Source organism: Lithobates pipiens, unplaced genomic scaffold, assembly GCF_037356315.1.
Source record: "Lithobates pipiens isolate NorthernLeopardFrog02 unplaced genomic scaffold, aLitPip1_a1.2 Scaffold_18, whole genome shotgun sequence".
NCBI lineage: Eukaryota > Metazoa > Chordata > Amphibia > Anura > Ranidae > Lithobates > Lithobates pipiens.
Window position 1 is genome coordinate 626,007,212 of NW_027507758.1, and position 503,778 is coordinate 626,510,989.

The window sequence follows — 503,778 nt, forward strand, 5'->3', positions numbered from 1 at the left end:
CACACCTTATTTGAAACCATTTTACTGTATCGTTTTGGAGATATGTCACTTTATTTGACATTGGAGGCCTAAAACGATCTCAATTCTAATAAGTAGAAAAAAAGAATGGTCAGTTCTAATACAGGACATCCCATACACTATGCACAACTTATTTGAAATTTTTTTACTGTAGCGTTTTGGAGATAAGTCACCTTATTCGACTTTGGAGGCCTAAAACAACCAAATTTCTAATAAGTAGAAAAAAAGAATGGTCAGTTCTAATACAGGACATCCCATACACTATGCACAACTTATTTGAAACCATTTTACTGTAGCGTTTTGGAGATATGTCACTTTATTCTACTTTGGAGGCCTAAATCGACCTCAATTCTAATAAGTAGAAAAAAGGAATGGTCAGTTCTGATACAGGACGTCCCATACACTAAGCACAGCTCATTTGAAACCATTTTACTGTAGCGTTTTGGAGATATGTCACTTTATTCGACTTTGGAGGCCTAAAACGACCTCAATTCTAATAAGTAGAAAAAAAGAATGGTCAGTTCTAGTACAGAATGTCCCATACACTAAGCACACCTTATTTGAGACCATTTTACTGTAGCGTTTTGGAGATATATCACGTTATTTGACTTTGGAGGCCTAAAACGACCTCAATTCCAATAAGTAGAAAAAAAAAGAATGGTCAGATCTAGTACAGGACGTCCCATACACTAAGCACACCTCATTTGAAACCATTTTACTGTAGCGTTTTGGATATATGTCACATTATTCGACTTTGGAGGCCTAAAAAAACCTAATTTCTAATAAGTAGAAAAAAAGAATGGTCAGTTCTAGTACAGGACGTCCCATACACTAAGCACACCTTATTTTAAACCATTTTACTGTATCGTTTTGGAGATATGTCACTTTATTCGACTTTGGAGGCCTAAAACGACCTCAATTCTAATAAGTAGAAAAAAAGAATGGTCAGATCTAGTACAGGATGTCCCATAGACTAAGCACACCTCATTTGAAACCATTTTACTGTAGCGTTTTGGAGATATGTCACATTATTTGACTTTGAAGTCCTATAACAACCTCAATTCTAATAAGTAGAAAAAAAGAATGGTCAGTTCTGATACAGGACATCCCATACACTAAGCACACCTTATTTGAAACCATTTTACTGTATCGTTTTGGAGATATGTCACTTTATTCGACTTTGGAGGCCTAAAACGACCTAAATTCTAATAAGTAGAAAAAAAGAATGGTCAGTTCTAGTACAGGACGTCCCATACACTAAGCACACCTTATTTGAAACCATTTTACTGTAGCGTTTTGGAGATATGCCACGTTAGTCGAGTTTGGAGGTGTATAAATAACTCATTTCCAATAAGTAGAAAAAGAGAATGGTCAGTTCTAGTACAGGAAGTCCCATACATTAAGCACACCTTATTTGCAACCATTTTACTGTAGCGTTTTGGAGATATGTCACGTTATTTGACTTTGGAGGCCTAAAACGACCTCAATTCTAATAAGTAGAAAAAGAGAATGGTCAGTTCTGATACAGGACATCCCATACACTAAGCACACCTCATTTGAAAACTTTTTACTGTAGCGTTTTTAAGATATTACAGGTTATTAGACTTTGGAGGGCTAAAACAACCAAATTTCTAATAAGTAGAAAAAAAGAGTGGTCAGTTCTGATACAGAACATCCCATACACTATGCATAACTTATTTGAAACCATTTTACTGTAGTGTTTTGGACTTATGTCACATTATTGGACTTTGGAGGCCAATAACGACCTAATTTCTAATAAGTAGAAAAAAAGAACGGTCAGTTGTGATACAGGATGTCCCATACACTAAGAAGAACTCATTTGAAACCATTTTACTGTAGCATTTTGGAGATATGTCACATTATTCAACTTTGGAGGCGTATAAAGACCTAATTTGGAAGAAAAGAATGGTCATGTTCTATTCAAGATGGCACCATACATTATACACACCTCATATGACTCTATTTTACACCAGCATTTTTGAAGATATGTTGCATTAATTGACTTCAGAGGTGTATAAAGACCTATGTGTGTGTGTGTCTTTCATTACATCTCGATACAAAGTTTGGTCAAAAATCATGAAACCTAAAAATTGTATGGTGAATGAATTTTTATTTATTTCTTTGATTTTGATTCAATTTTACTGAGTCCTGGTGCCTATACAGAGGAGATTCGCTAGACAATGTGATGACATTTAATACATTAAAAAATATATGTTTCTGGTTATAAGCAGGATACTTTTTAATAATTACATGTTTTAGTTTACATGCTAACACTCTAGCATTTTTACTTAGTTTTCGTTTACATATTTTTTTCTGAGGGTATTTGTTCTAATTTTTTTTTTTTTATATAGTTTAAAACACAAATCAAGAAAGTATTGTACAGTAATAGGGAAAAACACTTATACAGTTATTTTGTGTTGCACAAATTGAAAAACAAGTTTTGAAAATTTTATGACATGGAGCATCATCTGACGTTGCATTCTCTTTGGCTCTTCTGATGCACGATCAACTCATCATCGCACCTGCAAGGTGGGGCCTTTCAGTCTATCCTCTAAATGCGCACTGTGTCCTGATTGGCCAAACCAATGCATGATCACCGCATGAAAATGAAACAGATGGATCACAGCATAAAAACGAAAATGGGTGCTTTTACAAAATTTTCATTCGAATAATAGTAACGATAACATTTATTAGTATAGTATTACTTACTTTAAAGTTACACATTTAAAATGTTTAATAGCTTGAAAATATATTTTTGGAAAGACGTAAAGGTGAATTTAGGTGAGGGTGGGTGTGCCGCCACAAAGGGGCATAGAATTTATATATATATATATATATATATATATATATATATATATATATAGTTTCCCTGACCATTTTCTATGAACTTTTATGTTTAGTTCACATGCTGCCATCTACTGACCTTTCGTGTTTTGCATTTTTATTTTCTATGTTGCTTTCTCTGATTTATGACATGCTTCCTGTGTTCTGTCCAGCAGACTTCTATAATGATTACCTGTATCTGTGTTGTTAAAATAACATGTGAACTTTACATAAGACAATCATATGCGGAGTGCAGGAGCAATCTAGCGTCCTTTTTTGGTATTACTTCAGTTCTGTTTATTTTATTCACTGTGTATGTACTTAAGGAATTTGTTAGTAAGCAGGGAATTCTGGGTAGAATCTTCACAGGAAGTAAAGCAGCCACCATTCTTTGAGAAGACACTGCAGGAAGCAAGGCCTGTCTTGCTCAATCTATCGCCATCACCCCTTAGAGAACTTAAAAAGTAAGTTTTTATTATCTCATCCTGTATTGTGGATCATTGTTTCTGTAATGTATGCTGTATGTATGCAATATTGTACTGATTGAGGTCTATTTCTGTTAATTTTGTAGTTTCACCTGGCTTGTTCTAATAAAACTGAGATCAAAAAAATATTGTTTCTGAAGTTTATGGGACAAGAAGGTTTAGCTATATGTCCTTGAGACAGAACAGTATGTAATGCTACACCCATTTTCCTGTGATTGTACAACCTGAGTAATGGATGCAGCTACAGGCCACATGTAGCAGGGCACATGTATTCTGCATATTAAGCTACAGACAATATCATCTTTTTACTGCATAAATACCACAACCTATTCATCGGTTGTATCCTGTCATCTGCTGTAACCTGTTGTTCAGAATTAAAGTACTTCTGTGGATGGAATCAGTATTTGGTGAGTTAAAGCTATCTGATGTCGATTGTCCTCTTCTCAGTGATTATATCTGCTTTTACAGGCCAGGCATAAAAGTTTCCCAAGGGATAAATCGCTGCATAAGTCAGAATAGTGGGTGTGTTGTATTAGATTCCCATCTTTTAATCTTTAAAAGAGCATCATGAGGCGACAGAAAGAGCGGTAAGTTGGTAACCTTTTTATATAATTAATTCATTCTTTAGCTGTAGCTATTCTTCATTAACTATAGTTTTAATATTGCCACGTTGTTTCTCATTATTTTACATTTCAGAAGATACTGTTTTAAACACTTTGGGAAGGTACGTACGTAACATTTTTATCATAGGCTATTCAGTTCTTATATTACCATGTCACATTTGAATTGGTAATAAATATTTCTTTATTTATAAAAATAAAGGAATTAAAAAAAAATTATTTACTTTTCTCTACACAGAGTCGCAAAATTACGCTCACTTTGCAAGACATACAGAGTGTTATACATGGCTGTGCTACGGAAGAAAGTGCGTATCATTCTGATGGCACCTGGGCAACAATTTGCACGTCTTTACAGGTTCCAAATTCATTATCAAACAGAATACGACTAAGGAACATTTTTTTTGCACACTTGAAGGTAATATTGTGACCAAAATATTTATGATAAAGTAAATTATTAACAATAAAATATTATTGTAAATAAAAATTGTTACCAAAAAAATGTAAATCATTGGTTGTCTTTGGTTGAACTTGTCATGATTGTTCATTATATGAGGGGCTGAGGAAAAAGATGTGTTGGAGGCAGAATCTCCAAGCCCCGAGGTTGTTGTAATGCAGTGTTATCAGGGCTGGTGCAAGGATTTTTGACACCCTAGGCAAAACCGAATTTTGCCGCCCCACCTTGGCTCTGCCCCTGACTCCACTCTTTTGCCCTGCCCTTGTAACACATGTGACCTACCTGACCAGTACACTGATCTACCTGAAACATACACTGACCCACCTTCCTGACACATACACTGACCCACCTTCCTGACACATACACTGACCCACCTAGCTTAAACACTGACCTACCTACCTGACACACTTACTGAACTACCTTCCTGAAACATACGCTAACCTACCTACCTGACACATACACTGACCCACCTCCCTGACACATACACTGACTCACCTACCTGACACATACACTGACCCACCTAGCTTAAATACTGACCTACCTACCAGACACACTTACTGAACTACCTTCCTGACACATACGCTAACCTACCTACCTGACCATTAGACTGACCCACCTGCATGACACATACACTGGCCCACCTTCCTGACACATACACTTGTCCACCTACCTGACACATATACAGGCCCACCTACCTGACACATACGACTGACCTACCTACCTGACAGATATACTGACCTTCCTGACATACACTGACACTGATTGACCTACCTTCCTGACACATACACTGACCCAACTACCTGCCACATACACTGACATGCCTACCTGACACATACATTGACCCACCTACCTGACACATACACTGGCCCACCTACCTGACATATACACTGACCCACTTACCCGACACATACACTGACCTACCTACCTGACACATACACTAATCTACCTACCTGACACATACACTGACCCACCTACCTGAAACATACCCTGACCCATTTACCTGACACATACACTAACTTTCCTACCTGACATACACTGACCTACCTACCTGACGCATACACTGGCCCAACTACCTGACATATACACTGACCCACTTACCCGACACATACACTGACCTACCTACCTGACACATACACTAACCTACCTACCTGACACATACACTGACCCACCTACCTGAAACATACCCTGACCCATTTACCTGACACATACACTAACTTTCCTACCTGACATACACTGACCTACCTACCTGACACATACACTGACCTACCTACCTGACACATACACTGATTGACCTACCTGACACATTCACTTACTACTATTTCCTGCACTACACCCCCCCCCCCCAGTCCCCCACACACAGCTTGATAAAAATCGGGGTGGATCCATCCTCCTCCTTACCTCTGTTCTTCATGGATTGAAAACATCTTGGCTCTCCTCAGCAGTGGACAGGCAGTATAGCATAGGAGTACAATATATGTTGAAAAAATTAGGCTACTAGTGAAAAAACAATTATACTATACATAGCTGCCAGCATCAACAATAAGACATATTGTCTAAATGAAAATAAAAAGTAAAAAATGCATTTTCTACTTTTTATTAGTATAGCATAGGAGTCCTGTTACTGCCAGCGCCGCCATCCAGCGGCTCCATGGTGTCCACGCTGGTCAGGAGGTCAGCTAACAGATGCTGCACCTCTCAATGCTCCCATCTCCACCACCCCTTCGCTGCACTTGCAAAGACACACCAGAAGCACAGGCTGGAGTCCTGGAGCAGCGCTGTGTGAGATGTGACAGTGGGGGTGACAGCTGACACCAAGCTCACACACGCCCGGAGCTTAACAGGGACAGAGGCTGTGGTGGCACCCTAGGTGGTAGTACCTACTCCGCCTAGTGGTAGCACCGACCCTGAGTGTAATATTATATTATACTATATAAATTCTACTTAAAAGATTTCTGTGCATGTTGGGTGTTGTGCCCTAATAATTTTAGTTTTTATTTGTGTTTCCGCTGTATATCTAAGCCTTCTACATTGCAATTCCTTTAACATTGTTTGATCGCACAGTGTTGTGTTCCAGCCACAATGTTTACTCATTTTGTTTTTACTGTGCTTCTAAGAGTTCTCCTCTGGGAAGTCCTGATGCTGCACTTGACACCAACATCAAGTATGAGGCCAAGGATCTGGTGGAGGTTGAGTCTTCTTCATCCAAGGTAAAGCCTTCGTTCAACGTAGCATTTTGATATCTTAGACTGAAGAACAAAATATGACATTGCAATTCCTTTAACATTGTTCGATTGCACAGTGTTGTGGTCCAAAAATAATGTTTACTCATTTTGTTTTTACTGTGCATCTAAGTGTTCTCCTCTGGGAAGTCCTGATGCTGCACTTGACACCAACATCGAGTATGAGGACAAGGATCTGGCGGAGGTTGAATCTTCTTCATTCAAGGTAAAGCCTTTGTTCAATTTTGATGTCTGAGATGGAAGAAAACAATATGACATTGCAATTCCTTTAAAGAATTAGTTCACCACAAAATGAAAATTTCATGATAATTTACTCACCCCAATGCCATCCAGGATATCCATGTCTTTCTTTCCTCCGTGGAAGAGAAATTACGTTTTTTTTGTTTAATATTTTTATTGAGTTCACCAATAAAGACAAAATAAGTTCAAATTGAAATTACGTTTTTGTAGGAAAACATTTATGGATGTTTCAACACAGAATGGACTTCAATGGTTACCATCATTTTTCAGGCAGAATTGATGCAGTTTCAAATGTCTTTGAAGAGCTTCAACCATCCCAGTTGAGGATTACAGGCTCATCTAGCTAAACGATCAGTCATTTTCTAAAAAGAAAAAATTATTATATACTTTATGAGCGCAAATATTCATCTTGAGCCAGTATAGAAAGCACAGGGAGCTACGTCATCACTGAAAGGTCACTCTCGATGGCGCCTGAGCTTGCGGAAGTACCGCCCCACTGTTTACAAAGGTACTTCCACATATGGGCACTTTCGCCAGGAATTCGAGCGTGACCTTTCAGCGATGACGTATTTCCTTGGTGCTTGGTATACAGGCTCACAAATAATTGCGCTTATAAAGTATATAAATTATTATTATTTTTTTTAAATGAGGGATCGTTTGGCTATATAAAACCCTAAACCTCAGCTGGGATCATTAAAGCTCTTCAGAGACATGCACCTGAAACTGAATCAATCCTGCAAGTAAAATTATGGTAGCCATTGAAGTTGATTCTGTGGAGAAACATCCAGAAATGTTTTCCAACAAAAACCTAATTTCTCTTCCACTGACAAAAGAAAACATGGATATCTTGGATGGCATTGGGGTGAGTAAATTATATGGAAATATTAATTTTGAGGTGAACTAATCCTTTAACATTGTTCAATTGCACACTGTGTGGTCTAACAACAATGTTTACTCATTTTCCTTCCACTCTGCAACTAAGTGTTCTCCTCTGCGAAGTCCTGATGCTGCACTTGACACCGGTATCGAGTATGAGGCCAAGGATCTGGTGGAGGTTGAGTCTTCTTCATCCAAGGTAAAGCCTTCGTTCAACGTAGCATTTTGATATCTTAGACTGTAGAACAAAATATGACATTACAATTCCTTTAACAATGTTCAATCGCACAGTGTTGTGGTCCAACAATAATGTTTACTCATTTTGTTTTTACTGTACATCTAATTGTTCTCCTCTGGGAAGTCCTGATGCTGCACTTGACACCAACATCAAGTATGAGGCCAATTTAAAGTTTAATCTTTTAACTACACAGAGATATACTCTGGCCAGCCAAGTACTATCTATAATCAACACATTACAAAATACGATTTGTAAGAATGGATCATTTAATTAACTGTTATGATGCTTTTCCACAGTTATGAACATAAGAAATCTTATAAAAGGTAATTTCATTGATGTTGAGGGGATTGGGAAGCCTGGGTGTGTGTCGATACCACCAATTGATGATACATTCGCTAACTACCTGTTGTCTAGGTGGGTATCGGCACTGAGGGCTCTAACCCTGCCATCCCGAGTGCTAAAGACAACAGCCTTTCTGAATGGCAGAGCATACACGGCATAGGGTCAGTCTGGAGTTGCTCTCCACATGATGGCGGTGCTGCCTGCTTACTAGGGTGACCCGATGGGGGATCTCAAACAGGGCGGAGCTGTCCCCTGAAGTGGTCACTGAGCTGCACCTGCCTCTCTGGGCCACAAAACAGACTGTTGCCACGATCGGTTGGTTCGATGGCGGTGATGTTGGCCACTGAGAGGCATCTGTGGCTTAACATGGCTGATATCGGGGAGAAAGAATAGTCTTTTCTCCTTGATTCACCAGTTTTGCCGTCTAGAATTTTCGCACCTCCATGGAGGCGGTGGTTGGTAAGTTTAAGGAGGCGAAGGCGCGCTCAACTGCATTCAAAACATGCATAACGCTGGGATCCGAGTCCAAGCCCAGGCAGGCGGGAGGACCTGGTCACTCTCGGTCCGAGGACCGTAGACAGGACCAGAGGTCCACTATCGCCTCTTCTGTGCCCCCTCCATGGAGGAGTAAGACACAGCGAAGGCAAGCATCCAACGAGAAGAAGGATCGGAGGTAGGTAATCCAGCACAAAACGCACATTGCATTGGTCTTGGATCACCTCCCCTGAGGGCGTCATTATATATTAGTCTTATGCCTAAAGAAGAACAATGTCCGATGGCCCGCCTCGGCTTGGCTAGTGAGAGAGCCTCTTTCGGCATGTAAGGTGGACCCCACGATCACAAGACCTGTCTAGTGAGTCTTCACTCTGCATGCCGCAGGTGAGCTGATTGGTCTTTTAAGAATATCTGTGTGTCCAACTACCACTGACATGTATTTCTCTATAGATTTAATTACCTGTGTAGACCTAGGGGGTCATCTATAACAAGGAGGAATAAGGTAAAGTACGTTTTCAGACTTCAGGGCCCTGAAGCCCCCCCTGTTAAGTGTCTAGAACGTCAAAACAAAATTGGGCTTCCTTTATGAGTATGTGATGGCCTTCTTGTCATAACATATTCTGAGAAGTATGCGAGGTGTGCCACTACTCATTACTGTGTTAGCTTCTCGGGCTATTAGCCACCCTGGGGTAGAGTAGTTGTTCTTTCTCCAAAAAAAAAAAGTTTTTTTTGCTGTGAGGTTTAGACTGACACTGGTGTTTCACATAGATCTTATGTCCGACCTATCGGTTTGTTGACATTGGTATCCTGAGTACTTGGCTCCCATGAGCTCAGTAGGGAGCTCAGTAGGTTGAGTGGTTTTACAAATACAGCCCCCCAATAAAGTCGGCTGTGGCTCCTCCGAGCCCTCAGGTAGATCTATGCTTGTAGGCTGGCCCTCACCCGGGCTGCCTCTGTAGCTGGCCTAGGCTATGCTAGAGTTAGTGCTAAGCATAGCTGCCACATTCTTATGTGTGTTAGGCTTCCTCCCCTAGATTACAGCCTCCTCCCATAAATGGGAGTTGTTGGCCAAGGCCTGCCCCTTTCACTGCATTCAGGGGTGATAGCGTAATGCAGAGTGGTAGTTGAGGTATGATCCTTCAGGCAGGGTTAGGCCATCTTTCACTCTGTGAGGTGATAGTTTGCCAGACCCTGCCGAACAGAGTTAGCATATGATTGGGCCTCTAGAGCTTGCTCCACTCAGCCCGTTGAGCTAAACCGCTTGAACTTTGGGTTGCAGTCAGTTGGCTTGCAATTTCAAACCCCCCCCCCCCCTCTCCCCTAGGCTGGGAGCAGGACAAATCCCTGTCACCCTTTGGAGCCACTTGCAGGCCCGCTCCCTGTCTAACTTTTAAGGGGCATATGGTTGTAACTCCCCTGTTAACTATTTTTTAGTACTCCATTTTCAGCTCTGTATTTATCTACCTCACACCACAATGGCTCCAGTCGAGCAGGGAGTTCTAAACTACATTTCATTATGGTTTTTGAACTCCGCTCCATTGAAGCCAGAGCATTGCCATGAGCTGACGCCCATGCATGTAGTAGGTAGGCCCTTAAAATGGGGCCTCCACTAGGCAGATTGGCGTATGTTGTACTCCCCTGCTATAAGGGTATTGCTTTCTTGCCGAGTACACTGCCTTTGGCAATGTGATTAGGTACCAGGATGCTGTAAGCACTGTAGTAACAGTTTTCTGCCACAAAGGCTGCATGGTTAGGTAGCAGGCCCCAGCTGGTCTCCTTGAGTGGGTAGCCCCCAATAGGGATCCTAGGTCAGCTCACCTTCGGTGGTTGGCCCTGGTAGTTCAGGCAGTATGCTCACTGATGGGCAGTAGGCCTCCTCGAAGGTGGGTCCCAACATTGTGGAACATACACTAGGATAAAAGTATAGAACAATTTTTTAATTAGTATGCTTACAGCAGTGTTTGTTAAAGTAGCAGAATCAACTAATTATCAGTTAGTAGGCCCTACCAGGCCTCCCTGTTAGCCGTGTCCCCAGAAGGAGTCACCATATAGCCCAGTCTGGCGGGCCTTAGCAGGCCACCTTTGGACTGTAAGTAGTCCAGATCTAGGGCTCGCAGCATCCAGCTGTTAGACTGTTTTCAGGTAGTAGGCCTCTTCAGCCCTCCCTGAAGGTGGGCTCCCACATTTTGTGGTGGTCAGGTAGTAGGCCTCACTAGGCCTCCTTGAGAGTGAATTCCCACATACTGTGGATACTAGGTGGCAGCCTCATAGGCCTCCCTGAAGTTGAATTCCCGCTTTTTAAAAGCAAAGCCTCAAACACAGTCAACTGGACTGCCAGTCTGACTCGCTATTAGCTAGTAGGCCTATAGAGGCCTCCCTGAAAGGTGAGCTCCCAAACATTGTGGATGTCAGGTGGAGGACCATTCCAGGCCTCACTGAAGTTGAGCTCCCACATCATGTGGTCATCAGGTAATGGGCCTCACTAGGCTTCCCTGAATTTGAGCTCCCACGTGTCTAGGATGTCAGATAGTAGGTCTCATGAGGCCTCTCTGAAGGAGAGCTCCCATAAAATGTGGTTGAAAGTTATCAGGCTTCACCAGGCCTCCCTGAAAAATAAGTTGTTTATTGTCAGGTAGTAGGCCTCTCTAAGGGTGAGCTCCCACATATTTTGTTTGTCATGTAGTAGGCCTCACCAGGCCTCCCTTGAAGCAATCCCACATACATTGAATTTCCAAGTATGGTGGTTATCCGGTTGTAGGCCTATCTAGGCCTCCCTGAACGTGTCGTGGTTGTCAGGTAGTAGGCCTCACTGGAAGTGAGCCCCCACATACTATGAACTTAGGATGGATATCAGGTAGTAGGCCTCTCCAGGTCTCCCTGTAGGTGTGCTCCCATTTACTTTTGTTGTCAGTTAGTAGGCCTCATCAGGCCTCCCTGCAAGTGAGCCTATACATACTGTGAACTTAGGATGGCTATTAGGTAGTAGGACTCTCCAAGCCTCCCTGGAGGTGTGCTACCACATATGGTGGTTGTCAGGTAGTTGTCCTTTCTCAGCCTCCCTGTAGATGAGCTCCCACAAACTGTGTGTTTCCACTTGCTTTTCAGGTAGTAGGCCACTTCACGCCTCCCTGAAAGTAAGCCCCCTTATGTCATGGTTGTCAGGTAGTAGGCTTCACCGGGCCTCCTTGGAGTTGAGTTCCAACATACTTTGATTCCACTTAAGGTGGTTATCTGGTGACAGGTTATAGGTCTCTCTGTAGGTTAACTCACACTTATCGTGGTTATCAGGTAGTAGGCTTCACCAGGCCTCCTTGAAGGTGAGCTCCCACATACTCCCACATACTGTGGTTGTCAGGTACTAGGCCTCACCAGGCCTCCCTAAAGGTTAGCTCCCACATACTGTCATCGTCAGTTAGTGGGCCTCTCCAGGCTAGGGTTGCCACATCATCCCTTCAATCAAGGACACACATTAATTACACAGTTTCTGTGGTTGATTAAGGTGATAATTAAACTCACTTGGTGCCTTAACTGCATCACATCAGCCTCAGAACCTGTGTAAGTCATATGTGTCCTGAATTAAAGGGATGATGTGTCAACCCTACTCCAGGCCTCCCTGAGAGTGGTTTCACATTGGTGCTGGGTTTTGAAAGCTAATGGCCGCTACTATCAGTTTAGCAGTCCTTATCAGGCAGCTTCCTAAGGTGAGCTTGTGCCCTGTCTCTGCTCAAGTTTTATTCTCTTGCTACGGGTTCCCTCCTGGAAACTTTTTATCCTGCTACAGCCTGGTTGTCTACCAGGTAGATCTTATGCTCCCTTCACTGAGGGTCACTATGAGTATTTGGTCTCCTGAGCCTGGTCAGTCTGTCAAATGCCTCCCAGTTAGATCAGTCCTTAGGCCCTCACAGGCCTCCTTAGTGTTTTGAAACACAAACACTGGGTAGATCCATGGATCGGGTAGAGAAACTCCCCTCACTGGCAAGGGTTGTAAAGCACTGTGCTGAGTCATACTCTCCAGGTTATCCTGTCTCTGAGCTCCAGGCCAAGTGGTTCACTGCCAGCTTAGCAGTCCCTCAGGTTGGATGCCTTACCTAAAGGCAAGTGTCCAGAGGCTCTGTTTCTGGGTAGAAAGGAAGTGGCCATACTGTCTTGTGTAGTGACACCAGGTCAGTCCTGCCTAGTGGCATTTCAGGTGGCATGTTCCCCTGAATAGTCAGGTAGTGGTCCTATAGTCAAAAGTCCCCTAGCCACATTCCCTAGAAGGAACCACTTCTAAGATTGAAGTTGTGGTCCTAGGCCCTTGAACAGGTCCAGGTACACCTTCAATTTAACCATGTTTGTGGATGTTTTCTGTGGTATCATATAACTTGGGCTATGACCATAGGGAGTACTGTCACTGACAGCCAAGTTTGACCTGAGGGTGAGTGGTTCTAGCGTTCATTTGAATTGCTGGTTCTGACAGTTGTCACTGCCATTGGGCAATGCACCCCCTTAGCATGGCGGTGTGGGTATATCATACCAAACAGTCCTTTCAGACGAAAGGATATTGTCATGTTTGGAAGGCACCCTTATATACATCCAGGTTGTGCGTTAATCATTCACAATGATGATTCACGGGCTGTTGCCAGTCAAAATGATTGCCGTGAGTTGATATTTGATTTCAGACACCTGAGGCATTCCCCAAAGCGTCATATGATGTAGTGTCTCATTCCCTGCTCTCAGAGAACATAGGTTAGAGTCGTAACCTGAGATGTTCTTTAAACAACATAAAACACTATAAAAAATGTTTTATCTCTCATAATGCCACAATTCCATGTAATAACAGTAAAACCACATAACAGAAATCATTACTAAATATATTTATTGAAAGTATGAAGTGTTTTTTTTGTAATTGTAAGCAAACAAAAATGTGATTTAATGATGTTTATTTACCAACAAAAGTTACAACTTTAACCATGTTCTACATCAATATGAAGTTCCTTCATTTGTAGGAATTGTAGGAAAACAGTATTTACACTGAACTAAATTTAATATATTTTAAAACTTTTTTCTTTCATTTAGCTAATTGAAAGGCAGGATTCTACCCAAGCATCAGAAACATCTTCTGAAAACAGTGGTCCAGTTAGCCTCTTTTTTAGGCATAAGCTGCCAACAGGCCCATGTTTTTTTTTAATGGACACTAAGGAGTGGAGCGAGCTGAGAAAACGACAGGTTGGACACCAGTTTAAAGATCTGCATTGGACAAATATAATCGCAAAAGGAATACAATCTGTACATCCATACTGCAGCATTGCTTTTAAAAGGCACACCGTGAAAAGTAAAATGTACAAAAGACAAGGACCTTTATTTAAATGCCTGGGATACTGCACATTTTCAGATTGCCCAGTTTGTGTAGAGGTCACTGTGAGGGATGAGAGTACCCTGAAGGCCTGGTTGACCTTCCAAGGAGAGGAGGTCTGTCACAGTATGGAAGAACTAAAAAGAAGATATGTACGGGCTGATAACAAAGACATTTTTGCAAAACAACTTGAAACGGTGCTTCCAAGGGCCTTACATTTGCAGTGTATGGACAAAATCCAACCCAAAGTTTTTGAATCAGGATGCAGAGACCAGGCACCTACAGCTGCAGTTCTCAAAAACATAGCCTACATGACACGAAAGAAATGCAGAAGGCATGACAATGAAATACTAAGTCTTCTCAAAATGGTGGAGGAAAAAACAGATGAAGACAATGAAGTTCTCCAAAAGGTGCTCTTGCACCCCAAAGGAGTTATGTTGTGGTCCAAAAACACAATCAGGCTGTTCCATCAACGATGCAGGGATGATATTGTGTATATTGATGCCACAGGTAGCATTGTGCAAAAAGCGCAAGGCAAATCAGCACCTTTTTATGTGTATGAGTTGATGGTGAGGCATCCGATTAAAGGATCCTCCCCTATCCCTGTTGCAACATATGTCACCTGCCAAGACACCACTGCATCAGTGTTATTTTTTATGGAGTCTTTTCAAACAGATTACTACAAGTTGTTTGGAAGGAAATCTGTGAGGAGACCTGTGATGATTATGTGTGATGGGTCCCTTGTTCTGATGCAAGCTGTTGCCTACGCTTTTTGTAAACATTCTTTGGAGAGCTTGCTCAGTGTGTACTATGACATTGTCACTGGACAGTTGAAAGAGGTCATGAATATGCCAATTCTTCATCGGTGCCTAAGCCACATCATGAAGAATGCCAAAGTATTCTGCAGGAAACAGTAAGTTGATTATATATTGTGTTGTTATACATGGTTAGTCACATACAATAATTAATTAACTGTGGAATAAACAATGGAATGGACATGGTCATGGTTTACAGTGGAACGTCTCCTTAAAAGGTGAACCATAGAACCACAAACTCACAGAAGTAGTTACTATCAAAATAGTTTAAAATTAGTGAATAGAATTTTATAATTCTTTTTAGCTACAAATTTGGTTACACTTTATTTGAAGGTGTCTTTTTTACACTAATTAATTCTGCTTGTGTATTGAAAGTCTGTAATGTTACTTTAGGTTACAAAGAGAACCAAAAACTGTAAGACAATTTTGACATGTTAAATGAACACATAACAATGATCAACTTTTGTTTTCTTCTGAGAGGTATTCATGGTTTTTGCCTGTAATACATGTTAAATTTACATTTATCGTGTTTTTTTTCAGTTCCCCCAAACACTACAGACTGTCCATGCATCTTTTTGGCCTACTGACAAGTGCTGCCACACTGATAGAAATGGATGACATTATCACAAGCATGGCAGTCCTGTTCTCAAGTCCTCAGAGTGGTGACAACGTGGAAAAACACTTCCAAAACCTTCAGAAAAGGTTGCGAACAGTTGGCTTTTATGAAAGCAGAGACCATGCAGAAAATGCAGAAAATGACTTTGAGGTTTGTCTGATTTCTGCAGTGTACAGCTGTATGTTTTTGGTTCACTTCAATGTAGTTATAACATACTTATATCATGGTGTATGATGTTAGCTTGACTATGCAATTATGTTAGGGCACTGTTGCTAATTTGAGACACAGCATGAAGTGTCATGTAGCATTGGCTTTATGTGTGATGACATATGGGCCACAAAATCACACATGATTTCATATAGCATCAGGTACTGATACAGTATATTTTTTCCTCCTTTTAATGGAACCACACTTAATAATCCACTTGTTTGTTTGCTTCAATACAGACTGAAAGTATCTGTTCATTTTCAGATTACCATGGGACCCACTACATTTCAAACTCATTTTGCGGAAATAGTGGCAAACGCACCGGTAGATGAAAAGGGTGAGACAAATGAGTATCATTCACCTACATTCATGCCTAACCTGGTGAAATATTTCCTACCTCAGGCAGTTTTGTGGTCTGGCCTCATGCTGGGTAAGTGACAACTTATTTTTGAGGATTACTTGGGGTGAAGTTGTGGGATTTGAACAAAGGCAAATATTTGACATTGTTACAGTCATAACCTTAAACTAAAAAAAATCATCTTAAATCGACATATAATTACCTCATTGTAGTGAAATAAAATATGATATGGCATATTTGATCCATTAATTTGTGTTCACTGCGGTAATTAATATGTTGTGGGTGTGACTTGGGGTGAGATTTCAGTACCAAAAGCGGTATCCCCGGGATCGCATCACAGGATCCAGGGAAAGTTACTTAGCTTGTCCCCTGGATCCTGCGATTTCTCCCCACTGTGTGTGCAAGCATCTCCGCTCGATTCATAGTACCGAGCTACGTTCCCTTCGAGCGTTGCGAAGCAAGGGGACGAAGATCGGCGCCAAATTCAAACAATGTGAAACACACAATACATACAATCTTACAGATTACAGTACTGTATAAAATTATTACACATCCCTTTTGTCCCTAGTGGTTTTTCCAGTGTCCTGCATGCAGTTTCATATTATAAATACTTTTTTTTCTGCCTGGAAACTGTAGATTGTCCATAGCAACCAAAAAGTCTCCCTCTTTACGTCAAAAGTGGTTTTAGACCAGCTAGAAAACAGAGATAATAAATTAGAATCACTTGCATAATTGAGCACTAGTGATTTGTTGGGAAATTCGTCATCAAACACTGAAAGTGACGACAGCGACAATTCTGCAGCTGAGCAAATTTCAGTGTTTTTGATTTGATTACATAATGGAATAATTTATTTTATTATTGTTATTATTATATTATTATTATTTATTTTTAACAAGAAAAATTATATTATTATTTGTTATAATTATTTAAATTTATTTATAATATTAGAATTTATGATTTTGTGTTTAAAACTTTATCATACCTGGGATGTCTACTAGACTCTTGTTTGGGCAGATTTACATGTGTTATTCCTAAGAATTCCAGGCCTACAATATAAAAGGCCAAATTTTCAAGCAAAATAATTGTAACGCCTTTAGCATCCAAAATCTGACATAATCATAAAACCAGGGAGTTTAAGGTCTAAATAAGTAACTTTTATATAGGTGATCTTGGACGTCATGGAAAAGGACCAGCCTACAATCATTTGTCCAAGAATTTTATGCGTTCCAGTCAGTCAGGCACACAGGTACATGTTTGATAATATCTTACACAGTGAATACATAACTTGTCCAAAATAACATGCATAATACGTGTACTCTATAACTCTCAGTAATTATTTTATCCAATAATGTAGAACTACACTGAGGACAACAAGACTCAGGGTACAATGGAGAAAAGCCAATGGGATCTGAAAAAAATTAGATTCCAAAGACGTCGTCTCACAAGGCTTGACGACTTTGTTCAAATTTACCAACAGACTCATAATGCTCTCTTAATGGAGTTTTCAGACTCTACCCGCAAGAGAAAAGTAAGTTTATCGAAATTTGTACCTTCAGTATAAGTACTTACCTGCACCTATTTCTTAAATAATCCTTCCAATGAATCTGCTTTATTTAAGACATACAGGGTAAATGTTGAATGCTGGAGAGAAAGGAAGACTTCCAAGAAAGGCATCTATGTGTCGCCAATTAAGAAAGGTTTCCCATTCAGGACAACTAAAGTGGTAATTGCAGTATCATATAAAATATTATCACACTTCATTGATCCTTACAATTTTAACTACTTCAATACACGGCCATAGTAAAATGACGTCCTCTAGTTTGTGGGGGGATATCTGAATGATGCCTATAGCTACAGGCATCATTCAGATATCAATCTTTCCAGCCGGCGATTCTGTGCACGATAAGAACAATCATAGCGGTAGTTCTGCTGTTTGATCATTCTTATAGGCAACGGGAGGGGACATCACCCCCTCCCGCCGCCATCCAGTGCTTCTCCAGGCTCTCCCGTGCCATCGGGGGCCTGGAAAAAGAATCGTCCGCCGCCAGATGATGAGCATAGAGATTTCCAGTGACCAGATGGCCACCAGTCATCTCTATGACCATCGGAGGCCCGGGGCGCGACATTATGAGGTCACGCCCGGGTACCCGGAAATAAACAAAGCCACGATCGTGGCTGTCCGCATGAGATCGGTGAATTTTTTCCCCCCGATCCGATCTCATGCTTTTCAGCCTGGAGGAGAGATGTGGGGTCTTATTGACCCCACATTTCTCCATAAAGAGGACCTGTCACATATATTTCTATTACAAGGGATGTTTAGATTCCTTGTAATAGGAATAAAAGTGATCAAAAAAAAAAAAAGTAAATGAAAAAAAAAGAAGTAAACCGGCCCTGTCCCCGGTAGCTCACGCTCAGAAGCAAACGCCCATGTAAGTCCCGCCCACATATGTAAACGCCGCTAAAACCACACATGTGAGGTATCGCGACGTGCGTTAGAGCGCGTGCAACAATTCTAGCGCTAGACCTCCTCAAACTCTAAACTGGTAACCAGGAAAAAAAATTAAAGTGTCGCCTATGGAGATTGTTAAGTACCAAAGCTTGGTGCAATTTTAAAGCGTGACATGTTAGGTATCTATTTACTCGGTGAAACATCATCTTTAACATTATATAAAATAAATTGGGCTAACTTCACTGTTTTGTAATTTTTTTAATTTGTTAAACCGTTTTTTTTCCCCCCAAAGGCGTTTGAAAAATTATTGTGCAAATACCGTGTGAGATAAAAAGTTGCAATGACCGCCATTTTATTCCCTAGGGTGTCTGCTAAAAATATATATATATATATATATATATATATATATATATATATATATATATATATATATATATATATAATGTTTGGGGGCTCTGAGTAATTTTCTAGCAAAAAATTATGATTTTTACAGGAAGGAGAGAAGTGCCAGAATAGGCCCTGTATTGAAGTGGTTAAGTAACAATATGGCTACTGTTTATATTATACTTTATAACATTTAAAATCTATTCCGTTCTATTTAATAATATTCCGAATCCAAATTTGAAATATAAATGCACTAATAAATTAATGATTTTTGAAGCCACAAATCAAATTTTTGTTTGTGTGATCTGAGAAATATATCTTCCTGTATGTGATGTGAATCATTTAGGCTCCAGTCAAAGGACGCAAAACAGTTCTGGAGGGACTGAAGGTAGTGACTGACACCAGCTCGGCTGGACCCAAGTCGGATAAGGTTTGACTTCAATATCATAGTGAAAGTCATGTTGTAAAGTGTTTTTCCAGTGTATCCAGTAAGCTATATCTTCCTGTATGTGATGTGAATGGTTTAGGCTCCAGTCAAAGGACGCAAAACGGGTTTGGAGGTACCGAAGACAGTACAAGACACCGGCTCGACTGGACCCAAGTCGGATAAGGTATGACGTCAATGTCATACTTAAAGTCATGGTGTAAAGAGTTTTTCCAGTGTATCCAGTGAGCTATATTTTCATGTTTGTGATGTGAATGATTTAGGCTCCAGGCAAAGGACGCAAACCATGTTTGGAGGAACCGCAAACAATAATAGACACCAGCTCGACTGGACCCAAATCAGATAAGGTATGACGTCAATAAGAATTAACACTTTTTAAGGTGAATAATTGATGAGTTAATTTCTATCTATCACACTTTGAAAAAACACATATCTGTTCCACAGGAACCTTTAAGGAGCACTGACATCCGTAAAAAATCTGCGAGTACAACATGTACAAATAAAAACTTTGGACCATGTTGGCAAGGAGCAGATCCCTCAGAAAATAAATCTGCAGCAAGACTGCAAAGGCCTCCACAGCTCCCAAAGCATAGCAAAATGACTGTTCTTCATCCACACCACTGGCTCAGCTGTGATGAGATCGATTTTGCATCATACTTGCTTGCAAGCGAGTACCCTCAAATTCATGGCTTTCAGTCAAGTGTTATATTTAGCGTTTTAAATACTGGAGGGATCGTGGGTACTCCAAGCAGCCCATTTGTCCAAATTCTACACACTGGGGACAACCACTGGGTAACTGCTAGCAACCTGTTTTGTCAGAACAATCAGGTTTGCATATATGACAGTCTGTCGAGAGTGCTGAACCAGAAAGACCAACAAGTTTTGTCATGGCTAATTAGGCCAAAAGAAGACCAATTTACCATTTTTTTTCCTGCTGTCCAACATCAGTCAAATTCTAGTAACTGTGGTTTGTTTGCAATTGCTTTTGCATTTGCATTGTGCTGTAACCTGAGGCCAGAAAACGTCAAGTTCCGTGAGGGCCGGTTAAGGACTGAACTTCTGACTTCCTTCATGAAAGGGAAAATCCATTTCAAAACAGAGCCAAGAGTTTGTGCTATAAAGTCAAGTCAAACACATGTGAATCTGTACTGCATATGCAGGACTGCACACTGCAGTGAAGTAATGGTAGAATGTTGTTTGTGCAAGGGGTGGTATCATCCTAAGGGCCGGTTCACACAGCGATGCGCGGCGAGGCGTCTCCCACTTGCCTCGCCGCGACCTGCACGGACCTCAGCGGCGACTTGCAGAGGACTTCTGCATAGAAGTCAATGCAAGTCACCCCCGGAGTCGCCCCGAAGTAGTACAGGAACCTTTTTTCTGAGTCGGAGCGACTCGAGTCGCTCCTCTCAGAACGGTTCCATAGCACTGAATGGGGGCGACTTGCGGGAGCGAGGCGAGGCGAGCCGTGTCGCCTCGCCTCGCGTCGCAGTGTGAACTGGCCCTAACTGTTTGAAGATACCACAAAATGCCATTACTGGGGATGATGACTGGAAATGCCACAAATGTACTGGCTAAATCTAAAAACTGATTTACATTTTATTGAATTAAATTTAGGAAGTCCAATTTAGGAATTTGTTGAATTGTTTAATTTTTCATTGCTTTCATTATTAAAGTTTTTATTGTTTCTCTACCGTTTAAAATTGTCTATTTAAAGTAGTAAAGTGAACATTTCATTGTATATATATATATTTTTATTAGCAGGGTCTAAGGAATACATAGCTTATTTATTTATGTTTCTGCATGTGTGTGGTCTATTTTGACAAGTTTCTAAAAGTTTATGTTGTCCATAAAACAAATGGCTCGAATAAGCAAATTATATGTTTTCTTTAAAAATACTATAGTATTTCAGTTAACAAATGGAAAATATAAAGAAAGTATAAGTGCTGGTTAAAACTAGTGCGAAGCCAGACATCGCATGTAATTCGCAGCGCACTGCTGTTCACATTACATGCGATGTCTGTGCGGTGCGATGTCAGACATACAGATAGTATGGCTGATATCGCACCGCATTCGGTCCAAACACGCACAGGACCCTTTTTTCTATTCGGACCAGAATCGGATCACATGTGTGTTCACACATATGCAATCCGATTCATGTCCGAACTGTCAGTTCGCAGTGCTATATGCGAGCTGTAATGGGGGTGTGAACTGCATATGGCAGTGTGAACTGCCGTGCGTGTCGGGAGCGATGCGGGAACCCGCACATGATTCGCAGGGTTCTCGCATCGCGCTAGTGTGAACCGGCACTAAATCTTTCAAGCATCAATGTGAGAGTAATCGCATAGTCTTAATAATTTCTTGTTCGTACTTAAAGCGGAGGTCCACCCTAAAGTGGACCTTCCGCTCATCGGAACCCCCCCCCCCTCCGGCACCACAATTGGCACCTTTCAGGGGGGAGGGGGTGCAGATACCTGTACAGTACAGGTATCTACACCCACTTCTGGGATAGCTCTGCGGAAAGGGGGCGTAGATTACTCCCGTTTAATGTGACATATCTCCAAAACGCTACAGTGCAATGTTTTCAAATGAGTCGTGCATAGTGTATGGGACTTCCTGTACTAAAACTGACCATTTTTTTTTACTTATAAGAAATGAGCTTGTTATAGCCCTTCAAAGTTGAATAATGTGACATATCTCCAAAATGCTACACTAAAAAAGTTTAAAATTAGATGTGCATAGTGTATGGGACGTCCCCTGTTGAAACTGACCATTACTTTTTTATACTAATTAGAAATGAGTTATTTATACACCTCCAAAGTTGAATAACGTGACATATCTCCAAAATGCTACAGTAAAATGGTTTCAAATGAGCTGTGCTTAGTGTATGGGACGTCCTGTATCAGAACTGACCATTCTTTTTTTCTACTTATTAGACATGAGGTCGTTATAGGCCTCCAAAGTCAAATAACGTGACATATGTGCAAAACGCTAAAGTAAAATGGGTTCAAATGAGGTGTGCTTAGTGTATGGGACGTCCTGTACTAGAACTGACCATTCTTTTTTCCTACTTATTAGAAATTTAGTTGTTATAGGCCTCCAAAGTCGAATAAAGTGACATATCTCCAAAACTCTACAGTAAAATGGTTTCAAACAAGTTGTGCTTAGTGTATGGGACGTCCTGTATCAGAACTGACCATTCTTTTTTTCTACTTATTAGAAATTTGGTTGTTTTAGACCTCCAAAGTCGAATAAGGTGACTTATCTCCAAAACGCTACAGTAAAATGCTTTCAAATGAGGTGTGCTTAGTGTATGGGACGTCCGGTACTAGAACTGACCATTCCTTTTTTCTACTTATTAGAATTGAGGTTGTTATAGGCCTACAAAGTCGAATAACATGACATATGTGCAAAACGCTAAAGTAAAATGGGTTCAAATGAGCTGTGCTTAGTGTATGGGACGTCCTGTACTAGAACTGACCATTCTTTTTTTCTACTTATTAGAATTGAGGTCGTTTTAGGCCTCCAAAGTCGAATAAAGTGACATATCTCCAAAACGATACAGTAAAATGGTTTCAAATAAGGTGTGCATAGTGTATGGGATGTCCTGTACTAGAACTGACCATTCTTTTTTTCTAGTTATTAGAATTGAGGTCGTTTTAGGCCTCCAAAGTAGAATAAAGTGACTTATCTCCAAAACGCTACAGTAAAATGGTTTCAAATGAGGTTTGTTTAGTGTATGGGACGTCCTGTACTAGAACTGACCATTCTTTTTTTCTACTTATTGGAAATGAGTTATTTATACACCTCCAAACTCGACTAACGTGGCATATCTCCAAAACGCTACAGTAAAATGGTTTCAAATTAGGTGTGCTTAGTGTATGGGATGTCCTGTATCAGAACTGACCATTCTTTTTTTCTACTTATTAGAATTGAGGTTGTTATAGGCCTCCAAAGTGAAATAACGTAACATATCTCCAAAACGCTACAGTAAAATGGTTTCAAATAAGGTGTGCTTAGTGTATTGGATGTCCTGTATCAGAACTGACCATTCTTTTTTTCTACTTATTAGAATTGAGGTCGTTATAGGCCTCCAAAGTCAAATAACATGACATATCGTCAAAACGCTAAAGTAAAATGGGTTCAAATAAGGTGTGCTTAGTGTATGGGACGTCCTGTACTAGAACTGACCATTCTTTTTTTTCTACTTATTAGAAATTTGGTTGTTATAGGCCTACAAAGTCGAATAATGTGACATATCTCCAAAATGCTACAGTAAAATGTTTTAGAATGAGTTGTGCTTAGTGTATGGGACGTCCTGTATCAGAACTGACCATTCTTTTTTTCTACTTATTAGAATTGAGGTCGTTTTAGGCCTCCAAAGTAGAATAAAGTGACATATCTCCAAAACACTACAATAAAATGGTTTCAAACAAGTTGCGCATAGTCTATGGGATGTCCTGTATTAGAACTGACCATTCTTTTTTTCTACTTATTAGAAATTTGGTTGTTTTAGGCCTCCAAAGTCGAATAAGATGACTTACCTCCAAAATTCTACAGTAAAATGGTTTCAAATTACGTGTGCTTAGTGTATGGGACGTTCTGTATCAGAACTGACCATTTTTTTTTCTACTTATTAGAATTGAGGTCGTTATAGGCCTCCAAAGTGAAATAACGTAACATATCTCCAAAACGCTACAGTAAAATGGTTTCAAATAAGGTGTGCTTAGTGTATGGGACGTCCTGTACTAGAACTGACCATTCTTTTTTTTCTACTTATTAGAAATTTGGTTGTTATAGGCCTACAAAGTCGAATAAAGTGACATATCTCCAAAATGCTACAGTAAAATGTTTTAGAATGAGTTGTGCTTAGTGTATGGGACGTCCTGTATCAGAACTGACCATTCTTTTTTTCTACTTATTGGAATTGAGGTCATTTTAGGCCTCCAAAGTCAAATAACGTGACATATCTCCAAAACGCTTGCAAATAAGGTGTGCTTAGTTTATGGGACGTCCTGTACTAGAACTGACCATTCCTTTTTTCTACTTATTAGAATTGAGGTCGTTTTAGGCCTCCAAAGTAGAATAAAGTGACATATCTCCAAAACACTACAGTAAAATGGTTTCAAACAAGTTGTGCATAGTGTATGGGATGTCCTGTATTAGAACTGACCATTCTTTTTTTCTACTTATTAGAAATTTGGTTGTTTTAGGCCTACAAAGTCGAATAAGGTGACTTATCTCCTAAACGCTACAGTAAAATGGTTTCAAATAAGGTGTTCTTAGTGTATGGGACATCCTGTACTAGAACTGACCACTCTTTTTTTCTACTTATTAGAAATTAGAACTTTATAGGCCTCCATAATGGAATATTGTCATTTATCTCCAAAACCCCACAGTGAAATGGTTTCAAATGAGGTGTCTATAGGGTATGGGACGTCCTGTAGTAGAATTGACCTTTATTTATTTATACTTATTGGAATTGAGGTCGTTATAGACCTTCAAAAAGTCGAATAACGTGACATATCTCCAAAACGCTACAGTAAAATGGTCTCAAATAAGTTGTGCATAGTGTATGGGATGTCCTGTAACCAGGGGCGGATCCAGAGTCTAGTCTCGGGAGGGGCACTGCTATAAAATATGTTTTTTTGGGGGCAATTTATATGGGAAATGGCTGGTATTGGCACTTCAATCATTACGGCACCATGGTTGTTATGGTGTCAGGATGATTGAAGCGCATTATTTCTATTAATACATTGTAATATAAAATTAAATGGTTCATCTCACCATAATGCAGAATCAGTGGGAGCCCTGAGGATGTCACTTGCCATGTCGCCTGCCACCAAATGTGGATTGTCACTTGCCACGTCACCTGCCACACATTGCGGATTGTCACTTGCCACGTAGCCTGCCACACATTGCGGATTGTCACTTGCCACGTCACCTGCCACACATTGCGGATTGTCACTTGCCACGTCGCCTGCCACCAGATGCGGATTGCCACGTAGCCTGCCACACATTGCGGATTGCCACGTCACCTGCCACACATTGCGGATTGTCACTTGCCACGTTGCCTGCCACACATTGTGGATTGCCACTTGCCACGTCACCTGCCACACATTGGGGATTGTCACTTGCCACGTCACCTGCCACACATTGCGGATTGTCACTTGCCACGTTGCCTGCCACACATTGCGGATTGCCACGTCACCTGCCACACATTGCGGATTGTCACTTGCCACGTTGCCTGCCACACATTGCGGATTGCCACTTGCCACGTCACCTGCCACACATTGTGGATTGCCACTTGCCACGTAGTCTGCCACACATTGTGGATTGCCACTTGCCACGTAGTCTGCCACACATTGTGGATTGCCACTTGCCACGTAGTCTGCCACACATTGTGGATTGCCACTTGCCACGTAGCCTGCCACACATTGCGGATTGCCACTTGCAACGTAGCCTGCCACACATTGCGGATTGTCACTTGCCACGTCGCCTGCCACCAGATGCGGATTGCCACGTAGCCTGCCACACATTGCGGATTGCCACGTCACCTGCCACACATTGCGGATTGTCACTTGCCACGTTGCCTGACACACATTGTGGATTGCCACTTGCCACGTCACCTGCCACACATTGGGGATTGTCACTTGCCACGTCACCTGCCACACATTGCGGATTGTCACTTGCCACGTTGCCTGCCACACATTGCGGATTGCCACTTGCCACGTCACCTGCCACACATTGCGGATTGTCACTTGCCACGTTGCCTGCCACACATTGCGGATTGCCACTTGCCACGTCACCTGTCACACATTGTGGATTGCCACTTGCCACGTAGTCTGCCACACATTGTGGATTGCCACTTGCCACGTAGTCTGCCACACATTGCGGATTGCCACTTGCCACGAAGCCTGCCACACATTGCGGATTGTCACCTACTGTGTCACTTTTCTGCTAAGGTGGTCTTTTGTTGGGTCCCAGAGTGAAGATAGGCAGCAGAGAGATGATGCAATCTCTCTGCTGCACACAGCTTCCTACACAGTGAGGGCAGGACTGGAGGGATGCAGGGCAGTGAGAGATGATGTCATCTCCCTGCTCCCCTGCCTGCTGGCTGCCTGATTGGCCAGCAGCCCTCCTAAGCTGCCCAGCTGCCCCCCCCCCCTCACCCATCCACTCAGCGCTGGTACCCGCGGAACCGGCCGCGCGGGTACCCGCGGAACCGGCCGCGATTGGACCCGCGGAACCGGCCCGCTGGTACCCGCGGAACCGGCCGCGATTGGACCCGCGGAACCGGCCGCGATTGGACCCGCGGAACCGGCCCGCGGGTACCCGCGGAACCGGCCCGCGGGTACCCGCGGAACCGGCCGCGATTGGACCCGCGGAACCGGCTTTGCCGGTATTCTCGGAGGGGGCAATTGACCCGTTGCCCCCCCCCTGGATCCGCCCCTGCCTGTAACTGACCATTCTTTTTCTAAATAATTTAAATGAGGTCTTTAAGGGCGGTGTGTATAATGTATGGGACACTGAATACAAGATAACCAAAAACATATGCAGTAAATGTATTTAGAAAGAGACACTTTATTTTGTCTGCTTTTGCTGTAAACATTTACATAAAACAATGTATTGAGATGTGACCTATAAAGAAAAAACATTAGTCAAAAACAATGTGGGTTTTAACCTCTACAGACCCATGCTATAGCTGAAAGACGGCTACAGTGCGGACCTGAACTGCCGGGAGAGCATCCCAGGACGTCCTCACGTGCTCGAGCGGCCTGCGCGCCCCCTGCAGGGCGCACTTTGTGATCAGCGAGTCAATGCTCTTCTGTGCCACCTGTTATTGCACAACAGTGCTGCCTACCAGTGACCACAAGCACCATCCATCAGTGCCACCCATCAAAGCCCACAGTGCCACCTATCGGTGTCCACTACCAGTGCTCATAAGTATCACCTGCCAGTGCCCAGTGTGACCTATCAGTTCCCATCAGTGCCTATCAGTGCCATCTCATAAGCGCATATCAATGAAGGAGAAAAACTACCCGTTTGCAAAATTTTATAACTATGAAACATTATTTCTTTTCTTTTTTTCAAAATTTTCCATTTTTTTTGTTTGTTGTTTTAGCAAAAAAATAAAAAATAAAAACCCCAGATGTAATTAAATACCACAAAAAGAAAGCACTATTTGTGTGAAAAAAATGCTAAAATTTCATTTGAGTACAGTGTTGTATGACCGCGCAATTGTCATTCAAAGTGTGACACCACTGAAAGCTGAAAATTGGTCTGGGCAGGTGGGAAGTTTAACCCTTTCATGACTAAGCCTATTTTTGGCATTTGGTGTTTACAAGTTAAAATCCATATTTTATGCTAGAAAATTACTAAGAACCCCCCCAAACATTATATATATATTTTAGCAGAGACTCTAGAGCAGAGGTCTCAAACTGGCGGCCCTCCAGCTGTTGCAAAACTACAAGTCCCATGAGGCATTGCAAGCCTGGCAGTTACAAGCATGACTCCCACAGGCAGAGGCATGATGGGACTTGTAGTTTTGCAGCAGCTGGAGGGCCACCAGTTTGAGACTCCTGCTCTAGAGAATAAAACGGCGATTGTTGCAATATTTTATGTCACGCGGTATTTTGCACAGCAGTGTTTCAAACGCAACTTTTTGGGAAAAGTGACAGTGTTTACAATTAGGAGACTGGAATGACGCCGCTTACGCCCTCCCTAGCCGCTGGAAGCGGCAGATGTGAGATCGGTGCTCCCGATTGAACGGGAGCACCGGTAAGAGCGGTGGGAGGCGGCGGGAGGTCCCCTCCCGCATAACAGCCGAATGGCTTTTAGCCGCATCGGTTGTTATGGCTGGAAAGCCAATCGCCCGCTCAGAAAAACGGTACCGGGATGATGCCTGCAGGTGCGGGCATCATCCCGGTATAACCCCCGGAAGCCGAGTACGCACATCTGCATACGCTCGGCGGGAAGGGGTTAAGTGCCCAGTAAGGAAGTGGTTAAAAAGAATAAAGATAGAAAAGAGAAAGATAATAAAAAAATAAACGCTTGTGCTGTAAACGTTTTCATAAAACAATGAAAGAGAGATAAATAAAGATTGAAAGAGAGAGAGTGAGAGAGAGAGAAAAAAGAAACAGAGAAGAAAAAAATAAAGAATGAAAGCAAGAGAGCAGGAGAGAAATAATAAGAATAATTAAGAATTCAAGAGAAAGAGAGAGAGAAAAAAAGACAGACAGACAGACAGGGGCAACTCAAGCGCTCTAAAAGCGAGTTCTCTCTCTGCTGTTACTGAAATTACCGCAGGGGGGTACCTAGAGCATTTGGCACCCGGGGCGGATCCTATATCTGACACCTCCACCTTGAAATGTAAAAACATCACATTGTGCCCCCATGCATCCTTCAATATATTTTTGTCACTACTGTGTACGCCCTCTCCACAACTGCACCTCTGGACCCCTTTACATTACACAGCACCCTGCACCTCTGGACCCCTTTGCATTATACAGCCCTTGTACCTCTGGACCCCTTTACATTACACAGCACCCTGCACCTCTGGACCCCTTTTCATTATATGGCACCCTGCACCTCTGGACCCCTTTACATTACACAGCCCTTGTACCTCTGGACCCCTTTGCATTACACAGCACCCTGCACCCCTTTACATTATACGGCACCCTGCACCTCTGGACCCCTTTACATTACACAGCCCTTGTACCTCTGGATCCCTTTACATTATACGGCACCCTGCACCTCTTGACCCCTTTACATTACACATCCCTTGTACCTCTGGACCCCTTTGCATTACACTCCACCCTTTACATTATACGGCACCCTGCACCTCTGGATCCCTTTACATTATATGGCACCCTGCACCTCTGGACCCCTTTACATTATACGGCACCCTGCACCTCTGGACCCCTTTACATTATATGGCACCCTGCACCTCTGGACCCCTTTACATTACACATCCCTTGTACCTCTGAACCCCTTTGCATTACACTCCACCCCTTTACATTATACGGCACCCTGCACCTCTGGACCCCTTTACATTATACAGCACCCTGCACCTCTGGACACCTTTACATTATACGGCATCCTGCACCTCTGGACCCCTTTACATTACACATCCCTTGTACCTCTGAACCCCTTTACGTTACACAGCTCCCTGCTGCACCTCTGGACCCCCCTTACAGACACCCCCCTAACAGTTCTGGACTCCCTGCATTTTACACAGACCCCCTACAGGGCAGACCCTCTCCCTACAGTACAGACCTTCCCACAGTGCAGACCCCCCACTACAGTGTAGACCCCCCACTACAGTGCAGACCCCTACAGTGTAGACCCCACTACAGTGCAGACCCCTACAGTGTAGACCCCACTTCAGTGCAGACCCCCCATAGTGCAGACCCCTACAGTGTAGACCCCCTCCCTGCATTTTACACAGACCCCCTACAGGCCAGACCCTCTCCCTACAGTACAGACCTTCCCACAGTGCAGACCCCCCCACTACAGTGTAGACCCCCCACTACAGTGCAGACCCCTACAGTGTAGACCCCACTACAGTGCAGACCCCTACAGTGTAGACCCCACTTCAGTGCAGACCCCCCATAGTGCAGACCCCTACAGTGTAGACCCCCCATAGTGCAGACCCCTACAGTGTAGACCCCACTACAGTGCAGACCCCTACAGTGTAGACCCCTACAGTGTAGACCCCTACAGTGTAGACCCCCCATAGTGCAGACCCCTACAGTGTAGACCCCACTACAGTGCAGACCCCTACAGTGTAGACCCCCCACTACTGTGTACGCCCTCTCCACAACTGCACCCCTGGACCCCTTTACATTATATGGCACCCTGCACCTCTGGACCCCTTCACATTACACAGCACCCAGCACTTCTGGACCCCTTCACATTACACAGCACCCTGCACCTCTGGACCCCTTCACATTACACAGCACCCTGCACCTCTGGACCCCTTCACATTACACAGCACCCTGCACCTCTGGACCCCTTCACATTACACAGCACCCTGCATTTCTGGACCCCTTCACATTACACAGCACCCTGCACCTCTGGACCCCTTCACATTACACAGCCCCCTTACACCTCTGGACCCCTTCACATTACACAGCCCCCTCACACCTCTGGACCCCTTCACATTACACAGCACCCTGCACCTCTGGACCCCTTCCCTGCACCTCTGGACCCCTTCACATTACACAGCACCCTGCACCTCTGGACCCCTTCCCTGCACCTCTGGACCCCTTCACATTACACAGCACCCTGCACCTCTGGACCCCTTCACATTACACAGCACCCTGCACCTCTGGACCCCTTTACATTATACAGCTCTTGTACCTCTGGACCCCTTTGCATTACTCTGCACCCTGCACCTCTTGACCCCTTTACATTACACTGCCCTTGTACCTCTGGACCCCTTTACATTATATGGCACTCTGGACCCCTTCACATTACACAGCAGCCTACACCTCTGGACCCCTTTACATTACACAGCCCTTGTACCTCTGGATCCCTTTACATTACACAGCCCTTGTACCTCTGAACCCCTTTGCATTACACTCCACCGCTGGACCCCTTTACGTTACACGGCTCCCTGCTGCACCTCTGGACCCCCCTTACAGACATCCCCCCTAACAGTTCTGGACTCCCTGCATTTTACACAGACCCCCTACAGGGCAGACCCTCTCCCTACAGTACCGACCCTCTCCCTAAAGGGCAGACCCCCCACTACAGTGCAGACCCCTACAGTGTAGACCCCACTACAGTGCAGACCCCCCCATAGTGCAGACCCCTACAGTGTAGACCCCCCCATAGTGCAGACCCCTACAGTGTAGACCACCCATAGTGCAGACCCCTACAGTGTAGACCCCCCATAGTGCAGACCCCTACAGTGTAGACCCCCCCATAGTGCAGACCCCTACAGTGCAGACCCCTACAGTGCAGACCCCCCCCATAGTGCAGATCCCTACAGTGTAGACCCCCCACTACAGTTCAGACCCCCCCCATAGTGCAGACCCCTACAGTGTAGACCCCCACTACAGTTCAGACCCCGCCATAGTGTAGACCCCTACAGTGTAGACCCCTACAGTGTAGACCACCCATAGTGCAGACCCCTACAGTGTAGACCACCCATAGTGCAGACCCCCCACTACTGTGCAGACCCCTACAGTGTAGACCCCCCACTACAGTTCAGACCCCCCCCCCATAGTGCAGACCCCTACAGTGTAGACCCCCACTACAGTTCAGACCCCGCCATAGTGTAGACCCCTACAGTGCAGACCCCTACAGTGTAGACCCCCCCATAGTGCAGACCCCTACAGTGTAGACCCCTACAGTGCAGACCCCCCCCATAGTGCACTGCAGACCCCTACAGTGTTGACCCCCCACTACAGTTCAGACCCGCCCCCCCTCCAGTACACAACCTCCCTACAGTGCACAGACCCCCCTAACAAAATGCAGCCCCGTTCAGAACACACATGGAGAGCCCACGGTAATGGCTTCGCATCCGAGCCAGTCTGCACACCCGGGACCCGGCACAAGGATCCTGCATGCAGGGGGGGGGGGAGGCGGCTTCACTGTGCTTGGCTGTGACAGCCGCTGTAGAGAGTGACTGATCTGAGCAAAGAAAGGGTTGTGCCGACTGGCCTCGCAGCCCCACCCCCCCTAAACGCGGGGCGGGCTGTGTGTTTTGTCACTACCGTATTCCTCGTAATATGCGCACACACCTTTTGTTTTTGACGGCTGGCTAGACCGTGCATTTGCAAACCACGGCTGGCTTGACCGCAGTACCGTCGTGTGACTCCTCCAACCACCCCGTAACTCCTCCCACCATTGCGAGACTCCTCCCACCACCAGCCCGTGACTCCTCCCACCATCCCGTGACTCCTCCCACCACCCTGTGACTCCTCCCACCATCATTTGACTCCTCCCACCATCATTTGACTCCTCCCACCATCGTGTGTCTTCTCCCATCATTGTGTGACCCCTCCCACCATCCCGTGACTCCTCCCACCACCCGTGACTCCTCCCACTATCACATAACTCCTCCCGCCGTTGTGTGACTCCTCCCACCATCAATGGTATTGCATGGCTCCTCCCACTTCATTATGGTTTGCCTTTTCTCCTGTCACATGACTGCACCCACTGGTCTGACTCCTCCCACCACCCCTGCCTCCTCCCACCATCATGTGACTCCTCTCACCTCCCGTGACTCCGCCCACCATCCCGTGACTCCTCCCACCACCCCGTAACTCCTCCCACCATTGCAAAACTCCTCCCACCACCATTGCATGACTCCTCCCACCACCCTGTGACTCCTCCCACCATCATTTGACTCCTCCCCCCCATTGTGTGACTCCTCCCATCGCCATTGCGTGACCCCTCCCACCATCCCGTGACTCCGCCCACCACCCCGTGACTCCTCCCACTATCACATAACTCCTCCCACTGTTGTGTGACTCCTCCCACCATCAATGATATTGCATGGCTCCTCCCACTTCATTATGGTTTGCCTTTTCTCCTGTCACATGACTGCACCCACTGGTCTGCCTCCTCCCACCATCATGTGACTCCTCTCACCACCCCGTGACTCCGCCCACCATCCCGTGACTCCTCACACCCCCACATGACTCCACCCACCATTCCATAACTCCTCCCACCGTCGTGTGACTCCTCCAACCACCCCGTAACTCCTCCCACCACCATTGCATGACTCCTCCCACCATCTCGTGACTCCTCCCACCACCATGTGACTTCTCCCACCATCATTTGACTCCTCCCACCATCGTGTGACTCCTCCCACCACCCTGTGACTCCTCCAACCACCCCGTAACTCCTCCCACCATTGCGTGACTTCTCCCACCACCATTGCACGACTCCTCCCACCATCCTGTGACTCCTCCCACTATCACATAACTCCTCCCACTGTTGTGTGACTCCTCCCACCATCAATGGTATTGCATGGCTCCTCCCACTTCATTATGGTTTGCCTTTTCTCCTGTCACATGACTGCACCCACTGGTCTGACTCCTCCCACCGTTGTGTGACTCCTCCAACCACCCCGTAACTCCTCCCACTATTGCGAGACTCCTCCCACCATCTCGTGACTCCTCCCACCACCGTGTGACTCCTCCCACCATTGCGTGACTCCTCCCACCACCATTGCGTGACTCCTCCCACCACCCCGTGACTCCTCCCACCAACATTTGACTCCTCCCACCATCGTGTGACTCCTCCCACCATTGCGTGACTTCTCCCACCACCATTGCACGACTCCTCCCACCATCCTGTGACTCCTCCCACCATCCCGTGACTCCTCCCACCACCCAGTGGGAGTGTCTGGGGTCTATTATAGAATTGATCGCTGTAGGTGGTGAATGATTCTAACCAACCAATGTCTTCTGCCGCACCACAGGCCCCACCCCTCTTCTCTCTCCTCCAATAGACATCTCACACCCCAGTGACATCAAATGGAAGGGCACAGCCTTCAATGGTATTGCATGGCTCCTCCCACTTCATTATGGTTTGCCTTTTCTCCTGTCACATGACTGCACCCACTGAGCTGACTCCTCCCGCTATCGCGTGACTCCTCTCACCACCTCGTGACTCCGCCCACCACCCCTTGACTCCTCCCACCCCCGCGTGACTCCTCCCACCATCCCATAACTCCTCCCATCGTTGTGTGACTCCTCCCACCGCCATTGCGTGACCCCTCCCACCATCCAGTGACTCCTCCCACCACCCCGTGACTCCTCCCACTATCACATAACTCCTCCCACTGTTGTGTGACTCCTCCCACCATCAATGGTATTGCATGGCTCCTCCCACTTCATTATGGTTTGCCTTTTCTCCTGTCACATGACTGCACCCACTGGTCTGACTCCTCCCACCACCCCTGCCTCCTCCCACCATCATGTGACTCCTCTCACCACCCCGTGACTCCGCCCACCATCCCGTGACTCCTCCCACCCCCGCATCACTCCACCCACCATCCCATAACTCCTCCCACCGTCGTGTGACCCCTCCAACCACCCCGTAACTCCTCCCACCATTGCGAGACTCCTCCCACCACCATTGCATGACTCCTCCCACCATCTCGTGACTCCGCCCACCACCCTGTGACTCCTCCCACCATCATTTGACTCCTCCCACCATCGTGTGACTCCTCCCACCATTGCGTGACTCCTCCCACCACCATTGCGTGACCCCTCCCACCACCCTGTGACTCCTCCCACCATTGCGAGACTCCTCCCACTACCACTGCGTGACTCCTCCCACCACCCCTGACTCCTCCCACCATCATTTGACTCCTCCCACCATTGCGTGACTCCTCCCACCACCATTGCGTGACCCCTCCCACCACCCTGTGACTCCTCCCACCATTGCGAGACTCCTCCCACCATTGCGAGACTCCTCCCACTACCACTGCGTGACTCCTCCCATCACCCTTGACTCCTCCCACCATCCTTTGACTCCTCCCACCATCGTGTGACTCCTCCCACCATTGCGTGACTTCTCCCACCACCATTGCGTGACTCCTCCCACCATCCCGTGACTCCTCCCACCACCCAGTGGGAGTGTCTGGGGTCTATTGTAGAATTGATCGCTGTAGGTGGTGAATGATTCTAACCAACCAATGTCTTCTGCCGCACCACAGGCCCCACCCCTCTTTTCTCTCCTCCAATAGACATCTCACACCCCATTGACATCAAATGGAAGGGCACAGCCTTCAATGGAATTGCATGGCTCCTCCCACTTCATTATGGTTTGCCTTTTCTCCTGTCACATGACTGCACCCACTGGTCTAACTCCTCCCACAACCCCTGCCTCCTCCCACCATCATGTGACTCCTCTCACCACCCCGTGACTCCGCCCACCATCCCGTGACTCCTCCCACCCCCGTATGACTCCACCCACCATCTCATAACTCCTCCCACCGTCGTGTGACTCCTCCCACCATTGCGAGACTCCTCCCACCACCATTGCATGACTCCTCCCACCATCCCGTGACTCCTCCCACCACCCTGTGACTCCTCCCACCATCATTTGACTCCTCCCACCATCGTGTGACTCCTCCCCCCATTGTGTGACTCCTCCCACCACCATTGCGTGACCCCTCCCACCATCCCGTGACTCCTCCCACCACCCCGTGACTCCTCCCACTATCACATAACTCCTCCCACTGTTGTGTGACTCCTCCCACCATCAATGGTATTGCATGGCTCCTCCCACTTCATTATGGTTTGCCTTTTCTCCTGTCACATGACTGCACCCACTGGTCTGTCTCCTCCCACCACCCCTGCCTCCTCCCACCATCATGTGACTCCGCCCACCATCCCATGACTCCTCCCACCGTCGTGTGACTCCTCCAACCACCCTGTAACTCCTCCCACCATTGCGAGACTCCTCCCACCACCAGCCCGTGACTCCTCCCACCATCCCGTGACTCCTCCCACCACCCAGTGACTCCTCCCACCATCATTTGACTACTCCCACGATCGCGTGACTCCCACCGCCATTGCGTGACCCCTCCCACCATCCCGTGACTCCTCCCACCACCCCGTGACTCCTCCCACTATCACATAACTCCTCCCACTGTTGTGTGACTCCTCCCACCATCAATGGTATTGCATGGCTCCTCCCACTTCATTATGGTTTGCCTTTTCTCCTGTCACATGACTGCACCCACTGGTCTGACTCCTCCCACCACCCCTGCCTCCTCCCACCATCATGTGACTCCTCTCACCACCCCGTGACTCCGCCCACCATCCCGTGACTCCTGCCACCCCCGCATGACTCCACCCACCATCCCATAACTCCTCCCACCGTCCTGTGACTCCTCCAACCATTACGAGACTCCTCCCACCACCATTGCATGACTCCTCCCACCACCCTGTGACTCCTCCCACCATCATATGACTCCTCCCACCATCATGTGACTCCTCCCACCATCATATGACTCCTCCCACCGCCATTGCGTGACCCCTCCCACCACCCCATAACTCCTCCCACCGTCGTGTGACTCCTCCAACCACCCGTAACTCCTCCCACCATTGCGAGACTCCTCCCACCACAATTGCATGACTCCTCCCACCATCCCGTGACTCCTCCCACCACCCTGTGACTCCTCCCACCATTGCGTGGCTCCTCCCACCATTGCTTGACTCCTCCCACCGCCATTGCGTGACCCCTCCCACCATCCCGTGACTCCTCCCACTATCACATAACTCCTCCCACTGTTGTGTGACTCCTCCCACCATCAATGGTATTGCATGGCTCCTCCCACTTCATTATGGTTTGCCTTTTCTCCTGTCACATGACTGCACCCACTGGTCTGACTCCTCCCACCATCCCGTGACTCCTCCCACCGTTGTGTGACTCCTCCAACCACCCCGTAACTCCTCCCACCATTGCGAGACTCCTCCCACCATCTCGTGACTCCTCCCACCACCGTGTGACTCCTCCCACCATTGCGTGACCTCTCCCACCATCACGTGACTCCTCCCACCACCCCGTGACGACTCCTCCCACCATCCCGTGACTCCTCCCACCACCACTGCGTGACTCCTCCCACCACCCCTGACTCCTCCCACCATCCTTTGACTCCTCCCACCATCGTGTGACTTCTCCCACCACCCAGTGGGAGTGTCTGGGGTCTATTATAGAATTGATCGCTGTAGGTGGTGAATGATTCTAACCAACCAATGTCTTCTGCCGCACCACAGGCCCCACCCCTCTTCTCTCTCCTCCAATAGACATCTCACACCCCAGTGACATCAAATGGAAGGGCACAGCCTTCAATGGTATTGCATGGCTCCTCCCACTTCATTATGGTTTGCCTTTTCTCCTGTCACATGACTGCACCCGCTGGTCTGACTCCTCCCACCATCTCGTGACTCCTCCCACCATCTCATGACTCCTCCCGCCATCTCGTGCCTCTTCCCACCACCCCGAGACTCCTCCCACTATCATATGACTCCTCTCACCATCCCGTGAATCCTCCCACCCCGTGTGACTCCTGCCACCATCCCATAACTCCTCCCACTGTTGTGTGACTCCTCCCACCATCGTGTGACTCCTCCAACCACCATTGCGTGACTCCTCCCACCACCATTGCGTGACTCCTCCCACCACCCTGTGACTCCTCCCACCACCGTGTGCCTCCTCCCACCATCCCGTCACTCCTCCCACCACCCCGTGACTCCTCCCACCATCGCGTGACTCCTCCAACCATCATTGCGTGACTCCTCCAACCACCATTGCGTGACTCCTCCCACCACCATTGCGTGACTCCTCCCACCACCCCCTGACTCCTCCCACCACCACGTGACTCCTCCCACCACCCCGTGACTCCTCCCACCACCGTGTGCCTCCTCCCACCATCCCGTCACTCCTCCCACCACCCCGTGACTCCTCCCACCATCATGTGACTCCTCCCACCCCCGCGTGACTCCTCCCATAATCCCATAACTCCTCCCACTGTTGTGTGACTCCTCCCACCGTCGTGTGACTCTTCCAACCACCCTGTGACTCCTCCCACCATTGCGAGACTCCTCCCACCACCATTGCGTGACTCCTCCCACCACCCCGTGACTCCTCCCACCACCCAGTGACTCCTCCCACCACCATTGCGTGACTCCTCCCACCACCCCGTGACTCCTCCCACCATCGTGTGACTTCTCCCACCACCATTGTGCGACTCCTCCCACCATCCTGTGACTCCTCCCACCATCCCGTGACTCCTCCCACAACCCAGTGGGAGTGTCTGGGGTCTATTATAGAATTGATCGCTGTAGGTGGTGAATGATTCTAACCAACCAATGTCTTCTGCTGCACCACAGGCCCCACCCCTCTTCTCTCTCCTCCAATAGACATCTCACACCCCAGTGACATCAAATGGAAGGGCACAGCCTTCAATGGTATTGCATGGCTCCTCCCACTTCATTATGGTTTGCATTTTCTCCTGTCACATGACTGCACCCACTGGTCTGACTCCTCCCACCACCCCTGCCTCCTCCCACCATCATGTGACTCCTCTCACCACCCTGTGACTCCGCCCACCATCCTGTGGCTCCTCCCACCCCCGCATGACTCCACCCACTATCCCATAACTCCTCCCACCGTTGTGTGACTCCTCCAACCACCCCGTAACTCCTACCACCATTGCGAGACTCCTCCCACCACCATGGCATGACTCCTCCCACCATCTCGTGACTCCTCCCACCACCCTGTGACTCCTCCCACCATCATTTGACTGCTCTCCCACCATCGTGTGACTCCTCCCACCACCATTGCGTGACCCCTCCCACCACCCTGTGACTCCTCCCACCATTGCGAGACTCCTCCCACTACCACTGCGTGACTCCTCCCACCACCCCCTGACTCCTCCCACCATCCTTTGACTCCTCCCACCATCATGTGACTCCTCCCACCATTGCGTGACTCCTCTCACCACCATTGCGTGACCCATCCCACCACCCTGTGACTCCTCCCACCATTGTGAGACTCCTCCCACCACCCCCTGACTCCTCCCACCATCCTTTGACTCCTCACACCCCCGCGTGACTCCTCCCACCATCCCATAACTCCTCCCACCACATGTGACTCCTCCCACCGTTGTGTGACTCCTCCAACCACCCTGTGACTCCTCCCACCATTGCGAGACTCCTCCCACCACCATTGCGTGACTCCTCCCACCATCGTGTGACTCCTCCCACCATTGCGTGACTTCTCCCACCACCACTGCGTGACTCCTCCTGCCATCCTGTGACTCCTCCCACCATCCCGTGACTCCTCCCACCACCCAGTGGGAGTGTCTGGGGTCTATTATAGAATTGATCGCTGTAGGTGGTGAATGATTCTAACCAACCAATGTCTTCTGCCGCACCACAGGCCTCACCCCTCTTCTCTCTCCTCCAATAGACATCTCACACCCCAGTGACATCAAATGGAAGGGCACAGCCTTCAATGGTATTGCATGGCTCCTCCCACTTCATTATGGTTTGCCTTTTCTCCTGCCACATGACTGCACCCGCTGGTCTGACTCCTCCCACCATCTCGTGACTCCTCCCACCATCTCGTGACTCCTCCCGCCATCTCGTGCCTCCTCCCACCACCCCGTGACTCCTCCCACTATCATATGACTCCTCTCACCATCCCATGAATCCTCCCACCCCTGCGTGACTCCTGCCACCATCCCATAACTCCTCCCACTGTTGTGTGACTCCTCCCACCATCGTGTGACTCCTCCAACCACCCCGTGACTCCTTCCACCACCATTGCGTGACTCCTCCCACCACCATTGCGTGACTCCTTCCACCACCCTGTGACTCCTCCCACCACCGTGTGCCTCCTCCCACCCTCCCGTCACTCCTCCCACCACCCCGTGACTCCTCCCACCATCGCGTGACTCCTCCAACCACCATTGCGTGACTCCTCCAACCACCATTGCGTGACTCCTCCCACCACCATTGCGTGACTCCTCCCACCACCATTGCGTGACTCCTCCCACCACCCCCTGACTCCTCCCACCACCCCGTGACTCCTCCCACCATCATGTGACTCCTCTCACCACCTCGTGACTCCGCCCACCATCCCTTGACTCCTCTCACCCCCGCGTGACTCCTCCCACCATCCCATAACTCCTCCCACCGTCGTGTGACTCCTCCAACCACCCTGTGACTCCTCCCACCATTGCGAGACTCCTCCTACCACCATTGCGTGACTCCTCCCACCACCCCGTGACTCCTCCCACCATCATTTGACTCCTCCCACCATTGCGTGACTCCTCCCACCACCATTGCGTGACCCCTCCCACCACCCTGCGACTCCTCCCACCATTGCGAGACTCCTCCCACTACCACTGCGTGACTCCTCCCATCACCCCCTGACTCCTCCCACCATCCTTTGACTCCTCCCACCATCGTGTGACTCCTCCCACCATTGCGTGACTTCTCCCACCACCATTGCGTGACTCCTCCCACGATCCCGTGACTCCTCCCACCACCCAGTGGGAGTGTCTGGGGTCTATTATAGAATTGATCGCTGTAGGTGGTGAATGATTCTAACCAACCAATGTCTTCTGCCGCACCACAGGCCCCACCCCTCTTCTCTCTCCTCCAATAGACATCTCACACCCCATTGACATCAAATGGAAGGGCAAAGCCTTCAATGGTATTGCATGGCTCCTCCCACTTCATTATGGTTTGCCTTTTCTCCTGTCACATGACTGCACCCACTGGTCTGACTCCTCCCACCGTTGTGTGACTCCTCCAACCACCCCGTAACTCCTCCCACTATTGCGAGACTCCTCCCACCATCTCGTGACTCCTCCCACCACCGTGTGACTCCTCCCACCATTGCGTGACTCCTCCCACCACCATTGCGTGACTCCTCCCACAACCCCTGCCTCCTCCCACCATCATGTGACTCCTCTCACCACCCCGTGACTCCGCCCACCATCCCGTGACTCCTCCCACCCCCGCATGACTCCACCCACCATCTCATAACTCCTCCCACTGTCGTGTGACTCCTCCCACCATTGCGAGACTCCTCCCACCACCATTGCATGACTCCTCCCACCATCCCGTGACTCCTCCCACCACCCTGTGACTCCTCCCACCATCATTTGACTCCTCCCACCATCGTGTGATTCCTCCCACCGCCATTGCGTGACCCCTCCCACCATCCCGTGACTCCTCCCACTATCACATAACTCTTCCCACTGTTGTGTGACTCCTCCCACCATCAATGGTATTGCATGGCTCCTCCCACTTCATTATGGTTTGCCTTTTCTCCTGTCACATGACTGCACCCACTGGTCTGACTCCTCCCACCACCCCTGCCTCCTCTCACCACCCAGTGACTCCGGCCACCATCCCGTGACTCCTCCCACCCCCGCATGACTCCACCCACCATCCCATAACTCCTCCCACCGTCGTGTGACTCCTCCAACCACCCCGTAACTCCTACCACCATTGCGAGACTCCTCCCACCACCATTGCATGACTCCTCCCACCATCCCGTGACTCCTCCCACCACCCTGTGACTCATCCCACCATCATTTGACTCCTCCCACCATTGCGTGACTCCTCCCACCACCATTGCGTGACCCCACCCACCATCCCGTGACTCCTCCCACCACCCCGTGACTCCTCCCACTATCGCATAACTCCTCCCACTGTTGTGTGACTCCTCCCACCATCAATGGTATTGCATGGCTCCTCCCACTTCATTATGGTTTGCCTTTTCTCCTGTCACATGACTGCACCCACTGGTCTGACTCCTCCCACCACCCCTGCCTCGTCCCACCATCATGTGACTCCGCCCACCATCCCGTGACTCCTCCCACCGTCGTGTGACTCCTCCAACCACCCCGTAACTCCTCCCACCATTGCGAGACTCCTCCCACCACCATTGCATGACTCCTCCCACCATCCCGTGACTCCTCCCACCACCCTGTGACTCCTCCCACCATCATTTGACTCCTCCCACCATCGTTTGACTCCTCCCCCCATTGTGTGACTCCTCCCACCGCCATTGCGTGACCCCTCCCACCATCCCGTGACTCCTCCCACCACCCCGTGACTCCTCCCACTATCACATAACTCCTCCCGCTGTTGTGTGACTCCTCCCACCATCAATGGTATTGCATGGCTCCTCCCACTTCATTATGGTTTGCCTTTTCTCCTGTCACATGACTGCACCCACTGGTCTGACTCCTCCCACCACCCCTGCCTCCTCCCACCATCATGTGACTCCGCCCACCATCCCATGACTCCTCCCACCGTCGTGTGACTCCTCCAACCACCCCGTAACTCCTCCCACCATTGCGAGACTCCTCCCACCACCAGCCCGTGACTCCTCCCACCACCCTGTGACTCCTCCCACCATCATTTGACTCCTCCCACCATCGTGTGATTCCTCCCACCATCCCGTGACTCCTCCCACCACCCCGTGACTCCTCCCACTATCACATAACTCCTCCCACTGTTGTGTGACTCCTCCCACCATCAATGGTATTGCATGGCTCCTCCCACTTCATTATGGTTTGCCTTTTCTCCTGTCACATGACTGCACCCACTGGTCTGACTCCTCCCAACACCCCTGCCTCCTCCCACCATCATGTGACTCCGCCCACCATCCCATGACTCCTCCCACCGTCGTGTGACTCCTCCAACCACCCCGTAACTCCTCCCACCATTGCGAGACTCCTCCCACCACCAGCCCGTGACTCCTCCCACCACCCCGTGACTCCTCCCACCATCATTTGACTCCTCCCACCATCGCGTGACTCCGCCCACCATCCCGTGACTCTTCCCACCCCCGCATGACTCCACCCACCATCCCATAACTCCTCCCACCGTCGTGTGACTCCTCCAACCACCCGTAACTCCTCCCACCATTGCGAGACTCCTCCCACCACCATTGCATGACTCCTCCCACCATCTCGTGACTCCGCCCACCACCCTGTGACTCCTCCCACCATCGTGTGACTCCTCCCACCATTATTGCGTGACTCCTCCCACCACCCCCTGACTCCTCCCACCACCCAGTGACTCCTCCCACCACCGTGTGCCTCCTCCCACCATCCCGTCACTCCTCCCACCACCCCGTGACTCCTCCCACCATCATGTGACTCCTCCCACCCCCGCGTGACTCCTCCCATAATCCCATAACTCCTCCCACTGTTGTGTGACTCCTCCCACCGTCGTGTGACTCTTCCAACCACCCTGTGACTCCTCCCACCATTGCGAAACTCCTCCCACCACCATTGCGTGACTCCTCCCACCACCCCGTGACTCCTCCCACCACCCAGTGACTCCTCCCACCACCATTGCGTGACTCCTCCCACCACCCCGTGACTCCTCCCACCACCCAGTGACTCCTCCCACCACCATTGCGTGACTCCTCCCACCACCCCGTGACTCCTCCCACCACCATCCCGTGACTCCTCCCACAACCCAGTGGGAGTGTCTGGGGTCTATTATAGAATTGATCGCTGTAGGTGGTGAATGATTCTAACCAACCAATGTCTTCTGCCGCACCACAGGCCCCACCCCTCTTCTCTCTCCTCCAATAGACATCTCACACCCCAGTGACATCAAATGGAAGGGCACAGCCTTCAATGGTATTGCATGGCTCCTCCCACTTCATTATGGTTTGCATTTTCTCCTGTCACATGACTGCACCCACTGGTCTGACTCCTCCCACCACCCCTGCCTCCTCCCACCATCATGTGACTCCTCTCACCACCCTGTGACTCCGCCCACCATCCTGTGACTCCTCCCACCCCCGCATGACTCCACCCACCATCCCATAACTCCTCCCACCGTTGTGTGACTCCTCCAACCACCCCGTAACTCCTACCACCATTGCGAGACTCCTCCCACCACCATGGCATGACTCCTCCCACCATCTCGTGACTCCTCCCACCACCCTGTGACTCCTCCCACCATCATTTGACTCCTCCCACCATCGTGTGACTCCTCCCACCACCATTGCGTGACCCCTCCCACCACCCTGTGACTCCTCCCACCATTGCGAGACTCCTCCCACTACCACTGCGTGACTCCTCCCACCACCCCCTGACTCCTCCCACCATCCTTTGACTCCTCCCACCATCGTGTGACTCCTCCCACCATTGCGTGACTCCTCCCACCACCATTGCGTGACCCATCCCACCACCCTGTGACTCCTCCCACCACCCCCTGACTCCTCCCACCATCCTTTGACTCCTCACACCGCCGCGTGACTCCTCCCACCATCCCATAACTCCTCCCACCACATGTGACTCCTCCCACCGTTGTGTGACTCCTCCAACCACCCTGTGACTCCTCCCACCATTGCGAGACTCCTCCCACCACCATTGCGTGACTCCTCCCACCATCGTGTGACTCCTCCCACCATTGCGTGACTTCTCCCACCACCACTGCGTGACTCCTCCTGCCATCCTGTGACTCCTCCCACCATCCCGTGACTCCTCCCACCACCCAGTGGGAGTGTCTGGGGTCTATTATAGAATTGATCGCTGTAGGTGGTGAATGATTCTAACCAACCAATGTCTTCTGCCGCACCACAGGCCCCACCCCTCTTCTCTCTCCTCCAATAGACATCTCACACCCCAGTGACATCAAATGGAAGGGCACAGCCTTCAATGGTATTGCATGGCTCCTCCCACTTCATTATGGTTTGCCTTTTCTCCTGCCACATGACTGCACCCGCTGGTCTGACTCCTCCCACCATCTCGTGCCTCCTCCCACCATCTCGTGACTCCTCCCGCCATCTCGTGCCTCCTCCCACCACCCCGTGACTCCTCCCACTATCATATGACTCCTCTCACCATCCCATGAATCCTCCCACCCCTGCGTGACTCCTGCCACCATCCCATAACTCCTCCCACTGTTGTGTGACTCCTCCCACCATCGTGTGACTCCTCCAACCACCCCGTGACTCCTTCCACCACCATTGCGTGACTCCTCCCACCACCATTGCGTGACTCCTCCCACCACCCTGTGACTCCTCCCACCACCGTGTGCCTCCTCCCACCCTCCCGTCACTCCTCCCACCACCCCGTGACTCCTCCCACCATCGCGTGACTCCTCCAACCACCATTGCGTGACTCCTCCAACCACCATTGCGTGACTCCTCCCACCACCATTGCGTGACTCCTCCCACCACCATTGCGTGACTCCTCCCACCACCCCCTGACTCCTCCCACCACCCCGTGACTCCTCCCACCATCATGTGACTCCTCTCACCACCTCGTGACTCCGCCCACCATCCCTTGACTCCTCTCACCCCGCGTGACTCCTCCCACCATCCCATAACTCCTCCCACCGTCGTGTGACTCCTCCAACCACCCTGTGACTCCTCCCACCATTGCGAGACTCCTCCCACCACCATTGCGTGACTCCTCCCACCACCCCGTGACTCCTCCCACCATCATTTGACTCCTCCCACCACCATTGCGTGACCCCTCCCACCACCCTGTGACTCCTCCCACCATTGCGAGACTCCTCCCACTACCACTGCGTGACTCCTCCCATCGCCCCCTGACTCCTCCCACCATCCTTTGACTCCTCCCACCATCGTGTGACTCCTCCCACCATTGCGTGACTTCTCCCACCACCATTGCGTGACTCCTCCCACGATCCCGTGACTCCTCCCACCACCCAGTGGGAGTGTCTGGGGTCTATTATAGAATTGATCGCTGTAGGTGGTGAATGATTCTAACCAACCAATGTCTTCTGCCGCACCACAGGCCCCACCCCTCTTCTCTCTCCTCCAATAGACATCTCACACCCCAGTGACATCAAATGGAAGGGCAAAGCCTTCAATGGTATTGCATGGCTCCTCCCACTTCATTATGGTTTGCCTTTTCTCCTGTCACATGACTGCACCCACTGGTCTGACTCCTCCCACCGTTGTGTGACTCCTCCAACCACCCCGTAACTCCTCCCACTATTGCGAGACTCCTCCCACCATCTCGTGACTCCTCCCACCACCGTGTGACTCCTCCCACCATTGCGTGACTCCTCCCACCACCATTGCGTGACTCCTCCCACAACCCCTGCCTCCTCCCACCATCATGTGACTCCTCTCACCACCCCGTGACTCCGCCCACCATCCCGTGACTCCTCCCACCCCCGCATGACTCCACCCACCATCTCATAACTCCTCCCACTGTCGTGTGACTCCTCCCACCATTGCGAGACTCCTCCCACCACCATTGCATGACTCCTCCCACCATCCCGTGACTCCTCCCACCACCCTGTGACTCCTCCCACCATCATTTGACTCCTCCCACCATCGTGTGATTCCTCCCACCGCCATTGCGTGACCCCTCCCACCATCCCGTGACTCCTCCCACTATCACATAACTCTTCCCACTGTTGTGTGACTCCTCCCACCATCAATGGTATTGCATGGCTCCTCCCACTTCATTATGGTTTGCCTTTTCTCCTGTCACATGACTGCACCCACTGGTCTGACTCCTCCCACCACCCCTGCCTCCTCTCACCACCCAGTGACTCCGGCCACCATCCCGTGACTCCTCCCACCCCCGCATGACTCCACCCACCATCCCATAACTCCTCCCACCGTCGTGTGACTCCTCCAACCACCCCGTAACTCCTACCACCATTGCGAGACTCCTCCCACCACCATTGCATGACTCCTCCCACCATCCCGTGACTCCTCCCACCACCCTGTGACTCATCCCACCATCATTTGACTCCTCCCACCATTGCGTGACTCCTCCCACCACCATTGCGTGACCCCACCCACCATCCCGTGACTCCTCCCACCACCCCGTGACTCCTCCCACCATCGCATAACTCCTCCCACTGTTGTGTGACTCCTCCCACCATCAATGGTATTGCATGGCTCCTCCCACTTCATTATGGTTTGCCTTTTCTCCTGTCACATGACTGCACCCACTGGTCTGACTCCTCCCACCACCCCTGCCTCGTCCCACCATCATGTGACTCCGCCCACCATCCCGTGACTCCTCCCACCGTCGTGTGACTCCTCCAACCACCCCGTAACTCCTCCCACCATTGCGAGACTCCTCCCACCACCATTGCATGACTCCTCCCACCATCCCGTGACTCCTCCCACCACCCTGTGACTCCTCCCACCATCATTTGACTCCTCCCACCATCGTTTGACTCCTCCCCCCATTGTGTGACTCCTCCCACCGCCATTGCGTGACCCCTCCCACCATCCCGTGACTCCTCCCACCACCCCGTGACTCCTCCCACTATCACATAACTCCTCCCGCTGTTGTGTGACTCCTCCCACCATCAATGGTATTGCATGGCTCCTCCCACTTCATTATGGTTTGCCTTTTCTCCTGTCACATGACTGCACCCACTGGTCTGACTCCTCCCACCACCCCTGCCTCCTCCCACCATCATGTAACTCCGCCCACCATCCCATGACTCCTCCCACCGTCGTGTGACTCCTCCAACCACCCCGTAACTCCTCCCACCATTGCGAGACTCCTCCCACCACCAGCCCGTGACTCCTCCCACCACCCTGTGACTCCTCCCACCATCATTTGACTCCTCCCACCATCGTGTGATTCCTCCCACCATCCCGTGACTCCTCCCACCACCCCGTGACTCCTCCCACTATCACATAACTCCTCCCACTGTTGTGTGACTCCTCCCACCATCAATGGTATTGCATGGCTCCTCCCACTTCATTATGGTTTGCCTTTTCTCCTGTCACATGACTGCACCCACTGGTCTGACTCCTCCCAACACCCCTGCCTCCTCCCACCATCATGTGACTCCGCCCACCATCCCATGACTCCTCCCACCGCCGTGTGACTCCTCCAACCACCCCGTAACTCCTCCCACCATTGCGAGACTCCTCCCACCACCAGCCCGTGACTCCTCCCACCACCCCGTGACTCCTCCCACCATCATTTGACTCCTCCCACCATCGCGTGACTCCGCCCACCATCGCGTGACTCTTCCCACCCCCGCATGACTCCACCCACCATCCCATAACTCCTCCCACCGTCGTGTGACTCCTCCAACCACCCGTAACTCCTCCCACCATTGCGAGACTCCTCCCACCACCATTGCATGACTCCTCCCACCATCTCGTGACTCCGCCCACCACCCTGTGACTCCTCCCACCATCGTGTGACTCCTCCCACCATTGCGTGACTCCTCCCACCACCATTGCGTGACTCCTCCCACCACCCCCTGACTCCTCCCACCACCCAGTGACTCCTCCCACCACCGTGTGCCTCCTCCCACCATCCCGTCACTCCTCCCACCACCCCGTGACTCCTCCCACCATCATGTGACTCCTCCCACCCCCGCGTGACTCCTCCCATAATCCCATAACTCCTCCCACTGTTGTGTGACTCCTCCCACCGTCGTGTGACTCTTCCAACCACCCTGTGACTCCTCCCACCATTGCGAGACTCCTCCCACCACCATTGCGTGACTCCTCCCACCACCCCGTGACTCCTCCCACCACCCAGTGACTCCTCCCACCACCATTGCGTGACTCCTCCCACCACCCCGTGACTCCTCCCACCACCCAGTGACTCCTCCCACCACCATTGCGTGACTCCTCCCACAACCCAGTGGGAGTGTCTGGGGTCTATTATAGAATTGATCGCTGTAGGTGGTGAATGATTCTAACCAACCAATGTCTTCTGCCGCACCACAGTGTGACTCCTCCCACCATCACATGACTCCCACATCGCGTGACTCCTCCCACCATTGCGTGACTCCGCCCACCATCGTGTGACTCCTCCCACCATTCCTTGACTCCTCCCACCATTGCGTGACTCCTCCAACATCCCGTGACTCCTCCCACCATTGTGTGACTCCTCCCACCATCCAGTGACTCCTCCCACCACCCCATGACCCCCCGCCATCCCGTGACTCCTCCCACCACGGTGTGACTCCTCCTGCCATCACGTGACTCCCACATCCCCTGACTCCTCCCACCACCCCGTGACTCCTCCCACCACCCCATGACCCCCCAGCCATCCCGTGACTCCTCCCACCACTGTGTGACTCCTCCCCCATCCCCTGACTCCTCCCACCATCCCGTGACTCCTCCCACCACCGCATGACCCCCCGCCATCCCGTGACTCCTCCCATCACTGTGTGACTCCTCCCACCATCACGTGACTCCCACATCCCCTGACTCCCCTGGATGCGTCACTGGATGCTGGGGATACGCGGACCTTCCGAGTCTTCTGCAGTGCACCAGATCCGCCCGGTGATTTCCGCGACGACTTGCTGGGACCGATTGCCCCCACTCACAGTGCCGTCCAAGACCACTGCGCGATGCTGTCATCTCTCCTCCGTCTACCGCAGCCTGGCGACCCCCCGCAGGGAGCCTCTGCAGTCCTTCCATCCCAGAGGGGCCACCTGCCGCATGTCCCTGGAGCCCAGCAGCCATCTTCCTGGGTGTTCCCCTTGAAAGCCCCGCCCCCGCCGCCTCCATGCCTTGAGCTGGGGCCTCCCGGCTAGCTTAGCTCCTGATCTGGCCTTCCTAGTGCCTCCCCCCACATGGCTAGAGCCAGAAGGGCGCTTACTGGAGCCCCCCCTGCCGAAGGCCCTGCCGCTCGCTTCACGGGCGGGCCTGATGGGGCCCTGCTATCCCTGCCACGCGCTCCACTATTCCCAGGGAGGGGGGAGAGAGGGGGATCCGGCGAGAACTGAGCCGGCGGCCGCTCGTGCCGTCTCCCGGCCAGTCCGCACAGCTGCTGGGGTAGTCTCACCTAGCGCCGCCACCAGCCGTGTCTCGAGCCATCCAGGGCCCCTGGACGCCGATTCGGCCTTCAGCCTGGCGAAGAGCTCCTCCACTGCAGCTCGTTCTTTCCAGCCCCCATCCCCCTTTACAGTGTGCTCTGACGTCCTGTTAACACTTTTATGCCTGCCCTGCGCCTATTTTTCTTCTTTATTTTTGCTCCGGGCTTTCTTTCTCGGCACAAAACCGGTGTTGTGTCGAGAATGGTTTTCCAATGAAATCTGTTCCCCCTGGCTCTCGGCTGAGATCGGAACTCCGCCTCTCCAGCCCTCTGTATTGCTGCTCCTCCTACTCTACTCTGAATGCTAATCACCCTCCTACCGCCCCTGCCCCATGCGTGTTCCCAGTTTTCTGTGTAAACCAATTTCGGTATAGACACTTGAAGTTCTCCCCGCGATCTCTATTATTATGTTATCATTATCAGTCCAACAATATCACCTGGAAAAATGAAGACTCTCCTATTATTATTATTACTTCACCCACATATTATATTATCTTACCCCCGTCAATTATTTTATATTAATTATTGTTAAACCTCCTATTATTTTACATTATATATTATTACCTCTCCTATTATTTTATTTTATATATTGTTAACCTTCTTATTATTTTATATTTTTTCTTGTTAACCTTGCAATTATCTTATATTATGTATACTCACCCCTCTTATTATTTTATAATATTTATTGTTAACCACACTATTATTTTACATTATTAATTATTACCCCTCCAGTTTTCTACATTACATGATTGTAGCCAGCGCAGTGCTTCCTTACATCAGTGTTCCCTGCGGAGTCCTCCCTTACATCATTGTTCCCAGCGGAGTTCTCCCTTACATCAGTGTTCCTAGTGGAGTTCTCCCTTACATCAGTGTTCCTAGCGGAGTTCTCCCTTACATCATTGTTCCTAGCGGAGTTCTCCCTTACATCAGTGTTCCCTGCGGAGTTCTCCCTTACATCAGTGTTCCCTGCGGAGTTCTCCCTTACATCAGTGTTCCCTGCGGAGTTCTCGCTTACATCAGTGTTCTCAGCTGAGTTCTCCCTTACATCTGTGTTCCCTGCGGAGTTCTCCCTTACAGCAGTGTTCCCTGCGGATTTCTCTCTTACCTCAGTCTTCCCAGTGCAGTTCTCCCTTACATGAATATTCATAAGAAAACCAGCCTAGGCTTGTGTGCTTGGCCTGGGCAGGGCAAATGGGTCAGCTGCCCAGTGTCCTTTCACTGCTTGGGGCCCAAAGCAGAGCTTCCCTTTAAGCCCATGCGCTGTCCGCAAATGTGCACAAAAAATCACACACTCTGTCTGGCACAGAGAGACATCAGTCGGTATCAGCTTAGCAGCACGCTCACACAGTGCAGCAACCAGTTCCAGTGTCAAGGTGCGGGCCGCGGGTGGCCGGGTCCTTGCGCTCCACTGACGCTCTGGCCCCGCTCCTTGCTATGCTGCCTCTAAACATGTGTACGTGATTGGACTTGGAGGAGCACGGAGGCCTTGGAAAAAGGAGTCAGACCTCGGCACAGATTCAGAGCTATGCTGGCCAGGAGGACTAGGTAGGTATTTTTCCTCCTCCCCTGGCTCCCACGCCGCACTCCATGTGTAGAACTGCAACAAACCATACATTTTTAAAATTTAATGGGCACACTGGCAGCATTTGATGTGCACACTGGCAGCATATGATGGGAACACTGGCAGCTTTGGTCGGCACAATTGATGGTACAGTGGCAGGGTTTAATGTGCACAGTGGCAGCAATTGATTTTTTTCAACACATTTTTGTGCTGCGGCCCCCCCCCCCCAAACGTTTAGAGCACCAGCCGCCGAGTGATGTTGTGGCTGTATATTTTTTTTATAGAGCATACAGCATTACAACAAATAGATAGCATTAGTGTATTTAACTGATTGATGGGCTTATTTTGGGCCCTATTGATTCACATGTATGTGTTTTGGCGGCCAAACATTTGCACAGGCACAGCAGCCTATTCATTTGAATGGGCTGCCATGCCTGTGTTTCCTGCAACAAAAAATGTGCATGCATCATGTAATAGGCTGCGCACACCTATGCCCATCAAGCAGTGAAATACATGACCTGTGTAGCCCAATTGTCCCTTTTTCCTGACCCAATACCACTTACCAGCCCTCTTATAATCTTATAATAATGAGACCACACCTTCTCTTTGGAGTAAACTGGCCACAATAGCATTTATTAACACAACCAAATTTTTACTCACTCCAAAGATATGTATATAAATATATATATATACAACCATAACCAAAACATTTTAAACAACTTTACAAAATCCAGTCTGGTGATCTCTGACGATGACCCACTTTAACCCAAACACCAACCTCACTGCGGCACCTTTAACCTACCAGGCGTCCAGCTGTGACCGCTCAGAGACCACCAATTCCTGCAGTGAAAACATCCCAGTATTCCGTCCACCGTTCAGGAATACACCGGAGGGGCCCATATTACCGATGAGCCTCCCACCCCTTTTAGATCACCTCTGTTTACCGCCACCATCAAAGACCACCAGAAAGATAACGCCACAGCCTGAAAGGGTGACTACCTTACCCTTGAGGGCAACCCCACACCCGCAATGCTTTTTGAATGCTTTCCTGTAAACCCAGGGACCATAAGTCAATACCGACATCCGTGAGATGCACCCAGTCCCTCCTCAGGTACAAACCCACATTAGACTCCAGCTCCCTGTGTCTAATCACCAACCCCCATTCTTGACCACGAACCTCCCCACCGCCTTATTCACCCGGATCCTCGTCTTCTGAATACTCGCCACCGATCTCGCCCACCTCCACTGCGTCCGGGCAACAATGTCCGACCACAACAGAATCGTATTCGGAAACCTTGCTCGGAGTTTTAGAAAATCGGCCTTTATGTCTCCAAGCAGGTCCCTAACCTTCCGGACCCCCAGGTCATTCCCACCAGCATGTATAACTAACACGTCCGGGGGCCTGTCCAGACACACATACCTTTCCACCACACTCATAACCCTGTCCCACTGCATGCCTGGGATGCCCAACCAATGTAACTCTGCTTCTCTCCTGGAAATCCCCAGCTGCCTCCCCTCTGGCCTCATGTCTCCTCTCCTGGCCCCCCAACAAACATACGAGTGGCCCACGATCCAAACGAGGGAAACTGAACCTCCATCTGAAATGAGAAACCAGAACTTACTGACAGAGGAACCCCACAGCTAGCCCACAACAACATTGTAACCATACTCAACCCATGTTTTCACCCTACATCATTGTTTGTTTTTTGTTTTACAAGAAAAACAACTACGGACACCCCCACTACCGAGACTGCCCACAACCGCCAGCTGTGGTCTAATGTAGGACCGAAACCTATGCGACTCCCAGCGACCAATCCTGCGCACCGATGCCTCATCCAACCCACACCGGGCCGCTTCCATGGCCGCTCCGATGCGGAAGGAGTGTGAAGCATATTCCGACCCCACCAAACCGCTATGCACCAAACATCGCCGAAACACTGACACAAACTGGAATCTCGACAGGAAGGACCCATCCTCGTGGATAAGGAACGGACCCTCCCTTCCCGGCCTCACCCCACGATACCCCTGAACCGCGGCCACCGGGCAAACCTGGGACCCCGTTAACTGAAACACGCAGACTTCCACGCCCCTACCCTGCTGGTCAGTTTTTGATCGCCTGATAAGTAGACGAACCCTAGTATCCTTCGCCCTTACATCCCGGTCCAACAGCCCCCCTTCCTGGATAGGCTGACCAACTCCCCCCGAAAAGCCCTATAAAACGCTAATAAAAAGGCCGCTGTAAATAACAGCACCTCGAACTTTGACGTGCAAATTGAGCCCTATTGAGCACATATGGCCATCAAAATCTCAAACGTCACCAGACGTCTCGTGTCCCCTTGTTTCGTCTGCTTCCGAAAACCCCGCAGCATCTGACGTACCCAAAAATCTTTTGTCCAATCCTCTGACCCCAGTAATTTAAAAAGGAATGACAAGCCTGCCATTTTCTTATCAATCGCGGCCGCTGAGCGCCCGCCCTCCATATTCCGGACCACAAAATAAAGTACCAGCAGACGCCAGTCGCTGGCATCCCCATCCATGGACACCTCCTGTACCAACCTCTGCCATTCCCTCCATACCTTTTCGTATGCTGTCCAGGTAGACCCACTTACGGACCTGCGTATCCATCCCGCGGCGACTCCAAGGGCAGCGCCTACATCCACCCCGGGCAAGGAATTCCATCCGCAGCCGCGCCAGGCGCAAGATCCCTGAACTTGTCCCATTGAAAACGAGACAGTGAGTCAGCTAAGGAATTATCCACCCCTGGGATGTGAACGGCATACAGGAATATGTTTAAACGCAGGCACCGAAGGACTAACTGGCGTAAAACTCCCCCATGTTATCACAATTAATTCGCAATTTCAAGTTCCTGCAACTCTCCCCCACAGCTCCAATGCCAGCATGATCGGAAAGAGTTCCAGCAATACCAAGTTGCCCAGGAAACCCGCATCCTTCCATGACTGCGGCCACGGTTCCGCACTCCACTTGCCTTGAAAGAACGCACCATGGGCTCCCAACGGGCCTTCAAAGCAGATGTAGACCTCGCTTTTTGCCGCATCCGCCAGCCGCACCGCATCCCTTCTCTTCTCCGGCGCCTTAGCCGCCTCCCCGACCGCACTCGAGCTGGCCGGCAGCTCGGCAGGTGCCCCTGAAGCGCCCGCACCCCGGTCACAACCGCGCCAGCGGCCAAGTCAGTTGCCGGGCACCACGCCTGCGCTGGACCACTCGCCCCTTGTTCGATCTTCCTAACCAGCTCCTTGAGCCCCAAGAGCAGACCCCCCAGGCTGCCCTGCGCCACATGCGTATCCTCCACCCCTGACGCCGGCAGGACTACCTCCGCCCCCCCGGCCCTGTCTTCTCCTCGCGAACTACCCCGTGCAAGCAAGTCATGTAACAAGGATGTAATGGAAACAGAAGATTCGCACTCACCAGGCTGCCCAGGACCGGGCCTCACAGCCGCCGACACCGGACCCAACGGAGACGACCGACCACGATCTCCCTCTCCATCTGACTCCGACAGTTTGCCTTCGGACCTCCCGTCTGCGACCACGTGTTGCTGGCGTGGGGTGCGAATCCCGGAAGAGCCTGCTCCTTCATCCTGGGGTCTGGTGCGCTGTGGAAGAGAGTCCCTGCTCCTCCGCCCGCCAGCCCCGCCCTCCCGCCTAGGCGACATGCTCCGTCGCCGGTCCATCCGACTCCCACTGTCCTGCGACTCCGCGACCACCCCGCCGGCCCTCTGGCCGCTCCTCCGCCCAGGTTCGTTCTGCCGAGGACTGGGGGCCGTTCCTGATGCCTGGTCCCCCACCTGCTGACCCGCCTGATCATGCCGTCCAGGCCGACAGCCTTCTGCACCTCCTCTTGCACTGGATGGCCGCCCAATACCCTGGCCACCCCTCCGTTGTCCGCTGCCCGGGCTGGGACTGGGGGGCGCGCCTGTTGCCCGGCCCCCCACCCGCTGAGCCTCCTGCCCCTGCTGTCTGGATGGACCTGCAGCCCCCGACCCTCTGGCGTCTGTGCTGCGCCCCAAACATCTGCGCCGGGCTGGTGGAGGGGGGGGAAACCTGGGAAAAGCTGGCCTCCTCCACTGCAGTGTCTGGGCCCCTCCTTCTCGCCCCCCTCGTGGCATACCTGCCGCTCCTGACCCCCGATGGGGTGGAGGCTGGGGTGTCCTGCAGCTGGGGGTGAGCCACCGCTCCGATCCCCCTCCGATCCCCCCCTGCAGCAGCTCCCAGGGGGCCCCTCGGACCGACATCGGTGCCACTCAGGCGGCCGAGAACGCCGTGCCTGAGGTGTCATCACCGCTCCCCCGCCGCACCTCTGTCCGCCGCCATGGCCGCTATCTGTTGTTGGAGCCATGCGGCGCCCTGTGTGTCCAATGCTGTGCGCAACTGCGCCAGAAAATCCACCACCGCCGCCGCCATCTTGGATACTGAATGCACAGAGCGGGAGGGTGCGTCTGATTGCTTCCTCCTCTGCTCTCCAACTGCTAGCATTGTCCCTGCTAGCACGTAATGGACGCCGTGGCTCCGCCCACCCCTAATCCTTAAAGCGGCCATACACTCCCCTTAAAACGGCGACTGTGCAGTCCAGCACATGTCATGCCGTCCCTGCGCCTAGCTCCCCCTTGTGGATGCTAGCTGCAGGACTCACTTTTTTTTTGGAAGGAAATCGTGGCACTGTTGTGAAGGGGGTCTACAAATTATTATTTTTTTGTATAGTTTTTTTTTGCATAGATTTTGCAGATGTTGTGTTGAAGAGCATAATTACATTGTGAGGCCTGAAAAAAAGGTTTGTCCAGGGCCCAAACCATATTAAAGACGGGCCTGGGCTGATGGAGGCTGTGATTGAGAGCCGGTTCACACAGGGGCGACTCAGATCCCACTTCAGGTCGCCCCTAATCGCCTTAAGTCGCGCTACATGTAAAAATCAATGTAAGTGAATGAGAGCCGTCTTAATGCACGCTACTGAAGTCGCTCCGACTTCAGAAAAGGTTCCTGTACTACTTCAATCCGACTTGTAGGCGACTGGTACCCATTGATTTCAATGGAGGTCACCTCCAAGTCGGATCTCCGTCTATATGGAGGCGACTCTCACAGAATTATCAGCTCTCAGGAGGGAACTCCACGCCAAATTTATTTAAAAAAATTGGCGTGGGTTCCCCCTCCGAGAGCATACCAGGCCCTTAGGTCTGACTCCTTTTTCCAAGGCCTCCGTTCTCCTCCAAGTCCAATCGCGTACACACGTTTAGAGGCAGCATAGCAAGGGGCGGGGCCAGAGCGTCAGTGGAGCTCAAGGACCCGGCCACCCGCGACCCACACCTTGACACTGGAACTGGTTGCTGCACTGTGTGTGCGTGCTGCTAAGCTGATACCGACTGATGTCTCTTTGTGCCAGACAGAGTGTGTGATTTTTTGTGCAGATTTGCGGACAGCGCATGGGCTTAATGGGAAGCTCTGCTTTGGGCCCCAAGCAGTGAAAGGACACTGGGCAGCTGACCCATTTGCCTTGCCCAGGTCAAGCACACAAGCCTAGGCTGGTTTTCTTTTGAATATTCATGTAAGGGAGAACTGCACTGGGAAGACTGAGGTAAGAGAGAAATCCGCAGGGAACACTGATGTAAGCGAGAACTCCACAGGGAACACTGATGTAAGCGAGAACTCCACAGGGAACACTGATGTAAGGTAGAACTCCACTGGGAACACTGATGTAAGGGAGAACTCCGCTAGGAACACTGATGTAAGGGAGAACTCCGCTAGGAACACTGATATAAGGGAGAACTCCACAGGGAACACTGATGTAAGGAAGCACTGCGCTGGCTACAATCATGTAATGTAGAAAACAGGAGGGGTAATCATTAATAATGTAAAATAATAGTGGGGTTAACAATAAATATTATAAAATAATAGGAGGGGTGAGTATACATAATATAAGATAATTGCAAGGTTAACAAGAAAAAATATAAAATAATAAGAAGGTTAACAATATATAAAATAAAAGGAGAGGTAATAATATATAATGTAAAATAATAGGAGATTTAACAATAATTAATATAAAATAATTGACGGGGTAAGATAATATAATATGTGGGTGGAGTAATAATAATAATAGGAGAGTCTTCATTCTTCCAGGTGATATTGTTGGACTGATAATGATAACATAATAATAGAGATCGCGGGGAGAACTTCAAGTGTCTATACCGAAATTGGTTTACACAGAAAACTGGGAACACGCATGGGGGCGGGGCGGTAGGAGGATGATTAGCATTCGGGGGGTAGAGTAGGAGGAGCAGCAAAGGGCCCGGGGTAAGAAAGAAGAGTGAGGATGCTTTATACAAAGAGTAGAGCAGTCAGAGAGGCCATATACAAGTGTTTTTAACCCTAGAAATGCAGTGGAAGCTTTATTGGGAGGGGGAGCCAAATCCGACAGCAATAGTCCCATTACTGGATCCATCTGTAGGAAACACACACACTGACTGAATACATTGTTTCTATGTGTTTATCAGATGATGGGGGATCTAGGTGGAGCCTCCGTACTGCTCTCTCCTTTACAATAAAGTCTCCTCTTACCCGGTGATGTGAGGGGCGGCTGATTGTCCATCATGGCGTCCTTGTAGAGATCCTTGTGTCCTTCTAAATACTCCCACTCCTCCATGGAGAAATAGACAGTGACATCCTGACACCTTATAGGAACCTGACACACACAATGATACAGTCACCATCCAGACACACCCCTTGTCTGTTACTGGATAATGTCCCAGATTTCCCAGAATCCTCCTCACCTCTCCTCCATCATCTCTCTGGTGACTTCTAGAATCGTCTTTGTATTTCTCTATGCTATCAGGGAGGGAGGTGGAGGCGATGTGATGGTCATATGATCTCCAGTAAATCTGTATATATAGAGAGCGCTGCCAAAAAATCAAGATTATTAAACAGTTTGCCACTTGTAAAAAAATAAACGAATGAACAACACCAGAAAATACAACCAATGTTAAATTTATCAAAAAGTCCCATTCAAATATTAATTACATGAAAAATAAGAGTTAGGTGAACAGGTGCTGGTGCCATTATTAACACATAGCCACTTCCAGGAGACCCCACATGGATGTGCACTCACCACAATGGATGGATCTTCTATTACTAGATAGGTCTCACTGCGCTTTTTTGGTTGGATACACTGTGTATCTTGTCACCAGCTTGACCATTCACATGTACCTGGATGTGATTTCTTTCAATGATATACACTGCCATTCCTCCACTAATAAAAGTGGTATAATCTGTTAATATAGACCAGCGGTCTCCAAACTGTGGCCCAGGGGCCGATACGGCCCTTTGCTTGCCTTTACCTGGCTCTTAGGGCACTATTCCATCCACTGACACTAACACTGGGGCATTATTCATCCCACTGACACCAACAATAGGGCACAATTCCTTCTATTGATATAAAAAAATGGGGCACTATTCATTTAATTGGTACAAATGATGGGGCACAGTTCCTCCTACTAACACCAATGATGGAGCATTGTTTACTTCTACTGGGCATTATCAACTCCTACTGGCCCCCCTAAAGTCTAAACTGGCCCTTTGTTTATAAAGTTTGAAGACCCCTGATATAGACTTATGAGGTGAGAAGGTGATTGGTGGGACTCCAAAATAAAGTGTTCCAGCCACGTAGGTGGGGAAATGTTGTGCCCCTGAAGGGGTTAATCTAGGTTTCCACACTATATATGTGTGTATCATCATCTGCTGGAGATAAAAGACATCACAGTGACTATGGAGGAAGAGGACGGACATGACGGGGGGGGGGGTTACTGGGTGTAAATAGAAAATAAGATCTTATTACCTCCTCTGCTGCCACTTCCAACAATGTCTTCTCTCTACTTCCTCTCGACTCACCTCTCACCCAGAATTTCCTGTCTGTAGCTGACATAACTTCCGGTCAGCAGTTGACATCACTTCCGATCTGTAGCTGACATCACTTCCTGTCTGTCTTCCATAGAGACTGCCTGTCTGGGTAGAAGTGAGATCTCCATCTTGTGGAGATCAGAGGAACTGCAGCCCTGAGAAACATCTCGTAGTGTGAACACGGCCTTGTGCTATGTGTGTATGTACTGTATATCCTTATAGATGGGTCATCTCCACTCCCACCAAGGGGGATAGTAGAAATATATTACTGCCTACTCCGGCCTTTATCAGCCAGGGTTCCTCCAAAGGAATTTATGGATTCCCTCAGAATTTATCAATTTCTGTCTTTCAGTAACAACAATTTCATGATAATGTAAAAATGTCCTTTCACTGAAATGAGGGGATCCTTCTCCCATCGGTCACCAATAAGGGAACAATAAACAGATCACTTGTTTGGGTTTAGACTAAATTTGCCTTGTTTGAGGGGGAGAGAATGGCTGCACTGAATGGGTATTCAGCCATGTTGAACCTTCAGTTGCAGTATATGACTACCAATGCTAAATGTGAGCTTCCCTCTTCAGTGAGTGCAGTTTTTAGTATGAGTGTGTATGAAGAGGCGGAGCTCTGAGTGTGTATGAAGAGGCGGAGCTCTGAGTGTGTATGAAGAGGCGGAGCCCTGAGTGTGTATGAAGAGGCGGAGCTCTGAGTGTGTACGAAGAGGCGGAGCCCTGAGTGTGTACGAAGAGGCGGAGCTCTCAGTGTGTATGAAGAGGCGGAGCTCTGAGTGTGTATGAAGAGGCGGAGCCCTGAGTGCGTATGAAGAGGCGGAGCCCTGAGTGCGTATGAAGAGGCGGAGCTCTGAGTGTGTATGAAGAGGCGGAGCCCTGAGTGTGTATGAAGATGCGGAGCCCTGAGTGTGTATGAAGAGGTGGAGCTCTGAGAGTGTATGAAGAGGCAAAGCTCTGAGTGTGTATGAAGGAGTGGAGCTCCTGCGGGAACAGCGGTCGGAGGAGGAGTCTAGGAGGGAGATGACAGAAAGAGCAGCAGACTTGCAGTAGTGAGCGAGGAGGATCCGGTTCCTTCGCCATCGGAGGTGAGGAGAGTGTGAAGGATGTTGGTGACTCTGGTAGATGAAAAGCTGGGAGTCTTTTTCAACTTTTCTTAGAAAAAAAGAAAAAGGGAGAAGTAAAAATTGGATGAAGGGAAGGAAGGTAGGAGAAGAAAGGGGTGAGACAGAGAGGAAAGAGAAGGGAGCGAAAAAGGAAAAGAAGAAGACATGGCGGTAGCTGAGCTTGCGAGTTATCAAAAGGGATAGGTTTGGCTATGACCCTATCAGGAGCTGTCCCTCATCTGAGTAGATGAAGGCATTCCATATATCCCAGGTCTTCTTATGAGCTTCTTGCTTATTTTGGGCAGTGAGGATCAAATCCTCCATTTTCTTCACATCCTCCACCTTCCTCAGCCACTGTACGATGGTTGGGGGGAGTGTTGTTTCCAGTGGAGGGGGATACACGCCTTTGCTGCATTGAGTAAGTGAGGTATAAGTGATTTCTTATATGTTTTAATAGGGATCTTTGAGTGATGTAGGAGAAAGAATGCGGCATCATCTGGAATGGTGTATTCTGTGAACTTCTGTGTGATTCTGCGGACCTCTCCACAGAAATCCTTTAGCTTAGGGCAGGACCAGAAAATATGGATCAGAGTTCACTCCTCTCCAGCACAGCGCCAACACCAGCTCGAGGAAGAGAGAAAACATTTCTGTAGTCTGGAGGGTGTCAAATACCAGCGGGAGAACAACTTGAAGTGTGTCTCTTGTATTTTAGTACAGAGGGAAGATTTGAGGGCCAGAGAGATGATGCGTTGCTTTTGTGTTGATGGGAATGTGCAATTAAAGTCCCTTTCCAATCTGGTTAGACAGGATAATTGTGGTTATTCTTTAGGAGTGTTTAACAAATTGTATGTTTGGGATAGTATGTGGGCCAACGGGTCAGTCCTCGAACGGCGTTTGCTGGCGAGCAAATTCTTGGGGTCTAGGGAGGGAGTGGAGGAAGTGGGGAAGTTGCACTTTAGTCATAAGTGCATGAATATAACCTCAGGTATTAGTATGAAGCCATGCCTGACAAAGGAAACTAAGGGGCCTACTTAGAGAAAATTCATTGGACAATCGTGACAAGCATTTATTCAGCCATGAAAAATTTGAGCTGTATTTTAATTAACACAGTGATTTCCTATGACTGTCAGCTCCATCTAGTGGCCACAATGTGGTATTTTTTCTGAAATAAAAATTCATCAGTAGACACAGCACGATACAATATTATGGCCACTAATTGGAGACAATGATTACATGAAATTAAATATGGCCAAAAGTTGTCACAGTTGGGTGAATGCTGGTCACATTCATTCAACAATTTATAGACCTCTAAGTGTTTGTGAAATCTTACACCACAAAATGTATTCAGCCAATGAAAGGTAATGACTCAATTTTTATTTTTGTACTGCTATCAATGGCCAACACGGTACAACACTTCATCCATGTCTTTGGTGATCTCTGATCTCCTTATCAACTGTTTCTTACATGATGAAGATCAGCCATGGAGTATATCTGAGGTGTATATCAGGGTGTGCTTCTTCCCCACATGAGAGCTGTGATGTCCAGCAACATTCATATAGAAGACATTTCCCGCACTCAAGGCACTAATACACCTCGAGGGTTGTGTGGGATCCCTGATGTACAGGAAGACAGGACTTCAGTGAGGAACAATTCCCTCACTCAGGACAGGAATACGGCTTCTCACCCATGTGAGATCTCTGATGTTTGTTAAGATTGGATTTAGCTAAAAAACATTTCCCTCACTCAGAACAAGAAAATGGCTTCTCTCTTGTGTGAGATCTCTTATGTATAGAAAGACTGAAATTACGTGAAAAACATTTCCCACATTCAGCACAGGAATATGGCTTCTCCCCCGTGTGAGATCTCTTATGTGCCTTAAGATTGGATTTATCTAAAAAACATCTCCCACAGTCAGAACAAGGAAATGGTTTCTCCCTTGTGTGAGATCTCTGATGTATAGAAAGACTGGACTTCTGTGAAAAACTTTTCCCACACTCAGGACAGGAATACGGCTTGTCTCCTGTGTGAGATCTCTGATGTCTGTAAAGACTGGAATTACGTGAAAAACATTTCCCACATTCAGGACAGGAATACGGCTTCTTCCCTGCGTGAGATCTCTTATGTGTCTTTAGATTGGATTGATCTAAAAAACATCTTCCGCACTCAGAACAAGAAAATGGTTTCTCCCTTGTGTGAGATCTCTGGTGTATAGAAAGACTGGACTTCTGTGAAAAACGTTTCCCACACTCAGGACAGGCATATGGCTTCTCCCCTGTGTGAGATCTCTGATGTATGTAAAGACTGTAATTTCTTGAAAAACATTTCCCGCACTCGGGACAGGAATACGGCTTCTCTCCTGTGTGAGATTTCTGATGTGCGTTAAGATTGGATTCATCTAAAAAGCATTTCCCGCAATGAGAACAGGAAAGGGACTTCTCCTCTGTTTGCAATTTCTGATGTGTGTAAAGACTGGAATTATGTGAAAAACATTTTCCACACTCAGGACAGGAATATGTCTTCTCTCCTGTGTGAGATATTTTATGTTCATTAAGATAGCATTTAAAACTAAAACACTTCCCGCACTCAGTACAGGAAAACCTCTTCTCTGTTGGAAGGACGGCACCGTCCCTCACAGTCTGAGGTTCCTCAGGATAAGAGGAATACGATGGTCCATCTACACTGTGTGGTGCCGGATGGACATTTGAGGTAGTCGGGTTTTCTCCTGGACTATACTGTGTGATGTCCTCATCTTCTACTTTACAGTCTGGAGACAAAGTGAGACAATCCTCTGAGGTTTTCCTCATCTCCCGTCCATCTACTAAAATAGAAATACAAAGATTATTACTAGACATGAGCTGATTGGTTACCCTAAACCAGGACTCCGCCCACATCAGGCAGCTTTGTCTCTGAGGATCTTACAATTCCCCCCTCAAGGTAACTAGTAAATGGGTCCTCTGATCTCCTACCAGATCATTTCTTTATTCATGGACCTTAGTCAGAGAGTGAGGAAACAACGAGAACTGTCTTTTATAGGAGTGACAGTGATGAGGGGATTATAGGACGAGTGTCCCCTCCCCCTCTATCACTCATTGCCATCTTCCCAACACAAGAAGTCCTGCACTTCCTTATTTAGTCCATGATTTAGTCATGAATAACAGCGGGGCTGAGCCCCACCAGAGGTCAGAGAGTGAGGATGGGGGAGAACAACCAAGATGAAGACTGGACTGATCTTGAAGACCACCATCATTGAGTTATTCACTTCTCCCTCATTTTCTGTTTAACTGCTTCAGCCCCGGAAGGATATGCCCCCTTAATGACCAGGCCATTTTACTGCGATATGGCACTGTGTCGCTTTGACAATTGCGTGGTCATGCGATGTTGTACCCAAACAAAATGGACGTCCTTTTTTCCCCCCACAAATAGAGATTTCTTTTGGCATTTGATCACCTCTGCGGTTTTTATTTTTTGCACTATAAACAAAAAAAGAGCGTCCATTAAAAAAAATAATAATAATAATAATTATTTATATTATATATATATATATATATATATATATATATATTTTTTTTTTTTTTTTTTTTTTTTACTTTTTGCTAAAATAAATGGAATGGTTTAGATCAAAGCATATTCATGTGCTGAAAATACAGACCTAAATCCTATTGAGAATCTGTGGCAAGACTTGAAAATTTATGCTCTCCATCCAAGCTGACAGAGCTTGAGCTATTTTGCAAAGAAGAATGGGCAAAAATGTAACCCTCTAGATGAAAGCAAAGCAAAGCTGGTAGAGACATCCCCAAAAAGACTTGCAGCTGTAATTGCAGTAAAAGTGGTTCTGCAAAGTATTGACTCCGGGGGTCTGAATACAAATGTACCCCCACACTTTTCACATATTTATTTGTACAATTTATCATTATCCTTCCACTTCACAATTATGTGCCACTTTGTGTTGGTCTATCACATAAAAGCCCAATAAAACACATTTATGTTTTTGGTTGTAACATGAAAAAAATGTGTAAAATTTCAAGGGGTATGAATACTTTTTCAAGGCACTGTAAATCGTATGAGTGCTCAATATAACATTTGCAATCCTGGATGGCTAATATAAAAGTTCCATAAACCCAAAAATACACATATATCATACTAACTTTTAATAAAGTGCTCAGTGTGCTTAATTGTGCAAAAAGTGTCCATAAAAACTAGATTATGCTCCATATAAAAATGTATATATAAGGATCCACTGGTGTAAACCAAAAAAGTCACAGTTCAAATAGTATAACTTCCAAAGTGACTTATGCCTGCAAAAACAATATCTCTTGGTGAAAAATTAGGTACATTCCACACGTGCTCCCTTCTCGGTTCCACACTCACCAGAAAGATGTACCCCTGCCAGGACCGTTTTTAAGGCAGGGCAAAAGGGGCAGCTGCCCTGGGCCCCATCATTGTTGTGGGGCCCAAAGCAGCTGCCTCATACTTGCCAACTATCCCAGTTTAAATTCCCTTATCACTTGAAGTTTTAGTCCCGTGCTGTGTCCCAATATCTCAGTGTAAAGTTCTATTGCTACTGCCCAGCTCTGCCCTTTCACCATGTACAAATGACTCACCTGCAGACCCTGTGCTTACATGTAAATAACCTGCATTAATATCTAAATAGTTGTGGACCAAGACATTGATATGTAAATAGAGGCAACATTCATATGTATATAATGTCCCCCTGAGGTCATATCTACCATCACTTCTGCTGAATGCTGCCCACTGGGGAGCTAAAGGAGCATGCTTAAAAGTCCTGCCTACAACTATAGTCATTAAGCTGAACATCAGCCTGTTCTGCAAAGGTAAGCAAATTGGAGGTGGAACTCTTCTTCAAAATAACATGGTGCTACAGCACCCTGAATTGTGGTGCATGTGCCAACAGTCATTGCGTGGTAAGGATATGCAGTAACCTCTAGGAACCAATCAGTGAGCAATAATAATGTGCAGTAACCTCTAGCAAGCAATTAGTGAGTGGTATAGATGTCCAGTAACCTCTAGCATTCAATCAACAAGCAGAAGTCATGTGCTGTAAACCTCTAGAAAATAGACAGTGATCCATAATGTGTGCTGTAACCTCTAGCAGCCAGTCAGTGAGCGGTAATGATACACTGTAACCTCTGGCAACCAATCGCAATTGCTGCCTGATCTGATTCAATAAACTGAACATGTGGAGAGCAAAATTGCATGGAAGAGGGGGGCCCAAAAAATTGTTTGCCCAGGGTCCAGTCAATAATAAAGACAGCCCTGACCCCTGCAGGGGTAAAGCGCATTCAAAGAGAAGAGGGTCGTCTCTGGTCTCTTGTCTGGTGGTACCTCCTCCTCCATGGTGGGTCTGGTCATTAGGTACATTCACATATGGGTGGATCGAAAGAAATCCTTCTCATAGCGCGAATCCATAAAAATGTATTTTATTCAGATCAAAGTTTTAAAATCGCACTTTCAGTAGTGCTGCGGGTCAGTACAAATACCACAGCAATAGATCTGGGATGCCCTGCATTCCACAGACTGGAATTTCTGAAACCTGAAGTGACGCGATGGTGCTCCGAGCGCCATACTTTCTGGTGAGTGTGGAACCGAGAGGGGAGCGCGTGTGGAATTCACCTAATTTTTCACCAAGATATATTGTTTATCCAGCACCCGAGAGATCATGGCTCCTCCCACAACAGGAAACTCTTCATCATCCAAAGCTTTAATAGGAGGCCTCCAGCCAGGTTGCCTTAATTTTTTTTTGCGTTTGCTCCAGCCAGTAGGAACACCTCTGGTGGGAGCCATGATCTCTCAGGTCTGTCCTGGGAGACAAGGAGGTTCTCACCTGAAAATAGGATTTTTAAAAACGGATTATCTGTAAAGTCTTTTTCTTTTTCAGTACATCACGGGACACAGAGCCATAGTAGTTACTATGTGGGTTATAGGCCACCTTCAGGTGATGGACACTGGCACACCCTAAGACAAGAAGTCCACTTCCTATATAACCCCTCCCACTACTGGGAGTAGCTCAGTTTTGTAGCAAAGCAATACACATGTATACCAAAAAAGAAGGGAGGGACTTCTGTGTCCCGTGATGTACTTCAAAGAAAAGGATTTGACAGGTAAGCTGTTTTAAACATACTATTTTCTTCTTGTACATCAGGGGACACAGAGCCATAGTAGTTACTCTGTGGGATGTCCCATAGAAATGCCAACTGAAGGCAGGGAGACACAACAAAAGTAGGGCACTAAGATACTAGAGGACTTATACTGCAGCCTGCAGTACGCTGCGCCCAAAGGCGATATCCTCATGACCTTTTACATCTATTTGATAGAACCTGGTAAATGTATGGACTGAAGACCAAGTTGTGGCCTTGCAGATTTGAGCCATGGAGGCCTGGTGATGCACTACCCAGGAAGCATTAACAGCCCTGGTGGAGTGCACTTTACATAGTTAGTCAGGTTGAAAAAAGACATAAGTCCACCCAGTTGCACTTTAATATGAAAAGGTGGAACTTTCCTCTTTAAACCATAAGCTTGAACAATCACTTGACAAATCCATTTAGAAATAGTAGATTTCGATGCTGCCTGTCCTCTCTTAGGACCTTCTGGCAACACAAACAAAACATCTGTTTTACGAATCTGAGCGGTCACCTTCAAATAGACCTTGACTGCTCTCACCACATCAAGAGAATGTAGTGACCTTTCTTCTGCAGAACAAGGTTCTGGAAAAAGTGAAGGCAGAACAATATCCTGGTTTAAATGAAAACCTGACACTACCTTCAGCACAAAATTACGACGAGGACGCAATACAACCTTATCCATATGAATAATCAAAAATGGCTCTTTACAAGGAAGAGCAGCCAACTCTGATACTCTTCTAGCAGAAGATATGTTAACCAAAAAAAACAAATTTCCTTGTCAAAAGGACCAAGGGAATATCTCGTATCTGCTCAAAAGGCTGTTTCTGTAATGCTGACAGGACTAAATTCAAGTCCCAAGGGTTATGGGGTGACCTAACCGGAGGATTAATCCGAGTTACCCTCTGAATAAAACTACGAACCAGAGAGTGTGAAGCAAGTGGTTGTTGAAAAAACACAGATAAGGCCGACACCTGGCCTTTGATAGTACTTAAGGCCAGCTTAATTTCTAATCCCATCTGTAGAAATTCAAGGATCCTACCTATGACATATTTCCTGGGGTGCAAACCCCTGGATTCACACCAGGAGACATATGCCTTCCAGACTCTATAATATATGACTCTGGAGGCCAGTTTCCTAGCATTAACCAAAGTAGAAACTACTGAACCTGACAGCCCACTGTCTTTCAGAATGTGGGTCTCAATAACCAAACCATTCAATTTAGCGTTTGTAAGTAGGATGGAATACCAGATCTTGCAAGAGAAGATCTGGCCGGGGTGGTAGGATCCATGGGTCCCCTACCGCCATCTTTACGATCTTTGCATACCAAGATCTCCTGGGCCACAAGAATCAGCCTCCTTCCTTTCCTGTTTATACCTGCGAAGGAGCGGAAGTAGCAGAACAGGAGGGAACGCATAGATCAGTGAAAACTGATCCCACAGAAAAATAAAAGGCATCTGTTCCACATGCCAGCAGATCCTTTGTCCTAGACTCAAAGTTGTCAATCTTTTTGTTGAACCTGGACACAAACAGATCCACATCCGGAATTCCCCATCTTTGACATATTGACAGAAAGATGTCAGGGTGAAGAGACCACTCTCCCGGGAACAAGTAGTTCCCCTGCCAATTCTCTATTCCCAGAATGAAGACTGCCGATAGGCAAGGAATGTTGTCTTTTGCCCAGGATAGGATATGATTTACCTCTCTCTGAGCCGCACAACTTCTCATGCCCCCTTTGTGATTGATATAGTCCACTGTTGTGGCATTGTTGGATTGGATTCTGACAGGACGATTGCATAATCTGAGCGTCCAGGCCATCAGGGCCAGGCGTGCTGCCCGAATCTCTAGAATATTGATGGGCAAGGTCATCTCTATTTTGGACCATTTTCCTTGGACAGATGCTTCTTCCAGGACTGCTCCCCAGCCCAGAAGGCTGGCATCTGTTGTCACCACCTTCCAGGTAACTGGTAGGAAGGACTTTCCTTTCTGAAGATTCTTGGATATCAACCACCAACTGAGGCTTTGACGCACTTTGGGGGATAAACGCATTGGGAAGTCTAGAGCTTGGACCTTCTTGTTCCAAGTTGACAGGATACAGTTTTTCAGCAGTCTCGAATGAAACTGTGCATAAGGAACGGCCTTGAATGAAGCCACCATCTTTCCCAACAATCTCATGCAAAGTCGAATAGAAGGATTCTTCTTTGCTTTGACCACCTGAATCAGTTCCCTTATGGAATTAATCTTTTCCTGGGGCAAAAACACCCTCTTCTGAGTTGTATCTATGATCAGGTCCAAGTACTGCAATCTCCTTGATGTTTTTATTTTTAACGTTGAACAAAGGTTTTTTATTAAACATACAGTGCATAAATGTTATATTGGCTTCATGCAGAAACTTAAAAAAAAATGTTACATTGCATATCACAAATAATGTATATAAGAAAGCAGGTACATTTTGCCATGAGTATGAATTCTATGAGTGTGCGTATTACAAATAAAATAAAATTATATTCAGAGGTACGTGCCTTAGTTGTCATTTCAAGCTGTTATGGTTTTACTACACTACACGCAGGTTTCAGATTCTTGTAACCAACGGTCTCATATCTTATTATACTTGTCAGGACAACCTCTGTTAATATATATATATTTCTTGTATGGTAAAGTATTGTTCACTTCAAGTTTCCATTCTACCATCTTGGGAGGCGATTGTCTCATCCATTTTTTAGCTATAATTTTCCTAGCTGAGAATAGTGTCTCGTGCAGAAATATTTTGGTATATTTGTCAATGGTATCAGGTAGGATTCCGAGAAGGCACTGTTTTGGGTCAAGTGCTAGGGGTGAGCCCATGGTATCATGTAAAAATGCCACAATTTGCTTCCACAAACCCTGTATCCTGGGGCAGGCCCAGATCAGATGAAAAAAAGTGCCCGTTTCTAATCCACACAGTAGACATGTTGTGGATGGAGTGCGTTTATATATTTCACCACTCTAAGCCCTTGTACACACGGTCGGAGATTCCGACAACCAAATCCGTCGGATTTTGTCCGTTGGATTTTGTCCGAAACTGTTGCATACACACGGTCGGACAAAGTTGTCGAAAAATCCGATCTTTCAGAACGTGATGACGTAATTTCGTTACGATGGGACTACGTTCAGGCTAGTAGCCAATAGCTTTTATGTAGGAATTTGATCTGAGCATGCGTGGCACTTTGTCTGATCGAAATTCTCTACACATGATCGGAGTATGTCCTATCGGACCAGTTTGTCGGAAAATATTTCCAGCAAGTTGGAAAATTTGGTCCGACGGATATTCCGACGGAAACAGTCCGATGCATACCACACACAGTCGGATTATCCGACAACACGGTCCGATAGGACATATTCCGATGGATTCTCCGACCGTGTACAAGGGCTAAGGGGTGTAAGATATGCCCTATGCAGAATATAGAGCTGTGATAGATGGTCCGATAGCTTGGGGGACACTGCCTTGCAGGTCTCCAATGCCTCCCCCCACTCCTCATCCTCCATTGGACCCACTTCTCTCTGGGTTTCAAATCATATGCTATTTTGGTATAAATGGGGGTGGAGAGCATATTATAAAATGCCGAAATTAACTTGTGGGGGTCTGTGCCCTTAATCACTGCCATGATGGCATTAGGGGTTGAGTCTGGGATTGATTCAGGAAACTGAGACTGTGTCGCATGGCAGGTTTATAAGAAGCTAAAGAACATTCGGTTTTAGATTAGGAATTAGTCTCCGAGTGAGTCAAAAGTTTTAAAGGTGTCCATCTTTTAGTATGTGGTGTAAATAGAACACTCCCTGTCTGCCCATACACTTACATCCTGTATTGTGTTGAACTCAGGTAGGTTTCTGTTATGCCATAGCGGCGTGTAATCATTGTATCGTGGAATGTTACGTTTAGAAGAGGCTAAGTTCCATATTTTCCTATATTGGTATAGTGTGGTGTGTCTATGACCCCCTTGTTCCAGCCCTTGTGAGCCCACTGCTATCGCACATAATGGGTCTTTGGTGTGTTGTGCCCATTTTGGACATAGGAGAGCTAGGAATGTCTCGCTATCCGTCTTGTCTATGTGGAATAGCTGTGATAACTTAGTTGCAACATAGTATAAATTGAAGTCGGGGAGAACCTCCCAGGTCAGTTGAATTCTTAAGAGTTTGCCACGCTAGTTTGTGTCTGTTGGCCCCCAAACAAAGGGCTTTAAAAGGGCCTCCAGAAATTTTAAATATTTCAGGGGGAGGTATACTAGGGTATGCCATAGTACATAGAGTATCTTGGGAAGCAGGACCATTTTAATTAAATTTATGCGACCCCAAATCCCAAGTGGGAGTTGAGACCAAATCCTTACTTTAGTTTTAATCAAGGAGATAAGAGGTTCTATGTTTAGGGAAATGTAGTCTGTAGGGAATCTAGATATATGGATCCCTAAGTATTTGATGACATTAACTCTTTGTAATGGTAGACTGGCCTGGGATTCCGGGGGCGGGAAACTGTCGTGTGGCAGGATTTGAGATTTGACCCATTTAATTTTTAGCCCCGAGAAGATTCCAAATTGTTTGATCGTGCAGAGTGCAGTCTGCAGAGACGGACCTGAATCAGCCAAGTATACAGTGCCTTGCGAAAGTATTCGGCCCCCTTGAACTTTTCAACCTTTTGCCACATTTCAGGCTTCAAACAAAGATATAAAATTTTAATTTTTTGTGAAGAATCACCAACAAGTGGGACACAATTGTGAAGTGGAACGAAATCTATTGGATATTTTAAACTTTTTTAGCAAATAAAAAACTGAAAAGTAGTGCGTGCAAAATTATTCGGCCCCTTTACTTTCAGTGCAGCAAACTCACTCCAGAAGTTCAGCGAGGATCTCTGAATGATCCAATGTTGTCCTAAATGACTGATGGTGATAAATAGAATCCACCTGTGTGTAATCAAGTCTCTGTATAAATGCACCTGCTCTGTGATAGTCTCACGCATGCGCACGGGAGCCGCCACTAACGGCATATCGCCGTTAGCAGCAGCATGCTCAGTGCGCCGCTGTCTACGATGCATGCACCGTAGACAGCGGTGCCTGTCTTTTTGTAAATATCTCCTAAACCGTGTAGGTTTAGGAGATATTTCTTGGACCTACAGGTAAGCCTTAATCTAGGCTTACCTGTAGGTCAAAGTGGTTTGTAAAGGTTTACAACCACTTTAAAAAGGCAAATTTTTTTCAATGTCAGTTTTTCAAATGACAATTTTTTTTCTATTGCATTTAAGTCCAAATATGAGATCTGAGGACTTTTTGACCCCCAGATCTCACATTTAAGAGGACCTGTCATGTTTTTTTCTATTACACGGGATGTTTACATTCCTTGTAATAGTAATAAAAGTGATTACATTTTTTTTTTAAAAAACAGTGTAAAAATAGATAAAATCAAGTAAAATAAATAAGAAAATAAATAAATTTTAAAACACCCCGTCCCGAACGCATATGTGAGTAGCGCCTGCATATGAAAATGGTAGTCAAACCGCACATGTGAGGTATCGGCGCGATCGGCAGAGCGAGAGCAATAATTCTAGCCCTAGACCTCCTCTGTAACGCAAAATATGCAACCTGTAGAATTTTTTAAATGTTGCTTATGGAGATTTCTGAGGGTAAACGTTTGACGTCAAATTGGGCTAATTTTACTGCCGTCTTATTTTTTTATTAAAAAAAAAAAGTGAAAAAAAAGTATTGCAATGACCGCCATTTTATTCTCTAGGGTGTTAGAAAAAAAAAAAACAATATATAATGTTTGGGGTTTCTAAGTAATTTTCTAGCAAAAAAATATGTCTGAAAAAGAGGCCTGGTCCTTAACCACTTGACAACTGGGCACTTAAACACTCCTCCTGCCCAGACCAATTTTCAGCTTTTCGGTGCTCTCACACTTTGAATGACAATTACTCAGTCATGTCATACTGTACCCAAATTAATTTTTTGTCCTTTTTTTCCCACAAATAGAGCTTTCTTTTGGTGGTATTTGATCACCTCTGGGTTTTTTCTTTTTTGCGCTATAAATGAAAAAAAGACTGAAAATTTTGAAAAAAAAAATCGTTTTCTTTGTTTCTGTGATAAAATTATGCAAATTATTAATTTTTCTTCATAAATTTTGGCCACAATTTATACTGCTACATATCTTTGGTAAAAATAACCCAAATTAGTGGACATTATTTGGTCTTTGTGAAAGTTAGAGAGTCTACAAGCTGTGGTGCAAATCACACAAAATTGATCACACCTGATGTACTGGTGACCTATCTCATTTCTTGCGAACCCGAACAAGTCAGGAAAGTACAAATACCCCCCAAATGACCCCTTTTTGGAAAGTAGACATTCCAAGGTATTTAGTAAGAGGCATGGTGAGGTTTTTGATGTTGACATTTTTTCCCACAATTCTTTGAAGATTTTTTTCCCACAAAATTGTCATTGTAATAGTTTATTTCTCTCACATGGCATGTGTATACCACAAATGTCACCCCCAAAATAAATTCTGCTACTCCTCCTGAGTATTACAATACCACATGTGTGGGACTTTTTCACAGCCTGGCCACATAGAGAGGCTCAACATGCAGGGAGCGCCATCAGGTGTTCTAGGAGCATAAAATTACACATCTAACTTGTTGACTACCTATTACACTTTTGAAGGCCCTGGAGCACCAGGACAATGACACTGAGGTGGCACTAATATGTGGCACTGATGACACGTGACACTGATGTGGCACTGATGACAGATGCCACTAATACGTGGCACTGATGACACAAATATGTGGCACTGATGACAGATGGCCCTTATATGTGGCACTGATGACATGTGGCACTAATACGTGGCACTGATGACACGTGACACTGATGACAGATGGCACTGATACCTGGCATTGATGACACGTGACACTGATAACAGATGGCACGTGACACTGACAGGTGGCACTGATATGTCACTGATGACAGATGGCACTTATACGTGGCACTGGGGACAGATGGCACTGACAGGTGGCACTGGGGACAGATGGCACTGACAGGTGGCACTGGGGACAGATGGCACTGACGACAGGTGGCACTGATGACAGGTGGTACTGGGGACAGATGTCACTGACAGGGGGCACTGGGGATAGGTGGCAGTGGAGACAGATGGCAGTGGAGACAGATGGGCACTTGATTTTCTTTTTTTTTCCACTAACTGCTGCATCTCTGACTAAGCCGTTCATCTCTCCCTCCTCACATGCTGTCTCTATATGAGGAGGGAGAGCCGGCGATGAGAGATGATCTCATATGTTTACATATGAGATCATCTCTCATTGGACACGGCAATCGCGCTGTAAATGGGCGCTGTGATTGGCCATTTACAGCGATCTGTGACCAGCACAGAACTTCCCCGATGCGCGATCGCAGGAGCGCGCATTGCAGAAAGTAAACAGGAGGACGTCCAGGGATGCCCTCCAGGCAATTGGCATCCTCACTGTAGCCATCTTTCGGCTATAGGCGCGAAGTGGTTAAGTGGTTAAACTGGTCTTTTAAGGATTGACATATCCGATCGCTGCCAGCGCAGGCTGAACCACTGAACCTGCCAGAGAAATGTTGTTTTTAAATAGGAATTCCAACTTCAAATCTGTTGGATCCTTCAGCATTTGAGCATTGTCTACAGGACAAGTCAAGTTTTTGTTTACAGAGGATATAGCAGCGTCAATTGCTGGAATCCCCCATTGCTTATTACATTTTTCCTCCATAGGATAAAGTGTTGAAAACTTTTTTGGAGGAAAAAACTGTTTATCTGGGTGCTCCCACTCAGAATACATAAGCTATTTCAGTAATGAATGGCTAGGAGAAGCATGAATAGGTTGGGGAGGCTTTAGTGAACCCAAACAAGTGGGCTCATCGACTGACTCCGGTACTGGCAGCAAAAATGTGGAGTGGACCAATTCAGTGAGAGATTGTACCAACAACCTTTCCTGTGAACCCGATCCATCTGTATTAGACGCTTCAGAAGAGGGGTCATCAGCCTCTTCCTGGTCCCCTGAGAGAAAAGCGTCATCTCTCGCACCCTGTTCCTCAGTTTGAGGATCCTGGGTAATGGACGGGGACCTAGTACGCTTAGCCACACTCTGGGGTGAGATCAGGGCATCAATTATTTGTTCCAAGCCTAAAATGGTTGAGGAAAAAAACCTCTTCAGTAATATATACAGGGGCTGCAGTGCTAAAAGCAGCTGCAACACCCGACGTCCCTGATGGCTCACTCTGACCAGTCACATCCCTCTCAGGGGAGGATGCCATCTTTTTCTAGATGGTTCTAGGCTTCCTAGTGGCTGTAGAAGTCTTTCTAGAGCTCTTTTTTGAGGTGTTTCCACCCCCCCTTCCAACCATAGCCCGATGCACAATGCAGAGGTACTACCAGAAGGAACGCATCCACTGCTTGAGAAATAGTCCAGCCCTGCTATTAATGCTCAGCCTGATGCAATAGTAAATGTGTCAAGGAATGCCTGTGTCACCAAACCTCTTTCATGCCCCTCTTGCTCTTGTGTACCTCCGTCAGTTTGCAGCAGTAAAAATGGTGTTTTAAAAACACACATTTCTGCGCTGGACGGGCGAGGATGACAATGCCGCGCTAAGCCCCACCCTCTCTTTTAAAAAAAAGGGGGGGGGGGAGAGAGCCTGGAAGCCGCCGATCGTTTTTTTTTTCAGTTTTTCTCCCAATGCTCTTCCTCGTGAAGAGGGGGAGAATACAGCACAGGTGGGGGGTGTCTGGTGAGAAAGAACACCCCCCCCAGACTTACCGGAGGTCTGCTGCTAGCTGGAGGAAAAAAAGAAGCCTGCTGCTCCGGACACATTGTGATCTTTGGAGCAAAGCATGAGAAGGTATGTGCTCCATACAGCCCCCAGTGGTGACACATAGGCATGACAACGTTTACCAATGTAAAGGAGACATTCATAAGAAAATTCTAACATTTCTTAGAAAACTCCACTTACCTTTCCTGCCACAGGTTTTTCTGTGGTAAAACCAACAGACCCAATCTTCACCCTTCATGGTGGGTTCCGTTAATAAAACTTCAGGAGCTGAGGGACCCTCGGGGGAACCCACAATCCTGGGCCTGTAATAGCACCTCCGCCAGTAAAACGTTATGGCCTAAATGTCAAAAGTACTGGATCCCGGGTAGTGATGGACGAACGTTTCGCCCGGCGGTCGTTTCGCGGCGAATTTCCGACATTCGCGGTCCGCACGTTCGAACGCCTTTTTCCGTCGTTCGCCGCGGCGGACTTACGTGTTTAATGTATACAAGAACTTTAACCTTTGGTGACACGTTTATCATGTGATACAGGACAGCCAATTGAGACATGACAGCACATGGACACTTGGACATTCCCCCTAACCTATAAATACACCCGATCCGGTGGCCATTTTACATTCTTTCTTCTGTTACGATAGGGACAGGTTCCTGTGTGGAGTAGGGAGAGATAAACCACTAGCTATTTGGTACACAAAAGTTCTTTTCAGGACTGGTATAGGTGTTAGGTGTTGATAGGTTTGCTGTGCTGCTGATTCTTGCAGCAGCCTGAGTGTCTTTTGTTAGTTTAGAGAAAGGGAAAGGACGGTGTATGCTACAGGGACAGCCAGATTAGTCTTTCATCATCATCATCATCATCATCATTAGCTGTTACTATCAAGGTCCACAAAAGAGCTGTTCCAGTAACCACTAATCGTTCCAGCCTACTCTTTTTTGCCAATTTGTATAGGGACAGGAAGGAAGCAGTGTTGTCAGGCAGTGAGGGTAATTTTAAAGACTTGCTGTTACTATTAGTTCCACAAAGGTTCTTTTCAGGACTGGTATCAGTGGTACAGTAATAGGCTTGTACATGTATAATATTCTTTCTTCCAAATATAGAAAGGATATTATACTTGACTGCTGCCCTTCTGCTGCAGTGTGCTAAACATTCACAACTCACTTGTTCCACAAAAGTTCTTATAAGGACTGGTAACTTGGTATAGGGTGCTACGGTACATAGGCTTGAGTGCGGTACAGTCTGCTGTTCTGTAAGGACCGCTATCGGTCCACAATAGATAGGGTTGACGTGCACCACTGCTGACCGCTGCCCTATACTGCAGCAGTCCTTCAGCGGTATAGGGACTGACGTACAGTCTGCTAATCACTAACACACAACCTGCTTGTTCCACAAAAGTTCTTATAAGGACTGGTAACTTGGTATAGGGTGCTACGGTACATAGGCTTGAGTGCGGTACAGTCTGCTGTTCTGTAAGGACCGCTATCGGTCCACAATAGATAGGGTTGACGTGCACCACTGCTGACCGCTGCCCTATACTGCAGCAGTCCTTCAGCGGTATAGGGACTGACGTACAGTCTGCTAAACACTAATACACAACCTGCTTGGTCCACAAAAGTTCTTATAAGGACTGGTAACTTGGTATAGGGTGCTACGGTACATAGGCTTGAGTGCGGTACAGTCTGCTGTTCTGTAAGGACCGCTATAGGTCCACAATAGATAGGGTTGACGTGCACCACTGCTGACCGCTCACCTATACTGCAGCAGTCCTTCAGCGGTATAGGGACTGACGTACAGTCTGCTAATCACTAACACACAACCTGCTTGTTCCACAAAAGTTCTTATAAGGACTGGTAACTTGGTATAGGGTGCTACGGTACATAGGCTTGAGTGCGGTACAGTCTGCTGTTCTGTAAGGACCGCTATCGGTCCACAATAGATAGGGTTGACGTGCACCACTGCTGACCGCTGCCCTATACTGCAGCAGTCCTTCAGCGGTATAGGGACTGACGTACAGTCTGCTAAACACTAATACACAACCTGCTTGTTCCACAAAAGTTCTTATAAGGACTGGTAACTTGGTATAGGGTGCTACGGTACATAGGCTTGAGTGCGGTACAGTCTGCTGTTCTGTAAGGACCGCTATCGGTCCACAATAGATAGGGTTGACGTGCACCACTGCTGACCGCTGCCCTATACTGCAGCAGTCCTTCAGCGGTATAGGGACTGACGTACAGTCTGCTAAACACTAATACACAACCTGCTTGGTCCACAAAAGTTCTTATAAGGACTGGTAACTTGGTATAGGGTGCTACGGTACATAGGCTTGAGTGCGGTACAGTCTGCTGTTCTGTAAGGACCGCTATCGGTCCACAATAGATAGGGTTGACGTGCACCACTGCTGACCGCTGCCCTATACTGCAGCAGTCCTTCAGCGGTATAGGGACTGACGTACAGTCTGCTAAACACTAATACACAACCTGCTTGTTCCACAAAAGTTCTTATAAGGACTGGTAACTTGGTATAGGGTGCTACGGTACATAGGCTTGAGTGCGGTACAGTCTGCTGTTCTGTAAGGACCGCTATCGGTCCACAATAGATAGGGTTGACGTGCACCACTGCTGACCGCTGCCCTATACTGCAGCAGTCCTTCAGCGGTATAGGGACTGACGTACAGTCTGCTAAACACTAATACACAACCTGCTTGGTCCACAAAAGTTCTTATAAGGACTGGTAACTTGGTATAGGGTGCTACGGTACATAGGCTTGAGTGCGGTACAGTCTGCTGTTCTGTAAGGACCGCTATCGGTCCACAATAGATAGGGTTGACGTGCACCACTGCTGACTGCTGCCCTATACTGCAGCAGTCCTTCATCGGTATAGGGACTAAGAGTTTTGTCACAGGGTCATTTAAAAAATGACAGGCAGAGGAAGAGGCAGGCCCTTCCGCAGGGGTGGTAGGGGTAGGGCAGGAGCAACAGGCTTGAGCCAAAGTGGGAAGTTGCAGAAGGTGCGTTCAATTACTTTAAAGGATGCACCAGACTTGGTTGAGTGGCTCGCTCAGCCTTACTCTTCTGCACCCTCCTCATCCTCTCGATCTGCACCCTCTTCTTCACTCTCTGCTATGTGCACCCCCAAAGACACTACCACCAACAACACGACCACCACCACCACCACCACATACCTTCCGCTTGAGTCACTGGAATTATTTTCCGATCCATATCAAGAGGACATTTCTGATGCGCAGCCACTCTTGGTATTGGATCAGGAAGAGGAGGTAGCAACAAGCGCTACTCAGCAGTCTGACGACAGTACCCAGATCAGCCCAAGGAGGAGGTTGGTCCCCGGTGTTGCTGCCTACTCCGAGATCTCTACTTATAGCGGTGGGGAAGGTGACGTTGATGATGACGTGTCTAGTGATGTCACGTGGGTGCCCACAAGAGAGGAAGAGGAGGGGAGTTCAGAGGGAGATATGGACCAGCAGATAGGGAGGAGAAGCAGCAATGACTTACATTGCACAGCAGGGACAAAGCAGACTGCAAATGTATCAGGAGCGAGTCATCGACCATGTACGGTCACATCTGGCGCTCCCAGGACACCGGCACATGGCTCCGCAGTGTGGGCTTTTTTTAACGTGTCCGCTGCTGACAATAGCGTTGCCATCTGCAATCTTTGCAGTCAACGCGTTAGTCGCGGTAAGCCCAATACTCACCTAGGGACGACCGCCTTAAGAAGGCACATGAGCAGCCATCACCGAGCCCAGTGGGAGCAACGGAACACACAAAGCCACACTGCAGGCTCTCACCGTCCAGCCTCGTCTTCTACTTCTCCTTCTCCTCTCTCCTCACAATTGTCCTCCACTCCACCTTCCATCACGCCAAGCTCACGTTTTTCTGCAAAAAGGCAGGCTTCCGTGGGCCTAATGTTTGAGCGTAAAAAAATGATGACGCCGGATAACCCTCTTGCCCAACGGTTGGCGGCTGGCTTGTCAGAACTCATAGCCCGCCAACTACTGCCATATAAACTGGTGGACTCGGAGGCCTTTCGCAAATTTGTGGCCATTGGAACACCACAATGGAAGGTCCCAGGAAGGAAGTATTTCTCAGAGAAGGGCATCCCAGAGCTATATGGCCATGTTCAGCGGCAAGTGAATGTATCTCTGGCACACAGTGTCGGTGCCAAGATACATCTGACCACAGACACGTGGTCTAGCAAACACGGGCAGGGAAGGTATATCAGTTTTACTGCCCACTGGGTGAACCTTCTGACGGCCGTCAAGCATGTAACCCGTGGCACCCGTGTAGATTTGGTTTTACCGCCACGGATTGCATGCAGGCCTGACTCTTCTTCTCCTCCTCCTCCTACTCCATCCTCCTCCCTCTCCTCCTCAGCTGCCTCCTCCTTTTCCGCTGCTAGCGTCTCTTCCGCTGCACCGCCCAAGCTCCCCAGAACCTATTCCACATGCCAGGTGAGACGTTGCCATGCCGTGCTGCGTCTGTTGTGCCTGGAAGCAAAGAGCCACACTGGCCCGGCACTCCTTTCAGCTTTGCGTTCACAGGCAGATGAGTGGCTAACACCGCTCAATTTGACAGTTGGTAAAGTGGTGTGTGACAACGGTGCCAATCTGCTTAGCGCATTGAAACAGGGCAAAATCACGCACGTGCCGTGCATGGCACACGTCTTAAACTTGGTCGTGCAGCGATTCCTTGTCAAATACCCTGGGGTCCAGGACATCTTGCGGCAGGCAAGGAAAATCTCGGCCCATTTCAGAAGATCTTACACGGCCATGGCTCGCCTTGCTGACATTCAGCGGCGACACCATCTGCCGGTCAGACGTCTTATTTGCGATTGCCCGACGCGATGGAACTCAACCTTCTATATGCTTGATAGGCTGCTCCAGCAGAAACGTGCAGTTAACGTCTACCTGTATGAACTCTGCGAAAGAAACGGTTCTGGGGAGCTGGGTTTTTTTTCACCGCGCCAGTGGCTGCTCATGCGCGACACATGCAGACTTCTGCGGCCATTTGAGGAGATCACCAAACTGGTCAGTCGCAGCCATGGCGCCATCAGTGACATGGTACCTTATGCCTTCTTTCTGGAGCGTGCATTGCGTCGTGTCATTGATCAGGCTGTGGAGGAGCAGGAGCGGGAAGATGAGGGAGTCGCAACGCTGGATGAATTCCCAGGGGGGGCTACTCTATCTGAGACAAGTCAACAACAGGAGTCTGATGAGGAGTCAGAGGAGGATGGTGCCGGGGCGGATGAGCAGGAGCAAGAAGAGCATGCTTTAAACCTTTCTGGGATCCCTGTTGTGCGAGGATGGGGAGAGGAGAATGAAGAGGACGACATTATCCTGGATGATGAGCAGGAGCCAGGCCACCACACCGCTTCCACTTTAGTGCAAATGGGGGCCTTCATGCTCCAGTGTTTTAATAGGGACCCCCGTATAAAAAGCATGAGGGTCAAGGACCAGTACTGGGTGGCAACGTACTTAGACCCCCGGTACAAACACAAAATGGCGGAAATGTTACCGCCGTCGCAGAGGGCTGTCAGAATGCAGCACTTCCAGGCCTTGCTTCGAGAAATGCTGCATTCTGCTTTTGCGTGCGCTGGCAGAGGAGCAATTCCCACTCCCAGAGAAGGATTTGCGGGTACCAATCCAACAGCGCCTGCAAGAAGAGGCCGGTTTGAAGATGTGTTGGTGACTTCGGATATGAGGTCATTCTTTCAGCCGACCCATCGACAGGTGTCATCCGGATCCAGCATCAGGGAACGCCTAGACCGTCAGGTGTCCGACTACATTGGGTTAACGGCCGATGTGGACGCTCTGAGGAGTGATGAACCCCTAGACTACTGGGTGGGCAGGCTTGACCTCTGGCCAGAGCTTGCCCAATTTGCAATCGAACTGTTGGCTTGCCCCTCATCCAGTGTCCTGTCCGAAAGGACGTTCAGCGCAGCAGGGGGGATTGTGACCGATAAGCGTACTCGCCTAGCTCACGACAGTGTTAACTACCTCACATTTCTAAAAATGAATGAGGCATGGATCTCGGAGGAATTCAACACATGTGACCAGTAGACCATGTATATGTCTATAAACTATTTTTTTAATCAAGCACACAGACCTTCTTAATTCATTTGGCTCACTTCCTTGACCCAAAAAAGCACACCGTACTATATGCCCCTACCCTCCTCTTTGAAGAGGTTGAGCGGTGTCATATTTCTACTGGGGCTGCTTATGATATCCCTGTGCTGTGCTGACTTCCTCCTGGGGGTTCTTATTATGAAGGGATCACACTATCCCTGTGCTGTGCTGACTTCCTCCTGGGGGTTCTTATTATGAGGGGATCACACCATCCCTGTGCTGTGCTGACTTCCTCCTGGGGCTGCTTACGGTGCTGCTGTCAGTGCTGTATGTCACGGTGCTGCTGTCAGCGCTGTATGTCACGGTGCTGCTGTCAGCGCTGTATGTCACGGTGCTGCTGTCAGCGCTGTATGTCACGGTGCTGCTGTCAGCGCTGTATGTCACGGTGCTGCTGTCAGCGCTGTATGTCACGGTGCTGCTGTCAGCGCTGTATGTCACGGTGCTGCTGTCAGCGCTGTATGTCACGGTGCTGCTGTCAGCGCTGTATGTCACGGTGCTGCTGTCAGTGCTCTGTATTACGGTGCTGCTGTCAGATGCCTCTATCACGGTGCATGTGTCATTCCGGTATGTCACGCTGCTGGTGATCATCTCCTGCACCCTCTTCTTTGCCTACCCTGGTCCCTGACCTTCCCTCTCCTCCATTGCCTTCATTAGCTCCATAGTCCTGAATTGTTAGAACAATTTCCCAAATAAAATAAAAATGCTTGTAGTTATCGATCCCAAATTCACCTCATACATGTATTATGTCATTGTCCAGATGGTGGGACTACGTTTTACCCCCTAATAATTACCACGTGGCCGCAAATTCGACATGAAGGTTTGCAAAGTTCGCCTCCCATTGAAGTCAATGGGGCCCGCGGCGAACGTTCGGTTTCGCGAACGTTTGGGTCCGTTCGCATTTCGCTTTCGCGAAACGTCCCGTCGGAAGTTCGTCCATCACTAATCCCGGGGTCCAGCTCTCTAAAAAAAGAGAAGCGTTTACAGGCAAAACCTCATTTCTTTGGACACGAGGCCTGGGTACCATTCAATTCAGCCTAAAAGACACTTTGAATGGATCTGGCTGCATAGCTAGCCCCAGCAAGGATTGCTCCAGTGGAGCTCAGCACAGCACCATCTTTACTCGTGACCAACACCTTAGACACTGGCGAAAAAACTGAGGTACTCCCAGTAGTGGGAGGGGTTATATAGGGAGTGGACTTCTTGTCTTAGGGTGTCCCAGTGTTCATCACCTGAAGGTGGCCTATAACCCACATAGTAACTACTATGGCTCTGTGTCCCGTGATGTACGATAAGAAAATCCTTTTCTTTTTTTCTGCCAGGAGTCTGTGATCTTCCCACTAGCTGGATGGTTCCCGTGGGCTCTCTCTTGCCCTTCCATGCTCAGGGAGAGCCTGTACTGCCTGGGAGTACTGCCCTGTGTTTTTGGCAGATGGGCGGTGTGCAGAGGCTCCCGCAGTGAGGGGCAGCGGCAGTCGAGGCTGAAGTGGCCCCCATTATTCTGGTGGCAGAATTGAGCTCTCAGTCACATCCTGTGCAGTGCACAGGAAGGGACGGCACTTCCGAGTCAGGTGTGCGGCGTCAATCCTCTGCAATGGAGGATGCAGCGGATAAGAGGGAAAGCCAAGGCACCAGCAAGGCCTCCCCCTACCCTTAGAAAGAGCTCTCCCTGTTGGTAGCACAGTCACTAGATGGTTAGCACTTGGATAGGTTGCGGTGGTGGGGCTTGCTTGAGCACAAGGAAATAAGATGTCCTTTCCTAGTGAACCTGGGTGTTTTTTAGGATGTGTGCTTGCTGTGCAGCAGTACTTCAGCATGGTTCTATTTTCTTCTGGGTTTTTTTCAGGCTAAAAGCGCTGTTCAACCAGTAAAGAGAAGGTGTCCTGTTTGCAAAGAAAAGTTAAGTGACTCCTGGACCAAGATCCTTTGTGCAGATTGTATCACGGATATAGTCAAGGAGGAGTCTCCATTCATTTGTGACGATCTTGTTACAACCATTAAGAATGAGCTCTGCGCCACTTTTCAAGCTTTCAGGTCAAACCTGAGAGAAGAGCCTGGGCCCTCAGGGGTAGCTAGGGCCTCGCAGCGGACCCCAGGATCTCAGGGGGATTCTCTGATTCAGGGGGTTACAATTACAGTACAATACAAAAGGTACAGGGGGGCCCTGCTCGTAGAGCTTACATTCTAAAGGGAGGGGGTGGTGGTACAAAAGGTAATAGCTGCAGAGAATTATTTGATGGGGGTGGCTCGGGGACAGTTAGGTGGGTGTGGGATAGGCTTCCCTGAATAAATTAGTTTTCAGGGAACTCCTAAAGGTGGACAGGTTAGGGGCTGATCGGACAGACTGGGGCAGGGAGTTCCAGAGGATGGGAGAGGCTCTGAAGAAGTCTTGAAGGCGAGCATGGGAGGAGGTAACAAGGGAGCTAGAAAGCAGGAGGTCCTGGGAGGGGCGGAGAGGACGATTTGGACGATATCTGCAGATGAGGTTGGTGATGTAGATGGGGGCGATGTTGTGGATGGCTTTGTATGTTATGGTTAGCATTTTGAATTTTACACGGTGGTGTAGGGGAAGCCAGTGAAGGGATTGGCAGAGAGGGGCAGCAGTCACGGAACGATTAGTGAGGTGTATTAGTCTAGCAGCAGCATTCATAATAGACTGAAGGGGGAGGAGCCTGCATAAGGGTAGGCCATTAAGGAGAGAGTTGCAGTAGTCAAGGCGGGAAATAATCAAGGAGTGAACAAGTTGCTTTGTGGTGTCATTAGTCAGGAAGGGTTGAATTCTGGAGATGTTGCAGAGGTGAAGGCGGCAGGATTTAGCCAGTGATTGGATATGTGGGCTGAAGGAGACGTCAGAGTCAAGGATTACACCCAGGACCCTGGCATGTGTGGAGGGACCAATGGTTGTGCTGTTATTAATGGTGAAGTCATGGGGGGGGGGGGGAATCGTGAAGGAGGAAATATAACAAGCTCAGTTTTAGCCTTATAACTATAAACTTGGCCCGGCGACGCAGCAAGAGGTTGCGTGGCATTCCCTTTGCAGGAGATTTGCCATTTGGAGCGGAACTAGAATCCATTCTTGACTGCACAGCCGATAAAAATAAATAGTTTCCGGTCAAGAAAATGAAGGCGCAGGCAAGCAGGCATTTTTTTCGCCCCCCGGAAAAGTCCAGTTAGTATTCAAGCTCATTCTACAAGAGCTTCGGCAGCAAGTTGGGCAGAGAAAGCCGGTGCCACTCCCGAACAGATCTGAAAAGCAGCTACGTGGACGAGTCTGATGACCTTTGCCTGTCATTATAGGTTAGACCTGGCGGCTGGGGATCAGCCTTTCAGAAGGAAAGTCTTACAGGCTGTTGTCCCACCAAAATGGGGTAAGTCTCGATTATCTTCTCGGCTGCTGTCCTGAAAGACGTTTTGGGAAAATTCAAGTTAGACTTACCGGAAACTTGTTTTCCAATAGTCTTTCAGGACAGCAATATCCTGCCCTTTGTTTTTGCTGTATACTATGACATAACTGTTGCTTATATGTTTCAGCCGGGGCTGGAGGCCTCTTCAAACAACTGAAGGCAAGCTGGGTGGAGTCCTCCCATTAAAGCTTTGGAATATGAGGCGTTTCCTGTTGTAGGAGGAGCCATGATCTCTCGGGCGCTGTCCTGAAAGACTATTGGAAAACAAGTTACCGGTAAGTCTAACTTACAAATACAAATATTTTGAATGGGCACTTTTTGCATAATAAAACACACTGAGCACTTTATTACAAGTTTGTATGATATATGTGTATTTTTTGGTGTATGGAACCTTTTATTAGCCATCCAAGATTGCAAATGGTGCCTAGGTCTAGTACCGCTTATGGTGAAAAATCAACATTTTGCTGCCAGCTGAACCCCATAAATCTCCATAAATTTAGTCCAGATACATAAATTGTGTCTGCAACACAGAGAAGGAAGATTATCAAAGAGAAATACAGGAATACAGGACGGGGAACACAGCTCAGGAAAGTGACCAGGGGATTACAGGCTGATGTCACCCAGTCCCCGCCCTACTCTGGACCAATCAGTGAGCAGTATGGGTGGAGGAATGTATTTAGTGTTAATGACCCACCTGTGCTGATCTCTGTAGGAGTGTCCTCCTCTATAAATGTCCTCGTTATTCCATCCTCCTCCATAGACTGCTGATCATCCCTCATATAGATCTCTTCTTCTTCTGATTTCACCTCAAATTCTATATCGATTGGATCTCCACTCTAAATCAAGAAAATACCATCTGTAAACTATAAGCATACATAAAAAAAATCCACACATCATCATTATAAGTCCATGTTCTAGATGCTCCATCCCACCAACCTTATAACAGTGAGGGATGGTGTGATCTTCCTGTGTGAAATCCCGGGAATACAGAGGACGGGGACATCTCTCTGGTGGGTTTCTGTAGTTGGATGATTCCACCATGGTGTCCTGGTACAGATCTTTGTGTTCTTTTAGATATTTTGACTCCTCAGTCACCCCATCCTCATCATCCTCCTCTTTTATCTCTTCTTTAACTTCAATTTTAGAATCTCTCAGGTTTCCACTCTGAATTTATAATAAAAATGTAATCATTTGTAACAATGCAGATAATGTACAGATCCTAATGATACTATCAATGATTGTTCCTCATCTACCTGATGATGGTGAGGGATGGTGTGACCTTCCTGTGTGGAATCCCGGGAATACAGAGGACGGGGACATCTCTCTGGTGGGTTCCCATTACTGGATCCATCTGTAGGAAACACACACACTGACTGAATACATTGTTTCTATGTGTTTATCAGATGATGGGGGATCTAGGTGGAGCCTCCGTACTGCTCTCTCCTTTACAATAAAGTCTTCTCTTACCCGGTGATGTGAGGGGCGGCTGATTGTCCATCATGACGTCCTTGTAGAGATCCTTGTGTCCTTCTAAATACTCCCACTCCTCCATGGAGAAATAGACAGTGACATCCTGACACCTTATAGGAACCTGACACACACAATGATACAGTCACCATCCAGACACATCCCTTGTCTGTTACTGGATAATGTCCCAGAATTCCCGGCACAGCTCACCTCTCCTGTCAGCAGCTCCATCATCTTCTTGGTGACTTCTAGAATCTTCTCCATGTTGTGTCTCTCGGGTTTTAGGGAGTCACATGGAGGCACTGTGATGGTCATATGATCACCTGACTTCAGAAGAAGAAATCTCTGTAATGAGGAACCAAAAGGAATATCATATTAGAATCCCAGAATCCTCCTCACCTCTCCGGTCAGGTCTGTGTTTTATTAATAGAATAAGAGTGATGTCATGTGACCTCCCAGAATCCTCCTCACCTCTCCAGTCAGGTCTGTGTTTTATTAATAGAGATAAGAGTGATGTCATGTGACCTCCCAGAATCCTCCTCACCTCTCCGGTCAGGTCTGTGTTTTATTAATAGAGATAAGAGTGATGTCATGTGACCTCCCAGAATCCTCCTCACCTCTCCAGTCAGCAAGTAGATGATCTCCAGGGTGAGGTTTAGTATCTTCTCAGTCATGTGACTCCGGTCCTCCTCCATTCTCATTGGTGCCGTCATCTATGAAGGTTTCCCTGTAGACAAATTACATTGAAGAATTATCTGGATTGGTATTGATTGTTCAATGTCTACGTTATCTCTATGGCCTCTATGTTGGCTGTGCTTTGTTTATGGTCATCGTTTTATTTAGTTTTGGAACTTTATAGACAATAATAAACAGGAACTTCTGATTTCTTGAATAGTTTTGCTCTGAGGCACTGTTGGGGGTCATTGTAAAATCAGTGTGATGTCATAGAATGTGCTGACTCTGGATGGAGGGACATTGGGGGAGGAGCTGTGAGGTCAGTGTGATGTCATGGGACATATTGACTCTCGATGGAGGGACATTTGGATGGGGAGATAAACAAGGCTCCTGTGCAAACCAAATAATTGTTACTGGGTACAACCTACCTCTCCTAAACTTTGAACTTTACCATACAGAAATCTGTGAAAGTAACCTCTCATGTGAGCAGGTGGCATGCGGAGGAACGGAGTGTAAATACCACACAATTTTCTCCAGACCTCCTAATTATTATTATTATACAGGATTTATATACATCTGACAGTTTACACAGCACTTTACAATATATGGGCAGACAATACAATTACAATACAGCTTAATACAGTAGGAATCAGAGAGCCCTGTTCATTCAAGCTTACAATCTAAGAGGGAGGGTTAAGAAATACAAAAGGTAATAACTGTGGGGATGGGCTGATGGAGAAAATGTAGCGTTTGCTAGATGGGGGCTGGATAGGCCTCTCTGAAGAAATTCATTTTCAGAGATCGTCTGAAAGTGGATAGAGTAGGAGATAGACAGATTGGAGTAGGGAATTCCAGAGGATGGGAGAGGCTCAGGATAAGTCCTGGGGTGAGTAAAGCCCCATACACACTATCAGTTTTTCTGCTGAGTTTTTCCTTCAGATTTACCAAAACCATATAATATGAGGTCAAACCTTAGGAGTTTCAATGTGTATGCAATCAGGCAGGCCCTTCTACTACATGGTTTTGGTAAACCTGATGGAAAAACTCAGCAGAAAAACTGATAGTGTGTATGGGGCTTGTGGGATGAGGTGACAAGGGAGCTGGAGGGCAGGAAGTCTTGGGAGGAACAAAGAGAATGATTAGGTTGGTATTTTGAGACTAGGTTAGTGATGTAGCTGGGGGCAGAGTTGTGGATGGCTTTGTAAGTTATTGTTAGTATTTTCAATTTAATTGGTTGGGTGAGTGGCAGCCAATGGATAGATTGGAAGAGAGAGGAGTAGCAGATGATGAGCGGTAAGCCAACGAGGAGGGAGTAGTAGTCAAGGCGAGAGATGACCAGGGAGTGGATTAGAAGCTTTGTGAGGTCATTGATTAGGAAGGGACGTATCTTGGAAATGTTGCGGAGGTTGAGGCATCAAGCTTTGGCCAGTGATTGAATGTGGGCCGAAAAAGATAGTTCAGAGTCCAGGATTACACCTATTACCTAGGCATGCAAAGAGAGGGGGAATTTTGGGACTTTAAATGAAGCAAAACATAATGCTTCCATCCCGATAATCGATAAAAAATTGAAGGGGGGTTGGGACTTTAAATGAAGCAATTGTATAGGAGAAATGAACAATAAATGAATAATATTTAGATATTTAATTGATGACATTCATCTACAATCATAGAGAGTATAAATTTATTTCATATATATATATATACATAATGCATAAAAAGCATAAACATAAGTAGAATAATACAGTCAAAATGGCGCATGATCAATGTCAAATAAATAAATATATAAAAAAAAAGGGAGAGACCGATTTAATAAGAAAAAATGAAATGAATGAAAATAATAATGATGAGAATGAAAAATAAAAAAATAAGAAAAAGAATATAAATGCTATGGCACTGAATTGCCACAGCCACAGACCCAAGACTGGCACGTGTACCCACAAGGCATATATACGTCTATTGGCTGATATAAAAACAATATCACTGAATATTGATAATAATTAGGTAGGGATCAATCCATATGGAATACTACTGGGTCATTTAGTATAGCTCGACGCGTTTCGTGGATTGTTCCACTCATCAGGAGCAGATGTACCAGAGATTCCTGTAAAAGTATATAAAATATATCACTATTTAAAATAAAATTATACTGTAATGTTATATGCCAATAGAGGGCTCTCTGAGCAAACTCACCAACCCAGATAGCGCGTGCGGCGCATGGTGACCGGAGCAGGATGAGCCACGGAAATAGACCCCACCACGGGAGCTGGGGCGGCATAATATGTAGGTGCAGCATCTGACAAAAAAAAAAAAAAAATTTTTTTTTTTTTTTTTTTCCTTAGACATACCTCTTTCACTGATCACACCATTATCACGTCTGGTCACATTGAAATTGGCTGTTCACTTTGTACACATCCCCTGCTTGTCAGATGCTGCACCTACATATTATGCCGCCCCAGCTCCCGTGGTGGGGTCTATTTCCGTGGCTCATCCTGCTCCGGTCACCATGCGCCGCACGCGCTATCTGGGTTGGTGAGTTTGCTCAGAGAGCCCTCTATTGGCATATAACATTACAGTATAATTTTATTTTAAATAGTGATATATTTTATATACTTTTACAGGAATCTCTGGTACATCTGCTCCTGATGAGTGGAACAATCCACGAAACGCGTCGAGCTATACTAAATGACCCAGTAGTATTCCATATGGATTGATCCCTACCTAATTATTATCAATATTCAGTGATATTGTTTTTATATCAGCCAATAGACGTATATATGCCTTGTGGGTACACGTGCCAGTCTTGGGTCTGTGGCTGTGGCAATTCAGTGCCATAGCATTTATATTCTTTTTCTTATTTTTTTATTTTTCATTCTCATCATTATTATTTTCATTCATTTCATTTTTTCTTATTAAATCGGTCTCTCCCTTTTTTTTTATATATTTATTTATTTGACATTGATCATGCGCCATTTTGACTGTATTATTCTACTTATGTTTATGCTTTTTATGCATTATGTATATATATATATGAAATAAATTTATACTCTCTATGATTGTAGATGAATGTCATCAATTAAATATCTAAATATTATTCATTTATTGTTCATTTCTCCTATACAATTGCTTCATTTAAAGTCCCAACCCCCCTTCAATTTTTTATCGATTATCGGGATGGAAGCATTATGTTTTGCTTCATTTAAAGTCCCAAAATTCCCCCTCTCTTTGCCTACCTAATTTAGGGATGGAAGCAATTGTATAAATAGGGATTGGCAGTGTTCCCCTGCCGTCCCCGGGTCTAGTTTTTTTTGTTCTTATTCTTTAGATATTCTTTGTTAAGCCGCCTATTTTCTATTTTAAATTTTTTTATTTTTCTATACATCTGTATTAACATAAACTGGCCGTGTATATGGCATACATAATCTTGACAGACAGTATTCCTGATGCTGGCCCATTGTCCCCACAGGTTAGGCTCCCTTTTAGATATCTTATGCAGGCTCTCCGCCTGACTGGTGACGTGCTTCGTGTGGTTACTTTGGCGCAGGGATTTGGCCTTGGTTCTGTTCCCCGTCGCGGGAGCTGCGATGCGATCAGTGGGTCCTCCCTCTTCTCCTATGCTTGGGAGATCTGGGCGGACACCCCTCCTCGCATCGGCGCCACGCCCGTCAAGCTATTCAGCTGTGGCGGTGGGTACGCCGCGTGTGCGATGCCTGGGATGACGTCACACGCCGGCGCCCAGTTGCAATATCCGGTTGTCTCCATGGGGGAGTTTCAGTGCCGGCTACGGACTGATTACTCAGTCCTGGTGAGGCCTCGCCCCCCCATTGGTTCACTGCGTGGCGCGGGCGGCATATATAGTCAATCCCCACCCAGAGCTGGCCGTCCATCGGACCGGTCCCTGTCTGGGGGTACTGCACACCTGGTATTTTTTTGCCGGTGGTGCTTTGGTGCAGCATCATGGTATGTTTTTCTCTTTTTCTTCTGATTGGAGACTTGTCTTTTTCTTCTATGGTTCACTTTATGATTTAGTTTGCTTGCTTCTTTTTCACTTGTGGGTTTTTTTCATTCTGTCTTAATCAAACACTTCCACTACCTATTTGTCCCATTCTATAATCCCTCACTTATTATTTATTAACTTAATCACACACATCATTAATATTTTTTCTTTTCCTTTTCCTACATTATGATTATCACCCTTTTATAATTATACATTGCTCACAACACAATATAATTTAATTATCACACACTTCTTTTTGCTAACACACATACTCTACACAAATATATTTTTAAAAAAAAAAAAAAAAAAAAAAAAAAAATTTTTTTTTTTTTTTTTTCCTTAGACATACCTCTTTCACTGATCACACCATTATCACGTCTGGTCACATTGAAATTGGCTGTTCACTTTGTACACATCCCCTGCTTGTCAGATGCTGCACCTACATATTATGCCGCCCCAGCTCCCGTGGTGGGGTCTATTTCCGTGGCTCATCCTGCTCCGGTCACCATGCGCCGCACGCGCTATCTGGGTTGGTGAGTTTGCTCAGAGAGCCCTCTATTGGCATATAACATTACAGTATAATTTTATTTTAAATAGTGATATATTTTATATACTTTTACAGGAATCTCTGGTACATCTGCTCCTGATGAGTGGAACAATCCACGAAACGCGTCGAGCTATACTAAATGACCCAGTAGTATTCCATATGGATTGATCCCTACCTAATTATTATCAATATTCAGTGATATTGTTTTTATATCAGCCAATAGACGTATATATGCCTTGTGGGTACACGTGCCAGTCTTGGGTCTGTGGCTGTGGCAATTCAGTGCCATAGCATTTATATTCTTTTTCTTATTTTTTTATTTTTCATTCTCATCATTATTATTTTCATTCATTTCATTTTTTCTTATTAAATCGGTCTCTCCCTTTTTTTTTATATATTTATTTATTTGACATTGATCATGCGCCATTTTGACTGTATTATTCTACTTATGTTTATGCTTTTTATGCATTATGTATATATATATATGAAATAAATTTATACTCTCTATGATTGTAGATGAATGTCATCAATTAAATATCTAAATATTATTCATTTATTGTTCATTTCTCCTATACAATTGCTTCATTTAAAGTCCCAACCCCCCTTCAATTTTTTATTACCTAGGCATGCGGGGATGGGTAGATGGTTGAGCTGTTGATTATGACACAGAAATCAGGGGAAGAGGCACGTGAGGGAGGAAATATTATGAGCTCAGCTTTGGATAGATTGAGTTTGAGGATTTGTGTGACATCCAGGCTGATATGTCTGTTAGTAAATTAGTGATGCGTGAGGAGACTGATGTTGTGAGGTGAGGGGGAGGGAGATAGATTTGGGTGTCATTGGCATAGAAATGGTATTGAAAGCCACGACCCAGGGAAGAGGTGTAGATTAAGAAAAGAAGAGGTCCAAGAACAGAACCTTGGGCGACCCCGTTGGAGAAAAGAAGAGGAGAAGAGGGAGTAGAATTGTAAGTGACACTGAAGATGCGGTGGGATAGTTAGGATGAGAACCATTGATGAGCACAGTCATGGAGACCAAAGGTGTGGAGGTTTTGTGAGGAGGAGGGGGTGGTCAACCATATCAAAGGCACCAGATAGGTCCAGGAGGGGTAGTGTAGAATAGTGTCTGTTGGTTTTAGCCATTAGTAGGTTTCTTGTGAATTTTGGGAGAGGTCAAGGTCAAGGGTGTTGCCAATGGAGTGAGTAGGAGTCTATATCTATTGCTTCAGGTCAAGATATGAGCTTAGACTAAGAAGTTTAAATGTAGTAGTAGTAGTAGTAGTAGTAGCATTAACAGGGATATTGAAGTCACCGAGAATGATTGTGGGGATTTCAGAAGTGAGAAAGTAGGGTAGCCAGGCAGAGAAGTCATCAAGAAAGGTTGATGCTGGTCCAGGTCACCAGTAGATGGCAGCAATTCTTAGAGAATTTGGGAGAAAACAGATTAAACAGTGTGTCTCAAAAGAAGAGCGTGTCAAAGAGGGAGATGGGTGAAGAATTTGATAGGTGCTGTGTGGGGCTAGGATTCCCACTCCACCTCCCTTCCATCCAATGTGTCTGTGGAAGGGAGTCCAGAAAAGGCCACCATGGGAGAGGGAAGTGGGAGAAGCAGTGTTGGATTCATGAAGCCAGGTTTCAGTAATGGCAAGTAGGTTAAAGGGATTTGTGATAGAGGTCGTGTTGGGGGATGAGTTTGTTGCAGAATTCCAGAGAGTGCATGAGAAGGGGAGGCTGGCTTTGGGAAGAAGAAGAATGGAAACCAAGTTCTGTGGATTGCGGCTGTCAGAGGGTATAGGGTGATGGGAGCATTGGGCACAGTTAAATAATGGAGGCCCAGAGTTTGGGGATATGTCGCCAGAGGTTAGTTGAAGCAGAAGTGTGAGAGAGGTAATGTGGCAGTGTGATTTATATGAAGGGACATGCCCCAGCATCCTGGAGGTTTTATCAGCATGTGGGTGTAGCATATTAAATAAGGGCATTAGCCAATGCTACCATTGGGTAATAAATTTAAAAGAGCGAACAAAGGTCCTGGATGGCTTAACTTCAATGTAAAAATGCATATAAAAGCAAAGGAGAAGGCCTTCAAGAAATACAAGGTTGAGGGATCATCATCAGCATTCAGACTTATAATAAATAATGCAACAAAAAATGTAAGGGTGCAATAAGGACAGCTAGGATAGAACATGAAAGACACATAGCGGAGGAGAGAAAAAAAAAAAAAACAAGAAATTCTTTAAGTGTGTAAACAGTAAAAAAGGGAGGACAGACCATATTGGCCCCATAAAGAATGAGGAAGGACATCTGGTTACAAAGGATGGGGAGATGGCGAAGGTATTGAATTTATTCTTCTCCTCGGTCTTCATGAGGGAATCAGGGGGGCTTCAGTAACCAAAACTGCAGTGTTTATCCTCATGACACATCACAGGAAGCACCTCCATGGTTAACAAAGGACAGAATTAAAATTAGACTTGGGAAACTTAACATTAATAAATCACTGAGACCAGATGGTTTGCACCAGAGGGTACTTAGGGAACTCAGTCAGGCAATTGTCAGACCATTGTTCCTAATTTTTACTGACAGTCTACTGACTGGAATGGTACCAGATGATTGGAGAAAAGCCAATGTAGCACCAATATTTAAAAAGGGCCCAAAATACATCCCTGGGAATTACAGACCAGTTAGCCTAACATCAATAGTATGCAAGCTCTTGGAGGGGATGATAAGGGACTATATACAAGATTATAGTAATGAGAATGGTATCATTAGCAGTAATCAGCATGGATTCATGGAGAATCGTTCTTGTCAAACCAATCTATTAACCTTCTATGAGGAGGTGAGCTGCCATATAGATAATGGAAAGCCCGTAGACGTGGTGTATCTGGATTTTGCAAAAGCCTTTGACACAGTTCCCCATAAATGTTTACTGTACAAAATAAGGTCTCTTGGCATGGACCATAGGGTGAGTACATGGATTAAAACCTGGCTACAAGGGTGAGTTCAGAGGGTGGTGATAAATGGGGAGTACTCGGAAGGGTCAGGGGTGGGTAGTGGGGTCCCCCAGGGTTCTGTGCTGGGACCAATCCTGTTTAATTTGTTCATAAATGACCTGGAGGATGGGGTAAACAGTTCAATCTCTGTATTTGCGGATGATACTAAGCTAAGCAGGGCAATAACTTCTCCGCAGGATGTGGAAACCTTGTAAAAAGAGCTGAACAAATTAATGGGATGGGTAACTACATGGCAAATGAGGTTCAATGTAGAAAAATGTAAAATAATGCATTTGGGTGGCAAAAATATGAATGCAATCTATAGACTGGGGGGAGAACCTCTGGGGGAATCTAGGATGGAAAAGGACTTGGGGGGTCCTAGTAGATGATAGACTCAGTAATGGAATGCAATGCCAAGCTGTTGCTAACAAAGCAAACAGAATATTGGCATTAAAAAGGGGATCAACTCCAGAGATAAAATGATAATTCTCCCACTCTACAAGACTCTGGTCCGGCCGCACCTGGAGTATGCTGTCCAGTTCTGGGCACCAGTCCTCAGGAAGGATGTACTGGAAATGGAGCGAGTACAAAGAAGGGCAAAAAAACTAATAAAGGCTCTGGAGGATATTAGTTATGAGGAAAGGTTGCGAGTACTGAACTTATTCTCTCTGGAGAAGAGACGCTTGAGAGGGGATATGATTTCAATAAACAAATACCGTACTGGTGACCCCACAATAGGGATAAAACTTTTTTGCGGAAGGGAGTTTAATAAGACTCGTGAACACTCATTAAAATTAAAAGAAAAGAGGTTTAACCTTAAACTACATCGAGGGTTCTTTACTGTAAGAGCGGCAAGGATGTGGAATTCCCTTCCACAGGGGGTGGTCTCAGTTCGGGGGCATGGATAGTTTCAAGAAACTATTAGATAAGCACCTGAACGACCGAAACATACAGGGATATGCAATGTAATACTGACATATAATCACACACATAGGTTGGACTTGATGGACTTGTGTCTTTTTTTTCGACCTCACCTACTATGTAACTATGTGAAGGGACAAAGAAGAAATCTTCAGATTAGGCATTCAGACAAGGCAGAGCTTGAAGTGCATATCACTTGTATAAAGAATCACCTAAGAAAATAACCCCATTAAAATGCCCCCACAATAATAGCACTAGGGGAGATCTAAAAAGAGCAAAACAATAGCTATCTCTAGTCAGACTGTCCTAATGGTGGGGATGGATTTTGCTGAGTGCTGGTGCCAAGTTTCCACCCCCCAGGATCACTGCAGGTGTGGAGAAAAGCTGTGTAAGAGGATATGGAGGAGAGATGAGGAGGAGATCCAGGAATCAGGATAAAGGTCAGGACAAGCAACAGACGAGCGCATCCAAGAGATGAAGCCGGGGTCACTACACAGAAAATCAATCCAAGGAAACAACAGGCAGGACGAGGAATAGCAATTGTACAGTGTAGGATTTCATGTCATCTGTGCCCAGTCTCACCACGAAGATTTAATCCAGCTCTGAGCAGTCCCCTTATCTTTTTTCAGTGAGATAAAAACTGACACACAGAGAACTAGGCGTCCATTTCTCCCCCTTACTATGAGTGACGGGTGATTTACGTATCTCATGCACTAGCCTGAGAGAGACATTCTGTGTACTTCAGCTCCCCTCCTCCTTTCTTCTCCAGCTCTCCCAGGATTGGCTGCTCCACACCTCAGCATGATTGGGCATGCTGAAGTCATGTGGTGACTTTTCTGGGTTTTGACTGGATGTTAGTGATCACAGCAGAAGTTCAGTGTAAGAAATACAAGGGGAGTGTAGAGGTGGGCGGGGAATCTACTGACATCACAACTCCACCCACCGAGCTCCGGACAACAGACCCAACCACAGAACCTGCAGTTTTTCGGGTCTCATAACAGACAGAGGGGAGACATTTGACAGGTAAGGATACATGCAGGAGGCATCTATATCCTGATAGATAACCACTATGGCAGTAGTTTAGAAAGGTTGAGAGTGGGTTTTCATCCACTTTATGGTGACCATAGAGACATGGAAATTCAGCTAGTTCAGCAGGGATCGGTCACATTTCCATCCATGTGTGGTCACTGCCGGATAAAAGTCACTCCATCAGCGGCTGCAGCCAATAGCTTCATCACTGATCTGTGTATTCTGAGAGTGGAGGAGCGCCCCCCATTGTCAGAATACAATAGTGCAGTGGGGAGGATTCCCCCATCCCCTTCCAATGTGTGGATGGGGGAATCGGTTCTGTTTTTTCTTCTCATCCCGCTGGATGAATGATAAAACTGAACCATGTATGGCCAGATTTGGAAGCAAGATATATTCATCATCAACTGATCCCCCTGAAGAGGTTAATCTAGGTCTCCACACTATATATGTGTGTATCATCATCTTCTGGAGATAAAAGACATCACAGTGACTATGGAGGAAGAGGACGGACATGACGGGGTGGTTACTGGGTGTAAATAGAAAATAAGATCTTATTACCTCCTCTGCTGCCACTGCCAGCAACGTCTTCTCTCTACTTCCTCCCGACTCACCTCTCACCCAGAACTTCCTGTCTGTACCTGACATCACTTCCTGTCTGTATTCCATAGAGACTTCCTACCTGGGTAGACGTGAGATCTCCACCTTGTGGAGCTCAGGTGAACTGCAGCACTGAGAAACCTCTCGTAGTGTAAACACGGCCTTGTGCTGTGTGTATGTACTGTATATCCTTATAGATGGGTCATCTCCACTCCCACCAAGGGGGATAGAAATATATTACTGCTCGGGGGGGGGGAGACATTTTGGCCCCTTTGATTTTGCAGTAAAAGTGATGTCAGATTTAGTCATGTAGAACAAATTTGGATACAAAGAGCCCCAGCCGAGAGTAAAGGATGGAAATGGCTCCCGATCCCCAGATTTGGCCAATTACGTCACCAATATAAATAGAATAAAACCCGCGCTATGTGTAACAACTCAAATACCTACAGAATTAACGTATACCGGACTGCTGCTGTAACAAAGGTAAGTATTCCCTCCGCCTGTTCATACACACTCAGAGCTCCGCCTCTTCATACACACTCAGAGCTCCGCCCCTTCATACACACTCACAGCTCCAATGTCTTCAAAAGGGGTCCAGGCCTCACTGTCTGGCACCTGCAATGGCTTGGGGACATGTAGGTAATCCCAGACTAGGTTGTCCTTCCGCTCTCTCCGGGAGTTCTCCACAACATCCATAACCTGGGATGGGAAGCCCAGGCCCCACTCGATAGCTACCTTCCTTTACACTTTTAGTTGGAAATGAGAGAATCTTGGCAACTCTCTGGGATTCCCTCTCCCCTGAAGAACGCAGGCATCTGGGGCTCTCACGGCCCACTGACGGTAAGTGGGCACTTTGGTCTGGGTGGTGGAAGACCTGTTCAAGAATAGTTGTCTGCTACTGGTCAGAGTTCCTGCGACTCCTTCAGATCCCAAAACTGGCTCTAGCCCATTTCCACCTCCAAGGACTTTGGATTCCCCAGTTTCCCATTCCTCCTCAGAACTCTGACTAGGGGATGACCACTCCACCAATCGCTTCCAAGATCTGAACTCGGCCTGCACTCTGAAGGGACCCCAATCAATGACGCGGCCCTCACTTTGCCTGGCCAGTTCACCTGAAAGCGCACCTTCCTCTGCCATTGGCTCCCTCGGGACTGGGATGGCAAGGGGCTTAGAGTTGGCCGCCTCTTCAGGGACTGATCTGGCTCCTGCATGGCAGTACTTATAGTCGCCAGGTCCCAGGTCAAGGCAGTCTCCCCTCCTCTGATGTTCTTTTACTTCATGGGAGAGTTGCTCAGCCGCCCGGTACTTTCACGGATACAGACTACAAAGTACTGATAGCAGGTCCATGGTATAATATTCTGGCTCCTGCTGGATGGGCCCCAGTCGGGTAAGTGGTTCCCCACAATGGCCACACCGGGCCCAGACAGTGACCACCGCAGTTAGAATCCAGCACTATTGACAGAGCAGGCACAGTCGCTCCGCTCCATCGATCCACCCACTGCGAGGCTCCAGTAGGACATCGGTGTCCACCAGTGTCCTTTCCTGCTTGTCAGGCAACCACGTTAAGGTGGGTAGCAGCTGGCTACCTTCCATCATCTTCCTCCGCCTCGTGGTGTATAGCAGGAAACTTTTAGTCTCCTTCAGGGCGTGGCACTGCCCCCTTGCTGCCAGGTGGGCTGGCACCTTTGAAACTGATGGACTTGCTCCTTCTTGGGCATGCTGCTGTAACACCTTGTTAGACACACTGAAGTTTGGAGGCTTGTCCAGGCATGTCCCTCGGCACTGACGGTGTCCAAGCAACTGAGAGTGATGACCGCTGACTTGTCCATTGATTGCCGACAGAAACAATAAAGTTTGAAGCCAGTGTCCTACTGAAAGGAGCAATTTTAGCACAGTCCCGCCCGCAGGCACCTTCAGGTTCACCCCGATCACCTCGGGCAACAGTAAACACTCTCAGGCATACTTTATTATCTATAGCAGTAGGTTAGAGCAACAGCTCAAGATGCCCAGCATTTGCAGAACACTGGGCATATTTGTAATCCATTGAAGAATGTCCAGTATTAGCAATGCACTAGACATATTTGTAATCCATGGCTGCACATGGTGAAAAGCCACTGAATTGCAGGATAGATATGTGTCCACCCCAGAACTGGTTGGGGCAGCTGGGTGAGCAGGTAGCAATATGTGTCACATCTCCCGCTGGATGCTATGTCCAACGGCACTTACTATTATGGTACTGTATAGCAGGCAGAGAACACAAGTCCTTCCCATGGTTCAATTTCCTCAATACCGATGAAACAAAGCAATTCCCCAGCTCACTTCTATGGTTGCTAGGGGCAATGGCTGGCAAGTCACGTGAACATATGGTCCCGGAACAAGCTCCCAAATGTATAGGGCTGCTGAAAGATGTGATACACCTGTCACCTCTGTCCAGCCCGGCATTCACTCCTAAATCACTCCAGAGACAGTGAACAGTCATGTGTGTTGTTTTTGCCCTCTTGGCTGCAGCTGCCCAAACTCCACTGCTATTACCCCACAGTCCTTCCAGCTGACTCTGCACCCATCCCAGACTGCACACTCCCAGTCCTCTCAGGCATGCCTCCCCAAACCTTCCGACTGTGCCTGTCACTCACCAGCCCTCCTGGCTGTGACTGGTGGTTCCCTTCAGGAGACTTGCCCGGGAACACTAGCTCCTGTTGCCCTCTTTAGTTCCTCTGCTGGTGCCTCCTGCCCATATCCTTGTCAAAAGGGGAGTACTAATGTACTAACAAAACAATCTGTGTTGGCTAAGAGTAGCTATATGTGGAAATAAATATAAAGTTCTTAATGGAAATAATCAGCGGCTAAACTTCTAAAGTGTTGCCAACTCCCTTAATTACGTGTATATAAAGTGAAATAGTGCTAATTAAAAATCAACAAAGCTAAACAGTGAATAAATTAAGGTATGTCTAAACCAAATCTCAACAGGGAATAAGCATATTCATAAATGGTGATACATGGTCTTCAAAAAAGTTCTGATAACTTCACACATTAAGTGATTCAAATAGACATAAATTATAGTGCAATAATCAAAACAGTCCAAAAACGTAATAATAAAAGTCTTGATAATAATGCCAAAAATGCAAATAGAGTGCAGTCCAAAGATTAGTGTGAATAGTCCAATATATCAATACTAGAATGGTAAATGAATACTCTAATGTTAAGTTGCACCATTCATAAAGTGCAATGCCTTGTGCAAATAATAAAGTGCAGTCCAAAAGATCATCTACTTTTGGCTTATTCTCTGATTCTGGTCACACTAGCATGGTGCCCTGGGAAGAAGTCCTCTATGCCGCATCTTGGATTGGCTGAGCTACATATTTCTGTGGGACCAGCGTCGGGATTACTCTTTCTTTGTGAAAGAAAATTCACTTTATATGTCCATATCGTTGTTGCTTATTGGAAAGGCCTCTGTCCTGCACCCAAACTCCCAGGCCCAAGGTCACCCCCCAGACTGGGGAGCACCTTTAAAGGCCCTCACAACCAAGTGCTCCATCTCCAATTCTTCCATCTGAACAATTCCTCCCCAGCTGGGCCAAACCTGGGGATTTCAATGAGACCCGTCCCCTGCCAATCCTATTTAGGGATTGGTCAGGTCTCCCTGAGGCACCCCAGACAGCTCCTCCTCCCTTCTAGAATCCTCCAGAAAAAAGAGGGAGGTGACAGTGAGGTGATGTTGCCTGTGAGTCACCAGCTCTGCTCTAGGCCACTCTCAGCCCACACAGATCAAAACAAACAAGCCTAGCCTCCAGCTAGGCCTGCCTAAATTTACCTGCTGTTTCCAAATACATACTTCTAGAACCTACCTAAAGTAGAGGGTGCTACATATACCTATGTTAATGTGTATTCTACCTTCTGAGCTTGCAGCCAGCAATTCTGACCTGCAATAAGACATCTGAGTTATCCAGGTGGAGAATTAAGGATCCTCTGTGATGGGATTAGCCATGAGTCAGCAGTACCTTGTTAGCTAAACCATTGTTTAATGTTTTGGGTAAATATTTGGGTCGTTGTTAATGTGGTGAGTGACCTCCTTCTCAAGTGTATAAAAGCCTGTAATCTTGTTCGAATAAACAGTTCTTATTCTGGTTTACTCCTAAATAGGTGCTGTCTAGTTCTTGGAGTAACTATAGCCAGATCCACTGGACTCGTGTTCCAGAGCTTGGGAAATAGCTTATTGGTGGAAATACCCAGTCAGTGTGCCCAGAGTTCAGCACAGGTTCTATCCCACCTCTAAGTTTAGACTTGTTTTTTTGAAGGTCTCTTACCCTTCATTCCCTTACTTAATTGAATGGCCATAATAACTGGCCAGTCTTCTCTCTTCTCTACTTGTGCCTATACCCTCTTGCTCTTAAACTACTTTATCTTGCAGATGTTTACTACATATTCCTGTGAACACTCCGATGGACAGTAGACTGTGACAACATAACGTATAACCACCAATCAATACAATTAAGATTAAGGGGAGTAAAACAGGTACCCTTTGTCCCGAAAATATTTTAGCAATCAAGGAAGTATGATAACTCAAATGTAAACAAAATGATTATCAGAAATTCCCAGATCATCTCAAGCTCCTCGTTTTGGATTCTCAGGGTCACCTGTAAATCACCTCCTGGGCAAAGCTCGCCATCTGATTTTAATTATTAATTGATAGGCAACTCCTATCCTCATATTGATTAGTGGTTCCGAATTAATAACAACTACTGCAGTAGGGAACAGACACAAAAGACACGCTCTGCACCTTTCCAAATAACTGTTCTACTTTATTATGATGCAATTGAAGGTTTTTATACACAGGATTACGTAGGTATAACATTAATATTATAATTGTACTTGTATGGTAACATAGGTAGGCTAATTCTAATCAGGACACGAGAGAATGCAAATGTGTAATGAAAACATTATTAGTGCTGTGTGCAATACATACAAAATAGAATACAATTATATACAGAACTTACACATTTCCTTTACAGTAACAACATGCCCCAAAATGACCTCTTTTTGGAAAGTAGACACCCCAAGGAATTTCATAAAAAGGCACGGTCAGTATTTTGCAGATGGCATTTTTGTCACAAGGTTTTGAATTTTCTAAAAACTTGTGACAAGAAATAAGATCTGCAAAAAACTCACCATGGCTCTTAGTAAATACCTTTGAGTGTCTTCTTTCCAAAAAGGGGTAATTTGGGGGTGTTTGTCCTGGCATTTCAGGGCCTCTGAAACTGTGATAGGTAGTCAAGAAGTGAAATAAGGAAATTACTCCCTAAAGGTGGTTATTGAATTTTGGGTTGCTGTTAGTGGATAGACTGCCAAAAAAGTCTCTCACATGTTGTATCTCCCTACTTTGTCATTTTCTAAAAATTTGTGGCAAAAAAATAAAATCTTCCATGCACTCAACATGCTTCTCAGCATGAATGAACAAAGTATATGCTGTAGCAAAGAAGCTACTGCCACCTGACCACCCCAGGCTTGTAATGCTTGAGCAGAAAAAAAGTGAAAAAAATTATATGCTTAAGCATAGGAGCGATCAGCCCACTAACCACCCTAGGCTCCTCGTGCTTGAGCGTACACATTTTTTTTTAACTGTAAATGAGAAATCTCCTCCTGCAGTGCTGCAGGCATGGATTCCGAGAGCAGCACCCTGCTGCTGTCAGAATAAACAGATCAATGCTGCAGTGGATTGGCGTTCCTGCAAAGCAAACAATGGTTAACAATAAAACACAATAACGATATGAGATTAACTCAGTAAAACAACAACTTTGTTTTAACTGAAATCTATGCCAAAAAAGTGAACAAATATATATATGCTGAAGAAATCCACTCACTGAAGTACACAGGCCCCTCATGCTTGTGGTCATTCAGGTGCTTATCTAATAGTTTATTGAAACGGTCAATGCCCCTCGCTGAGACCACCGCCTGTGGAAGGGAATTGCACATCCTTGCCGCTCTTACAGTAAAGAACCCTCTATGTAGTTTAAGGTTCGACTTCTTTTCTTCTAATTTTAATGAGTGGCCACGAGTCTTGTTAAACTCACTTTTCCAAAAAAGTTTTATCCCTATTGTTGGACACAAAGCCCAACCTAAAAAAGACAAGCAGAGGTTCTAACGCTCGCTTGGTTTCCCTCAAATGCCCACAATTAGAATAGGATTGTCTTGAGATACCCTGTTTCCCCAAAAATACCAGACCCTTATCCGAGCATGCAGCCCGGCTGTCTTCTCCCTCTGTTCTTGGCCCGGGTGGTGACATCACTAGGGGACGGGGCCTCCGGGTGACATCACCATGTGGCCACGCTGCATGACTATATAAGTAATGGTACACGGTGGACCTAGCATTACAGCGGGAGCAGATCGGAGGAGGAACAGAGGGAGAAGACAGTGAAGAGAGGAGAAGCAGCAGAGGGAGAAGACAGCAGAGAGAGGAGAAGCGGCAGAGGGAGAAGACAGCGGATACAGGAGAAGCAGTAGAGGGAGAGGACAGCGGAGACAGAAGTGGCAGAGGAAGAAGACAGCAAAGAAAGGAGAAGCGGCAGAGGGAAAAGATGGAAGAGAGAGGAGAAGTGGCAGAGGAAGAAGATGGCAGAGAGAGGAGAAGCGGCAGAGGGAGATGACAGCGGAGAGAGGAGAAGCAGCAGAGGGAGAGGACAGCGGAGATTTTTTAGATTTTTTTTTTACATATTTAACAGCACTAATGTTGGGCTTTATTGAAATATCAGGGGTCTAAACAGTCTCATTTTTGAGAAGGAGAAAGGGACTGAGGACAGAGATTCCTTGGTCCCTTTCTCTGCAGCCTCAGCTGCACTGGAGAGTTAATGAAGAGAGAGCTCTGTACAGAGGCTGTTGTTCATTCACAAACGGAAGCATAGTGAACACAGTTTACTATGCTTCAGAACACGAGTGATTGGTACCAGTTGCTCAATGTATTCACTTAGGAAAGGAAGGGGCTGGCAAATATGACATATTTACCAGCCCCTCTGCTCTTCACCCTGAACCCAATCCTCCTGTGCCCCGCAGAAGCTGGCAGAAGAAGGAGCCAGCAATGCTGCATTAGGAGGCAGACAGGGGGATTGGAGTGGTGGGGACAGAAATTAGAGCAGTGTGGGGGAAGCGTTGGGGATATTCCTATGCCAAGCAGTCGGTGGAAGAGAGAAGGGTACAGCCGGCTGCACTGCAGAGGGATCAGATCCAGATCGGAGCAGGGGGATTAGGGGAGCCCAGTGCCAAAACTCCTTCTCCTCTGGGCTCCTGGATTTAACCTGGATATGGGGGATGCTGGGATTTCAATGACTGTTCTTCAAGCTGATCACAGATCAGGGTAAAGGGCCGGTTATCAAATTTTGTTTCCTCATACTGGCAGTGTGAGGAGAGGAGAAGAGAGCCGATAACAGGCTTATCTTAACCACTTCAGCCTCAGAAGATTTTACCCCCTTCCTGAGCAGAGCACTTTTTCGATTTGGCACTGCGTTGCTTTAACTGACAGTTGCGCGGTTGTGTGATTTGGCTCCCAAACAAAATTGACGTCCCTTTTCCCCCACAAATAGAGCTTTCTTTTGGTGGTATTTGATCACTTCTGCGGTTTTTATTTTTTGCGCTATAAACAAAACAATTTTTTCCCTTAGTTTAGGCCAAAATGTATTCTTCTACATATTTTTGGTTAAAAAAAAAAATCGCAATAAGTGTATATTGATTGGTTTGCGCAAAAGTTATAGCGTCTACAAAATAGGGGATAGATTTATTTTTATTATTTTTGTATTATTAATAACTGGCAGCGAAGGGGTTAAACGCTAGGGTGTGATCAAGGGGTTAAGTGTGTCCTAGGGAGTGATTCTAACTGTGGGGGGGATGGGCTTCCACTCACAGGACAGCGATCACTGCTTCCGATCACAGGGAGTACCGTTCTTATTTTTGTAGTAGACACTATATATAAAATTTTACATTACCCTCATAAGATATATTTTAGTTCATTATTCATGATTGTGGTTTTCAGGTGCTGTGGCCTCTGGGCCGTCCCTTTGCGGTGGTGGCCCACAGAGACAGTCACCCCTTGTAAGCCTGTGAATCCCCTCTTTCTGGGGGGGGGGGGTTATGGAATGTATAACCTGCATATTCTCGATATTTTTGCAGCGATATCTGAAACCCCCTGAGGAAGACTAGTAAATACCATAATTGAAATGCATAGGGGTATAATGTCTCAGGCTATGTAATTTATACTGTAGGGATCTTAATTCAAACTACCATTTCAATGGATTGAAAGTATTATGTATATGTATTTATTTTCCTGCACTTAATTTTTTCCGCACTATTGTACACCAGAGCTCATATTTTGATAAATTTTTTGTACTCTAATGTCATTTGACAAACGATTTTGATAATAAAAATAGTTATTTGACTTTTACAAAGTGATTGTCCTTTCTTGCTGTGAAAAAACCCCACAGGGAATTCTTTCTTTTCTTTTTTGAATACAGTTACGGGGTGCGCAGCTAGCTCAAATTTATGTTTATGTGCCTTCTCTTGCTAGTTTGGACACTTATATATAAGGGGAGATTCTACAGATGAAATCTGATGCTCACAATAGTATCTCAGATTTAAGCAACAGAAACCAGAGGGCTTATTCAAAATTCCTATCGTATTGTATTTTAAACAGTGGAGGGCCGTCCATCCTCCCCCCCTCATGTAGTCAAAAAAAAATAAAAAAGTAAAAAAAAATATATATATATTTATTTTAAACATGTCCCTTTAAAAAAAACTTTTTTTAAAAAAATTTCCCTCCCTATGTGCACTGTATCCTGGCGGCGGGTGCAGTGCAATATAGGAAGCGCCACGTCTATGCAATCACAAGATTGCAGATGAGGCGCTTCATTTGCCCCAAAAAAAGCGATCTGTGGCGCAGCCGATCGCGCCACAGCTTCCGGCGCGATCGACTGGCCGAGTGAGTGCATAGACTTGCACTTTGAGTGAGCGGTGGGCGGTGCTTCCGACGTCACTCAAGGAAGTAACGTTGGCACAGCACTGTTCTGTTCTGTCCCGCCTGAGAGGACAAGGTAAGGCTGCCACATGGCTGCTTACCACTTCTTCTTTATTTCCGCCGCCGCCGGTACCCCCTCCGCCGGTACCCCCTCCACATCCACAGGGTTACTATGGTGGTCGGCACTCGGCAGCATACCCCAACCCCCCCACCCCCTGCTAAACAAGATTTAAAGAAAAAGTGTTATTATCTGTGGTCGGCAGCATACACCCCCCCCCCCCTCCCAAAGAAGCTTTAAAAAAAAAAAAGGGTTATTAATAATAACCCTTTTTTTTTTAAATCTTGTCTAAGGGGGGTATGCTGCCTACCACCGATAATAACCCTTTTTTTTAAATCTTGTTTGGGGGGTATTTGCAGGTTGTAGATATGTGCAATTTACAGGTTGTAGATATGTGCGATTTGCAGGTTGTAGATATGTGCAATTTACAGGTTGTAGATATGTGAGATTTACAGGTTGTAGATATGTGCGATTTGCAGAATGCAGATATGTGCAATTTACAGGTTGTAGATATGTGAAATTTACAGGTTGTAGATATGTGAGATTTACAGGTTGTAGATATGTGCAATTTACAGTTTGTAGATATGTGCGATTTGCATGTTGTAGATATGTGCAATTTACAGGTTGTAGATATGTGCGATTTACAGATTGCGATGTACAGAATGCAGATATGTGTGATGTTCAGGTTGTAGATATGTGCAATTTACAGGTTGTAGATATGTGCGATTTGCAGAATGCAGATGTGTGCGATTTACATGTTGCAGAATGCAGATATGTGCAATTTACAGGTTGCAGATATGTGCGATTTGCAGAATGCAGATATGTGCGATATGCAGAATGCAAATATTTGCAATTTACAGGTTGCAGAATGCAGATATGTGCGATTTACAGAATGCAGATATGTGCAATTTACAGGCTGCTGTATGCAGTTATGTGCAATTTACAGTTTGCAGAATGCAGATATGTGCGATTTACAGGTTGTAGATATGTGCGATTTACAGAATGCAGAAAAGGTGCCTGATGTGGTTATACATAAGATAGGCATGATTCATCTGCTTTAGTAGAGCCCTGTGTATAATGTGCAGCCTGGTATATGATGTGCAGAGCCCTGTGTATAATGTGCAGCCTGGTATATGATGTGCAGAGCCCAGTGTATAATGTGCAGCCTGGTATATGATGTGCAGAGCCCAGTGTATAATGTGCAGCCTGGTATATGATGTGCAGAGCCCTGTGTATAATGTGCAGCCTGGTATATGATGTGCAGAGCCCTGTATATAATGTGCAGCCTGGTATATGATGTGCAGAGCCCAGTGTATAATGTGCAGCCTGGTATATGATGTTGATTCAATAAGGGGTGTGGCTTGTGAGAAGTGGGAGGGACCAAATCTGAAGGGGCGGGGTCTTGCACCCCCCATCCTAAAACTTCACCAGCCGCCGCTAATTTTAAACAATGTTTTTTTTAATAATATGGTTATAATATATCTGTATTCAGGGCTCAAGTCCTGCGGGAACGCATGGGAACGGAGTTCCTGTACTTTTTCCTCAGTTCCCGTTATCAGCCGCGTCCTGCAAGACTTTGAAGTATGTGAGCTGTGTGGCAGGTGCTACACCAGAAGCCGCCGACACAGCTCGCAATAGTAAGTGCCGCACACCAGGGGTGGACTGACCATTCAGGCATTGCCAGTAGGGGGACCCATGACAGCTTCCGCTTCGATCTACCTGTCAATCACAGCTAGCTGATGGGTAGATCAGGTCCCTGCTGCTAAGAGATCGTATTTAGTCAGACCTTTCGTGATGCGCTCCTCCCTGCCGGCCCCTCCTGATTTTCTGTCTCCTCATCTTCCCCCTCCAGTCTCCTGCATACTTGCTCTGTGTGTCCCGCTGAATCTCCCCCTCCTCTATCTTCAGTGCCATATGATGAGAGAACCCAGAGGAGGAGCACAGCTATTCTGCTCACAGGACATGCAGGGAGAGAGGTGAGCTGAGGGAGGAACATCAGTTTGGGGTGGTAAGCTGAGCACAACACCTGGCAATGTTTAATGCCAGGAGGGACGTTTATGTGGAAATATGTGAAGGGTTGGAATAGCAGCGAGTGTGTGTTGGAGCCCCTGCAGAGTTTGCAGCCCCGCAAGCTAACATACATCTCCTAAGCAGGAACACATCACTATCTCCCCAAGCATTCTGTCCAGATAATGTGCAGTTCATTTATGACCTTTTCGTTTAACCCTGTGTTATCCAAACTCTGTTCAATAAAAAGTGTAAACTCACCACATAAACACTCTATATACAAAATAACATTCCCCAATAAAGATCAGAACACAATGTTCACATTTGTATGGAAGCACAATTGAATGAATGCTGATTATTCAGAGAATTACCGTATTTATGTTTATTGAGGATTTTTTTTTTATATGTACTAACAGTTAAGCTTCATACACACAATACGAAAATTGGATGAAAAATACCACTTTTGAAGTGTTCGTGCATATGAGCGTATAATTTTTTTTTTTTTTGGTGGGGGAGTGGATCTTGGGTGTGAGTTCCCACACTTTTTTCCCCAGGACGTGACACCTGTCTGTATTAGTTATTCATATATAAACCCATTAAATACATATATATCTATTATGGTATAAGGTTGCAAACATGGTATCCTATTTAATGGGAATGTTCATGAATAAACTATTACGCTTATCGTTAGAATAATGACTTCACTTTCATGGCATTTACAGGTCTCAGTTAATGATGTGGGGTAACTTTCTCATACCCATATATTTAAAAGAAGAGACGAGATGGCTAGAGGAAATTGACACATGTTGGACAGTTTTAGACAATTAATGGTGTTTTGCTAAGCCAAGCTCAGAAGGTCATGTCAATCACATTTAAAACAATTTCTGATCCAACACTGCCCCCAAGAGGCTGAAATTGGTAATTATTCAAAATGGAGTTTATTATGATTGTCATGGAAACGTATAAACACCATTGTCATATGACATTATCAGCTGCATGGTAATTAGATACACACCCACTTTTAGGGTGAGATAAAAAGGTAGCTACAGAGAGAGTTGAGGGATCGGAGGTCTGATGGGAGAGAGATCGGAAGATGGCTGAATGATATCATCTCTATAGAGGCTGAAGGGAAGATTCCCAGGGAGCTAGCTATATAGCTCACTAACAGACGGAGAAATGTAGATGTTGGAAGGAGTCTCCTTGGGACTCACTTATCTGAAGCTTCTCTAGATGACAGACTTCTTAAAGAGGAAGTAAGCTTTCCCACTCTGATGCTTCTTTTCATTTAGTCCATTATAATAAGCCATTATCAGACTATAGCCACTGTAATCCAGCCCAAATCGCATATTACTTACTGTTTAAATAAACTTTAAAAAAACTTGTTTCCAGGGGTTAGGCAGCACCATCTTAAGTATTGTTTTCTGAGTCCACAGTGGAGTGTATTTCCGCCCTTACATTGAGCACTTCCTGTACTGTTAACCAAGCCTCCTTCTCAATCCAACGTTTCTATGGCAACCCTGCTTCCCTGTTCATAGCTTACTTGTTTATTTCATAGTATTTACTTGTGCCGATGTCTAATGTTTGCCTTTATCAGACTTATCAGCTACAGCTGATAAAACTGCAGTAATGGCCAAGTTTAGACTGTATGTGAGGTCATACAGGAGGAAGCTCTGAGTGATTAGCAGAGTTCAGTGTTGTGCCTTAGGAAGTCCTGATAACAGATAGATAAGACATAGAGAGTGTGCCTTAAATCAGGGGAGATCTGAGCATGCTCAGTGACTTCATTCTACAGAACAACAAGGATTACAACAATACTAAGCAAATAAGGAGATATCTAAAAGCAGTGTTTATTAGGGTTTTTTTATACTGATTTACATGGGACAAAGTTGTGGGGGAGGGTTTACAACCACTTTAACCACTTGCCGCCCGCCCTATTACAAATTGACGGCGGCAAAGTGGTTTCATTATCCTAACCGGACGTCATATGACGTGATTAGGATTATGAGCCGCTGCGCGCCCCCGGGGGCGCGCATCGCGGCGATCGTTGTTGCGGGGTGTCAGTCTGACACCCGGCAACTACGATCTCGGTAAAGAGTCTCCGACGGAGACTCTTTACCATGTGATCAGCCGTGTCCAATCACAGTGTAAATGGGAAGAGCCGGTGATCGGCTTTCCCTCACTCGCGTCTGTCAGACGCGAGTAGAGGAGAGCCGATCGGCTGCTCCTCTGACAGGGGGGGTCTGTGCTGATCGATTATCAGCACAGCCCCCCCGAGGATGCCCACACTGGACCACCAGGGACACCACTAGACCACCAGGGAAAAGGTAATAAAAATCCATAATCCTCCCTAGACCACCAGGGTGCCAGTCAGCACAATAGGTGCCAATCAGTGCCCATAATGGATGCCAATCAGTGGCCACAATGGGCATCACTGATTGGCATGCATTATTGTTTGGCACTGATTGGCATCCATTACTATAACACCGATGCCGCCTATGAGTGCCCACCTGTGCCGCCTATGAGTGCCCACCTGTGCCGCCTGAGTGCCCACCTGTGCCGCCTGAGTGCCCACCTGTGCCGCCTATGAGTGCCCACCTGTGCCGCCTATCCATGCCCACCTGTGCCGCCTATCTATGCCCACCTGTGCCGCCTATCTATGCCCACCTGTGCCGCCTATCCATGCCCACCTGTGCCGCCTATCCATGCCCATCCGTGCCGCCCATCCGTGCCAGCTATCAGTGCCAATTTGTGCCACCTATCAGTGTCCGTCCGTGTCGCCCATCCGTGTCGCCCATCCGTGTCGCCCATCCGTGTCGCCCATCAGTGCCGCCTATCAGTGCCACTTCATTGGTGCCACATTGGTGCCCATCAGTGCCACCTTATCAGTGCCCATCAGTGTAGCCCCATCAGTGCCCATCAGTGAAGGAGAAAACTTACTTATTTACAAAGTTTTGAAACTGAAACAAAAAAAAACATTTTTTTTTTCAACATTTTCGGTATTTTTTTATTTGTAGCGCAAAAAATAAAAACCGTAGAGGTGATCAAATACCACCAAAAGAAAGCTCTATTTGTGGGAAAAAAATGATAAAAATTTCATTTGGGTACAGTGTAGCATGACCGCGCAATTGTCATTCAAAGTGCGACAGCGCTGAAAGCTCAAAATTGGTCTGGGCAGGAAGGTGTTTAAGTGCCCTGTATTGAAGTGGTTAAGAGTGTAAGAGAAGGTTTGTTTGATTTGAAAAGAGATAAGACCGTGTTAAGGTAATCATAGATTGTTTATATAAGTCTGTGAAGTCACGGAAGCGATTCAAAAGTTACCAAATCTAAAATGTACAAGTATCATTCTAGTATTGAAATGTGATATTTTGTAATAAGAGCTTAACTGTGAATATTATCTGAATGTAGAAGAAGTATATCCATTTATTTGTTCAATCACGAAATATACCTGATATTATTTTACACTGTATTTTTAGTTAATAAATATATATTTTTAAGCAATATCATTTGTGTCACTTGTCTTCAAAATAGCACGGATAAACAAACTTGAATTTCTTGCTGGTATTGGTAGAGAATTGTAAATCTCCCAAATCAATGATTTGCATATTTTCATAATTACAATACATTTTTATTATTTCAGTATAAACATTCTGACAACACTTTACCTTATATCCTTCAGTGTGTACTGTACTCATAAGTGTACGAGTATGATCTCAGGTATTAGTATGAAACCATGTCTGACAGAGAAAACTAAAGGGGTGTAATTTAACAGTGATTTCCTATGATTGTCAGCTCCATCTAGTGGCCATAAAATTGTATTTTTCATGAAATTCCTCAATCAGTAAAAATAGCACAATACTGCATTATGGCCACTAGATGGAGCCAAGGAAATCAGTGTATGAAATAAAATACAACTAATATTCATCATAGCTGGGTAAATGTTGGTCAAATTCATTCAACAATTTTTTTTTAAAACAAACCTTGTAGCCCTTGTACACACGGTCGGAGAATCCGTTGGAATGTGTCCTATCGGACCGTGTTGTCGGATAATCTGACTGTGTGTGGTATGCATCAGACTGATTCCGTCTGAATATCCGTCGGACCAAATTTTCAAACATGTTGGAAATTTTTTCCGACTAACTGGTCCGATAGGACATACTCCGATCATGTGTACAGAATTTCGATCGGACAAAGTGCCACACATGCTCAGATCAAATTCCTACATCAAAGCTATTGGCTACTAGCCTGAAAGTAGTCCCATCGTAATGAAATTACGTCATCACGTTCTGAAAGATCGGATTTTTCGACAACCTTGTCCGACCGTGTGTATGCAACAGTTTCGGACAAAATCCGACGGATTTGGTTGTCGAAATGTCCGACCGTGTGTACAGGGGCTAAGCGTTTGTGAAAACTTACACTGCAAAATGACTCCATTTTTATTTTTGTACTGCTATGAATGGCCAACACGGTACAACACTTCATCCATGTCTTTGGTGATCTCTGATCTCCTTATCAACTGTTTCTTACATGATGAAGATCAGCCATGGAGTATATCTGAGGTGTATATCAGGGTGTGCTTCTTCCCCACATGAGAGCTGTGATGTCCAGCAACATTCACATAGAAGACATTTCCCACACTCAAGGCACTAATACACCTCGAGGGTTGTGTGGGACCCCTGATGTAAAGGAAGACAGGACTTCAGTGAGGAGCAATTCCCTCACTCAGGACAGGAAAGTGGCTTCTCCCCCGTGTGAGATCTCTGATGTCTGGTAAGATCGGACTTCTGTGAAAAACATTTCCCACACTCAGGACAGCAATAGGGCTTCTCCCCCGTGTGAGATCTCTGATGTGTGTTAAGATCGGACTTATGTGAAAAACATTTCCCACACTCAGAACAGGAATACGGCTTCTCCCCCGTGTGAGTTCTCTGATGAGAGTTAAGAAGGGACTTACGTGAAAAACTTTTCCCACACTCAGAACAGGAATATGGCTTCTCTCCCGTGTGACATGTCTGATGTGTGTTAAGATTGGACTTCTGTGAAAAACATTTTCCACACTCAGAACAAGAATATGGCTTCGTCCCTGTGTGAGATCTCTGATGTGTGTAAAGATGATGCTTTTGTGAAAAACATTTCCCGCACTCAGGACAGGAATATGGCTTTTTTCCAGTGTGCAATTTCCGATGTCTGCAAAGATTGGACCTATATGAAAAACATTTCCCACACTCAGTACAGGAAAACCTCTGATCACCGTCCCTCACAGTCTGAGGTTCCTCAGGATAAGAGGAATACGATGGTCCATCTACACTGTGTGGTGCCGGATGGACATTTGAGGTAGTCGGGTTTTCTCCTGGACTATACTGTGTGATGTCCTCATCTTCTACTTTACGGCCTGCAGACAAAGTGAGACAATCCTCTGAGGTTTTCCTCATCTCCCGTCCATCTACTAAAATAGAAATACAAAGATTACTACTAGAAATAGTAAATGGGTCCTCTGATCTCCTACCAGATCATTTCTTTATTCATGGACCTTAGTCAGAGAGTGAGGAAACAACGAGAACTGTCTTTTATAGGAGTGACAGTGATGAGGGGATTATAGGACGAGTGTCCCCTCCCCCTCTATCACTCATTGCCATCTTCCCAACACAAGAAGTCCTGCACTTCCTTATTTAGTCCATGATTTAGTCATGAATAACAGCGGGGCTGAGCCCCACCAGAGGTCAGAGAGTGAGGATGGGGGGAGAACACCCAAGATGAAGACTGGACTGATCCTGAAGACCCTCATCATTGGGTAATTTCCTTAGCTCATTATCACTTTCTTTTTAAGGTTCCAAAGTATAACCACTTCAATACTGGACACTTTCACCCCCTTCCTGCCCAGGCCAATTTTCAGCTTTCAGCGCTGTCACACTTTGAAATTAATTATAATTTTTTTCACACAAATAAAGTTTTCTTTTGGTGGTATAATTTCACCACTGGGGTTTTTTGTTTTTGCTAAGCAAATAAATTACATTTTGAAAAACAAAAAGGTTTTGGTTATACAATTTTGCAAATAGTCATTTTTTCTTCTTCACTGATGGGCACTGGTGAGGCTGCACTGATGAGGCAGCACTAATGGAGACTCTTAGAAAGCACCGATGGGGCTGCACTGATGATTAGTACCCTGAATATCAGTGTAAATTTGTCAGGATTTCCAATTATCGGCTCTTCTTTCCTCACACAGTGACAGGGCACCAGGAAAGGAAATGCAGATAACCGGCAAGTTTGTTGTTTACATGGGATCAGCTCTGATTGGACATGGTTGATTATAAGGTAAAGGACCGCTGTGATTGGCGCTTTACCTCGATCTTTGATCAGCTGTGTACAAAGGACACAGCAGTCACATAGAGAGTGACCGATGCATTCCACAAGGGGTGTGTGGACGCTCTTCCAGAACAAGAGAGCCACGCTGTAGCTGTCTTTCAGCTATGGTGCGGTACTGAGGTGGATAACCAGTTGCCAACCGCGCTATAACCGAATGAAGGTTACAGCATGGCCAGCTAGTTCTGGCATGTAGTCATATGACGTCCTCCCATGTTGGCACTTCCTAAAGTGTCTGTGATCACTGGGTCCAATCACAGCAGCTCTTTACCATGTAATCACTCTGTCCAATGACAGAGCAATCGCTTTGTAAACAAACCAGGGTAATGGGCAGTCCAGCACTCTCCTCTCCTCACACCGATATCGAGAGTGAGGAAAGGAGAGAGATCAGTTGCTGGATCATGAGTTTTTCCAAATTCTGTGTGCCCTTTGGTGTCCTACAGTGCCCTATAGTGCCCATAAGTGAGTGCACATCAGTGCTCATTAGTTCCCTACAGTGCTAATCAGTGCACATCAGTGGCCTACAGTGCTCATCAGTGCCGTAGAGTGTTCACCATTTCAAATCAGTGCCATACAGTGCTCATCAGTGCCATACGGTGCTCATCAGTAGCCTACAGTGCTCATCAATGCCATAGAGTGTTCACCATTTTACATCACTGCCCTACAGTGCCCATAAGTGGCAGTACAGTACTGATCAGTGCCAGTACAGTGCCCTATTAGTGCTCATCAGTGGCAATACAGTGCCCTATTAGTGCTTATCTGTGCCATCCTATCAGGGGATCCTCATCAGCGCCCGTCAGAGCCGCTGCATCAATGCATATCAGTGCCAACTTGTCAGTGCAGCCTCAGTGCATTAGTGTAACCTCATCAGTGCAGAAAAGTGCACCCTCATCAGCACCCATCAGTTGACCCTCATCAGAACACAACTTCCATCTCTCTAGGAAGTAAACTATCTGCAGCCTACCCCTCCACTGGAGCCTTTGCACACAGAGTGCAGGACACACTCCATACAAAACACAGGAACTGCAGCTCTTTCCAGCAAAAGCCAGGAGCAGCCTCTGCAAATGACATGTTCAAAAGACTCATTATGCCTCATAGAATATACATTAGGGTGTTTATTTTCCACAATGGGGCCATTTTGTGGGTGTTTCCACTGTCCTGGTGCTTCAGGGCCTTCAAAAATGTGATAGGTAGACAGGAAATGAGGTGTATAATTTATGCTCCTAGAAGGTGCTGCTTGGATGTTGGGCCTCTGTATGTGGCCAGGCTGTGAAAAAGTCTCACACATGTTGTATTGCCATACTCAGGAGGAGTAGCAGAATGTGTTTTGGGGTATAATTGCAAGTATGCCTATGCCACGTGAGAGAAATATGACAATTTTATAATAATATAATAATATATAATAATAATAATAAATAATAATTTTGCAAAGAATTGTGGGAAAAAATGACAACATCAAAAAACTCACCATGCCTCTTACTAAATATATATTTGTGTGGGGAAAAAAATACAAAAATGTCATTGGTACAGTGTGGCAGGACTTATTGTCATTCAAAGTGTGAGAGCGATGAAAGCTGCAAATTGGTCTGGGCAGGAAGGGAGTACAAGTGCCCAGTAGGCAAGTAGTTAAGGATGTTATCCCATTATTATGAACATGTAAAAGTCTGTGCTCCAATCAAATCATCAGATATAAAATGTCCAGCTGGTAGAAAATGGGTGTAACAAAAGAGACTATATATTATGTGTATATATAGCAGTGGGTAGAGGGGGAGAGCAGACATCGGGACTATGTAATGTACAACATATCGTATAAGATACAACAGGACTCTATAGTATCAAAATTCTGTAATGTACAACAGAGTATATAGTGCAGGGGTCAGGAATATGTAATGTACAATATAAATTATACAGTGTAAGGGTCAGGACACAGAATATGGGTATTCAGCAATCAGTGGAAGCTTAAATGTGTACATGAGACAAGTTGCAGAGGTCCCACACCGCTGCCTCCCATCTCCTGAGACGGCACTCAGTGACTTGGGTCTGAGACTATACAGACATATCCCTCCATCCAACACAGCCAGCAGACAACAGAGCAAGTAACCCCGGGAGAATTGTTCTGTCAGAGATCTTGGCAGAAGACCCAAAGCACATTCCCCAGGTGCCTAGGTCTAATAATGCCTATGGTGAGAATCCGCATTTTGCTGCCAGCTGAACCCCAGAATGTCTATAAATCCAGTCTAGATACATAAATTGTGTCTGCAGCACAGAGAAGGAAGTTTATCGGAGAGAAATCCAGGAATGCAGGACGGGGAACACAGCTCAGGAAAGTGACCAGGGGATTACAGGCTGATATCACCCAGTCCTTGCCCTACTCTGGACCAATCAGTGAGCAGTATGGGTGGAGGAATGTATTTAGTGTTAATGACCCACCTGTGCTGATCTCTGTAGGAGTGTCCTCCTCTATAAATGTCCCCGTTATTCCATCCTCCTCCATAGACTGCTGATCATCCCTCACATACCTCTCTTCTTCTTCTGCTTTAACCTCAAATTCTATATCGATTGGATCTCCACTCTAAACCAAGAAAATGAGAGAGAATATCATCTGTAAGATTTATTATTGTGACATCACATACAAAATCCACACATTGTTTCCATAAGTCTGTGTTTTATAACCTCCATCCCACCAACCTTGTAATGATGAGGGATGGTGTGACCTTCCTGTGTGGAATCCCGGGAATACAGAGGACGGGGACATCTCTCTGGTGGGTTCCTGGTATTAGGTGGCTCCATCATATCCTTGCGTCCTTCTGAAAACTCCTCCATCACTCCATACTCCTCATCCTCCTCTTTATATTCTTCTTTAACAACAATATTATAATCCCCGAGGTCTCCACTCTAAATATATAATAAAACATTCATTGTAACAATCATGCAGTGTATAAATCAGAACTACCAATAATTGTCAATCACCTACCTGATGATGGTGGGGGATGGTGTGACCTTCCTGTGTGGAATCCCGGGAATACAGAGGACGGGGACATCTCTCTGGTGGGTTTCTGTAGTTGGATGACTCCACCATGGTGTCCTGGTACAGATCTTTGTGTTCTTTTAGAGACTCTGATTCCTCCATCACTCCATCCTCATCATCCTCCTCTTTTATTTCTTCTTTAATGTCAACTTTAGAATCTCTCAGGTTTCCACTCTAAATATATAATAAAAATGATATCAAAGGTAACAATGCAGATAATGTACAGATCCTAATGATACTATCAGTGATTGTTCCTCATCTACCTGATGATGGTGGGGGATGGTGTGACCTTCCTGTGTGGAATCCCGGGAATACAGAGGACGGGGACATCTCTCTGGTGGGTTCCCATTACTGGATCCATCTGTAGGAAACACACACACTGACTGAATACATTGTTTCTATGTGTTTATCAGATGATGGGGGATCTAGGTGGAGCCTCCGTACTGCTCTCTCCTTTACAATAAAGTCTCCTCTTACCCGGGGATGTGAGGGGCGGCTGATTGTCCATCATGACGTCCTTGTAGAGATCCTTGTGTCCTTCTAAATACTCCCACTCCTCCATGGAGAAATAGACAGTGACATCCTGACACCTTATAGGAACCTGACACACACAATGATACAGTCACCATCCAGACACATCCCTTGTCTGTTACTGGATAATGTCCCAGAATTCCCAGCACCACTCACCTCTCCTCCATCATCTCTCTGGTGACTTCTAGAATCTTCTTTGTATTTCTCTATTCTATCAGGGAGGGAGGTGGAGGCGATGTGATGGTCATATGATCTCCAGACTTCACACGAGGAAAACTCTAGATCTGAACACAAATAAAAAAATGAAATGATATTCCCAAATCCTCCTCAACTTTTCCATTCAGGTTTACATTTTATTAAAGCCCCTGTTCAGGCCCCGTATAATTTACCCACAAAGAACCCCCACACTACAAAGGTTAAAAGCTTGTTGCAGACATTATGGGATCATTACATACAATGCAGGACCAACAGTCCCACTTTGCTAGTGAGGATGCCAAGGGTCCGCCCACATCCTAAGAGCATCAGAGAAAAAGCCAGATGGAGGGACATTGGGAGGAGGAGCTGTGAGGTCAGTGTGATGTCATAAGACATATAGACTCTGGATGGAGGGACATTTGGATGAGGAGATTTGAGGAGTCCTCCATATGAAGCTCCCACGTAAACCAAATCATTGTTCCTAGATGTGTCCTTCCTCTCCTAAACTGAAGGGTGAACTTTGACCTTCACCATACAGAAATCTGTCAGGAATGTGTGAAAGTAAGCAACAAACGAGCGCATCCAAGAGATGAAGCCGGGGTCACTACACAGAAAATCAATCCAAGGAAACAACAGGCAGGACGAGGAATAGCAAGAAGGAGCTCAGAGACCAATGACAATATTGCTCAGCCAATGGGAGATGATCTCAGCATGACTTACATAATGAAGGAGATGAGGGGGAGGGGAGGAAGTCATTTAAGGCACGGCTTGACAAATTTGCATGAATCTAGGAGCCAGCTAAAGAAAGTTAGGACAGTTTTTGTTTTTTTGAAGAAACTTTATTGTTTTTTCTTATGAACATACAATACCAAAGCAATGCAACAAATAAACATATGCATAGCACTATCCTGGAGCAGATTATATGTCAAATGTGGTTGTATCTGAGGGAGGAGGGAAAGGAAAGGAAGGGGGAAGGAAAGGGAAGGGGGTAGGAAAGGGAAGGGGGTAGGAAAGGGAAGGGGTAGGAAAGGGAGGGGGGGTAGGAAAGGGGGGGTAAACCTGAGCTTGACTTTACATGAACTGAACTATCATGCTATCAAGCAAACATACAATGGTAAATCATATTTTAGGCAGATGCCAACCAGCAAGTACAGGTGGGAAGAATAAAACACCTATGACCATTAAACCCAATAGCCAGTAACATGGTAGTTAAAACAATACGAGAGTAAAATAGCAGGTGGGTCGTGAGTTAGCGAGATGGTGGTGTCAAACCAGAGGGGATAGGATGCATGACTTGAGCTGGGGCCAAGCTCATGTTAAGCTGATTCCCAAGAAGGGAAAGGATCCCTCTGAACCGGGATATATTCTTTTGAAGATCTTGGTTGTGCACCACATAGGATGGGAAGCGCCAAGTTTTGGCTTGGTTCAGGGTGTTATAACCAATTAGGTCCACCGAGATTGGGGCATGTCAGAAATCGGAATGTCATGGATGTGGGGGTCGGTGATTTCTTCAAGTAGAGTGAAGCTAGAGAAAGTGTAGTCTATCCTGGATAGTCCATGGGTTACAACTTCATGTTAGTTATAGAATTGGGTTGTCTCACTGTATTTTACATTTTTCTACCCATAGTGCAAAGTGTGCCCTCTTACGTATCCCCCCCCCCCCCGTGCCCGCTCCCAGGGGGGGCACCCTATTTTAGGGTGTCTCACAATTTGTCGTCTCTGTGCTGAGGGGTAAAAAAAAGTCCTTGGGTGAGTCATGACTTTCTTAAAATCTTCCGCTGACAAGCGTGTTTTCTTGAGTATCACTATGTCTGCCTTAAGGCGTTTGAGGTGAAGAATCGACATACGCTTATGAGGCGAACGAAGCCCTTTGACATTCCAAGAAATCCCTTTTATGTTGGGGCGGTCAGATCAGGGGGTTTGTTACATTGATTTAGAGCCACTGTAGGAGAAATGAGGAGCTGTCCTTGTGACACCACTAATGTACTGCATAAATGTTTAGGACACGTTAGAGGGGGCTTGAAATTTTGGGAGTGGGGTTTAGAAAGGAGGTCGACCCAACAGGGGTCAAAAAATACAAACCAGAGACTCCATACTGTGAGAAGCCTGAACTTCACTTTTTTTCAACATATTAACCTTCTACCAACAAACAGCGCTACCGGGGGGGAACTAAGGCACTCGCCCGCAGACTGTGATGCGATCCATAGCTTAAGGGGGAACCCCATGAGAGTAATGCAATGGTGATAGCATGAGGCCTCTAGCCAGGTCCCGGAAGAGCTGAGCATCTGTCCCCTAGTAAGGTTGTGCAGACATGGGCAAATAGAACCTGTAGACAGGAAGAAAAGCAATAAAACAAATAAAGTATTAGCAACAAGTTGAACAAACAAGTAGCTGGCTTAGTAAATAAACCTGAACGAATGGTCTACTCAGGAGTGGGTGGGGACCCAAGATGGGTGTGTCAGAGTCCATGATCAGTGTGAGTTGTTGCGTCCAGAGGAGTTGGAGAGTCTGAGGTTTTTTTGCAGGGTCCTTCCTTGGGATTCGTTGATCCCTAGGTTCTGCAAATCATGGTAGGGCCAACGATGAGGAAGAGTCCATGGGTATATGTAGATATGCCTGAAGGTACTGTATCGCTTCCTCTAATGTAAATTTGACCTCTTTCTGGTAAATTGCAGTGCAGATCGGTTGGAAAGCTTTGCGGCTATGGGAAACCTCTTGGGAATAATCCACAAACACGAGTAGCTTGTGGCCATCCAGCTGAAGGGATTTTGAGTTCAGGAAGGATCTCATGATATTGACTCCGTCAGAGTAGTTAAGGTAGCGATCTATAATGGGACGTGGAGTGCGTCTCTCATTTGATGGGCCTCGACGGTGAGCCCTTTCCATTATGCATGGAGTTTATATCCCCAGGACTCCCGGGATGCAAGCCACACAGGTTTCCTGGAGGGAGTCCGAGTTGAAGGACTCGGGTAGACCTATAATTTGCATGTTATTGCGGCGCAAACAATTTTCGAGATCATCCAGTTTATCCGGTGTGAATTGCTGTGTGTGTTTTTACTGTTGCTCTGACATGCGGTTTTTCAGATCAGACAGGCGTTTGGCATGATCTCCCAGCTCTTTCCTGAGCTGTGTGATGCCTGCAGCTATAGCCCTGTCTACTGCTGCAGTGATGGTGGGAGAGAGGAGGGCTGCTACTGTCCGAGCCAAAGCGCTGCACTGGTCTTCAGGGAGGACCGGAGCTGTGGCCGTAGGCTTTGCTGGATCTGCTGTCTCGGCCATCTCCACAGCGTCGGCCATGTTGGCTGCATGTGAGACAGACTGAGGGGGCTCCAAGCGTGTGGCTGCAACCACGACGGAGGTGCCATGCACCACGTACCGATCCATCTCCACTGAGTCCCGAGATGTCACAGAGGAAGCGGGGGGCTGATTGCCATCCATGGGCTATGCAGGGCCGTTTCTTTAAGCTGAATTCTTCCGGAGCCTCCAAGTTCCACATTCTTACTGCCCTGACAGTGAAAAACCCCATACATAGCTTAACTGCATGCCAACCAGCCGCCGCAGTTTTACTGCCGCAGAATGGCACAGCTGGCCGAAATGACGTTACCGTACGTCGCATTGCCTTTCGGCCACTAGGGGCCACTGTGCCCGCAGCCCGTGCGAGTGCCCGGCGGGCAAGATGACCACCGGGCACCTGCAATCGCTCATGACAGGGCGAAAACCGGGATCTGTGTTTGTAAACCCTTGATCACCCTTGATGTGTAGCCCCTTGATCACCCCCTAGTGTTAACCCCTTCCTTGCCAGTGACATTTATACAGTAAACAGTGCATTTTTATAGCACTGATCGCTGTACAATTGTCAATGATCCCAAAAATGTGTCAAAAGTGTTCAATTTGTCCACCGCAATATCGCAGTCCAGACAAAAATCTCAGATCGCCGCCATTACCAATAAAAAAAGTTTATAAAAATGCCATAAATCTAGTCCCTATTTTGTAGACACTATAGGTTTTGCACAAACAAATCAACATATGCTTATTGCGATTTTCTTTAGCAAAAATATGTAGAAGAATAAATATCGGCCTAAACTGAGGAAATTTTTATTTATTTTTTAAATATGTGGGATATTTATTATAGGAAAAAGTAAAAGATATTGTGTTTTTTTTTTTCAAAATTGACGCTTTTCTTTTGTTGATAGCGCAAAAAATAAAAACCGCAGAGGTGATCAAATACCACCAAAAGAAAGCTCTATTTGTGGGAAAAAAGGACGTCAATTTTGTTTGGGTACAGCATCGCATGACCGTGCAATTGTCAGTTAAAGCGGCACGGTGCTGTATCGCAAAAAAATGGCCTGGTCATTTAGCAGCCAAATCTTCCGGGGCTGAAGTGGTTAAGGTTAAAGCGCTTCTCCTCCAATCTCATTGTGTGGCCCCGTGTCCTCTCACACCCCCTGAGATTGAATAGCTGTTTTCCTATACAGGGATCACCACTGAGATATTTGTAAATCACTATCATCTCCTCTCAAGCGTCTTTTCTCCAGCGAGAATAAATTCAGTGCTTGTAGTTGCTCCTCGTATTTGAGGTCCTCCAGCCCCCTAATTAATTTAGGTTGCCATTCTTTGAACTCTCTCCAGCACATCCCTTCTGAGGACTGGTGACAAAAACTGGACGGAAAACTCCAGATGTGGCTGAACCAGAGTTTTATAAAGTGGTAGAATTATAGTTTTATCTCTGGAGAAAATTCCCTTTTTTATGCATGCCAATATTCTGCCGGCTTTGGTAGATGCAGCTTGACATTGCATGCTATTCCTCAGTCTGTCTTCTACTAAGACCCCCCAGATCTTTCTCCATTATTGTCTCCCCCACCATTGGGTACAGGGTATCAGAGAAGGGTGTAGGTCACCACAGCACATGGGATGCAGGAAAAGGGCGCAGAATGCAGGACATGGGGTGCAGGGGAAGGGTAAATGTGCAGAATGCAGGACATGGGGTGCAGGGTACCAGAGAAGGATGTACTGTAGGTCACCACAGCACATGGGATGCAGGAGAAGGGTGCAGACTGCAGGACATGGGGAGCAGGGTGGAGAATGTAGAACATTGGGGTGCAAGACATGTGGCGCAGGGTGCATAATGCAGGACATGGGGTGCAGGGGAAAGGTACAGTGTGCAGAATGCAGGACAATGGGGTGCAGGGTACCAGAGAAGGGTGTAGATCACCGCAGGACATGGGATGCAGGAGAAGGTTGCAGAGCACAGGACATGGGGTGCAGGGGAAGGATATAGTGTGCAGAATGCAGGACATGGGGGGCAAAGTGCAGAAGAAGGGTGAAGGATATGTGGTGCAGAACGCAGGACATGGGGTACAGGGTACCAGAAATAGGTGCAGGTCACCGCAAAACACAGGACATGGGGTGCAGGGTACTGGAGAAGGGTGCAGGTCACTGCAGGACATGGGATGCAGTAGAAGGATGCATAATGCAGGATATAGGGTGCAGAATGTAGAACGCGGAGTGCTAAGTGCTGGAGAAGCGTGCAGGTCACCACAGGATATGGGATACAGGAGAAGGGTGTAGAATGGAGCACATGGGGTATAGGGTACCAGAAAATGGTGTAGGTCACCTCAGGACCTTCAGGATGCAGGACAGTAATGCAATCCCCCACTCCCCTGTGTCCTTCTGCATGTCCTGTACATCTCCCCCAGCAGTGCGTGAGAGCAGAGTGGATGGAGAGGACATCTTGTGTACATAAAGCAGCATGTCCCTCCCTGGCTGATCTCTTAGCTGGCTGCTTTGCAGGCTTGTCCTGGTTACTCCTGTAAGGACTCTGTAGTCCTGTTTCTCAGCACCTTGTGGGGATCTTTGTGGCAGTGCCGAGGTGGCACCATGTTGGAGATTCGGTCCCGCTCCTTCCTCTCTGTTCTGCTGGAGGGCTCTGCAGGGACACAGACAGCTGTGGGTGGAAGCAGGAGCCAATGGTGATAGTAATGCGGCCGCGGAAAGGAGAAAGATCGTCAGTTAGATGAGTCCTCTCATGCCGCTGTCCTGCCCAGTCCACCCCTCACTTCACAGGTCGGGTGCCATCATCTCCTCCTCCTCCTCCTGCCTGGCCCCGCTCCGAGACACATTCCTGTCTGAATAATGTGTCTGGGTTTCAGGCAGAAACATTATTCAGACCAACAGTGAGAATGGGCTGACGAGAGCCCAGGGGCCAGGATGCCATTTATAGTCTTCATGGTGGCCTGAGATATGTCGAGCCCTGACTTAAGGTGACCATAGAGACATGGAAATTCAGCTGGTTCAGCAGGGATCGGTCACATTTCCATCCATGTGTGGTCACTGCCGGATAAAAGTCACTCCATCAGCGGCTGCAGCCAATAGCTTCATCACTGATCTGTGTATTCTGAGAGTGGAGGAGCGCCCCCCATTGTCAGAATACAATAGTGCAGCGGGGAGGATTCCCCCATCCCCCTCCAATGTGTGGATGGGGGAATCACTTCCGTTTTTTCCTCTCATCCCGCTGGATGAACGATAAAACTGACCCATGTATGGCCAGATTTGGAAGCAAAATATGTTCATCATCAGCTGATCCCCCTGAAGGGGTTAATCTACATATTACCTCCTCTGCCGCCAGATCCAGCAACGTCTCCTCTACCAAATGGAACTTCCTGCCTGTATCTGGCATCACTTCCTGTCTTCCATAGAGACTTCCTGTCTGGGTAGAAGTGAGATCACCACCTTGTGGAGCTCAGAGGAACTGCAGCCCAGAGAATCATCTCGTAGTGTGAACACGGCCTTGTGCTGTGTGTGTATGTACTGTATATCCTTATAGATGAGGTCATCTCCACTCCCACCAAGGGGGATAGAAATATATTACTGCTCGGGGGGGGGGGGACATTTTGTCCCCTTTGATTTTGCAGTAAAATTGATTGCAGATTTAGTCATGTAGAACATCTGTTATATGGAAACAAAGAGCCCCAGCCAAGAGTAAGGCCTCATACACACGGACATTTTTACAGCAGCGCAGCTTTGATGCAAACCTTGACCCAAGCAACAAGCGTGCCTGCTTCTGTCGGCACATGTACAACTTAATGGAGGACATGGGTAGAAACCTTGAGATACAGTGCATGGATCGATTGAACACCATCTGTGTTCAATACAGACAGTTAAAATACAGTGGTGTGCCACCTCCACCTGATCCATACACTGTATCTCAGGATCCCCCAATGGCCCCCGGGACCTCAGCAGACCTCTCCGCCAGCCACCACCCACCATGCCCAAGACCCCATTGCACCTCCTACGAAGAATACACCGCCATCTTATATGCATAGGCGCCATCCCCATGCCTTCCCCCGTCCCCAATCCCCACATGCCCAAGGTGATCAGGCATCCCAGCTAACCTATCACCAGTTGTAAATAATTTCATGTTTAATAATTTCATATTTTCATGTTCAATAAACATTTTTTGCTTGACAAATGCTGTCTCTTTTAAAAGGATCCACAACAGCAGTAATTTGCACTCTGCTTGAGGCAAACGCATGCTGAGCCCTAATAGGCCTAGCAGGCGTTTACCTCACGTAGAATGTAATGGGCTCGAGGAACAAAAGAAGAAACATGGACACAAAGAGCATTAACATAAATATGACGTGTTTTAAAAAGACCAAAATCCAAGCTGATTTTTTCAATGTCAACATTGTTTTTTAAATATGATCATCTTGCCATGCCACCTCTCCATCAAGAGATACAAAATATTGGGCAAATTGGTTGCGGATTGTCATGATCCGTGCCGTTGATGTGTTGGGTTGCTGGGCTCTGGTTCCACATTGCTTCTATCATTCTTCCTCAGAAGATTATGAAGCACGCAGCATGCCAGGGCCACCTTGATGGCATTCTCCACATCCAGTTGCATGGAGGACAGCAAAACCTTCCATTTGGCAGTCAAGACACCAAACGAGCACTCAACCACACGGCGTGCATGGCTGAGCCTATAATTGAAAATTCTTTGTTAATGGCTGAGTCCATATCCACTATATGGCCTCATAAGGTTTTTGGGCCAATCTGAAAGCCTCATCTACAACCATCACCAACGGCAAACTTGGTTCATCAGTGGAAGGTAGAGGCCTACTGGCTGGTATGTCCAAAAGACGACTCTGAATATGCGGGAGTCACCTTGGCTGCCGTAAGCTCTCACATCCATGGCAAGGAATTTTAGATGGGCATCAGTCAATGCCAGGAGTACCATGGAAGAATATTTCTTATAATTAAAATAAGATGATCCGGAGTGGGGAAGCTTCTTCACCCGAATGTGATTCCCATCCAGGGCACCGATGCAATTAGGAAATTGTGTTTTTTTCCAAAATCCATCCACAACAGACTCCCTCTCTCTTCAGTCGGCTCCGGCATGAATGAGTCGTGTAGCTCCTTTAAAATTGTAACACATGTTGACCTTGTTACTACAGAGACAGTTGCAACTCCAAGGAGGAAATAATGGTGAAGGGACATAAAACTTTGTCCAGTGGCAAGGAACCTAACATAAAAAATTTGAAATATTTAATTAAAACAGCATACACATAAAATGTTCAACCCCTAACCTCAACCCACTATTCCCTAAAACCTACTTAATCCCTTACCCCGTAACCCCAAACTTCTATTGCCTAAACCCTACCCCTAAACCCAACCCACTATTCCCTAAACCCTACCCCCCCAACCCTACCTCATAACCCATAAACCCTACCAATATTCCTATTCTCTAAAAACCTAACCCTTACCCCCTAACCCTATCCCATATGAGTACTTATTTCACTTACCTCAGTGTCACTAACAGCCGTTCCTCCGGTGACACAGAGCGACGCGTGACATTGTCCATCCTGGTCAATGGTGGCCAGAGTCTCTCCAAGAGCTCATCAAACAGCGTCACAGACAGCCTAGTAAAGTTGTAAAACTTTTCCGGGTGTATGCGCAGTTCTGCATACATCTGGGTGAAGTACCCCACTGACAGCCGCTGGGATATCAGTGGATGGGTCCAGAAGCGACGTTGTCTTCTATCCTCCTCCAATTGTCTTCTTCTATGAATCCTCAGCAAGATAATAAGCAGGATTGCTTCATCAATCTTTTGCACAACAGGATCCATAATGTAAAAATCAGAGGAAAACGCACGCAAAATAGCAAAAACTCCACAAATATAAAAAATACAAACTCACACAGACTATCTCTCTCCTCTCTCTCCAACCAAAATGGCCCCATGAAATGATATTGCGTGTTTTTTTTACTCATTTTCCTTGGCATTGTGGGAAATTTGGGAGTGAAAAATAGCAGAGGGATTTTTTTTTAAACGCGCCTTAGCATTAACGCTTACAAACGGCGTTAAATGCGCATTGACGCCAAATCAGAACACTAATAAAATCTCGTTTTTAACGCTGCTTTTTTCCAGTCGTTGTTACTAGCCCAGAACTGGACAGCATACTCCAGGTGCGGCCGGACCAGAGTCTTGTAGAAAGGGAGAATTATGGTTTTATCTCTGGAGATCCCCTTTTTAATGGCAATATTCTGTTTGCTTTATTAGCAGCAGCTTGACATTGCATGCCATTGCTGAGACTATCATCTACTAGGACCCCCAGGTCCTTTTCCATCCTAGATTCCCCCAGAGGTTCTCTCCCCAGTGTATAGATTGCATTCATATTTTTGCCACCCAAATGCATTATTTTACATTTTTCTACATTGAACCTCATTTGCCATATAGTTGCTCACCCCATTAATTTGTTCTTTTTGCAAGGTTTCCACATCCTATGGAGAAGTTATTGCCCTGCTTAGCTTAGTATTGTCCGCAAATACAGAGATTGAACTGTTTACCCCATCTTCCAGGTCATTTATGAACAAATTAATTAGGATTGGTCCCAGGACAGAACCCTGGGGGACCCCACTACCCCCCCTGACCATTCCGAGTGCTCCCCATTTATCACCACCCTCTGAACTCACCCTTGTAGCCAGTTTTCAATCCATGTACCCACCCTATGGTCCATGCCAACGGACCTTATTTTGTACAGTGAACGTTTATGGGGAACTGTGTCAAATGCTTTTGCAAAATCCAGATACACCACGTCTACGGGCCTTCCTCTATCCAGATACACCACGTCTACGTGTTCTCTGCAAGTCCGCTGCTTCCACTTTGCATCTACTTCAATTAACGTATTTTGCTTACAAAAATTCACAATGAAAAGTTAATTGCAGGAGTGAGCGAGGAGGATCCGGTTCCTTTGCCATCGGAGGTGAGGAGAGTGTGAAAGATGTTGGTGACTCTGGTAGATGAAAAGCTGGGAGTCATATTGCTCTGGTGAGTGGGGAAGCACCACTAAGGGGGCGCCCTCACCATCACGTGTGTAAGAGGAGGAAGAAGGCGTGGCTACACTACAGCTGGCAGTTTGGAGCACCGAGAACTTTACACCTTATCAACTTTTCATTGATTGGTGGATTTTTTGAACAAAGTTTGTTGAAGTAGATGTAAAGTGGAAGCAGTGGACTTGCAGAGAAAACTATATTGAGCACAAAATATTGTACGATTACATGAATTTGCACATGTTTTTACTTTATTTAATATAGCAGCAAATATTATGAGATCAATGAAGTAGGTGCAAAGTGGAAGCAGTGGATCTGCAGGGAACAGCATCTTGAGCACAGAGCACTTTATGCTGTATATGAATTTGACTTAACTTATTGAGAAACACCATGAGATCAATGAAGTAGGTGTAACCCATAGACCTAGTGGACACAAGGGAGGTGGGGTGGGGTTGGATTCCTCCCATACTCACAGAGCACCTTCCAGGTTCTTCACTCTCTATCCCTCTCATCATTTGAAGCTCACTGTATACATTTATTTTCTCAATTCTCCTTAAGAATTTCTGTGATCTATCGGCCTCCTGGATCGGTATCAACTTTCCTTGATGACTTCTCTGCCTGGTTACCCTACTTTCTCTCTTCTGAAATCCCCACATCCTTATCCCCTTATCCTTCTTATCCAAACTACTTGAATGTCTGGTCTACAACCTACCGAACGTCTGTTAGCCCTTGTACACACGATCGGAGATTCCGACAACCAAATCCGTCGGATTTTGTCCGAAACTGTTCGAAGTTGTCAGAAAATCCGATCGTTCAGAACGTGATGACGTTATTTCGTTACGACTGGACTATGTTCAGGCTAGTAACCAATAGCTTTGATGTAGGAATTTGATCTGAGCACGCGTGGCACTTTGTCCGATTGGAATTCTCTACACATGATCGGAGTATGTCCGATCGGACCAGTTTGTCGGAAAATATTTCCAACAAGTTGGAAAATTGGGTCCGATGGATATTTTCCGACGGAAACAGTCCGATGCATACCACACGCAGTCGGATTATCCGACAGAACGGTCCGATAGGACACATTCCGTCGGAATCTCCGACCGTGTGTACAAGGGCTTAGAGATTTTGAGTTTATTTTAAGTGATAAAAGTTTCTGAAAAATATATAAAACAGGAATGTTACAGTATAATGTAATTGTAATGTTCATTTCTGAAGGTTACAATACTGACAGAGTAGAGAGAAAAGTAATTTTGCTGTGTAGGTACTTCTATTCTGAGTTGCTATGTCAGGACAATGAGTGGAGTTATGCAACTTAACTATAGACTTGAAGCCGTAGAAGCATATATGCAAGAATGGTAGTTACTCTAGTGAAATGCTGACAAGACATTATGAAACAGTATAAGAATCCAAGAGGGTTGAATGTCTAGTTAGGAAGAGAGGGAAGGAACCCTACACTATGGAGGAGAATGTAACATCTGATACCTCTTCCTCCGTTTGAAGCCTTCACCTTACCATATGTTACCAGCTGTCATTATGTAAGTCTTGTCTTTGCTTATCTTTCTTTAGAATAAACAACTTCTTTTGAAGTATTGTACGAACTAAGGATTCTTCAATTTCTACTATGAAACTAATTATTAACATTTTGGTGGAGATGCAGCCCTGGATAAAGACAAACAAGATATTTGGGGGGCACACCCTAAAAAATGCATAAAGATGGCGCTGCCAGAAGACCATACAACAGAACAAACCTATTACAGCGCACACATGCAAAACTAACATTTACCTCCAGCAAGGCTTTTTAAAAAACACCTAGACATTTAAAAAAAAACATTAGCAAAAAATATGGGGATTTGGTCACACCATATTGCTATATGGTTCTTAAGCCCACTTACTGCGACAAAGTACTCAATGATTAGTGGGTCTTACTCTATCCATAGACTAGGAGATCCTGCTTCGCTGAACCATGGGAGCTATACTCCTCTATATGGGAGAACATGAGGTCTCCACCATGACACAGGTGGTCACTACTGAGAGGTACTTGCTGAGGGAGTGGGGTGCTCCACCCAACAGGATTTGGTCAGAATCCATACAATAGACAAACAAGATATTTGGGGGGCACACCCAAAAACTAGCTTGTAAACTAGCACTCGTAATGGAGAATTAACATTTGTGACGTGGCAAATTATGAAATCTCGAAATGCAGCGCACATTCTCTTCTTCTTTGGGATTATAATGAAGCTGCTTTGCTGGTGATACTGATGGAGTTCTGCCAAACGCATTTTAAAAGGCTTTTATTTTTTAGTGATTTCAAGAATAATATTATTCTACTTATTTTTTTGTTTGGGCAAGTTACCACAACACCATTATCCCGTAGTTTTTAAGATCAAAGATACAACTATGTTGATGTTCCTTGTCAATTTTACATTGTATTTTTTTAAATGTAACTGCCTACTCCAAAACTGTCATTTGGTGTAAAACACATAGCCAAGTATTATTCTACACAATTTTTTTTATTGTGCATTAAAAAAAATAAAAAAAATAAAATTAGACATGTTATCTGCCAACAGAATTTAACCAAAAAGTGCATTCTATGCATCCAAAAATATAGAAAATATACCAAATCAAATCATTATTCAACCAAAAAAATAAAATAAAAGCCTCATGCATGTGTCCTGCTTCTCAATATAGGGGGTCAGCAATGCCAAGAGGTGGTGAAAGCAGGGGTCCATCATCCGGAGATAATTCCGAAAATCATCCAGATTATTCTCCTGGAGCTGCCGCAGCAAAGGCATATGACCTAATTGGTCACGATTAATAAAGCAACCAATTTTTGGTCCAAGAAATCCTCCTCCTGTTCCTGGACTGAACTTGGGTCAAAGCAAAAACTCCAAGGCCAATTATAAATAACATGTTATCTCCTCTGATTCCGCAACATGGCTGGTTGATGAACGGCTGTTCAGAAACTAACTGAAAAGCGCAAAATGAAAAGCGTGAACTGAAAAGAGCAAATTGACACTCACCAAACTTCTGCTAACACAAAACTAGCAGAAGGAGCCCAAAGGGTGGTGCATGACAATTTAACCTTTTTATCAGCTTGTAGTACGTCTATTACGCCACTATGTTTGGGTTTGTTGGCTGACAATTGTGTGCCATTTCTATGCAAGACAAGTTTGGGGCCAACGCCCTTTGAAGAAAAGTCAAAGGCTTTGGAGGGGGGTGGAGGAGTGGGAAGAGAAGAAGAGGGGGGAAGAGGAGGAAAGGGAGAGGATGAGGAGAGGAGGAGGAGGAGGAGAGAGGGGGAAGGAGGAGAGAGGGTATAAGGGGATGAAGGAGTGGGGAGAGAAGAAGAGGGGGGAGAGGAGGATGAGGGGGAGTAGTAGGAGAGTGGGGGAGAAGAGGGGGGAGGAGGAGAGAGGGGTAGGTGAAGGAGAGAGGGGATCTTTAAGTGGTTAAACTGTCCTCATTTACAGACCGAAGTTCATTTCTTTGATCTAAGAATTAAATGTTACTTTGTTTAAAGTTATCTCATGTTGAGATAAACTTGGCAGGCTGCCTGCATTTTTTTTTATCAGCTGTCAGAGGTGAGCAGAGAACTCTGCACTTGTTACATAGAATCAGGAAATGCTGTTTTAAGATTGAGAGGGGGTAGAATCATGATTTTTATTCTTTAAAGATTAATCATGCAGCTCTATCAAAAGCTGATAAAAACCATGTTATAAAGGTAATCAACAAAACCAATAAAGAAAAGCTCTGTGTATTTAGCTATTCTGATGTTGCCTTGGTTCAGTTTGGCTTGTGTGTGCATGGCACAGCTGACAAAGGCTGTGTAATGCCCATCGAGGGATGACATTTCTTGGATTACTACAGTGCCTTGCAAAAGTATTCACCCCCTTGGCATTTTTCGTGTTTTGTTGCCTCACAACCTGGAATTAACATGGATTGTTTGAGGATTTGCATCATTTCATTTACAGAACATGCCCACAACTGTGAAGATGTTTTTGTATTGTGAAGCAAACAACAAATAGGACAAAATAACAGAAAAAGTCAATGTGCATAACTATTCGCCCCCCTAAAAGTCAATACTTTGTAGAGCCCCCTTTTGCGGCTATCACGGCTCAAAGTCGCTTTGGATAAGTCTCTATGAGTCTTGCCACATCTTACCACTGGAATTTTTGCCCATTCCTCCTTGAAAAACTGTTCCAGCTCCTTCAAGTTGGATGGTTTGCGCTTGTGAACAGCAATCTTTAAGTCAGACCACAGATTTTCTATTGGATTGAGGTCTGGGCTTTGACTAGGCCATTCCAACACATTTACACGTTTCCCCTTAAACCACTCAAGTGTTGCTTAGCAGTGTGTTTGGGGTCATTGTCCTGCTGGAAGGTGAACCTCCGTCCTAGCCTCAAATCACAGACACCGTGGCACAGGTTTTGCTAAAGAATATCCCTGTATTTAGCACCATCCATCTTTCCCTCAACCCTGACCAGTTTCCCAGTTCTGACTGCTGAAAAACATCCCCACAGCATAATGCTGCCACCACCACGTTTCACTGTGGGGATGGTGTTCTTTGGGTGATGTGATATGTTGAGTTTGCGCCAGAAATTGCATTTTCTTTGATGGACAAAAAGTAAAATTTTAGTCTCATCAGACCAGAGCACCTTCCTCCATACATTTTGGGAGCCTTCCACATGCCTTTTTTTCGCAAACTCAAAATGTGCCACTTAGTTTTTTTGCTGAAAGTAATGGCTTTCTTCTGCCCACTCTGCCATAAAGCCCAACTCTATGGAGCGTACGGCTTATTGTGGTCCTATGTACAGATACTCCAGTCTCTGCTGTGGAACTCTGCAGCTCCTCCAGGGTTACCTTAACCCTCTCTGTACTGCCTCTCTGATTAATGCCGTCTGGTCCGTCAGTTTTGGTGTGCGGCTGTCTCTTGGCAGGTTTGCTGTTGTGCCATGTTCTTTCCATTTGGTTATGATAGATTTGATGGTGCTCCTAGGGATCAAAGATTTGGATATTTTTTTATAACCTAACCCTGACTTTTACTTCTCAACAACATTGTCCCTTACTTGTTTGGAGAGTTCCTTGGTCTTCATGGCAGTGTTTGGTTAGTGGTGCCTCTTGCTTAGGTGTTGCAGCCTCTGGGGCCTTTCAAAAAGGTGTGTACATGTAATGACAGATCACGTGACACTTAGATTGCACACAGGCGGACATCATTTCACCAATTATGTGACTTCTGAAGGTAACTGGTTGCACAGAGCTTTTTATGGGCTTCATAACAAAGGGGCGAATACATACGCACATGCCAATTATCAGTTTTGTATTTCTGAAGATTAGTTTTATTTATATGTTTTTCTAATTTAACTTCACCAACTTAGCCTATTGTGTTCTGATCCATCACATATAATTCAGGATTTAAAAAAAAAACATTTAACTAAAGGCTGTAATGTAACAAAATAGGTAAAAAGCCAACGTGGGTGAATACTTTTGCAAGGCCCTGTATGTGGTTTCTGTTGTTGTCTTCCTCAACTTGTCATACCTAAGCCGCAGCAGGTGACAGGCAAATCTGGCCTCTAAACTTTTGAAGTTAGCTATACAGGGACATTTTATTGGAAGAAGAATATCAAATATTTTTATAATTTCAGCGGTAATCGATGTACATTACATTACGGATGGAGAGCACATCCGCTCTATAACAAGCAGCTTGACAGACATTAGAATTATACTATTGATAGGAAATAAAAATTTCCTTATTTAAAGTTATAATTTATCATGATAATGGGGCCTTTTATGTATTTCCTAGAAAGTATCAATACTATAAAAGTAATACAATTTGAATGGAGCCCAAAGACCAAAAGATGCAAACTAAACAAACAGGAAACTAAAGGAAAGTAAAAACTATAAAAAATAAATAAAAAAAAAGTGGCCAGTTAATTCACATGTCACCAAAAAATAGATCTTCAATACAATTTCCGCTTTACAGCCATAAGCTGCATATATCAGATATAAATTTGTTAGATGAAGAAATGATTGAAGGATGGATGCCAACAAAAATTTTCTCAAGTGTTGAGCTGTTCTGGTCCTGAAATAACACAAATGCTTGTTTCCAGTCCTTCCACATCAAATAATTTTTGAAGACTTATCACCACCAGGTTTTGATTAACTTACTAATTCAAGCACTAGGAAAGCTAAACGATATAGTAAACGGAAGACTTTTTTTTTTTTTTTACATTATCCAATCAGTACATCGACTATTGTATAAGAAATGAGGATTGATTGTCAGTAGTATTTTATACTTCAACATGAGAACACTTACATCCTAGTATAAATGACAAATTATATACTTATGCGAGTACAAAATAAAAAATAATAAAAAAAGTTTGCACCTCTCATCCCAACTCTTGGACGCACACATCCCCTTTTTCAATTTCCTCCAGATACGACACTTTCTACTCAGCTTCACTCCACACTCTCAGTGGTGCAGGGACCAAACACCTTTTGAAGCCATATGCAATGGATCTGAACCCTGAAGACATGTAATTTCAGCTATGTAACGCCTTATGCCACGTACACACGATCGGACTATCCGGTGGACCAGAGTCTGCCGGACAATTCGCCCGTGTGTGGGCTCAGGCGGACTTTTTCTTCCCAAAAGTCCAGTGTACTTAGAAAGAAGTCTTGACTCAAAATTGTCTGCTGGACTCGGCAGTCCCGGGGGATGCAGGGACTGTGACATCATAAGGGGTGGGGTCACCATGTGACATCAACCAGTGACCCCGCCCCTTATGCCTATTTAAGTCGCCGCACAACGCGTCCTGGCATTGCAGCTGGAGAGAGCGTCGGGTCAACATCGGAAGAAGGAAGAAGAAAGAAGAAGAAGAAGAAGGGGGCGACAGTGACAAGATCGGGCCAACGCTAGTTAAAGAGCTGGAAGAAGATAGCGGAGGCCCAGCAAAGAAGAACCGAAGAGCGGTACAAGACCCCCGAAGTCGGAAGAAGACCCCCGGAAGGCGGTGGCGACGAAGGAGAAAGCTGGGCTCCTCTGCTAGTAAAAGAGCGGTAAAAGACCAGAAGATAGCGGAGGAGCCCGACGAGAAGACCCCCGAAGACGGAAGAACACCCCCAGAGCTGTCTAATAAAAGTATTTTAAAATCCTGTGTTGTGTTTTTTTTATTAACACTTTTTCTCCTCAGGTGAATGGGTAGGGGTACCATGTACCCCATACTCATTTACATAGGATGGGGGGCTGGGATCTGGGAGCCCCCTTATTAAAGGAGGCTCCTGGATTCTGATAAGCGCCCCGCCCACAGAGCCTGACAACCAAGGCCCAGGGTTGTCGGGAAGAGGCCTTTGTCCTCATCAACATGGGGACAAGGTGCTTTGGGGTGGGGAGACCGCAGGGCCCCCCCTTGCCCAAAGCACCCCCCATGTTGAGGGCACGTGGCCTGGTATGGCTCAGGAGGGGGGCGCTCGCTCTTCCCCACCCCCTTTACTGACCGGCCAGGCTGCGTGCTCGGATAAGTGTCTGGTATGGACTTTGGGGGGACCCCCATGCCGTTTTTTCAGCGTAGGGGTTACCCTTTAAATCCATACCAGGTGACAGGGCTCGCGAGGTGTCAATCTCGCCAATGGAGGCGGCGACATTGACTTCCTTTGCTAGTCCCGTCTACCTGGAGTCACGTTTAAAATGAACGGACTTTATTCTGCGTGTGGGCAAGCCCGTTCATTTCAAAAGTCCGGCGGACCTCCGCCAAAAGTCAGGTGGATTGTCTGCCGGACCTAGTCTGCTGGAAAAGTCCGGTCGTGTGTGGACAAGTCTGCTCATTCGGAAAGTCCGGCGGACCTCCACTGCAAAGTCCAGCGGACTGTCCGGCGGATAGTCAGATCATGTGTACGCAACATTGCTGTTTGCCAAGATCTCCACCAAAGACGATGTGTCCTGCCAAAAATGGAATAGAGAACTGACCACAGGCCTCACACAAGAGGTTTGGGATAAAATCTTTACCCATATACATAATAGACATGTGCGATTGGTCTCGCACGAAACGAAAATTACATTTATACGAATCCGAAAAAATTTTATGCATGCAAATTCCGTACGAAATTTCTTTTACGAATTTTGGAACGAAAATTTGTAATTTTTACGAAAAGTTAACGAACCTAAAAGTTAAAAATCCAGGAAGTCAGCACAGGGATGGTGAGAACCCTATGGGAATTTCTATGCTTACAAATTTCATACGAAATACAAATTTCTTTAAATTTCGGATCCAAATTAACAGAATTGTGACTGGCGTTTCGTTCACCAATCAGAGGAAGTCAGCACAGCACAGGGATGGTGGGAACCTCTCATAAAGGGCACAGCGTGTGTACACTCAGACCCGGGAACTCAACACAGGGATGGTGGGAACCATATGGGAATTTCTACGCTTACGAATTTTAAAAATGAATTTCGGATCCAAATTAACAGAATTGTGACTGGTGTTTTGTTCACCAATCAGGGGAAGTCAGCACACCACAGGAATGGTGGGAACCCCTCATAATGGGCACAGCGGGTGTATACTCAGACCCGGGAACTCAGTACAGGGATGGTGGGAACCCCTCATAATGATAAATTCATCATAACGAACTTTCGTTATTTTAACGACAAGTTTACGAATCTAACGAAAAATCTTTTTTTTTGTACGGAGCGAAACGGAACAAAACAAAACTAGTTTTTTGATGGCGCCCATGTCTACATAAAGGGTCTTTGATTGTCTCCGCACAATAAAATGGATACAAAATATTCTCCAGGTGGTACAGGACTCCCGACAGAATACACAACTTTCACCCTAGTATCCCCCTTTGTGCTAGAGATGCAACACCGATCACGGTTCTCTATTACATATTTGGTGGGAATGCCCCCTAATCCAACCCTATTGGAAATTGGTACATCGTCTTATCTCACAAATCACAACATACACTCCGCATTTCACTCCAGCCCAATATCTACTCCACCAGACTTCCATTCCCCAATAGGCCTACACAAAATCGCTCACTCTACACCTCATAAACGCAGCAAAATTATGTGTACCCAGTGACTGGAGTACTACTCCCCCCCCCCCCCCAGTATATCCGAATGGCTCCGTAGAGTTGGGAAAATAGCTGAGATGGATAATCTAGTCCAGAGATACTCCAGAAAAATTTCATAAAACATGGGCACGTTGGCTTCATTTCAAAGAATCAACATCAATGTATGTCAATGTTCGCAACTTAATTCAAGACTGTAATGATGCTTGGTTCCATATCTCATTATCTGTAACATGCAATTTCTTTAATAAAAATACTGAAACAAAAAAAAGTTGGCAAGTATGTTTTCTGATTAAGATCTTTAAACATAATCAGTGAAGCGTGATAGATATTTTTGAATGATGCTGTTTTTTTTAGGTCCTGGTACTGTAGCTATATTTTGAGGAACTGTGGAACTTCTCGGTGCCCAAGTAAATGTGATTTCACCTGCTCTAAATTTAAGGATGGAACGCATTATGTCCAATAAAAACGATTGATCTGTTGGTTCATAAATTTTGGAAACTGTCCAATCCTTTTTAGCCTTGCTGGTAGTCATTCTGAAATGTAATGTGCCTTCAGGATCACTGACAGCTATAGGATTGTTGATAATGGCTTGAACCCTTTGTGCATTGCGGTTGTGGTCCATTGCAGCAAGTTGAGTTCTGGCTACCATACTATCAATTTGAAAATGGTGTTGTTTGGAGCGGTATTTTAGTGCCATACTGTGGAAAACTTCGAAATTTCCAGTATGGCAAAAATTTGATAGATGCTCTATGGCTTTCAAAATACGTTTATCATTCACTACAGCTTTGAGATGGTGATGTGCGGCAGAACCAGCTTCAAGCCACAAATAGTGCTTACCTTCGGAATCATTCAACGGTCTGTGACTGCAGGATTGATAAATATTGGCATTGCTCCATTCGTGAACGTTAGCAGCATGGTAGGCAAGGGACACCCATTTTTCCTTTAACAATTTTGCATCTCGCTGGCAAGTGCTAGCTGACCACCAAAGGTGGTTTATAGCTGGAGAAACCCATGCAGCCAGTTTTTCACAATTTTTTCTTCGACTAGCCTGATGCAACTTGTTTCCAATTGACTTTGCAAAATGCCACATGTCGAATTGATGTTTAATTCCAACATAATTTTCCTTAATCGACTTGCGTATGCCTACGTGCCCGTCAGTGGCAACGACCTTAACATTCAAATGGTCAGCAAGAATGCGATCTAGAACAGTATTGAAAGCTTTTTTTTCCGAAGCTACTGACGAAATTCCAGCTTCCAACTGCTCTACTTGAAAATCAACAATTTTGTTGGTTTTCAACTCGAGGAAAGTATACGTGCAATATTTAGCACTGAATCCAGGGGAGTCGCATCGACAATCTCCAGCTAGAGTTATGACATTGCGGTCAAGATGTTGGACAACGGATTCTCTTTCTTTTTGCCAATGATAATCGATTGCTGGGAAAATAAATTTCGATTGATTTTTATAGTGTGTTGATTTTGAAATGGATGGCACTCCAAAAAATTTGAAAAATTGTTTTATTTTTCTTAAATTTGAACCGGAACATAGTATGGATGCCGACAGAAGTATATTACCAGCTGGCATGCCCCCTATGAATGGCTGACTTGACCATAAGTGAAATTTGTGTTGGTTTGAGCAAAATCCAGTTACCACTATGGCAGACCCAACCAGGTACTTCTTAATCTTTTTAATTAGGCCATTGCAGGTAGGAAAGGCTTTGCAACGGGAGCTCATGAGAAGCTGTGTTAGGCAGCTATCAAATACTATAAATTTTTTCTCACTGGCATATTCATCGGGGTCGTTATTTTCCGTTAAAGGCATGAAAGAGTTGTCTGGGTCATCTTCATCGATTAAGAAATGATCACACTCTTTTTCAAAATCTGCTTCCTCCTCTTTTATTGGATGGTAGCTGGGATCGTGGTGGTGCATAGAGGAGGTCGATGTTTGTAAACTGTTTTCCACATCACTATATGTTTTTAGTGGAGATATGGTTGGTGAGATTGCGGGGCAACCCTTAATTTGGGATACAGTTGGCGATTTCCTCAGAGCAGGTCGTGCGGTTAGATTTGGGCATGTTGAATTATCCACCACAACTAATGGATTCCATATTTGTTTTGGAGTCTCGCACATGGAGGGATTGAGAAATAGATCCTTTTTTCTCATGTTATTTTCATCTTGTGAGATTGTGCCATCTGTTGGCCTATCTTTCAAAGTCGTTAAATTGAAAAGATCACACTGTATCCCAATGCTTTTTGTTTTTGGTTTAATATTGACATGCACCGACTTATGACTCAAACCAAAAGATTTATCGAATTGAGTATGCTTATGCTTTTGAGATGGATAGTATTCGGTATTTATTCCAATCGTTTTTCGGCTCCTTGCCTTGTATTTCCTTTTTTGGCGAACTGTATTGGCCATATAATTCTGCATCTCTACATTAAATACTTGTGTTCCTACTGTTTGCTCTACAACATCTGTATCATCCTTTGCCATATGCATGGCAACGCACTCAAAATGTTTTTCATTAAAATATTCTTCTGTTGATGTATGAGAAGCCAATGGCACATCAGTAGAGTTCAAAACAAAATTGGAACATTCTAATTCTTTTTGGTTATCCAAGCGAAGTTTTTTAAAGTTGTTGCGGTCTCCAAATTCAAATGATTCAAAGGTAGTTGTTGACAAACTTTGTGGGTTCTCTGATGTTTGGCGCCTGCACTGTGTAGCACATTTAGAACTAACCTTGCTACGGCTCATCGATTCACATATAGGAAAATAATCTGATTCGGTGTTCGAAAAATTTGTTCTATTTTGAATGCATTGGTTTTCAAAATTGTTGGATGCAGACTGGGAGGTTTCCGATTCAGGAATTGGATTTACACGTGTGTTTCGAAAATAACTGTGTTCTTCGAGTTCTTTGGAAACATGTAAATCTGGTGGAGGCAAATTCTGACTTGGGACTGCATTTTTTTTTAAATACATTTTTTTACCACGTTGCTCATAGTCCACTTTTGAAAAATGCAACGAGCATATTCTATATTCGTTATTGCGAGAATTATACATTTTTTCAACCAGGGATGAGATATGACCATCATCCATCCTGATCATCTGTAGCCAGTTCAGGATTCTCTCTCGTTGTCTTGGGAAAACATGTAGCACAGTTTGAGGTTCTCGGGTTCTCCATGAAAAGGTGCAGCCTTTTACCATGCAACTAGGCATCCTAAAGTAACATAAAAATAGCAGTAAGAAACTGTTATTTATGAAAGTGATGTCAATGCACTCAATAGCAAATTCAATTCTTAATTATATACACTAAATACTGTGGATAGCATGAATTAATATATACTAGAGCTGCACAATTCTGGCTAAAATGAGAATCATAATTTTTTTGCTTCTCACGGCGTAACATCATCTTTCACATTAAATCAAAAAAATTTGGCTAACTTTACTTTACTATTTTTTTTTTTTTTTAATTAATTGAAGTGTATTTTTTTCAAAAAAAATTGTGTTTGAAAGACCGCTGGCCAAATGCACTGTGACATAAAATATTGCAGCAATTGACATTTTATTCCCTAGGGTCTCTGCTAAAATATATATAATGTTTGGGGGTTCCAAGTAATTTTCTAGCAAAAGTAAACTCTCCCACTCTGATGCTTCTTTTCATTTAGTCCATTATAATAATTAATTATCAAACTGTAATCCAGCCCAAATCGCATATTACTTACTGTTTAAAGAAACTTTAAAAAGCTTGTTTCCAGGGGTAAGGCAGCACCATCTTAAGTATTGTTTTCTGAGTCCACAGTGAAGTGTATTTCCGCCCTTACATTGAGCACGTCCTGTACTGTTAACCAAGCCTCCTTCTCAATCCAACGTTTCTATGGCAACCCTGCTTCCCTGTTCATAGCTGACTTGTTTTATTTCATAGTATTTACTTGTGCCGATTATCTAGTGTTTGCCTGTGTCAATCTTATCAGCTTCAGCTGATAAGACTGCAGTAATGGCCAGGTTTACACTGCATGTCATGTCACATGGTGTGTAGGAGGAAGCTCTGAATGATTATGAAGTCTCCTGGGAGTTCAGTGCTGTGCCATAGGAAGTCCTGATAACAGATAGACACGCACATAGAGAGTGTGCCGTAAATCAGGTGGAGATCTGAGAATGCTCAGTGACTTCATTCTAAAGAACAAAAAGGATTACAACAATACTAAGCAAGTAAGGAGATATCTACAAGCAGTGTTCATTAGGGTTTTTTATGCTGATTTACATGGGACAAAGTTGTGGGGGAAGGTTTACAACCACTTTAAGAAACAAGTGTCAGAAAAAGATTTAGACTTTAAGTGGTTAAACTTCCTGCATGTACACGTTGCTTAAAAACTTGGCAGACTGCCCGGATTTTTTTTTTCATACAAGTTTATCTTATTGTTCTAAGAAGGAAGAGTTAGTTACAATGTTTCATGTTAAAAACTTGTCAGGTTGCTGGGATGTTTTCTTTTGACAGCTGAGTGAGCAGATAAGTCTCTACACTTGTTATATGAAAGAATTGGCAAACTCTGCAATAGAGGGGGGGTTGAATCGAGATCATGATTTTTTTAACGATTAATTGTGCAGCTCTAGTATATATACGCTAAAAGTCTATCATTGCATCTCATCAATTTTATAATGTGAAAATCCAGACTTGTAATAAGGAAAAGTCCACCAAAGTAAACTAAAATTGCTACATTCACAGACATCCACAATCTAACACTCTCCAATTTAGCCCTGTAAAGAAGAAATGTCTATACATACCTTTTTATGAAGGTATGGGCCTGCGCTGAGCCGTCAGCGGCATCCAACAACGGAAGCCCCATAGTACCTCTATGGGTGACCTCACTTCACAATCATTTCACTGCCGTCGTCGGCCGTGTCCTCTGCAGAGCTTCCTGCTCTTGGAGACCAGACCGGCTTAAAAAAAAAAAAAAAAGGTACTGTATGTATACTGAATTATTATTTACAGCAGGGCTCAACAAAATCCGGGCGCCAGGTCGCATTTGCGACTAGAATTAGCGACCTGGCGCAGCACAGCTGGGGGTATCCTGTCTCCGTGGACCCCCCCGGCGTGATCGCGTCGGGCCATTCCGCCGGCGGCCGGTAATTGAGGCCGCGGCTTTGAGGCCTTCTGCGGTCCTATGATTCCTTCTGGAATCTGGCACCCTTTTGTGGTGGCCGTTGGTATGACAACCAGGAATGCTAATGGAGCTTCCTCTGCCTGTTTTTTTATTGCCTGCTTATCTCCTTCCCTTTATTTAGAACCCCCTAAACATTATATATATATTTTTTATTCTAACACCCTAGAGAATAAAATGGTGGTTGTTGCAATACTGTCTGTCACACCGTATTTGCGCAGCGGACTTACAAGTGCACTTTTTTTGGGAAAAATAATTTATTTAATAAAAAAATAAGACAACAGTAAAGTTAGCCCAATTTCTTTTTATATTGTGAAAGATAATGTTACGCCGAATAAATTGATACCCAACATGTCACGCTTCAAAATTGCACCCGCTCATGGAATGGCGACAAACTTTTACCCTTTAAAATCTCCATAGGCGACGTTTAGAAAAATTCTTTTTTGAGTTACAGAGGAGGTCTAGGGCTAGAATTATTGCTCTCGCTCTACCAATCACGGCGATACCTCCTATGTGTGGTTTGAACACCGCTTTCATATGCGGGCGGGACATGGCACGTTTAAAAAAAATTTTTTTTTTCTTATTTTAACTTTTTTTTTTTTTTTTCACTGTTCTTTTAAAAAGAAATTGTGTCACTTTTATTCTTATTATGCCCCGTACACACGAGAGGAATTAAGTCTGACAGACCTCCAAAGGAGTTCCGCCGGAGTTCCGCTGGAGTTCCGACGGAGTTCTGGCGGACTTTTCGACCGAACGGACTTGACCACACACCATCACACCAAACTCCGACGGAGTCGAACGTGATGACGTACGACTGGATTCGACGTAGGAAGTTCATAGACAGTAGCCAATAGCTGCCCTAGCGTCGGTTTTAGTCCGTCGGAGTAGCACACACACGAGCGGATTTTTCAAAGGGGACCGGGTCCGGCGGAGTTCCGTCGGGAAAATTTAAAGCATGCTTCATTTCTAAAGTCCGTCAGACTTTAGCTTCGCTAAAGTCCGTTGCAGCCCACACACGATCGGATAGTCCGCCGGACTCAGTCCGTCGGAGTTTGGATGTCGAAAAGTCCGCTCGTGTGTACGGGGCATTACAAGGAATGTAAAAATCCCTTGTAATATAAAAAGCATGACAGGTCCTCTTAAATATGAGATCTGGGGTCAGAGAGACCTCACATCTCATATTTACACTAAAATGCAATAAAAAAAAAAATTGTCATTTGAAAAAAATAAATAAATAAAATGTCCCTCTAAGAGCTATGGGCAATGACTTGGAGACAGGTGGGGGCGGCGGCGCCATCTTCCCCTCACTCGTCTCCATGTCAGGCCAGGGACAGGTCCGGATCGCCATTACCGACCTGGCTCCTAACTTTTTAAGCTGGCTCCTAGATTCCAAGCAAATTTGTCAAGCCCTGATTTACAGGGCTAGAAAGGTTAGTGTTAAGGCCCATACACACGCTCAGACTTTTTGACAACAAACATGCAAATTAGCTGTTTTGGAGCAACATCCGACCGTGTGTACGCTCCATCGGACAAACTTTTTTGGTTTTCATCTGACTTTTGTTGGCTGTGAGAACAGACAAACTTTCTGGCAACAAAAGTCCAATGGAGCAAAGTCTGATCGTGTGTACAGAAAACCATAGGACTTTTGTACAAAGTACAAACAGGCATGCTCAGAACCAATGCAAAAGATCAGACAACAATACAGAAGTTGACCAAAGGTGGCGGTAAAGAGCAGAAAAACCACATGATTTGGTGAAAGTTGGCTGAAAAAGTCCTGCTGTGTGTATGCAATACAAGTTCAGGGCCGACGCCCTTTGTACAAAAATCCAAGGGAAAGTTTGTACAAAGTCCTATCGTGTGTATGAAGCTTTACATTGCGGCTGTCTGTAGATGTAGTGATTTTGTTTCCGAGTCTGAGATGTAACAGTAAGAAATTGCCATAACAAAACATGGATCCATCATGCTTTGTATCAAAGATACAGGCTGGTGGTGGTGTAATTGTGTGGTGGATATTTTCTTGGCACACCTTGTGCCCCTTATTACCATTACAGAATTGTTATAAAGTCACTGCTTACTGGAGTATTGCTGCTCACCACGTCCATCCTTTTTATGACTACAATGTACCCATCTTCTCCTTTCGGGCCAGATAATGCACCATGTCACTAAGCTCAAATCATCTCACCACTGGCTTCTTGAACATGACAATGAGGTCACTGTACACCAATGGCCTCCACACTCACCAGATCTCAATCCAATAGAGCACCTATGGGATTTTTGTGGAATGGGAGATTGGCATAATTTGCCTGCAAATAATAAATCTGAAACAACTGCGTGATGCTATCATATTACTATGGACCAAAATCTCTGAGGAATGTTTCCAACAGGTTTCTGAATCTATGCCACGAAGAATGAAGGCAGTTCTGAAAGCAATAAGGGGATCGAATGCAGTACTACTAAAGTTTACCTAAAGTTTACCTAATAAAGTGTGGAAAAGGGATTGAGAGAGTAACTAAGACTCTCTCAAAAAAGGCGGACTTTGTGGGCACAACACGAAGCACTAATTATATAAAAATTGTATCTTTATTACAAATTTTTTTTAAAACGCATATAGATATAATAAAAAACAACACCCTCTACTACACAAAAGGTCAACAGATACCCAAATACAGACATGGAATCTTTCATTGAGTAGGTGAGAGGTCCATAAATATACAACCAAAAAAGGGGGTACATGTAATAGTTAAAAGGCCAGGTCCAAGAAATACTCCATGCTTTCTTGTCAACGTGTTTCACATCTAATTGCTTCCTCAGGACATGCTGTGTAGGTGCTGATATAAAATTAAAAAATATAAATGTGCTTGATTTAAAGCGGTTTTCACACACACATTATTTTTTTTTATTTTTTTTATTCTGTTTAAAAGTAAATTCATGCTAAAGTCAGACATACTTGTACTGATGCTTCCCGGTATCCTGGTCCGTTTTCCTGTCTAATCGATAGTTTTATCATGTCATGTCCAGCAGATGTCATCTTGCTTGTGGGCATTTGAAGCCCACAAGCAATCACTTCCTTGTTCCATTGCATTAGAAGTACCAGCATTCCTTGCTGGATCCCGCGCATGCTCAGTGGCAACTGCGCCGCGCAATCATCAATGTTGCCCTACCTAACAATGGCTAATTTCAAAACGCCCTCCAAACGTGGCCGGCGTAATGACGTCATGCGTTGAAATCACGCGAGATTTCGCATCGGACCTCCGCACTGACTCCTGGGATGAATTACACGAGATCCCAGGAGACAATGCGGCGATCACCGGACATGATGCGGATCCCAGCACAAACACCGCCCACAGCCGCAGGGAATGAAAACTAAGATTACAAACATGAACAGGTACGATTTAAAAAAAAAAAGGCCATTGTGCACTCTTTGCTGCATTTACAAACGAATGACCCTAACTTTTGAAAGTGTGTGCAGAACCGCTTTAATTTAAATACGTTTTTATTGGTTTTAAACATAACATATCATATTGCTGATACAATAGCTGTGGGTATGAGGAGTCAAGGTTTAGCAGTAGAATTAAACATTGTACATATTGTTATAGCGTCTTTACATACCAGTTTCTAATCTCATACACTGTAATATAATTATGTTAGCTAATAGTGATGGACGAACTTCCGACGGGACGTTTCGCGAACGCGGCCGATAGTTCGCGAACCGTAACGTTCGCGGCGGGCCCCATTGACTTCAATGGGAGGCGAACTTCGCAAACCTATAGGTCAAATTTGCAGCCACAAAATAATTATTAGCTGTGCAAACATAGTCCCACCACATGGCCAATGACATAACACATGTATGAGGTGAATCTGGGATCGACAACGACAAGCATTCTTTTTTTATATGGGAAATTGTTGTGACAATTCAGCACTGTGGAGCGCATGAAGGCAATGGAGGAGAGGGAAGGTCAGGGTAGGCAAAGAAGAGGGTGCAGGAGATGATCACCAGCAGCGTGACATACAGCAATGACACCTGCACCGTGATAGAGTCATCTGACAACAGCACCGTGATAGAGAGCACTGACATCAGCAGCGTGACATGAAGCAATGACACCAGCACCGTGATAGAGAGCACTGACATCAGCAGCGTGACATGAAGCAATGACACCAGCACCGTGATAGAGTCATCTGACAACAGCACCGTGATAGAGTCATCTGACAGCAGCACCGTGATAGAGTTATCTGACAGCAGCACCGTGATACAGAGCACTGACATCAGCAGCATGACATAAAGCACTCACACCAGCACCGTGATATACAGCACTGACAGCAGCACCGTGATAGAGAGCACTGACATCAGCACTGTGATATACATCACTGACACCTGCACTGTAAGCAGCCCCAGGAGGAAGTCAGCATAGCACAGGGATGGTGGGAGCCCCTCATAAGGAGCATAGCACAAGGATGGTTGGAGCCCCTCATAATGAGCATAGCACAGGGATGGTGGGAGCCCCTCATAATGAGCATAGTACAGGGATGGTGGGAGCCCCTCATAATGAGCATAGCACAGGGATGGTGTGAGCCCCTCATAATAAGCAGCCCCAGGAGGATGTCAGCATAGCACAGGGATGGTATGAGCCCCTCATAATAAGCAGCCCCAGGAGGATGTCAGCATAGCACAGGGATGGTGTGAGCCCCTCATAATAAGCAGCCCCAGGAGGATGTCAGCATAGCACAGGGATGGTGTGAGCCCCTCATAATAAGCAGCCCCAGGAGGATGTCAGCACAGCACAGGGATGGTGTGAGCCCCTCATAATAAGCAGCCCCAGGAGGAAGTCAGCACAGCACAGGGATGGTGTGAGCCCCTCATAATAAGTAGCCCCAGTAGAAATATGACCCACCCCTGTATACCACCCCTGCGGAAGGGCCTGCCTCTTCCTCTGCCTGTCATTTTTTAAATGACCCTGTGACAAAACTCCTTTTGTGGACTTTTGTGGACCAAGTAGGTTGTGTGTGAGTGATTAGCAGACTGTACGTCAGTCCCTATACCGATGAAGGACTGCTACAGTATAGGGCAGCGGTCAGCAGTAGTGCACCTCAACCCTATGTATTGTGGACCGATACCAGTCCTTATAGAATAGCAGACTGTACCTCACTCAACCCTATGTACTGTACCACCCTAGACAGATCAAGTTACCAGTCCTGATAAAGAGCTTTGTGGAACAAGTGAGTTGTGAATGATTAGCAGACTGCAGCAGAAGGGCAGCAGTCAAGTATAATATTCTTTCTATATTTGGAAGAAAGAATATTATACGTGTACAAGCCTATTACCATACCACTGATACCAGTCCTGAAAAGAACCTTTGTGGACCTAATATAGTAACAGCTACTGATTAAACTGACCCTCACTGCCTCACACACTGCTTCCTGCCTGTCCCTATATAAACTGACAAAACAGAGGCTGCTGGAACAATAACTGGTTACTGGAATAGCACTTTTGTGGACCTGATAGTAACAGCTAATGATTACACTCTCCCTGCAGCACACAGCGTCCTGTCCCTTTCTCTAAACTGACAAAAGCACAGCACTGCCTATCCTGAACTACACCTAACACCTATACCAGTACTGGAAAGAACTTTTGTGTACCAAATAGCTAGCGATTTGTGTCACTGTAATCTCTCCCTGCTCCACACAGCAACCTCTCCCTATAGTGACAGAAGAAAGAATGTAAAATGGCCGCCGGATCGGGTGTATTTATAAGTTAGGGGGAATGTCCAAGTGTCCATGTGCTGTAATGTCTCAATTGGCTGTCCTGTACCCCATGATGGATGTGTCATCATAGGTCATAGTTCTTTTACACAGAAAAAACACGGAAGTCCGCCGGGCGAACGGCGCCAATAGTTCGCCGAACGGGCGGACCGCGAACAGCCGAAATTCGCCGCGAAACGACCGCCGGGCGAACCGTTCGGCCATCACTATTAGCTAATCATAGTATCAGAATATTACTCCAATCTCTCAATATCTCAAAAAGTATAGGCGTCTAAACTTGAATTGCTAATGAATTGAGAGTGCATTTAAAGCATGTATTACTTGGAGCTCTGTAGGAGTAGATGTAGGAGTAGATATATATATTGCATAAAAATGAACTAAACAAATTAAAAGAAAGAAACAAGCTATTCATCACATTCAGGTTAGGAACAGAAGGTTGTGTTTTCATTAGGTTTTGATTAATCTCATTGGTCTTTGTATCTCTTGTACCAATCTAACCAATGTGCTTGATTTAACCATCCCCCGCACTGAGTTCCAACTGACTTATACTATTTTGCCTCTGAGAGGTAAGATACTATATATAGGAATAGTTTAACTAGAGCTTACATACTGAGAAATTCTCTATAGAACAATGCCTATTTTATCTACAGGGCTGCCAGTTCCTTTTGGTCACCCTGGAGGGTGGACTTTGGGTGGTCCAGGGGTTCTATGTGGAAGATGAACTCAATATTTGAATTCCTGATTCTTGGAAGGATGGATTGGGTTCTCCTTTGTTTTGTGTGGTTTCACCCATTACTTGACCTTCATTGTCAATCGGGCAAACATATTTAATTTTATAGATTTTATTTTTTCCAAGATGCATACATGTGTGTGTGTTCTATATATATATATATATATATATATATATATATATATATATATATATATATATATATATATATATATATACACACACACACACACACACACCTGTTCAATATCAGTATGTATAACTGCAATACCTATAAAATTAAAAAATATATAGAAAATCAATATCAGCACCTACCCAGTATGTCCTGAGGAAGCAATTAGATGCAAAACGCGTTGACAAGCAAGCATGGAGGAATTCATAGATCTGACCTTTTGACTATTACATGTACTCCCTTTTTTTGTTGTACGTTGATGGACCTCTCACCTACTCAATAAAAAGGTTCCATGCCTCCATGTCCGTAATTGGCTATCTGTTGACCTTTGTCTAGTAGAGGGTGTTGTGTTTGTTATATCTATATGTGTTTTTAAAAAATTTTGTAATAAAGATACAATTTTTATATAATTACCGCCTCGTGTTTTGCCCATAAAGTCCGCTTTTTTTTTTCTTTTTTCGAGAGAGTCTTAGTTACATAGTTAGTAAGGTTGAATAAAGACACCAGTCCATCCAGTTCAACCTGAGTAAGTGTGGGTGCGTGTCTACAATTATCCCTATTTAAGGTACCCATATAGCACTGTCAATTTACGCAGCACTCCACACATTCATCGCACACTCACATCGGTCCCTACCCTCAAGGAGCCCACAATCTAAGGTCCCCAACTCACATTCATATACTAGGGCCAATTTTGGACAGATGCTAATTAACCTACCAGCATGTCTTTGGACCCTTTCAATTATTTTTCTCTTATTTTTATTGGATGTTGGCATGGTGGGGGTCCTCCCTTCTTACCTAATAAAGTGTATTTTAAATATATTATACATCTGTGTTCTATAGAGCTATATACATTCTTTAGTCAGCCAATGTCATAGATATAACATGCCAATTACTTTAGTTTTTAGTATTGTTACTTGGCAGTTCTTGAGGATAACTGAATATTGATGGACTGTCAGATATTGCACTGTTCTAAAGGAGAACAAAAAAAAATAAATCTCTATGAAACATAGTGATGAGTTTATATCATAACAGCAATTTGAAAACAAAATATGACCATTAACTTGTACTGTGTAGGTTATGAGCACACAGTCTTTAAAAATGGATTACTCCTTTAATGGATTTTTAGAAGCAAAGTAAGCAACATAAATCACATAAAAAAAAAAAAAAAAAAGAATAAGGCGAATAGCTTTGAAAACATAAGGCAATGATGATTTATAAAAAAATAAAAAAATAAATAAAAACGTAAATCATGTCTCTATTCCCTAGAACAAATGAACCCACTGCTCTACAGCGTAAAAGATGTAGCACGCTTATTTCGGGAGGGACAAAGACTCTCATAGTGTACTACTCCGCATGCTTTAACCGCTTGCCGAGCGCCGCATCTACATATACGTCGGCAGAATGGCACCGACAGGCAAATGGGCGTGCAGGTACATCCCTTTAAATTTGCCACCCTGTGGTCCTGTGCGCGCGGCCCTGCCGCGAGATCCATGAGTGCGAATCGATACCCGCAATCGATACGAGTCGAATCGATACCCGCAATCGCCTCACAAAGAGGAAGAACTGGGAAATACTGATGTAAACAAGCATTTCCCCATTCTTCCTAGTGACAGTACACTGATCCCAGCTCCCTGTGATCAGGAGCGGCGATCAGTGTCATGTCGCACGTAGCCCCTCCCCCCACAGTTAGAATCACTCTCTAGGACACACTTAACCATGGCAGCACCCCTTCCTGGTTAACCCCCTTCACTGCCAGCCACATTTACACAGGAATCAATGCATTTTTAATTGCACTGATCGCTGTATAAATGTGAATGGTTTCAAAATAGCACCAACGTCTGACGTGTCCCCCATAATGTCGCAGATATAAGTCGCAGATCGCCGCCATTACTAATTTAAAAAAATATTAATAAAAATGCCATAAAACAATCCCCTATATTGTAGACGCTATAACTTTTGCACAATCCAATCAATAAAATCTTATTGCAATTTTTTTTTTTGCAAAAAATATGTAGAAGAATACGTATCGGCCTAAACTGATGAAAAAAATGTTTTTTTTTATGTATTTTTTGGGGATATTTATTATAGCAAAAAGTAAAAAATAATGTGTTTTTTTCAAAATTGGCGCTACTTTTTTTTGTTTATAACGCAAAAAATAAAAACCGCAGAGGTGATCAAATACCACCAAAAGAAAGCTCTATTTGTGGGGCAAAAAGGATGTCTATTTTGTTTGGGAGCCACGTCGCACGACCGCGCAATTGTCAGTTAAAGCGACGCAGTGCCGAATCGCAAAACGCGCTCTGGTCTTTGGCCAGCCAAATGGTCTGGGGCTTAAGTGGTTAAAGGAATTGACTAGTTTTAATGTTTCACTTATTTAAAAAAAATCACTGCTCCTAGCCAAACAGATTTTTTTTTTATTTACTTTTTTTGCATTGGTACATGTTCCCCCAGGACAGTGGCCCCCACCATGTTATTGTTTGACGCCCCCTTGCCTATTAGCCCAGAAAATGAGCATTTTTTAATTTGACAGATTTGGCTCCCATTTTCAATAGGATTTGGATTCAGACTAAGAATTTCTTATGCCGCGTACACGCGACCGGTCTTTTTGACAGAAAAGGTCAGACGGAACAAATCCGTTGGACAATTCGATCCTGTGTGGGCTCCATCGGACCTTTGCTGCCCAAAAATCTGCCTTTAGAAACAGAACATGTTTCAAATTTTTCAGCCGGAACTCCGCCGGACCCAGTTCCTATTGAAGAATCCGTTCGTGTGTATGCTAGTCTGACGGACAAAAACCAAAGCTAGGGCAGCTATTGGCTACTTGCTATGAACTTCCTTATTCTAGTCCGGTCGTACGTCATCACGTTCGAATCCGTCTGACTTTGGTGTGATTGTGTGTAGACAAGTCCGTTCATTCGGAAAGTCCGTCAGAACTCCGTCGGGAATACCTAGTCCGTCGAAAAGTCCGCTCGTGTGTACGCGACATTAGACACATCTCCACAATGAAAAATGTTCTGGTCTCGGAAGTGGGGGAATGTTCTGCCTCTGAAGGGGTTAATCTAGGTTTCCACACTATATATGTGTGTATCATCATCTGCTGGAGATAAAAGACATCACAGTGACTATGGAGGAGGAGGACGGACATGACGGGGGTTACTGGGTGTAAATAGAAAATAAGATCTTATTACCTCCTCTGCTGCCACTTCCAGTAACGTCTTCCCTCCACTTCCTCTCGATTCACCTCTCACCCAGAACTTCCTGTCTATACCTGACATCACTTCCTGTCTGTATTCCATAGAGATGTCCTGTTTGGGTGGAAGCAAGATCACCACCTTGTGGAGCTGAGAGGAACTGCAACCCTGGGAAATGTTTCGTAGTATGAACACGGCCTTGTGCTGTGTGTGTATGTACTGTATATCCTTATAGATGGGGTCATCTCCACTCCCACCAAGGGGGATAGAAATATATGAGAATAGAACAAGAACAGCCCCCTTTTTAGTGACAGACAAGACAGGGAGACCATGGATGGGACACTGTTATTTGATAATTGTTGCTGAGGGAACATTCATGTCTATATATGATGTTCTGAGGAATAAGATCTACAATTGGTGCGACATTTTTTGGTGGGACATGTGAGATTTATGAGAGGGTGTTGCTGTAGATTGCTTTTTCTTTGTCTTTTTTTGTTGTTGTTGTTTTTGTTCTTTTTTAGGGAAGTTTGCTTATGTATTGTTTTATATATACACACACACTCACTGTCCACTTGATTAGGTACACCTGTTCAATTGTATGGTAACACAAATTTCTAATCAGCCAATCTCATGGCAGCAACTCAATGCATTTAGGCCTCTAGACGTGGTGAAGATGAGCTGCTGAAGTTCAAACCAAGCATCAGAATGGGGAAGAAAGGAGATTTCAGTGACTTTGAACGTGGCATGGTTGTTGGTGCCAGATGGGCTGGTCTGAGTATTTCTGGCATTTTCACACACAACTATGTCTCTGGTTTACTGAGAATGGTGGGAAAAAGAGAAAATATCCAGTGAGCTGCAGTTGTGTGGAGGAAAATGCCTTGTTGAGGTCAGAGGAGAATGGGCAGACTGGTTCCAGATGATAGAAAGACAACAGTAACACACTCATTACACCCAAGGTATGCAGAATACCATCTCTAAATGCACAACACATTGATGGGCTACAGCAGCAGAAGACCACACCAGATGCCACTCCTGTCAGCTAAGAACAAGCAACTGAGGCTACAATTCGCACAGCCTCACCAAAATTGGACAATAAAAGATTGGAAAAACATTGGCTGGTCTGATGAGTCTCAATTACAGCTGCGACATTCAGATGGTAGGGTCAGAATTTGGCGCATGGATCCATCCTGCCTTGTATAACCAGCTCAGGCTGGTGGTGGTGGTTGTGTAATGGTGTAGGGGATAATTTCTTGGCACACTATGGGCCCCTTAGTACCAATTGAGCACGGTTTAAACACCACGGCCTACTGAGTATTGTTGCTGACCATGTCCATCCCTTCATGACTTCAATGTCCCCATCTTCTGATGGCTCCTTCCAGCAGGATAATGCACCATGTCACAAAGCTCCAATCATCTCACCACTGGACAATGAGGTCACTGTACTCCAATGGCCTCCACAGTCACTACATCTCATCTAATAGAGCACCTTTGTGATGTGGTGAAATGGGAGATTAGTATCATGGATGTGCAGCTGACAAATCTGCAGCAACTGCGTGATGCTATCATGTCACTATGGAGCAAAATCTCAGAGGAATGTTTCCAACACCTTGTTGTATCTATACCACGAAGAATGAAGGCAAAAGGGGGTCCAACCCGCTACTAGCAAGGGTTCATAACCCTGGACATAAAGGGTGTACCTTGGTCCGTAAGCAGTTCCTTACAAATACCCACGCGGCTAAAAACAAGAGATAGCTCTTTGGCTATGGTTTTGGCCGAGGTATTTCGAAGAGGAATTGCTTCTGGATAACGGGTGACATAGTCCAATATAACCAAAATGTACTGATGCCCCTGGCGGACTTCATTATCGGACCTACCAAATCCATTGCGATCCTTTCAAAGGGGACCTCAATGATAGGAAGAGGTACCAGCGGGTTACGGAAATGTGGTATAGGTGCCGACTTCTGACACACCGGGCAGGAGGAACAATAATTTTCTATTTCCTTCATGACCCCAGGCCAATAGAATCTCTGCAATATCCTCTCTCTGGTTTTCTCTGTCCCCAGATGACCTCCCAGAATGTGCCCATGGGCCAATTCTAACACCAACTTCCTGTAAGGTTTGGGCACCACAAGTTGCTCAATGGTTTCTTCTGCCCTTTGAGCCACTCGATACAGCAGGTCCCTTTCCATAGTGAAGTACGGATAAGTGCAGGTCTTATCTGGGTTCACTAACTCACCATCTATTTTCACCACATTTTCCCGTGCCTTTATTAGGGTGGGATCTTTTAACTGTTCTGTGGCAAAATTTTCCCTGTGAACCTCAAGATCTGAAAACTCCACAGACGGCATGTTTTCATCTGACGATGTTGGCTCCTCCCCAGTTTCTCGAGTTTCCCCCGCCAATACCGACAAGGGAAATTCAGGAGAGTCCTCACCACTCCCAGAGGAATTCTGGTCATCTTCCTGGTCTATAGGGGCACCAGTGGGGGGCTCTGGACAATCCCAGAGTTCCCAGAACTTTGGAAAATCCCTTCCCACAATAGCATCATGTGGTAAGTGAGACACTAACCCCACCTGATGAGAGAGGTTACCTTTGGGGGTCTCAAAAAACACTGAAGTTACAGGATACTCTCGGGTGTCCCCATGCACACAAATAACAGCCACCTTGTTTTTCCCAGAGACCTCTGTAGTAACTAATTCAGCTTTTATCAATGTTACCAGGCTACCTGAATCCAGCAACACATCAACATTTCTACCATTAATACACATTTTACATAAATGTTTCTCAGGTCCCCGAATGGCAGTGCATGCAACTGTCGCAAACAGCGACTGACGTCTCTCCCTTATAAAGTCACATTGCATAGGCTCATCCACAACTGGGCAATTGGCTGCAATATGTCCCTCTTGCCGGCAGCGGTAGCAAATAATCTTTTTCGCTGCCTCTTGCAGCATGGGCTTCCTGAGTTGCTCCCACCAGACCTTAGGTAGAACTCCCACCCTCTCACTCTCTCCACCCTCACCTCTTGGAGTCATCTTACCCGCCACTGGGGATGATCTGGTCTTAGGGTAGAAAGTCCGTGAGTCCCTGGAAGAGGTGGTCAGGTTCTCTGTAGCCAAGTACCTCTCAACCAGATCCACAAGTTTATCTGCATTTTCTGGGTCTCCATGGCTTACCCATTTTTGGATGGCAGTAGGAAGAGCTCTCAGGAAACGATCCATGACAACACGTTCCACAATGTTTGGTGCGGTCAAAGTCTCTGGCTGCAACCACTTCCTGCTCAGGTGAATGAGATCATACATTTGAGACCTGGGAGGTTTTCCAACCTGAAAAGTCCAATTATGCACACGCTGAGCCTGGACGGCCAGGGTGACACCCAGCCGTGCCAATATTTCTGTTTTTAGTACCACATAGTCTTTTGCTTGGTCAGGCTCTAGGTCATAATAAGCTTTCTGCGATTCCCCAGTTAACAGAGGGGCCACCAGTCCAGCCCATTGCTCCTTAGGCCACTTTTCCCTTTCAGCAGTCCTTTCAAATGTGGTCAAAAACACCTCCGGATCATCCTCTCCAGTCATTTTTGTCAGTAAACGGCTCACACCAACGGATGCGGTATTATTGTAACCACTTGCTTCATTGGTCTGCGGACGTTGCTGTATCAATGTCTCTATTTTCTGTTGAAAACTCTGCTCTTGCTTCTACAACAGGTCTATGAAGCGGGCTTCAGATTGCTGCTGGGCTTGTTGCTGAGCTTCCAAACTCTGCTGGTGAGCCTTCTGCTGAGCTTCCAGACTCTGCTGCAAAGTCGCATTTGTCTGCTGCTGGGCTGCAAGGCTCTGTTGTTGAGCTGCAAGGCTCCTTTGTAAACTCGCATTTGTCTGCTGCTGATTGGCATTTGCTAGAGCCAGCTGTCTCAGTATCTCCTCCATGCTGGCCTTAAAAAAAAAAAAACTGCCAAAATTCTCCACCAACTGTGAGGGGTTAGCTCGGCAGCGGGTGTGTGTGACCCCCTGGATGGGTTCACAACACAAAATCAGGCACAGCAGACAGCGTTGTAGGTGCAAAAAACAAAAGATGCGGTTTATTTATGCTACATGCAGTGATACATATAACAGCCAAACAAAAATAAAACATGAAAATAAATCCTGGTCAGCTTGACCTCTAACTACACACTTAGATTTCCTGTCTAACAACTGAATGCGGCCTTGTGCTGCACCAGTCCCTGTTGTAGAGGTTTGCCACACAGGCATTAACTCACCGCACAGAACAGATTTCACACTCCCCAGTCTATACAACACAAAACTGGTTCCAGGATGGAGCATCTCCCTAAGCATGCTGGGGTTTTTTGTAGAGGTCTTAATGAGCCCACTTACTTCAGCTGGGCTCATTAACTCTTCCCTTCTAGTTGTACAAGTCTGCATAAAGCCTGAATCTAGGGCACACATATTTCCCATCCTGGATACAACCAGGTGATTTTACCTGCGTGCTGCCACAATATACCGTATTTTCCGGACTATAAGGCGCACCGGATTATAAGGCGCACTAGCAAATGGCTGCCTGCTAATGGGATATTTCCATATATAAGGCGCACCGGACTATAAGGCGCACTGGATTATAAGGCGCATTTAATGAAACAAAACTCTGAACTCAAAACTTTGGTAATCCCACGAAGCTGCACTGCTTGGATTGGGCATTACGGCCATCTTAGTCAGGAGGTGTGCGCATTCATTCGTTCATTTTCTACGGTCTACCCGCTGCCCCAAAAATGGCTCCTGTTAAGAGACATGCTTACGAAGCGGATTTCAAACTCATCGCTATCAGTCACGCAGTAGAACAACCTGAGAGAGGTTTACGGTACGTCGGTTTACGGTAAGAGACCGGGTGGCTTTTTCCACAAATCTCCATCCCTATTGATCTGTGACTCCATGCGCGCCCATCTGACAGATACTGTCAAAGCCCAAGTGAAGAAAACTTATTCGGTGCTTGCCATCATTCCGGGTGCATTAACCAAAGAACTCCAGCGATGTCAACAGGTCATATATAAGGCGCACTGCATTATAAGGCGCACGGTCGATTTTGTGAGAAAATTTAGGGCTTTTAAGTGCGCCTTATAGTCCGAAAAATACGGTATAGAAATATATTACTGCTGAGTCCAACCTTTCTCAGCCGGGATTCCTCCAAAAGGTTTCTAGGAGTTCCTAAGAAAATAAGATTTTTTGTTTACCTGTAAAACCCATTTCTTGGAGGAGTGCACCAGGGGACACAGAACATCTTTTTAAATCCTTGTTAACACCATTATGTACCATCCACAGGTGACACTGGAAAAAAGGGCAGAAGTCCCCTCCTAGTGCACAACCCCGCCTCAGTATGCAGGGCTCCAGTTTTGCAACAAGCCATAGACCATAACACAGAGCGGAGGGACCTCTGTGTCTCCTGATGTACTCCAAGAAACGGATTCTACAGGGAAACCAAAACATCTTATTTTCTTTATCGTACATCACAGGACACAGAGCATCTTCTTAAATCCTTACTAACAGGGATGTTCCACTAGAACACGAAGGGAGGGCAACAAGTCAACAGGTTCCAAAAACAACCAGAAATAGGAAAGAACCTCACGCAGACACCTACAAAATGCAGTTTCTCAGCGTTTCACATCCACCTAGTAAACATCGAAAAGAGTGTGCCAAAGACCAGGTAGAAGCTTCACAAACCTGATACACTTAAAAGGGTAGATAGTGTCATCCTCAATAAAAGGTGGAACCTGTCCTTTGAAACCATGATCTTGGGCAATAAGCTGACAAATTCAACAGAAAAAATTTGACATGGAAACTGTGTGATCCTTCTTTTTGGACTTCAGGTGCCACAAAGAGAAATCTGATTGCAGAATTTCAGCAGTCAACCTGATAGCACAATGAAATATCCAACATGAGAAAAACCTATTCCCCCGATGACTGAACCTGAGGACAAAGAAAGCTAATACTCTGTTCTGGTAGAGATGAAAAGATAGAAACCGCTTTAGATAAAAAAAGAGGTCAAAAAGCTATATTAGCATGAAGGCAAAGACCAAGAAAGACTCCTTACAGAAAAGGACAGCAAGTTCCAAAGTCCTATGAGCTGAGGTAATGGCAACTAGAAGACACAACCTTCCATGTCAAACAACAAAGGGAACAAAGGGAAGGTCCTGAACAGGCTCAAATGGAGAATTCTGTAAAAACAGAAAGAACCAAATTAAGATCTCATGAAGCCAATGACGGGCTGACTGGAGAAACAACAAGTGTGACATCTAGTACAAAAGCATGCACCAAGAACAGGAACAGCAATCAGCGTCCAAAAGACAGGCAAAGCCACAATATGACTCTTGATCATATACAAGGCTAGAAACAAATCAACCCCCATTTGGAGGAATCCAAGATACAACAAGGAGGAAACCTCTAGGCCAACACCAAGCAACATACTGCCAAGACTTTTGAAAAGTCTTCATTGACATCGTCATACTAGCCTTCAAAAAAAGCAGGAAAAACAAAAGGCCTAGACACCTCTATCTCTTAAAACCTTTTTGACTGCAATAGCCAATCTGGTATGCCCACTGACAACATAAGGCTGGAATAATCTGGCCTTGCAACTGCAGAACTTGACTATCCAGAGATCCAAGGATTGCCCTCTGACAGGTCACAACATCGGAACACCGTGTTCTCCTGGTCCCAGTCACAACATACAAAAGCACAGGAATTCCTTCCACCTGAATCCAGTGAAGCAAATGAGGGAAACATGCAGCAGAGGGAAGACAGAAGCAGGGATAACCGATCCCACAATGTAACCAGAGCAACTAACACAGATGCATGAAGGACGCTGGTCTTAAAGTGGTTGTAAACCTTTACAAACCACTTTGACCTACAGGTAAGCCTAGATTAAGGCTTACCTGTAGGTCCAAGAAATATCTCCTAAACCTATACGGTTTAGGAGATATTTACAAAAAGACAGCCACCACTGTCTATGGCGCATGCACCATAGACAACGGCGCGCAGGCGCACTGGCTAGGGCCGCAGATCACAGCGAGATGCTGCTCGTGTCGGCTCCCGTGCGCATGCGCAGGAGTGACGTCATCGCGGAGCAGCAAGACCCGGAAGTCACTCCGGGATACATGGCAGCGGCGAACATGAAGATGCAGGACCGCTTCGGGGGCTTCGTTCTCAGGCAAGTTATTCATAATGAGCTAGTATTCTATGCATACTAGCTCATTATGCCTTTGCCTTGCAGGTTGCATTTTGAAAAAAAATTTTTAAATAGCCTTTACTTCCTCTTTAAGACACACTTGCTTTGTTCCCCATTGAACCTGGACTCCAGAAGTCCACATCGGGAGAGCCTCACCATTGACTGTGCTCCAGAACCCCTCCAGATGAAGAGCTCACTCCTACAGAGACAACTGCTGGAAAAATCCACCTGGCAAACATCCATTCCTGGAGGGTGAGCAACTACTAGAGCTTTAACCCCTTTTGCCCTGCAATCCACTTTTAAGTTCAGGTGACCAGTTTGCAGTTTTTCCATTGCTTTTTTTTTTTTCCATTACAGTTTATAGAGTTTGTTAAAAACCCTCAAACCATACATTTTCTAAAAGCACATGACTTATAGAATTTAAAAAAATGTGATACTGGTTTCTTTAGGGCACACAATAGTTGCTCAAATGTTTATCAATTTGCTGTTTTTATTAAATATACACTAAAATCATTATTCGTGGATACATACATGGCAAAAGTTAAAAAAATCCCTGCTAAATATAAAAGCTAAGACTGTATTGAATTATTGAATTAATAAATATTTGTTAATTTAGAATTTTATGAACTGGTGAAACTGAAGGTGTGCAAAACGGTAAATAAAAACAATTTACTCTAAAAATATGATATTATCTTTTTTCCATTACAGATTTCAGAGTTTGTAAAAGACCATATATATATATATATATATATATATATATATATTATTTTTATTTTTTTCTGAAAGCACTTGACCAGTAGAATAAATAAAACGTGCTACAGATTTTTTAGGCTCCATAATAGTTGTGCAAATGTTTAGCAAAATGCTATTTCCACTAAAAATTATTATTAGTGGACACGTTTAGCCACATGGGGATGCACAGTTGTTTTGTGCATCCCCATGCAGGCAGTAGTCCCATTCATGTCAATTAGGATGCAGTGGCTGCACGGGCACAGCCACTGCTCCTAATCTGACACTGATGTGGGCGTATGGCCCCCAACATAGACAGTGTGAGCTCAGGGACATGGACCCGGACCCACACAGATGTCAAATGAGGAGCAGCTGCTGTGTTTATGCAGTTGCTACAAATGCACAGAACACCTGTGCATTCCTGTGCGGTTAAAAAGGGCCTCGCAGGGGCATAAACTGCAGCATGCCCTGTGTGAACGAGGCCTTACTTTTTTTTTATTGTAATATTTATTTTTATTTTTTACAAGTTTATTTTTAATATTTTGTACTTTTTTTGTGAGGGGGGCTTTGGTGAGATATCAGAGGTCTAAACGGACCCCTGATATCTCTTATTTCAGACAGATAAATGGACTGAAGACCCCCTAAAGGGGTTCTGAGGGTTATTTATATAGGTTAACTTTGACATCAGTTTGGCTGGGCTGTGTTAGAGTTCTGCTTGGTCAGGTGTACAGTGGGGTGCACATGACAGGCCAGAACTAGGCCTGGTTGGAAGTTTTAGGTATCAGAGCCAAGAAGTGTGTGTGCTGGGCCCCGCTGAGGAGTCTGGGAAGGGGTACTTAAGATGTTGAAGTCACGTGTTCAGGAGGAGTTTGTGAGGCCCGAGCGGCCTGTTCTTGTTTCCTGGACTGGGGTAGCCCCGCGAGGGGTCCCGTTCACGGGGTGTTCGACAACCCGCAACATGCTTCTGTTGGTTACCCCCAATACACCCGTCTGGTCTGGGGTGGGGTCCGTCTGTTCCCGGGTCTTGGAAACGGCTGATCCGAGGCGCAGTAACTAAGGGAGGATTCAAGGTGTCCGGGTGTGCTCTCGGCTTGGAGGGGCACCACAACTCGTGGAAGTGACCGGGGGAGGACTCTTCAGAGGAGCTGGTATCCTGAGAAGTGGCTGGTTACTGAGTTGGGAAGTACATTGACGAATCCACGCTTTTTCCAGTACTATTAAGGAGACAGAGAACGTTCCAGGTACTGAGAAAAAAGGTTCCTGTTCACTTTCAGTTACAACTTGTTCAAGGTCAGAGATTTTACAAGTTCTGAATCAAAGTCATGACTGCCATAATCATTGGCTAGAGATTTGTTCAGTCTTGAAGCGCCCAGCTGCGAGTGGCTACTCACTGGGTGGTATTAGAGACTTTTTTATGTCTGCAGTTCAAGGTGCCTGAGTTCTTCACCCTTGCCCTCTGTTCCTATACGAGACTGTGTTGTTGGATGTTACCCCTGCAAAATAAAACCCTTCAAAAGGACTTTATTGGTGTCAGCGTCCAAGTTGTTGGGCATCAACCCTGGGAACCCCTAGACGTGGAAGAACAAGCCAAGCGGAGGTAACTGGTAAGCCCATAAAGTTAAGGCCGCCCTTATGACCGCTACACATGCACATTACATGAATGAATAGGAGTCTGTATAGAGACCCCTATTCATTCATATACTGACACATAGTAAACACGGTTTACTATGCTCAGTTATCATTAGACACAGGAGAATAGCTGCAGCCAGCAGGAGGAGGAGGGAAAGATGGCCAACAGCAGGGGGCATCTGGGATCAGTTGAGGGGGTCCACTGCAGGGGGGGGGTCAGAATGGCCCCTGGGACATAGTATTAGTCCATATAATTTTTACACCATACAGACCTGGCAGCCAAAAGGGTTCATCTCAAAGTTCCGCCCAAGGTAGAGTAAAGATCCCTTTCTCCTGGGCCACCTGATTTCTAGGGATTAGTTGAGTTACAGAAACACAGCCATGGTGTTATCTAAGTAGACCCTCACAAGGATCTAAAGCCATGTCAACCAATGCAGGAAAACAAGACTAAGCACCCCCAGTATTAGAGAGTTGATATGCAACAACCCCACCAGCCATATCACAAAATGGAGAAAGCAGTTGCAAAGATGACAAACATTCCAGACCAAGGTTTTCTGGGGTGAAGAAACAATTGAATATCTAATGACTGTGACCTTCTGCCCCATGACTTGAGGACATTCCACAGTAAAGGACTGGAATGGGACTGGGAATAGACTATGAGTGAACCAGCGTCCTCTAGTGGCTGAAGGAGACACTGCAACCAAATACCCCTGAGATGTGGCGGGGTTTGTCATAAAAGACCTTCAGGTACTGGATCCCCCTTAGAGGCTCATTTACACTTGCTGCGGCTTCAACACACATGAACGGCTGGTTTATACTTGCTTAAAAACAGGGCTTCAGAGAGTCTTGTTTAAAGCTCTATGAAATCTGTCACTAAATAAAATGGTTAGCTTACAGTCCTGTTTACACCTGCTTTTAATTAGCTTCAAAAATTATACCTCATGTAGCTTCAGTGGTGTTTAAAAGCATCTTCAAAGCCTCCATAGAAGTCTATGGCAAACCTCGCTTGAAGCCCCATTGAAGCCCCACCAAAGATTCATCAAAGCTCCACGAAGCCTCAAGCAATAGCAGGTGTATACAGGACTGTAAGCTAAACATTTGACTGGGGCTTTGACTGGCGTTCAGTGAGCTTTAAAAAAGCGTGTCTGAAGCCATGTTTTGAAGCAAGTGTAAATTAGCCATTAATCTGGAGTCCACTCCCCTTGACCTGTATAACACCCTGCAGGAAAGCATCTTGGTCAGAACAACACTGCACAGGGTCCCATTACGCAGGGTCCAGCGCCATAAGGCTGCATTACAGGTAAACCTTGAGGAATCTTCTCTCCTATCCAATGAGGCTTGGGTACCATCCATTTTGGCTGGCAGCTTTATCAAATGTATCCGATTCCTCTCTCTAAGGTAGGAGGGGTCTATGGGGGGACTAAAATTGTAAAATAGTGCTGCACACATATGTAATGTGTTGCTTAATCTTTTTTAGGAGCAGAAGCCCTAAAAAAAGACATTCCCGGAATGAAAAGTCCCGCTACTGCTCTAAGTCCATGCAACCAGGGACCCATTTCAAACGTAGGGATCAATCTGCCAGTGGTCCAAGCTGCAGTAAATCTTCAACAGTAGGACCAAGGCAGTCTGGGAGACTGGCAGGTGGCCTTACCTATACTGGGCTTGCATGGCACTAGCTTCTATGTGCCGAATGTATGAAAGATGTGGCCACAGATAAGGAAGCAGAAGCTTGGAAGGTTAAGGACTATATCCATGAGGCAGTGGCCGAAAGCATACAGCTAGCCTCTAGCACAACCTGTTCTAGAGAAGAACCTAAACCAGGATCCTCCACAGATCAAGGCCGAAAATCGCCAAGAATCTGTGAGATCTTATCAGGCTCCTCGTCAGAGGCAGAAGACATGCCGGAGCATTTGTTCGATTTACATCTGATTGAGCCATATGTTATGACCCTAAAGGAGACCATAGAATGGGATCAGGACTCTAAAACTCCAGAGAAGGTTAAGAGATTTTTTTCCAAATTTAAGCTTTATGGAATGGATCCGATGGAAGCCCTTGATTCTCAGTAGAACCATTCCAGACCTCCAAGTATGCTCCAAGAGCACATCAGTGAGCACCACCTTACAGACATTGGTGAAAAAACAGAGGTACTTCCTGTGTAAGAGGGGTTATATAGGGGGAACTTCCTGTCTATTGCTTGCCAGTATCCATTTACTTAGAGGTGGTGTATAACCCAAATAGTATTTACTATGGCTGCTCTGTGTCCCGTTATGTACGATAAAGAAAGAAGACATTGACCTTAACTCTCTGCCGTCTAGTAGACATAAGGCCTGCTGACCCATATAGTGGGACTGATGCTGATACAGCGACCCTGGTCAGCTGAGAGAGCACTGTACACTGGTTACCCCAGGTGATCACCCACCTAGCCTGTCAGTGCCCACCACTGCTTCCATCAGGAAGAAGTATGTACGTGTTGGCACAGGTACCTCTTGTGACCAGTCATTGTGTCTACCAGTAGGTGGAAAGATTGGACTTCTGTGAAAAACATTTCCCACACTCAGGACAGGAATACGGCTTCTCCCCTGTGTGAGATCTTTGACGTCTGTTAAAACTGGTATTGCCTGAAAAACATTTCCTGCACTCAGGACAGAAATATGGCTTCTCTCCTGTGTGAGATCTCTGATGTGTGTGAAGATGGCACTTCTTTGAAAAAAAATTTCAGCACTCAGGACAGGAATACGGCTTCTTTCCTGTGTGAGATCTTTTATGCACATCAAGATTGGATTTAAAAGGGAAACATTTCCCGCACTCAGCACAGGAGTATGGCTTCTCCCCTGTGTGAGATCTCTGATGTGTGTGAAGATAGGCCTTCATTGAAAAACATTTCCCACACTCAGGACAGCAATATGGCTTCTCTCCTGTGTGAAATCTTTTATGAACATTAAGATTGAATTTAGAACTAAAACACTTCCCACACTCAGGACAGGAATACGGCTTTTCCCCTGTGTGAGTTCTCTGATGTACCTTAAGATGGGATTTAAAATGGAAACACTTCCCGCACTCATTACAGGAAAAGCTCTTCTCTGTTGGAAGGACGGCCCCGTCCCTCACAGTCTGAGGTTCCTCAGGATAAGAGGAATACGATGGTCCATCTACACTGTGTGGTGCCGGATGGACATTTGAGGTAGTCGGGTTTTCTCCTGGACTATACTGTGTGATGTCCTCATCTTCTACTTTACAGTCTGGAGACAAAGTGAGACAATCCTCTGAGGTTTTCCTCATCTCCCGTCCATCTACTAAAATAGAAATACAAAGATTATTACTAGACATGAGCTGATTGGTTCCCCTAAACCAGGACTCCGCCCACATTAGACAGCTTTGTCTCTGAGGATCTTACAATTCCCCCCTCAAGGTAACTAGTAAATGGGTCCTCTGATCTCCTACCAGATCATTTCTTTATTCATGGACCTTAGTCAGAGAGTGAGGAAACAACGAGAACTGTCTTTTATAGGAGTGACAGTGATGAGGGGATTATAGGAAGAGTGTCCCCTCCCCCTCTATCACTCATTGCCATCTTCCCAACACAAGAAGTCCTGCACTTCCTTATTTAGTCCATGATTTAGTCATGAATAACAGCGGGGCTGAGCCCCACCAGAGGTCAGAGAGTGAGGATGGGGGGAGAACAACCAAGATGAAGACTGGACTGATCCTGAAGACCCCCCATCATTGGGTTATTGACTCCTCCCTCATTATCACTTTCTGTTTAAGGTTCCAAAGTGTGAGGATGTTATCACATTATTATCAACATGTAAAAGTCTGTGCTCCAATCAGATCATCAGATATAAAATGTCTAGCTGGTAGGAAAAAATGGGTGCAAAAGAAGTGAGGACTATGTAATGTACTATGTATTATATGGGATCCAAAAATTAGGACTATACAGAATAATGTAATGTACAACATAGAGTATATAGTGCAGGGGTCAGGAGTATGTAATGTACAACAGAGTATTTTTTTGTCGTCCTCCCGTCAGCACACTATGGGTTAACTGTTCCTCATTAACCCTCAGGTCCACTTTCTTCCAGCATTATAAATCCCTGTCCTCCCCCCCCCCTCGTGTTCTTTTTTCATTGGTCGCCAGGCCACCCAACTGAATTCCAGCAGCTGATTCTCATTGCAGATTGACACAGAACAGGTAAGCTTTTTGTATTATGATGTTGTGGTCTAAATATGATCACTATATGAGCTTATAGATGTCTCCTCAAGGTTTATTTTGAGTGCTCCTTCTCTGTCCCGTTTGTGTATTCTCTGTGTTTTTTTTATTAATCTTCCCTTTCTTGATTCTGTGTGTTTGAATGTCTTTCCTTTTTACTTTGTGTATTCCTTGTGTCCTTTTTCAAGTGTTTCCTTTGTGTCTTTTGTCCCATGGATCGAGTCTGCTTGTCTTTGCAATGGAATTGACTTTTTCATCATTTTTATTTTGTGTCATTGTCAGATTTTTTTCTTTTTAATATAATAAATAAATATATATATATATATATATAATTTTTTTTTTTTCTTTTTTAATCACCTCCAGTATTCTTGTGTTTTTAGTTTAATATTTACTGTATATTTTGTGTCATTTTATTATTTTAAAATTCTTGCAACAACATTTTTTTAATGAGATATATGTGTATATATATATATATATATATATATATATATATATATATATATATATATATATATATATATATATATATATTTTTTTTTTTTTTTCATCATCTCCTCTCCTCCATTTGTTTTTATTTTATTTATTTTAGATACACCACATCTATCCTGAGTGCACTCTTTTGATCAACATCTTTTATTGCAGGTAGATAATTAAATAGTAAACATAATTTGTTTTATTATTAACTTCAAATATATTATGTTTTATATTTTTTTTATTATATTTATTCATGTATTATTTATTATTTTTAATCCATAGATTAAAGGGACAAGTGGATTTGATTTATTTCAAAACCATGCTAGAAAATTTTCCTTTAAATACATTGGTTTGATGTATTTATAAATATGTATATATTGTATGATTTTTTTTTTTAACCTTCTGTTGTCCATTTATTCTTTATCTCTTTACCTTTTATCCCTCTCTCTATATTTTTCTTCCTGTCTTTTCAATTTCTCTGTTTCTTTTACCCATCTTTTATAAACCATGCTATTATAACATGTGTGTATGTATAAATAGACAGACATATATATATATATATATATATATATATATATATATATATATATATATATATATATATATATATATATACACACATACACATACATTATGTCGTCCTCCTTTTACTCCTTTTACTGTTTATGCTTTTTATTTTCTATTTAATTTTCATTTGGATTTTCTTTTTGATTTTATTTGTTTTTTTTTTTTTCATTTTTGAATTGTAAGTAATCTTTATGTAAAAGTTTAATAAAATTATTAACATATTTTAAGATTGTGTCTGTCTTTATATTTTTATGTTATTATCATTAACTTTCAAAGAAATATTATTAAATAATAAAAATTAATGTACAAAACTAAATAAAAAAAAATATTATATATATATATATATATATATATATATATATATATATATATATTTATATCTCAACAATTTATAAAGTATTGAAATATTTTAAAGCATATATAAAATTATTTTAATCTGTATTATATTATATTATATTATATAATATATATATATATTATGAGGGCTGTGAGGGCATGGCTGTACTGTGCATGTCCATGCATTGTTTTTATGGCCTTTTGAAAGATGCATTTTGTGAGTACTCACTTTTATATAAAACATTTTTTATTATTAACCACTTAAGCCCATTTGGATGGCCGCTTTAACTGACAATTGCGTGGGCGTGCGACGTGGCTCCCAAACAAAATTGACATCTTTTTTTCCTACAAATAGAGCTTTCTTTTGGTGGTATTTGATCACCTCTGCGGTTTTTATTTTTTGCGCTTTAAATAAAAAATACGCATTCTTTTTTACTTTTTGCTATAATAAATATCCCCAAAAAATATATTAAAATTTTTTTTCCTCGGTTTAGGCCGATACATATTCTTCTACATATTTTTGGTAAAAAATAAATCGCAATAAGCGTTTATTGATTGATTTGCGCAAAAGTTATATCATCTACAAAATAGGGGATCATTTTATGGCATTTTTATTAATATTTTTTTTTACTAGTAATAGCGGCGATCAGAGATTTTTATCGTGACTGCGACATTAGGGCAGACACATCGGAAACTTTTGGCGCTATTTTGGGAATATTCACATTTATACAGCGATCAAAAATGCATTGATTATTGTGTAAATGTGACTGGCAGTGAAGGGGGTTAACACTAGGTGGCGCTGCAGGGGTTGTCTGTCAAGTGTGTCCTAGGGGGTGATTCTAACTGTGGGGGAGGGGTTATGTGTGACACGACACTGATCATCGCTCCCGATCACAGGGAGATGTGATCAGTGTCCTGTCACTAGGCAGAATGTAAATAAGCATCTCCCCGTTCTTCCTCTCTCCGTGAGACGATTTAGGGTATCCCCACGAACATCGAGTCAGTGGGACCCACGATCATGCTCACGGAGCTTGCGGTGGGTGCGCGTGCGCGCGATGGCGCGGCGGGAAATTTAAAGGGACGTACCTGTATGCCCATTTTCCTGTCCGTGCCATTGTGTCGACGTATATATACATGCGGTGGTCGGCAATCGGTTAAATTATCTCTGGTAATGCACTAGGTATGCGCCTTCCAGTTCTGTTTTTCTTGTAGTTCCTTTCGAATTACCCCACCTGAGGAAGGCAGCATCCACCCAGTTTTGGATACCATATATACCGGCTTTCACACCACCATTTTATCTAACATCTGTTATGCCCCATACACACGGTCGGAAATTCCTATGGAAAAAGTACGTTCGGATTATGTTGTCGGAAAATCCGATCATGTGTGGGCTCTATCTGACTATTTCTGTCGGAATTTCCGACGGAAAAAGTTCGAGACCTGGATCTAAAATTTTCCCACAACAAAATGCGATCGGACTTTTTCCAATCGTGTGTAGTGAATTCCAGCGCACAAAGTGCCGCATATTCTCTGAAAAAATTTGGAGAGGAAAGCTTTTAGCTACTGGCCTCTACGTAGTCCCATTGTACGTGTAAAACGTCACCTCGTTCTGAACGATCGCATTTTCTGACATCTTCGTGCGACCGTGTGTATGCAAGACAAATTTCGGCCAAAATGGAATCGGAAAAAATCAGACGGATTTTGTGGTCGGAATGTCCGACCGTGTGTATGGGGCATTACTCCACACCTTGGAAGACCTATTAGCGCTGGAAGTGACTGTGTTTTTGTATCTCCACTGTTTGTGGCAAAGTCAACCAAAATTAAAGCATTATGCAGCGGGCAATATATTATTGGATGGTGCCATCTGTGTAACTGGCGCTACTTATACTAAAATCAAAACAAATCTTAGATTTTTCCCGGAATTGGTAATGTTTGGAAAATCGTCTTTTAATCTTTCACAAACAGAATTAATATTCCCAGCAATTGATCACAATTGGAAATTGAATTACGCTGGAGTTAATTAATGATATCTCTGGCAAACCTTTATTCTTGATCGCTGATGGGCAATGCCACAGCCCAGGATTTAGTGCAAAATACACAACCTACACGTTCATGGAGTTATTTTCCCCCAAAAATTGTGGACTTTGAATTGGTGCAGGCGTCACAATCTACATCTTCAGTAGCAATGGAAAAATTGGGCTTCACCAAAACCTTAGACAGGATACGGGAACAAAATTTGGATGTTCAATTTGTAGGAACCGTCAGACACAAAGGCATTAGAAAATTTTTGACGACCCCAAGATATGAAACTATAATGCCCTGTACAGAAGACCGGGTTTGCCGTTGGAATAAACTCTGAAGGTTTTTTTCAACGGAATTCCGCTCAAGCTGTCTTGCATATACACAGTCACACCAAATTCCGACTATCCAGAACACGATGACGTACAACACCTACGATGGCACTAGAAAACGGAGGTTCAATAGCAATGGAAGAGGGGGGGCAGCACAATTACAGTGCAGTTCAATATAAAAGGTACGGGAGGGCCCTGCTTGTAGAGATTACATTCTAAAGGGAGGGGGTAGTGGTACAAAAGGTAATAGATGAGGGGGAATAATTTGATGGGGGGTGGCTCAGGGACAGTTGTTGTTGTTAGGTGGTTGTGGGATAGGCTTCCCTGAATAAATGTTTTCAGGGATCCCCTAAAGGTGGACAGGTTAGGGGATGATCGGATATACCGGGGCAGGGAATTCCAGAGGATGGGGGAGGCTCTGGAGAAGTCCTGAAGGCGAACATGAGAGAAGGTAACAAGGGAGCTAGAGAGCAGGAGGTCCTGGGAGAAGCGGAGGGGACGATTTGGGCGATATCTGCAGATGAGGTTGGTGATGTAGATGGGGGTGATGTTGTGGATGGCCTTGTATGTTATGGTTAGCATTTTCAATTTTACACGGTGGAGTAGGGGAAGCCAGTGAAGGGATTGGCAGAGAGGGGCGGCAGTCACAGATCGGTTAGTGAGGTCTATTAGTCTAGCAGCAGCATTCATAATAGACTGAAGGGGGGATAGCCTGCTTAAGGGTAGGTCATTAAGGAGAGAGTTGCAGTAGTCAAGGCGGGAAATAATCAAGGAGTGAACGAGTTGTTTTGTGGTGTCATTGGTCAGGAAGGGTCGAGTTCTGGAGATGTTGCGGAGGTGAAGGCGGCAGGATTTAGCCAGTGATTGGATATGGGGGCTGAAGGAGAGGTCAGAGTCAAGGATTACACCCAGGACCCTGGCATGTGTGGAGAGAGCAATGGTTGTGCTGTTGATCCTAATGGTAAAGTCATGGGGGGGGGAGAGGAGGAAATATAACAAGCTCAGTTTTAGAAAGATTGAGTTTGAGGAAGTGGTGTGACAGCCGTACCGATATGTCATTCAGTAAGTTTGAGAACCACGAGTAGATTGAGGGGGTGAGTTGAGGAGTGGAGAGATGGATCTGGGTGTTATCGGCATAGAGGTGGTATTGGAAGCCATGGGGAGGTCATCAACTGGCTCAGGAGAGAGGTATAGAGTGAGAATAGGAGGGGCCCAGGGACAGAGCCTTGGGGTACCCCAACAGAGAGAGGAAGGGGAGCGGAGGAGATGGAGTTGTAAGCGACACTGAAAGTACGCCGAGATAGGTAGGAGGAGAACCAGGATAAAATCGGAATCACGGAGGCCAAGGGAGTGGAGTTTGCTGAGGAGGAGCAGGTGGTCAACTGTGTCGAAGGCAGCAGAGAGGTCTAAAAGTATGAGTATGGAGCAATGACCATTGGTTTTAGCAGTTAGTAGGTCAGCAGTTTTAGCAGAGGTAGCGACTCATCGGTCATGGACAAATGATCATGTTTATCATCATATGTTAGCTGACACTATGCTCCCTGTGATTGGACCAGAGATCAGTGATGTGTAAAACACAGCCACGCCCCCCCCCCCACAGTTAGCAACACCCCCCAGGACACACTTAACCCCTACACTGCCAGTGACATTTACACAGTAATCAGGGCATTTTTATAGCACTAATCGCTGTATAATTGTCAATCGTCCCAAAAATTTGTCAAACGTGTCCAATCTGTCCGCCATAATGTCGCAGTCATGATAAAAATCACTGATCGCCGCCATTACTAGTAAAAAAAAAAAGTTATTAATAAAAATGCCATAAAACTATCCCCTATTTTGTAAACGCTATAACTTTTGTGCAAACCAATCAATAAAACGCTTATTGTAATTTCTTTTACCAAAAATATGTCGAAGAATACGCATCGGCCTAAACTGAGGAAAACTGTTTTTTTATACATCTTTGGGGGATATTTATTATAGCAAAATGTAAAAAATAATGCGTTTTTTTTTTTTTAAATTGTCGCTATTTTTTTGTTTATAGCACAAAAACAAAAAACCGTAGGGGTGATCAAATACCACCAAAAGAAAGCTCTATTTGTGGGGAAAAGGACGTCAATTTTGTTTGGGAGCCACGTCGCAAATTGTCAGTTAAAGCGATGCAGTGCCGAACCGCAAAAAGTGCTCTGGTCTTTGGCCAGCAAAATGGTCCGGTCTGAAAGTGGTTAATGCATCCTATGTATTAAGGGGAAAAAACACCTGGCAATGACCAACCCCCCCGTTTATTTACCTGAGCCCGTTCACCTGCTGTGTGCGTCCCCCGGCGTCCTCTTCTCCACGGAGCCTGGTCGTTTGATTGGATAGATTGATAGCAGCGCAGCCATTGGCTCGTGTTGCTGTCAATCACATTCAATGACGCGGCCCGCCGGGGGGGGACCGAGTCAAACATGCTGTATCTATGGACGCAAGCTAAACCCCTCAGGATAGAGCTTCCCAGAGGGAGGTTAGCTATTGCTGGGAGGAGCCGAGACAGCTGCCGAGGGGCCCCAGAACAGGAGGTTCGGGGCCACTCTGTGCAAAACGTACTGCACAGTGGAGGTTAGTATGATATGTATGTTTGTTATTTAAGAAAAAAAAAAACCCATACAACCCCATTTTTATTTTTATTTTTTTTATTCATTTAATCCACATTGTAAAACAAACATATTGTTTGTTTTACAATGTGGATTAACCACTACAGATCCGCGCTATTGCCAAATGACGGCATTAGCGCGGACCTACATTTCCGGGACTACGTCTATTGACGTCGTCCCGGTTACGAGCGGCCTGCGCGCCCCCTGAGGGGCGCGCGCGGCGCGCTCTGTGATCGGCGAGTCCGTGAGACTCGCCTGATCACCGATCCGTGTAAGGGGTCGATCCCGACCCCTTATCACGTGATCAGCTGTCAGCCAATGACAGCTGATCATGTGATAAAACGGAGCCGGTAATCGGCTAGTATTCCTCCTCGCGCTGACAGCGCGAGGAGAAAAAAAAAAGCCGATCGCCGGCGGCCGTGTTCGGGACATCAGTCCCGATCACGCCCAGCAATATAAGCGGACACCTGCCCCCTACCAGTGCCCACCTGCCACCCGCAGTGCCATCCTGAAATAAAGTAAGTGCCCCCCTGTCAGTGCCACCCAGCAGTGCCCATAGTGCCCACAGTGCCACCCAGCAGTGCCCACAGTGCCACCCAGCAGTGCCCACAGTGCCACCCACAGTGCCACCCAAAATCTGCCTCAAAGGTGCTGCACCCCAGTGCCGCCCATCAGTGCCCAGCAGTGCCGCCCATCAGTGCCCAGCAGTGCCACCTATCAAAGCCACCTATCAGTGCCCATCTATCTGTGGTACCTATCAGTGCCCATCCGTGCCACCCATCCGTGCCACTTATCCATGCCACCCATCCGTGCCATCTTATCTGTGCCCATCTTTGCCCATCAGTGCCGCCTTATCTGTGCCCATCGGTGCCGCCTTATCTGTGCCTATTAGTGCCGCCTTAACTATGCCTATCAGTGCCCACCAATGCAGCCCATCAGTGCCCACCAATGCAGCCCATCAGTGCCCACCAATGCAGCCCATCAGTGCCGCCTAATCAGCGCACTTCAATGAAGGAGAAAAATGACCCGTTTGCAAAATTTTATAACAAACTATTAAAACATGATTTTTTTTTTGCATCTTTTTTTGTTTGTTTAGCAAAAAATAAAACTCCGAGCTGTAACTAAATACCACCAAAAGAAAGCTCTATTTGTGGGAAAAAAATGATAAAAATTTCATTTGGGTACAGTGTTGTATGCCCGCGCAATTGTCACTCAAAGTGCATCAGCGCTGAAAGCTGAAAATTGGTCTGGGACTGAGGGGGGTTTAAGTGCCCAGTAAGCAAGTGGTTAAATGAATAAAATAAATATGATTATAAAAAATAAAAAAACAATGCAAAAAAAAAATTTTTGGGTTAGAATATTTTTTATTAACTTTAATAGACAAACATTTAAAAAACAACTCAAAAATAAATGTTTACAAGGAAAAGAGAAAAAAAACATATTTAAAAAAAAGCCATTTCAGCAGCATCGTAGTCGTTACTGTAAAGGAACCCAACATAACAAGCATTAGGGTCGGGAAACACTTCTCGCACAGCATTTACAGCACAAGAAGGAATCGCCCTTCTGTCTTTCTTCCCTAAGATGCCATATATCCAGGCTAAGAATGTGCGATATGCGGTTTTTCTTAATCTCCTAAAAAAAAAAAAAAAAAGTTTTTAATAGTTACACATGCATTTAAAAAAAAAAATGAATATAAATATTATTTATTATCAATTCTATAGTATTATATGACTTACCTATTGTTGTTAGGATCCACACGCGGGAGACCTTTCAGATGTTTCATGTGATGTGCTATCCTGACGTGATGCGGATGTGCTATTTGTGAATAGAAGGTATCTACCTGAGTGATGCAAGTGAGTCCATCCGGTATACAAAGAGCAACCTCCTCAATCTCACGGCAGCAACAAGACTCCACTTGGGTGGGCATGGTTATACAACGCTCACACACGCACCACTGGATGTTGCCTATTCTGTCCGTTTCTAGATCTTCAGATTCAACGCTATTTGGGTATGGCATGGTGGGATTCAAAGGAAAAGCTGGATCATCCTCCGGGTCAGGATATCTTGCAAATAATTGTTGTAAGAGTTTCATTCTCTAAAAATTAAACAGAAAAAAAGCATATAATTCCAAAAATAATAATTTTAAGAATTTTTTTTAAAAATGTGTGGATTATTAAATCAGACTAATTAGTAGCTCCTGACACAATAGTTTTGGGACATAAAAATTAAAGAACATTAAAATACAGAAAGGGACATGAGGGTCAGGCTTGTAGAGCAAGTAGGGGGTGTAAGAAATAGCAAAAGCAATTACATATGGGTGATATTTTAATTTGTTGTATTTGATAAATAAAAAAATAAATAAAATAAAAGATTGTTTAACCGGTTCCCGACCAGCGCACGCCGATGTACGTTGGCAGAATGGCACGGGCAGGCAAATGGGCGTACCTGTATGTCCCTTTAAATTTGCCACCCTGCCATCGTGAGCGCGCCGCTGGCGGAACCCCCGTGAGTCCAGTCGCGGGTCCCGCGGGCTCGATCGCCGTGGGCATACCCGCGATCATCTCACGGGTCGGCTGAACGGAGAAATGCCATTGTAAACAGCATCTCCCCGTTCTGCCTAGCAACAAGTGACACTGATCTCTGCTCCATGTGATTGGAGCAGAGATCAGTGTTCACTAACACAAACCCCAGCCCCTCACAGTTAGTAACACGCCCCTAGGAACACTTAACCCCTACACTGCCAGTGTCATTTACACAGGAATCACTGCATTTGTATAGCACTGATTGCTGTATAAATGACAATGGTCCCAAAAATGTGTCAAAAAAGTCAGATGTGTCCGCCATATCGCAGTCACAATAAAAAATTAAAATAAATAAATAAATCGCTGATCGCCACCATTACTAGTAAAAAAAAAAAAATAATTATTAAAGCGGAGGTCCACCCTAAAATGGACCTTCCGCTCATTGGAATCCCCCCCCCCTCCGGCGCCACAATTGGCACCTTTCAGGGGGGAGGGGGGTGCAGGTACCTGTACATTACAGGTATCTGCACCCACTTCCGGGATAGCTCTCTGCGGAAAGGGGCGTAGATCTACGCCCCTTTCCGAAAGTCCCCCGCTGCCTGCCGGGAAACACACAGATCCCAGAGGCAGCGGGTCCATCCTTATTGCGCAGCGTGGCTCGCGCATGCGCAGTAGGGAACCCGGAAATGAAGCCGAAAGGCTCCACTTCCTGATTCCCATACCCAAGATGGCGGCGGCAGCACCCCAGAGATGATCGAGAGATCGGCTTCAGGTGCCGACATTGCGGGCGCGCTGGGCAGGTAAGTGTCACTATTTTAAAAGTCAGCAGCTGCAGTATTTGTAGCTGCTGGCTTTATAAAAAAAAAACAAAAACGCGGAACTCCCGGCGGACTCCCGTTTTAATAAAAATGCCATAAAACTATCGCCTATTTTGTAAACGCTATAACTTTTGTGCAATCCAATCAATAATCGCTTATTGCGATTTTTTTTTTACCAAAAATATATAAAAGAATACGTATCGGCCTAAACTGAGGGAAAAAAATGTTTTTTTTTATATATTTTTGGGGGATATTTATTATAACAAAAAGTAAAAAATCATGTGTTTTTTTTCAAAATTGTCGCTCTATTTTTGTTTATAGCGCAAAAAATAAAAACCGCAGAGGTGATCAAATACCACCAAAAGAAAGCTCTATTTGTGGGGAAAAAAAAGACGGCAATTTTGTTTGGGAGCCACGTCGCACGACGGCGCAATTGTCAGTTAAAGCGACGCAGTGCCGAATTGCAAAAAGTGGTCTGGTCTTTGGTCAGCAAAATGGTCCGGGGCTGAAGTGGTTAATGCTCTCTTAAAAGGCTTTCAGGTTAGGGTCTGATTGGATATACCGGGCCAAGTCATTTCAAAAAGGATAGTAGAGGCTCTAGTGAGGTTTTTATAGAAGATGAAGGGAGAAGGTTAAAATGGATCAAGAGAGCAGAAGGTCATGAGAAGAGCGGAGGATATGAGGCAAAAAGGAAGTTCTGGACAGCTGCACTCCGGAATATAGCCTTTATTTGTAAAAATTCCAACAGATACAAGCCACAGCAAAAAAATTGGACACACTGATGCGTTTCACACTTAACAGTGCTTAGTCAAGAGCAGAGGATACTCATTGTACTCTATATAAAGATAGAGATGGCACATAAGCAAATCAATACTTAGATGATTACTGGTGGTGGTGAGGCCTGCTCTGATTGGAACCTGTCGTGTTAAACCAGTACATGGTCTTTTACACCGTGCTGCAGCTCAGTTTGAGGGTCTTGCCACTGTTCTGTTAGCCTAGGCAATGTTTATGTAGAGCAAAATATTTTTGTTTTCAGATCCTCAGAGAGATCTTTGCTATGAGGTGCCATGTTGAACTTCCAGTGACCAGTATGAGAGAGCGAGAGCGATAACACCAAATCTAACACACCTGCTCCCCATTCACACCTGAGACCTTGTAACACTAACGAGTCACATGACACTGGGGAGAGGGAAAATGGCTAATTGGGTCCAATTTGGAAATTTTCACTTAGGGGTGTACTCACTTTTGTTGCCAGCGGTTTAGACATTAATGGCCGTGTGTTGAGTTATTTTGAGGGGACAGCAAATTTACACTGTTATACAAGCTGTACACTCACTACTTTACATTGTAGACAAGTGTCATTTCTTCAGTGTTGTCACATGAAAAGATAGAATAAAAAATATTATAAAAAAATTAAGATTTATTAACTCACATTTGTGAGATCCTGTATGTGTGTGTGTGTGTGTATATATATATATATATATACACACATACATACACACACATACATACACACACATACATACACACACACACATATACACAGTGGCGTCGCTAGGGGGTGGATTTTGGGGCTATAGCTCAGAGTCTCTGCAGGGGTCCCCAAGGGGAGGCTCTCTGTGGACCCTGATGCAAGGGACAGGCTCTCTGGGGACCCTGATGCAAGGGGGAGGCTCTCTGGGGACCCTGATGCAAGGGGGAGGCTCTCTGGGGACCCTGATGCAAGGGGCAGGCTCTCTGGGGACCATGATGCAAGGGGGAGGCTCTCTGGGGACCATGATGCAAGGGGGAGGCTCTCTGGGGACCCTGATGCAAGGGGGAGGCTCTCTGGGGACCCTGATGCAAGGGGGAGGCTCTCTGGGGACCCTGATGCAAGGGGCAGGCTCTCTGGGGACCCTGATGCAAGGGGCAGGCTCTCTGGGGACCATGATGCAAGGGGGAGGCTCTCTGGGGACCCTGATGCAAGGGGGAGGCTCTCTGGGGACCCTGATGCAAGGGGGAGGCTCTCTGGGGACCTTGATGCAAGGGGGAGGCTCTCTGGGGACCCTGATGCAAGGGGCAGGCTCTCTGGGGACCATGATGCAAGGGGGAGGCTCTCTGGGGACCCTGATGCAAGGGGGAGGCTCTCTGGGGACCCTGATGCAAGGGGCAGGCTCTCTGGGGACCATGATGCAAGGGGGAGGCTCTCTGGGAATCCTGATGCAAGGGGGAGGCTCTCCGAGGATCCTAATGTATGTGTATGTATATAGATATAGATATTAGAGGTCGACCGATATTTGGCGTTTTTTTAATTAATCAGCATCGGCCGATTGTGCTGTTAAAAAAGGCCAATTATATCTTAAGCGGGACTTGCAAATGACTTCTGTAATAGAAGTCAATGCAAGTTGCCTGAGGACTTCAGTGGAATTTGTCTTCTTTCTGGGCAGTCTGCTAAGAAAAGAGCAAAGAGATACAATGTTTATAATTATCAATGAACTGAACTCCCTGTGTAGAGTTCTTTTTAGCAGAGACCCTAGGAAATAAAATAGCGGTTGTTGCAATATTTTATGTCACACGGTATTTGAGCAGCGGTCTTTCAAACGCAATTTTTTTAAAAAAAATACACGAATGATTTAAAAAAAAAAAAAAAACTAAAAAACAGTAGTTGGCCCATTTTTTTCATCCAAAAGTTGTGTATTTAATATATGTTTTTTTTTTAAATCTAAATTATACAAGTGAACTGATTGTAGGTTTGTTTTTGTTTAATAAATGTTTAAATGTAAGAAATTTTCTGTATCACTTATTACTTAAGGCTGCTTTCACACTGGAGCGGGCAGGCGTTGACGGTAAAACGCTGCTAGTTTTAGCGTCGCTTTACCGTCATTTTAGCGGCGCTATTCAGCTGCTAACGGGGCGCATTGCAGGCACTTCGGCAGCGGTGCCCATTCATTTCAATGGGCAGGAGTGGTGGTATACACCGCTCCAAAGGTGCTGCTTGCAGGACTTTTTTTTTAAGCATCCAGGTGCTGTTTTTAGCCCAAAAGCACCTGAAAAACACCCCAGTGTGAAAGGTGTCTAACTGTTAGATTTCATGAGATGAAGGGGGAAAATAAAAACATATCAGCCGGCGCGATTTTTAAATATCGGCAAGAGAAAAACCCATATCGGTCGATCTCTAATATATACAGTCTCTCTCTCTCTCTCTCTCTCTCTCTCTCTATATATATATATATATATATATATAGAGAGAGAGAGAGAAACATGACTTTGGATTGAACTTACTTTTTCCTCATGTGTCATTGAATTTATATTCCTGGAAGATGTTCCCTCTGGAACTACAGTACTGTCCTAAAAATTTAAGTTAGAAAAAGTAAAAATAAATATAAATTATATATATATATATATACATACACACTGTATATAGGATTTTTAAAACAGCTTACCTGTAAAAATCCTTTTCTTTGATGTACATCAGGGGACACAGAGCCATAGTAATAACTATATGGGTTACATTGGACCATCAGGTACTGGCACGCCCCTTAAGGCGTGTACTTCCCCCATATAACCCCTCCCATTGCTGGGTGTCCTCAGTTTTGTAGCCAAGCAATATAAATGCATAAGAAGGGGGGGACCTCTGTGTCCCCTGATGTACATCAAAGAAAAGGATTTTACAGGTAAGCTGTTATAAAAATCCTATTTTCTTTTCTTACATCAGGGAACACAGAGCCATAGTAATAACTATATGGGATGTCCCATAGCAATGGCAACTGAAGGGGGGGAGACAGAACAAAAAAACAGGAGACCAGAGGACTCGTACTACAGCCTGCGGTATATGCTGTGCCCAAAGGCAATATCCTCATGAATGAATGAATGAATGAAACACTTGTATAGCGCACAATGCGAACTGAATCGCCTCTCATGACCTTTAATATCAATTTGATAAAATCGGATAAGCATATGAATGAAGAACAAGTCGCGGCCTTACAGATCCAAGCCATAGAGGCCCGATGATGCACCACCCAAGAGGTACTAATTGCCCTGGATGAGTGTGCTCTTAATATGAGAAGGAAGAATTTTCTTCTTTAAGCTGAAGCTTGAATGATCACTTGACAAATCCATTTGGAAAATAGTGGATCTTGACGCTGCCTGTCCACATCTTGGACCTTTTGGCAGTGCAAACAAAACCTGTGTTTTGCAAACCTGAGCGGTCGCCCTCAAATAGACTCTGATCGCTCTTACTACATCAAGGGAATGTAGTGCTTTCTCTTCCCCAGATTAAGGCTCTGGGGAAAAAGAAGGAAGAATAATATCTTGGTTTAAATGAAAACCTATTACCACTTTTGGTAAGAATTCATGATGAGGACATAAAACCACCTCATCCTTATGCATGATGAAATATGGCTCTTACAAGACAGAGCCGCTAGTTCCAATACTCTTCTAGCAGAAGAAATGGCAACCAGAACAGATTATCTTGTCAAAAGAATCAAAGGAATTTCTCGTAAGGTTCAAATGGCTGATTCAGCAAAGCCGATAAGACCAATCTTAAATCCCAAGGATTTAGAGGTGCCTTGGATAAGGGGAACAAACGTGTTACCCTCTGAATAAGCTACGCACCAAGAGAAGGAAACAAGAGGCCATAGGAAAAACTTTTACAAGGCCGGGATCTGGCTCTTGATAGAAGTCAAGGCCAGCTTAATTTCAGAACCTATATGCAGGACATCAGGAATCCTGCCTCAGACCTACTTCCTGGGGTGCCAACCTATGAAACCACACCAAGAAACGTATGCCTTCCAGACTCTATAGTAAGTGATTCTGGAAGCCGGATTCCTGGCATTAATCAAAGTAGATCACCCACAATCTTTTACAGAGTGGGATTCAACAGTCAGACCTGTTACATTTTTTGTCCGTAAGGTAGGATGAAATACTGGACCTTGTGCAAGAAGGTCTGGCTATAATGGCAGAGTCCGAAGGACTCCTACTGCCATCTTTATGATCTCAGTAAATCTTCTGGGACACGCTGGGGCCACCAGAGTTACCTCCTTTAGTTCCTGCTTAATCCTGCGGAGAAGGCGCGGAAGCAGCAGAACTGGAGGAAATGCATAGATGAGTGAAAACTGATCCCCTGGGAAGACTAATGCGTCTGTTCCGCCTGCTAGCGGACCCCTTGTTTGACATAAAGTTGTCGACCCCGTTAATGAATCTGGACGCGAATAGGTCCTAGAATAGCTCATACTCCCGAAAATAAATGTTGGCGTCTCAAGTAGTGAGCCTGAAAAATTAGGATTGCCGATAGGCAAGGAATGTCGTGTTCTGCCAAAGCTAGAACATTATTCACCTCTTTTTGGGCTGCACGACTTCTCATGCCTCCCCTGGTGATCGATGTAAGCCACCGCCTTGGCCTTGTCAGACTGAATCCTATCAGGACAGTCCCGTAGTCTGACTGCCAAGATTCTAGGGCCAGACGTACTGCCTGAAACTTCCAAAAAAGTTGATAGGCAAGGTCTAACCTCTAACCTGGACCATCTCCCCTGGACAGAATCTTCTTCCAGGGCTGCTCCCCAGCCAATAAGGCTGGCATCTGTTGTTAACACCTTCCAGGATAAAGATTTTCCCTTTTGCTGGATAGCAACCACCAATTTAGGCTCTGACCTATGTCGGGAGCCAAGCGTACTGGAAACAAACAAGGCCTGAATCTTCTTTATTCCAGACCGACAGGATGGTGTCTTGGAGCAGACTTTGAGTAAACTGTGCATAAGGGACAGCCTTTAGGTAGGCCACCATTTCCCCTAAAAATCTCCTGCACAGCCGAATGAAGGAATTTTCCTTTGTTTTGATAAGTTGAATTAATCCTACAATGGAACTGATTCTTGTCTGGGGTAAGAATACCCTCTTCTGTATGGTATCTATAACCAGCCCCCCAAGTACTGTAATCTCCTTGATGGTTTTAAGGAGAATCTTCCTAGGTTGAGAATCCAACCTAGAGATTTCAGATATTTACGGCGGAGATCAGACTCTGGTTTAGACCTGAGACTGAATGGTCTATTAAAAGTAGATCTTCTAATTATCTAGGACCGCTATGCCTTGAGCCCTTAACCTGGCTAAAGGAGGTGCCAGAATCTTTCAGAACACTCATGGTGCTGTGGCTAAGCCGAATGGCAGGGGCCAAACTGAAAAAACTATTTTATATTTCAAACCGCAGAACTTTCTGGTAAGCGGGAAACCTTGGCACCAGGAGATGTGCAACTCCCCTCCTTGCAGGATGGACACAGCCGATCAAATTATGAAAGGATCGGACGTTTAAGTGCCGATTCAGATCTTCAAGATCTAGAATGGGTCTTGCCTCTGTGTTTGGTACTTAAAAGGTTGAGCCAAACCCCCCTGTTCCACTAAGGGAATCTCAGATCACCGACTGGGATAACAGCTGATCCAGAGGCCAGAAAGAGAATTTTTTTTTCTGGATCCTTAGGAACATTCTCTGAGGAGACAGAAACTCTTGCATAAAGACTGCCGCATCAGCAGCCCAAGGACCCCACAGGCAGCAGGGACCCAAACCCTGGACCCTCAGATCAAAGCCGACTGAGCCATCCGGGCTCCTGGAAGTCTAGTCGTAACCTAGAGAAAAAAATTGCAGAAATCTCCTCACCCAAACGAGTGGGGGTGCTCCTTCATGAGAAGGCTTTAGCATTCTGCTTTATGGGCTTTCTGCCCCCAAGATCCTGGTTCTGCCCTTGGGGACTTTCCCCTGAACCTGACGATTGAGACCGTCGAGCCTGCCTAAAGGCAGATGCCCCTGGCATAGGAGAGGCAGCACAATTAAAGGATAAATGTTTAACTTCCTTTTACTGGTAAAGAGAGCTTTACCCTTTTGGATGTACTTATCCACTCTAAATGGCCATACTCGAGGAAGGGACACAAACTGGCTAAGCGTTTTCAGTGCTTTGGCTGATCAATATTTCAGCCACGGAACTCTGCGAGACCTTAAAGGAAACCTTCACAAACAGGGAACTCTCAGGTTAACCCACAATCCTGGACCTGCGACAGGACCCTGCCAGTAAACTTTTATTGGCCACACTACCAAAAAGTACTGAATCCCAGGGCCCAGCTCTCAAAGAGAAGCATTCACAAGCAAAACCTTGTTTCTTCGGATTACGAGGCCCGGGTACCATTCATTTAGCCCATTACAGAGACATCAGAACGGATCCGGTCAGGATGGCTGGCTCTCATCAAGGATTACTGCCCGTGGAGCTCAGCACAGCACATCCTTATTCGTACCCAACACCTTAGACGCTGGCGAAAAAACTGAGGACGCCCAGCAATGGGAGGGGTTATATGGGGGAAGTACACACCTTAAGGGGCGTGCCAGTGTCCAGCCCATGATGGTCCGATACAACCCATATAGTTATTACTATGGCTCTGTGTCCCCTGATGCAATAAAAGAATATATATATATATATATATATATATATATATATATATATATATATATATATATAGAGATATATATATATAGAGATATATATATATATATAGAGATACATCAATAGAAAAATTATAAAGAGTGAAAAGAGAAAGGATAGACAGAGAAAGAGGGAAAGAGATATACAGATACATATAGAGATACAAAACATGACTTTGGATTGAACTTACTTTTTCTTCATGTGTCATTGAATTCATATTCCTGGAAGATGTTCCCTCAGGAACTAATTTTGGAACTACAGTACTGTCCTAAAAATGAAAGTTAGACAAAGTAAAAAGAAGTATATATATATATATATATATAAAATATTATATTAAAAAACAAAAAAAGTTTACTTACCATCACAATTTTGCCAATACGTTGAGTAATAATTGGTGATAATGTAAATGTTTCTTCTGTTAAAGTCAGAGTAAAAAAATATCACATTTTTATTTCAAATTAAAATTTCTATATAAATACACATTATTATCTTTATATACTGTGTGCATGTAATTATATATATATATATATATATATATATATATATATATATATATATATATATATGCATACATACACACACACACACATATATGTATGTGTGTGTGTGTAATATATATTATATATATATATATATATATATATATATATATTATATATATATATATATATATATATATATATATATATATATATATATATATATATATATAGTACAGGACACCAAGGTTGGGTCCTGGACGGGTGCTATGTAGCACCAGTATTCGGATTGTGGTCCCTTAAAGGGAGTCACGGTATACTTCAGGGGGTCACCCAGAATGGGTGAGGAATTCCGGGTATAGTCATCAGGAGAGGATTGTCTCGCAGTCCTCTCTATATTAAGAGAGAGTTAGTTGGGACCCGGAATTTGGGGGGCTCTGAAGTGATATTCGGGTGGGAAAGAGCCTCCCTCCCTGACCACAGGGATTCAGCACACAAGGGGTTAAAGGCCTCCAGGAAAACAGCTCATAAAAGACAGGAAGTAGTGAAGAGGTGGTGAGGAGGAGGAGGAGGAGGAGTAGGTGATAGACACCTGTCTGATGAGCTGTGTTGCTGTTTTGGAGGCTGCAAAAGATTCGATAAGGACTCTCAAAACTTGGGGCCGAAGACCCGGCTACAGAACTGTATGTGTTTTATTTAATTTTTGCTTTTGTGCCAAAGATAAGCGGACTTTGGTTTTACATTTTGATCTGTGTGCTGAAGAAAGCCTTATTTTTGATTTACTTATAAATAAAAGTCTTTTGGTTTCACCTTTGACCGGTTTATGCACTTAGTCCTGCGGAGCTATTATCCCCAAAGTTTACAACTGGTGTCTCGGATGCTGGCAAAAGTGCATTTGCAGCCGCAAAAAAACGTTTAAAAACTAAAAATTGACATTTAAAAGAGACTTTGTACAAATGGCATGTCTTGGGTGAAGTCAGTTCAGATGCTGCAAGCAGTAGGTAAAGACATGGAGGAGGTCATCAGGGCTTTGGCACAAGCCACCGTGACCCAGCAGCAAGCTTCAGCAGATGCAGCAGCAGGCCCTGGCACAGGCTATAGCTGCAAAGCAGGAAAGCACTTTGGTTGCTAGCTGCCCTGTTTACTAGAACAAGCGTTTGTCGCTGCTGGCAACCAAGTGTCTGTGAGGGCCAGCCATTTTTTACAAAAACTGACACCCAACAATGACGTAGAGGCCTTTCTCACCACCTAACCAATGGGCCAGCATTATTTTTCCTCACCGGTGACCCACAAAAGGCCTATTTTGACCTCCCAATGGAACACATCAGCGACTATAAGTGTCTGAAGGCAGAGATCCTGGCCCGCCTAGGAGTGACCACAGCCGTCCGGGCTCAGAGGATGCATCGCTGGCGGTACAAACCTGACCGACCACCCAGGTCCCAAATGCATGAACTGGTACAGCTGGTTAAAAAATGGCTGCAGCCAGAAAAACTGTCAGGCCCACAGATGGTGGAACGAGTAGTGATGGACTGGTACCTGCGGTCCCTGCCAGGTGACCTACAGCGCTGGGTAAGCCATTGAGACCCTGCAACCGCTGACCAGCTGGTTGAGTTGGTGGAAAGGTACACCGTGGTGGAGGACCTGCTTGGGCCTGCCAAGCGTCGGGAACCCACACCAAGGGCAACCAGACCAGCCACAGCACCTAGGAGAGAAGCCCTGCCAGACGTTGGAACCCGCAAACCTGCATAGTCTGCTGCAGAACCTCGAAGGGTGGTTCCTGTCCCAAGAATGGGAGACCTACAGTGTTGGCATTGTCGGTCCTGGGGATATATCCGGGCGCAATGCCCACTTCAGGAGGAGCCTATGGATTGCAGGAGTGGTCGGAGAAGCTCCTTCTATGTGCAAAGAGTGTGTGCCACTCATCTGGATCCGATCGCAGGACGGTTCGAGTGTGAAGTGTGGGTGAACCACCTTCCTGCCGGGGCGCTACTGGACTCCGGTAGCATGGTAACACTTGTACATGCCAGGGTGATTGGGAGACTAGGCCCCGTAAGCAAAACCCTAGGCGTAGTATGCATCCATGGGGACACCAAGGAGTACCCCTTGGTTTCGGTGACCGTGTCCTATGGCCATACCTCTGTGACACAAGAGGTTTGGGTAGTGAGAAGTTTAATACATGATATTATAGTGGGTTGGGACTGTCCACTATTTCTCGAACTGTGGAACCAGGTACAGATGGGGCTGCCAGGACAGCCAGGAGAACTGGGGACACTGGGCCTGGAAGAGACAGAGTCTGAGGGGCCTGGGCCTGAAACCCCCACAACACACCCCTCTGATACGGGGACATTGGTCACTGATAATGATATTGCAGAGAATGTTAAGTTGAAGGATGATGTTTCCATTTAAGGTTTCAAAACCGAGTTGACCTCTGGGGGGGGGGGGGGGGGGGTCTTCCCGTTACAGGTTATGCTGGGGGAGGATAAGGAGCTCTCCCTGTTGCAGTTCCCGGTTGAGGAGGGTGAAGGGGAAACATCCTCAAGGCCAGTGCACCCAGACCTGGATGTACCCAGGGGTGCATCCGGCACCGCCCAGTTGCAGGATCCTACCCTGATCAATGCTCGAGAGCAGGTTTCTGTTGTTGATGGGGGTCTCACAAATACCAGGGGCAGATCAGAGGTTTCCTCATTTTGCGTTGAAGGGGGACTTGGTTTATCGTGTGGCTGAAAGCCGTAGGGAAACTGTAGAGCAGTTGTGGGTTCCCCAACCGTATAGGCGGATGCTACATGATCTAGCCCACAACGACGCTCTGGGAGGACACTTGGGGCAGAGAAAACAGAGGCCAGGATAACTGACCGGTTTTACTGGCCAGGGGTGAAGGCAAAGTTAAAAGATATATTGTGCATCTTGTCCCATTTGCCAGTTAACTGCCCCAGTGCCCCACTATAGAAGCCCTCTGGTACCCTTGCCAATTATTGAGGTTCCATTCGAGCGGATCGCTATGGATCTCGTGGGACCCCTGGTAAAGTCGGAAAGGGGGCACCAATATATATTAGTCATCCTAGACTACGCAACCAGATATCCAGAAGCAGTTGCTTTGAGGAAAACTTCCTCTAAGGCCATTGCCCAGGAATTATTTTAAATGTTTTCCCGAACTGGATTTCCCAAAGGGATACTAACGGACCAGGGCACCCCTTTTATGTCAAAGGTGATGGCGGAACTGTGCAAACTATTTCAGATTAAACAGTTGCGGACGTCCGTCTATCCCCCGCAGACCGATGGCCTAGTTGAGAGGTTTAATAAAACTCTAAAATCCATGCTAAAAAGAGTGGTCCAGAAAGACGGGAAGGATTGGGATATGTTACTCCCTGCCCTTTTGTTTGCCATCCGGGAGGTTCCACGAGCGTCCACGGGCTTCTCACAGTTTGAGCTAGTGTATGGGCGAAGGCTCCGGGGGTTGCTCGATCTGGTAAAGGAAACGTGGGAAAGTGAGTCCTCACCGCACAAAACCGTGGTAGAGCAAATGCGAGAGAGGGTGGCTAAGGTGATGCCGCTGGTGAGGGAGCACATGCAGAAGGCTCAGGATGCCCAAAGAAGGGTGTATAACTGATCGGCAAAAATCAGACAGTTTCAAGTTGGAGACCGGGTGGCTGTCCTAATACCCACAGTGGAGAGCAAGTTCTTAGCCAAGTGGCAAGGTCCGTTTGGGGTAGTAGAAAAAGTGGGGGAGGTAAACTACAAGGTACACTAGCCAAGGAAAAGAAAACCATACCAGATCTATCACGTAAATTTGTTGAAACCCTGGAGAGACAGAGAACAGGTATCCACGGTGGTAGCAGTACAGTCAGGGGACCATGCAGGGATCGACCTGGTGCAGGTGGCCGATACCTTAACTAGGCCCCAAACCCAGCAGGCAAAAGAGTTTCTTCAAAGAAATAGGGACATGTTTTCAGGGTTGCCGGGACTCACCAATGTCATCGAGCATGACATTGTAACTGAACCCAATGTAAAAATTCAGTTAAAGCCGTACCGTATCCCAGAAGCTCATAGAGTGGCAGTGTCTGAAGAGGTCCAAAGAATGCTCGAAAAAACTAAGCTGAGGACCTGGGCTCGCTTGCCACTGGGGGTATGGGGCAGAATAAACTTAATTAAAATGGTTCTACTTCCCAAAGTATTATATGTTATGTGGCACTCCCCAACATACTTACCTTTGAAATACTTCAAGACTCTAGAAGCCCTCCTCAAACCTTTCGTATGGGGTCCTAACAGACACAAACTGGCATGGCAGACGCTAAAAAACCCACCTGACCTGGGAGGTATGGCACTACCAGATTTCAACCTATACTATATTTCGTCCCAATTATCACAACTATACCACATTGACAAGACAGACAGGGAGCGGTTCCTCCAGCTGATGTGCCCCAAGTGGGCCAGATGCACTAAAGACCCTATTTATGCAATAACAATAAACACCGGAAATACTGATTTGAGGACTGGTGAGCTGGCCCTGCTGCGTCAATACAGACGCATATGGGACATTGCCTCCGCTAAACTAGAGATTCCCCAATATAACGACTTTACCCCATTATGGCACAACAAGGTCCTACCTGAATTCTTGCAAATTCCTGATGTAGATTGCTGGTCCACCTATGGAATCTTCTATCTCCATCATTTACTTAACAATGGGACTCTAAAAACCTTCCACACACTCCAAGAGGAGTACAATCTTCCCAATCATATGTTCTTTAGATATCTGCAAGTCAAGCATGCAATCCGCACTCAATTCCCATTGTCCCCCCACTAAGCCCACTTCAAATGTTGCTATGGCAATCATCAAAAACACGGATCCTCAAAAACTAATTTCAGCCTTCTACAATCTACTCTCCACCCCAGTAGCAACTAAAATAGCTTATGGACTTAAACCTCGCTGGGAAAGGGCGGTGGGACCTATCGAGGACGGGGAATGGGAGGAAGCTCTGGAATTCTGTAAGACAGTTTCCCCAAAACTGTTGGACAGGCTGACCCAAATTTACATACTCCATCAAGCGTACCTTACCCCCCTCAGGGTTGCCAGGTACAGAGGCTCCCAGTCCACTTTGTGCCAAATGTGTGGAAGGGAGACAGGAACATTCATTCACTTACTGTGGCCCAAAGTACAGGGACTATGGACACAGATAGTAAGATTCCTCCATGACAAAATGGGCTCTCCAGCCACGCTGGACCCAAAAATGTGCCTTTTAGGACTCTTGCCAGACTCGACCGACAGGTACATGAAGACATTTCTACACGAGACGTTATTCACAGCACGAAAGACAATAGCTCGGAAATGGATGAGGACTTATCCCCCGAGCATTGCAGAATGGAAAGTAGAAATAAACAACACCCTCCCCTACAAAAAATTTATATACACCAATAGGGGATGTCCTGAGAAATACTACAAAATCTGGGACAGGTGGCTGCAGGAGTCTAGCACTTGTTCATAGCCGGTTTATGCATAATACATAGTTATGTAAATGACAAGTAGATCCTTCGGCCCCTGGGTAGTGAAGTAACCCAAACCACTGACACAAGGTACCTTTTTGCTTTATTTATTTCATGCATAAAACGTGATGTGACATTGAAGATTTGAGATGGTTATACAATTGTTATTTGAGGATCTGTACGATATGTAGCATTTTTGTAAATGTAATCTGTAACATGTATGCACTGTAAATCGCAATAAACCTGGTTGATTAAAAAAAAAAAAAAGAATGCTCGAGCTTGATGTCATTGAGGAGTCGCAGAGCGAGTGGTCAAATCCAATCGTGTTGGTACCCAAACCCAACGGCACACTCCGCTTCTGCAACGACTTTAGAAAACTTAATGAAATCTCCAGGTTTGATGCTTTTCCTATGCCACGGGTAGATGAGCTAATTGAGAGGTTGGGTCCTGCCAGGTATATCACCACGCCGGACCTCACGAAAGGGTACTGGCAGATTCCCCTGACCAAGGAGGCTAGGGAGAAAACAGCCTTCTCTACCCCGGAAGGGCACTTCCAATACAAAAGAATGCCATTTGGTCTACACTCTGCCCCCGCTACGTTCCAAAGGGCCATGGACAAAACTTTGCGTCCACATAAAACGGTACGCTTCTGTTTATTTAGATGACATAGTCATCTTCAGCACTGATTGGGAGTCCCATCTTACCCGAGTTCAGGCAGTCGTAGACTCCTTGAGAAGAGCAGGATTCACCATCAATCCGGAGAAATGTGCAATTGGGGTGGAGGAAGCCAAGTACCTAGGGTACATTGTGGGTAGAGGGCTGGTGAAGCCCCAAATGAGTAAAGTAAAAGCCATACAGGACTGGCCCCGTCCCCTAACCAAGAAGCAGGTGTCACATACCTTACAGCAGAGTCTGAATGCTGGGGGTGGCCTCTTGCATGGTTCCGGTCTCAATACCCCTGGAAGTGAGGACAGGGAGTGCTGAGGCAGCAAAAGGGTGCAGGTGCCTGCAGGTTGAAGATAGAGGCTTCAAGACACTGGATCCTCATGGAGGAAGAAGTATAGACTGGTCACCGGAGGTGTTCAGTGGAAGCCAAGCAGGTATGTGGAAAACACTGCATGTCAGGAACAGGTAAGGTTGGCAATTGGCTGGCAACGAGGTACAGGAACGGAAGGCAGGTTCGTAGTCAAGGACAGGCAGAGGTCTGGCAACGTGCTGGCAGCGAGGTACAAAGTCAGGAATCAAGCCGAAGTAGAGAGTCTGAGCCGAGGTCAGTATAATAAATCCAGGTAAGTAATAAGCAGGGATGATCCAGAAGAGTAGTCAAGCAAGCCGGGTAATCAGGAACAAGGTAACCGGTACAACAGCGGTCCGGTATTGCAGGAACAAGCTGAAGATGATCCAGCACTGGTATCAGGTCAGGACCCTATTTATATATGGTGACATGTGCCAGGATTGGTGGACGTGGTCGTGCGTGCACGAGTACGTACACACGTTCGGTTTGGCACGCGAGTGCGCCCACGTGTTTGTATTGGTGTGTGCGTGCGTTCGTTCCTTCCGGAACTCGTTCGCCTCTGACAGGGACACCGCGCATGGCCCTTGGAACGAAAATAAGCTGCTGCTATACGGGGACAGACAATCACACGGTGAGTTCCCTTCCCTGGCAGCAGGTCAGAGTGTTTTTGGGCATAGTTGGCTACTATCGGAGATTTGTCCCCAACTTTGCCACCATTGCTGCACCATTGACTGACCTGACCAAAGGCAGGAAGTCTGTGATGGTAAAGTGGAATGACGATGCCGAAAAAGCTTTTCGGAAGCTTAAGACGGCATTGTGCCAGGATCCGGTGCTCGCAGCTCCAGATTTTACTAAGGATTTTGTAGTACAGACAGATGCTTCAAGTGAAGGGTTAGGAGCAGTCCTGTCTCAAGTGATCAATGGGGAAGAGCACCCAGTAGTTTTTCTAAGTAGGAAGCTGACAGCAGCGGAGAAAAACTATGCGGTGGTGGAGCGGGAGTGTCTTGCCATTAAGTGGGCTTTGGACTCTTTACGGTATTTCCTCCTAGGTAGAAGGTTTCGCCTGGTATCCGACCACGCCCCACTGACCTGGATGAGGCAAAATAAGCACACCAATGCCAGGGTGACAAGGTGGCTCCTCTCTCTCCAGGAGTTTAATTTCGTGGTAGAACACAGATCCGGGAGACAACATCAGAACGCCAATGCCCTCTCCCGGGTCCATTGTATGATGCCAAGTGTTGCCTCCAACAACTCCGCGTTGAGGCAGAGGGGGGGGTATTTACAGGACACTGAGGTTGGGTCCTGGACAGGTGCTATGTAGCACCAGTATTCGGATTGTGGTCCCTTTAAAGGGAATCATGGTATACTTCAGGGGGTGTAGTCATCAGGAGAGGATTGTCTCGCAGTCCTCTCTATATTAAGAGAGAGTTAGTTGGGACCCGGAATTTGGGGGGCTCTGAAGTGATATTCGGGTGGGAAAGAGCCTCCCTCCCTGACCACAGGGATTCAGCACACGGGGTTAAAGGCCTCCAGGAAAACAGCTCATAAAAGACAGGAAGTAGTGAAGAGGTGGTGAGGAGGAGGAGTAGGTGATTTACACCTGTCTGATGAGCTGTGTTGCTGTTTTGGAGGCTGCAAAAGATTCAATAAGGACTCTCAAAACTTGGGGCCGAAGACCCGGCTACAGAACTGTATGTGTTTTATTTAATTTTTGCTTTTGTGCCAAAGATAAGCGGACTTTGGTTTTATATTTTGATCTGTGTGCTGAAGAAAGCCTTATTTTTGATTTACTTATAAATAAAAGTCTTTTGGTTTCACCTTTGAACGGTTTATGCACTTAGTCCTGCGGAGCTATTATCCCCAAAGTTTACTATATATATATATATATATATATATATATATATATATATATATATATATATATATACATATATACACACATACACACACACACACACACACACACAGTATCTTACAAAATGAGTACACCCCTCACATTTTTTTAAAGTATTTTATTATATCTTTTCTTGTGACAACACTGAAGAAATGACACTTGTCTACAATGTAAAGTAGTGAGTGTACAGCTGGTATAACAGTGTCAATTTTCTGTCCCCTCAAAATACCTCAACACCCAGCCATTAATGTCTAAACCGCTGACAACAAAAGAGACTACACCCTTAAGTGAAAATGTCCAGATTGGGCCCAAAGCGTCAATATGTAGTGTGGCCACCATTATTTCAGCACTGCCTTAACCCTCCTGGACATGGAGTTCACCAGAGCTTCACAGGTTGCCACCGGAGTCCTCTTTCACTCCTCCTTGATGACATCACGGAGCTGGTGGATGTTAGAGACCTTGCGCTCTTCCACCTTCCGTTTGAGGATGCCCCACAGATGCTCAATCGGGTTTAGGTCTGGAGACATGCTTGGCCAGTCCATCATCTTTACCCTCAGCTTCTTTAGCAAAGCAGTGGTCATCTTGGAGGTGTGTTTTGGGGTCGTTATCATGTTGGAATACTGCCCTGCAACCCAGTCTCTGAAGGGAGGGGATCATACTCTGCTTCAGTATGTCACAGTACATGTTGGCATTCATGGTTCCCTCAATGAACTGTAGCTCCCCAGTGCTGGCAGCACTCATGCAGCCCAGACCATGACACTCCCACCACCATGCTTGACTGTAGGCAAGAAACACTTGTCTTTGTCCTCACCTGGTTGCTGCCATACACGCCTGACACCATCTGAACCAAATAAGTTTATCTTGGTCTCATCACACCACAGGACATGGTTCCAGTAATCCATGTCCTTAGTAGGGATGAGCCGAAAACCCCCCACCCGAAAATTTGCACGAACTTTAGAACCTTTATGGGACTCGAACGTTCAAAATCGAATGTGCTATAAAAGGCTAATATGCAAGTTATTGTCCTAAAAAGGGTTTGGGGACCTGGGTCCTGCCCCAGGGGACATGTATAAATGCAAAAAAAGTTTTAAAAAAAAAACTGCAGTTTTTTCGGGAGCACTGATTTTAATGATGCTTAAAGTGAAAAAAAAAGTGAAACATTCCTTTAAATATCGTACCTGGGGGGTGTCTATAGTATGCCTGTAAAGTGGCACATGTTTCCCGTGTTTAGAACATGACATTTTTAAAGGAATAAAAGTTATTTAAAACTGCTTGCGGCTTTCATGTAATGTCTGGTCCTGGCAATATGGATAAAAATCGGTGAGACAAACGGCATGGGTACCCCCCCCCCCCCCAGTCCATTACCAGGCCCTTTGGGTCTTGTATGGATATTAAGGGGAACCCCACACACAAATTAAAAAAAGGAAAGGCGTGGGGCCCCCGGGCCCTATACTGTATACTCTGAAGAGCAGTATACAGGCGGTGCAAACAAGACAGGGACTGTGTAGTTTTGTTGTTAAGTTGAATCTGTTTGTAATTTTCAACTGGTACATTTTTAAAGTGTAGCTCCAGCCAAAAAATCTATTTTTAAGCTTTTTGGAAAACATAGGGAAGGGTTATCACCCCCCTAACATTTGTTTTGCTGTCCGTGCACCTTCACCTCACTTTCTGTCCTAATGACAAATGTTTTTTGAAAATTTTGGGGTTTTTAGTGAAACAAGGATTGACTATATAGCATCAGTGGAGAGAGGAGACACGTTTTTCCCATATCAGCTCTTGCAGGAGAGAATTTCCCTTCCTAGGGGTAGATTTCACCTCACTTCCTGTTGTCTCCCTCCGTTTGCAAGTAGGAGACGTTTGTAAGTTGGATGTTTGAAAGTAGGGGCCTGCCCTATATGCTCTGCAGAAATTTGGGTCTAAGGTGTTGGTGTTGCCACAACACTGTAAGACCTCACATTTACTCTTGGTGGGCGCTGGAGCGCCCTGCTGTGAACTATTATATCAAGAATTGTAATTACATGCCATTGTTGAACAGTGGTAGAAAAATTGGGCCTTTGGTGGTAGTGGTGGTGTTGCCACAACACTGTAAGCCCTCACAGTTACTCTTGGTGGGCGCAGGAATTGGCCCTGCTGTGAAATATTAGATCAAGAATTGTAATTACATGCACCTGTTGAACAGGAGCAGAAAAATTGGGCCTTAGGCACTGGTGCCACAACACTGCAACAGTATTGCATCAAAAATTTTAATTACACGCCCCTGTTAAATAGGGGCTGACAAATTGGGCCTTAGCACTGGTGCTGGTGCCACAACACTGCAACCACTCACAAATATTGTAGTTAAGCGCAGCAATGAACTCTCCTGCAAAATATTGCATCAAAAATTTTAAATTATCCGCCCCTGTTAAACAGGGGCTGAAAAATTGGGCCTTAGCCACTGGTGGCGGTGCCCAGAACCAAAAATATTCTTACAAGCTATCAGAATGATCATTGAGGAGGAAGAGGATAGTCACTCAGCATAACAGGCTATTCACTGAGCATCAGCATAGGCAGTCTTGAAGGGATCTGACATTTAAAAAAAAAAAAGATTTGTTTACATACATCAGCATAAGGTGCTTAGTAGCTGGTGGTGATCCAAGACTGATTCACTTTCATAAAGGTCAGACTATCAACCAAGTCGGTGGACAGGCGCACCCTGTGATCGGTTACAAAGCCTCCAGCAGCACTGAATGTGCGTTCTGAAAGAATGGTGGATGCAGGACAGGCCAGTAGCTCAATTGCATACTGTGCAAGCTCTGGCCAGTGATCCATCCTCAAGACCCAGTAACCCAGAGGATTTTCTGTGGGAAATGTGTCCAAGTCTGATCTTGCCCCTAGGTATTCCTGCACCATATAAATCAGACGCTGGCGATGGTTGCTGGAACCGATCATACCTTCGGGCTGCGGTCTAAAAAATTGTCTAAACGCATCGGTCAGACGGCCACCTTCTCCACCGCTCCTTCTGTGACTGCCTGAAGCCTCAGCAACACGTTGTCCAGGACCAGGAATTTGTAACCTCCCATTCTCTGGGAACACGTTGCACAGATCTTTCTGCAAGGCCTCCTGAAGATTTTTCATCCTCTGCTCCCTCTGCGACGACAAAATAAGGTCCGCAACCTTACCCTTGTAACGTGGATAAAGGAAGGTTGCCAGCCAGTAATGATCCCTCTCCTTGATCTGACGAATATGAGGATCCTTCCGCAGGCTTTGCAGGATCAGGGAGGCCATGCAGCGTAGGTTGGCTGAGGCATTCGGTCCGGAGTCCTCTGGGTCACGAAGGATGACATGATCCGCAGCCACCTCCTTCCAGCCATGTACAAGTCCACGGGTTTCTTGGGACTGTAAATGATCCCTAAAAGACTGCTGCTGATGCTGAGTGCCAGGCTCCACCTCCATGCTGACACAATCCTCCTCCTCCTCTTCCTGTGTGATCAGCGGGCCAGCAGGAACACTGTCTGGATAAAGTGGATCTTGAGAGGTAAGGCAGTTTTCTTCCTGCATCTGTTCTGCCTCAAGTGCCCTGTCCATTATTCCATGCAGTGTGTGCTCCAACAGGTGGACAAGAGGGACAGTGTCACTGATACATGTACTGTCACTGCTCACCATCCTCATGGCTTCATCAAATGGTGACAGGACAGTGCATGCATCCCTGATCATGGCCTACTGGCGTGGGGAAATAAAACAAGCTCCCCTAAACCTGTCCTGGTGCCGTAGTCACACAGGTACTCATTGATGGCCCTCTGGTACGTGTGCAGCCACTGCAGCATGTCCAACGTTGAGTTCCACCTGGTGGGCATGTCACAGATTAGGCGGCTCTTGGGCAGTTTAAATTCCTTTTGGAGGTCAGCCAGCTGAGCAATGGCATTATATGACCGGCGGAAATGCACACAGACTTTCCTGGCCTGCCTCAGGACATCCTGTAAGCTGGGTACCTGCCCAAGAACCGCCAAGTTAAGGACATGAGCCAAACAGGGCACATGGGTCAGTTGTCCCTGTCTGAGGGCGGAGAGGAGGTTGGTGCCATTGTCGCAAACCACCATTCCTGGCTTAAGCTGGCATAGCGTCAACCACCTATCAGCCTGCCCCTGCAGAGCTAAAGAAAATCTGCCCCAGTGTGGCTCCTGTCCCCCAAACACACCAGCGCATGCACCGCATGACATCTTTTTGCCTGCATACTTGCGCAGCTCCTTGAACGCCTACGGAGCACCGCTGGTTCTGAGGACAAAGCACAGGAAGAGGCCATGGAGAAAGAAGAAGAGGAGGGGGTGGAGGAGAGAGGTGTGTCAGAATCACCAGTAGTAGCATTTTGGAGGCGTGGTGGCGGAACAACCTCCAACACTACTGCACTTTGTCTTGCATCTTTCCCAGCTGCCAGCAGAGTCACCCAATGCGCCGTGAAAGATAGGTAGCATCCTTGTCCATGCCTGCTGGACCATTAGTTAGTGGTAATATGCACCTTACCACTGACCGCCCTGTCCAGCGAGGCCAAGACATTGCCTTCCACATGCCAGTAGAGAGCCGTAATCGCCTTCTGTGAGAAAAAGTGGCGTTTGGGAACCTGTCACTGAGGAAGCGCACATTCCACAAACTCATGGAAGGGGGCAGAGTCTACCAACTGAAAAGGCAGCAGTTAAAGTGCTAGCAATTTACTCAAGCTAGCATTCAACCGCTGGGCATGTGGATGGCTGGGAGTGAACTTCTTTTGGCGGTGCAGCAGCTGGGGCAGGGAAATTTGCCTGGTACAATCGGACGTCGGTGTACCGATAGCAGATTGCCCGCAAGTACTTGGCTGTGACACACCTAATTCTACACCTTCATTTCTCTCAGTGCAGGTTTCAGAGAGGACTGAAGGTATAGTGGGGTTGGAGATCCCAGCTGATGAGACAGTCCCAAAGACAGCCTCTGGATATGACGCTGAGAACATGCACTCAACTTCTTGGTCGAGCATGGCGAGGCCTGTTCTGAGTGGAACCTGTCCTGTTAAACCAGCGTACGGTCATGGCCACTGTGCTGCAGCTCAGTTTCAAGGTCTTGGCAATATTCTTATAGCCTAGGCCATCTTTATGTAGAGCAATAATTATTTTTTCAGATCCTCAGAGAGTTCTTTGCCATGAGGTGTCATGTTGAACTTCCAGTGATCAGTATGAGAGCGTGAGAGCGATAACACCAAATTTAGCACACCTGCTCCCCATTCACACCTGAGACCTTGTAACACTAACGAGTCACATGACACCAGGGAGGGAAAATGGCTAATTGGGCCCAATTTGGACATTTTCATTTAGGGGTGTACTCACTTTTGTTGCCAGCAGTTTAGACATTAATGGCTGCGTGTTTGAGTTATTTTGAGGGGACAGCAAATTTACACTGTTATACAAGCTGTACACTCACTAATTTACATTGTAGCAAAGTGTCATTTCTTCAGTGTTGTCACATGAAAAGATAGAATAAAATATTTACAAAAATGTGAGGGGTGTACTCATTTTGTAAGATAGTGTGTGTATATATATATATATATATATATATATATATATATATATATATATATATATATATATATATATATATATATATATATATATATATATATATATATATATATATATATATATACACACACACACATATACATATACATACACACACACACATATACATATACATACACACACACACACACACACTTAAAATACAAAGTAGACAGGAATAATCCACCTTATCCAAGAGCTGCAAATAACTCAGCTGCTTGTAAGGTAGGTATTCCTTTTTTTACTTTGCTCTGAGTGTTGTTATCTAAGTTGTCATAACAACTGGGCAGGATGTTCCTCCGTCGCCGACCATTGTTATGGCAAGGTTACAAACAATTGGCGCTACGGCTGCCGTTGAATCGCGATCTCGATTGGGCTTCACATGCCGACATTAATAATGGAAATGGCAAGCAGAGCAGGCGGGCACAGGATGTGAGGTCGCTGTGCGCGCCTGAGGGGAGGGGCTGACCTGTGCTGTCAAGGGGCGTGAGCACGGAGAGCGGAAGATGGAAGCCGCGTCCGTGCCCAGAGGAAGCGTGGAGCTCCGAACGGAGCGTTTACAATACCCCCTGAGACAACACGCCGCCTAAGCCGCAACCCCTTTGGCCACCATCGGAAACGGACCGCTACACGAAAGACCACCGGCGAGCGGCGATTCTACCCCCCCTCACCTCCCTCCGGCATTAGCAGGTCATCGGGATCAAACGCCGGAGAACATATGGTCATCGGAGAGCACGAATAGGACAACCACCCACGACAAACGGAGGACGGTATCGTAACTGTAAATTGGTAGAACCTACTGTCCGGGAACTGCACAGCCGAGCGTGGGGAGGGGATGCCCCTTGTCAAACGTAGGGGAGACAAACAGGGCCATTTTTAAGTAAGACCCTGTAACTCCCCTACCCAGATAAGGAGCTGAGTCTCCGAGGAGGGAGAGGGATAAACTCCCCTTGTGTTCCCCTCGTTCTCTTGTGCTCCCTCTCCTTTTAAGGTATATTATTCATAATCCCGTATGCATAAATGAAAGACACCAGGACACATGTTATACTACAAAGTTGCCTTGTATTGATTCTGTGCTAGCACGAGCCATCGGCGGGTAGTTTCTTAATACCAATGCTTTATAGTGAGTATAAGTGTAAGTGCCCTTCAGTGAACGGGTGAATAATCTGTTTATGCTGTGAAGGGGGGTAATATAAATGGGGTCCACATCGCCGAGGTGAAATATAAACAAATGTGAATAGCCTCAGAGGTATATATCGGCGAATTTGCCCTAGTATCAAAATCCCTCTCTCACAGACTTGCCCTCTACTCGTGGTGAATAAAATGGTGTAAGGACTGGCAACATTGATGTATAAATCCTGACTGAGTGGCAAAGGAAGGATACGCCCTTTTGGGTGGCTCTCTTTTTCCTTGTTGTTTTGTTCTTCTTTTCTTTTTGCGGATAGATGGTGCGTGCCTAAGGAGGAGTGCACATGGATAGGCGTTGAATGGTAGGCCCATATACAGCTTGCAAGACGACAAGAGTTTTAACGGCTGAAACAAATGCAAGGCCAGCCAAGTGGATTTTTGTTTTGTTTCTTAAACAAAGGCAACTGTTACCTGTCTTGGCATCGATATTAAAGTCGGATCAGACCACGATCAACACTGCTAGCGGGTCTTAAAGGGTGTTTTAGCATATAGGTATCCAGCTTAGTGGAAAAACCTGATTCCAACTTAGGATAAAGTAAAGGGGGTAAAAAATTCCCCTAGAAACTATAGACTTAACTTATTATGCACAAACACCTACAGTGAAGCATAGGGAAGTACAGGGGGAGTACTATAGCCCTAAAATTGTGAACTGCTTCTTAAAGGGCCATACCAAGCCATACTAAGCCTGAGGAAAGGAGGTGAGGAGAGAGAGGGCCAGGAGGAACACGAAGTGGTTAATAAGAGTGAATCAAAGACCCCACAAATTACTATGAGTAAATCAGCCAACAAAGCCGCTAAAAGCGGAACTTCGCGGTCTGCCAAAGAGAAAGGCTTAGACACCACCATACAACAATATTTAACGCAAGGAGGCAGCCCCAAGCATACAGGCACAGGGAGGAAACAACACTCTGAGCAAGAGCAGAGAAAAGGCCCAGGCAAACATCAGGAGGAAACTACCGCACATGTAGGAGTGGAGATCGGGATGGATAGCGATATTGACAACAGCAAAGTAGATGAGTCAAGGATTATAGACCTACCCCCTACAAAAGGAGAAATGCGGGAGATGCTCTTGAGTCTGGAAAATGCAATCAAAGGGGACATTCGTGGGCTCCGAGAGGACTTAGGGAGCCTGTTAGAGAGGGTAGAGGCAACGGAGAATCGCATTGAACATCAGACCCAGGAGGTAAACAAAATGAAGGAATTGGTAGAAACAATAAGACGTGAGCAGAGGGAGATATGGTACAAAATTGGAAGATCAGGAGAATCAAAGTAGAAGAAAAAATCTCCGGATCCGTTCCGTCCCGGAGGAAAAGGGAGAAGATCTGAAAAAAATACTTGAAAGTATATTCGATGAACACTGGAGAGAGGAAAGAGAAAACCCCCCAAAAATTGATAGGATTCATAGAATAGGCAAAATACGCCACCTTGATACAGAAAGACCAAGAGACATTATTGTAAGATTCACCTATTTTGAGGACAAGGCAATACTCTGGAGAAAGCTCAGAGGAAAAACCATACGACAGTATAAAGGCTGCGAGATACAAATTTTTTCTGATCTATCCTATGCGACTCTAGCGAGGAGACGGCTTTTGAAGCCGCTACTAGTAGAGATGACTGCACAAAACGTGAAATATAGTTGGGGTTTTCCAGCTTGTCTGATGGGGTTCAAAAATGGTCAATCAGCGAAGCTGATTTACCCGGATGACCTAGCAGATTTTTGCAAGAGACTGGATTTAAATATCCCGGAACTCCCAGGCTGGTTATGAGAAGGACGGGTTTAACATGGTCGGGTGGAATTGCGAGATAGAAGTTGGCTGGGCGGGAATAGGGGGGGAGGGGAAAAGAAAAGAGAAAAAAGGGAAAAGAAAAAAAAAGAAAAAGAGAAAAGGTGCGGTCTGCGAAGATGGTGGAAGGAGGGTGGGAGACTTGGGGGAGCGCCCTCTCTCCTGCCCAAAATGGAGAGGAGAGAGGAGGCATAGGTTAAGGAGCCCCAGACCCTCAGAACAAGTTGTCTGATAGATGGTAAGAGCATATACGACCATCTACCAGACAAGGGTCGAGTTTAGGCCACAGGAAGGGGGGGGATGGGGGAGGGGGGATGGGGTAGAGGGGAGGGAGGGAGGGTTTAGACTGGGTACAAGGGGGAAGGGGAGGGTATTGTGGGAGGGGGGTCGAGGGATAGGGAGGAATGGTAGATCAGTTGAAAAATTCAATAATAGTACCCAAATAAGAGTTGAGAGGTGCCAGGGAACTAGGAGGCCAAGGGACATATGAACAACATAAATTTTTTGACATACAATGTGAAGGGATTGAACACCCCAACCAAGAGGCATAAGATTTTGGCAGAGTTAAAGAGATACGAGGCTGACGTGGTGGCTCTTCAGGAGACACATATCTCCCTGACATCAAATATTAGACTATATTCGAAGCATTTCCCTAATTGGTATTATAGCGACACAATTTCTACTAGAAGTAGAGGGGTTGCGATAGGCTTTTCTAAAAAAATGAACTTCCGACTGGTAGATAGGATGAGCGATGTGGAAGGGAGATATCTGTTCCTGAAGGGTACACTAGCTGAGACAGACTGCACAATAGTGAACATCTATGCCCCGAATACTAACCCTATCGGGTTCCTACAGGCGATTTTAAACAAATTAACTAAGTTCAAGAAGGGATATGTGATATTGCTAGGGGATATTAATTTTTGTCTCAATCCGGGAGTAGACAGCTCGTCCGGGTTACAGAGGATGAGGAACGATCAGTTAAGAAATATTCAGCAAAAATTATTTACTGGCCAGCTAGTAGACGCGTGGCGAGTTATGAACCCAAAAAGTAGAGAGACTATTCGTTTTATTCCCCGGTACATGCGACATACTCCCGTATTGACTATATTTTTATAGATCACCGGTTATTAGATCAGATGGTTGATGCAAGAATAGAAGTAACTACCCTCTCAGACCACGCCCCCGTTAAAATTAAAATTAAGAATCTTAGCAATAGGATAAGATCCTCGACATGGCGGATCAATGAAGATCTGCTTTATAACGAAGAAGATAGAGTCAGGATTGGCAAAGAAATTGAACATTATTTTGCTTTGAATGATACCCCGGAAATAGCAGGCCCAATAGTTTGGGAAGCACATAAAGCTTATATAAGAGGGATACTGATTGCAGCAGGGTCAAAAAGGAAGATAATGAGGGCCATGAAAACGAAAAGGTTAAACGGAGGAAATTTATAATTTAGAACAAGAGCATAAAAAAAGTCAGCCCCAAAGGGATATTACATACAAAAAATTAGTAAAGACCCGCGAGGAATTAAAGGACCTTCTAGAACAAGAAACCAGGAGGGTATTAAACAGTAGAGCTCGCGAACGCTACCTCTGGGGAGACAAAACGGGTAAATATTTAGCTAAGAGAGTGCAAAAAGAAAAAACAAAAAATTTTATTGGTAAAATATTGAATAAAAACGGAAATATGGTTTTCTCAACAAAAGAAATAGCGGAAACCTTTAGGAAATACTATGAAGAGACTTACTCAGTTAGCGAGCAAAAGGTACAGGGTGAGTTCCGTGAGAAGAACATTGCTGCCTTCCTAAAAAAAATTAGACTACCCAAAATCAGTCCGGTAGAAAGGGAGTCCCTCGATCGACCAATTTCGGTCGAAGAAATAAACAAGGTTTTGACAAAATTATCTTTGGGAAAATCTCCAGGACCAGACGGGTTCACAATACTCTATTACAAAATCTATAGAGAAATTTTAATCCCAAAAATATGTCACTATTTCAACGGGTTGGGAGAGAAATTCAATATGACTAGTGAGGGTATAGCGGCCACAATTACACTGATACACAAGGACGGGAAAGACCCAACCCAATGCACCAGCTACAGGCCAATTTCGTTACTCAACACAGACACAAAATTATACGCAAAGATCATAGCTGAGCGATTGAGGGTCCTGATGAAGAGCCTGGTCCATCCAGACCAGGTGGGGTTTGTACCAGGAAGGGAAGGGAGAGACAATGGTCTGAGAACCCTGTTGTTGATACAACAGATGCAACAGAGGGAGACCCCCAGTCTACTTCTGTCCATGGATGCACAGAAAGCATTTGACAGAGTGGACTGGGGGTTTATATTCCAAACTATGGCGAAGATGGGATTTGGTCCGACAACAATCCAGAGGGTGAGAGTTTTATATAATCATCCCACTGCGCGAGTAAAAGTTAATGGACAGGAATCTGCTAAATTTGAACTGAAACGAGGGACAAGACAGGGATGTCCCCTGTCACCCCTCTTGTTTGTGTTGTCGTTGGAACCCCTCCTTGCATCAATCCGAGACAGTCCTGATATATCGGGGGTAAAAATGGAGAAGGAAGAACACAAACTATCAGCCTTCGCAGATGATGTATTATTTTATATAGGTAATCCCAAACGGTCTATCCCTAATTTAATAAGGTTATTAGAAAAATACGGAGAGCTGTCCAACTTTAAAATAAACAGATCAAAATCAGAAATACTAAACATAAATATTAACAAGAGCGAGGCGCAAGCACTTCAACAAAATTGGTGCTTCCCGTGGAGAAAGGAACTTAAATACCTCGGTATTAAACTGGCCAACTCTGAGAAGAGACTTTACCGCATCAACTACATACCATTACTAAATGAAATTAAGGCGGAGTGTAAGAGGTGCAGCAAAAGCTCGATATCCTGGCTGGGGCGTATCAACATCGTAAAGATGATAATATTCCCAAAAATCCTGTATCGTATGCAGATGTTACCGATAGCGCTATCCAATACATACCTGGTTAAACTGAAAGCAGTTCTATACAAATTTATATGGAAGCACAAAAAACCCCGAATAGCATTTGCGAGCCTGAGACAAACAAAAGATAAAGGGGGGTTGGCAATCCCAGACATTCAGCTGTATTATAAAGCGGTAGCCCTGTCTAGGGTGAGTGAGTGGACCAAAAGAGATAATACGGAAAAAAAATGGGTAAAACTGGAACACGAGAGTTGTGGAGCACAATTAGGCAAACAAATATGGAACCCCCCACATAAGAGGCAGAAATTAGGAGTAGGAAATAATATAACACGTAACACGTTTCGAATATGGGATATGGTATATAAACACGTTAATGGAAAATATAACTCACCCCTTATGGCACTAAAAGATAATAATTATTTTTTACCAGGATGCACGGAAATAGGAGGTAACTGGGTAAAGGAGGAAGCACAGCTTAAAGACGTAATGAAGGAAGGTAATATTGTACCTTTCCACTAATTAAAACAAAAAACAGATTTAATGGTGATTGATGAATGGAGGTATTGCCAGCTCTCCCGTTTTATAAAGACATTACCGCAACCAATCAGGACGGCGGATGAAATGACTACACTGGAACAGACGGCCATATCAAAGAATCCCAAGGGGACAGTCTCCAGATGGTACAAGTTACTGTTGTCGACGGGGGAGTGGGGAAAACCTCCATTCGTCAAAAAATGGGAAAGGGATTTAGGTTCACAAATGGATAAGGCAATGCTAGGTAAAATTTTTAAATTGGCCCATAGCTCAGCTATTGATGCGAAAACCGCAGAGATGAACTATAAATGTCTGTCGAGGTGGTATTATACCCCAGATAGAAAAAGCAAATTCCAAACAGATTCGACAGGAGAATGTTGGCGGGGATGTGGAGAAATAGGCACCATGGCCCACATTTGGTGGGGGTGTCCAAAGATTAAGATCTATTGGAACCAGATTTTATCGCATATTAAAATTATAACGAGCTCGGTAGTAAATGCAGATCCATGGGTTGTCCTGTTTCATGCCACAGAGGGTAGTATAAAGCAGTACAAGAAGTCATTAATCCCACATTTATTAAATGCGGGGAAAAAACTAATCCCAAAAAAATGGCAAGAGCCGGAAGCGCCTACGATGTGGGAGTGGGTGGATGCCGTAGAGGGGATCTATAAGATGGAATGTTCGGAGGACAGCTCGGGGGGTAGAAGCAATAAGTACACGCTGGAGAAATGGAAAAGTTGGCAGAAATTTAAAGGGAGATGGAGCACCTCAGAAGGATTAAGATCAATGATTTAAGTGGGTATTGAGAAGCATAACGTATTTACGCATATACCGATCTACCAGGGGGGGTAGGGGAGGTGGGGGGCGAATAAGTAGGGGAGGGTGGGGATGCATATCTAGTAAGGGAGGTATGAGGGAGCATAAATGGGAGGGTTTTGTGCCATGAAAATATGGTTTGGATTTTGCATATGTTATAAAAAAAAAAAAAGCCACCATGATGTAAAGAGATGAGAGGTAACCTGAGCACGCGGCGGACGTGAGGACTGGGTTTTCCTCAGAGATCAGTGGTTTTACTGAGTTGGCTACAAAAAAAAAAAAATAATGGAAATGGCCACAAACGGAGGAATGATATTTTACAGTAAGGAATTTATATCTTTTAATAATCTATCAAGATCATTGTATACTGTTATTTTAATTTCGTCTGCAATACTAGAACAAAAAAAAATTATAATTTTGCCGAAACTCAGCTTTAAGAGATTTTTTCCAAATTTAAGGAAGCAAGGGCCCTTCTTTCTATTTATGGAGGAAATCCCGGAATAAATGGAGGAACGAATGGGAGAAGTCGGAGAGAAAGGCGATAATCCAATATCGCTTTACTAAACTCTATCCCTTTAATCCATTGGATGCCTCTTTCTGGGAGTCGGTGCCAAGGATAGATGCAGCACTACAGCGCCTTGCAAGGCATGTCTCCCTCCCGCTGGAGGATTCCACCACATTTAGGGATCCAATGGATAGAAAGACAGACGCCGATCTTAAAATGATATACACTGTTGTAGGAGCAGCCCGTCGCCCATCCATAGCCCTAACATCGATCTCAAGAGCCCTAAAGGTCTGGGATACGAATGTGGAGACGGCCCTGTGGGCTGGAGTGGAGACTGCTAAAGTCATTGACGCTCTGGAGGAACTCAACCTGACATCAGCTTTTTTGGCCGAGCCTGCCATAGATCTAGTAAGAATACTGGCTAGGTTAATGGCACATACAGTGACTGCAAAAGGTGAAATCGACTGCAGGATAGGCAGCAAAAAAGACTTAGAAGCCTCCAGGTTGGAGTCAGGTTGGCAAGATACTGGAGGGAGTGGAGAACGAATGTGAAGGACCGCTGGATCCAACAGACCGTAAAGCATGGATACAAGATAAGATTTCAAATATCTTTGTCGAACACATTACCCACAGGATCAGAAGAAATGCAAGTGTTTGCAGGAATATGTTGCCAAATTATCTCGGAAACAAGCAATTATGTCAGTGCCACAGGATTGCCAGGGGAAGGGAGTATATTCTCCAATATTCCTAGTACCCAAAGCACCCGGAGAGCTCAGAACGGTGTTGGGCCCTGAGGTCCCTAAATATTTTTATCATTCCCAAAAGATTCAGGATGGAGTCAATATATACAATAGCATATGTGGTTCAACGAGGAGATTGGTTAATCTCAGTAGATTTGGCAGGTACCTATTTACACATTCCAATTAGGGATGAGCCCGATGTTCGAGATGAGCGTAAGTTTGACTCAAACATTGGGTGTTCGCCTGTTAGCCAAACAGCAAACATTATGCAGTGATCGCAGCAAATTCGAAAGCTGCGGAACACCGTTAAAGTCTATGGGACATTAACATGAAAAACCAAAAGTGCTAATTTTAAAGGCTTATATGCTAGTTATTGTCATAAAAAGTGGGGACCCATGTTCTGCCCCAGGGGACATGTATCAATGTAAAAAGAGTATTTAAAACTGCCATTTTTTCAGGAGCAGTAATTTTAATAATGCTTGAAGTGAAACAAAAAAAATGAAATATTCCTTTAACTATCATGCCTGGGGGTGTCTATAGTATGCCTGTAAAGTAGTGCAGTTTTCCTGTGTTTAGAACAATACCACAGCAAAATTACATTTCTAAAGGAAAAAAAGTCATTTAAAACTGATCGCGGCTGTAATGAATTGTCGAGTCCCGGTAATATAGATAAAACTCATTGAAAAAAAAAAAAAACGGCATGGGTTCCCTCTCTAATCCATTACGAGGCCCTTTGGGTCTGGTATGAATATTAAGGGGAACCTGGTCTGGTATGAATATTACCTCAAACCAAAATGTAAAAAAAAATTATGTGAGGGTCAACCTAAAACCCATATCAGGCCCTTCAGGTCTGGTATGGATTTTAAGGGGAACCCTGCGCCAAAAAGGCATAGGGGCCCCCCCAAAATCCATACCAGACCCTGATCCGAGCACGCAATCTGGCAGGCCACAGGAAAAGAGGGGGGATGAGAGAGTCACCCCAAAGCACCTTGTCCCCATGTTGATGGGGACAAGGGCCTCATCCCTACAACCCTTGCCCGGTGGTTGTAAGGGTCTGCGGGCAGGGGGCTTATCGGAATCTGGAAGCCCCCTTTAACAAGGGGACCCCCAAATCCCAGCTCCCCTATCAATTCACAAAAAAAAAAAAAGTGTCAAAAATAGTAAAAATGACAGGAGACACTTTGGGACAAGTCCTTTATTAAAAAATAAAAATGTCCCGCGTATCCATCTCACGTCGCCCAACGGACCGAAAAAAAACAAAAAACACAACAGCTCCGCCACCATGGGAGGCTCCCGCTGAGTGACACTTCTTCTCGTTGACAGCTGTTACATAGCCGAGGTCTGGGCTAACCGATGATCCCACACATTCCTCTGACATCATGCGGCACCAGAGGGGGTGGGGGTCATCCATTTACATCACCAGATGGCCTCACCCTCAGCTATACAACAGCTGTCAACGAGAAGAAGCATCACTCGGTGGGAGCCTCCCATGGAGGCGGAGCTGTTGAGGTTTTTTTTTTTTTTTGGTCTGTTGGGCGGCATGAGATGATCTACATTGCGGGACATTTTTATTTTTTTAATAAAGGACTTGTCCCAAAGTGTCTCCTGTCATTTTTACTATTTTTGACACTTTTTTTGTGAATTGGTAGCGGTACAATGTGCCCATTACCAATTCAGATAAGGGGGGGCGGGATCCGGGGGTCCCCTTGTTAAAGGGGTCTTCCAGATTCCGATAAGCCCCTGCCCACAGACCCCCACAACCACCGGGCAAGGGTTGTGGGGATGAGGCCCTTGTCCCCATCAATATGAACGGACCTGAAGGGTTTGATATGGATTTTAGATGGACCCCACGCCATATAAAAAAATAAATAAAAATGTTGCGGGGCTCCCCTTAATATCCATACCTGAAGGGCCTGTTATGGATTTTGGGGGGACCCTCACGCAATTTTTTTTTATAATTTTGGTTCAGGGTTCAAGGGCCTGGTAATGGACTGGGGGGGAACAATGCCATTTTTTTTTTTTAAACGAGTTTTATCTATATCGCCGAGACCCGACAATTCATTACAGTCACAATCAGTTTTAAATGATTTTTTTTCCTTTAGAAATTTCATTTTGCTGTGGTATTGTTCCAAACACGGGAAAACTGCTCCACTTTACAGGCATACTAAGGACACTGCTCCCGAAAAAACTGCAGTTTTTAAAACTTTTTTTGCAGTGATACATGTCCCCAAACCCTTTTTATGGCAATATCTTGCATATAAGCCTTTAATATTAGCACTTTCGATTTTTCATGTTTGTGTCCCATAGACTTTAATGGGGTTCGTCAGAATTTTTTGCCTGTTCGCAAGTTCTGGTGCGAACCAAACCGGGGGGTGTTCGGCTCATCCTTAATCCCAATCTACAAACACCATCAAAAGTACCTCAGATTCACAATAGAGGAAAGACATTATCAGTTCAAATTTCTGCCCTTCGGCATCAACACAGCTCCCAGGGGTTTTCTCCAAGATCCTGTTGGCGACCGTAGCATTTATCCGATTGCAGGCAATAAAACATTTTTCATAGTGTGCTAACGGGAGGACGACCAGGAAAACTGAATTTTTATTAATACTCAGCGTAATTTCCCCTTTTCTGGTCCGTCCTCACGTCAGCACAACTTTGCTTCCCTCCCTAAGTGGTGTGTTGCCACTACAAAATAACATGAATGGGAGGGGAGGACAGGGATATATAATGCTGGAAGAAGCTGGTCCCAAGGGTTTATGAAGAACAGTTAACCCATAGTTTGCTAACGTGAAGATGGACCAGGAAAGGAAAATTACAGTGAGTATTAATAACAATTTTCTGTTATCGTGCAGGGATCAAAGAACGTAATGTACAATAAATATTATGCAGTGTAAGGGTAAGGACTCATATTATTGGTATTCAGTAGTCAGTGGCAACAGGCTGATATCACCCAGTCCTTGCCCTATTCTGGACCAATCAGTGAGCAGTATGGGTGGAGGAATGTATTTAGTGTTAATGACCCACCTGTGCTGATCTCTATAAATGCCCCCGTTATTTCATTCCCCTCCATAGACTGCTGATTATCGATCACATACGTCTCTTCTTCTTCTGCTTTAACCTCAACTTTAGAATCTCCCAGATTTCTGCTCTGAATATAGAATAAAAATGACATCAATTGTAACAATGCAGATAATGTACAGATCCTAATGATACTATCAGTGATTGTTCCTCATCTACCTGATGATAGTGAGGGATGGTGTGATCTTCCTGTGTGGAATCCCAGGAATACAGAGGACGGGGACATCTCTCTGGTGGGTTCCTGGTATTAGGTGGCTCCATCATATCCTTGTGTCCTTCTGAAAACTCCTCCATCACTCCATACTCCTCATCCTCCTCTTTATACTCTTCTTTAACAACAATATTATAATCCCGGAGGTTTCCACTCTGAATATATAATAAAACATTAATTGTAACAAACATGCTGTGTATAAATCAGAACTACCAATAGTTATCAATCATCTACCTGATGATGGTGGGGGATGGTGTGACCTTTCTGTGTGGAATCCCGGGAATACAGAGGACGGGGACATCTCTCTGGTGGGTTCCTATAGCTGGATGACTCCACCATGGTGTCCTGGTACAGATCTTTGTGTTCTTTTAGAGACTCTGACTCCTCCATCACCCCATCCTCATCATCCTCCTCTTTTATCTCTTCTTTTACTTCAATTTTAGAATCTCTCAGGTTTCCACTCTGAATATAGAATAAAAATGACATCAATGGTAACAATGCAGATAATGTACAGATCCTAATGATACTATCAGTGATTGTTCCTCATCTACCTGATGTTGGTGGGGGATGGTGTGACCTTCCTGTGTGGAATCCCGGGAATACAGAGGACGGGGACATCTCTCTGGTGGGTTCTCATTACCGGATCCATCTGTAGGAAACACACACACTGACTGAATACATTGTTTCTATGTGTTTATCAGATGATGGGACCAAAAGAAAAAAAAAAATTTCGCCAAAAATCTGCGTAAAGAGATTTTTTTTCCCAAATTCAAGGAAGCAAGGGCCCTGCTTTCCATTTATGTAGGAAATCCGGGAATTAACGGAGGAACCAATGGGAGAATCCGGAGAGAAAGGTGAGAATCCAAAATCGCTTTACTAAACTCTATCCCTTTAATCCATCGGATGCCTCTTTCTCTGCGCCAAGGATAGATGCAGCACTACAGCATCTTGCAAGGCATGTCTCCCTCCCGCTGGAGGATTCCACCACATTTAGTGATCCGATGGATAGAAAGAAATATGATATACGCTGTTGCATGAGCAGCCTGTCGCCCATCCTTAGCCCTAACATTGATCTCAAGAGCCCGAAAGGTCTGGGTTACGAATGTGGAGACGGCACTGCGGGCTGGAGTGGAGACGGCTAAAGTCATTGACGCTCTGGATGAACTCAACCTGACAGCAGCTTTTTTTGGCCGAGTCTTCCATAGATCTAGTAAGATTACTGGCTAGGTTAATGGCAGCACATGCAGTGACTGCAAAAAGTGGTGCTATGGCTCTGCGGCATCTAAGCAGGCTTTATGCAGCATTCCTTATAATGGTAAGATGCTGTTCAAAAAGACCCTGGAGGAGGCAGTCAAGCAGGTCACAGGTGGAAACTACTGCGCTAAACCTGAAATAAGTAAAAAATAAAGCTGCTAACACTCAAAGTCAAGCAAACATGCGAAACATAAATGTGTAGCGCTTAAGAAAAAAAGACCATGCATATATACATGACAATAAGGTGAGAACCATACACATAAATGTGAAAAAATGTCCAGAAAATATGTGGAAAACAGAGTCACCCACGAGCAATCCCATATAGAACATTGATTAGAAGTAGTGAAATAAGTTCATGGGGGTCTCCCTTCCTGAACTCTTATGCAGACAGGAGTGTATCACTTGAATTCCAAAAAACTATAGGCACACAATAGGATACGCTTACCAGCGGTGATGGACACACATACCATACGGCAGTGGGTCAAATGCGCTTGTGATTCTCCTGTTGGTGTCACCTGGAGCGCGTGGAAAGGCTGATCTCAACCCCCGACCAGGAAGGCACACCGAAGACCAGGGGAACGTGGAAAAATCAGCCAGAGGTATCTCCAACATATCCAGGATCAAGAGTGGTAAAATGGAATATAAAAAATGGGAAGAAAAAGCTCCATATAGTGTAGATCAACCAATAATGTTTTATTGGAATAAATTCTCACAACGATTTGCTAGATGAAGACATAAAAAAGGAACAATCCAAAATCAAATACAGTAGAATAAAAACAATAAAAAAAGCAATGTGGGAGTCTCAAATGAGCAAATCCGACGCGGTTCGACACAAGGGGTCTTCAGCTGGGGCATCGATGTCTGTCTGCATCAGGAAGGGAGACTCCTATGAACTTATTTCACTGCTTCTAATCAATGTTATATATAGTCACAGCACCCACGGGATTGCTCGTGGGTGATTCTGTTTTCCACATATTTTATGGACATTTTTTCACATTTATGTGTATGGTGGTTCTCACCTTATTGTCATGTATATATGCATGGTCTTTTTTCTTAAACGCTACACATTTATGTTTCACATGTTACCTCAGAACTCTAGGAAAAGGCAGCAACCCTTCCGGTCAGGCCGGTTCGATTCGAGAAGGGGCCACAAGGACAGATCATATAGGCCAAGCCAGGGATACAATAGACCTCAACAGAGGGGTACACAGAGCTCCTTCCTATGCAAGGTGAAATCGACCGCAGGGCAGGCAGCAAAAAAGACTAAGAAGTCTTTTCAACGGTCAATCCGTCCAAAGCCTCCAGGTTGGAGCCAGGTTGGCAAGATACTGGAGGGAGTGGACAACGAATGTGAAGGGCCGCTGGATCCAACTGACCGTAAAGCATGGATACAAGATAAGATTTCAAAAGAAACCTCTGAATATCTTTATCCGAACACATTACTCACAAGATCAGAAGAAATACAAGTGTTTATAGGAATACGTTGCTGAATTATCTCGGAAACAAGCAATTACGTCAGTGCCACAGGCATGCCAGGGGAAGGGAGTATATTCTCCGATATTCCTAGTACCCGGAGAGCTCAGACCGGTGTTGGGCCCGAGGTCCCTAAATCTTTTCATCATTCCCAAAAGATTCATAATGGAGTCAATATATAAAATAGCATCTGTGGTTCAACGAGGAGATTGGTTAATCTCAAAAGATTTGGCAGATGCCTATTTACACATTCCAATTAGGGATAAGCCCGATGTTCGAGTCGAACGTAAGTTCAATTCGAACATCGGGTGTTCGCCTGTTCGCCAAACAGCAAACATTATGACATGATCTTAGAAAATTCGAAAGCTGCGGAACACCGTTAAAGTCTATGGGACATTAACATAAAAAACCAAAAGTGCTAATTTGAAAGGCTTATATGCAATTTATTGCCATAAAAAGTGGGGAGCCGTGTTCTGCCCCAGGGGACATGTATCAATGCAAAAAAAGTATTAAAAACTGCAGTTTTTTCGGGAGCAGTAATTTTAATGATGCTTAAAGTGAAACAATAAAAATGAAATATTCCTTTAAATATTGTGCATGGGGGTGTCTATAGTATGCCTGTAAAGTGGCGCAGCTTTCCCATGTTTAGAACAATACCACAGCAAAATGACTTTTCTAAAGGAAAAAAAGTAATTTAAAACTGATCGCGGCTGTAATGAATTGTCGGGTCCCGGCAATATAGATAAAACTCATTGAAAAAAAAACAAAAAAAAAAAAAAACAGCATGTGTTCCCCCCTAGTCCATTACGAGGCCCTTCAGGTCTGGCATGGATTTTAAGGGGAACCCTGTTTCAAAAAAAAAAAAAATGGCTTAGGGGTCCTCCCAAAATCCATACCAGACCCTTATCCGAGCATGCAACCTGGCAGGCCGCAGGAAAAGAGGGGGGCCGCAAAGAGTCACCCCCAAAGCACCTTGTCCCCATGTTGATGGGAACAAAGGCCTCATCCCTACAACCCCTGCCCAGTGGTTGTGGGGGTCTGTGGGCGGGGGGCTTATCAGAATCTGGAAGCCCCCTTTAACAAGGGGACCCCCAGATCCCGGCGCCCACTATCTGAATTGATAAATTGTACCCCTACCAATTCACAAAAAAAGTGTCAAAAATAGTAAAAATGACAGGAGACACTTTGGGACAAGTCTCCATTATTAAAAAATAAAAATGTCCCGCTATGTAGATCCATCTCACGCCACCCAACGGACCAAAAAAAAAAAAAAAAATGCAACAGCTCCGCCACCATGGGAGGTACAATGTACCCATTACCAATTCAGATAAGGGGGGCCGGGATCTGGGGGCTTCCAGATTCCAATAAGCTCCCCGCCCACAGACCCCCACAACCACCGGGCAAGGGTTGTGGGGATGAGGCCCTTGTCCCCATCAACATGAACGGACGTGAAGGGTCTGGTATGGATTTTAGGGGTACCCCTACGCCATTTAAAAAAAAAAATGGTGTGGGGCTCCCCTTAATATCCATACCTGAAGGGCTTGGTATGGATTTTGGGGCCTTTACAACCACCGGGCAAGGGTTGTAGGGATGAGGCCCTTGTCCCCATCAACATGGGGACAAGGTACTTTGGGGGTGACTCTCTCATCCCCCCCCCCATCTTTTCCTGTGGCCTGCCAGATTGCGTGCTCGGATCAGGGTCTGGTATGGATTTTGGGGGGGGGGGGCCCTATGGCTTTTTTTTTTTTTTTTTTTGGCGCAGGGTTCCCCTTAAAATCCATACCAGACCTGAAGGGCCCGATATGGATTTTGGGCTGACCCTCACGTAATTTTTTTTTACATTTTGGTTCGAGGTTCCCTTTAATATTCATACCAGAATGGGTTCCCCTTAATATTCATACCAGACCCAAAGGGCCTGGTAATGGACTAGAGGTGAACCCATGCCGTTTTTTTTAATGAGTTTTATCTATATTGCGGAGAACCAACAATTCATTATAGCCGCGATCAGTTTTAAATTACTTTTTTTCCCTTTAGAAATGTCATTTTGCTGTGGTATTGTTCTAAACACGGGAAAACTGCACCACTTTACAGGCATACTAAAGACACCCCCCCAGGCATGATATTTAAAGGAATATTTCATTTTTATTGTTTCACTTTAAGCATTATTAAAATCACTGCTCCCCAAAAAAAACTGCTGTTTTTAAAACCTTTTCTTTTTGCATTGATACATGTCCCCCGGGGAAGGACCTGGGTCTCCAAACCCTTTTTTTATGGCAATATAGTGTGCTATTGGGAGGACGACCAGGAAAACTGAAAATTTTTATTAATACTCAGTGTAATTTTCCTTTCCTGGTCCGTCCTCACGTCAGCACAACTTTGCTTCCCTCCCCAAGTGGCCTGTCACTGCTACAAAAGAACACAAGGGGGGGGGGGGGGGGGGAGGACAGGGCTTTATAACACTGGAAGAAGGTGGTCCTGAGGGTTTATGAGGAAGTTAACCCATAGTGTGCTGACATTAAGACTGACCAGGAAAGGAAAATTACAGTGAGTATTAATAACAATTTTCTGTTATCGTGCAGGGGTCAAAGAATATAATGTACAATAAATATTATGCAGTGCAAGGGTAAGGACTCATATTATTGGTATTCAGTAGTCAGTGGCAACAGGCTGATATCACCCAGTCCTTGCCCTATTCTGGGTCAATCAGTGAGCAGTATGGGTGGAGGAATGTATTTAGTGTTAATGACCCACCTGTGCTGATCTCTGAAGGAGTGTCCTCCTCTATAAATGCCCCCGTTATTCCATCCTCCTCCACTGACTGCTGATCATCGATCACATACATTTCTTCTTCTGCTTTTACCTCAACTTCAGAATCTCTCAGGTTTCCACTCTGAATATAGAATAAAAATGGCATCAATTGTAACAATGCAGATAATGTACAGATCCTAATGATACTATCAGTGATTGTTCCTCATCTACCTGATGATGGTGGGGGATGGTGTGACCTTCCTGTGTGGAATCCCGGGAATACAGAGGACGGGGACATCTCTCTGGTGGGTTCCCATTACTGGATCCATCTGTAGGAAACACACACACTGACTGAATACATTGTTTCTATGTGTTTATCAGATGATGGGGGATCTAGGTGGAGCCTCCGTACTGCTCTCTCCTTTACAATAAAGTCTCCTCTTACCCGGTGATGTGAGGGGCGGCTGATTGTCCATCATGACGTCCTTGTAGAGATCCTTGTGTCCTTCTAAATACTCCCACTCCTCCATGGAGAAATAGACAGTGACATCCTGACACCTTATAGGAACCTGACACACACAATGATACAGTCACCATCCAGACACATCCCTTGTCTGTTACTGGATAATGTCCCAGAATTCCCAGCACCGCTCACCTCTCCTGTCAGCAGCTCCATCATCTTCTTGGTGACTTCTAGAATCTTCTCCATGTTGTGTCTCTCAGGTTTTAGGGAGTCACATGGAGGCACTGTGATGGTCATATGATCACCTGACTTCACAAGAGGAAATCTCTGTATTGGAGAACCAATAGGAATATCATGTTAGAATCCCAGAATCCTCCTCACCTCTCCGGTCAGGTCTGAGTTTTATTAATAGAGATGAGTGATGTCATGCGACCTCACAGAATCCTCCTCACCTCTCCGGTCAGGTATGTGTTTTATTAATAGAGATGAGTGATGTCATGCGACCTCACAGAATCCTCCTCACCTCTCAGGTCAGGTCTGTGTTTTTATTAATAGAGATTGATGTCATGTGACCTCCCAGAATCCTCCTCACCTCTCCGGTCAGGTCTGTGTTGTATTACTACAGATAAGAGTGATGTCATGTGACCTCCCAGAACCCTCCTCACCTCTCCTGTCAGCAGGTAGATGATCTCCAGGGTGAGGTTTAGTATCATCTCAGTCATGTGACTCCGGTCCTCCTCCATCCTCATTGGTGCCGTCATTTGATCTATACAGGTCTCCTTGTAGACGTATAACTTTTGGAAATGAAAGTGAGAATTATGTGGATGGTATTGGTCACACAATAATAGGATGCGGATGTGAGGAGGGTCATAGGTATGATGTACATTTAAGAACTACTGACCCCATGGAAACACATTTAGTTTGAACTGTTTAGTGTTTTATACAATTTTGACGTCCCAGGACCCTCTTGGCATAATGGATCAGAAATTCCCTTTTTTCTGTTGGGTTTGTTTTGTCTCTGAACTGGATTTGATTAGGTTTAGATCTGCAGACAAAGAATAATACGATTCTTGCTTTGACATGTTTGCTCTGAGGCAGTGCTGTGAGGTCAATTTAGGGTCATTATGATGTCCAGGAAGGGGAACTTGCTGACTTTTGGCCGGCGTTGCCCAGCTAATCAGGATAATTGCCAGAACTCCGGCTGCAGGGCTCCAATCTCCGGCAGCCTGCTGACTAATAGGAGTGATGTCACTGTCACCCTCTGCAGTAAGAGAAGGGATTGGATTGGTTTAGATAGCAGGAGGATGATGCTGGTGGAGTAGAGAACTGTAGGGGAGGAGTCTGTTCTCCTCCCTCCAATGGAAGTCCGGTGTGGGTAGGAGGGGACAGCAGGGGGAAGTTTTTTTTTTTTTTACTGTTAGTCTATTTAGTATCCTGCAACATATTTCCCGACCAGTAAGATGGCGAGGTGAAGGCTTCCTTCACTTGCTGGCAGGAGTTCTATAAAAAGGTCATAAAGGTGCAGGTGAACCCTAAAGCCCCCTCCTACCTCAGAGTCTTACAGTCCGACTACCCCCTCAGGGGCCCCCACAGCCCTTCAGCCTCACTAATTTCTCAGACATGTTCATCCCCATCTTTGACTAAAAGGCCCTCAAAGTCCTTCAGCTACAGCTCCTCCTCAGGGGTCCCAGAATCCTTCAGATGCAATAAACCGTCAGAGGCTCCCAGAGTCCTATAGTCACACTACCTCCTCAGAGACCCCTCAGCTCTTCTACTTTACTCAGAACCAGTGGTGGAACTGCCACAGTCGCAAATGTCATACCTGCGTATGAGCGCAGGGTGTTCCGCCAACGCATTTCTATTTATCCTCCTCAAGTCTTCCCTCTGCCATCAATGCCCATATCTCCCTCTGACTTGCACCCAGTTCAGACCCCCTTCCCCCCATTCCTGCACCTCATCCCACCTTTTGTCATCACTTGAAAACTTAGTGGCAGCATTGTGCCATGTTTGTGGTCGCAGAGAACAAAGTGCCTTGCTGGGTGCCCTGTAAAATCCGCGGTGGTGAGCCCCATGTGCGATATTTGGAGGTAAGCCCTGTGTGTACGATCTTTGGAGGTGAGCCCTGTGCGTGCAATCGGCGAAGGTGAGCCCTGTGCGTGCAATCGGCGAAGGTGAGCCCTGTGCGTGCAATCGGCGAAGGTGAGCCCTGTGTATGAGATCCATGGAGGTGAGCCCTGTTCGCGAGATCCGGGAGGTGAGGGGGATACAGGGAGGGGAGCACTGTGTGAGAGATCCAGAGAGGTGAGCCCTGTTTTCGAAATCAGTGGAGATGAGACAGTGGCGGAACTACCAGGTCGCAAAGGTCATACTTACGACGGGCTCCGACCGGGCTCTGGTATTCTTCTACCATGGGGAGCCCAAGACAGAAGGGTCCCACTGCGTAATTAAAAGGTCCATGGAATCAGTGGGAAGAGGCTCAGGACCGATGGACAGTGTCCTGGGACCAGTGGATCAGGGGGACCCTTCATAGTTTCTTACACAAGGGCCCTGAAGGTTCTAGTTACACTGCTCAGAACCCTCAGTATTTTCCTCCCTCTGACACCAATGATGGAACATTTTCTTCATGGCAGGCTGGGGAATGTTTTCTTCCTTCTGACCAGCAATGTAAGGGGCTCTATGCTCCATACTCCTGACCCCTGCACTCCATTATTGTGTTGACTGCATACTGTAATGATTGTCCATTGGCTGCCTGTGTAGAGTAATAATTGCCCTTTGTAGGCCATGTATGGTCAGGATGGTCATTGTCTTGTTTATTTATTGTCAGTGCTGTTTTTTTAGAGGAACATATCTCCAAAATGAAGAGAAAGTTCCGGCACCATAAATGGGGACATGCTCTGACCCTTAAAGGGGTCAATATACAAATAATAAATGTTGACAGTTCAGTGAGTGTAAGTGTAGTGCGACCACCATTCATCTTTACATTAACGTCAATGTAGGGATAGTTCAGTCATTGTGAGTGTAGTGACCGTTTAACACAGTTTTAGTTTTTTTTTCTGTGCGTTACTGCAAGTTTACGCCATATAGTTCTGTTCGTTGCTGCAAGTTTAACACCATATAGTTCTGTTCATTACTGCAAGTTTAACTCTATATATTTCATTGTGTTACTGCAAGTTTAATGCCATATAGTTCTGTGCGTTACTGCAAGTTTAACACTGTATATTTCATTGCATTACTGCAAGTTTAACACCATATACAATGTCTGGGACTGGCATTTGCTGACATCAATAACTCCCCTCATAGTACAGACCATAAATTCCCTCATTGTAATATACAGGGTTATTCTACATTTCCACACTATATATGTGTGTATCATCATCTGCTGGAGATAAAAGACGTACAGTGACTATGGAGGAAAAGGACGGACATGACGGGGGGGTTACTGGGTGTAAATAGAAAATTAGATCTTATTACCTCCTCTGCTGCCACTTCCAGAAATGTCTTCTATTTCCTGCCAGACTGAATTATCTTTCTTTGTTCCAGATGACTTCCTGCCTGTACCTGACATCACTTCCTTTCTGTTCCTGATATCAATTCCTGTCTGTATTCCAGAAAGACTTCCTGTCTGGATATGAGTGAGATCACCATCTTGTGGAGTTCAATGGAACTGCAGCCCCAAGAAATGTCTCAATGTCTCATAGTAACCACTACTTGCAGGGCTACCGCCGAAGTTCAAATATAACACAGAACACAAGAACACAACAAATGTGTAGCTAATAAAAAAGCTACCCCACAAAACTCATCAGTTTGGTGAAGAAAATGCAGAAATACATCCAAAAGCCTATATATATATATATATATATATATATATATATATATATATATATATATATAATGTGTCAATCCACTCATAATGAAGATGGTAAACATGCAAGCATATAATGGTCACTAAGGAATGGTGGTAGAGATCTCCCAAAGTAATAGTAATAGTAAAGTAAAATCCCCCCCCCCCCCCCAGTGCGTCAGTGCAGATTGCAGAAGAAGTAGCTATGTGTGCTCTAATTAGTGGCGCTAGTTGCGCCACCATCGCTGCACTCAGTACTGACACACACACACTGTGTTGTGTGCTGCCTGAGGCTGGCATGCTATTACACCGCCCGATCACTGTGGCACGCTGGCCCGGGCTACTGGGCTTAGCTTAGGCTGAGGGAGGCTATGTCAGCGGGGAGGGGCGGGGCCGAGAGCTTCACCAATGCTCTTCCCCACCTCATGCAGGCTCGGAGCAGAGAAACCAAGTGGGAGCGCCTCCCCCGGACAGCTGGGAGCTCCGCCCCAGGCCACTAAGAGCCCCGCCCCTGGCCGCTGAGAGCCCCACCCCAGCCGATGAGAACCCAGCCCGCGGTCACTGAGAGCCCCGCCCCCGGTTGCTGAGACCCCCAGTCTGAAGTCTCTGGTTATCTCCTGTAATCTATCCGCAGTCTCTGGTTATCTCCTGTAATCTATCCGCAATCACTGGTTATCTCCTGTAATCTACCCACAGTCACTGGTTATCTCCTATAATCTACCCGCAGTCTCTGGTTATCTCCTGTAATCTATCCGCAGTCACTGGTTATCTCCTGTAATCTACCCACAGTCTCTGGTTATCTCCTGTAATCTATCCGCAGTCACTGGTTATCTCCTGTAATCTACCCGCAGTCTCTGGTTATCTCCTATAATCTACCCGCAGTCTCTGGTTATCTCCTGTAATCTATCCACAGTCTCTGGTTATCTCCTGTAATCTATCCGCAGTCACTCTTTAGCCCCTGTGATCTATCCACAGTTATTGATTATCTCATGCAATCTATCCACAGTCACTGGTTATCTCCTGTAATCTACCTGCAGTCTCTGATTTTCTGTGCATTTGGCTTGTGGCTGTGGAAACTTAGACATCAATAGGAAAGTTTAACAGGGACGTCGTCTGTAAAACTTGACATGTCGTGTTTGCGGCACCGTGAAGCCAAGCAATGTGTAGTCAATGATGCAGCTGCTATATTCATTCAGAGGTAGGTGGTAAAGGGGTGGTTCTGTTTAATCATCCCCTTTGAGTCCCCATTCACATTGACTGCGGCTTTGAAATCGGGCAACTTCTTTAGAAATCGCTAAATTAAAATTTCTGGTGTGGCTTGGAAGACATCAGTGCGGCTTCATGTACAGGTGTCTATGCAAGTTGCACCTGAAATCACCAAAAGTAGTGCAGGAACTACTTTTTCAGATCGGTGCGGCATTTGAACATGGCCATTTCCGGCAATAGGGTGTGACTTGTTATGCAATTGGACAGGTCAACAAGTTGCTCCAATGTGAATGGGGGCTTAGGCCATTCTTATACGCAATCTGGTTATGCCCATTACTCTCCCAGCATGCTTAAAAGAACTTTGTCACACTGCTATAATCTCTAGCAACCAATCAGTGAGTGATGATGATAAGCAGTAATCTATGGCTATCAATCAGTTAGCAGAAATAGCATGCAGTAACCTCTAGCAACCAATCAGTGAGCAGTAATGATGTGTAGTTATCTCTAGCAACCACTCAGCTCTTGTACACACGGACAATCTGACAACCAAATCCGTTGGATTTTGTCCGACGGATTTTGTACGAAACTGTTGCATACACACGGTCGGACAAAGTTGCCAGAAAATCAGATTGTACAAAATGTGATGACGTTATTTCGTTACGACGGGACTACGTTCAGGCTAGTAGCCAATAGCTTTGGTCTAGGAATTTGTTCTGAGCATGCGTGGCACTTTGTCCGTCGGAGTAGGCTACACATGATCGGAGTATGTCCGATCAGGAGCATGTTGTCGGAAAATTTTATGGACAAGTTGGAAAACTTGGGCCATCGGATATTCAGACGGAAACAGTCCGATGGAGACCACACACAGTCGGATTATCCGACAATACGGTCTGATCGGACACATTCCGTCGGAATCTCCGACCGTGTGTACAAGGGCTCAGAAAGCAGAAATGATGAGCTGTAACCTCTAGCAAATAATCACTAAACCGTAACATGTGCGGTAACCTCTGGCAATCAATCGGCAAGCAGAAATGATTTGCTGTAATCTCTAGCAAATAATCAGTGAGCCGTAATGTGTGCCTCTGACAACCAATTACAATCGCTGCCAGATCTGCCATAGTAAACTGATTTTGAAAATGTTTGCCCAGGGTCCATTTAATTTTAAAGAGGGCCCTGGCTCTCGCTGCTCCACCTCCGCACCTCGGTGCCTCCAGGCTCCTTTATATGAGATCATGTCTTCTTGACTTGTCCAGCCTCAGCCTACAGGACAGGAGGCAGCACTGAGCAGAGTGGGAGTGGCCGGCACCCAGGGCCAATCCTGGATGGGCTGCATGGGGTGCAGTGCCCCCGGGCACCACAGAGCTGGGGGCGCTGAAGTGCCAGAGTGCTCCCCTCCCTCCCTCCTCCTCTCCTTGTCCATAGGTGGCTTTCTCCACCGGTGTTCTGCCGTATAGTGTCCGACCATCAAATAGTGTCCGCCCCGTACTGCGCATGCGCAGTACGGAGCAGACGAAGCTTCGTAAAATCTCTGAAGCTGAACGGCGCCTGCGCCGTGAGTGGAGGTGGTAGCCCCACCATCCAAGCGGACATAGGGTTTGGAATATTAGAGGGCCCCTCGCGGGCGAGCTTCGCTCGGCACGCTTCGGCCTCGGCCTCGCTGCGCTCGGCTCTTTTTTATTCCTACTCTATGTCCACTTGGATGGTGGGGCTAGAACCTGGACTCACGGCGCAGGCGCCATTCATCCTTGGCAATTTTCGGAATCTGTGTTGCTGTGTACTGCGCATGCGCAGTACGCAGCGGACACTATCGGATGGAGGACGTTATATGACAAGACACTGGTCACCACGGCCGCATCTCCCCTCCCTCCTCCTGTCAGAGGAGGAGAGTGGAAACTGCTGGAGATCGGAGCGGCTGTGTGTGTGCAGAGAGACCAGCTGTGGCCACGCACTGACATCATGGGGGGGGGGGGGGGGGGCGGTCCGTGCCCGAACCCGACTTGTTCCAGTTCTCCTCTGCCTGTGTGTAACTCCCACCTGCTGCCCAAGCCTTACACGCTCTGTTCTCCACCAGCTTAATGGAGGGGTTGGTTTGTCGGGGTCTATACTAATGGGGGGGCTTTGTCCTGGGGGTCTATACTAATGGAGGGGGTGTTTGTCCTGGGGGTCTATACTAATGGAGGGGGTTTGTCCTGGGGGGTCTATACTAATGGAGGGGGGTTTGTCCTGGGGGAGTCTATACTAATGGAGGGGGGTTTGTCCCAGGGGTCTATACTAATGGAGGGGGGTGTTTGTCCTGGGGGGTATCTATACTAACGGAGGGGGGTGTTTTTCCTGGGGGGGTCTATACCAATGGAGGGGGTTGTTTGTCCTGGGGGGTCTATACTAACGGAGGGGGGTTTGTCCTGGGGGGTCTATACTAATGGAGGGGGGTTTGTCCTAGGGGGGTCTAAACTAATGGAGGGGGGTTTGTCCTGGGGGGTCTATACTAATGGAGGGGGGTTTGTCCTGGGGGGGTCTATACTAATGGAGGGGGGGTTGTCCTGAGCGGGTCTATACTAATGGAGGGGGGTGTTTGTCCTGAGGGGGTCTATACTAATGGAGGGGGGGTTTGTCCTGAGCGGGTCTATACTAATGGAGGGAGGGTTTGTCCTGGGGGGTCTGTACTAATGGAGGGGGGTGGTTTGTCTGGGGGGGTCTGTACTAATGGAGGAGGGGTTGTTCTGGGGGTCTATACTAATGGAGGGGGGTTGTTCTGGGGGGTCTTTACTAATGGGGGGTGGTTTGTCCTGGGGTGTCTATACTAATGGGGGGGGGGGGGTTTTCCTAGGGAGTCTGTACTAATAGAGGGGGGTGCATAGTTGCCAACATTGTAAAAAACACTTTTTTGGCAGTAGGCGGAGTAGTGGTATAATTAGGGGGCGGGGCATGCGGTTATGGGTGTGGCATAGAAAACCGTGGCAAAATACGGGCGTGGTTTACGTAAAATAGTGGGCGTGGCTTACATTGGGCGTGGCTCAAGGGGGTGTGGTTAGAGTCTGAGATGAATGCGGGATGGAGAGGGAAAGGAGGGGGGAGAGGGAAAGGAGGGACAGCAGCCCCCCGATCCTACACCACAATAGAAATATGTGTAAATATGTTTGACAATCAGCAGATAAAGATACTCCAAATACCTAGTGTTAGCACTTCAATCATCCCGGCGCCGTGATTGTTATGGTGTCAGGATGATTGAAGCACATTATTTCTATTATTACATTGTAATATGAAATGAAATCATTCAACTCACAATAATCAGTGGGAGCCCTGAGCGCCTCACTAGCCACGTTGCCTGCTACCAGATGCCATCGGGTGTCCCAAGCGGAGTCTGTCCTTACATCAGGTGCCCCATCAGAGGTACCTTCCTCACATCTGTGTCCATCAGCGGAGCCCCTCCTTACATCTGGTGCCCCCCCACATACTCCACAGACCGCCCCCCCCACATACTCCACAGACCGGCCCCCGACATACCACTGGCCCCCGACATACCACTGGCCCCCGACATCCACAGACTGGCCCCCACATCCACAGACTGGCCCCCATATCCACAGACTGGCCCCCACACATCCACAGACTGGCACCCACACATCCACAGACTGGCACCCACACATCCACAGACTGGCCCCCACACATCCACAGACTGGCCCCCACACATCCACAAACTGGCCCCCACACATCCACAAACTGGCCCCCACACATCCACAGACTGGTCCCCGACATTATCTTGAAGACCAACTTCTGGTCTTCTTAAAAATGGCGGCCGGCGGCGACATTCTCTCCGCCGGCCGCGGACCTCTAGCGGCCGGCGGCAAAAAAACTGGAAATTCAATTTCCTGGGACAAACCAAATTTCCCGGGACATTTCCCGGGACAAAATTAATTCGGGACAAATGTCCTAATCCCAGGAATGTCCTGGGAAATTCGGGACAGTTGGCAACTATGGGGGTGGTTTGTCCTGGGGGTCTGTACTAATGGAGGGGGGTGGTTTGTCCTGGAGGGGTCTATACTAATGGAGGGGGGTGGTTTGTCCTGGAGGGTCTGTACTAATGGAGAGGGGGTGGTTTGTTCCGGGGGTCTGTACTAATGGAGAGGGGGTGGTTTGTTCCGGGGGTCTGCACTAATGGGGGGTGGTTTGTTTTGGGGGGGTCTGTACTAATGGAGGGGGGTGGTTCTGTACTAATGGAGGGGGTGGTTTGTCCTGAGGGGGGTCTTTACTAATGGAGGGGAGTGGTTTGTTTTGGGGGGTCTTTACTAATGGAGGGGGGGTGGTTTGTCCTGAGGGGGGTCTGTACTAATGGAAGGGGGTGGTTCTGTACTAGTGGAGGGGGGTGGTTTGTCCTGAGGGGGGTCTGTATTAATGGAGGGGTGGTGGTTGGTTTGTCCTGAGGGGGGTCTATACTGATAGAGGGGGGTGTTTTGCCCTGGGGGTCTATACTGATGGGGTGGTCTGTACTGAGGGAGGGGTTTATACTGATAGAGGGGGTGTTTTGCCCTGGGGGGTCTTTACAGAGGGAGGGGTTTATACTTAGTGGGGGGTCTGCACTGATGGAGGGGGGTCTATACTTAGTGGAGGGGGGTCTGTATTGAGGGGCGACTATAGTTGGTGGAGGGGGTGATACCATGTTTTACTGCACCAACCCTAGTGACGCCACTGCAGCCGCTGGCTCTTATTTCCCCTCTCCCTCTCCTCCTTGCGCACACTGCTGTACTAGTGAGCGGCACACTGTTTCTTCCCCCGCCTTCATATCGGCCAGGGAAGAAAAAAAAGGAGCAAAGAAGAGGATTGTGGGACATTTAGTCCCGAGGACTGGCAGCCCCAATGTAACATGAAAACTGCAGCCCACACAGCATGCTCAGCTGAATGGGAGAGAGAGAGAGAGAGAGACACACAGGAGCCCGGGAAAGCTTTCAGGGAAGCACACCAAGGACTCCAGAGGGAGAGGACAGTGCTGAGAGAACCCCGCTGCCCTGCGCCACCAGAGGGAATGCCACACAGCCTAGCGCCATCCCTGGTGGAGAAAGGAATGTAGTATGTCTACAGTCTCTGATCATCTCCTGTAGTATGTCTGCAGTCTCTGACCATCTCCTGTAGTATGTCTGCAGTCTCTGACCATCTCCTGTGTCATGTCTGCAGTCTCTGACCATCTCCTGTAGTATGTCTGCAGTCTCTGACCATCTCCTGTAGTATGTCTGCAGTCTCTGACCATCTCCTGTAGTATGTCTGCAGTCTCTGACCATCTCCTGTGTCATGTCTGCAGTCTCTGACCATCTCCTGTGTCATGTCTGCAGTCTCTGACCATCTCCTGTAGTATGTCTGCAGTCTCTGACCATCTCCTGTGTCATGTCTGCAGTCTCTGACCATCTCCTGTGTCATGTCTGCAGTCTCTGACCATCTCCTGTAGTATGTCTGCAGTCTCTGACCATCTCCTGTGTCATGTCTGCAGTCTCTGACCATCTCCTGTAGTATGTCTGCAGTCTCTGACCATCTCCTGTGTCATGTCTGCAGTCTCTGACCATCTCCTGTGTCATGTCTGCAGTCTCTGACCATCTCCTGTGTCATGTCTGCAGTCTCTGACCATCTCCTGTAGTATGTCTGCAGTCTCTGACCATCTCCTGTGTCATGTCTGCAGTCTCTGACCATCTCCTGTAGTATGTCTGCAGTCTCTGACCATCTCCTGTAGTATGTCTGCAGTCTCTGACCATCTCCTGTGTCATGTCTGCAGTCTCTGACCATCTCCTGTGTCATGTCTGCAGTCTCTGACCATCTCCTGTAGTATGTCTGCAGTCTCTGACCATCTCCTGTAGTATGTCTGCAGTCTCTGACCGTCTCCTGTGTCATGTCTGCAGTCTCTGACCGTCTCCTGTATTATGTCCACAGTCTCTGACCGTCTCCTGTAGTATGTTTGCAATCTCTCACCATCTCTTGTAACATGTCTGCAGTCTCTGACCATCTCTTGTATTATGTCTGCAGTCTCTGACCATCTCCTGTACTATATTTGCAGTCTCTGACCATCTCTTGTATCATGTCTACAGTCTCCGAATATCTCCTGTACTATGTCTGCCCTTTACTATGTCTGCAGTCTCTGACCATCTCCTGTACTATGTCTGGGGGCTCTTTCTAACAGACTCTCTAACAGAAGCCCTCTCTGTGTGCAGCAGAGAGACTCCCCTCCAGGTCTCATTAGTGTACGCTCTTCCTGTGTTTTCTTTATTGTTAAAAGATCATGGGAGGATCCCAGGGTAACGAAGACTTCTTAGGGGAGCATCTCTGTGTGAGTCGTTGCCATAGTAACATTTGTTAAGCGGAGGAGTTGGTAAGATGACCCCGCCCATGTGGGGGCGCCAGAAATATTTCTGCACCCAGGCGTCTGTGACCCTAGCCCCTACCCGCCCACCAATCCTCTCTATATCTATTGGTTCCACCTCCTTGCAGTGCCACTCACCTATGACTGACGCTTGGGTGAGGAGCTACACCCTCAAGGGTGCTGTTAGCCACCAGCATGCCACGTGGACGTGGATGATGTTCTAAAGTGCTGCTGGCTGCTGCTGTCCATTGACCCACCCAGTCCATCCCGGGTCACTAGGTGTGTCCCTCTTTCCCTTGTGTCCTCCTTAGTCAGATTTAAATTAAAAATAAATAAGCTGCGCTAAACCCAAAATGTGCCGTAAAAGGATAATACCTCCCGTGCATGTACTTAACATAGACAGTGATGATATCACATAAACCTTAGCCTTACCCTTTCCATATGGGTAATATAAAAAATGAAAGAAAAGTGAAAAGTAATCGTGAATCACAATCAAAAGTACAATAGTGCAATGAACACCCCAGTGTACAATTATTAAACAATATAAAAAAAACGAAAAACCAAAAGAGAAAGTCTTTCAAATAAGCTTGAATATAAATGAAGAAACAAATTCTTCCACTTGTGGATAGTGCCCAATCCGCCACCAAAGTGTATAGATCTACTTCTTACCAGAAGTTCATGACCCCCCACTACAGAGGGTCACAAAACACATGTAGATATAAATATGTCCCCCAATCCGAAATGGATCTTTGCTGCTCTCCTTAAACCACCTCTTCCGTCAGATGGATTAGTAGGCACACCTCTTCAGTATATCTCCCATATGGTTAAAACTCGAGGATACACATCATTTGCATGGAAGGAAAATAAAGCTCCAATAGTATAAAACCTTTTTTTTATTTCACTCCAATAAAATATAAGTTGCACTCACAGTGTACAGGGAAAAATCAGCCTCAAGTCCGCTGCGCCAGCCAGACGCACGCGGACAAACCCGTCCTTCCTGAATACAGACTACTCTACACGAGGTAACGCCAGCGCGTCGCTCCGCCCTACGCGTTTCATAACAAAATTACGTCATCCAGGGGCATGGGCGGCGCGCCGCGTCACCTCTCTTTTATGCTGCCACTACCCATCCAAGCCTCGCTCCGGGCTAACGGCGAGTTCCGCTCTAACCAAGCCTCGCTCTCAATAGTAAACAGGCTGTGTACCCTCCCAGTGTGCTTAAACTACTGTCAGTAAAATTCCATTCTTTTACTGATCAGTCAACTCCGGTCATGTTGATTAGAAGACAGATTTATTACAGATGTACAGTACAAACGGGTGATGGACCCTTCCAGCCAGAAGTTCCACAGCAAAATCACACCAGGAAATATGTACACAGTTACTTTATAGTAGTATTTGGCAACCTGCCATTGGCTAAGGCACACTGGTGACTCATGGTGTATTGTCAGCTTTATTGCCAAATCCAGAGTGCCTTTACAAGGTTTCCTATTATGGTAACATCTGCTAGTTTCTTAAGTATTGCCCCAGGCCTTGGTCAGGACTTAAGAAAGTTGCATAAACAATAAGCCAGCGCCTTTTTAGCTACACAAAGTACATATAAGGAACAAGGCAAATATCGATATCACCTGTAATTCTTATCAACCACCGCGAGGTCGTTACCCACCCAAGCCTCGCTCTGAACTACCAATGAGTTCCGCTAACACCGAACCTCATTCGTAGATGTAAACACATAATGTCTCTACCCAGTGCAACACCGCAACCGCAAGACTCAGAGCAGTACAGCACGGTAAATTCTAGCGTTATTCCCACATTTCTGTGTTACCGTAATGTCCGCCTTACAAATAAAATACAGTACTTATAAAATCATCATATCACTACATATAAGAAAATCGTTGTTCATACAATTCCGGAATAGGGATGCGCTATATATGGAGAAATCACCCTCAAAAACCCACCCCCCTCATCCGGCAGAGCATAAAAGAACTTGATACTTATTAAAATAAATAAAAAAATGCATCAAAATATTGTGCTCATAAAACGAGAGAAAACCAATTATAGGAGAGGAGAAGACTCAAAGACCTAACAGATAATTATTAAAAAATATAATTAGATATACTGTAGCCCCATTCAAAATTGGAAACCAATTTTATAGGGACCCCAAACTGGTAGCCTTCAATAGTCAAGTAACTATCCTAAATGTACCCCCTCATACCTCCCAAGTAATCCAGCTTAACAGGGGTATTCATATTATTATCTCCATAGATATCTCAAGGGGTACCACGAATACTTGGAGGGAGTGTATATAAACCGGCCACCTATTGGGTCACAGATAGAATATATAGTAACCAACCACCAAATCTATGGGGGTTGGCAACACAAAGGCTCACACAAAAATTCATTTCAAGGCCACCACCTCCTCAAAATGGGGGCATCCTCACATGCCCTAGCTCAACTCACCATACTCCAACAAACCACACCTTCTATCATGTACCCCACCCGCATACCAGCGGCCCAGAGCAAGCCGTCAAGGAGGGCTCACAAGAGTCATTTACAGTTATACATATCATTAACAATCCCAGTTATTCATTATTAAGTACCCAACCCCACAGTACATCAAAGAAATATATCATTTCCACCATCCCAAGCCAGCAGTACAACAGAGAAATGTATGATTCCCACCATCCCAAGTGTGAGAACCTATCAAATCATCACATCCTCCTCAGTCAGGCTAGCTTAGAACTGCAGTGCTGCAGAATTTCTTCCTGTCATTCTACTGGTACCTGAGATTGTGGCAACTGCTGGCAAAGTTGGTGATTGAGGCGCTGGACTGAGTCTTCCATAATTGCTGTTGTATCAGCCTGTTAGGCACATGTAGCATTTTGGGTTTGTGGGCAGAATATTGCTGTGAGTCTGCCCGCCACCGAGCCCCGATTCCAAATCACACTGCGCATGCTGGCAAAACGCAGCCCATGTGTTCGTTGTCCATTCGGTAATACTGGCACCACAATGTGTTGACTTTTTGCTGTGATTGTCGAAGCGATTTATCACACAACAAGCATCCAAAACCACACCGGGTTTTGGTGCCACTAAAAATGAATGGAACCCAAACACGCGTGCTGCGTTTTGCCAACATTGCAGTGTTATTTGGAATTGCGGACAGAGTCCCAGCGATTCTGCCCACAATCCCAAATCGTGAACAGTCAGGGCCTAATAGGCTAACACCACAACAGCAAGTATGGAAGACTCGGCCTCACCATATTTTATAGGTACAAGGAAGCCCAGGTTTTGTTTAACCATGTCCCTTAAGACCATCCCACTATCATATTTGGCCATACCCACTTTTTTGCAGTGGCGCGCTACGCACGCCGCAGATCACTGCCTCCATGTCATGCCCCTCATTCTCAATCTTGAAAGTTGAGAGGTACGTTCTGTATGTATGGACTTTGCACACTACCACTTACTTTGCCTTTTATGCTGTGTAAAAAAAAAAATAGGATCAAAGATGTGATTGCTTACTACGAGCAACACATAGGTTTTCCTTTTTCCAGTCTTTATGAATTTGACGCAATTTTTAAAAAGACTTTTACTAAGTACCTTCTGAACCCCCCCAGAAGAAGAAATTATCTACGGCCCTGATGTAGGATGACAGGAAAGTCTCCTGACTGGTGAGATCCTCCAAACATGGTGATTACATCCATGAACTGGAGCAAGCTCGTTGGGGTGATAAAGCCAATTTATAAACACTGTGTAGATCAGTGATTCTCAACCTGGGTTCTGTGGAACCCTAGGGTTCCTCCAGAGGTTGCTATGGGTTCCTTCAGCATGTGAACAGTCAGGGCCTAATAGGCTAACACAACAGCAGGGTATTTTTGTGATACCATCATCATTTTTTATTTTTTTTCCCACCTTAATGGATGCTATTTTCTCAACTTATTATAGTCATAGTCATGGCTTAAATGATTTATTAATATGTACTTATATTTATATATATTCCTTCCTTTTTTAATTTCTACCCACAGCCTACTCTGTGCAACGTGCCTCCCGTGTCCACCCCGGGGGTGGTAGATCCTAACATTGGGAGCCACCCATGCCTATTTGCGGGCCCTTCTTAGGGACCCCAGTGGTGAGCCATGCCATTATAATTTTTGTAAAATTACTCCATAACCTCAACTTTACAAGGTCATGAAATGTCCTATTGTGATAAATCTTGTATATCCTAATTATGTAAATATATCTACTCAACTTTAGATATGCACCAAGAGATCTCCCGAAGAAGCGACTTTGTCGCAAAACTAGTAGAGAAATTTCACCAACTTGGGCATAAGCTGTTGTATCCCTAGCTTCCCCCTCATAGGAGGCCGGGTACCATTTCATTGTAAAACTGTTTGTGTTATAATGTATAAATTTGTAACATGGTTATCAACAAATGTTTTTAATCTAAAAAAAATTCTAAATAAAATATATGTAATTTTTATTTTGCTTAATCTTTTTGGTATCAAGATAGTCCTCGATTCCACTGATGGTACATGGTAATCTATCTGGAGTAGTCCATGTTAAATCTTCCCCCTCTGTTTCTGTTCCAAGTAATGAGGATGAGGATACCAACTCATTAACCTTTACTGTTTAATCTATGAGGCACCACACTATCTACTAGGAAAGTCTCCTGACTGGTTAGATCCTCCAAACATGATGATTACATCCATGAACTGGAGCGAGCTCATTGGGGTGATAAAGCCAATTTATAAACACTGTGTAGATCAGTGATTCTCAACCTGGGTTCCGTGGAACCCTAGGAGTCCTCCAGAGGTTGCTATGGGTTCCTTCAGCATTGGGCAATTTCTGCCTCTCAGATAAGTTCCCACTCACACTATTGATCTTTTTAGCTATCTGTAAGGAGGTAATTCTTCCCAATGACCACAAGTGTAAGGACCATTCTTCCCACTGACCATCACACTAATGTATCATGAGTTGTAGATTTCTCATTTTTATCAGGGGTTCCCCCGAGACCAGAGAACTATTTCAAGGGTTCCTCTGAGTTGAAAAGGTTGAGAAAGGCAGGTGTAGACGTTATTCAAGAACTCGGCTCACTCCTGGTTTGGAGAAAGTCTCAAGGTGGATTTAGCCTGTTATTTATCATAGGTAGAAATGTCCACACATGGACTTCCACAGGGACCACCGAGACCAGATAGATTTACTTTATTGTCATAGTATACATACAACAAAATGTATCCGGATACTAGTTACAGCAGCAATAAAAACACTTCTCAACAATACCACACATGCATACTCCTAGCACATATGTATTTAACCACTTGCCGACTAGCCGCTGTCATTATACTGCGGCAACTCAGCACGATCCCGCAAGCCGTCGTAGCTGTACGTCGGCTCCTTTAAGCGGGATAGCAGACACGTGTGTGTAGACATGCGCCTGCTGCACTCAGGGGGTGTCGATGTTCGTGGCCGACAGTCTCGATGACCGCTGGCTATGAGCGATCACAGACACGAGAGGCAGAACAGGGACGTGTGTGTGTGTAAACACACAAATCCCTGTTCTGTTCTGTCAGGAGAGAGAGATTGTGAGTTCCTAATAGCTAGGAACCACGACCTGTCATTTCCTCTAGGGCAGTCCCCTCCCCCTACAGTTAGAACACACACTAGGGAACACAGTTAACCCCTTGATCGCCCCCTAGTGTTAACCCCTTCCCACAATCCCAAATCTCTACATGTGGACAGTCAGGGCCTAATAGGCTAACACAACAGCAGGGTATTTTTGTGATAACATCAGATACTTATTTGGGATGATGCTAGCTGGGATCTGGATCCACCATATTGGATAAATAGTTAGGCTTCTACCTATGGTCTTTTTTGTGACCTAAGGATCCTTTTTGATCTATTCACCATGGCCCACAGCACAGAACATCTCCCATCCAATATCCCCTGTTCAATAAGATTTTGATGATCAGCCCACAGGTGGCCTGTATAGGTTTAGGCGGTATTCAGCTTCGATTGCCCCTGAGCTTTCTCATATGTTTTTCTCTACTGGAAAACTTTTTTTGTCCAATCACTGATTGAGTAACACATATTTACATGATCCTCCTGCAAGATACCCTGTTTCCCCAAAAATAAGACCTAGTGTGATTGTCGACGATGGCTGCAATATAAGCCCTACCCCCCCAAATAAGCCCTACCCTGTTTCCCCAAAAATAATCCCTACAAGGACTTTAATTAGGGCTTATTTGGGGGGTAGGGCTTATATTTCAGCCATCACTGACAATCACGCTAGGTCTTATTTTCGGGGAAACAGGGTAGTGAGATCCTTCTCTTTTTTGCAATTTCTGAACCCCAAATGTGTCCTGAAGAAGTGTACAACGAAACGCGTAGACGCATTAGGGCTCACATCATGTATTGATTTCTCCATATCTCCATATATGTTTTGTATCATTATTTCTTTCATGTCTCTGGTCTTTATACTATATGTATTTTTCAATAAATGTTAAATATTTTTTGTACTCCCAGTGTTTGTTGTGCCTTTAAAGTCCGACCACAGGTTTTCTTTGAATTCCTTTTTTTGTTTTCTTTTTGCTGCCATTACTAGTAAAACAAATAATAATAATAAAAATGCTATAACTCTATCCCCTATTTTGTAGACGCTATCATTTTTGCGCAAACTAATCAATATACGCTTATTGCAATTTTATTTACCAAAAATATGTAGAAGATTACATATCGGCCTAAACGTAAAAAAAAAATTTCCTTTTTCTTTTTTTTTTTTTAAATCAGGATATTTATTATAGCAAAAAGTACAAAATATTGTGTTTTTTTTTTTTCAAAATTGTCGCTCTTTTTTTGTTTATAGCGCAAAATATCAAAACCGCAGAGGTGATCAAATACCACCAAAAGAAAGCTCTATTTGTGGGAAAAAAAGGACGTCAATTTTGTTTGGGTACAGCATTGCATGACCGCACAATTGGCAGCTAAAGCGATCCAGTGGCGTATTGCAAAAAAGAAAAAGAAGTGGTTAAATATAACAAAATATTTCTAAAACTATGTACCTGATGGGATTATGGACAATACAGGCCTAGAAGAAAATACTATACTTAAAGTGATTAGTGTGCGTTTCAATTGTCCTCTATCTTTTCCCTGATGGCAATGGGACAAACGCACTGTAACCTGGGTGGGTTGGATCAATACTAATATAGCTTTTGCCTGCTTTTTTAATCGGCTGGCATATGCTGTGTCCAAATTCGGTAGCTCTGTTCCTATGATCCACTGTGCTGTTTTTACCACGCGAGACCGGAACTTCTTATCCTCCACCCTGCAGCCGGCATACCCCTGCTACAGCGCCGTGGAGAAGAATACTCTCAACGGTACAATGAGAGAAATTGACCATAAGCCTTAAAAAGGCAAAAGCAAAAAACAAAAAACAAATGCAAAAAACAAAACAAAGAAAAAAACTTGAAAGACAAAGGCATGATGAGCTAGTATGCATGGCATTATGAAATACCATAGAACGATGCCCTGCAGTCCCACCCACACTCCGCCCCCCATGTCCAACATTTTTCATAAGAGTTACTTCCGGGTTCACAGGCTCCGGTGCTGTTATTGGCTGGAGCTGCGATGACATCACTCCCATGCAGGAAGCTGTCTCATCATTATCTCATATGAGCAGGGCCTTTTTTCAGCTGGAACTTGATGAAACTCAGTCCCACCACCTCTTGCTCAGGCCCTCTGCTGCCTGCCCACCACTGTCACTTGTAAAAACAGAAGTTCAGCTTCTGTGTTTACAAGTGACCGCTTGTCTCCCAATGGCTCCCACAGATCTGATCTCCCGAGTGGCTCCCACTGAGTGCAAGACGGGGGCAAGGGAGATGCAGGTGCCTGGGGTGCAGTGCAGATGCCAACAGCCCAGCTGAATACAGCAACAAAAGTAAGACATGTGGAAGATGGTGGAGCATTTAAGGAGGGGAGAGAAGATGGGGTGGGGCAGTGGGGGGATTGCACACCGAGGTCAGCAGAAGAGGAGTTAAGCAGTTGCGGAAGAAGACTGAACTCTGCATTATGTATAGAGTGCACCGCTGACCTCTGCACTATGTACATAGCGCACCCCTGAACTCTGCACTATGTACATAGAGCATCCCTGAATTCTGTAGTATGTACATAGCGCACCCCTGAACTCTGCACTATGTACATAGAGCATCCCTGAATTCTGCAGTATGTACATAGCGCACCCCTGAACTCTGCACTATGTACATAGCGCACCCCTGAACTCTGCACTATGTACATAGCGCACCCCTGAACTCTGCACTATGTACATAGCGCACCCCTGAACTCTGCACTATGTACGAAGCGCACCCCTGAACTCTGCACTATGTACGAAGCGCACCCCTGAACTCTGCACTATGTACGTAGCGCACCCCTGAACTCTGCACTATGTACGTAGCGCACCCCTGAACTCTGCACTATGTACGTAGCGCACCCCTGAACTCTGCACTATGTAGGTAGCGCACCCCTGAACTCTGCACTATGTAGGTAGCGCACCCCTGAACTCTGCACTATGTAGGTAGCGCACCCCTGAACTCTGCACTATGTAGGTAGCGCACCCCTGAACTCTGCACTATGTAGGTAGCGCGCCCCTGAACTCTGCACTATGTATGTAGCGCGCCCCTGAACTCTGCACTATGTATGTAGCGCGCCCCTGAACTCTGCACTATGTATGTAGCGCGCCCCTGAACTCTACACTATGTACATAGCGCACCCTTGAACACTGCACTATGCACATAGCGCACCCCTGAACTCTGCACTCTCTGTGTAACCCCCTCCAGAACTCTGCACTCTGTACATTTTGCACTCTTGATATTTAATGCCCCTTTAAGACCCTCCCACATTGAAAGGTGTGAGTGTGGGGGGAGTTTTTTATGGGGGGGTCGTGGTTGAGTTCCTGCACCTATTTTCTGATAAAAAAAGCCCTGCGTATGAGTCCCACTAAAGTGGTGTCATCAGCAAACTTCACTATAGTGTTAGACGCATGTATGGGAGTACAGTCGTGTGTAAGCAATGTAAACAGGGCCGGACTTAACACACATCCCTGTGGTACCCCCGTATTCACAATAATATTATTAGACATCTGATCTCCTATTTTCACCATTTGTGGTCTGTTTGTTAGGAAATCCATAATCCATGAGCGCAGCAATGGACAAAGGCCCAAAGATTTTAACTTTTTCACTTATTTGTCAGGGACTACTGTGTTAAATGCTGGGCTAAAATCAATGAATAACATCCTAACATATGTGTTTGAGAGCTCAAGATGTGTCAAGGCCTCCTACCCTGCTCAAACCACTCTGGCGTATGCTATCATGGAAGCGTAAACTCTGCTCGGAAAGGTCACCCCTAACCTCCTTTCTATATAATCCTGAACTGCCTGCTGGTCTCACAAGTCAGATGTCTCTTCCTTGGGCAACACGGGACCTCTTTCATTTCGGTCATTTGATTGACCCTAGATCCCGCAAGCTGCTATCCTTCACCCAACTTCAAGCGAAATATGACTTACCTCGCCAGGTTTTCTATGGCTATTTGCAAATAAGGCACTATGCCCAATCCACAACTTCGGATCTTCAATTCTCTGTGCCGTCCCCCTTCGAGAGCATTATATTGGAAGGATCGGCACGCCGAGGCATGATATCTGATATCTACCGGCTGCTCAATTCCTACTCTATTGCCACTCAGGGCAAACACGCTTATATGCTCCGTTGGGAGAGGGTGCTGGGAGAGGAGATCTTGGAAGCAACGTGGCAGACGATCTGGTCCCAGGCAGCCAAAAGCTCCTATTGTACCTTATACATCCTATCCTATCCTAGCATTGCATATGTGCCATAATGCTCAGCCTATTCTCAGTTACTGTTTGATAACTTCAATAAAATGTTATTTGAGAAAAAAAGAAATGGCCTCCTCTGTGCATCTATTTGCACAATAAGCAAACTGATACTTATCCAGATCATCCAGACAGTGCTGGCCTTAACCCCTTCATGTTAACGCTATAGCCGAATGACAGCTATGGTGACGGCCTACATTGCCGGGAGCCCGTCATATGACATTCTTTGCACACTCCCCGAGTGTCCCCTGCAGGGTGCGAGCATGGCGCACTCTGTGATCACCAAGTCACTCACTTTCTCTAATTGGCTACAGGCCTTTGCCATTTTGGCTAGCGTCATTGGGGAGAAGAGCCCGGAGCATTGCTCGGCGCTTTTCTGTTATATGGATGCGATTGGGGAGGCCCATCGGGTTTATGGGGGGGTGGCGTGGCTCCGGTACGATGAGCAATTCCGGCAGCGCAAAGCAGTGCGGCCGGAATTGCGCTGGGACCACAAGGACATCAGCCTCTGGATGAGGCTTATGTCGTCGGCGAGGGCCCCGCCTCAGTTTCTTCAGGGGGGGGCCGGGAGTGCGCCTACCTTGGGACTGCCGGCCAGAAAAAAGTGGGGGGTTTGCTGACAGTACAACGAGGGAGCCTGCAAGTTCGGGGGAGCGTGCAAGTTTAAGCACGAGTGTTCCGGTTGCGGTGGGGCTCACATGTTGTCCCGGTGCTTCCGTAAAGGGAAACGAGTCGGGGCTGCTGCTCAGAAGAGGGAGGACGCCGGTGATGCTGGCAAGGATGCTCCCTTTTCTAAGTAGGTATCCGGACGGGGCGGCGGCGCGCTTGCTGGCGGCGGGGTTTCGGGACGGCTTCAGGATTCCGTGTTGGAACATCCGGGGGTGGTGGATGACAAGCTGCGAAAGGAGGTGGCGCTCGGGCGCATGGGGGGGCCGTTTGGGGAAAAACCGTGGCCCGACTTGGTGGTTTCCCCGTTGGGGGTGGTCCCCAAGAAGGAGCCAGGGAAGTTTCGGCTCATTCATCACCTGTCTTTTCCAAAGGGGGGCTCAGTGAATGATTTCATTGACCCTGAGGTGTGCTGCTATGGCCATTTTACTCCAAAGCAAGGTGTGGTCTCATACTTTATGGGGTTAAAATGGGGTGGATGTTGGAGTGGAATGGGTAACAGGTAAAAAAGGGACCTTTAGACTACCCTGGTCATGTGATAGGTAGTCAGGAAATTGGACGTGTAATTTATGTACCGTATTTATCGGCGTATAACACGCGCCGGCGTATAACACGCGCCGGCGTATAACACGCACCCCAAGTTTAGGAGGGAATTTTAAAGAAAAAAACTTTTAGGAGGGAAGTTTAAGGAAAAAAAACTTACATTTAAATGCCCATCAATGCAGCCTTATCAGTGTCCATCTGAAGCCTTGTCAGTGTCATCTGCAGCCTTGTCCATCATTGCACGCTTGTCAGTGTCATATGCAGCTTTGTCATGCAGCCTTATTGCACCTTTGTCCATCATTGCAGCCTTGTCCATCATTGCAGCCTTGTCCATCATTGCAGCCTTGTCCCCTTGTCAGTGTCATTTTCAGCCTTGTCAGTTTTATTTTTAGCTTTTATTTTTAAAAATGGCGCCGCTGAGATGTCCTGTGTATCTCGGCGGCGCTCGGTAGTTGTCGGCTTTCGGCCGCTCTCGGCCACTGTCGGCGGTTTTCGGCTGCGAGAAGGGCCGAAGGTGGTCGAAAGCCGTCAAGAAGGGCCGAAGGTGGCCGAAAGCCGACGAGAAGGGCCGAAGGCGGGCGAAAGCCGCCGAGAGCCGCAGAAAGCCGCCGAGAAGGGCTGAAGGCGGCTGAAATCCGCCCAGAGGCTTCAAAATGGTGGAGGATCGGGGTATAACACGCACCCGCAATTTTCCCCTGATTTTAAGGGGAAAAAAGTATGTGTTATACGCCGATAAATACGGTAGCTAGAACTCCTGAAGGTACTCCTTGGGTTTGTGTTGGCAGGCTGTGAAAAAGTCTCACACATGTGGTATCACCATACTCATAAAAGGTAGCAGTATAAGCGTATATTGATTGGTTTGCACAAAAGTTGTGTTTGCACAAAATAGTGTCTACAAAATAGGAGATAGATTTATGGCATTTTTATTATTATTATTTTTTTTTACTAGTAATGGTGGCAATCAGCAATTTTTAGCGGGAAAATTTGCGGCAGACAGATCGGACACTTTTAACACTTTTTTGAGAACCAGTCACATTATTACATCAGTGCTAAAAATAGCCACTGATTACTGTATAAATGACACTGGCAGGGAAGGGGTTAACATCAGGGGCAATCAAAGGGTTAAATGTGCTCCCTGTTTGTGTTTTCCAACTGTGTGGGGGACTGGAGAAACACACAGACTCATATTCTTGCTTAGCAGGAGGACAGATCTCAGTGCCATCCCCTGACAGAACGGAGATCTGCCTTGTTTACATAAGCAGATCCCTGTTCTGCCTGGAATGATCGTGGATGGCCGGTCAGTGGTGGTACTTACCTGATCGCACACTCCGTATGCCTCTCTGCTGATGTCGGAGTTCTACTATCACTGTCAGCAAGGAGATCACGGCTCCCCACAGTCTGGTATAATTGCAGTGCCTGGTGACCCAGAGAATGTTCCATCCGTCATCCCCTCACTGACACTCTGAGTCCTGGAACCTGTGAGATGAGGACACGATATCGCTGTACCCAAAATCCTGGGACTGTCCTGTTATCAATGAACACTTGGCAATAATGACAGAGCTGTGTTCACACTACGAGGCCTTTCCCCTCCCCTTCCCTCCCTTCTAGATTGTAAGCTCTAACAAGCAGGGCCCTCTGATTCTTCTTGTATTGATTTGTATTGTAAGTGTACTGTCTTGCCCTCATGTTGTAAAGCGATGCGCAAACTGTTGACACTATATAAATCCTGTATAATGATAATAACTTCTCTGGGCTGCAGTTCCTCTGAGCTCCACAAGGTGGGGATCTCACCTCTATCCAGACTGGAAATCTCTATGGAATACAGACAGGAAGTGATGTCAGCTAAAGACAGGAAGTGATTTTAGGTATAAATAGAAAGTTCCGGGTGAGAGGTGAGTCGGGAGTACGTATCAAGAAGACGTCGCTGGAAGGGGCAGCAGAGGTGGTAATAAGATCTTATTTTCTATTTACACCCAGTAACCCCCCGTCATGTCCGTCCTCTTCCTCCATAGTCACTGTGATGTCTTTTATCTCCAGCAGATGATGATACACACATATATAGTGTGGAAACCTAGATTAACCCCTTCAGGGGCAGAACATTTCCCCACTTACAGGGTCGGAACATTCTCCGCATTGTAGAGATGTGTCACCTTTCCCACCAATCACCTTCTCACCTCATCAGTCTAAACCAGCCTTTCTCAACCTTTTAAACACAGAGGAACCCTTGAAAGAGTTCTCTGGTCTCGGGGGAACCCCTGATAAAAATTAGAAATCTACAACTCCTGATACATTAGTGTGATGGTCGGTGGGAAGAATGGTCCTTACACTTGTGACCATTGGGAAGAATTACCCCCTTACAGATAGCTGAAAAGATCAATGGTGTAGGTGGGAACTTATCCGAGAGGCAGAAATGGCCCAATGTTGGAGGACCCCTAGCAACCTCTGGAGAAACCCTAGGGTTCCACGGAACCCTGATTGAGAATCACTGGTCTATACTAAAGGATTATATGACTTTTTAGTGGTGGGGTTATTTAGGGGGGATTGGAATATGTATGTCTCTCTTTTATAAGATTCAAACTGGAAGGAAAAAGGGGAAAAATGTCATTTTGTAGGAAATGTCCTGAAAACGAATGTCTCCATAATGATCCCAGTCTCAGATATTCATCCTAAAATGTGATCAGTAAAGTCTCCGCAGAACACGGAGATCACAGAAATATGACGTGTCCTGGCAAAGCCCAAAGTCAACGTTCATCTTTCAGCACACCTCCCAACTTTTTAAGATGTGAATGAGGGACGCTATTAGAAAAAGTATGCAGTCATGGGACACCTCACTGCCACGCCTCCTTAAAGGAGACTTCTATTTAAAAAAAATCTAAGTTAAATCCACAAGTGGATTTTTTTTTTTACCACCATTATTGCTTTAGGCTCCATTCACACACTTGTGCTACTTAAAAATCAAGCAATTTCCATTGCAACTTTACTATGCGACTTTGGACAGGACAAGGGCGACCTTGTTACAACTTTGTCTTTGACCAATCTGATAGTTTTGTTTGCCCTCTACAAAGTCGCTAGACATGCGCAGAACGGAAACATTTGTTTAGCTTAGTTTGGTTTCTTTATTTTGTTACGAAATTCAAATTCTGTGTGAAGAATAACTGGTTGTTAAAGCGGAGTTCCACCCAAAAATTGACCTTCTGCTTTTCGGAATCCTCCTCCCCACCTCCGGTGTCACATTTTGGCACCTTTTCAGGGGGGAGCAGATACCTGTATAATCCAGGTATTTGCTCCCACTTCAGGGGCATATATAGCCGAAGTATCCGCGGATATCTATGCTATATCCGGCTCCTCCTCCGTCCCCCCTGCTGTCTTCTGGGAGACACACAGGTCCCAGAAGACAGCAGGGAACAGTGTAGTAGGGAACCAGTCTGTGAAGTCGCAAGGCTTCACTTCCTGATTCCCTTACCGAAGATGGTTGGTGCCTCCACCCAAGGGCTGAGGGACAGATTGTCTTCGGGTAACGACATCGCGGGCGCCCTGGATAGGTAAGTGTCCTTATTTTAAAGTCCGTAGCTGCAGTATTTGTAGCTATTGACTTTGAAAAAAAAAATTGGCGGAACTCCGCTTTAAGGAGCGGCCTGGGAAGCCGGCCGCCATGTCCTTATCAACTGATGACTCATCAGCTGTCAGCGGGTTTGCCCACTGACAGCTGAATGTAAAAAAAAAAAAAAATGCCACAATGAAAATGAAAGGGGGGGGGGGGGGGGATGGTGTGGGGTTCCCTCAATGCATACGAGGCCCTTTGGTCTGTTATGGATTATAAGGGGAATCGCACGCCAAAATCGATACCAGACCCTTATCTGAGTATGCAACCCGGCAGCGCGCGCCCCCCCCCCCCCCCTGAACCATACCAGGCCACATGCCTTCAACATGGGGGAGGTGTGCTTTTAGGCAGGGTGGGCTTTGCCCCCCCCAAAGCACCTTGTCCCCATGTTGATGGTGATAAGGGCCTCTTCCCCACAACTCTGGGTAGTGGTTGTGAGGGTCTGTGGGCAAGGGGGGCTTATCTGAAACTGAAAGCCTCCTTTAACAAGGGGTCCCCCAGATCCTACCCCCCTATATAAATGAGTATGGGGTACATAATACCCTAACTCATTCACCAAAAACGTCAATAACACAACACAAGTTTTCGACAATTCCTGTATTAATACTTTTTTTTTTTTTTTAAAGTCCCTCCCGGTGTACATCTCTCATCGCCACCACCGACCTGGCTGTTCCTTTCGTTATTTAAGAGCTGGAAGACAGCGGGAGCCTTCTTCAAGGTTTTCTTTTTTTTTTGGGACCAGCTGTGTGACGGGCGTCCTGATTAATGATGGATCTACAGCGGGGAAGACATTTTTAAAAAAAATTCTCTTTAAAAAGAAAAAGGAATTATTAAAAAACGCTTACTGTCATTTTTTACACTACACCTTTTTTTGTGAATGAGTAGGGGTACCATGTACCCCATGCTTATTCACATGGGGAGGGGAGGCAGGATCTGGATGCCCCCTTCCAGATTTCTGATAAACCACCAGCCTGCAGATCCCCACAACCATGCCCAGGGTTGTGGGGAAGAGGCCCTTGCCCCCATCATAAGGTGCTTTGGGGGGGCAGAGCCCCCCCCATCCAAAGCACCTCCCCCCATCTTGAGGACATGTGGCATGCTTGGATAAGGGCCTGGTATGGATGGGGGAACCCCACACTGTTTTTTTTTTTTTTTTTTTTTTTTTTTTTTTCTTTATGAATTTTTAATTGCTGACAATTTTTTTTATATTCAGCTGTCGGTGGGGATGCCCGCTGACAGCCGATGAGTCATCGTTGGAAAGGAGGTGGCGGCCGGCTTATTGGCTCACTCCTTAACAACCAGATATTCTTCACACAGAATTCGAATTCTTCTGAAAATTTGGAATTTGTTTGAAAATAAGGAAACAAATATCTTTTTTTCATTGCCTGCATTATTTTCACAATTGGCACAAAAGTTGCATGTATATCATGCAGGTGCAACCTTTTTGTGGCTTTTGAGGGTTTACATTGAAGTCTGTGGCCCACAAAACCCATGCAAGTGGGACCAAGTAGTGCAGGAACAATTTTAAAGTCGCTACGACAGATATGAACATTACTTATTAGAAAACATGAGGTGCAACTTTGGGGTCCAAAGTCACATGAAAAGTTGCACAAGTGTGAGTGGGACCTTTATACTAGCTTTTAAAATGTAAGCAATTTAATAATTGGATGAAAGGTTCAGCACTGGGAAACACTTTTTGAAAGATACATAGTGAATTTTATATACAACTATATAGACCAGACCAAAATGAGGGATAGATTAGGAGGAAAGAGGGAGTTTGTTCGAAATCGGGGACAGTTGGGAGCCTTGTTCCAGTTTGGGAGCGGTGGGACGCACCCGGAAGAAATGATTTTATGTACATAAATCACACCTCCTCCACATGTCCCTCCAACCAGAGTCAGAGAATCCTATGACATCACACTGACCTCAAAGCTCCTTTTCCCTCCCTGCCTGTAAAAAGTTTTCAACCTACGGGGGCGGGCTGTTTAGGTAAACAATACCCCAGCCTGAAGTTGGGAGGTCACATGACTTCGCTATTATCTATATTAATAAAACACAGACCTGACCAGAGAGGTGAGGAGGATTCTGTGAATGTCTATTGATTTTTTACTATTCAAATATAGAATTTTGAAGATTTGAAGTCTGGAGATCATATGACCATCACATTGCCTCCACCTCCCTCCCTGATAGAATAGAGAAATACAAAGAAGATTCTAGAAGTCACCAGAGAGATGATGGAGGAGAGGTGAGCGGTGCCGGGAATTCTGGGATATTATCAAGTAACAGACAAGGGATGTGTCTGGATGGTGACTGTATCATTGTGTGTGTCAGGTTCCTATAAGGTGTCAGGATGTCACTGTCTATTTCTCCATGGAGGAGTGGGAGTATTTAGAAGGACACAAGGATCTCTACAAGGACGCCATGATGGACAATCAGCCGCCCCTCACATCACCGGGTAAGAGGAGACTTTATTGTAAAGGAGAGAGCAGTACGGAGGCTCCACCTAGATCCCCCATCATCTGATAAACACATAGAAACAATGTATTCAGTCAGTGTGTGTGTTTCCTACAGATGGATCCAGTAATGGGAACCCACCAGAGAGATGTCCCCGTCCTCTGTATTCCCGGGATTCCACACAGGAAAATCACACCATCCCCCACCATCATCAGGTAGACGAGGAACAATCATTGATAGTTAGTTATAATTTATACACAATTATGTTTGATACAATCATTGATTAATCATATATTTAGAGTGGAAACCTCAAAGGTTATAAAATTGATGTTAAAGAAGAGTACAAAGAAGAGGATGAGGAGTATGGAGTGATGAAGGAATTTTCAGAAGGATGCAAGGATAAGATGGAACCATCTAATACAAGGAACCCACCAGAGAGATGTCCCCGTCCTCTGTATTCCCGGGATTCCACACAGGAAGATCACACCATCCCCCACCATCATCAGGTAGATGATTGACCATTATTGGTAGTTATGATTTATACACAGCATGTTTGTTACAATTCATTTTTTATTACATATTTAGGGTGGAATCCTCAGGGATGATAATATTGATGTTAAAGAAGAGTATAAAGAGGAGGATGAGGAGTATGGCGTGATGGAGGAGTTTTTAGAAGGACACAAAGATATGATGGAGCCACCAAATACCAGGAACCCACCAGAGAGATGTCACCATTCTTTGTATTCCTGGGATTCCACACAGGAAGGTCACACCATCCCCCACCGTTACAAGGTTGGAAGATTGGCGCATCTAGAACATGGACTTGTAGAGTTGATGTTTGGATTTTTTATGTGAGTTTATAGTTTACAGATGATATTCTTTCTCATTTTCTTGAATTAGAGTGGAAATCCAATCGATTTAAAATTTGAGGTTAAAGCAGAAGAAAAGTATGTGAGGGATGACCAGCAGTCTATGGAGGAGGATGGAATAATGGTGACATTTATAGAGGAGGACACTCCTACAGAGATCAGCACAGGTGGGTCATTAACACTAAATACATTCCTCCACCCATACTGCTCACTGATTGGTACAGAGTAAGGCCGGGCCTGGGTGATATCAGCTTGTAATACCCTGGTCAATAAGGATGAGCCGAACACCCCCCGGTTCAGTTCGCACCAGAACCTGCAAACAGACCTAAACTTCGTGTGAACTTTAGAACCCTATTAAAGTCTATGGGACTCGAACGTTCAAAATCTAAAGTGCTAATTTTAAAGGCTAATATGCAAGTTACTGTCCTAAAATGTCTTTGGGGACCTGGGTCCTGCCCCAGGGGAGATGTATCAATGCAAAAAAAAGTTTTAAAAACGTCAGTTTTTTCGGCAGCAGTGATTTTAATAATGATTAAAGTTAAACAATAAAAGTGTAATATTCCTATAAATTTCGTACCTGGGGGGTGTCTATAGTATGCCTGTAAAGGGGCGCATGTTTCCCATGCTTAGAACTGTCCCTGCACAAAGTGTCATTTCTGCAGGAAAAAAAGTCATTTAAAATCACTTGCGGCTATAATGAATTGTCGGCTCCCGTAATACAGAGAACACTCATTGAAAGTCATTGATTAAAAAAAAAAAAGCGTGGGGTTTCCCCAAATTCAATTACCAGGCCATTCAATGGATATTAAGGGGTTCCCCTTAATATCCATACCAGACCTGAAGGGCCTGGTAATTGAATTTTTTTTTTTTTTTTTTTTTTTTAATCAATGACTTTCAATGAGTGTTCTCTGTATTACGGGAGCCGACAATTCATTATAGCTGCGAGTGATTTTAAATGACTTTTTTTTCATGCAGAAATGACACTTTGTGCAGGGACAGTTCTAAGCACGGGAAACATGTGCCCCTTCACAGGCATACTATAGACACCCCCCAGGTACGAAATTTAAAGGAATATTACACTTTTATTGTTTCACTTTAATCATTATTAAAATCACTGCTCCTGAAAAAATTGCAGTTTTTAAAACTTTTTTTTGCATTGATCCATGTCCCCTGGGGCAGGACCCGGGTCCCCAAACACTTTTTAGGACAGTAACTTGCATATTAGCCTTTAAAATTAGCACTTTAGATTTCTCCCATAGACTTGTACAGGGTGTTCCAGGCTTTTCGAATTTGCCACGAACATCCCAAATTGTTCACTGTTCGGCGAACAGGCAATGTTCGACTCTAACATGAGTTTGACTCAAACTCGAAGCTCATCCCTACTGGTCACTTTCCTGAGCTGTGTTCCCCATCCTGTATTTCTCTTGGATAATCTTCCTTCTCTGTGCTGCAGACATAAATTATGTATCTAGACTGGATTTATGGAGATCCTGGGGTTCAGCTGGCAGCAAAATGTTCATTTTCAACATAGACATTACTAGACCTGGGTACCTGGGGTCATTATCACAGAAAGTGATAATGAGGGAGGAGTCAATAACCCAATGATGGGGGTCTTCAGGATCAGTCCAGCCTTCATCTTGGTTGTTCTCTCCCCATCCTCACTCTCTGACCTCTGGTGGGGCTCAGCCCCGCTGTTATTCATGACTAAATCATGGACTAAATAAGGAAGTGCAGGACTTCTTGTGTTGGGAAGATGGCAATGAGTGATAGAGGGGGAGGGGACACTCGTCCTATAATCCCCTCATCACTGTCACTCCTATAAAAGACAGTTCTTGTTGTTTCCTCACTCTCTGACCTCTGGCGGGGCCATATTTAGTCCATGATTTAGTCATGAATAACACCAGTCAACACCCAAAAGAGACAATCGTGAGCCTCCTCACCTTTTACTATTGGCAAATATTAGTAATCACGCTGTCACTTCACCTTGAAATCCAAGGCTGCTGCCGTAGCTAGAATATAATACATAAGAAAACTAGATCTCTCCCGGGGGGAACATAAGAAAGGTTCCCCTTAAAAGAGACCAAGGGAGAAAAACAGATAGCTACTATAGGCTGCAATAATGAAGTATAAGAAAATAAATAAATAAAAATATATTTTATTTAATCAGCGATAAATACCACATTTACCAAAAAATTTCATAAAAAACCCCATCCCATGAACAATTCATAGATAGTCCTGAGAAATGTTTCAATCTATGAATTGTTCATGGGATGGGGTTTTTTATGAAATTTTTTGGTAAATGTGGTATTTATCGCTGATTAAATAAAATATATTTTTATTTATTTATTTTCTTATACTTCATTATTGCAGCCTATAGTAGCTATCTGTTTTTCTCCCTTGGTCTCTTTTAAGGGGAACCTTTCTTATGTTCCCCCCGGGGGAGATCTAGTTTTCTTATGAATAACACCAGACTAAGGTCCATGAATAAAGAAATGATCTGGTAGGAGATCAGAGGACCCATTTACTAGTTACCTTGAGGGGGGAATTGTAAGATCCTCAGAGACAAAGCTGCCTGATGTGGGCGGAGTCCTGGTTTAGGGGAACCAATCAGCTCATGTCTAGTAGTAATCTTTTTATTTCTATTTTAGTAGATGGACGGGAGATGAGGAAAACCTCAGAGGATTGTCTCACTTTGTCTCCAGACTGTAAAGTAGAAGATGAGGACATCACACAGTATAGTCCAGGAGAAAACCCGACTACCTCAAATGTCCATCCGGCACCACACAGTGTAGATGGACCATCGTATTCCTCTTATCCTGAGGAACCTCAGACTGTGAGGGACGGTGCCGTCCTTCCAACAGATAAGAGGTTTTCCTGTACTGAGTGCGGGAAGAGTTTTAGTTCTAAATTCAATCTTAACGTTCATAAACGATCTCACACAGGTGAGAAGCCGTATTGCTGTCCTGAGTGTGGAAAATGTTTTATACAAAAATCACATCTTGTCACACATCAAAGGCTTCACACAGAGGAAAAACTGTATTCCTGTTCTGAATGTGGGAAATGTTTTTCGGACAAGTCCTTTTATCACATACATCAAAGACTGCACAAAGGTGAGAAGCCGTATTCCTGTCCTGAGTGCGGGAAATGTTTTGTAGTCAAAGCACAACTTGTCATACATCAGAGATCTCACACGGGGGAGAAGCCCTATTCCTGTCCTGAGTGCGGGAAATATTTTTCAGACAAGTCTAACCTTTACAGACATCAGCGACATCACAAGGGTAAAAAGCCATATTCCTGCTCCGAGTGCGGGAAATGTTTTGTACAAAAATCAAACCTTGTTACACATCAAAGGTCTCACACGGGGGAGAAGCCGTATTCCTGTCTTGAGTGTGGAAAATGCTTTTCACGAAAGTCCCATCTTTACACACATCAGAGATCTCACACGGGGGAGAAGCCACTTTCCTGTCCTGAGTGTGGGAAATGTTTTTCAGATAAGTCCAGTCTTTACAGACATCAGAGATTGCACACAGGGCGTAGCCATGTTCCTCTCCTGAATATGGGAATTGCTCCTCGCTGAAGTCCTGTCTTCCTGTACATCAGGGATCCCACACAACCCTCGAGGTGTATTGGTGCCTTGAGTGCGGGAAATGTCTTCTATATGAATGTTGCTGGACATCACAGCTCTCATGTGGGGAAGAAGCACACCCTGATATACACCTCAGATATACTCCATGGTTGATCTTCATCATGTAAGAAACAGTTCATAAGGAGATCAGAGATCACCAAAGTCATGGATGAAGTGTTATACCGTGTTGGCCATTCATAGCAGTAGAAAAATAAAAATGGAGTCATTACCTTTCATTGGCTGAGTACATTTTGTGGTGTAATCTCTCACAAACACTTAGAGGTCTGTTTTTTACAATTTATTGGATAAAGGTGACAATTATTTTTCCAGCCATGACAAATATTGTTTGTATTTTATTTCATACAGTGATGATGATAAGTATCATAGGAATTGGCTCCATCTAGTGGCTGAAGACATTATTTTTCATTTTAAATCATTAAAAACTATTCGGCCAGCTCAGCAAATAGCCTAACAGCTTTTTGTTTTACCCCCATTCACAGAATGTACACGGCCTATCACTGTGTGAATTGATATGCAAATCTTTTATGAATATACCCCTAAATGTCAGGAAATATTTATTTAACTGCTTGTCACCTGAACACAGTAGATCTAATGAGGACAGGTGGTACAGCCAGGCTAGCGTCCTGTACATCACCTAGCACGTGTGCACTAGCGCTCCTCCATGATTGCTGTGTTTGGTGGGCAGCTGATCTCAGTGCTCAGTACCCAGTCGCTGTGAGCACCCGGGGGGTATCATGTGATCCCTATGACTGATCATATTATGAAAGAAAACTTGTCAGTGGCTTTCATTTATGACCAGCTTGCTTACTGTTGTGATGGGCCCACAGCTATCACATGGTAGCTGGCACTCTGTACCATGTGATTAGCTGTAGCCAATCGTAGCATCCCAACAGTAAGCAAGCTGTTATAAATGGAAAGCCATTATAACATTGATCAGCAACAACAGTGTAGGAAAAAAAAAATCTGATCACCCCACACCAGTCATATGATGACACTACTGTACTGGTGACACCCTGATCACCGCACAGCAGTCATATGATGACACTGTACTGTATTGGTGATAGCCTGATCACCCCACACCAGTCATATGATGACACTACTGTACTGGTGACACCCTGATCACCCCACAGCAGTCATATGATGACACTGTACTGTATTGGTGATAGCCTGATCACCCCACACCAGTCATATGATGACACTACTGTACTGGTGACACCCTGATCACCTCACAGCAGTCATATGATGACACTGTACTGTATTGGTGATAGCCTGATCACCCCACACCAGTCATATGATGACACTACTGTACTGGTGACACCCTGATCACCCCACAGCAGTCATATGATGACACTGTACTGTATTGGTGACACCCTGATCACCCCACACCAGTCATATGATGACACTACTGTACTGGTGACACCCTGATCACCCCACACCAGTCATATGATGATGATGTACTGCATTGGTGACAGTATGCAAAAAACAAAATTAATTATTTTTCAAAAAAATTACAACTTCCAAAAACTTGCCATGCCTCTTATGAAATATCTCAGCCTGTCTTCTTTCCAACAATGGCTAATTTTGGGGGGTATTTGCACTGTGCTGGCATTTTAAGAGCATCAAGAAGTGAGATTGGCCATCAGTACCTGTCCTGAGATGGGTACAGTGGGGATTTCTGGGGATTCTGTCCTAAGATGGGATTTCTGAGGATCCTGTCCTGAGATGGGTACAGTGGGAATTTCTGGGGATACTGACCTAACATGGGTACATTGGAGATTTCTGGGGATCCTGTCCTGAGATGGGATTTCTGGGGATCCTGTCCTGATATGGGTACAATGGGAATTACTGGTGATCTTGACCTGAGATGGGTACAGTGGGGATTTCTGAGGATCCTGTCCGGAGATGGGTACAGTGGGAAATTCGGGGAATCCTGACCTGAGATGGATACGTTGGGGATTTCTGGGGATCCTGTCCTGGAGTGAAGAACAGGTGAAAAGTTCCCGGGGTTTGCAGAATGCAGACGATAACACAGGAAGCAGTTGGCTGGGTAGCCAAGTGATGGGAGAGCATCAAGATGTCCCCTAGGCAATGCTCACCCACCAGAACTGAGCCTCCACTTGGCACCAATCAGCTCCTCAGGCTCTCTCCTTCCAGTTCTTGCAGCTCTCCATACAGACATCTGTCAGGGTGATTCTCTAAGCCGGCCAGCTTCCTCAGTGAGGAGGTATGTGGACAGTGGAGGCATCAAGGGCATTTTAGGGACAACCAAAGGGCAGGATGTGGTTCTGGGACTGCAATTGTGCAGGCCAGCATACAGAGTGCAGTGGTCAAAAGTATATATTACACAGCTCAGTTATTATGTACCTGGTAAAGATTTTGTGGAGGCCTCTCTTGCACCTCCTACCCAACACTCCTGAATGTGTTTGTGGGTATGTAACAATATCACGAAAGCTGTAGCTAGTGGCCATGTTGTTTGAGAACCTTAGGGCAGCCATGACAGCTTGGCTAACCAGTAATATTACAGAAAAATCTGAACACACTCCCTTGTGTCTAGGAATTCATAGTTTTAGACTTCAAAGGGACTGTCATCTCAACAGAGAAAGCAGAACCAAGCTAGGTCTGTAAAAAAACAGCTAAGGTTGGCCTGGTAGGATGTCCAGGCCTGTCTTAAACCTGTCACTCTCTCAATTCAGAGAACCAGCAGACACCGGTCGTAAAATATTTTAGTGCACAATAAGCATAAACAGTGGAATAACCGAGCCCAGTTTGTGGAAGGGTTCCCTAGTACTCAAGAAATGCCCCTGGTGGGGGTTATAGTAGGGGAGGACCCCGCCAAGCTTATCTCAAATATATACACCTTACTTAGATCGCGCACGGTAACTGGGATTGCGGAGGTAGCTAAACATAGGTGGGAGGTGGATGTGGGCCCATTAGACACTGAAGACTGGGAGGACGTCCTCACCAATGTTGGACTGGTTTCCCCTAGACTGTCTGACCGGCTAACCCAACTCTATATTATACACAAGGCTTATCTCACCCCACTAAGACTGAGCAAGTTCCGCACGGCATATGACCCAGGGTGTCCGCGTTGTGGGGAGCACCCGTGCACATTTTATCATTTACTATGGGCCTGCCCGGACGTTCAAGCCTTCTGGTTGCAAGTCATCCGCTTTCTGCATGACCACATGGGCTCTCCGTTACAGGCTGACCCCAAACTTTGTCTACTAGGCCTTCTTCCTGACGCTCAGACCAACCGCTGTCATGCTGCCTTTCTACACGAGACCCTGTTCAGTGCTAGGAAGCTGATCGCTAAGCTGTGGTTACGCACAGTACCACTCACAGTTAGAGCGTGGATACTTGAGGTGAATCTGTCACTGCCTTTGAAGAAGGTCATATATGCGCATAGGGGCTGCCCCAATAAATATAATAGGATATGGGATAGGTGGCTTGCCAACCCAGACACATGTGTGGAGCCTGATTAATGGTGTACGGTTGGCACCCTGTTTACAATTGAAATCTAGAAATTATGTGGGCTCTACGTTCCCAGTCTATTGGCGAAACTGACCGGTGGGTGGTGGGTGGGTTGGTGGGGTGGTTTTTGAAGAGAGTTTGACCAACGTAGCTGTAAAGTTTCTCGTTGCTATGTATGACATCTGTATCTGTACACTGATAGCCATGTTACTCTCAAATGTTTTGTATGCTGTATGACTTGCTGATCTTGTCCACCAATAAACTTGTTGTTTTTGAAGAAACAGTGGAATAAGTATGAAATTTCAGCATGTTTCATAACGTCCGAAGTAATAATAGCACAGCCATAATATGGATATATTTAGTTTCCTCAGATAATTTGTAACATTTAAAGTCCAGACACCCCTATGTCAGGTCATATGGGAAACCACTGGTACTCCTTCTTCCTCCTAGGTAAACTAGACATTGGAGACATGGCATGTTTATATCTGTTTTTGAAGCAAATGTCACACTGAACAATAATATGGATATTTGGAGTCTGTAAACACTATAGGTGCCGAGATATGAATATGTATCACAAAGTGTATCTGGGACAGGGTCATGAGTGTAGACACCTCCCGGCAACCAACCCCTAAACAAGATGACCAGACGTTTGGTCACTGGTCGCTGTCAAGTGTCAACACCCCTTTGATCTGACAGAAAAGGGAGCTGCCAAAACAATGGTCAGTTCTCCTTTTACCATCCAAGCAGGAAGATCTGCCAAGTTTGAGAACCAATTACCCAGCTCATCGATCGAACTCTGATCAACCCTCAGACATTAATTGCAAGTATCCTTCCTCCCCAATTCTACCTTATTTCTTTATGGCTGTATATTGTCGTTATGTCTTTGAAACATCTTTTTTTTCTGTAATTGTTTTATTTGCACCAACTTTGACCTTTTCATAATAAACCCTTATGTTGGAAAGTGTTAACCTTGTCTCTAAAGCTCTTAATGCAAGCTATAAACAAACCTGCCTCTTGAAGAGCGCTACTGTTGTAGAGTAAGGCCATGTACACACGACCGGACTTTCTGGCAGAAAAGGTCCGAAGGAACTTTCGGCGGAGTTTCTGACGGACTGCTGAACGAATGGACTTGCCCACACACCAACGGACTAAGTCCGTTCGTTTTGAACGTGATTGCGTAAGACGGGACTAATAAAGGAAGTTCAATAGCCAGTAGTCAATAGCTTCCCTAGCGTCATATTTGGTCCCGCCGGATTAGCCCACACACGATCGGAATGTCCAACGGACTGATTCCTTTGGACCTAGTCTGCTGGGAAGTCCAGTCGTGTGTATGCGGCATAAGGCCTCTGAGCAGACCTGTCTGTGGTGGCAGTGTGTGTTGCAGATGCTTATTCTGAAATCACAATTGGTATTGCTAAAATTACGAGTCTCCCCCGGCTCGGTCTTTTAAATCGGGGGTGGTGACAGTTAAAGGGTTAATTGCGTAATTAGCCCAGTGACAATCGCTCTCAGGCTGCTGGCACCTAGATTGTGGTCCCGCAAGAGGGAAAATCTTTGTGCTAAGCGCAGCTGAGTGTGGCATTGTTACGTAAGTGACAGCGTGCTGTGAGGTTGGCTGGTCCTTCATCGCCAGTTAGCGAGGAGGGCAGGGATCTGTCACCCACGTTCGTCACAGGGTAGAGCTGGTATTCACAGTCTAAGGATATGATTCAGGTACAGCTTGACACCAGAGCAGAAGATGGAAACAGGAGCAGGAAACAAGCAGAGCTCAGCAATGGCCAGGCAGTCATTGATCAAAGCAGGTAGACCAAGTCCAGGAGACAGGCCAAGGTCAGTAACAGCCAGGCAAAGCAGTACAGAAGCAACAATCAAAGACAAGTCCAGTAAACAGGCCAGGGTCATAGTAAACAGTTGAAGAAGGTTGGAGCAGAAGCAAAGTCCAAGGGCAAGTTGGGTCATACACAGATAAGCAGGTACAGCAGATCGGGTCTCAGGAACAAGCTGAAGACCATTCAGCAACTACTCATAGTGACAGACCAGTTTAATTAGGCCACTGGGTGCCAAGTGCACACGCTAACTTGTATGCACACATGCATGTTTGCGTGCTCGCACTGGCACAGCACATCTAACATTGCGCCTTTGCTTAGAAGAATGAGCATGTGTGCAATGTGCATGCACATGAGCATAGGTCCACACTGGTTTTCTGGTGCTGGGAATCTGATTTACCTTACGACTGTACAAAGTGTAGTAGTCAGGAATGTATCATACAGCCCGGCATACAGAGTGGAGTGGTCAGGGTTATATCACATGCAGCCCACCATGCAAAGTGCTGTGGTTGAGGTGATGTCATATACAGCACAAGGTACAGAGTGCAGTGGTCAGGAACATGTCATATACAGCCCTGTGTATAGAGTGCGGTGGTCAGGAACATGTCATATACAGACCTGTGTATAGAGTGCGGCGGTCAGGAACATGTCATATACAGCCCTGTGTATAGAGTGCAGTGATCAGGAATACAAAAAGGAGAAACAAGCAGCGCCAACCTAAGTGCAGTATATGCACTCACTCTGTGTTAGTTAAAAACAGGCACATCCTAGTGGTGAAGTCCAGGTTGGCAGTATAATGGGCGATCGGGCTCCAGAGAGGGTGATCCTTTTGTGCTGTGCAGTCCCGTCTGGCGGCGCCGGTGGATTCCAGTGTCCCAGGCTGAGGTCGGCAAGGAGCACTGGGGATTGTCAGTCTGTGGGGGCTCAGGTCGCATTGTAATGATACTAATAGCGTGCTAAGTGATCAGGAGCATGTCATATACAGCCCAAGGTACAGCGTGCAGTGGTCAGTAGAATGTCAAATATAGCCCAAGGTACAGAGTGCAGTGGTCTGGAACATGTAATATATATAGGTCAGGGTACAGTGATCAGGAACATGTCATATACAGCCCAAGGTACAGAGTGCAGTGGTCAGGAACATGTCATATACAGCCCTGTGTATAGAGTGCAGTGATCAGGAACATGTCATATACAGGTCCAGGTACAGAGTGCAGTGGTCAGGAGCATGTCATATACAGCCCAAGGTACAGAGTGCAGTGGTTAGTAGCATGTCATATACAGCCCAAGGTACAGAGTGCAGTGGTCAGGAACATGTCCTATACAGCCCTGTGTATAGAGTGCAGTGGTCAGGAGCATGTCATATACAGCCCAAGGTACAGAGTGCAGTGGTCAGGAGCATGTCATATACAACCCAAGGTACAGAGTGCAGTGGTCAGTAGCATGTCAAATATAGCCCAAGGTACAGAGTGCAGTGGTCTGGAACATGTCATATATAGCTCAGGCTGCAGAGTACAGTGGTCACCAGTCAGGAGTATGTCATATATGGCCTAGTATTCAGAGTGCAGTAGTTAGAAACATACAGTATACAGCCCATCATTCCAAGTGCAGTGGTTAGAAACATATAATTTAGATTTTCTTTAGGTTCAGAATGCGTGCTAACCATGGGAACTTTACTTTCTCTATCATCTGGTTTGAGGCCCCCTTCCTCCTGACTTCACCCCCATCTGTACAATCTGACCCTCGCTCATTGCCTGGTATTGTTTTCTCTGATCCCTCCCCTCCCTGACAAATTCAAAAGTTCCTCCAACCTTTTTACCATCTTCTTCCCAACACAGCTGCACCCTCCCCCTTTAGGTGTAATCCGTCCCTACAAAAGACCTGGTAACCAACCCCAAAGTCAGCCCAGTTCTCCAGGAACCCAAAACCCACATTCTTACACCAATTCCTCAGCCACTTGTTACATTTTTGAAGATCCTGCTGCTACCTCTCTGGTGTGACCTGAGGAACAGGCAGTATTTCTGAGAGTTCCACCTTGGAGGTCCTTTTCTTTAATATAGCCCCTAAGTCCCTGAAATCATTTTGGGTCCTCCCCAGCGCCACCCAACAATCTGTTCATCTGATCCGCAATAGTCTGAACCCAATAGCCTGGCAAACAACATACTGTTTGATGATCAGGCTCTTTGTTGCCCTATTATACTTCTAATAAATGAGTCCCCTTCCACCACTATTTGTCTTTCCTTTGTTGGAAAAGTTTTAATGTTTATTGTGTGACTATTTTATCTAAAATGGAGACTGATAATTCTAAAATGGCATCTAAGGACACATTGCTTTAACTTGTTTTCTTATCTGTTGTTTTAACTAACTGCCTAAGGCCAGAAAACCACAGGCTTTGCTATATAAGGGAATAAGATTGTAAGAAGCTCATTGTGAATTGGCAAATAAAGCTGTTATGCGTCATGAGCCACCAGTGAGCTTTTAGCCAATAGGTTTCTTTTTTGTTAATCTCATAAAAGAAAGTTGCATCCTGTATTCTGGATGACTTCTGCATTTTCCCTCAAACGTGTAAGAAGCTCATCCTTTTGTGTGGACATAATTTAAATAAATTGTTTGCTTTTCAATACATCTGAAGTTTGACTGATCACAGGTGAAGAATATTCCTAACATCCTTGCCTGTCTACTCCTGCCCCCCATCCACACTGTTTTAGTTGTTCCCCTGGCAGATAGGGGAGACATCCTGCTCCAGCAATGCTACTCCTTAGGTGACATTCCCATCATCATGAAACTTGGTATATTTGTTGGGATGTATTAACTCCAGACTAGCCTCTGCCACTCTTCCCTCTACCTCATCTTGTAACTGTAACTCAGCTACCTACCTCTGGAGCCTTTACCTCCCTATCTCCTCTCTCCTCTATACTGGCCCTAGCCAGCACCTGACAGGTAGGGGCCACGCTCCTATTCAAGTTGCTGTCAGTTGAGTCTTTAGATCCAAGGTCTCTGCCCTCCTTCAGTCTAATCAGATAGCTGACATCCTTCTGTATATGGTGGGTTGTGAGACATAGTGGGTGCTGTTGTGATTAAAATGGTATTTCTATATACCTGACAAACACCAGCTAGAGGTATAACTAACGCAATTACAATACTCACGAAACCCTTTACTTAACACTGCAGTATTAAGGAGACAACATCTTGTCAAACACAAGAAGAGATGAGTCAAGATTAAAGTTCAGGAGTTGTCTAATATATTGTGGGAGGGGCTGCATTTTATATGCACCCTTATCAGCCAATCATTGCATAGAACATGGGTGTGGTTAATACAGAGGCGTACATTACACATCATCATTACATATCATTACATATCATTACTCATGTCATCTGCTTCTGAATCACAGTCATGGGATATGTGGCCCAGACATATTGTGACACAATATCTTTATTTAGACAGCATAGAATAAAACCGCCTATGCAAGCTATATTTCCCTATGTGCATGTTTACAGAAAAACTGCTACAGTCTGCAGATACAGAATCTAAGCCAACTAGTAAAGTTAACCCAAGTTAATCCTATATGAACTTACAAAGATGGAGTCACTCTGGTTCAGCCATATTACTACAGGTGCAAGGTGGATAAAGTTATTGGACACCTGACACTTCTTGGATGCAAAAGAGATGTTTATTTCTCTTACAAACATTTTTGGGGGACATGGAAGTAGTTGCAAGTTTAAAGAGCAGACTCTGAGACTTCAATAGGAGGACAGCCATGCAGGGAAAGGCCTCCAGCAAGACGCCACATCTGCACATTCAGGAATGCTGTCTCCTATGGCAACAGTCTTTTAGTAGTTCCTAACCAGGGCCGTCCTTACACATGGGCACGCTGGGCAGTTGACCAGGGGCTCCACTTGCCTGGGGGGCCCCACCTGTCCAGCCTGGCCTACTGGCATACCTCCTAACCGTCCCTGAATGGGCAGGATTGTCACGCAAAGGGAGGGCTTTCCCGTTGTCCCGCATGTGCACAGCAGCCTGATACTGGTTTTCTCACTGTGCATGTGAAAATCTTCTTTGATTGGACCTTCTGGCTGCTTGCCCTCATGGTGATTGGCTGCAGCTCATAGTAATAATCCTGCACTCACACCGTGACTCACTCTGTGCGTGGGGCGGGGTCAGTTGCCGATCTGTACTGGAGACGAGGAGGTGCTTTCCAATGGAGGAGGGTAGATCAGTGTGTGCCTGATAGAAAAGTTGCTGCAGTTAAGCTGTGGCAGTGCCCTGACAGATGACAGACGGATTTCTGGCGAAGCCTGTGCCCAGAATCTTATCAGATTATTGGAAGACAGAAGCTGGGCTCAGGATGCCATCACAGAGCACCACTCGTTCTGTCTGCTTTATCTGTACAGAACTCTGCAGGAGATAAGGAGAATGTGTGCTGAGAACCGGGGGAAGTCTTCTATGTCTCAATCTGAATTGCACTCTTTATGGTTTCTCTCCTGAGCTCTGTCCACCCCATTCATCCTGAATCCTGCAATCTCCCCATCTACCCCCCATCCCATCCTGTGAACCCCCATCCCCCCCCATCCCAGACACCCTGCAATCCCCCCATCCATCCCTCATCCTAGCCATCCTGTGATTCCCCCCATCCCAGCCATCCTGCGATCTCCCCATCTACCCCCATCCCATCCTGTGATCTCCCCATCCACCCCCCATCTCATCCTGAAATCTCCCCATCCACGCCATCCTGTGATCCCCCCATCCCAGAAATCCTGCGATCCCCCCATCCCAGCTGTCCTGCAATCCCCCCATCCCAGCCATCCTGCAAACTCCCCATCCAACCCCCATCCTGCGATCCCCCCATCTCAGCCATCCTGCGATCCCCCCCATTCCAGCCATCCTGCGATCTCCCCATCCACCCCCTACCTGCCCTCTGCACATAGCTCATCCCAGAACCTTGCACTCTGTACATAGCTCATTCCAGAACCCTGCACTCTGCACATAACTCATACCAGAACTCTGCACATAGCTCATCACAGAACCCTGCACTCTGTACATAGCTCATTCCAGAACCCTGCACTCTGCACATAGCCCATGCCAGAACCCTGCACTCTGTACATAGCTCATCCCAGAACCCTGCACTCTGTACATAGTTCATCCCAGAACCCTGCACTCATGTATGCAGCTCATCCCAGAGCCCTGCACTCTGTATATAGCTCATTCCAGAACCCTGCACTCTGTACATAAAGTACTCCAAAACCTGCAGGCCTTTATCCTTTTTTTTAAATGAATGTGCTGGGGTTCGTATGTATCCATGAGACTCTTGCTTGTGAAACAATAAAAGCATATTTTATAGGTACAAGGAAGCCCGAGTTTTGTTTAATGATGCCCCTTAAGCTCCTCCCACTGTCATAAGTTTGACCACACCCACATTTTCATCGGCACGCTATGCAAGGTTACTTCCTTCCTCAAGTGTCCCTCATTCAGGAAGTTCAAAAGTTGGGAGGTATGCCTACTGGGATACCAGGAAATTTCCTGGTAGGCCGCCTGCCCTGGGGCTGCTTTGAGTTGTGGCTGCAGCGCTCTGTTCTTCCCCTCTATCCTCCTGTGTATCACGGGGTTGGCTGGGTCTGTGTCCACCGGCCACACTGTAACAAGGTCCCGGCCCCCCTATACTGGCTCGTGTAATAGTAGATTGAATCAGTGTTCCGCCTATCACATGAGCCAATCTAGGGGGGTGGGACCTTGTTACAGTGTGGCCGCAGGAACACAGACCCAGCCAGCTCCGTGATACACAGGAGATGCCCGCTATATGTGTGTTACCAGGCGATGGTGAGTCTGTATTAATTGGCACAGTGATGCTGCATTCATGGGCACAGTGAGACTGCATTCATGGGCACAGTGAGGCTGTAATGGTGGGCACAGTGAGGCTGTATTCATGGGAAAAGTGAGGCTGCAATGGTGGGCACAGTGAAGCTGCAATCATGGGCACAGTGAGGCTGTGTCAGGGCTGGCTCAGCCCTTCCTTCTCTGAGCTGGCTGCTAATTCGGCTAATTGCCAGCTCTCATCTCTCTCCACAGTTACCCAGCTGTTCCTGATCCTGCTTGTCTGACCTGCCTACTTAAAGCTGTCCAGCTAATTTCATCTCTGCCTTCGCCTTGGTTACATCACAAGAAACCATCTCCTGCGTACCTGTTTAAAGAATGGATTTGCTGACATCCCTTCTGGCTCCTTTGCCCACTTGCTGTTCCACTTGGATCCATGACTTCTGGCCTGGCTGATTACCCGATCTGGTTACTTAACTTTGGCTATGCTTTGACTACGCTTACTCTATTTACCTTTATATTTTTTATTAATAAACAAGTGTGATTTAATTGTACTTCTGTCTTGGTCTGATTCATGGTTTCTGACAGGCTGCAATGGTGGGTACAGTGAGGTTGCATTCACAGGCACAGTGAGGCTGCATTCATGGGCACAGTGAGGCTGCATTCAAGGGCACAGTGAGGCTGCATTTACAGGCACAGTAAAGCTAATTTGATGGGCAATCGTGCATGATTGTGTATACAGGGCCCCAGTGCACTGTATTGCCGGGGGCCTATAATGCTCTTAGGATGGCACTGGTTCTAACACAACGCATAACAGTTCTTTTACCTTCACTACAACTTCTCCTTGTAGTTCTTCAGCCCACTAAGCTCCCAGTCTCTCACTAGACCCTCTGATTCACTGCCACTGAATCCCTTGAGCTCCTCCAATCTTCATGGTGGTATCTTCCTCAAGTGTCACCTCCGCTTCTCTGCTGGGTCCCCTAGCTTGGCACTCCAGATACTTCTCCATCTTCACCCCACTGGCCTGTTTGGTCCCTAGCTTGGCACACAAGGCTGCTCTGCAAGCATCACTTCCACTGGCTGGGTCCCTGACTTTATCACCGCCTGAAGTTTCCAGATTCTTCACCGTGCCCGTTCAGTAAGAATACTGCTCCGATACTTGCTTCAGTTACTCACTGTGGTCCCTGGTAATAAAGTGGATGGTCCCTTAGTGGCGACAGCTTTCCCTCCTACCTCTGAGCACTGACAGTTGGACTTCTGGTTGGACTGCAAGCCACAATCCCAACACTGCGCTGCTCTCTTCTTGCTTCTGGATAGGCCCTCAGACATTCTAACAGCCAGATGCCTCGGGATAGGCTCAATCTCCAGCCTAGCAGCCTGGGGCAATAAGACACGCGTCCACCCAGACATCTGTCCAGGTGGCACAGAACACTAATCACCTGACTCCGCCCAAATATATAGGCGCTCCCAGCAAGCCATGGATTCAAAGGAACCTTTGCCCATTGGCTGAGATGCCCATAAACCCACAAATTGACCTTGTGTTACCCTTTTCATATCTAGCACCACCAATTACCCGGCCACCTAGTGGTAGTAGAGACAAGTGCAATCAGGACAAACTTAGGGAGAATCAATAGATCTCTTACATTTAACCAGGACAACTAGTGAAAAAGTAAATTTGTGAGGAGCATCCCTGCCTAAACACCAGGGTGCTACATCATCCCCCTGCCCAAAAAACTATGTCTCTGAGTTTGTATAAAAAAATTATTTGAGCTCCCAAGCCTCAGAGCAAATGTCCTGGCAAAAAACTGGGATGGGTGGGGAAAACAGGAAAGGGTTATGTGTGGGCCCCTCATCACCCGTCACGGTAGTGGCAGTCAATGTGCTGAAGGTCACAGTTCGCTCTTCAGGGTGGAACACCCCAAGAACTTCAGTTTTAGCCAACATGGCTTAAGATATCACTCCATGTATCTGCCGGCAGAACTCAGTCCAGCACAGTCCCGGCAGTACAGCTTTATGAAATGTTCCCCATTAGCAAAGAACTTTGTGCAAAGAAAGAGTGGCTTCAGCAAAGCATCCTTTGTGCCCATCAATTGCTCCCACTGTGTCCTAACAAACACAGCCACTGTGCCATATCAAATGCTGCCAGTCTGTACTTACCCTGTCTCGGTGGAACAGCTCCTCGATGTCTTCTTCCATCCTTTCTTCCCGTCCTCTGCTGGTGTCCAATCACAGCAACTGTCATTTCAGACAATCAGGTGATGGGTAATAGATCCGAGCTGTGGCATTACTTGAGTGAGAGGGAGAGTTATGCAAAACAACAAAGTCCGAAGAGGATTGTAATGGTTATTTTGAATCTTTGTTCAGTATTTTCGTTGTTTCTAGTTTTCATTCTTTTGCATTTTCGTTGTTTCTAATTTCATTATTTAGTAATTTCGTTGTTTCAAATATTCGTTCTTCTCAATCATTTGTTGTTTGTTCGAATTTGTAGTAAAACTTTTGTTCATTTGTATGTTTATGAATATAATGACTTTTTACAAATAACGAATGCGTAATGAAACTAATTGCATATGTCTAAAAATCATCACATAGGGGACTTTGTCCTCTATGTCAGTGTTTCTCAACCCTCCAAAATTATGAACGGAGTCCTCCAAAATTATGGACAAGCTTAAGGTGCCCTCCAAAATTATGGACAATCTTGAGGCACCCTCCAAGATCATGAACAATCTTGAGACACCCTCCAAAATCATGGACAGTTTTGAGGCACCCTCCAAAATTATGGACAGTCTGGAGATACTCTCCAAATTTATGGATAGTCTTGAGGCACCCTCCAAATTTATGGACAGTCTTGACGCACCCTCCAAAACTATGAACAGTCTTGAGGCACCCTCCAAAATTATGGACAGTCTTGAGGCGCCCTCCAAAATAATGGACAATCTTGAGGCGCTCTCCAAAATGATGGGCAATCTTGAAGCGCCCTCCAAAATGATGAGCAGTCTTGAGACGCCCTCCAAAATGATGGGCAATCTTGAGGCGCCCTCCAAAATGATGGGCAATCTTGAGGCACCTTCCAAGATTATGGACAATCTTGAGGCACCCTCCAAAATTATGGACAGTTACATAGTTAAATAGTAGGTGAGATTGAAAAAAGACACAGTCCATCAAATGTGTGTGATTATATGTCAGTATTACATTTTATATCCCTGTATGTTGCGGTCGTTCAGGTGGTTATCTAATAGTTTCTTGAAACTATCAATGCCCCCCGCTGAGACCACCGCCTGTGAAAGGGAATTCCACATCCTTGCCGCTCTTACAGTAAAGAACCCTCTACGTAGTTTAAGGTTAAACCTCTTTTCTTCTAATTTTAATGAGTGGCCACGAGTCTTATACTCCCTTTTGCGAAAAAGTTTTATCCCTATTGTGGGGTCACCAGTATGGTATTTGTATATGCATATTAGTGCCTCCTCATCAGTGTCCATCAGCGTAACCCCCATCAAATCATTCTCTGCAGCTATTACCTTTTGTACCACCACCCCCTCCCTTTAGAATGTAAGCTCTATGAGCCAGGCCCTCCTGTACCTTTTGTAATTGTGTTGTCCCCCCTATACATTGCAAAGCGCTGCATGAACTGTTGGCGCTATATAAATCGTGTATAATAATAATAATCAGTGAAGGATAAAAACTTACTTATATACAACATTTTAAAAACAGAAACAAAGAAAACATATTTTTTTCAGAATTTGTCTTTTTTTATTTCTAGCACAAAATTTTTTAAAACCCCAGGGGTGGTCAAATACCACCAAAAGAAAGCTCTATTTGTGGGGTAAAAAAAAGAACATCAATTTTATTTGGGTACAGTGTTACATGATCACGCAATTGTCAAAGTGTGAGAGCGGTGTTAGATGAAAATTGGCCTGGGCAGGAAGGGGGTGAAAGTGCCCGATACTGAAGGGGTACTTAACACATGGGAAAAAAAACTTGCAAAGCTAGCTCTGGCATTGAAAAGGTTAAAGGGAACATTCAACTTCAGGAACATGTTACATGTTCCTGCAGCAGCTCAGCGATCCGAGCCCTCTGTGTTATAGCAGTGCGGGGAGAAGTTCCCGGTACCGGCTGTCATTTTATGAAACGAACGCGGCCGTGCCATTCATTCACAGAGTTCTGTCCTTTGCCATTGTCAGCTTGTAGTTTTCAGTGAACTCCCACACCACTGCTGAGCTCTCTGGTAGATGAGGAACAAGGAGATTGTCATAAGGGACAAGGAGATTGGGACCCTGATTCAGTCCCTCAGACAAGTCATTAAAAAAAAAATGTCCACACCCCTGGAACTGTTTCTTACATGATAAAGAACAATTCCCTCACTCAGGACAGGAGTACGGCTACTCCCCTATGTGAGATCTCTGATGTCTGTAAAGATTGGACTTCTGTGAAAAACATTTCCCGCACTCAGGACAGGAATGCGGCTTCTCCCTCGTGTGAGATCTCTGATGTATGTAAAGATAAGAACTCCGTGAAAAAAATTTCCCACACTCAGGACAGGAATACGGCTTCTCCCCGGTGTGAGATCTCTGGTGTGTGTAAAGATTGGACTTTGCTGAAAAACATTTCCCACACTCAGGACAGGAATATGGCTTCTCCCCCGTGTGAGATCTCTGATGTTTGTAAAGACTGAACTTCAATGAAAAACATTTCCCACACTCAGGACAGGAATACGGCTTCTCCCCGGTGTGAGATCTCTGATGTGTGTAGAGATTGGACTTGGCTGTAAAACATTTCCCACACTCAGCACAGAAATATGGCTTCTCCCCGGTGTGAGATCTCTGATGTGTGTAAAGATTGGACTTCGCTGAAAAACATTTCCCGCACTCAGGACAGGAATACGGCTTCTCCCCCGTGTGAGATCTCTGATGTGTGGAAAGACTGGACTTCGCTGTAAAACATTTCCTGCACTCTGGACAGGAAAACTTCTTCTCTGTTGGAAGGACGGCACCGTCCCGCACAGTCTGAGGTTCCTCAGGATAAGAGGAATACGATGGTCCATCTACACTGTGTGGTGCCGGATGGACATTTGAGGTAGTCGGGTTTTCTCCTGGACTATACTGTGTGATGTCCTCATCTTCTACTTTACAGTCTGGAGACAAAGTGAGACAATCCTCTGAGGTTTTCCTCATCTCCCGTCCATCTACTAAAATAGAAATACAAAGATTATTACTAGACATGAGCTGATTGGTTCCCCTAAACCAGAACTCCGCCCACATCAGGCAGCTTTGTCTCTGAGGATCTTACAATTCCCCCCTCAAGGTAACTAGTAAATGGGTCTTCTGTAGGACGGCAACTAATGATTATTTTCAGAATTGATTAGTTGGCCGATTATTGTTTTGATTAATCAACTAATTATATAAAAACCTCAAAAAAAGGTTGATGTATAATTTAGTTAATATTCTTGAATATCTATATGCAGCGGTATATATAAATATCCAGATATATAGTTGGATATTTAATGCATTCTGAGAATAACAGACAGATAGATGTATTATTAGAGGGAGAATCTGCTACATATCAGAATCAGAGATCAACATTATTATAATGTCAAAAAGATGTAAAACACTGTTTTTCAGATTATCAGACAGGAGTGTAATATAATATAATATGATGGATGACAGACTGCCTTGTCATAGACAGGTAGGTGGGTACAAGCTCCCTGCACCTGATGTCACTTATGCTGGCCATACACAAACTCATTACTCTTTCAAAAAAAACATTCATCCAATTTTCTATCCATTAGCCCTTGTACACACGGTCAGAGAATCCGTCGGAATGTGTCCTATCGGACCGTGTTGTCGGATAATCCGACTGTGTGTGGTATGCATTGGACTGATTGCGTCTGAATATCCGTCAGACCCAATTTTCCAACTTGCTGGAAATATTTTCCGACCAACTGGTTCGATCGGACATACTCCGATCATGTGTAGAGGATTTTGATCGGCCCAAGTGCCACGCATGCTCAGATCAAATTCCTACATCAAAGCTATTGGCTACTAGCTTGAACGTAGTCCCATCGTAACGAAATTACGTCATCACGTTTTGAATGATCGGATTTTTCGACAACTTAGTCTGACCATGTGTATGCACAGTTTCGGACAAGATCCGACGGGCAAAATCCAACGGACAAAATCCAATTTGGTTGTCGAAATCTCCGACCGTGTGTACAGGGGCTTAGTGGGGTTAAATCGGCGTTCATTTCTGACCACAGTGACGGGAAAATTAGAAGGAGCAGAACAGAAAACTTTTCTTGATCGAACAAATTTTCAAATCATGTATGTGGGGTTTTTTTTTTAGAACTTACATTCATTTTAAAATGGAATGTTAAAAGCAAGTGGAATTTTCGAACTCATCCATTCATCGAATGTACAAATAATTTTCATACAAATATTTGTGTGAATATTTTCATTAAAAAAAAAATGAATCCGTGTATGGCCAGCATAGGACATATAGTAGCAGCAGCATGATTATTTTTAATCATCTGTTATGATGGGATTAAAAAAATAAATAAAAAATAGTCCTTTATAGTACAAAAAAAGCAGATAATCACTACTATAATGGATTCATTTATACTGTGGAATAGTGAAAGAAATATATCTTATATCATATATATATAATATTAAATATATCCAGAAGTAGGATATATGGGGATTTTACCTGGGAGTCACACATGAAGCTATATGGAGGTTAGAAAGGGGAGGGGGGGACTTTTATATTAAAGTAGTACTGGAAGCTGAGACTTTTTTCAGGGATATAATCATTTTATATATAATGCACAATACTAGTGTAGCGGTCATAACCCTTTGCAGGGCGGCCTTAACTTTTTGGGCTTACCGCTTGGCTTGTTCTTCCACGTCTAGGGGTTCCCAGGTTTGATACCCAACAACTTTGGATGCTGACACCAATAAAGTCCTTTTGAAAGGTTTTTATTTGCAGGGGTAACATCCAACAACACAGTCTCATATGGGAACAGAGGGCAAGGGTGAAGAACTCAGGCACCTTGAACTGCAGATATAACAAAGTCTCTAGTACCACCCAGAGAGTAGCCTCTCGCAGCTGGGCTTTTGAAGGCTGAACAAATCTCTAGCCAGAGATTATGGCAGTCAGCACTTTGACTCAGAATTTGTGAAATCTCTGACCTTGAACAAGTTGTAAATAAAAGTGAACAGGAACCTTTTTCCTCAGTACCTGGAACGTTCTCTGTCTCCTTGGTAGTACTGGAAAAATCATGAATTTGTCAGTGTCCTTCACAACTCAGGAACCAGGCACTTCTCAGGATGCCAGCTTGTTGGCCCTCCTCCGAAGAGTCCTCCCCCGGTCACTTGCAGGAGCTGCGGTGCCCCTCCAAGCCGAGAGCCCACCCGGACACCTTGAATCCTCCCTCAGTTACTGCACCTCAGACCAACCGGTACTGAGACTTGGGAACAGACGGATCCCCACCCCAGACCAGGCGGGTCCACTGGGGTTAGTCACCCGAAGCATGTTGCAGAGCGACGAACGCTCCCGTGACCGGGACCCCTCGCGGGGCTACCCCGGTCTAGAAACAGGAACAGACTGCTGGGGCCTAACAAACGAACCACCTGTAACACGTGACCTCAACCTCTTAAGTACCCTTCCCCAGACTCCTCAGCGGGGCCCGGCACACCCACTGATTGGCTCAGAGGAAGCCGATAACCAAAATGTCCAACCAGACCTGGTTCTGGCCTGTCAGGTGCACCTCACTGTACACATGACCAGGCAGAACTCTAACACAGCCCAGCCAAACTGATGTCAAAGTTAATGTACATAATTAACCCTCAGAACCCATTACCTTTCTGAGGCAAAAACTAAATTTACACACGAATGACACTTTGTCTAAAATGTCATCTGCTACACTAGTAAACTTTTACTTTATGTAATGATAATATCTTCTATTACCTCCAGTCTATCAGCCTCCACCTTGTCTGGGTTCAGATGCTGATCTTCCCTGCGCAGAGACCTTAAAGTCATTGTAAATGTTAGATTTTTTTTTTTCAAACAAAATTGTCATACTTACCTTCTGTGTAAAGGTTTTGTACAGAGCAACCCTGATTCTCCTCTTCTGGACCCCCCACCCACACTTCTAAATCCTCCTGCCTTCAGAGTTCCCCTATAGGAAGCCGCAAATTATAGTATAGCGTTCCCCTATAGGAAGCCACAAAGTATAGTATAGAGTTCCCCTATAGCAAGATAAAAAAAAACTGCCTATAGAATCACTTGCTTCCTTCTCTTGCTCAGGACTACATGTCCCATGAGACATCGCTCCTCACGCATTCAAATTCTCAGTCATTTACTGACATGTATGGATGTGTACTGAGTTGTATTTTCTGATATGTAAATAAATAATGCATTCTGTATGCAGGCCAATTAATCAACTGCCAACTAATTGATTATGAAAAGTTGTTTCAGCCCTACATCTCTGAATCCCCTACCACTTAATTTCTTTATTCACGGACCTTATTCAGAGAGTGAGAAAACAATGAGAACTGTCTTTTATAGGAGTGACAGTGATGAGAGGATTATAGGACGAGTGTCCCCACCCCCTCTATCACTCATTGCCATCTTCCCAACACAAGAAGTACTGCACTTTCTTATTTAGCCATGATTTAGTCATGAATAACAGCAGGCTGAGCCCCACCAGAGGTCAGAGAGTGAGGATGGGGGGAGAACAACCAAGATGAAGACTGGACTGATCCTGAAGACCACCATAATTGGGTTATTGACTCCTCCCTCATTATCACTTTCTGTTTAAGGTTCCGAAGTTTGAATATGTTATCACATTATTATAAACATGTAAATGTCTGTGCTCCAAATCATCAAATATAAAATGTCCAGCTGGTAGGAAATGGGTGCAAAAGAAGTCAGGACTATGTAATGTACAACTTATTATACAGTATAAGATACAACAGTTAGGATTTTATAGTATCAGACTTATGTAATTTACAACATAGAGTATATAGTGCAGGAGTCAGGAGTATGCAATATACAATATCAATTATATACTGTAAGGGTCAGGACTCATAATTTTGGTATTCAATAACCAGTGGAAGCTTAAATGTTTACTGAAGACAAGTTGCAGAGGTCCCACACAGCTGCCTCCCATCTCCTGAGACTGCACTCAGTGACTTGGGTCTGAGACTATACAGACATATCCCTCCACCCGGCACAGCCAGCAAACAACAGAGCAAGTAATCCTGGGAGAATTGTTCTGTCAGAGATCTTGCTAGACCCGGGTATGGGGCAGAAGACCCAAAGCACATACCCCAGGTGCCTAGGTCTAGTAACGCCTATGGTGAAAATTAACATTTTGCTATCAGCTGAACCCCATAATCTTCATAAACCCAGTCTAGATACATAAATTGTGTCTGCAGTACAGAGATGGAAGATTATCTGAGAGAAATACAGGAATACAGGACGGGGAACACAGCTCAGGAAAGTGACCAGGGGATTACAGGCTGATATCATCCAGTCCCCGCCCTACTCTGGACCAATCAGTGAGCTGTATGGGTGGAGGAATGTATTTAGTGTTAATGACCCACCTGTGCTGATCTCTGTAGGAGTGTCCTCTTCTATAAATGTCCCCGTTATTCCATCCTCCTCCATAGACTGCTGATCATCCCTCACATACCTCTCTTCTTCTTCTGATTTCACCTCAAATTCTATATCGATTGGATCTCCACTCTAAATCAAGAAAATGAGCGTGAATATCATCTGTAAGATATAAGCTTTAATATTGTGACATCACATAAAAAAATCCACACTCTATAAGTGTGTTTTATAACCTCTATCCCACCAACCTTATAACAGTGAGGGATGGTGTGACCTTCCTGTGTGGAATCCCGGGAATACAGAGGACGGGGACATCTCTCTGGTGGGTTTCTGTAGCTGGATGACTCCACCATGGTGTCCTGGTACAGATCTTTGTATTTTTTAAGATAATCTGACTGTTCCATCACCCCATCTTTATCACCCTCCTCTTTTATCTCTTCTTTAACCTCAACTTTAGAATCTCTCAGGTTTCCACTCTGAATATATAATAAAAATGACATCAATTGTAACAATGCAAATAATGTACAGATCCTAATGATACTATCAGTGATTGTCCCTCATCTACCTGATGATGGTGGGGGATGGTTAGATCTTCCTGTGTGGAATCCCGGGAATACAGAGGACGGGGACATCTCTCTGGTGGGTTCCCATTACTGGATCCATCTGTAGGAAACACACACACTGACTGAATACATTGTTTCTATGTGTTTATCAGATGATGGGGGATCTAGGTGGAGCCTCCGTACTGCTCTCTCCTTTACAATAAAGTCTCCTCTTACCCGGTGATGTGAGGTGCGGCTGATTGTCCATCATGACGTCCTTGTAGAGATCCTTGTGTCCTTCTAAATACTCCCACTCCTCCATGGAGAAATAGACAGTGACATCCTGACAGGGATCTGTGAAAGTAAGCTCTCATGTGATCAGGTGACATGCGGAGGAACGGAGTGTAAATAGCAGACAATTTTCCCCAGAGCTCCTTATGGTGGGGATGGATTTTGCTGAGTGGTGGTGCCAAGTTTCCACCCCCCAGGATCACTGCAGGTGTGGAGAAAAGCTGTGTAAGAGGATATGGAGGAGAGATGAGGAGGAGATCCAGGAATCAGGATAAAGGTCAGGACAAGCAACAGACGAGCGCATCCAAGAGATGAAGCCGGGGTCACTACACAGAAAATCAATCCAAGGAAACAACAGGCAGGACGAGGAATAGCAAGAAGGAGCTCAGAGACCAATGAGAATATTGCTCAGCCAATGGGAGATGATCTCAGCATGACTTACATAATGAAGGAGATGAGGGGGAGGGGAGGAAGTTACTTATGGTGACCATAGAGACATGGAAATTCAGCTGGTTCAGCAGGGATCGGTCACATTTCCATCCATGTGTGGTCACTGCCGGATAAAAGTCACTCCATCAGTGGCTGCAGCCAATAGCTTCATCACCGATCTGTGTATTCTGAGAGCGGAGGAGCGCCCCCCATTGTCAGAATACAATAGTGCAGCGGGGAGGATTCCCCCATCCCCCTCCAATGTGTGGATGGGGGAATCACTTCTGGTTTTGGTTGCTGGCAGAATGATAAAACTGAACCATGTATGGCCAGCTTTAGAAGCAAGATATATTAATCATCAACTGATCCCCCTGAAGGGGTTAATCTACATATTACCTCCTTTGCCGCCAGATCCAGCAATGTCTTCTCTCTACGTCTTAAAAAATGCAACTTCTTGTATGTATCTGACATCACTTCCTGTCTGTCTTCCATAGAGACTTCCTGTCTGGGTAGAAGTGAGATCTCCACCTAGTGGAGCTCAGAGAAACTGCAGCCCTAAGAAACGTCTCGTACTGTGAACACGGCCTTGTGCTATGTGTGTGTACTGTATATCCTTCCCCTTTCTCTCCTCCCTGAGTGTGTATGAAGAGGAGGAGCTCGGAGTGTGTATGAAGAGGAGGAGCTCTAAGTGTATATGAAGAGACGGAGCTCTGAGTGGGTATGAAGAGGAGGAGCTCGGAGTGTGTATGAAGAGGAGGAGCTCTAAGTGTATATGAAGAGACGGAGCTCTGAGTGGGTATGAAGAGGCAGAACTCTGTGTAAGAAGAGGCGGAGTTCCTGCTGGAACAGCGGTCGGAGGAGGAGGAGTCTAGGAGGGAGATGACAGAAAGTGCAGCAGACTTGCAGGAGTGAGCGAGGAGGATCCGGTTCCTTTGCCATCGGAGGTGAGGAGAGTGTGAAGGATGTGGGTGACTCTGGTAGATGAAAAGCTGGGAGTCATATTGCTCTGGTGAGTGGGGAAGTCCCACTAAGGGGGCGCCCTCAACATCCCTTGTGTAAGAGGTGGAAGAAGGCGTTGCTACACTACAGCTGCCACAGTTTGGAGCACCGAGAACTTTACACCTTATCAACTTTTCATTGGTTGGTGGGGTTTTTGAACAAAGAATGTTTGTTGAAATAGATGCAAAGTGGAAGCAGTGGTCTTGCAGAGAACACTATATTGAGTACAAACTATTGTATGATTACGTGGATTTACACAGATTTTTAGTTTATGTTATACAGCAGCAAATATTACAAAGTTAATGAAGTAGGTGCAAAGCAAACGCTGTGGATCTGCAGGGATCAGCATCTTGAGCATAAAGTACTATGAATTTGCACATGGATCAGTTTACTTCATTTATTGATAAACACCATAAGATAAATGAAGTAGGTGTAAAGTGGAAGCAGTAGATCCGCTGAGAATATTATTTGAGCCCCTAGCACTTTATATATGAATGTCTCCACATATTTTAGTGTATTTGTGATGATTTATGTGCACACACGATAGGACAGCGCTGTGACACATAATGCTCTTCTAGTTGATAAAGGGAATACTTACCTTTGTTACAGCAGCAGTCCGGTATAAGTGATTTCTGTAGGTATTTGAGTTGTTACACATAGCGCGGGTTTTATTCTATTTATATTGGTGACATAATTGCCCAAATCTGGGGATCAGGAGCCATTTCCACCCTTTACTCTCGGCTGGGGCTCTTTGTTTCCATATAACAGATGTTCTACATGACTAAATCTGACATCAATTTTACTGCAAAATCAAAGGGGCCAAAATGTCTCCCCCCCAGCAGTAATATATTTCTATCCCCCTTGGTGGGAGTGGAGATGACCCATCTATAAGGATATACAGTACATACACACACAGCACAAGGCCATGTTCACACTACGAGACGTTTCTCTGGGCTGCAGTTCCTCTGATCTCCACAAGGTGGTGATCTCACTTCTACCAAGACAGGAAGTCTCTATGAAAGACAGCCAGGAAGTGATGTAAGGTACATTAAGGAAGTGATGTCAGATATAAATAGGAAGTTCGGGGTGAGAGGTGAGTCGGGAGGAAGTAGAGAGAAGACATTGCTGGAAGTGGCAGTAAAGGAGGTAATAAGATCTTATTTTCTATTTACACCCAGTAACCCCCCGTCATGTCCGTCCTCTTCCTCCATAGTCACTGTGATGTCTTTTATCTCCAGCAGATGATGATACACACATATATAGTGTGGAGACCTAGATTAACCAATCCTGGGGAGGTCAGTTGATGATTATTATATTTTGCTTTTTTACATGGTTCAGTTGTTTCATTCAGCCAAAAGGCTGAACCCAAAAAAAAGACTAAACACATTGGAGGGGGATGGGGGAATCCTCCCTGCTGCACTATTGTATTCTGACAATGGAGGGGGGGGGGGCGCTCCTCCGCTCTCAGAATACACAGATCAGTGATGACGCTATTGGCTGCAGCCGCTGATGGAGTGACTTTTATCCGGCAGTGACCACACATGGATGGAAATGTGACCGATCCCTGCTGAACCCGCTGAATTTCCATGTCTCTATGGTCACCATAAGTGACTTCCTCCCCTCCCCCTCATCTCCTTCATTATATAAGTCATGCTGAGATCATCTCCCATTGGCTGAGCAATATTCTCATTGGTCTCTGAGCTTCTTCTTGCTATTCCTCGTCCTGCCTGTTGTTTCCTTGGGTTGATCCTCTGTGTAGTGACCCCGGCTTCATCTCTTGGATGCGCTCGTCTGTTGCTTGTCCTGACCTTTATCCTAATTCCTGGATCTCCTCCTCATCTCTCCTCCATATCCTCTTACACAGCTTTTCTCCACACCTGCAGTGATCCTGGGGGGTGGAAACTTGGCACCAGCACTCAGCAAAATCCATCCTCACCATTAGGAGCTCTGGAGAAAATTGTCTGCTATTTACACTCCGTTCCTCCGCATGTCACCTGATCACATGAGAGCTTACTTTCACACATTCCTGACAGATTCCTGTATGGTAAAGGTCAAAGTTCACTCTTCAGTTTAGGAGAGGAGGGACACACCCAGGAACAATGATTTGGTTTACATGGGAGCCTCATATAGAGGACCCCTCAAATCTCCCCATCCAAATGTCCCTCCATCCAGAGTCTATATGTCCTATGACATCACACTGACCTCACAGCTCCTCCTCCCAATGTCCCTCCATCCAGAGTCTATATGTCCTATGACATCACACTGACCTCACAGCTCCTCCTCCTAATGTCCCTCCATCTGTTTTTTTGTTTTTTGATGATCTTAGGATGTGAGCGGACCCTTGGCATCCTCACTAGCAAAGTAAGACTGTTGATCCTGCATTGTATGTAATGACATAAGAATGCCCACAGCAAGCTTTGAACCTACATAGTGGGGGTCCTGTGTGGGTAAATTATACCTCAGTCTTAGGTGGGGCTTTAAAAGAATGGAAACCTGGATGGTGAGGTGACGAGGATTCTGGGAATATCATTTGATTTTGCTCTTTGTGTTCAGATTTAGAGTTTTCCTCCTGTGAAGTCTGGAGATCATATGACCATCACATTGCCTCCACCTCCCTCCCTGATAGAATAGAGGAATACAAAGAAGATTCTAGAAGTCACCAGAGAGATGATGGAGGAGAGGTGAGGAGGATTCTGGGAATTCTGGGACATTATCCAGTAACAGACAAGGGATGTGTCTGGATGGTGACTGTAACATTGTTTGTGTCAGGTTCCTATAAGGTGTCAGGATGTCACTGTCTATTTCTCCATGGAGGAGTGGGAGTATTTAGAAGGACACAAGGATCTCTACAAGGACATCATGATGGACAATCAGCCGCCCCTCACATCACCGGGTAAGAGGAGACTTTATTGTAAAGGAGAGAGCAGTACGGAGGCTCCACCTAGATCCCCCATCATCTGATAAACACATAGAAACAATGTATTCAGTCAGTGTGTGTGTTTCCTACAGATGGATCCAGTAATGGGAACCCACCAGAGAGATGTCCCCGTCCTCTGTATTCCCGGGATTCCACACAGGAAGATCACACCATCCCTCACCATCATCAGGTAGATAAGGAATAATCACTGATAGTATCATTAGGATCTGTACATTATCTGCATTGTTACCATTGATGTCATTTTATTCTATATTCAGAGTGGAGACCTGAGAGATTCTAAAGTTGAAGTTAAAGAAAAGATTAAAGAGGAGGATGATGAGGATGGGGTGATGGAGGAGTCTCTAAAGGAACACAAAGATCTGTACCAGGACACCATGGTGGAGTCATCCAGCTACAGAAACCCACCAGAGAGATGTCCCCGTCCTCTGTATTCCCGGGATTCCACACAGGAAGGTCACACCATCCCTCACCATCATCAGGTAGATGAGGAAAATTCACAGATGGTTCTGATTTATATGTTTGTTACAATGAACATTTTATTATATATATTCAGAGTGGAAACCTCGGGGATGATAATATTGATGTTAAAGAAGAGTATAAAGAGGAGGATGAGGAGTATGGAGTGATGGAGGATTTTTCAGAAGGACTCAAGGATATTATGGAGCCACCAAATACCAGGAACCCACCAGAGAGATGTCCCCATCCTCTGTATCCCCAGGATTCCACACAGGAAGGTTGTACCATCCCTCACTGTTGCAAGGTTGGTGGAATGGAACATCCGAGCACATGGACTCATAGAGATGGTGTGTGTGCGTGTATTTTTATTTTTTTTTTATATAGGAGCTTATATTTTATAGATGATATTCTCTCTAATCTTCTTGATTCAGAGTGGAGATCCAATCGATATAGAATTTGAGGTTAAAGCAGAAGAGGAAGAGACATCTTTGAGGGACGATCAGCAGTCTATGGAGGAGGATGGAATAACGGGGACATTTATAGAGGAGGACACTCCTTCAGAGATCAGCACAGGTGGGTCATTAACACTAAATACATTCCTCCACCCATACTGCTCACTGATTGGTCCAGAGTAGGGCGGGGACTGGGTGATATCAGCCTGTAATCCCCTGGTCACTTTCCTGAGCTGTGTTCCTCGTCCTGTATTCCTGTATTTCTCTCAGATAATCTTCCTTCTCTGTGCTGCAGACACAGTTTATGTATCTAGACTGGATTTATGGAGATTCTGGGGTTCAGCTGGCAGCAAAATGTTCATTTTCACCATAAGTGAACTAGAGCTAGGCATCTGGGACATGTAATCTGCCCCATACCCGGGTCTAGTAAAATCTCTGACAGAGCAATTCTCCCAGGGTTACTTGTTCTCTTGTCTGCTGGCTGTGCCGGGTGGAGGGATATGTCTGTATAGTCTCAGACCCAAGTCACCGAGTGCAGTCTCAGGAGATGGGAGGCAGCGGTGTAGGACCTCTGCAACTTGTCTCATGTAAACATTTCATCTTCCACTGATTACTGAATACCATTATTATGTGTCCTGACCTTTAGACTATATAATTTACAGTATATTGTACATTACATACTCCTGACCCCTGCACTATATACTTTATGTTGTACATTACATTATTCTGATACTATATAGTGTTTACTTTTGTATCCTATATAATAAGTTGTACATTACATAGTCCTGACTTCTTTTTCACCCAGACTTTTACATGTTGATAATAATGTGATGACATCCTCCAACTTTGGAACCTTAAACAGAAAGTGATAATGAGGGAGGAGTCAATAACCCAATGATGGGGGTCTTCAGGATCAGTCCAGTCTTCATCTTGGTTGTTCTCCCCCCTTCCTCACTCTCTGACCTCTGGTGGGGCTCAGCCCCGCTGTTATTCATGAATAAATCATGGACTAAATAAGGAAGGTCAGGACTTCTTGTGTTGGGAAGATGGCAATGAGTGATAGAGGGGGAGGGGACACTCGTCCTATAATCCCCTCATCACTGTCACTCCTATAAAAGACAGTTCTCGTTGTTTCCTCACTCTCTGACTAAGGTCCATGAATAAAGAAATGATCTGGTAGGAGATCAGAGGACCCATTTACTAGTTACCTTGAGGGGGGAATTGTAAGATCCTCAGAGACAAAGCTGCCTAATGTGGGCGGAGTCCTGGTTTAGGGGAACCAATCAGCTCATGTCTAGTAATAATCTTTGTATTTCTATTTTAGTAGATGGACGGGAGATGAGGAAAACCTCAGAGGATTGTCTCACTTTGTCTCCAGACTGTAAAGTAGAAGATGAGGACATCACACAGTATAGTCCAGGAGAAAACCCGACTACCTCAAATGTGCATCCGGCACCACACAGTGTAGATGGACCATCGTATTCCTCTTATCCTGAGGAACCTCAGACTGTGAGGGACGGTGCCGTCCTTCCAACTGATAAGAGTTTTTCCTGTCCTGAGTGCGGGAAGTGTTTCCCTTTTAAATGCTATCTTGATCTGCATAAAAGATCTCACACTGGAGAGAAGCCGTATTCCTGTCCTGAGTGTGGGAAATGTTTTTCACAGAAGTCAAATCTTTACACACATCAGCGATCTCACACGGGTGAAAAGCTGTATTCCTGTGTTGAGTGCGGGAAATGTTTTTCAGTTAAGTCCCATCTTTACACACATCAGAGATCTCACACGGGGGAGAAGCCCTATTCTTGTCCTGAGTGCGGGAAATGTTTTTCACAGGAGGCCAATCTTTACACACATCAGAGATCTCACACGGGGCAGAAGCCATATTCCTGTCTTGAGTGCGGCAAATGTTTTTCAGAGAAGTCCAGTTTTTACAGACATCAGAGATCTCACACAGGGGAGAAGCTATATACCTGTCCTGAGTGCGGGAAATGTTTTTCAGAGAAGGCCAATCTTTCCACTCATCAGAGATCTCACACGGGGCAGAAGCCGTATTCCTGTCCTGAGTGTGAGAGATGTTTTTCACAGAAGTCCAATCTTAACAGACATCAGAGATCTCACACAGGCGTGAAGCCGTATTCTTGTCCTGAGTGCGGGAAATGTTTTTCAGTGAAGTCCAGTCTTTACACACATCAGAGATCTCACACTGGGGAGAAGCCGTATTCTTGCCCCGAGTGCGGGAAATGTTTTTCACAGAGGGCCAGTCTTTACACCCATCAGAGATCTCACAAGGGGCAGAAGCCAAATCCCTGTCCTGAGTGAGGGAATTGTTCCTCACTGAAGTCCTGTCTTCCTGTACATCAGGGATCCCACACAACCCTCGAGGTGTATTAGTGCCTTGTGTGCGGGAAATGTCTTCTATATGAATATTGCTGGACATCACAGCTCTCATGTGGGGAAGAAGCACACCCTGATATACACCTCAGATATACTCCATGGCTGATCCTCATCATGTAAGAAACAGTTCCAGGGGTGTGGACATTTAAAAAAAAAAGACTTGTCCAATTGGGGTCCCAATCTACTTCTCCCTTATGATAAAATAAAAAATAATTCTAACCAAAACCGTATATAAATCTGAGGTGCTTTTAGGAAGGTTGGGGACTTTTATAACTTGGGTGCTCAGTACAAACGCATGCTGAGCAGACAAATCAAGCTCCGGTTCACCTTTTATAAAAAATAATAAATGCACATTTTCTGCAAATAAAACTTTTTTAATTTACTATTTATTTTTAGGAGCCTGGAAAGCATTGCAGACATGATGTGCTGATGGCTTGTGCTATGCAGACTGTCCATGTAATCTGTCTGCCTGTACATTATACGGGAAGGCAGTTACAGTGACAGGAAGAACTAATCATCTACCAGAGAGTGGGAGTTCATTGAAAACTACAAGCCGACATCGGCAAAGGACAGAACTCTGTGAATGAATGGCACGGCCGCACTCTTTTCATAAAGTGACAGCCGGTACGGGGAACTTCTCCCTGCACTGCTGTCACACAGAGGCCTCGGATAGCTGAGCCGCTGCAGGAACATGTAACATCTTCCCGAAGGTCAACGTTCCCTTTAACCTTTTCACTGCCAGAGCAGTTTTTTATTTTGCCCACCTGTAGAAAAAAAAACATTTTAGGCCTGAAGATTACATACATCCACCAAAACATTACATATTTTCTGAAAGCAGACACCCTAGAGAATGGAATAGTGTTACTGAAAAAATCTACGAAACACAAAATTTCAGCAAAAAATCCGCTAAAGTTCATTTCAAGAGGTCTATAAACGCAATAAATTACTTATTTTTTTTATTTTTATTTTTTTATAAATCACTCGCACAGTGGCACGCAGGATTAAGCTTATGAAGCTATAAATGTTATTTAAGCAGCAAGAGTTGTGGGGGTGGGCACTGTCACAAGCAGACATGCAGGGAGAGGACACAGGAGACAGATAGCAGGCTGCAGATGACAGAGGCACATAAACTGACCACTGTGTCAGGGCTCAGCAGCCACGAAATACAGTGGTCAGTTTACATAGGTAAGGGTATAGCCAGGCAGGATTAGCCAGGTATTACGGGGTGGGGGCAAAGGACACAGCACAAGCACGGTGCTATATATAATGCTTTAAAGGAGCAGGATCTTTTTTTTTATTTTTTTGGGGGGGGGGGGGGTTAAAAAAACGCTTTAACTTTTTATCATGCACGTATATATTATCCCGCTAATCTTTATAACTCATGACCAGCTGACTGCGCAAGCTACTTTGACCCTGCCATTTATCACCGTCTCCTTGCTATGTCCCCCAAGCTTTGTGTAAGTGGCACAGATGATAATTTACAATGTTATAAAATGATGAGATTCCTATGTATTCATATTCTGTATGTTTTTTAGTTAGGCTGGTTTTCTTTGCTGCCAAGGCATAAAAGGTCCTGAGGAAGCTTATTGATGTGAAACACGTTGACCTCTTGGACAATTCAGCAAAGCTAAATGAGTCATTATGAATATATATGGCCTAATGTTTGATGGATTTTCTTTTATGTAGATTTAACGCATCATTTTCATATTTGTAAGAAAGATTTATATTTGATGTCATTTTTATGTTTGCCTTTTTTTTTTTGTAACAATAAAGTCCGACATACGATTCTTTTTGAAATGAGAAATATTTTGGGTGTTTGTACATTTATAGTAGCCAAATCTTCCTCCTTTTTTTTTTTTTTACTATATAAAAAAAAATAGTTGAATGAATGTGACCAGCATTGACCCACCTGTGATGAATATCCATCTAGTGGTCATAATGCAGTATTGTGCTATTTTTACTAATGGGGGTATGGCAGGAAAAATACCCCATTAGGTCACTAGATGAAGCTGACCATCATAGGGAAAAGCTGAGTAAAGGCCCATACACACGATAGGACTTTTTGACAACAAACATGCAAATCAGTTGTTTTAAGGCAAGATCCAACCGTGTGTACGCTCCATCGGACAAACTTTTTTGGTTTTCATCGTACTTTTGTTGGCTGTGCGAACGGACAAACTTTCCGGCAACAAAAGTCCGTTGGAGCAAAGACTGATCGCGTGTACAGAAAACCATAGGCCTTTTGTACAAAGTACAAACAGGCATGCTCAGAACCAATGCAAAAGATCAGACAACAATACAGAAGTTGACCAAAGGTGGCAGTAAACAGCAGAAAAACCATGTGATTTGGTGAAAGTTGGCTGAAAAAGTCCTGCCGTGTGTATGCTTAACAAGTTCACGGCCGATGCCCTTTTGTACAATAATCCACGGGAATGTTTGTACAAAGTCCTATTGTGTGTATGAGGCTTTAGACCTACCGGTAACTCTTTTTCTGAGAGTCTTCTAGGACAGCCCATGAGACCTAGGACTCCTCCTACCAGGACAGGAAACACGTTACCCCCACCAGATAAAAGGGCGGTCCTCCAGGCCTCTTGTCAGTCTTCTTAAGAACCGTAGGACATCCCTGCAAAACATATGCATAATACACATAACTTCAGACAAAGCCGAGTGGGAATCTGGCTGTCCTGGAAGGCTCTCAGAAAAAGAGTTACCGGTAAGTCCAACTCAGATTTTCCTCAAGCGTCTTCTAGGACAGCCCATGAGACGATGAGCCAGAACTTACCAGTCTAGGGAGGGACAACTGCCTGAAGGACCCCTTGCGACCAAATGCCTGCTCCTGAGCAGATAGGAGATCCAGGCGATTAATGTTTAATGAAGGTCGAAAAAATGGACCATGTGGCAGCCCTGCAAATTTGTTCCAGTGAGGCACCAGCCCTCTCAGCACAAGATTTAGACAAGGCAATTGTTGAGTGCGCAGTAACAAAAGGCAGAGCAATTTCCCTAATTTTTTAAGTTTCGGAGATAGCTTGCTTTATCCATCTAGCCAATGTGGCTTTAGATGCACTATTCCCCTTGTGTGTTCCTGAAAAGAGGACAAACAAGGCATCAGTTTTTCTGAAGGTCTTGGTGACCTCAAGATAGACAAGGAGAATCCTTCTCACTTCTAAAAAACTAAACTTTCTTTCTTGGTCGCCCTATGGCGAACTACAAAAGGTTGGCAGTACAATGTCCTAAATTCGGTGGAATTTACTGGCCACCTTTGTCAAAAAACCTGGATCAGTTTTTAAGACAACTCAATCCCCAAAAATCGTGAGGAAAGGTTCCCTCATTGATAAGGGCCTGCAACTTGCTTACCCTATGAGCTGAGGTAATAGCTACAAGAAAAATAGGTTTTTAATGTAAGTAATTTAAATGAAATATCCTCTAGGGGCTCAAAAGGAAATTCAACCAGAGTTTGAAGTACCAGGGACAGGTCCCAAGATGGACAACTTCTCACCACTACTGGCCTGGCCCTAGAAATTGATTTGAGGGAATTTCCAGGAGAGAAAACTGGAGGAAAACATCGATAGCTGCTGCCTGTACCTTTAAGGTACTAACAGAAAGACCTTTGTCGACACCCTCTTGAAAAAATTCCAAAATTGAAGGAATATCATGAGTTAATCTTTGATTTTCAGATAATCATGAGTTAAATCTTTTCCAAACCTTGGAATATATGGCTCCTAGTGGTTTTCTGCAATTTACCAGAGTCTTGACTACTTTGTGAGAGAACCCCTGGGCACTCAGTATCTTTTCTTCAGATACCAAGCCGTCAAGCTTAAGGAAACCACCTGTGGGTGTGACACTGGACTCTCCGATAGTAAGCCTTCTCTCTTAGGAAGACTCAGTGGAGACTCAGAGACCAGAGTCTGTAGCAGGAAAAACCATGGCCTCTCGGGCCGGAAAGCGGTGATAAGATCTGTTTCTTCTAGAAGAAACTTCTGGAATAAGTCTGATCAGCGGAAAGGCGTAACAGAGGCTGAAAGGCCACGTATTCACCAGAGCATCGATCCCCAATAATTGATCTGCTGGGTTCAGGGAAAAGAACCTCTCTGTCTTGCCGTTGTTCTGATTTGCGAACAGGTCCACTTTGGGACATCCCCATCTGTTGGTGAGATCTGCAAAGACTTGGGGATAAAGGGACCAATTGTCTCGATCTATCCAGTAGCGACTGAGATAATCTGCCAGACAATTTTGTGTCCCCTTCAGGTACACAGCTGTAATTGAAGCTAGATTCCCTTCTGCCCATGATAAAATCTCCTGGGCAATAGATTGAAGTATCCGGCTCTTCGTGCCTCCTTGTTTGTTGAGGTATGCAGCTGTCGCGATATTGGCGGATAGAATTTGGAGATTGTGACCCTTGATTTCCATCTGAAATGACTACAAGGCTGTCTGAACTGCTAGCAGCTCTCTCTGGTTCGATGAGCTCTTGCTTCCCTCGATGACCATTCTCCTTGTGCCACTGCGTTGCTGAGGTGGGCTCCCCATCCCCAGGAACTTGCATCTGTAGTGATCCTTTGGGATATAGGAATGGACCATGGGAGACCTCTTGTTAGGTGCAGGTTTATCCTCCACCACCACAAGCTTCTTTTTACCCTGGGGGTAACAAGACCCTTGATTCCAGGGACCTTGCGTCTCCATCCCAGCTCCATAATAGAAACAGCTGTAATGGACGTTGATGAAATATTGTCCATGGCACTGCAGGAAAGCAGGAGGTCATCAGACCCACTGCTCTCAAGGCAGCATCACCTGACCAGGTTTTAAGCCATAGGCTTCTTCTTGCCGAATTCACTAAGGCTGAAGTCCTGGCTGGCATTCTTAAGGACTCTGCGGAAGAATCAGCTAAAAAACCAACTGCACGAATAAGGAGAGGGAAAGTTTTCAAAAATCTAGCAGGGATCCTCAAACTATGGCCCTCCAGCTGTTGCGAAACTACACATCCCATGAGGCATTGTAAAACTCTGACATTCACAGCCATGACTAGGCATTATGGGAATTGTAGTTCCTGAACAACTGGAGGGCCATAGTTTGAAGACCCATGCTCTAGAGGTACCTGCCAACAAATGTGTTTTGTATTTGTTAAGAAGAAAGGGGCCAAAAAAAGGGCTGGGGAATCACCAACCCCAGGGACTTTAAAGGTATCAAATCAAGAAATATTAACAAAACCTTAATGTATAAAATATTACAATTTTATTCATGCTATACACAATTAGAAAAACATTCATAAAAACGATGATTTAACACCAGTTTGCAAACAAGAGCATGTAGATCATCTTTCACCAAACAGAAGAAGTGAAGGAAAGGCAAGCTGCAATCATTCTCAACAAGTTTCGCCCGGCATGGGCTTCTTCAGGAAAAACTGATTGAGCAGCCAAAGAGCTAGGATAATAAAAAATGAATGTTACTATAAATTGGTGTATAGAGCAACAACAGTTGATAGGATAAATAACAATAAAGGACAATAAATTGATAAGGATAATCATATTACGTAGATCAAATTGATAAAACAGATACTTAGTATATTTTGAATGGTTAAGTTATGGACTTATTACAATGAATGAGTATCTCACCGATATTGCCAATGCTCCAAAAGGAATTCAAAAATGTCAGACGAAAATCAGTTTTGAGACTTTTAAAAATCTATACTCAATTTTAGCGATAAAGTCGCAGGTCAGGAGAAATTGATCGCCTATAGGGAATCTGCAGAGAGAAATAAAACAATTCAAAGGGATATAAAGAAAAAGGAAAAGAGATCCATTGGACCCTTTGGGAGAAAAGAGCCAAATTTGAAATACGTGTATCATAGATATGATAATTACCCAGATAAAAATGTTGAATCAATGAGAGTTGCTGAAAAGGAGTTTTTTTTTTTTTTAAACTTCAAAGGTAAGTCAGAGTCAAAATCCATATAATGCTTTGGAAGCGGACGTTGATGATTAAAGCTAAAGTAAAAAGAAAAAATGCTCTTAGAAAAGAAGTCTATTGTAATAGAGAGGTATGCAGTCACATAGGAAAGCATCCAGTAAAGTCCACTGAAGTGGGTCAGTTGCATATTCATGTCTAGTGAGGGAATTGTGGCTGAAGTGCTCAAGCGAACTTACCCAGTAATCAGGTTGCGTTTGCAAGTATGCAACTCGTTCCATCAATTGCCAAGAGGCAACTGATGGAAGTAAAGGGTTTTAAGCCTCTCCAGCTCGGCGGCGTCTGACGTCACCGCCGAGCTGCGGGCGGAAATAAAGCAAGGGGAGAAAGAGGGCTGAAACCGGTATCCCTACAGTTATAACAAAGTGCGCATGTGCGGACATCGCGTCGCGACTCACATAACGGAGTGCGCATGCACGGACGTCACGTCGTGGGACGCATTACGTGCTGAAGCTTCAGCGGCCATTTTGGAAATTCCAGGAGACGGCAATGAGCTCGTGCGGTTAGACAACAATGTCCCGCACGACGTAGGAAGCCAAAGCGACCATTTTTAGACAGGTAACAAAGTCTAATTGAACAGGCAGATAGATGGAGAATAAGTGTGGCAAAAAATAATAAAGGACTAGCATATCATAAGCCTATTCCTACGCTCCCAACCAGGATCAATGATCTGCTTAAATCAAGCAGAGATGCGGCCAACACAAAAACTGCAAATTTCCAACGGAATGTAATGCATATATATCCCATATGCCTATTCACTGGAATGCTGAATAAATAAATACAGTCACAAAATAGAAACCACTCGTAAAGTTTGCCAAGGGAACTGTATTCCAAAGAAAATATAGAAAATTGAGAAAAAAAAAAAAAAATATTCAAATGAAAATAATTGAATGGAAATAAATAAATAATAGTGAATGAAAAAAATAATTATATAAATATAATAAGAAAAACCAGTAGCAGACCAACAAAGTCCCATTGATGTGGGGAACAATAAAGGGTTGGGACGCTGATTGATTAACAGGACCCAACAGAAGTGTTACTAGTTCCCCAGGGCGCCCATACAGAAACCCAAATTAAAGCATAGGCGGTAAGTCTCCAATTGACAGTTAAAGTTAGTGAAATAGTTTGAAATATTCAAAGTCTTAGGCTAATTGGGGCATTGACAAGTCCGGAGAGATTTACAATTTAAACAAAGCAAAACGAAACAGAAACATACTCCAAAAACAAAACAAGAACAAAACAAAACAAAACAAAGCAAAGCAAAGCAAAGCAAAGCAAAACAAAACAAAACAAAAAATAAATAAAAAGGAGAAAAACCCACCCTATAAGAAGGGTTTAAAACTAAAGGCTTCATTGAGGCCCGGTGCATCCGTGGCCCTAAGGTCAAAGATCCAGCGGGCCTCTCGTTGCAGAAGGATCTGATTGTAGTTACCTCCTCTGTCACCTGGACTCACATGTTCCAAAGCAAAAAAATGCATTTTGGTGTCATCGAAATTATGAAAGAGGCCCATATGGCGACTAATGGGGGTCTCCATTTTCTTTCCACGCACCAGGGAGACATGGTCCCTGATGCGGTGAAAGAAAGGCCTCTTTGTCTTACCTACATAGTAGGCACCGCATTCACACATCATGATGTACACAATGCCCACCGATGTACAAGTGACAGAGAATTTGGGTTTATACAATCGATTGTTCGGTAACAGAATTGAGTTTGAGGCAAAAATGTACCGACAGAAACTACATTTGTGACACGGCCTAGATCCCAAGACCAATCTAAAGGGTAAAGAAGTTGGAGGAACATAATGGCTCCTGACCAATGTATCTTTAATTGAACGCGATTTCCTAAAGGTTATCTCTGGGTGAGCCCTTAGGAATTTTGAAATCCTAGGGTCACCCAGTAAGAGATACCAATGTTTACTTAAGATGTCTCGTATCTGTGAATGCTGAGCACAATAACGAGTGATCAATCTCACTCCTTCATTCGGTTGGGGGGGTTTATTGTCATATAAGAGAGAGGGTCTAACATGTTTGTTGGCTCTAGCATAAGCCCTTTTCAAGCACTTATTACTATAGCCACGCTGCTGTAGACGCTTTTTTAGTTGTTTGGCCTCGTATTCAAAATCAGTTGCACTGCTACAGTTGCGTTTAAGACGGAGATACTGTCCATAGGGAATACTAGTCACCAATGGCTTGGGGTGCGAACTTGAAGCATGTAAAACGGTATTCGCAGCCGAGGGTTTCCTAAAAAGAGTAGAGCCAATTTCGCCTTGGTCATTGGCGTAGATTTGAATAGACAGAAAAGTAATGGACAACTTGCTTTTTACCATAGTGAATTTTAAATTATAATTGTTAATCATGAGTGCTTCCATGAAATTGGACAGCTCAACTTCAGTTCCTGTCCAGATAAGGAAAATATCGTCTATATACCTGCGCCAGACCGGAATCTGACAGAGATACTCAGCCAAATCCTCACGATGGAAAATGTGGCGCTCCCATCCCCCCAGGTACAGGTTAGCATAGGAGGGGGCACATTTGGTCCCCATAGCCACTCCCTGCACCTGGAGGTAATGGGAGCGCCCAAAAATAAAAATATTATTATTCAAAATGAAAGAAAGCAATTTTAAGACCAATTGATTATAGTTGGTTTGAACCTCGCCAGTCTCGGAAAGGAAACCCTCTACAACTCTCAGACCAAGGTCATGGGGTATAGAGTTGTAGAGGGCCTCCACATCGAGAGTGACGAGCCAAGAATTCTCGGGAATGCACATTCCGTCTAAAGCTCTAAGTAGATCTCTAGTGTCTTGTAAGTAGGAGGATAGACTCTCCACAAAAGGTCGAAGATAGTCATCCACAAGAGCATTAGCAGGTTCAGTAAGACATCCATTGCCCGAAACAATGGGGCGACCTGGTGGATTTTTAGCGTTTTTATGGATTTTCGGTAACGCATATATGGTAGGGGTCTTTGGATCAATTACATTTAAATATTCCCATGTTTTTTTGTTTATGACTCCCTGATGGTAAAATGTTCCAATTAATTTACGAAATTGGGTGAAGGTGTAATTTACATGACTCTCTGGGATTTTTCTGTACCACTCTTTGTTCTGAAGTATGTTGTTAACCATTTGTTCATATTGTGCCGTGTCCATGACCACCAAATTTCCTCCCTTGTCAGAAGGTTTAATAATTAAAAGGGACTGATTTTGTAAGGCAGTCAAAGCTGCTTTCTGTTGAATAGATAAATTTGATTTTTTTGAGGGCAACCACTGAGTTTTGCAGATCTCATTCGTTACCTGCTGCGTGAACGCCCATATATTGGGATTCCCTTGTAAAGAAGGGAACTTAGTTGATTTGGGTCTATATTCTTTAGGGCGTGGTGCAGCTAACAAAGGAGATGGTAGGATGAGACGGTGTGGATCAGGCTCATCATGAGCTAGATCAACAGCCTCCTCTAGATCTGTCTCATCAATATGTCCCTCCACCCATAGTTCCATCAAATCTTCCATGGCCTTGATATCTTTAAGAGTGGGTGCCGAAGAAGAAGATGGTAAAGTAGGGTTTTGTGGTAAGGGATTGGGTGGTCCCGATTGATCGTAAAGGGCACGGAAAGTCAATTTGCGAGCAAAAAGATTAAGATCCTTTACCAATTCAAACTTGTCTATATTTTGGGTTGGGCAGAAAGTTAATCCTAATTGTAAAACAGAGATTTGAGCATTTGTTAAAGGAGTAGAGGATAGGTTAATTATTTCAAGATGGCTTTGAGTTGTTTGGGGACAATCCCCGTTAAATCTTTTTTTGGATCGTGTACCGGTTGGGTGAATATTGGAGCTGTGCGAAAACCCGGGTCGGCGGTAGCCGCGGCCCGGCCCAAGGCACTATCGGGCGGGGTCGCAGGTAGCGCCGAATCAAGTGTGCCAATAGAGGTATCAAATGAAGTGTGTGTTTTCACGTTACCGGTCGATTTAGCGAGTGCGGCACGGGTGTTCATGGGCGTGCGATTCTGAGTGGACTTAGATTTGCTGCTTGAATCCTTTCCAGTACCATTCCTGCGATTCTGAGTGTAGGGTACATGTTGGCGGGATGTACCAGATTGTTCCGTGGCCTGTGAAAAGGAAACAGAAGCAGATGATTGAGATGATGTATCCGAATCTGAAAAGTCTGACCTACCAGATTTTGAATTAGAGGGTCTTTTGGGAAACAATATTTTCTTGGGTTTATTGCGTGGTGTCCAATTGTAGGCTTGGTGGTTATCATAGGCCAATTTATCCCTCATGAATTTATTTTCTTTGATTTTCAAAAGATCTGTAACATACTGTTTCAAATTAGTCCTTAATGTATTCTTACGTTCAATAAAAATTGCTTCATTAGTGATGGATTGATTTTCCTCATATAATTTTTTAATTTCTGCATCCACTATTCCCAGCTCCATGGAGTAGTGGTGCAGAGTAATTGCATCATACCTGTTGAGCAGTGTTGTAGATTTGCTTCCCACTGCATTCTAAAGTCTACTTCCAATTTGTGAATGGTAGGGAAAATTTGAATCCTCAAACCCCAAGGAGTCATATGGTCATCTATATATTTAGTGAAATATTGTTTGTTCCAATAAAGGCGAGATTTTTTTTCCAACATTCGTTGGAGTCTTTGAAAAAAATGATCCATCAACAGACCCCCCATTGTGGCATTTTGAGATTGTTGGAAGGAATCCATTAGGCCGGCAAAGGCGCTTCCACAATACTGAGCCATACCAAAAAAAAAACAAAAAAAAAAAACACACCTTTGTTTTAAAATATACTCAGACTGTAATACAAATATGTAGAAAGTCATGCAATATTATAAATTGAATTGTATCTGTTTACAAATTATTATATATATTATAGATCATAATGCAGTAAAAGGAAAATTAACCGAAAGAGTCCCACTCTCTACTAAGGTGAGGGGTGGATAACACCCAAAATTTAACAGACATTAAGAAAAGAAATTTTGAGAGAGAGGGAATCTTGGCGGATTACGGATACCGTAATCCGCCAAAATTCCCTCTCTCTCAAAATTTCTTAATGTGTGTTTTGTATTTGTGTCAACCACACTTACAAATTTCTGGATACACATGTGGAGGCCAGAGCGGGTTTAAGATTCCCAACAGCTGAATCCCAGGCTCTGTGGAGAAGGATATCCCCTCTTTTGTCCATCAGGTCCTTAAGCGTGCCCATATCGTCAAATGCTAGGTCCACGTTTTTTTTAAACCTTTGAAAGAGGTGCGTCCAACTTAGGATTTTTGTTCCACGGCTGCGATGTGTCCTCATCAAATGGAAACCTCCTTTTTAGGTTACCAGAAAAGAAAGGTTTTCTCTCTGGATTTTCCCACTCCAGTTTGATAGTATCAAGAAGGGAACTATGCACTGGAAAAACTCTAGACTTTTTCTTATGCAAACCCTTGTACATAAGATCATGTTTGGATAATTGTACCTCCTCCTTATAAATAAAAATAAAAAGATAAATAGGAAAAAGCGTAGTCAAACAAGCCAGAGTCCAGTAGCCAGATCGGGTAGTCAGCCAGTCCAAAGTTCATAAACCAGATCGGGTAATCAGCCAGTCCAGACGTCAGGGATCCACGGAGAGCAACTGCAAGCAGGATGGAAGCCAGGAGGGATGTTAGAAAGCCAGTCTTGAAACAACAGCAGGAGATGGTTCCTAGTGATGTGGCCAAACGTGAAGGCAAAGGAGAAATGAGCTGGAAGACTTTATATAGGCAGGCCAGACGAGCATCATCGGGAACAGCTGGTAACTGAAGAGAGAGAAGAAAGCTGCCAATTAGCCGACAGCTGAGCGGCCAGCCCAGAGGAGGAAGGGCTAAGCCAGCCCTAACAGTACCCCCCCCCCCTCAATGACCCCTCTCCCTCGGAGGGCCACCGGGCTTGAGGGGAAACCGTCTATGGAACTCGTGGAGGACAGGGGCATGTACGTCAGAGGATGAAACCCAGGAGCGTTCCTCCAGACCGTACCCCTTCCAATGCACCAGCTACTGTATGCGCCCACGGAACCTACGGGAGTCAACAATGGATTGTACCTCATACTCCTCATGGTTCTCAACCTGAATAGGGTGAGGACGTGGCACCGAGGTGGTAAATTGGTTACAGACCAACGGTTTCAATAAGGAGACATGAAACACATTTGAGATGCGCATACTAGGAGGAAGTTCCAATGCGTAAGCTACTGGGTTAATCCTGCGAAGGATACGGAAAGGCCCAATAAACCAAGGTGCAAACTTCAGTGAGGGAACATGAAGCTGGAGGTTGCGAGATGACAGCCAGACCCTGTCCCCAACCTGGTAGGAAGGCGCTGACAGGCGTCTGCGGTCAGCATGGAGTCTGTACCTATCATTAGCATGACGCAAAGACTCCTGGACTTGTACTCAAGTGGAACGAAGACCACGGAGATGCTCCTCTAATGCAGGAATACTCTGCGGAACAAACGAGTCAGGCAACATGGAAGGTTGGAAACCATAATTCGCCATAAATGGAGACAATCGGGAGGCAGAATTCAAGGCACTGTTGTGAGCAAACTCTGCCCAAGGTAATAGGTCAGACCAGTTGTTATGATGGTCAGAAATATAGCAACGTAGGAATTGCTCCAAGGACTTATTGGCTTGTTCTACGGCCCCATTAGAGAAGAGAACGCAAGCTGGATTCCCAACTGTGCACAAAAGGCTCGCCAGAACCGGGAGACAAACTGACTGCCCCTATCCGAGACAATCACCTTGGGTAGCCTATGTAAGCGAAAGATCTCCCGAGCAAAAAATGGAAGCCAGTTCCTTAGAGGTGGGCAACTTCTTAAGTGGAATACAATGACACATCTTTGAGAACCGGTCCACTACCATAAGGATAAAAGTGTTGCCTTGGGAGTTGGGCAATTCCACAATGAAATCCATAGACAGGTGAGTCCAGGGCTTCTCTCCATTGGGTATGGGTTGTAGGAGGCCCACTGGAAGGTGTTGTGGAGTCTTACTCTGAGCACACACGGGACAGGCAGCTACGAAGGCAGTAACATCAGCCCGTAGACTAGGCCACAGGAATTGTTGGGAGATGGCCCAAATGAGTTGATTCTTCCCATGATGGCCAGCTGCCTTGGGAGAATGATAAGTCTTGAGCACTGCAGTATGGAGATTCTCTAGGACAAAGCAACGGTCACAAGGTTTATCAGGAGGAGCATGGACCTGAGCAGCAAGAATTTTGTCACCCAAAGGAGAAGTAAGACTGGTGCGAACCGTAGCTAAGATACGATCAGGAGGAATCATAGAAACCGGAACCGACTCCGACTTGGAAGTGGAGGAAAATTGTTGTGACAAGGCATCCGCCCTTACATTCTTAGTGCCGGGTAAGAATGAGACAATGTAATTAAAGCTCGACACGAAAAGAGCCCATCGCGCCCTTCTGGGAGAGAGTCGCTTAGCCTCAGTCAAGAATGTAAGATTCTTATGGTCAGTAAGAATAAGAACGGGCACAGTGGTACCTTCACGGAGATGTCTCCATTCTTTCAGGGCTAAAATGATCGCCAACAGCTCTCTGTCACCAATCTCATAATTGCACTCAGCAGGTGACAATTTCTTAGAAAAGTAGCCACACGGATGCATAGCGCTCTCAGAGTTAGGACGTTGAGACAGAAGCGCGCCAACTCCAGTCTCAGAAGCATCAACTTCTAGGATAAAAGGCAACGTAGGATCAGGATGTGCCAACACAGGAGCAGAAACAAAGGCAGCCTTGAGAGTCTCAAAGGCCTTAATGGACTCCGGAGACCAACTCTGTGGGTTGCCGTTCTTTCTGGTCATATCAGTCAGAGGCTTGACCAGAGACGAGAAGTTATGAATAAACTTCCGATAGTAATTGGCAAAGCCCAGGAAACGCTACAGGGGACGTAAACACACGGTTCGAGGCCACTGTAGGACTGCCGAAAGTTTCTCTGGGTCCATTGAAAAACCAGCAGTGGAAATGACATAGCCCAGGAATGTAACCTGTTCACGATGGAACTCGCACTTCTCCAGTTTACAATAGAGATTGTTCTCTCTTAGTTTCTGAAGTACACGACAGACATCTGTGTGGTGGCTCTCCAGGGACTTGGAAAATATGAGTATATCATCGAGATAGACTACCACACACAACTGCAACAAATCTCGGAGGACATCGTTAATAAATTCCTGGAAAACTGCCAGGGTGTTACAAAGGCCAAAAGGCATTACCAGGTATTCATAATGGCCTGTTCTGGTATTAAACGCAGTTTTCCACTCGTCGCCCTCCTTAATGCGCATGAGATTGTATGCCCCTCTCAGGTCAAGCTTCGTGAAAACCGTTGCTCCCTTGAGGCGGTCAAATAACTCAGTAATCAATGGAATCGGGTAGACATTCTTAATCGTGACACGATTGAGACCCCTATAATCTATACAAGGTCTCAGTAAACCGCTCTTCTTTTTCACAAAGAAGAAACCAGCACAAGCAAGAGACGAGGATTTGCGGATGAAACCTCGAGAAAGTGCATCAGCAACATACTCCTCCATGGCCTTATCCTCCAAGACTGACAAAGGGTAAACCCGGCCACGAGGAGGTATGGCACCAGGTTGAAGGTCAATTGCGCAATCATAAGGGCGGTGTGGAGGCAAACTTCCGGCTTGACCTTTATCAAAGACATAATCAAAATCACGGTACTCCTCCGGCAGGGAGGGGAGTGAAGCGGTGCACAGGACCTTGGATACCTTCAGGAAGCATGTCTCACTGCATTGTGGTGACCAGTAGAGAACCTCAGCACGGAGCCAATCAAAAGAGGGGTTGTGCCTCTGTAACCAAGGATAAACAATAACCAGCGGAAATTTGGGTGAGGAAATAACTTGGAATTGGATTATCTCATGGTGAAGAGCCCCTACGGCCATGGACAACGGAACTGTCTCATGAGTCACATGGGCAGGCTGTAAAGGTCTCCCGTCAAGAGCCTCAATGGCAAGTGGAGTGTCACGCAGCTGCAGCGGAATCGAGTGCTGCAAAACAAATGCAGCATCAATGAACAGGCCTGCAGCCCCAGAGTCGATTAGAGCCTGTATCTCGATGGACGACTCAGACCAAGAAAGAGTGACCAAAACCAGGGGCTTATCCTTCTGGATAACTGGGGACAAAACAACGCCACCTAAGGTCTGTCCATGACAGGACTTCATGGTTCGGGCGTTCCCTGGACGGGTAGGACAAGACTTCAAAAAGTGACCTGCCTGGCCACAATAAAGGCACAATCTCTCCCTCCTCCTTAAGGCTCTCTCATCCGCAGAGAGACGCGTGAAGCCCAGGTGCATGGGTTCATCTTCACTGACCAACTCGGTACCAGGAGGCATGGGAGGTGTTGGAGGCATGGGTGGGACTACAAAGCTCGGAGGCAAACATACAGGAGGCTTCCACAAGCGCTCCTTAAGAGAAAGTAATTTTCTGAGTCCGGAGTCAATGAGGATGGCAAACGAGATCAAGCTCTCCAGCTCAGTGGGTATATCTCGGGCTGCTATCTCATCCTTGATGGAATCCGAGAGTCCATGAGAAAAAGCAGCCACGAGGGCCTCATTGTTCCAAGCAACCTCTGCTGCCAGAGTACAGAATTCAATAGCGTAGTCGGCAACAGTTCTCGTACTCTGTTTGATGGACATGAGGCACTTGGCAGCAGAAGCGGAGCATGCGGGAACGTCAAAAACCCTTTTATAGGAGGCCACAAACTGAGGGTAACTCAAGACAACAGGTTTTTGCGTCTCCCATAGAGGGTTAGCCCAGGCCAAGGCTCTCTCAGAAAGCAAAGATATCACGAAACCTACTTTGCTTCTGTCCGTGGGAAACGCCTGGGGCAGCATTTCGAAGTATATCTCAACCTGATTGAGAAACCCTCTGCATTGAACTGGATCACCCCCAAATCGCTGGGGAAGCGGAGCAGAACCAGACATACCTATTATAGAGGTAATACTTGAGGCGGGTGCCTGCACAGAGACTGGCACAGCCACCGTGGGGGATTCCAGGTGAGCCGTGCGATTCAGGAGCGTTTGTAACGCCAAGGCAAACTGATCCATGCGGTGATCCTGCTCATCCAATCTGGAAAAAATATTACCAACAAGTGGATTGACTGTATCTTATGAATTCATGGCCTTCACGTACTGTCAGGAACCATGAAACAGACAGAGACAGAAGTACAATCTAATCACACTTGTTTATAAATAAAAATAAAAAGATAAATAGGAAAAAGCGTAGTCAAGCAAGCCAGAGTCCAGTAGCCAGAGCGGGTGGTCAGCCAGTCCAAAGTTCATAAACCAGATCTGGTAATCAGCCAGTCCAGACGTCAGGGATCCACGGAGAGCAACTGCAAGCAGGATGGAAGCCAGGAGGGATGTTAGCAAGCCAATCTTGAAACAACAGCAGGAGATGGTTCCTAGTGATGTGACCAAACGTGAAGGCAAAGGAGAAATGAGCTGGAAGACTTTATATAGGCAGGCCAGACGAGCATCATCTGGAACAGCTGGTAACTGAAGAGAGAGAAGAGAGCTGGCAATTAGCCGACAGCTGAGCGGCCAGCCCAGAGGAAGGGCTAAGCCAGCCCTGACACCCTGGGCCCTATATGTGAATCTGAATCTTCTGGAGAAGGACGGGTAGATCTGGCTTCAGAGTCTTCACTCTCCGCTTGCTGTGGAGTGCTACCGACTGAAGCCCTAATTGGAGACTGACCCTCTGCTGGAGCCTGAAGCGAGTCGCGCAGTGCAATGGGAATGGTCCGCGCTGTCTCTGGGACCTGTATGTGTCCCAGCAGACAGCGCGGGGGGACAGGAAGAAGCATAGACTCCCATGAAGTGGGTGCAAATACCTGTCTTAGACAGGTATCTGCACTCTCCTCCCCCTGAAAGGTGCCAAATATGGCACCGGAGGGGGGGAGGGTTCCGATGAGCGGAAGTTCCACTTTAGGGTGGAACTCCGCTTTAAGGCTGCTCACACACTGGAGCGGGCAGGCGTTGATGGTAAAACGCTGCTAGTTTTAGCAGCGCTTTACCATCATTTTAGCACCACTATTCAGCTGCTAGAGGGGCGCTTATAACCCAACTAGCAGGACTGTTTTTTTAACATCCTGCCAGCACATCGCCTCAGTGTGAAAGCACTCGGGCTTCCACACAGACTGCAGGGGAGCCGTTTTGCAGGCACTTTACAGGTGCTATTTTTAGCCCAAAAGCGCACGAAAAACACCCCAGTGTGAAAGGTATCTAACTGTTAGATTTTATGAGCTGAAGGGAAAAAAAAAAAAAAATCAGCCTAGCATATTGGCCCAAAAAAATCTGCATCATATATCGGCCAGAGAAATACCCCTATCAGTTGACCTCTAATCACAACGTCATTATTTTCTTGTTCATGAAAGGGAAAACCATACATTTTAAAGTGTACTATATATAGATAAGACAGATATGAAATCACATAGGGTTTTATATACAGTGGTGTGAAAAAGTGTTTGCCCCCTTCCTCATTTCCTGTTCCTTTGCATGTTTGTCACACTTAAGTGTTTCGGAACATCAAACCAATTTAAACAATAGTCAAGGACAACACAAGTAAACACAAAATGCAATTTGTAAATGAAAGTGTTTATTATTAAAGGTGAAAAAAAATCCAAACCATCATGGCCCTGTGTGAAAAAGTGATTGCCCCCCTTGTTAAAACATACTATAACTGTGGTTGTCCACACCTGAGTTCAATTTCTCTAGCCACACCCAGGCCTGATTATTGCCACACCTGTTCACAATCAAGGCATCACTTAAATAGGAGCTGCTTGACACAGTAAGGTCCACCAGAAGATCCTTAAAAGCTACACATCATGCCGAGACCCAAAGAAATTCAGGAACAATTGAGAAAGAAAGTAATTGAGATCTATCAGTCTGGAAAGGGTTATAAAGCCATTTCCAAAGCTTTGGGAATCCAGCGAACCACAGTGAGAGCCATTATCCACAAATGGCGAAGACATGGAACAGTGGTGAACCTTCCCAGGAGTGGCCAGCCGCCCAAAATTACCCCAAGAGCGCAGCGACGACTCATCCAAGAGGTCACAAAAGACCCCACAACAACGTCCAAGGAACTGCAGGCCTCACTTGCCTCAGTTAAGGTCAGCGTTCATGCCTCCACCATCAGGAAAAGACTGGGCAAAAATGGCCTGCATGGCAGAGTTCCAAGGAGAAAACCACTGCTGAGCAAAAAGAACATCAAAGCTCGTCTCAATTTCTCCACAACACATCTTGATGATCCCCAAGACTTTTGGGACAACATTCTGTGGACCGATGAGACAAAAGTGGAACTCTTTGGAAGGTGTGTGTCCAAGTATATCTGGCGTAGAAGGAACACTGCATTTCATAAAAAGAACATTATACCAACAGTAAAATATGGTGGTGGTAGTGTGATGGTCTGGGGCTGTTTTGCTGCTTCAGGACCTGGAAGACTTGCCGTGATAAAAGGAACTATGAATTCTGCTGTCTACCAAGAGATCCTGAAGGAGAATGTCCGACCATCTGTTCGTGTACTCAAGCTGAAACGAACTTGGGTTCTGCAGCAGGACAATGATCCTAAAAACACCAGCAAGTCCACCACCGAATGGCTGAAGAAAAACAAAATGAAGACTTTGGAGTGGCCTAGCCAAAGTCCTGACCTGAATCCTATTGAGATGTTGTGGTATGACCTTAAAAAGGCCGTTCATGCTCGAAAACCCTCTAATGTAACTGAATTAGGACAATTCTGCAAAGATGAGTGGGCCAAAATTCCTCCAGGACGCTGTAAAAGCCTCATTGCACGTTATCGCAAACGCTTGGTTGCAGTTGTTGCTGCTAAGGGTGGCCCAACCAGTTATTAGGTTTAGGGGGCAATCACTTTTTCACACAGGGCCATGATGGTTTGGATTTTTTTTCACCTTTAATAATAAACACCTTCATTTACAAATTGCATTTTGTGTTTACTTGTGTTGTCCTTGACTATTGTTTAAATTGGTTTGATGTTCCGAAACACTTAAGTGTGACAAACATGCAAAGGAACAGGAAATGAGGAAGGGGGCAAACACTTTTTCACACCACTGTATATATATATATATATATATATTGTAAGGGATCTTCCCGGGGTAGGGTGTGTTTGGAGACAGTTCACAGCAGACTTGGAATTTATAAAGCAGATCTTGGCATTTATTCGTGGTACAAACAGTCCAGCAAACAAAATATACAGCAACACCGTGCTTTCTAAGTACAACAAAAATAAAAGTCCTAGCCCGGCTGGGCGCTTACTAACAGGTTCTGCTCACCTATCTGACACTTACAAACACAGCGTCTTTCACCTGGATATCGCAGGGTGAGTTTTAGCTCCAGCAGTGGCAGTGCTTGCAGCTTCCTTCAACACACAGATTGTTCATTCCCTGGCTGAGAGCGATCACCTGCAGACTCTGCAGAGCCTTTAGCTTCCCAGGCTAATTAGGATCAAAGCTCACCTGATCCCAAACCCAGAACTGGATCGGGGGATGTGGAATGACAGGTCCCTCTACCAAACCTACCTGCCATTCCATATAAACCCAGGCCCGCTGCTGAGAAACTGATCCATCCTGGATTTACCATCTCACACTGTGTAGCAACCTAGGTGAGATGTACACCCCCTCAACCACTTCTCCAGTGACATGTCTACATATCCCCCCCCTCTTTTTCAGACCGGAGGGCTGAGCCTTTTGTCCCCACAGACAACTTACCCTTGACAATGCGTCAGCATTTGCCTGTAATTTCCCTGGCCTGTGTTCCACAGTGAAATTAAAGTTTTGTAGGGAGAGAAACCATCTAGTCACTCTTGCATTTCTCTCCTTGTTTAACTTCATCCATGTTAGGGGGGCATGGTCTGTCACCAACTTGAATTTCCTGCCTAGCAAGTAATACTTTAACGATTCTAGGGCCCACTTTACTGCCAAACATTCTCGCTCCACAATGGCATAATTTTTCTCGGCCGGGGTTAGTTTTCTACTCAAGTACGTCACTGGATGCTCCTCACCATTCACTATTTGTGAGAGTACTGCACCTAAGCCTGTGTTAGAGGCATCTGTCTGGACCAGAAATTCTCGCCTGAAATCGGGGGTAACTAAGACAGGTGGTTGGCACAAGGCAGACTTAAGGCTTTGGAAAGCCTTCTCGGCCTCTGGGGTCCACGTGACCATTGCTGTCTTTCCGCCCTTTGTCAAGTCAGTTAGTGGAGCAGCAACTGAGGCAAAGTTCGGCACAAATCTACGGTAATACCCCGTAATACCCAGGAAAGCTCTAACCTGTTTCCTTGTCAGGGGTCTAGGCCAATTCTGTATTGCCTCAATTTTATTTAGCTGTGGCTTAATCAACCCTCTCCCAATAATGTAGCCTAGATATTTGGCCTCTTCTAGGGCTAGAGCACACTTCTCGGCATTTATGGTCAACCCCGCATCACTTATGGCATCCAACACGGCCTGTACCTTACAGAGGTGACTTTCCCAATCAGGGCTAAAAATGACCACATCATCGAGGTAGGCAGCTGAGTAATCACGATGTGGTCGCAGAATCAAGTCCATCAACCTCTGGAAAGTTGCAGGCGCTCCATGTAACCCGAATGGCATCACTACATACTGGAATAGCCCATCAGGGGTGGAGAATGCAGTTTTCTCTTTAGCCTCACCAGAAAGTGGAATCTGCCAGTAGCCCTTTGTGAGATCGAGGGTGGTTATGTACCTGGCGTTACCCAACTTCTCAATCAACTCATCTACCCTGGGCATAGGATACGCATCGAACTTGGAGATCTCATTCAACTTTCTGAAATCGTTACAGAACCTCCAAGTTCCATTGGGCTTTGGGATTAGCACAATTGGGCTGGACCATTCACTCTGGGACACCTCAATTACCCCCAGATCAAGCATACGTTTTACCTCGCAGATACGGCTTCCCTACGTGCCTCGGGTATCCTATAGGGCTTAAGGTTTACTCTGCTTCTAGGCTCAGTTTCAATGTGATGATGGATGAGGTGTGTACGCCCTGGGAGGTCAGAGAACTTGTTTTTGTTTTTCTGTAAAAATTCCTGAACCTCCTGTTTCTGTGACACTGATAGAGTATCACCTACCTTGACTGGAGGGATTGGTGGTGACAAATTATTAACAGTATTTGTCGCCACCAAGGATTCCCTGTCTTTCCAGGGCTTGATCAAGTTTATGTGATAAACTTGGAAAGGCTTCCTTCTACCTGGTTGGTGCACCTTGTAGTTCACCTCACTGACCTTTTCAACAATTTCATAGGGACCTTGCCACTTCGCCAAGAATTTACTCTCAACAGTGGGGACTAGTATAAGGACCCTATCGCCTGGGTTGAATGTCCTGATTCTTGCGGACCGGTTGTAAATTCTACTTTGGGCCTCTTGAGCCCTTTGGAGGTGTTCCCTTACCAGGGGCATTACAGTGGCTATACGGTCCTGCATTTGTGCTACATGCTCAATAACACTCTTGTATGGGGTGGACTCATTCTCCCATGTCTCTTTTGCAATGTCTAGTAGACCCCTAGGGTGATGACCATAGACCAACTCGAATGGTGAGAACCCTGTGGACGCTTGGGGCACCTCCCTAATAGCAAACATGAGGTAGGGTAATAAATGATCCCAGTCACGACCATCTTTTGCCACCACTTTCTTCAACATATGTTTCAAAGTTTTATTAAATCTCTCCACCAATCCGTCCGTCTGGGGGTGGTACACAGAGGTACGGATGTGTGAGATTTTAAATAGTCTGCATAATTCCTTCATTACTTTCGACATAAATGGCGTACCTTGGTCAGTTAGGATTTCTTTGGGGATCCCAGTCCTAGAGAACATATAAAACAACTCACGTGCAATTGTTTTAGATGCAGTGTTTCTTAAGGGTACAGCCTCAGGATAGCAGGTCGCATAATCCAGGACTACCAAAATATACTGGTGTCCTCTAGCTGACTTTACAATGGGACCCACTAAATCCATGGCAATACGCTCAAAAGGCACCTCTATAATAGGGAGCGAAACCAAAGGACTGCGAAAATGTGACACTGGGGCACTAACCTGACATGTGGGGCACGACTCACAGTATTTTTTAATGTCATCATATATGGCCGGCCAAAAAAACCTCTGGAGAACCCTCTCTCGCGTTTTGTCAGTCCCCAAGTGTCCCCCAAGAACATGGTTATGTGCCATGTCAAGCACCTGACGCCGGTACGGCTTAGGTACCAGAAGCTGTTCCACAATCTCATCCTTAACCTTATTAACTCTATAGAAAAGATCATTAGTCACCGAAAAATGTGGAAATCTTTTTTCAGCATCTGGTTCCTGAGGTACCCCGTTCATAACAGCAACCTGCTCTCTCGCATTTTTGAGAGTGGGGTCCTGTAATTGTGCAGTCCCAAAATTATCGCTAGACACCTCTAAGTCTAGTATATTTTGCTCAGTGGGAGGAGCCTCCTCCTCCCCAGCCAGGACCTGCAAAGGAAAACAATCATTTTCATCCTGCACACTTTTATCATTCACAGTGGACAAGGCAACCACCTTAGAGGTATCCTCACTCCTTTTGGGGATTTTTCTTTTTTCCCAGAGAGCCCAGAATAAAGGAAAATCGCGCCCCAATATTACATTATGCATGAGGTTTTTAACCACACCCACTTCATATTGTATGGTGCCTTGTTCAGTCCCGACTTTAGCCAGCACTATAGGGTACACTTTTGTATCACCATGTATACACACAACGCTCATATGCTTTTTAGACTCTAAGTCCCCAGTCACCAGGTTGCCCGCATTCTCCACCAATTGTAATATCGCAGATTTGCGGTTCAGTCTCTAGTCCAGGAACTGCAGCACAAGATGGTTCCGCAAATAGCGACTGACGCCGGCTAGCGTCACATTCCATGGGTTCAGAGGTAAGAGGGCAATGGGCCGACACGTGTCCCGCCTCATGGCATCTCCAACACTGGATAGGGCCTGGTCTCTTTGGCAAGGAGTCTTTTCGAGAGCCCCTTAGCCACCCGGGACCATCACCAGTCTTTTGTCCCTGAGACACCACTTGAGCCCTTTTCCCCCCATCAGCACCCCTCCACACTCCCCCAATAGATGGAAGTCTCTTACCAGCCGACGGCACAGATCTGGCGCTCCGGGGAGGTGAAGATGCTGCAGGAACATCACGGAGGTAGTCCTCAGTCGCCTGGAACCTCTCCACAAGGTTGACAAGTTCGTTTGCATTCTTAGGATCACCTTGTCCCACCCAGCGTTGCAAGTCAGTAGGAAGGGCTCGGAGGTAGCGATCCATCACGACCTTCTCTAGGATTTGTGCAGGAGTAGAAGTGTCTGGCTCCAACCACTTTCTTGCCAAATGGATTAGGTCATACATCTGGGACCTCGCTGATTTGTCCAGACTGTAGCTCCAGTTGCGTACCCTCCGGGCACGGACTGCAGTAGTAACTCCTAGTCGGGCAAGTATCTCCTCTTTTAGCCGAGTATAGTCCTTAACCTCTTGCTCACTGAGGTCATAGTAGGCCTTTTGGGGTTCACCTGTTAAATAGGGCGCAATTACCTCTGCCCACTCAGCGGCTGGTAACTTCTCTCGCTCAGCCACGCGCTCAAATACTGTTAGATAGGCCTCAACATCGTCCTCAGCAGTCATCTTTTGCAGCGCTTTCTGCACAGTCCTTCTCCCAGAAAAAATCTCTGGAGCGGCTCCCATCACCACAGGCGCCTCTCGATTTGCTATCAGGTGCTCGATAAGTTGTTGTTGTGCAGCCATGGACTGTTCATGTCGTCTATTGGCCTCTATCTGAGCCTGCTGTTGTGCAGCCATGGACTGTTCATGTCGTTGCTGTTGTTGCAAACTCACTTGCATAAACTGCTTCAGCATCTCCTCCATGTTGCTGGACTGTTCCTGGAGTGTCATTGCAGCTTTCACCCAAGACATAAGCAGCTGTAGCCAAGTCTGTCCACACCGTTGCCCCTAGCAACCGACTTTGCCCGCATTCTCCACCAATTGTAAGGGATCTTCCCGGGGTAGGGTGTGTTTGGAGACAGTTCACAGCAGACTTGGAATTTATAAAGCAGATCTTGGCATTTATTCGTGGTACAAACAGTCCAGCAAACAAAATATACAGCAACACCGTGCTTTCTAAGTACAACAAAAATAAAAGTCCTAGCCCGGCTGGGCGCTTACTAACAGGTTCTGCTCACCTATCTGACACTTACAAACACAGCGTCTTTCACCTGGATATCGCAGGGTGAGTTTTAGCTCCAGCAGTGGCAGTGCTTGCAGCTTCCTTCAACACACAGATTGTTCATTCCCTGGCTGAGAGCGATCACCTGCAGACTCTGCAGAGCCTTTAGCTTCCCAGGCTAATTAGGATCAAAGCTCACCTGATCCCAAACCCAGAACTGGATCGGGGGATGTGGAATGACAGGTCCCTCTACCAAACCTACCTGCCATTCCATATAAACCCAGGCCCGGCAAAATTTAAATAACAACTCAGCAGCATATCGCTGCTGAGAAACTGATCCATCCTGGATTTACCATCTCACACTGTGTAGCAACCTAGGTGAGATGTACACCCCCTCAACCACTTCTCCAGTGACATGTCTACAATATATATATATATATATATATATATATATATATCAAATTCCAGTTAAAAGTGGTCAATCACCAGGAACTCAGGACGTGGGGGGGGGGTCTTTCCACAGAAAGAATACACTAAGGTATGGTGGGGGTGGGTTACTGATATAAGGGGGAAGCCCTGTATATCAGTGCCCCCTTACATTATTGTATTCACTCCCCCCTTACATCAGTGACCCCCCCCCCCCTTCAGTCTGGCCTAGTGGTGCCGTCACTGACCTACTCTCAGGTGCACCATGCAGGGATCCGTCAGTCAGCTCCAGCTCGGCAGCTCAGTGATTTTATCCTATAGTCTCCTCACCACAGTCCACACAAGTCTGACTTCTTCCATGAACCCCATCCCAGCAACACTTCCACTCTTGACTCCTCTCCAGACTCCCTCAGAGACTGCAAACATGATACAGGAGCTCAATGCAGCCTCACCAGTGCCCATCAAATGCAGCCTCATCAGTGCCAATCAAATGCAGATTTACTGTGCCATGAATGCAGTCTCACTTTGCCCATTATTGCAGCCCCTCCTGTGCCCCATGTCCCAGTCTGCAGTCCCTGTCTCTGGGAAGGTGTGTTGTTGATGCTCGGTACGGTACCTTGCATGCCAGCAGGATATCCATGATGGCCAGCAGCAGGCAGGGTCTGTTCTTGTTTTGGATGGGGACAGTGCTCCTTCAAGAGGATCTGTTTGCTGTGAGATGGAGTGATCCCTGGCCACTTGCACCTTCAGCCTTCCTCATTTTCCGGCCCCAGTCAGCCTGTCCTCTGGTCCTGGGGAAGTGGAGAGCACTGGGTGGGAGCTGGAGAGAAGGGGGAGCAGAGAGTACTGGCGGGGGTTGGAGAGCACATGGGTGGGGGCAAAGAGCAGGGGGAGTGGAGATCACAGGGGTGGGGAGTGGAGAGCGCTGTCAGGAGACTTGAGCGCACTGGGGGGGCCAAAAAGAACAGAAGTAGAGAGCACAGGAGGCAAAGAGCACTGGGGGGTACAAAGAGCAGGGGGGAGTGGAGAGCAATGGGGGGAGCTTGAGAGCACCAGTGGGGGCCAGAAAGAACAGGGGTGGAGAGCACGGGGGACTGGAGAGCACTATGGGGGGTGGAGAGCACTGGCGGGGTTGGAGAACACATGGGGACAAAATGCAGGGGAGTGGAGAGTACAGAGGTGGGGAGTGGAGAGTGCTGGGGGGAGCCAAAAATAACAGGGGTGGAGAGCATGGGGGGCAGAGAGCACTGGGGGGGGGGAGCTGGAGAGCGATGGGTGAAGCTTGAGAGCACCGGGGGGCCAGAAAGAACAGGGGTGGGGAGAATGGGGGCTGGAGAGCACTGTGGGGGGTGGAGTGTGATGGGGAGAGCACTGGGGGGAGAAAGAACAGGGGTAGAAAGCACTGGGGGAGAAAGAACAGGATTGGAGAGCACTGGGATGGTGGCTAGAGACAGATGGGGGGAGCTGGAGAGCACTGGGGGGAGAAAGAACAGGGGTGAAGAGCACTGGGGGGAGAAAGAACAGGAGTGAAGAGCACTGGGGGGAGAAAGAACAGGAGTGAAGAGCACTGGGGGGAGAAAGAAGAGGGGTGGAGAGCACTGGGAGGATAAGAACAGGGAAGGAGAGAACTGGGGGGAGAGAAAGAACAGGGATGGAGAGAACTGGGGGGGAGAGAAAGAACAGGGATGGAGAAAACTGTGGGGGGGGGGGGGTTGGAGAGGGTGGTGGGGAGGAGAGCACTGGGGGGCAGGGAGCACAAGGTGAACTGGGGGGGCAATAAAAGAAGTTGGGTAGGAGAATCGGCAGGGGGGCCACATATAGAGGAAAAGAGCTTTTTATATTCCTCCATGCAGCCGCTGAATGTTTGATTCTCCTCCTCTCCCTCTTGCAAGTATTCAGCAGCTGCATGGAGGAATATACAAGGCTCTTTTCCTCTATATGTGGCCCCCTGCCGATCCTCCTATCCAGGCACACAGGGCGGGCTGTACGGGCGGGCATCTCCTCCTATGGATCACGGAGCTGGCTGGGTTTGTGTTCAGCGGCGGCGCTGTAACGCGGTCCTGCCCCCTAAACTGGCTTGTGTGATAGGTGGAACACTGATTCTATCTACTATCACACGAGCCGGTCTAGGGGGGCGGGACCGTTTTACAGCGCCGCCGCTGAACACAGACCCAGCTCCATGATCCACAGGAGCAGGAGAGAGGGGAGCATTGCAGCCACAACTCAAAGCCAGGGCAGGCGGCCTACTGGGAAATCTCCTGGTATCCTGGTAGGCTAGTCCGGCCCTGTAAGCCACCCATCACTCCCTAACACCTCGTGCAGGAGGGAGGAAATGTGTCTGTGACGGAACCGATACCACACTCCGATTGAGTGCTTCCATCAGTATACCGCTTCCTAAGTCCTGGAACACAAGTCCAATGGATCTGGCTATAGGAACCCCCAAGAACTAGACGACACCAGTCTTGGAGGACATCAGGAATGGCCTTTATTTGAGATCTCACACAAAATATACACAGCGGGGTGACTAAAACCTAACCTAATTAGCATGAGCTAATTATCGAAATCAACACTCAGACTAGTTGACTGAGGGATAAGACTTTTCGGCTCCTAGCTCACTAACAATTCAATTGCAGGTTAATTAGCACAAACAACAAAACAACAATAGGTGAAATACTCTTTAGAATCGGTGTCAAGCCAGACTAGACTCATTTACATTATACAAGACAGACAGGTGGCTGGAGGTGATGATATTAGCATCTAAGAGTTTGTGTCCCAATAGTGTGATTCAGTCTATTGCTAACATGGCATTTACATATCCAGAGTCTGTGTGTCTTGGGGGGGGCACGGACCTGAATCCAAGTAACACCACCTCAGGGGTCCCCAGGCATACAGCTCACAAAGACCACCGTTGCCCCAAATGCGAGGGCCCATAATCACAAGGCAAGAGGCTCGCATTCAGTCCCCTCCAAGAGCCTCGGTCCCAGCTAGGTCTGTCACAGTGTCCCTTTACACCCTATTCTACAGACGGGGGAGGTAACACTCACAAGGATCGCAAGAGGGTGACAAAACACTCCAGTCTTACCTGTGAGGTGCTGGTGCAGGTGCTTTTCACCATAAAACACCCGTTGCCAGCATCCCCTGTGTGCACCGTTTATAAGACCGGAACCAGCGTCTCCAGCGCCCAATCATAATGTCATATGCCCCGGAAGTAACCCTTGCTGGGCACTTCCTGTGGGCCAGCTTGGAGCGCAGTAGCTCTGCCCATTTGAGCACCGCGGCTTCCTCTTTCTCCTGCACATACAAGCCATGCTGCCACGCTGTCATCAGGGAAAGGTTACCGCCGTGCTCTACCTCTGCTTGAGCCTTTGTGCTATGCACCGCACTTGGGACCTGACATCACCCCGGTCCAGTCCCTCTCCAGGCACCGAGAACAGGGGACAGCAGCACAGTCAACCTCCCCAGCGCAGATGCTGCTTCTGGCAGAGGATAAAAGTTAGTGACATACCCCAAACGACCATTTAGAGCCCCTGCTCATGAGACTTAGGGGACCAGGTTCCAGGAACATGTTACCCCCCGTCCGGAGGAAACACCAATATCTGACATGGGGCCTGGAGGATCGCCCTTTTATCTGGTGGGGGTAATGTGTTTCCTGTCCTGGTAGGAGGAGCCCTAGTTTTCATGGGCTGTCCTGGAAGACGCTTGGAGAAATCACTCTGCTACATTTATGGTCAGAATTTGTCACATCTGGATGATTATTAGGGCTATGGAAATTAAAGATTAATTCCTCGATTAATCTTTAATTTTTTTGATCAATCAAAATTCTTTTGATCGGTACTCATCTCTCCGCCGGCTCCTGAGTCTTCAATTAGTTGACGTCGATGTCCGTGACGTCACCGGACTTCTCCCCCCTTCCCCAAGTGCCTCCGTCTGCTAACAAAGGGAAGAGACTGGTGACGTCGAAAGTTCTAATTGAACGTAACGCGTACGGGGGAGGAGCTAAGCATGATGTCACTTGCTGCTGCCCTATGGAACTAACACGATTGTTGGCTTTACATGCTGTGTTTTTATCACCTTTATGTGAGTAGTTTGTGTTTAAACACAAAAATTAAATCTTATACTTAAGCGGTGAGCACTTGGATCTTTTCTTTCTACCCATGACCCGGCGTCCTTGCTGAGATCTAAGGAGACGTGAGAGAAGTTTATGGTCCGTGTTAACCCTTTTGATACCCGCTTGCATTATCACCTGTTTGCACAGGGGTCCATGCCATAAGGTGAGAGTGATTAGTTAGACCGGAGGTGGAGGGATTGTCATGCTACTGTGGAAAAAAAATGTAATTACGTCAGTGCTACAAGTTGAATTTAAAATGTATTTGTGTGAACTGTGAAGTTAAGTCATGGATTGTGGAAACTAACTAGTGTCGGGTGATTGCATATAGTGTATACCACATTTACCACTGACTAATGCAGAGTTGCAATGCAAGGAGATCCGCTAAAAGTAGTTGGATCTGTATGTGCGTTATAATTAAGCCAAATTAGTTGATTAATCGATTAAAATACAAAACGATTAATCGAACACGAAAATTTTAATCAGTAACAGCTCTAATGATTATCACATTTGTCCAATGAATTTTCTATAAGTAGACTCCTTAGTTTCCTTCATCAGACATGTTTTCATACAGATAAGTGGGCTCATCCTCATACACTGGTGAGCACAGTACACACTGAAGGATAGAAGATAATCAAAGCAACAATATTAAACCAACCATTGATTAAAACTGAAAATTTGCATTTGGCCATTAGATGGCGCTAAGTATCATAAAATTTATCGCCACCTAATGAACAAATGTAAAAAAAAAATATTTTAATTCAATGGAAAACTTTCAACCAACTCAGCAGACCTTTAATACCCCCATTCACACAGAAGGAATGTACATGCATTGTCACCGGGCAGATTGCTTTGTAAATTATTTATGTATAGACCCCTAAATGTCAGGAGATGTTTATATAAAGATGGGAAGTATGTAGCAGATAAATGAATAGACCTCCTAGCAATGGTATTACCAGGCTGCAGCTAGGGGGAGCTCTAATGTTTAGAGTGTGACCACAGCAGAGTGATCCCTTCTAGCTCACAATAACCCTTTCACTGCCAGAGCTGGGGTTTTTCATTATTTTTGCACACATGGTAAAATGCATATTTTGGGTCTGAAGATTAGATAAAACCCCCAAACATATATTTTCTGAAAGCAGAGGTCCTGGAGAATAAAATGGTGGTAATTGCTAAGGTGTTCCTCTTACACAAATCTCACCTTCATATCCGGGTTTATTTTCTACCCCCCCCCCCCCCCATTTTCTATGGTGAGATCTTTTCTACAATACTTTGTTATACATAAAATAGTGGACAAATTGAGTGTAATAACCACAGCAACATCTCTCCATTCACATTGGAACATATGAAAACATAAAAACAGTAAAAAAAGTGAAAAGATGTGCAAACATCACATTCCAAACATTCCTCAAAGTCCATTAACAAGTGTGAAAAAGAAATCGCTCAACTTCCTTATATATATATACACCACTTAGTGCTCGTGTCACCCCTCCCCCCTCTGGGCACCACTCACATTAACTATATGCCCCCACTTTCATGGGTGGGAACAAATACACAATTTTAGGGTAAAATATAAAAGATGAGGTTGTGATGAGTAAATAGATACCAAACATGTTAAAGCGGGAGTCCACCGGGACTCCGCGTTTTTTTTTTTTTTTTTTAAAAGTCAGCAGCTACAAATACTGCAGCTGCTGACTTTTAAATAGTGACACTTACCTGTCCAGCGCGCCCGCGATGTCGGCACCCGAAGCCGATCGCTCGCTCGGCTGCCGGGTCCCGCCGCCATCTTGGGTATGGAAATCAGGAAATGGAGCCTTTCGGCTTCATTTCCCGGTTCCCTACTGCGCATGCGCGAGCCGCGCGGCGCAATCCGGACGGTCCCCGCTGCCTCTGGGAGCTGTGTGTTTCCCAGCAGGCAGCGGGGCACTTGCTGAAGGGGGCGGGCGCTTGCGGAACGGGGGCATAACGTACGCCTCGTTCCGCAGAGAGCTAGCCCGGAAGTGGGTGCAGTTACCTGGATTATCCAGGTAACTGCACCCCCCTCCCCCCTGAAAGGTGCCGATTGTGGCGCCGGAGGGGGGGGGGGATTCCGATGAGCGGAGGTCCATTTTAGGGTGGACCTCCGCTTTAAGTAATAACATTGTGTGTGCCGGTGACATGGCAAAATACTACAGTACCTAAAAATCTCCGAAGGAGGCGCTTTCCTGCTCATCAGTTTAGAGATAAGTGTGATCTCTGGTGGTAGAATTATTCCTCTCACTCCGATATTCGTGGTGATTCCTCACATGTGCCTCAATCATGCTTTACATAAACATATACACCGTATGGGTGTGTTTACAGGTATGTGCGGGGCAATGAGGGTTACTTTTCATTATTATAATCATCATTTTATTTTATCATCATCATTTTATTTTTTTTAATACGTTTTATTATAATTCAGATTTTTTCACTTGTTTTTTTTCTTATTTCACTTTATTGCTATCACAAGAGGTAACAAACCCCTGCTCAAATGATGATATCAATGGGAAGGTGACAGCTCCTCTTTATGAGACATGGGGGATGTATTAGACTTCCAATGTCTCCTCTACCCTCCAATGCACAGATGCTTCCTTGGCGGTATTATCTGGGGAATGACGGCTCAGAAACGAGAAACACTCAAGCCCCATACACACTATCAGATTGTCTGCTGATTTTTTCCATCAGATTTACCAAAACCATATAATATGAGGTCAAACCTTAGGGGTTTCAATGTGTATGCAATCAGGCAGACCCTTCTACTACATGGTTTTGGTAAACCTGAAGGAAAAAATCAGCAGACAATCTGATAGTGTGTATGGGGCTTCAGAGCTGAGGACTACTGGCTTTATTCAGTACAAATGAGATCGGGATGGACGGTCACCAGTCTCCTCACTCTTGGCCTCCTAAAGCAACTGGATGTGATATCAGGGTACCAGGACAAGTGGGAGAGCCAAAATACCATGCTGAGGGGGGTCATGGTGGGGGGAAAAGGCCACCTGCAGTGTGAATGGGATGAGGCAGCTATACAGCCCCCCGATCACTCTTAACCCTTGTACAAACGGTCAGAGATTCCGTCGGAATGTGTCCTATCGGACCGTTTTGTTGGAAATTCCGACTGTGTGTGGTATGCATCGGACTGTTTCCGTCGGAATATCCGTCGGACCAAATTTTCCAACTTGCTGGAAATATTTTCCGACAAACTGGTCCGATAGGACATACTCCGATCATGTGTAGAGAATTCCAATCGGACAAAGTGCCACGCATGCTCAGATCAAATTCCTACATCAAAGCTATTGGCTACTAGCCTGAACGTAGTCCCGTCGTAACGAAATTACGTCATCACGTTCTGAAAGATTGGATTTTTCGACAACTTTGTCCGACCGTGTATATGCAACAGTTTCGGACAAGATCCGACGGACAAAATCTGACGGATTGGGTTGTCGAAATGTCCGACCGTGTGTACAAGGGCTTACTGTGCAGCTGGGAGCCGGCTGAAGAAAACAAGCACTGCTACTGCCGCCTTTAGCTTGTGATTAACCCTTCACTCTCTGGGTATACTATGTACATCCATAGAGCTGGACTGGTTAAATAACATGTCTAGGGGTGTCCTAACCCTGGGGGAGGGTCCTAATCCTGGATGGTATACTAATCCTGGGGGGGTCCTAATCCTGTCTGTGAAGGGACATCTCTGTGATGCACAGAAGGTGCTGTGGCTATGCTGGCATTTACAGAAGAAAAGGTGTCTTAAAATTTATCAAGACAGCACACATACCCCCCAAGGTTCTTCTATGTATTTGGGGGACATATAGCAGCTTGGGCTGGTTTAGCAGCTTTCAGTGTCCCAACAACTGATGATGTGTTCCCGTCCAGTCCATTCAGCTGTCACCTGGGGATTTGTGGGTTAGTGCAAATAACTTTGTGACCCTGTACTGTACTGTCTGGAGCACATTAGAGGATCCCCTAGATCTGACAGTAAAGCTGTTAGGCCAGAAATCTGCTTCATGATTGGACACAATCATATGAATCCTTCCTCATCTCATTCCTGCTTATGGAAATCTATGATATTACCAGTCAGGTATCAGAGTATCAGCAAACACAAAGATTATAAATTTTACAGGCATTGCCAATGGTGGAAATTGCCAAACACCAAATTACAATGTTCAAGGAAACCTTCCCAAACCTACCTACAATGGTGGAATCATTTGTCACAGAGACCAGCAGTACCCTTCTGGAACATTCTGGTGAAGACTAAATGTGCCCTCAGACATCCTCACAGGGTGAGCTTTCCAAACTGATGCTGGATGGTTTCCACATATGCCCACTATGTTGGGCTCCACTATTCCACCTACGGGCCTGGCATGATGAGTGCCACTGGGTAGAAGAAAGAGACCAGAGAACATCCACTCGCTGATCCCCATAGCTAGAATGGCCCACAAGTGATATCTATTAGGTGACCTCTCGGTTCATTGCTATCATTCCTGATCGCTGTGGACAGAGAATCTGTGAATTATTATTATAGATTATTTACTGTATATAACGCCAACAGTTTGCGCAGCACATTTTAGTCCTGGAGGTGAGTATGGGAGGAGGTAACAAGGGAGCTAGAGAGCAGGAGGTGTGGAGAAGACAATTTGGGTGATATCTGCAGATGAGGTTGGTGATTTAATTGGGTGTGATACTGTGGATGGCTTTGTATGTTATGGCTAGTGTAACGGAATCACTTCCTAATCTGATTTAGGCCTCTTTCACACGGGGCAGATCAGTAACGATCCGCCCCGTGATGATCCGCTCGCTCAGCGGGGATCGCTCCGTTGTCCCCGCTGAGCCGGCGGCAGACAGGGCGGTCTCCGCACACTGTGCAGGGACCGCCCTGTCAGCTCTCCGCTCTCCTCTATGGGGATCAGATGAGCACGGACCGTCTGTCTGTGTTCATCCGCTCTGCAGACGGATAGAAAAATAGGATTTTCATCCGTCTGCAGAATCGGACAGTAGCGGAGGCGGACGATATCGGATGTCTGCGGATGCTCATCCGCAGACACCCGCTATCCCATAGGGATGAATGTATGCCCGTATTTCATCTGCAAACGGATGGATGAAATACGGACATACCATCTGCATGTGTGAAAGGGGCCTAAGTCCTTCCGTCATCTACCACTTCCTCTAATCTGAAGATGGATATGAGATTTTTTGATTGAAAATGTATACTTTATTTTGCAAGAAAATATAAAAAAAAAAAAATACTTTAAACAGGGTACATTCCATTCTGTACTGCAACGCAGCGCATAAATGCACTACATAACAATACAGTTCCAAGCATACAAATAAATTACATTCATCCTGCGGTATGATGCTTGATGTGTTGCGCAGAGTAAACATCACATCATGCATGACGCCGCATTACCCTGAAACATGTCAGAAAAGTCAAGTCATACTGTCAAATCAAATGACATTTCAATGAGCAACAGGTGTGATGGGGGGGGGGGGGGTGGAGAAGGTGGGGTAGGGAGGGGGAAAAAGAGTTCACAGGCCCGAGTCTTTATTGAACTGCCAAAGGATACATAGTGGGGGGGGGGGAGAGTGGGGGAAGGGGAAATCTTCAGACCTCCTCTTCCTCCTTAAAATCCATCAAGTGATAGTCTCTGAGCAGACTGTGGACCAGTCTGTGACAGTCCTCGATGGACATCCTCTCCCTCTGGTGGATGAGGCGCTTTCTGGCGCACCAGACAGTGTCCTTAAAGCAGCACAGCACCCGGCAGGCACTATCAATGTCCTCCTGTAAATGAGTTCCACAGAAGAGTCTGTTCAACACACCAAAGTTTGTGATAGCAGTCTGTGGCACAAAGTCTTTGAGATCAGGTGCCAGAGCCCTCAACAGGCCCTGTGCAAAGGGACACTCCCAGAAAACATGCAAAGCAGTTTCCTCCTGGATGATGCAAAAGGGGCAGTGTCTGTATCTGCACAGGTTTCTGGCATGCATGAATGTCCTGAGCAGCAACCCCCCTTGGATTGCCATCCATGCCAGATCTTTGTGCCTGTTGGTGAGTCTCTTTGAAGAAACATTCCTCCAGACCACTTTGCAAGTGGCTGAAGGGAGGCCTGGAACAGTCTCAACAATGTCCGATGCTCTAATCAACTTGTGGATAGTTTTTGGCTTCCACAAGTCGGGCTTCACTCCATGTAGCCCCAGCTCCTTAAAAAAAACTTGAAAGTGTCCAAGTAGTACCAAGGAGTGTCCCAGTTGTAGGGGATGGAGCTGTCCCATTTGTCCCATCCAAGGGACCTCCAAAGAGGCAGGAGGAAAAACGGGACATGGAGTTACCACCAGAGTCTACAGTTCTGTCAACCAAAGTTCTGCAGATGCAGTTACAGGCAAAGAACACCCTCAGTAGAGTGGCAATGTCAGGCACGCCCTTACCGCCCTTGAGGGGTTCCTTGAACATAACCGCCCGCTTTACTCTGTCCATTTTGGAGCTTCAGATGAAGTGAAACACCGCCCTGGTGATGGCTTTGCAGGTGTTAACCCGGGGGAGCCAGGTCTGGGCGAGGTACTGCAACACAGGGAGGATCTCGCTGCGGAGTAACAGTGTTTTACCTTCAATGGTGAGTTCTCGGAGGCTCCAAAGTCCAAACTTTTGTCTCATTTTAGTCAGTCTTTCTTCCCAGGACTTCAGGGCTGCGCCCTCAGCTCCAAACCAGACCCCGAGTATTTTGATGAAGTCTGCTTTGATGCTGAAGGGCATGGGTGCAGAAGAAGGCAGGAACCATTTTCCGAAAGAGCATGACTTCCGACTTCCCGCAGTTGACCTTTGCCCCTGAAGCTTAGCCGAAGGCCTCATAGGTCTGGGTGAGTGTGTCGATGGAGCGCCGGTCGGCACAGAACACTGTCACATCATCCATGTAGAGTGAGCACTTGACCTCCAGTCTGTCTGGTCCTGGTGCGGTGATCCCTCTGATCTCTGGGTTCCGTCTGATGCTTCGGGCGAAGAGCTCTATACAACAGACAAAAAGCAGAGGTGAGAGAGGGCAGCCTTGTCTGACCCCAGACAACACTGGAAAGGGGTCAGTTTTCCAACCGTTCACCAACACCACACTACAGATGTCATTATACATTACATTTACATACGAACAAAATATTTCCCCAAGACCAAACCTGCGCAGAGCACTGCACATAAACTCACGGGAGACACGGTCAAAGGCCTTCTCCTGGTCAAGACTGACCAGGGCCGTGTGCACACGGGGGCCGTGAATGTACTGGACCGTGTCCCGGACAAGCGCAACGCTGTCCGCAATCCTGCGACCAGGAATGCCACAAGTCTGATCCGGGTGGATGATCTGTCCCATGACAGACTTCTAGAACCTTGGCGAGGATTTTGTAGTCCACGTTCAGAAGAGAGATCGGAAGCCAGTTTTTCAGGTCCGATCTCTCCCCTTTGCGCTTATACAAAATCGTGATCATCCCCTCCCTTAGTGTTGGAGGCATTCTCTACCACCATCTCCTCGTACAGCTCGAGTAGGTCCGGGCCCACAGCGTTACATAAAGTTCAACTGTGAGACCATCGCAGCCTGGGATCCTACCCCGCCTAAAGGATCTAGCGGCAGAGTGCAGCTCCTCCAACACCAAGGGGGCGCTGATGGCCGATGAACCTGCAGGATCAATTGGGTTAGAGATACCTGACAGGAACCTGTCGGCTGCCTGTGTGTCTGTTTTCGGGGAGTAGAGGTTGGTGTAGTAGTCGCTGACCACTTGCATCACAGCCTCCTTTCCCTTTTGGAGTGTTCCGGTCTCGTCACGCAGCTCTGACAAGGGTGTTTGTCCTGAGTGGAGTTTTCATTAAAAAAAAGTTACACTTCTCACCTTTCTCAAGATTCTCCACCTTGGCACGGAAGACAATGAGTCTGGATTCTTCCTTAAAGTGCCCTTTCGGGCTCTTCTTGGTGTCCTCTAGGTCCTGCCTAACATCCCAGTCGCAGTGATGAAGGCCCTGCAGGGACTGCAACTGACGTTGCAGTCTCCTGAGTTCCCTCTTCCTGGCACACACTTGCTGGCGTCCCCTTGCCCGAAAGAAGCTGCGTAGCTTGACTTTCACAAACTCCCACCAGTCACTTACCCTTCCGAACAATCTGTTTTCCTCTGTCCAGGTGGCATAGGCCTCCCGGAGTTCCCCCATCAATTCCTCATTTTCCAGCAGGGTACTATTCAGCTTCCAGGAGCCTGGTCCGCGGGCAAAACCCTCGCCCAGGTCACCCCGAAGGTGAATAGCCCTGTGGTCAGAGAAAAAGCAGGGGATCATAGAGAAATCACGATGCTTGACTGCTCTTGAAGTGAGCACGAAGTCTATCCTGGAACGCACCGATCCATCGGGTCGGCACCACGAATAGTTCACGGTACCTTTCCCTATGGATCCCATGGCGTCCTGCAAGGAAGCCTCCGAGATCATCTCCCTGAGCAGCCTGGATGTAGCATCAAGTTTTGCGTACATGCTGGAGCTGCGCCCATCCTCCTCTATCTGACAGTTAAAATCACAGCCGATTACTACTGCCCTGGTGGTGACGAGTTGGGTCCGCAGGGTCTGGAACAGTTCCAATTGCTCACTCTTATCTGGGGGGCGTACACATTGATGAGCCTAATTGGCTCTCCCACCCACAAGCTGTCTATGACCAGGCCACAGACTAGCTCATGGATGGAGTCAATCGTGAAGTGCCCACCCCTGATAAGAATGGCAACCACTGCAGTCTTGCAATCACTGCCCCGGACCAGTAGGAGGGACCAAGAGTCCACTGGGAGGTCAGATGTGTGTACCTCCTCAGAGGAGGAAGAGCGCACTCCTGGAGCATGTAGACATCACTCTGCTGAGTAGAAAGGAATGTCAGTGCCGCTTGCCTTCTAGATGTATCCTTGATATTCCTCACATTAATGGAAAAGATTGAGATCTCTGCCATAATGAAAAAGAGTATGAGGTCTAGTCAGCAAGGGACCAAACTTACCTCCCCGGAGGGGGTTCTTCCGTTGCATCCTCTGCCTGTCCCGTGTTCTGGGTCAGACCCAGCTCCTCCAGGACAGCCTCCATCATCTTTTGGTTGATGTTGAGGTCAGTCTCAGAGTCGGCCATGATCTCCTCCTCCCCCCTGATCCTCCTCCCCCGCAGACTCGAGGTCCTCCACTATTGGCTCTGGTCCATCGTTGTCGCGCTGGTCCCCATTGGGCTGTTTAGTGGAGGTGGCGGGTTCTTCTGCTGTTGGCTTCCGTTTCCGGCTTCCTGTTGGTCCACTGGTGGGGGTGGAAGGGAGGGCGGGGAAGTCCTCCAGGGAGGACAGGTCCAGGGTGGGTGGGGGAGGGTCTCCTCTGGCACAGAGGTGGTGGGTGGGGGTGTGCTGGAGGCAGGGGGGCCAGGGTTGGGGCAGGGGCTGGGGCCGGGGTGGTGGGAGTGGAATTACCAGTGGCCTTCTGAGGCTCCTTTGCCTTTTCCGGCTGCTTCCTCCCGGGGGTGGCGGATGGCTCCAGCGTAAGTCCGGGTCCTGTGTTTGAACACATGCTCGGCCGCTCCACAGAGGTTGCAGGCTTTGGACCTTGGACAATCCTTGGTCTTGTGGCCTGTGACCCTACAGAACCTGCAAGCAAGTTCTGTACAATCCTTACCCATATGTCCGGTGTGGCTACACCTGTTACAGGTGTAGGGTATCCCGGGATAGAATAGGATTCCTGCGGAGTTGCCCAGGGAGAAGCACGGCTGCAGGTGCTGAAGATGGATATCAGATATTATAGCCGCATATTGCAACCAAGAACTAGGCAGGTCTTGTTTGGCTGCAAAGCTGGAACACATTTACTTGAACAAACTAACACAGAATATACTGTATACACCATATGAGGACACATCCCTCCTGATCATATTACCCTAACAATACAACAAACTGCACACAGGTATATAATTAGAACAGACATATGCTATAAACATTACATTAATTAGCCACCTGGATGACTCAGAGGTTTTTCATTCCAGGTCAGACTTGCCGACTTTTACAATACCGAATACGGGACAATGTACATTATTACAAGCATAAACCCAACCCACAATGGTTTGTTTAGCAGACAGACAAAGGGTGAGTTAATTAGCAGAAATAACAATGGGTGAAAGACCCTTAAGAGGCACATTAGACCTACTTCTAATAAACACATTATAGCAGGCAACCCCAGACAGGTGGCTTGCTGATTAGTGATGGACGAACTTCTGACGGGACGTTTCACGAACGTGGCCAAAAGTTCGTGAACCGCAAGGTTAGCGGCGGACCCCATTGACTTTAATGTTAGGCGAACCTTAAAAATCTCCAGGTAATATTTTCAGCCACAAAATAATCAATAGCTGTGCACACATCTGGGATCGACAACGACAAGCATTCTTTTTTTATGTGAAATTTTGACAATTCAGGAGCGCATGAAGGCCATGGAGGAGAGGCAATGTCAGGGCAGGCTATGAAGGGGGTGCAGGAGATGATCAGTGCCACAGTCAGGGCAGTCCTGTGCCAGTGTCCCAACCTGTGCTTGAGCCCCTCCCTCTGCCCGGCCCTTACCCCCACCTATGCAGGGCTCCATTGCGGTGGTCCAGAAGTGCTAGTCCAGTGCTGATCCTCAGCCATGGTGCTGGCACTGCCTGCTGATTGGCTTCTCCGCTGCTATCTCCCTCACTGTCTGAAACCAGCACCGCGATAGAGACTGAGCACTGACACCAGCACCGCGATAGAGAGCATGGACACCAGCACCGTGATAGAGAGCACTGACACCAGCACCGAGATAGAGAGCACTGACACCAGCACCGAGATAGCGAGCACTGACACCAGCACCGTGATAGAGAGCACTGACACCAGCACCAAAATAGAGAGCACTGACACCAGCACCGAGATAGAGAGCACTGACACCAGCACTGATACCAGCAACTCACTGCGGGACCCAAAAATATGACACCGCTCAACCTCTTCAAACAGGAGGGTATGGGAATATAGTACGGTGTGCTTTTTTTGTACAAGGAAGTAAGCCAAAATGTGGAAAAAAGGTCAGTGTGCTCGATTAAATAAATTGTTTATAGAGTTATGCATATACATGGTCTACTGGTCACATGTGTTGAATTCCTCCGAGATCCATGCCTCATTCATTTTTATAAATGTGAGGTAGTCAACACTGTCGTGAGCTAGGCGAGTACGCTTATTGGTCACGATCCCCCTTGCTGCGCTTAAAGTCCTTTTGGACAGGACACTGGACGAGGGGCAAGCCAACAGTTCCATTGCAAATTGGGCAAGCTCTGGCCAGAGGTCAAGCCTGCCCACCCAGTAGTCCAGGGGTTCATCACTTCTCAGAGCGTCCAGATCGGCCGTAACCCGATATAGTCGGACACCTGACAGTCTAGGCGTTCCCTGATGCTGGATCCGGATGAGACCTGTCGATGGGTCGGCTGAAAGAATGACCTCATATCAGAAGTCACCAACACATCTTCAAACTGCCCTCTTCTCGCAGGTGCTGTTGGATTGGTACCCGTAACTTTTTCTCTGGGAGTGGGAATTCCTCCTCTGCCAACGTACGCAAAAGCAGAATGCAGCATTTTTCGAAGCAAGGCCTGGAAGTGCTCAATTCTGACAGCCTTCTGTGACGGTGGTAACATTTACGCCATTTTGTGTTTGTACCGGGGGTCTAAGTACGTTGCCACCCAGTACTGGTCCTTGACCTTTATGCTTTTTATACGGGGATCCCTGGTAAAACACTGGAGCATGAAGGCCCCTATTTGGACTAAACTGGAAGCGGTGTGGTGGCCTGGCTCCTGCTCATCATCCAGGATAATGTCGTCCTCCTCTCCCCATCCACGCACAACAACAGGGATCCCAGAAAGGTTTAAAGCATGCTCTTCTTGCTTCTCCTCATCCGCCCCGGCACCATCCTCCTCTGACTCCTCTTCAGACTGCTGTTGTTGACTTGTCTCAGATAGAGTAGCCCCCCCCTGGGAATTCATCCAGCATTACGACTTCCTAATTTTCCTGCTTGATCAATGACACAACGCAATGCATGCTCCATTAAGAAGGCATAAGGTACGATGTCACTGATGGCACCATGGCTGCGACTGACCAGTTTGGTGATCTCATCAACTGGCCACAGAAGTCTGCATGCGTCACGCATTAGCAGCCACTGGCGCGGTGAAAAAACCCAAGCTCCCCAGAACCTGTTCTGCCGCAGAGTTCGTACAGGTAGTCGTTAACTGCACGTTTCTGCTGGAGCAGCCTATCAAGCATATAGAAGGTTGAAAGGGGGGGGGGGGTAGGGTTTGCTCTATGGAGACAAAAGATATTGAGATAAAAAGGCCAAAAATTACCAAGAATTAGTTAAATCGCTTTTATGGGAAGGGGCTGCCACTACCAAAAAATCCCAGCCTAATGGGCTGGAAAGAACTATAAATATCAAGGTGGTAGTTATGGCGCTCTCCTATGACAGTGCAAAAATCGCATACTATTTATGAGTTAAAAATTATTCCAGCCTTCTCAAGGTGCTAATGTTGCATATGTTCTTATGTGTTAAATCACAGTGCAAAAATATCTGCAAATTACTAAAAATATAAAGGAAACATATATAAAAAATGTATATTAAGAGTTAATAAAATTAACGACTGTGCAAAAAAGTGTTTACGTGCTATAGTGCAAAATACGTGCATATAGAGCCTATCAAATTTATATCATCTTCAAACAAACAAAAATTTAAAAAAAACTCAAAATAAAATCCATTTGAAATTTTTTTTGAAGAAAAATCCAAAAACCAAGAAAACAAAAATCCTTAGGAAAAGTCAGACGACGTCCAATGACGAAACGCGTAGGGCGTGGCCTAACGTACACACGCTCTCTTACAAGGCGGCGGTGGTGTTTTGTGATATTTACGAACGTTTTTAATCTGTGATCATGTGAGTAGCCACTTTTTGAATACAATAAAGGCGCTAATTTTAAACAGTACTGTACTATTGATGTTCTGTATTTCTTTATATAAACATGAGGAAATGAGCAGTAACTGAACACCAACCGGACCAGCTTTATACAGCGGCACAGGGGCTTACACTGTGGAGGTGAGTTAACCCCTGCAGGGGCAGGGGAGCTGGTGAGTGCGGCAATTTGCTTTATGCACGGAAAACGCACCGGTTGTGATTCAGAATACACCAGGCACTGAGCACAAGTGACTTTTATTGAACTTTTGTGAATTTCTTCTGAAAAAACTTTGAGAAAACTTTTCCTGAGGATTTTTGTTTCGTTTTCTTGGTTTTTGGATTTTTCTTAAATAATTTTTTCAAATGGATTTTATTTTGAGTTTTTTGAAATGTTTGCAGATGATATAAGCTTGATAGGCTCTATATGCACGTATTTTGCACTATAGCATGTAAATACTTTTTTGCACTATACATTTTTTATATATGTTTCCTTTATATTTTTAGTAATTTGCAGATATAGAAGGTTGAGTTCCATCGCGTCGGGCAATCGCAAATAAGACGTCTGACCGGCAGATTGTGTCGCCGCTGAATGTCAGCAAGGCGAGCCATGGCCGTGTAAGATCTTCTGAAATGGGCCGAGATTTTCCTTGCCTGCCACAAGATGTCCTGGACCCCAGGGTATTTGACAACGAATCACTGAACGACCAAGTTTAAGACGTGTGCCATGCATGGCACCTGTGTAATTTTGCCCTGTTTCAATGCGCTAAGCAGATTGGCACCGTTGCCACACACCACTTACCAACTGTCAAAAAGAAGCGGTGTTAGCCACTGATCTGCCAGTGAACGCAAAGCTGAAAGAAATGCAGGGCCAGTGTGGATCTTGGCTTCCAGGCACAACAGACGCAGCACAGCATGGCAACGTTTTACCTGGCATGTCGAATAGGTTCTGGGGATCTTGGGTGGCACAGCAGAAGAGATGCTAGCAGCCGAAAAGGAGGAGTCAGCCGAGGAGGAGAATGGAGTAGGAGGAGGAGAAGAAGAGCCAGGCCTGCATGCAATCCGTGGCGGTAAAACCAAATCTGCACGGGTGCCACGGGTTACATGCTTGACACCCATCAGAAGGTTCACCCAGTGGGCAGTAAAAGTTATATACCTTCCCTGCCCATGTTTGCTTGACCACATGTCTGTGGTCAAATGTATCTTGGCACCGACACTGTGTGCTAGAGATACATTCACTTGCTGATGAACATGGCCATATAGCTCTGGGATGCCCTTCTGTGAGAAATACTTCCGTCTTGGGACCTTCCATTGTGGTGTTCCAATGGCCACAAATTTTTCGAAAGGCCTCCAAGTCCACCAGTTTATTTAGCAGAAGTTGGCGGGCTATCAGTTCTGGCAATCCAGCCGTCAACCGTTGGGCAAGAGGGTTATCCGGCGTCATCATTTTTTTACGCTAGAACATTTGGCCCACGGAAGCCTGCCTTTTTCCAGAAAAACATGAGGAAGGCATGATGGAAGGTGGAGTGGAGGACAATTGTGAGGAGAGAGGAAAAGTAGAAGACAAGGCTGGACGGTGAGATCCTGGAGTGTGGCTTTGTGGTTTCCGTTGCTCCCACTGGGCTCGGTGATGGCAGATCATGTGCCTTCTTAAGGTGGTCATCCCTAGGTGAGTGTTGTGCCGCGTACACACGATCAAACAATCCGGTGGAAAAGTCCGGCAAACTCAAGTCCGCCAAACAATCCTGTGTGTAGCCTCCGGCATACTTTTTTGACCCGAAAGTACGGCGGACTTAGAATGCCGTGTTGCACTCCAATCTTCCCACCGGACTCGCATTTCGGCGGACAATCCGGCCGTGTGTATGCCAGTCCGCCGTACTTTTGAAATGAGCGGACTTTTCCCGCCCGGAGAAAAGTACGCTCATTTCGAGCGGGTCTCCAGGTAGGCGGGGCCCGCGAAGGAGACGTCGCTGGCCCCGCCGCCTGGTATGGACTTAAAGGGGACACCAACGCCGAAACAAATCGGCGTGGGGGTCCCCCCCAAGTCCACAAAAGACTCTTGTCCGAGCACGCTACCCGGCCGGCCAGGAAAGGAGGGGCGAGCGAGCGCCCCCCCTCCTGAGCCATACCAGGCCGCGTGCCCTCAACATGGAGGGTGCCTTGGGGAAGGGGGGCCGCGCGGCCCCCCCACCCCAAAGTACCTTGTCCCCATGTTGATGAGGACAAGGGCTTCTTCCCAAAAACCCTGGCCGTTGGTTGTCGGGGTCTGCGGGCGGGGGGCTTATCGGAATCCGGGAGCCCCCTTTAATAAGGGGGCCCCCGGATACCGGCCCCCCACCCTATGTGAATGAGTATGGGGTACAATGTACCCCTACCCATTTACCTGTAAAATAAAAGTACAAAAAAACACAACACACGATATAAAATACTTTATTGCACAGCTCCGGGGGTCTTCTCGCCGGACTCCTCCGCTATCTTCTTGTAGCTCTTTTGCTAGCGGAGGAGCCCGGGATTCTTCCTCGCCGCCGGCCTCTTCTTCCGACTTCGGGGGTCTTGTCCCCCTCTTCGGTTCTTCTGCCGGGCCACCGCGCCTTCTTCTAGCTCTTTTACAGGCGGTGGCCCGGTCTTCTGTCGCCGCCACCGCCTTCCGTTCTTCTTCTTCTTCTCCAGGAGATGCTGACTCGACGATCTCTCCGGCCGCAATGCCAGGGACGCGTTGCGCTGCCACTTATATAGGGACAAGGGGCGGTGTCACATGGGTTGGTCACATGGGTTGATGTCACATGGCGACAGTCCCAGCATCCTCCGGGACTGTGACATCGTAAGGGGGCGGGGTCACCATGTGACACCAACCCATGTGACATAAACCCATGTGACACCGCCCCTTGTCCCTATATAAGTGGCAGCGCAGCGCGTCCCTGGCATTGCAGCCGGAGAGATCGTCGAGTCAACATCTCCTGGAGAAGAAGAAGAACAACAAGAATGGAAGGCGGCGGCGGCGACAGAAGACCGGGCCACCGCCTGTAAAAGAGCTAGAAGAAGGCGCGGTGGCCCGTTAGAAGAACCGAAGAGGGGGACAAGACCCCCGAAGTCGGAAGAAGAGGCCGGCGGCGAGGAAGAATGCCGGGCTCCTCCGCTAGCAAAAGAGCTACAAGAAGATAGCGGAGGAGTCCGGCGAGAAGACCCCCGAAGACGGAAGACCCCCGGAGCTGTCCAATAAAGTATTTTATCTTGTGTGTTGTGTTTTTTTTGTACTTTTATTTTACAGGTGAATGGGTAGGGGTACATTGTACCCCATACTCATTCACATAGGGTGGGGGGGCCGGTATCCGGGGGCCCCCTTATTAAAGGGGGCTCCCGGATTCCGATAAGCCCCCCGCCCGCAGACCCCGACAACCAACGGCCAGGGTTGTCGGGAAGAGGCCCTTGTCCTCATCAACATGGGGACAAGGTGCTTTGGGGTGGGGGGGCCGCACGGCCCCCCCTTCCCCAAGGCACCCCCCATGTTGAGGGCACGCGGCCTGGTACGGCTCAGGAGGGGGGGGGGCGCTCGCTCGCCCCTCCTTTCCTGGCCGGCCGGGTAGCGTGCTCGGACAAGGGTCTTTTCTGGACTTGGGGGGGACCCCTACGCCGATTTTTTTCGCGTTGGGGTTCCCCTTTAAGTCCATACCAGGCAGCGGGGCCAGCGACGTCTCCTTCGCGGGCCCCGCCTACCTGGACACGCGCTCGAAATGAGTGGACTTTCCTCTGCGTGTGTGGGCGAGTCCGTTCACTTTAAAAGTAGGGCGGATAGTACGGCGGACTTAGTACGCCGTATTAGTCCGCTCAAAAAGTGCCATGTGTGGGCAAGTAGCCCGTTCGGAAAGTCTGACGGACAGTCTGGCGGGAAGTCCGCCAGACTAAGTACGTCGGACATACCGCTACGTGTGTACGCGGCTTTGGGCTTACCGCGACTTATGCATTGACTGCAAAGATTGCAGATGGCAACACTATTGTCAGCAGCGGACACGTTAAAAAAAGCCAACACTGCGGAGTCATGTGCCAGCGTCCTGGGAGCGCCAGATGTGACCGTACATGGTTGATGCCTCGCTCCTGATACATTAGCAGTCTGGTTTGTCCCTCATGTGCAATCTAAGTTCCGCCTGCTTCTCTTCCCTATCTGCTGGTCCATAGCTACCTCTGAACTCCCCTCCTTTTGTGGGCACCCACGTGACATCACTAGACACGTCATCATCGATGTCACCTTCCCCACCGCTATAATTAGAGATCTCGGAGTAGGCAGCAACACCGGGACGAACCTCCTCCTTGGGCTGATTTGGGTACTGTCGTCAGACTGCTGAGTGGCGGATGTTGCTACCTCCTCTTCCTGATCCAATGCCAAGAGTGGCTGCGCAACGGAAATGTCTTGTGATGGATCGGAAAATAATTCCTGTGACTTAAGCGGAGGGTATATGGTAGTGGTGTTGGTAGTGTCTTTGGGGGTGCACACAGCAGAGAGTGAAGAAGAGGGTGCAGATCGAGAGGATGAGGAGGGTGCAGAAGAGTAAGGCTGAGTGAGCCACTCAACCACGTCTGGTGCATCATTTGACGTAATCGAACACACCTTCTGCAATTTACCACTTTGGCTCAAGCCTGTTGCTCCTGCCCTACCACCCCTGCGGAAGGGCCTGCCTTTTCCTCTGCCTGTCATTTTTTAAATGACCCTGTGATAAAAGTCTCTAGAGAAGTGCAGTATGTATGTGGAAGAAGGTATATAACATCCTGCTTCAATCGGTCATTTTGGGGGGCCACTGGTCTATCACACCAGTTATAATACTTTTTTTTTTAATTGCGTTTGTCACTCTTTGTAGTATCGCTGCAGAACCGCTCAGCAGTCACAATGCTGCACAGTGGAAATACACTATACTATGCTTTCTATGTCTGACTATGTCTATGACTATAGTCTATGACCATGTTCTATGTCTATGTATGACTGTCCCTGCTCCAAACACCAAACTGTCCCTCAGTCCCTACACTGATAAAAGACAGCTGCAGAATCGGTCAGCACTCAGCAGAACAGCAGTCAGCAGTGCACCAGAATATACTTTGTATATTTGAAAGAAAGTATATTCTAAGCCCTTGTACACACGGTCGGAGAATCCGTCGGAATGTGTCCTATTGGACCGTGTTGTCGGATAATCCGACTGTGTGTGGTATGCATCGGACTGATTCCGTCGGACCCAATTTTCCAACTTGTTGGAAATATTTTCCGACCAACTGGTTCAATCGGACATACTCCGATCATGTGTAGAGAATTTTGATCGGACCAAGTGCCACGCATGCTCAGATCAAATTCCTACATCAAAGCTATTGGCTACTAGCCTGAACGTAGTCCCATCTTAACGAAATTACGTCATCACGTTCTGTATGATCGGATTTTTCGACAACTTAGTCCGACCGTGTGTATGCAACAGTTTCAGACAAGATCCGACGGACAGAATCCGACGGATTTGGTTGTCGAAATGTCCGACCGTGTGTACAAGGGCTAAGTGTATTACAACCCTATATACTGTACACCTATACCAGTCCTTAAAAGGACCTTTGTGGACCTAATAGTAATAGCTAGTGATTAAACTGAGTGTCCCTGCTCCACACAGCGTCCTGTCCCTACACTGACAAAAGACAGAATGTAAAATGGCCGCCAGATCAGGTCTATTTATAAGGTAGGGGGTATGTCCAATTGTCCATGTGCTGAAATGTCTCAATTGGCTGTCCTGTACCCCATGATGGATGTGTCATCATGGGTCAAAGTTCTTCAAAATGTAAACACATGTGTCCGCCGCACGAAGTCTGCCGGTTTGGCGAATCGCGAACTAGCAAAATTCGCTGTGAACCGACCGCCGGGCAAACCGCAAGGCCATCTCTATTGCTGATGACATCAACATCTGCTATGAGTCCCATAGTGCAGAGCCATCCTTGCTGGAAATGTGGCATCTAGGCCCTTAAAATTGAGCCCAGGCTTAGAGTCCCAGAGTCAGTGTGTCTTGGGGAGACATGCACTCAAATCCAAAGTAACAAGACCACTCCATGGATCCCCCAGGCATACACATTCCAAAGAGTAGCGTTCTCTTAAATGCCAGGGCTCATAGTCAGTGGGTAAGAGGGTCGCTCCCAGTCCTCTCCAAAAGCCCCGGTCCGGGCTAGATCTGTCACAGTTAGTATTTAGAATTTTATACGATGGGGAAGGGGAAGCCAGTGAAGGGATTGGCAGAGAGGAGCAGCAGTCACGGATCGGTTAGTGAGGTGTATTAGTCTACCAGCAGCATTCATAATAGACTGAAGGGGGAATAGCCTGTGTAAAGGTCAGACAATGATGGAACCCCCTCCCCGGTACTGAATATAGTCATGGGCGAAGACCCCACCAAACATATCAAACCTCTATTTCACTCTCAGACACCAGAGGCCTACAGCGATTACTCAAACAGCTAAAGCGGCATGGGAACAAGACATAGACCCGATAGAAGACACAGACTGGGAAGAAATACTTGAAGGAACTAAGACAGTATCCCCTAAATTATCAGATAGACTGACACAAATATATATTATACACAAAGCTTATCTAACGCCACTGAGAATGGTGAAGTTTCAACACACATACAGCCCAGTATGTCCTGTATGTCAGGCTGCTCTTGGCAGGTTCTATCATCTAAATATGGAGCTGTCCAAATGTACAGACATATTGGACGCAGGTTGTTCGCTTTCTACATGACAATATGGGATCCCCCGTAGTTCTTGACCCTAAGCTATGTCTGCTGGGATTATTGCCAGATGTAGAAGTTGATAAAGCTACATTATATATGAAACTATTTTTAGCACAAAAAGTAGTAGCCAAGCTATGGATGCAGGCACTGCCACCCACAATTCACATATGGAAGAAAGATGTCAATGATACACTGTCATTTAAAAAAACTTGCATACACTCACAGGGGATGCACACAAGTATTCCAAAGTATGGGATAGATGGCTGGAGGATGGCGAAACATGTACTTAACAATATCAAACTTTGGGGAATTCCAAATTACACTCTAATGCTGCGTACACACGATCAGACTTTCCGGCAGACTAGGTCCGACGGAATCAGTCTGTCGGACAATCCGATCGTGTATGGGCTAATCTGATAATTTTTCGTTAAATAAATCTGAAGGACCTAGAAATAGAACATGTTTCAAATCTGTCGGATGGCCTCAGTTCCTATCGGGAAAACCGTTTTTCTGTATGCTGGTCCGACAGACCAAATATGACGCAAGGAAAGCTATTGGCTACTGGCTATTGAACTTCCTTTTTTGGTCCCATTTTACGTCATCACGTTCAAAACGAACAGACTTAGTCCGTTTGTGTGTGGCCAAGTCCGTTCGCTCGGAAAATCAGTCGCAACTCCACCGAAAGTCCGTTTGGAAGACCATTGGATCTAGTCTGCCAGAAAGTCTGGTCGTGTGTTAGGGATGAGCCGAACACCCCCCGGTTCGGTTCGCAACAGAACTTTCGAACGGACCCCAAATTCGTACGAACTTTAGAACCCCATTGAAGTCTATGGGACTCGAACGTTCGAAATTTGCTAATTTTAACGGCTAATATGCAAGATACTGTCCTAAAAAGGGTTTGGGGACCTGGCTCCTGCCCCAGGGGACATGGGTCAATGCCTAAAATGTTTTTAAAAATGGCCGTTTTGGCGGGAGCACTGATTTTAATGACGATTAAAGTGAAAAAAAAAAGGTGAAATATTCCTTTAAATATGGTGCCTGGGGGGTGTCTGTAGTATGCCTGTGAAGTGCCACGTGTTTCCCGAGTTTAAAACAGTCCCTGCACAAAATGACATTAAACTGAAATAACATCATTGAAAACTGCTTGTGGTTTTAATGTTATATCTGGTTCCTGCAATATGGTTGAAAATCATTGAGAAAAATGGCATGGGTAGCCCTCCCTGCCCATTACCAGCCCCTTTGGGTCTTGTACGCATATTAAGGGGAACCCCGTACCCCTATTAAAAAAAGGAAATGCGTGTGGCCCCCAGGCCCTATATACTCAGAACAGCAGTATACAGGCGGTGCAAACAAGACAGGGACTGTGTAGATTTGTTGAATCTGTTTGTAATTTTCAACTGGTACATTTTTAAAGTGTAGCTCCAGTCAAAAAAACTATTTTTAAGCTTTTTGGAAAACATAGGGAAGGGTTATCACCCCTGTATAATTTGTTTTGTCGTCCATCTTTTTTCATCTCACTTGCTGTTGTCTCCTTCCGTTTGCAAGTAGGAGATGTTTGTAAGTTGGATGTTTGAAAGTAAGGGCCTGCCCTATATGCTCTGCAGAACTGGCGGAACAAGGTGTTGGTTTTGCCACAACATTGTAAGCCCTGAAAGTGACTCTTGGTGGGCGCTGGAGCGCCCTGCTGTGAACGATTATATCAAGAATTTTAATTACATGCCATTGTTGAACAGTGGTAGAAAAATTGACCTTTGGTGGTGTGGTGCTGGTGCCACAACACTATAAGTCCTCACAGTTACCCTGGGTGGGCACAGGAACGGGCCCCCCTGTAATTACATGTCCCTGTTAAACAGGGGCAGAAAAATTGGGCCTTAGGCACTGGTGCCACGACACTGCAACCTCTCCCATATACTCTAGTTTTATTGCAGGAATTAGCCCTGCTGCAAAGCATTGCATCAAAAATTGTAATTAAACGCCCCTGTTAAACAGGGGCAGAAAAATTGGGCCTTAGGCACTGGTGCCACGACACTGCAACCTCTCCCATATACTCTAGTTTTATTGCAGGAATTAGCCCTGCTGCAAAGCATTGCATCAAAAATTGTAATTAAACGCCCCTGTTAAACAGGGGCAGAAAAATTGGGCCTTAGGCACTGGTGTCACGACACTGCAACCTCTCCCATATACTCTAGTTTTATTGCAGGAATTAGCCCTGCTGCAAAGCATTGCATCAAAAATTGTAATTAAACGCCCCTGTTAAACAGGGGCAGAAAAATTGGGCCTTAGGCACTGGTGCCACGACACTGCAACCTCTCCCATATACTCTAGTTTTATTGCAGGAATTAGCCCTGCTGCAAAGCATTGCATCAAAAATTGTAATTAAACGCCCCTGTTAAACAGGGGCAGAAAAATTGGGCCTTAGGCACTGGTGCTGGTGCCACCACACTGCAACCTCTCCCATATACTCTAGTTTTATTGCAGGAATTAGCCCTGCTGTAAAGCATTGCATCAAAAATTGTACTTAAACGCCCCTGTTAAACAGGGGCAGAAAAATTGGGCTGATGGCATCACCCAGAACCAGAAATGTTCTTCCAACATATCAGCGGAGGAGGAAGAGGATAGACAATCAACATAACAGGACAGTCACTCAGCATCAGCATAGGCAGTCTTGAAGGGATGTGATATTTCAAAAAAAATTATTCGGTTACATCAGCTTCAGGTGCTTGGTAGCTGTGGGTGATCCAAGACTGATTCATCTTGATGAAGGTCAGTCGATCAACTGATTCGATGGACAGGCGCACCCTGTGATCGGTAACAAAGCCACCAGCAGCACTGAAGGTGCGTTCCGAAAGAACGCTGGATGCAGGACAGGCCAGTAGCTCAATTGCATATTGTGCAAGCTCTGGCCAGTGATCCATCCTCAAGACCCAGTAAGCCAGAGGATTTTCGGTGGGAAAGGTGTCCAAGTCTGACCTTGCCCCTAGGTATTCCTGCACCATGTAAATCAGACGCTGGCGATGGTTTCTGGAACCGATCATACCTTGGGGCTGCGGACTAAAAAATTGTCTGAAAGCATCAGTCAGACGGCCACCTTCTCCACCGCTCCTTCTGACCGATGCCTCAGCAACACGTTGTCCAGGACCAGGAGTTTGTAACCTCCCAGTCTCTGGGAACACGTTGCACAGACCTTTCTGCAAAGCCTCCCGGAGATGTCTCATCCTCTGCGATGGCAAGATAAGGTCGGCAACCTTACCCTTGTACCGTGGATCATGGAGAGTGGCCAGCCAGTAATGGTCCCTCTCCTTGATCCGAAGAATACGAGGATCCTTCCGCAGGCTTTGCAGGATCAGGGAGGCCATGCAGCGTAGGTTAGCTGAGGCATTCGGTCCGGAGTCCTCTGGGTCACTAAGGGCAACATGATCCGCAGCTACCTCCTCCCAGCCACGTACAAGTCCATATGTTTCTTGTGACTGTAAATCATCCCTACAAGACTGCTGATGCTGAGTGCCAGCCTCCACCTCCATGCTGACACAATCATCCTCCTCCTCCTGTGTGATGGGTGGCACAGCAGGAACACTGTCTGGATAAAGGGGGCCTTGAGAGGCAAGGAAGTCCTCCTCTTCCTGCCTCTGTTCTGCCTCAAGTGCCCTGTCCATTATTCCACGCAGCGTATGCTCCAAGAGGTGGACAAGAGGTACAGTGTCACTGATGCATGCACTGTCACTGCTCACCATCCTTGTGGCCTCCTCAAACGGTGACAGGACAGTGCATGCATCCCTGATCATGCCCCACTGGCGTGGTGAGAAAAAACCGAGCTCCCCTGACCCTGTCCTGGTGCCGTAGTCGCACAGGTACTCATTGATGGCCCTCTGCTGCGTGTGCAGCCGCTGCAGCATGGCCAACGTTGAGTTCCACCTGGTGGGCATGTCACATATAAGGCGGTTCTTGGGCAGGTTCAACTCCTTTTGGAGCTCAGCCAGCCGAGCACAGGCATTAAATGATCGGCGGAAATGCACACAGACTTTCCTGGCCTGCTTCAGGACATCCTGTAAGCCGGGGTACCTGCCCAAGAACCGCTGCACCACCAGGTTAAGGACGTGAGCTACACAGGGCACATGGGTCAGTTGTCCCTGTCGGAGGGCGGAGAGGAGGTTGGTGCCATTGTCACAAACCACCATTCCTGGCTTAAGCTAGCGTGGCGCCAACCACCTCTCGGCCTGTCCCCTGCAGAGCTGACAAAACATCTGCCCCAGTGTGGCTCCTGTCCCCCAAACAAACCAGCGCAAGCACGGCATGGCATCGTTTTGCCTGCGTACTTGCGTAGCCCCTGCAACGCCTACGGAGCACCGCTGGTTCTGAGGACAGAGCACTGGAAGAGGCCATGGAGGAAGAAGAGGAGGGGGTGCAGGAGAGAGGTGTGTCACAACCAATAGTAGCATTTTGGAGGCGTGGTGGCGGAACAACCTCCAACACTACTGCACCTTGTCCTGCATCCTTCCCAGCTGCCAGAAGAGTGACCCAATGGGCCGTGAAAGACAGGTAACGTCCCTGCCCATGCCTGCTGGACCATGAGTCAGCGGTAATATGCACCTTACCGCTGACCGCCCTGTCCAGCGAGGCAAGGACATTGCCTTCCACATGCCGGTAGAGAGCCGGAATCGCCTTCCGTGAGAAAAAGTGGCGTTTGGGGACCTGCCACTGAGGAACCGCACATTGTACAAACTCACGGAAGGGGGCCGAGTCTACCAACTGAAAAGGCAGCAGTTGAAGTGCTAGCAATTTAGCCAAGCTAGCATTCAACCGCTGGGCAAGTGGATGGCTGGGAGTGAACTTCTTTCGCCGGTCCAGCAGCTGGGGCAGGGACATTTGCCTGCTATAATGGGACGTGGGTGTACTGCTAGCAGAGTGCCCGGAAGCACTTGGCTGTGACACACCTAATTCTACACCTTCATTCCTCTCAGAGCAGGTTTCAGAGAGGACTGAAGGTCTAGTGGGGTTGGAGATGCCAGCTGATGAGGAGCAAGGAGAGGTCCGCTTTGTTCTTTGGTGTGGGTCTTTGAGGTACGCTTGCCAACGAGCTGCATGGCAGGTCAACATATGTCTGGTCAAGCATGTGGTGCCCAAGCGGCTGATGTTTTGGCCACGCGAGATACGCTTGAGACATATGTTGCAAATAGCAGCGGTGCGATCTGATGCACTCGTCTCAAAAAAGGCCCACACCAAAGAACTTTTAGAATAACGCGCAGAGGCAGCGCCCTGCAGAGGCGGAGCTCTGCGGTGTGATTCAGTCGGTGTGCTGCCCCCAAGCTGGCCCCCGGAGGGCATCCTGCCTCGTTGGACATGTGCCTCCTCCTCCCAGGCACCCACGTGGAGTCAGTGCCCTCATCATCCCCTCCCTCTTCATCGCTGTAGCAAACCTGGCAATATGCTGCAGCTTGTGGAACATGACTGCCAGATTGCTGTCCTTCTTGAGCATCCCCTCTCTCTGCATTCACGCTACTGTCTTCCTCTAGCTGAGTGTCATCATCAGAGCCTACAAAACACTGGGCATCCTCCTGGAGCATGTACCCAACACTGTGCTCAAAGAGTTCAGGAGACTCCTCAGGAGGACGTGGTGGGTCTAGGGAAGGAGTCACTGATGATGACATTGAGAGGAGGGAAGACGATGCGTTGGCAGCTGCTTTGCTAGTACCCTGAGACTGGATGAGGAGGATGAAGAGGGCTTGGTCATCCACTCTACCAAGTCGTTGGCATGTTGCGGTTCAACATGTCCAGCTGCCGAAAAGAAGGACAAGCGTGTCCCATGGCCACGTGCTGATGACAATGCACCGTGTCCACGACCAGCACTGTTGTCTCTAGACACAGAGCCTGCTTGCCCTCTTTTATCGTCTTGCGCCTGTCTGCCTCTCCTTGCTGGCCTTCCAGACATGGTAATGGCCTGAAGGGAGTTGGGTAAAACAGCAGTTGGGTAGTGTATATTGTGCTGGAGGCACACAACACCCACTAACTCCTGCAGATGCCTTTATTATAGAACACCAGAGATAAAGGGGTATACTGTAATGGAGTCACACAACACCCACTAAGCCCTGCAGATGGCTCTATTAGAGATCAGCAATAAAGGGTAGATACAGGTGTATATTGTGCTGGAGGCACAAAACACCCACTAACTCCTGCAGATGCCTTTATTATAGAACACCAGAGATAAAGGGGTATATACAGATGTATACTGTGCTGTGCTGGAGGCACACACAACTTCCAATAACTCCTGCAGATGGCAAGTGGGCTCAAATAGAGAAGAGCTATGTAGGTGGATATAGCGGTGTGTACTGGGTACAGAGCACGCAGACAGCACGCACTATCTCCTAACACTACTGACTGCAAGCTCTATTATAAAAGATAGATCACTAGCTATATAGGTGAGGTGAATATAGCGGTGTATACTGTGGTCAGGGCACGCAGACAACCACTACAGAAGAGCAAGATCGAAAATCGGCCGATAACGATCGGTGTGTACTGTGTTGAAGGTACACAGAACACCCACTAACTGCTTCAGACACCAACACACTACACAAGGCCGCCGCGCTGGCGGCCTTATATAGTGTGGGGCGTGTACTACACAGCCTGAGCTATGATTGGCCACAGGCATCCTGCCTGTGGCCAATCATGGCTCTCCTCGCTGCTGGCGCTGTGATTGACCAAGCATGCTGGGTCACAGTGCATGTTTGGCCAATCATGAGCTAGCAATGCACTGCGATGACGCAGTACATTGTGGGCCATGAGCGCCACACGAATTTGGCGCGAACGGCCCATAATGTTCGGAATTCGCCGAACGGGCGAACAGCCGATGTTCAAGTCGAACGTATGTTCGACTCGAACACGAAGCTCATCCCTATCGTGTGTATTCGGCGTTGGAAGGTACCACCATCACAGCAAACAGGAATATGGAACCCCTCTCTATACTTAAATTGAACAAGCATTAATGTCACTAGCAACTGTACCTATATTAACCTGTAATGTGCGATATATGTACAAACAAAACCATCGAGGCCACATGTAATAACTTACCTTTTTTTGACAAAAGTAAATGTATGCAATATATTCTGTGCTTTATTATTAATAAAGTTGTTTTTTTCCCCCCAAAAAAAGGTCGGCCAGTGAGGAGGGTGTTGCAATAGTTGAGGCAGGCAATATCCAAAGAGTGAATAAGATGTTTTGTGGTGTCATTAGTCAGGAAGGGGCGAATTCTGGAGATGTTGCAGAGGTTAAGGTGGCAAGTTGTAGCCAGTGATTGGATGTGAGGCCTGAAGGAGAGGTCAGAGTCTAGGATTACACACAGCAACCTGGAGTGTGTGGAGGGACCAATGGTTGTGCCGTTGATCTTGATGATAAAGTCATGGGGATGGAATTGGGGAGGTGGAAATATTACAAGCTCAGTTTTAGAAAGATTAGGTTTGAGGAAAAGGTGTGACATCCATACTGATCTGTCACACCAGGTTTGTGATATGTGAGGAGATTGAGGAATAAGAATGTAGCATGATCTGCTATCCATTATCTTCAGTGGAGGGCAGGAGAGACATGAGGGGTCTGATAGACTCCTGATGTCTCATGAAAGAGAACCGGTCACAAGAAAAACTATGACCCTTTTACTCTCCAGGAATTCTGCTTTCAGAAAATATATGTTTGGGGGTTCTAAACTAATCTTAAGGACAAAAATGTACATTTTAACATGAGTGCAAAAAAATACAAAAACAGCTCTGGCAGTAAAAGGGTTAATGTGAGCTAGATGAGATCACTCTGCTATGTTCAGTGTAATGTAACATCTCCATCAGTAAATTTGCCAATGATCATATGAAAAAAATATGACCAAAACTTGTCATAATTCTTTTTTTTTTTTTAAATTGACCTCTTATGCCACGTACACACGATCAGACTATCCGGTAGACTTGGTCCGGGGGACCAGAGTCTGCCTGACAATCCGCTCGTGTGTGGGCTCCGGCGGTCTTTTTCTTACCCAAAGTCCGGCGGACTTAGAAAGAAGTTTTGACTTAAAAAACAATCCGGCCGTCTGTGTGCTAGTCCGCTGGACTTTTGAAATGAACGTACTTGCCCACACACGGAGAAAAGTACGTTCATTTTGAATGTGGCTCCAGGTAGACGGGACTAGCGCAGGCAGTCAATGTCGCTGCCTCCATTGACACCTCGCTAGCCCCGTTACCTGGTATGGACCTAAAGGGGAAGCCCTACATCGAAAAAACGGCGTGGGGGGGCCCCCCCTCAAAGTCCATATCAGACCCTTATCCGAGCACGCAGCCCGGTCAGTCAGGAAAGGGGGTGGGAACGAGCGAGAGCCCCCCCACCTGAGCCATACCAGGCCACATGCCCTCAACATGGGGGGTGCTTTGGGGAAGGGGTCCGTAACCAAAGCACCTTGTCCCCATGTTAATGAGGACAAGGGCCTCTTCCCGACACCCTGGCCATTGGCTGTCAGGGTCTGCAGGTGGGGGGCTTATAGGAATCCAGGAGCCCCCAGATACCGGCCCCCCCACCCTATGTGAATGAGTATTGGGGTACCATGTACCCCTACCCCTTCACCTGGTAAAAAAAAGTGTAAAGAAAAAAACACAACACAATTTTTTAAAATAATTTATTGGACAGCTCTGGTGGTCTTCTGTCTTGGGGGGGGTCTTCTCGCCAGACTCCTCCACTATCTTGTGCTCTTTTACTAGCAGAGGAGCCTGGCTTTCTTCTTCGTCGTCGCTGCCGCCCAGAGGTCTTCTTCCGACTTCGGGGTCTTGTCCCGCTCTTTGGGGGTCTTGTCCTTCTCTTTAGTTCTTCTGCTGGGCCTCCGCTTTCTTCTTCCAGCTCTTTTAAGCATTGGCCCAACCTTCTGTCTCCGCTGCCTTCTCTTCTTCTTCTTTGAGATGTTGACTCAACGCTCTCTCTGGCCGCAATGACAGGGACGCGTTGTGCGGCGACTTATATAGGGACAAGGGGCGGGGTCACCCGGGGATGTCACATGGTGACCCCACCCCCTTATGATGTCACAGTCTTGGAGGATGCTGGGACTGTGACATCATAAGGGGGCGGGGTCACCATTTGACATCACCCGGTGACCCCGCCCCTTGTCCCTATATAAGTCGCCGCACAACGCGCCCCTGTCATTGCGGCCAGAGAGAGCGTCGAGTCAACATCTCAAGGAAGAAGAAGAAAAGAAGAGAAGGCGGCGGCTGCGACAGAACCCTGGGCCAACGCTAGTAAAAGAGCTGGAAGAAGAAAGCAGATGGCCCAGCAGAAGAACCGAAGAAGGGGACAAGACCCCCAAAGAGCGGGACAAGACCCCGAAGTTGGAAGAAGACCCCCGGACGGCGGCGACGAAGAAGAAAGCCGGGCGCCTCCACTAGTAAAAGAGCAGAAGATAGCGGAGGAGTCCGGTGAGAAGACACCCCAAGACCACAGGAGCTTTCCAATAAATTATTTCAAAAACTTGTGTTGTGTTTTTTTCTTTACACTTTTTTCACCAGGTGAATGGGTAGGGGTACAATGTACCCCATACTCATTCACATAGGGTGGGGGGCCAGTATCTGGGGGCCCCCTTATTAAAGGGAGCTCCCAGATTCCAATAAGCCCCCCGCCCGCAGAGCCCGACAACCAACGGCCAGGGTTGTCGGGAAGAGGCCCTTGTCCTCATCAACATGGGGACGAGGTGCTTTGGGGTGGGGGGGCCCCCCTTCCCCAAAGCACCCCCCATATTGAGGGCACGTGGCCTGGTACGGCTCAGGAGGGGGGGGGCGCTCGCTTGTGCCCACCCCCTTTCCTGACCGGCCGGGCTGCGCGCTCGGATAAGGGTCTGATGTGGACTTCGGGGGGCCCCACGCCGTTTTTTCAATGTAGGGCTTTCCCTTTAAGACCATACCAGGTGACGGGGCTCACGAGGTGTCAATCTCGCCGATGTAGGTGGCGACATTGACTTCCTGCGCTAGTCCCGTATACCTGGAGCTGCGTTCAAAATGAACGGACTTTTCTCCGTGTGTGGGCAAGTCCGTTCATTTCAAAAGTCCGGCAGACCTAGTCTGACCTAGTCTGACGGAAAAGTCCGCTTGTTTGGAAAGTCGGTTTGTCCGCCGGATAGTCCGATCGTGTGTACGCAGCATAAGTGTTTGTTGTGAAATCTTACACCACAAAATGTACTCAGCCAATGAAAGGTAATGACTCCATTTTTATTTTTCTACTGCTATCAATGGCCAACACGGTACAACACTTCATCCATGTCTTTGGTATGGAGTATACCTGAGGTTTATATCAGGGTGTGCTTCTTCCCCACACATGAGAGCTGTGATGTCCAGCAACATTCATATAGAAGACATTTCCCACACTCAAGGCACTAATACACCTCAAGGGTTGTGTGGGACTTCAGTGAGGAACGATTCCTTCACTTGGGACAGTAAAGTGGCTTCTCCCCATGTTGAGATCTCTGATGTCTGGTAAGATCAGACTTTTGTAAAAAAAACATTTCCCGCACTCAGTACAAGAATATGGCTTTTCTCCTGTGTGAGATCTCTGATGTGTGTTAAGACTAGACTTCCTTAAAAAACATTTCCCGCACTCAGGACAGGAATATGGCTTCTCCCCCATGTGAGATCTCTGATGTTTGGAAAGAGTGGACTTCATTGAAAAACATTTCCCACAACTAGGACAAGAATATGGCTTCTAACTTGTGTGAGACCTCCGATGTCTGTAAAGATTGGCCTTCTGTGAAAAACATTTCCCACACTCCGAGCAGGAATATAGCTTTTCCTCAGTGTGCAATTTCTTATGTTTTTCAAGATGGGACTGACCTGAAAAACATTTACCACACTCATAACAGGAATACGGCTTCTGCCCAATGTGAGATCTCCGATGTGTGTAAAGATACGAGGTCCGTGAAAAACATTTCCCGCACTCAGAACAGGAATATGGCCTCTCCCCCGTGTGAGACCTCTGATGTGTGGAAAGTTCTGATTTTTGTACAAAACATTTCCCGCACTCAGTACAGGAATACGGCTTCTTCCCCGTGTGCAATTTTTGATGTGCGTAAAGATGTGAGGTCTGTGAATAAGATTTTCCACACTCAGAATAGGAATGCGTTTTTTCTCCCGTATGAGATATTTTATGGTCATTAAGTTTTGATTTAAAAAGAAAACACTTCCCGCACTCAGAACAGAAATACGGCTTCTCACCTGTGTGAGAACGTTTATGCACATTAAGTTGGGATTTAAAACGGAAACACTTCCCGCACTCAGTACAGGAAAAGCTCTTCTCTGTTGGAAGGACGGCACCGTCCCTCACAGTCTGAGGTTCCTCAGGATAAGAGGAATACGATGGTCCATCTACACTGTGTGATGCCGGAAGGACATTTGAGGTAGTCGGGTTTTCTCCTGGACTATACTGTGTGATGTCCTCATCTTCTACTTTACAGTCTGGAGACAAAGTGAGACAATCCTCTGAGGTTTTCCTCATCTCCCGTCCATCTACTAAAATAGAAATAAAAAGATTATTACTAGACATGAGCTGATTGGTTCCCCTAAACCAGGACTCCGCCCACATCAGGCAGCTTTGTCTCTGAGGATCTTACAATTCCCCCCTCAAGGTAACTAGTAAATGGGTCCTCTGATCTCCTACCAGATCATTTCTTTATTCATGGACCTTAGTCAGAGAGGGAGGAAACAACGAGAACTGTCTTTTATAGGAGTGACAGTGATGAGGGGATTATAGGACGAGTGTCCCCTCCCCCTCTATCACTCATTGCCATCTTCATAACACAAGAATTCCTGCACTTCCTTATCCACTTGCCGACTGCCACCTGTACATGTATGTCGGCAGTATGGCATGGCTGGGAAAAGTAACGTACCTGTACATTACTTTGAATTTCCCGCCATGCGCGCAAGACGCCGGCGGCACTTGCCGCGAGCTCCGTGACCATGCCCGCGGGACCCGTGGACTCGACATCCAACCGGGTGCCGCGATCGTGGCACGGAGCTGAAGAACGGGGAGATACCGATGTAAACACAGCATTTCCCCGTTCTGCCTAGTGACAGAACACTGATCGCCTGCTCCTTCCCATCGGGAGCAGTGATCAGTGTCATGTCACTGCTAGCCCATCCCCCAGACAGTTAGAATCACGCCCTAGGACACACTTAACCCCGCCCCCTAGTGGTTAACCCCTTCACTGCCAGTGACATTTTTATAGTAATCAAGGCAATTTCATAGCATTGATAGCTGTATTAATGCCAATGGTCACAAAAAATGTGTCAAAATTGTCCGATGTGTCCACCATAATGTCGCAGTCATGATAAAAATCGCTGATCACCGCCATTACTAGTAAAAAAATATATTAATAAAAATTCCATAAACTATCCCCTATTTTGTAGACGCTATAACTTTTGCACAAACCAATCAATATACGCTTAGCTGGTACGGATCCCACGGAGCCACCAGCGCGTCTGACGCGTCTGTCCACGGATCTCCTGGACACGAATCTTGGCACCTTCCGATTGAGACGGGAAGCCACTAGATCCACATCTGGTGTTCCCCACTTCAGGCACAGCTGCCTTCATATCTCCGGGTACAATGCCCATTTTCCTGGGTCCAGCATCTGGCGGCTCAGATAGTACGCCTGCCAATTTTCCACCCCCGGGATGTAAATGGCCGACAAGGCCGGTATGTGTCGCTCTGCCCACCGAAGTATGTGAGCGACCTCCTGAGCTTCTTGTTGATTTATGTACGCTACAGCCGTGGCGTTGTCCGACTGTATCCTGATCGGAAGCCCTTGAAGACTCAACGACCATGTGTGCAGGCACAGCCTGATCGCTCTCAATTCAAGCAGATTGATCGGCAACTTGGATTCTTCCGTCGACCAGAGGCCCTGAGCCAACTGAACCCCCATCACTCCACCCCAGCCGGACAGACTGGCGTCCGTAGTGATCACCGTTCATTTCAGAGGAAAGAACGATTTTCCGGACTGAATCACCGGGGACCTCAACCACCAGATCAGAGAGTCTCTGACTGGTTGGTTCACCTGGATCCGTCGATCTAGGGACAACTGAGATTTGTCCCATTTCAAAAAAATCTCCTTCTGCAGGACTCTGGTGTGGAACTGGGCATCAGGTACTGCCTTGAAGGAGGCTACCATGAGCCCCAGTACTCTCATGCAAAAGCGGAGCGATGACCACTTGCAGTTCATCAGTAGTTTGACCGCCGATCTGAGATTCTGCAGTTTGTCTGAAGGGAGAAAAACTCTCGCTTCCCTGGAGTCCAATAGCAAACCTAGGTACTCCAGATGCTGGGTCTGTAAAATCACCAATTTCTTTAGGTTCAGCAGCCACCCAAATTCTTGCAGGGTCTGCATGGTGATCGCCACATCCACCTCTAATTCTGAGGCGGAAGATGCTCTCAGGAGGAGATCGTCCAGGTAGCCCACGATCGCGATCCCGCGTTGTCGCAGCAACGCCAATACTGGAGCCAGTACCTTGGTAAAGACTCGGGGGGGGCTGATGCCAGGCCAAAGGGAAGAGCCACAAATTCGTAATGGGCTTCCCCGACTGCCAAACTGAGAAATTTTTGATGCCGAAGGCATATGGGTATGTGCAGGTACACATCCTGGATGTCTAAGGACGCCAGGGAGTCCCCTTGATGGAGTGCAGCAACTACTGAGCGAACTGATTCCATTCTGAACCTCTGCACTTGTACAAAGTGATTGAGGTCTTTCAAGTCCAAGATCGGACGTACCCCTTCCTTCTTGGGAACCACAAACAGATTTGAGAAGAGTCCCTTCCAGAGACTTCCAGAACCGGTACAATCACCCCCTGATTCAGCAGGTCCCTTACCGCCCCCAACAGGGCCTCCCGGCGAAGCGGGTATGCTGGAGGGGAAGAATCTGTTTGGTGGCCAAGAGAGAAACTCTATCTTGTAGCCTGTGGAAATCAGATCGCAGACCCATTGGTCGGATAACCGGAAGGACCACTGGGCTGCAAACTCCCGAAGGCGACCCCCCACCCGAGACATGGGTGGGGGCACACCTTCATGCGGCAGCACCTTTGTTCGCAGGCTTAGTAGGCTTGCGGTTCCAGGGACCCTTGCCCATACTTAAAATAGCCGCCAAACAGTGCTATGAGGGACTAGAGAGAACATGTGGCAGGCACAGCGCTGCACCAACACAGGGGCATGAATACACAGGCATCCAGCGGGACTAAGCTTCAGGACCCAGGCACCCAGCACAGCTAAAACCCCCAGGTGAGAGCCCAGACACACCGCTCAGCACATGTACAGCCCCCCCCCCCCCCGTGAGGAGGGGAAAGAAGGGAGTTAGGGACCGGGGAGAGAAGAGAGGGGGTGAGGGGGCCCCCGAATCGACCTCCCAGGGAATGCCCAGCTGCTCCACCCTGTCAGGCAGGGAGAGCTGTACTTACCAGTCCTGAAGCTGGGAGACATTCCACGGTAGTCAGCTCCTGATCAGTACAGGGAAGACTACTGGCCCGGCATACTGTGACGCAGACATCAGTAGCCCGGTCATATGTATGCCCTGGAGCATAAAGCTCACCGACCACCTCTGAAACTGAGGTATGTCGTGGCCTGCTGAGCCTTAGCTGCGACCTGCACACGCTCGATGGCCGGACTGGGGAGACTACAAGGATAAGTGAACCAGCCTGTCACCCAGCCGGCTGTTGATAGAAGATCACAGGATCATTCATCTTGCGCAAAAAGCCAAGCTTCTACATCAAAAAACACGGACCTATGGGCCCACAGGGTTCCTAGGTCTTTCTCCTTCACTAGGCAAGAAAATACTGAGTTCTGCCTGAGCAGGCTGTGGGGTTGTGAGCCTAGGGACCGTCCTATGGGTGGAACTAAAATTTCTGAAGTGTTGTATTACAACTTGCCTAGTATCTCCAGTGGTAGGGCTAACAACCCATTTTGTTACAGAGAGGAGCTGTGTCGGTCATTGAATATAAGAGAAATACATTCTGCCACTCCCCCTGAGTATGTCAATACCACGTGTGTGACTTTTATACAGCCTGACGACATACAGAAGCCCAACATGCAAGTAGCACCTCCAGGCGTTATAGGGACATACATTTCAAATCTAATTTGACTACCTATTATACTTTTGTTAGGCATTGTGGGGCACTGTAGTGGCATAGATGAGAACTGATGTGGCATGGATAAGCATTGATGTGGCATGGATGTTTCATGAATGAGCACTGATGTGGCATGGATGAGTACTGATGTGGCACGGATGAGCACTGATGTGGCATGAATGAGCCATGGATGGGGATGGATGAGCCATGGATGGGGATGGATGAGCATGAATGACGATGGATGGATGGGCTTCAGAGCCAGCCCACAATGCCCCCCCCCCCCCGTCCTCACACACTGTACCAATCGGTGCGAGAAGAGTGGAGGAGCTGAACCGGACATGCTCCAGTTTGACAACCGACCGCTCTGTCATTGAACAGGGCGATCCCATGGTAAAGGGCCACTGTCATTGAACGGGGCGATCACATGGTAAAGGTCCACTGTCATTGGCCCTTTACCCTGATCCGTGAAGCGACGGGTCTGGAAGACCTGATTGTCAAGGACATTCCCGAGTGCGCGCAAGAGCGTGATTCTGGGAGGACGTCATTGTATGCCCTCCCAGAATTATCCGACCGCGCTGTAGCCGTCATTTGGCTATGGCACTTGGAAGTGCTGTCACTGTATATCTGAGGGGAACATACGAGGAAAATAAAAACATTTTTTGCTTGTACATGATTGGATGATAGAAATCAGAAGAGCTTGTCCTCATTTCAGATCTTCCCCTCAGATCTACAGCAACTGCACTTCCAAGTGCACAGTGGATTTGCCTTTAGTAAATCAACCCCTATGTGTTTATCAGATGATGGGGGATCTATGTGGAGCCTCCGTACTGCTCTCTCCTTTACAATAAAGTCTCCTCTTACCCGGTGATGTGAGGGGCGGCTGATTGTCCATCATGACATCCTTGTAGAGATCCTTGTGTCCTTCTAAATACTCCCACTCCTCCATGGAGAAATAGACAGTGACATTCTGACACCTTATAGGAACCTGACACACACAATGATACAGTCACCATCCAGACACATCCCTTGTCTGTTACTGGATAATGTCCCAGAATTCCCAGCACCGCTCACCTCTCCTGTCAGCAGCTCCATCATCTTCTTGGTGACTTCTAGAATCTTCTGCATGTTGTGTCTTGTAGGGATCAGGGATGGAGGTGGGGGGATGGTGAAGGGATTCTGGATTCTAGAATATCTTGTGGTCATATTAGGAGATCTCCTTCTTGTAGATGTCTTCATTATTACTGTACAGTTCTGTGTCATACAAAGATAAATATCACTCCCCCATAATCCCTCATCTTTATGGTCAGCTTTATACTTATTCGTCAGGGATTGGCTACAGTGTGCCGTTTCAGCAAAGGACAGACATCTCCATCCAATGATATGATTACAATGTGGTCAGATTTATAGATCCTTCTAGAAGTCATATAACAGAGTCGCTAATGTTTTACTAGTAAGTTTCAAATAATTGAAGAATGGGGCAAAGAGGTAACAAACCTCAGGACTTTGTAGGTGTTAAGTATAGAGATCAGAACCCATCAAGTAACATAGATTTTGAATTTTTTTACTAGTAAGGCTCACTGACCCACTAGGAAAGGTTACCCATGGAATTAGCGTTCAGTGGATGTTGCATGCTGGTAATCATGGGTCTCACTGATTGGACTAAAGCTGAAAACCTACGTTAGACTTACTGTTAAATTGCATTTCTATGAAGCTTCCAGGAGGGCACACTTGAGAGATGAGGGGCTCCTCCCTAGAGGAAACACAATCAATTGACAGCTTGTTATAATTCCCCACCTTTCCCCTTGCTGCTCAAGTTGTAAAAGTATTCCTGAAACAGGTTCAAAAGGGCAATCATTCCTCATAGGTACTCACCACCTAGTCCCTCCTCCAATGGGCGGGAAGTAGGCCTGCCATCCTGGAAGGTTCATAGAAATACCTTTACCGGTAATGCCGCGTACACACGATCAAACAATCCGGTGGAAAAGTTCGGCGGACAATCCGCCCGTGTGTAGGCTCCGGCTGACTTTTTTTTACCCAAAAGTCTGGCGAACTAAGATTGGAGTTTTGCACATCAATCTGTCCACTGGACTCGCATTTCGGCGGACAATAAGGCCCTGTGTGTACTAGTCCGCCATACTTTTGAAATGAATGGACTTTTCCCGCCCGGAGAAAAGTCCGCTCATTTTGGGCGCGGCTCCAGGTAGCTGGGACCAGCGGCGAAGGAGGCGTCGCTGGCCCGTCACCTGGTATGGACTTAAAGGGGAATTTCCTACGCCAAAAAAAACGGCGTGGGGGTCCCCCCCTAGGCCCATATCGGACCCTTATCCGAGCACGCTACCCGGCTGGCCAGGAAAGGGGATGGGGACGAGCGAGCGCCCCCCCCTTCTGAGCCGTACCAGGCCACGTGCCCTCAACATGGGGGGTGCCTTGGGGAAGGGGGGGCACACGGCCCCCCACCCCAAAGCACCTTGTCCCCATATTGATGAGGACAAGGGCCTCTTCCCGACAACCAACGGCCAGGGTTGTTGGGGTCTGCGGGCGGGGGGCTTATCGGAATCTGTGAGCCCCCTTTATAAGGGGGCCCCTGGATCCCGGCCCCCCATCCTATGTGAATGAGTATGGGGTACAATGTACCCCTACCCATTCACCTGTGAAAAAAATGTAAAAAAACACAACACACAAGGGTTAAAATAGTTTATTGCACAGCTCCGGGGGTCTTCTTCCGTGTTCTGGGGTCTTCTCCCCAGACTCCTCCGCTATCTTCGGCTCTTTTACTAGAGGAGGAGCCCGGCTTTCTTCTTCGCCACCACCCTCTTCTTCCGACTTCGGGGGTCTTGCCCCCCTCTTCGGTTCTTCTTGCTGGGCCACCGCACCTTCTTCTAGCTCTTTTACAAGCGGTGGCCCGGTCTTCTGTCGCCGCTGCCTTCTGGCCTTCTGTTCTCCTCTTCTTGAGCTGTTGCCTCGTCGCTGTCTCTGGTCACAATGACAGAGACATGGCGTGCGGCGACTTATATAGGGACATCGCCGGATGATGTCCCTGCCCATTATGATGTCACAGTCCCAGTATCGGCTCAGGAGGAGGGGGGGGGGGGCGCTCGCTCGTCCCCACCCCCTTTCCTGGCCGGCCTGGGTAGCGTGCTCGGATAAGGGTCTGATATGGACCTAGGGGGGACCACTGCACCGTTTTTTCGGCGTAGGGAATTCCCCTTTAAGTCCATACCAGGTGACGGGGCCAGCGACGCCTCCTTCGCTGGTTCCGGCTACCTGGAGCCGCGCTCAAAATGAACGGACTTTACTCCGTGTGTGTGGGCGAGTCCGTTCATTTCAAAAGTACGGCGGATAGTCCGGCGGACCTAGGCCGCCGCATAAGTGCCGTGTGTGGGCAGGTAGCCCGTTCGGAAAGTCCGGCGGTTTGTCCGCCAGACTAAGTCCGCCGGATAGTCTGATACGTGTGTATGCGGCATAAGTCTAACGTAGGCTTTCTCTTATCACCTTCCAGGACGGCACACCTGAGAGGATAATAAAGTAACCGTAGGCTTACCTTAGGATGGAACCATTGCCTGCAAGGCCTTTCTGCCAAATGCCAGGATCTACAGTGAGTTTTACCTCTACTCCATAGTGCATGATCTTAGCTGGTTAATGTAGCTGATCTGCAGGTTCGCTCCACCGGTGTCCCTGCCTTCTCCACTTCAGATGCAGGATCTAGGTGAAATGGGCTCTTAAAGATGGAATCTGAGAGCCTATGAATTTTGTAAGTTAGCCGGTGTCCCATCATATAAGGTCCCCCATCAGAAAGTGTCCACTGTGTACTGCGCATGTGCAGTACACAGCAACACAGATTCCGAAAATAGCCGAGGATGAACGGCGCCTGCGCCGTGAGTCCAAGCTTTAGCCCCACCATCCAAGTGGACATAGAGTAGGACTAAAAAAGAGGCGAGCGCAGCGAGGCCGAGCCCGAAGCGTGGCGAGCGAAGCTCGCCCGCGAGGGGCCGCCTAATTTTCACAACCCTATGTCCGCTTGGATGGTGGGGCTACCACCTCCACTCACGGCGCAGGCGCCGTTCAGCTTCGGAGATTTTCCAAAGCTTCTTCTGCCCCGTACTGCGCATGCGCAGTACGGGGCGGACGCTATATGATGGCAGGACACTATCTGCCAGAACACCGGGTTGACTGTCTCTACTTCTAGCAATCGTGCTCTATCATGCCTGTAACTGCTTTTCAGGACCACCAAAAAAAAAAAACTAATCAGAGGCTTGTTCTGTCAAACAAGGAACTACTTTGGTCAACAAAGAGGATCTGGTTTAAACCACTAATCTGCTCAGGAGAATGATTTATAAAAGGCTCTCTGATCCTTGTGGGTCCCCTTTTATTTATTTATTTGCCATAGCAACAATCAAAAGGAAAACCCACTTAAGGATAATAGCTTATGGGAAGCTTATTCCCTGGGCTCAGAGGACTGGACAGGTATGTACCCAAAGCATACCCAGCCTCTGGTTTTCCTCACATCTGAATGCTGACATGTCTATATATCACCAGGCTCCCTATACCCCTGCAGGTAAATGCATTAAAATTTAAGCAGAGAGGAGCAAGGGGAAGGGTGGGGACTTATAACAAGCACTCAATTGATTGTGTTTCCTGTGGGGAGGAGCCCCTCATCTCCTAGATGTGCTTTCCTGGATGGTGATAGGAGAAACTATTTTTTTTTTTTTAAATGCCGCCATCTTGTGCTATAACCAAATATCATAGAGTCCGTACACTTCATGTATTCATAGTATTTGTGTCGTTGTTTCTCAATCAGGGGTTCTGCTGCAATTCACCATTGTGGAGGATGTGTATATGTCCAATGCACACTGACAGTGAGTACTGACAAGGCACATTGATAGCCGATGCCTCCCCTGTGGTTCCGGCTACTGTGACATCACTGAAGAGGGTGGAGTGGGACTAGAGGAGGGAGTGCAGTGTGTGAGAATCATATTGTCCCCCTCTCTCATTAGTGACTATTAATTCCAGCAGGCATGGAATGCTGTAGTGAGGCAAGGACAATAGGTGACATGTGTACAGCATACCTGTACTCCCACTAGTCCTAACTGTATTCCAATGATTCCAACTGGCCCCCCGCTTCTGTCCATCCCAGGTACTTGTGTGTGACATCAACAGGGATGGATGAGAGAGGAGAGCTAGCTGGGACCAGCACACCATAACAGATATGTACAAGCAGCTTCCCTGTGCAGCTCTGCATGTGGGGCAAAATAAACAGTACTACAGACCCCCTGCGCCCTGACCTGGTGACCCCCCTGTGAACTGACCTTGTGAGTCCCCTGAGGATATCCCTGTGCCCTGACCTGGTGACTCCCCTGTGCCCTGACCTGGTATCTCCCCTGTGCCCTGACCTGGTAACTCCCCTGTGCCCTGACCTGGTAACTCCCATGTGCCCTGACCTGGTAACTCCCATGTGCCCTGACCTGGTGACACCCCTGTGCCCTGACCTGGTGACACCCCTGTGCCCTGACCTGGTGACACCCCTGTGCCCTGACCTGGTGACACCCCATGTCCTGACCTGTGACTCGCCTGTGTTCTGACCTGGTGACACCCCTGTGCCCGGACCTGGTAACACCCCTGTGCCCTGCCCTGGCGACATCCATGCCCTGACATGGTGACCTCCCTCTGCCATGACCTGGTGACACCCCTATGCTCTGACCTGGTGACACCCCTGTGCCCTGACCTGGTGACACCCCTGTGCCCTGACCTGGTGACACCCCTATGTCCTGACCTGTGACTCGCCTGTGTTCTGACCTGGCAACACCTCTGTGCTGGACCTGGTAACCCCCCTGTGCCCTGCCCTGGTGACATCCATGCCCTAACCTGGTAACCTCCCTCTGCCATGATCTATTGACTCCCCTGTGCCATGAACTGGTGTCCTCCTGTGCTCTGCCCTGGTGACAACCATGTACTCTGCCCTGGTGACAACCCTGTGCTCTGCCCTGGTGGCTCCCCTGTGCTCTGCCCTGGTGGCTCCCCTGTGCTCTGCCCTGGTGGCTCCCCTGTGCTCTGCCCTGGTGACATCCATGCCTGACCTGGTGACCCCCTGTGCCATGACCTATTGACTCCCCTGTGTTCTAAAATGGTGTCCTCTTGTGCTCTGCCCTGGTGACAACTCTGTGCTCTGACCTGAAGACTCTCCTATGCCCTGCCTTGGAGACATAACATGGTGATACTCCTGTGCTCTGCCCTGCTGACACCACTGTGCTCAACTTTGTGCCCTGCCCTAGGGATGTGACTCCCCTGTGAATTGACATGGTGACTACCCTGTGCTCTGTCCTGATGAATACCCCTGTGCCCAGACCTGGTGACCCTCTTATGGTCTGCCCTGGTGAAAATCCTGGGCCCTGATCTGGAGACTCTCCTGGTGACTCCCTTGTGCCCTGATCTGGAGACTCCCCTGTACCCTGCCCTGGTGATGTGACTCCCCTGTTCTCTGTCCTGATGACTCCCCTGTACCCTGCCCTGGTGACCCCTATCTAATTTCAGTTGAAGATTAATTTTGTGTGTGCATATCCAAATTCAACCCAAATTTTAGCTTCTATGCAGAAAAAAGCCAGCTTAAGTTTTACATTAAGGAAGTGAGTTTTAGTATTCATTAAATTATTTAATGCTGCTTCTAAAAATAATAATTGTTATATCAACAGTTTACTAATCACACTGATCTTCTGTGAGCTGTTGATATGAAAATTGTTTTAGGGGTTCCCCAAGATCTCACATTTTTTGCCAAGGTTTTCACACTGAATTAGAAGAACATCAGAATACTTAAAGTGCTTCTGAATACATCCCAGTGTACAGCGGAGTCAGATTTAACCTCTTCATTACACTCACCTCTCCAGTCAGCAGGCTGAGGATCTCCAGGGTGAGGTTCAATATCGTCTCATTCCAGGGAAATTCCTTCCTTATATGCTTCACAAAACTCAAATTCTGCTGATTGTCCATCATAACGTCCTTGTAGAGATCCTTGTGTCCTTCTAAATATTCCCACTCCTCCATGGAGAAATAGACAGTGACATCCTGACACCTTATAGGAACCTGACACACACAATGATACAGTCACCATCCAGACACATCCCTTGTCTGTTACTGGATAATGTCCCAGAATTCCCAGAATCCTCCTCACCTCTCCTGTCAGCAGCTCTATCATCTTCTTGGTGACTTCTAGAAGGTTCTCCATGTTGTGTCTCTCAGGTTTTAGGGAGTCACATGGAGGCACTGTGATGGTCATATCATCACCTAACTTCACAAGAGGAAATCTCTGTATTGAGGAACCAATAGGAATATCATGTTAGAATCCCAGAATCCTCCTCACCTCTCCGGTCAGGTCAATGTCTTATTAATAGAGATAAGAGCGATGTCATGTGACCTCCCAGAATCCCCCTCACCTCTTCAGTCAGGTCTGTGTTTTTTTAATAGCGATAAGAGTGATGTCATGTGACCTCCCAGAATTCTCCTCACCTCTCCGGTCAGCAGGTAGATGATCTCCAGGGTGAGGTTTAGTATCTTCTCAGTCATGTGACTCCGGTCCTCCTTCATCCTCATTGGTGCCGTCATTTGATCTATATATAGGTCTCCTTGTAGACGGATAACTTTGGGAAATGCAAGTAAGAATTATTTGGATGGTATTGGTCACACAATAATAGGATGTGGATGTGAGGGGGTAATAGGAGGGCTGATGTACATTCAAGAACTACTGCCTCCATGGGAACACATTTAGTCTGGACTGTTTAGCATCTGATTTTTTTTTTTTTTTGGGGGCTCCTTGGACCCTCTTGGCCTGCTGGATCAGAAATTTCACTTTCTCTGTTGTGTTTGTTTGGTTTCTGAACTGGATTTGATTAGTATTAGATCTGCAGACAAGGAATGATAAATAGGATCCTTCCTTTAACTTGTTTGCTCTGAGGCAGTGCTGCAAGGTCAATGTAGGGTCATTATGATGTCCAGGAAGATGAATTTGCTGACTTATGGCCCGGAGTTGCAGGCTAATCGCCAGAACTTCAGCTGTAAGGCTACAATCTCCGGCAGCCTGCTGACTGACGGGAGTGATATTACTGGATAGAAGGAGAATGCAGCTGGTGAAGTAGAGAGCTGTGAGGGAGGAGTCTGTTCTGTTCTCTCCAATAATAACCCAGTGTGGGTACAAGGAGGACAGTGGGCGAGGGGTTTGTTCTCTTGGTATTGGTCTAGTTTGTGTCCTGCAACAAATTTTTCCTGACCAGTGAGATGCTGAGGTGAAGGCTGCCTTCACTTGCTGGCAGGAGTTCTTTACGAAGGTCAGAAAAGTAGGGTGGGTTTGGAGAACCATCAGAGACCAAGAGCCCCTATGAGTCCTAAAGCCCCCTCTTACCGCAAGGTCTTACAGTCTGATTACCCCCTCCTAGGTCCCTTCAGCCCCACTAACCTCTGATGCCACGTACACATGATCGGATTATCCGGCGGACTTGGTCCTGCGGACCAGAGTCCGCCAGACAATCCGCCCGTGTGTGGGCTCCTGCGGACTTAGAAAGAAGTCTTGACTCAAAATTGTCCACCGACTTGCCCACATGGAGAAAAGTTCATTTATTTTGAACACAGCTTCAGGTAGACGGGCCAACCCCCCACCCACCCCAAAGCACCCTGTCCCCATGTTGATGCGGACAAGGGCTTCTTCTTCTTCCTCGTCCCGGAGGATGCTGGGACTGTGACATCATAAGGGGGCGGGGTCACCATGTGACATCACCCGGTGACCCCTGCCCCTTGTCCCTATATAAGTCGACGCACAACGCGTCCCTGCCATTGTGGCCAGAGAGAGCGTCGTGTCAACATCGCAAGGAAGAAGAGACGAAGGCGGCGGCGACAGAAGACTGGCCAACGCTAGTAAAAGAGTTATAAGAAGATAGCGGAGGCCCGGCAAGAAGAACCGAAGAGGGGGACAAGACCCCCGAAGAGCGGGACAAGACCCCGAAGTCGGAAGAAGACCCCCGGACGGCAGCAGCGATGATGAAGAAGAAACCCGGGCTCCCCCACTAGTAAAAAAGCTAGCAAAAGAGCAGAAGATAGCGGAGGAATCCGGCGAGAAGATCCCCAAAGACGGAAGAAGAGAAAACCACCAGAGCTGTCTAATAAATTATTTTAAAAACTTGTGTTGTGTTTTTTTTAATTTACACTTTTTTCACCAGGTGAATGGGTAGGGGTACATCGTACCCCATACTCATTCACATAGGGTGGGGGGCCGGTATCTGCGGGCCCCCTTATGTCAATTTCGCCGATGGAGGCCGCGACATTCACTTCCTGCACTAGTCCCGGCTACCTGGAGCCGCGTTCAAAATGAACGGACTTTACTCCGCGTGTGGGCAAGTCCGTTCATTTCAGAAGTCCCATAGTCCTGCGGAAAAGTCCGGTCGTGCGTGGGCAGGTCCGCTCGTTCGGAAAGTCTGGGGGACCTCCGCTGCAAAGTTGGATAGTTCGATCGTGTGTACGTGGCATCAGAGTTCCTCAGCCCTATCACTTCCTAGGAGACCCCCATCTTCATCCATCTTCATCAGTCCTTCATCTACACTTCCTCCTCAGGGGTCCCAGAGTCCTTCAGATGCAGTAAACCCTCAGAGGGTCCCAGAGTCCTTTAGTCCCACTACCTTTTCAGAGATCCCTCAACTTCTTTAGTTTACTCAGAACCAGTGGCAGAACTATTATGGTCGCAAAGGTCACACCTGCTACCAGACCCTGGTGTTCCACCAACACGGGGGGGTGGGGGCACCAAGACAGCAGGAAATGGCCTTGCTGTCGGAATAGAGCCCCAGGATCAGTGGAGGCTCCCACGGTGATTGCCAAGTAGGATTGCTGAGAACAGGGTGTGCAGCACATTCAGCCTTTGCCGAACACACTTGCCATCTCTGATCTACCCCTTACATAGGCAGAGCGCCCTCCAACATCAGTCAACTCCTCCCCCCTGCTCCTTCTCCTCCAGATACAAAGCTCCAAGTTCTCCATACTGAGCAGACTCTGTGCCCTGTGCTGGCTCTGTGGGACCCATCACTGATGCCAACTGCAGAGCCCAGAGCCTGGTGAGTGCCCGTATATGGGGTGGGGGACCTCGGTGTGTGTGGGGCCCTGGAGATGTGTGAGGGGGGCCAGGATCAGCTCTCTGCACATCTCAAACTCCTCTCCTACCTCTGGAAGCTGCTCTCTTGATTGTCTGTCCAGCCTGCTGCCCCCCTATCTCCCCCCCAACACCTATGTCCCTCTTCCTGGGCTGCCCATTTATTGCCCCTTCATCTGTCCCACCCATTCCTATCCATCCTCCTCATCTAATACCTCCGCCACCCCTGCCTATACCCCCCTCTGACTGGCACCCAATCTTTGTCATCACTTGGGAATCTCAGTGGAGGCATTGTGCCATGTTTGGGGTCACAGAGAACAAAGCGCCTCGCTGGGCCCTGCTGGAAGCGATTGGCGGAGGTGAGCCCGTGTTTGTAAATAGAAAATACGATCTTATTACCTCCTCTGCTGCCCCTTCCAGCAATGTCTCCTCTCTACTTCCTCCCAACTCACCTCTCACTCGGAAATTCCTGTCTGTACCTGACATCACTTCCTGTCTGTATTTCATAGATACTTCCTGTCTGGATTTGAGTGAGATCACCACCTTGTGGAGTTCAGAGGAGCTGCAGCCCCAAGAAACGTCTCATAGTAACCATTCATGTAAAATGTCTAAAGCCTTGTACACACGATCGGAGAATCCGTCGGAATGTGTCCTATCGGACCGTGTCGTCGGATAATTCGACTGTGTGTGGTATGCATAGGACTGATTCCGTCCGAATCTCCGTCGGACCCAATTTTCCAACATGTTGGAAATATTTCCCGACCAACTGGGCCGGTTGGACCTAATCCGATCATATGTAGAGCATTTTCATCGGACCAAGTGCCACACATGTTCAGATCAAATTCCTACATCAAACTATTGGCTACTAGCCTGAATGTAGTCCCATCGTAACGAAATTACGTCATCACGTTCTGAAAGATCGGATTTTTCGCCAACTTTGTCCGACCGTGTGTATGCAACAGTTTCGGACAAGATCCGACGGGCAGAATCCGACGGATTTGGTTGTGGAAATCTCCGACCGTGTGTACAGGGGCTTACAGGGGTACCACAGAAGTTCAAATGTGACACAAAAGAAGTAAGAAAAAATAGATACAGTTCTTATGTAACCAATTGTTTAACCACTTAAGAATCAAGCCTCTTTTTGAGATTTGTTGTTTACAAGTTAAAAACAGTTTTTTTTTTTTTTGCTAAAAAAATGTTTAAAACCCCCCAAACATTATACATTTTTTTTTTTTATCCATACATTTTTTATTTTGTCGAAAGAGAACATAACAATTAAGATTGTTGCAAATGGTACAAATCATTGTAATGAAAAAACATGGTAAATGCATATAAAATAGGCTTTGTTCAAATCTTGATGGTCCAAACCAGCCTACCTCTAATGGGTTCACGCTGTAGGTCTGGGAGGTCACCACGTTGAGCCGCTAGTCAGCCTGTACAACTATACGTAAGGGAATAACATTGGGAAGGTGGAGGGTAACACTATAGGAAATTCAGAGAGTAGAGGATAGCATAGATCAGTGATGGCGAACCTTGGCACCCCAGATGTTTTGGAACTACATTTCCCATGATGCTCATGCACTCTGCAGTGTAGATGAGTATCCTGGGAATTGTAGTTCCAAAACATCTGGAGTGCCAAGGTTCGTCATCACTGACATAGACCGTGTTCTACATCCGCTTATTACTTGTTAATTGAACAGATTATTTCAGGCTGTGGGGTAAGTTAGAATTTGCATTCTATTAAATAATTGGAGGCTCTAGGGTGGGATATCCAAGTCTTCCATTTTTTACTAAATGTGGTAATGGAATGATTTTTCTAAGCAAGCATTAATTCAATCTGGTTCAATCTGGTTATAACAGTAGATAGGTTGGGTGCTTCTGTAGATTAGATATACAGTATTAGATTATTAGATATACAGTAGATATAAAAAAAAATTTGAACACCCTAGAGAATAAAATGGCGGTCGTTGCAATACTTTCTGTCACACCGTATTTGCGCAGCGGTCTTACAAGTGCACTTTTTTGGGAAAAAAATACACTTTTGATTTAAAAAATAAGAGTAAAGTTACTAAGAGTAAAGTTAGTAAAGAAACAGTAAAGTTAGCCAATTTTTTATTTTATTTTATGAAAGATGTTGCGCCAAGTAAATTGATACCCAACATGTCACGCTTCAAAATTGCGCCCGCTCGTGGAATGGCGACAAAATTTTACCCTTAAAAATCTCCATAGACGACGTGTAAAAAATTCTACAGGTTGTATGTTTTGAGTTACAGAGGAGGTCTAGGTCTAGGGCTGGAATTATTGTTCTCGCTCTACCGATCCTGGCGATACCTCACATGTGTGGTTTGAATACTTTTTTCATATGCAGGCGCTACTCACGTATGCGTTCGCTTCTGCACATGAGCTCAGGGGGATGGGGCGCGTTTAAAAAAAAATGTTCTTATTTATTTTACCTTTTACCTTTTATTTTTATGCTGTTCTTTTTAAAAAAAAAAATGTTTTCACTTTTATTCCTATTACAAGGAATGTAAACATTTCTTGTAATAGAAAAAAGCATGACAGGTCCTCTTAAATTTGAGATTTGGGGGTCAAAGACCTCACATCTCATATTTACACAAAAATGCAATAAAAAAAAAATTATTTTGTCATTTAAAAAAAAAATTGGCCCTTTAAGAGCTGTGGGCGGAAGTGGCGTTTTGACGTCGCTTCCGCCCTGCAATGCTATGGAGACGGGTGGGGGCCATCTTCCCCTCACTCGTCTCCATGCCACAGAGGAGAAAGGATCCGATCGCCTCCGCCGCTACCGACGGCTCCTGTAAGCGGCGGAGGGGGGGCCTCTCCCATTGCTGATAAAAGTGATCTTGCGACGAATCCGCCGCAGAGACCACTATTATTGGAAACCGGACCACCAGCCGAAGAAGAGGATACTGGGGTTATGGCAGCTAGCTGCTGCCATGACAACGATATCCCTCTTCAAAGTTAGGACGTATATCGGTGTGCGGCGGTCCGGAAGTGGTTAACAAAGATATTTTTATTACATATAAAAAAAGTCTTAAAGACACAGAACATAAGTTAACAACAAATGTATAGCTAATAAAACAGGCACCCCCCAAAACTGATCTTTTTGGTGAAGAAAATGCAAAAATATATCATAAAGCATAAAAATATATATCAATCCGCTCATAATGAAGATTTTAAACATAAATTGCAAGGATGTAATGTTCAAAAAAAAAAAAAAAAAAAAAAAAAAAAATATATATATATATATATATATATATATATATATATAATTATTATGAAATACATACCTTAGAACAAAGCTGTTGCAGTGGCGCCCGACATCTTCCCAGGAGTTTCTTTCGGGTTTGCGGACTTCTGCACTGTAATTTGCCTGGAGACGTGATGATGTGCGGGCGCTGGCGTTCATGGCACGGGGTTCAGAAGGAACGACACCTGTGGCCATTCCTTCAGAGAACATGTGCCAGTGATGTCACTGGCTGCATGCAATACAAATATATAAAATGTACACGTTTAGCAGATACCCTGTCTCCCCGAAAATAAGACCTAGCGTGATTGTCAGTGATGGCTGCAATATAAGCCCTACCCCCCAAATAAGCCCTAGTTAAAGGGCTCCTTGTAGGTCTTATTTTCAAGGTAGGGCTTATATTCAGAGAAACAGGGTAGGGCTTATTTGGGGGGTAGGGCTTATATTGCAGCCATCACCGACAATTGCACTAGGTCTTATTTTAGGGGAAACAGGGTATTTACACTACCTATAGGTAAGCCTTATTATAGGCTTACCTATAAGTACATGTCAGCAGAGAAAGTTTACTTCCTCTTTAAGTTTTTATTGGAAAATAATAAATTCATGTTTGGTGATAAATGTTATTGCCAAGCACAAGGTACGGCAATGGGTAAAAACCTGTGCGCCCGCCTACACTAACCTTTATGTTGAAGAATGGGAGAAGTCTGTGTTTGGGGATGAGACCTTGTTAGGGTACCTGACCAACATCATTGGTTGGTTCGGGTTTAGTCACCCATAAAGAGTGTAAAAAATTAGAGATTTGGAGAAATCTGAACCTTTCTCTGTCAGGGACATATCCAGTCTACTTATACTACTACTTTTCTCAAGTTTTCATTAAAGCATTGAAAAATACTTAAAGTGACTGGCGCCTAAAATCTGTTCTAAATTCCCATTATAGCCATGGACTCAGCTCTGGGGTGAATGTAAGCTTGCTCCCTGTATCTTATAGCCATGGACTCAGCTCTGGGGTGAATGTAAGCTCGCTCCCTGTATCTGGAGGTACCTCTTTGCTACCAGTAGACCCAGAGGGGCTACACAAAAACTAAGAGAGATTGTATAGGATTGGTTTCTCTTACCAATCCTATACAACCCTTTGTTCAGCCACCATTTTGATGTCCATGCCTGGAGGAAATTGAGGGTTATGAAACAGATAGGCTAATGGGTGACGATCAGAGACCAACTCTGGGTGACCTAGAAGACCATTCTATAGGGTTACTGAATGAAAGAGAGATGAAGCTAAGATAGAGGGACAAGGAGGACATCACATTAGGTAGTCCAGAATGAACTGGGGTACTGCCTGTCATTCCATATGCACCAAATTGAGTTTAGTAACTCGGGAATATATGATTGAGATGTGGGCTAGTTGAGCAGCTTGATAGCACCATAATAGTTTTGGCAGACCAAGACCACCTTCATCACTAGTACGAAATAGGACCCTCTTAGCCAATTAATGTCCTTTTGAACCCCAGATGAAGTCAGTAATGTTGGCTTGAAAATGGTGTAGATGGTCTTTAATGATAGAGAAGAGTAGGGAGTGGGAGAAGTATAGTACACATGGGAGCAAAGTCATCCTAATGGAATGACCCTGGCCTCGCCAGGACAGGTGGCGTTGTGCCCATTGCTTTAGATCTTCTAATTTCTTGTATATCAGGGAGGGTTGGCTCCATACAGTTGGTCTATGCTGGTGGCTAGATTCACCCCCCAGGTAAGGAATAACTGAATCACTCCAAGCCAAGTCACAGCGATCTTTCACGCATGTGACTAGTGTGTGCGGGTCCGTGATATGTAATGCCTGAGATTTGGACATGATGGTGTACAGGCCAGAGATCCCACCAAAATCATCCAGTAATGGAGAGATGTTGGGGGTGGAGATTAAAGGGGAAGTGACAAATAAAAGGAGATCATCAGAGAAGAGGATTTATGATGTTGCAGGCCACACTGTACTGTGTTTATCAATGAGTTATTTAACCCAAACCATCTGCAAATTCATATACAACATAAAGTGCTTTGTGCTCAAGATGCTGTTCCCTGAAGATCCACTGCTTCCACTTTACACCTACTTCTTTAATATTATTTGCTGCTATTTTAAATAAACTGAAAACCTGTGCAAATTCATGTAATTATATAATATTTTGTGCTCAATATAGTGTTCTCTGCAAGTCCATTGCTTCTACTTTACATCTACTTCAGCAAACAGATTTTGCTCCAAAAAAACCAAGGGTGATATTTCTATCCCCCCTTGGTGGGAGTGGAGATGACCCCATCTACATAGTTGCCAACATTGTAAAAAAAAAAATTCGGGACACTTTTTTGGCAGTAGGCGGTGTTGTATTATAATTAGGGGCGGGCATGCGATTATAGGTGTGGCATAGAAAAAGGTGAAAATGCAGCAAATTATGGGCGTGGTTTGCGTAAAATGGTGGGCGTGGCTTACACAGGCGTGGCTCAAATGGGTGTGGTTAGAGTCTGAGATGAATGCGGGATGGAGAGGGAAAGGGGGGATGAAGAGGGAAAGGGGGGAGGGGGGGATGGAGGGACAGCAGCCCCCGATCCTACACCACAATAGCAATATGTGTTTTCCAGAGTTTGACAATCAGCAGATAAAGATACTCCAAATACCTGGTGTTAGCGCTTCATTCATCCCGGCGCCATGATTGTTATGGTGTCAGGATGATTGAAGCGCATTATTTCTATTATTACATTGTAATATGAAATGAAATCATTCAACTCACCATAATGCAGAATCAGTGGGAGCCATGAGCACGTCACTAGCCACGTTGCCTGCCACCAGATGCCAACAGGTGCCCCCAGCAGAGTCCCTCCTTACATCAGGTGCCCCATCAGAGGTACCTTCCTCACATCTGTGTCCATCAGCGGAGCCCCTCTTTACATCTGGTGTCCCCATCAGTCCTCCTAACATCTGGCGTCCCCATCAGTCCTCCTAACATCTGGTGCCCCTCTGACATCCCGACTGGCCCCCGACATCCCGACTGGCCCCCTCTGACATCCAGACTTGCCCCCTCTGACATCCAGACTGGCCCCCTCTGACATCCAGACTGGCCCCCTCTGACATCCAGACTGGCCCCCTGACATCCAGACTGCACCCTGACATCCATACTAGCCCCCCACATCCAGACTCTGACTGGCCCCCGACATCCAGACTGGCCCCTCTGACATCCACAGACTGGCACCCGACATCCAGACTGGCACCCGACATCCAGACTGGCACCTCTGACATCCACAGACTGGCCCCCGACATCCAGACTCACTGGCCCCTGACATTCAGACTGGCCCCTGACATCCAGACTGGCACCCGACATCCAGACTGGCCCCTCTGACATCCACAGACTTGCCCCCGACATCCAGACTCACTGGCCCCTGACATTCAGACTGGCCCCTGACATCCAGACTGGCCCCCGACATCCACAGACTGGCCCCCGATATCCATACTAGTCCCCCACATCCAGACTCACTGGCCCCCGACATCCACAGACTGCACCCTGACATCCACAGACTGGCCCCCGACATCCTCCAGACGCGGCACGCCGTCGTTGCCGCGCGGAAAGACTTTGAACTGCGGCGTTCTCTATTGAAGACCAGCTTCTGGTCTTCTTTAAAATGGCGGCCGGCGGAGACATTGTCTCGCCAGCTGCGGACCTCTAGCGGCAAAAAACGGGACAAATCGAATTTCCTGGGACAAAATTAAATTGGGAGAAAGGTCCTAATCCCGGGAATGTCCCGGGACAGTTGGCAACTATGCATCTATAAGGATATACAGTACATACACACGCAGCACAAGGCCGTGTTCACACTACAAGATGTTTCTCTGGGCTGCATTTCCTCTGAGCTCCACAAGGTGGTGATTTCACTTCTACCCAGACAGGAAGTCTCTATGGAATACAGGAAGTGATGTCAGGTACAGACAGGGTATTCCATAGCAAGTACAAAGGAGACATTGCTGGAAGTGGCAGTAGAGGAGGTAATAAGATCTTATTTTCTATTTACACCCAGTAACCCCCCGTCATGTCCGTCCTCTTCCTCCATAGTCACTGTGATGTTTTTTATCTCCAGCAGATGATGATACACACATATATAGTGTGGAGACCTAGATTAACCCCTTCAGGGAGATCAGTTGATGATGAATATATCTTCCTTCCACATCTGGCCATACATGGTTCAGTTTTATCGTTCATCCAGCGGGAAAAGAGGAAAAAACGGAAGTGATTCCCCCATCCACACATTGGAGGGGGATGGGGGAATCCTCCCTGCTGCACTATTGTATTCTGACAATGGGGGGCGCTCTTCCACTCTCAGAATACACAGATCAGTGATGAAGCTATTGGCTGCAGCCGCTGATGTAGTGACTTTTATCCGGCAGTGACCACACATGGATGGAAATGTGACCGATCCCTGCTGAACCAGCTGAATTTCCATGTCTCTATGGTCACCATAAGTGACTTCCGCCCCTCCCCCTCATCTCCTTCATTATGTAAGTCATGCTGAGATCATCTCCCATTGGCTGAGCAATATTCTCATTTGTCTCTGAGCTCCTTCTTGCTATTCCCCGTTAGGGATGAGCTTTGTGTTCGAGTCGAACATACGTTCGACTCGAACATCGGCTGTTCGCCCGTTTGGCGAATTCCAAACGTTATGGACCGTTCGCGCCAAATTTGTGTGGCGCTCACGGCCCACAATGCACTGCGCCATCACAGTGCATTGCTGGCTCATGATTGGTCAAGCATGCACTGTGACCCCCGCATGCTTGGCCAATCACAGCGCCGGCAGCGAGGAGAGCCATGATTGGCCACAGGCAGGATGCCTGTGGCCATTTATAGCTCAGGCTGTGTAGTACACGCCCCACACTATATAAGGCCACCAGCGCGGCGGCCTTGTGTAGTGTGTTGGCATCTGTAGGAGTTAGTGGGTGTTCTGTGTACCTTCAACACAGTAAACACCGATCGTTATCGGCCGATTTTTCGTTCTTGCTCTTCTGTAGTGGTTGTTGTCTGCATGCCCTGACCGCAGTATACACCGCTATCTTGCTCGTTTTAAATAGAGCTTGCAGTCAGTGGTAGGAGATTGTGCGTGCTCTGAACCCAGTATACACCGCTATATCCATCTATATAGCTATCTATCTTGCTCGTTTTAAATAGAGCTTGCAGTCAGTGGTAGGAGATTGTGCGTGCTCTGAACCCAGTATACACTGCTATATCCATCTATATAGCTAGCTATCTTGCTCATTTTAAATAGAGCTTGCAGTCAGTGGTAGGAGATTGTGTGTGCTGTCTGCGTGCTCTGAACCCAGTATACACCGCTATATCCATCTATATAGCTAGCTATCTTGCTCATTTTAAATAGAGCTTGCAGTCAGTGGTAGGAGATTGTGTGTGCTGTCTGCGTGCTCTGAACCCAGTATACACCGCTATATCCACCTATATAGCTAGCTATCTTGCTAGTTTTAAATAGAGCTTGCAGTCAGTGGTAGGAGATTGTGCGTGCTGACTGCGTGCTCTGAACCCAGTATACACCGTTATATCCACCTACATAGCTCTTCTCTAATTGAGCCTTCTGCAGGAATTAGTGGATGTTGTGTGTGCCTCCAGCACAATATACACTACCCAATTGCTGGTTTTCCCAACTCCCTTCAGGCCATTACCATGTCTGGAAGGCCAGCAAGGAGAGGCATACAGGCGCGAGCCGATAAAAGAGGGCAAGCAGGCTCTGTGTCTAGAGACAACAGTGCTGGTCGTGGATGCGGTGCATCGTCATCATCAGCATGTGGCCATGGGACACGCTTGTCCTTCTTTTCGGCAGCTGGACATGTTGAGCCGCAACATGCCAACAACTTGGTAGAGTGGATGACCAAGCCCTCTTCATCCTCCTCATCCTCTCTCACCCAGGCTCAGGGTACTAGCAAAGCAGCTGCCAACGCATCGTCTTCCCTCCTCTCAATGTCATCATCAGTGACTCCTTCCCTAGACCCACCACGTCCTCCTGAGGAGTCTCCAGAACTCTTTGAGCACAGTGTTGGGTACATGCTCCAGGAGGATGCCCAGTGTTTTGTAGGCTCTGATGATGATACTCAGCTAGAGGAAGGCAGTAGCGTGAATGCAGAGAGAGGGGATGCTCAAGAAGGACAGCAATCTGGCAGTCATGTTTCACAAGCTGCAGCATACTGCCAGGTTTGCTCCAGCGATGAAGAGGGAGGGGATGATGAGGGCACTGACTCCACGTGGGTGCCTGGTAGGAGGAGGAGGCACATGTCCAACGAGGCAGGATGCCCTCCGGGGGCCAGCTAAGGGGCAGCCTCTGCGCGTTATTCTAAAAGTTCTTTGGTGTGGGCCTTTTTTGAGACGAGTGCATCAGATCGCACCGCTGCTATTTGCAACATATGTCTCAAGCGTATCTCGCGTAGCCAAAACATCAGCCGCTTGGGCACCACATGCTTGACCAGACATATGTTGACCTGCCATGCAGCTCGTTGGCAAGCGTACCTCAAAGACCCACACCAAAGAACAAAGCGGACCTCTCCTTGCTCCTCATCCCCACTAGACCTTCAGTCCTCTCTGAAACCTGCTCTGAGAGGAATGAAGGTGTAGAATTAGGTGTGTCACAGCCAAGTGCTTCCGGGCACTCTGCTAGCAGTACACCCACGTCCAATTATAGCAGACAAATGTCCCTACCCCAGCTGCTGGACAGGCGAAAGAAGTTCACTCCCAGCCATCCACTTGCCCAGCGGTTGAATGCTAGCTTGGCTAAATTGCTAGTACTTCAACTGCTGCTTTTTCAGTTGGTAGACTCGGCCCCCTTCCGTGAGTTTGTACAATGTGCGGTTCCTCAGTGGCAGGTCCCCAAACGCCACTTTTTCTCACGGAAGGCGATTCCGGCTCTCTACTGGCATGTGGAAGGCAATGTCCTTGCCTCGCTGGACAGGGCGGTCAGCGGTAAGGTGCATATTATCGCTGACTCATGGTCCAGCAGGCATGGACAGGGACGTTACCTGTCTTTCACGGCCCATTGGGTCACTCTTCTGGCAGCTGGGAAGGATGCAGGACAAGGTGCAGTAGTGTTGGAGGTTGTTCCACCACCACGCCTCCAAAATGCTACTATTGGTTGTGACACACCTCTCTCCTCCACCCCCTCCTCTTCTTCTTCCTCCATGGCCTCTTCCAGTGCTCTGTCCTCAGAACCAGCGGTGCTCCGTAAGCGTTCCAGGGGCTACGCAAGCACGCAGGCAAAACGATGCCATGCCGTGCTTGCGCTGGTTTGTTTGGGGGACAGGAGCCACAATGGGGCAGATGTTTTGTCAGCTCTGCAGGGGCAGGCCGAGAGGTGGTTGACGCCACGCCAGCTTAAGCCAGGAATGGTGGTTTGCGACAATGGCACCAACCTCCTCTCCGCCCTCCGACAGGGACAACTGACCCATGTGCCCTGTGTGGCTCACGTCCTTAACCTGGTGGTTCAGCGGTTCTTGGGCAGATACCCGGGCTTACAGGATGTCCTGAAGCAGGCCAGGAAAGTCTGTGTGCATTTCCGCCGATCATTTAATGCCTGTGTTCGGCTGGCTGAGCTCCAAAAGGAGTTGAACCTGCCCAAGAACCGCCTTATATGTGACATGCCCACCAGGTGGAACTCAACGTTGGCCATGCTGCAGCGGCTGCACATACAGCAGAGGGGCGTCAATGAGTACCTGTGCGACTACGACACCGGGACAGGGTCAGGGGAGCTCGGTTTTTTCTCACCACGCCAGTGGGGCATGATCAGGGATGCATGCACTGTCCTGTCACTGTTTGAGGAGGCCACAAGGATGGTGAGCAGTGACAGTGCATGCATCAGTGACACTGTACCTCTTGTCCACCTCTTGGAGCATACGCTGCATGGAATAATGAACAGGGCACTTGAGGCAGAACAGAGGCAGGAAGAGGAGGACTTCCTTGCCTCTCAAGGCCCCCTTTATCCAGACAGTGTTCCTGCTGTGCCACCCATCACACAGGAAGAGGAGGAGGAGGATGATTGTGTCAGCATGAAGGTGGAGGCTGGCACTCAGCATCAGCAGCAATCTTGTAGGGATGATTTACAGTCCCAAGAAACCCGTGGACTTGTACGTGGCTGGGAGGAGGTAGCTGCGGATCATGTTGTCCTTAGTGACCCAGAGGACTCCGGACGAATGCCTCAGCTATCCTATGCTGCATGGTCTCCCTGATCCTGCAAAGCCTGCAGAAGGATCCACGTATTCTTTGGATCAAGGAGAGGGACCTTTACTGGCTGGCCACTCTCCTTGATCCACGGTACAAGGGTAAGGTTGCCGACCTTATCTTGCTGTCGCAGAGGGAGCAGAGGATGAGACATCTCCGGGAGGCCTTGCAGAAAGGTCTGTGCAACGGGTTCCCAGAGACCGGGAGGTTACAAACTCCTGGTCCTGGACAACGTGTTGCTGAGGCATCGGTCAGAAGGAGCGGTGGAGAAGGTGGCCATCTGACCGATGCTTTCAGACAATTTTTTAGTCCGCAGCCCCAAGGTATGATCGGTTCCAGCAACCATCGCCAGCGTCTGATTTACATGGTGCAGGAATACCTAGGGGCAAGGTCAGACTTGGACACCTTTCCCACCGAAAATCCTCTGGCTTACTGGGTCTTGAGGATGGATCACTGGCCAGAGCTTGCACAGTATGCAATTGAGCTACTGGCCTGTCCTGCATCCAGCGTTCTTTCGGAACGCACCTTCAGTGCTGCTGGTGGCTTTGTTACCGATCACAGGGTGCGCCTGTCCACCGAATCAGTTGATCGACTGACCTTCATCAAGATGAATCAGTCTTGGATCACCCACAGCTACCAAGCACCTGAAGCTGATGTAACCGAATAATTTTTTTTTGAAATATCACATCCCTTCAAGACTGCCTATGCTGATGCTGAGTGACTGTCCTGTTATGTTGAATGTCTATCCTCTTCCTCCTCCGCTGATATGTTGGAAGAACATTTTTGGTTCTGGGTGATGCCATCAGCCCAATTTTTCTGCCCCTGTTTAACAGGGGCGTTTAATTACAATTTTTGATGCAATGCTTTGCAGCAGGGCTAATTCCTGCACTAAAACTAGAGTATATTGGAAAGGTTGCAGTGTCGTGGCACCAGTGCCTAAGGCCCAATTTTTCTGCCCCTGTTTAACAGGGGCGTTTAATTACAATTTTTGATGCAATGCTTTGCAGCAGGGCTAATTCCTGCACTAAAACTAGAGTATATGGGAGAGGTTGCAGTGTCGTGGCACCAGCACTAGTGCCTAAGGCCCAATTTTTCAGCCCCTGTTTAACAGGGACATGTAATTACAATTCTTGACATAATATTTCACAGGAGGGCCCGTTCCTGTGCCCACCCAGAGTAACTGAGAGGACTTATAGTGTTGTGCCACCAGCACCACAACCACCAAAGGTCAATTTTTCTACCACTGTTCAACAATGGCATGTAATTACAATTCTTGATATAATCGTTCACAGCAGGGCGCTCCAGCGCCCACCAAGAGTCACTTTGAGGGCTTAGGGATGTACTTTCAAACATCCAACTTACAAACATCTCCTACTTGCAAACGGAAGGAGACAACAGCAAGTGAGATGAAAAAAGACGGACGGCAAAAAAAATTATACAGGGGTGATAACCCTTCCCTATGTTTTCCAAAAAGTTTAAAAATAGTTTTTTTTACTGGAGCTACACTTTAAAAATGTACCAGTTGAAAATTACAAACAGATTCAACTTAACACAACAAACCTACACAGTCCCTGTCTTGTTTGCACCGCCTGTATACTGCTGTTCTGAGTATATAGGGCCTGGGGGCCACACGTATTTCCTTTTTTTAATATGGGTACGGGTTCTCCTTAATATGCGTACAAGACCCAAAGGGGCTGGTAATGGGCAGGGAGGGCTACCCATGCCATTTTTTTCCATGATTTTCAACCATATTGCAGGAACCAGATATAACATTAAAACCGCAAGCAGTTATTTCCGTTAAATGTCATTTTGTGCAGGGACTGTTCTAAACACGGGAAACACGTGGCACTTCACAGGCATACTACAGACACCCCCAGGCACGATATTTAAAGGAATATTTCACTTTCTTTTCACTTTAATCGTCATTAAAATCAGTGCTCCCGCCAAAACGGCAATTTTTAAAACTTTTTTTTGCATTGACCCATGTCCCCTGGGGCAGGAGCCAGGTCCCCAAACCCTTTTTAGGACAGTATCTTGCATATTAGCCGTTAAAATTAGCACTTTTAATTTCAAACGTTCGAGTCCCATAGACTTCAATGGGGTTCTAACGTTCGTACGAATTTGGGGTCCGTTCGAAAGTTCTGGTGCGAACCGAACCGGATGCTGAGTGCCAGCCTCCACCTCCATGCTGACACAATCATCCTCCTCCTCCTCTTCCTGTGTGATGGGTGGGACAGCAGGAACACTGTCTGGATAAAGGGGGCCTTGAGAGGCAAGGAAGTCCTCCTCTTCCTGCCTCTGTTCTGCCTCAAGTGCCCTGTCCATTATTCCACGCAGCGTATGCTTCAAGAGGTGGACAAGAGGTACAGTGTCACTGATGCATGCACTGTCACTGCTCACCATCCTTGTGGCCTCCTAAAATGGTGACAGGACAGTGCATGCATCCCTGATCATGCCCCACTGGGGTGGTGAGAAAAAACCGAGCTCCCCTGACCCTGTCCTGGTGCCGTAGTCGCACAGGTACTCATTGATGGCCCTCTGCTGCGTGTGCAGCCGCTGCAGCATGGCCAACGTTGAGTTCCACCTGGTGGGCATGTCACATATAAGGCGGTTCTTGGGCAGGTTCAACTCCTTTTGGAGCTTAGCCAGCCGAGCACAGGCATTAAATGATCGGCGGAAATGCACACAGACTTTCCTGGCCTGCTTCAGGACATCCTGTAAGCCCAGGTACCCGCCCAAGAACCGCTGCACCACCAGGTTAAGGACGTGAGCCACACAGGGTACATGGGACAGTTGTCCCTGTCGGAGGGCGGAGAGGAGGTTGGTGTCATTGTCCAAACCACCATTCCTGGCTTAAGCTGGCTTGGCGTCAACCACCTCTCAGCCTGCCCCTGCAGAGCTGACAAAATATCTGCCCCAGTGTGGCTCCTGTCCCCCAAACAAACCAGCGCAAGCACGGCATGGCATCGTTTTGCCTGCGTACTTGCGTAGCCCCTTGAACGCCTACGAAGCACTGCTGGTTCTGAGGACAGAGCACTAGGAGGGGGTGGAGGAGAGAGGTGTGTCACAACCAGTAGTAGCATTTTGGAGGCGTGGTGGCGGAACAACCTCCAACACAACTGCACCTTGTCCTGCATCCTTTCCAGCTGCCAGTAGAGTGACCCAATGGGCCGTGAAAGACAGGTAACGTCCCTGTCCATGCCTGCTGGACCATGAGTCAGTGGTAATATGCACCTTACCGCTGACCAACCTGTCCAGCGAGGCAAGGACATTGCCTTCCACATGCCGGTAGAGAGCCGGAATCGCCTTCCGTGAGAAAAAGTGGCGTTTGGGGACCTGCCACTGAGGAACCGCACATTGTACAAACTCACGGAAGGGGGCCGAGTCTACCAACTGAAAAGGCAGCAGTTGAAGTGCTAGCAATTTAACCAAGCTAGCATTCAATCGCTGGGCATGTGGATGGCTGGGAGTGAACTTCTTTCGCCGGTCCAGCAGCTGGGGCAGGGAAATTTGCCTGCTATAATCGGACGTGGGTGTACTGCTAGCAGAGTGCCCGGAAGCACTTGGCTGTGACACACCTAATTCTACACCTTCATTCCTCTCAGAGCAGGTTTCAGAGAGGACTGAAGGTCTAGTGGGGTTGGAGATCCCAGCTGATGAGGAGCAAGGAGAGGTCCGCTTTGTTCTTTGAGGTACGCTTGCCAAAGAGCTGCATGGCAGGTCAAACATATGTCTGGTCAAGCATGTGGTGCACAAGTGGCTGTTTTGGCCACGCGAGATACGCTTGAGGCCGCGTACACACGGGCGGACTGTCCGTCCAACTAAGTCCGTCAGACAATCCGACAGACAGTCCGTCCTACTTTTGAACGAACGGACTTGACTACACAGGACGAACGGACAGTCCGCTGAAAGCTTGCGCGATGACGTGTACAGCACGTACGACGGGACTAGAAATACGACGTCCAATACACTGCAATGCAACCTTCGGCCATGTAAATCCTTTCTGAGCATGCGCCATACTTAGTCCGTCCAACTTGCCTACTCACGAGCGGACTGTCCGCTGAAACCAAGTTTGGACGGACAATATTACGGAAATTCCGAAAGACTTAGCCTGCCAGACTGTCCGCTGAAAAAGTCAGCTGAAGCCCACACACGAGCGGATTGTCCGCTGAAACACGTTTCAGCGGACCAAGTCCGTCAGACAGTCCGCCCGTGTGTACGCGGCCTGAGACATATGTTGCAAATAGCAGCAGTGCGATCTGATGCACTCGTCTAAAAAAAGGCCCACACCAAAGAACTTTTAGAATAACGCGCAGAGGCAGCACCCTGCACAGGCGGAGCTCTGCGGTGTGATTCAGTCGGTGTGCTGCCCCTAAGCTGGCCCCCGGAGGGCATCCTGCCTCGTTGGACATGTGGCTCCTACTCCTCCTCTCTCCTATCAGGCACCCAAGTGGAGTCAGTGCCCTCATCATCCCCTCCCTCTTCATCACTGGAGCAAACCTGGCAGTATGCTGCAGCTTGTGGAACATGACTGCCAGATTGCTGTCCTTCTTTAGCATCCCCTCTCTCTACGCTCACGCTACTGCCTTCCTCTAGCTGAGTATCATCATCAGAGGTTACAAAACACTGAGCATCCTCCTAGAGCATGTACCCAACACTGTGCTCAAAGAGTTCAGGGGATGCATCAGGAGGACGTGGTGGGTCTAGGGAAGGAGTCACTGATGATGACATTGAGACGAGGGAAGACGATGCGTTGGCAGCTGCTTTGCTAGTACCCTGAGCCTGGGTGAGAGAGGATGAGGAGGATGAAGAGGGCTTGGTCATCCACTCTACCAAGTCTTCGGCATGATGCGGCTCAACACATCCAGCTGCCGAAAAGAAGGACAAGTGTGTCCCATGGCCACGTGCTGATGATGACGATGCGGCGCGTCCACGACCAGCACTGTTGTCTCTAGGCACAGAGCCTGCTTGCCCTCTTTTATCGGCTCGTGCCTGTCTGCCTCTCCTTGTTGGCTTTCCAGACATGGTAATGGCCTGAAGGGAGATGGGAAAACCAGCAATTGGGTAGTGTATATTGTGCTGGAGGCACACAAGACCCACTAACTCCTGCAGATGGCTCAATTAGAGAAGAGCTATATAGGTGGATATAATGGTGTATAGTGCGGTCAGGGCACGCAGACAACACGCACAATCTCCTACAACTGACTGCAAGCTCTATTACAGAAGAGCAATATAGCTAGCTATATAGGTGGATATAATGGTGTATAGTGCGGTCAGGGCACGCAGACAACACGCACAATCTCCTACAACTGACTGCAAGCTCTATTACAGAAGAGCAATATAGCTATCTATATAGGTGGATATAATGGTGTATAGTGCAGTCAGGGCACGCAGACAACACGCACAATCTCCTACAACTGACTGCAAGCTCTATTACAGAAGAGCAATATAGCTAGCTATATAGGTGGATATAATGGTGTATAGGGCAGTCAGGGCACGCAGACAACACGCACAATCTCCTACAACTGACTGCAAGCTCTATTACAGAAGAGCAATATAGCTAGCTATATAGGTGGATATAATGGTGTATACTGCGGTCAGGGCACCCAGACAACACCCACAAACAAGCTCAATTACAGAAGAGCAAGAACGCAAAATCGGCCGATAACGAACGGCGTATACTGTATTGAAGGTACACAGAGAACACCCACTAACTCCTACAGACGCCAACACACTACACAAGGCCGCCGCGCTGGCGGCCTTATATAGTGTGGGGCGTGTACTACACAGCCTGAGCTATGATTGGCCACAGGCATCCTGCCTGTGACCAATCATGGCTCTCCTCGCTGCCGGCGCTGTGATTGGCCAAGCATGCGGGGTCACAGTGCATGCTTGGCCAATAATGAGCCAGCAATGCACCGCGATAGTGCATTGTGGGCAGTGAGCGCTATACGAATTTGGCACGAACGGCCCATAACGTTCGGTATTCGCCGAACGTGCGAACAGCCGATGTTCGACTCGAACACGAAGCTCATCCCTAGTCTGGATGGTGACTGTATCATTGTGTGTTAGGTTTCTATAAGGTGTCAGGATGTCACTGTCTATTTCTCCATGGAGGAGTGGGAGTATTTAGAAGGGCACAAGGATCTCTACAAGGACGTCATGATGGACAATCAGCCGCCCCTCACATCACCGGGTAAGAGGAGACTTTATTGTAAAGGAGAGAGCAGTACGGAGGCTCCACCTAGATCCCCCATCATCTGATAAACACATATAAACAATGTATTCAGTCAGTGTGTGTGTTTCCTACAGATGGATCCGGTAATGGGAACCCACCAGAGAGATGTCCCCGTCCTCTGTATTCCCGGGATTCCACACAGGAAGGTCACACCATCCCTCACCATCATCAGGTAGATGAGGAACAATCACTGATAGTATCATTAGGATCTGTACATTATCTGCATTGTTACCATTGATGACATTTTTATTCTATATTCAGAGTGGAAACCTGAGAGATTCTAAAGTTGAGGTTAAAGAAGAGATAAAAGAGGAGGATGATGAGGATGGGGTGATGGAGGAGTTTATAAAAGAGCACAAAGGTCTGTACCAGGACACCATGGTGGAGTCGTCCAACTACAGAAACCCACCAGAGAGATGTCCCCGTCCTCGGTATTCCCGGGATTCCACACAGGTAGGTCACACCATCCCTCACCATCATCAGGTAGATGCATAATAATCATAGCAGTTGTTATTTATACACAAGTATGCAATGCTGTTTTATTAAACATTCAGAGTGGAAGTCTTGGAGATAATATTGATGTTAAAGAAGAAGAGGATGAGGAGTATGGAGTGATGGAAGAGTTTTCAAAAGGACACAAGGATATGATGGAGCCACCTCATACCAGGAACCCACCAGAGAGATGTCCCCGTCCTCTGTATTCTTTGGATTCCACTCAGGAAGGTCACACCATCCCTCACCATCATCAGGTAGATATGAATAAATCATAATTAATAATAATTGTTACAAAAGCATGTTTGTTACAGTGATTTTTTTATATCTTTCAGAGTGGAAATATCTGCGATTATAATATTGTTGTTAAAGAAGAGTATAAAGAGGAGGATGAGGAGTATGGAGTGATGGAGGAGTTTTCAGAAGGACACAAGGATATGATGGAGCCACCTAATACCAGGAATCCACCAGAGAGATGTCCCCGTCCTCTGTATTCCCGGGATTCCACACAGGAAGATCACACCATCCCTCACTGTTACATGGTTGGTGGGACGGAGGTTACAAAACACAGACTTATAGAGACAATGTGTGGATTTTTTATGTGATATCACAATAATGAAGCTTATAGTTTACAGATGATATTTTCTCTAATTTTCTTGATTTAGAGTGGAGATCCAATCGATATAAAAGATGATGTTAAAGCAGAAGAAGAAGAAGAGAGGTATGTGAGGGATGATCAGCAGTCTATGGAGGAGGATGGAATAACGGGGACATTTATAGAGAAGGACACTCCTACAGAGATCAGCATAGGTGGGTCATTAACACTAAATACATTCCTCCACCCATACTGAAACAATAACAAATTTAGGGGCGCTCTTATAACCTTAATATGTTAATGAATTTCACAAAAATTAAATAAGAGACTCATTAATCAACAACTGGTAACCAAAAGTGTAACACCAACAATAAAAATTATTGATAAATGTATATAACAAACAATAATACGTTCCCATTCGTGATCCAGTGACAATAGAAAAATTCTTCACAAATTATAATTCAATCATCAAAAAGTCTCATAAATGTGCCACTCCAGCTTCTTTAGTAAATGATCCCAAATTCACTACGTGCAGCAAATCTTGCAGACTGTGATAAAACGATAGATAGAAAACTTGCATATACCTCCACCAAAGGACACCGACACCCAATCGTGATATGCAAATATAATCTGCTTACCAGATTTGCTTGACCACTTTAATTAAAAAGTAAGTCAAACAACGCCTGTACAGGTATGTGCCTGTTCACATAAATATTGACATGGATACATAGGATGGTACGTCCCCCTTCAGACTTTCAGGCAGTATGTAGAGAAAGAGCATAGAAAATCCATAGCGTAATACTGATTTTATTATTAAAAAAATATAAAAAATACAGCCAAATGGCTCCTTACATTCATATGTGCCCGACCTGGGGCTGCTCGCCTTCAAAATAGAACAATCCGGTAGGTGCAATGTGTTCCCTCCGTACTGTCAATACGGCGTGCGTTCAAACCCGTGAAGCCGGCAACCAGGTAACCGGATATGGCGTCAAGAGCGTGACCAGGTACCTCTTTGACGTACGTTTCGTCATTAACGTCTTCAGGAAGCGTCAGTCACTGGGCACTGGGGGGCTTCTGAGTGACAGAAGGTTTTTCACCTTAATGCATAGAATGGATTCTGGTGAAAAACCTTGAGGGTTTACAACCACTTTAAGCTTTTTCCACTTGCCAAATGCGAGCAGGTGAGTGGAAATTTTATTCTATATTCAGAGTGGTCCTGATCCCAGCCCCCCCTTATGTGAATGAGTATGTGGTAATTAGCACCCCTACCAATTCACCAAAAAAAGTGTTCTTGACCTGCCAGGTTGCATACTTGGCTAAGGGTCTGGTATAGATTTTGGGGGGAACCTACGTCATTTTTTTCCACTTTTTTTTCCAGCAATTTTTTTTCTATTCAGCTGTCAGCAGGGAAGCCCATTAACAGTTGATGACTAATGGGTTGTTAAGGACCCAGTGGCCAGCATCCCAGCTCCGCTTCTTAACAACCAGCTATTCACTGCACCCTGCTTGGGTAAAGCTTTGCCCAAACAGGGCTTAGAATGCACTGTATTGCATACAGGGCATTGGGCAGAACAAACACCCACCAAACACCCTGCAAATTTGGGTGTTCGCCGAACAGAACTGTTCACCCAACTCTATTCCCCCCATCCTCACTCTCTGACCTCTGGTGGGGCTCAGCCCCGCTGTTATTCATGACTAAATCATGGACTAAATAAGGAAGTGCAGGACTTCTTGTGTTGGGAAGATGGCAATGAGTGATAGAGGGGGAGGGGACACTCATCCTATAATCCCCTCATCACTGTCACTCCTATAAAAGACAGTTCTCGTTGTTTCCTCACTCTCTGACTAAGGTCCATGAATAAAGAAATGATCTGGTAGGAGATCAGAGGACCCATTTACTAGTTACCTTGAGGGGGGAATTGTAAGATCCTCAGAGACAAAGCTGCCTGATGTGGATGGAGTCCTGGTTTAGGGGAACCAATCAGCTCATGTCTAGTAATAATCTTTTTATTTCTATTTTCGTAGATGGACGGGAGATGAGGAAAACCTCAGAGGATTGTCTCACTTTGTCTCCAGACTGTAAAGTAGAAGATGAGGACATCACACAGTATAGTCCAGGAGAAAACCCGACTACCTCAAATGTCCATCCGGCACCACACAGTGTAGATGGACCATCGTATTCCTCTTATCCTGAGGAACCTCAGACTGTGAGGGACGGTGCCGTTCTTCCAACAGATAAGAGGTTTTCCTGTCCTGAGTGCGGGAAGTGTTTCAACTTTAAATCTGGTCTTAATGTGCATAAAAGATCTCACACAGGAGAGAAGCCGTATTCCTGTCCTGAGTGCGAAAAATGCTTTTCAAATATTTCCCATCTTTACAGACATCAGAAATTTCACACTGGGGAGAAGTCACTTTCCTGTCCTGAGTGCGGGAAATGTTTTTCACAGATGTACAATCTTTACACACATCAGAGATCTCATAGTGGGGAGAAGCCGTATTCCTGTCCTGAGTGTGGAAAATGTTTTTCACGAAAGTCCAGTCTTTACACACATCAGAGATTGCACACGGGGGAGAAGCCACTTGCCTGTTCTGAGTGCGGGAAATGTTTTTTAGATAAATCCAGTCTTATTATACATCAGAGATCTCACACGGGACAGAAGCCATATTCCTGTCCTGAGTGTGGGAAATGTTTTTCACGTAATTCCAGTCTTTACACACATCAGAGATCTCATATGGGGGAGAAGCCATATTCCTGTCCTGAGTGTGGGAAACATTTTTCACGAAAGTCCGATCTTTACACTCATCAGAGATCTCACACGGGGGAGAAGCCGTATTCCTGTCCTGAGTGTGGAAAATGTTTTTCAGATAAGTCCAATCTTTACAGACATAAGAGAGCTCACACGAGGGAGAAGCCATATTCCTGTCCTGAGTGCGAGAAATGTTTTTCAGATAGGTCCAATCTTTCCAGGCATCAGAGATCTCACAAAGGGGAGATGCCACATTCTTGTCCTGAGGGACTTGTTCCTCACTGAAGTCCTGTCTTCCTGTACATCAGGGATCCCACACAACCCTTGAGGTGTATTAGTGCCTTGAGTGCGGGAAATGTCTTCTATATGAATGTTGCTGGACATCACGGCTCTCATGTGGGGAAGAAGGACACCCTGATATACACCTTAGATATACTCCATGGCTGATCTTCATCATGTAAGAAACAGTTCATAAGGAGATCAGAGATCACCAATGACATGGATGAAGTGTTGTACTGTGTTGGCCATTGATAGCAGTATAAAAATAAAAATTGAGTCATTACCTTTCATTTGCTGAGTAAATTGTTTGGTGTAAGCTTTCACAAATGCTTAAAGGTCATTTTTTAAAAAAAAGTATTTTTTGGAGAAATGTGAGAACCTACCAACCAGCCTTGACAAATGTTGGTTGAATTTGTTACATACAGAGATTTTCTATTATCTTTGGCTCCATCTAGTGACCATAAGGCAATATTGCACTATTCTTCCTTATTTCAGGAAAAATGCCACATTACAGTCACTAGGAGGAGCTGACTAACATAGGAAATCACTGTGAATATGACAAGAATTTGTTGTGGCTGGGTGAATGCTTATCATATTCTTTCAACAAGTTTTCTTCATAAATGGACCCTTTAAATTACTTCTTCAGGCATGGTTCCTACAAATAACAGTGAGATAATACTTATACAGTTACTTCATCAGGCATGATTCCTGCAAATAACTGAGAGATCGTACTTATACAATTACATCATCAGGCATGGTTCCTACAAATAACAGAGATCGTAATGATACAATGACTTCATCAGGCATGGCTCCTACGAATAACTGAGAGATGTTACTCATACAATTACTTGATCAGGCATGGTTCCTACAAAAAAACAGAGAACGTACTGATATGATTTCTTCATCAGGCATGGTTCGTACCAATAACTTTGAAATCTTACTCATACAATGACTTCATCAGGCATGGTTCCTACAAACAACTGAAATATTGTGCTCATACAATGACTTCATCAGGCGTAGTTTCTACAAATAACTGACAGATCATACTCATACAATGACTTCATCAGGCATGGTTCCTACGAATAACTGAGAGATCGTACTCATAAAATTACTTGATCAGGCATGGCTCCTACAAAAAAACAGAACGTACTCATATGATTTCTTCATCAGGCATGGTTCATACCAATAACTTAGAAATCTTACTCATACAATGACTTCATCAGGCATGGTTCCTACGAATAACTGAGAGATCGTACTCATACAATTACTTGATCAGGTATGGCTCCTACGAATAACTGAGAGATCACACTCATACAATTACTTGATCAGGCATGGCTCCTACGAATAACTGAGATATCATACTCATACAATTACTTGATCAGGCATGGCTCCTACGAATAACTGAGAGATCGTACTCATACAATTACTTGATCAGGCATGGTTCCTACGAATAACTGAGAGATCGTACTCATACAATTACTTGATCAGACATGGTTCCTACAAAAAAACAGAACGTACTCATATGATTTCTTCATCAGGCATGGTTCATACCAATAACTTAGAAATCTTACTCCTCATACAATGACTTCATCAGGCATGGTTCCTACAAACAACTGAGAGATTGTGCTCATACAATGACTTCATCAGGCATGGTTTCTACATATAACTGACAGATAATACTCATACAATGACTTCATCAGGCATGATTCCTACATATAACTGAGAGATCATACTCATACAATGACTTCATCAGGCGTGGTTCCTACAAATCACTGAGAAATCATACTCATACAATTACTTTATCAGGCATGGTTCCTACAAATCACTGAGAGATCGTACTCATACAATGGCTTCATCAGGCATGGTTCCTACATATCACTGAGAGATCGTACTCATACAATGACTTCATCAGGCATAGTTCCTACAAATAAATGAGAGACCTTACTGCCTTTGGACTGTCTGCTTGCAATGTACATCGAACGGGCAGCCCATGTACGCACAGCGATGTACCTGTACATTGCTGGCCTCTTCAGGGATTCAGGACACATGCGTACACATCCCAGTGCCAACCCCCTGCTGTGATTAGACACAGCATGTCATCTGTGTCCAATGACAGCCCAGAGTTCTGTCAACAAATCAGGGCCCTGCACAGAGGGAATGATATCCTTGTTCCTTCTCCCTGCAAAGAATGGAAAAAGGAACACATTAATTTGTAGTAATAATCAGCACATAATTAACCACTTCCGGTCCCCCCGCCGTTGTTTTACGCCACTACTTTGAAGAGGAATATCGTTGTTATGGCAGCAGCTAGCTACCATAACCTTGGTATCATCTTCTTCAGCGGGCGGTCTGCTTCAAGATAAAAGTGGCCTCTGTGGTCGATTCACCGCAAGATCACTTTAATCGGAGAGGGAGCCCTCCCGCCGCTCTCTGGTGCCCTCTGCCACTTACCAGAGCCGCCGGCAGAGGCGCTCTGGCTTGGCATGGAGACGAGTGAGGGGAAGATGGCCCCCATCCGTCTTCATATCATTGCAAACAAATTATATTTAATGTATTTTTTTAATTGCATTTTAGTGTAAATATGTGAGGTCTTTTTGACCCCAAATCTCATATTTAAGAGGTCCTGTCATGCTTTTTTTTTATTACAAGGGATGTTTACATTCCTTGTAATAGGAGTGTGACACAATTTTTTTTTAAACAACAGTGTAAAAAATAAATTAAAAAAAACTATTTTTTAAACGCACCCCGTGCCGCCGACCTCATACATACATACAGAAGTGGGCTCCCAATTCAGATTGGCAAATGCAGCAGGAAGGGCACTATGGGCTAGTCTTCTTGGTGGCAGTGGGACACTACTCATTCTAGCCACCTTGCCAGCTTGAACTGCACTTAATGGACTTGCCAGGTCACCACGTGCTAGTTTGACTACGAACAGGACGCTACTGGTGCTTGCCAGTTCACCAGAAGGATGAGTGGCACTAGTACTGGCTCTCTTCTCCATACGAGAGCCCTGCGGTTCTTGCACCTCAATAACAGCAGAAGAACGGGGTTGGGTATGCCTGACCTTGGCAGGGACAACTCCCTCGTCAGAGCTATCTGTCAGGGTGCCGCTGCTGTCTACAGGATCGTATTCTGAGCTTGAATCTGACAGATGTGACTTCCTCTTCACTTTAATCTGTCATGCTCAGAAACGTGTAGGCCTCTTCACTACTGTACCTTCGATTGTACATTTTGGCCTCTAAATTTACTGGTACACTAGTGAGACTCACAGGAAAAAAGAGCACCTGACTGTCAGAGACTGCTTCAAATGCTACCAAAAAAACTGTCAGTGTTTGCAGGGATCAGGCTTGACTCTGCGAACGCTGCAGTTATGTCTTTAGTGTTTTGGAAGTGACAGTGATCGATTGATACTGCACTTGGGTGGGCTGGGCTGGGCTGGGCGGAGGGGCTAAACGTAGGTGCTAGCAGGTATCTGGGCTGATCCTGCTAACACTGCATTTTTGGGAACCCTAAACTACTGGGGATGCTAGTATAGATCTGATCAAATCAGATATTGATCCGTTCAGACACTATACTACTAAGGGAGGTGCATGGTGCGTGCATGGGTGCTAGCACTACTGGCACTAATCTGACAGTGCCTGGGACAACGCAGACCCTGACTGTCGCTAAAACGTAATTGATATCACCCGACGTGTGATCAGGGGGTTAAACCTTTATTTAGGTAATATATGGCGGGCCCTGACTCCATAAAAAATAACTAACCACGGTCACCCCAACACTAATATGGTGATTACTGGTGACGGGGGGTGATCAAGCGGTTAAACCTTTATTAGGGGAATTCGGGGGTAACCTAAAGCTACCTGAGCCTACCACTAACTGCCTTAATTAGTGTCACGAATGACACCAGTACAATGATCAGTGAAAAATCTGACAACTGTACTGGGTGACACAGAGAAGGGGAGTGAAGGGGTTACTGGGGGGGCGAAGACCACCAGTGCCCATCAGTAATGTCTGTCAGTACCTCCTCATTATTGCCTCCTCATTGGTGCCCATCAGTGAAGGAGAAAACTTACTTTTTTAGAAGATTTTATAACAGTAACAAAACGAACATTTTGGAAAAAAAAATTTAGTCTTTATTTGTAGCACACAAAATAAAAACCTCAGAGGCAATCACATACAATGCAGTGAAAAAGTCTTCATTCCCCTTCCACATTTTGTCACGTTACAACCAAAAATGTAAATGTAATTTATTTGGATTTTATATGATAAACCAACACAAAGTGGCACATAATTGTGAAGTAGAAGGAAAATTATAAATGGTTTTCAATTTTTTTTTTAGAAATAAATATGTGAAAAGTGTGGTGTGCATTTGTATTCAGGCCCCCCTGAGTCAATACATTGTAGAACCCCCTTTCGCTGCAATTACAGCTGCAAGTCTTTTTGGGGATGTCTCTACCAGCTTTGCGCATCTAGAGTTACATTTTTGCCCATTCTTCTTTGAAAAATATCCTAAGCTTTGTCACACTGGATGGAGAGCGTCTGTGAACAGCAATTTTCAAGTCTTAGAAAACCTTGGTCCAAATGATGGAATGACAGACCAACATCTTACTGATGAATGGCTAACATTCTTCAATCAATGTGAACAAAACCTGTTGGGGGTAATTATACATAGGAGGAAATGCAAATTACAAACTATTGAACAAACAATCGCACAATTAAAGGGACTTATGTCTCCCTTTATGAATTTGACAGAATACAAGGAGGCGGTACAAAAAATAGAGAATGATACTAAAAATAAGAAATTAAAGAAGTACACCAGAGATAAAAAAGATTATGCCACTAATAAAATCTATAGATGGCAAGAGAACATGAATGCAGACATTAAGGGCGGCGAGATAGAATCCAGACAGACTCAAATTATACAAGATAGCTTCTCTAGACCTCAGCCAACAAACACGCATACTCCTCAAAGATAGTACCCACCCCAAATGGGCAGAGTCAACTCGCCACATTACTCTGTCACTACACAAAACAGATTTTAACCTTTACAACATGTCCAACACCAATCACCCAACTACTATAGAGGCCCACCATCCCACTCCAGACCATGGAGGGGCAGAGGGAGGGGTAGATGAAAAAACAATTACACTTATCAGAATAATGAATACCATTATACAAGAGACCCCCAAATGGGAAAGGGGGGGTGGAAGGAATGGAAAGAGCCATAAAACCATACCCCAATACCCCCAATCCACCATCCCAGTGAGAACAGGCATACCAGAACGCACCACAAAACGTAAACAAGGGTGCAGAGGGGGGAAATCTCGTAAAAAGGAAAAGAGGAAATTAGGAGAGGGGTCTTTCAACTTAACGGACATTATACTTACTGATCAAGAACTGTATGTTCTAGACCAAGGTTTAAAATTTGCATCCACCAAAAACATGCACAAATTTGAAACTTTTGTGGACTTGCAAAAATTTGGGAGGAAATTAAATATAAAAAAAACACTTTGCCACTAAGGAAGATACTGATAAAGCAATACTACCAGAAACATATACACAGTGGTTTACGTAATAAGTCTACATTTAATCCTAAAACACCTGGGCATCAGTTCATAGATGTATTCAAAAAGATGGTAGAAGCAGATATTAGAGATATCCCAATCAAAAAAAAAATCAGGGATAAATCAATCTTGGAAGGGATCAGACAAATTGAAAAAAGAAACAACATTGTAATCCGCCCTGCGGACAAAGGGGGAGGTGTTGTTATGCTAACCAAAGAAGATTATGATACAGAAATTATGCGGATTTTAAGTGATGATAGCACTTATAAAATCCTTTCACAAAAACCCCACCCAAGATTTGAAATTCCAACTACAGGAATTGGTGAACCAGGCAAGAGACAATCATATTCTCAATAAAAAAGAAAAACAGATATCTAGTTCCAGATGCCCATATTATGCCAGTATTGTATCAAGTTCCAAAAATACACAAGAATGCTACCAATCCCCCAGGCAGACCTATTCTGAGCGGTATTAATTTACTTTTTTCCCGACTGGGGGAATACATAGATGTTTACCTCCAGCCCCTTGTGGCTAAAAGTCAGTCTTACCTGAAAGATAGCAAAGATGCTACTAACCACTTACAACATGTGGAAATAAACAAGACTAGTTGTTTGGTTACAATAGATGTTGAATCTTTGTACACCAACATTCGCCAACCAGACGCCATGAATGCAGTCAAATGGGCCCTAAATAAGTTCACTAATTAAAAATACAGACAAAAACAATTCATCCTCAAGAGCTTGAGACTCGCTATGACCAATAATTTCTTTTGGTATGGGGATAATATTATAATCAAACAAAAGGTGTCTCCATGGGGGCTAAATATGCCCCAAGTGTTGTGAACATTTTTCTCAGTAAATGGGAAGAGCTAATTTATGGCAATCTTTGGCCAGAATTGCAGATGTACCGCAGGTACATAGACAATATTTTGGTGGTGTGGAAAGGAACAGAGTCCACCCTAGGAGCATTCATTGACCACATCAACAAAAACGTGGTATGAAATTCACAGTAAAAGTCCACCAACAAAACATATAAATGAATGAGTAACTTTTGTGCGTATAAATGAGTAACTTTTGTGCGTATAAAAAGAAACTGCACTCTATATCGCGACTATATGGAACAAACGGATATCTTGATTAAATGGTTTACAGACAAAGGTTATCCTCGCAATATATTATTAAAAGTAAGAGAGCAGGTAGGAGATAAGGACAGACAGTGCGTAGGCAGGACCACCAGGACATTAACTAAAAGAGTTAGTGAATATATAACGAATATCCATAGTGGATTTCCTAAACATAGTGTGTCCAACCACTTCAGGATGGTACATAATAGCTGGTGTATCATTTTATGCAATTGACACCATCAATAGACCCTGGAGGGGTGCCAATATGACCCAGAAGCTATCCCAGAATTAAACTAAATAGATTTTTGAATTACAAACTTTGACACCATTAGGGTTAAATGTAGAATAAGACTTAAATTGTTTCATTACAGATTATTAATGGTGGAGGTCACTTCCATTTATTTTATCAGTATTAGTTTCCCTCAGCGTAATTTGTAATCTGTTTTAGTAATTTTTTACCTCAAACCATCATTATTTGAATGTATAGTTTTTAATATATGATTAGTCAGTTATTTTATTTCTAGTCCACTCCCAGCAAACTATTTAATTACTTAAAACTATTTAATTTCATTTTTAAATATTCTCGTAATACCCAATTTTTTATATTTAATTGTGCGAGTGTTCATATGGGTCACTTTATTCACTTAACTTATCCATCTAACACTATATAATATGTCACGTTCTAATATTTAATATTATACCACCGATTTTCACTTAGCAATTTGTCCCACAACATCTACCTTTATCTCTTCACTTTATGTCCAATGTAATTTCACATCACTCCACTAGATGACGTCTTAAATGTGGGTGAGCAAGGGCTTATTTAACCACCTTCAGACCGGACTATTTTGCTGGTAAATGACCAGAGGTCTTTTTACAATTTGGCACTGCGCTGCTTTAACTGGTAATTGCGCGGTCATGCAATGTTGTACCCAAACAAAATTTGCGTCCTTTTCTTCCCACAAATAGAGCTTTCTTTTGATGGTATTTGATTGCCTCTGCGATTTTTATTTTTTGCGATATAAACGTAAAAAGACCGCAAATTTTGAAAAAAAATGATATTTTCTACTTTTTGTTATTAGAAAAATCCAATAAACTCAATTTTAGTCATACATTTAGGCCAAAATGTATTCAGCCACATGTCTTTGGTAAAAAAAAAGTCAATAATTGTATATTTATTGGTTTGCGCAAAAGTTGTCACATCTACAAACTAAAGTACGTTTTCTGGAATTTACGCAGCTTTTAGTTTACGACTGCCTATCTCATTTCTTGAGGTGCTAAAATGGCAGGGCAGTACAAAACCCCCCCAAATGACCCCATTTTGGAAAGTAGACACCCTAAGGAAATTGATAAGTGCCATGTTGAGCCCATTGAATATTTTATTTTTTTGCCTCAAGCGATTGAATAATGACAAAAAAAAATTTTTTTTTTTTTTTTTTTACACAAAGTTGTCACTAAATGATATATTGCTCACACATGCTATGGGCATATGTGAAATGACACCCCAAAATAAATTCTGCTGCTTCTCCTGAGTACGGGGATACCACATACGTGGGACTTTTTGGGAGCCTAGCCGCGTACGGGGCCCCGAAAACCAAGCACCGCCTTTAGGCTTTCTAAGGGCGTAAATTTTTGATTTCACTTCTCACTACCTATTACAGTTTTGAAGGCCATAAAATGCCAAGATGGCACAAAACCCCCACAAATGACCCCATTTTAGAAAGTAGACACCCCAAGCTATTTGCTGAGAGGCATTTTGAGTCCATGGAATATTTTATATTTTGCCACAAGTTGCGGGAAAATTACAAACTTTAATTTTTTTTTATTTTTTTTTCACAAAGTTGTCACTTAATGATATATTGCTCACACATGCTATGGGCATATGTGAAATGACACCCCAAAATAAATTCTGCTGCTTCTCCTGAGTACGGGGATACCACATATGTGGGACTTTTTGGGAGCCTAGCCGCGTACGGGGCCCCGAAAACCAAGAACCGCCTTCAGGTTTTCTAAGGGTGTAAATATTTGACTTCACTCCTCACTACCTATTACAGTTTTGAAGGCCATAAAATGCCAAGATGGCACAAAACCCCCACAAATGACCCCATTTTAGAAAGTAGACACCCCAAGCTATTTGCTGAGAGGCATGTTGAGTCCATGGAATATTTTATATTTTGCCACAAGTTGCGGGAAAATTACAAACTTTTTTTTATTTTTTATTTTTTTCACAAAGTTGTCACTAAATGATATATTGCTCACGCATGCCATGGGCATATGTGAAATGACACCCCAAAATAAATTCTGCTGCTTCTCCTGAGTACGGGGATACCACATATGTGGGACTTTTTGGGAGCCTAGCCGCGTACGGGGCCCCGAAAACCAAGCACCGCCTTCAGGCTTTCTAAGGGCGTTACAGTTTTGAAGGCCATAAAATGCCAAGATGGCACAAACCCCCCCCAAATGACCCCATTTTGGAAAGTAGACACCCCTAAATTTAGGGGTACACTAGTGAGACTAGGTAATAAATGGCGGGTGCCCTGAAACTATAAAAAAAATAACTAACCAACCAGCGTCACCTGTAACAGTTATATGGTGATCACTGGTGAAAGGGTTAACTAGGGGGCAATCAGGGGGCTTTATGCGGTAGTATATGGGGGTCCCTGGCGCTATAAAAAGCTGCGGCGAACCTAAATACCTACCTGCCTAACTAGCGTCACCTGTGACACTAATACAGTGATCAGAAAAACGATCGCTTATTAGGCTGGGTTCACACTGGAGCGATGCGGGAACGCCACAAATCCGCGGCGGGTTCCCGCATCACATGCCTCCCGGCGGCAGTTCACACTGCCCTATGCGAACTGCTGGGAGTGTCAGTGAAATGTTAATGACACCCCCAGATCAGTTCGCATATCGCAGTGCGATCTGCAAACTCGGATCGCATGGTGTGAACACCCATGCGATCCGATTCTGCTGCGGACCAAAAAAAGGGTCCCGTGCGAGTTTGCGGCGGGTGCGACACAAATTCAGCCATACTATCTGTATGGCTGGACTCGAATCGCACAGAGATCGGATGTGATTTGCACTGCAGTGCGAATCACATCCGTTCTCATAAACCGCTGCAATGTGAACCCAGCCTTAGTGACACTGGCGACGGGGGGTGATCACGGGGTTAAACCTTTATTGGGGGGGTTAGGGGGGTACCTTAGAACTAAAGGGGGCTAACCCTAACTGCCCTAACAGTTATTACAGTCACAAATGACACCCGCCGGGTGATCAGGGGGTTAAACCTTTATTAGGTAATAAATGGCGGGTGCCCTGAAACTATAAAAAAATAACTAACCAACCAGCGTCACCTGTAACAGTTATATGGTGATCACTGGTGAAAGGGTTAACTAGGGGGCAATCAGGGGGCTTTATGCGGTAGTATATGGGGGTCCCTGGCGCTATAAAAAGCTGCGGCGAACCTAAATACCTACCTGCCTAACTAGCGTCACCTGTGACACTAATACAGCGATCAGAAAAACTATCGCTTATTAGGCTGGGTTCACACTGGAGCGATGCGGGAACGCCATGAATCCGCGGCGGGTTCCCGCATCGCATGCCTCCCGGCGGCAGTTCACACTGCCCTATGCGAACTGCTGGGAGTGTCAGTGAAATGTTAATGACACCCCCAGATCAGTTCGCATATCGCAGTGCGATCTGCAAACTCGGATCGCATGGTGTGAACACCCATGCGATCCGATTCTGCTGCGGGCCAAAAAAAGGGTCCCGTGCGAATTTGCGGCGGGTGCGACACGAATTCAGCCATACTATCTGTATGGCTGAACTCGAATCGCACAGAGATCGGATGTGATTTGCACTGCAGTGCGGTGCGAATCACATTCGTTCTCATAAACCGCTGCAATGTGAACCCAGCCTTAGTGACACTGGTGACGGGGGGTGATCACGGGGTTAAACCTTTATTGGGGGGGTTAGGGGGGCACATTAGAACTAAAGGGGGCTAACCCTAACTGCCCTAACAGTTATTACAGTCACAAATGACACCAATTCAAAAAAAAAAAAAAAAAAGCAATTGGTGTCACTGTGACTGGGGGGGCAGGGGTAATTGGGGGGTAAAGGGGGGGTGTGAGTGTGCCTGGCATGTTCTACTGTATGTGTGGTGTGTTGGTGCAACTCACCGAACCTCTCTCCTCGGTGCCGGAACGAAAAATACCGACACGGAGGAGAGAATACATCACTTCCTCTCCTGTGTTTACATTACAGGAGAGGAAATGATGTCACGGGACATTTTCATTCGTCGGGAGCGATCGCGAGGGGGTGGCCATGAATGAATGGCCGTCCCCTCGTCCGGGATCGCTCCCGAACGAATACCGACCGCCGCAGGCACCGGGCGGGGGCCCGATCGGGCCCCCGACCGGCGGGCAGGCAAGGACGTACATGTAAGCCCTTATGCCTGCCCGTGCCATTCTGTCGACGTACATCGTCGTGCGGCGGTCGGCAAGTGGTTAATGTGGTTGAGCAAGAGCTCATTTACTGCCTATGACCAGCAGAGGGCCGTGTATTCTTTACCATCTCACTCATCCTAATTTAATTTTCGCCTTTTTATTTTCATTTTTACTTGTTTCTCCCTATGGACGTACATTTTTAAAAATAATCTTCATTTGGTAGATATCAATGTCAGCCCAGTCCTTATAGATATTATTTAAACCAAGATTGTACGCTCCCCGAGTATGCAGCAGGTGTTTATATTGATTCAACCAATCAGACCTGTAGTAAGGGTATAAATGCCCACAATAAATATGGCGAATTGACCCATTCCTGATGATGGTTTGTGACAGACCGAAATGTCAAAGGTTTCACCGCGCCATCGCGTTACTTCCACCCATACAAAACTACCTGGGAATCGAGCTGAAAGCTGCAAACAGCTTTGTGGCAGGCCGAAACGTCAAAGGTTTCACCACGCCATCGCCCTATCAGGGCTGATTACCCTTAATAATCACCTGCTACACACGCTGGGCCAGGACTATAAGGCACTTTTAAATGTGTGTGAATTATTTCAATTTGTGTATTTAATAAACCTGGTTTTATGGCATTGCACTATGAAGGTTCTCTTTTGTCATTTCCATCCATACTTATGAGGTGCATTCATGCATGAGATGTAATTTCAACAGGCTCCCTAGGGGTATCCCCACATGCCTAAACTACCATACTAGTGATAGTTGTTCAACATCCAGTGTGAGTGTACATCTACGTGGGGCACCCAGTCTGAACACCATTGCACAGAAGATGTCAATTTAACCACTTAAGCCCCGGACCAATTGTCAGCCTAAGGACCAGTGGTCTTTTTACAATTTCGCACTGCACTGCTTTAACTGGTAATTGTGCGGTCATGCAGTGTTGTACCCAAACGAAATTTGCGTCCTTTTCTTCCCACAAATAGAGCTTTCTTTTGATTGTATTTGATTGCCTCTGCGATTTTTATTTTTTGCGATATAAATGGAAAAAGACCGAAAATTTCGAGAAAAAAAAATATTTTCTACTTTTTGTTATAAGAAAAATCGAATAAACTAAATTTTAGTCATACATTTAGGCCAAAATGTATTCAGCCACATGTCTTTAGTAAAAAAAAAAGTCAATAAGCGTATATTTATTGGTTTGCGCAAAAGTTATAGCGTCTACAAACTAGAGTACATTTTCTGGAATTTACACAGCTTTTAATTTATGACTGCCTATCTCATTTCTTGAGGTGCTAAAATGGCTGGGCAGTACAAACCCCCCCCCCCCCAATGACCCCATTTTGGAAAGTAGACACCCCAAGGAAATTGCTGAGGGGCATGTTGAGCCCATTGAATATTTTTTTTTTTTGTCCCAAGGGATTGAATAATGACAAAAAAATAAAATAAATAAAATGTTTACAAAAAGTTGTCACTAAATTATATATTGCTCACACATGCCATGGTTATATGTGAAAGTGTAACCCAAAATACATTTTTCTGCTTCTCCTGAGTACGGGGATACCACATGTGTGGGACTTTTTGGGAGCCTAGCTGCGTACGGGGCCCCGAAAACCAATCACCACCTTCAGGATTTCTAAGGGTGCAAATTTTTGATTTCACTCCTCACTACCTATCACAGTTTTCGAAGGCCATAAAATGCCAAAATAGCACAAAACCCCCCCCCCCCAAATGACCCCATTTTGGAAAGTAGACACCTCAAGCTATTTGCTGAGAGTCATGTTGGCTGAATGAAAAAAAGAGATTGATCGGTGGGTATGCCCACCATTAGAATACCTCCCTTCATCCACCCACTTCTAATGATGGGCATACACGCATCATTTATATATGCCGAAGCATGGGGGCATCCTCCCACAAAAAAGTTATGCCACGTACACACGGTCAAACTTTTCCACGGGCAAGCCCTCCGTCGGAATTTCGACCGTATGTACGTGGCATTGGAGCAAAATCGCTCCTCCTCCCCTGCTGCCCCCATGCTTCGGCATATATGCTCTTTTTTTTTAACTGTGGTGGTGAAATCACCTCCTACAGCACTGGAGTCACAGCTTTATGTATCGTGGGAGCAAACGCTATTGCTGTCAAGATAAATAAATCCACGCTGCAGCTGAATGGCGCACCTGAAAAAAAAAATGGTTAACAATAAAACACAGTAAACAGTAAAGTATAAAAAAAATTACATACCTGGAAAGCAAGCATGATAAAACATAATAAAAAAACAGAATAGAATACAGTAAAAAAGAGCAACAATAGAGAGAAGAGAAAGAGAGAGAACAATAAAACGACAACTATTTTTGGTTTTTATATTTTATATATATATATATTTTTTTACACTTTTTTTTTAACTGTAAACTGTAACGGTTCGGGTCTCTCAAAATGCGATGGCATCTTGGGAGACCCTGTGTTAGTGTGTCCTAGCCTGTGAAATGCTGTACCCTATGCTAAAATTTCACTAGTGTGTGGTAGCATTCAAAACATTCACCAAGACAAAGACCAGGATTGCCAGGACAGCGTGGACAATAACAACGGGTGTCACGCCTATGTCCGCGCTTGGAACAGACACGACATCTTCTTTGGGGGGCTCGTTGGGTAGGGGTACTCTGGAGGGCATAAGGAAAATGCCTCTCATGCAGCCGGCTTACTGCATTTGGTTGGGAATGTTGAGGTGCAGAACCGTCTGGATACAGAAGGTCTGTGACAACCTTTCTACAAGGAATCTACAAGCCGCTGGGGAAAGCCCCGGCGATTAGGTCGCACGGTGCCACATGCTCCAATCTGATGATCAAACAAGTGACTAAACAGTGGCACGCTGGTGTAATAATTGTCCACGTACAAGTGGTACCCCTTTCCGAATAAGGGTGACACCAAGTTCCACACTATCTTGCCAGCGCTTCCTATGTAGTCAGGGCAGTTCTCCGGCTCTACGTAACTATCTTTTCCTTCATAAACCGTAAAGCTCCATGTATAGCCTGTGGCCCTGTCAGAACTTATAGAGCTTGCCCCCGTATCTGGTACGCTTGTTGGGAATGTACTGTTTGAATGACAAGCGACCAGAAAATTTAATCAGGGACTCATCAATGCAGACAACTTGATGGGGAATAAACAAGGCTGCAAAACGTTGATTGAAGTGGTTTATGAGGGGCCGAATTTTGTAGAGCCGATCGTATTCAGGGTCTCCACGAGGACGACAAAGTTCATTGTCATTGAAGTGCATGAAACGCAAGATCTGCTGGTATCGTTTCCTGGACATGGAGTTAGAGAACACGGGCATATGGTCAGTCGGATGCGTGGACCAATATGTCCGCAACGTCATGAATTTATGTATGCCCATGTTGAGGGAAAGGCCCAGAAAGGTCTTAAATTCGGAAACAGTAACTGGTTTCCAATCTCTGGCAAGGGAAGGCAACTGGGGATTAGGGGGGATGTGTTGACCAGCATATAAATTAGTTTGGTCCACAATAGATCTATAAAGATCTTCAGTGAAATACAGCGAATAAAAATCAAGTGGCATAAAATCAGCTGTATTCACCTGAATACCGGGTAGGCCAGTGAATGGGGGAATTACTGGTGCTGCAGAAGTGGTGGGCACCCAATCAGGATTGGCGAATTCTGCAGGAAGGGCATTATGGGAACAACGGGCCTGCCTTTGTCTTCTTCTTGGTGGCAGTGGGACACTACTTGTGCTTGCCACCTCGCCAGCTTGAACTGCACTTATGGGACTCGCCACGTCACCACTTGATACTGCAGTGCTGGATATACGTCCAGGGTGTACTAGGCCGCTGGTGCTTGCCAGTTCACCAGAAGGATGAGCGGCTCTAGTATATCTCTGCTCCATACGAGGGACATGCGGTTCCTGCACCTCAACAACATCAGAAGATCGGGGTCCGGTACACCTGATATTAGCAGGGACCTCATCTTTGTCGTCAGAGCTATCTGTCATGGAGCCGCTGTCCTCTACAGGATCGTATTCTGAGCCTGAATCTGACAGATCAGTGACTTCCTCTTCACTATCTGTCATGCTCAGAAACGTGTAGGCCTCTTCACTAGTGTACTTTCGCTTTGCCATTTTGGGCTCTAAATTTAGGGGTACACTAGTGAGACTCACAGGTAAAAAAGCACCTAGGCTGTCAGCGACTGTATAAAACGCTACCAAAAAAAACTGTTAGCGATCACAGGGATCAAGCCTGACTCTGCGAATGCTGCAGTTATGTGTGTTGTGTTTTGTAAGTGACAGTGATCGATCGATACTGCACTTGGGTGGGCTGGGCGGAGGGGCAAAACGCAGGTGCTACCAGGTATCTGGATTGATCCCGCTAACAATGCGTTTTTTGGAACCCTAAACTGCTGGGGACGCTAGTATAGATCTGGTCAGATATTGATCTGTTCAGATTCTATACCACTAAGGGAGGTGTATGCTTTGCGCGTGGGTGTTAGCTGTACTGGCACTAACCTAGTGCTGCCTGGGGCGACGCAGACCCTATCTGGCCCTAAAACCTAATTGATATCACCCGCTGGGTGATCAGGGGGTTAAACCTTTATTGGGTAATAAATGGCGGGTGACCTGATGCTATAAAAAGCGAACTAACTAATCAGCATCACCCGTAACACTTATATGGTGATCACTGGTGAAAGGGTTAACTAGAGACAATCAGGGGGTTAAAACCTTTATTAGGTAGTATATGGGGGTTCCTGACACTATATAAAAACCTGACAGGGAACCTAAATAACTAAATGGCTAACCAGCGTCACCAGTGACACTTATACAGTGATCGCTGGTGAAAGGGTTAACTCTAGGGGCAATCAGGGGGTTAAAACCTTTATTAAGTTATATATGGGGGTACCTAACACTATAAAAACCCGGCGATGAACCTAAAAAATAACTAGCTACCTAGCGGCACCAGTGACACTAATGCAGCGATCAGAAAAACGATTGCTTAGTGACACTGGCAAAAGGGGGTGAAAGGGTTAACTCTAGGGGAAATCAAAGGGTTAAACCTTTATTAGGGGGGGTAGGGGGCTACCCTGGACCTAAAGGGGCCTAACACTAGCTGCCCTGACACTTTTTACAGTCACAACTGACACTAAATGCAGTGATCAGTAAATAAATGATCACTGCAATCAGTGACACTGTGACTGGGGGGGGGGGTGACTGGGGTGAAAAGTGTGCCTATGTGTACCTACGTGCCAGTGTAGTGTTGGTGCACTTACTTGTATGTCTTCTCTCCTCGCCGTCCGGTCAAAAAGACCGCCATGTGGAGAGTGACATAACTTCCTCCTGCCTGTGTTTACACTTACACATGCAGGGGAAGCTTCTCATTCGCCAGGAGTTATCGAGAGGGGATGGCCAGAAACCAACGGCCATCCCCTCATCCCGGATTGCTCCTGAAGCGAAACGGACCACCGCAGCCAGCGGGAGGGGGTCCAATCGGACCCCCACCCGCTGGAAGGCAGGCACGTACGGGTACGTGATTGTGCCCATACATGCCATTCTGCCGACGTACATTTACATGCGGAGGTCCTTAACTGGTTAAGCAAGAGCACTTTGTTTCATCACCTAATGGGACTTTATACATTTTTTGTGTGTTCTGCATGTTTAGATGAATGTGATCAACCCTAAGCACAGAAAACTGTTTTTAAATTTTCAAGTCTTGCCACAGATTCTCAATAGGATTTAGGTCTGGACTGTGACTGGGCCATTCTAACACATGAATATGCTTTGATCTAAACCATTCCATTGTAGCTCTGGCTGTATGTTTAGGGTCGTTGTCCTGCTGGAAGGTAAAACTCCAACCCAGTCTCAAGTCTTTTGCAGACTAACAGGTTTTCTTCTAAGATTGCCCTGTATTTAGCTCTATCCATCTTCCCATAAACTCCGACCAGCCTCCCTGTCCCTGCTAAATAAAAGCATCCCCACACCATGATGCTGCCACCACGTTTCACGGCGGGGACGGTGTGTTCAGGGTGATGTGCAGTGTTAGTTTTCCGCCACACATAGCGTTTTGCTTTTAGGCTAAAAAAGTAAAATGTTGGTCTCATCTGACCAGAGCACCTTCTTCATAATGTTTGCTGCGTCCCCCCCATGGCTTCTCACAAACTACAAACAGGACTTCTTATGGTTTTATTTCAACAATGACTTTCTTCTTGTCACTCTTCCATAAAGGTCAGAATTGTCTAGTGCACGACTAATAGTTGTCCTGTGGACAGATTCTCCCACCTGAGCTGTGGATCTCTGCAGCACCTCCAGAGTTACCATGGGCCTCTTGGCTGATTCTCTGATGAATGCTCTCCTTGCCCGGCCTGTCAGTTTAGGTGGACGGCCATGTCTTGGTAGGTCTGCAGTTGTGCCACACTCTTTCCATTTTCTGATGATGGATTGAACAGTGCTCCGTGAGATGCTCAAATCTTGGGATATTTTATTATAACCTAACCCTGCTTTAAGCTTCTCCACAACTTTACCCCTGTCTTGTCTGGTGTGTTCCTTGGCCTTCATGATGCTGTTTGTTCACTAAGGTTCTCTCAGATACCTCTAAGGGCTTCACAGAACAGCTGTATTTATATTGAGATTAAATTACAGACATGTGGATTCTATTTACTAATTAGGTGATTTCTGAACGCAATTGGTTCCACTAGATTTTAGTTAGGGGTATCAAAGTAAAGGGGGCTGAATACAAATGCACGCCACACTTTTCACATATTTATTTGTAAAAAAAAATGTTTAAACCATTTACCATTTTCCTTCCACTTCATAATTATGTGCCACTTTGTGTTGGTCTATCATAAAATTCAAAAAAAATACATTTAAATTTTTGGTTGTAACATGACAAAATGTGGAACATTTTAAGGGTTACGAATACTTTTTCAAGGCACTGTACCACCAAAAGAAAGCTCTTTTTGTGGGGAAAAAAAGATAACAAATGTCATATGGGTACAATGTTGCTTGACTGAGTAATTGTCAAAGCGTGACAGTGCTGAAAGCTAAAAATTGGCCTGGGCAGAAGAGGGTGAAAGTGTCCGGTATTGAAGTGGTTAAAAGTGTGGGCAAAAAAGGCTATGGCAGTGAAGGGGTTAAAGGAAACCTTCACCTTCGGGAACATGTTACATGTTCCTGCAGCGGCTCAGCGATCCACGCCCTCTATGTGACAGCAGTGCAACAAGAAATTCCCCGTACCGGCTGTCACTTTATGAAAAAAGGTTGGCCGTGCCAATGTTGACTTGTAGTTTTCAGTGAACTCCCACACCACTGCTGAGATCTCTGGTAGATGAGGAACAAGGAGACTGTCATAAGGGGACAAGGAGATTGGGACCCCGATTTAGTCCCTTAGACAAGTAGTTTCTTTCAAAAAATGTCCACACCCCTGGAACTGTTTCTTACATGATGAAGATCAGCCATGGAGTATATCTGAGGTGTATATCAGGGTGTGCTGCTTCCCCACATGATGTCCAGTAACATTCATATAGAAGACATTTCCTACACTCAAGGCACTAATAAACTTTGAGGGTTGTGTGGGATCCCTGATGTACAGGAAGACAGGACTTCAGTGAGGAACAATTCCATCACTTAGGACAGGAAAGTGGCTTCTCCCCCGTGTGAGATCTCTGATGTCTGTAAAGATTGGACTTCCGTGAAAAATATTTCCCGCACTCAGGGCAGGGATACGGCTTCTCCCCCGTGTGAGATCTCTGATGTGTGTAAAGATGGGACTTACGTGAAAAAGATTTCCCGCACTCAGGACAGGAATACAGCTTCTCCCCCGTGTGAGATCTCTGATGGTTGAAAAGATGGGACTTCACTGCAAAACATTTCCCACACTCAGGACAGGAATACGGCTTCTCTCCCGTGTGAGATCTCTTATGTATGTACAGACTGGACTTCACTGAAAAACATTTCTCACACTCAGGACAGGAATACGGCTTCTCCCCCGTGTGAGATCTCTGATGTGTGTAAAGACTGGACTTCCGTGAAAAATATTTACCACACTCAGGGCAGGGATACGGCTTCTCCCCTGTGTGAGATCTCTGATGTGTGTAGAGATCGAACTTCTGTGAAAAACATTTACCACACTCAGGACAGGAATATGGCTTCTGCTCCATGTGAGATCTCTGATGTGTGTAAAGATATGACTTCACTGAAAAACATTTCCCACACTCAGGACAGGAATACGGCTTCTCCCCCGTGTGAGATCTCTGATGGATGGAAAGATGGGACTTCACTGAAAAACATTTCCCACACTCAGGGCAGGAATAAGGCTTCTCCCCTGTGTGAGATCTCTGATGGATGAAAAGATGGGACTTCACTGTAAAACATTTCCCACACTCAGGACAGGAATGTGGCTTTTCCCCCGTGTGAGATCTCTGATGGGTGAAAAGATTGTACTTCACTGAAAAACATTTCCCGCACTCAGGACAGGAATACGGTTTTTCCCCAGTGTGAGATCGCTGATGTGTGACAAGGTCTGATTTTTGGATAAAACATTTCCTACATTCAGGACAGGAATATGGCTTCTCTCCCGTGTGAGATCTTTTATGAACATTAAGATGAGATTTAGAATGAAAACATTTTCTGCATTCAGGACAGGAATACGGCTTCTCTCCCGTGTGAGATCTCTGATGTGTGTAAAGACTGGACTTTGCTGTAAAACATTTCCCACACTCAGAACAGGAAAACCACTTCTCTGTTGTATGGACATTTGAGGTAGCTGGGTTTTCTCCTGGACTATACTGTGTGATGTCCTCATCTTCTACTTTACAGTCCGGAGACAAAGTGAGACAATCCTCTGAGGTTTTCCTCATCTCCCGTCCATCTACTAAAATAGAGATAAAAAGATTATTACTAGACATGAGCAGATTGTTTACCCTAAACCAGGACTCCGCCCACATCAGGCAGCTTTGTTTCTGAGGATTTTACACTTCCACCCTCAAGGTAACTAGTAAATGGGTCTTCTGTAGGGCGGCAACTAATGATTATTTTCATAATTTAATTGCCGATTATTGTTTAAATTAATCGACTAATTGGATAAAAACCTAAAAAAAAAAAGGTTCATGTATAATTTAGTTAATATTCTTGAATCTCTATATGCAGCGGTAAATATAAATGTCTATATATATATAATTGGATATTTAATCGACTCTGAGAATAACAGACAGATAGATGTATTATTAGAGGGTGAATCTGCTACATATCAGAATCAGAGAGCAACATTATTAAAATATAAAAAACGTAAAACGCTGTTTTGCAGATTATCAGACAGGAGTGTAATATATTATGATGGATGACAGACTCCCTTTTTTTTTTTTTTTTTTGTAAATTTGTTTTTATTAACAGTTTTTCAACACAAACAACACATATAAACATATGACCCAAACCCCCCCCCCCTCCCACCCATGCCCCTGTGCAGCCCCCCAGTCAAATACAAATCACTAAACACATTCATAGTCATAGTCAACAACCGTATGCCCCAGAGAAAAACTGGCCCCCCAAAAAGTGATGCTGCACCCTGACTCCAAATGCACAACAGAAAAACCCACAGAGCACATAGCATCAATCTACCCCGTGCTCCCATTGGCTATCCAGGAGTCCTCTCCCCACTCAGCAAACTAATTCAAAGTATCTTTGGCGTCTAGCCAGCCCTGCCACACTTTCTCAAATTTTTTGGAGCATCCCCTACTAAGATACGTGGCCTTGTAAAGTGGGAGTGCTTTGTTAATCAGGCTTTTCCAATATGACACAGTAGGTGGTTCAGGTTTTTTCCAATACAACAGGATGGCTTTACGCGCATAGAACAAAGACAGAGATATCATAGTTCTTTGTGCCCTTCTAGGAGCCAACTCCTCCACCAGCCCCAGCAAACAGACCATGACCGTAAGAGGAATCGGCACCAAGAGGACTGTTTGGATGGTATCCGTCACTCCCCTCCAAAAGTCCCCAATCAGTGGGCACTGCCAAAATATATGATCGAAGCCAGCTCGGTCTTCCGTACACCTCCAGCACCCCGCCGCACCCGTACCATACATTCCAGCTAGCCTTGCAGGTGTGTAGTGTACCCTGTATAGAATTTTATATTGAATAAGTCTATCTCTGGCCGACACCAGAGTCTGGAAGGGATAGGCCCACATGTCGTCCCAGTCCTCCCCCCCAAAGTCCGCCACCAAAGCGCTCCATGTGTCCCTACACTTTTGTACCACACTGGGCCTATCAACGAACAGCTCTTTGTATACCGCGGATAAGGGCTTCAAAAGGTCCCCCGTCCGCAGCACCCTCTCCAGAGGAGACACACCCAACTCCAAAGCATCCGAACCAAACTGGGTGAGGAAGGCGTGTCTCAACTGAAGGTAGCGAAAAAAATACCAGTTCGGTAAATTGTATTTCGTTTTCAGTTGATCAAAAGTGTATAGCCTGGTCCCCCCCACTATGTGCACAAGTTGTTTGATGCCAACCCTGGCCCATATCACCGGGTCAGGAATCGCACCAAAATGCGGCAGCCTGGGATTAAACCAGAGAGGGGCGTCTGGCGACCAGCACCCCCCCCCCTGTTCTTCATCAGGACCTGCGCTCTGTCCCAAGCTCGCACCGTTACTCGCATGGAGACCGTCAGGGAGGGAGAGGCCCCCAGACCCCTATACACCAGGTAGGATAAGCTCTCATACGAGCCCATAAGGGCTGCCTCTAGTACCGTGGCAGAGTCCCCATCATCCCTCGTTAACCATCTCCTGGCGACCACCATCTGTCCAGCTATAAAATACTTAAAAAGATCCGGTAAGGCCAAGCCACCTTGACCCCAGGGCTCCTGTAAAACACGGAGACTTATCCTGGGATGCGCAGCAGCCCACAAAAACGAACTGAACAGACTGTTCACCCTTCTGAAAAAGGAGCAGGGGATCCAAACTGGTGTGTTTCGCAAATAGTATAAAAACACTGGTAAAACTTTCATTTTCAGTAGGTTAACCCTACCAATCAGGGACAGCGGCAAATGTTTCCAGGCATCCAGTTGTACCTTCACCTTAGCCAGCAATGGAAGAAGATTGAGAGACATATAATCACCCACTCTTGGGGACACCCTCACACCCAAATACCTAAACTCCTGCACCCATGCAATGGGGACCTTAGTGGTCACCAACGCACGAGCCCCCCCGTCAATAGCCATAACGTTTGACTTCTCCCAATTGACCCGAAGCCCGGAGTATGTGGCAAAGGTGTCAAGCACCCCAAACACAGCCTCCAAGGAAGGCCCTGCGTCCCGCAGAAACAGAAGCATGTCATCCGCATACAACGCTAAGCATTCCCTGATACCCCCTACCTCCAAAGCTCCAACCTCAGGGGACCTCCGCAAAGCTATAGCCAAGGGCTCTATTGCTAACGCAAATAAGGATGGAGACAGTGGGCACCCTTGACGCGTGCCCCTGCCCACTTCAAACTGAGAGGAGATCAAGGCACCTATTTTGATAACCGCCCGAGGGTTGCTATAAAGTAGAGAGATCCAAGTGACAAAAACCTCCCCGAAACCCATGTGCCGCAGAACTGCTAGCATATATCGCCAGTCTACAGAATCGAAGGCCTTAGCCATGTCGAGGGAAACCACCACTCTCTCGCCCGTCCTGTCATGTTCGACCTGCAGATGAGTAAACAGCCTGCGCAAATTGGTATCCGTAGACTTCTGCGGAATAAATCCCGTCTGATCAATGTCCACCAAGGTAGTGATGACTTGGGAGAGTCTGGTAGCCAGAATTTTTGTCAAGATTTTCAAATCTTGATTCAGCAATGCTATTGGCCTGTAAGACGAACATGACAGGGGATCCTTACCCGGCTTTGGCAGTAGAACAACCTGCGCCTCTAATAGGGAGTCAGGAAGACACTTGTGTTCAATACAGTAGTGAAAGAGACCCTTTAGCCGGGGTACCAAGTCCTCTAAATTTGCCCTGTACCATTCAACACAGAAACCATCAGGACCCGGAGACTTATGTGAAGGGAAGGACCTAATGGCCCTCTCAATGTCCTCCTCAGTTATAGCAGCGTCCAACATGTCCCTGTCCCCTTCAGACAGCACCGGGACACCCAGGGACGCCAACAACCCGTCCAGCTCGAGTGAGCTGTAAGCCGGGAGAGGAGCATACAGGGTTCTGTAGAATTCCACAAAAGTGTCCAAGATAGCCACAGGATCTGTGAGAATGTCCCCCCGAACGTTTTTGATGCAAGGTATGTTAGTCTGAACTCTCTGGTCCGCTACCAACATAGCAAGCAACTTGCCATTTTTGTCCCCCCGCTCAAAAAGGGATTCAGCCAGCTTTGTCCTAGACGTGTGAGCCAGCTCGGTGTAGTGGAGTGCCAAAACACGCCTCGCCTCCAGAAGTTCACCATACGTGACATCCGAATGGCTATTAGCATGTGCCAAAGCACACACCCTCTCCCTGTCCTGCAATTCCTGCTCTTTCTGATTATAGGACCTACGTGCCTGTTTAATAGCCGAGATATAGTGACCGCGCATGCAAGCTTTAAATGCATCCCACACCACGGTTGGGGCGGCAGATCCCACATTATCCTCCCAATACTTACCAAAGTGTGGCGCAACCTGAGTGGACACCTCCTCCACCTCCAGCCAGCCAGGGTTGAGTCTCCAGCCCCCCCCCCCTAGAACCTGAGGTGAGACCAATATGTATTGACAGGGGCGTATGATCAGACAAACCACCCGCTAAATATGTAGCTCCGCCCACCAGCTGCAACATTGATGCATTTGTGAACGCCAAATCAATCCTCGAGGAAGATCTATGCGTTTTGGATAGATGCGAGTAACCTCTAGTAGTAGGGTTCTTCCATCGCCACAATTCTGTCAGGGAAGCCGTAGCCGCCCAGGCAGAAAGGTCAGCCGATGCCACTCTAGACGCATTTGAGGAGTCCAAGGCGGCAGAGAGTATGGCATTGAAATCCCCAGCAATAAGGAGAGGGAGGTGCATGTAGGGCGCCAATCTACCCAAAATATCATACAAAATCTGAACCTGGAAAGGGGGTGGAATATAAACATTAACTAAGACCACCTTGTATGTGCCAATATCAGCAACAACAATCAGATACCTTCCCCCAGGGTCCGAGATCACACAATGTACGGTGCAGGGTACCGCCTTACTAATTAAGATTGACACTCCCCTGGAGTAAGTAGAGTACGTCGCATGTATCGCCCGTTGTACCCAGGCTCTACGTAAGGCCAGCACCCTGCTCCCGGATGACAGACTCCATTGTCATAGACAGGTAGGTGGGTATAAGCTCCCTACACCTGATGTCACTTATGCTGGCCGTACACAAACTTATTTTTCTTTCAAAAAAAACATTCATCCAATTTTCTAACCATTAGTGGGGTCAAATCATTCATTTCCGACCACAGTGACAGGAAAATTCGATGGGCCAGAACATAAAACTTTTCACGATCTAACAAATTTTCAAATAGTGTATGTGTATTTTTTGTTTTTTTTAGAAGTTACATTCATTTTAAAATTGAATGTTAAAAGCAAGTGGAATTTTCGAACTACTCATCCATTCATCGAATGTACAAATCATACAAATATTTGTGCAAATATTCTCATCTAAAATGTATGACCAGCATAGCATTTAGTAGCAGTAGCATGATTTTTTTTTTAATCATCCGTTATGATGGGGTTAAAAAAAAAGAGTCCTTTATAGTAAAAAAACAGCAGATAATCACTACTATAAGGGATTCATTTATACTATGAAATAAGGAAAGTAATAGATCTTATATCATATATATATACACATATATAATAAATATATATCCAGAAGTAGGATATATGGGGATTTTACCTGGGAGTCACAGATGAAGATATATGGAGGTTAGAGGGGGAAACAACCTTTATATTAACCACTTGCTTACTGGGCACCTAAACCCCCCTCCTGCCCAGACCAATTTTCAGCTTTTAGCACTGTCACTCTTGAACAACAATTGCGCTACAACAATTGTTGTCCTACAACACTGTATTCAAATGACATTTTTATCATTTTTCCCACAAATAGAGCTTTCTTTTGGTGGTATTTGATGACCTCTGGATTTTTTATTTTTTGTTAAAAAAATTTAAAAGACCAAAAAAAAAAAAAAAATACAAAACCGTTTTATATTTTGTTAATAAATTTTGCAAACATTTTGCATTTTTTCTCCTTCATTGATGTACGCTGATGAGGCTGCACTGATGGGCACCGCTAGGCTGCACTGATGGGCACTGATTAGGCAGCACTGATGAGCACTAATAGGCGGCACTGATAGGTGGCACTGATTGGCGCTAGTAGGTGACACCGATAGGCAGCACTGCTAGGTGTCACTGATGAGGCACTGATTGGCACCACTGGTGGTCACTGATAGGTGGCACTCATGGGCATTGATAGGTGGCACTGATATGTACTGGTGGACACTGATTCGTGGCACTGTAGCCACTGGCAAGCGTTACTGGTGGGCACAGATGAGGTGGCTTCACCTCTTTCTCTTCAGGATCGATGTCCATTCAACAGAAGCTGGTAATCGGCTTTTTTTTCTCTTCACAATGTCAGTGTGAGAAAAAAAAAAAAAAAAGATTACCGATCTTCTGTTTACATCACGTGATCAGCTGTCAAGGGCTGACAGCTGATCACGTGGTAAGGGGCCGAGATCGACCCCTTACTCCAATCTGTGATCACCCAAGTCTTATTAACTTGGTGATCACAGCGCGCGCCATGCAGGGGGCATGCGGGGAGCATGCAAAGGGGAGGATGTCTACTGACGGCCTCCCGGCAAAGTAAGTCCATGCTGTAGCCGTCATTCAGCTATAGCGTGGATCTGAAGGGATTTTTCATGGATATAATACATTTAAATATAATGCACAATACTAGTAAACATTTACTTTATATAACAGTAATGCCTTCTATCACCTCCAGTCTATCACCTTCTCTGGGTTCAGATGCTGATCTTCCCTGCACAGAGTCCTTAAAGTCATTGTAAATGTTGGATTTATTAAAAAAAAAAAGACCTGTCATTCTTACCTGCTCTGTGTAATGGTTTTGCACAGAGCAGCCCTGATTCTCCTCTTCTGGACCTCCTCGACACTTCTGGCTCTTCCTGCCTTCAGAGTGCCCCTATAGGTAGCCACAAAGTATAGTATAGAGTTACCCTATAGGAAGCCACATGGTATAGTATAGAGTTCCCCATAGGAAGCCACAAAGTATAGTAAAGAGTTCCCCTATAGGAAGCCACAACGTATAATATAGAGTTCCCTATAGGAAGCTGCAAAGTATAGTATAGAGTTCCCCTATAGGAAGCCACAAAGTATAGTATAGAGTTCCCCTATAACAAGGTACAAAAACGTCTGCCTTTATAATCATTTTATAATCATTTGCTTCCTTTTCTTGCCCAGGACTACATGTCCCATGAGGCATTGCTCTTCACACATTCAAGTTCTCAGGCATTTACTGACATGTATGGATGGTGTACCGAGCTGTATTCTATAATGCATTCTGTATGCAGGCCAATTAACCACTTGCAGACCGCCGCATCCCTATATACGTCTGCAGAATGGCACAGGTGGGTTCCTCCCCACGTGCGCGGGATGTGATTGCTTCCCCTGTGCCTGCAGCGGCGGGTTCGTTACAGAACCGATCAGTCCTCAGGTCCAGGCCAATGATTTATGGCCTGGACTTGCTGATTGGTCCTGATAAATGAAATCTTTCCCTGCCTGTGTAAGTGTAAACACAGACAGGGGAAGTGATGTCATCTCTCCTCGTGGAGTCTTTTCGATTCCAGTGAGAGGAGAGAGGATGTCTAAACGTGAGTTGCACAACACTACACTAACACCAGTACACATAGGTATACTTGTCACCCCCCAATCACCCCGTTAACCCCTTCACTCCCTGTAACTGTGTCACCAATTGCAGTTGTCAAATTTTTCACTGATTGCTGCATTGGTGTAATTTGTAACTGTAATAAGTGTTAGGGTAGTTAGTAGTAGGCCCAGGTAGGGCTAGGGTACCCCCTAATAAAGGTTTAACCCCTTGATCACCCCCAGTTAACCCTTTCACCCCGTCGCCAGTGTCACTAATAGATCTTTTTTCTGATCGCCGTATTTGTGTCACGGGTGACGCTAGTTAGCCAGTTTGTAGATTCATTTTACCATCAGGTTTTTATAGCATCGGGTACCCCTATATATTACCTGATAAAGGTTTTAATCCCCTGATTACCCCCTAGTTAATCCTTTCACCCCATTACCAGTGATCACCATATTAGTGTTACGGGTGGCGCTGGTTAGTTAGTTTGGTTTTTATAGCATCAGGGCACCTGCCGTATATTACCCAACAAAGGTTTACACCCTTGATCGCCCCGGCAGGTGATATCAGTTAGGTTTTAGCATCAGTCAGGGTCGGTGTCACCCCAGGCAGTGTCAGATTAGTGCCAGAAGTGCCTAACACCCCCGCACACACCATACACCTCCCTTAGTAGTATAGTGTCTGAACGGATCAATATCTTTGATCTGATGAAACCTATATTAGCATCCCCAATAGTTTAGGGTTTCCAAAAATGCAGCGTTAGCGGAATCAGCCCAGATACCTGCTAACACCTGCGATTAGCCCCTCTGCCCAGCCCACCCAAGAGCAGTATTAATCGATCACTGTCACTTACAAAAAAAAACCACACATAACTGCAGTGTTCGCAGAGTCAGGTCTGATCCCTGCGAAATGTTAATAGTTTTATTGGTAACGTTTGAAGCAGTCGCTGACAGTCAGGTGCTCTTTTTCCTGTGAGTCTCACTAGTGTACCTGTAAATTTAGAGACCAAAATGTCAAATTGAAGTTACACTAGTGAAGAGACCTACACATTTTTGAGCAGATAGTGAAGAGGAAGTCACCCATGTGTCAATTTCAGGATCAGAATACGATCCTGTAGACAGCAGTGGCACCCTGACAGATAGCCCTGATGACGGAGTTGTGGTCCCTGACAAAGTCAGGTGTACCCAACCCCGTTCGTGCTGCTCATCCTTCTGATGAACTGGCAAGCACCAGCGGCCTAGTACATTCTAGTCATAGTCAAACCAGCACTGCAGTATCACGTGGTGACTTGGTGAGTCCCATTAGTGCAGTTCAGGCTGGTGAGGTGGCTAGCACAACTAGTGTCCCGCAGCCACCAAGAAGACGAACACAGGCTCGTAGAGCCCATAGTGCCCTTCCTGCTGCATTTGCCAATCCGAATTGGGAGCCCACCACTTCTGCAGCACCCGTACTTCCCCCATTCACTGGCCAACCCGGAATTCAGTTGGAAACTGTTGATTTTATGTCATTTGATTTTTATGCTCTGTTTTTCACGGAAGATCTCTATAGATCTATTGTGGACCAAAGAAATTTGTATGCTGGTCAAGTCATCGCCACTAATCCCCAGTTGACCCTTGCCAGAGAATGGTGACCTATTATGGTTTCTGAATTTAAGACCCTTCTGGGCCTATCCCTCCTCATGAGCATAACTAAAAAGAGTGAGTTGCGGTCATATTGGTCCACTGATCCAATTCACCATATGACCGTGTTCTCTGCCTCCATGGCCAGGACACGATATGAGCAGATCTTGTGCTTCATGCATTTCAATGACAATGAACTCTGTCATCCTCGGGGTGACCCTGGATACAATCATCTCTACAGAATTCGGCCCCTTGTAAACCACTTCAACCAACAGTATGCAGCCTTGTTTACTCTGAATCAAGTTGTCTGCATTGATGAGTCACTGATTAATTTTTCTGCCTGCTTGTCATTCAAACAGTATATTCCCAGCAAGCGTGCCAGCTATTGGGTCAAGATGTATAAGCTCTGTGACAGGGCAACAGGCTAAACATATAGTTGTATGGTTTACGAGGGAAGAGATAGTTACGAAGAACCGGAGAACTGCCCAGACTACATAGGGAGCGCTGGTAAGATTGTGTGGGACTTGGTGTCACCCTTTTTCGGAAAGGGGTACCATTTGTGGACAATTATTATACAATGTGCCACTTTTTAGTCACTTGTTTGATCATGGACTAGGTGCATGTGGCACCGTGCGATCTAATCGCCGGGTCTTACCCCAGCGACTTGGAGATTCCCATCTTAGGCTGGGGGAGAGAGCCTGCTTGAGATGTAATAATTTGCTAGCTGTGAAGTTGAGGGATAATAAGAATGTTTTCATTCTGTCCTCCCTTCACGCAGACACGACGGTCCAAATTCCTAGTGACTGGTGTTGTGGAGAAACCCCTCTGTATCCATGAATATAACCTTAATATGGGAGGGGTGGACCTCAATGACCAGTTTTTGGCACCGTACCTAGTTGCCCGTAAGGCCAGACACTGGTACAAAAAAGTGTCTGTATACTTATTCCAATTGGCTCTGCTGAACACTTATGTGCTATACAAAGCGTCAGGATGAACTGGATCCTTCCTTAAATTCCAGGAAGAGATCGTCACAGCCCTTCTGTTTCCAGATGGTGCTGTGCCCCACCTTCCCAATGCAAATGCAGTAAGCCGGCTGCATGAGAGGCATATTCCTTATGTCCTATCTGGTGCTGTAGAAGGTGATTTCACCATCACAGTTGGGAAAAAAAGAGCATATATGCCGAAGCATGGGGTTAGGGGTGAAGGGGCGATTTGTCCCTAACATTAGGGGCGGATTGCCTCCATGCATCGGCATATATTTTTTAGGCACAGATTGCGTTAAAAAATTTTTTATTTTTACCATGTTTTATTGCATTTGCTTGGCAGGTATGGTTTTTCTTACTGTTATACTGTAATGTTATTTTGTTTTATTGTTAACCATCATTTGCTTAGCAGGTACACCATTCAGCTGCAGCACTGATTTATTTATCTTGGCAGCAACAGCGTTTGCTCCCACAATAGTAAATCAGCGCTGTAGGAGATGATTTTACCATCACAGTTAAAAAAAAAAAAAATGGTGCATGAATGCTCATCATTAGAAGTGGGTGGATGAAGGGCGGTATTCTAATGGTGGGCATACCCACCGATCAATCTCTTTTTTTTGTTCAGCCCACAGGCTGAATAATGCCTGCAGGTTTAGGTATCATTCTTTTCAGCCAGCGGTCAGCTTTCATGTAAAAGCAATCCTAGCGGCTAATTAGCCTCTAGACTGCTTTTACACAGTCTCAGGCTCTCCTGTGCCAACAGGGAACCTGAGAATGCAGCCGGTGGTTCCACCAGCTGACCATAGAGTTGATCAGAGACCAGAATGGCTCCAATCTTCTCTATGGCCTAAGACACTAGAAGCTTGGTATTTTTTTTTCTTTTTTCAAAATTTGTGACAAAAAGTGAGATATGCAAAATACTCAACATGCCTCTCAGCAGATGGCTTGGAGTGTCTACTTTCCAAAATGGGGTAATTTGGGGGTGTTTGTGCTATCTGGGCATTTCATGGCCACCGAAACTGTGATAGGCAGCGAGGTGCGAAATCAAAAATGTACGCCCTTAGAAATCCTGAAGGCGGTAATTTGTTTTTGGGGTCCTGTACGCAGTTAGACTGACAAAAAGTCTCACACATATGTATCACCATACATAGAAGAAGCAGCAGAATGTATTTTGGGGTGTAATTCCACATATAACCATGGCATGTTTAAACAATATATATATAATTTAGTGAGAACTTTGTGTAAAAAAATAAAATGCAATATTCTCGAAACTTGTGGCAAAATATTAAATATTCCATGGACACAACATGCCTCTCAGCATATAGCTTGAAGTGTCTTATTTCCAAAATGGGGTCATTTGGGGGGGGGGGGGGGGGGTGCTATCTTGTCATTTCATGGCCTCCAACACTGTGATAGGTAGCGAGGAAGGGAAATCACCATTTTAAGCCCTTAGAAAGCCTAAAGGCGGTGATTGGTTTTTGGGGTCCTGTACATGGCTAGGCCCCCAAAAAGTCTCACACATGTGGTATTCCTGTACTCAGGAGAAGCAGCAGAATGTATTTTGGGGTGTCATTTCACATATGCCCATGGCATGTTTGAGCAATATATCATTTAGTGACAACTTTGTGTAATTTTTTGTAATTTTTCAATCACTTGTGACAAAACAATAAAATATTTAATGGGCTCAACATGCCTCTCAGCAATTTCCTTGGGGTGTCTACTTTCCAAATTGGGGTCATTTGGGGGGGGGGTGTGTACTGCCCTGCCATTTTAGCACCTCAAGAAATTAAGCTGCGTAAATTCCAGAAAATGTACCCTAGTTTGTAGATGCTATAACTCTTGCGCAAACCAATAAATATAAGCTTATTGACATTTTTTTTACCAAAGACATGTGGCTGAATACATTTGGCCTAAATGTATGACTAAAATTGAGTTTATTGGATTTTTTTATAACAAAAAGTAGAAAATATAATATTTTTTCTAAATTTTCTGTCTTTTCCCGTTTATATCGCAATAAATAAAACTCAAAGAGGCAATCAAATACCATCAAAAGAAAGCTCTATTTGTGGGAAAAAACTGGAGTTAGACTTACCGGTAACTCTTTTTCTAGGAGTCTTCCAGGACAGCCCCAGGACCTCGGGGACCAGAAACACGTAGACCCACAATTGTTTAAAGGTGGTCCTCCAGGCCTCCCTCTTCAGTTTACACAAGAACTACCGGAAGGCTCTGCCAGACATAACACACTAACACAACGTCAGTACATACTTCCAACACCAGTCACGGGAAAAAACACCGGGTGGGAACCAGGCTGTCCTGGAAGACTCCTAGAAAAAGAGTTACTGGTAAGTCTAACTCCGGTTTTCTCCTTTCGTCTTCCAGGACAGCCTCTGAGATGATAAGCAAGAAACTTACTTTGCCAGGGTGGGACCACTGCCTGGAGGACTTTTTCATCTGAATGTCTGCTCCTTATCAGAAAATAAATCCAGACGATAATGCCTTGCAAATGTGGAGTAGTTGAACCATGTTGATGCTTTTCAGATATCCTCCGGAGAGGCATCAAATCTCTCTGCCCAAAAAGCCAAGATTGCCCTGGTCGAATGTGCCTTAACTAGGGGTACTTGCTTCCCGTCTAAAGCATATACCTCCATAATTGCCAGGTTGTTCCAGTCCCTGTTCTTCCAAGCAGGAACTGAACCTTCTTCACACCTTGGTATAAATTGCCCTGGTTACTGGCTTGCACCAGTTTGGAAGAGTCTCAATCATTCTCTCTGAAAACCCCTGAGCCCTCAACAACTGTTCCTCAGATACCAGGCTGTTAGTCTGAGGGTCACTACCTGAGGGTGCAGGATAGGACCCTGGGAAACCAGATCCTCCCTGACCAGAAGAGGTAATGGAGGATATATAGCAAGTCTTCTCAGGTTGGCAAACCAGGGTCTCTTCAGCTAAAACTGAGCTAATAGAATAAGGTCCATCGATTCAGTCAAAAATTTCTGGAGAACTGCAGCTATTAGTCTCCATGGGGGAAAGGCATAGCAAAGGCTAAATTGCCATGCATTGGCAAACGCATCTATCCCTCTAACTTGATCCAGTGGATGGAGGGAGAAGAATCGCGTGACTTTCTTGTTGCTTCCTGAGGCAAAGAGGTCCACCTTTGGCCTTCCCCAACATTGGACAATCTCCTTGAACACGTCTGTGTTGAGTGACCATTTGTTTTGTCTTGTTCCTTGGCGGCTGAGAAAACCTGCCAGCAAATTCTGAGATCCTTTCAGGTGAATGGCTGTTAACAAGGTCAAGTTTAACTCGGCCCAACAAAAAAACTTGTCTGCTATTAACTGCAGAGCGAGATGCCTGGTTCTTCCCTGCTTGTTTACATAAGCGACAGCCGCCACATTGTCTGTCCGCACCTGTAGGTGCTGTCCCTTTATCCAAGATGGGAAGGTCTCTATAGCCCTCTGAATTGCTAAGAGCTCTCTCTGATTCGACTATCGTCTGGCCTCCACTGGAGACTAGGTTCCCTAAGCTAAGGCTCCCTCCAGGTGGGCCCCCCAGCCGAAAGCACTGGCATCTGTCATCATCACTAGGGCTGAAGGTCTGGTCCATAAAAGACCCTTGTCTAAATTGTGATGGGCCCTCCACCACCACAGCGCCCTCATGACCCTGGATATAAGCTCTGATTACTGCCATCTTAGCAACGTACCTTGAAACCTTGTTGCGGACGCTGATGAAGTCTTGCCCAAGGGACCGCTGGGAAGCAGGATGTCATCCGACCTAGGACCCTCATGACCTCTCTGATGTGGGCTTCTTGATTAGCCTGAAGCTGTGCCACTGCTTGTCCAATTTTCTCAATCTTTTCCATAGGGAGAAAGATCTTCATCTCCACTGAAGTGATTTTGTACCCCAAATACTGGACTTCCTCTGTAGGGGTCAGTTGAGACTTGTCCCAGTTGATTAGCCAACCGAGGGACTGCAAGAAATCCTGTGCTTCCTGCAAATCCCTCGCCAGCTTCTGGAAGGGATGGGGGACAAATAGCAGATCGTCCAAATAGGGGATCACCATAATGGCCCTGATTCTTAACCCTTTCATGACTAAGCCTGTTTTTGGAATTTGGTGTTTACAAGTTAAAATCCATATTTTCTACTAGAAAATTACTTGGAACCCCCAAACATTATATATATTTTTTTAACAGAGAGTCTAGAGAATAAAACGGCGATTGTTGCAATATTTTATGTCACACGGTATTTGCGCAGCGGTGTTTTAAATGCAACTTTTTGGGAAAATGTACACTTTCATTAATTTAAAAAAAACAAAACAGTAAAATTATCCAATTTTTTTTGCATAATGTGAAAGATAATGTTACGCCGAGTAAATAGATACCAAACATGTCACACTTTATAATTGCACACACTTGTGGATTGACGACAAAGTACGGTACCTAAAAATCTCAATAGGCGACACTTTAAACATTTTTTACGGTTACCAGGTTAGCGTTACAGAGGAGGTCTAGTGCTAGAATGATTGCTCTCGCTCTGACGATCGCGGCGATACCTCACATGTGTGATTTGGACACCGTTTACATACGCGGGCGCGACTTCCGTATGCGTTTTCTTTGCTTTGCGAGCTCGCGGGGACGGCGGGCGCTTTAAAAAAAATTTTTTTATTTTTTTATTTATTTTATTTATTTAAAAATTACTAAATTGTTTAAAAAAAAATAATAATAATTTTGATCACTTTTATTGCTGTCACAAGGAATGTAAACATCCCTTGTGACAGTAATAGGTGGTGACAGGTACTCTTTATGGAGGGATCGGGGGTCTAAAAGACCCCCCACCCCTCCTTTACACTTCAGTGTATTCAGATCGCCGAAAACGGCGATTCTGAATACCGGATATTTTTTTAAAACCGGCGCCATTGGCAGCCGAGTAAACGGGAAGTGACGTCATGACGTCGCTTCCGTGTTTACTATGAGGAGACTGGAACGAAGCCGATTACGGCTTTGTTCCAGTTCCTCCCCAGCGGCCGGAGCCATCGGACATGCAATCGGTGCTCCCGATCGAGCGGGAGCACCGGTAACAGCGGCGGGAGGCGGCGGGAGGGGGGGACGTCCCCTCCCGCTCCTCCGGCATAACAGCCGAGCGGCTTTTAGCCGCATCGGTTGTTATGGCTGGATAGCCAATCGCCCGCTGTAAAAGACGGTACCGGGATGATGCCTGCAGGTGCGGGCATCATCCCGGTATACCCCCCGGAAGCCGAGTACGCATATCTGCGTACGCTCGGCGGGAAGGGGTTAATGGGCTAAGGTCTTTGCCAGGACCTTTGTAAAGATCCTTGGAGAGGACGACAGTCCAAAAGGTAGTGCCCGGAACTGAAAGTGAAGAACCTCCGAATTCACTCCGACTGCCAGTCTGAGAAATTTTTGAAAGTCTTGATGTATCGGGATATGCAGGTAGGCATCCCTGAGATCGAACGTTGCCATGTGGCACCCTGAAAACAGGAGATTTCTTATTGTGAAAATAGACTCCATCCTGAAGCATTTGTATTTCACAAACCTGTTTAGAGGACGGAAATTTAAGATCAACCTGAATTTTCCCCAGGGCTGTTTTACCACAAACACATGGGAATATAATCCCAGACAGCATTCCTTCTGAGGCACCTGCATAAGGACCTTCTGATCCACCAATTTCCCGAACAAAAGACTGAGAGCTTCTGCCTTCTCCCGATCCCTAGGTAACTGGGATGATCTGAAAACTGGGAGAGGGAATGGAATTGCACTCCAACTTGTAGCCGTTCTCTATGATGTCTAATATGAATGGGCTTGAAGTTGTAGCGGTCCACTGTGAGGGGAAGTTCCCCGGTTTCCCTCCCACTAGGACGCAGGAGTCACTGGGGCTTTGTGGTGGCTTGAGGAAGATTAAATAGGATTCCTCCTCTTCCATGCCCCTTGTGCCCTGTCCAATGTTTTTTGGGGCGGCCACCTCTCTCCTGTTGGGCCTGCTGCCTGTGGCCTCAAAAAAAACGATTACACTCCATACCATTCTTCTTTTCAGGGAATGCTTTTTTCTTATCCTGAGTACGGTCCAAAGCCTCCTGGAGGCCAGGTCCAAACAGGTGATCACCTGAAAAAGGTAACCCACAAAGCTTAAGCTTTGATGCGGCATCACCGGTCCAGGCTTTCAGCAACACAGCCCTTCTAGCGGCATTCACGAGAGCTGCTGATCTAGCTGCCAATTTTACTGATTCTGCAGAGGCATCTGCCAAAAATCCAACAGATTTAAATGACAATGGAAGAGATTTAAGAAGCTGTTGCCTGGACGTGTTGGCTGAAATGTTTGACTGCAACTGTATTAGCCAACATTCCAGATTCCTGGCCACGCAAGTAGCTGCTAAGGCTGGCTTTAAACCAATAAACGAGGCATCCCAAACCCTTTTAAAAAAAAAGTCCCATCTTTTGTCCATGGGATCAAAAATGTCCAAATCAGTCTTTCTAGATGTAGTAATATGACTGAACAGAAGTGACTCCATCTTTATATAAGTTCATATAAGTTTAACTTGGGTTAATCTGCTAGTTAATTAAAGTTTTGTATTCACAGACTGTAACAGTTTTTGCAAGGAACACACATAAGAAAATAAAGCTTACAGCAGCATCTTTGCTCTGTGCCTTTCTATATAAAGCTTCTGTGGTTGAAGAGCTGCCTAGGACATTTTCCTGTGTAAGGGGGAACACCAAAGGCTAACGGTGCATCCAATTTTGGAACTTTTTTCCAAGGGTGGGAAGCATCCTTCTCGAAAGGGAAACCTATGTTTAAGGCTACCCAAGGCTGCTCCCACTCCAGCAGGATTGACTTCACCAAAGATTTATGCACGGGAATACCCTGGCTTTCTGTGCACTAGACCCCTGGTACATCAGGTTGTGCTTAGAAAGTTGAACTTGCTCCTCACGGATTTCCAAGGTGTCATAGTGTCGCCTTGAGTAAGTCCCTCACATCGTCCAAAGACAACTTTTACTTGGACCCCCTGGAGGAATTTTCCTCTCCCTCAGAGTCAGATGCTGAGCCTGCTTGAGAGGAGAAGAGCAACCTAGGTTCCCTATCCCCCTCATCCTCCTGACTAGGTTCAGACAGGGAAGGCAGACTCACTGCCCTGGATAGGGATTATGAGGGACCCTGCATCCTATCCATCATCCCCTTGAAAGATTGAAACGTGGATGCAGTCTCGTCTTTAACAGATGCCAGGATCTTCTGACAAGCTGTCACAGAAACATCCTTGACCAGACTACTGACACATTCAGGGCAAAGCGGCTTTTACCAACTGGAACCTAACTATGACCCACATTCGGCACATTTCTTTCTAGGAGGCTGCATCTGGGTCCTGTCCTGGGTTTTAACCTGAAAGTCAAACACAGAGGAAAGACACCCATTAGTGCATGTCCTTGCCCCTCACCATCATTGTGCTTGGGGCTAGCCTAGCAGTGCCCAGCTCATCACCTGTGGTTCCCCACCCAGGGAGGGATCTTTTGGTCCTAGGACTCTAACCCCCCACAGTAAGCCATGGCCTCCCCTTACCACGCTTACCTGAGAGGTGCCGGTACCAGAAAAACCAAAGTCTACCGCCTGTGCTGCCATGCCCTCCATGGTTGTCGGTGTGTGCTTAGCCTCTGCTGAGCCCTTTTCATCACTTCCTCCCGTTGGAACACAGAAGCCACGCCTTGGACGCCGCATGCTTCCTTTACCCGGAATGACCCAGTGCAGTGGCCGGCAAAGTGCGTCTCTTGACCGCTGGCCACCCTGATCACAGCAGAATGGATGCAATCTTGTCCAGGTAACGATAGCGCTGGGCATGGAGGGCGGGATGCACACACAGGGGTCCTACTCTCCCCAAGCAAAATGGCAGCGGTGGGGCCAGTAACCCTACTCTTCCCCAGCAGCACAGAGGGGTGCTTGCAGGCAGAGGAGAGCTAAAATGGGAGGTGATCGCTTCAGGATAGCCCTGAGACATGGAACTCCCTAGGTTCCTAATATGCTCCATCCCATCTGGCAGGAAACACAAAAACTGAAGAGGGAGGCCTGGAGGACCACCTTTATACAATTGTGGATGTACGGGTTTCCTGTCCCGGAGGGAGGAGCCCTATGTCTCAGAGGCTGTCCTGGAAAACGAAAGGCCTCCTCACCCAGCACCGCTCATGTCACACAGTCCCGCCTCCTCGTCTGGCGCATTTGATAGACAGAACACCGGTCCAATGCCAGGAGGCACCGGGCAAGGAGGCGGCACTGTGTGATGTGAGTGGTGAGGAGGCGGGACTGTGTGACAGTGAACGGCATCGGGAACCCAGCAATTCAAACAAAAGCTGTTACAGTGGCCAGCTTGACTCTTCCTCTGCACAGGTGAGGCTGCATTGATGGGCACAGTTGAGACTGCACTGACGGGCACAGGTGAGACTGCACTGACGGGCACAGGTGAGACTGTACTAAAGGGCACAGCTGAGACAGTATTGACGGGCACAGGTGAGACTGTACTGAGGGCACTGGTCACACTGTATTGAGGGGCACTAGTGAGGCTGTGTTGAGGGGCACTGATAAAGTTGTTAATATTTATTTTTGGAACTTAAAGTGATTGTAAAGAATCTTTTTTTTTTTTTTAAATAACAAACATATCATACTTATCTCCACTGTGCAGCTCACTTTGCACAGAGTGGCCCTGAACTTTGATTTCTGGGGTCCCTGGCGGCTCTCGTGGCTCCTCCCCACATCAGATAACCCCCTAGGAGAAGTGCTTTCCCGAGGGGGTTACCTTGCGGATGCGCTACTGAGTCCAGCATTTGCATCCATAAACACAAATGCCGGACTCAGCCCTGCCCCCCGGTGCCCGTGTCATTGGATTTGAATGACGGCAGCAGGAAACAATGGCTGTGCTGCTATCAATCTATCCAATCACATTTTCGAGAACCCCGGGACAGAAAGACAGCACATCCTTGTCGTTGGAAACTCCAGGTCTCAGGTAAGTAAAACGGGGGGCTGGGGGGCCGGTGACTGACAGAAGTTTTTTTACCTTAATGCATAGGATGCATTAAGGTGAAAAAACACAAGAGTTTACAACCCCTTTAATTCTGCATAAAACATTTACGTGTAATTTCATGAGATAATTTATGAGGGTTGGTGTTTAGGCGTGGGGACTGGTTGGGTTGGGTGGGGCAACTGGTAGCATGTAACCCTTAAGGCCTGGCTAGTAGCTTAGGACTTGATATTTTGAGCTCTGGTGTAAGGGGCAGGACTCATAATATTGGTATTCTGTTATCAGTGGAAGGTTAATGTTTACATGAGACAAGTTGCAGAGGTCCCACACCGCTGCCTCCCATCTCCTGAGACTGCACTCAGCGACTTGGGTCTGAGACTATACAGACATATCCCTCCACCCGGCACAGCCAGCAGACAACAGAGCAAGAAACCCTGGGAGGTTTGTTCTGTCAGAGATCTTGCCATACCTGGGTATGGGGCAGAAGACCCAAAACACATACCCCAGGTGCCTAGGTCTAGTAATGCCTATGGTGAAAATTAACATTTTGCTGCCAGCTGAACCCCAGAATCTCCAAAAACCCGGTCTAGATACATAAATTGTGTCTTCAGCAGAGAAGGAAGATTATCTGAGAGAAATACAGGAATACAAGTTGGGGAACACAGCTCAGGAAAGTAACCAGGGTATTACAAGCTGATATCACCCAGTCCCTGCCCTACCCTGGACCAATCAGTGAGCAGTATGAGTGTTAATGACCCACCTGTGCTGATCTCTGTAGGTGGGTCCTCCTCTATAAATGTCCCCGTTATTCCATCCTCCTCCATAGACTGCTGATCATTCCTCACATAAGTCTCTTTTTCTTCTCCTTTAACCTCAAATTCTGTATCAATTGGATCTCCACTCTAAATCAAGAAAATTTGAGAGAATATCATCTGTAAGATATAAGCTTTACTATTGTGACATCACATATAAAATCCACACTCTATACGTGTGTTTTATAACCTCTGTCCCACTAACATTGTAACAGTGAGGGATGGTGTGATCTTCCTGTGTGAAATCCCGGGAATGCAGAGGACGGGGACATCTCTCTGGTGGGTTCCTGGTATTGAGTGATTCCATCATATCCTTGTATCCTGAAAACCCCTCCATCACTCCATACTGCTCTTTATACTCTTCTTTAACAACAATATTATCATCCCTGAGATTTCCACTCTGAATATATAATAAAACATTCAATGTAACAAACATGATGTGTATATATCAGAACTACCGATAATTGTCAATGATCTACCTGATTATGGTGAAGGATGGTGTGATCTTCCTGTGTGGAATCCCAGGAATGCAGAGGACGGGGACATCTCTCTGGTGGGTTTCTGTAGATGGATGACTCAACCATGGAGTCTTGATACAGATCAATGTGTTCTTTTAAAAACTCTGACTGCTCCATCACCCCATTCTTATCCTCCTCCTCTTTTATCTCTTCTTTAACCTCAACTTTAGACTCTCTCAGGTTTCCACTCTGAATATAGAATAAAAATGACATCAATGGTAACAATGCAGATAATGTACAAATCCTAATAATACTATCAGTGATTGTTCCTCATTTACCTGATGATGGTGAGGGATGGTGTGATCTTCCTGTGTGGAATCCCGGGAATACAGAGGACGGGGACATCTCTCTGGTGGGTTCCCATTACTGGATCCATCTGTAGGAAACACACACACTGACTGAATACATTGTTTCTATGTGTTTATCAGATGATGGGGGATCTAGGTGGAGCCTCCGTACTGCTCTCTCCTTTACAATAAAGTCTCCTCTTACCCGGTGATGTGAGGGGCGGCTGATTGTCCATCATGACGTCCTTGTAGAGATCCTTGTGTCCTTCTAAATACTCCCAGTCCTCCATGGAGAAATAGACAGTGACATCCTGACACCTTATAGGAACCTGACACACACAATGATACAGTCACCATCCAGACACATCCCTTGTCTGTTACTGGATAATGTCCCAGAACTCCCAGCACCGCTCACCTCTCCTCAATCTCCCTGGTGACTTCTAGAATCTTCTTTGTATTTCTCTATTCTATCAGGGAGGGAGGTGGAGGCAATGTGATGGTCATATGATCTCCAGACTTCACAGGAGGAAAACTCTAGATCTGAACACAAATAGTAAAATGAAATGATATTCCCAGAATCCTCCTCACCTCACCATTCAGGTCTCCATTTTTTTAAAGCCCCACTTCAAGCTGAGGTATTATTTTATCACACAGGACCCCCACACTCTACAGGTTAAAAGCTTGTTGCAGGTATTCTGACATCATTACATACAATGCAGGGCCATGTGAGGATGCCAAGGGACCGCCCACATCCTAAGAGCATCAGAAAAAAAAGCACATGGAGGGACATTGGAAGGAGGAGCTGTGAGGTCAGTGTGATGTCATAGGACATATTGAATCTGCATGGAGGGACATTTGGATGGGGAGATTTGAGGGGTCCTCTATATGACGTTCCCATGCAAACCAAATCATTTTTCCTGGGTGTGTCTCACCTCTCCTAAACTGAAAAGGGAAAAAGTTGACCTTTACCATACAGAAATCTGACAGGAATGTGTGAAAGTAAGCTCTCAGGTGAGCAGGTGACGTGCAGAGGAACGGAGTGTAAATAGCAGACAATTTTCTTCAGAGCTCCTAATGGTGAGGATAGATTTTGCTGAGTGCTGCTGCCAAGTTTCCTCCCCCCAGGGTCACTGCAGGTGTGGAGAAAAGCTGTGTAAGAGGATATGGAGGAGAGATGAGGAGGAGATCCAGGAATCAGGATAAAGGTCAGGACAAGCAACAGACGAGCGCATCCAAGAGATGAAGGTTCAGCAGGGATCGGTCAAGTTTCCATCCATGTGTGGTCACTGCCGGATAAAAGTCACTGGATCAGAGGCTTCAGCCAATAGCTTCGTCACTGATTTGTGTATTCTGAGAGTGGAGGAGCGCCCCCCATTGTAAGAATACAATAGTGCAGCAGGGAGGATTCTCCCATCCCCCTCCAATGTGTGGATGGGGGAATCGGTTCAGTTTTTTTGCTCAGCCCACTGGCTGAACAATAAGACTGAACCATGTATGACCAGCTTTGGAAGCAAGATCCATTAATCATCAACTGAGCCCCCCTGAAGGAGTTAATCTACATATTACCTCTTCTGCCGCCAACTCCTGCAGCGTCTTATCTCTGCTTCCTTCCAAATGAAATGTCCTGTCTGTACCTGACATCACTTCCTGTCTGTATTCCATAGAGACTTCCTATTTGGGCAGAGGTGAGATCACCACCTTGTGGAGCTCAGAGGAACTGCAGCCCCGAGAAACATATCACAGTGTGAACACGGCCTTGTGCTGTGTATGTGCTGTATATCCGTTTTCTCCTCCCTGAGTGTGTATGAAGAGGCGGAACACCTGCTGGAACAGCGGTCGGAGGAGAAAGCCGAGTCTAGGAGGGAGACAGACAGAATAAAAGTGGTAAAAAAAGACCATAGAATGGGAAGAATCTGTTATGACTCCGCCAAAATCGAGGAGATATTTCCCTCATCTCAAAAAGAAATCTTCAACTTTCCCCTTGATTGATGAAATCAAGGACGTTGATTCTGAAGAATGGAAGAAAGTCGACAAGAGACCAGTACCATTCGACCATTTCCAAAAGCTTTATCCCCTGTGTGATGCAGCTGTACAGCTGTTTGACGCAGTGCCCCACGATACTGCCACTAAAAGATGAGGCCTGCTTTAGGGATGCAGACCTGAAAAAGGCATAAAAAGCAGCGGGGGGTGCCTGCAAGACGGCTGTGGCTCTAACTTCAGTCTCCAAAGCAGTTAGAGCTTGGCCAGAGAATGTTGAATCAACTCAGCAGGAAGATGTGGATATAGAGCAAGTAATCAGAGCCCTGGATGAACTGAAGTTGGCCTCAGACTTCATGGCAGAGGCTGCTACTGACTCTCTGAAATACTCAGCAAGAACAATGCTATATTACATAACCGCTAGAAGGGCTTTCTGGCTGAAGCCCTGGGCAGCGACCCCTCTTCGACAGGGACATGGTGTTGCATACCATTCAGTGGGAAATCTCTGTTTGGGAGAAAAGCTGGATGCAGCAATTTCCAGAGTGACCAGTAGGAAGAGTGGGTTAATACCCCAAGACAAGACTAGGAGGAGGAAGTATTCCACAAAGAGTCCTTTTCAGCAAAAAACAAGAGATATGATGGGTTATCTTCCCAGCAGAGAATACAGGAAAGGCTGGAGGGGCTCCCAGTCAACCTTCCTGAAGTTGGCCAAGGCATCCACCTCATCACAAGATAACCCAAACCCTGCCCACCCACGCCAGCCCAGTGGGTACTTGTTTAAAAGCATTCCCTCAGGTGTGGGTGGAAAATTGTACAGATTGGTAGGCGGTCTCCACCATCCAGCTGGGTCATTTCTGGAAGTTCAAATGACAACCTCCTTAGGCATCCTTCCTCCCCACCAGGATTCCCAGGTCAATAGAGAAAGCAGGAATTTTGCGACAGTACAGATTGGTACTCAGGCTTTTATTCAGCTGTTTTTCTTGTGCGCAAAAAAAACGGGAGGATGGAGGCCAGTGTTGGATCTGAAGAGATTGAAAAGATTCATTCTCCTAGAACATTTCAAGAAGGAGTCACTAAATATGGTCATATTGGCAGTCCAGCTGGGTGACTGGATGGTCTCCATAGACCTCCAGGACGCATACTTGCATGTACCATGTCACCACCATTTTCAGGCTTGTCTTAGATTCAAAGTAGAGGACATCCACCTTTCGTTCCAGCGTCTCCCATTTCGTATATCTACAGCACCAAGAACCTTTACAAAAGTCCTTGTGGCAATTCTAGCACCACTCAGAGAATGGAGGATCAGAGTCCTGCACTCTCTGGACAATATTCTTGATATTATCTCAGTGCAGAGTAATGTTACTGGCGCACTTGCAGGAGGTAGTGGATGTCCTGACCAGGTTCGGTTGGATAATCAATCAATCCAAGAGCCAGGTCACTCCTACGCAAGAGATGATATACCTGAACTCTTTGTTCAACACCCAGAGCGGGTCAGTTTCCCTTCCACCGGCAAAATTCTCGGTCATCAGAGAGAAGGTGAAGCAGGCCCTGTCAAGCAAATCCATGTCAGCATCGAGATGCCTCAGCCTCCTGGGGACATTTGCCTCATGTATTCCAATGGTCAAATAGGCCTGCAGGCACCTCCGGACATTTCAGCAGGGATTTTTAGCCCAGTGGAGAAGGAGGTCACTGTCCCAGCAAGTTGTGGGGACTCTGAGGATGAAGAGCAGTCTCTGGTGGTGGACAAGTTTCCAAAGTCTCCAAAATCACTGCCATCTTGGTTCCATCTCCTAGACCATTCTTACATCCGACGTGAGTCAGTTAGGCTGGGGCACTCATTGCAGATCTGACATGGTCCAGGGTAGATGGCGGTTCAACACCAGAAATGTAGTATCCAATGTGCTGGAGCTGAAAGCAGCCTGGATGGCCATATCTCTTCTGGCCTCTTCTCTCAGAGGGAAATTGCTCCTGATACATATGGACAACAGAGCGGCGGTGTCCTATGTGCAAAACCAGGGTGGCACACAAAGCAGATCCCTGATGCAGGAAGTGGAGCCGATTGTGTCGGGGGCAGAGGGGAACCTACTGAACCTCACAGCAGCCTACATTCCAGCCTTTCAGAATCACCAAGCGGATCTGTTGTTACATAGTTACATAGTAGGTGAGGTCGAAAAAAGACACGAGTCCATCAAGTCCAACTATGTGTGTGATTATATCTCAGTATTACATTGCATATCCCTGTATGTTGCGGTCGTTCAGGTGCTTATCTAATTGTTTCTTGAAACTATCAATGCCCCCTGCTGAGATCACCACATGTGTAAGGGAATTCCACATCCTTGGCACTCTTACAGTAAAGAACCCTCTACGTAGTTTAAGGTTAAACCTCTTTTCTTCTAATTTTAATGAGTGGCCACAAGTCTTGTTAAACTCCCTTCCACGAAAAAATTTTTTATCCCTATTGTGGGGTCACCAGTAAGGAATTTGTGTATTGAAATCATATCCCCTCTCAAGCATCTCTTCTCCAGAGAGAATAAGTTCAGTGCTCGCAACCTTTCCTCATAACTAATATCCTCCAGAGCCTTTATTAGCTTTGTTGCCCTTCTTTGTACTCGCTCAATTTCCAGTACATCCTTCCTGAGGACTGGTGGCCATAACTGGACAGCATACTCTCGGTGCAGCCGCACCACAGTCCTGTAGAGTGGGAGAATTATCGTTTTTATCTCTGGAGTTAATGCCCTTTATAATGCATGCCAATATTCTGTTTGCTTTGTTAGCAGCAGCTTGGCATTGCATGCCATTGCTGAGCCTATCATCTACTAGGAACCCCAGGTCCTTTTCCTTCCTAGATTCCCCCTGAGGTTCTCTCCCAATGTATAGATTGCATTCATATTTTTGCCACCCAAATGCATTATTTTAAATTTTTCTACATTGAACTTCATTTGCCATGTAGTTGCCTACCCCATTCATTTGTTCAGATCTTTTTGCAAGATTTCCACATCCTGGGGAGAAGGTATTGCCCTGCTTAGCTTAGTATCATCCACAAATACAGAGATTGAACTGTTTACCCCATCCTCCAGGTCATTTATGAACAAATTAAAAAGGATTGGTCCCAGCACAGAACCCTGGGGGACCCCACTACCCACCCCTGACCATTCTGAGTACTCCCCATTTATCACCACCCTCTGAACTCGCCCTTGTAGCCAGTTTTCAATCCATGTACTCACCCTATGGTCCATGCCAATGGACCTTATTTTGTACAGTAAACGTCTATGGGGAACTGTGTCAAATGCTTTTGCAAAATCCAAATACACCACGTCTACGGGCCTTCCTTTATCTGGATGGCAACTCACCTCCTCATAGAAGGTTAATAGGTTGGTTTGGCAAGAACGATTCTTCATGAATCCATGCAGATTACTGCTAATGATACTGTTCTCATTACTAAAATTTTGTATATAGTCCTTTTTCATCCCCTTCAAGTGTTTACATACTATTGATGTTAGGCTAACTAGTCTGTAATTCCCAGGGATATATTTTGGGCCCTTTTTAAATATTGGTGCTATTTAGGCTTTTTATCCAATCAGCTGGTACCATTCCAGTCAGTAGACTGTCAGTAAAAATTAGGAACAATGGTCTGGCAATTACTTGACTAAGTTCCCTAAGTACCCTTGGGTGCAAGCCATCTGGTCCCGGTGATTTATTAATGTTAAGTTTCCCAAGTCTAATTTTAATTCTGTCCTCTGTTAACCATGGAGGTGCTTCCTGTGATGTGTCATGAGGATAAACAGTGCAGTTTTGGTTACTTCCCTCGTGAAGACTGAGGAGAAGAATAAATTCAGTACCTTTGCCATCTCCCCATCCTTTGTAACCAAATGTCCTTCCTTATTCTTTATGGAGCCAATATGGTCTGTCCTCCTTTTTTACTGTTTACATACTTAAAGAATTTATTGGGATTTTTTTTTTGCTCTCCTCCGCTATGTGTCTTTCATGTTCTATCTTAGCCGTCCTTATTGCACCCTTACATTTCTTGTTGCATTCTTTATAAAGTCTGAATGCTGATGATGATCCCTCTACCTTGTATTTTTTGAATACCTTCTCCTTTGCTTTTATATGCATTTTTACATTGGAGCTAAGCCATCCAGGACTTTTGTTCACTCTTTTAAATGTACTGTATTACCTAAATGGGATGCATTGGCTAATGCCCCTATTTAATATAATCTTAAAGAAAACCCATCTCTCGTCGGTGTTCTTTGTTCCTAAGATTTTTCCCAATTTATGGGTTGTAGTTTAGGGAAGTTGGCTCTTTTGAAAATTCTGTGTCTTTGTATTCCCTTTATGTTTCCTATTTGTGTGATTTATACCGGAGCCAATTGACCTGTGATTGCTGTTACCTAAATTGCCCCATATTTACACATCTGTGATCAGGTCTGTATTGTTGGTAATCAGTAGATCCAGTAACGCTTTATTTCTAGTTGGTTTATCTACCATCTGACCCATAAAATTGTCCTGCAAGACATTCAGGAACTTTCAAGCCTTAGATGAATGCATAGTTCCCTCCACCCAGTCTATGTCTGGATAATTAAAATCTCCCATTATGATAACACTTCCCATTCTTGCTGCTAATTTAAATTGTGATAGGAGATCTGTCTCCCCTTCCTCCCTCAGTTTAGGGGGCCTATAGACTCCCCATATTATTTTCCCCTTAGCTTCATCCCTTTGGAGCTCCACCCATAAGGATTCCACCTCCTCCCTAGCTCCCTTAGTGATGTCATCTCTCACATTCACTTGTACATTATTCTTGATATATAGGTATATCCCTCCCCCTTTTTTACCCTCTGTATCCTTCTTTGCGATAAAGGGTATACCCTTGAATGGTTGCCAGCCAATCATGAGAGCTGTTGAACCCAATTCTCTGAAATTCCCACAAAATCCAAATCCTCCTTGAACAGTATCTTTAGTTCACCCATCTTGTTCGCTAAGCTCCTGGCATTGGTAAACACTAGGATTGAGCTTTATGTTCGAATTGAGTTCAAACATTGGCTGTTTGAGCGTTCGTCGAAATGCGAAAACTAGCGGCGCGTCATGCCCCATAATGCAATGCGACATCGCAGTGCATTGCTGTCTGATGATTGGCCAAGCATGCACTATGACCCACATGCTTTGGCCAACCACAGCACTGTCAGCAAAGAGCCATACTTGTCCAAAGGCAGGGTGCCTTTGGCCAATTATGGCTCAGGGGGTTAAGTCCATGCCCCACACTATATAAGGCCGCCTGCATGTCGGCCCTGTGTAGTGTGTTGCTGGCATTGACCGAGAGAGTGTAATCTCATTTAGATTGAGCAGGCAGACGATTCAGTTAGCTGCAGTGTATATAATATATATATATATATATATATATATATATATATATATATATATATATATATATATATATACACAGTCAGTCTAATATATATATATATATATATATATATATATATCCACTGTATCCAGTTTAGCTAGATCTCACTGCAGTCCATTCCTGGTGTACTCGTTCTAATATACTTCAGGCAGGAAGGTGATTTAGTTAGCTGCAGTGTATTTAATATATATATACATACATACAGTCAGTCTCGTGTATATATATATATATCCACTAGGGGTGCAACGGATCGTCACCGAGCGTCACCCCGCTCGGATCGGCACATGCCGCGATCTGCGGAGCGCTTCGCGGTCTCGACCTTAGGAAAGGCCGCGGCTTCGGCCTAGCTCTGAAGCGGCGGCCATCTTTCTACACCCGGGCTGTTTACACTGTGATCGCTCCGACGGAGCGATCACTTGTAAACAAACCGGCATCATGTCATGACGCCGGTTCCTCTCTCTCCTCTCTGTACTAATCTGTACAGTGGAGGGGAGAGATCCAGAGATGGAAGCAGCCATCCCTCCATACCCTGCAGTACCCAGCAATACCCTGCCAATACTCTGCAATACCCTGCCAATACTCTAGCAATACTCTGCAATACCCTGCCAATACTTTAGCAATACTCTGCAATACCCTGCCTGCCAATACTCTGCGATACCCTGCCAATACTCAGCAAAACTCTGCAATACCCTGCCTGCCAATACTCTGCGATACCCTGCCTGCCAATACTCTGCGATACCCTGCCTGCCAATACTCTGCGATACCCAGCCTGCCAATACTCTGCGATACCCAGCCTGCCAATACTCAGCGATACCCTGCCTGCCAATACTCAGCGATACCCTGCCTGCCAATACTCAGCGATATCCTGCCTGCCAATACTCTAGCAATACTCAGCCATACTCTGCAATACCCAGCCATACTCTGCGATACCCAGCCATACTCTGCGATACCCAGCCGTACCCAGCCATACTCAGCCGTACCCAGCCATATTCAGCCATACCCAGCCATGCTCAGCCGAACCCAGCCATACTCAAACCAATATTACAATGGGGGAGATTGTGGATATTACAGTGGGGACTATATGGTGGTGGAATTTTCATAGGTTTTTTCAAATTAAATTATTATTTGCTGATCCGAAAAATGATCCGATCCGTAACTCTGATCCGAGGAACGATCCGATCCGTGAGTTTTTTGATCCGTTGCACCCCTAATATCCACTGTATCCAGTTTAGCTAGATCTGACTGCAGTCCATTCCTGGTGTACTCTTTCTAATATACTTCAGGCAGGCAGGTGATTCAGTTAGCTGCAGTGTATTTAACCACTTAACGATCAGCGCACGCCGATGTACGTCCTATTTTTGAAGAGGGATATCTCGGTAACGGCAGCTGCTGCTGCCACAACCGAGATATCCATCTCTTCAGGCGTTGGTCGTCTGTAAGATGAGATCACCGCTATCAGTGGCGGGAGAGGTGCCGAGCTCCCTCCTACCCCCCTCCCGCGTCCTCCACCGCTTACCGGAGCCGTCGGTAGCGGCGGAACTGATCGGGTCCTCTTCCTAGCTGGGTATAGAGATGAGTGAGGCTAAGATGGCCCCCACTCGTCTTTATACCATAGGAGGGCGGAAGCGACGTCAAAACGTCACTTCCACCCATACCTCTTAAAGGTATATTTTTTTAATGTCATTTGTGATTGACTTTTTTTTTTTTTTTTGCATTTAAGTCCAAATATGAGATCTGAGGACTTTTTGACCCCAGATCTCATATTTAAGAGGACCTGTCATGCTTTTTTCTATTACAAGGGATGTTTATATTCCTTGTAATAGGAATAAAAGTGATCCATTTTTTTTTTAAAAAAACAGTGCAAAAATAAATAAAATCAATTAAAATAAATAAGAAAAAAAAAAAAGGTTTTTAAAAACACCCCGTCACAACGAGCTCTCGCCCAGAAGCGAGCGCATACGCTAGTAGCGTCCGCATATGAAAACGGCAGTCAAACCTGTAGAATTTTTTAAATGTCGCTTATGGAGATTTTTTAGGCTAAAAGTTTGACGCCATTCCACGAGCGGGTGCAATTTTGAAGCATGACATGTTGGGTATCAATTTACTCGGCGTAACATTATCTTTCACAATATAAAAAAAAATTGGGCTAATTTTACTGTTGTCTTATTTTTTTATTCAAAAAAGTGATTTTTTTCCCAAAAAAGTGTGATTGTAAGACCGCTGCGCAAATACGGTGTGAAAAAAAGTATTGCAATGACCGCTATTTTATTCTCTAGGGTGTTAGAAAAAAAACAATATAAAATGTTTAGGGGTTCTAAGTAATTTTCTAGCAAAAAAAACTGTTTTAAACATGTAAACACCGAGTCTGAAAAAGAGGCCTGGTCCTGAAAAAGAGGCCTGGTCCTCAATGTGCTCTGTGTCTTTGCTGGTTTGTCTCTTCAGCTCCAGTGTTCCTGTGCCTTGTTTCCTGGGCCTACCTGTTGTGACCCGGATCGTACCTGACTACTCTTGGACCTCTCCTGCAATTGACCTTTGGCTTGATTCTCGAATCTCCTTCTCTGCTGTTCCTGTGTTTGACCCCCGGCCTTCCTCCTGGACTTGTCTCTGCCTATTCCCTGTATTTGATGCCTGGATCTATGGACTGACCTTCTGTGTATGACCTGGCTTGCTCTCGGACTCTGATCTAATCTCCCTGGTGTTTGACCTTCGTCCTCCTGCTGTTCCTAACTCCAGGTGTTAGAACCCCAGCTGGGCGTTCTCTTCAATCAAGTTCCAAGACCATCTTGCACGGGTAGCTCTTCTTCCAGAAGACCTTCTGCATACGTGTCACCTGCTGGCACATGTACTGTGCTGGGTGCACAGTACCCCTTCATGCCCTGTACTCGCTGTTCCACCCTCAGGGGTACTGTGCACCCAGTTGCAAGGGAAGCCGCTCTCAGCACTTCGGCCCTGGTGAGTACCTGACAGTACAAACCAGCCATGTCAGAGGCCGACAGAGCTGACTCACCCCTTGAGGCGACCTTGCAAGCAGGTTGCAGCCCTCACCCAGGCGGTGCAGCGACTCCAAGATGGCTACTTCCAGATTGAGGGCCATCAACAGCACCTGGCAATCTCTCCTAGTCCATCGTATCCTTCACCTTCTACAGCCAGCAGCTCTTCTGCTTTGCAAGCTCAAGGTGGTGCCACATCTGCAGTTGTCATGACCCTTCCAGAACCCAGGGTCCCTACTCCTGAGCTTTTTTCGGGCAACCGGAAGAAGTTTAGGGCATTTAAAAATGCATGCCTCCTGTACCTGGCTCTGCAGCCCAGGACCTTCCTCTCTGAATCGGTGAAGGTGGGGTTCATCATTTCTCTGCTATCAGACGAACCACAGTCCTGGGCTCCATTCACCCCTGATGAAAGACTTTGTTTGTCTTTGTCTATACTGTGGTGAAGCAGGACATTTTCTACGTAGCTGCCCTGTGAGACCCAGTAAGTGCTGACCTCGTGTTGCTGTGAATTCTCAAATTGCGGGTTCCACCCAGTCTCACCTTGTCCTCCCGGTTTCATTACAGGTGGTGGAAGAGGAGGTTCGGCTGGGAGCCATCATTGACTCTGGAGCCTGCAGTTGTTTCATGGACATAACCTTAGCCCGGAACTTGCACACCCCTCTCTGCACTAGGAAACAACATCTTCAAATCCACCTGACTGACGGCTCCCTACCCTGCTCCGTTCCCGTGACCAAGGAAACAGAACCTATCCTGACATCCACAGACTCTGGTCATCGTTAATTTCTTCGCTTTGACTTCATTAATTCTCCTATGTTTCCGATCATCCTCGGGTTCCCTTGGCTGCAAGCCCATGACCCACAGATTAACTGGAACAAGAAAGAAGTACTCTTTTCTTCTGTCTACTGTTCACAGCATTGTCTCCTGCTGACCTCCCACAAGTCCTCCTCTTGCCTAACGATACAGACTAGTTCTGATAGTCCTAAACATGTCCCTCCAGCCTATCATGATTTTTTGGACATTTTTGACAAGAAGAAGGCTGATACTCTGCCACCCCATTGGCCCTATGACTGCCGATTGATCTGCTACCCAGCTCCCGAAATTCCGTTTGGTCAGATTTTTCCATTATCAGAGACTGAATTGGAAGCCCTACGCTCTTACATAGATGAAAACTTGGAAAAAGGATTCATCTGACCATCATTTTCTCCAGCTGGCACAGGCATCTTTTTCGTTGAGAAAAAGGATAGTTCTCTCAGGCCTTGTGTGGACTACAGGGAACTTAATAAAATTACTATTAAGAACAGGTACCCTCTTCCTCTCATCCCTGAACTTTTTCAACGTCTAAGAACTGCCAAGGTATTCACTAAACTAGACCTTCGGGGAGCATATAATTTAGTCCGAATCCACGATGGAGATGAGTGGAAAACGGCTTTCAGGTCTAGATTTGGACATTTTGAATATCTAGTGATGCCCTTCGGGCTCTGCCCCGGCCATGTTCCAGCACCTCGTCAATGATATCTTGCATCAGTATCTAGACAATTTCGTGATTGTATATCTTGACGATATTCTGATTTTCTCCAACTCACTAGAACTACACCGTACCCACGTCAGGAAGGTCCTCCTCGTCCTCAGAGAACACGGGCTCTACTTAAAAGGAGAAAAATGTGAATTCGAAAGAGACACCATTCAATTCCTCAGGTTCATCATCACCACAGGAGGAATCTCAATGGACCCACAAAAGGTCAAAGCCATCCAGGAATGACCGGCACCTTCAGACAAGAAATCTGTTCAGCGATTTGTTGGCTTTGACAATTTTTATCGCAGGTTTATTCAGGGGTTCTCCACGATTATTTCCCCCATCACTCAACTGACCCGCCAGCAAGTCAAATTCCAATGGTCTCAGCAAGCCCAGGAAGCCTTTGATGAATTAAAGAGACTTTTTATCCTTCGACATCCAGATCCAAGTCTTCCTTATGTATTGGAGGTAGACGCCTCCGAATCCGCAACAGGGGCTATCCTTTCTCAAAGAAGTGGCCCAAAGGCTCTCCTTCACCCAGTCTCCTTCGCTTCCCAGAAACTCAGTCCTCAGGAGAAGAATTATGATGTCGGAGACTGAGAACTACTCGCTATAAAATTTGCCCTGGATGAATGGAGGTATCTACTGGAGGGTGCGTCTCAACCCATCATGATCTTTACAGACCACAGGAACCTGGAGTACCTCAGAGCTGCTAAACACCTCAGACCCCGACAAGCACGCTGGGCCCTCTTTTTCTCCAGGTTCAATTTCCATATCACTTACCGCCCCGGTTCCAAAAATGGGAAAGCAGACGCACTCTCACGAATGTTTCCAGAAGCTGAAGAACCATCTGAACCTGCAACTATTCTGTCTCCGCACAACTTTCTCCAAATCATCCAACCTGATCTAGAAACAGCCATTAAGCAAGCCACCGATCAATTCTCTGAAACGACAGCATCCTCCCTGGAAAAGAAACACAGTTTGCTATGGGCACACAGCAAGGTATTTATTCCTCCTTCAGTAAGACTCCAGGTTTTGCAGACCTTTCACGATCACAAGATGGCAGGACATTTTGGGATCCAGAAAACTGCCGATCTGATCAACCGTTCTTTCTGGTGGCCGGGTTGGAGGAGGGATTGCAAGAACTATGTCCTGTCTTGTGTTATTTGCCAACATAACAAGGGGCAAACACCAAAGCCTGGGGACTTTTGAGATCTTTGCCTGTTCCCGAACGTCCCTGGAGTGAGATCTCTGGATTTAATTGTTGACTTGCCATCTTCTGACAAGTTTTCCACGATCCTAGTAGTAGTGGATCGCCTCTTGAAGATGGCACATTTTCTACCCATGTGTGGTACTCCTTCTGCTGCGGCTACGGCAAGTATCTTTATCAAGGAAGTCATGAGGCTACATGGCGTCCCCTCCAACATCGTGTCTGATAGGGGAATCCAATTCATCTCCAAATTCTGGAAGGACCTCTGCAAGGCTCTGGAGATCAAGATCTCATTATCTTTCGCATACCACCCACAAAGCAACGGGCAAACAAAGACCAAATCAAACATTAGAGCAATACCTCCGTTGTTTCTGCTCCTGCTCCCAAGACAATTGGTCCTCTCTCCTGCCCTGCGCGGAATTTGTCTACAATAACTTTGTACTTTTTCCGCTACCAACCAAACACCCTTTTGGGCTAATTGCGGCTTCCACCCTTCCTTCCTGCCAGATTCCGTCCCCGAAGTCTCCGCTCCTGCAGTACAAGAACGGGTAAGGTCAATCCACGAAAATTTCCTACAAATCCAAGAGGCTATGAAAAAGGCTCAAAGGGATTATGAGGAATATTATAATAGAGCAAGAAAATATTGCCCGAGTTTCAAGATCGGGGAGAAAGTATGGTTATCCTCTGTTAACCTGAAATTGTCATACCCGTCACGGAAGCTCGATCCCAAGTTTATCGGCCCCCTTCAAAATCAAGAGGGTGGTAAACCCAGTGGCCTTTGAACTGGCACTACCTAGTTCATACAAGATTTACCCGGTGTTCCATGCATCCCTATTGAAACCAGTGATCCCAAGCTCCTTCACCGGAAGAGAAGTGGCACCATCTCCACCAATCGAAGGCGAAGAAGAATTCGAGGTGGAGGCCATAATGGACTGTCGAAAGAGGGGGAGACAGACTCAATACCTGGGATTTCCACCGGAGACACCCTGAGCTACCAGCCAGATTGGGCATCCAGGGGGCTGCCCCTTGGGGGGGCACTGTCAGAGGATCAACAGACTTCAGTGTCGGTGCTTCCCCGTGTGCCTGCGGGGTAGAACGGCGCACGCGAATCTGCGATGCGGTGGGTTTGCACACGCGGGTGCGCGAATTAGCGAGTCCGCGCGCACACAGTAGCACGGGTTGGCGCATGCATATGCACGATACGGCACAACGACGTGTGCGCACGCCTATGGGCACCACCTGATTGCTCTGACAGGCCTATAAAAGGCATCAATGTGCTCTGTGTCTTTGCTGGTTTGTCTCTTCAGCTCCAGTGTTCCTGTGATCCTGTGCCTTGTTTCCTCAGCCTACCCGTTGTGACCCAGATCGTACCTGACTACTCTTGGACCTCTCCTGCAATTGACCTTTGGCTTGATTCTCGGATCTCCTTCTCTGCTGTTCCTGTGTTTGACCTCCGGCCTTCCTCCTGGACTTGTCTCTGCTTACTCCCTGTGTTTGACGCTTGGATCTATGGACTGACCTTCTGTGTATGACCTGGCTTGCTCTCGGACTCTGATCTAATCTCCCTGGTGTTTGACCCTCGGCCTCCTGCTGTTCCTAACTCCAGGTGTTAGAACCCCAGCCGGGCATTCTCTTCAATCAAGTTCCAAGACCATCTTGTACGGGTAGCTCTTCTTCCGACCTTCTGCATACGTGTCACCTGCTGGCAACCCGTGCCCCTTCGTGCCCTGTACCCACTGTTCCACCCTCAGGGGTACTGTGCACCCAGTTGCAAGGGAAGCCGCTCTCAGCACTTCAGCCCTGGTGAGTACCTGACATATATATATATATACTGTATCCAGTGTAGCTAGATCTGACTGCAGGCTGTTCCTGGTGTACTTTTTCCAATATACTGTCACGTACCTTTAAGCAGAGCCCGGAGTGCAGGGAGTGGCCTCTCGTAGACCTCTGACTCGAGAGACCCTGGTAGTGGTGACAGGGGCTCAGGAGCACAGAGGGGCACAAGTGCCTGACTGGATAGCAGGTGGTAGAGGCAGAAGACCGTTGAAGGAGGAGGTGTATTGTAGTCCGGTGTCTGAATGCAGGCAAAGGTGAGATAAGTTCCAGCAGACAGCAGAAGGGTTCCTGTAGTCCAGCAACGGCATACAAGTGATTGCAGGAAGTGACAAACAAAGGAGGGGTATTGTAGTCCAACAACGGATGCAGGTGTAATGGATAAGCGGAAGCGGAAGATTCCAGTAGTCTGCGGCCAGAGGTAGAAGGCTACAAACGCAGAAGGAGTACAGCCAGATATAGCGGAGGACTGGGAGGTGTCCTGTAGTACAACAGCAAGCAACTTACAGTTGACGGATGGTGTAACAGTCCAGGTCAGGCACAGGCGGGCAGATCAGGTACAGAAACGGAATCCAGAAGAGTAGTCGGGTACAAGCCAAAGTCGGGGGGGCAGGCAGCAAACAGCAGAGTCGGGAACAAGCCGGGTTCGATACGGATCAGGATACAGGTACAGATACAGGTACAGGTTCAGGTTCAGATTCAGATATGGATCACCAGGACGCACAGGAACGCTGTTGATCAGGCAGCAAGGCAGTGAGGCATGGATCCAGTTTAAATAGCGCTATTGGCGCCAATTTGCGTCAAACGGCCGCGCGCGCACCCGCGTGCGCGCACCGCCGATCGCGGTAACGCTCCTGGAACTGGGCAAGAGATCTTCTGCGACTTTCGCCGCTCGGACGTCCGTGAGGAGGATCTTCCTGACATATACTGTCAGACAGGCAGGTGATTCAGTGAGCTGCAGTGCATAAAATATATATACAGTCTCCTACATATATAAATCCACTGCATTCCAGTCTAGCCAAGCCTATATCTGACTGAAGGCCATTCCTGGTGTACGTTTTCAAATATACTTGCAGGCAAGTAGGCATGCAGGTGATTCAGTGATCTGCAGTGCATAAAATATATATACAGTCTCCTACATATATCCACTGCATTCTAGTCTAGCCAAGCCTATATCTGGCTGCAGGCCATTCCTGATGTACGTTTTCAAATACACTTTCAATCAGGCAGGCAGGTGATTCAGTGATCTGCACGGCATAAAATATATATACACAGTCTCCTACATATATATATGCAATAGGAAAAAGAAAAAAACACTGCACTAATTCAAAATACAAAAGTAGTGAAACTACAATATTCCTGTGAAAAACACAGCCCGGCCACTAGCACACAAACAAACCAAGTCCAAATTAATATATGTAAATCAGTGCAGCGCTTAAAGGCACCTATCTTAATAAGTGAAAAAATATATTTCTAGCAAACAAACAAATAATAGTGATAGAGAAGTCCACAAATAATGTGTAAACAGTCCAAAAATTTATCGCTCAGGTGCATCTGGAGCTTTGTTAAGGTCATCAGATGGTATTCAAAGCTAAATAACTCCCGACATTCTCAGGCTTCAGACCTCTTGAGAATAGGCTTTACACAAATTAGAGAAGGTAGGTACTCTTACCGGATGGGTTGGACACATCCACCTTATAGTAATGTGTCTTACGAGCTTATGGGAGGGCTCCAGCCGCTCACCCCAATACACCGGCCAGATGATATTTTCCTCTCTCCAGCTCGTAAGACACACTACTATAAGGTGGATGTGTCCAACCCATCCAGTAAGAGTACCTACCTTCTCTAATTTGTGTAAAACCTATTCTCCAGAGGTCTGAAGCCTGAGAACGTCGGGAGTTATTTAGCTTTGAATACCATCTGATGACCTTAACAAAGCTCCAGATGCACCTGAGCGATAAATTTTTGGACTGTTTACACATTATTTGTGGACTTCTCTATCACTATTATTTGTTTGTTTGCTAGAAATATATTTTTTCACTTAAGATAGGTGCCTTTAAGCGCTGCACTGATTTACATACACACACATATATATATATATATATATATATATATATATATTATATATATATATATATATATGCATTCCAGTCTAGTCAAGCCTATATCAACTGCAGGCCATTCCTGGTGGACGTTTGCAAATACACTTTCAGGTAGGCAGGCAGGGGATTCAGTGATCTGCAGTACATATATATATATATATATATATATATATATATATATATATATATATATATATACATATATACATATATACATACATACATATACAGTCTCCTACATATATATATCCACTGCATTCAAGTCTGGCCAAGCCTATATCTGACTGCAGTCCATTCCTGGTGTAATTTTCAAATACACTTTCAGGCAGCAAGTGATTCCGTGATCTGAAGTGCATTTAATATATATACAGTCTCCTACATATATATCCACTGCATTCTAGTCTAGCCAAGCCTATATCTGACTGCAGGCCATTCCTGGTGTACATTTTAAAATACACTTTCAGGCAGGCAGGTGATTCAGTGATCTGTAGCGCATAAAATATCTATATCCACTGTATTCTAGTCTAGCCAAGCCTATATCTGACTGCAGGCCATTCCTGGTGTACGTTTTCACTTTCAGGCAGGCGATTCAGTGATCTGACAGCTGGGTCTTCCCCAGCCCCTCCCAGTAATCTGTCCACCAGATTCGAGATGTGTCGAACCCGAGCACCCGGTAGACAGCATACGTCGCTTCAGGTCTTTGTTACAGATTGCCCTCTCTGCCCTTCTAAGAATTGAGTCCCCTACCACCAGAATCTGTCTTTTCCTTCGCTTCCCCCCCACCACTCTCACTGGAGGAGTTCTTCCCCCAGCAGCTAGGAGAGTCCCTCAGCTCCAACAGTGCTGGTCCCTGACTGGTTTCACCAATGCCACTCAATGGAGCATACTTATTGGGATGCTCCAACCCTGTATTGGCCTCCCTGGCACTTCCCCCTCTACCCTCCCCGACTGTCACCCATCCACTCTTTCCTAGTGCCTGCACCTGTTTGTCTCCACCCAACTCTGTGCTGGCTCCTGCCGACATCTGCCGTGTACGTTTCTGACTCTCCTTTAGTATGGAGGTACTTCTCAGTGCTGACATTTGTTTCCCCAGATTCAGAACCTGGGCTTCCAGGGAAACAATGTGCTTACATTTTGCACAGCAGTATTCACCCTCCATCAGATGATCAAGGAACGCATACATGCCGCAAGATGTACGAGTCGCCTCTCCACACCCACTGGGCATCATACCTATTAAATTTAATGAGGATTGGGAATTATACCCTGTCCAAATTACCTAACAACTAGCTTCCTGACACTAATACTCAACAATACACAGGTACGCAACAAGACAATACACAGGAATTCAACAAGACAATACACAGGCACTCGCATGACCTATGTGCACTCGCAGACCTACATGCACCCGCAGACCTACGTGCAATCACAATACACAAGTACACAGTATACAAGTACTAACGATCCACACAAACAACTCTCAGGTACTCACACTACACAGGTACTATGACCCCTGTTATAACCTCCTGTTTTAAACTCTGGTTTTTAACTCAACACTTAGTTTGGACTAAGTTCCAGCAAGGGCTCAAACAATGAGTTCTACTGAAGGTTATATAGGCCTCAAGCACTCCACTTAATTAGTAGGCTGAAGGAAGCAAAGAAAAAGAAAGCTGTTTAAAAAGTGTCAGAAAAATGTCTTAAAAAGCTACAAGGAAAATCATGTATTCTGTTGTCCAGAAGTCTGATCGACAATGAGTGGTCTCTTTTTTTTATTTTTTAAATGGTATATTCTTTATTAAGATTGTTACCCTTTTACAAAACATCATATAAAAACATTACAGCAACATATTTTTCAGTGTGTTATTATTTTCACATTACAGTATGTACCTTCAAAACCTTGCCCTTTACCCCTTCCCATTACAAATATCAACCCCTTAATCCTTCCATCTTGTTCACCTCACAAAACTATAGCTGTTTATATATATACCTATACAGATTAACTGTTTTACTCTAGATTTCACATTTATTGTTCTAACCCACCTGTAGTAATTCACTGTAAATATTGTTTCTTTACCTATAAGGCTACTTCTAATCGTTTCTCTGATCTCTTTCCCCCCTTCTTCTCTCTAAGCCCTTGTACACATGGTCGGACATTCCGACAACCAAATCCGTCGGATTTTTTCCGACGGATTTTGTCCGAAACTGTTGCATACACATGGTCGGGCAAAGTTGTCGGAAAATCCGATCGTTCAGAACGTGATGACGTTATTTTGTTACGACGGGACTACATTCAGGCTAGTAGCCAATAGCTTTGGTGTAGGAATTTGATCTGAGCATGCGTGGCATTTTGTCCGATCGGAATTCTCTACACATGATCGGACTATGTCCGATCGGATCATGTTGTCGGAAAATTTTATAGACAAGTTGGAAAACTTGGTCCATCAGATACTCAGACGGAAACAGTCCGATGGAGACCACACACAGTCGGATTATCCGATCGGACACCTTCCGTCGGAATGTCCGACCGTGTGTACAAGGGCTAAGGGGGATAGCCCATCTTTTCCAGACATGGCTTCCACATCTTTTCAAATTCCTTTAAATTCTCTTGTTTGGTATAAACTATCCTATTCCTTCCATACTATCTCATCTACAATCTGAACCCATTCTCTCACTGACGTAGGCCTCAACGACTGTCATCTCTGTGCAATCAGTTTTCTTGCTTTGAATTTAAACTTTAGTACCACTACTGTAGTGCTTGCCGATTCACTATATTTCTCCCTATATCCCAGTACACAGAGTATGGCTTCCATATCTGTCCTATGGTATCAAGAACCTCTGCTCAATATCGGAATGACTTTGAGCATCGCCATACCATATGTATAAGGTCCCCATCTCCTGGCACCTGGGGCAATTGGCATTCGGTCTTCTGCCAAACAAGAACAGTCTCTTAGGGGTATAATAAGTTTTATGTAGCAACATCAGGTGTGATACTTTTTGTGATGGAGGAGACCAATACCAATGACCCCAGCTCCAATATCTTCCTCCACTATTCCTCAGTTATTTCCCCTATATCCTCTTCCCATTTCTTCCTACTGTTAAGGGACTCTGCTATGACTGTTGCATATTTGTATGTATCATTCAGAAATTAGCCCCTTAGTCGTATCCGACTTAATTATCTTTTGGAAAAGGTTGTTTTTTTTTCCATTCTTAAGACATGTCTAATCTTTAGATAGCTATAAAATGAACGGTTTGGAATATTAAATTATTTTCTAAGATCTACAAATGTTTTTAGAGTACTCTGTTCATATAGATGAGCCAGCCTATTTATATCCCTTATTTCTAGCAGCTCTTGCAGCTTCTTATTATTCCAAATGGGGGAGTATTCTGAAATCCCCTTATACCCTATTAATATCTTGACTGTTTTCCATAACCATTTTTATTGTTGGATTCCTAAAAAAGAATCCACCTCCAGTGCCTCTACTACTGTATTATTCGGTGTCCCTAAACATTATTCTCCCACTTGCATTTCCTCCTCCCTGAGTGTCACACCCTCCTAAACACTGCATCTGTGCTGCCAAGAAGTAACTCCGGGGATGTGGCACAGCTGGCCCCCACGCCTTTGTTGGTAGCTGCAACGTATGCAGCTGAATCCTAGCCTGACCCTTTTTTGCATATCCACACCGGAGAGTTATGTAGCAGGTACAGCAATTGTGGCATCCATATCATTTTGATCAAATTGGTATTATATTATTACTGATGTATTGGTTGGGATCTCTTGTCAGATATATACCTAGATATTTCATTGTTTCTACTACATCCAATTGGGGCATTTCGGGCAATACAGGGTTATCAATAGGGTCCACTAGTAAAAGTACCCATTTCTCCCAGTTTATAACTAAGCCTGAGAATCTTCCAGACCCCTGAGGGATTTCTCAGTGTCCCCAAGGAAAAAAAAGAACATCATCCACATACAGTGCAATACTTTCCTCCCCCGTCTTCCTTTGGAAATCTTTCATACCTGAACTTGATCTGACTGCAATTGCCAATGGCTCCATCGCCAAGGCAAAGAGCAAAGGCAACAATGGACACCCCTGCCTCCTCCCCCTTTCCAGTTGAATCTCTTCCGAGTATTCATTATTGATTCTAACTTTAGCAATTGGGTCATTGTACAGCATTTTTATCCACTCAATAAAAGAAGGTCCAAAACCAAATACCTCCAGAACTTGCCAGATATAGCACCATTCAAAGTTACCAAAAGCCTTAATTATATCTAGACACCAGCTCTCGATCCCATATTTTCTGTTGGAGTATGCAGGTTCAGGTTTGCCCTTCTGATATTCAGACTAGTGTATCTATTAGCAATAAATTCTGTTTGGTCTGGAATCTGGATGTATAAGTTTTTGGATCATTTTATTCAGCCTAGCTGCCAGCACCTTTGCCAATATTTTAACATCGGAACATATGCAACATTATTATAGTCGCCCATCGACATTGAACTGGGCAGCTTCCCCTCTACTATTGCCCCGTTTAGCTCCTTAAGCAGCTCCGGGAGTATTACTTCTCCATAATATTTATAAATCTCCACCGGCAGTCGATCCGGCCCAGGGGATTTTTGATTGACCATCCCAGCTACTGCCTGTTGTAAATCTCCAAGAGTTATTGGGACCTCAATACCCTCTCTGTACCCTTCTGTGAGGACTGGTATTGTAAGAGAACCAGTTGCTCCCTTCCATTGCGCACACGCGTTAACACGCGTGGGCGTTCGCACATACCTGTGCGTGCTAATGCGCACGCACGTGCACGACGGGCTGGGTGCACGCGTGGGCGTTTTGCACATTGCCTGCACACGCGGGCATGCGCCTATGGTGCAAATTGAAGCCAAAAGGCCTATTTAAAGGAGTGCTCTGACCCCAGATGGTTGTTGACTGATCTTCAGCTATTCCTGTTATCCTGCACCCGCTATTCTCTGCCTGAAACCTCCTGATGAACCCGGCGTGCTCTGACCCTGTTTCTGGATCCTGTTCTGGCTCTGACTTCCAGCTCCTGGCCCTGGCTATTCTTGTGACCTTGCTTCTGCCTGCTGACCTGTACCATGTTGCCCGCCTGTTGCCGAACCTGGCTTACTACAAGACCCTGCTTTCGCTGCTGCACGTCCTGCCGGTGCCTGCTACCCTGATCCAGCCACCTTCTATGATCTTCTGCTATAAGCCTATCAAGGACTTAACCACACCGCACATTCCAGTTCCACTGTTCCTGCGGAGTTTCCCTTTAAGTTCAGCTGATCCTGGGTACCAGACGATCCATCCAGCCCTGACGGCTCACCTGCCTGTCCAAGTTCACTTCATCTGCTGCAAAGCTCCAGGTCCACAGTTTCAGGCACTCGTGTTCCTTCTGGCCCTCAGTTCCCTCTGTACCACTCCCAGTGGGGCCTGGGCGGAAGATACATGAGAGGCCGACCTCGTCAATTCAGTCTCCTCCAAGGTACATGACAGGTATTTCCAAATTCCCAAGAATTATATAAAAGTGGTCTCTGAATCAGACAGTGTTCGATTGGATTTGTCAACAATGGGGTCACCCCCAAATAGACCTTTTTAGCTCGCCTCTGAACACCAAGACTCCTCTCTTTGTCTCGAGATATATCTGCCGGACATCAACAGGGGTGGATGCGCTAGCTCAGTCATGGGATTTCCGCTTGGCCTATGCCTTCCCTCCAGTCCCTATGATCCTATGTTTTCTCCAACGACTCAGCAAGGAGAGAGTGATCATGTTGGTAGTAATCCCTTACACAGACAGGGGAGGATTTCATTCACCAGAACCAATCAGCAGGTCCAGGCCATAAATCATTGGCCTGGACCTGAAGATTGATTGGTTCTGAAATGAATCCAATGGTCACAAGCACAGGGGGGCGCCGCCTGGAGGCGAGAGTGCGCCCTGTACAGGTAGGGGTTTTCGTGCAGCTGTGCCATTGTGCCACAGTAAATGTACGTGACACGGTCGGCAAGTGGTTAATATCACATTAAGGTTAGCTGTGTGTGGTGAAGGATATGCAATAGAAAAGTTTTATTTTATTTTTTAAATGAGTGTTCTGAGGTTTGCACTGTCTGATACATACTCGCTTGTGGCAGTCATTAAAGTAATTGGTCCTTTAAGCCCCTCCCACTGTTGATGCAATCTGACCACACCCACAGTTTTGGCACGGCACAGCTATATTGCCATATACCATTTTTCTTGGGAGGGGTGCAAAAAAATGACCAGCCCCAGGTGCCAGATGTGGCAACTATGCCACTGGGTAGAGGGGAGGGAGGAGAGAGAACACACATCTACTCTCCTTCCCTTCTTGTTCCTGACCCGGAAATTACATAAATGACATCACTTCTGGGTCCCCATTGACAGTTTCCTCGCCATTAAAGGCGTGAAAGAATACAGTGCAGTGCGATCTGCATTACATTACATCCAGTGGAACACAGGGGAAACATTTGGGGTCTTTTAGACCCTGGATGTCTAATTAAAGAGAACCTGTCACCAAAAAATGATCACATAGGGGACTTTTAGTCCTTTATGTCAGTGTTTATCAACCTTTTTTCAGTCAAGGTGCCCTCCAAAATTATGGACAGTCTTGAGGCGCCCCAATCTAAAATGTAAAAACTTTTCTAATAGTTCTACATAATGCAACAACAACAACACACGTAGGACTCCGAACATTATAAGTGATTTATTCTTCCATAGCAAATACACTTTTGCAAACTGGTACTGACTAGTGTTCCAATGTTTCTCTTCTCCCTCAGTTTTTCTCCATCACTCAGCTAATGACATCCCAAAGCTGATGGAGAGAGGCAAGGGAGGGCCACGCAAGGATGATATTCAGGCAACCGACATCCTCCTTATCAGCTCATGATGTCATTGGTCGTTAGGAGGTTGGCAGCTAGAAGTTTGTAATGGTATACAGTGAAAACATGTGGCTTTGTGTAACTGAAAGGCTTCATCCACCCTCCAGCTTGTATACAATTTTGAGGCAATTGTTTGGCATTTCACCAAGGCACCCCTGAAGAAACCTCTAGGCACCCTGGTTGAAAAAGGCTGCTCTATGAGATGAAAAAAAGGCCCCGCCCCCACATATACACATGTACAAAGATAAACTCACACATTGGGACGCCTACGTCTGAAAACGTTAATTGTGATACACGTTACATATCACCGTGCACATATGAGAGCAATAATTTTTTTTTTATAAATAAATATGTGAAAAGTGTGATGTGCATGTGTATTCAGCCGCCCTGAGTCAATACTTTGTAGAACCCCCTGCAATTACAGCTGCAAGTCTTTTTGGGGAGGTCTCTACCAGCTTTACACATAGAGAGTTACATTTTTCCCATTCTTCTTTGAAAAATATCTCTTTTAAATGTTTTTTTATTGAAGTTTTTATATAAGTACAATAAAGATGGAGTAGCAATAATATGCATGAATTCTACATACAAAACCATGTAAGGTCGATGACAGTATTTAGTGAACCATCATATAAACACATAACATGTGAAAGTTTAACATAACTTGGGGCAGTTATGCCTCTATATCCTTAAAGCGGAGGTCCACCCTAAAGTAGACCTTCCGCTCATTGGAATCCTCCCCCCCTCCGGCACCACAATTGGCACCTTTCAGGGGGGAGGGGGGTGCAGGTACCTGTACAGTACAGGTATCTGCACCCACTTCCGGCATAACTATCTGCGGAAAGGGGCGTAGATTACGCCCCTTTCCGAAAGTCCCCCGCTGCCTGCTGGGAAACACACAGATCCCAGAGGCAGCGGGACCATCCTTATTGCGCAGCGCGACTCGCGCATGCGCAGTAGGGAACCGGGAAATGAAGCCGAAAGGCTCCACTTCCTGATTCCCATACCCAAGATGGCGGCGGCAGCACCCGAGAGAGGATCGAGAGATCGGCTTCGGGTGCCGACATCGCGGGCGCGCTGGGCGGGTAAGTGTCCTTATTTTAAAAGTCAGCAGCTGCAGTATTTGTAGCTGCTGGCTTTAAAAAAAAGCGGTGGAACTCCCGGTGGACTCCCTCTTTAATGCTTACCCTCACCCCTAACGGGATCAAACTGTGAGTGGGATAGCCAACTTCAGGATACACAAACAATACATATTGCTCGAGGGCTGGATTCTGTAATGTTAGTATAAAAGTGAAAAATATAAGTATGTGGAACACTAACAACAGAATCTGAACAATGGAGGGAATAAAGAACAAAAAATAAAACAAATATATAGTTACCAATGCTTCAATCAAGTATTACAGTATTCAGTATATGAGTTGTGATACCAATATTTAGCTGCAACTACTATAGTGTTAATGTTTTAGGTCTTTAGCTGCTTCTGGGTGAAGGAACCAAGCTTGCCATTTTATTATAAATTGGGGTGCTTTAAGTTTTTTGAGTGCCTGTAATTTTTCGTATTGACAGTGTATTCTGATTCTCGTGCATATTTCTCTTCTAGTTGGGAGGTCAGAAGTTTTCCATTTACGCACTAAAGATGTGCTAGCTGCGAATAGTACATGAGCGATCACTGTTTTAACTGTGAAAGGGTAGGAATCTAGGCCTATGTTCAATAGTGCTAGCTCCGGGTTAAGTGATTTGTACTGGCCTGTGATTTCACTGATGATTCTACCAATCATTTCCCAGAAGGACACTATGTGAGGGCAGTTCCATCGAACATGGAATAGGTACCCTATATAGTTACAATTTCTCCAACAATATTTTGAGGAATCCTTAAAGTTGAAGTAAACCCTCCTATAGTTTTCAGCCAAGGAAGCTGCCATCTTGGCCTCCATTTAATCTTTAACTGCCATGAAGCTGCACATGTGATCAGTTATGACACCAGCCATTGGATGGTTTGACAGTTTGGTTGAGAGTACAACCAATGTGACAGTTAGCATTTCCGGCATGCCGGCAATGTAACTGTTTTTTCAAACTGTTAGATCGATGGGTTTACTTCCACTTTAAATATTTTTGACAGTCTGTATGGTGACAAATACCACCTATGATATATTTTTGGAAAATTTTCCTAATGCTCCACATAAGCCATCATACTAAAGCTCATTCATATAGGTTTCAGCTATTGTTCTAGGGAGAATTCTTTCTGCATATCTTTTTCCCATTTGTACATGTCTGGAGTTTTAGTCACTAATAAGGGGCCTGATAGAGAGTTATAGAAGAAAGAAATTCCACAGGTCGATTTGTTCAACTTCCCTTAGAGGAAATCCCAAATAGAGCTTGGAATTTCTATACATTCCATGCACTTGGTAGTTGAGTGATATTGTCTAATCTGCAGTGGCCTATAGGTATCAGTAGGTAGGCTGCTGAGGTGTAAAGTATTTGTGAAGTTTATACCTCATTTAAGGCAGTCTCTCGCAGCCAAGTCTTTAATTAGCCATTCATATGTTTTAACCAGGATATTTAGTTTGTATGTATTTTCTGTGTACTTTTTGCAGAGTAAAGTACGCCATGCTTTCAGAGTGGCTATGATTGTGGGGTGGAGAACCAAAGAGAGTACCTGGGGGGACATAAGAGAAGCTGATTGAATTGCCAGGGGCGTCCTGATGTTTCATAAAGCTTAGTTCCATGTCAACTCATAATATGTCCTCAGTCGGTTTGAGACAATTTTTAGCTTGATCTAGTAAGGACGCATTAAAGTAGCCCTACATATCTGGTAAACCAATACCACCGTTCGGTCTCATCAATTGTAGTGATGAAAGGGCAATTCTCAGATTTTTACCTTGCCAAATAAAGTTCCTTAAGAGGGAGTTACATTTTGTGAAGAATGGGATAGGAATAGGGATTGGGAGTGTTCTAAACAGGTAGAATATCTTGGGAAGTACCTGCATTTTAAAGGCAGCTGCTCTACCCACCCAAGACATTTGAGAATTACTCATCCATTTCATATCTTCAGAGATACTGGCCAGTGGGATAAGTAAACTAAATACATAAATATGTGATTGATTTAGCTCCACATGTATATGGGAATTCATTTGATTTATTTGGCATTGAGACAATCCCATGGCCAGTATTTGACACTTATTAGAATTGATCTTGTATTCCTCAATTAGTTGCTGGGTTCTATGTAGGGAATTAAGGAGATTTGCAAGAGACAAAATTATATTGTCTGCAAACAGGCCTATTTTGTGTTCACTGGCCTACTCGCAGGCTCTGAATCAGAGGATCACTCCTGATGGCTTCAGCAAAGGGTTTGCTGCCAAGGGAGAATATAATTGGAGAGGGGGGGCATCCCTACCTCGTTCCATTTGAAAAATCGAATGATCCAGACAGGGTACCGTCGACATATACTCTCGCTGAAGGATTTTTGTGTAATGTCATAATAGCAGAAAATATGGACCCAGACAACCCGAATTTAGATAGCACTTGCGACAGATCTTCCCAGTGAACTCTGTCGAATGCCTTCTCCACATCCAAAGCAAGAAGAGAAGGCACTCGACAAGCGTGTTGTATTAGGTTGATCATTCTTCTTGTACCATCTGGAGCCTGCCTCCCCCTGTGAGGGCTTACCTAGGTTGGAGTCCATGGTGCAGAGATGTACGCTCACCCTTGCAAATACACACAGCCCACGGTAACAAAGAGATAAGCTACCTGGGCTGTGAATCTGTGCATGGGGGCTTGACTGGAATAGCCAAGGGATCGTCGAAGTAAAGCCGTTGTCCAGGATTCCAGAAGTCAGCATAAACGATATACCATCCAGGGTCAGAAGTCGGGGTCAGTCTTGGAACACTGTAACTTTAAACACAGATACCTTTGGAGACAAGAGACAATGAACTGACCCAGCCCTCAGAGTGAGACAGTGTTTTATACCCAGCTGATTAGGTAACCTGCCTCAGCTCATCCAGGAGTGACAGGTACTAAAAAACAAGATCCAGAGTCTGGTCCCTCCCCTTAGGAATGCCCTCAGAGGATGGAACAGTCTATTTCCTTTGGGCTTTCTTTGTTTTAGAAGTTCCAGCTGGGGAGACTTTTGTCGGTCGCAAGGCTCTTTCGAAAGTCTTCAGGTCCTGCTTACGGACTATGGTGCCATTTGAGGCATACGTGCAGTCAGGAGGTAGTGGGGACACCGGCACTTCAAGCAGGGACACCGACACAGGAACTTCAAGCGGGGACACCGACACAGGAACTTTAATTGGGGGCCCAGGAACTTCAAGCTGGAACACCGCCACAGGAACTGGGGACACAGGAACTTCAACTAGGGACACAGGCACTGGAACTTCAATTGGGGACACAGGCACAGGAACTTCAAGCTGGATAGCAGGCAGAGATTCAGGGGTAGCAGGAAGGATCCTAGAAGTACCCACTTGGAGAACCTTTGGCTGAGGTGGGCGAATTGGACAGAGAGAGATAAGATGCCCTCTCCCCCCACAGTAAAAACAAAGACCACAGTCTCTCCACCGCTCTCTTTCACCTTGTGATAGCTTGGGCTGGATGGCCCCGAACTCCATGGGTTCCACATCTCCCAGGGAAGGTGTGCGTGTGACCCTAGAAGCGTCTAGGCTTTGTAGGGTAAGGACTTCAGCTTCATGGCTTGGAACATACTGTGATGGCATGGAGTCATATCTGTACCGGGTACTCCTGTCCCTGGATGCCCGCAGGCCACGTGAGCAAAGAGCAGACTTGGGAACTCTGGTTTTCTTAGAAACAGGAATGCCTCTCAGCTATCCAAGACTGGACTCCTCTCCTGTAAAAGCTGATGAGCCCATGTTTTGCATTGTCCAGTGAGCAGGTTGATGGAAGCACAAATCTTAATAAAGTCGGTGGCATAGGTCCTAGGCTTAAGGGCAAACAACAGCTCACAATCCATCTTAAAACAAAAGAAGAATGCACAATTACCATCAAACCTCTCAGGCATCAAAACAAACGGTTCCGGACATGCAGGTTCCAGGGTTGGGTGTACTGTGTCTTTAAACAAGCGGACTTCTTGCTGCAGCTCAGAAACGGTTTGGCCCAGGCTGGAGACTTGCAGAGCAAGGGAGGTGAGCATCCTGTACATCTCTGCGGACTCCATGGTGGTCAGTTCATTATGTGAGGGCTTACCTAGGTTGGAGTCCATGGTGCAGAGATGTACGCTCACCCTTGCAAATACACACAGCCCACGGTAACAAAGAGATAAGCTACCTGGGCTGTGAATCTGTGCACGGGGGCTTGACAGGAATAGCCAAGGGATCGTCGAAGTAAAGCCGCTGTCCAGGATTCCAGAAGTCAGCATAAACTATATACAACCCAGGGTCAGAAGCCAGGGTCAGTCTTGGAACACTGTAACTTTGAACACAGGTACCTTTGGTGACAAGAGACAATGAACTGACCCAGCCCTCAGAGTGAGACAGTGTTTTATACCCAGCTGATTAGGTAACCTGCCTCAGCTGATCCAGGAGTGACAGGTACTAATAAACAAGATCCAGAGTCTGGTCCTAGCATCTAATGCAGAACTGTGCAAAGCTGGAAAGCAGGCTGAATAGAACTGAGGTGTGGCTCAAAGGTAAAGGAGCAAGAACAAACAGTCATTAGTTCAATACCACCCAGAGCCACTTGGGGCGCGACCACGCCTGGCCGTCTAAAAGACACGGTAGGGACCGTGACACCCCCTCACAAACCCTGCTTGCTACGTCCCTAGTAGAAGTGGAGTTAAATCTAAGTGAGTCTGCTAGCAAGCAGCTTGGAGTATATTTTTAAATCAGAATTTAGAAGCGATATGGACTTGAAATTTTGTGGGTGGTCTGGTTCTTTTCCAGTTTTAGGGAGCAGCTTCTAACATTTCCTTCAGGAAGCAACCTGTGAAGACAGCTTGGTTGTATAGTTCAACCAAATAAGGATTTAAAAATGGATTAAGGGTTCTAAAATATTCTGAGGATAGTCCATCTATTCCCGGTAATTTTCCCAGTGTAAGGGATGTAATAACATTTATAATTTCTTGCCTTTCTATAGGGCGGTTACGGTGATTCAATGAGGCATCATCAAGTGCAGGTAAATTTATTAGTTTTTTAGGAACTTGGCTATTACCTCAGTGTTGGGTTGAGGGGTGTCATGATCTTCTTTTAGATTGTACAATGCTGCATAATAATCCCTGAATGTTTGTATTATATATGAAGGGTCAAGGTCGTATTTACCTGTTTTGTGGTGACAGTCGGGTCATTTTTTCCCTAGCTCTTTTTTGTTGCATGGCCATTCTTTTCCCTGCTTTATTATTTTGTGAGGAGTCCATGAGTTTAAGGCCCTTTATATATTTGTACTCAGAGTCACTCTGTGGATGATGAGGAAAGGAACAAAGAGCAACAAGGAAACAAAGACCTGAAGTGTGCCAAAGGTCACGTGGTCAGTATGCCTAAAGGGGGCATACCCAAGTATGAAATGTAAAGAATGAAATTAAAAGAAAAAGGGGAATGGGTGGGTGGGATACGAGACCCGACGTCCAACGAGAAGGAGGCAGAGGAGGGCAGGCTTTATGCAGCCTGACTCCTCCTACAAATACAGGCTTACCCTGCGGTCAGCCTTTACACTTGTACTCAGAGTCACTCTGTGGATGATGAGGAAAGGAACAAAGAGCAACAAGGAAACAAAGACCTGAAGTGTGCCAAAGGTCACGTGGTCAGTATGCCTAAAGGGGCCAAAAAATAACACAGTAGGAAGAAAGCTCAACAACCAGATGACCCAGTGAATAACGTCTAACCTAGAGTGGTGGCAAAGGAGTTATGCCTTTGCCGCAGAGAAGGAAACGCTAAGAAAGGCAGTAGCCCCTCCCCTGGCTTCAGAAATCACAAGGCCAGCTATAGCACCCCCTTGAGCCCAACCCAGCGACCAACGCAAGATAAACCTGAGAGTACGTGAACGTCATAAAATGAAACCCACCATGGAAAGTCAGCTAAGCACAGCAGGGAGTCCCCACCGCTGGAGACCTGGATGGCTTCAAACGGAAAAGCCGAAAATAAAACAACCTGACAGATCATTCAACATGAAATGCTGGGACTTAACTGGATACGCCCAGAAAGTGCTGAAGGCTGATACAAGCTGGAGGAGGCCAAAAAAGGAAACTAAAACAAAACAGAAAAGCAAAGGGAACTAGACATTTCACCATCAGGACTGGAAACCTAACCTGGAAACGTGCCAAGCAGTGTCATGGGCTTTCCTGGTATTTAAAACAAAACCCAATGATCAAGGCTGCAGTGCCAACCAAATGGAAAACCACAACTGGAACTGACAAGAAAGTGCGTCACTGGAAACCTGCTTCTGAGACCCGAGCCTACAGATACTAGCCCGGGCCCCGTGATCCACGAAAGCCCCTGAGCCAGTAGAAACCGTGGATCAGTGAAAAACTGACTAACCAAACTTCCATGCCCCAGGACAACTCCTGGCCGGAGACGCAGCTAGGAAAATTAAAGTAAATAGTGAGGAATGGCACCCAACTGATCAGGAACACAACTAGCGAGAGAATCGAGATCAAACAAAAACACCTGCGACAAAAACGAAACCTGCGATAAGGAAACGTGACTGAACCAAAACATGAGAAGCGTGAACTGATCACCGTGAGCGGCTTAAGAAACCGCGGCTGCTAGAAAACACGACCTGCCTAGGAAATGCAGGCTTCACAAATTGATGAAAAACACAAAAGAAAACCCTGGGGGGTACACAAGAGAAAAGAAAAGCATAAGACACAAAACGTGCGGCAAATCGGAATATGTAAGAACACGAGAAAAGGCAAGAAAACACGAGAAACAAAAGAAACATGGGAAACGCGAGAAGAAGCATGAGACACGTAAATAGCATCAGATACGTATGATACATCCGACACTAACAAGCATGAGGAACGTAAAAAGTCTGAGAATCATGAAACTACACAAGGGTAATGACATGAAAGGCATGAGACATGAAACGTGCGGCACATGGGAAATACGGAAGGAAACACCGGACAACACGTAAGGAAACATGTGAATACGTCAAAACCATGGAAATACGTCAGAAAATGCTAGAAAAACATGGGGAAACTTCAGAAACAAGGGAAACACAAGAAGTTGCATCACGTAAATAACAGCCATGAACAATACATCCGATACGTGAATTGCATGAGAAACGTAAAAAACCCTGATAACCATAAATTAATGAGAACCATAAAAGCGCAAGAACTGTAAGTCGTTTAAAAACCGTCAACTGCCAGCAAAACACACGAGAACGCAATTGTATGAGAAACTGTAAAATTGCATGGAAAACCATCAAATATATGAGAAACACCAACTTCATATGTAAATCACATGAGCGACCTAAATCACATGAAAAACAAAATTGCGTAAGAACCGTAACTTCAAGAAACACCAACTGCATGGAAACCGAGAATTGCATAAACTGAATTGCATGAGAAAACGGCAATTGCATGTAAAACCGTAAAACGAGTGAGAACCGTGCGTGAAAACAAAGCATGAGAACGTCAAATCGAATGAGAACATAATCGCATGAGAACGTAAAACGAAACGAGAACATAAAATGCATGAGAACGTAAACTAAACGAGAACATGAGTGTATGAGAATGTTAAAATGAAACAAGAATCTGGGTGCATGAGAACGTAAAACGAAACAAGGACATGAGTGCATGAGAACGTACAACGAAACGAGGACATGAGTGCATGAGAACGTAAAATGAAACGAGGACATAACTGCATGAGAACGCAAAACATGAAATGCCAAAAAGCATGAAACGCAAAATTCATAACGCTGGAACGCGATAGAGAAACCTGGAAAGCGATAGAGAAAACCTGGAAAGTGAGAGAAAACCTGGAAAGTGAGAGAAAACCTGGAAAGCGAGAGAAAACCTGGAAAGCGAGAGAAAACCATAAAAAGCATGAGAAACCGTAGTTGCCTGAACCGTCAACTGTACCACGGGAATACGTCAGAACCACGGGAAACGTCAGAAAATGCTATAAAAACATGGGGAAACGTCAGAAACATGGGAAACGCAAGAAGTTGCGTGAGACACGTAAATAACATCTAATACGTAAATTGCCTGAGAAATTTAACATGCCTGAGAACCATAAATTCATGAGAACCATAAATGCGTAAGAACTGTACGTCGTTTAAAAACCGCCAACTGCCTGCGAAACGCACGAGAAACGCAAATGCATGAGAAACCGTAAAATTGCATGGAAAACCATCAATTGTATGAGAAACAACAACTTCATAAGAAAAGTAAATCACATGAGAGACCCAAAACGCATGAAAAACAAAATTGTGCTTGAAACCAACAAGCATGAGAACGTCAACTCGAATGAGAACGGAAAATGAAACGAGAACATAACTGCATGAGAATGTAAATGAACGAGAACATAACTGCATGAAAACGTAATCGAAACAAAACGCAAATGCAAGAAACGCAAATGCAAGAAAAACGCAAATGCAAGAAACGCAAATGCAAGAAACGCAACTGCCTGAAGATGCAACTGCCTGAGAAACGCAACTGCCTGAGAAACGCAACTGCAAGAAGATGCCACTGCAAGAAGATGCCACTGCAAGAAGATGCAACTGCCTGAGAAACGCAACTGCTTGAGAAACGCAACTGCTTGAGAAACGCAACTGCAAGAAGATGCAAATGCATGAAAAACGCAACTGCAAGAAGCTGCAACTGCATGAAAACGCAACTGCCTGAGAAACGCAACTGCAAGAAGTTGCAAATGCATGAAAAACGCAACTGCAAGAAGCTGCAACTGCATGAGAAACGCAACTGCCTGAGAAACGCAACTGCAAGAAGATGCAAATGCATGAAAAACGCAACTGCAAGAAGCTGCAACTGCCTGAGAAACGCAACTGCCCGAGAAAACGCAACTGCTCGAGAAAACGCAACTGCAAGACACGCAACTGCAAGACACGGAACTGCAAGAAGATGCAAATGCATGAAAATGCAAATGCATGAAAAACGCAACTGCAAGAAGATGCAAATGCATGAAACGCAAATGCATGACAACGTAACTGCTTTGAGAACGTGACCGCTATGAGAACGTGAATGGCCTGAGACCGGAAACGCATGGGACCGAATCGCATGGGAAAACCATAAAATGCACCAGAATGTAAAACTGCATGAGAAAACCGTGAATAGCACGAGAATATCAATAGCACCAGAACGCAAATAAATTGCCCAAGAACGTAAATAGCACAAGAACGCAAATAGCACATGGTACGTGGAGCTCAGGTGGGGGGGAGGCATGCCACGTGGAGCTCAGGCGGGGGGGAGGCACGCCACGTGGAGCTCAGGCGGGGGGGGAGGCACGCCACGTGGAGCTCAGGCGGGGGGGGCACGCCACGTGGAGCTCAGGCGGGGGGGGGGCACGCCACGTGGAGCTCAGGCGGGGGGAGGCACGCCACGTGGAGCTCAGGCGGGGGGGGGAGGCACGCCACGTGGAGCTCAGGCGGGGGGGGGGGAGGCACGCCACGTGGAGCTCAGGCGGGGGGGGGGAGGCACGCCACGTGGAGCTCAGGCGGGGGTTGGGCACGCCACGTGGAGCTCAGGCGGGGGTTGGGCACGCCACGTCGAGCTCAGGCGGGGGTTGGGTAAACTGAAAGACCACTATATGTATATACAATGCAAATGCTGACACATAATCACACCCATAGGTTGGAATTGATGGACTTGTTTTTTTTTTTTTTTTTTCACTATTTGTGGCTTAGAAAGCTGTCCATAGGGACCAAGTGGTTAAATCACAAAAGCCGCAAGCAAGTCACACAATTTCGGGCTTGCAGCAGTGTAAACCGAGCCTTATAGTGATGGTAGACACATTCAACTATACCCGGGAGCACGGAACGAGCAAGGAAAAGCCAACAGAGCCAAATGATTCTTGATCCATGTAGGGCCAGCAAACATTAACTATTATCTTGGTAATTGGTTTCACCTAAGCATTTTAGGAAGATGGAAATTGGAAAGAACTTGTCATTGTGAAAAATAACAAGAACAAATATCCCTATTGCATATGGATATGCAACAATGGTCAGATGATCTGATCAAAACACAAAATGCTCTGTTCTGTATAAAGAATAAATAGAATTTTAGTGCACCTTAGGGAGTTTTGACAACATGGATTCCTAATAGGAGAAGCCTTCCAACCCCTGCCAGGTTGGAACACATGTGAGGGGAGAGGGGGAGCCGGCGGCCGATCACCTCCCCCTCCCCCCCAGGAGATAAAAGAAATGGTTAATCTTGACAGTAGGGATATAAACAGCAATGAAAACCTTCTTTACTGGGGGCGTGGCTGGCCATGGAGCAAGATTGACGTTTAACCCATAAGCTCCGCTCAGCTCAGCTCTGGGACAATAAGCAACCCTCCGTCTGCCACAGCAGCCTTCCTCCCCTCTCTCCTACACCGGAGGGCAAGTGCCTGTGGCCGAATCACACGGGGAAGCCTGGGACAGCAAACCTCCCTCCCTCCAGCCGAGGCGGGCCGGAAAAAACCTCCCTCGAGCAGACAGCCGCCGGCGGATGAAGCGCCCCCCCCCCCCCCCGCAGCATCACACGGGGGAAGCCTGTGGCTGGCACAGCGGGAGAAGGAGGCGGGCAGAAAGAAGGCTCCCCCGTGCAGACAGAAACTGCCACAAGCACCCCCGTCCATGAGCGCCAGAGCAGCAGAATGTCGTCATCCTCCTCCGACCCGCCGGAAGTGACGTCGGCCACACGAGACCCGACGTCCAACGAGAAGGAGGCAGAGGAGGGCAGGCTTTATGCAGCCTGACTCCTCCTACAAATACAGGCTTACCCTGCGGTCAGCCTTTACACTTATCATGTTCAAATATCAAAACTGTTCTAAGTTTCTCTCTAAGGATTACAAGGTGGGACAGTAATGTATGTTGGGGGGATTGTGCTGAGCTTCCACAGAGGCTATATCAGCCAGAGAAGTGGAAATTTGCAATTTAATCTTTTTCCGCTCCCTGGAGGCCATCTGAATTAGCACTCCCCTAACAAAGGCCTTATGCATACACCAGAGATTGAAAATACTACTAGAGGATTCTGAGTTGATGGATAAGAATTCATCCTAAGAATTAATCTTTTCAATGGACAACTTTGTCGGGAATTTCCATTTGTAGATAATATTGTTATTCCTCAAGATTTTGGTAATGGTGAGGAGATTTTTGCGGGCTTGAATAGTTACCTGTGATAGATCTATATATAGCGATATTCCGAATATGGTCCCGGTAAGAAGTCACGTTTGCGGGAGAAGTACATGAGCTGGTCCTTTATATGGAACTAATGAATCCTAGCTATCATATCTCTTGGTACGCGTTCCGGTAGGTAGGACGGCTTTGGCAGGCGGTAAGCTCTATCTATCGCCAATTTGTGGGATTTAGTCGCTGGGAGCACTTCTGCTATAATTTTCTGCAGATAGGGACGGAGTTCCCCTGGGGGGACCAATTACGGAACGACTCTAAATTTCACATTGTTCTGGTGGGAACGATCTTCAATGTCTGCCATTTATATTTTCAGGTTGCGGACTTCTTCTGCTAGGTCATCATAAGCATCTACTACCTCATTGTGTGCTGAAGTAAAGTCACTCATTTTGTTCTCTAAGTGATCCACTCTGTCACCTATAGCTCCTATTTCCCTGTTAGTTTGCCTCATGACGTTAGACATGTCATGCTGCAATGCTCCATGCAAGATTTTAAGCATATCTTTCAAAGCAGAGTCTAAGATAGGCTGGCCCTATGTAGGAAAGGCATCCAGCTTCTCACTGAAGCCATTACTGTCAGCCTGGTTGTCACTATCAATGGAGACATCATTACTGTGTTTTTCTCTGCTGTTAGCTTCCTTCTTTGTTTCACAGGGCTATTAAATGTAGATTGTGGATATCGGCTTCCATTATCTGCAACTGAAGGTTCACGCTGTTGTGACGTATTCCGCGCTGCAGCAGTCATCCCCGTACTCCTCTGTGAGGGAGCCATTGCTCTGGCGCCAGCTTGAGGAAATCGAGCGCCGTTAGGCTGTAGAAATCCGTCAGTATATGGAGCCCTTACTTTTCCCTCTCATGCCTCTCTGGCTCTGCATCCTGAGTCAGGTGATGATTTTAGTGTCCTGCTATCGCTAATAGATACCTATTAGATCCTGTGGAGCCGGAGCTTGGTCACAGTACAGCCATCTCCTCAGGCTGCCGGCCATGCCCCCCTTGAAAAATATCTCAAGCTCTGTCACATTGGATGGAGAGAGCATCTGTGAACAGCAATTTTCAAGTCTTGCCACAGATTGTCAATAGGATTTAGGTCTGTGACTGGGCCATTATAACACATGAATATGCTTTGATCTAAACCATTACATTGTAGATCTGGCTGTATGTTTACGGTCACTGTCCTGCTGGAAGGTGAACCTCTGCTCAAGTCTTTTGTAAACTCCAACAGGTTTTCTTCTAAGATTGCCCTTTATTTATCTCCATCCATCTTCCCATCAACTCTAACCAGCCTCTCTGTGCCTGCTGAAGAAAATCATCCCCACACCATGATGCTGCCACCACGTTTCACAGCGGGGACGGTGTGTTCAGGGTGATGTGCAGTGCTAGTTTTCCACCACACATAGCGTTTTGCTTTTAGGCTAAAAAAAAGTAAAATTTTGGTCTCATCTGACCAGAGCACCTTTTTCCACATTTGCTGTGTACCCCACATGGCTTCTCACAAACTGCAAACTGGACTTCTTATGGGTTTGTTTCAACAATGGCTTTCTTCTTGCCACTCTTTCATAAAGGCCAGAATTGTGGAGTGCACGACTAATAGTTGTCCTGTGGACAGATTCTCCTACCTGAGCTGTGGATCTCTGCAGCTCCTCCAGTTACCATGGGCCTCTTGGCTGCATCTCTGATGAATGCTCGCCTTGCTCGGCCTGTCAGTTTTAGTGGACATCCATGTCTTGGTAGGTTTGCAGTTGTGCCATACTCTTTCCGTTTTCTGATGATGGATTGAACAGTGCTCTGTGAGATGTTAAAGCTTGGGATATTTTATTATAACCTAACCCTGCTTAAAACTTATCCACAACTTTATCCCTGACCTATCTGGTGTGTTCCTTGGCCTTCATGATGTTGTTTATTCACTAAGGTTTTCTGAGATACCTCTAAGGGCTTCACAGAACAGCTGTATTTATACTGAGATTATATTACACACATTACTAATTAGGCAACTTCTGAAGGCAATTGGTTCCACTAGTTAGGGGTATCAGAGTAAAGGGGGCTGAATACAAATGCACACTTTTCACATATTTATTTGTAAAAAAATGTTTAAAACCATTTATCATTTTCCTTGCACTTCAAAATGATGTGTCACTTTGTGTTGGTCTATCACATAAAATCCCAATAAAATACATTTACGTTTTTGGTTGTAACATGACAAAATGTGGAACATTTCAAGGGGTATGACTACTTTTTCAAAGCACTGTACCACCAAAAGAAATTTCTATTTGTGGGAACAAAAAATATATAAAATGTCATACGGGTACAGTGTTGCATGACTGAGTAATTGTCTTTCAAAGTGTGACAGCACTGAAAGCTGGCCTGGGCAGAAGGGGCTGAAAGTATCCAGGATTGGAGTGATTAAACATGTGGGCAAAACCAGCTATGGCAGTAAAGGGGTTAAAAGGAAACGTTCACCTTTAGGAAGAAGTTACTTGTTCCGGATTCTGCAGCGGCTCAGCGATCCGAGCCCTCTTTGTGACAGCAGTGCGAGGAGAAGTTCCCCGTACTGGCAGTCACTTTATTAAAAGAGCGCGGCCGTGCCATTCATTCACACAGTTCTGTTCTTTTCCGATGTCGGCTTGTAGTTTTCAATGAACTCCCACACCACTGCTGAGCTCTCTGGTAGATGAGGAACAAGGAGATTATCATAAGGGACAAGGCGACTGTGTTAGGGGACAAGAAGATTGAGACCCGATTTAGTCCCTTGGACAAATTGTTTTTTCAAAAAATGTCCACCCCCCCCCAGAACAGTTTTTTACATGATGAAGATCAGCCATGGAGTATATCTGAGGTGTATATCAGGGTGTGCTTCTTCCCCACAGGAGAGCTGTGATGTCCAGCAACATTCATATAGAAGACATTTCCCACACTCAAGGCACTAATAAACCTTGAGGGTTGTGTGGGATCCCCGATGTATAGGAAGACAGGACTCCAGTGAGGAACATGAGGAACAATTCCTTCACTCAGGGCAGCAAAGTGGCTCCCCCCGTGTGAGATCTCTTATGTATGGAAAGACTGGACTTCTGTGAAAAACATTTACTGCACTCAGGGCAGGAATATGGCTTCTCCCCCGTGTGAGATCTCTGATGGGGGAAAAGATGGGACCTCTGTGAAAAACATTTCCCACACTCAGGGCAGGAATACGGCTTCTCCCCCGTGTGAGATCTCTGATGTTTGACAAGGTCTGATTTTTGGATAAAACATTTTCCGCACTTAGGACAGGAATACGGCTTCTCCCCCGTGTGAGATCTTTGATGGGTGAAAAGATTGTACTTCACTGAAAAACATTTCCCACACTCAGGACATGAATACGGCTTTTCCCCAGTGTGAGATCTCTGATGTTTGGAAAGGTCTGATTTTTGAATAAAACATTTTCCGCACTTAGGACAGGAATACGGCTTCTCACCTGTGTGAGATCTTTTATGAACATTAAGTTGAGATTTAGAGTGGAAACCTTTTCCGCACTCAGTACAGGAATGCGGCTTCTCACCTGTGTGAGATCTTTTATGAACATTAAGTTGAGATTTAGAAAGGAAACATTTTCCACACTCAGGACAGGAATGCGGCTTCTCCCCCGCGTGAGATCTTTTATGCATATTAAGATGAGATTTAGAATGGAAACATTTTCCGCAATCAGGACAGGAATGCGGCTTCTCACCTGTGTGAGATCTTTTATGCACATTAAGATGGTATTTAGAACTGAAACATTTTCCGCACTCAGGACAGGAATGCGGCTTCTCACCTGTATGAGATCTTTTATGAACATTAAGATTATATTTAGAAAGGAAACATTTTCCACACTCAAGACAGGAATGCGGCTTCTCACCTGTGTGAGATCTTTTATGAACATTAAGATTAGATTTAGAAAGGAAACATCTTCCACACTCAGAACAGGAATGCGGCTTCTCCCCCGTGTGAGATCTTTTATGAACATTAAGATGAGATTTAGAAAGGAAACATTTTCCGCACTCAGGACAGGAATACTGCTTTTCCCCCGTGTGAGATCGCTGATGTATGACAAGGACTGATTTTTGATTAAAACATTTTCCACATTCAGGACAAGAATGCGGCTTCTCCCCCGTGTGAGTTCTTTTATGAACATTAAGATTAGATTTAGAAAGGAAACATTTTCCACACTCAGGACAGGAATGCGGCTTCTCCCCCGTGTGAGATCTTTTATGCCTATTAAGTTTGTATTTATAATAGAAACACTTCCCGCACTCAGGACAGGAATACGGCTTCTCCCCTGTGTGAGTTCTTTTATGCACATTAAGATTGGATTTAGAATTGAAACACTTCCCGCACTCAGTACAGGAAAATCTCTTATCTGTTGGAAGGACAATCTGAGGTTCCTCAGGATAAGAGGAATACGATGGTCCATCTACACTGTGTGGTGCAGGATGGACATTTGAGGTAGTCGGGTTTTCTCCTGGACTATACTGTGTGATGTCCTCATCTTCTACTTTACAGTCTGGAGACAAAGTGAGACAATCCTCTGAGGTTTTCCTCATCTCCCGTCCATCTACTAAAATAGAAATACAAAGATTATTACTAGACATGAGCTGATTGGTTCCCCTAAACCAGGACTCCGCCCACATCAGACAGCTTTGTCTCTGAGGTTCTTAAAATTCCCCCCTCAAGGTAACTAGTAAATGGGTCCTCTGTAGAGCGGCAACTAATGATTATTTTTAGAATTGATTAGTTGGCCGATTATTATTTTGTTTAATCGACCAATTGGATAAAAACCTCAAAAAAAGGTTGGTGTATAGTTTAGTTAATATTATTGAATATCTATATGCAGCGGTAAATATAAATATCCAGACATATTGTTCAGGGCCGTGTGGAACATCTTGGATGGAGGGATGGGGATTGCATCTCCACACCCCCTGTGACGGCTGGAGTTACCGCGCCAGCTGGTCTCCATCCGTACATAACGCTGGGGGCGGGGCTTCTAGATCCATCTGGATGTCTGGCACGGCTGCAGTTCGCATTTGCGTTTTTTGGTCTGACGCAGTGGCCACAGGTTCGGGAGTGCACCATCTATGTGTGGGATTGCTTAACTGCTTTGGTAATATATACATTTTTTCACATTCGCTGTGTAGCTGGTACTATTTTCACCATACACAATGGAGTTTATTGATTCATTTTTGACTATTACCTACTCACATATATTTATTGTTTATATATATTTTAATCACTGCATACCCTGTAGCAAACCCCTCCTATACCATCTGTCGCCATATTGGTCACATATAATGCTATATTTTTCTAGACCAGTCCAACATATATATATATATTAGATATGTAACACAACAGGCTTTCAAACTTTTAAAACAGCATGTTAATTACAATAATCTGTAATCAAAATCATCACGAGTTAACATCTTATGCCTTTTTGTGTCTCCATTCTGTTTTTCGAGACTTGTGCATCTCTATGCACATTTTATACAGATATATTTTTTAGATATGCTTCTGGGTACATCCAAGACCCCTTACTAATGCCTCATGCAGTCCGTGCTGACCATTCTGATTGTTTTCCTGCTGTTAGCCACAGTGGTAACCCAGCCCAGTGGACTGGTAAGTATGAGGTCCCTTTCTCTCTGACCTCTCTTGCCTACCATTCCCCTTTTCTGACTTTTTTCATTTTTTCATTTATCAACATACACCCACGTTTTTTTAAATTAATTCTTGTTTCAGACATCACTACTATGGATCTTCCCCTGATGAGCGAGCAAAGACTCGTGAAACACGTAGGGAACCATCAATGCTTCTCATATGTTCACACTGCTGGGTGTTTTGTTTTGCAGTATTGTTTGTATATTGTTTCATTTCTGTATGTACAATCCTTTACTTATTATGATGTATGTATATTCACTGGCTCAGCAATTTACCATGCATTCTGTTGCTGTTTAATGGATGTTTTACAAGTGTAATGAATTGATATCTGTTTTTATTCTTGCTGCTTAACTTGGCCACTATGCCAGGTAATGCACATGTATTGCTATTCCCATTAGGTTATAAAGCATCATGAAAAAATAAATTGATTTTTTTACATTTTTTGTGAACTGGTGCCAATCTCTCCCACCTCATTAAAAGTCCCAGGGCTATCTGTTCTCTTCTTTGTGCTTTTTAGGGATGGAGGTGGCAGAGTGGTCACTCCAGACCTCAATCTCCCTTGCTCTGTAGTTGGATATTTAATCCACTCTGAGATTAACAGAAAGATGTATTATTAGAGGGTGAATCTGCTACATATCAGAATCAAAGATCAAATTATTAAATAGTAAAAGATGTAAAATGTTGTTTTGCAGATTATTAGACAGGAGTGTAATATATTATGATGGATGAGAGACGCCCTTGTCATAGACAGGTAGGTGGGTACAAGCTCCCTGCACCTGATGTCACTTATGCTGGCCGTACACAAACTCATTTTTCTTTCCCAAAAACATTCATCCAGAAAACTTTTCTCCATCGAACAAATTTTCAAAAAGTGTATGTGTTTTTTTTTAGAAGTTACATTCATTTTAAAATTGAATGTTAAAAGCAAGTGGAATTTTCGAACTACACTCATCCATTCATCAAATGTACAAATAATTTTCATACAAATATTTGTGTGAATATTCTTGTCTAAAAATCATTCCACGTATGGCCAGCATAGGACATTTAGTAGCATGATTTTATTTAGTCATCTGTTATGATGGGGTTAAAAAAATATTCCTTTATATTACAAAAACAGCAGATAATCACTACTATAAGGGATTCATTTATACTGTGAAATAGTGAAAGTAATATATCTTATAAAAAGTAAAGAAAGTAATATATCTTATATTATAATAAATATACCCAGAAGTAGGATATATGGGGATTTTACCTGGGAGTCACACATGAAGATATATGGAGGTTAGAGGGGTAAAAAACCTTTACATTAACCACTTGCTTACTGGGCACCTAAACCTCCCTCCTGCCCAGACCAATTTTCAGCTTTTAGCACTGCCACTTTTTTAACGACAATTGCGCCAAATACAACACTGTACCCAAATTATATTTTTATCATTTTTTTCCCACACAAATAGAGCTTTCTTTTGGTGGTATTTGATCACCTCTGGATTTTTTATTTTTTGTAAAAAAAATTTTAAAATAGACAGAAAAAAAAAAGACAAAACCGTTTTATATTTTGATTTCTCCTTGTGATCAGCTGTCTTTGGCTGACAGCTGATCACGTGGTAAGGGGCCAGGTTCGACCCCTTACTCTGATCTGTGATCACCTGAGTCTCATTGACTCAGTGATCACAACGCATGCTGCGCGCGCCCTGTAGGGGGAGCGTGCAAAGCAGAGGATGTCTATTGATGGCCTCCCATCAAAGTAGATCCACACTATAGCCGTCATTCAGCTATAGCGTGGATCTGAAGGGGTTAAAGTAGACTGAAAGCTGAGACTTTTTTTTCCATGGATATAATAATTTTAAATATAATGCACAATACTATTAACTTTTACTTTATATAATAGTTATGCCTTCTATCACCTCCATTCTATCAGCCTCCATCTTCTCTGGGTTCAGATGCTGATCTTGCTTGCGCAGAGCCCTTAAAGTCAATGTAAATGTTGTATTTCTTTTATTTAAACAAACTTGTCATACTTACCTGCTCTGTGGAATGGTTTTGCACAGAGCAGCCCTGATTATCCTCTTCTGGACCCCTCCGACACTTCAGGCTCCTCCTGCCTTCAGAGTTCCCCTATAGGAAGCCACAAAGTATAGTATAGAGTTCCCCTATAGGAAGCCGCAAAATATAGTATAGAGTTTCCCCCATAGGAAGCCACAAAATATAGTATAGAGTTCCCCCATAAGAAGTCGCAAAGTATAGTATAGAGTTCCCCTACAACAAGGTACAAAAACTTCTACCTTTAGAATCACTTGCTTCTTTCTCTTGCCCGGGACTACATGTCCCATGAGGCATTGCTCTTCACGCATTCAAGTTCTCAGGAATTTACTAACATGTATGGATGGTGCACTGAGCTGTATTTTCTGATATGTAAAAAAATAATGCATTCTGTATGCAGACCAATTAACCACTTGCCGGCAGCTGCATGCTATCGGCAAAATGGCACAGGTGGGCAAATGGGCAAACCTGTACGTCCCTCCTCCCCCCATGCCTGTGGTGGTCGGATTCGTTAGAAAACTGATCAGTCCTCAGGTCCAGGCCAATGATTTATGGCCTGGACCTGTTGATCAATCCCGATGAATGAAATCCTTCCCCTGTCTGTGTAAGTGTAAACACAGAAAGGGGAAGTGATGTCATCTCTCCTCGTGGAGTCTTTTCGATTCCAGTGAGAGGACATCTAAACATGAGTTGCACAACACTACACTAACACCAGTACACATAGGTACACTTGTCACCCCCAGATCACCCCCCAGTTAACCCCTTCACTCCCTGTCACTGTGTTATTAATTCCAGTTTTCCCATTTTTTACTGATCACTGCATTGGTGTCATTTGTGACTGTAATAAGTGTAAGGGCAGTTAGTAGTAGGTTTGGGTTACCCCCTAATAAAGGTTTAACCTCTTGATCGCCTCTCAGGTAACCCTTTCACCCCCTGTCACCAGTGTCACTAATAGATAATTTTTCTGTGTCATGGGTGATGCTAGTTAGTTGATTAGTTTCACCGTCAGATTTTTATAACATCAGTTACCCCCATATATTATATATAAATAGAAAAAAGAGAGCTGGGCCAATATATAAAAGTAACTGTCACAATTAAGAATAAACAGCACTACATTCACCATAAAGTCTCTGACTTATTATATTAATAAAAGTCCATAGTAGAAAAGTTCATAGTAGAAAAGATTCTTTAAGTTGGAAATGGATCACTCAGCTTCAAATGGACCCTCCACAGTGATTCCACACAAATATCAAAAATGTGCCCAGCCACCGACAAAAGATTGTGCTTACCAGATGGTAAAAGCGTAAGGAGCGTTATGGTAAGAGCCAATCGCAACCTCTCGCCTATACCAGATGTCTTGCTATCCCAGGGGCGACACTTCATATGCTGTAGATCATTAGGGTGCTCCACACTCCCATTCCCACACAATAAATATGCTCAGAAAAGAAAGAGAAGCTTCCCATAGTGACAATCCTTTAATTATAAACAAAATGCACTTACATAAAAAAAAATGTTCGATCGTATAAATACAAGCCGGCTGGCAAACTCGGGAGCCCGTACTCCTCTCATCCAGCATGGTGACGTCACAGCGTGCCCTACCAGACGCGTTTCGTCAGACATGATGTTTTCCATATATATATTACCTAATAAAGGTTTTAAGCCCCCTAAATTGCCCCCTAGTTAACCCTTTCACCCCGTCACCAATGATCACTGTATAAGCGTTACCGGTGATGCTGGTTAGTTTGGTTTTTATAGCATCAGGGCACCTGCTGTATATTACCCAATAAAGGTTTAACCCCCGATCCAAATTCCTACTGCAACTGGTGTTGTGGAGAAACCCCTCTGTGTCCACGAATAGAGGTTGACCAATATATCTGCCGGCCAAAATTTGGCGTTTTTTAATTAATCGGCATCGGCCGATTGTGCTGATAAAAAAGGCCGGTTATAACGTCAGCACGACTTGCAAATAACTTCTGTAATAGCAGTCAATGCAAGTTGCTTGAAGTCTTCTGTGGAGCGGCTTGTTTCTCCTCTCTGGGCAGCCTGCCAAGTCTGAGAAAAGAAGCTAAAGAGATACCATGTTTCTTCTTATCAATGAACTGAACTTCGTGTGTAGTTCTCAGTTTAACCATTTAAAGACTAAATCTTTTTTGACACTTGTTGCTTACAAGTAAAAATCCAATATTTTCTGCTAGAAAATCACGTAGAACCCCCAAAAAATATATATATATTTTAGCAGAGACCCTAAGGAATAAAATCGCGATTGTTGCAATATTTTATGTCACAAGGTATTTGCTCAGCAGTTGTTCAAATGCAATTGTTTTGGAAAAAATACACAAATGAATTAAAAGAAAACGAAAACAGTAATGTTAGCCCATTTTTTTCATCCAAAAGTTTTGATTACCTGTTTTTGTGTATTTAATACTTAAGATATCGTTTTTTTTTTATCTAAATTATACATACAAGTGAACTGATTGGAGGTTTGTTTTGTTTAATAAATGTAAGAAATTTTCTGTATCACTTATTACTTAAGGCTGCTTACACACTGGAGCGGGCAGGCGTCGATGGTAAAACGCTACTAGTTTTAGCAGCGTTTTACTGTCATTTTCGCTCTGCTATTCGGCTGCTAGCGGGACGCTTATAACCCAGCTAGCGGCCAAGAAAGGGGTTAAATGCGCCCATGAAACACCACTGCTGAATCACTTTGCAGGCGCTTCGGCAGCGGTGCCACTCATTTCAATGGGCAAGAGTGGTGGAGGAGCGGTATACACCGCTCCAAAGATGCTGCTTGCAGGACTCCAGCACATAGCCTCAGTGTGAAAGCACACGGGCTTTCACACTGAGACTGCAGGGGAGCCGTTTTGCAGGCACTTTATAGGCGCTATTTTTACCCCAAAAGCGCCTGAAAAACGCCTCAGTGTGAAAGGAGTATGGCAGATTTTATGAGATGAAGGAAAAAAAAAATCGGCCTAACATATCGGTCCAAAATAAAATCGGCATCATATATCAGCCATTGGCCGCCACAATTTCTAAATATCGGCATCGGCCAGAGAAAAACCCATATCAGTCGACCTCTATCCACGAATATAACCAAAATAAAGGGGTGGAGCTCAATGGCCAGTTTTTGGTGCCGTACCTAGTTGCCCGTAAGGCCAGACGTGGTAAAAAAAAGTGTCGGTATACTTATACCAATTGGCTCTGCTGAACGCTTATGTGCTATACAAAGCGTCAGGATGAACTGGATCTTTCCTTAAATTTCAGGAAGCGATTGTCAAAGCCCTTCTGTTTCCAGAGGGTACTGTGCCCCACCTTCCCAACGCAAATGCAATAAACCGGCTGCATGAGAGGCATTTTCCATATGTCCTCCCTGGTAATCCTACCCAACGAGCCCCCCAAAGAAAATGTTGTGTCAGTAGAAAACGCGAATATAGGCGTGACACTCATTATTTTTGTCCCTCCTGTCCTGACCATCCTGGTCTCTGCATCAGTAAATGTTTTGAATGCTACCACACACTAGTGGAGTATTAGCATAGGGTAAAGCACTGCACAGTCCTAGGGAACACTTACACAGGGTCTCCAAAGATGCCATCGTATTTTGAGAGACCCGAACCTGGAACTGAACTGTTACAACCACTACAACCGTTACAACCATTACAGTTACCAATAAAAGTGTAAAAAAAATATTTTTTTTAAATATATATATATATATATATATATATATATATATATATATATATATATATATAAAGTAAAAAAACAAAAATATTTGTTGTTTTATTGTTCTCTCTCTCTCTCTCTATTGTTCTGCTCTGTTTTACGGTATTATATGCTTAACTGCAATGTTTTATTGCAATATGTTTTATCAAGTTTGCTTTCAGGTATGTAATTCTTTTATACTTTACTATTTACTGTGTTTTATTGTTAACCATTTTTTTGTTTTCAGGTACACCATTCAGCTGCAGCACTGATTTATTTATCTTGACAGCAACAGTGTTTGCTCCCACGATACGTAAATCAGCAACTCCAGCACTGTAGAAGGTGATTTCACCATCACAGTTACAAAAAAGTTGCAGGTATGGTATGTCTTACGGTTATACTGTAATGTTACTTTGTTTTATTGTTAACCATCATTTGCTTAGCAGGTACGCCATTCAGCTCCAGCACTGATTTATTTATTTATCAAACAAACTCTTTTTTTCGTTCAGCCCACAGGCTGCATGAAAAAAAGAACATTACAATGTATGCCCAACAAGGACCAGAAACGTACTGGTATGTTACTGGACTTTGAGTGGTTATACCACAATGATGCCTGCAGGTTTAGGTATCATCTTGGTATCATTCTTTTCAGCCAGTAGTCGGCTTTCATGTAAAAGCAATCCTAGTGGCTAATTAGCCTCTAGATGGCATTTACAAGCAGTGGGAAGGAACATCCCCCTCCCACTGTATTCCATGGTTTTCTCGGGCTCTCCTGTACCAACAGGGAACCTGAGAATGAAGCCGGTGGTTCCATCAGCTAACCATAAAGCTGATCAGAGACCAGAATGGTTCCAATCATCTCTATGGCCTAAGAAACCGGAATCTATGAGCATTTCATGACTTAGGTTTTGCTGGATATAAACAGCGCCATTGGGAAATTGGGAAAGCATTTTATCACAATGATCTTGGTGTGGTCAGATGCTTTGAGGGCAGAGGAGAGATCTAGGGTGTAAAAGACCCCAATTTTTTCAAAATACCTAAAAGTACCTCTCACTACCTATTGCTATCATAGGGGATATTTGCATTCCCTGAGATAACAATAAAAATGATTAAAAAAAAAATTAAAAATGAAAGGAACAGTTTCAAAATAAAATAAAAAAGCAAAATAAATAATAATAATAAAAAAAGCACCCCTGTCCCCCCGTGCTCACACACAAAGGTGAACGCAAGCGTTGGTCTGGTGTCATATGTAAACAGCAACTGCACCATGCATGTGAGGTATCATCATGAAGGTCAGATCAAGGACAGTAATTTTAGCAGTAGACTTCCTCTGCAAATCTAAAGTGGTAACCTGTAAGAGCTTTTAAAAATGTATGTAGTTTGTCAGCGCTGCACATTTGTGCGCAATTTTAAAGCATGTCGTGTTTGGTATCCATGTAGTTGGCATAAGATCATATTTTTTATTTCATCAAACATTTGGGCAATATAGTGTGTTTTAGTGCTTAAAATTAAAAAAAGTGTTTCCCCCCCCCAAAAAAAAAATTGCAAAAGTCTTAATCACTCTCTCTGAAAACCCCTGAGCCCTCAACAACTGTTCAGAGACCAGGCTGTTAGTCTGAGGCTCTCTACCTGAGGATGCAGGATAGGACCCTGGGAAATCAGATCCTCCCTGAGCAGAAGAGGTAATGGTGGATATATAGCAAGTCTTCTTTGGTTGGCAAACCAGGGTCTCTTCAGGCCAAAATGGAGCTATTAGAATAAGGTCCGTCGATTCAGTCAAAAATTTCTGGAGAACTGCAGCTATTAGTCTCCATGGAGGAAAGGCATAGCAAAGGCTGAATTACCATGCATTGGCAAACACATCTATCCCTCTGGCTTGATCCAGTGGATGGAGGGAGAAGAATCACGTGACTTTCTTGTTGCTTCTTGAGGCAAAGAGGTCCACCTCTGGCCTTCCCCAACATTGGACAATCTCCTCGAACACGTCCGTGTTGAGGGACCATTCGTACTGTCTTGTTCGTTGGCAGCTGAGAAAACCCGCCAGCAAATTCAGGGATCCTTTCAGATGAATGGCTGTCAACGAGGTAAAAGAGAAAAAAATTACTGGAGAACTGCAGCTTTTAGTTCCACTGGGGGAAAGGCATAGAAAAGGCTGAAATGCCATGTATTGGCAAACGCATTTATATCCCTCTGGCTTGATCCAGCGGATGGAGGGAAAAGAATTGCATGACCTTCTTGTTGCTTCCTGGGGCAAGGAGATCCACTTCTGGCCTTCCCCAACATTGAACAATCACTTCCATGTTGAGGGACTATTCATCCTGTCTTATTAGTTGGCAGCTGAGAAAATCTGCCAGAGAACTCTGAGATCCTTTCAGATGAATGGCTGTCAACAAGGCCAAGTTTAACTCGGCCCAACAACAAATCTTGTCTGCTATAAACTGCAGTGCACGACTCCTGGTCCCTCCCTGCTTGTTTACATAAGTGACAGCTGCCGCATTGTCTGTCCACACCTGTAGGTGCTGTCCCTTTTATCTGAGACTGGAAGGTCTCTATAGCCCTCTGAATCTCTAAGAGCTCTCTCTGATTCGAGAATCGTCTGGCCTCCACTGGAGACCAAGTTCTCTGAGCCAAGGCTCCCTCCAGGTGGGCCCCCCAGCCAAAAGCACTGACCTCTGTCGTCATCACTAGGGCTGAAGGTCTGGCCCATAAAAGACCTTTGTCTAAATTGTGATGGGCCCTTCACCACCACAGCGCCCACTGGACCCAAGATGAAAGGGGCATATGCTGATCTAAGCTCTGTCTGCTGCCATCCCAGCAACGTAGCATAAGACCTTGTAGCGGACACTGATGAAGTCTTGCCCAAGGGACCGCTGGGAAACAAGACGTCATCAGACCTAGAACCCTCATGACCTCTCTGATGTGGGCTTCTTGATTGGTCTGAAGCTGTGCTACTGTTTGTCCAATTTTCTTGATCTTTTCCAGAGGGAGAAAGATTTTCATCTCCACTGAAGAGATTATGTACCCCAAATACTGGACTTCCTGTGTAGAGGTCAGTTGACACTTGTCCCAGTTGATCAGCCAACCGAGGGACTGCAAGAAATCCTATGCTTCCTGCAAATCCCTTGCCAGCTGCTGGAAGGAATGGGTGACAAATAGCAGATCATACAAGTAGAGAATCACTGAAATAGCCCTGATTCTTTATGGGGCTAAGGTCTCTGCCAAGACCTTTGTAAAGATCCTTGGAGAGGACAACAGTGCGAAAGGTAGTGCCTGGAACTGAAAGTAAAGAACCTCCGAATTCACACTGACTACCAGCCTGAGAAATTTTTAAAAAGTCTCAATGTATCAGCATATGCAGGTAGGCATCCCTGAGATCAACCTGAATTTTCCCCGGGGATTTTTTACCACGAACACATGGGAATATACTCCCTGACAGCATTCCTTCTGAGGTACCTGCATAAGGACCTTCTGATCCACCAATTCCCCTAAAAAAAGACAGGGCTTCTGCCTTCTCTTGATCCCTGGGTAACTGGGTGATCTGAAAACTGGGAGAGGGAATGGAATTGAACTGCAACTTGTAGCTGCTCTCTAATATGAACGGGCTTGAAGTTGTAGCAGTCCATTGTGAGAGGACGTTCCCCCCGGTCTCCCTCCCACCGGGAAGGAGGAGTCACTGGGGCTTTGTGATGGCCTGAGGAGGATTAAATAGGATTCCTCCTTATCCACGCCCCTTGTACCCTGTCCAATGCTTTTTTGGGGCAGCCACCTCTCTCCTGTAGGGCCTGCTGCCTATGGCCTCAAAAAAAAACGGTTACCCTCCATACCTTCCTTTTTTTTTCAGGGAATGCTTTTTTCTTATCCTGAGCACGGTCCAAAGCCTCCTGGAGGCCGTCCAAACAGGTGATCACCTGAAAAAGGTAATATATAAAGTTTAAGCTTTGATGCGGCATCCCCGGTCCAGGCTTTCAGCCACACAGCCCTTCTAGCGGCATTCACTAGAGCTGCTGACCTAGCTGCCAATTTTACTGATTCTGCTGAGGCATCCACCAAAAATCCAACAGCTTTAAATAACAACGGAAAAGATTTAAGAAGCTGTTGCCTGGACATGCTGGACGAAATGTGGGACAGCAACTGTGTTAGCCAACATTCCAGATTCCTGGCTATGCAAGTAGCTGCTAGGGCTGGCATTAAACCAATAGATGAGGCATCCCAAGCCCTTTTTAACAACACTTCCCCTCTTTTGTCCATGGGATCTCTGATGCCGCGTACACACGACCAAACTTTTCGATGGACTAGGTCCGAAGGTCTTCCTGATGGACTTTCGGAGGAGGTCCAACAGACTTTCTGAACAAACGGACTTGGCCATACACGTACGGATGAAGTCCATTCAAAAGTCTGTTCGTTTTGAACGTGATGACGTAAATGGGACTAAACAAGGAAGTTCAATAGCCAGTAGCCAATAGCTGCCCTTGCATTGTATTAGGTCCATTGAACTAGCACACAGACGAATGGTTTTCCCGATTTTTAGTCCGTCGGACAGATTCGAAACATGTTCTATTTTTAGGTCCGTCTGATTTTTTTAATAAAAAACAGTCGGACTATTCCACACATGATCGGATTGTCTGACAGACTGATCCTGTCGCACCTAGTCTGCCAGAAAGTCTGGTCTTGTGTACGCAGCATAAGTGACCCCAGGTCATCAAAAGCCAAATCAGTCTTTCTAGATATCTTGGCTAATGGTACATCAAATTTTGGAATTTTATTCCAAGGGGGGGGGGAGCATCCTTCTCGAACGGGAACCTACGCTTAAGGCTACCCAAGGCTGCTCTCACTCCAGCAGGATGGACTCCACCAAAAATGTATGCACAGGAATACCCTGGCTTTCTGTGCACATAAGGTTTTTCTTAGAAAGTTGAACCTGCTCCTCACAGATTTACAAGGTGTCATAGATCGCCTTAAGTAAGTCCCCAACATCGTCCAACGGCAACTTGTACTTGGACCCTCTGCAGGAATCTTCCTCGGAGTCAGATGCCGAGCCTGCTTGACAGGAGGCAAGTGACCTAGGTTCCCTATCCCCCTCATCCTCCTGACTAGATTCAGACAGGGAAGGCAGACTCACTGCCCGAGACAGGAATGACGAGGGACCCTGCATCCTATCCATTGTCCCCTTGAAAGATTGAAACGTGGATGCACTTTCGTCTTTAACAGATACCACGATCTTATGACAAGCTGTCACAGAATCATCCTTGACCAGACTACTGACACATTTAGGGTAAAGCGACTTTTCCCAACTGGAACCTAACTTTGACCCACATACGGGACATTTCTTTCCAGGCGGCTGCATCTGGGTCATGTCCTGGGTTTTAACCTCAAAGTCAAACACAGAACAAAGACATCCATTAGTGCATGTCCTTGCCCCTCACCACCACTGTGCTTAGGGCTAGCCTAGCAGTGCCCAGCCCATCACCTGTGGTTCCCCACCCAGCGCCTGTGCTGTTGTGCCCTTCATGGTTCTCTGTGTGTGCTTAGCCTCTGCTGAGCACTTTTCACCAGACACCAGATTCCTGTCTGTCCACCGCCACGCCCCAGAGACTGTAACCTCGTCTTGCGTTGCCGCCTGGCGACAAGGTTCCGCCGGATGTACTCATCGCTTCCACCCATTGGAAAGCAGAAGCCCCGCCTCAGACGCTGCACACTTCCTTTACCCAGAATGACCCAGAGCAGTGGCCGGCAAGGTGCATCACTCGCCCGCCAGCCACCCAGATCACAGCGGATGCAATCTTGTCCAGGAAACCATTGCATTGGGCATGGAGGGCAGGGTGCGCGCACAGGGGTCCTACTCTCCCCGAGCAAAACAGCAGCAGTGGGGCCAGTAACCCTACTCTTCCCCAGCAGGACAGAGGGGTGCTGCGAGGCAGAGGAGAGCTAAAACGCCAGGTGATCGCTTCGGGACAGCCCCGAGACATAAAGTTCCCTAGGTTCCTAACGTGCTCCTTCCCATCCAGCAGGAAACACAAAAACTGAAGAGGGAGGCCTGGAGGTCCACCTTTAAACAATTGTGGGTATATGTGTTTCCGATCCCAGAGAGAGGAGCCCTATGTCTCAGAGGCTGTCCGGGAAGATGAAAGGAGAAAAAGGACACAAATTTTGTTTGGGTACAGCATTGCATGACCGCGCAATTACCAGTTAAAGCAGCAAAATTCTAAACAGTGCTCTGGTCATTGAGCTGCCAAATCCTCCGGGGCTGAAGTGGTTAATCGACTGAACAACTAATCAATCATGAAAATAGTTTACAACTATTTTTATAATCGATTATAATCAATTATGATGATTAGTTGTTTCAGCCCTACATCTCTGCATCTCTTACCAGTTCATTTCTTTATTCATAGACCTTAGTCAGAGAGTGAGGAAACAATGAGAACTGTCTTTTATAGGAGTGACAGTGATGAGAGGATTATAGGACGAATGTCCCCTCCCCCTCTATCACTCATTGTCATCTTCACAACACAAGAAGTTCTGAACTTCCTTATTTAGTCCATGATTTAGTCATGAATAACATCGGGGCTGAGCCCCACCAGAGGTCAGAGAGTGAAGGTGGGGGCAGAACAACCAAGATGAAGACTGGACTGATCCTGAAGACCACAATCATTGGGTTATTGACTCCTCCCTCATTATCACTTTCTGTTTAAGATTCCAGTCTGAGGATGTTATCACATTATTATCAACATGTAAAAGTCTGTGCGCCAATCAAATCAACAGATATAAATTGTCCAGCTGGTAGAAAATGGGTGTAAAAGAATTCAGGCCTATCTAATATACAACTTAATTTATAGGATACAACATTTAGGATTTTATAGCATCAGAATAATGTAATGTACAACAGAGTATATAGTGCAGAGGTCAGGAGTATGTAATGTGCAATATAAATTATATAGTATAAGGCTCAGCCTTCAAATTTTCCACTCACCTACTCGCATTTTATGAGTGGAAAATGATGGCTGGTGAGTGTGGGCTGCCTCGGAGGAGAGAGGCGAGCACTGCCGGCAGACGGGGGTTGAGCGGGAGCCATTCTCCCAGCCAGGAGAAGAGAGGAGAAGAAGCTGGCCAATCATCAGAGAGGGGAGATTGCCCAACAGCTTTCATTTGAATTGCTTGGTTCCTGGCACCGTTCCCCGTCACATACAGCACACCTCCTCACCCAGCACCGCTCATGTCACACAGTCCCGCCTCCTCGCCCGGCGCATTTAATAGACAGAACACTGGTTCAATGCCGGGAGGCGCCGGGCAAGGAGGCGGGACTGTGTGATGTGAGGAGGCGGGACTGTGTGACAGTGAATGGCATTGGGAACCCAGCAATTCAAATCCCCGCTCTTTGATGATCGGCCAACTTGACTCTTCCTCTGCACAGGTGAGGCTGCATTGATGGGCACAGGTGAGACTGTACGGACGGGCACAATTGAGGCTGCATTGATGGGCACAGTTGAGACTGCACTGACGGGCACAGGTGAGACTGTACTGACGGGCACAGCCGAGACTGTACTGACGGGCACAGCCGAGACTGTACTGACGGGCACAGCCGAGACTGTAGTGACGGGCACAGCCGAGACTGTAGTGACGGGCACAGCTGAGACTGTAGTGACGGGCACAGGTGGGACTCTATTGATGGGCACTGGTTACACTGTATTGAGGGGCCCTAGTGAGGCTGTGCTAAAGGGCACTAATAAAGTTGTTAATATTTATTTTTGGAATTTAAAGTGATTGTAAAGGATAATTTTTTTTCCAAATAACAAACATATCATACTTACCTCCACTGTGCAGTTCACTTTGCACAGAGTGGCCCCGAACCTCGATTTCTGGGGTACCCCAGCGGCTTTCGTGGCTCCTCCCCACATCAGATAACCCCCTAGGAGAAGCGCTCTCCTGGGGGAGTTAACTTGCGCTCCCGAGTCCAGCATTTGTGTCCATGGACACGAATGCTGGACTCAGCCCTGCGCCCCTGACGCCAGCATCATTGGATTTAATTGACAGCAGCGGGAGCCAATGGCTGTGCTGCTATCAATCTATCCAATCACATGTGGAGAACCCCAGGCAAAGAGACAGCGCATCTTCGTCATTGGAAATTCTAGGATTTAGGTAATGAAACGGAGGGGCTGGGGGGCCGGTGACTGACAGAACTTTTTTCACCTTAATGCATAGGATGCATTAAGGTGAAAAAATACGAAGGCTTACAACCCCTTTAATTCTGCATAAAACATTCAAGTGTCATTTCATGAGATAATTTATGAGGGTGTGTTTAGGGGTGGGATTAGGGGTGGGGACTGGTTGGGTTTGGCAACTGGGGGCGTGTAACCCTTAAGGCCTGGCTGGTAGCTCAGGACTTTACATTTTAAGCTCTGGTGTAAGGGTCAGGACACATAATATTGGTATTCATTTATCAGTGGAAGGTTAATGTTTACATGAGACAAGTTGCAGAGGTCCCACACCGCTGCCTCCCATCTCCTGAGACTGCACTCAGTGACTTGGGTCTGAGACTATACAGACATATCCCTCCACCCGGCACAGCCAGCAGACAACAGAGCAAGTAACCCTGAGAGAATTGTTATATCAGACATCTTGCCATACCTGGGCATGGGGCAGAAGACCCAAAACACATACCCCAGGTGTCTAGGTCTAGTAACACCTATAGTGAAAATTAACATTTTGCTGCCAGCTGAACCCCAGAATCTCCATAAATCCAGTCTAGATATATAAATTGTGTCTGCAACACAGAGAAGGACGATTATCAAGGAGAAATACAGGAATACAGGACGGGGAACACAGCTCAGGAAAGTGACCAGGGGATTACAGGCTGATATCACCCAGTCCTTGCCCTACTCTGGACCAATCAGTGAGCAGTATGGGTGGAGGAATGTATTTAGTGTTAATGACCCACCTGTGCTGATCTCTGTAGGAGTGTCCTCCTCTATAAATGTCCCCGTTATTCCATCCTCCTCCATAGACTGCTGATCATCCCTCACATACCTCTCCTCTTCTTCTCCTTTAACCTCAAATTCTATATCGATTGGATCTCCACTCTAAATCGAGAAAATATCATCTGTAAGATATAAGCTTTAATATTGTGACATCACATATACAATCCACACTCTATAAGTGTGTTTTATAACCTCTGTCCCACCAACCTTGTAACAGTGATGGATGGTACAACCTTCCTGTGTGAAATTCCGTGAATACAGAGGATGGGGACATCTCTCTGGTGGGTTCCTGGTATTAGGTGGCTCCATCATATCCTTGTGTCCTTCTGAAAACTCCTCCATCACTCCATACTCCTCATCCTCTTCTTTATATTCTTCTTTAACAACAATATTATCATCCCTAAGATTTTCACTCTGAATATATAATAAAACATTCATTGTAACAAACATGCTGGTTATAAATCAGAACTACCAATAATTGTCAATCATCTACCTGATGATGGTGAGGGATGGTGTGACTTTCCTGTGTGTAATCCCGGGAATACAGAGGATATTTCTCTGGTGGGTTTCTGTAGCTGGATGACTCCACCATGGTGTCCTGGTACAGATCTTTGTGTTCTTTTAGAAACTCTGACTGCTCCTTCAGCCCAGCCTCATCATCCTCCTCTTTTATCTCTTCTTTAGACTCTCTCAGGTTTCCACTCTGAATGTAATAAAATTCACATCAATTGTACCAATGCAGATAATGTACAGATCCTAATGATACTATCAGTGATTGTTCCTCATCTACCTGATGATGGTGGGGGATGGTGTGACCTTCCTGTGTGGAATCCCGGGAATACAGTGGACGGGGACATCTCTCTGGTGGGTTCCCATTACTGGATCCATCTGTAGGAAACACACACACTGACTGAATACATTGTTTCTATGTGTTTATCAGATGATGGGGGATCTAGGTGGAGCCTCCGTACTGCTCTCTCCTTTACAATAAAGTCTCCTCTTACCCGGTGATGTGAGGGGCGGCTGATTGTCCATCATGACGTCCTTGTAGAGATCCTTGTGTCCTTCTAAATACTCCCACTCCTCCATGGAGAAATAGACAGTGACATCCTGACACCTTATAGGAACCTGACACACACAATGATACAGTCACCATCCAGACACATCCCTTGTCTGTTACTGGATAATGTCCCAGAATTCCCAGAATCCTCCTCACCTCTCCTCCATCATCTCTCTGGGGACTTCTAGAATCTTCTTTGTATTTCTCTATTCTATCAGGGAGGGAGGTGGAGGCGATGTGATGGTCATATGATCTCCAGACTTCACAGGAGGAAAACTCTAGATCTGAACAAAGATAGTAAAATCAAATGATATTCCCAGAATCCTCCTCACCTCACCATTCAGTTTTTCCTTTTTAAAGCCCCACTTCAGGCTGAGGTATTATTTTATCACACAGGACCCCCACACTCCACAGGTTAAAAGCTTGTTGCAGGTATTCTGAAGTCATTACATACAATGCAGGACCAACCGTCCCACTTTGTAAGTGAGGATGCCAAGGGTCCGCCCACCTCCTGAGAGCATCAGAAAAAAAAGCAGATGGAGGGACATTGGGAGGAGGAGCTGTGAGGTCAGTGTGATGTCATTGGAAATATAGACTCTGGATGGAGGGACATTTGGATGGGGAGAATTGAGATTCCCATGCACACCAAATCATTGTTCCTGGGTGTGTCCCTCCTCTCCTAAATGGAAGAGTGAATGTTGACCTTCACCATACAGACAGGAATGTGTGAAAGTAAGCTCTCATGTGATCAGGTGACGTGCGGAGGAACGGAGTGTAAATAGTAGACAATTTTCTCCAGAGCTCCTAATGGTGGGGATGGATTTTGCTGAGTGCTAGTGCCAAGTTTCCACCCCCCAGGATCACTGCAGGTGTGGAGAAAAGCTGTTTAAGAGGATATGGAGGAGAGATGAGGAGGAGATCCAGAAATCAGAGGAATCAGAATAAAGGTCAGGACTGTCAGGGCTGGCTTAGTCCTTCCTTCTCTGGGCTGGCTGCTCAGCTGTCGGCTAATTGCCAGCTCTCATCTCTCTCCACAGTTACGAGCTGTTCCTGATCATGGTCGTCTGACCTGCCTACTTAATGCTGTCCAGATCACTTCACCTCTGCCTTCGCCATGGTCACATCACAAGAAACCATCGCCTGCGGATCCGGTTAAAGACTGGCTTGCTGACATCCCTTCTGACTCCTTATCCTGCTTGCTGTTGCTCTACTTGGATCCCTGACTTCTGGCCTGGCTGTTTACCCGATCTGGTTATTGAACTCTGGCCTGGCTGACTACTCGATCCGGTTACTGGACTCTGGCTACGCTTACTATATTTACCTTTTTATTTTTATTTAACAAGTGTGATTTATTTGTACTTCTGTCTCGGTCTGATTCATGGTTTCTGACCAGGACAAGCAACAGACGAGCGCATCCAAGAGATGAAGCCGGAGTCACTACATAGAAAATCAATCCAAGGAAACAACAGGCAGGACGAGGAATAGCAAGAAGGAGCTCAGAGACAAATGAGAATATTGCTCAGCCAATGGGAGATGATCTCAGCATGACTTACATAATGAAGGAGATGAGGGGGAGGGGAGGAAGTCACTTATGGTGACCATAGAGACATGGAAATTCAGCGGGTTCAGCAGGGATCAGTCACATTTCCATCCATGTGTGGTCACTGCCGGATAAAAGTCACTCCATCAGTGGCTGCAGCCAATAGCTTCATCACTGATCTGTGTATTCTGAGAGCAGAAGAGCGCCCCCCATTGTCAGAATACAATAGTGCAGCGGGGAGGATTCACCCATCCCCCTCCAATGTGTGGATGGGGGAATCGCTTCAGTTTATTTTCCCTCTGAATGATAAAACTGAACCATGTGTGGCTAGATTTGGAAGGAAGATATATTAATCATCAACTGATCCCCCTGAAGGGGTTAATCTACATATTACCTTCTCTGCTTAAAGATTCTGTAGTGTCTCCTCACTACGTCCTACCAAATGGAACTTCCTGTCTGTCCCTATCACTTCCTGTCTGTATTCCATAGAGACTTCCTGTCAGGATAGAAGTGAGATCACCACCTTGTGGAGCTCAGAGGAACTGCACCCCGAGAAACATCTCGTAGTGTGAACACGGCCTTGTGCTGTGTGTGTGTGTACTGTATATCCTTCCCTCTTCTCTCCTTCCTGAGTGTATATGAAGAGGCAGAGCTCTGAGTGTGAATGAAGTAGGGTGACCACATTTCCAGACTACCATTCAGGGACAATTTTGCCAATGACCAGGGGGGAATGTAGTCTCAGGGTTGACGGGGAATTCAGTGGTGGGGGTGATTTGTCGGGCGAATGGCTGGTGCTAGCACTGAAAACATCCCAATGCCATGCTTAATATGGTGTCAGGATGATCAAATCACATTATTTCTATTAATACATTGTAATATATAATGAAATAATGGGATTTTTATATACAGCTTACCTGTAAAATCCTTTTCTTGAGAGTACATCACGGGACACAGGAGCTTCATTACATAGTGGGTTATATAGGCACCTCTGGTGATTGGACACTGGTTGACCCTAATTAAGGAGAATTCCTCCCCTATATAACCCCTCCCATCCGGGAGGCACCTCAGTTTTGTAGCAAAGCAATAAGAACCACGTAAAACCCAAGAGGGGCGGGAGCCCTGTGTCCCGTGATGTACTCTCAAGAAAAGGATTTTACAGGTAAGCTGTATATAAAAATCCCATTTTCTTGATCATACATCACGGGACACAGGAGCTTCATTACATAGTGGGATGTCCCATAGCAATGCTCAGGTTGAGGGGAGGGAGACACAGATCATAAACATAGACCGCCAGGGACCTGAGGACCTAAACTGCAGCCTGCAGTACACTGCGCCCGAAGGCGATATCCTCTTGCCCTCTGACATCCACCTGATAGAATCTGGTGAATGTGTGGATTGATGACCAAGTCGTGGCCTTACAGATCTGAGCCAGGGAGGCCTGGTGATGCACTGCCCAAGAAGCACTGACAGCCCTAGTAGAGTGCGCTTTCACCTGAAAAGGAGGAATCTTCCCCTTTAAGCTATAGGCCTGAGAAATAACCTGTCTGATCCACCTCGAGAGAGTGGACTTTGACGCTGCCTGACCCCTTCTAGGGCCTTCTGGCAGAATAAATAAGCAGTCAGTTTTTCTTATCTGAGCAGTTGCTTGAAGATAAAGACTGATTGCTCTAACCACATCTAAAGTGTGTAAGGACTCTTCCTCTATGGACTGAGGATTTGGAAAAAAGGATGGTAGGATTATATCTTGATTCAGATGAAAACCTGAAACCACCTTAGGTAGAAAGGACCTATTGGGACGCATAACCACCCGGTCCTTATGGATAATTAAATAGGGCTCTTTACAAGAAAGAGCTGCCAATTCTGATACCCTTCTAGCCGTGGATATGGCTACTAGGAAGACTAGCTTCTTTGTCAAGAGGACTAACGAAGCGAGATGCAAAGGTTCAAATGGTTGGGCTTCTAAGGCCGAGAGAACCAAATTCAGATCCCATGGGCATACCGGAGGTCTGACTGGCGGTCTTATCCGCATAGCCCCCTGGATAAAGGCCCGTACCAGGGAATGTGATGCAAGCGGTCTTTGAAAAAAGACCGACAGGGCCGAAATCTGCACTTTGATGGTGCTTATGGCCAAATTCAATTCAAGGCCTGATTGGGGAAAGGCCAAGATTCTGCTAATGACATACCTTCTGGGATGCCATCTCCTGGATTCACACCAGGAAACATATGCCCTCCAGATCTTGTAATAGATACGCCTGGAGGCCGGCTTTCTGGCATTGACCAGAGTGGAAAGGACTGGCCCCGAAAGACCACGGCCTTTCAATATGTGGGTCTCAGCAGCCAGACCGTCAAATTTAGACTGCGTAAAGCAGGATGGTAAATTGGGCCCTGTGAGAGCAGATCTGGCCGGAGAGGGAGGGTCCATGGCCTGCCCACTGCTAGCTTCATGATTTCTGCGAACCATGGTCGCCTGGGCCAAGCCGAAGCCACTAGAAGGACCGACTTCGCCTCCCTCTTGACCCTTCCCAGGAACCGTGACAGTAGCGGGCTCGGGGGAAGGCATAGATCAGATTGTACTGATTCCAGGGAACCGTCAGAGCATCTGACCCCTGAGCAAGTGCATCTCTTGTCCTTGACACAAACTTGTCCAGTTTACTGTTGAATCTGGACGCAAAAAGATCCACGTCTGGAGTGCCCCACTTGTAACATATGTCTCGAAACACATCGGGGTGCAGAGTCCATTCTCCTGGGCACAACTGCTGGCGGCTGAGATAATCCGCCTGCCAATTCTCCACTCCTGGGATGAAGACTGCAGAGAGGCACGGAACATGCTCTTCTGCCCAGACAAGTATGCGATTCACCTCCTTTTGGGCCACCAGACTTCTGGTACCGCCCTGGTGATTGATATAAGCCACCGCGGTGGCATTGTCGGACTGAATCCGAACCGGGAAGCCTCGCAGTCTGTGAGACCACTCTCTGAGTGCCATGTAAACTGCCCGAATCTCTAGGATATTTATGGGCAGCAGACTTTCGGTCGCAGACCATTTTCCCTGCGAGCATGTTCCCTCTAATACAGCTCCCCAGCCTGTCAGGCTGGCATCCGTTGTGACAATCTTCCATGAGAGGGGAAGAAAAGTTTTGCCTTTTAGCAAATTTCTGGTTTGTAACCACCAGACAAGACTCTTGCGTGCCCGGGGAGATAAACGCATAGGAAGATCCAGGGATTGGGGCTTCCTGTTCCAAATCGCAAGGATGCATCTTTGCAGGGGCCTTGAGTGGAACTGGGCGAATGGGACGGCCTCGAATGAGGCGACCATCTTTCCCAACAGTCTCATACATAGGCGAATAGAGGGAGATCTTCTGCCCAGAACTAGGCGCACCAGATCTCCAATGGCCAAAGCCTTTGGCCCTGGAAGGAACACCCTGCCCTGAGCGGTGTCGATAATGAGACCCAGGTAATCCAACCTGGTGGTCGGTTGCAGAGACGACTTTTCTAGGTTTATAATCCAACCTAGGCGGCCCAGATGTTCTAGCGTTTTGGTGACGCTGCGACTTAGGCTCGTTGTAGTTCTCTCTACGAGAAGCAAGTCGTCTAGGTAAGCCATGATGGCTATGCCCTGAACTCTTAAAGTTGCTAAGAGAGGGTCTAGAATCTTCGTGAAGACTCGGGGGGCCGTAGCTAGACCGAACGGCAGGGCCACAAATTGAAAATGGCGCTGCTCTACCGCGAACCTTAGAAACTTCTGGTGTGCGGGAAATATTGGCACATGGAGATATGCATCTTTGATATCTATTGATGCCATGAATTCTCCTCCCTGCAGGGAGGAGACCACAGTGCGTATTGACTGCATCCGGAAGGTCTGGATGTGTAGAAACCGATTTAAGTCTCTCAGATCCAAGATAGGTCTGACACTTCCGTTTGGTTTTGGGACGGTGAAGAGATTCAAATAAAAACCTGAACCCTGATCTTTCGGGCTCACCTCTACTATCACACCTTGGGATAGTAACTGATCTAAGGCCAGGAGTAGCGGTTTCCGCTCTATCGGATCCTTGGGGATCCTTGACCTTAGAAAACGAGAGGGTGGAATCTTCTGAAACTCTAGCCTGTAGCCCAGAGATACCGAAGAGATCACCCATTTGTCCTGAATCTCCTCCCGCCAGGCGCCTGCGAACCGCAGGAGCCTTCCCCCCACTCGGCCGAGCGGGGGCGCCCCTTCACAAGGAGGTCTTGGAGGTTTGCTTGGCAGGCTTCCGCCCCCAAGTCCTCTTCTGTCCCTGGGCTCGGCCCTGAGGCTTTCTAGCAGCGGAGGGCTGGGAAGGCCGTCGCCACTGTTTAGAGCTTGACGCTTCGGGAGAAAGAGTACGCCTGAATGAGGGACGCTTACTCTTCTTGACTGGAAGGAGTGTAGATTTACCTCCTGAAATATTTTGGACGAATTTATCTAATTCTTCTCCAAGCAAACGCTCCCCTTTAAATGGGAACCCAGCCAAATGCTTTTTGCATGACATCTCAGCGGCCCAATTTTTTAGCCATAGAGCCCTACGCATGTGTACCAACATGAGGGACAAACGTGATGCTTGTTGGACAGAATCCAAAATCGCATCAATTATGAAACATAGGATGTGAGGCATCTCTGCATATTTCTCTACTTCCTCGCTGGGGAGGAGTTCAAACATTTGTTTGACCTGTTCCTTAAGGAACTGACACAACCCCACGGCTGCGACTGTAGGTTGCACCACAGCGCCGGCCATGGAAAAGGAGGCTTTTAACAAGGTAAGAGTCTCGGGGTTATTTTAGACGCACAAATGTCAATGGATGCGCAAATAGGATCTGTAGTCAGTCGATCTCACCATCTACTGCGCATGCTTCGCAGACTCATCCCTTTTATCCCAAAGAATGACAAAGCAGTGGTAGTTGGAACAATCATTAATTCACGACTGGACTACGCAAACTCGCTTTACATAGGATTACCACAATATCAACTTGCGCGATTACAACTGATCCAAAACACGGCGGCAAGGCTGATAACAGGAAAAAAACCCTGGGAATCCATTTCTCCTTCACTGAGGAGCTTACATTGGCTAACCGTAAAAAATCGGATCACGTTCAAGACCCTTTGCCTCACCCACAAATGCGTGCATAGAGAAGCTCCGCAATACCTAATGGAGAAAATAAATCATTACACACCAAACCGCAGTCTTCGATCAGCCAACAAAAACCTCCTCCTCGTGCCCAAAGCCCGGTATAAATCCAAGGGTGATCGGAGATTCGCTGTCCAAGGGCCTCTGCTATGGAATGCTCTACCAATCAACATCCGCCTGGAAGAAAATCACCTGGCTTTTAGGAAAAAACTCAAGACCTTCCTCTTTTAGCAGATGATCAAAGCTCGCCACAGCGCCTAGAGGCGATTCAGTTCGCATTGCGCGCTATATAAGTATTTCATTCATTCATTCATTCATTCAAGGTTTCCAGCCTTTTGTCAGCTGGATCCTTAAATACCTGCGCATTATCCAAAGGACAAGTTAGGTTTTTATTCACACAAGAGATATCCGCATCAACAGATGGGGCCCCCCATTTCTTGGTGAAACTTTCCTCCACGGGATAATACATAGAAAACCTCTTGGGAGGAGTAAACAGTTTATCGGGATGTCCCCAGTCCTCATACATCAAGTCAGCCATTAAAGGATGAATTGGGAAGGAACAAGCAGTCTGTGGGGCTTTCCTGACTCCCAGGGAAGAGACAGAGGATGTAGCGACTTCAGCAGCTGGCATTCTGAACGTGGTACGCACCAATTCAGTGTAATACTGCACCTGCTTTCTGAGTGCCTGGGAGGAGGGGACTAACTCCTCATCCTCTGACTGATCCGACTGCTCATGATCCCTTTCCAAAGATAGGGATCTCTCCTCATTTTCAGAGCAACTGTCTGAGAGAGGGATTTCAGCAGAGGGAGGGGATCTACCCCTTTTTCTGCTATCTTTTAGGGAAGCAGAAATAAAATTCATTATCCTCCCTTCAAAACTCTCCAATGAAGCCCTAAGGGAGTCCTCAGTGACATAGACCGGGGCTGCGACATTAGGAGAGGCTGCAAAGCCTGAAAGGGGCACTGACTCGTCTTGAGATGCAGGCTCCACTCTTGCAGAGGGGGATGGTAATCTGCATGCACTTTTGGAACCCCTGGACCTAGGCGGTGATCTGCCAGTGCTTTTGTTACCTGCCCCTGAAACCCTCTTACGAGGAGACATAGTACTGAGCTACAAAGCAGAGTTACTAGTGTAAAATGCAATCACTTTGTTGTGCTTAAAGTCTCACAATAAATCAATATAAGCTTAACTGCACAATATGATGCCGAGTAGGTGTCTTAAGGTTCGCCTGGATCCAATCCCACGGATGCTTACAGCCCACAGCTCCTGTGTCTCACCTTACAGTCCCCTGACGCTCTGGGCTTTTAAAACGGCCGTTTTGGCGCCTGCACTGCAGCATAGAGCACCTGATTGTGCACAGCTGGCAACCACACCCCCCCCTTCCCCATTAGGCCGGGAGCGCGCCCGGTGCGTGTGCACGAGGACCGCGGGATCCGGGGGGGGGGAGGAGAACCCAAAAGGAGTGACATGGGACCCCCTGATTTGCGTGGGACTCCTCTTTTACCTTTATTGTGGCAGGGACTGCAAGGAGACGTGAGTAGCTGGGAGAACCAGGCATTTCACTGAGCGTGTTTGTATTGAAAGGCATGTAAGTATGCATCAGGCTGCTCTTACTCCCTCAAGTGGTGGAAACCAGGTAAGACATACAACTACTCACAATGAAGAAATCCATTCATATATTAAATATATAGGATGACTTCCCATACCTGTTCCCCGCCGCAGGAATTGCTGATTTCAGACCAATTCCAGCCTTCACCCATCACGGCGGGTATTGTTAGCCAACCTTCAGGCGTATCTGGGGTTCTTACGAAAAGATCCTCCTACCTGGGCCTTGTAAAAAACTCTGCCAGAAACTTACGGACGCCCTGAGTAAACAGTACCCCAAGTCTGGTTGTCCCAGAGTCCAGTCTTCCAATGGAGAGGACTTACAGGCAAAACCTCGTGTCTTCGGCAGACGAGGCCCGGGTACCATACCATCTTGGGAGTCAATTATCGGCCCGAGGTATGGATCCGGTTTGTTGTAGCCCTTCGGCCCTCGCCGGGACCCGCATAGAGCTAAGTTTTACGTGACCATCGACCAGACACTGGCGAAAAAACTGAGGTGCCTCCCGGATGGGAGGGGTTATATAGGGGAGGAATTCTCCTTAATTAGGGTCAACCAGTGTCCAATCACCAGAGGTGCCTATATAACCCACTATGTAATGAAGCTCCTGTGTCCCGTGATGTATGATCAAGAAAGTTCAATTTACCAGAATGCGGAATCAGTGGGAACCATTGCCTGTTACCAGATGCAGCATGTCATTTGCCACCGACACCTGTCACCGTTGTCTGCTGCCAGAGAGGGGGGGGAGAGAAGGAGGGGGAAAGGAAGGAAGAGACGGGGAGGGGCAGAAAGAGGGTGACAGGGAGAGAGAGGGGGGACAGGTAGAGGGGGGGCAGGGAGAGAGGGAGGAGAGAGAAGGGGACAGGGAGAGAGAGAAGAGTGGGCAGAGAAAGGGGAACAGGGAGAGAGAGAGGGGAGGGGGCAGAAAGAGGTGGACAGGGAGAAAGAGGGGGGACGGGGGAGAGAGAAGGGGGACAGGGAGAGAGAGAGGAGCGGTAGAGAGAGGGGGACAGGGATTAAGATAGGAGCGGGCAGAGAGAGGGGGACATGGAGGGAGAGAGGGGAGGGGGCAGAAAGAGGTGGACAGGGAGAGAGAGAGAAGGGGGACAGAGAGGAGAGAGAAGGGGGCAGAGAGAGAGGAGCGGGTAGAGAGAGGGGGACGGGATGGGGCAGAAAAAGGGGGGCGGGGGGAGAGAGAGGAGAGAGAAGGGGGATTGGGAGAGAGAAGGGGGATAGGGAGAGGGGAGGGGCCAGAAAGAGTGGGACAGGGAGAGAGTTGGGGAGAGAGAGAGAAAGGGGGACAGAGGGGGAGAGAGAGAGGGGGGACAGGGAGAGAGAGGGGAGGGGGCAGAAAGAGAGGGACAGGGAGAGAGAAGGGGAACAGGGGGAGAGAGAAGGGGACAGGGAGAGAGAGGAGCGGGCAGAGCGAGGGGGACAGGGAGAGAGAGGGGGGGAGGGGGCACAAAAAGGGGGCGAGTGAAGAAAGAAGGGGGACAGGGTGAGAGAGAGGGGAGGGGGCAGAGAAAGAGAGGGGGGGGAGAGACAAGGGGGGCAGGGAGAGAGGGGGGGGGCAGAGAGAGGAAAGAGAGGGGGGAGAGAGAGAGGAAAGAGAAGGGAGAGAGAGAGAGTGGAGGGGGCAGAGAGAGGAGAGGGGAGGGAGAGGAAAGAGAAGGGAGAGAGAGAGCGGGGGAGGCAGAGAGAGGAGAGGAGAGCTGGCAGAAAGAGGAAAGAGAAGGAGGAGAGAGAGAGGAAAGAGAAGGGAGAGAGAGAGCGGAGGGGGCAGAGAGAGGAGAGGGGAGGTGGCAAAGAGGAGAGACAAGTGGGACAGGCAGAGGGGAGGGGAGGGGGCAGAGAGAGGAGTCTGGGTCTCTACAGTGACGTGACAGTGCTCAGCTCACTCACTTCAATAGTTCAGAGGGGCTTTAATTAGGCTGTCGGCTACTTGCTCTTGCTCTTCATAGATGTAACGCACAGGCAGGGAGAGAGGGGCGGGACAAGCAGTGTGTGTCAAAAGCTGACTCAGGCGGGAGGAGGAAGACGTCGGAGATGTGGCGGCCAGGCTGCTGCAATGCACTGCGGGAGTTTTGACTGGGAACAGCCGAGCCGTGGAGCCATGGATCTAAGGCTAGCCAGCACTCAGCACTCAGCACTGGCACTGCAGAATGCCACTGCCCATCGACGCCGCCGAGAGGTCACTGGAGGTCGGAGTAGTCAGAATTTCAGAAATGACTGTTGTCTGCTGCTGCTGCCGTGGCCAGAGGAGGAGAGGTGGAGGTTGGTGGATTCGGAATCTGAGAGAGCAGTGCAGCACTGGATAAAGTCCTTTTCTTGATCATACATCACGGGACACAGGAGCTTCATTACATAGTGGGTTATATAGGCACCTCTGGTGATTGGACACTGGTTGACCCTAATTAAAGAGAATTCCTCCCCTATATAACCCCTCCCATTTGGGAGGCACCTCAGTTTTTTCGCCAGTGTCTGGTCGATGGTCACGTAAAACTTAGCTCTATGCGGGTCCCGGCGAGGGCCGAAGGGCTATAACAAACCGGATCCATACCTCGGGCCGATAATTGACTCCCAAGATGGTATGGTACCCGGGCCTCGTCTGCCGAAGAAACGAGGTTCTGCCTGTAAGTCCTCTCCATTGGAAGACTGGGCTCTGGGACAACCAGACTTGGGGTACTGTTTACTCAGGGCGCCCGTAAGTTTCTGGCAGAGCTTTTTACAAGGCCCAGGTAGGAGGATCTTTTCGTAAGAACCCCAGATACGCCTGAAGGTTGGCTAACAATACCCGCCGTGATGGGTGAAGGCTGGAATTGGTCTGAGATCAGCAATTCCTGCGGCGGGGACAGGTAAGGGAAGTCATCCTATATAGTTTTAATATATGAATGGATTTCTTCATTGTGAGTAGTTGTATGTCTTACCTGGTTTCCACCACTAGATGGAGTAAGAGCAGCCTGATGCATACTTACATGCCTTTCAATACAAGCACGCTCAGTGAATGCCTGGTTCTCCAGCTACTCACGTCTCCCTTACAGTTCCTGCCACAAGTTAAGGTAAAAAGGGGTCCCATGCAGGTCCAGGGGTTCCACGTTGCTCCCTTTGGGTTCTCCTTCCCCCCCCCCCGGATCCTGCGGTTCTCGTGCACGCGCACGAACGCTTGCACGCACGCCGGGCGCGCTCCCGGCCTAATGGAGGAGGGGGGGGTGTGGTTGCCAGCTGTGCACGTTTAGTGTGCTCAATGCTGTAGTGCAGGCGCCAAACGGCCATTTTAAAAAAGCCCAGAGCGTCAGGGGACTGTAACTGGACACACAGTAGCTGTGGGCTGTAAGCATCCGTGTGGGATTGGATCCAGGCAAACCTTAAGACACCTACTCAGCATCAGGTTGTGCAGTTAAGCATATATTGATTTATTGTGAGACTTTAAGCACAACAAGTGATTGCATTTGTACTAGTACCTCTGCTTTGTAGCTTAGGACTATGTCTCCTCGTAAGAGGATTTCAGGGGTAGGTAATTAAAGCACTGGCAAGTCACCGCCTAGGTCCAGGGGTTCCAAAAGTGCCTGTGAATTACCATCCCCCTCTGCAAGACTGGAGCCAGCCTCTCATAACGAGTCAGTGCACCTGTCAGGTTTGCAGCCTCTCCTAATGTCGCAGCCCCGGTTTATATCACTGAGATTCCCTTAGGGCTACATTGGAGGGTTTTGAAGGGAGGATCATGAATTTTATTTCTGCTTCCCTAAAAGATAGCAGGAAAGGGGTAGATCCCCTCCCTCTGCTGAAATCCCTCTCTCAGATAATTGTTCTGAAAATGAGGAGGGATCCCTATCTTTGGATAAGGGATCATGAGCAGTCGGATAAGTCAGAGGTAGAGGAGATAGTCCCCTCCTCCCAGGCACTCAGAAAGCAGGTGCAGTATTATACTGAATTGGTGCGTACCACATTCAGAATGCCTGCTGCTGAAATCGCTACATCCTCTGTCTTTTCCCTGGGAGTCAGGAAAGCCCCACAGACTGCTTGTTCCTTCCCAATTCATCCTTTAACGGATAAATTGATGTATGAGGACTGGGGACATCCCGATAAACTGTTTACTCCTCCCAAGAGGTTTTCTATGCATTATCCTGTGGAGGAAAGTTTCACCAAGAAATGGGGGGTCCCATCTGTCGATGCGGCTATCTCTTGTGTGAATAAAAACCTAGCTTGTCCTTTGGATAAAGCGCAGGTATTTAAGGATCCAGCTGACAAGGGGCTGGAAACCTTATTAAAAGCCTCCTTTTCCAGGGCCGGCGCTGTGGTGCAACCTACAGTCGCAGCCGTGGGGTTGTGTCAGTTCCTCACGGAACAAGTTAAACAGATGTTTGAACTCCTTCCCAGTGAGGAAGTAGAGAAATATGCAGAATTGCCTCACATCTTGTGTTTCATAACTGATGCGATTTTGGATTCTGTTCAACAAGCATCACGTTTGTCCCTCATGTTGGTACACATGCGAAGGACCCTATGGCTAAAGAATTGGGCTGCTGAGATGTCATGCAAAAAGCATTTGACTGGGTTCCCGTTTAAAGGGGAACGTTTGCTTCTCGTAGAGAATGGGGAGAATTAGATAAATCCGTCCAAATATTTCGGGAGGTAAGTCTACACTCCTTCCAGTCAAAAAGAGCAAACGTCCTTCATTCAGGCGTACTCTTTCTCCCGAAGCATCAAGCTCTAAACAGTGGCGACGGCCTTCCCAGCCCTCCGCTGCTAGAAAGCCTCAGGGCCGAGCCCAGGGACAGAAAAAAGACTTGGGGGCGAAAGCCTGCCAAGCAGACCCCCAAGACCTCCTTGTGAAGGGGCGCCCCCGCTCGGCCGAGTGGGGGAAGGCTCCTGCAATTTGCAGGCGCCTGGCGGGAGGAGATTCAGGACAAATGGGTGATCTCTTCAGTATCTCTGGGCTACAAGCTAGAGTTTCAGAAGATTCCACCTTCTTGTTTCTAAGGTCAAGGATCCCCAAGGATCCGATAAAGCAGAAATCGCTATTCCTGGCCTTAGATCAGTTACTATCCCAGGGTGTGATAGTAGAAGTGAGCCCGAAAGATCAGGGTTCAGGTTTACATTCGAATCTCTTCACCGTTCCAAAAACAAACGGAAGTGTCAGACCTATCTTGGATCTGAAAGACTTAAACTGGTTTTTACATATCCAGTCCTTCCGGATGCAGTCAATACACACTGTGGTCTCCTCCCTGCAAGGAGGAGAATTCATGGCATCAATAGATATCAAAGATGCATATCTCCATGTGCCAATATTTCCCGCACACCAGAAATTTCTGAAGTTCGCGGTAGAGCAGCGCCATTTTCAATTTGTGGCCCTGCCGTTCGGCCTAGCTACGGCCCCCCCGAGTCTTCACGAAGATTCTAGACCCTCTCTTAACAAACCTAAGAGTTCAGGGCATAGCCGTCATGGCTTACCTAGACGACTTGCTTCTCGTAGAGAGAACTACAACGTGCCTAAGTCGCAGCGTCACCAGAACGCTAGAACATCTAGGGCGCCTAGGTTGGATTATAAACCTAGAAAAGTCGTCTTTGCAGCCGACCACCAGGTTGGATTACCTGGGTCTGATTATCGACACCGCTCAGGGCAGGGTGTTCCTTCCAGGGCCAAAGGCCTTGGCCATTGGAGATCTGGTGCGCCTGATTTTGGGCAGAAGATCTTCCTCCATTTGCTTATGTATGAGACTATTGGGAAAGATGGTCGCCTCATTCGAGGCCGTCCCATTCGCCCAGTTCCACTCAAGGCCCCTGCAAAGATGCATCCTTGCGATTTGGAACAGGAAGCCCCAATCCCTGGATCTTCCTATGCGTTTATCCCCTCGGGCACGCAAAAGTCTTGTCTGGTGGTTACAAACCAGGAATTTGCTGAAAGGCAAAACTTTTCTTCCCCTCTCAGGGAAGGTTGTCACAACGGATGCCAGCCTGACAGGCTGGGGAGCCGTGTTGCAGGGAACATGCTCGCAGGAAAAATGGTCTGCGACCGAAAGTCTGCTGTCCATAAATATCTTGGAGATTCGGGCAGTTTACATGGCACTCAGAGAGTGGTCTCACAGACTGCGAGGTTTCCCAGTTCGGATTCAGTCCGACAATGCCACCGCAGTGGCTTATATCAATCACCAGGGCGGTACCAGAAGTCTGGTGGCCCAAAAGGAGGTGAATCGCATACTTGTCTGGGCAGAAGAGCATGTTCCGTGCCTCTCTGCAGTCTTCATCCCAGGAGTGGAGAATTGGCAGGCGGATTATCTCAGCCGCCAGCAGTTGTGCCCAGGAGAATGGGCTCTGCACCCCAATGTGTTTCGAGACATATGTTACAAGTGGGGCACTCCAGACGTGGATCTTTTTGCGTCCAGATTCAACAGGAAACTGGACAACTTTGTGTCAAGGACAAGAGATGCACTTGCTCAGGGGTCAGATGCTCTGACGGTTCCCTGGGATCAGTACAATCTGATCTATGCCTTCCCCCCGAGCCCGCTGCTATCGCGGTTCCTGGGAAGGGTCAAGAGGGAGGCGAAGTCGGTCCTTCTAGTGGCCTCGGCTTGGCCCAGGCGACCATGGTTCGCAGAAATCATGAAGTTGGCAGTGGGCAGGCCATGGACCCTCCCTCTCCGGTCAGATCTGCTCTCACAGGGTCCAATTTACCATCCTGCTTACGCAGTCTGAATTTGACGATCTGGCTGCTGAGACCCACATTTTGAGAGGCCGTGGTCTTTCGGGGCCAGTCCTTTCCACTCTGGTCAATGCCAGAAAGCCGGCCTCCAGGCGTATCTATTACAAGATCTGGAGGACATATGTTTCCTGGTGTGAACCCAGGAGATGGCATCCTAGAAGGTATGTCATTAGCAGAATCTTGGCCTTTCTCCAATCAGGCCTTGAAATGAATTTGGCCATAAGCACCATCAGGGTGCAGATTTCGGCCCTATCGGTCCTTTTTCAAAGACCGCTTGCATCACATTCCCTAGTACGGGCTTTTATCCAGGGGGCTATGTGGATAAAACCGCCAGTCAAACCTCCGGTATGCCCATGGGATCTGAATCGGGTTCTCTCGGCCTTAGAAGCCCAACCATTTGAACCTCTGCATCTGGCTTCTTTAGCTCTCTTGACAAAGAAGCTGGTTTTTCCTAGTAGCCATATCCATGGCTAGAAGGGTATCAGAATTGGCAGCTCTTTCCTGTAAAGAGCCCTATTTAATTATCCATAAGGACCGAGTGGCTATGCGTCCCAACAGGTCCTTTCTACCTAAGGTGGTTTCAGGTTTCCACCTGAATCAGGATATAATCCTACCATCCTTTCTTCCAAATCCTCAGAGGAAGAATCCTTACACACTTTAGATGTGGTTAGAGCAATCAGTCTTTATCTTCAAGCTACTGCTCAGATAAGAAAAACTGACTGTTTATTTATTCTGCCAGAAGGCCCTAGAAGGGGTCAGGCAGCGTCAAAGTCCACTCTCTCGAGGTGGATCAGACAAGTTATTTCTCAGGCCTATAGCTTAAAGGGGAAGATTCCTCCTTTTCAGGTGAAAGCGCACTCTACTAGGGCTGTCAGTGCTTCTTGGGCAGTGCATCACCAGGCCTCCCTGGCTCAGATCTGTAAGGCTGCGACTTGGTCATCAGTCCACACATTCACCAGATTCTATCAGGTGGATGTCAGAGGGCAAGAGGATATCGCCTTCGGGCGCAGTGTACTGCAGGCTGCAGTTTAGGTCCTCAGGTCCCTGGCGGTCTATGTTTATGATCTGTGCCTCCCTCCCCTCAACCTGAGCATTGCTATGGGACATCCCACTATGTAATGAAGCTCCTGTGTCCCGTGATGTATGATCAAGAAAATGGGATTTTTATATACAGCTTACCTGTAAAATCCTTTTCTTGAGAGTACATCACGGGACACAGGGCTCCCGCCCCTCTTGGGTTTTACGTGGTTCTTATTGCTTTGCTACAAAACTGAGGTGCCTCCCGGATGGGAGGGGTTATATAGGGGAGGAATTCTCTTTAATTAGGGTCAACCAGTGTCCAATCACCAGAGGTGCCTATATAACCCACTATGTAATGAAGCTCCTGTGTCCCGTGATGTACTCTCAAGAAAAGGATTTTACAGGTAAGCTGTATATAAAAATCCCATTATTCCCTCGGCCTCCCTCTGATATTGATCACTCTGCAAATGTGACATCACTGGTTGCTAGACGCCAGGCGGGACGGCCCTAGCAACCACTCAGCAATCGCCATGTGTCCTTATTTCATTCTGGGACCCGGGACACAAATATGAATTATGGGATAATCCCAGGCAATCCAGGACACGTGGGCACCCTAGTATGAAGAGGCGGAGCTCTCAGTGTGTATGAAGAGGCGGAGCCCTGAGTGTGTATGAAGAGGCGGAGCCCTGAGTGTGTATGAAGAGGCGGAGCCCTGAGTGTGTATGAAGAGGCGGAGCTCTGATTGTGTATGAAGAGACGGAGCCCTGAGTGTGTATGAAGAGGCGGTGTTAGGATTAAGTTCACCTACTGGTGGCACTATCCTACTCTGGGCTGTTTGCTGCAGTTCCATTGTCCACCAGGAGGTATTTCCCAGGAGCCAGCAGGCTGGTGTAATTAGGCTCCTCCCTTCCCCAGTGCGTCACAATTCTGGTCCCTTCCTTGCTGGCTGTGCCTGATGCCTAGCTTGATCCAGTCTGTACCTCCCTGCCTTGCTTCTATTCGAGTACCCTGTTGAGATCCCCCTTCCTTGCAACTAAGGATGGGTTTGGGCGTGTTCTCCCCCATCCATGTGCAGAGCCCGCCAGGAAGTCGGCACGGCGCTGTGCTAATCATAGGCAGTGAGACATTTTCCTGATGTGCGGCTGCAGAGATTGGGAAATGTCTCACTGCTTGTGATTAGCGCAGCATTGCGTCAACTTCCTGGCGGGCTCTGCACGTGGAGTGTGCGAAAAGCCCGAGCCCATCCCTACTTGCAACCTTGCATTGCCTGTACCCTTGTTCTTTACATGGTTTTTGTATAGTTAGTAGCTCCTTGTTATTTGTCTTTTTTTTTTTTTTTTGTTTATGTTCACGTTTACTGTGTGCTGTGTTTATGGATTGCTGTGTTTCACTATAAATAAATATCACTTTAAAGAAAATATATATATATATATATAAAATCTCTATCCTTTGTTGTGGTCTCAGTTCCCTTGTGTAGCTACGTGTCTGGTCTTCCTAGCCGCTGATCCTGACATAATCGTGACACCCACCAATGACCAGATCGGCTACACTTGGGAACTGGGAGCCAGTTGCTTTGGATTTTTGCTCTTCCTTTCACAATGCTGAGAGTGCAGGTTATTTGTTGTGTGCAACTTGCAGTAGAGGATAAGGATTTGTGTCATTCACTTTGGCAGGATCTCACTGAGGAAGAGCTGCTTGAAGGCATTTTGACTGCACATGCCTTAGCCGTTGAGGGTAGATTTTCACTTTGTGAAGTACCTTTCATTCAGGTCTGTTCTGAGCTTCTATTTCAGGTTACCCCTCAGGGCCATGATATTTTCACTCCTCCATTTACTTTGTACCAGGCTGGATTTTTGGGATAGTTGCTAAAGCACTGCGCATGTTTGTTTCTCCAGCAGTATTCAGCCTATCCACAACAGGTGGTGTTGGAATGTATTGCTTCTGTGCATCGTTTAATTGAGCAATGTGAGCAAGGGAGAGACAAACTGACTTCAGTTCAACCTCTACTACAAGCTTGGTCAGAGATCATATCCCCAGTGCAAGATGAGTCACATAAGTACCCTGCCACCAGTAAGCACACTTCCCCTGTATGCAATCCATAAAAAGCTCCCCCTGCAGTGCCGTTACCCATAGCAACATCTCAGGCCTCTTTCTAATACTCTTCCCTCTATTCTTTCTAGTACTGTTACTACCTTCACAACAGCAGTACAGTCTGGTCAGAAAGGCACGGAATGACACTGCAAGTGATAATGGAGGGCCGGGCATGACAGTGTGACTAAGGGACTCAGAGGGTTAATAGTGTGAGCAGGGAAGAGAGGAAGTCATGTGGCCGGATAACAAGATATCTTTGTGGAGGAAGGGGAGGAGCCTTATAAAGGGGGTGGGCGGAGTCAGAATCCAGTCCGTGGAGAGAATCTGAGAGAGGAGGCAGCTTTTACCACTGCTCCTCTCACAATGGCGGATGCGGCCGAAATCGTGGCGGGATTGAAGCGGGCAGCGGCGGTGATGGGTCCGGAGTGGCTGCGGGACCAGGTGGCATCGTTGGCGGCGGAGTCGGGGACCGTTCGGCGGCAGGGTGAGCGGACACACCGCGCGCGGAGGTCTCGGCCTCCGGCGCGTTATTCGCCCGGGCCTGCCTCTCGGCCACCTCGTGAGGTACGGAGCCCTGGTGAGGATGGAGCTGTCCCCCCTGCTAAGCGGGTTTTCTGTGATGCGGTGGGCTCTGGGCGGTCGGGACGCCGCCAGCCCATCGCGGGGGGCGGGGCCACGGGCCGTCATGGCGCCGCATCCCCACGGGGGGGGGTTGAGACTGGGGGTCGGGGTTTGGACTTGGCGGGCCCCAGCTCCGCGGGGGGGTCATCCGGTGGACTGGAGGAGGGAGGCCATGGCTCCCGGAGGATCACCAGCAAACCTGCGAGTTCCGCCCGCCCGGCGCGGGGGCGGAGCTTACCGGATGGTCGGTCGGCGGCAGCAGCGGTGGCGGGACCGTCCCGTGCTGCCCTCAGGTCTGGTTTGTCACGCCGGTCTGAGTCGCGGAGTTCAGTCTGCCGGAGGCGGGCCCTGTCGGATGAGGAGGAGGCGGCCTCGGGAGTCCCGTCGCTCGGGGGGCTTCGTGCACCGCTGGCTGAGGATCGTTCGGATCGGTCCGAGGGCGAACTTTCTGAGGAGGAGGAACAGACTGCGCCTGCGCGGGAGTGCAGCAGACCGGCTGTGGGGCGTCCCCCTGGTCAGCCTGGTAAGTCTCCTTTTCCGTTGTCTGTGTCTCATGCTTTGCAGGATTTGCTTGGGGTGGTGCGGGTAGACACTGGGGTACCGGTGGTTTCTGCCGCGGGGGAGGGGTCGGTGGCTGCGGTCGAGTCGTCGGCGGGGACTGCCCCTGCCGGTGACGGGGCCGCGGCACGGGTGCGCGATCTCTTGGAGGGTCTGCGGGGGTTGGTGGCTAAATTTGATGAGAGGCGGCCCTCAGCGGGGCCGGCGGCACCGTGGTCGGCGCCGGGGATGGGGGCCCCTGAGGGGGGCGATCGGCGGGCGGAAGGGGGGGCATCCTCTCTGGCCCCGGTCGTGGTTCCGGTGAGTGTGGGCTCGCCCGCTCAGCCGGCGGGGGAGGCGGTTGCCAAGGAGGCGGTCGTGCGGACCGACGTGGTCAGGATCGCGGATGCAGCCCGGTGCGAGGTTTATGTGTGCTTTGAGGGGCCGCTTGGGGCGCACTTAAAGCCGGAGGTTCGCACCATGATAGGGAAAGGTGAGTATGTTGAAATCTTCTCGCTGCTTCCCTTGGAGAAGTTTAACCTGGATAGGGTTAAGCCGGATAGTACTAAGAAGGATGATGAGGAGAAGCGGCGGTATCGGCTGATTCCGCGGACTTTTCCGAATTGGCTCCAGGCGTTCGCCATCTTGGCGAGCGTTATCGGCGAGACTCAGCCCGAGCAATGCTCGGCCCTCTTCTGCTACATGGATGCCATTGGGGAGGCGCATAGGGTGTATGGAGGCGTTGCGCGGCTGCGGTATGACGAGCAGTTCTGCCAGCGGAAGGCGGTCCGGGCGGAATTGCGCTGGGATCATAAGGACATCAGCCTATGGATGAGGCTTATGTCTTCGGCGCGGGCCCCGCCTCAGTTTCTTCAGGGGGGGGCCGGGAGTGCATCGTCCTCAGGGCTGCCGGCCGGAAAGAAATGGGGGGTTTGCTGGCAGTACAATGAGGGGGCCTGCAAGTTTGGGGGTGGGTGCAAGTTCAAGCACGAGTGCTCCGGGTGTGGGGGAGCCCACGTGTTGTCCAAGTGTTTCAAGCGAGGTAAGCGGCCTGGAGACGCTGCGCACAAGAGGGATGACGCCGGTGAAGGTGGAAAGGATGCTTCCTTTTCTAAGTAAGTATCCGGATAGGGCGGCGGCGAGTTTGTTGGCATTGGGTTTTCGGGATGGGTTCAGGATTCCTTGTTCTTTGGCGGGGGTTCCGCCGGAGGCGGGGAATTTGAAGTCTGCTTTGGAACACCCGGGGGTGGTGGACGAGAAGTTGGGGAAGGAGGTGGCGTTGGGCCGTATGGGGGGCCCCTTTGTGGTTAAGCCCTGGGGGGATTTGGTGGTTTCCCCATTGGGTGTTGTTCCCAAGAAGGAGGCTTCTAAGTTCCGGCTGATCCACCATTTGTCCTTTCCAAAAGGGGGTTCGGTCAATGATTTTATTGACCCGGAAGCGTGTACGGTTTCTTACACGTCGTTTGACGCGGCGGTTCGATGGGTGCGCCGGTATGGGCGGGGAGCGCTTATGGCGAAGGCTGACGTGGAGTCGGCGTTCCGCCTGCTTCCAGTGCATCCGGACAGCTTTCGGTTGTTGGGGTGCCGCTGGCGGGACTTGTTCTACGTGGACAAGTGCCTGCCGATGGGCTGTTCCATTTCGTGCGCGTTTTTTGAGGCATTTAGTACCTTTTTGGAATGGGTGGTGCGGGATGTGTCTGGTCTTGATTCGGTCATCCATTATCTGGATGACTTCTTGTGCATTGGGCCCCCTGCCTCCGCTGTGTGTGCGATTCTCCTTTCCACGTTGCAGCACATCGCGGGCAGGTTTGGCGTCCCCCTGGCTGCGGCGAAAACGGAAGGCCCGACCTCGGTCTTAAGTTTTTTAGGGATAGTGATAGACTCGGTGGCCATGGAGTGTAGGTTGCCGCAGGATAAGCTGGAGGATCTGCAGAGTGAGATCAACGCAATTCAAGGACGGCACAAGGTGCAGTTGCGGACGTTGCAGTCGTTGTTGGGGAAGTTGAACTTCGCTTGCAGGATCATTCCCATGGGGAGGGTGTTTTGCCGGCGGCTGTCGGCGGCTACAGTGGGGGTGACGGTCCCAACTCATTTTATTCGTTTGCGACGGGAGCACAGGGACGACCTGCGGGTGTGGCATTCCTTTTTGTCCACATACAATGGCAGGGCCATGTGGATGGCCGGCCCCGTGAGTAACTTTGATGTGGATCTGGTGACGGATGCTGCCGGATCCTCGGGTTATGGGGCGTACTTTCGGGGGAGGTGGAGTGCGGAGCCCTGGCCACGCTCTTGGAGCGAGGCTGGGTTTCTAGGGAACTTGGTGTTGCTGGAGCTCTTCCCCGTGGTACTGGTGTTGGAGCTGTGGGGGGAGGACTGTAAGGACCTGAAGTTGCGCATCAACTGTGACAACATGGGGGTGGTGCAGGTCGTTAATCGGATGTCGGCTTCCTCGCCTCCGGTTGTTCGGCTGTTGCGTCAGTTGGTTTTCAGGTGTTTACAGTTGAACATCTTTGTTTATGCTGTGCACATTCTGGGGGTGGAGAACTCATTGGCGGATTCATTGTCTCGTTTTCAGTGGGACAAGTTCCGGACTTTGGCGCCGGGAGCGGAGAAGACGGGCGTTCCTTGCCCGGCCTGGATGTGGGAGCTACCTTTGGACACGCCGTAGGATGGATCCGGCGGTCCGTGAGTGCTTCCACCTGGGCGGCTTATTCTAAGGTTTGGTCCGAGTGGGTTAACTTGGTGCAGGAGGTTGGGGCGTGTGATCGGGGAGCCGATCGGCATTTACTGGTGCTGTACTTGGTGGTGCGGCATATGGAATCGGGGGCGTCGGTTTCGGTCCTTGACCGAAAACTGGCGGGTTTGGCCTTCTTTTTCAAGCTGAGCGGGGGGGTGGATGGTACAAAAGATTTCTGGGTACGGCAGGCGTTAAAAGGTTATCGGAAACAGCATAGGACTAAGGACGCGAGGCGGCCGGTCACGTTTGCCAATTTGGTGGCTATGTGTGAGCGGTTGCAGTCTGTCTGTGATACACGGTATGAGGTGTTGCTATTTACTGCAGCATTCTCCTTGGCTTTTTACGGGGCGTTCAGGATTGGGGAGCTGGTTAGTCCTTCCCGGAGGGCGGCCGGGGGGTTGTTGGTGCAGGATGTGCGGGCGGCCGGGGATCGGGTTAGGCTTCGGTTGCGCAGGTCCAAGACGGACCAGCTGGGGAAGGGGGCGGTGGTGTCGCTGTTTGCCCTGCCGGGTTCTGGCGTCTGCCCTGTGGCGGCCGTCCGGGAGTTCCTGTTGGTTCGGCCAGGGGGGGATGGCCCCCTCTTGTGTCATGCGGACGGTTCGTTCCTGTCCCGGTTTCAGTTTGTGTCGGTTTTCCGGCGGTGCTTGTCGGAAGTGGGCTTGGAGGGCAAGGCATATGCGTCACACTCCTTCTGCATCGGGGCGGCTACTGAGGCCGCCAGGTTCGGGTTGGATGAGGCTGCGGTTCGCAGGATTGGGAGGTGGGAGTCACGGAGGTTCCGGTCTTATGTACGGCCGCAATTGGCAGTGGATTGAATTTTTCTTGCTTCCTGGGTTCAGTTGGGGCCGTGGGGGGGTCTTTGTTACTGGGGTGTGCACTTTTTTGTTTCGTGTGTCATGATTGTTGTTTTGTTTCGTTTTTGTTCCAGGTGGAGGTTCACAGCGCCTCGTCTGGATTTTGGGGCATTCTTATGTTTGTTGGGGGGCCCGGAGAGGTGACGCACGACCGGATGGACGGCAACTGGGTATTTCCAGGAGGGAGGCTTGTGTGAAGTGGCTGGGTTTTCCGGGGATGTTGTGGGAACGAGTGATGAAGGAGGTGGTGAGGTTTGCGGGGAGGGACAGACCCCCCGATGTGTTGGTACTCCATGCCGGAGGCAATGATTTGGGGCTTCGTAAAGTCAGGGACTTGATGGCGGACATAAAGGCGGACTTTACGCGCCTGCGGGCGCAGTTTCCGGATACTATACTGGTATGGTCCGATATTGTGGCCAGAACGGTGTGGCGGTGGGCCAGGTCGGCGGTGAGCATTGAGAAGACCCGCATTAGGGTCAATAAGGTGATTGGGCGGTTTGTGGTAAAAAATGGGGGGATTGTAGTCCGGCATCGGGAGTTGGAGGTTGATGTTGGCCTCTGTTTACGTAAAGACGGAGTTCACCTTTCCGATGTGGGCATTGACCTTTGGTCCCTCGGTTTGCAGGAGGGGATCAGGAAGGCCTTGCGGGTGTGGGGTTGCCCTCAAGGGTGAGGGGGTCCCCCTTTTGGGCTGTGGCGGTGTTCTTGGTGGTCTTTGACGGTTGACGGTAAATCAGAGGTGATCTGATGGGGTGGGGGGCTCATCAATAGTATCGGCCCCTCCGGTGTATTCCAGAACGGTGGATGGAATACTGGGTTGTGTCACTGCGGGAGGTTGTCTCCGACTGGCTACAGGTGGAGGCCTGGTAAAGTTAAATGGGTACCGCAGTGATTTTTGGTGTTTTGTGGAATTATTGGGTCACCGTCAGAGATCACCAGGATGGGCAGGTTATGGTTGTTGTGTTAATGTTGTGTTAATGTTGTATATATATATTTATTGATTATTTATATATATATATATATATATTGCTGGAGTATGGATAAGTTGTTAATAAAGGCTGTTGTGGCCATTTTACTCCAAAGAAAGGTGTGGTCTCATATGTTAATGGGTTAAAGGTATCGGAAAGGAAAAAGGGTGGGGGGAATAATGTAAGTTGGGGTTACAAGGGAACCTTTAGGCTACACGGGTCAAGAAAGGCACGGAATGACACTGCAAGTGATAATGGAGGGCCGGGCATGACAGTGTGACTAAGGGACTCAGAGGGTTAATAGTGTGAGCAGGGAAGAGAGGAAGTCATGTGGCCGGATAACAAGATATCTTTGTGGAGGAAGGGGAGGAGCCTTATAAAGGGGGTGGGCGGAGTCAGAATCCAGTCCGTGGAGAGAATCTGAGAGAGGAGGCAGCTTTCCCACCCTCCCTCCCTATAGATGTGTCGTTAAGGTTTTATTTTTGTTTTTTTGTCTGGTGTTGTCGCTCTGTTTGTTTCTTTCAGGTCGTTCGATGGACGTCATGACAGCAAGCCGTGGTCTTTTGATGTGGCGGTGTTCTTGGTGGTCTTTGACGGTTGACGGTAAATCAGAGGTGATCTGATGGGGTGGGGGGCTCATCAATAGTATCGGCCCCTCCGGTGTATTCCAGAACGGTGGATGGAATACTGGGTTGTGTCACTGCGGGAGGTTGTCTCTGACTGGCTACAGGTGGAGGCCTGGTAAAGTTAAATGGGTACCGCAGTGATTTTTGGTGTTTTGTGGAATTATTGGGTCACCGTCAGAGATCACCAGGATGGGCAGGTTATGGTTGTTGTGTTAATGTTGTGTTAATGTTGTATATATATATTTATTGATTATTTATATATATATATATATATATATATATATTTTGCTGGAGTATGGATAAGTTGTTAATAAAGGCTGTTGTGGCCATTTTACTCCAAAGAAAGGTGTGGTCTCATATGTTAATGGGTTAAAGGTATCGGGAAGGAAAAAGGGTGGGGGGAATAATGTAAGTTGGGGTTACAAGGGAACCTTTAGGCTACGCGGGTCAAGCACAAGGCAACTACATGCAGGACTCCATGACCAGTGTAGTTCAGAGGTACCCAACTTGCCTCTTACTGCTATACCACTTGTACTCCACCATCCCCATTTCTTACCCTTCTAAAATGATGAGACCACACCTTAATTTTGGAGTATAAATGGCCATAGCAGCCTATTTATTATTCACACCATATAAATAACTCCAATATCAAATATATACCAAAATATCACCTCCGTAACAACTTGTTCAACTCCAGTCTGTTGGTCTTTGACGGCACCCCGGAACTCAAACACATATTCCACCAATACACTGCGGGACCTTTTTCCACACGATAGGCCTCCAGCGGATAACCTGCTCGGAGACAACCCCCTTCCCGCAGTGCAACCATTACAGTATTCCAGCTAACCTTTCGCTGGAATACACCGGAGGGGCACATACTACCGATGAGCCCCCCACCCCTTTCCATCACATATGTTTACTGCCACCGTCAAAGACCAACAAAACACCGCCAATCCACAGCTGCCATGACGACCATCTGCCATGCTCCTGAAAGAAAGAAAACACATAAACCAACAAACACAGACAACATATAGGGAGGGTGGGTGGGAAAAACTGCCTCCTCATTTCTTTCTCCACAACTTTCTGTTTCCCAGCCCAGCCCCGCCTCCTCCTTATATATTACCACTCCCCCTTGGACTTTTCTCACTGTCCCCTCCCCTCTAATCTCTTCATATTAACCCATGCATTGTCTCCCCTAAACACATGGTCATGCCCGGCCCTGCACTACTTTTTCTTTTCTGTCTTTCCGTTCCGGGCCTCACTATATCTAAGCCAAAGAAAAACAAACAAAACTCGTCTCCTGCTCTTATACCTGTGCCACTATCCATGTTGCCTGCTGATCCTGTTCCCACCGATCTAGTACTTGATGCGATCCAGTCCTCCTCCATGAAGAAGACTGCTGCTGAGTGGATCCAGTCCTCCTCCATGCAGACCACTGCTGCTGATGCGATCCAGTCCTCCTCCATGCAGACAACTGCTGCTGATGCAATCCAGTCCTTCTCCATGCAGACGACTGCTGCCGATGCGATCCAGTCCTCCTCCTCGTTGCCGCCTGCTGATGTCCGTGCCTCCTCCATGTTGCCGTCTGCTGATAATGTCCATGCCTCCTCCATGTTCCCCCCTGCTGATGATGTCCATGCCTCCTCCATGTTGTCACCTGCTGATGATGTCCATGCTTCCTCCATGTTGCCGCCTGCTGATGATGTCCATGCCTCCTCCATGTTGCCGCCTGCTGATGTCCATGCCTCCTCCATGTTGCCGCCTGCTGATGTCCATGCTTCTTCCATGTTGCCGCCTGCTGATGGGGTCCATGCCTCCTCCACGTTGCCGCCTGCTGATGATGTCCGTGCCTCCTCCATGTTGCTGCCTGCTGATGGGGTCCATGCCTCCTACATGTTGCTGCCTGCTGATGGGGTCCATGCCTCCTCCATGCTGATGTCGCCTGCTGATGGGGTCCATTCCTCTTCCATGCTGCCACTTGCCGATGGTGTTCATTCCTTTTCCATGCTGCCATCTGTTGCCAAGCCTGCCGCGAGTGACCTGCTATCTGTTGCCAAGTTTGCCACGGTGGGTTCCCAGGCTGCCGCTGCCCCGCTGGACTATGCTGGTTCCCGGGCTGCTACCCAGTCTAATGTGCCTGCTGCCCAGCCTGTTGATCTGGTGCCTGCCACCCTTCTGGACTATTCTGATTCCGGGGCTTCCACCCCTCTGGACTATGCCAAATCCCTACTTGCTTTAAAGCTGTTAAACTCCCACCTACTGATGTGTCTGAGGCTTCTAAAAATCCAGTGTTATGTGGCCTGAAGGGGTTGTCTGGGTGGGTCAAGATCCCTACATTTGCTCATCCTTTTTGCAGCCAGAGGATCTTGTTGTGCCAAGGGCAGGAGGTCCAGATCTCCACTTTGAACTTGAGAGCCACGTTTACTATTACAGCCCCGGTGGTAGAGGTCCCATGGAAAAGGACAGTGTTCCATTTGAGCTTTGTCCTGACCCAGGGGTAATATCTGCGACCCCTGGTGCATTTGGGGATCCGAGTGGGGTAACCTATGTGCTGGGTAGACCCGAGGGACAGGTACAGTGCAAAGTGGCCTCTAGCAACAGAGGGAGAGAAGGTCCAGTCGTGAAGGATGCCCTGACATCAGGGTACCTGCACGGATCAGGGACTTTGGCATTGGGTGGTCAGGTGTCCTTTGGTGTCCCAGCATTGGGACACAGGCTGCTTTTGAGAATAAGCCTTTGGGGTTGCGCCTCCTTGGGGATCTGACCAGCAGAAAAACCCAGCCAGTTTTGGGACCCCGGTGGTGGGGTTCTCACCAGGCCTTCAGACATGGACAGTAGAGTGCTCAGTCAGCTTGCAGACCCTAGTGGTGGGACCCTATGGAGTGTCCAGAGGCCGCTCCTTAAGGGGGGGATTCTGTTAAGATTAAGTTCACCTGCTGGTGGCACTATTCTGCTCTGGGCTGTTTGCTGCAGTTCCAGTGTCCACCAGCAGGTATCTCTCAGGAGCCAGCAGGCTGGTGTTATCAGGTTAATTAATGTTCAGCTGCCTGGGGGGCTACTTAAGGCTTCTCCTCCCTTCTCCTGTGTCACGATTCTGGTCCCTTCCTTGCTGGCGGTTCCTGATGGCTAGCTTGATCCAGTCTGTACCTCCCTGCCTTGTTCCTGCCTCCCCCTGCCTTGCTTCTATTCGAGCACCCTGTTGAGATCCCCCTTCCTTGCAACCTTGCATTCCCTGTACCCTTGTTCTTTACATGTTTTTTGTCACTATAAATAAATATCACTTTAATATATATATCCTTTCTTTGGTCTCAGTTCCTTTGTGTAGCTACTTGTCTGTTTCTCTGAAGCCCCTAGAGACAAGGAGAAAGAGAAACAGGAGACAACGGCGTCTATGAAGAAAATGATCCAAGACTCGATCAAGGAGTAGGCCTTTTCTCAGAAGATAGCCGGGCCCTCAGGGATTGATGGACCAACAGACGCACCTTCCAACCAGGGGGGCTGTCATGGTTATGCAGTGATGTGTGTCTGTCAGCTTACCTTCTCCATGTGTTTCTTAAGAGGCCAGCCACTTCCACTTGGTGTTTTTTATAACCTCTCTTCTAAGCATGGCTCCACCCCAGGCCCTATCAAGGAACCCTATATTAACCTGTGCACTGGAAGCCAGCAGTGCTGATCAACCATTGTGTATTCACTGTGTGTCTGGCTTCCTGGTTCCTCCTTGCCGTTTGTCTCTTTTACCGACCTTGACGTGTTCTTGAATATTCCTGTCTGCTTGTGACCTTGACCTTTTGGCATGTCCCCGACCACTCCTGTCTGCCTGTGACCCTTAACCTTTGGCGTGTACGCTGTTGTTCCTGTCTGCTAGTTGCCCTGACCTCTGCCTTATCCCTTACTATCCTTGTTGTTCCAGCCTGCTTTTTCCTTCTCCTGTAGTCTACCGTGATCATGAGCTGTGAGACCCTATGGGTCGCGACCTGGAGCCAAACTGCAGCAAAGTCCATCCTCACCACTGGAAGCTCTGGTGAACACCTGCTAGCTCTTAGACTCCTCACCCTGGGGAATCTATGCTCTAGCTCCCACTGGGATCTGTGTTAGTGATCCAGTAGACTTGCTTCCTGAATCTCCCTGGGTACAATCCGTAGCAGTCAGTCCTAAGGTCCACTACCTTAGCGGTGTACTTCCGACTCCTACAGAGTGCATCTGTCACCTGGTCTCAGGTGACCTGACAGGGGCTCAGCTACAGCTTCAGAGGGTGAAGCAGCAGAGGATTCTTCTACATCCCTAGACTTTGCCATTATTGACCCCTTTATAATGGAGGTAAAAGAGACTATACAATGAGAAGAATCTGAATCTCAAGAAGAAATCTTTAACTTTCCCCTTGATTGATGAAATCAAGGACATTGTTCCTGAAGAGTGGAAGAAAGTCAACAAGACCGGTACCATTCAACAATTTCCAAAAGCTTTATCCCATCTGATGCGGATGCACAGCTGTTTGATGCAGTGCCCCCAGTGGATTCCTCGGTCATGAGCCTGGCAAGAAACGCGACACTGCCACTGAAAGATGTGGTTCTCCTTTAGGAATGCGATTGACAGCAGGATTGATGCAGACCTGAAAAAGACATACAAAGCAGCAGGGGGAGCCTGCAAAGGGCTGTGAACCTCAGTCTCCAGAGCAGTTAGAGCTTGGACAGAGAATGCTGAATCAGCTCTGGAAACAGGGCAAATAATCAGAGCTCTGGATGAACGGAAGTTGGCCTCAAACTTCATGGCGGAGGCTCCTATTCACTATTGACTCTCTGAAATGCTGAGCAAGAACAATGCTATACTCCATAACCGCTAGAAGGGCTCTCTGGCTGAAGCCCTGGGCAGCAGACCCCTCCTTGAAGCAGACATGGTGTCGCATACTGTTCAGTGGGAAAGCTCTGTTTGGGGAAAAGCTGGATGCAGCAACTTCCAGAGTGACAAGTGGGAAGGATGGGTTAATACCCCAAGACAAGACTAGGAGGAGGAAGTATTCCATAAAGAGTCCTTTTCAGCAAAATCCGAGAGATGCAAGGGGTTATCGTCCCAGTAGAGAATACAGCAAGGGCTGGAGGGGCTCCCAGTCGACCTTCCTGAAGTTTGCCAAGGCCAAGTCATCTGCCTCATTGCAAGGGAACCCAAAGGTATGTTGACTTCCTGTCCACCCATGCCAGCCCAGAGGGGGCTTGTTTAAAAGCATTCACAGGTGTGGGTGGAGAATTGTACAGATTGGTGGGTGGTCTCCACCATCCAGCTGGGTCATTTCTGGAAATTCAAACGACAACCTCCTTAGGCATCCTTCCTCCCCACCGGGGGTTCCCAGTAGAGATGGACGAGCTTCCGACGGGAAGTTTCGCGAACCGCGAATGCGGCTGAAAGTTCGCAAACCGCAAAGTTTGCAGCGGGCCCCATTGACTTCAATGGCAGGCGAACTTTAAAAACCTACAGGTCATATTTCCAGCCACAAAATAACTACTAGCTGTGCACACATAGTCCCACCACATGGCCACTGACATAACACATGTATGAAGTGAATCTGGGATCGACAACTACAAGCATTCTTTTTTATATGTGAAATTTTGACAATTCAGGACTCAGGAGCGCATGAAGGCAATGGAGGAGAGGAAAGGTCAGAGTAGGCTATGATGAGGGTGCAGGAGATGATCACCATCACCGTGATATAGAGCACTGACACCAGCACCATGATAGAGTGCACTGACACCAGCACCGTGATATAGAGCACTGACACCAGCACCGTGATATAGAGCACTGACACCAGCACCGTGATATAGAGCACTGACACCAGCACCGTGATATAGAGCACTGACACCAGCACCGTGATAGAGTGCACTGACACCAGCACCGTGATATAGAGCACTGACACCAGCACCGTGATAGAGTGCACTGACACCAGCACCGTGATAGAGTGCACTGACACCAGCACCGTGATAGAGTGCACTGACACCAGCACCGTGATAGAGTGCACTGACACCAGCACCGTGATAGAGTGCACTGACACCAGCACCGTGATAGAGTGCACTGACACCAGCACCGTGATAGAGTGCACTGACACCAGCACCGTGATAGAGTGCACTGACACCAGCACCGTGATAAAGTGCACTGACACCAGCACCGTGATATAGAGCACTGACACCAGCACCGTGATATAGAGCACTGACACCAGCACCGTGATAGAGTGCACTGACACCAGCACCCTGATATAGAGCACTGACACCAGCACCGTGATAGAGTGCACTGACACCAGTAATTTGCAGACTGTACCTCAGTCCCTACACTGATAAAGGACTGCTGCAGAATAGGGCAGCAATCTGCAGCAGTGCACCACAACCCTCCAAATAGTACACCTATACCAGTCCTTACAAGGACCTTTGTGGACCAAGTAGCTAGTGATTTGCAGACTGTACCTCAGTCCCTACACTGATAAAGGACTGCTGCAGAATAGGGCAGCAATCTGCAACAGTGCACCACAACCCTCCAAATAGTACACCTATACCAGTCCTTACAAGGACCTTTGTGGACCAAGTAGCTAGTGATTTGCAGACTGTACCTCAGTCCCTACACTGATAAAGAACTGCTGCAGAATAGGGCAGCAATCTGCAGCAGTGCACCACAACCCTCCAAATAGTACACCTATACCAGTCCTTACAAGGACCTTTGTGGACCAAGTAGCTAGTGATTTGCAGACTGTACCTCAGTCCCTACACTGATAAAGGACTGCTGCAGAATAGGGCAGCAATCTGCAGCAGTGCACCACAACCCTCCAAATAGTACACCTATACCAGTCCTTACAAGGACCTTTGTGGACCAAGTAGCTAGTGATTTGCAGACTGTACCTCAGTCCCTACACTGATAAAGGACTGCTGCAGAATAGGGCAGCAATCTGCAACAGTGCACCACAACCCTCCAAATAGTACACCTATACCAGTCCTTACAAGGACCTTTGTGGACCAAGTAGCTAGTGATTTGCAGACTGTACCTCAGTCCCTACACTGATAAAGGACTGCTGCAGAATAGGGCAGCAGTCAAGTATAATATTCTTTCTATATTTGGAAGAAAGTATATTATACGTGTACAACCCTATATACTGTACACCTATACCAGTCCTTAAAAGGACCTTTGTGGACCTAATAGTAATAGCTAGTGATTAAACTGACTGTCCCTTCTGCACACAGCGTCCTGTCCCTCCCTGCACTGACAAAAGACAGACTGCTGCAATCACCAGCACAGCAGTGCACGCAACCCTATATACTGTACTACACCTATACCATACCAGTCCTTAAAAGGACTTTTGTGGACCTAATAGCTAGCGATTTGTGTCACTACAGTCTCTCCCTGCTCCACACAGCGTCCTGTCCCTACACTAAAATAAGACAGAATGGAAAATGGCCGCCAGATCAGGTCTATTTATAAGGTAGGGGGAATGTCCACTTGTCCATGTGCTGAAATGTCTCAATTGGCTGTCCTGTACCCCATGATGGATGTGTCATCATGGGTCAAAGTTCTTTCACACTGTAAACACATGTGTCCGTCGGGCGAACAGCAGCAATAGTCCGCCGATCGGGCGAATCGCGAACACACAAAATTCGCCGCGAAACGACCGCAGGGCGAACAGTTCGGCCATCCCTAGTTCCCAGGTCAATAGAGACATCAGTAATTTTGCGACAGTACAGATCGCTACTCAGGCTTTTATTCTCCAGTTTCTCTTGTGCGCAGAAAAATAGGAGGCTGGAGGCCAGTGCTGGATCTGAAGAAATTAAACAGATTCATTCTCCTAGAACATTTTTAAGATGGAGTCACTAAATACGGTCATATTGGCAATCCAGCTGGGCAACTGGATGGTCTCTATAGACCTCCAAGACGCATACTTACATGTACCCATTCACCACCATTTTCAGGCTTGCCTAAAATTCAAATTAGAGGACATCCAACTTCAGTTGCAGTGTCTCCAATTCGGTATATCCACAACACCAAGAACCTTTACAAAAGTCCTTGTGGCAATTCTAGCACCACTCTGAGAATGAGGGATCAGAATCCTGT

The 503,778-nt window shown here is 46.2% G+C and overlaps 11 protein-coding genes, 1 long non-coding RNA gene and 1 pseudogene across 19 annotated transcripts; 4 read left to right on the plus strand and 9 right to left on the minus strand.

Moving 5' to 3' along the window:
- Window positions 1–13,921: 13,921 nt before the first annotated feature.
- Window positions 13,922–18,186, plus strand: LOC143989315 (uncharacterized). Of its 2 annotated transcripts, XR_013277013.1 has the most exons (5): window positions 13,922–15,100; window positions 15,543–15,768; window positions 16,090–16,255; window positions 17,348–17,712; window positions 17,803–18,186. XR_013277013.1 is itself a non-coding variant. In XM_077489400.1 (4 exons), exons 1-4 carry the CDS (start codon window positions 14,022–14,024, stop codon window positions 17,440–17,442), a joined length of 1,566 nt encoding a protein of 521 aa, XP_077345526.1. In that variant the 5' UTR covers window positions 13,922–14,021; the 3' UTR covers window positions 17,443–18,186. The 2 variants fall into 2 exon arrangements, 1 of the variants encoding a protein (XP_077345526.1); XM_077489400.1 differs by having other exon boundaries at window positions 17,348–18,186.
- Window positions 18,187–57,403: 39,217 nt separating this feature from the next.
- On the minus strand, window positions 57,404–59,274 carry LOC143990365 (uncharacterized). Its single transcript, XM_077490394.1, has 4 exons — window positions 59,173–59,274; window positions 58,112–58,237; window positions 57,900–58,023; window positions 57,404–57,783 (listed from the first exon to the last, which is right to left on the minus strand). Exons 1-4 carry the CDS (start codon window positions 59,257–59,259, stop codon window positions 57,731–57,733), a joined length of 390 nt encoding a protein of 129 aa, XP_077346520.1. The 5' UTR covers window positions 59,260–59,274; the 3' UTR covers window positions 57,404–57,730.
- Window positions 59,275–61,699: 2,425 nt separating this feature from the next.
- On the minus strand, window positions 61,700–63,707 carry LOC143989735 (uncharacterized; annotated as a pseudogene).
- Window positions 63,708–84,895: 21,188 nt separating this feature from the next.
- On the minus strand, window positions 84,896–97,079 carry LOC143989804 (uncharacterized). The gene is made up of 7 exons (XM_077490074.1): window positions 97,007–97,079; window positions 86,914–87,023; window positions 86,507–86,641; window positions 86,297–86,420; window positions 86,083–86,180; window positions 85,766–85,993; window positions 84,896–85,665 (listed from the first exon to the last, which is right to left on the minus strand). The coding sequence occupies exons 2-7, from the start codon at window positions 87,007–87,009 to the stop codon at window positions 85,462–85,464; spliced, it is 885 nt and encodes a 294-aa protein (XP_077346200.1). The 5' UTR covers window positions 87,010–87,023; window positions 97,007–97,079; the 3' UTR covers window positions 84,896–85,461.
- Window positions 97,080–111,496: 14,417 nt separating this feature from the next.
- Window positions 111,497–168,783, minus strand: LOC143986868 (uncharacterized). The gene is made up of 12 exons (XM_077485274.1): window positions 168,778–168,783; window positions 164,904–165,200; window positions 158,321–158,403; window positions 139,181–140,823; window positions 124,827–124,898; window positions 118,178–118,305; window positions 117,968–118,091; window positions 117,754–117,851; window positions 117,437–117,664; window positions 117,151–117,357; window positions 116,893–117,034; window positions 111,497–113,548 (listed from the first exon to the last, which is right to left on the minus strand). Exons 1-12 carry the CDS (start codon window positions 168,781–168,783, stop codon window positions 112,821–112,823), a joined length of 3,756 nt encoding a protein of 1,251 aa, XP_077341400.1. The 3' UTR covers window positions 111,497–112,820.
- Window positions 168,784–174,088: 5,305 nt separating this feature from the next.
- On the minus strand, window positions 174,089–350,062 carry LOC143989588 (uncharacterized). Of its 5 annotated transcripts, XM_077489787.1 has the most exons (15): window positions 219,186–219,304; window positions 216,380–216,508; window positions 215,907–216,041; window positions 215,697–215,820; window positions 215,483–215,580; window positions 215,255–215,393; window positions 210,328–210,425; window positions 210,011–210,238; window positions 209,725–209,931; window positions 209,512–209,635; window positions 183,880–183,935; window positions 183,711–183,788; window positions 179,346–179,411; window positions 174,481–174,839; window positions 174,089–174,376 (listed from the first exon to the last, which is right to left on the minus strand). In XM_077489787.1, exons 2-15 carry the CDS (start codon window positions 216,473–216,475, stop codon window positions 174,187–174,189), a joined length of 1,998 nt encoding a protein of 665 aa, XP_077345913.1. In that variant the 5' UTR covers window positions 216,476–216,508; window positions 219,186–219,304; the 3' UTR covers window positions 174,089–174,186. The 5 variants fall into 5 exon arrangements, with proteins under 5 accessions (XP_077345913.1, XP_077345914.1, XP_077345916.1 ...); XM_077489788.1 differs by lacking the exons at window positions 216,380–216,508; window positions 219,186–219,304 and adding an exon at window positions 348,965–350,062; XM_077489790.1 differs by lacking the exon at window positions 209,725–209,931.
- Window positions 240,054–373,594, plus strand: LOC143989925 (uncharacterized). The gene is made up of 10 exons (XM_077490197.1): window positions 240,054–240,120; window positions 243,900–244,021; window positions 244,108–244,231; window positions 244,348–244,445; window positions 244,530–244,736; window positions 244,816–245,022; window positions 245,131–245,266; window positions 247,748–248,632; window positions 277,183–277,777; window positions 372,651–373,594. The coding sequence occupies exons 3-10, from the start codon at window positions 244,147–244,149 to the stop codon at window positions 373,438–373,440; spliced, it is 3,003 nt and encodes a 1,000-aa protein (XP_077346323.1). The 5' UTR covers window positions 240,054–240,120; window positions 243,900–244,021; window positions 244,108–244,146; the 3' UTR covers window positions 373,441–373,594.
- LOC143989713 (uncharacterized) lies at window positions 263,579–271,185 on the minus strand. Its single transcript, XM_077489987.1, has 6 exons — window positions 271,113–271,185; window positions 270,234–270,350; window positions 270,020–270,117; window positions 269,703–269,930; window positions 269,445–269,586; window positions 263,579–265,030 (listed from the first exon to the last, which is right to left on the minus strand). The coding sequence occupies exons 2-6, from the start codon at window positions 270,316–270,318 to the stop codon at window positions 264,225–264,227; spliced, it is 1,359 nt and encodes a 452-aa protein (XP_077346113.1). The 5' UTR covers window positions 270,319–270,350; window positions 271,113–271,185; the 3' UTR covers window positions 263,579–264,224.
- Window positions 272,870–274,718, plus strand: LOC143989939 (uncharacterized). Its single transcript, XR_013277101.1, has 3 exons — window positions 272,870–273,010; window positions 274,269–274,396; window positions 274,485–274,718. It is a non-coding gene; the product is annotated as an uncharacterized LOC143989939 (long non-coding RNA).
- LOC143989866 (gastrula zinc finger protein XlCGF66.1-like) lies at window positions 341,767–348,763 on the minus strand. Its single transcript, XM_077490143.1, has 3 exons — window positions 348,338–348,763; window positions 342,539–342,718; window positions 341,767–342,452 (listed from the first exon to the last, which is right to left on the minus strand). The coding sequence occupies exons 1-3, from the start codon at window positions 348,500–348,502 to the stop codon at window positions 342,261–342,263; spliced, it is 537 nt and encodes a 178-aa protein (XP_077346269.1). The 5' UTR covers window positions 348,503–348,763; the 3' UTR covers window positions 341,767–342,260.
- LOC143989977 (uncharacterized) lies at window positions 369,160–369,816 on the plus strand. Its single transcript, XM_077490222.1, has 3 exons — window positions 369,160–369,279; window positions 369,396–369,493; window positions 369,583–369,816. Exons 1-3 carry the CDS (start codon window positions 369,195–369,197, stop codon window positions 369,814–369,816), a joined length of 417 nt encoding a protein of 138 aa, XP_077346348.1. The 5' UTR covers window positions 369,160–369,194.
- A 17,719-nt stretch (window positions 373,595–391,313) lies between the features above and the next one.
- LOC143989589 (uncharacterized) lies at window positions 391,314–415,303 on the minus strand. 2 transcript variants are annotated; one of them, XM_077489792.1, is made up of 8 exons: window positions 415,212–415,303; window positions 414,061–414,185; window positions 413,851–413,974; window positions 413,637–413,734; window positions 413,320–413,547; window positions 413,046–413,240; window positions 412,789–412,930; window positions 391,314–393,436 (listed from the first exon to the last, which is right to left on the minus strand). In XM_077489792.1, exons 3-8 carry the CDS (start codon window positions 413,933–413,935, stop codon window positions 392,187–392,189), a joined length of 1,998 nt encoding a protein of 665 aa, XP_077345918.1. In that variant the 5' UTR covers window positions 413,936–413,974; window positions 414,061–414,185; window positions 415,212–415,303; the 3' UTR covers window positions 391,314–392,186. The 2 variants fall into 2 exon arrangements, with proteins under 2 accessions (XP_077345918.1, XP_077345919.1); XM_077489793.1 differs by lacking the exon at window positions 415,212–415,303 and having other exon boundaries at window positions 414,061–415,199.
- Window positions 415,304–451,895: 36,592 nt separating this feature from the next.
- On the minus strand, window positions 451,896–473,272 carry LOC143989555 (uncharacterized). 2 transcript variants are annotated; one of them, XM_077489732.1, is made up of 8 exons: window positions 473,200–473,272; window positions 471,422–471,549; window positions 471,210–471,333; window positions 470,996–471,093; window positions 470,699–470,908; window positions 470,413–470,619; window positions 470,166–470,307; window positions 451,896–454,406 (listed from the first exon to the last, which is right to left on the minus strand). In XM_077489732.1, exons 3-8 carry the CDS (start codon window positions 471,292–471,294, stop codon window positions 452,845–452,847), a joined length of 2,304 nt encoding a protein of 767 aa, XP_077345858.1. In that variant the 5' UTR covers window positions 471,295–471,333; window positions 471,422–471,549; window positions 473,200–473,272; the 3' UTR covers window positions 451,896–452,844. The 2 variants fall into 2 exon arrangements, with proteins under 2 accessions (XP_077345858.1, XP_077345859.1); XM_077489733.1 differs by lacking the exons at window positions 471,422–471,549; window positions 473,200–473,272 and having other exon boundaries at window positions 471,210–471,414.
- Between the last annotated feature and the right edge of the window lie 30,506 nt (window positions 473,273–503,778).

Excerpts from the sequence above, each read along its gene's own strand:
- LOC143989555 (XM_077489732.1), bottom strand. The coding sequence starts at position 471,294 with ATGGAGGAGTGGGAGTATTTAGAAGGACACAAGGATCTCTACAAGGAC. Across the intron at positions 470,308-470,412 it reads CCATCCATCACTGTTACAAG|AGTGGAGATCCAATCGATAT; the intron begins GTTGGTGGGACA and ends TTCTCGATTTAG. Across the intron at positions 454,407-470,165 it reads TCCTACAGAGATCAGCACAG|TAGATGGACGGGAGATGAGG; the intron begins GTGGGTCATTAA and ends TTTCTATTTTAG.
- LOC143989315 (XM_077489400.1), top strand. The coding sequence starts at position 14,022 with ATGGACACTAAGGAGTGGAGCGAGCTGAGAAAACGACAGGTTGGACAC. Across the intron at positions 15,769-16,089 it reads ATGCAGAAAATGACTTTGAG|ATTACCATGGGACCCACTAC; the intron begins GTTTGTCTGATT and ends GTTCATTTTCAG. Across the intron at positions 16,256-17,347 it reads GTGGTCTGGCCTCATGCTGG|GTGATCTTGGACGTCATGGA; the intron begins GTAAGTGACAAC and ends ACTTTTATATAG.
- LOC143989589 (XM_077489792.1), bottom strand. The coding sequence starts at position 413,935 with ATGGAGGACTGGGAGTATTTAGAAGGACACAAGGATCTCTACAAGGAC. Across the intron at positions 413,548-413,636 it reads CCATCCCTCACCATCATCAG|AGTGGAAACCTGAGAGAGTC; the intron begins GTAAATGAGGAA and ends TTCTATATTCAG. Across the intron at positions 413,241-413,319 it reads CCATCCTTCACCATAATCAG|AGTGGAAATCTCAGGGATGA; the intron begins GTAGATCATTGA and ends TTATATATTCAG.
- LOC143989866 (XM_077490143.1), bottom strand. The coding sequence starts at position 348,502 with ATGGAGGAGTGGGAATATTTAGAAGGACACAAGGATCTCTACAAGGAC. Across the intron at positions 342,719-348,337 it reads TCAGCCTGCTGACTGGAGAG|AACTGTACAGTAATAATGAA; the intron begins GTGAGTGTAATG and ends TGTATGACACAG. Across the intron at positions 342,453-342,538 it reads TGGAGCTGCTGACAGGAGAG|GTTCCTATAAGGTGTCAGAA; the intron begins GTGAGCGGTGCT and ends TGTGTGTGTCAG.
- LOC143986868 (XM_077485274.1), bottom strand. Across the intron at positions 118,092-118,177 it reads AGAGAGATGATGGAGGAGAG|GTTCCTATAAGGTGTCAGGA; the intron begins GTGAGTGGTGCT and ends TGTGTGTGTCAG. Across the intron at positions 117,035-117,150 it reads CCATCCCTCATCATTACAAG|AGTGGAGATCCAATCGATAT; the intron begins GTTGGTGGGATG and ends TTCTTGGTTTAG.
- LOC143989804 (XM_077490074.1), bottom strand. The coding sequence starts at position 87,009 with ATGACGGCACCAATGAGAATGGAGGAGGACCGGAGTCACATGACTGAG. Across the intron at positions 86,642-86,913 it reads TCTACTTGCTGACTGGAGAG|AGATTTCTTCTTCTGAAGTC; the intron begins GTGAGGAGGATT and ends TCCTCATTACAG. Across the intron at positions 86,421-86,506 it reads TGGAGCTGCTGACAGGAGAG|GTTCCTATAAGGTGTCAGGA; the intron begins GTGAGCTGTGCC and ends TGTGTGTGTCAG.
- LOC143990365 (XM_077490394.1), bottom strand. The coding sequence starts at position 59,259 with ATGTCAGCTACAGACAGGAAATTCTGGGTGAGAGGTGAGTCGAGAGGA. Across the intron at positions 58,238-59,172 it reads TGGAAGTGGCAGCAGAGGAG|CGCTCTCTATATATACAGAT; the intron begins GTAATAAGATCT and ends ATTTTTTGGCAG. Across the intron at positions 57,784-57,899 it reads GCCGCCCCTCACATCACCGG|ATGGATCCAGTAATGGGACT; the intron begins GTAAGAGGAGAC and ends TGTTTCCTACAG.
- LOC143989588 (XM_077489788.1), bottom strand. The coding sequence starts at position 349,060 with ATGACGGCACCAATGAGGATGAAGGAGGACCGGAGTCACATGACTGAG. Across the intron at positions 215,821-215,906 it reads TGGAGCTGCTGACAGGAGAG|GTTCCTATAAGGTGTCAGGA; the intron begins GTGAGCGGTGCT and ends TGTGTGTGTCAG. Across the intron at positions 209,932-210,010 it reads CCATCCCCCACCATCATCAG|AGTGGAAACCTCCGGGATTA; the intron begins GTAGATGATTGA and ends TTATATATTCAG.
- LOC143989713 (XM_077489987.1), bottom strand. The coding sequence starts at position 270,318 with ATGGAGGAGTGGGAGTATTTAGAAGGACACAAGGATCTCTACAAGGAC. Across the intron at positions 269,587-269,702 it reads CCATCCCTCACTGTTATAAG|AGTGGAGATCCAATCGATAT; the intron begins GTTGGTGGGATA and ends TTCTTGATTTAG. Across the intron at positions 265,031-269,444 it reads TCCTACAGAGATCAGCACAG|TAGATGGACGGGAGATGAGG; the intron begins GTGGGTCATTAA and ends TTTCTATTTTAG.
- LOC143989925 (XM_077490197.1), top strand. The coding sequence starts at position 244,147 with ATGGAGGAGTGGGAGTATTTAGAAGGACACAAGGATCTCTACAAGGAC. Across the intron at positions 244,737-244,815 it reads CCATCCCCCACCATCATCAG|GGTGGAATCCTCAGGGATGA; the intron begins GTAGATGATTGA and ends TTACATATTTAG. Across the intron at positions 245,267-247,747 it reads TCCTACAGAGATCAGCACAG|TAGATGGACGGGAGATGAGG; the intron begins GTGGGTCATTAA and ends TTTCTATTTTAG.
- LOC143989977 (XM_077490222.1), top strand. The coding sequence starts at position 369,195 with ATGGAGGAGTGGGAGTATTTAGAAGGGCACAAGGATCTCTACAAGGAC. Across the intron at positions 369,280-369,395 it reads GCCGCCCCTCACATCACCGG|ATGGATCCGGTAATGGGAAC; the intron begins GTAAGAGGAGAC and ends TGTTTCCTACAG. Across the intron at positions 369,494-369,582 it reads CCATCCCTCACCATCATCAG|AGTGGAAACCTGAGAGATTC; the intron begins GTAGATGAGGAA and ends TTCTATATTCAG.